At 47.8% G+C, this 574,271-nt stretch overlaps 7 protein-coding genes and 1 non-coding gene across 17 annotated transcripts in view; 4 read left to right on the forward strand and 4 right to left on the reverse strand.

Annotated features, from left to right (window-relative positions):
• Positions 1–373, reverse strand: part of PPP1CC (protein phosphatase 1 catalytic subunit gamma) — a 21,451-nt gene extending 21,078 nt beyond the window's left edge. Inside the window, exon 1 of the mRNA XM_039243478.1 lies at positions 109–373. Coding sequence (XP_039099409.1) covers positions 109–163 — 55 coding nt within the window. The 5' untranslated portion in view covers positions 164–373. The remainder of the gene's footprint in view (positions 1–108) is intronic.
• A 75,900-nt stretch (positions 374–76,273) lies between these two features.
• Positions 76,274–111,342, forward strand: CCDC63 (coiled-coil domain containing 63). 2 transcript variants are annotated; one of them, XM_039248158.1, is made up of 12 exons: positions 76,274–76,351; positions 80,477–80,569; positions 80,967–81,136; positions 83,839–84,028; positions 90,226–90,345; positions 91,639–91,820; positions 93,161–93,342; positions 95,313–95,533; positions 101,212–101,286; positions 105,323–105,515; positions 108,368–108,571; positions 111,186–111,342. In XM_039248158.1, the coding sequence occupies exons 2-12, from the start codon at positions 80,558–80,560 to the stop codon at positions 111,188–111,190; spliced, it is 1,554 nt and encodes a 517-aa protein (XP_039104089.1). In that variant the 5' UTR covers positions 76,274–76,351; positions 80,477–80,557; the 3' UTR covers positions 111,191–111,342. The 2 variants fall into 2 exon arrangements, with proteins under 2 accessions (XP_039104089.1, XP_039104001.1); XM_039248070.1 differs by lacking the exon at positions 111,186–111,342 and adding an exon at positions 110,794–110,990.
• A 433-nt stretch (positions 111,343–111,775) lies between these two features.
• MYL2 (myosin light chain 2) lies at positions 111,776–120,152 on the reverse strand. Of its 2 annotated transcripts, XM_039255309.1 has the most exons (7): positions 120,117–120,152; positions 118,317–118,385; positions 115,694–115,769; positions 114,241–114,345; positions 113,563–113,641; positions 113,425–113,473; positions 111,776–111,874 (listed from the first exon to the last, which is right to left on the reverse strand). In XM_039255309.1, the coding sequence occupies exons 2-7, from the start codon at positions 118,350–118,352 to the stop codon at positions 111,776–111,778; spliced, it is 444 nt and encodes a 147-aa protein (XP_039111240.1). In that variant the 5' UTR covers positions 118,353–118,385; positions 120,117–120,152. The 2 variants fall into 2 exon arrangements, with proteins under 2 accessions (XP_039111240.1, XP_039111322.1); XM_039255391.1 differs by lacking the exon at positions 120,117–120,152 and having other exon boundaries at positions 118,317–118,400.
• Positions 120,153–217,413: 97,261 nt separating this feature from the next.
• On the forward strand, positions 217,414–477,720 carry CUX2 (cut like homeobox 2). Its single transcript, XM_039220192.1, has 23 exons — positions 217,414–217,486; positions 217,725–217,765; positions 377,251–377,361; positions 381,055–381,102; positions 420,042–420,120; positions 439,878–440,012; positions 442,738–442,861; positions 444,649–444,725; positions 445,579–445,645; positions 447,227–447,275; positions 451,284–451,388; positions 454,144–454,335; positions 454,437–454,495; positions 454,989–455,037; positions 455,130–455,229; positions 456,333–457,007; positions 457,841–457,942; positions 462,776–463,569; positions 464,312–464,471; positions 470,261–470,530; positions 471,746–471,934; positions 473,127–473,400; positions 476,822–477,720. Exons 1-23 carry the CDS (start codon positions 217,414–217,416, stop codon positions 477,621–477,623), a joined length of 4,575 nt encoding a protein of 1,524 aa, XP_039076123.1. The 3' UTR covers positions 477,624–477,720.
• Positions 328,898–329,001, forward strand: LOC120223814. Its single transcript, XR_005526385.1, has one exon. It is a non-coding gene; the product is annotated as a small nucleolar RNA U13 (small nucleolar RNA).
• Positions 477,721–488,074: 10,354 nt separating the features above from the next.
• Positions 488,075–495,093, reverse strand: PHETA1 (PH domain containing endocytic trafficking adaptor 1). Its single transcript, XM_039226141.1, has 4 exons — positions 494,927–495,093; positions 493,405–493,488; positions 492,473–492,616; positions 488,075–490,731 (listed from the first exon to the last, which is right to left on the reverse strand). Exon 4 carries the CDS (start codon positions 490,710–490,712, stop codon positions 490,011–490,013), a length of 702 nt encoding a protein of 233 aa, XP_039082072.1. The 5' UTR covers positions 490,713–490,731; positions 492,473–492,616; positions 493,405–493,488; positions 494,927–495,093; the 3' UTR covers positions 488,075–490,010.
• A 20,584-nt stretch (positions 495,094–515,677) lies between these two features.
• SH2B3 (SH2B adaptor protein 3) lies at positions 515,678–551,770 on the forward strand. Of its 2 annotated transcripts, none has more exons than XM_039231341.1 (8): positions 515,678–516,014; positions 526,117–526,911; positions 549,889–549,990; positions 550,085–550,176; positions 550,264–550,361; positions 550,462–550,676; positions 550,770–550,941; positions 551,108–551,770. In XM_039231341.1, the coding sequence occupies exons 2-8, from the start codon at positions 526,144–526,146 to the stop codon at positions 551,401–551,403; spliced, it is 1,743 nt and encodes a 580-aa protein (XP_039087272.1). In that variant the 5' UTR covers positions 515,678–516,014; positions 526,117–526,143; the 3' UTR covers positions 551,404–551,770. The 2 variants fall into 2 exon arrangements, with proteins under 2 accessions (XP_039087272.1, XP_039087358.1); XM_039231427.1 differs by having other exon boundaries at positions 550,267–550,361.
• Positions 551,771–555,309: 3,539 nt separating this feature from the next.
• ATXN2 (ataxin 2) overlaps positions 555,310–574,271 on the reverse strand; it is a 116,620-nt gene continuing 97,658 nt past the window's right edge. For 3 of the 7 annotated variants that reach the window (XM_039230851.1, XM_039230770.1, XM_039231220.1), the window contains 7 exons: positions 569,356–569,540; positions 568,915–569,047; positions 565,317–565,370; positions 560,009–560,154; positions 559,142–559,369; positions 556,603–556,771; positions 555,310–555,751 (listed from right to left, as the gene is read on the reverse strand). In XM_039230851.1, coding sequence (XP_039086782.1) covers positions 555,723–555,751; positions 556,603–556,771; positions 559,142–559,369; positions 560,009–560,154; positions 565,317–565,370; positions 568,915–569,047; positions 569,356–569,540 — 944 coding nt within the window. In that variant the 3' untranslated portion in view covers positions 555,310–555,722. The remainder of the gene's footprint in view (positions 555,752–556,602; positions 556,772–559,141; positions 559,370–560,008; positions 560,155–565,316; positions 565,371–568,914; positions 569,048–569,355; positions 569,541–574,271) is intronic. The other 4 variants (XM_039230982.1, XM_039230916.1, XM_039231056.1 and 1 more) reach the window with 3 other exon arrangements.

Genomic DNA, 574,271 nt, shown 5'->3' on the forward strand with positions numbered 1-574,271 from the left:
GGGCTCACTCACCTCGGCGCTGCAAGCCCCACCGGCCTCCCCGTTCCCCCTCCCCCGCGAGCCCCCGGGGCGCCCGCCTCCCTTCAGCCCGTCCGCCGACCCCTTCACCTTCCAGCAGCCGTTGGATGATGCTGTCGATGTTGAGTTTATCTATATCCGCCATCGCCTTCCCACCGCCGACCCTCCCGCAGCGGCGCCGCCGCCGGCTCGCGCCCGGGACTCACACCTCCTTTCCCACGCCACGAGCACAGAGGCGGCGGTGGCGGCGGTGGCAGCAGCCGCGGCGGGTCCCCCCCAACCGCCCCGCTCCCTACTTCCTCCTTCTCTCCCCACTGGAACCACGAGAAGAACAAAATGGCCGCCGACTCCTTAGCCAGTCTCGGTCGGCGCATGGATGCGCGCGGGGGAGTGCAGCGGCCCGGCCGGGACTTCTTTATGGGCCATAGGGCGCGCGGGATGGGGCGGGACCAGAGCGCGGGAAGGGGGCGGGGCCAGAGCGCGGGAATCGGGGGAGACGGTTGAGCGTAACCGCGCTCCCGCGCGAGATCCCTCCGCCAAACGGGCCGAGCAAATAGGCCCCCTGGCGGGAGCGGGAGCTGCAAAGTTGCACGCGGGAGTTGGAGATGGGGAGGGCAGATGCAGCTGTGCGTTCCTGGGTGTTCAGCTTCCACCAGACACTGTTCGTTAAGCCAGATGTTTGCAGACTTGGCCACGTGGAAGCCCACCGGGAGAATTCGGGGTGTCCTGAATAAATAAATCTGGGGTGGAGGTGGAGACAGTATTAAAAAGAAGTAGGTTGATTTATTTTGGATTTAAATTTGATGGGATTTGGGGGAAGGGAAAGGTTCATTTGGCCACTAATTTAAAAAGTCGTCTCCCAGATAAATCAAGAGGTTAATAGTTATTCTTTCTGAGTGGTGGGATTAAGGGTATTTGTATATTTTTGTGTATGTGTGAGCGCTGTAACTTTTACATTTGGGAGAAAATGTTTTTAATCCACCCAAATTTTTCATCATTCCTATCTTTGGATTATCTTTCTTGAACTCGGGAAGTTATATAATCATCGGAACGATTACCCTGATGTAAGCCAGAATGAAGGTGAACAAGCGTGTGCAAGCAGATAAAGGGAGAGGTTGCAGATTTCGCGCGTCGGGTCTCGGGTCTCGAGGCCGGAAAAGCGGGGCGAGTTTGCAGGGGCCGGCCGTGCAGTGCGTGCAGTCCTGGCTTCTGCAGACATCCTAGGAAACTTTGGCCCGTTCCCTTCGGCTCCCCAGTGTCCCCAAGTGCATCCCTCTCCACGAAGCCCCCAAAATCTGCCACCTCCGAGGGCTCCGCGTCCCCTTTAGCTAGGTTTGGAAGTGCAGCGCACACTTAGCAAAACGTCTGCTCTTTCCTGACCTTTACATTTGTCTGTTTCCTCCCGCAGCATTTTACAGTTTGCAAAGCCGTTTCCCAACCCCTGAGAAATTAATTTTGTTTCTCAAGGCACTCAGGATGCACATCCCATCCCCAAATGCACCACCTGGGCATCAATCCTCTGTAGGGATGTCCTCCCTGTGCAGATGTGTGGTCCCATAGCTGCTGGGGGGTGAGGGTGGGGGGTGGAGGGAGGTGGAGTGTGGGATGGAGTGTTGAAGTTCAAGGCTTCCCCTACTTGGCTCAGCTACTAACTCCACTTTCCCCAGTCTTAAGCTCATTCCCTCGTGCTGTAGCTCTGTGCACCAGAAGATACACAAGTGTCATTTGTCAGCCTAGGGCACAGGGCCCAGTTGGTGACATTCAGAGGCGATGCCCAGGACTGTTGTGAACAGCTGGCTGTTGAGGTCAGGGTGGCTCTGGCTGGATTCTAGGAGACTTTGGACTCCCACAGGGCAGGGTGCATCATGACAATGGCAATTAGAGCAAGAATATGAAAGACAGCGATTCATTCAGCAGACAAATATTTATGGAGCACCTACTCTGTGCCAGGCATTGTTCTGGGCTGGGAAGCAGGGCTGAGTAAGACAGACAAGGCCCTTCTCATGGAGAGTCATCTAGTAATCCAGACAGACAATAAACAAAGATGCAAAAAAAAATGTCAGCTTCTGATAAGTGCAGTAGAGAGAAAAAAACCAAACACTGCACTCATTTTCTTAGTATGTGCCAAAAACGATCTCATCAAATCCCCAGGACAATCATCCCCATTTTACAGACGAAGAAAGTGAGACACAGAGAGGCTAGGTTGTCTTCAGAAGGTCACACAGCTAGTAAATTACAGAGCCAGGGCTGGTACTCAGGACAGCTAGAAACCAAAGCCCTTGTTCTTATTGAACAAATCGCCATTGTGAATGCCCTGCACCAAGCACAATCCTGATACGTAAATGTGGAACCCAGTGGAATGATCAGAACATGTTTCTACCACAAGAGTGCTATGATTTTCCTCATGCAAAAATGGCAGGTATGTTAATATCTGTTGACATCAGGGCTGGAGGATGACTTCAGACTGGACTGGGACATAGGGAGGGCCTCTATCCACGCACCATTCTTCATTGGGCAACCCCCCTGGAGGCCAGTTTTGCTGGCATATGTCTATGCGAATTAGCTGGCTCCAAGCCAGAGAGTGGCATTGGCTCACAGAGCAGTCCTGAATGACTCCCAGAAACCAGCTCGTGGAGGAAAGAGCTGATTGGCCTTTTTATGCCATTATCGATACTAATGGTCTCCCTAAGGACTAGTGGACAAGTATTTGCCTGAAAGGCTACTGTCTAATAGATGGAGTGTACCTTCCCCTCTGTATGCCTCACTTTGCCCATCTAGAAAATGAAGATAGTGCTTTTTGTGTGTTCTTCCTTGGGCCCACAGCGCTTTCTTAAGGAACTGATGGGATTCTGGTCCTCCATCCCTTGCATCAACCAAGGCAGAACCATACCATGCACTAAGCACTCAATCAATATTAACTATTACTACTATTAGCTTTTATACATTGAGCTCCCATGTAAGAGGGGCTGTGGCCAAAATATTTGAAAACCCCATAGTATTTCTAGGACTACTTTAGTTTTGAGGGAGATTCAGGCACCATGAACTAATGAAGCCAAGTGGGTGGAGACCATGGTGAACTGGAGAGCCCACACTCATCCACCCAAGGAGCAGCCACTTTCAGTGCCAGTCTGTTGAGACCATGTGAGAAGCATGCCCAGTGTGGCCAGGAGAATTTGGGCATATGGGTTTTTATATGAAATGTTCCAATTTTTAAATTGGGCTGGTCGTACACTCAAATCCTGAAACACTATATGAGGCTGACAAAACGTATCTTGACTACATTTAGCCCTTGGCCGATAATTTGGAACGCTGTTCTAGAATGTCGGGGGTGAAGTCTTTTCCCTCCTTCATTCAAATTTAATGAGCATTAGGATCATTGTTAAATGACACAAGGAAATGGTGTTGATGAGGTTTGTCAGTAACTCTGGACCTGCCTGGATATTCTGGAGGTTTTGGGCAAAGTCAAGAACCATAGGAAAAAAATATGGGTGAAAGCCTTTGACAAAGTCCACAGTTTTGTTTCAATATCCTGTGGCATTACCAACAGACACTGTTATTCTTTTTGGCAAATTGTCATTGGGGCCTTACACTGTGTCAGGTATGTGAGAAGCAGGGAACACAGCAGTGAGCAATCCAACATAGTCTCTGCCCTCATGGAATTCTCCGTCTAATGGAGAAGAAAGACGGGAACAGAGAAACCAGTCAAAGAAGGTAATTTCAGAGAGTGGTGAATTTTGTGAGATAATTAGAAGAGGTCATGTGACTATGTAAGAGAGGGACTCTGAAGATTTGACATTTGAATCATGATTTGAAGGATAAGAGAGAGTCTCATCAAAAGAACTACGCAGAGAAAGAGCTTTCTCAACAGAGGGAACAGCAAGTGCAAAGGCCCTGAGGCAAGAACAATCTTCCAGCTTTGGAAGATTGAAAGAAGGTCAAAGTGTCTGGAGGATAGTGGGAGGGGCGAGTGTTGAGAGGGGAGGTTGAAGAAATGGGCAAGGCCAGACCACTCAGGGCCCAGTAAGCCATGGAAAGAAATTCAGATTCTATTCTAAGCCTAGTGGGAAATTACCACAGAGTTTTAGTGAGAGCATTAACATGATCTAATTCATTTTTAAAAATAAGCTTTTTATTTTGAAATAATTCGGGATTTCCTGAGAGTTGCAAAGATGGTACAGAGTTCCTATATACCTTTCACTCAGGTTCCCCTTAATGTTAACATCTAACCCAACCATGGCGTTGCTCTTAATTTTTTAAGACACCTATATCATAAGGAAATGTTGGATCAGAAAATATTATATAACAGGGGTGCCTGGCTGGCTCAGTCGGTAGAGCATGTGACTCTTGATCTTCGGGTTGTAAGTTCAAGCCCTACGTTGGGATGTAAAGATTACTCAAAAATAAAATCCTTAAAAAAAATATTGCATACATTATTACTCAGAGAGCATTTTCTCCTCCATATGATCTGATATCATCTGAAAATGAAATCTGGTGTCTGTGAGGATAATGGACTGGTGGGGTAAGAGTGAAAGCTGGAGATCAGGGAGGGGGCTGATAAAAAATGTAGTATCACTGCTCTGAGCCTCATTTTCCTCATCTGCAAAATGGGGACAATATCACACATCTCAGAAGGTTGTTGTGAGAATGTACCTTCAAATGTACTTGGGGAGATAAGAGTTACAAGGTGGCAGTGAAGATGGTGATAATAATCTATAGCATATCTTTCGAGCGCTTACTCTGTACTAGTCCTTGTGCTCAGGGCCTTTGATGCCTGATTAGGGAGAGCAGATTCTCTGGGATATACCCACAAGCCTCCAATGAGAGGGGTTAACATGGGTCTTTCTTTTTTTTTATATTTATTTATTTTTGAGAGAGAGACAGTGAGAGCCAGGGAGAGGCAGATAGAGACAGAGACAGAGACAGAGAGAGGGAGGAAGAGGGAGACACAGAATCTGAAACAGGCTCCAGGCTCTGAACTGTCAGCAGAGAGCCCGGTGTGGGGCTCAAACTCCCAAACCATGAGACCATGACCCGAGCCGAAGTCGGACACTTAACCGGCTAAGCCACCCAGGCGCCCCTACGTGGGTCTTTCAAAATCTCTTGAGCCATCCTAGGCCCTCATGGAGTTTATGTGGATATTGGGTGTGTCTCTCTTTGAGAGGGCCTCAAATGTACTTCCATCTGGACTTACTCAACAGAGAAATTAGGATGATTATCACCTTGTTAGACGTTCATTAGCTTCACAAAATGAGTCAGTCCATGGTCAGGAAAACAGCAAGCTATCCCAGGGTCTGGAGAATGGACTGTGCTGTTACTTGGAACTAAGTCTGGCAAAAGGAGGCTCACTTTAGAGTAGGGTCTCACAACCGGGGCACTGAGGACATTTTGGGCCAGATCATTCTCTGCACAGAAGCCCTGTGCAGCATTCCTGACCCCTCCCTATTAGATGCCAGAAACATACCCCCCTCTCCAATAGTGACTTTCAAGAATGTCTCCAGGTACCACTTTGTGTCCCCTGCAAAATCGAAATCACTCCCTCTCCCATCCCCCTCACAGGGGACCACTGCTTTCAAGCATTTGAGGACTGCGACAAAGTGGCTTTGAAATTGTTTTGTTCTTCTGTAACTTTTTAAAAAACTTTTTTTAATGTTTTATTTATTTCTAGGAGAGAGAGAGAGACAGCGTGAGCAGGGGAGGGTCAGAGAGAGAGGGAGTCACAGCTTGAAACAGTCTCCAGGCTCTGAGCTGGCAGTCAGCACAGAGCCCGACGCAGGGCTCGAACCCACGAACTGCGAGATCATGACCTAAGTGAAAGTCAGTTGCTTAACCGACTAAGCCACCCAGGCGCCCCTGTTCTTCTGTAACTTTTAACCCTATGTGCCAAGTTCTTTGCCAGAGTATCTCCTTTGACTACTAACAGCCACCATTTATTTGGAATTTACTATGTATTAGGCACTGACCTAACATTTGCTTTATACGTATTTTCTGGTTTCATTCCCACTTAATACATAGAATAAGTCATTATTTCCATCTGATGCATGGGGAAATCAAGGATCAGAGAGGTTAAATGGCTGACCCCAAGACACACAGCTAAGAAATGACAGAGCTCAAATTTGAACCCAGACCTGCCCAACTTCGGAGGCCTCAGTCTAACCACTCGTCATGCTGAGCCTCTGAAGACAGAGTGTCAGAAAATCACACGGAGAAAAATATTTTTTAAACAATAAAATGCCATGCTCGTATCAAGTCGGAGAACCACAATGGAGAGATCTTGTTGGACTCACAGATTGGAAAAGCCAAGTTCTAGTACAAAGTCTACATGTGTGCAGCTTCGGGCAAGTCACTGGCTTGACTTCACAGGTGAGACATGCTCTGTTCGCCCAGTCCCACCTTCCCCCATGTGGGCGAGGTGGCCCTTTGAGCGACCAGATAGTGCTGGGCCCTTGAATATGTGTTCATGTTTACTTCCAGCCTCGATAATGCTGGGAGTCACAACCCTCCTCCCTTTTTAAATTTAGAGGGAGTTCACATAAAATGAACCATCTTAAAGTGTACAATTCAGTGGCCTTTCATATATTCATCGTGTTGTACATACATCACCTCTATTTAGTTCCAAAGCGCTTCCATCACCCCTAAAGAGAAAGTCCATACCTATTAGTAATCACTCCCCATTTCTCCTTTCTCCCAACTCCTGGCCACCACGAGCCTGTTTCCTGTCTCTCTGTATTTGTCCATCATGGACATTGCATATAAGTGGGATCCAGCACTATGTGACCTTTTGTGTCTGGCTTCTTTCACTGAGCATCATGTTTTTGAGGCTCATTGACCTTGTAGCAGATGTCAGTTCTGAATAATGTTCCCTTGTATGGATATGCCACCTTTAGTTTGTCCACCCATCCAGCCCATTTTAGGTTGTCACAGCCTTTTTTTTTTCAGATGAGGGACATGAGGCCCAGGAGAGTTAAAAGACTTCCCCAAGATCACAGAGTAAACAGACAAGCTGGCAGGTCTAGATTTTACTTTATACTTTTAAAATGTGTTTAATGCTTATTTCTGAGAGAGACAGAGCACAAGCAGGGGAGGGGCAGAAAGAGACAGAGACCCAGAATCTGAGACAGGCTCCAGGCTCTGAGCTAGCTGTCAGCACAGAGCCCGACACAGTGCTTGAACTCATGAACGGTGAGATCATGACCTGAGTTGAAGTCAGACACAACCAACTGAGTCGCCCAGGCGCCCCAATGATGAAATATTTTTAATGAACTATTTAAAACTTAGAGCCAGTACAATTTGGTGATAAACTTCTTATGTTTTGGGGTTTTTTGGTGGGATTTTTGTTTTTGTTTTGCTTGTTTTTGTTTTTTGTTTTGTTTTTGTTTTAGTGAACTCTTTAAAGCCTAGAGCAAAGGTTGGGCGACTCTGTTCACACTCCAGAGTTCAAGAATGTTAACATTTGGCCATATTTGACTTGGACTTGTTTTTAGGTAACAAAAGAAATGAGACATTACAGTTGAGACTCCTTTGGAACCCCTCTCTATTCTGCTCAATTCTTCTCCCCCTCCCCTGAGGTAGCTAGCCCAAGATTGTTGTATATGTAGGTGACTATGTTTTTACCAGTTCACAAACGTGCAAACAAACTAACAGTCAACGAGAAAGAAAAACAGCACTCTTAACTCCCAGGGCAAATGGAATGTATTTTTATAAAGCCAGATTTATTCAACTTAAAAGATTGCCTTTGATTCAGAGGATAGGGCTTTCCAACTTTATGTTACAATGTTCTTCCTTGTATGAAATGGTGGTGACGGTGACAGCTATTTTTTAAGTGTCCCATTTGGCAAAAGAAAAAAAAATCCAATAATGGGAGGGTGGGGAAATAACTTGGACATGTTTATGCAGTGGTGGAAATGAATGAAAGCAAGCTATGTGGATCAATATGGATCTATCTGGAAGGTAGTGTCAAGTGAGCAAAAGCCAGCTGGGGAAGGATTAGGCTCCTATTTACACAAAAGTTTAAAATTACAAAACAGGGGCACCTGGGTAGCTCAGTCAACTGAGCATCTGATTTCAGCTCAGGTCATGATCTCACAGTTGGTAGGTTCAAGCCCTGCATCCAGCTCTGTGCTGACGGCTCAAAGCCTGGAGTCTGCTTCCGATTCTGGGTCTCCCCTTCTCTCTGTCCTACCCCTGTTCGTGCTCTGTCTCTCTCTTTCTCAAAAATAAATAAATATTAAAAAAATAAAATAAGAGGTGCCTGGGTGGCTCAGTCAGTTAAGCGTTCGACTTCGGCTCGGGTCATGATCTCACGGTTCATGGGTTTGAGCCCAGCGTTGGGCTCTGTGCTGACAACTCAGAGCCTGGAGCCTGTTTCAGATTCGGTGTCTCCCTCTCTCTCTGACCCTCCCCTGCTCATGCTGCCTCTCTCTCTCTCTCTCAGAAATAAATTTAAAAAAAAAAAAAAATTTAAAAATAAGGAAAATAAGAAAAGATAAAATAAAATAGAATAAAATGACAAAACAATACTGTATATTTAGGACAGGGTTTTTCAAAGTGTTTGGGGGCCACATTATGCTATAATAAAGATATTTTATGACCCCGTCCAGCGCACATACACACAGATATAAAACTGGAACAAAAGTTTCACAAGACAACACTTACCTTAGTACCTGTGATACACTCTTACTATTTTTTAAAATCCTGCTTACCGTAGCCTATCCTAATTTGTAAAATGCTGAATTGATTTTACAATCTACTAAAGGGTTGCAACCTGCAGTTTGAAAAACAGTGGTTTAGAAATTTATACTATGTTGTAAAGATAAAGACACATGAGAAAGATACATAACATATTACATGAAAGTGCTACCATGTAACATAAAGACCCATTTATGAAACACATCATATTCAGGAGACAAAGAGAAAGAACGACTTGGGGATGGGTCCACACTGGGTGCAATTTTTCTCTTTAATGTCTTATTTTCTAAATGGGAAGGTGGTTATGTGGGGGCTTGCTATATTACTGTGTTTATTTTTTTATACATTGCTGTTTAAAATCAACTTTATTTAGAGACAATTTACATACAATAAAATGCACCCATTTTAAGTGTATAGTTCAATGAATTTTGACCAGTGAATACACCCATGTAATCACCATCCAGTGAGATATAGAATATTTCCATCACCCCTGAAATTTTCTTCATGTCAATTTTATAGTCAGTCTGGCTCCACCCCCAAGCCCCAGTTCCTGGCAATGACTTAGTTGCTTTCTACCATGTAGATTAGATTTATCTTTTCTAGCATTTCAGCTGACTGGGATTACACAGAGTGAGCTCTTTTTGTGGTGGGGTTCTGTTACTCGGCACAGTGGTTTTAAGATTCATACACATTGTGTGTGTCAGTAGTCCATTTCTTTTTAGTTCTGAGTAGTATCTTTAGTACGAATAGGTAAGAATATGTTTACCCATTCACTTGTTGGGAGCCACCTGGGATGTTTCCAGTCTGGAGACTTAATACCATTTTTTTAAATGCCTGAGATGGTTTATTAAACAATAAATACGCTTAAAATTTATTTATTTATTTATTTATTTATTTATTTATTTATTTATAAGTAGGCTTCAGGCCCAGCACGGAGCCCAATGTGGGACTTGGACTCATGACCCTGAGATCAGACCTGAGCTGAGATCAAGAGTCAGATGCTTCCCCGACTGAGCCACCCAGGCACCCCAAAAATAAATATACAATTTGAGATAGCTTTCAAAAATCTTTTTTTAACATTTATTTACTTTTGAGAGACAGAGAGCGATAGAACACAAGCAGGGGAGGGGCAGAGAGAGAGGGAGACACACAATCTGAAGCAGATTCCAGGCTCTGAAATGTCAGTACAGAGCCTGACGTGGGGCTCAAGCCCATGAACCATGAGATCATGACGTGAGCCAAAGTTGGATGCTCAACTGATTGAGCCACAGATGCCCCTGAGGAGGCTTTTAAAGAAGAAAAAGAGAGGCATCTGGGTGGCTCAGTCAGTTAATTGTCCGACTTAGGCTCAGGTCATGATCTCCCAGTTCATGGGTTTGAGCCCCACATCGGGCTCTGTGCTGACAGCTGACAGCTCAGAGACTGGAGCCTGGAGCCTGCTTAGGATTCTGTGTCTCCCTCTCCCCCTCCCCTGCTCATGTTCTGTCTCTGCCCCAAAAATAAATAAACAGTAAAAAAAATTTTTTAAAGAAAAAGGAAATGCAAAGAACAAAAATAATCATAAAGTCTGTGATACCCCCTCCCCTCATATTATTCTGGTGGTTTTTCTGGGGCCAAACCCCAAGACCAGCAGCAAGCCAGTGCTCCCTTGCCAGCGTGCTGGAAAACCACTGGGTGCTGCCCATTGTGGGAGCTGATGACAGAGCCCTGGGCAAAGAAACCAGTGCTCCCTGGAGACCTTGTTGGTTTCGGCACCGACCTGGTGTCTTCTAGGAAATATCGACTGCAGTGAAAAGGCTGCTGGCTTAGCTTAGAGAGCCTTCTGTGGATCTCGAATCTGTGTGGCCTGGAGTGCCTGGCCTTCCAGCTCCCTTGCTGAGAAGCTGAGCCCCACACCGATGGTTTCTGGAATAAGTGCTTTCCGCTAGCCTTTCCATCGCCCACACACTGGCCTCCACCCAGCCTGGCCAGGAAGCTCTGTCCAGAGTTTGGGGCTCTCTAGAACCAAGCCAGAGCAGGCTCCCAGGGCCTGCCCCAGAGCAAATTGTCTTTTCTGCCTGTGAGTGTTCCAAGTTTATCTATCCCCTCCATCACAGCCCTGTAATTAGAGGAACACTGTGGCCTTGGAGCCATTTGGGAAACAAAGGTTAACCCTGAAGAGGCCAGAGGGGCTGTAAGGGGGTGCAAAGCAGCCAGTTCCCCAATATTGACCACCCTGTCCCTGAGTTCCCCTCCAAACGCCATTCCCTGCCACTCCCAAGTCTGCTTGGCTGGTGCTCCTATTACCTAGACTCAAACCCCAGTGTGTCCCCTTAGTAGTTGGGCAACCTTAGGCAAGAGACATCTCTGAGCCTCAGCTGGGCCAGATTGAATGAAATTACGTACGTAGGCTGCATCTCATGGCACCTGAAACACAACATAATGGGTTGTATTTTCCAAAATTGGCCATGACAGTATCTCCAGTCCCACTTGTTTTTCTAGAACCTTACCACTCCCCTACCAGGAGATCGAATGCAGGTTCCTGCCCCTTGAGTCTGGGTATGACCACGACCACATCAGAAGTCGCTCCATGGCTTCCGAGGCTGCGTCTCAGAAGGTAGGATAGTCCATCCCACTCTCTCCTGGCCTGAAATAAGTCAGACAGAGAAAGACAAAGACTGTATGTTCGCATTTACATGCTGAATCCAAAAAAGTTGAACTCAGAGAGAGTAGAATGGTGATTGCCTGGGGCTGGGGGGAGAGGGGGAAATGGAAGATGTTGGTCAAAGGGCACTAACTCCCAGCTCTGAGATATCAGAACTGGGCATCGAATGCACAGCATGGTGAGTACAGTTATTGATGTATCCTTGAAAGTTGCTAAAAGAGTAGGTCTTTAATGTTATCACTACACACACACACACACACACACACACACACAAACACACACACAATTATGTGAGGGGATAGAGGTGGCAACTAACCTAACTGTGTTCATCATTTTGCAACATATACATGTATCTAATCAGCACTTCTACGCCTTAAACTTTTGTATGTTATATCTCAATAATCTCTCACTGAAGCTGGAGAGAAAAAGGTAGAATGGCTTCCCATGACTCTTTTTCTCTTGGGACACCTGTTCTGGGAAGCCTGCCACTGTGCTGTGAGGAAGCCAGGCCACATGCAGAGTAGGTGATCTGGCCACAGCCCCAGGTGAGGTCCCACTGAACAGCCAGCACCAATCATCACTCATGCGGGTGAAGGGTTTTCAGATGATTCCACCATCCGAGCGGTCCTCTGAGCTTCCCCCACCCCCCAGTTGATGCCAAGTGGAGCAGAGAGGAGCTGTCCCCATGGAACCCTGCCCAAATTGCAGATTTGTGAGCTGAATAAATGATCGTGTGATTGTTTTAAGCCACTAGGTTTCACGGTGTTTTGTTTTGCAGCAACAAAAAACCGGAGCACACAAGAGCCTCAATAAGCCTCATTACTGACATCTTTCTCTTGCTCACGCATTCACACTCCTCACCCATCAGCAAATGCAAACATATCCCAGATTCAACCCCAAGCCACTATCATCTCTTGCCTCCAGGCTCTCTGTCACATCTCCAGCCTAAGTCCCCACCACCTTCCCCCTGGCCATTGGCAGACACTCTGGCCCCCCTGCTAAGCCTCAAACATCTCAAGCACCTTCTCATCCTAGAGCTGATCCTTAGAAATGCTTTTCCCCCAGATGTTTGTTCCCTCACTCCATTCAAGTCTCGACTCAGCTGTCACCCCGTCAGAGAGACCTTTGCTGATCACCCTGCCCAAAATAGCCCTCCTTCCCCAACCATTCCATCAAGTTTCTCTCCTTACCTTGCTCTATTTTTCTCCATGTCACTCTTCATCACCTGTCATTGTATTATGTCTTTGCTGCTTTTTTGTCACTGTTTCTGTCTGCAGAGGTTATTGTCTGCTTGGTTCACTGCTGTTTCCCCAGTGCCCGGCATATACCAGGTGCTCACTGTTTAGTGAATCAGTTGAATACACAAATGAGTGGAAACTATTAATATTATAGTTGCAATATGGGGAAAGTAATAGTTGGGGGCAGGGGTCAGTGAAACGATATAGGTAAGTGCTTATCAGGCTAAGGAACGGGGAGCACCGAAGGGCTGGTTGGGGCTTGTGACATCTTGCTTATTTTGGTAGTAGGAATGGACGAGGGGGCAAGTGGCTCTTTACTGATTTCATTTTCCAAAGCCCCAAATCACCATGACAATATCAGCGACAAAAATACAAATTAAAAGAATAATCATCCCCCTTTCCTCAAACCACCACCCAGATTCTTTCTCTGGTTTTGCTTGTTTAGTAGTTATGTTTGAAAATAAAATCGGGACACTGGGGTGGCTGAGCGTCCAACTCTTGATTTCAGCTCAGGCCGTGGTCTCACCGTTTATGAGATGGAGCCGCGGGAGATGCCCTGCACCGACAGCACAGAGCCTGCTTGGGATTCTCTCTCTTCCTCTCTCTCTGCCCCTCCCCCACTCACACTGTCTCTCTCTCGCGCTCTCTCTCTTAAAATAAATAAATAAATAAACATAAAATAAAATAAAAGTCCTGATCTTTTAGTGATAGCTACTGAAATATTTATAGGGGAAATGACATGTCTGGGATTTACTTCCAAGTAACCCCTTTGCAAGCTGGGTTTCCCGGAAGTAAGTGTTGAAGTGGAGTATATGGTGTGAGACGTATGTACTGCTTTGAAAATACACAATGATTTAAAAAAATTTTTTGTTTTAATGTTTTATTTACTTCTGAGAGAGAGAGACAGCACTAGCAGGGGAGGGGCAGAGAGAGAGGGAGACACAGAATCCGAAACAGGCTCCAGGCTCCAAGCTGTCAGCACAGAGCCCGACGCGGGGCTTGAACCCACAAACCAGAAGACCATGACCTGAGCCGAAGTCGGACGCTTAACCGACTGAGCCACCCAGGCGCCCCTACACAACGATTTTTTTTATTGTTCCGTGTAAAAAGCCAAGTTGTAGAGCAGTATATAAAACATAATCCTATTTTTATAAAATAAAATTAGGAAGATATAAAAAATGGTAAGATAAAGTAATGAAGATATGGTATATCCTTGTTTAGATATAGGAAATTTCTGGAAGATTTCAAGAAACTATTACAGGAAGGAGTGGGATTGAGTGAAGGTAGGCGTCTGTATTCCCCTTGCCACTCTTCTGCACCATTTTGAATTTTTTAAAGTGTTAGACACATTGCTTACATAATAAAAATTTCAGGTTAAAATGTTGGCTACAGTTGTTAGTGTACTTTTTAAAAATATTTAGTAATTTACTGTCCACTTTTAAATAATACAAATAATATGTGTGTATAGATTGAATTGTGTCTCCCTAAAATTCATATATTGAAGCCCTAACCCTTAGTACATCAATGTGGCTGTATTTGGATATATGGTCTTTAAATAAGGAGGTAATTGAGGTAAAACTGATGTAATTAGGGCAACTCCCAATCTAATATGACTGGGGTCCTACTAAGAAGAGGAGATTTGGAGGGCGGCTGGGTAGCTCAGTTGGTTAAGTATCTGACTCCAGCTCAGGTCATGATCTCATGATTTGTGAGTTTGAGCCCCGCATCAGGCTCTGTGCTGACAGCTCAGAGCCTGGAGCCTGCTTCGGATTCTGTGTCTCCCTCTCTCTCTGCCTCTTTCTCGACTGCACTCTCTCTCTCTCTCTCTCTCACTCTCTCTCTCTCTCTCAAAAATAAACATTTTAAAAAAAGAAGTAGAAGAAGAGGAGGAGATTTGGACATAGACAGGTGCAGAGGGAAGACTTGGAGAAGATACAGAGAGAAGACAGCCATCTACAAGACAAAGGGAGAGATCTCAGAAGAATCCAACCCCACAGACACCTTGATTTTGATCTTCTGGCCTCAGAACTGTGAGAAAGTGAACATCTATTGTTTAAGCTACACAGTCTGTGGTACTTTGTTATGGAAGCCTGAGGAAACTAATACGACATGTTAAATATTTGGAAAATATAGAAAAGTGGAAAGAATAAAATCACACTTAATTCTACCACCCGGCAAACCCCTAGGAAACAAGGGACGCTGACCACTCTGCCTACCTCCTCACTCAGGATGGGGAGACATTTTTGGCATGTTGCCTTCAGAAAGCCGGGAGGGATTTTGCATTTAAAGAGCCTCTTTTGATACAGGGACGCCTGGGTGGCTCAGTGGGTTAAGCATCTGATTCTTGATTTCGGCTCAGGTCATGATTTCATGGTTTGTTGGTTTGAGCCCCACATTGTCCTCTGTACTGACAGTGTAGAGCCTGTTTGGGATTCTCTTTCTCCGTCTCTCTGCCCTGTCCTTGCTCATGCTCTCTCTCTCTCTCTCAAAATAAAGAAATAAAACTTTAAAAAAATTATGCTCTTTTGACACAAACTAAATTGCCTGGCATTTGACATTTTCAGATTGCTTTGGTCTTTTTGTTAAAAGGAGATGCTTTTTCTAAAAGATGATAAAATCCACAGCACAGAATTTGAATGTGACCTGATTTAGAGTAGGGGCTGGCAAATTTTCTCTATAAAGGGATAGATAGTACGTATTTTTTACTTTCTGGGCCAGTCTCTGTTACAACTACTCAACTCTGCCATTGTAGCAAAAGCAATCACAGACACTATGTAAATAAATGGGTGTGGCTGTGTGCCAATAAAACTTTATTTACAAAAGCATGTGCCAGACCCATAGGCCTATGCTGACAACCCTTGGTTTAGAGAAGTCAGTTTTAATTTAATATTTTAATTACAAACAACTATCTTATGGAGAAAGTCTCCATTGGTGCTTATAAGTCTTTAACAGTGTCCTAATCCTGTAATCTTTTTTTAATGTTTATTTTTGTAAGAGAGAGGGAAAGAGAGAGAGAGAGAAGAGTGTGTGTGTGGATGGGGAGGAGCAGAGAGAGAGGGAGACACAGAATCTGAAGCAGGTTCCAGGCTCTGAGGTGTGAGCACAGAGGGCAATGCAGGGCTGGAACTCACGGACCTCGAGATCATGACCTAAGCTGAAGTTGGACGCGTAGCCAATTAAGCCATCCAGGCGCCCCTTTTTATTTTTTATTTTTTTTATTTTAAATGTTTTATTTATTTCTAGGAGAGAGAGAGAGAGAGACAGCGTGAGCAGGGGAGGGTCAGAGAGAGAGGGAGTCACAGACTGAAACAGGCTCCAGGCTCTGAGCTGGCAGTCAGCACAGAGCCCGACGCAGGGCTCGAACCCACGAACCGCGAGATCATGACCTAAGCGAAAGTCGGATGCTTAACCGACTAAGCCACCCAGGCGCCCCGTAAAATAGATTAATTTTTAAAATCATTGGTTGAGCATCTGATTCTTCATTTCAGCTTAGGTGGCGATCTTGAAGTTGTGGGATCTGCATTGGGCTCTACGCCGAGCATAGAGCCTGCTTGGGATTCTCTCTCTTCCTCTCTGCTTCTCTCTCTCACAAACAAAACAAAACAAAAAACTTTAAAACAGATTTTAAATACAAAAGTTGCAAGTTGATTAAATATGTTCAATATGTAATAGTACAGAGGGCATAAAGATATAGCAAACATTGTGAAGAAATTCGGAAAACACTGGCCTTTTGCATACCTGATACTTTTATTTTATTCCTTACTCCTAAATTTCTGTCTTTTGATTTAATAGACTGACTAGGTAAACAAGTATCTTAGTCCAGTTGGTCTACTAGAACAAAAATATTGTAGACTTGTAGACAAAAAATATATATTTCTCGTCGCTCTGGAGGCCAGGAAGTCCAAGATCATGGTGTTAGCAGACTGGGTGTCTGGTGAGAGCCTGCTTCCTGGTTCACAGATGGCTGTTTCCTTGCTGCATTCTGACCTAGCAGAAGGGTTGACGGAGCTCTGTGGGATCTCTTATTAGAGCACTAATCTCATTTATGAACCTCGGTTTCTTTATCTGTAAACTGGGATAACAGCGGCATATACTTTGGCGGAGAGTGGAGAGTTAGATTCAGTAAGGCAATTCATGCAGAGGTTCAGAGTTTGCTTGGACAGAGCAAGAGTTCAGTAAAGGGAAATTGTCATGATGACTATGTTGTTTCAGAAAGATTAAAGGAAGTTCAGTGCAATAATGTGGTGGACTTTGAGCCAGCAAGATTTGGTGTAAATGTTAGATTGTCCATTAATTAGGCCAGTGTCACTCTGGACACATTAAACTTCTCAGCCTCAGTTTTTCCTTATCTGAAAAATGGGATCAAGGTCCAAAGGAGGTTATATATATGATACCTCCTATTCAGGATTATGCAGGACTCTTTATTTCTCTATTTAAAAGTAAATATTTAAGGGGCACCTGGGTGGCTCAGTCCGTCGAGCGTCAGACTTCAGCTCAGGTCATGATCTTGCAGTTTGTGAGTTTGAGCCCCACATTGGGCTCACTGCTATTAGCCTGTCAGGGTAGAGCCCACTTCAGATCCTCTGTACCACCCCCCCACCCCAAATAAATAAAACATTTAAAAAATCTCTTTAGGGGCACCTGGGTGGCTGAGTTGGTTAAGCATCTGACCCTTGGTTTCAGCCCAGGTCATGATCTCATAATTGGTGAGTTCGAGCCCCAAGCCAGGCTTTGTGCTAACAGCTTGGAGCCTGTTTGAGATTCTCTCCCTCCCTCTCTCTCTGCCCTTCCACTGCTCCCTTTCTCTCTTAAAATAAATAAATAAAATTTTTAAAAATTTAAAAAATATTTATTGGGGCACCTGGGTGGCTCAGTCGGTTGAGCATCTGACCCTTGACTTCGGCTCAGGTCTTGATCTCACAGTCCGTGAGTTCAAGCTCCACATTGGCCTCTGTACTGACCTTGTGGAGACTGCTTGGAACTCTCTCTCTCTCCTTCTTTCTCTCTCTGTGTCTCCCCTGCTCACACTCTCTAAATAAATAAATAAATAAATAAATAAATCTTAAAAAAAATTTATTGGACATCTCCTATGTGCCAAGCACTGTTTTGGGTTCTAGGGCTATGCCGGTAAGCAAAACTGAACCCCTCTCCCCCATTCCAAAAAAGATAAAAATTACTACCTTTATGCAGCACTTTGGGGTAGGTTAGGGACAATAGGCAAGATGAGTAAACTATATAGAATGTTACAGAGTGATGTAATGAGGGAGGGGGATAGAAAATTGGGACCTTTATTTGCAAGAATCCGAAAACCCAAGTCCAAGGGGCTTAAGCAAAAAAGTTAAATACTTATTTGAATCAAGAGTGCATGTATAGTTTAAAAACATTCGGGGGCGCCTCAGTGGCTCAGTCGGTTGAGCGACCAACTTTGAATCGGGTCATGGTCTTACAGTAGTGGGTTCAAGACTCATATCAGGCTCTTTGCTGACAGCTCAGAGCCTGTAGCCTGCTTTGGATTCTGCGTCTCCCTCCCTCTCTGCCCCTTCCCCCTCATGCTCTGTCTCTCTCTGCCTCTCAAAAGATAAAAAAAAGGGAAAAGAAAACATTCAGGTGTGGCTTGATCCAGGAGTTCAAATGATGCTAACAGGGCTGGCCTCCATCTCATCTATGATGGGCTGGCCTCCATCTCATCTATGGACTCAGTTTAGCTTCCTTTTGTGCCAACGCCACTCCCTTCATCACATGCTGCTCAGTGGGTGGAAAAATGGCTGCTAGCAGCCCTCACACTCACATCTCCAAGACCAGCTGAGAAGGGAGCCAACTCTCAGTCAACAGATGGAACAAAAGTCCTCTTCTGATTTTTCAGTGATCCAAACTGGGTTGGCAATCACCATGGCCAGGGGCGTGTGAGGCTCTGATTGGCCAGGGTTGGGTCACATGACTATCCTGGGCACCGGAAGTGCCGTTGCCTGAACGCAGAAAAAGTGAACCTGTGGTGGGGGGAGGGGGATGTCCTGCAGAAAATCGAGGTGTCCTTCCCTAAAGGAGGAGGAAAAGATGGGAGGGGGTGGGTGAGGCAATCAGTAAATGGTGGCTGAATTTGACGATAATGGTTGGCCTCCTTTCTCTAAAGTTCTAACCCGGGTGTCCTTGGCTGAGTCAGAAAATTATTTCTGAAAATTGTCCAGCAGTTCTGACGTCTCCTGCCCCAAAAAAATGCATCAGTCGGAATAGAAAGGCCAGCTGCTCAATTAGGGGCCCGGCAGGAAGACGGACAGGTGTGTTGTGAGTGGAACGGGTGCTGGTGAGGACAGGGAAGGGAAGAAGGCCGAGGGGTGGGGGGGTGGGGTGGGGGGGTCCAACCGGTCTTCATCCTCTGCGGCCTCAGGGTGAGCTGACATTGATGACCTGTCTGCTGCTTGTCTTTAGAGAAGGCAGGAGGTTCCCGAGTTAGAGCAGAACAGGGGTGGGGGCCCTGACAGGTGACAGAGATCAGCGGAGCGCTGGACTCCAGGAGCCTCGCAGGGCAGCCAAACTCGGCAGGAGTCAGCCTGCAAACTGTTTCCTCCTTGCAAGGCTGGGGAACTTTCCCTGGTGACCTCCAGGTAACACAGTTCTCCCCCCGCCCCGTGCAATGCCCAGAGCATAAAAAATAAAAGATGAAGAGAGATGGACACCATAGAATTAATTTTGGCGGCATAGAACAGAAACTGAGCATTTGCTATATGCTTTGTTTTTCTGTCTTATAAAACCGGTTCACGGGTGGGCAGCTCAGGGCTCGTGGCGGGGGTGCGGGCTGGGGGGGAGGGGCAGGATCTGCAAAGCCATCAGAGATCAAGCTTCTCTGGCTTTCCCCTCTGTCCTCTTTTGAATTGGCTTAAGATCTCAAGGCTGCTGGAAAGTTTACTCTGCCCATTCGAGGAAGGAACAAAGCACAAGGCAGGAATGTGTGATTCTATTAAAGTAGCAGCGCAAATACTCCACGGCACCAAAAGGGCCGGGATGGAGTGTTAACACTTCCCTCTAATAACCCTCACTTCCCATCTGGGTGTCCTGCAATCGGCAGGTGTGCGGTAAATATTGCTGAGCGAATTGTGTCTTCCTGGCTCTTCCAACACAGCAGCAACTTCCTGCTTGTATGGAAAGTTGAACATGCAACAATCACAGCTGAAATTTACTGCACACTTGGCTTCAAATCAGGCACGATGCTTACAGAAGCGCCTTGCATGCATCTTTTTATTTATTAGAATTTTTTTAGTTGTGGTAAAGTGTGTTTTTTTAGTAATGATTTTAATATTTATTTATTTTTGAGAGAGAGAGAGACAGAGAGACAGAGCACAAGCAGGGGAGGGGCAGAAAGAGAGAGGGAGACACAGAATCTGAAGGAAGCTCCAGGCTCTGAGCTGTCAACACAGAGCCTGACGTGGTATTGAACTCACGAACTGCAAGATCATGGCCTGAGCCAAAGACCAGAGCTCAACCGACTGCGCCACCCAGGCCCCCTATGAGTAATGATTTTAAACATCAGGGATCTGAGGCCCAGAGAGGTTAAGTGACTTGCCTAAGGTCACACAGTAAGTGGTAGATCACGGACTTGAACCCTCATTTGCCTGACTCAAAATGTTCTTTTCTTTACTATTAGGTGATCTTGCTTCCTTGATTCTCAAAGAGCTATGTCAGGAAATGTGTGCTGGAATATTCGTTGCCATGTTATTTGAGATTACACTTATGGGAGGCTTATTTTGTGCCCAACTCTGTTCTAAGCGTTTTTATGTGAATTGTCCTGTGTAATCCTCCCAAACAGTCCTATGAGGTAAGTACTATAATTATCCCAGTTTACAGATGTGGAAGCTGACTCACAGGGAAGTTAAGTATGTAGCCCTTGAGTGGTGAGCTAGGATTCAAAGCCAGGCAGCCTGGCTGTAGAGGCTGCAGGGCACGCTGTGGGTGCCTCCCCGACAACCTTTCAGCAACTACCTTTCTGTAAAAACCCATCTGATTCTTCGAACCTCCCATGCCGCACTTGCACAGCCGCAAGAGTGAGGACCTGCTTACATTTTGGAATCTTGTCACCTCACCTGGCTCCCTCTGTTCCCAGGACTCCTACCTGCCCACACTTGCACTTGGCTCTGTCCACCAGGGCTGGCTTAGCAAGTGTGGGGGCAAGTCAGAAGTGCCAGGGAGCTAACAAGTCCTGGGAGCGTCCCTTGGCCCATGACCGATAGGAGTTCCTGTTCTGGAAGATATATATACCCCAGCTCCCAACTCCCTCACCTCCGGGTAACTCTGAGGTATGTTTCATGGTTCCCAGCCCTCCCCAGCAGGAAGGAAATCCAGCTGCCCACAGGGATAATTCGTCTGGTAAACCGTACCTTTTATTAACTCCCCTCCTCTCCCTGTCTCCCTTTCCTGCTTCCTTCCTCGTATTTTCTGGAATCACCTCTCAAATAAGTAATTTGCAGTAGAACCCTCGTCTCTGAGTCTCTTTACGGGAAACTCAAATTAAGTAAAATCTAAATTCCTGACCACGACACACTGCCTGTACATATCAATGTTGCTTGTAAGGGCAAACGAAACAACCAATTTAGGGGAAAAAACCTGGAAGTCACCTAAATAGGGAACTGGCTAAATCAAAATCAATTCTATCCCACTTTGTGTTTTGTTTTATTTTATTATTATTATTTTTGAAATGACTATTTTGAGAGAGTAAGAGAGCAGAGGAGAGGCAGAGAGAGGGAGAGACAGAGTCCCTGGCATGCTCTGAGCTGTCAGCAAAGAGCCTCACATGGGGCTCGATCTCACAAACCGTGAGATCATAACCTGAGCTGAAATCAAGAGCTGGAGGCATAACCAATGGAGCCATCCAGGAGCCCCTTATTTATTTATGTATTTTTTTATGCTCTGGGCATGGTGTGGAGAGAGAACTGTGTTAACTGAGAGTTGCCAAGGGAAGTTCTCAAGTGCAAGTGTATATGTTGTCGTGTACACGTGTGTGTGTGTGTGTGTGTGTGTGTCTGCCTGAGTGTGATGTGATACAGGCATCGACCTCTTAAATGAGCCACTACCACACCATAAAAACTCCCCTGAAACCTCAAGGTCATATAGTCCAGCCATGAGCAGGCAAACTTTGACTGGCAGACCCATTTCTCTTTCCAAACAGCCTAACAGGAAGGGCATCTATTGATAAGATCAGCACAAACGATAATTTGCCATTTGTTATGAATTTTCAGAGTTCAAGCCAGAGTACCTCCGGCTGTGGGCTTTCTGTTTTTGTAAGTTTTGAGGGGGAGGGTTTCTTTCAAAAGGCCTGAGGCTGGGAGGAGGAGTGTGTGGAGGAAGGAAACGGAGGCAGCTTAAACTAGAGAAAATTTTGTAAAACCAAAATTTTACATATTTTTTTTAATGTTTGTTTTTTATTTTTGAGAGAGAGAGAGAAAGAGCATGCATGAGCTGGGGAGGAGCAGAGAGAAGGGGGCAGAGGGTCCGAAGCAGGCTCTGTGCTGACAGCAGTGAGCCTGATGTGGGGCTCGAACTCACGAATCGTAAGATCATGATCTAAGCTGGAAGTCAGATACCTAACCAACTGAGTCACCCAGGCGCCCCTAAATTTTACATGTGTTTTTTTTAGCAGGTTATTTAGGGCTACTTTGTGGGAGCCTGACTCAGAGAGGTTACAATCCCAGTTTGAGGCCCAGGATCAGGCATTGGTCAGGCCCGGGATCTGAAATGTCAGCTGAGCACAAGCAGTTAGGGCATCAGACTTGATCTCAGCTCAGGTCTTGATCTCAGCGTTTTTGTTCATTATCTTAAAAATAAATAAATAAATAAATGAAAGGTCAGAACTGGTCCTTCCACCTGAGAGAAAAGATGATGCCCTGGACCTTTCTCTCTCCTCTGAAAAGAGCCCTTTGCAACACCAAGCCCTTTGTGTACATTATCTCATCTAATCCTCACCACAACCCTATGAAGTATAAGCACTCTTCTTCTTTCTTGATCATGGATGAGGAAAATGGGGCCCCAAGAGGCCAAGTGACTTATTTGTTCAACATCACCCAACATTAGATATTTGGCAGAGCAGGGGTTTGAAGCAAGGTCTGCCTTCCTCCAAAGCCCTCAACCCTTCTCAGGGGCTGGGGGAGAATGTGTGAATCAGCATTGCTGCATAACAAATAGCCCTAAGATTTCAGTGGTTTGCAACACACACACATTTCTTGCTCTCATTAATGTCTGTGCTTCTGCTGGGCTCTGCCCCATGGGCCTTCTCCTTCTGTGCCCTAAAGGACATGTCCATTTCTGCAGCAGAAGGGAAGAGCAAGAAAGAAGGAGAAAACTCTAGCAGCGTCCCTTAAAACTCTCTTGGAGGTGATGTGCAGCACTGCCTCTCAAGTCCTATTGGCCAAGTCAACGGGGAAGGGGGGAAAATGGAGAACAAAAATATAATCTACTGTCCTTCCTGGTCACCAATATTAACTTCACTCCCATCAGCACTTACAATACCAGCCCACCCCGTCAAGGAAGACACCTCAAAAAGTCACACTCAGCCATGATAGAAGGCTTGGAATCTAGGACGTTGTGAGGGTCTCAGCTTCATGTGTTAAGACAGCGTCGTCTTTGAAAACCGCTTCTGCAGGGCCTCGTACTACCTGGGGGGAATGAATTAGGCTGTCCCTGGTTCAGCCTCCTGTCGGGCAACCTGGGGAAAGGCCTTTCAGTAGCAGGAGAGCAAGAAGAGCAGCCAGGCCAGTCATAGCAAGAAATAACAACAGTAACAAACATATATTGTGCTCTTCCTACGGGCCAGGCTGCGTGTTACGGACTGCGCCTCATTATATCCCCACAGCAATACCTTTTTATGATTTGATCCCATTCATTCGCATTTTCAACCCATTTTACAGAGATGAAGGCTGAGGCTTGAAGAGCTTGACCCCAATTTACAGAACCATTTGCTTAACCATTGAGGCAACTCCTCTCATCGCTTATTCTATGTGGTGGTTTATGGTCCTGAGATATTAACCCTTTAATTTCTATATGTGCCATCTCACTTCTAATGCCTTCAGTGCCATCTGAAGCAGTTGGACACTCGCACCAAGCTTTCCCAACAGTCCCACTGGTGTACAAGTTTAGTTGCTTTAATAATGAGATACCAACTAGTAGTTACTGAAATAATATGGAAATTTCTTTCTCTTTTATATAAACATACAGATAGGCAGCCTTGGGCTAAGTAGCAGCTCCATAGTCGTTAGATACCCAGGCTCCTTCCAATTTGTTTTTCTTCTATTTCCAGCATGTACCTCCCCTTTCGTGATACAGTATGGCTGCTATAGCACGTGCCATCACATCTGCATTCCAACCATGGAGAGCTTGTAAAGGGGAAATGAAAGGTAGGCCTTATACTTTTGGGTTTTTTTTTAATGTTTTATTTATTTCTAGGAGAGAGAGAGAGAGAGAGAGAGAGAGAGAGAGAGCGTGAGCTGGGGAGGGTCAGAGAGAAAGGGAGTCACAGACTGAAACAGGCTCCAGGCTCTGAGCTGGCAGTCAGCACAGAGCCCGACGCGGGGCTCGAACCCACAAACCGCGAGATCATGACCTAAGCGAAAGTCAGACGCTTAACCAACTAAGCCACCCAGGCGCCCCTAGGCCTTATACTTTTAAGGATACTTCCTGGAACATATACATACCACTTCTGTTTACATTCCTTTGGCTGGAAGGTAATCATATGGTTATATCTTGCTACAATGAGGCTATGATAAAGTGTAATCTCTATTCTGGATGGCCTTGTGTGTTTTCTTACCAAAGGAAGAAGGGAGCACAATATTGGGGAAAACTTTTTTTAAGTTTATTTATTTTGGGAGGAAAGGGGGCACACGCAAGTGGGGGAAGGGCAGAGAAAGAGGGAGAGAGAATCCCAAGCAGGCTCCACACTGTCGGTACAGAGCCCAATGCAGGGCTCCATCTCAACGTTCCATGAGATCATGACCTGAGTAGAAATCAAGTGTCAGGTGCTTAACTGACTGAGCTACTCAAGTGCCCCTTGGGGAAAACTTCCTAGAGGGGCTCAGCAAGTCTGTTGGTGCCACAAACCAGGTAATAAATCAAGCCATTACTCCTCCAATATATGCTCCATATCAATCTAGAGCTGGGGCTGGGCTTCACAATGGGTGGAGCAGAGAAAGGGGTGTGGTCTGGTTGGTTTCTCCTCTGGCCCCCAAATTCATAAACCGAAATCCCTCCTTAAAAGGCAGTTTACGGGGTGCCTGGGTGGCTCAGTCGGTTAAGTGTCTGACTTCGGCTCAGGTCACGATCTCACAGTTCGTGGGTTCGAGCCCCGCGTCGGGCTCTGTGCTGACAGCTAGCTCAAAGCCTGGAGCCTGGAGCCTGTTTTGGATTCTGTGTCTCCCTCTCTCTCTCTGACCCCCCTGCTCATACTGTCTCTCTCTCAGAAATAAATTAAAAAAAAAAATTAAAAAAATTTTTAAAAAGGCAGTTTATGAGATGGGCTTGCATTTCTCATGGGGCTTCTGCCCTTTACCTGATGCCAGCAAACTTTTAAAGCCTCCTCTGACCACACCAGCCTCTGAGATGAGTCCCACGAATGGCTTTCTTGATCTGTTGCTGTACAGGGTTAATCCCATAAGTGATGGTTTCACATTGCTTCTTTGCTGCTTGCTTGCTGACTGTGTGGCCTTGGGCAAATAACTTCACCTCTCTGAGCTTCAGTTTTTCCCTCTGTGAAACGAAGGTCACAATAGTGCTTGATGTATGCAGCTACGTCAGAGGATGGATGAGATGATGGATGGGAAGTGTTTAGCCTGCTGCTTGGCCCTGAGCACTCCATGCAATTTAACTATTATTACTTTTCTCAGTAAATTTTTAAAAACTAGAGTGTCTCCTTGAGCAACTTTTTAGAGCAGTACCACCCACTAGAAATAGAATGTGAGCCATGTGTGGAATTTCTATTTTTCCAGTAGCTACACTAAAAACGTGAAAAGAACAAGTAAAACTAATTTTTAAAATCGTTTATTTATTTATTTATTTATTTATTTATTTATTTATTCATTTAAGTAAGCTCTACACCCAATGGGCTCAAAGTCATGACCCTGAGATCAAGAGTCACATGCTCTTCTGACTGAGTCAGTCAGGCGCCCCAAGAACAAGGGAAATTAATTTTAATATTATATTGTATTTAGCCCAATATATCCAAAGTATATTTCAGCATGTAATCAGTATAAAGGAAAAGTATTCATAAAATATATATTTTTAAATGTTTTATTTATTTCTAGGAGGGAGAGAGAGAGACAGCATGAGCAGGGGAGGGTCAGAGAGAGAGGGAGTCACAGACTGAAACAGGCTCCAGGCTCTGAGCTGGCAGTCAGCACAGAGCCCGACGCGGGGCCCGAACCCATGAACCGCGAGATCATGACCTAAGCGAAAGTCGGACGCTTAACCGACTAAGCCACCCAGGCGCCCCCATAAAATATTTTTACCCTCTTTTTTTTTTTTAAATGCATCAGGCTTCAAAATCCATTGTGTATTTTATACTGACAGCACACCTCAGTTTGGACCAGCCACATTCAAAGGCTCAGAACCACATATGGAGAGTGGCTGCTGTATGAAAAAGATAAACTCAGCCTTCTCCAGTTGTGTCTCTGTGTATAGCCACAGAAACATTATTATAGATCCAAACTGCTGGGACCTTGGCTAAGTCTACCTGCTGAAAGCTTTCGGGGTGTTTTTAGGTAACCGATCTCTAGAAAACAGAAAATGAGGACATCTTCAGCCCCCAACAGCTTCCTCCAATCTCAGGGTTGTTGCCTCAACTACTGTTTTCTAGAGGCTTCGCAGAAAGGGTCTGACAGGCAGCAGCAGGTGCATATGTAGATGTACAGGAAGAAGTCTGAATGATTCTTACCAAATTGTTAAGAGTGGAAATTAGGAGTGACGTCAAAGCAGATTTTGTGGTTATGCCCCCGAATTTTTCCATTGAGAATGTATTCATGTGTTACTTATTTAAGCAAAAGATGAAAGAGAAAGAAAGGTAAAGGAGTGTGACCATAATTTGGGGGTACATCTCCAAGAATTTGAACAGAAAATGGGGCAAGTGTGGGGACGACAAGGTGGACCTCGGTGCCAGCTGCCTGCATTTGCAGCCCACCTGCCATCTACCCACTGGGTGACCTGGGGCAAGTTTCTTTCTTACTTTTTTCTAATGTTTATTTTTGAGAGAGAGCATGAGGGAGGGGCAGAGAGAGAGGGAGACACAGAATCGGAAGCAGGCTCTAGGCTCTGAGCTGTCAGCACAGAGCCCAACGTGGGGCTTGAACTCACAACCTGTGAGATCCTGACCTGAGCCGAAGTTGGAGGCCCAACCGACTGAGCCACCCAGGTGCCCCTGGGGCAAGTTTCTTATGCTCTCTGGGCCTCAGTTTCTTAATAAAATGGTGATAATCAGGGGACATATATCCCTAGGTCGTCTTTTTTTTTTTTTAATGTTTTATTTATTTCTAGGAGAGAGAGAGAGCGTGAGGAGGGGAGCGTCAGAGAGAGAGGGAGTCACAGACTGAAACAGGCTCCAGGCTCCGAGCTGGCAGTCAGCACAGAGCCCGACGCGGGGCTTGAACCCACGAACTGCGAGATCATGACCTAAGCGAAAGTCGGATGCTTAACCGACTAAGCCACCCAGGCGCCCCTCCCTAGGTCGTTTTGAGGATGAAATGTGTGAACATGTGTAGGGTGCTGTGATCATGCCTGGGACAGAGAAAGCACTCAAGATATGTTTTCGTGATTTTTGGTTGGGAGACGGTAGCAGGAAACTCTCTCAGTGAAGATGCACTGCAGTGGGATCAGAGGAGGAGTCTGGCTCTGCCATGAACTAGTTTGTGTGACCTTGGGCCTCAGTTTTCTGCTAATACTAATTCTAATATTAACAACAACAACATACATATTTGCATACTTACTATTATCCAGGAACCTCACATGTTTTATTTCGTTGAATCTTCACAACATCTCTTGAGGCAGGTGCTATTATTATTTCCCTTCTCCAAATGAGGAAACAAAGTCCAAGAGCCCTAAAGCAGCTTCCCCAAGGCCACACAGCTAAGGCCCAGAGGAAGGATTTGAATTCAGGGCTGTCTGCCAGACTCAAGAGCCAGAGGCGATGCCCACTGCACCACCCGCCCCATCTATAAGGTCTTTCCCAGTTTTGCTGGTCTGTGTTGCTGGGAGGTGAGTTGCATGCTGGGAGCTAAGAGTTCTGGTTTCGAGTGCTAGTTCTGTTGAGTTTCTGGACCCCAGAGTTGGCCTGTCAGTTTTCTCATCTGTAAAATGGGGCCAAGAAAATGCAGTGTCCTGCATTTGAGGGTTTCCTTGCCAGCTTCCTTTAGACTTTAGCTACCTCTTTTCATTTTATCTTCCCAATCACCTCACTCATGAGGTCACGATGAAGATCACAAGATGTAGGTGGAAGATCTTTGAGATGCTTAAATAGCACCAGGCTTCTAAGCCAGGCTACACAAGAGGAAGAGGAAGACGGAAGTTGTAGGGGAAGAAATTTGTATCTGATTACATTAAAGGATACACGTGGGGTCTTGAGAGAACAGTGTCTTTTGCACAGAGTCTCAGGAGGGAACACATGGGTGCACACGCATCTGAGGCACCTTGGAGGCTGACATTTGGGGGAGGGGGAACAAGGAAGTTGTTAAATTGTCCAGCTGTTCTGTCTAAGTATGTTGCACATCTGGCAGCCTGGAAACCTCCCGGTGACTTTTCACTTTACAGTTACCATCTTGCCGTCTGGACTCAACCTTAGGGCTCTAGAGGAAGAAAAAGGAAAGATAAAAAGAGAAACATGGGTAGATGGGAGGCAAGGGGGAGGAGGAGGAGGGGCAAAAGCAGAGAGAAAGAGAGAGAGAGAGAGAGAGACAGAGATAGAGATACTTAGACACAAACATACAGAGAGAGACAGAAAGACAACAGGAGAGAAGCAGACAGGGGGAAGTGGGGGAAAGAGAGTGAGGGAGTGGAGACCCAAGCAGAGAGATGTAGAGAGATAAACAGGGAGACAGAGAAATTCATACAGAGCCAGAGACACAAACACAGGAAGAGATAGAAAGATAGATGAGATAGAGAGACTCACTCAGAGAAAGTCAGACATGAACGTACACAGTAAGAGAGAGAAAGAGACAAAAAGATTGGGAGCAGAGAGACCCACACGCAGGGATGGAAGCAGCGAACACAGACACACAGACACTCAGACATATTCCAAATGACATAAAGAGATGGGCTGCCTGTCCACGGAGGAAGTGAGGGACAGAGGAGGAGAGGGACAAAGAGACTGAGATGGTGAGAGACAAACACACACATGGAGCAGAGAATAGAAAGAGACACAGAATGAGAGAAACACAGAAAAAAAGGCAAAGAAACGGAAACCCACAAGGAGAAGGAAATAAACCTTTCAAACAAAAAGAGCGATCAGGATTTTCTGTTCTGCCAAAAAATCTTTGGAGTCAGAATGTGTTGTGTTAGGGCCTTAATGCAAAACATTAATCTCTTCAGAGGCAAGAGTGGGCTTTAGAAATGGTTTTGATGTAGGTAATTGCTCCCCAAACAGGAAATTATTTTATTCGTTTTTTTTTCTTTTCTTCTTAGAACACCAGGACCTTCTGAGGAGCAATCAAAGACAGCATTTGAGTGTTTATCTACTTTCCACAAGCATCTCGCATCAGCAGTTTCTTTTTAGCAGGAGGAAAAAGTTTCTGGACAAGAACGAGGCCTCTTGATGAATGTTGTGGGGTGCAGAGTAGGCTCCATGTAGAAAGTGCTAGAACAGGGAATGAAATCCTCTGGCCCCTCTCATGCTGATGGGTGATTAATAGTGACTTCTTAGAGTATTGCTATCTGTGAAGAGGAGTCCTGAGGCCACATCTCAGGGAGAAGGGTTGTTGTGATTCACTGCTGATGTCTGTCATGCTCATGGTGGCCGTATCTGGAGAACATGGTCCAAGATATTGATTGTGGGTGATTTGGGATGGCCAGCTTTAAACTGAAGCAGCCACTTTACCCCCAGTGCCTGCTTTACTCTCTGGTGCATAGATTTCTCAGTAACTGTTTTTATTTTTTAATGAATTCTTTAATTTATACTTCTTTGGATGTGAGTTCATTTGAGTCTGTCAGGTCCTACAATTCAGTGATCCCTCCCAAAAGTGAGTGGCCAGGGAGTGCTGAGAGGAAAGAAGTGTTGTTTCTGTTTTATACACATGGTCAGCAAAGAACTCACTGGCAGAGTGACATCTGAACCAAGACTGAGGCAAGTGAGGGAGCAAACCATGAGACTATCTGGGGGACAATGTGGAAACAGCCAGTGCAAAGGCCCTGAGGCAGGACTGTGCCTGACATGTTTGAAGAATAGTGAAGAGGCTGGGGTGGCTGGAATGAAGGGAGTGAGAGCCAGATAAGTGGGTGTCGTGGTGAGAGGTGCCGGAGACTAATTCACATAGGGCTGCACGGCCATATTAAGGGCTTTGGCTTTAACCCTGAGCAAGATAGGGGCCATCAAAAGATTTAGAGCCTAGAATTGACTTACTTTTTAAGAGGATCCCTCTGGCTGCTGGGCTAAGAACAGACCAGGTAGAAGCAGTGAGGAGGTCAGTTTCCAGATGAGACGTGATGGTAGCTGGGTCAACAGTATAGAGATAGGGAGAAGTGGTCAGATTCTGGATATATGTTGGAGCCAAGGGATGACAGAATTTGCTAATGGATTGGATTGAGGTTGAGAGAGTAAGAAAGTCAGGATGATCCCAAGTTGGCTTGAGCAGTTGAAAGGATGGAGCTGCTACCACTCCTTGAGTCTGGGAGGGGCTAGTTTAAGGCAACAGATCAGGAGCTCAAGGTCAGACATGGGTTCTAGGCTGAGATCATGGAATCCAACAGAAGGCTGTACTGACTGCATCAGGCTATTGCCCTTTCCTGTTTGCTCCTTCTATGGCCTCTTGGCATGTCTATATTTTGATTCTTCCTCTTCTCTTTGCCAACAAGTTTTCTCTGATTATTTTTTCAACATGCATCAGCATCAAAATATCTGACCCTACCCTGATCTGACTGGTTACTGCCTCTCTTAGTTTATGGTGTAGAGCAGCAATTTTCCAATTGTGTGCCTCCAAGGCACCTGGAGGTTCTGCAGCAAACTCACAGGGGCACCACGTAATAGTTTACATTTTCAAGGAAAATACAGTGATAGTTAACATCTCTTCATGCCTCCTGAGCTACTAGCTCAAGATAGTTTCAGCACTAGATCTCACGACATTCCCTTTTCACGATGCCGTATCTTTGCAAGGTGGATTTTCCGTGGCTGTTGTAATAAAAAGCAGTTGCTACTTGAAAATCGACCTGGAACAGGAAAGATGGTGTTGCCCAATCTGTTGCCAAGGTATGAGAACTCACGCAGTGCCCCGACGTTCCGTCGACAGCAACTGTGATTGTTTAAGAATGAAATAAATTTTTTTCTTTCAATTTATCTTTTCAGAGTTCTTAGGCCATAAAGACTTACTGAAATGTTTGGATCTAGCTACTTAATAAATGGAACAGTTATGCATTTCCCTCTACATAGCGCGGCCGTGAAATAACGACGGAGACAAAAGGCCCAGAGCCCGCTGGGAAAGTTTGAGAGCGCCTGCTCAGGAGAGAGGCTCTAATTGGTTACTGGCCAGCCAATGGGTTGTATAGCCTTGGATCAGGTGACCATGGCTGATCCAATCAGATATCCCGTTGGTCTAGAGCCAGGCTCCCGGGGAGCGGGGTGTGGGCTGGCAGGTGGGTAAATCCTTGACTGTAACCCCAACACCAACTCGCCTGTGAACTGCAGAAACCTTACTCTAAGCCTTCACCCGAGCCCTGCAGGTGTGGGGAAGTCTAAGATTCTAGAACTTGGCCACCTTTAAGACTCCTTAGATCCTTTAGATCCTGAGCCTTTTCCCCTCATCTCTGACACGCCTGGCATACATTGGGGTAATTTCTATTTTCCAGCTGCTGAGACTTCCTGAATTTGGGACCTGCCCAGATAAGGGCTCTCATGGGGGCAGGGAGCGTCCCCTCCCAGAGAGGCAGAGGTTGGCCAGTACTCGCTTTCTCAGCATCCCGGGCAGCTGGCTTGACCAGTCAGATGCACCCACTCGGGGTTTTGGCCGTGGAGTCGGCAAAGCAGGGACAGGGGAAACTGAGGGGGCTGTGGGTGGTGTGGAGGCGGCCACACCATCTATGTTGCGGGGCCTGCAGCGAGGCTGGCCAGAGCGGCGGTGAGTTGGTCCGCCTGGCTGGGTGGGCAGCACCAGCCACAGCGGGGGGAGCTGTGTGTCCTCAGCAGCCTGGGCCAGGCAAGTTTCTGGCCGCGGGCCCTGCTGTGTGCCTGCCTTCTGTTTGTGCCTATTTTCTGACCTCGTTCTCCAGCCTTCCTGGCAGTTGTGTGAGCTCAGCGCTCTCCCTGTAATAAATTCCCTTTTTGCCGAATTTAGTCAAGAGTCTGCTTCTGTATCTGGAGTTGCTACTAAAAACCGAACTGAGCCTGGAACCCGCCTTAATCACTTATTGGTTGGGGAAAAAAAAATGTTCTGACATATATGTGGAAAATATATTTGCCCAGTCTAAAAGGCACTAATAAATACCCATGTCCGCACCAACCAGGCCGTTAAAGAATAGCTTATGTGTCTCAGAAGTAGGGTGACCTTTTTCCTTTTTTTAGCTTATGTATTTATTTCTAGAGAGAACATGCATGCGAGTGTGCACAAGTGGGGAAGGGGCAGAGAGAGAGGGAGAGAGAATCCCAAGTAGGCTCCAGGCTGTCAACACAGAGCCCAAGGTGGGGCTGGATCCTGCCAACCGTGAGATCATGACCTGAGCCAAAATCAAGAGTCCTCGCTTAACCAGCTGAGCCACCCAGGCACTCCAGAAATAGGGTGACCTTATGTTCTGGTTTGTTTGGGACAGTTTGGGTTTGTACCTGTTATATGCCATAATTATAACTAGCACCCTCCCTTTCATCCCCCAAAGTATGCCAGTTAGGTAACAAAATACATGGTCACCTTACCCAGAAGCCTTCTGTGTGTCCTCTCTCCCCCATGTAGACTCTTCCTTCCCTCAAATAAGCACTGTCTGGAAGTTTGCTTTAATTATTCTCCCCTTTTCTTTACAGTTTAAGCACCCAAACAAGGGCACCTGGGTGGTTTAGGCGGTTAAGCACTTGAATTTGATGGAGGTCATGATCTTGTGGCTGGTGAGTTCAAGCCCTGCGTTGGGCTCTGTGCTGACAGCTCAGAGCCTGGAGCCTGCTTCAGATTCTCTCTCTCTCTCTCTCTCTCTCTGTCCCCACCCTCCCCACTCATGCTCTCTCTCTTTCTGAAAAATAAACATTAAAAAAAAAAACCCACCAAAACAATGCACTGTTAGTTTTACCTGTTTTTTGAGCTTTATCTAATCAGAATCATACTGTTCATATTTTTTTGTGTGACTTGCTTCTTCTTCCACTTAGCGTTAGGCATGTGAGATTTATGCTTGTTGCAAATTGCTGTCCTTTGTTCATTTTCATGTTGCATAATATTCCATTGTGAATATGCCACAGTGTATCCTTTCTCCTGTGGACGAGCGTGTAACTTGTTTCCAGGCTTTGTCATTATAAACGATGCTGCTGCGAGGAATGTTCTTGCACATGTCTTTTGGTGGACACGGCAAGTGTTCCTTCAGGGCTTATCCCAAGGGAAGTTGCTGGCTCATCATTGTGTACATGACCAACTTTATAATTTGGTTTTGCCAAACTGTTTTCTAGAAAGGAGGTTATCAGTTATGTTAGTTTCCTAAGGCTATTGTAACAAATTGCCGCAACTTTGGTGGCTTCAGACAACAGAAATTTATTCTCTTACTTCTGGAAGCCGGGAGTCTGAAATGTGTATTATCAGGCTGAAATCGAAGTCTGATCGGGACTCTACTCCCTCTGGAACCTCCAGGGCAGGTTCCTTCCTTGCCTCTTCCAGCTTTTGGTGGCTCTAGATGTTCCATGGCTTGTGGCCCCATCACTCCATCTCTGTCTCCAGGAGCTCACGGTTGGGTGGTGAGATGAACGTGAGTCAAGTGTTGTGACAGACGCAACTCTGAGGTGTTTCTAGAGCATTTGACCCAGCCTGGGGAGGTCAAGGGAGGCTTCCTGGAGGAGGTGACATTTCAGTTGAGACTTAAATGACTAGAGCGGGTTAGGTAGGTGGGAGGAGTCAAGGAAGTGGAAGGCGGGGGGGGGGGGGTGTCTCAGGAAGAGAGAGCAGCAAAGGTAAAGCCCTGGAGGGAAGGAACAGCATGACACATTGAGAAGATTAATAGTTTAATGTGGTCGGAATGAAGAATGGAGGCAGTGGAAGTGGGAGGCTTTGCAGGGTAAGCTAAACAATCTGAAATGAAATGTGAATGAAAAGATATACATTTCAAAAGGATTCATACTTGTGTGCTTGTGGTAAAATATTCAGCCCTACATTGGAAACCCAAAGCCCACTGACCATCCCAACTGTCCCAGGAGATGGTATCTAATAACATTTGGGGGGGTATACCTTTTTTACTTTTATTTTTTTAATGTTTCTTATTCTTTAGAGAGAGATTGAGAGAGTCAGAGAGCTAGTGGGGGAGGGGAAGAGAGAGAGGGAAACACAAACCTGAAGCAGCTCAGAGCCGTATGCAGGGCTCGAACTCACAAACCATGAGATCATAACCTGAACTGAAGTTGGACACTTAACCCACTGAGCCACCCAGGTGCCCCACATTTTCTCCTTTTTAAAGTTGAACTGTAGCTATATACAGGAAAATGTCCAATTGTTAAATACAGATGGATACATTATTACCACATTTATACTCACATAATTCTCACTGAGATCAAGATACAGAACCAGCAAGTTTGGAGTCTTTCTAGATTTTTTTTTCTTTTTATAGACCAGTAATTGTGTGCATGTACGTGAATATGCTAATATGTACGAATATATACTGAGTATACTAATATGCAATATAATTTTATGTTTATGCAATATGTAATTATCTTATTTTTTAATGGGATCATCCTTGACTTAATATTCTGAAATATTCTTATTTTCACTTAACATGGACTTTCCCACTATCACTACATAAAAATTAAGAGATAAAAGACAGTTGGTTCATTTGTTTACCCATTCATTCAACAAATACTTTTCTGAGGTCACACAGTATGTTCAGCTGTCTGTCACTGAAGTGCTTTAAACAGAGGAGTAACATAAAGAGGAACGATAGAATCAGCTTTACTTTTTAGATAGATCGTTCTGGAAGTACGTGCTCCCTCAGTCCCTTGGACGAAAGAGGAGGAATAAAGCAATTCCCCAACATGGGTGGCAGCTGCATTTTTCTCTTCAAATTTTAAGTATTTTTGAATAAGTATTACATTCAAGGGCTTCAACATTCAAAAGAGGCGAAGGGGCATTTAGTGCAAAGTCTTCCTTCTGTCCAATCCCCCAAGCACTCATTTCTGCTCTGAGAGAAAACCGCTGTCACTAACTTTCTTATGCATTTTTTCAGAGATAGTGAAGGTGCACATGAGCAAACACAGCCTGTGTTGTTGTGGTGGTGGTGGTTGTTTTTTAGTCCTTTTAAAATTTGTTTTTTCCTACCAGACAACAGCTCTTGAGATCGCTCATATCAGCGCATAAGGAGCACCCCCAGGGTGCCACGCTGGCTCAGTTGGTAGAGCATCTGACTCTTGAGCTCAGGGTCGTGAGTTGGAGCCCCACATTGGGTGTAGAGATTACTTTAAAAAAATAAAGCTTTTTTTTTTTTTTTCCAAGAGCATCCTCATATTTTTGGTGGCTGCATAATTTTCTACTGAGTGGAAAGACAGCTTCTATTTTCAGACCTTGCCCAGAAGCCTGGCATCTTTTACTCCCTGCCAGATTTCTCTGTGCCTCTAGCTGGCGGTCACCTGGGTGGGCTGGGCTCTGAGAACTGGAAATATTCCTTGGCCTGACTGGGGAGTAAAAGAGGCTGGTGCCAGGAGGCCCCTGGGAGGCATGCAGTGTCCCACTCTCTCTGTTATTTTGAGAAGCTGCCCTGGCACGTGTATAGTCTTCCCCCCTTGTTTCTGTGTTCACGTGTGTCACCAGTTGACCTTCATGGTATCTTGCTCACACTGATGTCCCTCCCACATGAGCAGCTATTCTGTGGCTGTCTCAGAGCCCCCAGGCCTGTGCTCACATATTCTGCCAGAGACGATCACCCTTGGTCGTGGATGAAAGTACTCATTTAATGAGTGCCTATGTGCCAGGCTGCCTGGTAGCCTTTCACAAGTTAATTCTCATAACAAGCACGCCAAATAACTACTATTGTTCCAATTTTATGAATGAGGAAACAGAGTCTCAGGGAAAGCCAGAGCTGGGTAATGGTGAAGCCTGAATTTGAACCCACTGATGCCAGACATCTTGGTTATCCTTGGTTATCTTTGGTTACCCATCAAGCAGTAAGTACTCAATATATATGTGCTGACAGACTGAACTTGTGATTTTGAGAGATGTTTCCTGAGCAGGTCCTGTGTGTCAGGCATTTGTCTAGGTGCTAGGGATTGAGCAGTGAACTAGACAGCCTTCTCAGAGCTGAAATCCTAGTAGAGAAGACAATCTAAACAAATAAGTAAGCAAAAAAAAAAAAAAAATAAGATATAAGGAAATAAGGAATTGTGGAAGACATATAGTTTGAGATACTAGGCAGTGGCCGGGGGGAGTGAGGGCAGGTGGGTCAACTTTAGATAGGGACACAGTCTGTAAGGAAGTGACCTTTGGACTTAACATGAATGGCAGGAAGGAGTGGGGTACATAAATATGTGGTAGAGAGGAGAGGATTCCAGGCAGGGGGAACAGCACAGGCAAAGGGCCTGAGGTTGGCTCAAGCTTGATGTGTTTAGGGAACAGAAAGAATATCAGTGTGGCCAGAGCAGAATACAAGCGAGAGTGGTTGGAGCTGAAGTTCAAGATGCAGACAAGGGCCAGATCATGTAGGGGCTTGTCAGCTGCATCAAGTCTTAGATGGCTTTAGTAGGGGAATAATATATTTTCAGTTTGCTGTGTGGAGAATAGACTGTGGGGTAGCAAGAGAGGAAGCAGGGGGCATATTGAGGAGGTTGCTGCAGTCACCTGGCCTGGGAGGGTGATGACCTAGACCAACATGGGAGCCATGGAAACAAACAGAATGGGGGTGCATTTTGAAGAGAGAGCTGACAGAGTTTGCCGATGAATTATAGTTGGGTGACGGGAGAAAAAGAAGAGCCAAGGGAAACTCCTTGGCTCCAGCAGCTCGGTGGATGGTGATGGAGCCGTTTATTGAGATGGGAGGATGGGGATAAGTAGGCTGCGGTGGGCACAGTCGGGGAGAGAGGATGAGAAAATGGAATTCCACTTTGGACCCAGGAAGTGCGCTCTGTCCATTAGACATCCCAGGGGACATATCGGCTAGCAGCTGGATAATGAGTCTGGGACTCCGGAGAGAAGGCAGGGCAAGAGACTGAGTCATCACACTGACGGTATTAAAAGCCACAAGACTGGGTGAGATTGTGTGGGAGTGAGTGAAGACAGATCCCTCCTCAAGAGACAGGAGGTTGATGGAGACAGCATCACCCTGGGTAGGGGATTAGCTTCTAGAATGGTGTTGGAACTCCCAGCACGCAGCTTAGCCTCCAGCCCTTGAGGGGCTCTGGCTGGGGTGTTCTGGAAGTAGATCTTAGCCGCGGGCCCACCGGGTCTTTGACCTTCTGCTCCAATGCCCTCATTCTGAAGCTGCTCAGACAGCATTACCCGGATTTGCTGTTTACCTAACGCCTTCTTCCAAGAGCTTCAGAAGCCTAGCTGGGGTCCCCAGGGAGCTGCTGTTCTTCCCTTAGGGCCTTTGGTAGAATGCAGGCCAGGAAACTGGGACAGCAAGTACCTCATTCAAGGTCACAAGGGTGGAGCTGTCTGCAAAACCATGGAGGCAAACCCCTTATCCACCCACATCCACACTGGTTTGGTTTCTCATGAGGCTTCTGTTTTGCCAAGTGGGATATGAAAATAAAATAGAACTTCCCAGAATAATTAAGATGTTTAGCAGCAGTGGAGTGGGAGAAGACTTCCTGAATAACAGAGCTTGAGGAGAGAGAAGTTTAATGGAGAAGTTTGGTAACGTTTGGCTTGTAATGTGTAATATAATATTGTCCCTGGTCTCTACTTGGAACTTCAGCAAAATCTGTTGTACATAATGCTTTGGGGTTGCATTTGTGGTTTGGGGGGTGGAACAGTGTGCTGAAACGGGCTTCTGGAAGGCCCTAGGGTCTGAACCACATGTGAGTTATATTGGGAGTAGTCTTAGGGGGGCTGAGGGACACAATGGAATGGTTTCTTCTCTAGACCGGAGTCCCTGGGGGTCAGAGAACATGCACAACTCACTTCTGCATCCCCCTCGCCCGGTACTGGGTGTGAACACAGTGTGAACACTGGGTGTGAGCAGGAATTATCTGTGGAATGAATGCATCAACAGAGGAGTAGGTAAGTGAATGAGTGAAGTGTAAAGAAAGTTGTGCGTAGGAAAGAGAGGGAAGAAAAGTGGGTGGTCACCAAGAAGACAGGCGAAAGTTAAAAGGTCTGACAATATTGAGTTTTGGTAGTCAGTCCCCAGGACAGCCGCCAATAATTCTTGCCTCCTGGTAGTCACACTGGTATGAGTTTTCTGCAGCTGTGTAACAGGTTGCCATGAATCAAGCAGCTGGAAACAACACTGGTTTATTCTCAGGTTTTGTAGGCGAGCAGTTCTTTGTTCAGTCTCCCAATGCTGAAATTGAGGGATCAGCAGGGATTATGATCTCCGCTGAGTGTCAGAGATCTCTTCAAAGCATGGGGGCTGTTGGGAGCACCCCTTCTCTTCTGGCTGTATGTGTGGGGGTCCTGTTCTCTCCCTAGTTATTGGCAGGGCAGCCCGTGAGCTCCTACAGGCTATTCTCAGGTCCTGGCTTCGTGGCCTCCTTCATGGGCAGTTTGCACGTAGCTTTTTGCTTCTTCAGGAATCTCTCTGGTCCCTTTGAAGCTGTCACCTGATTAGTTCAGCCCCTCCCAGGGCATTTCCCCTTTGATTAATTCAAAATCAGCTGATTAGGCACCTTAATTACAAAATCTCCTCTGCCCTATAACCTAACATGATCATGGGTGACATCCGTTGTATTCACAAGTCCTACCCACATTCAAGGAGAGGAGGTTCTCTGGCGCATGCACGCCAGTGGGGAGGAAGCTGGGGGGCTGTTTAAAAATTTTTTTTAATGTTTATTTATTTTTGAGAGACAGTGTGAGTAGGGGAGGAGCAGAGAGAGAGGGAGACACAGAACCCAAAGCAAGCTCCAGGCTCTGAGCTATCAGCACAGAGCCCGACAGGGGGCTTGAACTCATGAACCATGAGATCATGACCTGAGCTGAAGTCAGATGCTCAACTGACTGAGCTACCCAGGTGCTCTTGGGGGCTGCTTTAGAACTACTCCTATAGTACTTTTGTGTAAGATGCTCCCACACTGAATAGGACTGACCTGTGTAATAACCAGAATGATCCCGCAGAAATAATGGTGTGTGAATGCCACATCCAGGTCATAAAAGACATAGATGGTGGCTTCCCCTTTGCTCTCTCATTCAGATTCCTCTTGGGGGGGTGGGGTTTGGAATATAGCTGCCATGTTGTGAGGATGCTGAAGCAGCCCTGAATATTATAAACATACACACACAAAGGAGGAATTTATTAAAAACACATGGGGCTTCTGTCACTCAGACTCTGGGACCCAAGGCTGTCACAGAACAGCTTGTAATCCTAAACACCTCTCTCCTGACTAACATCATTCAGGCCCCAGGGAGAAGCTTCTCCGTATCTCTTAGGTCATGACCTCAAAATAACAGTTGTGTCCAAATGTAGTGTTGTGGGTTGTACTGCTGCCTGATGGCCATTCCAGTTCTGGTTCTGGTGCAGGGATAAATGAGAGTCGCAAGCACTTAGATAAGAGCAAAGAGAAATGAATTAACTTGCAAATTCCTTTCTCTCTGATAGCATAAACACTTAAGGATCTCAGGCTGCTTTTTATGTTCCATTTTGTCATTCCGGAGGTACTCACGCATCAGTGCAATTTTTGTAACAACTGCACATGGCAATTGTAGGGAACAGATTCTAAAATGTCCCACAATGATTCTCACCTTCTGGCATTCCTACTCCTGTGTTTTCTCCCTTTGAGTGGGGAGGGGACCCGTGACTCGCTTTTAACTAACCGAATACAGCAACAGTGATGGGATTTCGCATCTGTAATGACCTTGCATAGGATGTCACTACCACTTGCTTGCAGATTCTCCCTATCGGTGCTCTCCTTTGCTAGCTTTGGTGAAGTCAGCCACAATCTGGAGAGGCCCATGTGGTAAAAAATACTCGAGGGCAGCCTCCAGCCAACAGCCAGCAAGAAGCTGAGGCTCTGAGTCTGCCATCCCATAAAGAATTGATCCTGGACCACCATCTGGAAACAGGTCCTTCCCCAGCTGAATCTCCAATAGGATCCCAGTCTTGGCCCACATCCTTAGTTTTTAATGTTTATTTTTTAGAGACAGAGAGAGAGAGAGAGCGAGCGCAAGTCGGGTAGGAGCAGAGAGAGAGAGAACAGAGGATCTGTAGCAGGCTCTGTGCTGACAGCTGAACTGTGTGAGATCATGACCTGAGCTGAAGTCAGACACTTAACTGACTGAGCCACCCACCCCTTGCCTTTTGATTTTAAAGGATAATTTCAATTTAACAGAGAATTTAATTTTCACAGAAAAAGTTAATTAAATATTCTAGGAGAAAAATAACTTAAAAAAATTTTTTTAATGCTTTATTTACTTCTGAGACACACACACACACACACACACACACACACACACACACAGAATCCAAAACAGGCTCCAGGCTCTGAGCTAGCTGTCAGCACAGAGCCCTATGCGGGGCTTGAACCCACGAACCGCAAGATCATGACCTGAGCCGAAGTCAGACGCCTGACTGAGCCACCCAGATGCCTCAAAACTTTTATTTTATTTTATTTTTTTAAATGTTTTTATTTATTTCTAGGAGAGAGAGAGAGAGACAGCGTGAGCAGGGGAGGGTCAGAGAGAGAGGGAGTCACAGACTGAAACAGGCTCCAGGCTCTGAGCTGGCTGTCAGCACAGAGCCCGACGTGGGGCTCGAACCCACTAACCGCGAGATCATGACCCGAGCAAAAGTCGGACGCTTAACCAACTACGCCACCCGGGCGCCCCTCAAAACTTTTAAAAACATAAAATATTTGGGGTGCCTAGGTGGTTCAGTCGGTTAAAAATCCGACTTTGGCTCAGGTCATGATCTCACGGTTTGTGAGTTCAAGTCCTGCATCAGGCTCTCTACTATCAGTGCAGAGCCCACTCTGGATCCTGTCTCCCCCTCTCTCTGCCCCTCCTCCACTGGCTCTCTCTCAAAAATAAATAAACACTAAAAATAAATAAATATTTTAATTTGTTAATTTTTTATACTTTAATAACTCACATTTCTGATAAAATATATTCAAGCTTTTATACTTTAATAGAATTTCATTTTATTTTTTATTCCTTTAGATCATCACTGTCAATAGCACAAAAATGATGTAAAAACCTTTACTATAACAACATAATGAGCAGTTTTGCTAAAATGAAGGCAAGAAGCAGTGCCTGAGTGGCTTTGTCAGTAAAGCGAATGATTCTTGGTTTCAGCTCAGGCCATGATCTCTCAGTTCATGGGTTCAAGCCCCGCACTGGGTTCTGCACTGACAGTGCAGAGCCTGGTTGGGCTTCTCTACCCCCTCTCTCTGCCACCTACCCTGCACATGTTCTCTCTCTCAAAATAAATAACTTAAAAAAATAAAATAGGGGCTTCTGAGTGGCTGAGTCGGTTGAGCGTCCGACTTTGGCTCAGGTCATGATCTCGCGGTTCGTGGGTTCGAGCCCCACATCGGGCTCTGTGCTGACAGCTCAGAGCCTGGAGCCTGCTTCAGATTCTGTGTCTCCCTCTCTCTCTGCCCCTCCCCTGCTCATGCTCTGTCTCTCTCTGTCTCTCAAAAATAGATAAACGTAAAAATAATTAAAAACAATAAAATAAAAGGAAGGCAAGAAAAATTTTATGGAGTAAACATGTAATCATTTATTAATTATGTATCTCTTTTAAAATTATTCATTTAGAGGGGTTCCAGGTGGCTCAGTTGGTCAAGCGTCCGACTCTTGATTTTGGTTCAGGTCATGGTCACGCTGTCCTGAGATGGAGCCTCTAATCTGTCTCCATGCTGGGCATGGAGCCTGCTTGAGATTTTCTCCCTCCCTCTCTCTCTCTCTCTCTCCCTCTCTCCTTCTGCCCATCCCCAACTTGTGTGGATATGTTTATGTGAGCCCACACTCAGGCACTCTCTCTCTCAACATTGGCACATCAGTACAGTATCCAGGCACGTACCATCATAATTTAATTCACTCATCATTGATATTTTGCCAACTTTAGGACATATAAAAACCATAGCTTTGCACATAAGAAAGATGTGAAAGATGACTTTGCTACAATGAACAAACTTTGTTAAAATAGGAGGTTAAAACACATTTTATTTGACCATTTGTCAGCTTGATTTATACCGTGAAGACTTTTAGACACATGGCCTGCAGGCCTCCATTTGTACTCTGGTCCTGGGCCCTGCGGACATCGGAGCAGGCCACCCCAAGGTGACTCGGCAGGTAAACGGAGCCAACATTCAAACTCCCCTCTGCTTGGACTCCCAGGTGTGAGCTGTGTAAGGTGCGACCTCTCAATCAGCTCCCAGTCCAGTGGAGGAGCTGTCACAGAGGCTGGGACATTCAGTGGTCCTGTGCAGGGGCGACTACAGAATTTATGGGGCCCGGTGCAAAATGAAAATACATTGTAATTCTAATGAACAAGTTACTGAGAGTTTTCAACTGCTTACAGTAGAGCACTAATGTAAGCAAGCGGCCCTTCTAAGTGCAGGGTCCTGTGCAAGCAGGGGTGCTGCGCCTCTGGTCTGGGAGCTTCCTGGAGCCAGTGGCGCTGGATTCTCTGCCCTCACATGGAGGAATGGGTAGGACTGGGTGTAGCCAGAAGAGGCAAGAGCAAATGGGAAAGATGAGGGCCATCTATTTATAGCAACTTCCTTTAAAAACAAATTAATTTAAATAAATGTTAAGTCATTTAAAGAAAAAATTAAGGAAATAAAAGCATATGTTACATGGTGATCTGGCAAAAATTGTGATGAGTCATTTGAATAACTGGAGCTGGGGAAGTTGCTGTGTGTGTGTGTATGTGTGTCCGTCTGTGTGTGTACAAGCATGTAATTCTCAGTGTGTGCACATGAGTCTTGTATGTGAATCTTTGCATCAGTGAAGATGAGCATGTCTTTGAGTGTCGGTGTGTGATATAGTTGTGTAAATTGGAAGAGTGCCTGAGCTTCAGTCTACTGGCGTGTGAATGTGTGTAGGGAGACCTGAGTGGATGTGTGCATGTAAAGTTTTCTTACTCTGGACTTCTCCAAGGAGAATGTAAAATTGTCAACCTCTTAGGGCACCTGGCTGACTCAGTCTGTAGAGCACGTGAGTCTTGATTTCTGAGTCGTGAGTTCAAGCCCCATTTTGGGCATATGGATTACTTAAAAACTTAAAAAAAATTTTTTAAATGTTTATTTATTTTTGAGAGAGAGAGAAAGAGAGACAGAGCATGAGTGTGGGAGGGGCAGAGAAAGAAAAAGACACAGACTCCGATGCAGGCTCCAGGCTCGAGCTGTCAGCACAGAGCCCAATGGGGGGCTCAGACTCACAAACCGTGAGATCATGACCTGAGCTGAAATCAGATGCTTAACAGACTGAGCCACCCAGGCACACCCTCCAATTTTTTTAAATTAAAATAATTGCGGACTTGTTTACACTGGGCCCATTTCTGATACCTGTGTGTTCGCTGTTGCCCCAATAACGCTGTGTACGGCCACAAACAGGGAAATGGGGGAACACTGCTAAATGCCATGGATATGAGTTTTCCTTTTGGGAGGATGAAAATGTTCTAAAACTGATTGTAGTGATGGTTGCACAACTGTGAACTTGCTAAAAAAAAAACAAACCACTGAATTGTACTATTTAAATGGGTGAATTTTACTGTATGTGGATTATGTCTTAATTAGGCTGTTAAACAACCACCACAAACATTAATTTTCTTCTTCTTTTTTTTAATGTTTATTTATTTTTGAGAGAGAGAGAGAGCAACCGAATGTAAGCGGGGGAGCGACACAGAGAGAGGGAGACACAGAATCCGAAGCAGCCTCCAGGCTCTGAGCTGTCAGCACAGAGCCTGATGCATGGCTTGAACTCACCAACTGCAAGATCATGACCTGAGCCGAAGTTGGACATTTAACCGATTGAGTCACCCAGGCGCCACAAACATTAATTTTCTTGCTTATTGGTCTACAGGTGATCAGCAGCTCTTCTGGAATGAGCTGAGCTTGGCTCTTGGCTGCAATTGAGTTCAGGTGTATTGCACATGTTTTATCTATGTGTCTTCATCCTGTTTGCATGAGCAACTGCTCAGGCACATTCCTTTCGTGGTGAATGGCAGAAGTCAAAGAGAGTGAGTAAACACAGGTAAAGTTTCTTAACACCTTGGCTCAGAACTAGCACTAGAACTAGTCACTCCTGCCCACATTGCATTGGCTGGAGAAAAAAGTCACATGGCCAAGTCCAACACCAACTGCTCAGGGAAATATATTTGCATCTCTCTCTCTCTCTCTCTCTCTCTCTCTCTCTCCTACTTCAAGGCCATATGGGGGAAGAGAGTGAAGAATCAAGAATGATAATCCAGGGGCGCCTGGGTGGCTTAGTCGGTTAAGCGTCCGACTTTCGCTTAGGTCATGATCTTGCGGTTCGTGGGTTTGAGTCCCGCATCGGGCTCTGTGCTGACTGCCAGCTCAGAGCCTGGAGCCTGTTTCAGAGTCTGTGACTCCCTCTCTCTCTGACCCTCCCCTGCTCATGCTGTCTCTCTCTCTCTCTCTCCTAGAAATAAATAAAATTAAAAAAAAAAAAAAGAATGATAATCCAGTCTACTGCACGTGTGTGTAGCATGTTGCTCTTGCTCCTTTAGAGATTTGGTTAAACATAGAACAGACCCAGCTTCCAGGTCCAGGGCAGCCTAAGGTTGCCCCACAACTTCTGCCTGTTTCTATATTTTATTTCTTCCTGCTTCTTTCTTCCTCATGCATCAACTGGTCTCCGAGTTCTTATGCTTGTGTGAACAATCTTACTTCCACCCTGAGCCAAACCGAGGTGAGAAGCCCAGCCCATCACTAATTTTGAGAAGAAATACAGTCTCGCTCAGCACTTCTTGCATTTAGGAACTTAGCTGAAGAGTTCAAGGCTCATGGAGAAGCCTCACACGGCACATTGCACAGCCTCCTGCTGTGTGTGTGGCTCTACCAGTCTCGCATCTGCCTGGAGAATTCAGGGAAGACTTCCTAGAGGAGGTGACATTTGACCAGCTCTTGAAGGCTGAGGAGGAGTTGGGCGCAAGACAAGGACAGGAAAGAACATTCCAGGGAGTGAGAACAGAATTGGTACAGTGAGGAAACATCTGGAAGAGTTGAGAAAATGTAAATAGCTGTCATGGCCACAGTGGAAGGTACGATCAAGAGTGGAAGGAGCCATGGAGCATGAGGCTGGAGCGTCCCACGTGCCCAAGACCAGTGTGCTTGCACTGTGTTCAACTAGGCTAGAAATCTTCGTCCAGGGGCACCTTCCCTGTGTGGTTTTGGTTGGAAAGGCCACAGGAAAGATCTGTGTGAGATATGGAAGGGAGAAGTGAAACTAAGCCATGTGTGTATGTTTTATAATTGTTTTATTTTATTTTTTTAAGTTTTGAAAGGGGGAAAGAGCACGCATACGTGAAGGAGGGGCAGAGAGAGGGGGACAGAGGATCTGAAGCAGGCTCTGCACTGTCAGCACAGAGCCCGATGCGGGGCTCAAACTCATGAACTGTGAGATCATGACCTGAGCCGAAGTCGAACGCTTAACCCACTGAGCCACCCAGGTGCCCCCAAAGCCATTTTTTTAATGCTCACGGTCGAGACGGGGTCCCAGGCACTGTGCACGCAGGTTCCAGTAGGTCCTCTCAGTGGCCCCTGTGGCTGCAAGTTCATCCTCTCAGCTTCCAGTTAGGTCTTGCTTCCCCTCGTGCCCAGCCCCCCCTTGACAGCTGGTCCACATGATGCAGGGGCAAGCTCATTGCCTAGGCCCCTCTACCAGCGTCCACAGCTGTGTACCAGCTAACCCCTGTAATTCTGTCTTTCTTTCTTTAAGTTTACTTATTTATTTTGAGAGAGTGAGAGAAAGCGTGCAGGGGAGTGGTAGACAGAGAGGGAGACAGAGAATCCCAAACGGGGCGCACACTGTCAGCACAGAACCTGACATGAGGATTAAACCCACTAACCGTGAGCTTATGACATGAGCTGAAATCAAGAGTTGGACACCCAAATGAAAGAGCCACCCAGGCGCCCTTTAATCCTGTCTTCTGTGGTGTTCATAGTGATCGTCTGGGTGCACCCTGACTGATGAAGCCAGGATCACAGAGGCTACTGTGCACCACACTGAGGAGTTTGGGCTTCGTCTTTTAGCACTTTTTCCCCTCAAATTCCATATGAGGACCGCTGGGAGAGAGGTAATGCTAACTGTTCACCAAAGCCCCTTCTTCCTGAGCATGTGGTTACACCTCCAGCCTCCTGTGCAGCTAGGCAGGGCCGTGTGATGAAGTCCCAGCTAATCGAATGTGGGCTGAAGTGAAGTGTGCATGTCCAGGCCTGGCCCCCAGGTCCTTCCGTGTGACACTGTGGACTTGATCTCACTTCCCCAGTCTGCTAGCTGAATGCTGAAGTCCAAGTGGACTCCAAGGTCTGGAGGCTTACAGGGCCGTTAGCTTAAAAGAGCCTGAGTCCTTTAATGACTCCACAGAGCAGAGAGCCCCTGCTGCCCTACCTGGGCTGTGACTTGAGAACTAGATTTTACTGGGTAAAGCCAGTAAGATTTGGAGTCGCCTGCTAGAGTGGGTATCTATCCCGCCTTACTGAGAGCAAGCACTTTCACAGCCCTAGTCACAGCCTGTACCACTGTTGCTTTAATCACTTAAAAGAAACCCAATGCACTCTCTATATAACCTTAAATGTATTTAAAAATGTTTTAGTGTTTATTTATTCTTGAGAGAGAGAGAGAGAGAATGAGTGGGGGAGGGACAGAGAGAGAGGGAGACACAGAATCTGAAGCAGGTTCCAGGCTCTGAGCTGTCAGCACAGAGCCCAATGTAGGGGTCAAACTCACAAACTGTGAGATCATGACCTGAGCCAGAGTTGGACGCTTAACCGACTGAGCCACCCAGGCTGCCCCAACCTTAAATGTATTTAAAAAGAGAAACTTGTGGGGCACCTAGTGGCTCAGCTGGTTAAGCATCAGACTCTTGATCACAGCCTAGGTCTGGATCTCAGGGTTGTGAGTTTAAGTCCCGCGCTGGGCTCTGCACTGAGCGTGAAGCCTACTATGAATGAATGAATGAATGAATGAATGAATGAATGAATGAATGAATGAAAAACATAAAAAGAGCACTTCATGTTTCTTTCCACGAATAAAAAAGCAGCATCACTCATCATAGAGAGAAGGTAACAGTAAAAAATAAACACACTGAAAATCAAACAATGGTGTGAAATTCTCGCTGTATCCTGTGCCCAGCAAGGGCTCTGGAACCTGACCTGCTCATGCTTCACCACAGAGGGAGATCAGTGCGTGTGTGATTAAGTGTTAAAGACAGGCTAGTACCAGACTGAGACTCTCTCTAAATGTTCCTCAACCGCCGGTGATGATCACACCACACTCTATGAAACTATCTGAGCAAAGGAAAGCTGAACAATTTTAAAACATTTCTTGTTACAGAAGATTGCAAAAGCATACACATCAATGTATGTCGTACAGATGTGTGACGCCCAGGTGGCTTCGACAGCCATCAAGTTTTTGCCATTCTGACACATCTACTATCCATACCACCTCGCCTCCATTTCTTTTTTTTATCCCAGATTTTTTTCTAAAATTTTTTAATGTTTAGTTTTGAGAGAGACAGAGTGTGAGAGGGCGAGGGGCAGAGAGAGAAGGGTACACAGAATCTGAAGCAGGCTCCAGGCTCTGAGTTGTCAGCACAGAGCCCGATATGAGGCTCGAATCCACAAACTGCAGGATTATAACCTGAACTGAAGTCAGATGCTTAACCGACTGTGTCACCCAAGTCCCCTTTTCCTGGATTATTTTAAAATAAAACCCAAACATCATATAATTTCACCTACAAATACTTCAGTACATAGTTCTAACAATAAGGACATTTAAAACATATGTTTAGAGAGCAATGTCATATTGTACTTAATAGTTTGTGTTCAATTTTCCCTAATGACCACAAAAATGAGGTTTTATACCTGGTTTGTTTAAATCCGGACACAGCACACATTGCATTTGGTTGGTAGGCACATAGTTTCTGCGAACCTGCTGTTGGATTGGTTGCAGGAGATGGCCTCTCTCCACACCCACCGCCCCAGCAATGTGACTCTGCAGCCTCTTGAGAAGTGGGATCTATTTCCCCACCTTGGAATCTGGGCTCGATCATGGGGGACTTGCTTTGGCCAACAGGATGCAGAAGTGATGCTGCATGATTTCTGGGTCTGGGTGCTGAGATGATCCCACATATTCTCTCAGACCTCTACCTCAGCCAGAGGACAGGCTCAGACAGCTTGCTGTGGGGCAAGAGAACTTGTGCAGAAGAATTTTCCTGGGTGAGGACATTCCAGACAAGCTGGTCCCCACCTGACCTGCCTGCTGACCATAGATGCATGAGCAAACCCAGCCAAGATCAGCTCACCCTGGCCCAGACCGAAAGAACTGCCCACCTGACCACAGAGACCTCATTCATTATGAGAAGTAATAAATCGTTATTTTAAATCACTACATACTAGTGTGATTTTTTAACTTCGCATTATTGTGGCAAACTAAGAACTGATACAAACCTACAAAAGTAAACAGATTTATAAAAATATCATTAACTTAAGACACTAGGTCATTGGTTCTTTGGTTTTTGACATCCTGAGACTTCTAATTGTATCCTATATGTCATTTAATGTTAGTCCCTTTATTTCTTGTAAACTGGTGGTTAATCTTGAGTATGGATTCAATTAAGATTGGTTTTCGGCAAGAATACTTTCTAGAGATACATCCTCTGCCCTTCACCAGTAAGTACACAGTGTCTGGTTATCCCACTTTGAGTACTGTTAAAATCTATCTGTGGGTTCAATCAATAATTTTAGACAAGGTTGGGATATCCAAGGAGACTTCCTGTAGGAGTCAGACCCCTCTGAAAGACAAGTGGGATTTAGACAGGCCAACAGAGGTTGGAAATATTCCAAATGAGGAGGGAAGGGTGGTTAGCATGAGTCAGAGAGTGTTCTGAAAATGTAGAGAAAAAGTGGTTAATTCTCCCTCATGTCAGCTTCCACTGTTATCCTCTGGTCTACAGTCCAGAGCAGGAACCAGATTTTACCTCTGGTTTTAATTATAGTAAGTTGATAATAGGTACATGGAGTACTTTGTTGGGACACATTGTGAAATTGCATTGCTACCTAGTGGAAAAGATTGCTGTGATTGGCTGCTGCTATCTCTCATGAGTCTAGGGTACTGCATGGTGTGAATCTGCCTGAGATCAATGACTGTGTCCTCATTTCAGGGTCTTTGACATTGAATCCTAGAAAGAAATAACGGCTAAGGGATCCCTGACATGACTTGTGGTAGACTTTCTGGTTGCCTACCAACCTTCATTCACCTTTTTGTCTTTCCTAACAGAACCTTAGGTATTAGATGGCAGAGACTAATTAAGACAGGGGCACCTGGGTGGCTCAGTCAGTTAAGCATCTGACTTTGGCTCTGGTTATAATCTCACTGTTGGTGGGTTTGAGCCCCTCATTGGGCTCAGGACTGACAGCTCTGTCTCTTTCTTTCTCTCTCCCCAAAACAAATAAACATTAAACAAACAAACAAAAAGAGACAAACAATGACCTAGTTCTAGCCAATGAAAAACAAGGGAATGTCTCCTCCTTGGGCTTCTGTAGAATTTTTTTCTTCCTGAATTAAAAGAAAAGTGTGAAGATATGCTTCCCACCCCAACTTCCTTTGGGGGTGGGTGCATGAGAACATGATGCCTAGAGCAGTGACAGCCATTTTGTGACTATGGAGAGATATGGCCAACGTGTTAAGGATGGTGGGACAAAAGAAAGGAAAGAATCTGAGTTTTTGATGAAGTTGTTGAGTTACGAACAAACCCTGGAACCTCTTGCCAAATTGCCTATTTTAAAAAGTAAACCTCTATTATTTAATCCATGTTTACTCAGGCATTCTTTTACTTGTAGCCAAAGATAACTCAAAGGACACACTGACCATCTCCAGGCTTTGAGGGTGTGGTTTGGGCTAGCCTTTGCAAATGGGGTGTAGTCCGGGCTAGCATTTTTGTGGCTGAGTCATGAAATCAATTTGGTGGGTCATGACCAACACTTAAAAAATGAGACACAATAGATAATATGAGAATGCACAGCACAGAGAAAGGATAAATATTGTTTTTGCAAACTCTCATTGTACTATGTGTGTGCCAGGTTAGGTTCTCCAGGGAAGCAGATCTGGAGACAGAATTTAGTGTTTGGGAGGTTTATTAGGGACTATTGTTGAGATCAACGCCTGTGGAAGGGAGAGGAAGGAAGCAGCAGTGGGCAGTGGGGAGAGGTCAAGCTGGGACGGAGGCCCTCCAATGACCTTGACTAACCCCACAGGGAACAACGTGGCAGTTAAAATGGCTCTTCAGAATCGTCCTGAGTTGGGCCAAGATAGCCAGACCTTTATACCCCTACCCCCGCAATCAGTCATTTGATATGAGTGACCCCTGGGAAAGGGTGTGACCTTGGGCAAAGTGGCTCCCTTCAGGTGAGGCAGGGACTCAGCCCAAGGGCTTGACAGCTGGAGACTTTCTGTAGACAGCACTCGGGAAAGCTAACAAAGTCCTCCTCGGAGGAGGATGGAGCACTTCCTGTCCATCTGTGTGTGTGTGTGTGTGTGTGTGTGTGTGTGTGTGTGTAAGAGTGAACCAGGCTGTAGTGCAGATGAATTCCTTACTGTGTGTCCTGGTCAGAGTAGTCTGCGGGCCTCTGGCTGGGCTGTGTTGCACTTCGACCTGAGTTGTTTTCCTTGTAATTATCTTTTGGGGTGTAGCCACTTTTCCCAAGGCTCCATTTGTGAGAGTCAGCGTTGTCCTCCTGGTGAGACAGCCCTGGCACATGTGAACGCCAGGGCTGAGCCCAGCTGCCGGTGCCCCCCGTGCATTAAGAAATGGCAGCTGTTGGGGCGCCTGGGTGGCTTAGTCGGTTAAGCGTCCGACTTTCACTTAGGTCATGATCTCGCGGTTCGTGGGTTCGAGCCCCGCGTCGGGCTCTGTGCTGACTGCCAGCTCAGAGCCTGGAGCCTGTTTCAGTCTGTGACTCCCTCTCTCTCTGACCCTCCCCTGCTCACACTGTCTCTCTCTCTCTCCTAGAAATAAATAAAACATAAAAAAAAAAAATTAAAAAAAAAAAAAAAAAAATGGCAGCTGCTGCCGATGTCCCCAATGAAACGACTAAGAAAGATTAGAGCCAAGCAATGTCATCATCCCTGATGAAGCACACACAGGAGTCTTTGCTCCTCCGGGGTCCCCCTTGATCCCATCTTGGCTTGTTCCTTTTTAACCCTCAGTTCAGTTCTATCTCCCTTCCCCGCCAGCTTGTCTTTAGCAAATTGTATTTTAAGTCATGTAATTATAAGTGGGTTAAAGCTCAGAGCAAGCTCTGCTCTTGGCAAAAATCTGGAGGAACTTCCCATGCTGTTGGTTTGCAAAACCCTCCATCAGCGGCTCTTTGGTTGTGGCCTGAACGGGGGGAGGGGTGGGAGGGAGGTAAAAGTCATGGGGGGGCGGGGGGGGGCGTGCCTCTGCCCTCTGACTGGGAAAGGAGGCCCCAGCTTTCTGCAGAGCCGGATTTACGGTCAGGTTTCCTGTGTGCCAGATTCCCTTGGGGTGGGGGATGGGGGTGGAGGCTGCTAAAAATGCAGGTCCCTAGGCCCTTCCCAAATGTGTGCTATTCCTGGGACAATCCTGGCTGCCTGAGAACAGGGGAAAGGAAAGAAAACAGGGGATTGATGGATGGAGATCACAGTCATGCATGACAGGAGTCTCCTTCAGTGTGCGGACATCTTCGTGACCTGCGAGAAAGAGGCAAACTTATCCACAGCCTAATCCCCAGAAACCTGTAGACTTGGTTTCCTGGAGCCCTAACATCACCCTCATCAAGCTGGAAGGGGGGTTAGGTGCCTGCCACGGTGACGTGGAAAACTGAGGTGAATCAAAAATCAAATGTCCTTCCTGCCTGCAGCCCAGGGACGAGACCTTGAAACGGGCAGTGACCTTCCTCCGGGAGCTCAGCTGCTCGATGATGACACTTTGCTGGGGGCTTTTAAAAGGGAATCTTGGCTTAACGTTACCCTGACCCCCCGGGGATCTTGTGAGTCTCCTTAAACACATAACAATTCCTTTGCGAACCTCCTTTACCTTTAAGCTCCAAGTATATGTTGGCAATGATACTCCAAGCATATGCATCTGAGGGTCTCATGACTGAGGTTTTACTAAACAGGAATAAATGACGTCTTCCTAACAACAGCTCACCCCTCAAGGTCCTGGACACCTCGCTTCCAAAATTCCTTAGGGACTTCAGTTGTCCCTAACCCCCTCCCAACCTGAAGGGATATAATCAGTCACCCTGTACAACCCCAGCACGGCTCTTGCTGCCTGCAGGTCATGTCCCCGTGCTTTAAGAAAATCACCTTTTTGCACCAAAGACGTCTTCAAGAATTCTTTCTTGGTTATCGTTTCTGAACCCCACAATCACCCCAAAACCCCATCAATACAATACTATATTATCTAATCTACAGTACATAGCAGATTTCTTTAATTGTCCCCCCATTTTTTAAAATAAGTTTTTAGAAGTGTATTTATTTATTTTGAGAGAGAGAGAAAAGGGGTGGGAAACAGAGAGAAAGAGAGAGAGAGAGAGAGAGAGAGAGAGAGAATCCCAAGCAGTCTCCGTGCTGCCAGCATGGAGCCTGACACTGAGCTCAAACCCACAAACCACAAGATCATGACCTCAGCAGAAATCAAGAGTCCAATGCCTAACTGACTGAGCTACTCAGGTGTCCGACTTTTTAATAATCCAGAATCACAGAGTGCTTTCGGTTGTCTTTTCTTTTTGTCTCTTTTAATCTGAAATTTCTGCAGCCTTTCTTTTTTATTTTTTTGGTGGGTTATTTTATTTTATTTTATTTTATTTTATTTTAGTCATTCGTGACCTTGACATTTTGGGAGTGTCTAGACCAGTTGTTTGGCAGATGCTCCTCGCCTTCATTTGTCTGAAGAACCCATATTGTTAACATCTCTGTTGACCTCGAGCCCCTTGAAAAGATTGGGCAGCCCTGGCTAAGACACAGATGCTCTGGACTCTTACCTCTCGATAATGCCCATGTCCAGAGGATTTTGAAACAATAGCTTTGTGGGAAACCCAGCTCCGATCTGCTCAAAACTGAAACCCAAGAGATTCCTTTAACTGTCTGCATTACTAAGCTGGTGCAGTCTGCAAGGATCCCGCTGGGCTTTTAATTTCCCTGACTTTGATCCCCCGAAAGGCGGATGGATTCTGGCAAGGTCAGGAGCAGGCTGTGGTCCCGGGGTGGGAGGGGGGCCGGTGGGGAGCAGCGAGAAGGCACCTCTTTCATCCACCTGCAGGTGCTTGGTGGACTCTCCTCGGGGTCCTCCCAACCCACCCGGGGTGAGACCTCCCTCCGTTTGCAGATGAGGGACTGAGGCTCCGAAAGGTGCAAGTCACTTATCCCTCACTGGTGCTTAGTTAGGGGTGACTGAGCTGGGATTTGAACCTAAGTCTGTCTGACTCTAAAGCCTGTGCGTACTGAGCCATTAAGACCCCCTTCTTTCCAGGGAATAATTCAAACAAGGTCAGGAAGGCTCTGGAAGAAACTCCAAGTCTGACTCCAAAGAGCATGCAATTTGACCCAGCCACCGGCATAACTGAGGCTGTGACCTGTCCGTGTTGGGCATCTGTCCCTGTTTGGCAGGTGGTCTTTGATTTTATTTTTAAGTGTTTATTTATTTCTGAGAGAGCACAAGCAGGGGAGGGGCAGACAGAGAGAGGGGGAAAGAGCATGGGAAGCAGGCTCTGCGATGACCGAAGGAGCCCGCCCACCGATATGGGGCTCAAACTCACAAACGGTGAGATCATGAGATCATGATGTGAGCGGAAGTCAGACTCTTAACGCTTAACCCTTAACCGACTGAGCCACCCAGGCACCCCTGGCAGCAACTGTCTGGGTGCACAGCCTCGGTCCCGTTCTGACTCTGCCCTCACCTAGCGGGCGCCCTTGGGCCGTGATGGTTGTCTGTTGGTTGTCTCTCCAGACCCCGTCTTCCTCCTCCTCACCTGCCCTCTGTACCCAGGAGTCAGTGCGCTGCCTTGCCCTGTGCTTCTGGTTGGGTTTGGCCAATGGGAGCCTGGAGGGAGATGGAGGTTGGGAGGGGAGGGAGGTCATGGTATTTATTTTCCCATCTCCTACTGGTGAGGACACCTGCATTCTTCTACTGAAGGCCACAGTTTCAGCCAGGCCTCTCTGATGGCCAGGAAAGCTGCCATGTCCGGGTCTGGTAGCTCCCCGTCCACTTGGCTCAGGGCCAGGGCGGAAGGAGCCTCGCTGCTGCTCTCCCCAGGTTACTGCACTGGTCATTCAGGTGTCCCATCCCCTGCTCACACCTGTGTCGATGGGCCTCTTCTTAAACTCTTCCACTTATCTAACTTCTCTAGGAGGAAGAGGAGGGAGGCAGGAAAAGACTTCCCAGAGGAGGTGCTTCTGACCAGATACTGGAAAGATGAGCAGCCTTAAGATGGCAAAAAAGGGGGAAAGGCATTCTAGGGAGAGGCAACAGCATGTGCAAAGCCACTGTCCTACTAAAGGCTATTTTCACTGAGCTTACTATTAGCTAAGGTTTGTGCTAAGCCCTTTGTAGGCATCAACTCATGATAATCGTATGAGGTTGGTACAGGCACCCCCATTTTACAGATGAGGAAATTGAGGTGCAGAGAGCTCAAGCAACTTGTTTACATAGTTGAAGGGAACAGGGAGACTTTGGGGCCCAGTCTGTAGCCACTATCCTTTCTCTGGGGCATGAAGACAAATTTGTAGTCTGAATGGGAATTCATGGAACAGGAGGGCAGGGGTGGGTCCACTCACTCCTCATCTTGGGACCAGAGGCCTTAGGGGCACTTTGGCTGGCTGGGTGGCAGGATGATGGCGAGATGTTCTGCTCTGACATAATGCCCAGGATCACACGCTCCAATCCCTGTTCAACCACTTCTGAGCCTTGTCACTTTGGCAGATGGCCTAACCTCTCTGTGCCTTGATTTTCCCTTCCCTTCTAGAAAATGGGGATACCACATTACCCATCTCATAGGATTATGGTAAAGATTAAATGAGTCAATATAAAAGCACTCAGAACAGCATCTGGTGACTCCTGGGAGTTACATTATGTTTGCTATCACCATCAGCATCATTATCGTCACCATCTCATTATCTATTGCAAACCCATGGGGGTGTGGAGCAGAAAGAATTGAGCACCTTTGGTGAATTCACTTCTCCCCCTGCTGCCTGGGTCTGCACTGGTCTCTGCCAGGTCGTTTTAGCCCTTTGTCCTCCTCTGCCAAATGCATACCTTTCCTCCCGACTCTCTGGCCTTCAGACCCTCTCAGAAGGAGGTTAACCCTGTCTGGCCTTGAGAATTCTGAGGCTTTGTATTTCAGGATCGAAGCGAGAGCTCTTATGAATTGCCCTCACCTTCAGGAGGGCAGCCTGGGTCCAGCTCGCTGCCACAATCCGTCCTAACATCCCAACGTCTCATTCACTCTCACACTCATCCAGTGCCTTAACTGAGCACCTACTGTATGCCTGTCACTGTGAAAGGTGCAGTGGCGGGACTGTAGCAAGGAAAATAGGAGATAAAGTTCCTGCTCTTATGAAGCTGACACGCTAGAGGGGGTGACAGGCAGCAAGGAAGTAAACAGCAAACAAACATGTAGTAGCAGAGAAAAACAGATAATGACAATGAAAATAGAAACAAAAACAAAGCAGAGAAAGGCGTCAGGGAGTCACTGAGAGGGAGCGGGAGGGGTGGTGTGTGAGTTTTTTAGCCTCAAGGAGGTGCCTCTTCCCAGGGTGCCCTGGGATGTTCGCGGATACTGGGATGTCCAAGTAAAGTTGCCCTGGGAATTTGCTGCTGACACAGCCACCATTCCTGAGGGGTCTTCTGTCAGTGTCTCTCGCCTCCTCCAATCCATCCTCCATTCTGTGGCCAACGTGGTCTTTCCAAATTTGAGCACATCCCCCACGTGCTTCTCACTGTGGCTGGGACTCAAATCCCCACTGCAGCCCATCAGACCAGCCTTATCCAGTCTTTTCTATCTCCAGCCTCAACTTTGACCGTGCCACCTCCCCTGGTAAGGCCCAGCTACTTAGGCTGCCTCACTCCTTTCTGCTGCAATGCCCTTCCTGCTGTTTGTCTCAGTAGGTAACACCCACTCCTCTATTTCAGATGTCTCTTCCTCCAGGAAGTCTTCCATAACTACATCAGACCCTCCAGTTATGAAGTGCCACCATCTCCTGGGACTTTCCTACATAGAGCCACAGTTGGTAATTACACATCTGTATGCCATTTTATGAATGTCTGACTTCCCATCAGAATATAAACCCTCTGAAGGCAGGGAGGTGGTCCGTCTTGTTCACAGCTGTATCCCCAGCGCCTAGAACAGTGCCTGACATTTAGTAGTAGCCTTATAAATGTTTTTGAATGAATGGCTGGAGCTACAAAGAGGAATTAAGGAACCATCAATCACCAGCAAACAGGGGAGATAAGAGTTCTTGTACAATCTGATAAATATGATTATAAAGGTATAGTATGCCAGATACTGAGTAGGGATCCAGAAGAGGTAACAAATAACCCTGTTTGGCACAGAAAAGCATTGGACGTTGGACAGGAATCATGTGATTCATCCTGTTTCCCTTTTTGCCTTTGCTGCCTGGAGATGTCTGCCCATTCTTCTTGTGCCTGCTCATCTTTCCTGTATCTTTTTTTTGGAAGTTGCCTCAGAGCCCTGATCAAAGATAGTAGGACCTCAACGGGAAATGAAATGGGAACATTAATGAGGATTTCACTTGAGGGAGCAACGGTACTCCGCACGACCTCCTCTAGAAACACTCGCACGAGTGCATAGAGATGGTTGTATCAAGATGTTCTCTGTGCTGACGGCGTGGAGCCTGCTTGGGATTTTGTCTCTCCTTCTCTCTTTACAAATATAAACAAGTGGAAACAATTGTCCATCAGTAGGACCTGGTTAATAAGTGTGTATGTGCCATAAAAAGGACTGAAGTAGATGTGTTCCCATAGGTCTCAAATTTCAGTGTATAAAAGTAGGCACTTAGAAAATGCAGATTGCTTCTCCCCCAGTTCTGATTCAGTGGAGCCTAGGAAGCTGTATTTTATTTTATTTTATTATTTAGAAAAATGTTTATTTATTTTTGAGACGGGGAGGCGGGGCAGGGCGAGAGGTAGCGAGAATCCCAAGCAGGCTCCACTTTGTCAGTACAGAGCCCGATGCAGGGCTAGAGCTCACAAACCGTGAGATCATGACCTGAGCCGGAACCAAGAGTCACTTAACTAACTGAGCTACCCAAGCACCCCTATTTTTTTATTTTTTAGAGAGAGAGGGAGAGAGCTCAAGAGGAGGAGAAGGACAGACAAAGAGAGAGAATCTTAAGCAGGCTCCACACCCAGCACAGAACCCGATTCAGGGCTCTCGATCCCATGACTCTGGGATCATGACCTGAGCTGAACTCAAGAGTCAGACATTCAACTGACTTCACCACCCAGGCGCCCCAGAGCCTGCATTTTAAAAGAGCATTCTAGAGAATGTGATGTGGAGAGATAGCCCAATCCTGAGCTGCTGCTGATATTGACATGGGAAGTGGCTCAAGACATACCATCAAGCGGAAAATCAAGTGTCAGTCTGTTTATATGTGTGTACATGGCAAACTTTGATTGAGTTTTGCCCAGACCAGCCCTTTGCTAAGCGTTCTATGCAGTATTTCACCTAAAAAGTAGGAGCTATTATTATCCCCATTTTACAGATAAGGAAATGAGGCTCAGAGAGGTGATGTCCCTAGCCCATGGTCCGTAGCTGGTTAGGGGCAAAACTGGGATTTGAACCCAAATGTATATGATTCTGGATACATCTATCTAGACTGCCTAAATGTATCTAATACAGATACATCTATCCAGACTGCCTAGATATGTGTGAAACATATAAGCATATGTTTGACCCCACGGAGGGGTTAAAACATATCCTTTAAGTGCTGTTATCCCATTAGAACAAAAATCAGTGTATTTATTTTTTTGAGTAGAAAATATATTCACATGATTCAAAAACAATAAAATTGTATGAAAAGGTGTTCTGGGAAGTCTCCCTCCATTCTCTGTCTTCCAGTTACTCAGTTCTCATCCCATTGCCCCACTTCCCACCCCAGGTAACCCTGTTGTGAATGTCTGTCTGACTATCCTCAATATCCTTAGGCAGATAAGGCAAATGTGAAAGCTAGGTAGTTTCCAGAGATCTGAAGAGCACTAAACTGAAATGCCAACAGATGTTACTTCTAGAACAATAAGAAGCAGAGGAGGTAGGAGGTGGAGACTGGTTTCTGAGCCCGGCTGCCTGGGTTCAAATTCCAGTGTTACCACAAGGCTGGGTGCAAATCACTTCTCTGTGCCTTGGTTTCCTCATCTGTAAAGTGGGGGTAATAATGATTCTCGAGGAAGAGACTCTGTTGGCTACTGTTTATTAAGCACTTGCAATCAACCCAGCACATAATCTCACAGAAGCGTTTTCTTTCTGGATATATTGAAACATGTGGGCACTTAAAAAGTTTCTACTCTCAAAGACCGATTCAGAATTTCTTGGGTCTGGGCTCTGCTACCTACATTTTTCACAAACCCTGGAGTGCACGAAACCAGGAGAGCCTTCCAGCAGATTCCAGGTTGCTCCTGGGTCCTGTTGGGTATTTGCTCATTTGTTGGGATTCAAGACAATTGGCTCATTTTGAAATCAGAAAATAATAAAAATTGCCCCCCTCCAAGAAAAACTTGCCATGCTCCCGAGAAGGGGTTTTCCTGTCCGCGTTCAGAGTCCAAACACTGAACTCCCAATGAAAAGGCCCAGGAACCCAGACCCGCCTGGGGTCTCCTCAATTGGCAGTGCCCACTCACCCCCGCCTCTACTTACTACCTTCAGACTCTTCCCTGTTTCAAAAGAAGCCGAGTCCCGCCTCACCCAGGCTCCTGACAACAGGTTGGAGAAGTAATAAGTTGTGCAAATTAATTCAAGGGCCACCTTTGGCCTCTTAGGAGCACAAGTTGTTCCTGAGGAGTTTGGCTCGCTTCCTGGTGACACTAATTTACCTCTGACTGCTCTTTGGGCATTAAAACTGGTCCCAGGTTTCTCTTGGGGCAACTACCTGCCATTTACTCAATCAGTGAACCTGACCAAAGCCGGGCACACCCCTACCTGGCCTAGAAAACACTGCCTTCTTTTCCTTTGCTACCAGGATGTTTTACTAACTATCACAATCATTGCTAACATTTATTGCCAATTTACTAAGCTCTTTATACCCATTAATTTAATTAATTCTCACAAGGACCTTGTGGGGCAGGACTCTCATTACCCCCTTTTCACAGGAGAGCAAACTGAGGCCAGGAGAGCTGTGGCAAACACTGCTATGAATCTCCCGATGTCCTTTTCAAAGCAAAAGAAATTTAGCAGGGAACGTGGCCACTTGGAATTTCCCAGCCTCCTTTGTGTGTAGGTAGGGACGTGTGACTGAATTACGGCTAAAGGAAGGGAGGGTTCTGGAGAACTCTGAGCGATGGTGGATATGCCCACTTTGCTGTTGCTTCTTTGTCCCTTCTCTTACCTGCAGTCCGGAACACAATGCCACCATCCTGGACCATGAGGTGGGAGCCTGAATGGAAGTGTGTCTGGCTGGGGGGAGGCATCCATGCATCCCTGATACTGCTCGGCACTCTAACCAGGCCTGGCCTGGCCTTTTCCAGCAGAGAGAAATAAGCTCCTTTCTTCTTTAACAGGTACCACCTGTTATAGGAAACTGGGAGCCAAATGCCAAGTCATCCCCAAGAGGCCATCTCTGCTGGGCTCATCTGATATGGAAGCTGGGTGAGGATTTGAGGCCACAGGCAAGGGGGGCTGAGGGAATCCACTCCTTCATTCCACAGATGTTTCTGAGAGCACACCATGGGCCGGCCCTGTGTTAAATGCTGGAGCCTCCCAGGTAAGGGGCTTGGGGGTTTGCAGTGTGGCCCCCAGTCCTTCCCATCCCTGTACCCTTGGCGTCAAAGGCTCTGCTGTCCCCCCATCAAGAAGTAGAGTCCATTTCTCCAGCCCTTCAATCTGGACTTGGCCGTGTGGGTTGCTTTGGCCTGTTAGGCATTAGCAAACACGACGCAAGCAAAGGCTTGGAAGGCAGTTGTGCGTTGGGGATTGTTGTTAATGGGAATCCTGCAATCAACTCTGTGTGAAGGAGCCCGGCTAGCGCCAGCTCACTGGACAGTGAAGCACACGGTCATTGAGCCCACTGCTGAACATGTGAGTGAGGACCTGCTAGATCCTCAGTCCCATTTAAGCCACTCCAGGCCAGAGCTTCTCAGAGTAGTGAGAAATAATAAATGTTTGTTGTTTTAAGCCACTAAGTTTTGGGGTGTTTTGTTTAAAAAATTTTTTTTTACATTTATTTATTTTTGAGGGACAGAAGGAGACAGAGCACATGTGGGGAAGAGGCAGAGAGTAGAGGAGACACAGAATCTGAAGTAGGCTCCAGGCTCTGAGCTGTCAGCACGGAGCCTTACATGGGGCTCGAAACCACAAACCCTGAGATCATGACCCGACCTGAAGTCAGACACTTAACCTACTGAGCTGCCAAGGTAAAGGGGTATTTTTGTTATTCAGCAAAAGCAAACTGGCTCAGGGGCTATCAGCATGCACCCTCTGGCTACAAGTTACAATAGGGTTCATCATCTCACAGATCAAGAAGTTGGAGGTGAGTTGGGCAGTACTGATGTAGCAGCTCAATGATGCAAAGAGGAACCCTGATTTTCTCTCTCTGGCCCCTCGCCTTCAGTGTACTGCCTCATTCCCTAACCTTGTCCCTCACGTTGTCAAGATGACTGCCATGTGCCCCGAACGTCATGTCCTCACAAGACAGCACCCCAAACAGGAAGTTGTGACTCAGCGGGCAAGAGCCTTCTTTTTGTGTAGCTTTTCATCAGGTATAAAAATATTTTCCAGAAGTTCCCACCTCAAGTTTCGTTAGCTAAGACTGGGCTGTGGGTCTGCACCTACACAAATCATTGGCAGAGAGAAATGGGATCTGCAGGTTTTGCTTCAAGGAATCATGATTTGTCCCTTGAGGTTGGATATATTGCTGCCTAAGCAAAATCAAGTTTCATCTGGCAAGCAACTTGGGGAGAGTCGCTGTTTAGGGGGACAGTTCCTGCCACACTGGAGATATGATCTGAGCAAGGTTTCTGTGGCTGAAACGTGCAACGTGTATCCAAGACGTGGCAAGCAGATCAGTGTGGTCAGAGGGGAGGAGGCACCGGAGAAGCGTTTCCCAGAGTGGCTGCCATGGGTGTTCCATGATGGTTGAAACTGGGTTCTTTGGTGGGGTGAGGTTAAGGAAGGTTGAATACAACGTTCCACCATTTGTGTTCCTGTCACTGCTGCAGGCCTTCTGGGAGCCTTGAAAAACGCTCATCGTTACCACGAATTTCCAGGGACAGGAGCGACGGAGGTGGACTGTACGTCATTCCTAAATTGGGTTTCCTCAGAGCACCTGCTGGCACTTCCAGTCAGGGAACCGGAAGCTTTGGGAACGGGGTCTCCACCAGGGTAATGGTGCCCCCGCGGGACGTTGGGCAGTGTCTGGACACATTCTGGATTGTCCTTACTGCAGGAGAAGTTGAGGGGCGGAGGCCAGAGATGCTGCCGAACGTCCTACAATGTACAGCACAGACACCCTCCCACCGACTTCCTCCGTCAAAGAAGGATCTCGTTCAAAATCTCAGTAGTCCACACAAAAACTTGTGAATGTTCACAGCAGCATGACTCATCATTCAAAACGTAGAAACCACACAAATGTCCATCAACTGATGAATGGACAAACGAAATGTGGTCTCTCTCAACAACGGAATGGGGCTCAGCCATTACAAAGAATGAGTTATTGATCCATCCTACAAAATGAGTGAACCTTGAAAACATTATGTTAAGTGAAAGAAGCCAGATACAGAAACCACATGCTATACGGTTCCATTGATGTGCAGGGTCCAGAGCAGGCAAACCCACAGGGACAGGAAGTAGGTGGTGGTTGCCAGCAGCTGACGGGAGGAGGGAACGGCAGTGACCACTGAGAGGTGTGGGGTTTCTTTCTGGGCAACGAAAGTGTTGTAACATTGTGGTCTTAGTTACACAACTCTGAATGTACTAAAAAGCTTTGAATGGTAGGCTTACATGGGTGAATTGCAAGATATGAGAATTATATACCAAAAGAGCTGTTTTTTTTTTTAAGTCAGTAGTGCCAAGATTGATAGACTCTAAAAATAGTAGTCATTAGAATGACAGAAGAAAGTTGGGGAGCAAGTGAGGGGACCATGAAGCGCAGGCTCTGAAGTTTGAACTTTACTCTCACCAATGGGTGACAAGATTAGTGGATTCATCCCTGAATGTCCATCCACATTTCAAGGCTCTTTGAACGCCTACTCCGTGCTGGGCATTTTTATGTACATCATCCTGTGGAATCCTGATGATGAGCTTGTTGTGAGATCTGTCTCCACTGAAGAGATGAGTAAGCTGAGGCTCAGAGAGGTTCGCTGACTTGACTGAGAGTGCACAGCTGGTAAATGGTAGAGCTAGGGTCTGACGCATTTGGACTTGCCCTTGACCCCAGAGGCTGTGTGCTGGCTCTCAGTGAGGGCTGTGACCCAGGGGGTGGCATGTGGGCCATCTGCTTTGCCTCTCCTCTGCTGCAGCCCTGATTGGAGCCTGTGGTCTTGGGGGCACCCCAGGAGGCCCTCCCTGGAGTGCAGACGCTTCTCCCTTCTGGTCCCGCTGACCAGGCTGCTGCTGGCATCTGGATGAGGGTTGGTTGCTTAGCAACGTGGATGCAGATTCTGCCCCGAGCCAAGGGAGCCGTCTCCTCAGTCTTGGCTGTGGGAACTTCAGGGAGAATAGCCCCAGGAGGGCCTGAGGGAGCTAGGAAATGAGGGGAGGGCGATGACAGCTATGTCCCTGGGACGGCCTGGAGATGGGGACACTCCTTAAGGAGAAGACCCAGCTTCAGGGGACAGTGAAAGAGAGCCAGGAGACTTGAGTCCATCATAACAATATTATTATAACCACACCCACGTTTTTTGAGCACTACCTGTGTGCCAGGCACTGCGGTAATTGCTTTACATTCCACAGTCCTCTCCAAACACCATGGAATAAGCTACTATTATTATGTCCTCTTTGCAGATGAGGATCTGGGGCTGATAGAGATTAATTGATTTGTCATGTAGCCAGAAAGTGGGGAAGCTGGGATCTGAACCCAGGCCCCTCTGACACCCAGCTCAGCCCCCATTACAGGCCTGGCTGGGAACTTGATGGAGAAAATCCACCACGTGGCTCCCAAGACACTGTGTGGACTGCTCCATTCTCCCTGTCACTCTGCTTGTTCCAGACATGTCATCCTTGCTTCATTTCCTCAAACACTCCAACCTCCTTCCAGCCACAGGGCCTTTGCACTTGCTGTTACTTCTGCCTGGGATGCTCTTCCTCTACTCTCTTCACTTGGTTTACTCCTACTCATCCTGGTCTCCAGTGCAACATCACTTCAGTCATGCATTGATCCAAACATAGTTATTGAGCGCCTCCTGATGCCAGGGAAACGTTAGTAAATAAAACAGACATGATCTCGGCCCTCTTGGAGCTTATAAGCTCATAGAAGAGACAATAAATGGACAAGTCATAATTGCATGAGAAACATTCCCTGACTCCCCAGATCTTTGACAATAATCATTAATTATCAATTCATTGTAGAATTATTTATTTACTCCTGGTCTCCCTTCCTAGGCTGTAGGTTCTGTGAAGCCAGAGATTCTGAGGCTGCATTGTAAGGATAGGTATTATTATCACCCCCCATTTTATAGATGAGGAAACTGAGGCACAGAGAGTTTAAGTAACATGACCCCAAGTCCCACAGCTGGTAACTGGTGGAACTGGGATTTGAACCCATGGCTCTAAGGTCCATGGTTTCTATCAGTAGGTTTTGAGAAAAGAAAGGAAGGAAGGAAGGAAGAAAGAAAGAAGGGAAGAAAGAGAGAGAGAGAGAGAGAGAGAAAGAAAAAAGAAAGAAAGAAAGAAAGGAAGGAAGGAAGGAAGAAAGAAAGAAAAGAAAGAAAAGGAAGGAAAAGAGAAGAAAAGAAAAAAAGGAGGAAGGAAGGAAGAAGAGAAGAAACGAAAGAAGGAAAGAAGGAAAAAGGAAAGAAAGAAGAAAAGAAAGAGATGGGGAGGCAGGGAGGAAGGAGGGAAGGAAGGGGGAAAGGCAGGAAGATAGGGAGGAAGGAAGACTCTTTGTCAGTGGCCCGGCCTTCTGTGGCCACCCGAGTCCCGAGTCCCGCAGGAAGCTGTCTGCTTCGGAGCCAGGCCCAGCCTCCCAGGTCCCCGCCTTCCCTGCAGCTGTGTGGCAGCCAGGGTTGCACGACCTGGGAAGTCCTTATATAACACACCACCCACCAGCTTGCTTTGGGCCACAGGGAGGGAGCAGGAGAAGGCAGCTCTGAATGTCAGAGGAACATTTTGGGATCTGCGTTCCAATGTCCGCTTCTTAGCTGGGCAAACTGGGGCCTCAAGTGTACAATCTCACAGCTCCCGAATCCTGCCCAGGGTTCTAGAAAGCACTCAGTTACTCTGCCTCGGTATTCCAGAGGGTGCATTCTCAACATCTATGAGCCAGTAACCCGGGCTTTCTGGGGCCTTCTGTGTTCTCATACTAAGGAAGGATTCTGGCCAGAGAGACAAAACAGTTTTATACAAGGCTGGGGCCAGGGAACAGAGCCAGTCTCTGTTTATACAAAAGAAGTCTGACATTATTGAGTTCGAACCGTGTGTCAAGCAGTGTGCTAAGAATTCCGCATGGATCCCTGCCTCCAACAGCATGTAGTGAAGGAGAACTTACTGTTTCTGACATAATTTTGTTCCCTTTCTTACCAGCCGTGTGACCCTGGGCAAGTCCCTTCATCTTCCCGAGCTTCCATTTCTGTTTGACATTAGCAAGATAAAGGGACTCATTCCAAGTCACATGCTAGTGAAAAGGAAAGCCAGATTTTTCCATGTACCAAAAATTGCTGATATATGAAAACTTACTACTATTTTGGGGCAGAGAGTAGGCAGAGCTGATTAAGACTCCGCTTCTGCTCTCAATGAGATTACAGTCTCCAGAAGGAATAGCAAGTGTGGTTTTCTTCTTGGAAGATTGCCTGAATCAGTAATGGCTGCCTGCCTAGACTGCTGCCTGTTGGATCCATAGGGAAAGAGTGCCAGGATTGATTAGTAATGTCTGCCACGGGCCCAGCAGTGAGGAAATAGGTATTTGCCTCCCCTGGAGTTAGAGACCCCACAGGTAGAGTTTGAAATGGCTTTCTCAAAGGGATTGCTGAAAACAAAGTGAGGGTCTGCATGGAGCGCTGCAGGGGTGGGGGAAGGAGGGAGTTTGCACTTCAGGCAAATCTCTGGAGATGATGACAGACGAAGGGAAAGACATGAAGACATGTGGTATAACAGCTTTCCAAACTGGAGGTCTTCAGGGAGACAGAACAGCAGCCTAGAGAGCTCACAGGCTCTGGATGAAAAGAAACTCTGAATTCAAATCCTGCCTCAGGACTTGTTACTTGTGTAATGTGTGACCTGCACCGTATCATTTCACCTCCCTGAACCTCAGTTTCTTGTTCTGTAAAATGGGGGGTAGGTTATTAGGATGATTGCTGAGTACTTGTTCTTGCTGTGGTGACCCCTGACTGCAGTGAATAAGGGAGATAGCATCAGCACCATTCCCCACAGCCCTGGGGGGGGGGGGGGGGGCGGGAAGGGGGCATCCACTCTGTCGTCTGTGCAAACAGCGCCCCCTGGTGCACCAACATGAATGATACCTCCTGCAGTTGTGGGACTCAGCAGCCTGGATGAGGAAAAGGAGGCCCAGAGAGGTTAAGTCACTTGCCCACGGCACACAGCTAGCACATGGCAGAGGTGGGATTTGAGCTCAGGTCTGTCTGACTCCACAGCCCAAGCCCGAACCACCATTCCCTCCTGCCTGCCACTGATTTGTCAAATCTGGAAAATAGTTCCGTGTCCATGACCATTTGGGCTTTGGGACATTGCATGAACCATCTAACTTCCCCACGTGGATTTTCTCACAGGTACATGTAGCAAATGAGCTCATGCCTGCAAAAATCCCAAGTGTCTGGTGTGCAGTGAAAAGTAACTCAGAGCGGTGAACAAGAGGCTTACTGTGAATGGAAGCCCACCCTGTGGCTGAGGGTCCGAGGACAACCTAAAAAGAAGAGCATGGCAGCAACATTTTCAATGTAAGGGAAGCAGATGTGTCCTTGGGCTCAGGGCAAAGAGGTAAAGCGGGCCGAGAAAACAGATTTGGGGACCAGAGGGGACCGCTGGCCCACCATCTCCAGGTGTGCTGCTCCGTTAGGGCCCCACAGAGAACAGGAGCTGGGCCCCTGCATCCAGGCCACCTGCATCCAGACAGCACGGGGTGGCCCACCAACCTCATGGATTCAGGGTGGGAAAAGGGAAACTGAGATGCTCTTACCAGAGGAAGCCAGGAAAACTCAAAGATGTTCATCACATGGATGATTTCAGAACATTCTGGTCGCTCTCAAATTTTTTTTTAGTTTTTTAATGTTTTATTTATTTCTAGGAGAAAGAGAGAGAGAGAGAGCGTGAGCAGGGGAGGGTCAGAGAGAGAGGGAGTCACAGACTGAAACAGGCTCCAGGCTCTAAGCTGGCAGTCAGCACAGAGCCCGACGCGGGGCTCGAACCCACGAACCGCGAGATCATGACCTAAGCGAAAGTTGGACGCTCAACTGACTAAGCCACCCAGGTGCCCCTCAGATTTTTTAATTTGATGATCATTGACTCGATCAGCTTTTGCTTTCTGGGTCTTTAAATGAGGTGGAATATGGTGGGGGTTTTCAAACGATGCCAGTTCAGGGTGGGCAGCCAAAGTGCTGGGGACAAGGGGTGAAGAGGTGGGTGTTTAACTAGAGCCCTAAGTTAGGCGGCCTCTGTGTTCAAGCCATAGACGTTCCCAGAAGGTGAACACACACCATCCCCAAACTCCCTGCTGTTGTTAATCAGCAAACGTCTCAGGAGCAGGTGTGCCTGAGTGAATTTTGGGGTCACGGCAGGTAATCCGGTCTGGCTAGGCTGAAGCAGGTGACCCAACTATCTGTCTGATCCTGAGGCACTGAATAAGGGGATTAATCTAAATCTCTCCGAGGAGAGGACTATTTTCGAGAAAGCCTGGGACCCAGAAAATGAAAGTTGGACAGCGGTCTGAGTTTGCTTACTGGGATCATTTAAAAAAGCTGCCATTGTGGGGGGCGCCTGGGTGGCTTAGTCGGTTGAGCGTCCGACTTTCGCTTAGGTCATGATCTCGCGGTTCGTGGGTTCGAGCCCTGCGTCGGGCTCTGTGCTGACTGCCAGCTCGGAGCCTGGAGCCTGTTTCAGTCTGTGACTCCCTCTCTCTCTGACCCTTCCCTACTCACGCTGTCTCTCTCTCCTAGAAATAAATAAAACATTAAAAAAAATTAAAAAAAAAAAGCTGCCATTGTGGTTGAGACACGCAGGATGGGGGGGCACAGAGCTCAAAGGGGTCTGGGAGGAATGGAAATAGAAAATTGTGGGGGCTGGGGTTGACGTGAGCCACGATGGGAGTTGATGCTTTTCTCAAGGGGTCAGTTATGACCAGAGCTAGCTGATTGTCACTGAATAGAGCCAGACAGGCTGGATGTGGGCTCTGGCTCTACCTTCTTCCTTATTGCATGATCTTGGGCAAGTCTCTTCCCTACCCCTCACGTCCCCTTTTCTCATCTGTAAAACTGGACGGCAAGAGTACCCCCGTCATAGAGATGTGAGTGAATGACTGTTTGCAAATGCCTAGAACAGCACCTGGCATATAGTAGAAAGCACTATATAAATGTAAATATATACATTCAAAAGGATTTAGGACCTGTGTCAGGAATCAGGGTCAAAGACCAAATGGTAGAACAAAATATGCTTTTAGTACTCTTATCAGTGAGGAAATTCCAGGAGTTTGAGGAGTCCTATGCCAGAAACTGGGGGCTGGGGCCGATATAGTTGGCCACTGAACAACATTGGGGTTAAGGGCACTAAACCCCCCAGTCAAAAATTCCCATATAACTTTTGACTCCCCCCAAACTTAACTGCTATCGGCGTATTGTTGACCACAAGCCTTACTGATCATATCAACAGCTGATTAATACACTTCTGTATGCTATATGTATTACATAGTGTTTTCTTATAATAAAGTAAGCTAGAGAAAAGAAAATGTTCAGCAAATCATAAGGAATAGAAAATACACTTACGTTACTGTAGCATTATCGGGGGAAAAAAATCCACATATATGTGGACCCATGCAGTTCAAACTCGTGTTGTTCAGGAGTCCACCGTCTGTGTGGTTTTTATTATTTCACAGAGGGGGCCACATGGGGAAGCACCTGAGTCAGACAGGAGGGAGAGGGAGTGAGGGGAAAATATGGGCAAGAGCCTTTATTGTGATGATTGCAGGAAGAAATTGGCAAGCACCGAAGGTTTAAGCCGGACTCATTTGAATATTACAGCAGGGTCCCGGGTGCAGATTCCCTTCCATTTTGACGGTCCCTGGGCCTGGGGGTGATTAGGACAGGGGGTGGTAGCTGGGAGCTAAGAGCTTGACAACCAGAATTGGTCGGTTTGCGTGTGCAAGGTGTGCTCCCGGCGGGGGGGTCGCTGGCTCTCTGGGGATGCGCTCACCTGGCCAGAGGCAGTCTCTTCCCATATTGGCACGTCCCTAGCTCGTCAGCGCATCAGAGTGGAGAGACACGCTTACCCTAGTGCCTACACGCCTCAGCTCCCTCGTATCTGTAGCCAACCTGCTCACCAGTCGGAGTGACTTGGGCGGCCAGCACCGGAAGAACCGATTAATAGAGGCTTAAGAAAGAAGATGCTTAATTTAGTCTGACACCACGAGAGGTCTCAAGGTGGAAGCTTCCAGCTTTAGCTTGGCAACTCAACAGTCTCATCCAGGACGCAGGCCATTTCTCTCTTTTGCCGTTGTACCCCGCCCCTGCCCAGCATGTTGGTCATGTCGCTCCCTATGGTCCCAAGAGGGAAAGAGGTTTCAGTGACTGTTGCTATGTGACCGTCCAGAATTTAGTCGTGTAAAACAATGCGATTATTCTCTTATACTCTGCGGGTTGACGTGAGTACAGCTGCGTGGTGTTCCTGTCCCACCCGGTGGTGGCTGGGGCCGTTCCCGGAGCCGCTGGCAGCTGGGCTAAGCTGGAAGGTTCAGGAAGGCTTCGTTCACGTGTCTACGGCTTTCTCGCTCCTCTGGGTGGTCTCGTCTGGGGGCCAGCTTGGGCTTCCGCACAGCCTGGTGGTCTCAGTACTCAGACGTCTCTCCCGGTGGCTGGCTTCCTTTCTTCCATTGGTCAAGGCAAGGCACAAAGCCAGCTCCAGTTCAAGGGGAGTTTTAAAAGTTGGGCACCTGCCATCCTCAATAAAAGAAAGAAAAGGAAAGGAAGGAAGGGGAGAGTGGGTTTGGTAAGGCAAATATAGCGTCTGACACACTCAGTGTCCCCTGAAGAGGCGGCCAGACAGAGTGGGTCTTTCCTTAGGGCGGCCGAGTGGTCCTGATGAGAGAGCAGAAGGCAAGCTGAGGGCAGAGCACAAGCTAGCACCCCCCACCCCCAAGGGTGGACGTATTTGCTATTCCTCAGGTCCCTTGGCTGCCTCAGAACAAAGGAAAGGACAGAAAACAAATTGAACTGACAGGAGTCTCCTTCAGCGTGCGGACATCTTCGTGACCTGCGAGAAAGAGGCAAACTTATCCACAGCCTAATCCCCAGAAACCTGTAGACTTGGTTTCCTGGAGCCCTAACATCACCCTCATCAAGCTGGAAGGGGGGTTAGGTGCCTGCCACGGTGACGTGGAAAACTGAGGCGAATCAAAAATCAAATGTCCTTCCTGCCTGCAGCCCAGGGACGAGACCTTGAAACGGGCAGTGACCTTCCTCCGGGAGCTCAGCTGCTCGATGATGACACTTTGATGGGAGCTTTTAAAAAGGAATCTTGGCTTAACGTTACCCTGACCCCCCAGGATCCTGTGAGTCTCCTTAAACACATAACAATTCCTTTGCGAACCTCCTTTAACTTTAAGCTCCAAGTATATGTTGGCAATGATACTCCAAGCATATGCATCTGAGGGTCTCATGACTGAGGTTTTACTAAACAGGAATAAATGACGTCTTCCTGGGGCACCTGGGTGGCTTAGTCGGTTAAGCGTCCGACTTTCGCTTAGGTCATGATCTCTGGTTCGTGGGTTTGAGCCCCGCATCGGGCTCTGTGCTGCCTGTTTCAGAGTCTGTGTCTCCCTCTCTCTCTGACCCTCCCCTGCTCACGCTCTCTCTCCCTCTCCTAAAAATAAATAAAAAACATTAAAAAATAAATAAATGACATCTTCCTAACAACAGCTCGCCCCTCAAGGTCCTGGACACCTTGCTTCCAAAACTCCTTAGAGACTTCAGCTGTCCCTAACCCCCTCCCAACCTGAAGGGATATAATCAGTCACTCTGCACAACCCCAGCGCGGCTCTTGCTGCCCGCGGGTCCTGTCCCTGCGCTTTAAGAAAATCACCTTTTTTGCACCAAAGACATCCTCAGGAATTTTTTTCTTGGCCATCAGCTCCGAACCCCACCATCACCCCCAAGGCCCCTCAGCATGGCGGCGTTCATACTTCTCAGAGCACCCGGCTAACATAGAGCATCCAGAGTTTTCTCTTCCCCCCACTTTCTCCCTAGCTCAGTGTGCTCTACCTGTTCACAGCCTCCCCTGTGGGGACGGGATATTAACACATATGGGGGGGAGGGCCTGGTTATTTCAAAAAGGTGGAAGCACTTGGCACCTTTCCTGGTGCCAAATTGAAATTAATGCTGGCTTCACTCCCAGGCTGGTTCCGTCCTCCCCAGGGGGCAGCGCTGAATCCAAGAAGGTCACCTGCTTGTCACAGGGGAAGTTGGGGGGGGGCATGCGCGGAGGGCTGTGACCAGCAGAGCCCCCGAAGAAAACTGAATCTGACTCAAGGGACTTTAAAGAAGGGGATTTTCTCAGAGTGTGGACAGGGTTAGGGGGTCAGAGAAGGGAGGTTGATGCACCGAGAGATGAGCAACAGAGGGAAGCCGTTACTACCCTTCATAAAGACTTAGGAAATGAGATGCTTAATTTAATCTGACATAACATGAAGTCTTGGGGTGGAAACTCCCAGCTTTAGTTTGTCAACTCTACAGTTAACAGGAAGATAGGAAGGAATCAGAGTGACCGGAGCGCAGAGAGGCCCGGGGAGGTAGCCATCTAGACAGAAGCTGTAGCTGGAGACGCGGTGCTCCGTCACAGAAGGAGTTTGAAGGCAATGCCCTGCCTCCCTCTCCCCCTGCCTCTGATCTCCTGCTGGCCCCTCCCATTGGCTCCATGCCCAGCTGGAAACCGGTAGGCGAGGGAGCCCAGGGACGATGTGGACACTGGGCTGGCAGAGAAGGGTAGAGAATGAACTGGCCTAGGGTGGGCAAACTGATACAGGAGTGTTGTGTTATGCATATGCCCAAGAGATGTGGTTATTTTTCTAATTATTTTTCAATATTCCAGAATGTCTCATTGATATGCCACAATTTAAAAAATACAATAAAATAAAACCCTCTTGGGGTGTCTGACTTCAGCTCAGGTCATGATCTCACTCACGGTTCCTGGGTTCAAGCCCCATGTCTGGCTCTGTGCTGACAGCTAGCTCAGAGCCTGGAGCCTGCTTCTTATTCTGTGTCTCCCTCTCTCTCTCCCCCTCCCCTGCTCATGCTGTGTCTGTCTGTGTGTCTGTCTCTCTCAAAAATAAATAATAAACATTCAAAAAAATTTTTTAAACCCTCTTATTCATCTTTGTGGAAAACTTTTTTATTGAAGTACTATATGCATATACAAAGAGTATACATCAGAAGTGCACCGTCTGATGAGTTTTTTTCACAAGTGAGCTTATCCATGTAACCAGAGCAAGATAGGGAATATTCTCGCACTCTGGAAGCCCCCTGACTCCCCACCAGCTATGTCTGTTCCAGCTCCCTTTCACCAGACTACCTGTATTCTGACTTCTAATCACACAGGACATTCTCCCCAGTTTTGTACTTTACATAAAGGACACCCTTCAGCACGAGCTACTTGAAGTCTGGCTTCTTTCACTCCACATGGCTATTTTGTTGCTTTTTCCTTATTTCCACTTGTCCCTAGAGATAATGTTACAAGGGGCATCTTTGTGTCTGTGGGTTTCTTTTCTTTTTTCTTTCTTTTTCTTCCTTCCTTCCTTCCTTCCTTCCTTCCTTCCTTCCTTCCTTCCTTCCTTCTTTCTTTCTTTCTTTCTTTCTTTCTTTCTTTCTTTCTTTCTTTCTTTCTTTCTTTCTCTCTCTCTCTCTCTTTCTCTCTTTCTTTCTCTCTTTCTTTCTTTCTTTCTTTCTTTCTTTCTTTCTTTCTTCTTTCTTTCTTTCTTTCTTTCTTTCTTTCTTTCTTTCTTTCTTTCTTTCTTTCTTTCTTTCTTTCTTTCTTTCCTTCTTTCTTTCCTTCGCCTTTGACTTATTTTCTCAGGAAGAATCCCAGACTTAGGTTTCCTGGTTTGAAGAGTGTAAACATTTTTACAGCTCTTGATGTGTGAGGCCACATTATTTTCTGAAGAATGTGGAGGCCTCATCATACCTTATGTTAGAAGTCTGCCATTGAGATTATAATTGCTGATTTGGGCTTTCATGGAAGGAAGGCCAAGAGGAAATCAGTTTTGGATCCCGCTGAGGAGGAATCTGAAACCATCAAGGTGAACTAGGGACACTCAAACTATATTTGCTTTTTCCAAAGTTATTTGTCTTTCAAGAATAAATAAACTTAAAAAAAACTGTTATGGCAAAAGTTAGAATCTCATCAGACTGTCTGCCCCTTCTCTTATGGATTACTATTTTTATTTTGAATCCATAGGCAGAGTGAAATATTTCACAACCTTTTTAGTCTTTAACGTTCTCAGTTTGGTCCTGGCAGTCTCAAGAATTTAAGGCTCAGAGAGGTCAACTGACTTTTCTAAGGGCACACAGCAAATCAGTGGCAGAGCCAGGAGTAACACCTGAGCATCTTAAGAATTTGTCCAGTGTTCTCTCCACTATAACACTCTGCCCTCCCTGCCTGTGCCCCTCTTTCCTGAGAGTTACTTTCACAGTTCCTACAAAGGGGCTATTGTGTCCCCTGATCATGGTCCCCTGATCCGCTATGATTGGGCCGACAGTGAATATCAAATTTAGACCAGGCCAGTTGGATTCTCTTTCCTAAGAAGTCGAGATTAGAACACTGATTTTTTTTTTTTTAACTGGGCTCCAAAGTGAGAAAACGCAAAAGAAGCAAGCTAGGAAGGAAGGGAAAGCCAAAAAAAAAAAAAGTCTTAAAAAATAAGGGATCAGGACCACCTGGCTGGCTCAGTTACTAGAGCTGAAACTCTTGATCTCAGAGTTGTCAGTGCAAGTGCCACATTGACGGTAGAATTCGCTTTTAAAAATAAAAATAAAAACAAGAGTTTAGGTTGACAGGTCAGATAGTTTGAGAGACAGAGCTGGAGAGAAGAGCTGACTTGGTCTCCACTAACTTTCTAAGTTCTTAGTTCTTATTCTCCATGGACATGCACCTCAAGTTTACTCATGATAACCCTAGTAGTCATATAGTTTAGCCTGCTTTGGGCTGCAATAAGAAAATTTATTCTTATAATAGGAAGTGCAAAGTCAGGGTGGGTTTCAGGCATGGTATGATCAGAGTTCCAGGTATATTGCTTTGAAACTCTTTCTAGGTTCTTGCCTCCATCATGTGTTGGCTTTGATCTCCTACTGGCTTCTCTCATGGTTACAAGAGGTCTGCTATCAACAACAGGGACAACATGCTTCCTTGTTCCCATCCATGGAGCTAGAAAAAGCATCCCCTCCAACCATGAACTATAAATACTTCCTTTCTGTTTGATTAAGCCACTGTAAGTTATGTACCTATTCTTGAATGAGTCGCAGGCTCCAGGAGAATGCTATGCACTGATTGGCTTGCACTTAGCTTCCTGATCCAATCATCAGCAAGGAGGATGGAAAGGTTGTGATTGGCTAAGGATAATCAAAATTTACCCTGGAGGTACCCGTGAAGATCAATTTCTGGTCACGTGGGCTGCATGGGAGAGGGCTGGTTACCTGAACAAATTGGGATCAGCTAGGGAGGAAGAAGGGCGAGCAGATGCTGGAGAAGGGGGGGAAATCATTTTGAATCATTTCAAGTGGATTTCTGATCCTTGTAGCCAAAGAATCATTTGGACAATCAGCTTCCTGGCCTGTAGCCAAATGCCTTTGCCCAGCCTGATTTTGCTGCAGCCTGATTCTAATTTCCTCCTTCATTCTGTAGACTCTGTTATCGCCAACATTTCTCACCGCTGGCTCCTTGCTTTGGCCAGCTGGCATCTCAGTCTGCTCCAAGCCCTGCTGGTGGAGCCGAAGATCCCTTTAGCAGAATCAATTCTGGCATGTTCTAATTTAAAAAGCCTTGCACTTCTCTGCATGGGGGCTGCTGAGATCTGTGCCCATAAAGGCAGGGAGAGTAAATTCTTCTGAGCGAGAGCCTATTTTTAACAAGTCCTGAACCTAATTGAACTTAATCATTTTTCAGTCGTTGACACCTGAAATGTGTGAGTCACTAGGCTATGCATGGAGCAGAGGGCTACAGTGGCCCTTTAAATATCAGGGACGTGGCGGATACCAGGTTCCAGAATTGCTTCTAGGGTCTGGGGCTGTTCACTCAGGGTTGTGGTAAGACATGGGGGGTCCAGACAGCCCTGGATTCCAGTCCTGGCTTCTCTGATTGCTGCAACAGTCACTCTGTTTCTTCAAGCCTCAGTTTCCCCATCTGTAAAATGAGAATGCTAACACTTGTCCCCAAATGCTTCACGTGAATCAAGCCCTGACACGAGGCTGCTCAAAATCCTTATTCTACTTGGCGTGAGTATCCAGATGTTTTCCCGCAGAAATGTTAATGTGTTTGATTATGACACGTTGCCCAAACCCCGTACATCATACGCCATTGCACTAACTTTCCTTATGGTTACAACATGGCTGCCAGTGAACAGGGACCACGAGCTTCCTCGTGCACCATACTACCTTTCTGAAACCAAAAATGTGGTTAAGTTTTAAAACACGCTCTGTCCTGAGGGCTTAGGGATAAGAAAAATGGAGCTCTTAGAATGGCTGAGCTACAATAAATTCCAGGGCCTAGCAGGTAAGGCATAAATCACATGGAATCAAAATTGCCCTGGAGAACCAGTACCGCCAATCATTTGCCTTGAGCAGTGAGGCTGCTTTTTGAGTTCAGCCCCAGGAGAAGCGGCTGGCTTGTGTTAAGGGCCATTTGTATGAAAAATGTTTGTCTTTAAGCCACCAGACTCCAATTGGTCAGTGAAAAATGCTCACATCGGGTGACCTGGGTCGGACTGGGGGTTCCCCGTGTCAAGCTCATAGAGGGTGGGTGGGGGTGCTCTTGAAGAAAAATGATGGGCAAATTCCCCCTGCACTGGTGGAGTTCTTTTTTTTTTTTTTTTCTCTTCGATTCTCGCTTTCTTGTTTAGCAGAGCAGGAGGAAGCGGGTGCCTTTCATGCGAGTGGAGGCTGTTCCGCGGGAGACCGAGAGGGAGAGGCATGGAGATGCCAGCGACCAGGGCGCGCCTGCAAGGCCGGCGCGTGGCGCTCCGAGTGCCCGTGACTCGGGACGTGGGGGTGCGGCTGGCCTGGGAAGGGGTCGCTGAGAGGTGTGCCGCGTCCCCACCCCCCACCTCCTCTCCATCCCCTTTGGCCCTGCGCTGTCCCAGCGCCTTCCAGCGGAGAACGCCCGTCTGTGCGGGTCACAAAGGCGCGGGTTCCAGGGGGCCGAGAACTCCCAGACGCGGGTCTGGGGGTGGGCGCCGCGGGGCCGCGCGGCAAGCACGACCCTCGGTGACATCGCACCCCCAGGCGCTCCAGCGGTCGGACGCGCGGCTGCGGCCACCGGCCCCTGGTAAGTGTCACCGCCGTGGCTGCCACGCTGGCTGCTCCACAGCTCCCCCTGCTGGGGAAAAGCAAAGACGTGGCGGCTGCCCCCAGCCCATTCCTACCACCCGCTCAATTCGGGAAAATGTCAAAATCCTCCTCAATTAAACATAAATAAGTTACAATGCGTAAAACAAGGTCAAGAAAAATCCAACAAACTTCCATTTCCCCCTATAAAGATCTCAAAAAAAATTTTTTTTAAATTTTTGTGTTTCTGCACCCCTGCTTAGCAAGCGTACCTTTAACTTACCAAGTTAGGCAGCCTTCACTCAGTTTTTACAGACGGAGGCCCAGCTTCTCTCTCAGACCTGGCATTTTATAACCCACGTAGTCATGGTCTGGTTTTTCCTTTAGTAGCAGATTGTTAAAATTCAGCAGCAGAGGAAGGACCCTGCCTCCCTTACCCCAGCTAATTACATATTAGTTGGTAAAGATGATCTATGCCCAGGAGGAGACTTCATTCATTCAAACACTATTTGCTAAGAGCTTCTCATGTGCCCAAGACTATAGATACTGTAGTAGATGAACTGAGGCCCAGAGCACCAGATGACATGTGCCTGGTGATCCCTGTCCTGGGCCTCTGGACTTCTCAGCATTTTCCATTGCATCCACCGCTCCTCAGAAGGGGACAAGCTTTGAGGTTCCTCTCAGGAACTGCCATCTCGAATTCCGGCTAGCTCCAGGCAGTTTCAGGGGTGTGGGAATTGGAGGGAGGCGTTAGGCACTAGGGAGAAGTGGAGTCTGCCGTCCGGAGAGTAAGTACACTACTCACATTCACGTTTTATAACACTGATTTCTAACCAGGACCGAAGGTAGGTTGAATCTGCTCAAGGGCCTCAAGTTTGAGACCCTTGAATAAGAGGGTGGTGAGCCAGGGGCCGGGATATGTGTGGGGTTTCTGAAGGCCCAGCTGTGAGAATGGAGGTGAATCTCTCCATAGGGAACAGATAGTCCCAGCCCATGGGCACAGAGAGGAAGAGGCCTGTGTCTGGAAGCTGGAAAGAGCCCAGGGGTGGGGGTGGGGGGCTCTGTGTGTGAGTGAGGATCAGCAAATAGGTAGGAGGTTAATGGTGCCTCCAGCTTCTGGGGGAAAACACAGCACAACCAAATACCTCAAGGGCAAGAGAAACTGTTATTTGATGATCCTGATTCACAGGCAAGGGACATTCACCAAATGCCTGTTATGTGCTAGGCACTGCACTAAGAGCTTTATACACATTAGTTTATGCTAAGAGGTGGGTGCGGGTATCCCCATTCTACAGATGAGGAGACTGAGGTTCAGAGAGGTAGACTCACACTGTCAGTGAATATCAGGTTTACCTGAGTCATGTTTTTAGAAAGGTATATCACAGATCCACTTAGGTCCAAAAGAAGCCTTAAGCATAGAAAAGCCCCTGGACAATATGAAATTAGAGCTGCATAAAACTCCAGAGTAGAAAAAGGTTCCAAAGTGACTATCCTTTGCCTAAACCTTATCAGTCAAGTAGATCCCATTATAGCCTTTACCTCAACTTGAGCTCTCTTACACACTGATCTTATTAGGTCCTTGCTTTTAAGGAATGTCCAGGCTTTCCCAGACTTCTTTGCCCATCACTTCTCACTGGATGCTGCTGCCTATACCAGATGACACACCATTCTCTGAATACTCCTTGTATCCACTTGCCTCTTAGTCTTTGCCCAGGGAGTTCTCTCTACCCAGATTCCTTCCTCACTTTTCTTCTCTGCTTGGTGAACTCCTATTCATCCTTCAAAACCCAAATTAAAATTCACCTCCTTTGCAGAGTCTTTTGCACTGTTTTACCCCGGACAGAATTCATAACGCCTTGAAGGCTGACTTACCATTAGATTCCCCAAAATGTTTAGCACACAGTAGGGGCTTATTCTGTGTGCTAAATGGGTCTAGGCACTTCAGGATGATAACTCATTTTGGTTACAAATGATAGAAAACTTCTCTCAGATTGTTTTTTTTTAATTTATTTTTTTAAAAATATTTTTATTTATTTCTAGGAGAGAGAGAGTGAGACAGCGTGAGCAGGGGAGGGTCAGAGAGAGAGGGAGATACAGACTCTGAAATAGGCTCCAGGCTCTGAGCTGGCAGTCAGCACAGAGTCCGACACGGGGCTCGAACCCACGAACCGCGAGATCATGACCTAAGCGAAAGTCAGACACTTAACCGACTAAGCCACCCAGGCGCCCCCCTCAGATTGTTTTAAGAGCATATGTAAGTTCATGTAATTGGACATGACCCAGAGGTGTCTTCAGGCTTGGCTACGTCCTGGGGTTTGGATGATGTCCCCAAATTTCAGTCTCTCACCATTTTGTCTTCTCTATGTTAGCATTATCCTCAGGCTCCCTGCAGGGGCAAGAAGGCTGCCAGCTCCTCCCTACCTCGTTTACAAAGCCTCCAGTGCAGCAGGAAACAAAGTTCTCTTCCTGAGTGTTCAGTCTTCAGGGACCCACTATTCACTCTGCTGGCAAGAGCCAAGGGCCTGTTCCCATCCCTGAAATGATCACTCAGGCCAGAAAGGGTGGGATTATGCAGATTCACCAGGCATCTGGCACTCTGATTGGCCCTTCCGGAGTCAGATGGTCCAATCTGATGGGGTGGGATCTGGTCAGCCCCAGGGAGCAAAAAATGACCCCATGTGAAGGAATGGGCAGCTTCCTCAAGCAAACCAGGGTATTATTACCAGGAGACAGGAATGCTATACCCTCCTCAAGCCCTCACAGACAGTTACTACACTGGACCCTCACCGTAGGAAACAATCCACAGCATATCATATCATACCAGCCCGTTTACTGAGCACTTACTTTGTGCCAGGCTCACTGCTAGGTGCATTACTGCTCACCAGCCTGTGGGGTGCTTTCTAGAACTTCTTCCTCCTATTTCCCAGATGAGGAAAATGATGCCCAGAGCACTGAAGTGACTTGCCCAAGGTTAATAAGTGGATGAGGAGGAATTTTTGCTGACATTTGATGATTGGGACAACCAATGCTTTAAACCACAGGACTTCAGGACCCTTCAATGGGTGGCAAAGCTAGAAGTTTCTGCTCTAGGAATCCAGCCCTGGAAGTCTGGGAGTTGGGGTGCAGAGGATCTCACAGTCCTCCCGGACTTTTGGGGTTAACACTGTTGTCCTCTCCTCTGAATACATGGGCCAGATGAGGTTGAAGTTATGACTTGATAAAAGTGCCTCTTGGTACTACTGGCTCCTGCTTTTAAATTTTTTTATACTTAAAAAAATGTTTATTTATTTATTTTGAGAGAGAGAATGAGTAGGGGAGGAGCAGAGAGCGAGGGAGAGAGAGAATCCCAAGCAGGCTCTGCACTGTCAGCACAGAGCCTGGTGTGGTGCTCGAATTCACCAACCATGAGATCAAGACCTGAGCCAAAATCAAGAGTTAAATCAAGAGTCAAATCAAAGGGCACCTGGGTGGCTCAGTCATGAGCAGCTGACTTCAACTCAGGTCATGATCCCACTGTTTGTGGGTTCGAGTCCCGCGTCGGGCTCTGTGCTGACGGCTCAGAGCCTGGAGCTGCTTCGGATTCTGTGTCTCCCTCTCTCTCGGCCCCTCCCCTGCTTGCCCTTTGTCTCTCCCACTCTCAAAAATAAACAACCATTAAAAAAAAAAAAAGTCAAATCAAGAATTGGATGCTTCCCTAAGCCACCCAGGCACGCCCTAATGGCTCCTGCTTTAAACGGCAGGTGTGTGTATGTGTTCTTTCCTTAGCTGAAGCTGAAGCTGGGCTAATTGCCTTTTAACCCCATCAGAGGACACGCTGCCCCGATGCCCTTTGCCCCCTCTTCTTTGGGAACACAGAGGGCAGAAGGGCAGCCAGCTCGCCAGAACCATCTGCCTGGCTCCTAATCATAAATTGTGAGAGGAACAGGTTTCAGGCAAACATTGCTTATTAAAAAAAAAAAAAAAGGCTCTTCTCACACCCGGGCAGCCATCTGCCGTGTCCTCCACATGTGCCAAGCGGTGGGAGGAGGGAGGGACTGCAGCAGGTGGGGAAGGGAGAAGGGGCCCCGGGGCCCTCACTGCCGGCAGGCTGGCTCACACTTTCTCTTCCTCTTGCCACTGTGGACAGGACACTGCAGACAGAGAGAAAGGGGTGCTCGCTGGCTTCGACCTCCCTGGTGTCTGAGCATAGGGAAAGCACGATTCCTTCATGATGCCGGTGGTAGGTATTAGCTCCTGTGTACGGAGCGCTTACTGGGGGGTCAGGCACTGTGCTAGCCACTATAGGCATATTAGCTCATCTAACCCTAACCACGCATCTATATGCACCCATTTTACAGATGAGAGTCTGGAGGCTCAGAGATGTTAAGTGATTCACCCAAAACCACATAGCAAAGCTGCCTCTTCAGTATGCAGTGATGAGGCCCAGCCTCCTCTCTACCCTGGCAACCCCCAGAGTGGGTTTTCCATGTAACACATAAGCAGTTGACATCACCCAAGGGTGGTCTTCCACCTCTAGCCCTGGCCCCAGACACCGTCTGTCCTCTGCCCTTGAGGTGAAATGTAGGCTTCTTTGGTCACACAACCCGTTGCTCACTGCCTCTCCCCGTCTCACCCAGTCAAAGAAGCACAGGAGAAAAAGCTCTGAAACTCCCTCGGAAGCTTCAGAGAAGGTCAAGGAGCAGCTGGCTGATGCCGAGCTTCGGAAGCTGAAGCAGCAGTTCAGGAAGATGGTGGAAAGTCGCAAGTCCTTCAACTTCCGCTCCCAGCAGAAGATCTTGAACCAGCAGTAAGTGATGGTCAGGGTGTCGTACGGAGTAAACTTGGAGAACATTTTCGACTTGGTTTCATGGGATTTACTTTCTCATGTGGCCTCTGGGCAGGGAGCCAATTCGGAGCCCAATCTGGGCACCGAGGTGGGATAGTTTCAGTAGGAGGGAGAATTTATTCTCAAAATTAGGGTGTCTCAGGGACCCCAAGGGGAGCAGGACAGCCAAGTCTCGGGGAAGGACCCGAGTGAAAACCCATATCTGGTTTCTGTTTCCTTCTGCATGCGAGTTCCGTTGTTGCCTGTCTGGATCTCAGCACTGGCTGGTGGGAGACCAAAGTCCCAGGAAAGGGGGAATCTGATTGGCTCAGTTTGGGTCAGGTATCTACTCCTGGCCTAATCAGCTGTGCCCAGGGGAGGGACAGGGCCATAGGTTCCAATATGGCTATTGTCACCCCCAAGGTTCTAGCAATGGAGGTGGGGGAGTTCTCCAAAGAAGGGAAATCACCAGGCTATGTCTGTCCCCAAAGATGTGTCCTGCTTGTGTGTCCTTATGGAATCTGCAAGATCAAATATTTGAAATTGAATTGTCCTAGAAATTTTGATGTGGACAGCTTCTTTAGACAATAGAAAGGTGTTCCCTGGGGTTGAAGAAGCAAATATCCTTCGATTCCCGTCCAGGGAGCATAATTCCTTTGCCGTATCCATAACATTTAAACAGGCAGAAACTGCCCATTATTAGAAAGAAAATCTTGCTGTTAGATGATGTGTGAAGTTCAGAGGGCAGGGGAAAAGCAGCTCTTTAGATTTTCTATGGGTTCAACTGACATAGAGGTACTGCTAGTCCGTTTGGGATCTTCCTGAGAATTAGAAAAAGACACTCTTTCTCAACACACTTTACTGCCATCTGTTGGAAACACTGTCATCACATAGGGTTTTTTGTTAGGACAAGTGTCTCCCAGGAAAGGGTACTAAGTCAAGAAATCAGTGATTGTTTTTTAAGCAGATGGTGCTCCCTTGGGCCGTGCAGTCCACAACCTGCACATCTGTGCTAGGCAGCCCTGATTCACAGCTTACCCCAGTGGGCATCAGGAAATGCCTCCTTCCTGGTGGGTCTCTGACAGTTCTTCCTGAATCTTACCCTTCACAGTACCACCTTCATCCTACTTTACCCTAGTCCATTTGATCTGGTTTCACTGTGACGGACCTTAAAGGGGAAGGGGTGGAAAAGTAGAGATCTTAGAGTCTTCAAGTGAAACACCTCTAAATAGGGACCAGAACTGAGACGAGCTCAGTAAGGTGCTTAGGATGCAAAATTTAAGGAAGTGCTTTTCTCCTTAAGTGCACCTATACGACCCTAAGAGTGAAGACCTCCTTAAATTTGGGGACAGCTGACTCCTGGTCCCAGTCCTGCCGATAAGGCAGACAAACCTTCATTTTGCTCTTGCTGAGCCCTCTGAATGCTTCATGCTGGTGGCCTGTGGTGCTTTTTTCTCTCCACCTGCCAAGAGGGGCTTAAGATGGGGAGAAAGGTCCCAGTTACCAGGGTTAGAAGACAAGCTGCTCTACAGTTAGGGTACATTCCCACAGGTGGCTATTTACATTTGCGACTGATAAAATACCATGACAGATTCAGCTCTTCCTTTGCACCGGCCACATTTCAAGCGCTCCATAGCCTAGTGCCGGGTGGATTCTGTCTATGGGACAGTGCAGATAGACAGCATGTCCATCATTACAGAAATTCTACTGGACGTGTTGCTTGAAAATGGGGGCTAACGAGCCATGACCCCTGGGCCAGGTCTGGCCGGCTGCCCGTTTTTGCAAATCAGGATTTATTGGAGCATGGCCATGCCTATTTGTTTATGTGTCTCCTCTGGTTATTTTGTTGAATCGTTGCAATAGAGACCACCTGGGCCTGTGGATCCTAAAGTATTTACTTTTTTGCCCTTTATAGAAAAATGTTTGCAGACACCCCCCCCTCCCCCAGCCCTGGAACATTTTGCTGTTCTAGAACATGCTTCCAGAACTTTAATGTGCATGAGTCACTTGAAGATCTTGTCATAGAGCAGATTCTGATTCGATAGGTCCTGAGTTAGGTCCTGAGCTTCTGTATTTTTCCAAGCTTCCAAAGGCTATGGATGCAGCTGGTCTGCCAGAAACTTGGCCTCCGTGCCATTTAGAGAGGAGAGGGGAAGGGGAGGGAAGAAGAGAAGAGGGGTGGAGAGAGGAGACTCACGTCAGCTGATTTAATAAATCATTAGTACCCTGCGTAGAGAAACTGGGTGAGGTTGGAGGCTACTGCACATCTCTGTATTGATGCAAAATCGAAAATGCCTGCCTGATGGGCTTGCCTCTCATTACCAGAGATCACTGGCCGGAAAAAAAGTCAGCAAGTTCAGATAGATGCCCCTGAGCTGCTGGCCAAAGAGAACGTGGTCCCAGAACCTAGGTGTTGACAGGCATACCTGCAAATTGTTCTCTAACAAGCAAAGCCTACCCCCCCCCCCGCCCCCAGCCCCAAGAGAGGGGCGGAGCCATGGAAGGGGCGGTGAACGGGGTCGCAGGCAGGCAGAGTTCTAGACCCGGACCAAGAGCTTGAACAAGCCCCTGCCACTTGCAGGGGTGGGAAGTACCTCCCCGAGGCTGCTTCAGCGCTAAGGAGCCTGGAGCGTCCGGGGTGAACTCAGGGGTTCTGAGCTAATCACGTGCTGCTTTCCCAACAGCAAGGAAATTGAGACCCTGCAAGGAGAGCAGGAGGAGATCACGCTGCTTCTGAGTCTCATCAAGTCCTCGAAGAACTTGGAACTGAATGAGAAAAACTACATGGAGCTGTGTTTCCTGCTGCAAACCAAGGAGGACTATGAGGCCCTGATTAAGTCACTGAAGGTGCTGCTGGCAGAACTGGATGAGAAGGTGCGGTCTTTCTCTTAGAGGGTTAACCAGAGTGAGGAGACGTAGGGGGGCGGGGTACCCACGGTGCCTTAGGCCAGATCGGACACCCCCATATTCTAAAGGCGACTGTGGCCATTCCACCACCGTGGGACCCGCACCCCGTTCCTGCACTGTGTTCTCCAGCGCCTCCCCACTGCACTTAGAGCCGACTCTCAAGCCCTTCCTGTGCCAGCCAGGAGAGGTTAGGTTACACTGCAGTCACATCCCTCCCCCACAACTCAGTGGTTTAAAGCAACAAAGATTTCTTCGTTCCTGCTCTGTCTGTCATGGATTGGCGAGGGGCTCTTATAGCTTCTCACCCTGAGACCAGGCCAATGGGGTATCCACCATCTTGCATATTGCCAGGTGTTGTGGCAGAGAAAAAGAGAGTTCTGGAAAGTCTCACACTGGCAATTGAATGCTGCAGCCTACAAGCGGTACATCGCTTCTGCTTATGACCCATAGGCTCAAAATAGTCTACCAAATCCATATACACCCCAAATGCCCACCCCCAAATAGTCAACTCTACCCGTCCACAAAAGGGTTGAAGAAGTGTATGTAGTCAGAGGCAAAGAGCTAGAGACATCTGATGGACAATGTTAATGGTCACATCCTTTACTTTGGCTTGAGAGGCCCTGCCTACCCCTCTGTCTTCATCCCATGTCACTCCTTCCTTCGCTCATCTCACTCAGCTACAGAAGACTCCCCCCCGAAATATGTGAAAACTAATCTGACCTCAGGGCCTTTGCACACGTTCCTCTGATCCCCGCTGCCTGTTCTTTATGTCTCAGCTTAAGTGTGACTTTTTCAGGGAGGCCCTTTCTATGCCCTCTCTCCCATTTAAAGCATATCCGCCTTGCATTAATTAGGTTTCTGGCCAAAACCAAATAGTACGCTCAGGAAGGTACTTTGAGAAGAGTTTTATGAGGCACTGTCCACAAGGGTGGGGGCACAGAGTAGGGACATTGAAGCACTGCAGGGTTAGCCGCAGTGGGCAAGGGGCACACTCTGGAAACAAGACAGGGAGCAGGTCAGACGGAATAAATACTCCGGCCTCTCTCTTCTCACCCATGGGTCCCCGGTGCAAGGAAGCCATTGTGGGCTCCTTGCGGGTCAGCTTCCTGGGGCACAGAGCGGGGCGCGTGGCACAGAGTGGAGAGTGCACCTTGGGGGTCGAACACAAGATCCCAGCACGCCCCCTCAGCCCCTCATGAGATCCCATGGCACCCCCTTCACAGCACTTCTCATAGCAGCAACTATGTTTTAACACGGGTGTCCTCTGTCTCTGTAATGTGTCGCCTGCAGAAGGGCAAGGACCATGTCTGTTTTGTTCCCCTCGGTACATCCTGTGCCTGGCACATAGTAGATCCTCAATAAATAGTTACTGACTGAAAGAATCTGGGAATCTCATCACATCTTTCCTCTGCTTCCAAACCCTTCAGTAATTTCCTATTGTTCTTGAGATAAAGGCCAGACTCCCTGTGTGATTGCTGGCTCTGCCGCACTGCGTCCTTCCTGCCCCTTCTACCTTCCCTCCTCCACCCTCCGCCTCCTCTGTGTCCCATGCACACTGGCCACCTCCATGAACCCACAGTGCTGCCTCTCACCTGCAGGCCTTTGCACATGCCTTTCCCTCTGCCCGGATTGCCCTTCCCCATCTTCTCTGCTTGGGGAACTTCTGGATACTTGTCCCTTCCTTTCTTCCCCAGAGGCTCCTACTGGACGTGTCCGACATACCTTACATCTCCCTTTTCCTAGGACTAAATATGCTTCATAGCTTGTTTCCAGTCCTAAATTATAAGTTCGTGTTGAGGCCAGGGGCCATCATGGTGTCTTGATTACCAGCATACGCCTGTTGTCTGGCACAGAGCAGGTGCTTAATAATCACTGATGAATGAATGAATGAATGAATGAATGAATAAGAAAGGAGGCAATAGCAGTGAAAAAAGAGGAAAATTGAAGAATAGATGGGGACATGGGTTCTCAGAAACAGTAGGAAAGGGCAGCCTACTTTGGAAGCCTCAAAGGAATATGGTGCTCGCTGCCCTCTACAAAACCCCTCCTTGCCCAGCGTCCCCTCCTGCTGTGCCCACCACCACACAATGCCCAGAGCTGCTTCCTGGCAAGAGATCACTGGAGGCAGGGACCTCAGCAGGCTCCGCCTGGCCTCAAGAATCAAATAAGCCAATGCCTTCATGCTGGAGAGAGCACTTGCGTAGGCAACGCATTCCTCTGGGGGAGCAGCCTCGGATATGTTTCCCACCAGAGGCCTGATTACTCTCAGCATCACAAAGGCAACACCTGACCTAAAGATGCCAAAGGGACAGGAGCCTGAATTTATTTATTTATTTATTTATTTATTTATTTATTTATTTTACAAATAGTTTATTGTCAAATTAGTTTCCACATAACACTCAGTGCTCATCCCCACAAGTGTCCTCCTCCATGCCCATCCCCCCCTCCCCCCCACATCCATCAGTCCTCAGTTTTTGTCGGCATTCAAGAGTCTCTCATGGTTTGCCTCTCTCCCTTTCCCCCACCATTTCCGCCCTTCTTCTCCCCCTTGTTCCTCCGTCAAGTTCCTCCTAATCCTCCTATACGTGCAAACATATGATATTTGTCCTTCTCTGCCTGACTTATTTCGCTCAGCATAACACCCTCAAGGTCCATCCATGTTGCTACACATGGCCAGATTTCATTGTTTCTCATTGCCATGTAGTATTCCATGGTATAGATAAACCACATCTTCTTGATCCATTCATCTGTTGATGGACACTTAGGCTCTTCCCATGTTTTAGCTATTGTGGAGAGTGCTGCTGTGAACATTGGGGTACATGTGCTGACAGGAGCCTGAATTTAATGACAAGAGCCACCAGGAAGTGTTGACATCACACCTTCCTCCACACCTCAGGCCAGGAGCTGAAGCCTGAGGTCTCTGAGTCAACTCAGGCAGGGCAGGGCATCCCGTCAGTGCAGGCAATGCTTCAGTCTGCAGATGCTGCCCTTCCATGTATTAGAACGAGCCATTATAGGTGAGTTCGTGGGGCTTGGGGTTGAGGGAGCTTCCTGTGCACAGCACAAGAGAGGAGAAGAGACTAGAACGGGGATCTGACTTGACTTGAAGCAAAGCTTGGCTACTATCAATCGTCAACAGTGTTTGCGTGCCTCACAAGTTTGCGTGTGACCCAGAGGTTCCCTTGATGCCCGATCATCTGGGCTGCCATCTTGCTTGATGAACCAGTGGGAACACGGTGGGCTATAGAAGTTTGTTTTTCTCATGTAATAAGATATCTGTCTGGGGAATGGTTGTCCCAGAGATGGTTTAGTAGCTCTACAATGACGGGTTGGTCTTTTTCTCTCTGATCTTCTTGGTTGGCCCTCCCCTCATGGTCACAAGATGGCTGCCAAAGCTTAGCTCGTATAGCTTCTCACAGAATCACATTCAAAGATATGAAGAAAGGATGGAGGATGGAGAGCTGGTTCTTACATGATATTCTTACTTATGAGGGAGAGAATATTTCACCAAATCTCTTCAGCTGATTTTCCCTCATTGGCCTGGGCTAGGGTATATAGCTATTTCTAGGCCAATCACTGGCCAAAGGAAATGAAATTTCTATAATTGCTTTGGGGCTAGACCAGGGGCAGCAAATTATGGTGTGAGAGCTCAATCTGGTCTGTTTATGGTCCTCCAGAAAAGAATGACTTTCACACAGAACACAGACTATCTTTTCCTATAACATTTTTAGGAAATGAGGAAACTTTTTCCAGAAGCTTCCCTAGCAATCACCCTGCTCAATTCAGAGGCCCCAAGTGGTTTAGTCCTGTCCAACCATGAATGAATAAATCATAGACAGGGGACAGAATTACCACAGGTGACTTGGATCAGTCTTCTGGGGTGGGATGGGGGTTGGGGGCCTAACCACCCACCATGTCCGCTACAGTTCTGGCTGTTGATGCCTCTTACAGCCACCTGACTTTGGAACACTCTTCGTCCTTTGCTTGGTATCTCTCATTGCCTAAAACCGTCTTTCATCAGAGTACCGTGGTCTCTTCAAGATTAAATGTGGGTGTAGACCAAATTGGTGGTCTTCAAGACAGATTAAGCCTGACAACATAAAGGCTTTGGCCCAGTCAGTGTCTAAAATTTCTTTTAATTAGTTAACATGTTAAAATTGAAAGATTTCATGTAAAAATTTGGATATCTGGCTTAAATAAAAAGATGGAATGATTTGGCAGCACTGACCCTGAATTTGCATGGGACAACCACAACTAAATGGTGTTGTGGTGACACCACAGCTGTTAACCCACTCTCTACTTCTTCCTCTCTTACAGATTCCTAAAGAGCTCTGTTTCTCATCCTCCCTTGCAGCTAAAGGTGGACAATAAAATTTGAGGGGAAGTGTGTTGGAGGTGTCAGAAAGTTTTGCTTTCTAGATATAGGTCCTAGTCATGTATCCATGTTGCTGCTTCCACCTTCCTCCCTGGAATATAACTGTGAAAGCTGGTGCAGTGGCAGCCATTTTTTGACCATAAGGGAAAGGCCAGGTGAATTACAGAGCTCTTGTGTTTACTTCCTTGAGTTATTCAACTTAAGCTAGCCATATATATGGAGAGAAAGAGAAACCATAATTTGTTTGAGCCACTATTTAGTTGCATTTTCTATAACTTATAGTTGCATGATCCAAGTTGCTGTCTCTTAAGGTAGGGGTATGTGCTCCAGTTTTCTATTCCCCACCGGCCTGTATAGTGGGCCCACTTTACTCATTTATGTCACCTGCCTGGCTATAGTTTGCAACTTCTAGTATAGATTTTTCTTTCAGTGTTCCACAATCATAACTGAGACTGTGCTGTATAGACTTCCTGAAGGTTTGGCAATGACCAAAGGAAACCACATCTCAGGGACACTAACATAGAGCCCCAGATGCTATTGCTCCCAAAATTCATCAGCCCTAGCTCAGCACAGGGGTGTCTTGCTCCCAGCTGGAAGCCAGCCTCCATGTAGGCTGACAAACTTTATATTTCATTACACCAAGCACTTAACCCCTCTCATCCGGAACTTCTCAATTTCCAGACAGGAGCTGGGCTTCAGATGGTAAATTCAAGCTAATACCTCCAGACAAACAGGAACATATCAAATTGCTTTAAAGGACAGCGCCCCCACCTTTCACCCACCAGGGTTAAAAAAAAGTCTCAGAGCTTCATCTCAGCTCAAACTCTAAGAAGATAAAGTACCTCTAACACATTAAGACCTGGCACCCACTTGTCTTCAGATAACAGTTCTATTAATTTTTTAATGTTTTATTTATTTTTTGAGAGAGACAGTGTGAGCAGGGGAGGGACAGAGAGAGAGGGGGAGACAGAATCCGAAGCAGGCTCCAGGCTCTGAGCTGTCAGCACAGAGCCCGATGTGGCACTCAAACCCACGAACTGCGAGATCCTGACCTGAGCCAAAGTCAGACACTCAACCAACTGAGCCACTCAGGTGCCCCCGGATAACAGTTCTATGAACTTCTCTAGAACCTTCTAGGATTTAGCACTAGCCAGCTGCTTCTGGATGGGGCTGAGCTGTGGGCAGGTAATATGGATCTCTGCATGGGTGGGGTTAAAGCCCTATGGCAGGCTGGTTATGCACCTGCTAGTGGTGTGAGGAAATGACATGATCCGCTGGTACTTGTAGGAGAAACTACAGAGTGAGCTCTGTGGGACGGTGATGGTGGGGGTGGAGGTGGGGGTTATGTTCGGGTCTGGAGAACTTGGCTGGAGCTACAAAGGTAGATAGAAACACCAAAATTCTCTCCTGCCCACCGTGGCAAGGGTGTATTTCACTTCTCTAAAGTCAGAATCAATGATCCTAATGCAGAAAGCGTATGGTGTGTTAGGAATGCTTTTGGCCACATGTGAAATGATACCCATCCAAAAGGTGAGTGAAATTCACATGCACAGGTAAAAACAAAACCTCTCAATTGCCTAATTTTACCCCAAACTGGCTAAGATTAAGTTGAGTTGAGCATGGATTCAAGAGAGAAATGAAAAATCCTTTTGTAGGAAAAGAAAGAACATTGCAGTTTTTATTTTAGCACACTTACGTTAATGAACTGTAAAATTTGTACCCATACAGATGTTAATTTAACACAGCTGAGGGGGTTCTCTCTCTCTCTCTCTCTCCTTTTTTTTTCCAGATTGTTCAGATGGAAAAAAAAATTATAAACCAAAAACAGATTTTCGCAAAGATACAAGAAGCCAATGACCCCCGGAAATTGCAAAAACAGATCCACATTTTGGAAACCCGTTTGAATCTCGTACGTAGGGTGTTCTCTGCAGCTTTGCAGACAGCTCTGCCTTCCCTTGCTCAGGGTAGAGAATGATGTCCGTGGCGCCATTAGCAGAACGTACCCATCAGGAGAAGGTGAAATAATAGGCTTCATACAAGCCAGGCAGCCTCTTAGGCTTACCATCCACCCTCTTCCATCTGCTCTGTTCCATCCACTCTATTCCATCACTCGTTGGCCCACTGTTACCCCAGGTGCCTTTCTCTGTCTTGCTCTCTGCACTTTATGTACCATGCATTTGCCCCCTCCCCCCCTCATCCCAATCTCCCACCCTTCCCGGGATGCCTATTCTTAGTGACTTGACTTTAAAACTCTTGCTCATTTTCAAGAAGCAGCTCAAATATTATCCCTCAGCAAGCAGAATTAGTTAGACCTTCCCTCCATCGTAATCTGGTCACACCTCTATTAGACCTGGTGCTTTTTGGTTGTTGTGGATGTTGTCTCTAGGAAATATTCAGCACGGACATGCATAACCAGATAGAGAGAAAAGTGGTATTTCCTGATCGCTTTCAATTTATAGTGACTTTTGCATTAAGCAGGATTTTCTAAATTCTTTTAGTATTTATTTACTTTTGAGACAGAGAGAGACAGAGTGTGAGTAGGGGAGGGGCAGAGAGGGAGACACAGAATCCGAAGCAGGCTCCAGGCTCCGAGCTGTCAGCACAGAGCCCGACGCGGGGCTCGAACCCTCGAACCGTGAGATCGTGACCTGAGCCGAAGTCGGACGTTCAGCTGACTGAGCCCCCCAGGCGCCCCTGTGTTACTGGCATTTAGTGGGCAGAGACCAGGACATTAATAGCACAAAGCACAGGACAGCCCCCACCACAAATCATCCAGTGCAGAACAGCGCCAAGCTTGAGAACCCTTCTCTATAACAGCCCCGTCCCAGCCCTTTCCAGCCACCAACTTGGTGAAGAGTCTGGGACAGCTGTTCTAGAAAGTTCTGCCTTCTGGATTCGGCTGCTTGTTTCCTCATGGCGTCAAGTACCTTTTCCTTTCCCCTACCCTTGCTAAAACCTGGAAGTTAGGTATAAAAGTAGTTGAGGAATTTAAAATCTGGGGTGGGGCGGGGCCGGGGGGGGAGGGGAAGCTTGCCTAAGACGGTTAGTGGCCAGCCCAAGCCTCCCACCCAGCACTTCATCCTCTATGCTGTGGCCCTGGAGCGGGAGGTCGGGGAAGACCTTCCCACCCTCTGGCTGCTTTCTGGAAGCTATCTCATGCCCCAGGAGTGAGCCCAGTTTTGAAGCGCAGCCCTGCCTACAGGCCACCATTCACTTTGACAAGATGCTGACCACCAATGCTAAGCTCCGGAAGGAGATTGAGGACCTCCGGTATGAGAAGGCTGCGTACGACAATGTGTACCAGCAGCTGCAGCGGCGCATGTCGATGCAGAAGAAAACCATGAATATGGCCATTGAGCAGTCTTCCCAGGCCTATGAGCAGAGGTGGGCTGTGGGGGACACCCCAGGGGGAGAGATGTCTCTTAGGCCCCTGCTAAGCACCTGGGCTTGGCCCCTGGGTGTATGTATGGAGGGATCTTAAATCATCATAACTCTAAGCACTGACTGTGTACCCAGCATGATGCCAGGTGCTCTGGGTGTTACTTCAACCCTCAGAACTGCCCCAGGGGTTATTATCCCTATTTTACAGACCAGGATACAAAGGCTTAGAGACGCCATGCCAGAATACTTACCTGAGAGCCAGGGAAATGGCAGATGGGGTGGGATTGAGATGCAAACTTCTCTGCCCTACCATCTCCTCCCGGTGGCCCTGCCTCTAGTCCTGGGGGTCTCTCAGTCTGCCTTATCTCTGGCCTCCCACTCTGGGCAAGAGGCATATAGCTGGGCTGTGAAGAGAACAGGTTTTGGAGTCAGATCTGGGTTTGAATCTCTGGTTCCATCGTTACTATATTATTGTGGGACCACTTTGGTTGGTAGTGGGAAGTAAATAATATATGTATATAAGGACTAGCTGGGCCACAGTAACTGACAAGTGGTAATGGTGATGGTGGTAGTGGTGATGGTGGTGGTGGTGGTGGTGATGGTGATGATGGTGGTGATGGTGATGGTGATGGTGTTGATGGTGGTGGTGGTGTTGATGGTGGTGGTGATGGTGATGATGGTGGTGATGATGGTGATGGTGGTGATGGTGGTGATGGTGGTGGTGATGGTGATGGTGGTGGTGATGGTGATGATGGTGATGATGATGGTGATGATGGTGATGGTGGTGATGGTGGTGATGGTGGTGGTGGTGATGGTGGTGATGGTGGTGATGATGATGATGGTGGTGATGATGATGGTGGTGGTGATGGTGATGGTGGTGGTGATGGTGATGATGGTGATGGTGATGGTGATGGTGATGATGATGGTGATGATGGTGATGGCAGTGGTGATGGTGGTGATGATGATGGTGGTGGTGGTGATGGTGGTGATGATGATGGTGACGGTGGTGGTGGTGGTGGTGGTGATGATGATGGTGGTGGTGGTGATGGTGATGGTGATGGTGGTGATGATGATGATGATGGTGATGGTGGTGGTGATGATGGTGGTGGTGGTGATGGTGATGATGGTGGTGGTGGTGATGATGACAGAAAAATCACTTCCTGGGGATGGGCTAGAGCCGGCAGCTCCTGTCATTCAGATAAGCAGGGCTGCTCTTCCACTCCCGAAAAACTCCATGATTAAAAGAAGTGATGGTCACTGGCAGAAAGTCCCTCTGGTCTGCTAGGGAGAGAGGAGAAGGGAGGAACCTCTGGAGGCTCAGACCCTGCACCTGCCCCTCTCAGGCTGGAAGCCACGGCTCGGATGGCCGCCATGAAGGACCGCCAGCAGAGGGACATTTCCCAGTACAACCTGGAGATCCGAGAGCTGGAGCGTGTCTATGCCCATGAGACCAAGCTCAAGTCCTTCTTGCTCATCAAGCTGAATGATCGTCTGGAGTTTGAGGAGCAGACCAAAAGGGAAGAAGGTACATTCTCCAGGCGTCGTTCTCTCTCTCTCTCTCTCTCTCTCTCCCTCCTTCCCTCCCTCCACCTTAGCTGAGGGTGCCCAAGGCCTTCTGTATAAGTAGTAAGGATGCCAGATTTAGTGAATAACATTACAAGATACCTAGTTAAATCTACATTTTACATAAACTGAATAAATTTTTAAAGAAAACAAAAATTATTTGTAGATTATCTACAATTGGGACATATTTATACTTTAAAAATCTATTGTTTGTCTGAAATTCAAATGTAACTGGAGGTTCTATATTTTATTGGCCAACCTGTAGGATGTGTCCTTACTCGGAGCTTCTCCTTTCATTGTTTTATCGGGGAGACTTGGGTATCAAGTCCCCAGGTTTGGTGATTTGCTAGGAGGACTCAGAAGATTCAGCATGTAGTCACATGCATGGCTAGGAGATAGGCACAAAGCACACTCAGCAAAGAGGAAAGGGGCACTGGGCAAAGTCTGGAGGTAACCAGGCATAAGCTTCCAGAGTCCTCTCCCAAGGGAGTCACACAGGATGTGCATCTCACTGCAACAATACATGTGGGGAGCTCATTAGAGCCTCGGTGCCAAAGGCCTTCCTGGGGGCTGGTCACAGAGGTGTCCTCTCCCTTGCACCCACAAAAATTCCAGCCTCCTGGAGGGAGAGCACATGTTCAGCATTAACCACACACAGCATCTGCAGAGCCCAGGTGCAGTGAGCCCCTCCTAGCATTTAGGGAACATTTTATATCCAGGTAGGGAACTGTTTACCATTTAAGTCCCCAGGTGCCAGCCAAGGGCCACCTTGCCAGAAGAGAAAGGCCTATTCTTTCTTTTTCTTTTCTATTTTTTGAAAGGCCCACCCTTTCTAAGGACGACAGTCTCAGGGCTCTTATATTTACTGTCTCCTGAACCGATGGAAAAAATCTGAGCTCTTCTGAGAGTCCCCCCACCCACCCTGGGAAGCTGCATTTGTTCTTTGTTCCTTCGGCATCTCCTGGCTCTTCTTGTCTTTCCATTTGGGGCTGAGCTGTGAAAAGTGTGTTTCTGAGAAGCCCCATCTCTCACTCTCTAACATAACAACATGTAAAGGGGTCATGTGGCCAGATGTGCCTAGGAAGATCTAGAAAGATCCTCGTGATTGTCATGTGGAGGCCAAATCAAAAAGATAAGACTGGGTCGCCTGGGTAGCTCAGTGGGTTGAGTGTCTGACTCTTGATTTTGGCTCAGGTCATGACCCAGGGTCATGGATTGAGCCCCATGGCAGGCTCCATGTTGAGCGTGGAGCCTGCTTAAGATTCTCTCTCTCTCTCTCTCTCTCTCTTTCTCTCTCTCTCTCTCTCTCTTTCTCTCTCTCTCTCTCTGTCTCTTTCTCTTTTTCTCTCTCCCTCTCCCTCCCTCCATCTGCCCCCTCCTTCTCTGTCTCTCTCTAAAGAAAAAAGAGAGAGAAAACTGGGTTCAGGAAAGATGGGGCTTTTGCAGGCATCAGGCTGGAGATAATGAAGCTTGGAGAACTTTCTTGGTTCTTGAATTTGCCAAGGTCTGAGCGTGCCTAAGGCCCTCTCCCAACAGGGCTCCCTTGACCTTCACCCTGCTCAAATGTCACCTCCAGGACTTCCCCAGCCATGCAGCTCCCCCATCAGAGCACCTGATGCATCCCCTCCATCACCTGAGCTACAGTGGTGATGGCTGTATTTCTTCTGTTTATGTGGCTCTCATCTCTTTTCTCTATCTGACTCTTGCACTAGGGGCTCCTCGGGGCTGGGGTGTGTCTGCAGAGTCCAGCACCGTGTCTGCCACATTGTAGGTGTTCAACCACGTATGTGTGAAGTGACCAAGGCGTAAAGCTCTCACGCCCCCACCCCCCTCTGAAGGCACAATAACAACATTACGGAGCACATCTCCCTACCTGGCGTGGCTCTGAGTGGCTTCCTTCTGGACTCACACTTCTCGGCTTTTCCTTTCCAGCTCTCAAGGCAAAGAAGCATAAGAAGAAGACCAAGGGTGAGAGCTTTGAGAGCTACGAGGTGGCGCACCTGCGGCTGCTGAAGCTGACCAAGGACGGGAACCTGAATCAGCTCATTGAGGACTATCTGGCCAAGGAGGAGAAGAACTTTGCTCGGTTCACGTACGTCACGGAGCTCAACAATGACATGGAGACGATGCACAAGAGGACTCAGAGGATCCAGGTCGGGGCCGCTCTTCTTTCCTGGGTCTGGGACCCACACATTCTCACGGCAGCCTTTGTCAAAGCGGGTTCCTCGAAACACGCCTTGAGCTGCTCTCTAGAGAAGAGGGCCTCAGGGTCTGATTGGTTGAGAAACACTATATTTCCCCCCCGCCAGGCACCCCTTCCCATTTTAACCTTACCAGTCTGAAATTGGTATGTGACTTCAGTGGATGGAAACACTTAATGTGGTGAGCCGCCCCCCCCCCCCGCCCCCATAGTGAGATGTATAACCCATGGCATGTTCTAAAATCCAGGGTTCCGTAGACGATGGCCACATCCAGATACAGCCTGTGGTGTGTTTTTGTACAGGTCTGAGCTAATAAGAATCCTTTTTACATTTTTTAAAAGGTTATAAGGAAAAAAAGAGGGTATATATAAGGGAGATCATATATGGCCTGCAATGCCTAAATATCTGCTATCCTGCCCTTTGCCTTAAAACTTGCTGACCCCTGTTAATCGACAGCTTCACAGACCTGAGTAGAGATGGTCAAACCATCCTGAAGACACTTGATATACATGAGCACAGTGAAGCCTCTGACAAGTCCTGTAGTAAAGAAACCTCTTCACCTTGGCTGAGCCCGTCATTTTCCAAATTTAATTGGCTTCTTGGGCTACTAGCTCCCCAGAACACACACAAACAGCCTCTGGAACCATCTGAACAGGATAGAGTCTAAACTCAGTGTGACACTCCAGTCCCTTCCAAATGTGGCTTCAAGCTGCCTCGGCAGGCGCAGCTCCCTTCACGCCCCCAAGGTGCCCTGGGCGCTGCTAGTCTCAGCTCTCCGCACGTTTCCCTCCTCTGAGGCCTTCCCCGTGCCGTTTGTATGACCAGGGGACCCACTTCCATTTGCTGTGTCACTGTTTCCTGAATATCGAGCAGGTGCACCAGCTATGTGTAAGTAGCCAGTAGCCAGAATATAGGGGAAAACATTTTAAGTTGCTAGTGATGAGTTAGCTTTGATGAGGATTAGGATAAATACAGCTTGCAAAATTTTGACTTAATGCAAATTGTTACTTAGGATGATAAGAAATAACTAATAACGGTAAACCAATAAGGATAAACATAATAAGATGAATACAATTTGGCTGATTTAAAGAAAACTGTTCATACACAATAATGGATAGTGATGGACAATAGTACAGGTGGCACACAAACATGATGTTATCACAGGAAACATACGGCGTGCCCCAAATGGGTAAATTGAGGTGGGTTTTATTTTAAAGGTGCTATTTACAATGGTTTAAGGAACTTACAAAGGGTAAGTGCTGCAGCAGCAAGAGAGGGCTCCAGAACAGGTCAGGGCAAGGAACCGTTTTCTGGAATCAGGAGAGAAGGCTGTCTGTGTGTCTCCCCCGGAGTGATGTGACCAAAGTGGTGACTTGCCAGGTACCCTCACCTCCTTCCACTTCTGTTGTCTGGGCGCAACCCAAGCCGGGGGACAAGGGAGCCCAGGGAGCCCAGGGAGCCCAGGGAGCCCCTGGGGTTTAGGGCAGAGGGTGGGGAAGGGAGGCAGGTGGATTTGGGGGGAAATGGAGAATGTCAGTGTGTGTGTGGTGGGGGTAGGGGTGTGAGAGATGAGCTTGAATGGCCCTCTGTCTCCCTTCTGGAAGGTGATCTTCCAGCGGACAGACACAAGAGTGTATTTCCTTCGCTTTCCCAGTGCCCGGGACAGCCTTGAACACAGTGGGAGCCACCAGGAAATGGTTCCAAAACAGTAATTGACCTTGACCTTCCCACTCACTATGAGGGTGCCATCCTTTTCTCCTTCAGCCAGGCAGCCTGTCTCTGTCAGGAAGAGTGTGTCTGATGAAAGATGGCCAAACTCCTGCCCTTTCTGGGCCTCAGTAGCCACATCTGTAGAATGACGTAATGGGACTAGAGCAGTACTTTCCAAACTTTTAAGAAAAAGGGGACACAACATTTTTGTTTAAACCCAGGTTATGAGGAAACACCATATAGGAAACAGGTAAGGGGCGCCCGAGTGGCTCAGACGGTTGAGCGTCCCACTTTGGCTCAGGTCATGATCTCGTGGTTCATGGGTTTGAGCCCCGCGTCGGGCTCTGTGCTGACAGCTCAGAGCCTGGAGCCTGTTTCAGATTCTGTGTCTCCCTCTCGCTCTGCCCCTCCCTGGCTTGCACTCTGTCTCTGTCTCTCTCCTCTTTCTCTCTCTCTCTGTCTCTCAAAATAAACATTTAGAAGGAAAGAAAAAGAAAACAGGTAAAATGGAGCAGCTGTGGATGAAGGGGGTGGGAGTTGGGAGGGGTGGCTGGAGGGGTTGCCTGGACCCTTCAGCTTTTCACCTTCTCGAGGCACCTCTGCTCAAACTAGGGTTCAGGTAAGAAAAATATGTAAGTAAAAAACAATTAGGTTACTGACATCTGACTTCATCCCTTCCGAGAGCACTGGGGTCGGAGGTCGTAACTGACTGAATCCCACTTTCTTCTTTTGCTTGGTCTCCCCTACCTACCCCCCCCTCCACAAACACATTTACACATTATTAGTTGCTAACATTTAAAAATCAGGATATTCCACATGAAAATCGGGATTTGTGGTTTCTCTTGGAAAATCTGATCTCACCACTCGGGCCCGCAGTCCCGCGCGAAGCTGAGGGCCTTTGGCTCACACCCACCAACACCAGCTGGGTGCCATTTGCCCCTGCGCCCAGCTTTGTGGGCATGTGGGTTTTCAGCCTCCTGTGTAGGCGCTTCGCCACTGCCCCTAGGTGGCCATCTGCGGTATTGCACGGAAGGTCTTTGAACGCAGAGGTCTGAAGTATGGAAGGATGATCCCTTTGGGACCTGAGAGTGGGCAGGACACTGATTTTTTTTCCCCCTAGGATACAGCACCTTCCCAGCCCCAGTAGGATGACAGGGACAGACCATAGCAGACGGATGTGAGGATGCTAGTCGGAAACTGAGCCGATGAGGAAATGGTTACTGAACAAAATTGACCTCCATCTTTCCCCTTCACCGTGATGGTACCCCCTCTCCAAGAGCCTGTCTCTGGCCTGAGCAGGAGTATGTCTGATGGAGGATGGGCAAGTCCCTGATCCGCCTGGGCCTCAGTTTCCCCATTTGTAGGAGGATGTGTGAACCGCAAGAGTAGCTTTGAGATTTTCTTTGGAGTTATTGACCTGTGCCTTTTGGGGCTTAGCAGAGCTGCAATGTCCTGTTGAATAAGTCCCCAAAATACTTTGTTTCTAATGAAATGCTTAATATTAAAAAAAAAATCTTATAAGAGAGGGATATGCTCGCTCATTATAGAAACTTTGGAAACTACCTAAGGATTGAATTTTTTTAAACCATCCATTACCCCATTCCCTAGAGACAATCATTGTTGCTATTTTCATCTATTTGCTTCTGACTCCTTTTCTGGGGGGTGGCAGATGATGCTTTCAAACTTCACATCGTGATTATTATATATAGAGTCATGTATTCTGATTGAAAAAAAAGTTCTTTTGGTTATTTGTTCGTTCAGCAAGTATTTATTGAGCACCTACTATGTGCCAGGCACTAATCTAGACTCTGGTTATGGGACAGTGAATAAAACAACAAAAAATCTCTGCCCTCATGGAGTTTCCATTCTGGCAAAGAGAAACAGACCATGAACAACAAGCCTACTAAATACATAAATTCTAGAGTAGGGGCACCTGGGCAGATCAGTCAGTTAAGAGTCCAACTCTCGATTTTGGCCCAGGTCATGATTTCGTGATTTGTGGGTTCAAGCCCCATGTCAGGCTCTGGGCCACTGGCCTGCCATGCAGAGCCTGCTTGGGCTTCTCCTCCTGTCCCCCTCTCTCTGCCCCTTCCCCATTCACACTCTCTCTGTCTCTCTCAAATAAACAAACTGTTTAAAAAATAGGATATATTAGTAAATGAGAAGTGGTGTGGGTCAAGGACCAGAGGTACAGAGGGGTTGTGGAGTCAAGTGAGGGCACGGGAAGTTCAGAAGTGAAGGTTTGAGCAGACTTGCAAGAATAAGCTATGCAAGGGGGGATGGGGGATGAATAATTCAGGCAGAGGTCCTGAGGCAGGAAAGATGCCCATTCATAATACAGGGATCATTCTAGACAGTGCACACTGTTTTTGAACCCCCCCCCCAAATTCATCATAGAACCCTCCCAACATCTTCTGTGTTCTTTTTAATGGCTTCTGGAGCCCCTGGAATCTCTGTAGTAGAACCGTAAGAAACTTCTTAAAAATGTGGATCCCTTAGTTCTATCCTATACCTACAAACCTAGATTCTCTGAGAATGGGCCAGGAATCTGCTTTTTAAACCATATTTTTAGAAAAAAGATATTAAAAACATATTTTTATTTGAGACCCATTCCGCCCATGATATGAATACTATCATTGATTTAACTGCTCCAGTATCAGTAGACATTTGTCTCTAGCTGGGGGCTATTCTTTTCTTTTGTTTTATTTTATCATATATATATATGCCACTTGTTTTAAAAAATTTTTTTAACATTTATGTATTTTGGAGAGACAGAGAGAGACAGAGCACAAGCAGAGTAGGGGCAGAGCGAGAGGGAGACACAGAATCTGAAGAAGGCTCCAGGCTCTGAGCTGTCAGCACAGAGCCCGACAGGGGGCTCGAACCCACAAACTGCAACATCATGCCCTGAGCTGAGCCACCCAGGCACCCCTCTTTTATTTCTTTTAATGTTTACTTATTTTTGAGATAAAGAGACAGAAAATAAGTGAGGGAGGGGCAGAGAGAGAGGGAGACAGAATCTGAAGCAGGCTCCAGGCTCCGAGCTGTCAGCACAGAGCCCGATGCAGGGCTCAAACCCACGAACCGTGAGATCATGACCTGAGCTGAAGTCGGTCGCTTAACCGACTGAGCCACCCAGGTGCCCCTAACTGGGGACTGTTCTTGACTAATAACATGACAGACAACCCCGAACAGCCATTTTGTCCACATGTCCTACTATTTCAGTGGGACAGATTCCTAGAGATGATATTATTCAAAGGGTAGCCTTTTTTTTTTAGACATCAATATAGCCCCAGGGTTTTTGAATCTGGTCCCTGGATCAACAGTCACAGCAGCTCCTGAGAACTTCAGAGAAATGCACATTCTTGGGCCCAACCCAGACCTAGCAAACCAGAGCCCTGGGAGAGGGGCCCAGCAATCCGTGTTTTCCAGAACCTTCAGATGATTCTGATTCATGCTAGAATTGGATAACCCCTGCTCTGGAGCTGCCTTTACGTTACATCCGTGATAATAGCCTCCAGCCGCCCAATGCTATTTACATTTAAGTGAAGTAAAATTAAAGTTTACTTCCTCAGTGGCACCAGCCACACTTCAAGTGCCCAATACCTACAGGTGACTAGTGGCTGCAGGACTGGGTGGTGCAGAGAGAACACTGCCACCATCATGGTTCTGTTGACTGCTCTTCTAGACAGTTCTCCAGAAAGGATGAACCACCCACCCTCCCACGCCCTCATCCTCTTTTTAACTAAGAAACATCAGGAAGAACCTTCACGGGCATAAGAGGGGCTCAGGGCCTTGGGCTCCTTGAAACAGATGGTTTCGATCCTCAGCATCCCTTCCCGGCACAAGCGTGGGCTCAGGTGCGGCGGGGAGGGGAGCACGCACCTGCCCTTATTATGGTCTGGTTCTCTCGTGAGCAGGATGAGATCATCGCCCTGAGATCCCAGCAGAGATCATCCCATGATGACAGCCGCTCCCTCCTGATACAGATGGAGGTAAGACCCCGGGGTGGGGGGGGGTGGGAGTCTCTTGCTGTCTGTCCGTCTGTTGTGCGGCCTGTCAGGCAGTCCTCAAGAGGAGTATGCTATCTGCCCCTTGAGATTCGACTAGCCTAGTTCACGTCTTGACTTGTCCTGACCCTTTGTCACGGGCAGCCTCTGCTACAGATATTCCTGTAGAAGTTTGTCCCTAGAGCCTCTTTGTCCACTTTTAAGAGTCCTAGACTTCAGGGAGCCTAGCCCAGGCACTTGCGCCTATAATTTCATCCCAGACCAGCAAATTCCAGACAGAGCTCTGCCTCGGTAATTTTCTTCTCTCTCCGCCTTGTCCTGGCTGTGGCCTGTTTTCAATCCATAACAGTTATTACGAACATTTGCTAAGCAATTGCTTTGTACCAGGCACTGGGCTATCTCATTTAATCCTTACCACAGCCCTGTGTCATAGGTGTTATGATCTCTACATTTTACAGATGAAGAAACTGAGATTCAGAGAGGTAAAGTCATTTGACATCTTGGAGCTGGGAAGCTGTGTTTGAGTTTTGCATTGTATTTAGTTGCCAATCACAAGGAACCAAAGCAGCAATGGCCTAAGTAAGGTAGAAGTATTTATTCTGTTAAACACATTTGGAAATGGGTACTTTAGGTCATGATGTCATCAGTAACCCAGCCTCCTCCTGTTTGCCATCTTTAGTGTGTGGTTTATAGTCCCAGGGATGCCTCGTGGTTGTACAGCAGCTGCCAATGATCCAGACATTGCATATATGTTCCAGTCAGGAAGAAAGTGGGGGAGGCAAAAAAAAAAATCTTTCCTGTTACCGTAAAAGTTATTTTTGTGAAAACTCAGCCAGTGACTTCTGCGTTTACAGCTTGCTGGGCATTCCTATTGCAAAGGAAGGTTGGAAATACACTTTTCAGCTGGGCACGCTGCCGCCCAAATACAATCAGGAGTTTGTTATTAAGGTGTAAAGGGAGAATGGATAGCAAACACCTGACAAAGATATGAACCCAGAGAGTTTGCACAGCCCTGTTCTAATCCAATAGTCCCTGACCCAGGAACTGAGGTCCTGGATCATTTTCCTTTCCTTCTCTGTGGCGAATTTTCTTTGTAGGCCTGCACCTGGTTAGACAGGGATGGCGGTGCTATTCTCCGATGGGCCACTGGGGGCAGCGCGGCGTATTTTCTTTGCAGGCCTGCACCTGGTTAGACAGGGATGGCGGTGCCATTCTCTGATGCGCCACTGGGGGGCAGCAAAGCATACGGCACCGTTCTGCGGTTCTGGCTCCGAGGGACCTCACAGGAGCCTAGATATGGGGAATGACACTTCCAGAGAGGGTCCAAGTCCAAGGAGCCCCTCCGCAGGCTGAGCCCATGATTGGGGTCCCATGTCCTTGGCTCAGGGCCACCCGGTGTCGTCCACATACTTCCTTGGGGTTGGGACTGGTGAGGCTCTGCAGCTCTGGGTTTCCAAGACCTAAAGAGGGGGACCTTGGTGAGGCCCACCTGGCAACCCCCCGGCATCTCCCCCGTCCCCCCCGGGAGGTCCTTTGATCCCCTCTTTGTTCCCTTGGCTGTGGCATGACTTCCAGAGGCCTTTTTTTTCAAATGCAAATATTCCAAACACCAGAGTTTGTCTTAATAGCAATGGGATCACAGGAGGCTTTCCCCCTTACCCCTTGCTAAAGGTCATTTCCCTCTGCTCTATTCCTGGAGCCTTTCCACGTATCTTCCCTTTCCTCATCTCCTGCCCCTCTGAGAGAAGCGGGAGCACCTGTCCCTTAACGGGAGGGTTTTGCATAGGAGTTAAGCAACCAGCTCTGGGAACAAATGCTTGGGTAGGGCTCTCACAAAAGTCACTTCCTAGCTGTGTGACTTTGAGAAACTGACTTAACCTCTCTGAGCCTCTGTTTTCCACCTTTAATAGGGAGATAATAATGATCACCTCAATGGCATGTGAAGTTTGAGTAAAGTCAAGCATCTACACACTAGGCATAGGGCAGAGCAGAGACTTATTCGTGTAGCTATCGTTGTTCATCATGTAAATCAGTAAAACCTCAAAATCTCCTCACCCTGGTACTAAATAACTGCTCAAGAAATGAACTCAAGGCCGGGTACATAGACTGCTCTGTACACGGAAGCTAAACACAAGTTCACCTTTCTTCTCTGACCTCCATGTTCCCCATCTGAAATCTGAAGCAGTTGTTGAGGCTGTGTTGAGATGTTGTCAGGTGCTGGACACGTGTTATCACAGCCACATCAGGCTTTTAGTTTGCTTGACCATGTGACCTTTAATGCACCTTCAGAATGAGTGGGCAGCCCTTGCTGTCACAGGAGGAAACTCAGTCCTGGGAACCGGGACAGAGGAGGCTGCCCGGTGTGCAGGCTGAGTGACAGTTCAGATCATGGCTTCCCTTTTTTGGCTGTGTGCTTCAGAGCCTCAGTTTCTTCACCTGGAAACTGGGTGTGTGTGTGGATAGGACGGACCCCTTGGGATTGTTATTTGGGGTGATGCATGAGCCACAGGGAAGGCGGCAGTCCTCACAGGGCCCAGTTCACCTTAGCAAGCTGAGAACTCGGAGGGAGAGTCAGGAAGCGACTGGAAGCTCTCACCCCTGAGCAGGGACTCTCAGCCCCGGGGGGTGCAAATCGGATTCACCTCGGATGCCCAGGCTGTGCCCAGACCAGACCCTCTGAACCTCTGTGGCTGGGGTTAGGGCAGAAACGTTCTGAAACTCCCAAGTGATACCAATGTGAAGCCAAGATTGGGATCCAATGGACTGGCAGGGGCTCTCGGACTTCACCCTGTGTCCGAACCACCTGGAGGTTCATTAACACACGCTTTGCCAGGCCCGCTCCCAGAGCCTCTGATTCAGGGTCTGGACTGGAGCCCAAGAATCTGCATTTCTAGCAAGTTCCCTGGTGAGGCTGATGCTCCTGGTCCCCCAGGGACCCCACTTTGAGAACCACTGGGTTAGAGCAATGTGTTTTAATCAGTGAGTGGTAAAATCAGTTTGTTAGATTGAATCAGCCTTTAAAAATAATCAAACAGAGGGGCTCCTGGGTGGCTCAGTTGGTTAACCAACTTCAGCTCAGGTTATGATCTCACAGTTTGTGAGTTCGAGCCCTGCGTCAGGCTCTGTGCTGACAGCTCAGAGCCTGGTGCCTGCTTCAGGTTCTGTGTCTCCCTCTCTCTCTGACCCTCCCCTACTCATGCTCTGTCTGTCTCTCTCTCTCTTAAAAATGAATAAATATTTTAAAAAGTTAACAAAATAAAATAAAAATAATGCAACAGAACAGAATAGAAAATATGAGAACACACAATAAGAATATTGATCTGTGAATGGTTTATTTCAATTGATTAGATAATCTATATAAACACACACCCATACACATATGTACACTTGTGTGTACTATGAAGTAGGCTGCGTTATAAAACGTCTTCCTATAAGCCACAATTTAAAAAAATGAATCACCAGCTTTTAAAAAGTACTATAATCCAGTACACACATAGACACGCATACATATACGTAAGTGAAACAAAACTTACATTTAGCAATATTTACTCTCACTGCCTGCAGTGCATATTAGTATTTTCTCTTCCTTTTCTGTTCTATTTACTTTCTTGAAAATGTTGATTAAGGCCTAGTACATTGATTTTTTTAAAAAATATTTTTATTTATTTCTAGGAGAGAGACAGAGAGATAGCATGAGCAGGGGAGGGTCAGAGAGAGGGAGACACAGACTCTGAAACAGGCTCCAGGTTCTGAGCTGGCAGTCAGCACAGACCCCGACGTGGGGCTCGAACCCACGAACCGCGAGATCATGACCTAAGCGAAAGTCGGACGCTTAACCGACTAAGCCACCCAGGCGCCCCCCTAGTACATTGATTTTTGTACCCCCTCGGAGGTTTGAAAATCTGTAGCTCAGAGACTCTGGTTCCAGAGGGTCCCAAACCCCCATCCCCACTGAGAGTCCTCAGGGGTGGGCTGTGTCCAGCCTGGCTGACCTGGGGTGGGAATTGGGGTCTGTCCCCAGGAGAAACTAAAGAAGATCACGGAGGAGGCAGACATGTATGAGAACAGCTACAAGGAAATCAGCACGACTTTGGAGCATCTCAAGGCCTCGGTGGAGAGTCTGTTTAAAAAGATAAATTGTGATGCCACCATGATCCTGGGGCAGTTAGGGGAAACAGGGACAATCACTGACACCAACCTCCCACAGTACTTTGGTGAGTCAAGGGCGGGGGGCTCGCATTTGAACGATTTCTGGAGTTTTCTATGAGCGGTCACGAGGGTTTGTTCTTTGGGGGGCACGGAGCCTGGTGGTGAAGTATGTGGGCGGTAATGCCAGCCTGCCTGGGTTCAGACCCCAGTTCTGCTCTTACTAGCTGTGTGCGTTTGGGCAACGTTTGGAATCTATGCTTTAGTCTATGCATAAAGTCTATGCTTTAGTTTTTTCATCTAAAAAAATAAATGAGAAGTAAATCGATACCTACCTCATAAGGTTGTTGGGAAGATTAAATAAATTAATAGTTCTTCGAGTAAAACTATGATCACATTAATAGATGCAGAAAAAGCACTTGACAAATTCTACATCCATTCACGGTAAAAACTCTCAGCAAACTAGAACGGGAAGGAAACTTTCTTAACCTTGAAGGGCATCTACAAAATACTTACCGGCTAACCTCACGCTTAAGGGTAAAGAACTGAATGTTTTTCCTCTAAGATCAGGAACAAGGCAAGAATGTCTGTTCCCATTGCTCCTATTCAGTATCATAAAAGTGGTCCCAAACCACGCAGTAAGGCAAGAAAAAGAACTGAAAAGCACACAGATTGGAAAGGAAGAAATAAAGCGCTCAGAGCAGTGTTTGGCATGTCACCAATGCCTATCAACTAGAACACACATTTCTAGCCATAGGCCCTTAGCTCAGGATAGAGAAGGAAGGATGTACCTCCAGAGATCCTCACAATTTGGAGGGAACGGCTTGCTTTTAGAATAAAACCTAAGGTTCTTAATACAATCTGTGTTTGGGAATTTCCCAATATCTCCCTCCTGCCGGGTTCAGTGATTTGCCAGGAGGGGTCACAGGCTCTGCATGTAGTGGCTTTATTTGTTATAGCAAAAGGATCAAAGCAAAATCAGCGAGAGGAAAAGGCGCATGGAGTGAAGTCTGGAGGAAGCCGGGAGCGAGCGTCCCAGAGCGGGTCACACAGGATGCGCTTGGTTCCGCCAGCACTGAGTTGTGACGACATACGTGAAATGCTATGAACCAGGAAAGCTCATTAGAGAGACTGTGCCCAGGGCTTTAAGGGGAAAAAAACAACAACAGTTATTTAGCATAAACATGTTTTATACATACAGGTTAGGCACACTGAGCCTCTAGTATCAGTTAATGATGATAGGAACCTTCTTGAAGTCCAAGTTCCCTGATGCCAGCCTCAGGCCAACCTGGGAAGGCAACCTGGGACTTTCAAGAGACAGCTAAGTGTTAACTGTGTTAACTCTTTCCTGCCCACCTAGGTTCTACCCAGCCTGGCCCCTGCTTATATTTCTCATCTTTCTCGTCCTGCCCTCTCTACTTGCTTACATCTCAAGTCACACCATTCTATGTATTGAACACCTCCTCCATTCTCCCCCACCTCAGGGCCTTTGCACAGGCTGAGTTCCTTCTCATTCTCAGATCTCAGTTTAAATGTCCTCTCTCTAGCAAGGCTTCCCTCCACTGCCTACCTGAAGCAGGTGTCCCCTCTACACACACTGTCATTCCCTCTCCTGACAGTCCTTTTATGTAACATTCATCCACTCTCTTTCCATGTACAAGTAGCTCTCACTCCCTGAATCTGTGCGGTTTTCGAGATCTGATAGCAAGTGGCAGATGCAAATATTTTTGATCTCTGATTTTCAGAAAGAATGGCAACAGTATGGCTAGTATGAGGTTTATTTAAAACATTCTCGGGGCGCCTGGGGGGCTCAGTTGGTTAAGCGTCCGACTTCGGCTCAGGTCATGATCTCACGGTTCGTGGGTTCGAGCCCCGCGTCGGGTTCTGTGCTGACAGGTCAGAGCCTGGAGCCTGTTTCAGATTCTGTATCTCCCTCTCTCTCTGACCCTCCCCTGCTCACACTGTCTCTCTCAATCTCTCTCTCTCTCAGAAATAAATAAAAACATTAAAAAAATTCTCCAGATCCAGGAGTTACCAAATCTAGATAATGAGCACCTGGAAAGCAAGGGATGTGTACGTTTTTCTGCGTACTTATTGAATTTGTCCTTCTGTCTGTCTTCCTCCCACACACTGAAGCTTATGAGCTTCGTCAGGGCTGAGATCGCATCTTCGCTGTTACTGTTGTTGTGTTTCTCCTCCACACATCGCAGCACCCAGCTGTGTGCCTGGCATGGTAGGCACCCAACAATCACTTGTAGAGTGGGTATGATCCCATGAGGCCAGTGAATGCGCAGGGCTCTGACGCCGCGGGAAGGGGAACCCCCCCCCCCCAGACTCGGCAGGTTGGAGAAACATTCCGACAGGTGGCAGGAGCCTGAGGCAAGTCTCAAAACACCAGTAGGGGTTATTCAGGGAGGGGCGCAGGGAAAAGCATTCTAGGCAGAAGGAACAGCATGAGCGAAGGCTTGGAAGCCTGAGACAGAGGGCACAGGGGAAACATCAGTACTTTGGGAGTCTGCCTGTGACTCCTGATTGTTAGTGTAACCCACAGTTTCCCATCTTTTCATTATTGCCGTCCACGGAGCCTTTTTAGACATCCTTTTCCTAATTGTCCTCCTCATGAAATTGAAACACTGCAGATATAAGCTATAGTTGTTAATGTTCTGTATGTATATGTTTTATGTTATAAAGTCAGATTTGTTTTCACTTCTCAAAAACCAAATTTTGCCCTCTCGGGGCGATAGTGCTCTCTGGAGAATGCATGGTGTGACCAAGAGAAAGCCTCGTACTTAGAGGTGCACATGTCCCTGCTCTCTGTTCCTTCCCTTCCTCTCCAGCCGGGGGGGTTGGGGGGGGGGCAGGGGCACCTCCAATCCCTGTCAGCTGCCATCTTGGTTCTGATTGATTTTTTTCCCCCCAGCCATCATTGAGAAGAAGACCAATGACCTACTGCTGATGGAGTCCTACAAGCGGATCCTGGATATAGAAGGGGCAGAGACCGAGGTCCCGCCGCCCTTCATCAACCCTTTCTGGGGTGGCTCTGCCCTCCTCAAGCCTGCAGAACCCATCAAGGTCATCCCCCCGGTGTTCGGGGCTGACCCCTTCAGCGACAGGCTGGATGAAGGTGAGTTCTCTTTCTCCCCTGATCCGCGCAGGCTGCTAGGAGACCTGTGCCAGAGAGAGTCTGCAGCGTTGAGCCTCAGTTTCCCTTTATGAGCCTCGTAGGCCCGTCCATTCCATTGGGTTCCATCATGGCTGTGGCCCCTTGACTTGTTTTGCCTGGGGGTGCTTCTCTCTACAGTGCGATGACCCAGCCGCAGATCCTGAAGTTTAGCAATCCTGGGTATTTTTTTAAAATCACTGCTTTGTGACCATTTAAAAAGAACTTTAAAGCGCCTAGAGTTTACAAATCGGCAGGTTGCAGACACGGAAGATTCCCTAATTGCATCTCTACCCTTACCTTTCAGCCCCGAGTCTTACTCCACCCATGGCCATTCTGGGGCCACCCAGGCGTGTCCCACAACCTCAGGGTTGAGGCAGCTGCGGCTTGGTTCGTGCCAGGAGCCAGATGCCTAACTCTGGCCCCGCCTGGGTCATTGACCTCCCTTCCTGACACTCCCCTCACACGGCGAAGCAGCGCTTCTCTCTGGGGGAGGGGAGAAAATCAGCCCCTCCTGGGTTTTGGAGGGCAGTTTGGCCACATGTGTGGCAAGCCGGAGACCTGAGTACACCCGTGCAGCCCGTTTCTCTCCTGTGCAGGCTGGTCCTTTAGAAACATGTATTCAAGGTTCAAAGATAAAAGTAGGGCCATGTTCACCGCAGCCCCAAACTGGAAATGACTGAACTGCTCACCCATAGAGACTGGTCACGTGGATTACAGGGCACCCATCGTGCAACGACTCTGTGCAGACACAGACAAGAATGCAGCGGGTCAACATGAACTCCCTCCCTCCACCCGCCCCCAATATAAACTCTCTCACACACACAAACACACAATACAAACTCACACACTCTCAAACGTATAATTTATATATAAATTATATATGTGTGATTATATATGGATTATAGGATATAATATCCTATATCCTATAATATCCAAGGGACTTGGGGCCATGCCTGGAGATATTTTTGTTCTCACACCTGGGAGGTGCTGCTGGCATCTAGTGGCCAGGGAAGCTGCTAGAAATCCTACACCGCACAAGACAGCCCTGGACAACCCTGATGTATAATAGGGAAAGAGATGTGTGTAATGAGAGAGAGGAGGAGGAGGGAGAGAGGTTGAGAAGGAAGGAAGGGGGAAGGGGTCTTGATTATACATATGAAAACAAAGGATTTATAGGCTGTCTTGCAGGCGGTATTTCTAGGTGGTGATTTACAGACAAGTGTGCCCGTTCCAAGTTAAACAATTCTGTATTGTTTAAATTGTTCTTTTCCAATGGTCTTGAGCAACTTGAGTAATCAGAGAAAACTAGATTTTTTTTTTAAAGCCGCCCCATCTCTCTAAGCAGGGCTTCAAGCATGCAGGCATGTCAGAGATGGAGGGGGAGGACTGAGGAAGGATCGCCAGCGCACGCGCATGCACACACACACACACACACACACACACACATCTCTGGTTTGATCGAATCAATGCAACGGAAACTTGGCAGGGGTGAAAGCGTGGCCTGGGGTCTGGTGTTAGTCACCTATGCACAGTTTCCCTTTGCCCTTTGAGTTCCTAAAAGAGGAAGGTGACAGGTCACAGATGCTGGTAACACTATCCTCACCAGGTCAGGAACTTGCAGATGATGTTTTCACTTCTGCTCAAGGGAATGTTGCTGAGCACTGGATTCTCTTAGCTCGCTAGTCTCTGTGGCTCATATGTATGAGTTAGAAGAGGCGCACCCTCTGTACAGATTAATTAAGGTGCCCCTTCTGTGTAGATATGATTTGGCAATCAAGTGGGGTGAGGGCTGGATTTCAGCCCATCCATTCACCTGTCCCCACTAGGTGTCTTTGTTCAGTCTACATCCTGAACTGCCTACAAGGCACATGGTGGCCTTGTCTTGTTGATATTAAACTAAACTCAACTTTGCATATTTCTCTGGGAGAAAAAACCAGTTATCATCTGGACATCCCTGTGCAGTACATCTCTTCCGATGTGCCTCCTCCCTGAGCCTCAAGAATATTCACACTCCACCCCCAGCACTGTGGAGAGGGGGGCCCCAAACCAGGCTTGGACATCCTTGCCTTGGGCCTCCACGAACGGGGCAGAGAGGCACTGTCCCTGAGAAGGAAGCTCCCCCTCCCCACTCCTTGCCGGGTCAGATTTCCGAACTCCTCACACGAGCCCCATCTTTGACGCAGTGGACCAGCCCCTGGACCACAGCAGCCTTCGGCAGCTCGTGCTCAGCAACTACAGTGCGAAGGAGTTTCGAAGCAGGGACTCCCACTCAGAGAGCATACCAGACAAAGGGGACGACCTGAGGCCCAAGAAGAAGTTAGCGGGCTGAGGTAGACGGGGCTACCTTTGTACCAGAGGTAATAAATGTTCTGTTCTTTAACCCCAGTGTCTCCTCACACTCATTACTAAGAGACTAGATTAGGGTTCTGGGAGCCACTATGGGACACGGCAGAGGAGTAGGAAGTCACCATGGCTCCCGTGAGCCCCCTGAGGTGGTGCTCCGTTACCTGAAATTAGAGATTAACCTCTTACAGCTAACTGATGTGATTCTTTACCAAATGATCCATATTCTTAGCATGAATGTGAGGCCTCTTCCTCTTACTTCATCATGGGGCCTAGCTGAGCACATCTACGGGAGAAACGTTCCAATGGCATCCTGAAGGGAAGGACGTCACGGAATCTAAGCGCTACAGGTGCTTGAGCTTTCTGGAAGAAAGGGCTGTGGTCCTCTGGTTACCATTACAATAAATTGTGGCCCTTGATAGAAATGGTCCTGAGTGGCTGGGAAGGTCTATTTCAAATAAAGAGTCACTAGGATTCAATAATAATGACAGCAGGGACATCACTCGCTCATACTCTGCCTTCATGGGAACGAGCAAAGGACGTTCCTCACTCAAGGCACTTCTGTCAGAGAAACACCAGGAACAAATACACAGCCTCCTGTTTATTCGCACACAGCTTCTGGATGGATTTCCATCTGCAGGATGTGTGGCCATGGAGCATCTTGAACCACTGAGGTTGCAAAGAAGACGGAAGTGGATAATGAGGCAGCCACGCAGCTAACAGGCCAGGATCAGGGATGGCGGCAGTACTGGGCAGAGTGAGAGGAGGGCAGGGACCACCTCCCCGCCAAAGACAAGCCCAGGCTTGGGTGATGGGCCCCTCTCAGTCCTTCTCTTCTCCGTGGGTGATGATGTGCACCAGGTTCTTATAGTCCAAATTGCCAGTCACATCAGGGGGGAAGGCTGCGAACATCTGCTCGATCTGCAAAGAACCAGCAACACGTGTTGATCGGGGCAGGAGTGCAAGTGAGAGGGGCAGCTGTGTGGGGGGGCGGGTCCCCGAGCAGAGGCAGTAGGGGTGTGGTGGACTCGGGGACACGACACTCAGGTCCCCCTCCAGGAAGGCCTTGTGGCTTAGCTGCTGTGGAGGGCTGCCAGCCCCAAGGTCATGGTCTACCTGGGGTAGCCCGCAGCCCGCTGATCATTGTGAGGCCCAGTGTGGGACCCCGAGCTCCAGGGCTCCCCGCGGGGCCGGGGGTGGGGAGCCAGGACACTCGTAGGGCCTGACTTGAGGTTTGACCTCTCCCTCCGTGCCTCCTGCTTCCTTGCCCTTCCTTACTCTTCTGCAGAGGCTGACCCCAAGGGCCATCCCGTAGGGATGTTCCTGGGAATCCAGCCTGCAATGGGTAAAGCAGGGGTCGCAGACTCGGGGGTTGTAAAGGGGGAAGGCAGGCTATGCCGGGGAGCAAGGGGGGCTGGTGGGGGCTGTGGGTAAACCCAGACACAACCTACCTCCAGAGGTGTCCGCAGCTCAGGGCCGGCCGGATGAGGCCGTGTGGACAAGGAGGGCCAACCCTTTGAGGGAATCTGAGTCTTTGAGGGAAACTAGGAATCTAGATTTTTAACATGCAGCTTCCACATTTAGAAAGCATCGGCTAGTTATTTTTAAAAACACATATTGGCTAATAAAAGCTAACGCTTTGTATTGTGCTTATTGCACGCTTTAGCACCTCACGTATATCAACTTGTTTAATCTTCACAGCCTGCTACAAGGATGAGGTAGCTTTACAGAGGAGCAGCTTTACAGGTGAGGAAAGTGAGGCACAGTGAGGTCCAAGAGCTCGTCCAAATTCACCAGGCTGGTGGGGGGTGAAGGCAGGCTCTTTGAACCGCTTGAGTTTTGGTGGGGGCAGCAGCGGGAGAATCTACATAAAATTTGTAGTGAAATGTGGAACTGGTCGAAATTGGGCCTGACCAGGGGCTGTTTTAAATAGATTCAGGTTCATTAAAAACTCGACAGGATCATGGCTTACTGGTGCCCCTTCTTCAGGCACATTACTGCCACCTGCCAGAAGAAGTCATATACACTCTTGGTTTTAAAAAAAAAAAAAAAAAAAAAGAATTGTATCCGGACACTTTACTGCCACCTGCTGGAAGACTGTTGCAACAAGCACGTACAGCATCCAGGAGAACTGTGCAGTGCAGAACCTTCATGACAGTATGGGGGACCCTGCAAACCACCCTCATCCATCGGGGAACTGGTGCTCCAACCAGGGGTAGACCTGGGTTGGAATCCAGTCCCCAGCGTTTACCGTTAATATTGTCCTTTTAGGCATGTGACTAACTTCCCTGGGCTTCAGTTTCCCCATCTATAAAATGACAATAATACTAGTAGTTTCTGCCTCATAGGGTGATTGAATGAAATGAGATAGGGGCTCAGTGGAAGGTTCTCTCTCAGTGTGGAGCCGGGGGGTTTTAGGAAAGAGGGTGACACAGGAGCTGGGTGCAGTGTTGTGTCCAAGGGGCTGTTACCTCCTCCTTGGAAAATCTCTCTGCCTGCGTGGTCAGCATCTCACGAACGCTGCCGAAAGAGAACAGCAGGTGTTGGCGCCAGGTGTGTGTAAGGCAGGCAGGGAACCCCCACGTCTTCCCCCCACAGATCCTACTTACTAATCGGCCCTGAGCACCCCTTTGCCTTCAGGGTCAAACACTTTGAATGCGTTGAGAATGGTCTCCTCAGGGTCTGCCCCTGAAACAGAAAGCAGGGTTGAATCATGCCGAGGGTGGTCAGGACCCCGCGGTACCCCAGGAGGCAGGGCCCCTCAAAGATGGAGGGGCCAGAGCAAGGCTGTTTTGCTCAGAGGAAAGGCCCTGCCTTCCTTTGAGCACTGAACCTTGGTAATTGGAAAGAGTGGGCTGAGAATCCAGTCATTTCTGAGCAAACCCAGGGTCAAAAGGGGATCTAGATTCAGAAAGACTGGGATTCGAATCCCGACCCCAGCATTTGCTAGCTGTGTGGCCACAAGCAAGTGGCTTTCCATCTCTGAGCCTTAGATGGGAGATAAGAATAGAAACTACCTCCTAGATGCCAAATGAGGTCATGGATCCAAAGTGTGTAGCCTGGGGTCTGGTTCAGGCGAAGCCTCGGAGCGATATTAGCTACTGCTTCGCCCCACCCTCCACCCCCACTGTTACTCTGCTTTCACCTTCTGCCAATGCCCCCATGAAGCCTCCTAGTGCTTTAATTCACACCCAAAGAGGAAGACACATAAAGATACACACACACAGGTGCATAAATGCAGATGCACATACACAGATTCGCACAGACAGATACACACTTGAGCTTACCCTTAAGCTTCTCCCCAAACATTGTTAGGAACACAGTAAAGTTAATTGGACCTGGAGCTTCCTTGAGCATTTCATCAATTTCCTCATTTTTCACGTTTACACGCCCTAGGGCAGGAGATAGGTACACATTCAGGGCCCCCGCGCTGGGGCAGAAACAGCTGTTAGGACCCTGGCATTTGCCTTCCTAATGCCACTTCACAGAATCTAGTCTAGGACAAACAGAGATGGAGTGGGCGGGACCCAGAATCCCCATGAGAAGATGTTCTCAACAGTGTTATTTATAATAGCCTGGGGTGCCTGGGTGGCTCAGTTGGTTAAGTGTCCGACTTTGGCTCAGGTCATGATCTCACAGTCTGTGAGTTCGAGCCCTGTGTCAGGCTCTGTGCTGACAGCTGGGAGCCTGGTACCTGCTTCGGATTCTGTGTATCTCTCTCTCTGTGCCCCTCCCCTGCTCGTGCTCTGTCTCTGTCTCAAAAATAAGTAAACATTTAAAAAATTATAATAGACAGCTGGACACAGCCCAAGTATCTAACGTGGGGAGGGGTTAGCTATTTTTATAGTAGTGTCTTCATAACCTGGAACATTTTAAACAGATATTTTAACTTTTTACTGATATGGGAAATGCTCCTATTACAAATGATCCCTTCTCAGTTGGAGGTGGGAGAGGCAGATCAGAATCACCTTAAGGGAACTTTTTCAGATTACCTCTGCTGCAACCCACATGGCCTTGGAGATTCTCATAGATCCTGTGCTAGCCTCTGCCACAAGCCCATATAGCACCTTTGTGCAAATGTTTAAAAGTCACCCCTTCTTAAGGTAATTTATGTTTTAAATATAAAAATCTACAGTGGCCACAAATGTGAAGAGTAATTTGTAGAACTGTGTAGTGCACAACCCGTTCAGCTGTTCATGGTGGCCCTGAGTTCTGGGAGTAAGAGCGGAGGGGGGTGGGTGGTGGCAGGGTGCACATATATATTTTGAAAAAGCTCCATACACTATTGCTCACACTACTGAGATGTTAAATTTAAAAAGCTGGATCCAAAATAGAATGATTCTAATCTCAAAACAACAGCAACAACAAAAACTCCACAAAAAACCCAAAGGTACTTAGAAAAGACTGAGAGGCTGAAATGTTACAGTGGAATGTGACCTAATGGTTAACGTTTCCTCCTTTATACTTTTCTGAATTTCCCAAATTTTCTATTCTGAGCTGGCATTGCATTCAAAATCACAGAAAAAAAGTTAGTTTGAAAGAAACGAAAGCTATGTGGAGACACTCAAAGCCTAAATAGTTCTTTGCTTATCCTCTGAAGTATGTCTTAAAGGCCAACCATGATTGAGCCATTTCTTTGAAAAATGACAAGCTCTTGACCTTTTCAGTGGCTCACTTTCCACCCCTCAGGAGGGTGGGATAAGGAGACCGTCCTGCAGGCCTGGGGGATGGGGGACATACCAAGAGCCGCAAAGGTGTCCCTCAAATCATTCTTGTCGATGAAGCCATCCCTGTTCTGGTCCATGATGGTGAAGGCCTGTGGAAGGGGGCAGTTGGCCAGTCAGCCCAGGAGAAGTCAGGCAGGGGAGCCCAAGAGATCAGGCTGCGGACTGGGGGAAATGGGATTCTGGGATTCGGGGAGCATTGAAGGACATTAGGTCAAGGGTCAGAGACTGGAAACTGGCCGTTCATCAAAATGTTAGGCATAGCGTTACCATGTGATCCAGTAGTTGCCCCAAGAGAACTGAACACATCTGTCCATGTGGAAACCTGTGCCTGAATGTCCATAGCAGCATTATTTACCATGGCCCAAACCTGGAAACAGCCCACATGTCCATCGACGGGTGGATGGATACACAGAATGTGGTCTAGCCATGCGATGGGTTACTGCTCAGCAATGAAAGGAAGGAGATCCTGACACATGATGCTGAACGAAAAAAGTCAGGGCAAAAAGCCATACGGTGTGTTTTTACAAAATTCCTAGAACGGGCAAATCTGTAGGAATTGAAAATAGATCAGCGCTGGCCAGAGGCTGGGGGCAGAAGGGAACGGGTAGTGACTGCTAATGAGTGTGAGGTTTGTTTATGGGGTGATAGAAATGTTTGGAAGTTAGTGGTGATGGCTGCAGAGCTCTGCAACTATAGCAAAACACCACCGAATTGTACACGTAGTTTTAAAAAGGTGAATGTGAGGGGTGCCTGGGTGGCTCAGTCGGTTAAGCCTCCAACATCGGCTCAGGTCATGATCTCACGGTTGGTGGGTTCACGCCCCACATCGGGCTCTGTGCTGACAGCTCAGAACCTGGAGCCTGTTTCAGATTCTGTGTCTCCCTCTCTCTCTGACCCTCCTCTGCTCACGCTGTCTCTCTCTCTGAAATAAATAAAACATTAAAAAAAAAAAAAGGTGAATGTGAGGTGTGTGAATTATATTTCTATGAAGTTGTTACTTAAAAAATCAAGTTGGGGGCACCTGGGTGTCTTAGTCTGTTAAGCATTTAGCTCTTGATTTCCACTCAGGGCAAGATCTCACGGTTCTTGAGTTCAAGCCCTGCATCCAGCTCTGTGCTAACAGTGCAGAGCCTGCTTGGGATTCTCCCTCCCTCGCTCTCTGCCCCTCCCCTGTGCATACACGGACTCTCTCAAATAAATATAAATCAAGTTAAAAAAAATAAAATAAAAAAAAATCAAGTTAATACCTGGGGTCTCAGCAGCAGCCTCCCCCCACCCCTCACCAAAGCCCGGTTATCTGTAAAACGGGGCCAGCGATCTTTCCCAGGTGCCTCCCAGGGGGACACCAAGAGCTTTGTAAATGCCCAGGTATTTTACAAATGACTTATCATCTCCCTGTTTTTTGAGTTCTTTGCAGCTGGTTCCTGAAAGTATTTGCACCCGGCTCCCCATGCCCTCCCAGCAGCTGATCTCATTCCAGAGACTGGGACGGGGGGGGGGAGTAGGGGCGGTGGAGTCTTCTCCCTGGAAGGTGACAATTTCAAGTTCAGATATAACATTTCATGGTGGGAGTTCTTTCCCAGAAGGCCTAGAGGACATGGCATTCCTGCGATCTGAACACTAGTGAGGGCAAAAAGCATTAGGGTTTGCATCCCATTTGGAAGTCCCAAACGGTTTCCCCTTTGATAGAGGACACACCGGCCTCTTTGGCATCTTTTCATCTGGAGGCGCAGGTGGGAGTGTGGCTGACTCAGTGTGAGCCAGAGGGACTGCTGGAAAATTCATTCAGAGTCTCTCCTTCTAAGCCTGCGGGCAGTGGCTTAATTTGCCCTAATTGGTACTTAGGTTTATTTAATAAGGCGCACTCCCATTGAATGTGACAGGTTTCAACCTTGGTCGTGTTCCACAATGGACAGCCGTATAATTTAAAATCTAAGAGATACTCGTTTTCATCTCTCAGTTTGGCAGAAGTAATATTTTTAGGCTCTTAATATTCACTGTTGACGGAGATGTAGGGGCAAAAGACACTCTTTCCTTTTGGAGCTGATGGGAGTAGGTATTAGTACATTTCTGGGGGGCAAGTGCTTCTAGTTGTTTTTAGTTCATTTTTTAAAGTCCTGTGACCCAACACTTCTGCTTTTAGGAATTTACCCCAAGGAAACAAGCAAAGATGTGTTATAATCATAGAGCATTCTAAGCAAAGGAACATCCAGCCATGGGAAGTGGTTTCAATAAATTGATAGAAAATGTTGATGCGGAATTGCTCAAAGAAAAATAGCAAAATAGTTTAAAAATAGTTTAAAGGTATATACACATAATACAAAATGACTTGAAGGATATTAAAATGTTAATGGATTATCTCCGGGTCATAAAATTATAAGTCATTTTTATGTTGTTCTTTGTGCTTTTCTGAAAATTTCCCCCAACACTTTTAACAAGAAATACGCTTTACTTTGTGATTGGCAAAAATTATTTAAAATAATTTCTTGAAATGGTTCGTGCACATGTTGAGACTGAATTTGGGGTTGTTTGGAGGATATAAACCTCTAACCACCAGGTCCCTGCAGGAACGGGAAACGTTCTCTCTGACAGGTGGGAATCTCCATCCGGGTGGATGATTCAACAGCTGCACCCACCTCCTTAAATTCCTGGATCTGGGTCTGTTCAAACATAGAGAACACGTTGGAATTGGCTCCGTCTGCTCTCTTCTTGGCTTTCTTAGGTGCCTGCATGAGGGGGGGGGGGGCGGGGGAGAGGGACGTCAATTAAAAGAGTCAGAAGCTGGGAGCAGTGTCCCTTCTCTGGGTGAGTCTCAGCCACTCATCTGTGAAATGGGGGTATGATGCCCACTTTCATCTCCAAATGGTGATACTGGAGGGATAAGAGAACCCAGAATCCACCCTCTGGTAGATTGTCAGAGACAGTGGGTTTGCAGCACCACCTTTGCAAACGAGGGGAGGTGAAGATGCGTCTCTGGGGACGGAGGTACCATTTCAGATCAGCCCTGGTGGGATCCAGCTGCATTTCACAAAAAGTTCAGTAATGCACAGAAGGAGAATTGATTGCTCAGGGAAAACGTCAGGCTCACTAAACCATGAGGAATGTGAGATGAAATGACACTTTTTCAGGGTGTTAAAACCCACTGCTCCCCCTCCCCAGTTCTCCTTTGATCCAAATGGCAGTGAAATATCTTTTCTAAATGTTCTGTCCTTGCGCGCACACACAGTGCAGAGAAGGGCAAGTTAACATTTGTCTCCACCCCGCTTCTCTCTGACTTGAAATAGTTAGAGCAATGCTCGAACGCTATACATACATGATTTCATGTAATCCTCCTGTCAAGTACAGACTATGATTACTGTAGCTATTTAACCAGGAAGTCAACTGGAGCTCAGAGAGGTTTTGTTACTTGCCCAAGGTCACACAGGCACACGGAGGCAGGACCGGAGTTGCACTTGGGCAGTCTGACTCCAGAGTCTGGGCCCCTAACCATCCTCCTACACTGGCCCTGATGTGGGGGCTTCCTGCTTCCGGAGGGGGACACCTAACCAAACAGCATGGCGGGGAGGGGGTGGGGGGAAGAAAGGTTTTAAATTTGCAAGTTCAAAAGGTGAAAACAAAAAGATTCTTTTCCCCAGCTGCCTGAACAAGAGAAAAGAATTACAATTTGATCCTTAAAAGCGTTCAATCCCATTTTGCAAGCCCTGGGAGTTATTGATTCCACGAGAGGTCAGCAGGCAAGCCATAAAAAAGCCAACTCTCTTATTCTGTTTTTGTGAGTCCCTGGGAGCTGCTGTTATTTGTGGCTTATCGGGGCATTGATTGGGGTTCCTCTGTGCGCACACAGCAAGTACTGCTTTTTCCACCAGGGGCTGGGGCCCTCAAAAGCCACCTTTCTGCCCCTCCCCTCTGGTCCTCTGCTTGTAGGTGGTGTTCCCCCTCTCCCCCCCCCCCACACACACAGGGTCACACCTCAAGGAGCCCTCGCTACTCACCATGGCGGAAAGGACACAGCACTGTTCACCAGGAAGAATCCTACAGGCTGCCCAGCTCTCCTCCGCCCGGGAACAATAAATACTTCCTCCCCACGTTTAAAAATAACCCCATGACCACTTTTGGCAGTAATAGGTGAGGCGGACACCACCTAAGGCCCCCCCATCCCATGCCGTTCTTCTGAAGTAAGGGGAGCTCACTCGGTGACACATGAGACCCAAAAAGGCATTCAAGGTTAAAGAGACAGGCGGCTGGGTCACAGGGTGAGATGCTGCACGCTTTCGGCAGCACTTAGGCGGGAGACACTTGTGCTTGTCAATTTTGAGAAAGAAAACGGCAGAGGGAGAGGAGACCATTAGAATTCTGTAACAGGATCAGGGTCCCACCCCAGGGCCTTTGCACCTGCACTTCCTTCTGTCTGGGGAATTTTTCCATCAGACATCTGCGAGGCTCCCTCCCTCCCTGCCCTCAGATCTTTGCTCAAATATCACCTTCTCTGTGAGACCTCCCCACCATCCTGTCTAAAATAGCCACTCACTCTCTGCCCTCCAGAACCCCTTCTCTGCTTTGTTTTTTTGCATCGCGCTTACCACTTCCTGACGTACAGTGTAATTCATGTATTTATTTTGTTTGGTGTCAGTGAACAGTCAGCTCAGGAGAGCAGGGTCCTTTTTGGTTTTCCTCACCATTCTCCCCTTAGCTCGAGACTGGTGCACAGCCGCTGCTCAATGCATACTGTTGATTGAAGAAATAACAACTTTCACTTACCGAGCGCTTGCTATGTGCCAAGCCCCATGTATGCATGTCTCATGCTCATATTTAACTTTCCAGACACCCTGTGGGGTAGGGACTACCCCAGCAAGCTTGCGTCCCCAGCAGGCTTCCCCTTTATGGACCCCCACTGCATGCCAGGCGCTATGCTAGTGGCAGGGGAGACCGTTACCAAGTGACAGCCTTGCTGCTGTCATGACACTCTGTGTAAGGAGGATGGACAAAAATAAAGGAATGCATAACCCAGATAATTTCAGGGGGTAACAAATCTTACATAGGCTTGGAAGTGATGGGGGGCTGCCTCCTGTGGGTTCAAGGGTCCACTCTGAGCAGAGACTGGGGGAGAGTGCCCTTAGCAACAGGGACAGGAAAAACCTCAAAGGAGGGGCAGAAGGACCTGTGTGGCCAAACCTGGGTGGGTGAGGGGGTCAGGGGCACAAAGTGAAGCCGGCAAGGCAGGCGGAACAGATCACAGCCTCGGGATTTCATTCCAGAAGCAAGGGGAGCAGTGGGAGACCCTTTGTCTAAGGAGTCCCCGAAGCCACCAGTGCCCAAGGACATCCTGATGTGCGACCAAAGCCAGCAAGCACCACCTGGGAAGGAGATCCAATCAGGAAAACCAATCCACAAATATGTTCTCGGTTGCTCAGATGTGCTGGAACCTTCCATGGATTTTGCTGGAGAAAACTGGCAAGATCCTTGGCCCCCAGGCATGAACAAACTAATAAAGAGTAAGGCCGACTTTGCCCTGCTGGCCTGAGTGAGGCTTGTTTGAATGTCTCCACTTGACCCGAGAAGGTTTGAGGCCGGAGAGTGGAGTGATTTAGCCCTCAGGCTGGGAAGTCCGATAAAATTGCATTTGAACCTGAGCCCTGGGTGACCTTGGGCAAGTGACTTCACCTCTCTTAGCACATAAAGTGGGAATGATAAAAAGACCTTCCTTATGAGGCCTTCTGCAGGGTGAAAGGAGGTGAGACTGAGGCAGCATCACTCACCTCCCCTCTCAGGGAAAACAAATTCAATTTTGGGGGTACAAACCCAAGAACCTCTTTCCAGTTACGCGTGGGTTAGAATTACCCAGGAGCATCTTCCAACAGGATCTTTAATAACAAAAGGAGTGTTTTTTCTGTGTGTGCACAGGCGTGTATACACACGCACCAGAATGGACACACGCGTCCACGTACAGACAAAACATATGCATGCATTCATGCACATACACAGAGCTCATAATTAGACACGCACACTCATGCACATACCGGCTCACACACCATGCACACTCACACACACATGCACGTGCACACACGTCAGTCTAGAAGAGCTTTTCTGTCCAAGATTCTCTGACAACACTGAAATAAATGTTTCCCTAGCTAATAGGTACACCATGGATTTTCGTTAAAACACTTGTGTGAGCAGTCAGTAGCTGTAAATGGCCAAGCAAAACGGTTGTTGCAGCCAGAGTGGATACGCTGAATGGATGGGGGAGGGGCGGGGAGCCCCAGGTTCAGGGGTTAGGATGGGCTCAGGCGTCCCAAGGACAGGTGGGTGTATTAGGGTGGCTCTGAGGACATGTTTTATTCAACTGGGTTTTTCCAAGGGAGCACTGGGAGAGAGTTCTGGTTTAGTAGCTAGAGGTGTAGGATCTTTTTTTTAATTTTAATATTTTTATTTCTAGGAGAGAGAAAGAGAGAGACAGCGTGAGCAGGGGAGGGTCAGAGAGAGAGGGAGTCACAGACTCTGAAACAGGCTCCAGGCTCAGAGCTGGCAGTCAGCACAGAGCCCGAAGCGAGGCTCAAACCCACAAACAGCGAGATCATGACCTAAGCGAAAGTCGGACGCTTAACCGACTAAGCCACCCAGGCGCCCCTAGAGGTGTAGGATCTTAAACAGAGCAGTAAACCTCCTGGGGCCTCAGTTTCCTCGTCTGGAAAATGGAGACCATAATAGCGCATACCCCCATAGGACTCTTTGGAGGAGTGAGTGAGATTCAGTGTGTCAGAATCAGAGGGATTCCGGGAACATAGCGGCCTGAATAGCATGGACCCCCATGGCTGCCCGACTTAGGGACTACAGGATGTGTGTCGGGCCTTGGGCTCTGCTGAGAGAACTGGAGGCCCAGAGACACCCCACTTGCCAATGGGCTGCATTTTGGTCTATGTGGACTTTGAGGGGTATATTTCAGCACCAACCTCAAGAGGGCATTGGAGAGAAGAAGCTGAGTAGGTGGGCTGGAGCCTCTCCGTCCTCAAGGCTGGGGTGGCTAAGACATCTTGCCCCTGAGTCATAGGCTCACAGGGCCCAAGCCCCCCATACCTTGCTACTACTTGTGGGATTCCTACAGCTGAGAAGCTTCCAGCAACCAGACAAGTCTCATGGGGCCAAAGAGAAAAACAGCTGCCTACCTGCGGTACTCAGAAGTCAAAGGGAAGGATGCTGGGCAGCCAGTCACACGGGCAACTTCTAAAACAATTAGAAAACAAACGTAGTGTGTTCTCTTCCGATCGCTACTGTCCAGACATTACCGTAAAGATGGTGGCTTGAAAGAGCAGCAGTTCACTATTTCACGCATGGTTCTTGGGATCAGAAATGGAACCTGGGCTGGGCTGGCACGGCTCTGCCCCTTCTGGAGGCCACAGTGGAGAACGCTTGCCTTGCCTTTTCCAGTGTCTGCCCACATTCCTTGGCTCCTTTGGTGGCCGCATCGCTCCAGTCTCCAGCTCCAAACTCTCTGTCTCTGCTGCCTCACTTCCATCTTCTAAGGACCCTTTGTGACTATCATGGGTCCACCCGGATAATCTGGGACACTTCCGCCATTGCCAGATCCGTCACCTCACCTGCAAAGTCCATTTTGCTACGTACGCTAACGTAGTCACAGGTTCTGAGGATTAGGACGTGGATATCTTTGGGGAACTTTAATGCTGCCTACCTACCACACCTAGAGAAACAGAACCATTGCAGAAAACAGATCAACAGCTGAGTAATATTAATTACAACAATAAAACTTAAGTCAAGATTCATGGAACCACACACTAGAAAAAGGTCAATTTTATTGAATGGTAATTGAAAAAAATTACCCATTGATAATTTTAAAAGAAGAGGTGAAGAGAGAGGAAAAAATGTAAGTAGTGCTTATAGATGTTCACTGTTTTTAAGCAAGAATGATTTTGATCCCCAACTCAAAGGATATTGATTACTTAAATATTTATTGGAGCCTTACTATTTCCCTGCTCTCAGGGTCTGATGGACATCGGTGAAGTTTCACTCAGATAAAGGGAAGGCGCACATATAATAAGTTTAAGTTTGAGGAAAGGAGGGTATTTATGTTCCACTGTAATATGGCACAATAATCTTCTATTTGGAAAACGTAGCAGTGTATTAATTTGATTATTATTTTTTAAAACCAAGTATTTGGTTTACTCCATAAAGTTAAAGCAAAAGAAAACACCTAGAGAAATTCAAGTGAAACTCTAAAATGACTTCTTGGGGGGGGGGGGGCGTCCTGGGTGGCTCAGTCCATTAAGCCTCCAACTTCAGCTCAAGTCATGATCTTGAAGTTAGTGAGTTTGAGCCCTGTGTCAGGCTCTGTGCTGATAGCTCAGTCTGGAGCCTGCTTCGGATTCTAGGCCTCCCTCTTTTCCTGCCCCTCCTCCACTTGCGCTCTGTCTCTCTCTCTCTCTCTCTCAAAAAGAAACATTTAAAAATTTTTTTAAAAAGTTTCCTTTCTATCATTGCAGCCAAATCCTCCCACAAGGGAATGTGCTTGTGTGTTTGGTATAAAGTCTTCCAGACTTTTTGTTTTGTTTAATAATTTTTATTTTGTTTTAATTCCAGTGTGGTTAACATAATTATATTAGTTTCTGGTGTACAATATAGCGATTCAACAATTCCATATATTACTCGGTGCTCATCAATACAATTGTGCTCTGGATCCCCTTCACCCACTCCACCCATCCCCCCACTCTCCTTCCCTCTGGTAAAACCATCTATTTGTTCTCTGTAGTTAAGAGTCTGTATTTTGCTTTGTCTCTTCCCCACCCCCCCTTTGTCCATTTATTCTGTTTCTTAAATTCCACATGTGAGTGAAATCATATGATAGCTGTCTTTCTCTGACTGGCTTATTTCGCTTAGCATTATACTCTCTAGACCCATCTGTGTTGTTGCAAATGGCAAGATTTCAGTCTTTTTTATGGCTGTATAATATTCCATTGTGTCTGTGTCTATAAACACACACACATATATCACATCTTCTTTATCCATTCATCTATCGATGGACACTTAGGCTGCTTCCATAATTTAGCTATTGTAAATAATGCTGCTATCAACACTTCAAACTAATGTTTTTGTATTCTTTGGGTAAATACTCAGTAGTGCGATTGATTACTGGATCATAGGGTAGTTCTATTTTTAATTTTTTGAGGAACCTCCATACTGTTTTTCGCAGTGGCCGCACCAGTGTGCATTCCCACCAACAGTGTGTGAGGGTTCCTTTTTCTCCACATCCTCGCCAACGCTTGTGATGTCTTCCAGTCTATAGTTTTAATTGTTTGCTTTCTAAACTTGAGACGCACCTGTAGTGAAGTGCATGTCTCTTATGTACCCAGGGCAATGTGTCTTTGTGTGTGTCCACGCTGTGTCACCACCCAACGCAGGACAGGACATTCCAACTCCTAAAGCTTTCCCTAATGCCAGTCAGCATCCCCTCAAAGTAACCTTTTTTCTTTTTACCTGTAGATTAGTTTTTCCATTCTAGAACTTCATAAACTTCCTTCTAGACTTGTTTGAAATAAATGTTTAATTTTAGATTTTATGGACAAGTTGTAGAGTTCCATATACCCCTCACCCAGTTTCCCCTGACGTTAACATCTTTCTTTTTTTTTAATGTTTTATTTATTTCTGAGAGAGAGAGAGACAGCATGCGCAGGCGAGGGTCAGGGAGAAAGGGAGACACAGAATCAAAAACAGGCTGCAGGCTCCGACTGAGCTGTCAGCACAGAGCCTGACGTGGGGCTTGAACCCACAAACCGCGAGATCATGACCTGAGCCGAAGTCAGACGCTCAACTGACTGAGCCACCCAGGTGCCCCTCCCCTGACGTTAACATCTTACACTATGTGGGGGACACTGGTACATTACTATTAACCAAACTCCAGAGTTGGTTTTCTTTTTTTGAAATGTTTATTTTTGAGAGAAAGAGACAGAGCAAGTGCGGGAGGGCCAGAGAGACAGAGAGAGGGAGACAGAGGGTCCGAATCCAAAGCGGGCCCAATGTGGGGCTTTAACTCACAAACTGTGAGATCATGACCTGAGCCGAAGTCAGACGCTTTACTGACTGAGCCACCCGGGGGGCCTCCAAACTCCAGAGTTTATCCAGATTTCTCTTGATTTTTCCACTGTTGTCCTTGTTTCTGTTCCAGGATCTAATCCAGGAAACCACATTGCATTTCCTGACTCTTTCTCTCTCATTTGCACATATAAATATACATTTATATATGCATATATATAATCATCACATGCAATATACACTGATATCATACCACACACATACATGCGCATGTAAATACACTTTTTCACACACGTGGTAACACACGTTCACACACGCATGCATGCCACGTAGTGCTTTCCACTGCATGATGGCCTTAGAGACCTTTGAAGGGCTCCTCACGTCACTAATGAGGATGGGATGTGTGTCCTCCTATCCGTGGCCAATGGAGGGACTGGTGGCAGAGCCAGGTCACGTGGCGGGCACACTTAATACACACTTAGAGCACCAGGTGAGCAGGGGTGCCAAGAATGAAACAAAATCTCAACAAACTTTTTGGGAAAGGATTAGGTATATTTTTAAAAAGGATGAAAATAGTCATCGTGGGGGAAATCAGAACATTGTGGGATGTTCTTACGCTAGTTTGACCATTACAGACTGTTTTTATCTTTCATATGAGGCAGTGAGAGTGAGCGTCTTTTCCATTTTTAGGTATTTTAGAAGTTTTAATCCAGCCCCAAGTGGGGGCAATTTAAAATTAATTTCCTTTGCAGGTGCTTTTCCTCTTTAGCTCTTGGATTGCAGATCAAAGCCGTTATATCCCACCCTGTAAGGTAAAAGGGAACCCCTTCTCCAGATGGTTGTTTATAAAGTTCTTTAGCAAAGCGACTGAGCTCATGTGTTAATATCAGTGACTTAAAGAGTTAATCTAGTAACACATTAATATTTGGGACAGAGCCTGGCACAGAAAGGTGCCAGATAAGCGCTCGCCATGGTACTACTGGAAGTAAGTGCTTAGTGGGTCAACTCGCCTTGGGGTGTAACGCCCCTTTAAGGCAGGTGGTGAAGTCAGCCATCTCCAGATAGAACAAAGGCATACCAGGCCCTGCCAGCCCAAAGCTTGGTGGCTGATAGACTCTGTCATCAAGTGATAGAGCCTATCTCCCTGTTTCAGGGCCCCCAGGCGTCAGCGAGAGCCATCAAGTGGGGAAGGCAGCTTCTCCAGCGAGTCAGACATGAGCGGACCAGGCCTTGTGCCCAGTGGAGATGGGTCAGCCACATTAATGGGGTACTCTCTGTGTTCAGAGTGCGGTTTGAGCAAGCAGCATCAGCTCTCCCTGCCTCGGTTTCCTCATCTGTGAAATGGGGATAATAGTGGTCCTCACCTCAAAGCCTTCTTAGGAGGTTTGAATGATGTTAGCTAATACTTGGAAAGTGCTGGGACACTGCGGGGCCACACAGTGTGTTCAGTAGTTGTCAGCTCCTTTTCTTGGCTGTCACCTGGGTCCAGGGAGGTGGAAGTAAAAGAAACAAAATGATCAAATATGAATTCATTTTTCCTCCTCTTCCTCTCCCAAACCCTTTCTCTATTAATGACTTTACCATGCTTTTAGGCACCCAGACCAAAATCCTCAGCCACTTTGGTTCTGCCCCATTGGTAACAGAGTCTACCTATTCTGCCTCTAGAATATCTTGCAAATCCCCTTCTTTCCCGTCCTGTCCCAGGTCTGGCCTGTGGTAGCAGATCTCAGTTGGTTTGGAGCCTGTCCTCTCTTGCCTTTTTTTTTTTTTTTTTAATGTTTTTTATTTATTTTTGAGAGAGAAATAGAGACAGTGTGATCAGGGGAGGGTCAGAGAGAGAGGGAGTCACAGAATTCGAAGACAGTCTCCAGGCTCTGAGCTAGCTGTCAGCACAGAACCCAATGTGGGGCTCGAACCCACGAACTGTGAGATCATGACCTGAGCCGAAGTCGGATGCTCAACCGACTGAGCCACCCAGGCGCCCTCTCTTGCCTTTCTACCCCTGCCTTTCACATACCCCCACTCTAAATCCATGCTTAGCTCTGATGATGACCCACACATGTTCCGGAACTCTCAATGGATCCACACTACCTCAAAAGGAAATCTCCCCTCCTTGGGTTGACAGTTAAGATCTTTTACCACTCGACCCATACCTCAGATTCCTTACTTGATACACAGAGGAAACAATGGTGCTGACCTCAGAAGATTGTTTTAAAGTAACACTAGAAAATTGTGATACTAATGATAGCGGCTAACATTTATTATGTGCTTACTCTGTACCGGCCACTGTTCCAAGCGCTGTCCATATGGTAACTCATCCAATATGTGTGAATGGCTTGGCTTAGTGCTGGGCACTGAGTACATGCACCGTGAATGTGTGTGTGTGTGGTTGTTATGGTTTACCTTTGCAGACTCATTTCCTACTCCAGCCCCCGCCTCACCTGCTAGACCCCTCACGCAGAGCTCTTTTGGAAAGCTGCTTGGTGGCACGCAGTAGATATGCCTCAGTTTTTGAGTGGCTCCTACCTTTAATGACAAGTTACATGGTGGAGAAAGAGACACATCAGCTGGCTGAGTGCCGCAGACATGAGCTAGTACCTGGAGGGGTGGTAAAGCTGGTGGGGGATCCTTGGCCCTAGGCCTAGTCCTTATTGGACTGGGGCTCTAGGCCTGCCCGCCACAGCTGCCACCCGGCCACTGCCCCCATGAGATTGCCAAACTGAGGTCTCTGAAGAAACCAGATCATCTTTGTCCCACTTACCTAGAGCTTCCTGTGTGATGGGCATTGTGCTAAGTGCTTTACCCATCATATTTCATAGCCAAACAACACTGTGAGGAAGGTACTAATTTAGACCCATTTTCCAGGTGTGGAAACTGAGGCTCAGAGGAGAGCAGTTACTCCTCAGGGTCCCACTGCTAATGCCTACCAGATTTTAACTCCGAACGTCAGACTCTACCCCTGCGCCTTTCCCCAACCTGATATTCAGACTTTGGGGGTTAGGGATCTGGGCCCCAGCTCTCACTGCTTGCAAGGAGCCCAGAGGTCAGATCCAGCCCCAGGCAGCCAGACAACCCTTTGGTGGCTTTTTCTCTCCTGGTATTTTTAGCTCTTGGTCATCTGCCTTGCCTGTGTGGGGGACAGAAGCGCCCAGACAATTCCATTTTTACTGGTGCCCTTCAGATGCCCGCCTGCCCACACCCGCCCGCCCCCTAGGCTCAGCTGTCTCAGTGGCGTGCCTGGCGTTCCGGGGGGGCATTGTTCCTGTTGGTGAGGCCTGGATTCCAGCAGCAGCTGCTGCCCCAGCCTCCCCCCTGCCCCCAGCTTTTCCTCACCCTCCTCTTCCCGCCTGTCAGACCCCCTTCGCCGGGGCCGTGGCGCTGTGACAGCCAGGCCTGTGACTCCTGCCCTGCTCTGGAGCTATATAAAGGTCGCACTCCCGGCTCGTTAGTCATCCGACCTGAGGTTCTCAGGTGAAGGACCTTTCAGCGTGCCTTCAGCTAACACACGGCTTTGCAGGGCCGGGGCCCCTGGCCCCTCCCAGCACAGACGTGGGGGTTCACAGGGCTATGATTCTGGAGAAGGATTCTCAGCCTCAGCTCTATCGGCATTTTGGGCCAGATCATTCTTTGTTATGGGCAAGGAGGCTGTCCTGGGCATTGTAGGACTGGGGAGCACACCGACCTCTACCCAGTACATGCCAGTACCACCCCCCTTCCTAATTGTGACAACCAAAAGTGTCTCCAAACATTGCCAGCTGTCCCCATAGAGGGAGAAATTCTCTGTGCTGAGAACCACTGGCCTAGAGAATTATCACTAGGATGAGAGAGAGGGGCTCCCCGCCAGTAAAGACTTTGAGGACGGCATAGGGGTGCTATGTCCGCTGACCATGCATTGCCTTTCCTGCTGGTGACTCCTCGCCTGGCTTAGGGAAGAAGGGAAACTTGGAGTCAGGTCTGGGATAGAAGGCTCCCTTTGCCACTTTCTAGCTGGATGAGGGAGGGCAAGTGGCCTTTTGTTACAGAACCTCCCTTTTCTCATCTGTAAAGTGGGTTGGGTAAGAATACTGACCTCACGAAGGTGCCGTGAGGCTTCATTGAGATAATGAACAAAATGCAACTTTGTTTTTGCTTTCCTCTGTCTTCATAAATCCTGTTTCCTAGGGTAATCTAGCTCACCCTTAGATGAAAAGTCAAAGACTTTTCTGCTCATGGCTTTTTTGTTCACTCTTACGTAAAGGACGGCCCTATGGTCATTTAGTCCCCAACACAGTCTTTACATCAGTATTTAGAATGTTCAGCCCCAAATGGGAGCCCAACTCAAAACTTCCCCCTTGGTCTCATGTCCAGTCTCCTCCTACCTCAGCTCAGGCCTGCAGCGAGTGCATAGCTCTCCTGATCAGAGCCCTGGAGCCACCCACCTGGAAGACTCCAAAAACCTCTCCGAGTGCCTCTCTTTTAACCAGCCTTTGACCCTCTGCTGACTGTTACCACATGCCAGCCAGTGGGACCTTTTCAAAGCTGGTTGTCACCACTCATAATTTTAAATGGTCACCCACTCTCCTAGGACAAAGATTCTTCCATCCATCTGGACCTTTCTTCCTTCCCCTCTTTATCTAGATCAGGGTTTTCCAATGTCACCATGCATGGCCCTAGAACTTTCTTTCTATCTCAGATCTCTGAGGACACCTGCAAAGGAGCAATAGCAAATGCACTACCACTGTCTCCTTTAGTGACCATGGCAGACATTGCTAATCAATCACCGCACTCTGTCTTATTGAGCCAGGATGGCCATGCTAAAATTGGAGTTGGCAGGGAGATGAGCTGACATCTTTGACCTCTCCAATGTGGTTGGAGGCGAGGGATAAAGAGTGATGTCAATGTCAGCACTATTGACATTATGGGCCAGATAATTCTTTGTTGTGGGGGCTGACCTGTGCATCGGGGGACGTTGAGCAGCATCCCTGGCCTTTTCTAACTAGACGCCATCCAGTTGTGACAGTCAAAGTTATCTCAGACATTGCCACATGTCCTCTGGGAGGCGAAGTTGCCCCTATTAGAGAACCATGGGCCTGCTCATGGCTTTTCTGCTTGCTCTCAGGTAAAAGAATGCTCAGGCCTTTCCCGTGCATGTTCTGTACTCACTCTGGGACCCTCCTCAGTCCCTTTTGAATTCAGTTCCATGGAACAAGTCTGTAGTGATCACCTATTATGTGCCAGGACCAAGGGCCCTGGGAAGATGAATGAATCCTGGCCTCTATCCTAGAAGATTCTAGAGAAAGAAATAAACTAACAAAACGATAAAGCAGAATGCAGTGAATGTTGCAATTGAGCATTATTCAGTCATTCGACAAATACTTACTGAGTGACTACTGTGTGTCAGGTGCTGTGCTGGGTGCTGGGGGAAAATGGTGAGCAAGGTAGGCACAGTCTCTGCCCTGTGGAGCTACAGCCTGAGCAGAGTCAGAATTCTCATCAAATAATCAGACAAATAAATGTGAAATGCAACCATGGTAAGAGGGAGAGGGGCCTGGTGCTGGAGATCTTTATCTGGGGAACTGAATAAGAATGAATATTTTAACTAGACCATCAAAGATGTCAGCTTATCTCCCCTGCAAACTCTAATTTAGCATGGCCATCCTGGCTCAATAAGACAGAGTGCTGTGATTGATTAGCAATGTCTGCCATGAGCACTGGATGAGAGAGTAGTGGTGCATGCCATGTGCCATGTATTTGCTATTCTTCCTTTGTAGATATCCTCTGAGACCAGAGACAGGAAAAAAGTTCTAGGGCTATGTGTGCTGAGGAGAACAGGAGAGAGTTTGGGGGTTGGGACACATAATGGGAACAGAAAACTGGGAGCAGTTTTCTATTTTTCTGTTATTGCTATTTTTATTTTTCTTTTCCAGGAAAAGCCAGACAGAAAAGCTAGGTTTGCCCTGTTCTCCTAGGTGACTTTGGGCAAGGAACAGGAGCCTGAGGGATTAAAGGGGAGTACATGCTAATACTTCTGTATCCCGGCAAGGGGCCAGGGCATTTTACAAAGGACAAAAATAGACAGGAGAGAGGAGAAAGACAAAGAGGGGCGGATCACAGAATCTGCTCTGGAATGAAGGTATGAGGCCAACTAGGTCCTCTGAGGTGAGTCATGGTGTGACCAGGGAACAGGCTCCATGGAAGGGAAAGTTCTGCCTGGTACGAGGCCCAGAGATTGTTCTCGAGGTGGATGAGTGAGGATTAATACAAATGGAGAAAACCAAGCTGATCTGAACTCTGAGCATAGAGCTGGGACCGCTGGATCAGTGAGGGATGTTTTGGGCTACAGGTGACTGACAACCATTAGCAGCAGCTTAAACCAGTGTTTTCCTCTTATAACAAGGAATTTAAAAATAGGGAGTTCCATGGTTGTTTGGTAGCTGGACACGATCAGAGATCCTGGTATTGTTTCTGTGATTCTATTGGTTTTCCCTTAAAGCTACCAAGATGGCAGCCATGGATCCAAGTAGCCTGTGTGCTTCCTGTCAAGGAGGGAGATATCTTTCCCAGAAGCCCTTGGGAGACCCTCCATACATTTCATTGGCCAAAACAAGGTGAGGTGTCCGTGTCTACACCAAGCCTGGCCTAACTTCTTTGAGATCAAAGGCCCTTTGGCCAAATCCTGAACACAGAGTTCTGTTGGCAAGAAAAAAGGTGGCAAATGGATTTGAGGCAGGCACTGAATACTGCCTACTCACCCCACCCTCTACAAAATAGCTGAAATAACTTTTCCCAGAAATATATAATGGAATACAAGATGTTCTGTAACCAGAAGCTTCTCTAGCCAGAGTCTAGTAAAATAGGTTCCTCCATTGTAGAAGGTCTCAGAGCCTTTTAACAATTAGTATTTTTTGAGTACTAACTACTTGTCAAGCACTGTATTAGTTGCCTTATTTCTATTATCTCATTAAATCCTTATAATAAATCTATGGGACAAAGGATGTGAGAACTAAAGAAGAGGGTAGAGCCAGGACTTGAACCCAGGATTCTGATTCTAGACCACTGTGCTATTCTGTATCCCACAGAGCAAACATTACTAAAATGGGCAAATTAGGGCCACCTGGGTGGCTCAGTCAGTTAAACATCTGACTTTGGCTCAGGTCATGATCTTGCAGTCTGTGAGTTCGAGCCTGGTGTCCTGCTCTGTGCTGACAGCTCCGAGCCTGGATCCTGCTTTGGATTCTGTGTCTCCCTCTCTCTCTGACCCTCCTCTGCTCACCCTCTCTCTCTCAAAAATAAGTAAAACATTAAAAATTTTTTAGCAATTAAAAAAATTAAAATGGGCAAATTATTCCTCTCTCTTGAGCTGCTTTGCTGAGGCTGAAAGCTGGAAATTTCCTCCACCAAGATAGCCTGTGGCTACTAGGAGAAGAACTCAGATTTAAATATCATGTTCTCATGTGGACCTTCCCAAATCAAAGTCTACCTCTGCTACTCTTTTTCACAACATCCTGTTCTTCCCTTTCATATCACTTACTACAGTGTTAAACTAGATATTTGAATTAATTTATGGGCTAAGCATAGTCTTCCCACTAGAATATCAACTCCATGCTGGTGGAGATTTTTGTCTTTTTCTCTGCTCTGTTCCCAGCACCTAGAACCATGCCTGGTCAACAGGGATGCCTCAGTGAAAATGCTGAGTCAGTGAACGCATTTGGCCAACCCATTTTCTCTTTCGGTAGCTGATAGTCTCGTTTTGCAGGGTGGGGTGGGTAAAAAAGAACATGCTGAACTCAAAACTCGGGAAAGATTCTGGACTTGAACTGACTCTAGGGAAACCAGAGGTTTAAAAAAAGATCCCTGGAGGGTTAACTTTGAATCACAGCTGATTTCCATCAAGGTCAGGCCTGGCCAAATTTCTCAGCGGGAGAAATCCATCCACTGTGAGAGATGAGCTCTGCCTGAATTAGGACTCTAGAGCTGAGGGAGCGGGCCCCAATTTCTTCTCAGCCCCTCTTCCAGCCTGAAAAGACCCCCATACACCTATCTGGTTGCCCACAGGAGAACACAGGGGACTACTCACAGCAGTAGCCTTTCCACCTGGTTCCTTTCCAAATTCCCATGTTTAATTATTTGAAATGCATCTGGGCCATCAGCTGAGCGCTACAGTTCTTCACATTTACCAGCAGGGGGCGGTGCTACTTTAGGGCTCAGCCCAGCTGGGTCTGCTCGCTGGCAAATTCAGGGAGCAGGAATCTGGAAAGGGACATCTTTTCTCCCGCCTGTCCTTCCCAGGCCCGCCAGACCCATCTCATCCACACTACTTCTGAAAATCAGAAGGGTGAGGATGAAAGTTTTCATAACGGAAAACCATTTGCTTGTTTGTATTTCATTCATTCATTCCTCAAATATTCATTGAGCTCCTACTATGCTCCAAGCTCTGTTCTCGACTCTCAGAAAAAAACAGGCAATAGATGAAAATATCTGCCTGACCAGGCTCCAGGTAGAGGGGGAGGAGATCATAGGTGATGAATATGATAAATAAGCAAATTACATATTAGGTTAGAGGCTGCTATGTTCTGTGGAATAAAAGAAGGAAATATACTATAGTAAGAGGGAAGTGAGAGAGAGGTGTGTGTACATAATTTTAAATAAAGTGGTCAGGAAGGGTCCTGGAGAAAATGACACTTGAGCAAAGACTTGGAGAACATGGAGGATGTCTGAGGGAAAATATTCCGGCCAGAGGGAACTGTCAGGGTCAAGACCACGTTGGCATTAGTTTATAGTTTTAAAAAAGGCAAAATGATATTGTGGGAAAATTAGACATTGAAAAAGAAAATGATCACTTGTAATCCCTCTTCTGAGAAAAAACGTGTTGGTGTATATTTTTGTGGTCTATTTTTAAGCACACACACATACGAATACATGTATATATGTTCTTTTTTTTTTTTTAACAGAATGGGGGTCATTCTATGCAGTTTGCTTCATAGCCAATTGTTTGCTTAATCATATAACCAGAAGATCATCCATGTCAATAAATATTGATTCACGTCATTACCATACCAGCTGTAGAATGTCCCATTGTATGGATGCCCCATATTTGAATCAATCATTTCCCCCTTTATTGGGCATTTAGGTTGTTTCCATCTCTCTCGTTTATAAATGACGGTGCAGCATGTATCATTTGTAACAGTTTTACAGTGTCCAAGTATCCAATTATTTCCTTAGGATGCACTTTTCCAAGCAGAAATGTTGGCCTGAAGGCTGTGCACACTTTGAAAGCTATTATACCTGAGACCTCTGTGTTTGTGGACAAGCTGTTTGGGAGGGCTTCAGGGAGACCCTAGGGTGGCCTGAAGATGTGCTCGTTGGAATGAAATTGCCTTTTCTGAAGAGAAATAAATATCCTGCAGGAGAGTTTGTCTCCAGGGGCTGGCCATATGGGTAACTTTTATTTTAATTTTCTTCTTTACACTTTTCTATATTAATTTTTCTGTATTGGGCATGCATTGCTTTTTATATTAATTTTGCTCACGAAAGCAATATTTGCTTCTTATAAAAACCAAACACAAGAGAGTTGTGGAAAGTAGAAAGGGAAGGTTCATATCTCCTCAGTAGGTGCCACAATTGATTTTGTGTGTCCAGCTTTTATTTATTTTTTTAAAAAATATTTTTATTTCTAGGAGAGAGAGAGAGACAGCGTGAGCAGGGGAGTGTCAGAGAGAGAGGGAGACACAGAATTTGAAACAGGCTCCAGGCTCTGAGCTGGCAGGCAGCACAGAGCCTGACACAGGGCTCGAACCTACGAACCGTGAGATCATGACCTAAGCGAAAGTCGGACGCTTAACCGACCATGCCACCCAGGCGCCCCATGTCCAGCTTTTAGACATGGTCCAGCTCCGTCCACATTTCTGATTTTACTGATACATCTCTCTCCCCTGTGCTCACTCCGCTCCAGCCACACTGGCCTTCTTGCTATTCCTCAAGCGCATCAAGCTCGTTTGGCCTCAGGGCCTTTGCACTAACTGTTCTCACTGCCTGGAGCCCTTCTCTCAGATCTTCACAAGGTTGGCTCTTTGTTATCTCTGTTTCTGAGCCCAAATGACCCCTCCTGAGAGAGAGGTCTCCCCTGACGCCCAGAGTAAGGAAGTCCTCCTTTGACTCTATCGCATTACCTTGCTTACTTCTTAGCACGTGTGGTAATCTGAACAGATCTAGTTTTATTTATTTGCTCCCTTATTTACTGTCTCCCCTATTAGACTAGAAGTTCCTTAGAGGCAAGGATTTTTTGTATGTCTTGTCTACCATTGTCCAGTGGCTGGCACGTGCAAAGCGCTCATTAAACACTTCCACATGCTATTGAATGAACGGACATACGTAATCATGCATATGCTTAAAAACCAAATGGAGAGCTCTTACAGTGCAACAACAAAATGATAAAAACCCAGTTTAAAAATGGGCCAAACGAGCACATGAAAATACACTCAACGTCATTAGTCATTAGGGAAATGTAATCAAAACCATAATGAGATACCACTTTACACCCATTAGGATGGCTATTAAAGAAAAGAACCCAGAAAATAAAAAGTGGTGGCGAGGGTGTGGAGAACTTGAAACTCTTGCAGACTGCCAGTGGGAATGTAAAATGGTACAATTGCTGTCAAAAACAGTTTGGTGGTTCCTCAAAATGTTAAACAGAATTACAGTATGAACCAGCAATCACATGCCTACAGGTAGACCCAAAAGAACTGAAAACATGTAGGGGTGCTTGGGTGGCTTAGTCGGTTAAGCGTCTGACTTTCGCTTAGGTCATGATCTCGCGGTTCATGGGTTCGAGCCCCACGTCGGGCTCTGTGCTGACTGCCAGCTCAGAGCCTGGAGCCAATTTCAGAGTCTGTGTCTCCCTCTCTCTCTGACCCTCCCCTGCTCACGCTGTCTCTCTCTCTCCTAGAAATAAATAAAAAATATTTTTAAAAAATCAAAAAAATTAAAAAAAAAAAAAGAACTGAAAACAGGTACTCAAACAAACCATTGTACACAGTCATTCATGGCAGCACCATTTGCAATAGCCAAAGAGCGAAAACAACCCAAATGTCCAGCAACCAATACACGGACAAACAAAACGTGTTATACCCACCCAGTGGAATATTACTCAGCTTTAATAAAAGAAGGAAATGTTGATACTTCCTACAACATGGATGAACCTGGGAATCATGACCCTGAGTGAAAGAAGCCAGACACAAAAGGTCATATATTGTACGATTCCCTTAGATGAAATATCCAGAATAGGAAACGCCATGGAGACAGAAAGTAGATTGGTTGTGTGTGTGGGGGGGGGGGGGGGGGGGAGGGCAGTGACTGTTTAATGGGTATGGAGTTTCCTTTGGGGGTGAGGGAAGGGTTTAGAATTAGACAGAGGTGATAGTTGTACAACGCCATGCATGTCCCAACTTTAAAGCAGTTAATTTTATGTTTTGTGAATTTCACTTCACTAACAAAAGAATGCTGTCATAACGATAATCAATCAATCAGTCAAATTAAGATCATGTTATACACTGAAAAAATAAACCCGCATGGGCTCATTTAAAACATATCTTCTGTTCTTGCTTTCTTCACTGAATATATCTTCGATATTGTTCTCCAAGGGGCTACTTTGGTCTTTGTAATGGCTGCAGTGATTTCCACTGTGCAGAAGTCTTGAGTTATTTATTTGATCCCTTGTGGATGGATGGCCGGGTGTTTTGCCGTCACAAACAATGATGCGCGGAGCCTTTCCTCAAGGGCAGGATCAGACTGAGGGGGCTGGGAGGGTGAACAGACTTCAGCGGCGCCCCCTGTCTGCCTGCTCTGCGTGCCTGGTGCCGTGCTTCACTTTAGAGCTTGTTCAGGAAGAAGGGACAACAGAAACCAGAGGATGGTGTTCGATGGGAGACAGAGGGAGAGGAAGAGCCCAGCAGAATGTGGTCCAAGCATGGGCTCGGGAGACAGGCAGCCTGGGCTCAAGCCCACTCTGTACTGCCTCCTACCTGTGAGACTCAGGGCGGCACACCTAGCCTCTTGAAGGCTCAGTTCCTTCATCTGTCAAACAGGTACAATCACAGTCCCCACCTCATGGCACGGAGAAGATTAAGTGACCAGTCTCTGCAAATGTATGATACAAGGCTGGGCACGGGCTGGGTTTTCTTTTTAATGTTTATTTACTTTTGAGAGAGAGAGAGAGAGAGAGAGAGAGAGAGTGTGTGTGTGTGTGTGTGTGTTTGTGAGCAGGGGAGAAGCAGAGAGAAAGGGAAGATCCGAAGTGGGCTCTGCAGTGACAGCACTGAGCACAATGTGGGGCTCAAACTCATGAACCAAACGATTCTGACGTGGGCTGAAGTCGGACACTTAACCAACTGAGCCACCCAGGCGCCCCTGCAGTAGGTTTTTAGTAGGTGGTGGTTAATATTTGTGTTGGTGTTATTTCTAGCACTGTTGCTATTTTACCTCCATAAGTAGCTAGAGAGAAGTCCAATGAGAAGTTGAAGGAAAAGGCCACTCGCTGGGTCACATAATCCATAACGCACACGTGGCAAAGAACTCATTCAGGGAGGCATCACATTCCCTGACCCCTCCAGCTTCTCACACGGCATCCTTCCTTGCCTTGAGGAGCTCCCCCAGATGTCCAGGATGAACTCCCAGCTTTCCGAGGGGGCCGGCATCCGGTATCCAGAGAAGAACGAATCAGACTGCTCAGAGAAGGTGGGCATCTGTATTCCAGCAGGAACTCAGTGCCACGGATGGGTAAGGGAAGGGGCACTGCATGACACCATGGACCCTCAAGAGTCTCACTCCACCGGCCTCAGATGCTGGAAGACTTGAGGAGGGACAGTGAATGAGCTGTGTAGACAGAACTGCGATCCAAGACTCTCCTCCGAGGACACACCCAGGCAAGGCGACAGTGCCCCAGACAACTTTAGGGTCTGCCAAGACCTCAGCAGATGTTTCCTGATGTGTTTTGAGATCCACAGATGAGAGCAGCCGTGAGATTCATAGGAGTGTCTTCAGTTTCCAGCCAGAACCACATCTGTGCTTTTCTGTAGATGTGAAAAAAAAAAGTCTGCCTAAAATTTTCTGATGGAAGTAAGTATGCTCATAGCCAAACAAAGGTTAGAAACTGCAGATGAGTATAAAGAAGGAAAAGAAAAACTGTCTTGAGTTCCCCCACCCAGAAATGAGCATGGGAAGCATTTCTTCTAGACTCCTAATGTATTCAGATGCATGCACTCCCCCGCCCCCGTACTGTACATAATGCTTCTCATTCTGCATTTTTTTACGCTTAAAATATGTCATGAACACCTCTGCATGTCAATAAATATAGCAGAATGTATCCTTTTTAAAGGTTGCACCGTAGTCCGCAGATGCACCAGCATTTATTCGCAAACCCCTCTCTACGGACCTTTAGGTTGGTTAGAATTTTTGCCTGATTATAAGCCACTCTCTGTTGCCATCCTTGTATCTTATCTGACTACTTCTTTAGAATTAATTCCTAGTAGTGCAACTGTGGGGTAATGGCACTTTCTAAAGAGATGTGATGCATGGAACCAAACTCCTTTCCAGAAAGATGCTAATTTACACACTCACCAGCTGTGCTTTATCCCACACCCTCACTAAAACCGCTTACTTGAGAGTTGAATATATTTCCAAAGTGCTTTTTAGCCATTTTGATTTCCCTCCTCCTCTCTTCATCCTCATTCTTCTTACATTGCATTGCAGGTTTCTGTCATTTTCCCATGTAAAAAAGATGGCAATACATTACAGTTATTTTTTGCAAGGACATTGCAAATATTTTTCCAGTTTTCTGTGCCTTTAACTTACTTTACTTCATTTTTATTGTGGCAAAATATTCATGTATAACATTTACCATTGTAACCATTTTTAAGTGTATAGTTCGTAGCTTTAAGTGCACTCACATGGCTGGGCAGCCATCACCACTATCCATGTCCAGAACCTTTTCATCCTCCCAAACTGAAACTTTGTACCCATTCGGCACCAACTCCCTATTCCTCCCTTCGCTCAGCCTCTGGTAACTTCTATTCTTCTTTCTGTCCCTCTGACTTTAACTACTCTAGCAGCCTCATTCTAGTGGAATTATCCCATATTTGTCCTTCTGTGCCTGGATCATTTCGCTTAGCATAACGTCTTCAGGCTTTATCCGTGCTGTGACATGTGTTAGAACTTCCTTCCTTTTTAAGGCTGGATAAGGGGCGCCTGGGTGGCTTAGTTGTTTGAGCGTCCGACTTTCGCTTAGGTCATGATCTCGCAGTTCGTGGGTTCAAGCCCCGTGTCGGGCTCTGTGCTGACTGCCAGCTCAGAGCCTGGAGCCTGTTTCAGAGTCTGTGTCTCCCTTTCTCTCTGACCCTCCCCTGCTCATGCTGTCTCTCTCTGTCTCCTAGAAATAAATAAAAAAATATATATATAAAAAAGGCTGGATAACAGTCCACTGTACGGATAGACCACATTTTGTTCATCCACTCATGCATCAGTGAACACTAGTATGAACATGGATGTAGAAATATCTGTCCGATATCCCACTTTTAATTTTTGTTTAATGTTAGTTTATTTTTGAAAGAGAGATGAAGCACGAGTAGGGGAGGGGCAGAGAGAGAGAGGGAGGGAGGCACAGAATCCGAAGCAGGCTCCAGGCACCGAGCTGTCAGCACGGAGCTCGAACTCACGAGCCTTGAGATCATGACCTGAGCTGAAAGTTAGACACTTAACCTATTGAGCCATCCAGGTGCCCTTCGAGTCCCTGCTTTTAATTCTTTTGTGGATATGCCTAGGAGTGAATGTCCTTAACTTTTAACTTTGCCTCTTAACTTTATGACTTTTTTTCATATGCACAGGTTTTACATTTTGAAGTATTCATCTATTAATCTTTTTTTATTGCTTTGGCTCTATACTATTTTTAAATACCTTTAGGTAAGGACTGCATTTATTCATAACTGTGTAACAAACCACCCCATAACTTAGGGGCTTGATAAAACAATAATCATTTATATTGTTCATGAGTCAACAATTTGGACAAGACCCAGTGGGGATAGCTTGAGTTTGGCCCAAGTGACTTTAGCTGAGGCAGCTCAACTGGGGGAGTGGGGGCAGATCCACTGCTAAGAAGGCTCACTCATAAGGCTGGAGTCTTGATGCTGTTAGCTAGGCCCTCAGCCAGGGCACTAGGCTAAAGATTTCATTTCCTCTCCATGTGAGTCTCTTCAAGGGCCACTTGAACTTCCTCACAGCATGGTGGCTGGGTTTCAAGAGTGATCATCCCAAGCGATGAAGGCAGAAGTGTGTAGTACTTTTGTGACTCAGCTCCAAAAGCCACATAGTGTCACTTTGGCTGCTCTTCATTCGTCCAAGCAGGCAGAAAGGCCAACCCAATTTCAAGGGGATAGGGCATAGATGCCACCTGTTGATGGAGGGGTTACAACATTCTAGAAGAGCACGTGGAATGGGAAAGATAGTGCAGCCGTTTTGGGGGGAAACATAATCTCCCAAGGTTGCTTTATGGCCACAATAATTCACATGCGTCTCATATGCAAAATATATCCCTCCAAGATTTCCCAAAAGTTCTATCCCATTACAGGGTCAGGCTCAGCACTAAGACCCAGGATCTTATTATCTTAATTAGGTCCATGTACAGATAAAACTTCACAACTATAATGCGTTGGGTACCATTCCTGGAGTATCTTTCTTTTTGATCTGCCTCCCACACCCAGCATACAATGGGGAGAGAAGCTTGATAACTGATATGGATAATTGATAATTGCTATGGAAATAGCTGTTCAAAGAAGGAAGAACATGGGAGATATTTAGCAATCACTGGTCCAGAGCAATCCTGAATCCAGCTGGGCAAATGTCACCTATTCCTTGATTAGGACACATTGTTGCTTTCTAGACAGTATTCTGAGACATCCTTCTTTTACCATAAAATATAGCCTGTGTTTGCAGGTGAGTGGTTTTCTTGGCTTGCTTCCTATCTCTAGGAGGTTTGGAATCCAAAGACCTCATTACACTCAGCCACAAACTGAGTAGCTTAAAACAATGGAAATGTATTCTCTCACAGTTCTAGAAGCTAGAAGTCTGGAATCAAGATGTCCTCACATGAACTTTTTTTGAAAGGGACATCTTATTGTATTTTATTTATTTTTTCATTTTTTAACGATTATTTATTTTTGAGAGAAAGAGAGAGACAGAGCATGAGCAGGGGATGGGCAGAGAGAGGGAGGAAGACACAGAATCCGAAGCAGGCTTCAGACTCTGAGCTGTTAGCACAGAGCTCGATGTAGGGCTCGAACCCACAAACCATGGGATCATGACCTGAGCCGAAGTTGGAGGCTTAACTAACTGAGCCACCCAGTCACCCCTATTTGTTTTTTATTTCAGAGAGAGCATGCATGAGTGGGGGAGAGGGACAGAACAGGGGGAGAGAGAGAGAGAGAGAGAGAGAGAGAGAGAATCTCAAGCGGGCTCCATGCTCAGCGCAGAGCCTGACATGGGGCTTGACCCCACGAACCTGGGATCATGATCTGAGCCAAAATCAAAGTTGGACGCTCCACCAGCTGAGACCCCAGGCACCCCATCTTCACATGGGCTTCTTCAGGACACCAGTCATTGGATTTAGGGCCTGCCCTAATCCAGTGTGACCTTGGTTTAACCAGTTACATCTGCAAAGATCCTATTCCCAAGTAAGGTCACATTCTGAGGTTTCAGTAGACATGCATTTTCAAAGAACACTACTCAACCCAATGCAGTCAGTCTTTTGAATTTAGCCATTCTAATAGGTTTGTAGTAGTGTTTATGTTCTTAATCTGCATTTCCCTAACAACTAGTGATGTTGAAACTCTGTTCATGTGATTATTTGCCACCTGTACATTTCTTTGGTAAAATGTCTGTTCAGATCTTTTGCCCATTTAAAAAGTTGTGGTATGGGGCACCTGGGTGGCTCAGTCGGTTGAGCATCTGACTTTGGCTCAGGTCATGATCTCATGGTTTGTGGGTTTGAACCCTGCGTCGGGCTTTGTGCTGACAGCTCGGAGCCTGGAGCCTGTTTCAGATTCTGTGTCTCTCTCTCTCTCTCTCTGCCCCTTCCTCACTCATGCTTTGTCTCTCTCTGTTTCAAAAATAAATAAACCATAAAGAAAAGTTGTGGTATTTTCTTATTATTTAACTTTGAAAGTCCTTTATGTATTGTGTATACAAGTTCTTTTTCAGATATGTGACTTGAAAATATTTTCTCCTAGTCTGTGACTTGTGTTTTTCACTCTTTTAATGGTGTTGTTCAAAGGGAAGAAATTTAAAAAATTTTCAAAAGTCTAATTTACCAGTTTTTTAATTGTTCATGCTTCTGGTGTCATATATAAGTAATCTTTGCTTAATCCAAGGTCACAAAAATTTCTCTGTGTTCAGGCAGTTTTACAGTTTTATACTTAGGCCTATGAACCATTTTGACTTAGTATAGTCAAATATAAAATATTTATGTATTTTTATATACATCTATACATATAGATGTATATACATATATAGATGTATATACATACATAGAGGTATATATAAGTATAGATGCATATATAAGTATAGATGTATATATAATACATAGATGTATATATAAATAAATAAATATATAGATGAAGTGTAGAATGTCTTTTATCATCATTTCTATTCAACATTTTACAGGTTATACTTTGATAAGGCAAAGACAAGAAGTAAAAGACCTTATATTGGAGAAGAAGAAGTAAAATTTGAAGATGACATGATCACCAACATAGAAAAATCTGTTGGAAGCTACCAGAAAAGCTACTAGAACCACGAAGTTTAGGAAGGTTGCAGGATACAGGATCATTATACAAAGATCAGTTGCTTCTTTTTTTTAATACAGGTAATAAACGGTTGGAAATTGGAATTTTAAAAAACAATGCCATACAATAACATAAAAAATAAGCAACATTTAGGGATAAATCTGATAAAAGATGCACAAGACAGACTGAAAACTGCAAAATACTGCTGAGAGAAATTTTAAGAGACCTAAATAAACAGAGCAGTATAGTTGTTCAAGGGTCAGAAGACTCAATGTTGTTGAGATGTCAATTCTCCTCAAAATGAACTATAAATTTAATACAATCCAGATCAAAATCCTAGCAAGCTTTTTGTTGAAACTGACAAGCTGATTCTAAAATTCATACGGAAATGCAAAGGACCTAGGGTAGTCAAAATAAGGTTGAAAAATAGTAACAAAGTTGCAGAACTAATATTACCTGATTTCAAGAATTATTAAAAAACTACAGTATTGAAGACAGTGTGGTGTTGGTGCAAAGGCAGACAAATAGATCAATGAAACAGGATAGAGTCTAGAAATAGACCCACATATAAATGCACAAATGATTTTTAACAAAAGTGCAAAAGCAATTCAGGAGAGAACAGATAGTCTTTTGCCCATTCGAAATCGGGTTGTTCGTTTTATAATAAAATTGACTTTCTCTTTTAAATTGAATTTTGAGAATTTTTTTAATCCACTTACCCTGGATACCAATCCTTCATAAGATATGTGTTTTGCAAATACTCTCTCCCCGTGCGCAGCTCCTTGGCTTTTCATTTTCCTAACAGTGCCTTTGAAAGAGCAGAAAGTTTTAAATTTTGATGAAGTCCAGTTTACCAGTTTTGTCTTTATGATTTGTGGTTTTGTGTCCTGTATAAGAAATCTTAACTCAAGTCACAAATATTTGTCTCCAGGATTATCTCCTAGAAGTTATAGCATTAGGCTTTACATTTAGGTCTATGATCCGTTTCAAGTTAATTTTTGTATAGAAACATGATTTGTGTGTGTGTGTGTGTACCGTGTGTGTGTGTGTGTATGAATGTCCAGTTCTCCTAGTACTGTTTGTTGAAAAGACTATCTTTTCTCTATTGAATTGTCTTTGCACATTGGTTGAAAATCAATTGGCCGCATATGAGTGGGCCTATTTCTGGGCTCTCTATTCTGCTCCATTGATCTATGCGTCTGTCCCTTTTCCTGTACCACACTGTCTTGATTACCGTAGCTTTATAGTAAGTCTTGAAATCAGGTAATAAAAGCCTGAGGTCTTTTCTCAGTTGGAGAATTTTTTTTGCCATCTGGAGAAGCCTCGGGAATGAGAAATGCTTTTGTTTGGGGGCCCAGCAGGCCCTGGCTCCTCTATAGTTAATAGATTGTTCTTTAGACATTTTCTCCCTTTGCATTGATCATAGGTAGCAAGAAAAAGCCAGACGACACTTTCAATATTCTGCTATATCATGGAATTTATTACATATGTTTGGTCTTTCCTGCCTTACTGTCGGTGACCACCTTCCTGCCACCACAAGGTCTCCCTTTCTTTCAGTTTCTTTAGTTTTTTAATTTACTTATTTAAATCCAAGTTAGTTACTATACAGTGTAGTATTGTTTCAGGAGTAGACCCAGTGATTCGTCACTTACATACAGCACCCCGTGCTCATCCCATCAAGTGCCCTCCTAAGTGCCTGCCACCATTTAGCCCCTCCCCCATCCAACTCCCCTCCAATGACCCAGTTTGTTCTCGGTATTTATGAGTCTCTTATGGGGGCGCCTGGGTGGCTTAGTCAGTTGAGTGTTTGACTTTGGCTCAGGCCTTGATCTCACCATTCGTGGGTTTAAGCCCCGCATCAGGCTCTGTACTGATAGGTCGGAGCCTGGAGCCTGCTTCAGAGTCTGTGTCTCCCTCTCTCTCTCTCTATTCCTCCCCCACTCGCACTCTGTCTCTCTCTCTCAAAAATAAATAAACATTAAAAAGTTTTTTTAACTAAAAAAAAGAAGAGTCTCTTACGGTTTGCCTCCCTCTCTCTGTTTTTATCTTATTTTTCCTTCCCTTCCCCTATGTTCATCTGTTTTGTTCCTTAAATTTCACATATGAGTGAAATCGTATGGTATTTGTCTTTCTCTAACTGACTTATTTTGCTTAGCGTAATACACTCTAGTTCCTTCCACATTGTTGCAAATGGTAGGATTTCATTATTTTTGATGGCTGAGTAATATTCCAGTAATATGTGTGTGTGTGTGTGTGTGTGTGTATACATACCATATCTTCTTTACCCATTCATCAGTTGATGGACATCTGGACTCTCCAAAATTTGGCTACTGTTGGTAATGCTGCTTTAAACATCAGGGTACATGTGCCCCTTTGAATCAGTTTTCTTATATCCTTTGGATACCTTTCTTTCAGTTTCAAAAAACATTTTCCTTAAGTCCTCACGAACATTCTCCTCAAAGTTCTATGGGCTTTTAGGATCTCCAGGGCCCTGGGAAGATCTTAGATGTGTGTTTGGGCTTAGGGTCTCTTATGTAGTTGATCAAATGGAGCTGGAACTAGACCGGCAGGGGATGTCTCTCTCGTCATGGAGTCCCAGGGCCTCTCTGTGTGGTATCTCCACATAGGCTTCCTCACAGCATGGCCGTCTCAGAGCAGCACATGCTTGCATCGAAGCTGAAGGCTCAAGCATGAGTGTTCCAGCCTGCAAGGAAGAAGCTGCACCATCTTTTATGACCTTAGAAATGACATATGGATGGAAGCTACTTCCATCATGCTATATGGGTCCAAGCAATCACAAGTTCACCCAGGTTCAAGAGGAGAGGACATTGACTCCACCTTTCTTTTAATGTTTATTTATTTTGAGAGAGAAAGAGACAGCATGAGTTGGGGAGGGACAGAGAGAGAGAGAGAGAATCCCAAGCAGGCTCCAAACTGTCAGCACAGAGCCGGATACAGGACTTGAACTCACAAAACTCTGAGATCATGACCTGAGCTGAAACCAAGAGTCAGATGCTTAACCAACTGAGCCACACAGGTGCCCCTGACTCCTCCTTCTGATAGGGTGGTGGAAAACTTCTAGAAGAACATTTGGCAATAAGAGATATATTTGTGGCCATCTTTGCAAGGTACAATCTAACATAGTAAGGACACCTCTCATCTATGAAACTTTGTGTATGCCAAATAAAAAAAAAAAACCTCTCATGTCTGATAATTATTTAATGCATTTCCTCATTTTGTCTTTCTTGAGACTTCCTCTGGGGATTTAGGTATCAAAACCAGTGAGATGCTGGAAGTAGCTCACACTGGCTCCTGAAAGCTGATTGTAAAATTCTCAGGAATTCTGCATGCTGGTTGTTAAACACAGCAATTATTTTAAATTACATTATATAATCTCACACTGGAATGGATTAAATTAAAAACAGGTAAAAAAAATATGCAACACTCATTACTTTCTAATTATTGTATAAATTTTGCTATTATCTATGCTCTTGAGGTGAAGTAGTCTGTTGCATCTGTGTGGCAGAACCACTGTACAATGGGGTACCACGGCACAGCCCTTCCCAAGTCCACGTTCAGTGACTTTGCACTTGGTAGCCTGCCTTTGGCCAGAGTGGGAGCATTTCCATTACAGAAATTGGCAGTTGCTACAAATCAGGGCCTTGTGTGGCTGCTTGCCCAGCCCTAAGAAAGAGATGGAGATGGGGCACCTGGGTGGCTCAGTCGGTTAAGTGGCCGACTTCAGCTCCGGTCACGATCTTATGGTTCGTGGGTTCGAACCCTGTGTCGGGTTCTGTGCTGACAGCTAGCTTAAGAGCCTGGAGCCTGTCTTCGGATTCTGTGTCTCCCTCTTTCTCTGACCCTCCCCTGCTCATGCTGTCTCTATCTCTCCTTCAAAAAAATAAATAAAACATTAAAAAAAGAGAAAGAGATGGAGAAAATGTTAATAATGCAGATTAAACTTTGAAGTGTGTTGTACTATACGCATCAAAAACTGGGGGGAATTTCTCCCAGGATTCAAGAACCATCATCCAATTTAGTTGCTCAAGTCACTGATGGATGGGCGAGGTTCCAAAATTTGAGTTCCTTGTTCCACTTTCATCTTTAAAATTTTTTTAAATGTTTATTTATTTTTGAGAGAGAGAGACCAAGTGAGAGTGGGGGAGGGGCAGAGAGAGAGGGAGACACGGAATCTAAAGCAGGCTCCAGGCTCTGAGCTGTCAGCACAAAGCCCGATGTGGGGCTCAAATTCACAATTGGTGAGATCATGACCTGAGCTTAAGTCAGACATTCAACCGACTGAGCCACTCAGGCGCCCCCCATTCCACTTTCATCTTAACCGTTAACATAAATGAAAACTCAGCAAATGTTCATCTCAGAACCACACTCAGGGCTCCGTTAGTCAGGTCATGATGGGTGCACCATCTCAGTGGGACAATGGATACAGAGTTTGACAAAAATCAATGAAATGTTATCATTTGTGATAAACTTTTGCATATATGACAAATGTTATCAGTAACTTTCATGCTATGCATCTGTTACATTAGTAAAATTTATGACTAAAAAACCCATGTACATACATGCATACATACATTTTTCTAGAAAAACCAGTTGTCACCACTGATCAAATCCTAACATTGCAAGAGCAACTTTCATTTATGAAGAAGTTAGTGAGTGTCAGAAAATAATAGCTAACATTCATTGAGTGCTAGCTCCGTACTGCGGGCTATTCTGTGTCCTTTACATGTTTTACTTCATTTAATGCTCCCAATACCTCTGTGAGGTAGGTAGGATTATTACCATTTTCAAGATCAAACAACTAAGGCAGAGAGAGGTAGAGTGACTTGCCCAAGGTCACACAGCTGAAAAATGACAGAGCCGGGATTTAAAGCCACCGAGGCCGGATCCAGAGCCTGTGTTCTTTGTTCCAACTCTGCTGTTTCTCAAGGCCAGGGAGCTAAGTGTCCCGGAGAGTCATAAAATGATTGTAATGGTTCCAATGATGATAACAAACAGCTGACTTTTACAAAATCAAATACTTACTTTGTACCAGGCTCTATGCTAAGTGATTTCCATGTTTTGTCACGGAATTCCCAAACATCCAATTTCTGCTATTCTCCCGTTTTATAAAGGAGGAAATGGAGACACAGCCTCACTTGACCAGGAATTAGTAGGCTGGGACGGGAACGCTGCATCTGTCTGAATTTAGGGCCTGGGCTCTTTCCCACACATTCTCAGCCCGGACTCAGGCTGTTCAAAAAATGATATGACCCCAAATAGGAAGCTGGAGGGAATGGATCCTCAGAGAGCGCTCAGAACCACATTTCAGCCTTGACCCCAGTTCTGAGAATGCATTTCTCTTTGGGACGTCTGCCTGCTGGGGGTGAATCTGGAGTGGAGGCCAGGCTTGGTACAGGACTTAACAAAATTGAGATTCAGTGAGACAGAGCCCTCATTTTAAGGGTTTGCACAAGCCCAGTCAGGCCCTTCTGTCCACTGCCTCTGTCTCCTACTGCCTTCGTGCGAGGAACAACTACAGAGGCAGAGAGGAAATTGCAGGGCTGGGCCACAGGGAGGAAAGACAAATCTCAGCAGAGGTGGGGAGGGCTGGAAGCAGCGAGGCAGAGAGGCGTGGGGCTTTATTAATTAATTAAGGGAGGGATGTAAAGTAGGACGGAATCCACAGAGGAAGCCAGCGCTCTGTCTTGAATTTATGGGTCACTTTTCTGGTGGCAGTTCAGGTAGCCCCAAGGAGAATAGTACTTCGGTCCATTGCCTCCTGACAAGCAAAAGTGGCCTCCAAGGCAAAATGGGATGTGTCCCATCCTGGCTTATAATCGAAAGAGTTCCCTCCCCAGATTCCAGGCACTGGCCTTGGCCATGTGGAGTGGTCATGGTGGGCTGCTCCGGAGCCACACTCCAATCTGGACTGTGCTGGTACCTGCTGTGTGACCTCAGGTGAGTGAGTTGACCTCTCTGTGCCTTCAATAGCACTGTCCCCAGTGAAATGGTAATAACAGTACCTTCCTAATAGATTGCCATGAGGATTATGTGTTTGAAATGATGTCAGATGCATGGTAAGCATTCAACAACTGAGTTATTATCTATTAATAAAGGATGGAGGTCTTGGTGATGGGTAGGAGAAGAAAGTGCCTCAGTTTACCATGGATTCCACATTTGACACAGATGCCAGTGGGGGGGTGGTGGTGGTGGTATCAGGTGTCACTAATAAGAGAAATGTAGTGGGAAGGAGAGTTATGGCAGGCACTGTGGTTGCCCTCTTTTCCTTCCTTGTAAGAAGCAACCTCTGGGGGATTCTGTGAAACTTATTCCCTAATAAGATGAAAGCATGCTATAGGAGCATCTCTCTGCTCTAAGACTTTGGTTATTTTCTCCTCCGAATACAGTTGTGTGAGGATGTAATGCCTGGAGCTGTGGCAGCCATTTTGTAACCACAAGGGAAAGACCAAGAGAATAACAGAGATGCTAGCCCAGTGCCCTGAGTGTTTGCCATTCCCCAAACCAACCCTGGGAGGCTTCTCCTCCAGATTTCTTGTTATATGAGAAAAATCAACCCCTGTTCATTTAGGCCAAGTTATGGCAAATATTTTCTATAAAGAACCACATAGTAGGTGTTCTAAGTTTGTGGGTCAGATGATCTCTGTTGTGATGACTCAACTCTATTGAATCATGAAATCAACTGTAGACAATATATTAACAGAGGGATGTGTTTGTGTCCCAATAAAACTTTATTTTCAGAACTTCACAGGGGCCACAAATTTGACCCATGGAGCATAGTTTGCCAAACCCTATTTTTTGGCCATGTTTGCTAAATTTACTGTTCCTTGAACCCAAAGCATTCCAAACAGGATATATGGGCTACCTTGGAGGGTAGTTTCACTCCAAATACAGCTGTGCTCACAGACCCTCATTGCCATTTGTACATAGAAGTTTCTAATAAGCCTATTAGTATATCAGCTAAATTTCTTCTACCAACATTCATTCATTCACTCAACAAACATCTACTGGGCACCTGTCACGTATCAGAAACTGTTCAAATGCTGAGGCTACAACAGGGAATGTTGGATCCCGCCCTAAGGGAGCTCTCATTATAAGACAATGGGAATCCAGAAAGGCTTCCTGGAGGAGGTGCTAAATTAGCTCCGAAGGATGAGAAGGAGTTGAAAGGGTAAAAGGCAAAGAAAGCATTTGGGAAGATGGAAGAACATTCCAGGCAAGAGTCTTGGGGTAGGAGGTGACCTGGCACCTGCCTGGCTGGAATGGGGAGAGTGAAGGAAAGAGTGGAAGTGAATGAGGCGGGAGAGGTCATGTGGGGTGAGATCACAGGAGTCCACAGGCTCCTAGCTTTTGTGAGGATTGACATGGAGCTCCTGGAGGCTTTTGAATACAGAAGGATTCTACTATTTGATGGCAGCTTAAACCAAGAAGGAAGTGGGAGGTGGAAAGGAAATGGCCTTGAGAGATCTGAGCAGTGAAATGGACGAGACTGTAGAGTGGATGAGGGAGGCGTCAAAGATAACAGGGCAGGGCTCTGATTCTTGACCATTTGGTTTCACCTCTAAGGAAGTGGTTATAGGACAGAGGGGAATTCAGAAACCTGTTTTTGAGACAAAGTTTACACAGTGGCTTTATCAGAAAGAAGCAAGTAGCAGAAAGGGGCTCAGGATTCTGCTCCATCATCAAGCTTTGGCTGGTGTTTGTCCTAGAAAGTTAACTGAATTAATTGGACCTCAGCACAATTACCTTAATTTACAGCATTAGGTAAAATCTATACATGTCAAGATTTGCCGCACAGGAATGTAATGGAGATTGTCAAAGAGGCTTCTATATCTGCGGCATTCTCCACTAAGCATCAGAGCCGTGCTTGACTAAAGACTCCAGGAGGACGTGGCCCAGGACTTGTGAGGGCAATGGAAAAGGATTGAAAAATGACAAGGATCATGTGTGTGCCAGGCAATCCCTGCAGCCAGTTCCAAACACTGTACCTATTTTTAAATTGAATTTTAATGTTTATCAGGATATTGCAGATATGTTGATGAATAGGCCTTAATATCTGCTGTGGATTGCCCATGACTGCAAGTAACAGAAAACCCAAATGCTGCTAATACAAACTGTAAGAGTTGATTTAAACTTTTTAGCTGTTCACAAATAGAAGTCCAGAGGTGAGCCGCTGGTTAAGTGGCTCAACGGCATTAGGCATTAGGTCAGATGTTCCTTTCATGTCTTGACCTTTCCCTCATGACTACAAAATGGCTGTGGCGGCTCCTCAAGTCATCAGTCGCGTCTGTTCTGTATTCCAGGCAGAAGGAAGGTAGCAAAGTCTTTCCCACAAACCCCCAGCACGTCTCTGATTCTGTCATTGGCCAAAACCGTGTATTTTAATCACTCCTAGTTGCAAAGGAGTCTGGGAGGTGTCTTTTTTAGTTTTTTTAGCTTCTACAGAACAAAAAGGCAAGGAGAAGGAGATTGGGATGGGTGCTGAGTGGGTCAGCCCTCAGTGTCTTCTGCCATAGTCCCTGTCCCACCCCTTTTCACCCTGAACTCTCATTTCCCTGAAGCAATTATTTTCAACTCTTTTAATGGTCTCTTCTTCCTCTGTGTATCATCTATGTTTTCCTAAATACAATGTTTGTTCTGTTATTTCTTGACTTTTTTCCACTCAGATACCTATTGTCTCCCAACTATAATTATTTTTAATGTTTTATTTATTTCTGAGAGAGAGAGACAGCGTGAGGAGGGGAGGGTCAGAGAGAGAGGGAGACATTGAATCTGAAACAGGCTCCAGGCTCTGAGCTGGCTGTCAGCACAGAGCCCGACGCGGGCCTCGAACCCACGAACCGTGATATCATGACCTGAGCCGAAGTTGGACGCTTAACCGACTGAGTCACCCCAGTGCCCCTATTGTCTCCCAGCTATAGAAGGTAAAGGTTTTCTTCAGCCCTATCCCCACCTACTCCACATGCCACAGATACATATAGACTTCCCCACTTCATATTCTTTTTTTTTAATGTTTATTTATTTAGTTTTGAGAGAGATAGTGAGCAAGTGGGGGAGGGGCAGAGAGAGGGAGACAGGATCCCAAGTGGGTTCCACACCTTCAGCGCAGAGCCTGATGCGGGGCTTGAACTCACTAACCATGAGATCATGACAGGAACCAAAACCAAGAGTCAGATGCTTAACCGATTGAGCCACCCAGGCGCACCCCCTCCCCCCACTTCATATTCTAAGTATAGTTATGGCACTACTGTATTTTTGAAATTATATTTTATTTTTATGTTATATTTAATATTTTCAAAATACTGAATCAAGAAACATCAAGACATTTAGTCAGATGATCAAGGTCAATAGCAGCAGTGATAAAATCATGATGATAGTTTGTACTCTTGACATGATATAATGAAAATGGCACTTTACCCCTGTGGTCTTTCCCCCAACAACTATAACCCAGTCTAATCATGAGGGAAATATCAGACAAACCCCAGCTGAGAGACATTCTACTAGATACTTGATCAGTACTGCTCAAAACTGTCAAAGTCATCAAGAACAAAGATAGTCTGAGAAATTGTCACATTCAGGGGGAGCCTGAGGAGATACAGCAACCTGATGCAATGCTGATTTCCTAGAACAGAAAAAGACATGAGGTAAAACTAAGGAAATATGAATAAACTATAGGCTTCAGTTAATAATAATGTATCAGTATTAGTCTATTAATTGTAACAAATTTACCAGACTCATACAAGATGTTAGCCATAGGGGAAAGTGGCTATGGGGTATATGGGAACTCTCTAAACTATCTATACTACCAGCTTTCCTGTAAATCTAAGACTTTTCTAAAAAGAACTCCTGTTAAAATACCAAATTAATATTCAATGTTTACATTATGATGATTGCTTATATTGTTCACAACCAGTCCTTATGTTCTAAAACTCCAACATTTTGTTTTCCCTAGATTGAATGATTGCCTCTCTCTTCTATCTTTTTTTTGAGGGGGTTGTCTTTTTGTGTTCTTATCAATAACTTACCACAGACTCTACTATTGGTACAAATCTCTCAATACAATCAAGCACTTCAAGTAATTCATCAGTTATTTTTCAGCTTCAAGCAGTACTTTATTGTGCTCTTAATCTTCCCTCAGCCAGAAGGTAGCAGGATTTTTTTATTTTTTAATCTCGATTTTGCTGCTGAAGAATGACTCATAGAATTCATTAGAGAAGGAAAAGAAACTGGACTTACTTCTAACCACTAGACAGTCCTTTCTTTCCAACACCTGGGTCTTCTCCCAAGGTTCCTTTGTGGCTGAGGTCAGGGAATCAATAGGGCATTGAGCTTCCTTGGGACTTGACAGTCTTCAGGACTCCCCTTTACATATTTCTTTTTTTGTGTGTATTTTTTTTTTAAAGTAGGCTCCATGCCCAATGTGGGGCTTGAACCCGTGACATGCTCTACTCAAGACTCACATGCTCTACTGACCGAGCCAGTAGAGGCAGTAGTCCAGGCACCCCAGGACTCCCCTTTAGACTGATGGACAATGACAACAATCATAGGTATCCTTTGTCGCACACTGTCTGGGCACCAGGCACTGTTCCAAGCACTTACACACAGGATCTAATGTGATCTGCAAAGCAAGTCAGTGAATTTGTTACCTTGGGTAGGGCACATGTCCCCTCCAGTGACCGCCCCCCCCCCCAGCATCCTTGTTTCACATCTGCCAACTTTATTTATTTACTTCCCCATTTGGCCCCCTAAAAAAGCCATCTAAGTTTGGGATCCCCTGGACTCCCCACTCTGGGTGAGATTCTGTCTCCAAGTTACAGGGGAGAGAAGACCTGGCCTCGACCTGTCCCCATGGCCTCTTGCAGCTGCTAACACACTCATCTTGCCAGACTCTGCCTTCAGCGCCCTTTCCTCCTGCATGCTGGGTGTGATGACAGCTGTCAAGAGATGTTAGGCATTCGAACTGAGAAGTTTTCCAGACCCAAAGAGGGGATTAGAAATTGCTGCTGCACATTTTGGGGCTTCCTTTGGGGCTGACTTCTCTTGTAATCATTTACTTTGAGTCTCATGCTTCCCTTTAAGAACCACTTGGGTCACCTACTGTGCACCTACTGATGTGCTTTGTCAGGCATCAGAGCATCTACCCCACAAAGTCATGTACGTCTGGTATCTTCCCTGTCATGTGTTTCCATATAGTTAAGGCTCTGCTGCCTGTAGCCAGGGCCAAATGCCATCTCATCTCAATCTATACACTTTTAGTGAGCACCTACTATGTGCAAGCCATCAGGCATTATCCTGGTGTTTCTCCAACTACAGTCATTGAAGTTCCCCTTCACAGCTTTCCAAAGTTCCATCTTCACTAGTTTTGACTTAGTATTTTCCTTTAAATTGGCCCCCGTTTTTATTTCAATAAATTTTATTTGAAAAGGAACTTTAGATCACTGCCATCAATAAAAAATGAGTATCGGTTGCCAAAAGCAGACAGTAAACTCAAAAACAAAAACAACTATTAAAATAAAAACTGCCAGGGCACCTGGGTGGCTCAGCCTGTTAAGCTGTTAAGCGTCCGACTTCAGCTCAGGTCATGATCTCATGGTTGGTGCTGGTGTGTTTGAGCCCCGCATCAGGCTTTGTGCTGACAGCTCGGAGCCTGGAGCCTGCTTTGAATTCTGTGCCTTCTCTCTCTGCCCCTCACCCGCTTACAGGAGCGTGCTCTCTCTCAAATAAACATTATAAAAATTTTAAAAACTGCCAATGTCTGTCCAACTTATAATTGCCTCTAATACTTGCCAATCATATATATAGGCAGGGTAGGACTTGATCTCCTTTATACCTCACCATGTCCCCATAGGGTGGGGTCCTTGATCCTTGGAATCAAGGATCAAAGGAGTGAGGGACTTGTCTAGGAAAGAGGGCTGGGAAGTGATGGGACTGAGATTCAAATCCAGGTCTGTCTCAACCAAAAGGGTTGAGACCCAGTCCCAGTTCTTGAGATTCCTCCATGAGTCTTTCTGTTTTCTTGGCTGTCACTGTCATAGGAACTAAACTTCCTCAGAGCCAGGAAACCACTTTTACACCCTTTGGCATTTATCCACACATGTAAGAGGCAGAGGTCACTGAGAGAGCCTTCTTAAAAAAAAATTTTTTTTTTTTTACTTATTTCTGAGAGAAAGAGAGAGAGAGACAGCGTGTGCAGGGGAGGGTCAGAGAGGGAGGGAGACACAGAATCCGAAGCAGGCTCCAAGCTCTGAGCTGTCAGCACAGAGCCTGACGTGGGGCTCGAACCCATAAGCTGTGAGATCATGACCCGAGCCGAAGTCGGATGCTCAACATACTGAGCCACCCAGGTGCCCCGAGAGTTTCTTGATATGGGAGAGCCTTAAAGGGGCAGTCCCACATCACATGACCCACCCTGTTCTCCACCCATTCCCCCCAGGTGCCAATTGCACTAGCCTCTCCAGGGAACCCTCTATCCTCTGATTATTATAAAAGCCTCCTCTTCCTCTTTAGTTTCAAGGAGGTGGTGATGGTTTGGGGTATATAGAATGTGGCATCACTCATGACTCCTTCGATTGCAAGTGACAGAACCCTAACACTCAATGGCTTACATAAATAAGAGGATTTATTGACTCATGTAACTGAGAGGTCCTGGTGTGAAAGACTTCAGGCATTGCTGGATCCAGGCTTTAAACTTTGGCATCTGGACTCAATCTGTGTCTCTCCTGCTTGTCACAGGAGAGCTTCACAGCTCTCCTCCCTCCTTTCTTCTGTATTGGCTTATTCTTCTCTTGCTATGGCAAAAGTGGCCTTCAGTAGTTTCATGCTTAAAATTTATCAGCTCAATGACTCCTGTAGAAAGGACGCTTTTTTCCCCTCCAGCAAGTCCCAGGCCAAATCTCAGTGGCCCATTTATTCAAAGGCCCCACCCAGAAAGGATTACTGTAACTCTAATTGGCTAGGCCTGGGTCAAGATGAGAAGATCATCAATCCAGCTGAACCACATGCACTAAGAGTGGGAAGGGGTGGTCTCCCAGAGGAAAATGAAGGTACTTGTACAGAGGAAGGCAAAGAGGTGTCCAGGAAGCCAGACAACAGATAACTCCTATGGACATCAAGTTGGTATTTGAAAAACAGCAGTTAAGACCCAGATATTCATATTACTGGGACAACAGAGATCTGAATCACCCCCTGTTCGCTGGATTCCAAACACCAACAGTGTTTCTGAGGGAAAGCTACCAGGGCCCAGTAACAGCGTCTTCAGTCCATTTTCTTGGTGCCAGGGAAGCATTGGCCACTATCCTCTCTGTCTTTTGCGTCTCCCAACTGAGAGGTGAGGAGATTCTGTCTAGGTACACCAACTTTTTTTTTTTATTTTTAATGTTTTATTTATTTCTGAGAGAGAGAGAGAGGGAGAGAGAGAGAGATAGTGAGCAGGGGAGGGTCAGAGAGAGAGGGAGATACAGAATCTGAAACAGGCTCCAGGCTCTGAGCTGTCAGCACAGAGCCTGACCCGGGGCTCGAACCCATGAACCGTGAGATCATGACCTGAGCTGAAGGCGGACGCTTAACCGACTGAGCCACCCAGGTGCCCCTAGGTACACCACCTTTTAACTGATTAACCCAGAGATCTTGAACAGGTTTTTTCTCTCTCACCACAAGCCTTCAGCCAATGAACAGCTTTGGGGCAAGAAGGAGCATTAAGTCCGAGGCCAGAGGGTAGCTCAGGACAGAGGGAGGCTAAGAACAAGGGATTGGCAAAGAGAGGGTGATCCTCCCCCCTCTCCCTCCCCTTCTTTTTTCTCTACCTCCTCCTTTCTTTTCTTTTCTCCCTCTCAATCTCTCGCTATCTTCTGCAGCCTGGATTCTCTCTCTCTCCCCATGCACATGGCCCAACAAGTTTTCCCTACTGTCCTAAATTTCTTTTTCTTTTTAAATTTTTAATGTTTTATTTATTTTTGACAGAGAGTGAGCGAGAGCGAGCACATGAGAGAGTCAGAGATACAGAATCTGAAGCAGGCTCCAGGCTCTGAGCTAGCGGTCAGCACAGAGCCCGACACGGGGCTTGAACTCACGAACCGTAAGATCATGACCTGAGCTGAAGTCGGACGCTTAGCCGACTGAGCCACCCAGGTGCCCCAGTTTCCTCTTTTTAAGATCTAGCACAGCCAGAATAGTGCCTGAATGCTGGTTTTCAGATGAGAGAATCTGATTGGCCCAACCGTGGCCAGGGAGGCCCAGCCTGAGCCAATCAGCTCCTGCCAGGGTAGGGTCACGTGATCTCAGGCCAGGTTGCCGGAAGGGAGGCCCGGTCTCGTAAATGAGGCGGTGGGAACCTGGAACCCATTTCCGAAAGAATCCATTAAAATCCTCCAGCCTGAAGCTTAAATTTAGTGACTTTTCATATTTTATATTAAAAGCAAGCCTTTCTTAGGGTACTGGTGAGGTGGCGGGTGTGAGGTTTGCCTTCCTAGTAAGAGAAAAGAGATTTAAGAACGTTATCAAGATCTCAAAAGACTATACAAGCAACCGCCCTTCGGAGAAGACAAGGCTGTGGGAGCCACCGCGCTCCTCTGCTCAGCACTCCCGGGCCTGAGATAACATTTATTTGGGCGCTTGCATCACACATGTGCCACATGACGGATTGCTGGACGTTGACAGCATGGCTCCGATACTAAAAACATATGACTCCATATGGAACGCCGTGGTGTGGGGTGGAAATCCTGGACGGCTCGAGGCTGCAGATGGCCATGTATAATTCACGGGATTTGTAAGACTCTGCATCTGCTCCGTTGCTCATTCTTCAGTTGTCAGACAGACATAATCCCGAGCCTCTTATTTTATAACACAGATCTGCCAAAGGGAGTGGGGAGGGGAGGCGGGGGAAGCAGAGCCGCTGCCAGGAGAACTCAGAAATAATTTGGGGGAGAACATTCGGCGTGTCAGTGAGGACAGAAGCACGCACCGCAGGAAGCCCAGGCAAAGTTGGAAACCGGCTGCTGGTTCCCTGGTCCCTCACAGGGGGCCAGGCTCCTGAGGAGATTTCTGCAAGGAGGTATGTTTTGATCTTGTCTCAATCCTGGGCCTCGCTATGGGATTTTGGTTCCACCTGGATTGGCCTTGTGGTCGAGCCAGCAGGTCAAATGTCAAGCTGCTAGGCGTTTTATGACTTTAAGGCAGCCTTGCGCGCACACTGTCTCCTGTTGTCAGATTGCAGCATTAGGTGGCAAAAGGAGATTCGATTTTGCATCACCTGCCTGGGAACCCTTCTTCACTAGATGGGGTACCCGTGGCAGTCATTGCTGGTAGGCATAACTCCTCTACCCATGCTGGGGTCATCTGCACACAGATTTGGCACCGGACAGGTTTCTTGTCTGGGGACTATATTTTATTTTATTTTTAATTTTTTTAAAAAAATGTTTTATTTATTTATGAGAGAGAGACAGCGTGAGTAGGGGAGGGTCAGAGAGAGAGGGAGATACAGAATCCGAAACAGGCTCCAGGCTCTGAGCTGGCAGCACAGAGCCCGATGCGGGGCTCGAACCCACTAACCGTGAGATCGTGACCTGAGCCAAAGTCGGACACTTAACCGACTGAGCCTCCCAGGCGCCCCCGGGGACTTTATTTTAGATGCCAGATGCTTGCTTAGCCCATGAGCAGGACAGGCCAGAGTTCCAGGGAGGTAACACTCCCGGAAGCTGCTCTCAAACAACAGGGGAGGGGAGGTGGTGAGAAAATAGTCCAGCTTCTTGCCCCCGCCCCCCAACCCCCAGGCAACTCTGAGCTGTGTTCTGCACAGTTCTCCAGGGCCCCCACCCCCATCCCAGTGGAGAGGGGAGGTGAGCCCTGGTTTGCCCACTGTGCAAAACCTGCTTATTCCCATGCCTTTGTTAGCTCATACCCTCTCCCTGGTTTAACCACTCCTCTACCTGCACTTCGTAGAATCACCTCCCTCAAGACTATTTGCTCTCAGATTCTTGCCTCAGGATCTGCTTCTGGGGAACCGAAATTAAGACAGAGACCCTTTTTCGTGCTTCTTCAGACTTCCAGATTTCTTCTGTCCTACTACTGTTCATATCTGGTTCCCAACAGTTGTTTAAATGTCTGCTGTCTTTCTTACTCCATGGGGCAGAGACTGTTTATCTTCTCCATTGCTTCCATGGTGCCTGACACCTAGTAGGCATTCAGTCAACCTTTGTGACATTAACATTGTGAAATTCTTCTGGTTTCCCTACTCACCAGCCATGAGATATTTAGCAAATCACTTAACACCTCTCAGCCCCATCCATTCCCTCATTTGTAGCAAGTGGACAGTAATGTCTGTTTCATCTGCTTCATGGAATTCTGAAGATTAAATTAAAGGATCATGGAGGGGTCGTAGGAATTCTGAAATGCTCAAAGTAATGATACTACTAGGTCAGAATTTCTAAAAGTGCCTGACTTCTGGTGTATATGAGTCAATTTCAGATAATACTCAAAAGCAATTTTATTTGAATAATTGCATATTTACTTTAATTAAACTGGAAAAAAATGATCAGCCCCCCAAACTCAAATATATTAATTGGGGATGCATTTGGCTTCAAATAACTGAAAACTCAACCAACAGTGGCTTAAACAAGTAAGGGGTAAAATTTTTTTTTTCAGTTACTAGGATTTTTGGACATCAGCAGGCCAAGGCTAGTGCAGCCATCCAAGGATGTTGTGAATGACCCAGGCTCCTTATAAGTTCCTGCTCTCATCCTTGGCATGAGGCTTTTATCCTCATGGCCCCAAGATGGTTGCTCTTCTCCAGGCATTGCACCCTCATTCCAGGCAGGCAGAAGAGAAAGGGAGAAGACAGACCCACTGAGGCTGTCTACCACCACCCCATCACTACCACCATACCACCACCACCACCACCACCACCACCATCGTTACCTTTTTAATTAGGAAAACAAAGAGTCTTCTAGGAATTCCACCCAGCAGACTTCTGCTTTCATTTCATTGGCTAGAACTAAGTTCTCTGACCACTCCTAGCTACATGGGAGTCTGAGAAGGCATTTTTAAGTAGGCATCTTGAGTTCCTGACAAAACCGGTACAGGTACTGCAACCTCAGAGATAGCTTAGTGAAATAAAAGGAGTAAATTTAAAGACAAATACCAAATGAACAATAATACTATTAGAACCAAGTCTGAGACACATCTACTCCCTTTGCTCCATTACTCTGTACTTTATTATCAGAATTATACTTTGTTTAGATTCCTTCCTTTCAGGCTCTGGTACCTGTGGACTTCTTGAGGGCAGGGCTGTGTTTAACTCAACATTGTATCCCAAGCCCCTAGCACATTGCCTGGCATCCAGCAGGTAGACCACATTTTACTACTCATTGTTCCATGTATTTGTTATTTATTATTCATCTTTCTCAGCAAGGTGCTAAAACACTTTGAACCAAGTTGTATGGCTTTCTCAGAATAAAAATCAATCAAAAATATATTGGGTGAAAAAAAGCTTTGTTCAAAAGAGTATATATGGTATGATTCCATTATATCTGAAGTTCTAGAACAGGCTAAGCTAACATGTAATGAGAAAAATCAACAGCAGTGTCCTCTTGGGTGAGCAGGTGTGGGTATTGACTGGGAAGAACAGGAGGGACCTTTCTGGGCTGGGTGATGATCTGTACCTTGATAGGGGTTAGGTGTACATGGTTTACACATTTACCAAAACTCACAAAATGACATACAAAAGATTTGTGCATTTTACTGTACTTCAAGTTCACCTAAAAAAGGGAAAACAAATACCAAATTTCTAGTTAATGACCCACAAGTTGGAATGTTTAAGAATGAACCGTATGATACTTCCAAATTACCCGGAAGAGGGGGAGAGAGAAGGGTCAATGGTTACATAGATAAGTGGATGGAGAAGTTGATAGCCATATAATGAAATAAATGTAACATAATGTTAATTGTAGAATGTAGGAGGCGGACACATGGGTGTTCACAACTCCTACTTTTATGTATGTTTGGAATTTTTCATAATGAAATATTGGGGGGAAAAAGACAAGAGAAGCCCTCCACCAACACTGAAATAAGATTGACGAAGGGTGCCGTTTTGTTAGGGCTGCCGTCACAAAGTACTACAAACTGGGGAATTTCTTACATGGTAGCTCAGGCCTCCAAGCATGAGGGTTCTAGAGAATAAGGCGATGACTTTTTATGATTCAATCTCAGAAGTCAGAGTGTCACTGCTCTAGACCCCATTGGGCAGAGCAATCACAAGCCCCTCCAGATTTAAGTGGAGAGAACAGAGGGAAACCTCATCTTAATGGGAGAACTAAGAATTTGAGATCACATTTAAAAAAGATTTTTTTTTAATGTTTATTTATGTTTGAGAGAAAGAGACAGAATGGGAGTGGGAGAGAGGCAGAGAGAGACAGAGAGGGAGACACAATCAGAAGCACAGAGCCCAATGCAGGGCTCAAAGCCATAAGCAGTGAGATCACGACCTGAGCTGAAGTCGTATGCCCAACCAACTGAGCCACCCAGGAGCCCCTTGAAGTCACATTTTAAAACCACCACCAGTCTAGAGAGACATTATCTGCCACCTAGCCTGTTTCTTTCAGGAGAAAGGAGTTTCTCATCTCTGCAAAGAGAAGAATGAAACTGGGTGCTTACCCAGTAAACACATTGCTCTGTGACTTGCATGTACTCAGGCAGGGAGGGCTTCCTTTGGCAGGAGCCGAAGCTAAGAGAGCCAGCCCTGGACATGGCTACAGCTGATCTTACCCCTTCTGTCCCATCTCAGTTCCTGACCTTTTGACTTTGAGTGTACCCCCACCCCCTCCACCCTTCGGTACAGTTCCACCCAAACCTCCCGCCCTCGCCCTGGGTCTCCAGACTGAACAAACTCTCTTACTTGGGAACAATGGAAGCCTTTGTCATCTTTCTCTTCCTCGGGTGGGCCCCCATCTGTATGAGAATCCAGATTCCTCTTGCAGTCTGTGCTGGCGATTACCTCTGAGAATCTCTTCATACCAACCTCTCCTGGCAGGCTGGGGGTAAATCAGGGCTGCACAATGGGAAGAATGTTATCGCTGTAAACCAGGCCGGGCCGGGCTTGGCTCCGTTGCAGAAAACACACTTCACTCATGCAGAACACGCCAAATTGAAAAGATTGTGGGTTAATCAAATCCTTTTCTCCTCTGTTTTTATCAAACTCAAGAGGGGCTGGCCTATTAATTAGAAACGCTTTTTCATGTAAAACACGGGCACTTTGGAGATAAGGAGGGAAGACCCTTGATTCTACAGTCACAATGACGTTTTAGTTATTTCATTACAAGACGCCTCATTCACCACCGGCCCTGTGGACACAGTGCAAGACCTCCCATTGCTCTCTTGGAAAAACTCCCTGAGGCTCAGAAAGTTTCCCTGCTAGCAGACAAGGGTAAGAAGTTTCTTTTCCTGAAGTCAGGAAGCACTGAAGACCTCACATTTCTATATAACGCTAACAGAAAAAAATTTAGCAGGCTTTTTATTCTGTGCTCTCCAATTATGGTAGCCACTAGCCCCATGTGGCTATTTAAATTAAAACTAATTAAAATTTAAGATTTGCTTTCATTTCAAGTGCTCCATAGCAACATTGTGGCTAGTGGCTCCTATCCTGGACAGCACAGATAGAAAACATTCCCATCATTACAGAAAGCTCTACTGGACAGCCCGGCTTCTTTCAACAAGCTCACAAAAGCTCCTGTTTGTCATTTGGGAGCAATAAGAAGAGAATGTGAGGATGTTTCAGTATGTTTCAGCATGAGCCATCTCCTCTACTGGAAAAAGACAAGACCCTACTATATTTCTGTAGTGGCACTTGCCTGGCACTCCTGCCTGGCACTGTTCCCCTCATTTTTTGTGGGAGGGAGACACTCCTCTCCCCATGCTGTTCGCGCTCTCTTGTATGATGCAGGTGAAGCTGACCCAGATGGAAGGACATAAGCCTGAACAATTGGGAAATTCCTTTCCCTTGGTCTTGGTGTTCAGTTTAATCACATCGCCCCGATAGAAGCGAACCCTGGGACTTTGGCTGGCATCAGGGGGAAGAAGTGCTCTCTTCCTGTTGGGGTTGCCAAGGTGGTGGCATTTGAGCCAGGAACTGCAGGTGGCCTCATACCTTATCGTGGAGAGAGTCAACCTGCTGATGAGCCCACTGCAAAAGAAGGCAGAGCAGAGAAAGAGACTTGGTGACACCTGTCGACCTCTTGGGTCCAGCTGTATCTGATGACAGATCTAGCCTTCAACTTCCAGTGACATGAAGCCATCACTATTAACACCTTGGTGCTGCTGATTCTTCCAAACCCTCTTCCAAATTCTCATGCGTAGGCCTGTTTACATTGGGTTTCTGTCACTTAGACCCAAAAGAATTCTGGCTAATCTGTGCTCTGAGAATGGAGATCTATCTACAAAGGAAAAGGAGGCTGTTTTTTGTTTTTGTTTGTTTTTGGTTTTTTTCCCCCCTCTACTGACACATTTCTAGTCTCAAACTATTATTAAGATCTACTTCATGTGATAGGCTCCTATCTGGTTCCAGGTAGGCTGTAGCTCAATCACACAGCTCCTGACTCAGGGGAGCCAGTTCCTTAGGCCGAGGCTACACCAACCAGATTCCCTCTTTCTTAAGAATTTGGATAAAGTTGGGGTGCCTGGGTGGCTCAGTTGGTTAAGCATCCGACTTTGGCTCAAGTCATGATCTCACAGTTTATGAGTTTGAGCCCTGCATCAGGCTCTGCACTGACAGTGTGGAACCTGCTTGGGATTCTCTCTCTCTCTCTCTCTCTCTCTCTCTCTCTCTCTCTGCCTCTCTCTGCCCCTCCCTCATTTGTGCTTTCTCTCTCTCTGAAAATAAATAAATAAACTTAAAAACCAAGAATTTGGGCAAAGTTGAAATGAAGATGGACTGAGTTGGTGGTGGGGCCACGTCAGTGGGAGCGCTAGACTGAATGGCAACTTTGGCTGCTGGAAGCCTGTAAAGGCTCTGCTCTCCCCTGTGCCTGAGACACATGTCTTTGTCATAACCCACCCTGAACTTGCACTAATTAAAGCAGGTGTCTGTTCCTGATGACAAAATATGGCTGGTTAAGGGAGTGGCAAAAGCTTGAAAGGTGTTGGATTTGGACCAAGCAGTTCTACTTGTAGGAATTTATTTCCAGAAGGGTCCAAGGTATATGTGCAAAGATTTAGCTGTGAGGATACTTAGGGCAATGCTCTTTGTCCTACTAAGAAGTTGGGAAGAACCTATTTACAATAATAGAGGCTTAGCTAAATGCCTTCTGAGACACGGTTTTAGGCATATGGCAAATACTTCCTGGGTGAATGAATGAAATAATAGGTAACCATAAATTTCTGCTGGAAAGAGGGACCTCTTTAAGTGGAATATAGTTGTGATAATATTAAATGAGAAAATGTTAAGAAATGATATACTCTGTATGATCTCATTAAAAAAGAAAATCACCATATGTTTGCATATGCGTAGAAGAGGGTTTGGAAGAATCATTAGCACCAAGGTGTGAATACTAATAGCTTCTGAGTAGGTGCAACTGTGGTTTATGTTGTTGTTTCTAATGTTTTCTTGCTTGCTTCGTTTTCATTTTGATTTTTGGTAATGAGTATTGCTCTCACTGTTAGATAGTACCAGCCTTCTCCTCTGTTATATAAAATAGTCAAGGGGCAACTGGGTGGCTCAGTTGGTTAAGCGTCTGACTTCCGTTCAAGTCATGATCATGACTTCACCCCCCATGTTGGGCTCTCTGTCAGCACAGAGTCTGCTTAGGATCCTCTGTCTCCCTCTCTCTCTGCCCCTCACTCACTTTCTCTCTCTCTCTCTCTCAAAAATAAATAAGCATTTAAAAAATCATCAAATGGTGATGTTTCTATTAAAACAGTTTAAAACTTCAGATGAGTGTAAGTTTTGGGACTACTAAGCAAGGATTCGCACTTGCTCTTGATAATCACTGGGTGCACAGCACTCTCAGAAACGGGGTCTCCCCTGCCTGTCTCCCATCTTCCCTTCCCCCCATCACACCATGTGATTTGGGAGGAAGGCTGCCTGTCATGGTTAAGAGCATAAACTCTGGAGCTCAAACCCGTGCTCTACTGTTTACTAGGTGGGAAATTTAGGACAAGTTGCACAGGTTTGGTTTCGAGGCCTTGGTTTCCCCACCTGGAAAATGGGGATAATACATATATACACAGCAGAAAGCTGCCAAAGGCTCTGGTGAGTTGATGGCAGGTAAAGTTCTCAGCACAGAGCCAGGACTTCACAGACAGTGTGCTCTTGTCACTTGAAAATAGGGAGACGGGAACCTAGAATTCCTGGATGATCTGCAATTCCTAGATAAACACCCAAAAGAACTGAAAACAGAGACTCAAGCAGGTACTTGTATGCCAATGCTCATTGCAGCATTATTCTCTACAGCCAAAGGGTGGAAACAATCAAATGTTCATAAACTGTTGAATGGAAAAGTAAAATATGGCCTATCTAGACAATAGAATAATCTTCAGTCCTAAAGAGGAAGGAAGCACTGATACCTGCAACAGTGCGGATAAACCTTGAGAACATGACGTTGCGTGAATGTAGCCAGACACAAAAAGCCCACATGCTGTATGATTCCACTTATATGAAATGTCCAGAAGAGGCAGATCCATAGAAACAGTAGATTAGAGGCTATCAGGGGCTGGGGGGAGGGGAGGGGAGAAATTATTGCTTAATGGGGACAGGGTTTTTATTTAAGGTGATGAAAAAGTTTTGGAAATCGATAGTGATGATAATTTCATAATATTGTGAATGTACTTAAGAGCACTGAAGTGTATATACTTAAAAATGGCTAAAATGGTAGATTTCATGTTATATATATTTTACCACAATGACATTTTTGTAAAAAATGGAGTGGGGGCAAATTCTGATTGCTGAATGCCTGCTTCAAACAACTCACATATTCTCTTTGGATTTAACATCCCATTTGGTGACCAAATCGACACTGATTACCAAATGCAATCAGCTACATTAACTTACTCCCAGATCAGGCCCTAGGACCCTGACCAGGGTCAGAATGGAGTAGAATTGCATGTTTCAGTCTCCCCATTCAATGCAATGTTATTGAACATCTATGATGTGCCAAGCACTGAGCCAGTTGGTAGAAATGAGGTCACTCACACTGTCTCTGCCCTCCTGGAATTTATGTGCTGGATAAAAATTACTGCATGATCATTTTGGCCTTAGAAGAGGCATCAGGAGCTCTGGTGACCTAGAGGAAAGTTACTAACCTTCATGGGGGCAGGGCATAGTCCCAGGAGGTTTCCCCAGGAAAGTTGCATTGACTCTAAAACCTAAAGAATGAAGAGAACTAGCCAGAGACAGAGCCAGAAACCAGGTCAGGTCAAGACCTTTACTCAGACCAAAGCATGGAAGAGATTATGATGGAGCCCTACGTAAGGCTCAAAGGAAAAATAATACTACATAGCAAAATCAGTATAAGGGAACTCTAAAAAAATGTGATTTCCTCTGTGTTCAATACCTTTTCAGAGAAAGATAAACATTCAAATTATTTCAAACACTTGGAGCATCTGCTTTGCTGGTGCCCTGTGCAAGAACTGAGTCTTTTCACAATGATCGGAAGAGTATTCCAGACAGGGAAGAGTCAGTTCAAAGGCTCAGAGGGAGAGCAGGCATGGCTTTTACAGGGACTTTTCAGTCCTTGAGTGATGGGATCATAGCATGGGAGGGAAGATCAGCCAGGTGCAAAACTGGACAGGAAAGGAGGGCCCAGTCATGAAGATTTCTTGCAGGTCATTTGAAGAGTTTCAACTTGATCTTCAAGGCCATAGAAAGTCACTGAGTTTAAGCTGCGAGATGATCTGTCACAGTGTTTTTAGAAAGATCTTTCAGAGTTAACAAAATGAGATATTATTAGCCGTAGTGGTTAGGGAAATTGCTTTATAAAAAAAAAAAACCCTGCAGGCACAATTTTTAACTTGACAGTGTTTCATAGACATTCTGGAGTGTTTTTTTTTTCTTTTTTTAATTCATTATGCTGACACTAACTATCAAACCCCATTCCCTTGAGCTCAGCTGTGTTGTAGCTGAAAACTTGTTCAGTATGTTTACTCCACACACCACCCAATTTTCCAAATCTCTGCAAATTTGCCCTTAACAGTAAAATACTGGGTACAGAGCATCTTCCCACTCCACCCAAATTATCCCCCTTGGCGTGTGCTAACAGTCTGATGCTATGATAGCTGTTGTGATGGAAGAGATTGGAGCCATGTCTTATTTGTAAGGCTGTTGGGAGTTTTCTGCTGTAACTTTGTTGATATCACAGCAAGGGGCCATTGGCAATTCATCAGCCCTCTGTGACAGGGGAGACTAGATATGCTGCAGTAACAAACATCTCCTAAGTCTTCGTGGCTGTCAACAACACAGGTTTATTTCTCACTCATGTCATGTGTTGATCACAGGCAGGTTGTGGCTCCATTCCATGTCTTCTTGTTGGGATCCAGGCCAATGGAGTGGCCTCTATCTGGGACATCACTGGGCTTGTGGCAGAGAGGAAAAAAACATGGCGAACCATGCTTGCTCTTAAAGCTTCTGCTGAAAAGAAACGTGAACTCATCATCTCCCCAACTTTTCACTCTCCCTCCACTGGCTGTCTTTTAGCCATTGTTAATATTATCCTGAGTAATTATAATGACAATGAAAAGAATTATACTAAATCTCATTTACTGAGGACCTAATGAGTCCCAGACATTATGATAGTGCCTGCTGGGCCTCATCTGATTTAATCTTATGCAACAGGTACTCTTTTTGTCATCAATTCAAAGATATGAAAATGGAAAGCTTTGTGAAGTCAAGAGATTTGCTTAAAATCAAGAGCTAGTATGTGGGGAGAGCTTGGGTTCAAGGCCGAGCAGTCTCACTCCAGAGCCCATGTTCCCAGCTGCCATACCTTTGTTTCCTTCTTTTCATCAACTCCTCTCTCCTTCTTGACTTCTACAACCATTGATCATATTATTTATTAATTACTATCTCAAGCCCTATTACTTGTTGCCTGGACTATTGCAGTATCCTCTTAACGGATTTCTCAGCCTCATATTTCACCTCACCTTCATGCCCATATTTCTCTTTGGGAAGCATGGGTTTGATCATGGTCCTCTTCTGCTCAAACACCCTAGTGGATCCCCATTGTCTACTAAAACAAGCTACAGCTGAGCATCCAAGGCCTCCATGTCTGACTTCAGGCTTGTGAAACCCCAGTTTGTTGTTCTGTGGCAGCTAGATTGGACTAATTGTGCTAAGAACATTATTTGCACTCTTACATTCATTCTTAGAGATTCTCACCACCCCCACCCCCTAATTCCCACTGAAACTCTCCATTACTGTTACTTGAGTTTGAATCTTAGTTAGCTTTCCTTCAGGATCTTGAACTCTTATGGGAAGTCATATCATGATGGGGGAGGGCAAGCTATAAAAGTAACTTAGTGTTCCATGACAATAAGTTGACAGAAGTAAAGAACAACACTTTTCTGCCAGTAAAACAAAGCCAATAGGACAAAAGACAGCAGAAAATAGAGAAGTCTTATACTAACTTGCATTAGAGACTAGCCATCATGTGTTGTTTTAATTACTGTATAATTGTATAAAGAGCACATATCTTAAGTGTTCAGCGAATGTAGGTAAATATATACCCTCCTGTAACGGCCACTCAGCTCAAGGTACAGAACATGCCCAGCATCCCAGAAGGTTCCCTCACCTCACTTGCCCATTTATACCCTTCCCTGCCTCACCAGAGGGAATTGTTATTTTAACTTTGATTTGTTTTGCCTGTTCTTCTCTTCCACGTAAATGAATTCATGCAGTGTCTGGCTTCTTTCACTCAACATAATTTCTGTCTCTCATAGTTTTGATTACTGCATAAAGCATAAAATAATTTGCACAAACTTAAGAGAAAAAGTTAACATTAAAATGTTGGTTTTTACCAAGAAAAGACATGGAAGACCAAACCAATTTAGGACAATGAATCCCACCCCTGAAGCATGAGGATGCAATGATGGAACACACCAGAAGTTTGACTCTCATTTAGTCCCAGGGCAAAGAATACATCATCACATTAAAACTTGTCCAAGGAAGGTTAAGGGTGGAAGCTGGGTGGAGGAAAGAAAGGGAACTGAAGAAGGAGAGGTTTGTAGTTTGATGTAAAGCATGTGTGTTTGGGGTCTTTTTAATTAAAAAAATTTTTTAAGTTTATTCTTGAGAAAGAGAGAAAGGGAGAGAGAGAGAGAGAGAGACAGTGCAAGTGGGGGAGGAGCAGAGAGAGAGGGAGACAGAATCCCAAGCAGGCTCTGCACAGTCAGCATGGAATCCGATGCAGGGCTCGAACTCATGAAAGCATTAGATCATGACTTGAGCTGAAACCAAGAGTCAGACACTTAACTGACCACCCAGGTGCCTCAGAGTCTTTTTAAACACTACAGACCTGTAACTTTTCTTCCTGGCTCTAGTTGGATCAGCAGTTGTAGAAATCATCATGCTGCCCAGGTGTCTGTGGGATCTAGGATTGGCCTCCTGACCACTGCCATCACCCTGGAGATCTGGGGGAGGTGGGCAGGAGAAGGGGAAGCTTCCTGGGGATGTGGGAGTCCCCTCCCTCCTTTGTGGCACCCTTCCTAGCACGTGGCCCATAGCAGATGGGCTGTGTGGCCTCAGAGTCATCCCCAACCAGGGAAGGAGCCAGAGTATTTATACTTCAATATCATCAGTTGGTTAGGAGCTGGATTCGGGATGGGGCATGGAGGGGAGAGGCCATATAATAAATTCCCAAGCACTTTAGGCTCTTCATGTGCTCAAGCTGAGAGTTCTGGAAGTCTGAGGGCAGTCCTTGGACAGAGAGAACAGATGCTGGCTCACAGGAATGAAAGCACGTGGCAAGACTACATGCATCAAAATGGAGAAGGGCTATGCAGGTATACAGGTGGAGCCCTGATGGCATCTGCTCCATCAGGGAAATGGGAACACACCAGCATGTGCCTCACGTGGTTGCCTTGAGGGTCACAGGAGAACCTGCTTATAAGGCATATAGCCGAGGTCCTGCCATGCAGTAAATTCTTAGTAACCGGTAGCTGCTCCTCATAGCACCATATACCGAACTGATGATTTGCAGGACTGGCACCTCCAGATGGACCCAGGGAAGAAGGTGGGCATGAGGCATGGACTGTAAAGGAAAGCACATAATCCCCAAATCCCCCTGGGTTGAGCACTGACGAGCTAGGGGCACTTAATGCCTTCTCCATAGAGCTTTATTCTGATGCAGTGATGGAAGGAACCAGAAGTTTGGGCCCAATTTAATCCCAGAGCAAATAACACATTAAGACTTTCCCAAAGGAGGTTAAGGGTGGGAATAGGGTAGAGGGAAGAAAGGAGCTAGAGGAAGAGGGGGACGTGTCAGGGTTCTTTGGAACAACAGGACCAGTAGATACATTATCAGGAGATTTGTCATGACAAATTGGCTCTCACAATAATGGAGGCTGAGAAATCCCACGATCTGCCATCTGCAAACCCAGCACAACTGGTGGTGTCATTCGGCCCAAGTCCCAAGGCCTGAGAACTCAGGGAGCTGATGGTTTAAATCCCAGTTGGAAGGCCTGAGAAGATGGACGCAGCGTCCCAACTCTTGGAGTCAGGCAGGAAGGAACACAGGGGCGAATTCCTCCTCCCTCTGCTTGTTTCTTTGCTCAGGCCCTCAAAGGAGGAGATGGCATCCCTCGACATGGGGGAGGACCATCTGCTTTTACTGAGCTCATCAATTCAGGTGATAATCTCGTCAGGAAATATCCTTACAGACTTACCCAGAAGTCATGCTTCCTCAGCTCTCAGAGTGGCCCTCAGCCCAGTTAGGTTGACACATAAAATTAACCATCACTGAGGGCTTTGTAGCCTTGTGTGAGGCCTAAATGTGAGCCTGACTCAAGGTCCTGGAATGGAGCGTTTCCTTTACCTGAGCCCCCAGCTCACAGCCTGGGTGGAGGAAGGATACTGTGGCCAGAAGTATGATCTGGGATAAGCACTGGGCCAACCGTGAGCAGGCCTTGCAGAGTGAATCCCAGCCCCGCCTCACCTGAGGTCCTCGACTTGTTGCAGCCTCCTCAGAAGACTGTGTCTCCTGCTCACTAGCTCATTCTTAAGCATAAATAACAGTATTTCAGAGCTGAAATTACCGAGGAGGGACAAAGTTCAAAGATGGGGTTAGTTTCCTGGCTAATTTCATGGCATTGTGTCTGGAGGGCAATTATCATTAGGTTTGTAGAACTCATGGTATTTCTTTACTATAAAAATCCTCTGCAGATTTGGCAGCTGCAATGGGAGAAGGATGACCCAGCATCCAGATGAGTGAATGGTCACACTCAGGGCCACTCCTGGTAATGTGCACACAGTAGGCACTCACTACAAGCTTCTTGATTGGAGGATTGGAGGATTGTTGTCCATACAACAGAGAGGGAGAAATGGAGATGAGAAAGGGAGAGAATAGGGAAGAACAGACCTGAGGAAGGAGTGAGGCAGAGACAGCTGGTGGGCTCCACAGAGGGATGGGGGTCTCTCCTTACCTGGGTGAGTGACAGCAGACCAGTGAGCCCAGGGACAGGGCTGTGAGCCCCAGGCCAATGGCTGCCTCACCTCCACTCCTAAGAAACACAGACCCCTCCTGCCTCCTCATAGGGCTGTCAACTCTGTCAGTTTCCTTTGAGGAAGCTTCCAGAATGAAGAAGCAGCTGCTCTGATCCATACCACTTTGAGACCTGTGACAGGTCAGTCCCCTCTTTGAGCCTCCCCTCCTCTGTACAATGGACATCAAGGGGCCCAGGACCCCATTTCTTCTCAACTTCCTATCTTACACTTGACCCACTTTATCCACTAACAATTCTGCTGGCCCCTAAAGGCACTGTGGCCTGAGACCCCTGGTCCAGGACTTCGCAGTGTTTTTATTCTCTACTGAGTGTCAAGGTGTTATTTCTGAGTTCTATAGAGACATGCGTCTGATTCCTGACACCTGATACCACATGGTATCTTGAGACATGTGCAAAGAATAGAAGCAGTGCTGAAGATTCTATGGCAGAAACTTCTTCACCCTTCTTTATTCTTTCTTAAATAATCAACAAATATCAAGCAGCGCTGTTATCTGGAAATACTGCCATGAAACAGAGAACACTCAGTTTGTTGGCTTTCCAGTTCACGAATCCTTTGGGATTCACTTCCTGGTTGGCTGGAGTTTATCTTCAAGTGGCTTTTGCAAAAAGATCACAGCCTGGGTGACTCAGTCGGTTAAGTGTCCGACTTCGGCACAGGTCATGATCTCATGGTCCATGGATATGAGCCCCAAGTCGAACTCTGCTCTGACATGTGGAGCCTGCTTGGGATTCTCTCTCTCTCTGCCCCTCCTCCACTTGTGTACTCTCTCTCTCTCAAAAATAAGTAAGTAAACATTTTTTAAAAACCCAAAAAGATCATATGGGTTTTATATTCATTGAGCCTTTAATTACCTTAGAATGTCTTTTATTTATTTAATTAATTTATTTATTTTTGAGAAAGAAAGAGAGAACTTGAGCAGGAGAGGCACATAGAGAGAGGGAGGGAGAGAATCCCAAGCAGGCGCCACACCCAGTGCATAGCCCAACATGGGGCTCGATCTCCTGACCGTGAGATCATGACCTGAGCCGAAACAAAGAGTTGGACGTTCAACCAGCTGAGCCACCCAGCCACCCCTAGAATGTCTTTTTGTTGCCTTGTCACACGAGTAATAATTTGAGTGCAAAATTACTGGGTCATATGTTATTTCCTCTATAATTCTGAGAACATTGTTTTAGCATTTAGGGTTGCATATGAAGAATCTGATTTTTATTTTTCTCGGGTAACCTGTGTTTTGCAGCCTGGATCCTTGTAGGTTTTCCCTTCAAATATTGTCAAGGGTATGGCAACGTGGGTAGGAGCTTGTCTTTAAGATGGCCACTATCAATCCCTTCCTTTCTGGTACACACGTCTTTCCCGGACTAAGAAGTAGAATCTCTTTCTTCCTCCACTCCCTTGATATGGCCCATAGACCAAAGTGGAAAAGACTGTGTGACTTCTGAGATTAGGTCATAAGAAAGTCTTGGGGGCTCTTACATGTGCACTCTGGAGGAAGCCAGCCACCATGTGAAAAGTCTAGCAACTCTGAGATAGCCATGCTGCGAGAAAGCCCAAGCTGGCCACACGGAGAGGCTGTATGAAGACAGAGACAGAGAGATCTCAGCCAGCCCCCAGTTGTTCTTGCCAGCCATTCCAGCTTGGGGACGAGACATGCAAGTGACCCAACTCCATCCATCAGCTGATTCCAAATGTATGAGTGACCCTGAGTAAGAACACTCAATGTAGCCCAGGGCACCTATGCATAATAAATTGATGAGGTTTGTTAAAAAGCAATAGATAACAAGAAATATATGCACTTGAGTTTGCCTGAATGTAATAAATCCTTTTTTTCTGTATACTTGGGCCCTTTCCTTCTGACCCAGATTGCTTCCTGATTTTAGTCCTTGCTTGTTATTTTTCTTTAGTTCTATTTTCCCCCTTTGTGGCTACCCATTATCCTTAAGCTGCTCTATTCATAAGTAATCGTTCTGGTCATAATTCTCACTGCCTTACCCTTCTATTTATTCTGTAGTTTTTTTTTAAATGTTTATTTATTTTTGAGAAAGAGAGAGACAGAGCGTGAGTGAGGGACAGGCGCAGAGAGAGGGAGACACAGAATTTGAAGCGGGCTCCAGGTTCTGAGCTGCCAGAAACAGCAGATGTAGGTTTCGAACCCACGGACTGGGAGATCATGACCTAAGTTGAAGCCAGGCCCTCAACCAACTGAGCCACCCAGATGCCCCTCTCCTCTTTATTCTAGAAAAGCTTCTCAAGTCTGTCTTCCATGCTACTGATTTTGGTTTTCCACAGGGTCAGTTCTGTGCTTTAGCTGCCTCCACGGGGTATTTAAATTCAGTCAGTGCAATTTTAGTTTTCTTTCTGCTTTTTCAACAATGTCCATACTGCTCTTAGAAATATCTGCTCCTGTTTTTATTGAAATTATGCCTTTTCCACATTGTATTTAGTATGCAAAACAAGCATTCATTTTTTTCTTCTGGGACACACAGCAATTTTTTTCAGAGGTAGGTTCTTCCTTTTAGGAAGGTGTTTCCTTTTCCCCGTTATGTTGTGGTTTTTTTTTCATACCCTCCTTCGATTTATTTTTGTTTATTCATCCTTGAATGTGCTGGTCATTATCCAGGCCTGTGCTTGCCAACAGAGTGTGGAACCTGTCTTCAGGACTGCTCACAGTCCATGCTAGCACTGGCTGCTTCCCCCTACCTTATCACCTACTCCCGGAAAGGTAGGTTTGTCTGTGTGGCAGCGTCAACCAGGCATTCGTGAACTGCACTGTGGCTGAGTGATCTTGCGACACTGCACTATTAAATCGGCTCCTGACCATAATGGGCTAAGGGAGAACATTAAAACTGCAACCCCCGGACCCACTGTCTGTGTCTGTTCCTCCCTCACCTGTAACACTCCTGGAAGCTGTTGCTCTCAGGAAATAAAGCTTTTGACATTCTTCTCTCCATTCCTCCCGTTTGCCCCCTAATTTTTGCCTTCTGGAAACTTTAGTCTCTAAATGGCAGAAACGTGGGCCAGCAAGAAGGAAGTGTGTACTTTGCCTATGGAATTGTCCCCTAGACAGTGGAGAAAACTCCCTCCCCGCCTCACTACCCTGACTTTCTGGTTGGCACAGACTTTGGATCTCAGAGTCTGGGGTTGCAAGTGGGGAAGGAGTTGAGTGTTTCCCTCCCTCCTTTTGTCCGGGAGGGGTGCCCTGTTTCAGACGACAAAACTTGAATAGGTTCCCGATTGTTTATCTCAATCCGGCTCCATCTGCCTTGTATTTATGGAAATTCCTCCCAGATTCTGGCAACAGGCGCCTGTCAGTCTTGGGTGTCAGCACTGTGAGTTTTCAATTCTTGCTGCCTTCTTAGGTATTTTAGTGGAAAGCTGGGAAAATATGTCTCAGGGCCTGCTACTCTGGTGCCAGCTTAAATCAATGACACCCAACCTCTTCCGTTTACAGTTTCACCTCTTTTTTTACTCATTCACTCAACAACATTCATAAAGCACCTAAAATGCACTGGGTACTATACCATGCACTGGAAATAAGAAGGGGAATTGAAGCTCCATTAGGCCCTTGAAAGGGACTATCTTTTGGAAGAAGCAGATTCATAATTACAACGTTTTTACAAGTGGTGTGTGGTGCTGAGACTTGTATACACCAGAGAGGTTTGGTGACCTATGCAAGGCTGCACAGTAAATTGGAGCAAGATCCAGAGAAGAAGCTGGTTCTCCTGGGTCACCAGTCTACATTCCTGCCACTGTGCCTCTCAGGCTCTTCCTTTCCCAGCTTTCCTTTTCCTGTTTTCCCACTTAAGGAGGACCCATAGCCATTGTTCCCATCCTCCTAGATATTTATTTATTTAATTAATGTTTATTTATTTTTGAGAGAGAAAGAGCAAAAGTGAGGGAGGAGCAGAGAGAGAGAAACACACACACAGAATTGGAAGCAGGCTCCTGGCTCTGAGCTGTCAGCGCAGAGCCTGACTTGGGGCTCAAACCCATGAAATGTGAAATCATGACCTTAGCCGAAGTCAGACGCTCAACCAACTGGGCCACGCAGGCACTCCCTTCATAGATATTTACATGTGGAGCTCCATCTTCTCCCCAGCTCTTAACCCTTTCTTACTCTAGAGCACCTTCCAGGCCATGAGCATCTTGTTCCACAAATTAGAGGCATCTATAAGTCTCTGCTAACCCCTCCCAATTTGTGGCTTAACTCATTTGTTTTTCTGCTTTGCCCCGAGAGTCCTTAGAACACACAATGTGAAGTCTATGGCTTCAGTATCCAAAGACTCTGACTCAAAGCACTACTAGGCCACCTCTTTGCTGTGTGCCCCTAGCCAGGTTGCTTACTATCTCTGAACTTCCCATCTTCACTTGTAAAACACGAATAATGACACTGGTGTCCCTACTGAGATATTTAAATGAGCTTGTTTAAATAAGCTCTTAGCACAGTGCTGGGCATATGGTAAGGGCTCAGTAAATGATACCTACCACTACCGGTATTACTGTGATTACTGCAAGTGTTCTCCCTGTTAGAGTATTTCTCCTGGAGGGCAGGGACCATGTCTTTTCCAGGCTGCCTCTCCAGTACCAACAAAGTAAGCCACTGAGAAATGTTCATTCAGTGTTTTGATTGACACATTTAAGTCCAATCAAGATAATCAGGCTGCACTCTCAATTGTAAGAAAGCAAACTTGAAAAGGAAGTTGTAATCTAGTGGTTCCCAAAGTTCTATAGATTGCTTGAAACCCTGGTTCTATAGATTGCTCTGGGGATAAACTGTTCCTTGTGCAAATCCATTTGGGAAACACTGACTCCCTGTCTTTCTGGAAAAGTCAAATGGAGCTTTGGCTATTAAAGGCTCTGACAATTCCTGCATGAAAGAAACCTGTGGAACTTTGTCGATCCTCCTGTTGCCCAAACTTCATTGACCCATAAACAATTGACCCACAAACTCTTTTCTCATGAGACATCTATTATCATCTGCGCCCCCAATGCACATCATTACTGAACCCCATCCTGTAGCTACCATCCTGGAGGAATATACCACCAATCTGACTGCTGTTAGCAATGTTTGGAAGGAGCTAAGTGCACATTCAGTATATTCTCCATGAGGCACTGCTACAAGCTCTGCCAACATCTCTCATGAGGCCAGTAACCTATGGGAAAACCGAAGACACCATGACTTCTATCTTAACAGAATAGGCATCAATGTGTATTTTTTTAAAATCCCCCATTTATTTTACAAACTACAATGCATAATTGGTTTTCTGTAAAGACAGAATGGATATAGTTCATGTGCACTTATCAAAGGTTACTTGGAACAATGGGGCATTTGCATGTGACCTTGCTCTTGTCATAGTCCCTTTCTAAACATCACATATATTCGAGTTCCTGGCAGAATGGCCGTTTTCCTTGTCTGGTAAGAAATATGACATGGAAGCTGGGGTGCCTGGGTGGCTCAGTCGGTTAAGCATTCGACTTCAGCTCAGGTCATGATCTCACATGGGTTTGAGCCCCGCGTCAGGCTGTGTGCTGACAACTCAGAGCCTGGAGCCTGCTTTGGATTCTGTGTCTCCCTTTCTCTCTGTCCCTCTCCCGTTTACACTCTGTCTCTCGCTCTTCAAAATAAAGACATAAAAAGTTTTTAAAAAATGACATGGAAACTACATATTTATTCTTTGCAATAAATGTTATGGTCTAATGAGATCTGAGGACTCCCGGAATTCCCTCATAGCATGTTAAGTTGGATCAAGAAAGAGGCTCATTTCGCACACTTTCCTCCTCACACCCACGGCATCTCCAGCCCAACCAAGCATTTTTCAGCTCATGGCCTATACCATATCTCCACCCAACTCTCTGCTTTTGCCATCACTGTTCTCCTTGCCTTGAGCACATTTCCCCTCACTAGCAATAACCGCCGCCACTGTACATTTATCACCTACTATGGGCCAAGCTCTGCTAAGAAGTCTACAACTATGACCTGATTTAATAGAAGTTTAGGACCCCCAATTGACTGATGGGGAAACTGAGGCCTCAAGGGTTTACATAACATGCCCCTCTTTACACAGCTAGGCTGTGGTGGAGCTGGGATTCAAGCCCAGGTCCAGATTCCCTGCATGTGCCCTTAAGTGTTCTCAGTTGATTTTTGTTTTTTATTGAGGTGAAATTCACACAACATAAAACCAACCATTATGGAGTACACAATTCAGTGGCATTGAACACATTCATAGTATTGCACAACCACCACTCTAGTTCCAGAATGTTCTCATCACCCCAAAAGGAACCCCTATACCCGTTAAGCAGTCTCCACCCTCCCCTCCCTCAGTCCCTGGCCCCCAGCCACCTGCATTCGCCTAGTTATTTTGCCTTTCCTGTCGAACACCCAGTTCCCTTTCTGGGACAGTGCCTCATTTTCCTGTGGGGAAATCATTTTTCCCTCGCATATAAAACAGCCAGGAGACTTGGGTTCTTGCAAGATAGTCTCTGGGTCTTGCTTACCTCTACGTCCCCAGTGATCAGTCCTGAGCATGATGCTTGTGGAAACAATGCAAGCTGTATGTTCCATCTCGTTTCCACTTGTTCTTTGCCATGTATCGAGTTTATCGAGGCCCTACTATGTGCCACTGTGTGACTCCTCGGAATACGTCTAAGAGGAGGCAGGAAAGAGTACCCCTCCTATACCAACAAGGAAACAGAGGCTCAGAGAGTGAAAAACATTTTTTATTTTTCCTCTGGGTCTTTCTAACTGTTGTTCCTTTTGCCTTGAAAACTCTTCCACCAGAATTTTCTGCTGCCGGTGCTCTTGTCACTTCTCACCTGTTTGTTTGGGGCAGAAACCCAGCACACAAAGGAAATGCATGCATTTGTCTTTCATAAAGCCACCCAGGCTCCTTTGGACACCCTGTCCCTCTGCTTTTGGCTGAGATCTCAGCTTCTGCAGCCTCCTGCTCATTGGAAGCTTTGGTCTGCAGTTTGTGTGTCTTCGATGAATAAAAAATGGGGACACGAATTAATTATTACTTAATAAATTCAGTTTGGTTAACAAAAACCTTTCAAAACATAAGACCCCGAAGTTGGAGCCAGCCCAGATTTCCGTCAGTGCGTGGCTGGTGACGTTGGTGATGGCACAGTGGTGTGCCAGGGAGGGACATCTATGGGGCAGTGACATGGGAAGATGACCAGGATATGGTGTCAGAAAGGGAAAAGAAAATTGCAGAAGAATTTGGATAGCACAAACTCATTCACGTAGGTAGAAGAGAAATACACATGTGTGAGAATGTAACTATAGATGTATTCATGGAAAAATTCTAAAAGAACACTATTTTCTTACTGTGGTAAAATACACGTAACATAAGATTTGCTATCTCAACCATTTGTAAGTGTGCAGCTTAGTGGTATTAAATACATTCATGATGTTTAGCAACCATCACTGGCATCCATCCTCAAAACTCCTTTCATCTGTAAAACAGAAACTGTCCCCATTAAATACTAATTCCCTATTACTACCCACCCCGCACCCCCGATACCCACCATCCTATTTTCTGTTTCTATGATCTTGACTACTCTTGAGTACCTCCTAGAAGTAGAATCATACAGTATATCTTTTTGTGCTTTGATTCTTGAACTCAGCATGTCATCAAGACTCATCCATGTTATATCATGGGGCAGAATTTCCTTCCTTTTTTAAAAAAAGTTTTTCAATGTTTATTTGAGAGAAAGAGAAGGAGCAGCGGAGAAGCAGAGAGAGAGGGAGACACAGAATCCAAAGCAGGTGCCAGGCTCCAAGCTGTCAGCACAGAGCCTGACGCGGGGCTCAATCTCATGAGCTGTGAGATCATGACCTGAGCCGAAGTCAGACACTCAACTGACTGAGCCACCCAGGCGCCCCTCCTTCCTTCTTAAAAGCTGTCCAGTGTATGGACATACTACATTTTGCTTATCCATCCATCCACTAATGGACATCCATGCTGCTTCTGCATATTGGCTATTGTGAATAACACTGCTAGAAAAAAAGGGAAAACACCGAATTTGAACAAGACTAATCTTTGGGTAAGAGGATAGAATTATGGGGAAATTTTACTTCCTTTTCCTCACTGCAAATAATTCAATTACCAAATGCACAAAAATATCTAAAATCTAGAGAAAGCCCTGACTCTTCATATACATCTCATGGAAGTGTAGCCAGTTTGGGGTACATCCTTTCACATGTTCTTCTCTGCACCTGTGAACATATAGTAAGCATGTAAATACTTCTAAAACTGAAAACTGAATTGTAGAATTACGCAGCTTGCTCTCTGTCTGTGGACATCGTACTGTGGGCACCTTTCCAAACTAGTTCATGGACATTTATTTTATTCTTTTCCACTGCTTCTTAATATCCCATCATTGATGTACTCCAGGTATATTTAACCAGTACTCTATTGTGTAAACTTGGCATTTAGTTTGTTTCCAAGTTTTGCCGTTAGAAACTATGGTGTAACGAATATCCTTGAACAGTTCCCTTTGTATGAGGGAGTATAACTAGTTTCAAGACAAGTTCCCAGAAGCAGAAATGTTGCTCCAAAGGCTATACACACTCTTAAAATGTGGCCAAGTATTGCCCAATGGTCTTCCAAAATAGTTTGCTCTGATTTACCCCCATCATCAGTATGGATGGGGAACACCTTTCCACACACTCTAAACCAACATTGGATAATCTTCTCCTTTTTAATTTAATAAAGACAAAGCTTATTGTTCAGTCTGCAATCTTCAGTTATGAGTATGGCTGAATTTTTTTAAGTTTAGTGGTGAGTAGTTTTTCTTCTGTGTATATTTATATGTTTTGCTCACTTTCTGTTTAGCGGGGAGCCTTTCCTGTTTCCTTAAGGTATTCCCTTCCTACACGATTTTATGTGACTTTTTATTACAACTAACAAGTTCAAGCCTCCAATCCCTTATCTGAAACCCTTGGGGAAGATGTGTTTCAGAATTCAGAATCTTTTTGGCTCTTGGAAAGGCATCGGGGTCCGTGTGGCTTTATCTAACATTCCCAGGAAGTCTGGGGCAGCCCCCTTACACTCAAACACATTAATATTTCTGCAGTGAAAAGTATAAACATTCCCACAAAGTGGGATGAATAAGGGATATAAATAGCCTCACATTCTTTCAATTCAGGTTTTGCCACCAAATGTTTTAGCAATAAAACTCACAGTTTTCAGAGTTTTTTGGACTTTAGAATTTTGGCTAACAGATTGTGGACCTGTTTCTATCACTTCCATTTACAGGGGAAAAAAATAGTTAAGATTACTTTTAAATAAATAAGCCTCATGCGGGGAAACTAACAGGCAAGGAACTTGATCAGGATTCCTTCTTCCATCTCCAGGCTTTGGGAGGATCTGGGCAGGTAGGATGAGGCACGGATGTTTACGCTTAGACTGAGCACTTAGGGACAAGAGCACACAGATCCCTCGGTCACTGTCAACTTTACCTAGCTAACTTCTGCCTTCTCCCTCGCACACTTTTTCCTTTTCCAGCCCAGCGGCTCTAACCCCACCACGCATCCCATATTCCTCATGTCTGCCTCCTGTGCCCAGCCGGGGCCACCTTCCCAGCCGGGACCACCTTCCCAGCTGGGACCACCTTCCCAGCAGCTCCTTCTTTGGTGTGACCGCTGCATGCAGTTTCCTTTGCTCCACACCAGAATGCAGATGAAATTAATTCAGTCCCACAGAGTAGCCCAGCTGGAGGGGCTCTCACTTTCCGACTGTCCAAGGATGTAAGTCAGTGATTTCCATGAGGAGGCCCTGATGCTAATTCTTCCCCCAATATATAAAACCAGGTGCTTCCAGGAACTGTAAATATGAATCTACTTTAGGCTTTTAGAGCTACTGTGGAATTGAATAATCATAAAAGATACTTCTTCCGTGGAGATTTATGCCCTCCATACACCCCCACCCCCAGTTTCCAACCGATAAAAAAACCATATTTTACCAAAATATATCTCCCATCAGCGGTCCTGGAACACCTCACTAACTGACTATATTTATTGGGAAATGATTCACATTAATTTCAGGCGTCATCCTAATATTATATTTATGACAGACTGTGTGAGCACCAGCAAGGGCCCTTGCCTCGTTCCTGGCATACATTCTCTGTTTCTGCAAATACATATTGTAAACACTGCCTGGAGAGATAAAATCATAAAACCAAAATAGGTTATCTTTGGAAAATCTGTTAATCCTAATCAAATAAGACAAATGCTTGCCTGATTTGAGAAGCTGAGAGGCCGCGCCCAAGGTCTGTGGGGGTATTTCTCTTGGAACTTTCTTATTCCAAATCTCAACTCCCTCCCCAACCCAAGATATGATGTGACTTTTTCATGCTGGGGAGACCCCCATAGAGAAAGAGGTTTGACTTACAAGTCCTGCCAGTGAATACTTACTCAATGCTCAGGAGAAACCAAAGGGAGAAAGGAGATTCAAATTGGGATAAAATGTAAACAGCGAACCCATCTTGTGTTGCCCAGCGAACCCATCTTGTGTGGCCATATGCAACAAGCGTGGGTAGAAACACAGACAGAGAAAATGCAAACTGTTTACCCCTCAGGATACTACTACTTTGGACAAACCAGAAAAGAGAAGAGCAGGGGCCATTCTTTAATGCTGGGAGAGAATGACTCGAGGGTTTATAAGAATAGAGATCTAATATTTCATTTTCAGTTGTAATCTGTGCAGTGTGATGTACACACACACACACACACACACACACCATTGCAGCTGTCATGTCCAGTAAAAACTATTATCCAGGACAGCCTCCGGTGGGGGTTTTGGGGAAAAGGGACAAAGGGCTTTGTTCCACTTTGGGTTTGTTGTAGTCTGATGCAGCTGTTTCTGCCTGTCCGCCATACATTCCTGCATCTGAGAACATCACTCCTCACCCCTCAGTCATCACAATCCCAGCTCTTAGGTGAAGTCCACTTGAATTCTTGGCTCCACGGATGGGCACATGACTTAGACCTGGCCAATCAGAGCATTCTATTCTACATGAGTGTTGTCAGCCTGGCCAATTAGACTTGCTATCCTTCTGGCTATAGCAGCTGCCTCAGATTGGCGCATGACCCAGAACTGGCTAATAAGAATAGCTCAGGGGCTCCTGTGTGGCTCAGTTGGTTAAGGGTTTGGCTCTTGATTTCGGCTCAGGTCACGATCTCTTGGTTCATGGGATTGAGCCCCACATCGGGTGCTGCACTCACAGTGTGGAAGCTGCTTGGGATTCTCTCTCTCCTTCCTTCTCTCCTTCTGCCCCTCCCCTGCTCACACTCACCCTCTTGTATGCTTTCTCTCTCTCAAAATAAATAAACATTAAAAAGTCTTCAAAAAAGAAGGACTCAGATATTTGGCCCCAGAGACTGGCACACAAAAGGGCAGAGCTCAAAGCCAGGTTGAAGAAAGCCACTCCAGGATTTCTGCTGAGCTTTAGGGATAAGAAAGATAAACTCTCTTTAGACTGAGACTTTTGAGGGATGGCATATAAACTTGAGTGCCCAGTGCCTAGGAGCCATTTTGTCACCATGAGGAAGAACCCTCCTGAGAATAAAGACAATAGAGGAAAATAGAGTGGGGTGAGGGAAAGCCAGATTCCTAATGCTAATAAAGATGATGACAATAATTCTAATACTAACAATAGCTAACATTTATATTGTGTTTACCATTGTGACACTCTACTCTAGAAACTATGCCTATAATGATTCATTTAGTCCTCTTAACAACTCTAGGAGATAGGCACTTTTATTACTTCTATTTCATAGATGAGGAAATGGAGGCAGAGAAGTTCCCCAGTAAGTGGTAGAGCCAGAACTTGAACCCAAGTTATCTGGCTCCAAGTCCTCGTTCATAACTACCATGCAGTATTCTACAAACACTTATTGAGAGCCTACTATGTGCCAGGCTATGTGGGGACATGGAGATAACCCAGCCCTGAAAGCTGGTCTTCAGGAGCTCAAGGCCCAGGAGGGACATTAGGAGGGCAGGCAGTCTGGCCCATTGCATGTGACCAAGTGTGACTGCAGAAGCCGCCCTCAGCTTGTGACCACTGCACCACCTGCTTCCATTTGCAGAGAAACTCATTCCCTTCAGGAGAGCAGCTCTAGCCCTCACAGCCCTTCAAAAATGTCAGGAGTATTTTTAGCCTGGAGAGTTGGTAAGTCTAGTGGCCGATTGGAGAAAGGAGACTGTGCTCTGGAGAGAAAAAAACATGAAGCCACAAGAAACTCTATTTCAGGAGAGGGGCTGGGCTCAAGGGAGGCCTGGTGCCTGCAGGGAGGCACAGAGGGAGAAGCCAGGCTGCTGGGCATCTGGAACTGGGAAGGAGTCAGTCAAAAAGCCTGTGCCTGTGCCTGGAACTTTCCCTTGTCCACTTCCAGAAGGGAATGAAGGTCCTCCAGAAAGTGCCACCTTAAAAGGTAAACACAGGAAGAAGCAGTGAGATGGCCAAGTGAGCACAAATCTTGGGGAGGTGGCGGAGTCCAGCTCCAGCAGATCCAGGGGTCCCTGAAGGATGGAACGGTGTTGGTGAGAGAGGGGTGAGAGAGCCCCGAGAGAATCTTTTGGGTCACCAGCCAGGCAACTCCGCACTGTCGGAGACCCAACTTTATTTTATGATTAAGTGTTTGGGGGACGGCACAGAAGTGGCATCCTGATGGTAAATTCTTCGATCAGTAAAAACTTTCTAAAACATTGATATACATAGGTGTATGGGGAACAGCCCAGAAGTGGCATTCAAATATAAACAGGATAAGGTTTTTAGCATAGTAAAGGCAAAACTTAGTTCTTTGTGAGCAGTGGTCAATAGCCTGTTTATCGCTTAATGGGAAGTATTAAGAAAAACAGGTTTTTCAGGAAACACAATGTTGCTCCCATAACCACAAAAGAAGACCTCTAAACATTAGCCACAGGGCTTATAGTTCCTATAACGTCATCCATGCCCAGGAATAGTCTGTACCAAAGTTATTATTTTATTCATGTAAACCCAAAAGCAATAGCTGACCTTTCTTTTGTCATCGATTACTCAGTCCTGATCACTGTTTCCAGATTACTAAGCATCAACGTTTTTCCAAGCTACAACAATTTCCTTCACAAGGTGCAATCATCATAGGAGGGCCAGAATGAGTCACTCCAAGATGCCAATCAGCAAGGTGCCTTGGGGGTCGGTGCTCAAGCAGAAACAATTGAGTGAGGGTGGGTATAGGTCGTCATCTGACGCCAAGAGCCTTGCAAACTTGCCTTAACCTCACAAGGAGTTTTCTCGACTGGTGAGTTCAGAATGGCTCCCAACAGGGAGGGGCCCTTTAGTCATTCAGCAAACTTATGTTACTATTACCCGAGCCTGACAAACATAACATCAGTGCTCAGAACATTGTGTTGAATGCATGAGCACCCATTCCCTAAGGGAGCATCCACACTGGCTCAGGACCATGCTAGAAGCCAGACTATAAAGGAGACAATACAGCTGCTGCCCTTATTAGATGGAAGTGGGAAACTGTATAGTGGTGTGGTCAAGACTACTGCAGTTTGGCAGCCCCCTGGGCTGTGAGCTTTCCGCAGGGGTCACTTAGCCCATTTGGAAGGTCAAAGAAAGCTTTCTGGAGGAGGTGATCCTTGAATTAGAGGCTTGAAAGAAAATCTAAAGTGAGCCAGGCAGAGAGGAGAATCAAGTGCAAATGCATAGAGGTGTATTGAGAAGAAAAATAAAATAAAAAATTACAAATTTAGGGGCGCCTGTCTGGCTCAGTCAATAAAGCATGCAACTCTTGATCTCTGGGTCGTGAGTTCAAGTTCCCTATTGGGCACAAAGCTTACTTTAAAAAAATAAAAGCTAAAAGGAATAGCAATTAAGAGGTGTCTGGGTGGCTCAGTCTGTTAGACCTCTGCCTTTGGTCATGATCTCATGGGTTTGAGATTTGGAGCCCTGTGTCCAACTCTCTGCTGTCAGCGTGGAGCCTGCTTCGGAACCTCTTTCTCCCTCTCTTTCTGCCCCTCCCCTGCTCGTATTCTCTCTCTCTCTCTCTCTCTCTCTCTCTCTCTCTCTCTCTGTCTGTCTCAAAAATAAATAAACTTAAGGGGAAAAAAAACCCAAATAGCAAATTAAAATAACTGCTAGGTATATAAAGGACAGAACTCATTTAACCCTTCCGACACACATGAGGGAAAGAGCTCTTATAATCTCCACCTTACAGAGAGGAGATCTGGCTCCCAAAGTTACAGGCATGGGCTCTGGAGGCAGGTGGCCCAGATTTGAATCCTGACTTTGACACTTATCCACTGTGTCACTTAGGGCAGTGACTTCTCCCTGGGCCTGGGGTCCCCCATCTGTGCCTGTGTTGTTGCAGGAGTTATATCAATTGCTACAAGTGCTTAAAACACTGCCCAGCATCCAGTCATTGTTCAGTAAGTGTTGAGTAAAGGAATGGATACATGAATGAATGAAATCAGGGCTCAGAGAACTGTAATAACTTTCTGAGGCCACACAGAAAGCAAAACGAAGGTCAGAATTTGAATTCAGGTCTGACTCTGGATTCTGAGCCCTTCTTTATTCTGAGTCTTCTTTATTGCCAGCTGAGGGTTTAGTAAAATCAAATAGTGAGGAAAGTCATAATTTCTGAAGCTCCAATGAATGGATGGAGCGATTACCTCATGATGGGAACTGGCCTGAGCACTTTCCTTGCATCATCAACTCCCTTCGCCAGCACACAACCCCATGGGGTAGATTGGAATACTTTCTGCATTTTAAAGATGAGGAAACTGAGGGTCAGAGGGACAATGAGACTTGGCTATGGACAATGAGACTGAGAGGCTAATTAATTTGCCTAAGGCCACACAGCTTGTTAGCTGCAGTGCCCACATTGCAGCAAGACTCAGGGCTCATGGGCTGTTCCTCAGGCCAGCAGCCTCCAGAACTGGGCAAGCCCCAGGCCTCAGGCCTCCATTTTTACAAACAGCCTCGCTGGGCCCAGCTAGGTCCAGAACCCCTCTGTTCCTGCCCTCCTTTCACCTCCGCTGAGCCCACCAGCCATGTACTGTCTGTTCTCTGCCCCTAAACACAGTTCTACCCTACAGCCACTGCAATCATCTGTTTGCTGGTGCCCACCCCCTTGGTCTCCAGCGCCCTGTCAGTCAATTCCAGGCTGATTTCCAGGTGTGTGGTCCACTCTGAACACAGTTCCGTGCAGGCAAGGAGCGGCCGCAGCTGTCTGAAAAGCCTCTGGGGCTTCAGTCAGTTTCAGGGCCCCACATTTGGTAGCCACAGCTGGCAGGCCTGGCAGAAGAAAGCCCCTTCACCTTGTCCCCCCCGCCCATTTCCTCTTCCAAAACGTGTCCCTGTCCATCCCCTGCTTTCCATTTTGCTGATGCTGTCACAGTCCATGCCAGTGGGATCCCTCACCTTGATGGCTGCGGCAACCACCTCTCAGGTGTCCTGCTGTGACACCCTCTTCCCCTCCCCTCTCTGCACAGAGTCCATTCTCCCCTGCTAGCCACACCTCAGCTCTGCTTAAAACCCACTGGTGCCACGTAGACTCAAGAGGATTGAAAAACAGAGACTCACACAAATATCCGCACACTATGAACACTAGCCGAAAGGTGGAAATGACCCAAATGCCCATCAACACATGAGTGGAGAAACCAATTTTAGTCTATCCACACAATGGAATGTGACTGAGCTGTAAGAAGGAACGATAGATGCTACACCCTGCATGAACCTTGACATTATGTTGAGTGACAGAAGCCAGACACAAAAGGCCACATATGGTATGATTTCCTGTATATGAGATATCCAGAATAGATAAATTCACAGAGACAGATATCAGATTGGTGGATGCCAGGGACTTGGGCAAAGGAGGAGATGGGAAGTGACTGCTAATGGGTACAGGGTTTCTATTTGAGGTAATGAAATGTTCTGGAACTGGATAGAAATAGTTATATGACATTGTAAATCTACTAAATGAGACTGATATTAAAAATTTTTTTAATGTATTTTTTTTAATTTTTAAAATTTATTTCTAGGAGAGAGAGAGAGACAGCGTGAGCAGGGGAGGGTCAGAGAGAGAGGGAGTCACAGACTGAAACAGGCTCCAGGCTCCGAGCTGGCAGTCAGCACAGAGCCCGACGCGGGACTCGAACCCACGAACCGCGAGATCACGACCTAAGCGAAAGTCGGACGCTTAACTGACTAAGCCACCCAGGCGCCCCTAATGTATATTTATTTTTGAGAGAGACAGAGACAGAGAGCGCGTGCGCACATGCATGTGAGCACGTGGGGGAAAGGCAAATAGAGAGGGAGACACAGAATCTGAAGCAGGCTCCAGTTCAATGCCCAGCATGGAACTCAGACTCATGAACTGCGAGATCATGACCAGAGCTGATGTCAGACACTTAACTGACTGAGTCATCCAGGTGCCCCTGATATTTACTTTTAAATGGTTAGTTGTTTTGGGGTACCTGGGTGGCTCAGTCAGTTAAGCATCCAACTTTGGCTGAGGTCATGGTATCAAGGTTTGTGAGTTTCAGCCCCACATTGGGCTCTCTGCTGTCAGCGCAGGGTCCACTTGGGATCCTCTGTCTCCCTTTCTCCCTGTACCTCCCCACCTGTGCGTACACGCATTCTCTCAAAAATAAATAAACATTAAAAAAATAATTGTGTTGTGTGGTATGTGTGCAAAAGCCTCCAAAATTTTTTTTGTTTTTACTGTCGTTAAAATATACATGAAATTTACCATTTAACACATTTTCATCATTTCCATCACCCCAAAAAGAAACTCTGTACCCATTAGGTAGCCATTCTCCCCCCTCCCTCCAGCCCCTGACAACCACTCATCTACTTTCTGTTTCTATGGATTTGAATTCTGGACATTTCGTATAAACAGAACCACAGTACGTGATATTTGGCATCTGGCATCTTTTATATAGCATCATTTTTTCAAGGATGATCCATGTTGTAGCGTGAATCCGTGTTTCTCTCTTTTTTATGGCCAAATATTAGTCCATTGTCAAAATAGACCACATTTTGTTGACCCATCATCAAATGATGGACACTTGGGCTATGAATAGTGCTGCTCTGAACATTCATATACATGTATTTGTTTGAATATCTGTTTTCCAGTTCTCTGGGGTAGATACCTAGGAATGGAGTTGCTCAACATATGGTAACCTCACGTTGAACCTTGAGAACTGCCAAACTGTTTTCCAGAGCGGCAGCACCATTTCCCATTTCCTACCGGCAGTGTGTGAGGGCCTAGGGTGGCTCGGAGGTTTAGTAGATGCAATAATACACATGGAGGACTTAGCCAGGGCTCAAAACATAGTAAGTGCTCCAAAAATAATGAGCAAGTATGATTATTCTTGTTAACAGTCATTACTATGCACCTCCTCTAGGCCAGGCCCTGGTAGGTGCTGAGGGTACCAAGATAAATACAAAATCATTCCTACGTTCAAGGAGCTCCTGCTCACCTGAATGACTTCTCTTCAGGCCATTCTGAGTAACTGGTTTGATTAACAACAACAATAATAATAGCTATAAATCTAACATGGCTGGTATTGTACCAAGTTCTTTATTCATTTCTCTCATATGATCCTTACAACAACCCAGGGTGTAGGCAATATTATCATCCCCTTTTATAGATGAGAAGACTGAGCCTCGAGGGGGTAAGTGTGCCTGACCTCACAGCTGGCATTGAGCCAGGGTTTGAAGGTGAGGCCTGTGCTTTACCAACTGCCCTCTCAGGAATCAAAAGGTGAATCTGTTTACCCTTGATTTTGCCAAAATCCTAGAATTAACTCAATTTTGGCTTTTGCACAGACCCACCTGGATTCTGGCAATAGATTTCAGCATGACAGGGGCATCCAGTGGGCAACTTCTGGTACCAGTCTCAAGCCCTAGTCAGGGCTGGGGCCTGAGGGGACAGTCTTTGTTGGGTTCAAGGAGCCACTTTTTAGACTGGAGTTCAGGAAGTGTTTGGACCTCCAATACCCAAAGAACAGGTGCTAAATTGCATTTGATCATTCTTCTCAGTCTGCAGGACTTTCCCTCAAAAGCAGCTCTCAGTCCTCTCACCCTCACCGGCCACCAGCCACCTCCTTGGTGGCCCTGCCTTTTCATGCTTTCACCCTTCGTTGCCAGACTCCACCACCTGGTCTGCCTTCCGTGTCGCCAATGCATCAATTCTAGGAGGGGTCAGGCGGGACTTTTTTGCAGGGCCCCAGTCTATATGGACTGCTGGGTGGGTTTCCATGAACCAGAATTCACACTGAATTTCTGGAACCTTGCAGATCAGCTGGTGGCTTTCCCAGCAGTGCCAGCTGGGAGACTGAAGTAACTGTGCTCAGGGCCACCTCTCCATGCCTGTAGGGCCAAACAGAGGCCAGCCACAGGGTCTGTGGGCCTCGGGGAACACCAGCCACCTCAGAAGACACCCTAAAGCTCTGAAGACCCCAGGAATGAGCCTCTCCACCCTGTAGCTTAGCTGCATCTCTTTACAATGGCAGTTTCCACACGTGTGCTGTGTACCACCCTTCCATGTAATTTGTCATATCCATGAACCACCACTGTTGTCACTTATTTTATACTTGTCTTCAAATTGACTCACTTTCCTTTTTTTCACTTTTTTTTGAGATTCCACTTTTTTAAAGTTTATTTATTTTGAGAAAGAGAGAGAGAGATCATGCAAGTGGGGGAGGTGCAGAGAGCAAAGGAGAGATGGAAACGCAAGCAGGCTTTATGCTGTCAGCGCAGAGTCTGGTGCAGGGTTTGATCTCACAAACCAGGAAATCATGACTTGAGCCAAAATCAAGAGTCAGATGCTTAACCAACTGAGCCAACCAGGCACCCTGTTTTTTCACTTTCAACTTGCATTTTGGAGAAAGAAACCATGTTGCTACTGTAAATGAAATAGCAATTTTCCTTTGCAGGAACAGAACGTAACATGAAAATAAATATATAAATATTAAGTTTTAAAATGTTTAATGTTAAACTTGGCACAGTCTTATCTATAGTATCTCCCGCACAGATTTCTTGCTAATTACAAAGGAAAAATATTATAGTGGGGAAACCTGGCAGACACACCCCCATTCCAAGAGGTCAGAGTTCGCAACACCAGTAACCGAACAAACTGCCATTACGTACCTCCTGAAACAATGCACTGAGAAGAACACAGCACCAGTTTGATGGTGTTCTTGCCAAAAGTGCATACCTGGAATGTAATCATAGGGAAACATCAGCCAGAGCCAAACTGAGGGACAGCTTCCAACATAGACTCTTCAAATATGTCAAGGTCAAGAAAGACAAAGGAAGGCTGAGGCACTATTCCAGATTAAAGGAGATTAAAGAAGCATGGCAAATAATCTCATTGTGTGATCCTGGATTAGATTTTAGACTAGAAAAACAATTGCTACAAAATACAGTTCAATTTTAGGGCAATTGGTGTAATTGGAACACGGAACCTGAAATTCAGATTCTAGAACTACATTCATGTTAAGTTTCTCGAATGTGATAATTGTATAGTAATTATGTAAGAGGATGACCTGGTTCTTAGGAATGCATACCGGACTATGTGTGTAAAGGATTGTGGTAATGACCACATTAACACACAAATGGTTCAAGGGGAAAGTGTATACACACACACCCACACATACCACACACACAGAAATAAAGCAAATGTGGCAAAATGTCAGCACTTGGCAAATCTGGAGAAGTTCAGAGATTTCATTGCACCCTTCTTGCAACTCTTATGCTACAATTTTTTTCCCAAATAAAAAGTTGTGAAAAATGTCTACTTGAGGAGAACAAAAGCAGCTCACACATCACAAGGGAGGAGGGGGTTTCACACTTTGGGAAACACTATTCAGCTGGTGCAATTTTTCCATCTCTAATTCTCTTTTCCCTCTTGTAGTTCTGACCTTCACAGCTCAGCCGCCTCCTAGGTTCCACCTACTCATTCCCCTCTGAGAGGTTCAGGAGCCACATCAGCATAGTAAAGGCTCTGAAGAATCCTGCAGCCGCAAAAATGCATTGAATGCTTTTTTTGGGGGGTGAGGGTCTACTGTTTGTTGAGCCTACTTTTTTTTATTTTTAAAAAATTTACATCCAAGTTATTTAGCATACAGTGCAATAATGATTTCAGGAGTAGAATGTTTGTTGTGCCTTTACCACGTTCCTAGGATGCTGAGAGCCCTAGAAGATAGATGCTGTTCATTTCACCCACTTTACAGATGAAGGAACTGAGGCTCAAAGAGGAAAAGCCATTTATCCAAAGGCTCGTAGGAAGCCACAGAGCAGGGATTGGGGTACTTTCCTTAATTGCCATGATATGACTGCTTTGGGAGCCACAGAACAATTACTGGGGGTAATCTCGTGGCTGAGAATGGAAACTCTGGCTTCAAATCTCTGATATTTGCCAGTTATGTGATCTGGAACAAGTCACTTGTACCATGGGGGTGTGGTGGTGATTAAATGAATCAGTACATGGACAGTACAATGCCTAGGAGAATTGGAGACTCAGGGAAGTTAAGTGACTTGGTCAAGGACACAGAGGAAGTGTCAGGCTCAGGGTTTGAACCCAAGCCTGGTCGACCCCAGAACCCTCGCTATGATCCCGTCCTGTTGACCCTGAACTCTGGGTCTAACTCACCTTCTGATTCTGGTCTCCATTTGCTCCCAGATCATGGGCTCCTTTCTAGTTCCTCTTGCCCTAGTCAATACCTGCAATCATTTTCCTTGCTTGGGGGGGGGGGGCGGGTAGGGGGCGGGGGGAGGCTCCAATCAGTCCTTGTGAAGACAGGACATATTATCCCTGGGCCCTCTGTTTGGATTTCCAGCTCATATCCCACACCCAGCCTCAGTGGGAAAGATGAGTGTCCCTTACATGCCACCAAGGGAGTTCTAACTGCTGCTGAACAGTTTGTGAATCGACACATCCATTCACAAACCCATGGGTTACCAGAATGTTCCTTAGGCTCAGCCACCTGCATTCCTTCAAGTGAACTGGGCCACACTAAAACCAGTGTGGGAGATATTTATTCAGAGAAAAAGAATAAAACAACAACGACGACGACAGCAACAGGGTCAGATTCCATTTCATCCTAACCGATATTTTACACAATTGGATACGTTTGACTAAACTAATACATATGTATGCCGACTGGTGCATTTCCATTCAAACCAATGTAAATTACCTTTGACCAATATATTTTCCTGGAAATCAATGCATTTTAACACGAGATAATATTTATGAAATTGAATTTTTTATTGAAGCTAATGCAATTCTATTCTATTTTATGCATTTTTATTAAACTAATGCATTTTAAATTAATCCATTGTATATTAAGTACAACAGACATTGGTACTTACAGTAAAATAATATATGCCCACTGAAATCAATACAGTTTCAAAACCTGGTGTTTTCCATTTAACTGAAGGATGTCAAGAATACGCAGCCATGAGTTCAGGGCATGTGAATGTGAAATTATGTCTTTTCTTTCTTTTTTTTCCAAAATCATTATCACTTAAAAGATATTGTGCCTCAGGATATGGCCAGAGGCCCAAGGATTTAGAATTAATTCATGATTCTAACAGCCAGCTCAATTGAACATCCCACTTGACCGACTTTTTGACCAAGTGGACTGGTGATTCTTAATCATGAAGAGTGACACACGTCACTTGTCACTAATAAAACACTGAAGTTGGCAAACAATTTACTTTGGAAAAAAAGCTAATGTTTTGAATCAGTCTGGGTGCCTGCCAGAAAAGATGATACACTCAAACTGGTATTTTGAGAAGAGTTTAATAAAGAGATTATTTATTAAGGTGAGAGCAGGTTTAAGAAAAGCAATGGTGCAGCCCCTGGGACTAGTAACCTTGGGAGATGTTACCATCTGGGCATTACTGGGACCTGGAGGGAGCAGCTGGCAGAGAGAGAGAGAAGCTGTAGCTTTCAGTAGAGAAACTCAGCCTCCCTCAGCATCCCACAGAGAGGGAGCTGGAAAAATAAATACCTGACCTTTGAATACTCCCTCCTCATCTCCTGTTGACACTTTCCATTGGCCAAATCAACCAAAAGCCAGAGGATAAGGGAGACCCTTGCCGCAGTCCTGGGGCAGCACAGAATAAGCAGGAGAAGGGTAAAGAAGGTTGAATCTGGACAGACAAAAAGAAGATACCCACATACCTGCTGAGTGTTTATTATACATGGCATGCTTTCTTATTCAATTCTCATAACACCCTATGAGGAAAGCACTGCTATAATTCCCATTTCCAGGATGGAGAAATTGAAGCTCAGAGAGATTAAGTGGGAGAGCTAGAGTTTGAACAGAAGTCCACCCAACTTTGTGGATGAAAGGAAGTTTCTGGGAAAGAAAATAAAATTTAATAAAGGAAGACAAGGTTCTCTTTAGCCCCATTGTACCCCTTTCCTTCCTGCTTGGGACTGTGACATAAGAACCTGATGTCCAGAGCTATGGCAGCCATCTTGTGACCACAAAGGGAGCTATCACCAACACAATGAGTAGAGCAGGGCAGAAAGAACAAAGGAATCTGGGTTCTTGTTGATGCTGTTGAGCCCCTAAACCAAGGCCAGGACCTCCTACCTTCAGACTTCCTGCTAATTAACAGTACACTCTTGTCTTTTAAGCCAAGTTTACTGGGTTTACTGTTACTTGTACATGTAGCATTCCTAACTGATACACCATCACTTTTATATATTTCTTGAATTTTTAATAACAAATGTGTATTATCTTCATAAAAAAACACAAAATCAGATAATAAATGTTTAACCACTCCCTTCATCCAACTGCACCAAACTGGTCATGGAATTTGTGTTTTTTTCCTTCAGGACAAAACCCAGATGCACATGATTTTTTAAGGCTGAATTCACAGACCTATTTTATTACATTTGATACAAGTTTTTTTTTTCTCATTATGCACATTTAGATGGCAGAACATCTTGAGCATACACATCTCTATATTCCCTCTTGCTGAGGACCCCATTTGCAGCTCACACAATCCACTGCTGTTGTTGCATTTCCTGTGAGAATTCCCTTAAAAGTCTGCTCTCTCCCACCTCTATCTGCTCTTAGTTCAGGGAAACTTCCAGAATTTTCCAGATCCAGCCATAGACCATGAGGGTCTGGGAGAGAGCTCATGGCATTTCCCAAGAACTCTCAGTTGCCAAACAGCGTCTTCCTTCTATGAGAGGAGAATTTTGTTCTCGATTTCCATCTTGCCCCTTTCTCTTTGAATACAGACTTGGAAGATTCTAGTACCTCAAGGGCTTTGGAAAATTTACTCCTCCCTCAAAGATTTATGGTTGTGATTCCCTCGTTTCATTCACTCACCCATTGCTGTAGTCCCAGTGAGCCTCAATTTTCTCATCTGGAAAATGAAGTGATGCTAGGATTTAACTAACAGAATTGTGAGGGCAAGAGAGTTAAAACATGTGGAATGACTGGTACAGAGTAAAGGCTCAAAAACTGCAGGCTCATACAAATAGCAGAAGTGATATCATTACTAACTCTTTGAGAGTCAATAAAAATTCTTAAGGCAAACCATGAGAGACTCTTGAATGCTGAGAACAAACAGGACTGATGGGTGTTGGGGGGAGGGGAAGGGGGCTGATGGGCAGGGAGGAGGGCACTTGTGGGGATGAGCACTGGGTGTTATATGGAAACCAACTTGACAATAAATTATTTAAAAAAAAATTCTTAATGCATCCATTCATATCACAGCCAGCGTCCCCGGTGGCAGCTGTCCTTATCATGGAGAAATCTAGGTCATCCTAATGTCATCCTTATGTCTCAGCTTTGGATGAGTATCTCTTTTGTGAATCCATCTATAGCACTGATTAGCCAAGGAGATTCAATGGGGGTTAAGAATGTGGACATTAAAATCAGAGGAACCAAGGTACAAATCCCATCTCCACTTCCCAACTGTGTTATCTCAGTCGGGTCACTCTGCCACTCTGAGCCTCTCAGAGTCCTCATTTGGAAAATGGGACTAATAATGGCTGCCTCATGAAGTAGCTGGAAGATTAAATGAGGTTATACGTGGAAAACTCTGAACACAGGGCACTTAAGAGCATCTGCCATCTCTTTATAGCTGTCATTTTTTTTTCTCTTGGCATGCACGGAAATAAGTATGGAGAGATGGATGCAAAGTTCTGTGGTCTACGTGCTATTCTGTTTCTAGAGACAGATGGAGAGAGGAAGAAAGTGCAAGGAGGTTATTGGTTGAGTTGGAAATTTCTTAAGTTAAAGTGCGCTCAAAGTTTATAGAAAAGATATAAGGGATCCATTGTTAATATTTTAACATTGCTTTTAGATTCCAAACTGGGCTACGACCCAGCTAATGAACCTTAGTATCTTGCACAGGACCTGGCACTCAGCAGGCCCAATCAATGCTTGCTGCTCTTAATCCATTCCTGTATTAGTCAGCTTGGGGTGCCATAATAAAATACCATACATTTAAAACCAGGCACTTATTTTCTCACAGTTCCAGAAGCTGGATGTATGAGATCAGGGTGCCAGCATCGTCGGGTCTGGTGAAAGCCCTCTTCCTGGCTTAAAGACAGCTTCCTTCTTGCTGTGCCCTCACATGGCGGAGAGGGAAGAGAGAAAGTGAGCTCTGGTGTCTATTCTTATGGGGCTTTAATCCGTCATAGTTGCCCTACCCTCATGACCTCATTTAAACCTAATTATCTCTCAAAGACACTGTATTAGGAGTTAAGGCTTCAACATTGAATGAGGGGAAGGCACAATTCAGTCCATAGCAATCCCCTAACATTCTGTAGTTCAGTTGCAAAGTAGACCAAACCGCAAGGTGAGAAAAGTGGGTGAGCCTCATTGGAGAGGGAGGTTGAGGAGTGAAAGAGCTTGGAGTGCGCATTGTTAGGGAATCACAGGCCCACCCATCCTCCTGGCAACCACTGGGGGTTGGTGTCAGGGCTAGGCAGGCATTCAGGAACTGGAGTTCATGACTTCGATCCACTGCTGTGATCCAAGGAGCTCTGGTGTCTTACCCTTTCAGGGTGTAAGTTTCTCTCCCAGTAAAATTAAGACTTTAGGAAACAGTGTTGCTTTTGCCCCAATACCATTTCCCTTTCTTGGGAAAGCAGCCTCTGGGTTTTCCTTCGGCCCGTTTATGCCCTTGGCCTCCACTCTGCTCCAGCTTGGGAATTGGGTGGGCCATCTGGGCTGTGTCTAGCAGAGTCAAGGTGATTGGCTCAGACATAGGCATGTGACCTCACCTAGACTAATGAGAATCTTCCCTAGGATTTCTGATGGAAGCTTTGGGGAGAGGCTTTCTCTTTCCTCTAGGGACAAGAAACAGGGGGAAGGATGGAAGCCTGGGTCAATGGCAGCCATCTCTGCCATTGGAGGGAATATGCCTGTCTGAGGATGAAGCCAACAGAGAAGACATAAGAGCCCAGAGAAGGAGAAGGATAGTGTCTGAAATTCAACTTCCAGGCCATGCCTGAGGCCCATCACACCGGTTAAACTTTACAGTTAAACAAGCTAGTAAATTATTTTTCGCTTAGGCCCATTTCTGTTTCTGTCCCTGGCCACCGGAAGCACGTGACTGACTCAAATGCATTGGCCTAAACTATTTCAGTATTTCCCACCTGTGCCGATGCCACCTGATTGTCTCAGGCTTGGGAAGATCTGCACCACATTCTCTCGCAATGTCGAGAATTGCAGTGAGTCTAAATCCGGACAGGTACCAGAAGCTGACACCTCCCTTGACCCTCACAACGCCCCTGCGAGGCAGCTGAGCAGCTGTTCTGGTGGGTGAGAGGCACTGTAGATGCCCCGCCCCCCTCCTCTGCTACTGAGTCGGGACTGGGCACGTGACCCAATTCTGGCCAATGAGATGTGAGGAGAAACCTGTGGGCGGGGCTTCTGGGCAAAGCCTCCCGAGCCCTCGAAGAAAACTTCCTGTCAACGTGGTAGAACTGCAGCCGCCGTCTCGCTTCCCCTGAAGAGGAAACCCCGAGCACCTCAGGTTAATAAGCGGTGGAAAGTGCCAGCCTCCCGTGTTGAGCCGCTAAATCAGGCACCACGTGATGTGCCCCACCTGAGGACTCCCCGGTATGTGAGATAACAATTGTCTTTCAGTCAGTTTTGAGTCAAAATTTCTGATACACCCAAAACCATCCTGAGTAACACACTCCCGTTTTATAGACGAAGGAGGTAATTTTTGAGAAGGGAAGTGCCTTTCTCCCGATAAATTGTCAAGATTATTTTGGTTGCAGGTGACAGAAACCCGACTGCGACAGCTTAAAGAAAAGGACAGCACAGACTCAGGTCGATTCAGAGTACAGGAGTAGACAAATGTCCCTCAACTGGTGAAGGGGTAAACTCAGGTAGAGTGGTACAATGTTTTATTATTATTATTTAGCAGTATAAAGGCACGAATTACGGATATACCGATGACATGGCTGAACCTCAGGTGCCTTATGCTGAGTGAAGGAAGCCAGAGTCACAAGGACAAATGCCATGTGATGTCATTTAGAAGCCGTTCTGGAGAAGACAGAACTTCACACACAGAAAACCGGTGGGTGGTTTCCAGGTGGTTAGGGTGTGGGGGGAACAGGGAGCAGACTGTGAGGAGAACCCAGGCTTCGGGAGCTGGGTTAGAAATGGCCTGGGTCTTGGCTGTGGTGCTGGTTAAATGACTGTGTGTGTTTGTCAGAATGCACGGAACCACATTAAATGGAGAATTTTACTGCATGTATATTAGAATTTAAAAGCATTAAATTGAGAGTCCTGGGGTAGGATGGGGAGTTACTCCTTAATAGGTACAGAGTTTCTGTTTGGGGCAATGACAACTTTTGGAAATAGGTAAGTGATGAGATGGTTGTGTAACGTTGTCAGTGTAATGAATGCCAGTGAATTGGTTAAAATGGCATTTTATGGTAAATATATTTTACCACAATTTTTTTCCTGTAGAGTGGACCTAATATTATATTAGTTTTGGGTGTGCAACATAGTGACTTGACAATTATATGCATTACAGAATCCCTACCACAATAAATAGTTATCTCTCACTGCACAAAGTTATATTATTGACTATATATTGCCTATGCTGTACTTTCCATCCCATGACTTATTTATTTTATAACTAGATGTTTGTGTCTCTTAATCCTCTTCACCTTTTTCTCCTATTACCTCTTTCCTTCTCCTCTGGCAACCAGTACAGTTTTTTTTTGTTTTTTTTTTTAAGTGGAAAAAAGGGTCCAGGGATAGTGTTCAGGCATGGCTGGATCCAGGATTCTCTCCGTCTCTCTGGCTCTCTTTTCCACTGCCTTGGTTTTATTCCCAGCAGGCTTTCCTCTTGAGAGAGGTGACATCTTTGGTGACCAAGATGGCCTTGGGAAATTCCAGGTATACCTCCTCTCAGATTAGCAACGCCAGCAGGAGAGAAGTGCTTGTTTCCCAGTAGTTCTAAAACTGTGGCATGAGGGAGTCTGATTGGCTTGCCTTGGGACATGAGCTTGCCCCTCGACCAATCACTGGGGCCAAGGGGCTAGATTGATCAATTGGCCAGTGCTGGCTTGTATGTCTACTCCCAGGGCTGTGGTGAGTCCTCCCACCCAAGCCCCTTGGAGGGAGAGTGGGGAGGGATGGATCGCAGAGAAACCGAGGAGCTTTGCCAGCAGCCCCTACACCCAAGTTAAATGTTGAATGGCCCAGCCCCAATTCTCAGCCCGACATTTATGCAGGCTGTGCCATTCTGTCCTTACATTCTCTCCAGTAAAGCCCACGTAGGTACAACATACACTCATCATCCCATCCCTGGGTTTGCATAAAAACCCACGTCCACGAAGTAGCAACTGCAATGTTTTTCAATCACACAGCAAAGATATTTAAAAATATCACCCATATGTGTTTTAAATACAGGCAAATAGCTGGCAAGGCAGTCGGCTTCACACCCGCGTGCCATTCTGAGTTATAATCTTCTCGTTTCCAACTCGCAAAATCACACATTGAAGGCCAGACAAGCCCAGAACACTGCTAAGGCTGTGCGTCTACCCCAGAAGCTTCCCAGCCTGCCCAGCCAGCTTTATTTCCTGGTTAAGGATATATCTATGGTCCTGGGAGGGAATTTGGGGGCTCCTAGGCTTGAGCTGAATCATTTGCCCTCCACTGAAAATACGGAAATGGAACCAAGAAGTTTTTAGTGAAATTTAAGGAAGTTTTCCAACCTCCTTCATGAAACCATCCTTATCAGTCCAGCCCACAGCAGCTTTCTCGCTACCCTTCTGCCTGCCTCCCTATCATGCTATCTTTCTGGTATTAAATTCTTTAAAATCTGACCTTGTTATGTGCAGTCTTATAATTTGAGACTCCCCATATTTTCTCATCTTCTGGATTTATACTTTTTCTTAATAACCAAAATTATACCCTTCCACTGTAAGTAACAGATAATTCCAACTCCAACTGGCTAAAATTATAAGGTTTCTTTATCTTATACAAGAAGTACAGAGGTAGGTGAGTCCAAGTTTGGTGTCATCAGTGGACACATGACATCAACTCTCTACCCTGCCATCCTTTGTGTGGTCTTTACCCTCAGCCTGCTTCTCCTCATGACCTTAATATGGCTGTCCCTGTACCAGGCATCACATCTAGGCACAGAAATGTCCACAGAAACCTTTCTTATAAGTACTTCAGTAGATCTCCCGTCACATCTCATGGGCTAGAACTTAGTCGCATGTCCACTCTGAGGCCAGACACCAGTAAGGGCAATGCGAGGAGCAGCAACTAGCAAGAGAAGGAGGAGGAAGAAGAGGAGGAGGAAGAGAGGGAGTTGGGTCATAGAGGAGGAGAAATCAAAGAAATCTCAGGAAGCTGTGTAATCTTTTTATAATCTCTCCTGAGACTGGTGCACATTTTGCTGGTTGCCTCTCTTATCTTCCTCAATGCTCCCTCCTAGCCTCTGGCTGCTCCCTGATCCCTTTGCCATGTCACTGCTTGGGCTCGACACCTTAAGCTTCAGTAGTCTTGTCCACTCCCTGTCCAGTTCATATGAGGCTGGTCCTGGCTCATAGCCCATTATGTGCAATCCTTAAATCCCCAAAACTCTGGAATGTGAAAGTTTTTATTTTCAAGTTTGCGCAAACATTTGACCACAAAATTTCCCCAGGACTGGTGCAATGTGCAGACTTAAAAAAAAAAAAAAAAAAAAAAAAAAACCACCGCACTTAATGTGAATAGTTATACATTTTGCTGCAGAAATATTAGTGTGCTGGGCCATATGATGCTGCCTAGACCCTGAATATAATATACAGCATATGGTATTCTGAGAACCTGAGGGATTCTGAATTCCAAAATACATCAAGGGGTTTGGATGAAGTGGATTATAAAGTTTAATGATGAGTATCCTCATTCCCATTTTACAGATGAGGAAGTGAGACTCAGGTATGTTCAGTATCTTACCTAAGTTTACATAGTGAGTGTGGCCTGGATTTACTCTTGGGACATCTAGTATCAAAGCCAAGGCCATCACCCAACACAATCTTTTAATCCTTCATATCCACATGCACAATTTTTGCTGTATCTATGTACCATATAATGCTGTTTACTTAATATTTGTCTCTAACCTAGCTCACTTTTTACCTCATTAAATGTCTTTGTAAAAGGAAACTTCCTATCACCATTCCAAATGGAAATTTGGCATCCCTTGCCATAAATAGAAAATGACTACATATAAATAAATATATTTAGAGTAATGAATTTACTCAGCCAGGGGAGCTGAGCCTGAGAACTGCTGTCTATTTAAAAGGGAGATTTTGGGGTGCCTGGGTAGCTCAGTCGGTTAAGCCTCTGACTCTTGATTTCAGCTCAGGTCATGATGGTTTGTGGGTCTGACAGACCACTTGGGATTCTCTCTCTCTCTCTCTCTCTCGCTCTCTCTCTCTGCCCCTCCCCAGCTCATGCATGTGCTCTGTCTCTGTCTCTCTCAAAATAAATAAATAAGCCTTAAATATTTGTTTTAAAAAATTAAAAAATAAAAGGGAGATTTTTTTTCTGGAGACAGAGGTGTAGATGTGCTAGCACCTCACAGAGTCTTGGCCTTTAGAGTGATAAGAAAGACTGAGAGACACTCGAAAGATAGCCATCTTCCTCCCCATGGGATTTGAGGTTATAGAATGTTCTGTGAATGCCCTAGAAATGTCTGGAAGGTCATAGACCACACTTTGGGACGTACAGAGCTATGTACACTTGGGTCCAGCTCACAACCACCGCATGGTGTCCATGCGTGTGCTACCCACCTACTGCCCTTGAATGACAGACCCTATCCTGCATCGCCCAGGCTTGGCTGATCAGCCCCTTCCCTTTCGCTTCTGGCCATGACCCTGTAAGGATGTGCATCCAGAGCTATGAGAGACCATGGTGTCAGACTCACAGACACAGTAAAAAGAGCAAATTCAACCTGATACCCAGACAAAATCAGACGGGAGGCAGCTCAACTGAAAAAGCCTTGATACAGTGGCATGTGCCGATCCACATGCTGAGCCGACCTGGAGGGTGCTGCAGAGAAGTTGCATGGCACATGGGTGATGGTCAGTTCACCGTGTCAGCTTGGCTAAATGAGAGTGCCTAATACCCACACGTTAATCTGTTGTAATGTGATTGCAGTTTATAATCACTTGGCTCTAAGATTATTCTATATCATCTGGGAGGGTCAGATTGAGTCAGTTGAAAGGCCTAAAGAGTAGGGCTGAGACTTACCTAAAGAAAAGAAAATTCCTCCTATGGACAGTAGCTTCCCCCTAGACTTTGAGCCTGTTCTTCCTGACGGAAATCCTAAGGATTTCAGACTTGGCTCTTCAGCCCCACAACTGTATAAGCCAATTCCTTGCAGTGAATCTCTTACTATCTCCTACTGGTTCAGTCTCTGGAGAGCCCTGACTGATAACAGGAGGAAAGGAGAATTTGTGTGAAAGGGTGTGCATGTTTAGACCATTTTAAAAAGTAAATGTAATTGTTTTATGTTTCTTTCATTTTTTTCTACACTAGAAAGGGTTTAATACCTTCCTGCCGTCAAGGCAGGAAAAACAAGTAGTTTTTGGTGGATTTGACCATCCCAGTCTATTGTGGAAGAAGAGGGGAAGGGAAGATTGTACAGGATATCAAAGGCCTTAGTCTAGAACATTCTGTGAGCAGGGACTGAATCTCTTTTAGCATAGATACTACCATTTGCATGTGTGTTGACTGCAAAAATGAGCGCTCAGTACAATAGCTTTTTTCTTGACCTCCTCAACACTCTTATTTTTGGGGACCCCAAGGCACCTTGCTTTAAGAAAACTGACATTGGGAAATTAGAACTTGCCCAAATAATCAAAGTCACCTTCAACAATTACTGGGTACTCATGGTGCAGCAGGTATATTCGCTACGTGACTTTATACCCTCCAAGTAGCCCTGAAAGGAAACCAAGGTTCAGAAAAATGAAATGTTCCCAGGGCCACATGCTAAGTGGCACACAGCATGTTTAGCACTGGCTTTTGTCATAAGACCAAACAACGAATCCTTAAACAATATACAGTAGAGTGTTGCCTGCTTTTAAATTTTACATAAATAGTATTGTACTGTCTGTACTTTGCAACTTGTTTTCTTTAAGAAGTGTTACTGTGAGAATTGCCCATGTTGAATAGTGTGGTTCTGAATCATTATTTCCCCCATTTATAGATTTCCATTGTGTGAAAACAGTACAATTTATTTTATCCAGTTTACTATTGATGGGCATTTGGGTTGTTACCTTTTTCCTTTGTTTTTGTTTGTTTTGTTCTTTTCCTGTTATGAACAATTTTCTGTAAACAATCTGATAGAAAGATACAAATCATTTATATCCTGCTGGATGCATCTAGACAAGAGTTCCTAGAGAATACGTCCCCAGGAACAGATTGCTGGGGCACAAGGCATGCGGCGTGTGCACCTTCCACTTTGCTAGATTATGCCCGGCTGTTTTCTAAGCTAGTTGTACCATTTACACCCCCAACAGCAGTGCAGGAGGATTCCGGTTGCTCTACATTTTTAATAACTGTTTCTATTATCTGGCTTAAAATTTTTGGCCAATCTGATGAATGCACAATGGTATCACATTGTGGTATTAATTTGAATTTTTCCCAACTACTAGTGAGGCTGAGCTTTTCAGGTGTTTATTGGCCATTTGAGTGCCCTCTTCTGTGAAATGCCGGCCCCGGGCTTTCACGTGGAACTCTAGAAAGGAACCTCTTTAGGCAGGGCTATCTTGGGATACTTAAACCTTGGTTTCTTTTGAAGCACCAACTTGCTAAGTAAGTTGACATTCGAAGCCTTAACAAGGAAGAAAAACAGGGTGAAGGTTAAAGAGAGGCTGAAGCAAAGGAAATGGGATTCTTTTCAGTTTCTCTCAGTGATGCCTCCTAAGAGTCAGCACTGGATGATGGGTCACCTGACAGCTCCTATTTCAACAGGGCTCACACTTTTCACAGTTTGGATCTTCATGCCACCACTCTTGAGTCAAGAAGGGAGCAGCACTCCCCTTTTACAGATGTGAAAAACAAGGTTTTAGAGGGTCTAGGTGGCATGCCCAAGGCCACATGGCATCATGACTGGCTGGCTGGGGTGCAAAACCTGCTGGGATCCCAACCCAGAACCACTGGTGGAGACCACCAAGAACACTTAGGAGGGCCTCAGGGGATCCTTGTGGGCCAAGGTGGGTCCTTTCAGGGCAGTTGGATGGCCTAATGGGGGAACTCATCAGATTTCCAGGAGCTCGCACATGGCATGAGAGCAAAAGCCACATGGCATCCAAATTGGGTGATTTTGGGGAGAAACTGAGGTTGGTGAAACCACAGAACTAGCTCAGGAAGGGGTACAAGATCTGGCCTGTCAGTGGGACAGCCCTAGGTCCCCTGGCTGCAGTGATAATTAGGCTCCAGTGGCTCACCATGACACGTGTGTGTGTTGTAGCCATGGGATAATCCTTGTCAGATGTTCCTGGGTGAGGGCTGCTCTCCTCCACGTGTCATCCAGGAAGTCAGGCTCCTCCCTATCCTTGAGTCTTGCATCCTCCTCCTGGGATGAGTGGCTAGCCCAGGCATGTTCTTTCCATAGCAAAAGGCAACAGTGCAAGAGGGCAAGTGGAAACACAACATATCTTGAGATGTAGGCTCAGAACTGGCACATCAACAATTCCACTTCATTCTGTGAGCCAGAGCAGATCATGTGGCCAAACTCGAGCTCCAGAGAGGTTAAGCACCTGGATCTAAGCCACACAGCCAGGCAGGCACTGATTCAGGGCTCAGACACAAGCCATGCCACATCTAAAAGTGACTTCCTTGTCACTGGCCTCATCAGGCAGCCATTTCCAAGCGACTGACTTTTAAATAAAATGTGGAGCATACAATTTCCTGTACCTAATCTCTCTTTTATATTCGTCTCTTGTCTGAGCCACCATCTGTCCCTCCACTCTGTGGTGATGCTTCAGCAGTGGGGTGAGGCCTCACCAGCCAGGTTCCCTCCACCTTCATGCCACTTAGCAACCTCCAACAGATGCAAGTTTTCTGACACAGGCTCCTGTGATTAGCAGATGCTCTTTAATTAGCTTTATTTCCATTGCATTTGTTGCCTCCCTGAAATTGTCTTAATTCCGTAGTCCTCCAGGATACACATTTTGTTTTTGGCCACTTGCCTCCCTGGGGATTGGGAGGAAGAGTGGGACTGTGGGCGACTTGCTGGGGAGGACTTGCCTTGTAAAACCAGACTTCAGCCCCTGGGAAAGTTTCCAGACTTAGGAGAAGCTGGGAGGTCCGAGCTGATGGGACAGCTCTGTAGGATAGGGAATGGGAGATATCCAGAGGACTCTGCCTGGATCTTATTCCACTCTTTGGCTCTGTGACCCTGGGCAAGTTACGTCATCTCCTTGCCTCAGTGTCCTCCTCCATAAGATGGGAATAATAATAATGCCTACTTCATGGTGGTGGTGTGATCTTAAATGAGTTAATTCCTAGAGCACTTAGTGATTAAATTATAGTTAGTTATAATTACATACCTATTATATAGACATCCTGATGGTCATCTATTACCCACTCCTCCAGATATCACTTGTTTCCCCCAAACCTCACTACTGACAATGGCAGTTGGCATTTGTGGAGCACTTACTGATGCCAGGCTCTTTGCATGCATAATCTCATTAATTCTCACCCTAACACTAAGAGGTCCCCACTGTATAGACAGGGAAATAGGTTGGACAAGGGAGTGACTTGCTCAAAGTCACGTCTCAAAAATGGCAGAACCAGGATTTGAATCAGAATTTAAACTGGGGTCCCTCTGATTCAAGTCCTGCTTCTGTCACCCCTGAACTATTCCTGTCTTTGGTCTGCAAGAAATGGAGACAGTAATGGACTTCACTTCTGTGATGTGGTTTGCTTCTTCCAACCACTTCGTTGGGAGATTTCCCCCACTTTACAGTTAATGGAAGCAGTTTGGAGGAGAGTGCCTTGCCCAAGGGCACACACCTAGGAACAGGAGAGCCATAGGTTGCATCTTCATCTATCAATCTATCTATCTATCTATCTATCTATTATTTATTTATTTATTTATTTATTTATTTATTTATTTTCATGTTTATTCATATTTGAGAGAGAGAGAGAAAGAGAGAGAGAACGAGTAGAAGAAGGGCAGAGAGAGAGGGAGATAGAATCCGAAGCAGGCTCCAGGCTTTGAGCTGTCAGAGATCATGACCTGAGCTGAAGTTGGACACTTAATCAACTGAGACACCCAGGCATCCCAGTTGCACCTCCATTTACACTCAGGTCTGACTTTAGACTCCTTCTACGCTGTCTGACCCTGAGATGTACAGCAGTTGATTTTGTGTCCATGATGTCATTTGCTTCTTCCAAATACCTTTTTGAGGATTTTACCCTCATTTTACAGCTGTGCATACTGAGGCTTGGGAGAGAAGCGAGCAAGTGGCAGAGAAGTGATTTAAGCTCCTTCCCCTGGACCCAATGCTCTTTTCCTTGCCTTTGGCCAGGGAAATTGTTACCCAGGGAAGGGAATAGGAGGAGAGAAGGCAACTCTAAAGGGGTAGGGGGGGCCCCAGAGTGTAGCTTTGGGCGCACTCACTTGTTGCCAGCCAGCCTGGGTGCTAACCGGAGCCTCATTGGTCCCCGGGGCACTGGGGCTTGGAGGTGGGGCTGGTGTATACACCAAGTGTCCACCAGGTGGGGCTTTTGCCAAAGGCCCAGCTTCGGGAGGCCCCAGCAGAGGCCTTGCTGCCTCACCCTGGAAGGTATCAGCAGGCACACACAACCGCGTGGATCTGCGCGGTGTGCTCCCCGTGTGCACACGTGGGCTGTGTAAACCTGTGTGTGAGCACACAGGTGTGTTCCAGAGAATCTGTTTCTGGCCTGTGCTCAAATGTACATGAATGGATATGTGCACTAGCACATAGGTGTGTGTGCATGCGTATGTGTATGCATGAGTATGCAGAGAAGTGTATGAAAAGTGTCAGTGAGAGTAAGAGTGAATACATGTGTGCACGTCTGTGTATGTGTGTGTGTGTGTGTGTGTGTGTGTGCGTGCGCAAAAAGGGGATGTGGTACATGCGTGGCAAGTTAGACCCTGGCCTGAGGTACTGAGGATCATTTTAGAGTCTCCTTCCTATGCTGTTTTCAGAGGTAGGTGCTTGGACAGATGACCTCTCAGTGTCCCTGATGCCTGGCACATTTGCCAAAGACCCTGATAGACCCCAGGGATTTGGAGCCAGAGAGCTCATTCAGGAGGGCTAGATTTGCTTCCTGGGTCATGGAATGTTTGAATGGGGGGGGGGGACTTTGCTCCCCCAGACACTGAAGGGTCCACAGAGGTTTTTGGGGTTGAAGGGGTTGGGACCCAGCCTTCAAAGGAGAGCTGCTAGAGCCTTCTTCCTGGGACCCCTGAGCTCTAGAGGGTATGGCTGGAGACTGTGGGTACAAGGGAGAGAGGGCTTTGGATTTCAACCCCAACTGATCCTCCCACCAGCTGGGAAGTGAATTCAAAAATTCAGAGTAGGGGTGCCTATGTGGGTCAGTTGGTTGAGCATCTGGCTCTTGATTTCACCTTGGGTCAAGATCCCTGGGTCGTGGGATCAAGCCCCATGTTGGGCTCTGTGTTGAGTGTGGAGCATGTATGAGATTCTCTCCTTTCTGTCCTTCTTCCACTCTCCCACATTTGCACATGCTTTTTCTCTCTCTCTTAAACTAACAAAAATTCAAAGTGAATTCAAAGCTCCACAGAAATTTAGAGGCAGCTGAGAAACAGACGTGGGTGGTGTTCAGGGTTAAGAACTTGAACCTTGACATCAAATAGAGCAGGATTTGATCCCCAGCTCAGTTGCTTATAGGCTGGATGACCTCGGGCAAGTCATTTACCATCTCTGAGCCCCTGTTTCCTCAGCTATTAAGGGGAGGAAATGGCAATACTTACCTCCAAGTGCTGTTACAAAGAGGAAATTAGATAATGTGCAAAACAAGCCCAGCTTGTGGAAAGCAGACCAAAAGTGGCAGCATTACCACTATTTTCCTGTCTTGTAGGGACAAGTGGATCATCTTTTGTTTTGTGGAACCTAAGAGCTGAGAAACCAGAAGCTCCAGGGAGGCTGAGAGAGTGGTAACTTAGGGACTACTTCTGGGCCGACAGAGACAGCCCCTGTTGGCTACGATTTGTCTGAATGGCATCTTCTAGAAGTACCTACATTTCCTTCCCTCCTGCCCTGAACTGGGGCAGCAGGAAAACCTAAAGCTAGGGTCATTAGTAGCAGGGCTACAAAGGGTGAGTTTTCCCACTCTGCTTCCAAACCATACCCAGCCATTGTTCTATTGAGTGAACTAGGGCAAGCTATTCAGTCCTTCTGGCCTCAGCTTCCTCATCGGCAGAATGGGCACAGCAGTGATAGATTTGAGATTTAGGGAGAATGTTAGATCCTTGGGCATAATAGGCACCACTATGACAGTGATGACAGTGCAGCAATAGGACAGGGACAAAATGAGAATTGTAAGCATTCACATCTCCCTATCTCTCCAAGGAACAAAATAATTTTTTTTTTGGTTTGGCTTCCTATTTTGCTGAGTAGATGAAATGTGAGAACTTCAGATTTGAAGGAGCAATGAGAGAGGGAGGGGGTGGAAATGGAGGAAGAGGGAGAAGGCACTGAGGAAGACAGAGAGCAAATAAGAGTGAGCAATGAGTGAGAGAAGATGGATGAGCAGTTTGAGGGGAGAGAAATTAAAAATAGAGACTGGAATGGCTGCTTTAATGAAGGGAACTTCAGGGAAAGAAAGAAACAAAGAGGATTGTTAAGATGTTAGGTGCTTTGTGCCCTACCCCTTAAGAAAACCTGCAGTAACAAACTATACTCTTCATCAGGTTTTAGGTGTACAGTTTGTGGAATTTTATTTGGGTGGGTGGAGTGCTGGTGGGGGTGCTCGGTTCTTCTCAGGGCACAGGAAAGACCTATAGCTATCCTTGGGAGTTCATAGTCTTAGGAGCTGATGGAGTAATCAGTGCTCTAGTGGGCATGAAGTGCATTCCCTTAATTTTGTGGTGGTTGTCTTGGACGTCTTAGGTCACTGTCTGGTTTGCACACTCCACTGCTAAAATAGGATGCAGAATTGGAAAGCTGGTTCCTTCCCAGGGGCCAGTTTCTCAGGGGTTCAGCAAAGCCGTGTGCCTGAAGAAGAGTCTGCTCCAGTGCAGAGCAGAGCCCTAGAAACTCTAATTAGCTAATGTTTCTAAGTCTCCTGGAATCTGCCAAGTGCCAAGTGGTGTTTCATTCTGTGGATGCTCAAAGAAAATTCAATCCTGGTTCTGACAAAACCAGCTCTGAAAGGGACCGTGGATTCTTACATGAACAGAGCTATTAGGATGCTTAAAAAAACAAATAAGTAAACAACAACCAAAAAAAAAAACACAAAAAACCCCAGACGTGGCATAGTAAAGTGAGCTTAATAAGGATATAATTTTCAGTTAAACTGTTTTGTGCTATTGTAAAAAAAAAAAAAAAAAAAAAAAAAAAAAAGGAACATGTTTCTTTCTTTAAATCCATAGTGTGTGGGTACCACTGCCTCGGGTTGAGTTTTGTGTATGGTGTGAGGCAGGGATCTAATTCAATTTTTTCCCCCATATGGGTAGTTAGTTGGCCCAGCACCATATTGAAAATGAAGTCTGTCTTTTCCCCATTAGTTTATAATGCCAGCAACAAATGCCATGTATTTGTGTCAATCCATTCTATATTTGTGTGCATCTATTTCTAGGCTTTTAATTTTTCCCCCTGAGTTTGTCTTTCTGCCTCACTGTCTTTATTATTATAGCTTTATAATTTGTCTTAATATCTGATAGGAGACATTCCCACACCTTATTATGCTTCAAATGCCCTGGCTATTCTTGGACCTTGCATATCCATAAGAATTTTAAGATGGGTTTTTCCTGTTCTGTAAAGAACCTTGTTGGGATTTTGACTGGGATGTTCTTAAGCTTATTCATTAATTTGGACAGAAATGACATCTTCACCATATTAAATCTTCTAGCTCATGAACATGGAATATCTCTCTGTTTAGTCAGATCTTTCATGGACATCTCAGATGGATGTGGTATTCTGTGGTGTCAGTCAGGGTCCCAGGAGAAAATAGATTCCCTCCCACCCCAACCAAACGAAGATTCCGATAATAAAGTAATTGGTGATCATAAAAGAAATTAAGATAATGATGTGGAATAATAAGTGGCTTCTAAACCCATTTTCTAGAACTAATGTCTGTTAACTATATGATACCGCATTTTCTTTAACTTATTCCTAAGTAGCTCACTTTAAGCAGAGATGGGATTATTTATAATATTCTATAACCTGCTTCTGTTCCCTTTAGCTTCTATCCTAGACATCACTTCAACACATAAATAACATTTACATTTCTTAATAACCAAATAGTTTTCTGTGGTAGGTCAGGGTCCCATAAGTTACTCTCAGCTGGGATTTTTAAATGAGACTATTTACAGAGCTGTGGGCAGGAGAATGTTGAGGCGCCCGGATGCTAAGAGGTGAGGGAAGCCATTTCCACCCCTGATCTGAAGGGGAGTGGGGAAGGAGAGAGCCCGGTGAGAGCAGAAAGACAGCTTGAGCAGGACTATGGCTGTAAAAGGACCTAACCACTGTCACAACTGCAGGGAAGTAGGGAGAACTGGGAAATTAATCCCCCAACCTTTCTCTCCTCCATCTTCTTATCACCAAGCAGGGCCTTCCACTGGCCAAATCCAACTGGAAGCCAGAAAGCAAGGGAGCCTGGGAGATGTGGTCCAGAGAGGTCAGCTTCCTGGGGCATTGAGGGAGGGGAGTAAATGAGGAAGGGGGCAAAAATGAGAATAATCAGCACATTATGAACACACTGTTGTTTGTTTAACTTGTCCCGGACATCAGAGAGGAGTCAGGCAAAGGGAACTTTTCTTTCTCGTGTTGTTTCTCTTCAGTTTGATTGATCAATCAGAGTTGGCACACGGTTAAGGCTGCAGCTCTTGCTTCCTGGACATCTGCTTTTCCACCCATTTCCCCCCCTCCCCCCCCCCCCATAAGAGACAGGGCAAGCTCAAGAGCCTCAGGCCTGATGTGCGTGGACCTAGGTATCAAGTCCTGGTTCGGCCCCTTCACAACCATTTGACCATTTCTCTCTCAGGGCCTTAGTCTTTTCACCTGCAATTTGGGAATGCAGATCCCTGCCCCGCTGTGAGGCCAATAACAATGATAGCTGCTTGATAATAGCATATTTACACAGTTTTTTACATAGATTAAACTCATTTAATCCTCATCATTTTGTGCAATTGTTAGCACCATTGTCCACCTGGGCAAAATGAGGCACAAAACAGTAAAATAACTTACTCAAGACCACAGAGCTTATAAGTGGCAGAGCTAGAATTTATATCCAGACAGTATGGTTCCAGAGTCTTGCTCCTAACAATATATATTATGCTAAAGACTTATTTATAAAACATCCAACAAGCAGTAGGTGCTTCATAATGGTAGTGGCTGGACAGAATTGTGTCAGGAGTTTTGCACACAAGGAATTGGTGGTTTGGTCCTGATAGTCACTCCAGCCTGGGTCTGGGTCTTAACCATGAGCCTGCCTCCAGGAGTACACCCAGCATCAGCCAGACACTCCGGTATCCCTTATTCCTCTCCAAGGGCTGTCTGATGCTTCCAGAGGAATTTGGAGTCTCTAGTTGTCTTTCTCCTTGCCTGGCAGCTGCGGTGGGCAGTGCAGAGCTACCGAAGGACATTTTCTTTTGTTTCAGCTTTGATGCTGGGGATTTCGCATATCATTATGTTCATGGCTGAGGACCTGCCATTATCTTCCCTGGGATTCTTACACAGTTTATGAATTTCCTAAAGGATCTGGCTCTCTGTCTGCTTCTGCTTTCAAGATGGTCTATCCCAAGCCATGCTCTGCTTCCTCTAGGGTGGAGAGAGGGTGTCTTCTTTTCCATTGTAATTTTTTATATGCTCATCTTGATGTATGAATCTTTGAGAATCAGTAATCAACCATGAACATGTTTAAGTTTTTTATATCTGTGTGTGTGTCTTGGGGGGCAGGGAGAGTGTGCTAAGAGTATGAGAAACAGCTTTTCACAAAAATATTTAATATTTTAGTACTTTAGTTCTCACATCCAAGGCTGATTGCTGAAAGAGTGTTTCCTGGTTTACCATCTTTCATTAAGGACCACCTATAATAATATCATTTCCCCAGCTAACTCTGTTTAGGGGGTAAACACTTAACTGCTTAATTCATTATTGCTGAGCTTGAGACGGTAACAGATGCCTTTGGAATATAAGCCCTCACATCTAATAAGGCACGGGCTCACGATGCGCTTGGAATATGGTGGGGAGAGACGGCTGAAATTTATTTTGTGAATAAAGCAATAAGCCACTAAGCAAAGCTAATATGTTTCGGCCCAGGCAGAAAGACACGATCATTCAGTATTTATGTAGCAACCCATTCCTCAGTGGGACTGCAAGTTTCTACCATTAAAATTGTCGGAATTCTTCAGAGACCCACTGCATTAAGTCATTTAAAAATATCACAGACTTAAAACAATCTGAATTATTGGATTTTCTTGCTGCTCTTTGGTAAGCATGTTTGCTGTGGCAATTTCCTGCTCGGTCAAAGGTGCAGCCTATGTCAGTCAGGAAAGTAGAAAAGTTCCATGCAGAATTTTATTCTGAAGCCCAGTAGTCTATAACAGCTGAAATAAAGTCAGACATAAATTTATATTTTTCTTTTAACATAATTTCAAATTCCCAGAAATGCTGCAAGAAAAGTAGGAAGAATTTCTGTGTACACTTCATCCAGAATCCTCAAATGTTACATTTTGTAACATTTGCTATATCATTCTCTCTAGATAGATAGATATAAACAAATATATGCATATTAGTTTTGCCTGAACCATTTGAGAATTAGTTGCAGACATGATGTCTGTTCCTTTACCCCTAAATACTTCACCGTGTTCTCTAAAAACAAGGCTATTTTGTTGTACAGGCACATACCAGGAAATTAACATTGATACAATACCATTATCTAATCTATTGACTTAATTCTAAATTTGCCATGGGCTCTAATTAATGTGCTATATAGTAAAAGAAAATCCTGGATCATATGTTTTAATCACTTGTCAAGCCTCTTTTGCTTCTTTAATCTGGAATAGTTCCTTAGTCTTTCTGTGTGTTTCATGTGACATTGACATTTTTAAAGAGAACAGTCTGTTTTTCAGAATTCTCTCTCCATTTGGGTTTGTCTAATATTTCTTCACAATTAGATTCAGATTATACACTTTTGGCAGAATATCATAGAAGCAATGTCGTGTCCTTCTCAGTACATCATATCAAGAGGTACACAATGTCAATTTATTCCATGACTGCAAAGTCAGACATAAATTTAAAATAATCTTTCGTCAAAACCTTGGTTTGTTAAAAATTGCTTTGAAGGGTTTCACACTCACTCCAGATTTTCTATTACAGGTCTTTAAAAAACAGACTCAAAGACAAGGAAGCTGCAAGCTTTACAGATGCTCAGGAGAAAATGTAGCCATTAAAAAAAAATTGCAATGTGATAGTTATGAAATTTCCCTAAATTCATTTTGCAGAATGAGAGCTGTAATTTAAACGTGAAGTTATCGAGAGCTGAGATAAACCACACATCACGTGCAATTTAATCTGGCAAGGAAACAGGCCACTCGGAATTGCTAACTAGGCCTAATTCATTACATCTTGGTGAATGCTGTACTTTTGGTCTTACGAGTCTTTCAAATTGTGCATTAATATATTTACCCAGGCCTCATGGAAAATGTATGGGGATGGTAACAGAAATACTGTATCCTTGTTTAAATCACATTACGTTTTTTAAACAGCTCAAGTGATTGCTCAAAAAGATCACACCTTCTTCTGAAGCATTTATGAAACAATTATTTACATTACATTAAAAACTTTAATTGCCTGAAGCACGTGCTCCGAGACACAAATATTGGAAAATCATCAAAAATATCCATCACAATTCTCTCTCCTTTACAACTCTTCTAAACTTTATCTTTTTTACAACCTTCTGTATTGATCTATTGTCCCAGACCAAGAGTGATGTCAGAAGTCCAAGCTGGGTCATAAAAAGAGAATATAATTTCCATTTGCTGTCTATAAAAGCAAATCTTTTGACCAGAGAAGAGGGGAGGAAATGCCTTTTTTGGGGGAGGTGGGGAGGGGGGGTGGGATTTGGCAGGGGATATGCCAGAGAGGGACAGTGACCTCAGGGTCAGGAACAGGGGGTGGGGTAAGTGGGTTGGTAATGGAGGGGCTTAGGGGGTCTGAGATCGTCCTGGGGGCCGGATGTTGGGAGGGGACTGGGAACCTCTAGCTTGCACAGAGGCAAAAAGAAGGAAAAATGTAAAGGAAGAAACTTAGTCACCCCTATTGTCCAGGGTCAGAAATTGCAAAATATGGGAACTTCCCTCTAGCCATGGTCTTCCCTAAAGACCAACTCCCAAAAGACAATCATAATAAAGGAGCCTCATACTGCAAAGGACCTGGGATCCCCAGCTAGAAGGATCCCCGAATAATAATGATAATAACACGAGCATAAACCTCTGTAGTTGCTGAGAATCCAAAGCCCCAAAGGCAGCCCCCTCAACAGATCATAACAACAAACGCTAACCCATTCAACACAAATAATAAAAGCCAACCCACTGCGGGAGGGAAAAGCGCTCCAGAGATTGGGCTAAGAATCTCCTCCAATAATCATCCAAACAGTAAAAGGCCTCCCATTCTGAAGTTGTGAGGAGTCCTTATAATTAGACCCCCAAATAATAAGTTCTAAGAATTCCTGAAGCCCGCCCCACCCCTCGCCCTGCAGACTCCTGAGCTCTGACTAAGGCACCGCCCCCCAATAATAATCATAACAATATAATGGCTTGGAAGCTGCGCGCGGCAGTCGTGATGTTTCCCACGACTCAGTGGCGCCCCCGGGCGGCTCCCACCCGCCGGCTGGCAGGCTCCCACACGCCTGCCCGCCAGCGAGTCTTCTCGGCCCTACCGGCGGGCTGCTACCCTCGGATCCGAAGCTTAGCAGGCGGAGGAGTGGTGGCAGCCCGAGGCACGTGTGTGTCCTCTGATTGCAAAAGAAAAAAATGCATCGCAAACTATTAACTTTTTTTTAAGTATGCAATGTAGGGAGTGGGGGGTAGACAGGTGCGAAGCAGGGGGGTGGAGGCGCTCCTCTCGCCGGCCTCCCGCAGCACCCCCCCTCCCAAACTTCCCTTTGCATTGATCAGCACGTTACGTCAGTATTGATAAGTTTGCAAAAAGCCAAAGTCAAGTGCAATCGCGCGGCACACCGACCCCGGACTTGGGGGGAGATGCAGCGAGCGCTCCGCGGGCCCGGGAGCCGGCTGCAGGCAGGGCAGCGGCGGCGCCGTCGCCTCTCGAAGAGGCGGCCTCCCCCCCACCCTCCCCTCCCGCCCCATCCCCGGCCGCCTCCCCCGGGCGGGCGCCGAGCTCCCCGCCCGGCGCGCTCCGCCCGCGCCCTCCGGGGGTCGGGGGGGCGCACGGCTCCCGGGCCCGGCGGCGGCGGCGGCGGCGGCGGCGCGGCGGCGCCGAGGGGCAGCGGGTGGCAGGAGGCCGGGGGGCGCCCAAGGGGCCCCGGGCGGCGGCGCTCAGGGCCCGAGCGGCCAGCGGCGGCCCCGGGGCTGGGGGGAGTCCAGCCCGGATATTGAGTGCAGCCATTGAGAAAAGCCAAACTCTTGTGTGTGTGCGTCTCGAATAGCCCCCAAGATGGCCGCCAATGTGGGATCGATGTTTCAATATTGGAAGCGATTTGATCTACGGCGACTCCAGGTTAGTGCGGGCAGCGCCGGCCGCGCGGCCGTGGGGAGCCCTGGGGCGCGCCCTGGGCGCATTGGGGAGGTCCCCGGGAGGGTGGGCGGGCGCCCCGGGGCGGCGGGCGGCGGCTGCAGGGGCTCGCTGGGGCTCGGCTGCCCGCTGCCCATCGATAGGTATTAGGAATTGATCTCGCCGCTGCTCTTTGTTCGGTTCAATCATCGATTAGCCGCCGCGACCATGGAGAAGCGCTAGTGAGCCCTCGGCCCGGGGAGCGAGCCGGCGGGAGAACGGCCAAGCGAGGCGCGGGGAAGGCAGAGGCTGCGGTCCCGGGTAGGGGGCTGCCGGCGGGACCCCCGGCAGCCCCCCTTGCGCTGCACTTTGCGCGCCTCCCAACTTCGCGGCGCCCGGGGAGGCCGCGGAGCGCGCAGCGTGCCGGTCCGCGCCCGGCTGGGGCTTGGGCGAGGGAGGGAGGGAGCTGGCGGGCAGGGAGGTGGAGGAGGAGGAGGAGGAGGAGGAGAAGGAGAAGAGAGGAGGAGGCTGCTGGGGTTGGCGTGGAGGCGGCTCCGCGCCCCGCCGGCCGCCGGCACCTCAGCCGCCTGCTTGGCTGCGCAGCCCGGACGCGCCGCCACCCAGGGGCCGCCGCTGCTGCCGCCTCAGCCACCATCGCCGGACTGGCCGCCTGCGCCGGCAGACCTCTCCTCGGTCCGGCCGGGTTCTTGGGGTTCGTCTTTGCTTCTTGCTTTTTTCCCCCCTTCCACCTTCTTTCCAAGTCTAAATGGGGACGGGTGGTGGATATGGGCCCGGGGCGCGCGCAAGTTTGCGCTGCAGCCTCGGGGGCCCTGGAGAGCCTGGAGCTGCGCAGAGCAGGTGACTCCCAGCTCTCGGGCCCCTGGGAACTTTTAAACCGGAGATTCCCTCACTGTCTTCTGCCTCCTGCTTTCCCTCTCGCCACTCCCCTCTGTTCTTTCTTTCTGTCTCTTCTTTCTCTCTCTTTCCCCAGGGCTACTCCCTCCCAGACACCAGCACTTTATCCTCACTCCACCTTTCTCTCTGGGAGGCCGTATGTCTCTCCCAGATTTGGGGGTGTTCTCCGCTGATCCCCTAGGAGGTGGAGTGGAGGTGGAATCTCAGAAACACCCGCTGGAGGTACAGCTCTAGCCTCTGTTCTTTCTAGGGTGCCCCAGGACGCTCCTGTCAAGTCCCCCCAAACCCTGGAGTCTTGCAAAGTCTCGGCAGGCAGTGGGAACAAGGGGCGGGGAAGTGTTGCTGAGAACCAGGCGATTAGAACATCTTGCCTTGGCCTTGACATTCGCGGAAGAAGTGAGAGCATCAGTCTGGAGATAAAAAGGGACCCACTTTTTTCTTTTTTGAAAATCCGCCTGCAGATCTCCTTAAGTTTCTTCTGATAAGTGGTTCCTATTCTCCCCTCCTCCTGGCCGCTTCCCAGCCCCCTCCTTCCTAACTCCCCGCCCGCCCCCTCCCCCAACCATTGAGCTGGAGAGAAAATCGGGGCACTCAAGCATGCAGTTAATAACTGCGAGTGCCTTGCAATTCCAGGTCCTCACTCGAGTTGGGGCTACAGTTTGGTGGCCAGCTGAGGCGGGCCGGGCTGTGAGCTCTGCTTGCTGGTTTAAATGATGCTAAAGTGGCCTTTCTGGAAGAGTGGGGGTGTGTGTGTGGGAGGGAGGAAGGGAGGGAGAGGGAGGGAGAGAGAGAGGGAAACAGAGAGAGAGAGAGAGAGAGGGAGTTGGGCAGCCACATTGGGCTTGGCACGAAGGCCAATGGTAATCGTATTCCCTGCTAATGTTTGTAAATGAGACCGGGGCACGGCTGGGGGACAGCGTCTTTATTTATGATTGATGTTCTGTAACATAAGGAATGACAAGAACGTGGCAGACAAGAGGAGAGGAACCAGAAGGGCTGGCGAAAGCCCTTTGCAGGGTCCTATTGTTATTCTGGGCTGGAGAAAATTTCCGCGTTGAGATTTACAGCGCTGGTATTTGCTCCCGGTTGGCCAGAATGTCAGTTAACACAATTTTCATTAGATAACTCGTTTTCAATCCAGGGAGCTTGAACTGCAGCAGGGAGGGGTGGGTAGAGCTGGGGCTGGGTGCTGAGGGGTGGGTGCGGCTCCCAGGGGGCTGATTCCTGAGCTGGGGGAGGAGGGTTGAACCTCACTTGCTTCCTTCTCCAGCTCTGGGGTCTAACGCGGAGCTGTTGAGGTCACCCAAATCTTGATTCCATTTGGACTCCCATTGATCCAGGAACCCTTTGTTAGGGTGTTAGAAGATGCTGAGGTGGCCGAGGTAGAAAAACAAATTTGAACTGGAAACGATGAAGGTGGAGGGTAGAGAGTCGGGTTCAGGCGGAGGCAGAATGGGGCCAACACCCCCACTGCCACAGGAGTGGGGGTGGGGGTGCTTATTAAGAAAATGGCTGGTGTGTCTGGCACAAAAGGAGAAGGCTCTCAGGGAAGGGGGTAAGCTCATTTACATGGATATTAAGTGTGGGGGGGTGTCCCTGAGGGAGTTTGAAAGGCTGCACACTTCTAGAGAGCAGAGAAATAAACGAGGCAAGCCGAGCTGCATGCAAACATTGAGACCCTCACATCTGCCATGGTCCCCACCCTCATCCTGAAGTGCTCAGTGGCTCCCCAGCCCAACAGGCCTGCAGCGTCCCCCCATATTCTCACTGATGGCATTTTTGTTGGAACCGGATTAAGAGCCTAAGCACTTTCGCCTGGGATCATCTCTTGTGCATAATGCTAATGACTCCTACGCCACACTTTTATTTTCATTTTTTTTCCCTTCCTACTTTCCTCTTATAGGGAAGATAACCAGAAAGGAAAACTTCTGCTGGCTTGCTTTGAGCTCCGGGTGGGAGAGGTGGGCCCCCACCCCAGGCCCTGTGCAGGCCAAGAGCTTTGAGCCCACTCATCATGCGGCCCAGCTGCCTGTGAGTGTGAGGAGGTGTGTGGCTTCAATTCTTGGTTTTTCAGGTTGAGTGGTTTCTCAAAGCCTGGTTGCTGAGCGTTAAAAGTGGCCGAGGCAGCAAAGGTGTTCTGTGTTCCCAGGCCAGACCATGCTGCTGACGCCACCCCAGTCCTGGCAAGAAAGGTGACCTTGTACCGACCCAGCATACCGCCCTCAGGAAGTATATATTTTTCAAATATGAAAGCAATTCAGTTATTCCTTATAGTGCTGTCTCTGAGCACAGCAGGGCCGTTTCCCTAGGATGGAAGTCAGTTAGCGAGTCTTGAGGACTTGTGGCTGATGGTAAAGATGTTCGGACATGTGGTACCCTATTCCAGGACCCCTGAAACTGCCTCCCCCTTTCCTTTCTCTTTTTTTTCTCTGCTGCTAGCAGTCCAGGAAACGAGAAGAAATAAAATTCTATCCCAAAGATAATGCTGGGCATATTTCATTTGGTTATAAGATTGCTTTATGGTGAACATTACTAATGCAGTATTTTTTTATGGCTTTTCTGTGTATAATCGTTGTAACTGGATTCATACCTTTATGATTTTCTGCTTTACTTTGCCACTTTTTTTATGATGCTCCAGGTCCAGTCTCCCATGCTATCTTTTAATTTTTTTCCCTTTAATAGTGCTAATCAAGCTACCCAAGAGTTAAGGGTGTCCAGTTGAAATGAGGGTGCCTAGTCCAAATTCACATCTGTGTTTCTTGGGAGGAAGGAGGTTGGCTGGAGGGACCACATAGTACAAGTATTGGAGGAGGAGGTAAATTCTGCTTAGGGTTTGGGCATTCAGGGACGAAGATCGACAGGGCAGGCAAGAGGCTGGACTTTTTTTAAGGAGTTTGGAGAAACTTTTGGGAAGATGCACGTGGGAGATGGGGCTTAATGGAATGTTTTTGCCAGCTCAAAGTTTAGTAAAGAGTGTGGATGTGATTAAAATATTATAACCTTATGATATTCTGAAGTGCATAAATTTTACATATCAGCCACAGAGAGTTTAGACATCCATTAGAGTCTCTGACAGCTTGACTTATCTAAATGTGCTATCATTTAACAATGTGTCAAAATTCCTCTTTCTATAGATGACAGCAGTAAATAAGCTATCAGCTCTGTTGGCGGAATCCTAACTTTGGAAACTTCGCTGTAATAGAATTGCTGCTGGGGTGAGGAGCATGAGCAGACCAGGCTTGCCGTAGCCTGGGGCCATGAGATGGGTTGGCATCAGGCAAGGGCTGTGGGTGGGTTGGAGAGGGGAGGACAAGGAGAGGTGGGGGGCGCAGGGAGGATTTCTAATAGTAGTTCTGAGAGTAAGACCAAACAATCGGACAGCCCCCTAGACCCATACAAATCCAACCAGTCGGTGACCCCATTCCATCTGCCTCTCCCATTCGTTGGAACCCACACCCTGTGGGCCTTTATTGCAAGAGGAGCTAGAAACAGGTGTTAGAGAATTTATTTAAAGAACCCAGCAGTCTTTTCTGGGCTTCCCAAAATTCTGATTTCTCAACTTGACAGAAATTGCTTCCCAAAGATGGGTTCTCTCTTTGCTAGAAGAAAAACAAGCAATGTCTCATCTCTGACCACCTTTGCTGTTCAAGGTCTTTTTTATTTAAAAAACCTGGATTCACTGTAGAAAATGGAGGAACCACAGACAAGCCTAAAAAAACAAATAAGCATCTCAGTGGGTTATTTCAGATGATCTTGATGCTACTTTGACCAGAGGGTATAACTTTATTAGTGGTGATGGTGGTTTTCTTTTCTTTCTCCTCCCTCCCTCCTTCCCTTCTCTTTCTTCTCTTCTTCCTCCTCCTTCTCCTCCTCTCTCCCATTAACAACAGGATTCTGTCTTTGAACTTGACATTTTGTCGTGGCAATCTTTCTTCCAGCAGATGGAATTTTAAACATGAGCACCTTAGCTGGCGCTAAATTGGGTCCTGGATCTTGGTGGACATGGCTGTCCAAAAACTGGCTTTCTCTGTTGGTACCTGAAAGGCTGAACTTCTGGTGGCTTCCAGTTACCTAATTCAGAGGCCACACCTGGCAGAGGTTGAGTGTGGGAAGGGGACTCAGGTGAGGCTTGCCTTTGCCCCGATCTTGGAATTCAGGGTCCAGTCTCCTGTTTGATTTTTCTCTCTGGGGTGTGCTCTTTATTTTGTGACAGTGATTTATATTGCCAGTGTCAGGGAAAGTGGAGGCAGTTGGCAGAGGGGAAGGGCCCCAAGAGCTCTTATTTGTGTAGCCTCTGGCATTCCCAGATGAGTCAAGTCTCACCAATATCCCAAGTCTCCTGTTTCTTAATCCATCCCACAGGTCAGTTGTGCCCATCTAGTCTGCTGTACCAGGTCGTCAAAGGTGAAAGTAGCTGATATACTTTGCATGACAGTTAAATGCATTGTCTTCTAATGACCTTGGGGCCCAGTGTGATGGTGATGGGGGGCTTTCCACCTTTTAAGCAGTTTTTGAGACAAGAAATTGGGTCCAGGACAGAGTTCTTGTTTTCTAAACTTTGATGAGCCATTCACAGAAATGACTTGTACTGTTTTGCAGGACATGGACGAAATTCCCATTATACGTAGATTAAAATCCTAAATCCTTTCCCCTGATTGCAAGGCTCCACACGATCTGCTGCCCCTGTTATCTCTCTGGCTTCATCTCCAGCCTCCCTCCCCTTACTCACTCTGCTCCGGTCCCAGCGGCCTTCTTTTTGTCCCTCAAACACACTGAGCACGTTCCTATCTCAGGGCCTTTGCACTTACAATTCCCTCTCTCTGGTACTCTTTTCCTCCCGATCCTCCCATCTTCCTGTGCCTGTCTCCTGCATTTCATTCAGTCTCAGCCCAAATATCAAGACTACACAGCCTAAAGAAGGCTGAAGAAGATTCTACAACCTCTTTGATCCTTTAATATGCAGATGTGCTTCTGTATCTCTAAAGGAAGTATTTCCATGAGGGTTTTGACCTCATAACCTTCTCAGGGTGTGGCATCTCTAGACGCTCTAGGAAACATCTAGGTCTGCCATCCAGCAGAGGTGGCAAACTTTTTCTGGGCAAAGGCAGGTAATAATATACTTTAGGCTTTGTGGGCCATGTGGTCTCTGTTGTAAGTACTTCATTCTGCCATTGTAGCATGAACATAGTCATAGACAGTGAGCGTGGACAGGCATGGCTGTATTCCAGTGAAACTTTACAGAATGTATGCAGAGGGCTAGACTTGGCGTGAGGGCCATAGTTGGCTGACCCTGGTCTTCTGGTTTATGGGATGGCTGTTATTACTGGCTATGGCATGGCTGAATTTTACACTTTTCAGTTATGAGTGTTAAGGTGGATCAAAGTTAATTCCAGAAACTTGTTCTTTACTCCTTACCTCAAGAGGGAAGTACAAGGAGCCGGACGGTGAAGGTCCCCTGCCTGACTTCCATTCCTGGCATTATCACCTGCTAGCTGTGTCACTTTGGATGGGTCTCTTGACCTCTCTGCCCCGTGCTGTCCTGGTTTTTAAATAGGACTGGGGTACCTGGGTGGTTCAGTTGGTTAAGCATCTGACTCTCGATCTCTGCTCAGGTTGTGATCTCAGGGTCGTGAGTTCATGGCCTGCATTGGGCTCCGTACTGGGCATGAAGTCTATTTAAAGTAAATAAATGATATGGGATGAATGGTAGTCTCCGCCTTTCAGATTGTTCTTGAAGATTAAAGCACTTTGAACATGAAAGTGCTTAGCACAGTGCCAGGCACACAGTCACTGTTCTACAAGTGCTTTGCTGCTTATAGTTGGTGGTAGTTTTAGGTTGTGAGATGGGGGGGTGGGGTGGGTGGGGGTGGATGAGGTGGGGTGGAACCAAATAGCAGCTCCTAGAACTTGCTGGCCTTGCAGGCCGTTTCAGGGATTTCTGGGCAAGTTTTCTTTTCTTTCTTACTCTACTGGTGACTCACTATATTAATACATTACTAATATTGTATGTAATGGCTTATATTTTAGGAGCTGTGACCACAGAGGTTGCAGACTGGGAGCTATGTCTGGCTCACAGATGTGTCTGTTTAAATTAGTGCAGTATTTCAAAAACACTTTTGTATAAGCTGTCAGCATTTAAAACACAGGTGATATTACCTATGAAATCCAGATGTCCAGTGTCCCTTACAAATCAAGAGCTCTGGCCTCACTGGGCAGGGAGTGAAGACCTGGGAAGGGCATGCCAAACAGAGGGAACAGCCAGTGCAAAGGGCCTGGGCTGAAGGTCTGCAGTGGGTCAGGCTAGCTGTGGAGGTCATGGGGCGAGTCACAAGGAAGGTGGATGTCAAGGCCACTGCCTGCCTTTCTCTGAGTGTCTAATATCAGAAGAGACTGCATCTCCAGAAAAAATGAAAGGCCCTTGACCAGCTCCATAAAGATACATGATTAGGAAAGCACAGAGCCTGCTCTCTGCCTCTCAGTAGCTCAGCTATCCCCAAAGTGAGCCTGCGGCTGCCTCTTCCATCTTCCCAGTTCCTTTACTACCCACCCCCAACCCCAGCCTCTGCCATCCTCCAGTTCAGCCAAATGAAACAGCAATTCCAGGATACGCATTTGTCATTAAAGAGAAAGAAAGAAAGAGAAAATCAATCCTTTGGCCTCTTTGGCCTGAGCTGGTCGTCTGCCCGAGACGCCTGGAGCCGAGCAGTGCTTAAGACTCTTCGAGCCGCCGTCGCTCAAACTGGATGGGGTGAATGGCTCCCCGGGAACCATTACGGTCGATTGACTTGTTCAGCCACCTGTTTGTAGCGTGGGTGCTGCGGGCAGGGAGACCACAGGGGTCATCAGGGTGGCCCAGTGGGGGCAGATTTCCCCGAGCAGGTGGTCACTCAGCGGCCACTCTGCCGGGAGTACATATGTGAGGTGCCTGGTGTCTGTTTGTTATGAGAACCCATGGGTCGAGGTATCTGAGGCGGTGTGGTGTGGGCTGCAGAATCAAGCCTGGCACCTTCCTTCTCCCACAGACATTTAGTGTGGACTTGAGCCATGTGGCCTCGGTTCAAGTCTCAGCTCTGTCATTTACCAGCTGTATAACCTTGGGTAAGTCACTTCTCTGAGCCTTGGTTTTCTCACACATAAAATGGGGATAGTAGTAGTATTTCTTCCTTAAGGATCATTGTGAGGATTAAGTGAGTTAATGCATGTGAAATGCTGAGATCTGTACCCAGCATTGAGAAATTCTGTATAATATTAATGATAATTGCTGTTGTCCTTTACTTTGCAAGTGTATATTCATCCATTCATGGCATAATTCATAATTATAACTAATAATTATATAAATAATGCTAATTAACAATAAATAGCATAAATATTATAACCAATAATTATATACTAGAGATGTCATGATGAACAAAGAAGGCAAAGTGACAGCTCTCACTGAGCCCATAGACAGTGGGGAAGGTGGATGCACGGACACATGGGTGTGTAGTCACATTCAGGGGTTGGATTCAGATTCTGAGATTATCCCTGGAAAAAGTGACCCTTCAGCTGAGATCTCAAGGATGAGGTCAGGGAAAAGCATCCCGGCAGAGGGAATAACATGTGCTAAGATCCTGAGGTGGATGGAGGAACACTGTGTGCAAGGAACTGCAGGCTCTGAGTAGACTGGCGGACCCACCCCCATCCTCACTCTTGTCATCTTTCAACTGGGGGTAAGGACAGAACATAAAATAAGAAGATGTTGCTGAGCACACGGGTGGCTCAGAGTGGACACTATGTCAGTGGGCACTTTGTAAATAGTCACTGGGTTTTGCTTTATTTTTTTAACTAGATATTCAGGCTCAATTCTTTTTTTTCTTTCATAGTTTATTGTCAAGTTGGTTTCCATATAACACCCAGTGCTCATCCCCACAAGTGCCCTCCTCCATGCCCATCAGCCCCCTTCTCCTCTTCCCCCCACCCCCATCAGCCCTCAGTTTGTTCTCAGTATTCAAGAGTCTCTCATGGTTTGCCTCCCTCCCTCTCCCCAACTATTTTTCCTCTTCTCCTCCCTCATGTCCTCCATTAAGTTCCTCCTAATCCACCTATATGTGAAAACATATGGTATCTGTCCTTCTCTGCCTGACTTATTTTGCTCAGCATAACACCCTCAAAGTCCATCCATGTTGCTACACATGGCCAGATTTCATGGTTTCTCATTGCCATGTAGTATTCCATCATATAGATAAACCACATCTTCTTGATCCATTCGTCAGTTGATGGACACTTAGTATCTTTCTGTGATTTGGCTATTGTTGAGAGTGCTGCTATGAACATTGGGGTACGTGTGCCCCTGTGCATCAGCACTCCTGTATCCCTCGGGTAAATTCCCAGCAGTGCTATTGCTGGGTCCTAGGGGAGTTCTATTGTTAATTTTTTGAGGAACCTCCACACTGTTTTCCAGAGGCTCAGGCTCAATTCTTGATCTGTTGCAAAATGCCTCCCCCTGACCCTTTTCTCTTGTTTCTGTCTTGTGATTATTCACAGAGCAGCCAGGATTCATATCTCAGCTCTGTTCCATCCTAGGTGTATCTTTGAGCAGCTTATTTTCCCTTTCTGAGACTCGGTTTTCCCCTCTGTAAGATGTGTGTAGTAAATAGTACTTTCCAGTGGTGCAGGAGAATGTACCTTGGCAATCCCTGATGTAGGGAGTATGGTTGCCGGTGCCCCAGATGCTGTTCTTGGAGGTCCAGCCCCAGCCAGGGACTGAGTGCAGGTCTAAAGCAGACCTGTTCCTGGGACACACGGGACTCCTCTGCTGGCTGCAGACTCCTCAGCAATGTAGGACAGTTCCGTCAGCCAACTTTCCTTCCCTGTCTTCTTCCCTCTGGCTCCTTCCTGCAGGCATAAGCACTGACCTGATAAATCTCTTTACCTCTTATTTTTTATTATTTTTTTAAGTTTTTTTTTTTTTTTTGAGAGAGAGTGAGAGAAGAGCGAATGTGAGTGGGGGAGGGGCAGAGGGAGAGGGAGAAATAATCCTAAGCAGGCCCTGTCCCATCAGTGCAGAGCTCTGTGTGGGGCTCGATCTCACAAACTGTGAGATGGTGACCTGAGCCGAAATGGGAGTCGCTTAACCAACTAAGCCTTCCAGACGCTCCTCTTTACCTTTAAATCCTGCCTTTATGTCTCCTTCTTGGAGGACCACAGTCTCCAATAGGAACGATGAAGTGAGGCTTGAACATCTCCCCGGTGCATGCTCTCCTCCATACTCAGTTGGGGTGCGTCCTGTGTCTCAGGAGCCCGGGGAGCTGTCACTCTCGGCATTGCCTCTTCCTGGCTGCTTGTTCTTTCTTGGTCCAAAGGCCATGCATGGTTAGGCCCATTCTTCCCTTTGTCATCCTGCCATCATCTCTCCCTCTCTTCTACTGCTCCTCCCCTGTTTATTCAAGCCCCTCTGACCTCTTCACTGCTCTGTGAACATGCCAGGCACGTTCCAACCTCAGAGCCTTTGCACTTGTTGTTCCCTCCATGTGGGAAACGCTTTCCCGAGATATCTCCATAGTCCTGTCTCTTTCATCCAGCCCTCTGCTTAAATATCACGTCTTCAGAGAGCCCCTCCCTATCCTCCGTTTCCAAAATAGCCTCCCCGCATCTCCTTAACCCCATCTGCTTTATCTAATATGATAATATGTGTTTATTTATTATTTGTTTACTATTCCCTCCCCCGCCCTGGGGAGGGCAGGGAATAGTGAGTTCTCAGTCAATATTTGAATAATTGAGTGGGTGAATGCCACAGGAAGGGTGATGTGGGGCAGCTGCCTTGACTCCACCTTGGGGAGTGGCCCTGGGGGACCCAGCTTTTCCTAGAACCCCAGCTGCTTCACCCATCACTGGCTCTTGAAAGTCGCCCGCTCTTCGCCTGGGAATTGAGCACAGGCCTCAGGCCTGCAGTGAACGAGGGTTTATCTTTAGCTCCGTCAGTCTCACTTTAGAAACTGGTGACCCCAATTCCAGCCTGGGAGGCGGCTCCCATCCTAATTAATAAATCCATTAATTAATTGCCGGCAGGCTGTGGACCATTAGCAGTGGTTTGGTGGCCTCAGTCACAGACAGCTCAGAGCAGGTCCCTATAGCCTGTGGGACAGCTGTTATGGGGACACAAGACAGCCAGTTAACGTTTTTGGACCCAGAAGACATCTTCTCCCAAAGCCTGGTTCACAGGCCTACCTGATCAGCCCAGGAGGCTTCAGAAAGTGACCAAGGTCTCTGGACAGTGACCCCAGAGTTGAAGGGGTTCCCTTCTCAGCATCTCCCAAGACCCCCACTTTATAATAAGATAAGGCCAAGTCTCCTTTCCTCTGTGGAGGACCCCAAAGGACCCTGTCTAGGCCTCAGTTTTTCTAAACTAGAGCTTCCCTGGGATGTCGAGACAGGTAATTTTTTCATTCACGTCATGAACATGACTCAGCACCTGCTATGTCAGGGGCAGCCTGAGGTGTTGGGGGCGCAGCAGTGAACCAAACAAACCAAGTCCCTACCCTCATAAAGCTTCTATTTTATCATTGTTTGGAGATAGAAGTGCTTTTCTTTAAGGACCTGAGAAGTAAAGAGAGACACAGTACAGACACTTAGCCTAGGGCTGGGCACGCTGTAAGCCTTTCTGGTGACCATTATCAGTCATTCTCCTTAGTAACAATGACAACAACAACAATAATTATGATGTGAGGGCATTTCCTGTTGAATTTCAGGTGCCGTGAGAGCAACACCTGAAATGATTTGAGCACAGGCGTGGAGCAGTCAGACCTCACGGTGGATCCTAGCCTTACTGTTTCCTAACTGAGAGGTCCTGGACAACGCCACTAGACTTTTCTAAACCTCAGTTTGCTCTTGTGTAAAATGGAAATTAAATACAGCTTTTATGTCATAGAGACATTGTGAGGTTTTGATGAAGTGAAACATGAAAACCCTTAGCACAGGGCTTGGAACATGGTCATTCCCAAAAAACAGCTATTATTACCTTTATTATTATTGTTTTCATCATTGTTGTTTGTTATTCACCTCCTGAGCCTCACTGGCCAGTAGCCAGGTGGACTAGCTCCGTGCAGAGAAGGCATGGGTAGGAGGTCAGGCCCCTCCAAATGCCACTTGGCTGTGGCCTTAGCAAGGCCAGACCGGCTTTTGCAGGTTTTGGAGGGTCGGAAGGAAGGCCTGGCAGTTCTTTAACAAATATCTTTATTGCATGCTATACAGTATTCAGAGCCCTTACCAAATAGTATCTCATTTAATTTTCACAACAATCCAGGAAGGGAAATCTGCTACTGTCCCATTTTACAGCTGAGCAGACTGAGGCACAGAAGGTTAAGTCCAAGGCTACATTGGCAGTAAAGAGAGGGTCTGAACTCAAGCCCAGGACCCAGGTCTTTTGGTCTCTGACGTCCCTGTTCTTAACCCATTCTTGACTAGAGGTGCCTCTTCCAGAGCCCATTCCCCCCTTCCCTCCTCTCCACCCTGGGTTCCCCATCTGTAGTCACTACACTTGTATTTTTTCCTTTATTTTTTTAAATCTCTTAAAACACCTCACCACTGTCAACTCATAGAAACGAATCCAGACCCGTAAGCCTGAGAGGCATGGGTGGGGTTGGGGGTGGGGATTTATTAATAACACAAGAAAGATTCCCTTCTTCTGGCCTGGAAAATGAGTGCTGCTTGGCCATCCATCCCCAGCCCGCCTGCTGGAGCGCAGAGCCGCGTGGCGCGCCCTGTCGTCGGGCCTGCGTTCCGCAAGATGGAATTCTCAGCCTGGACTGATAATAAGCAGGTATTGATTGCTGCCTTGGTCATTATCAAGATTTATTTAGTCAATATGGCCTCCCCGGTCAATAAATTGTGTCGTTGATAAAGAAGGAAGGGTATAGACTTGTAGGCTTTATTAAAAAAGTTTTTTAGGTTTTTTTTTTTTTTTTTCTTTTAACAACTAAGTCCAGCCCCCATTTCCATGGCCATATCAGCCACACTCTACATTTTGTATTTGGCTCCTTTCACGGTGGAACTTTCCCCTCTCACTATGGTTTCTGGAAGCAAAGACTCAAGGCATGGCTCGGTCTGGAATGGCCCCTAGGAGACAGATGTCTCCTCACTTTTCTGTCTCCCACTCAGTGCAGACTGAGAGTCCAACTCCCCAGCTTGTCAGTGCCCCACTCTGTCATTTCCTTCTCACAACAGCCTCTTAGAGTTGTTACCCGATTTTGCAGATGAGGAAACTGAGGCCCAGGGAAGTCCAGTCACTTGTTGAAGATCACACAGGACTGGAATCCAGTCTGGCCAGTCTTTGCTCTGAACCTGACATTATATGTCAGCAAACAGCAAATATTTAGTGAGCATGTGCTATGGGCCCGGCACAGTGCCAGGTGCTGGGTATAGAGGGATAGGCTGAACAAATGCATGTGTCATTACAGAGACAGAACAGAGAAAAGAACTCATTGGATGCTGAAATCAAAATGGAGGAGGCACCTGTTTATTTCAGGTGGTCACAGAGGGCCACACTGAGTAGGTGACATTTAGGCTGAAACCTGAATGATGAGGAGACAGTCAGGCAAAATTCAAAAGAAACTTCATAGCTACAGAACATCCTATGCAAAGGTCCTGAGGTAGGAATCTGCTTAGCACATCTAGGAACTGAAGGAAGGCTAGTGTGGCTGGGACAAGATGGGCAAAGAAGGGAGGATTTAGGAGGGGATGAGTTCAGAACAGGAAGGACAGCCTTGTGGATAATGGTAGGTGGTTAGATTCAGTTGGATTCTGTTCTCGGGGAGGCTGGAAGATGTTGAGGGTTTGAAACAGTGGAGAAACAGGGTCTAGTGTATGTTTGGTTCCTGCTGGGTTCAGCTTGATAGAGATCACTGAGGGAAGGGAGGGGATATTTGGAAAATAGGTAAACGAGAATGTTCGTGACAACTGACATGTTCTCTCTGCCCAGAGAGGATCTTAGTGATGGAAAGGCTTGGGGCACACAAGTGTTTTGAGGACTAGCACCATTCATTGGTGGGGGGTGGGAGAGGGTTATATGGGGACATGCCTGATGCTTCCTAGAAAGGTGGTAGGTGCTGCTTCCCCTGTGCAAGCAGCCAGCTGGTGTGGGTTTTGGAGGCCTCTAAAGTGGCAGGTATGCAGCGGGCAAGGTGTGTTGTGTCCCCCTCTTCAGAAACAGAGTTGGTGCAAAGGGGGACAGGACTCTAGTTATGGTCTGAGAAGGGCTTTTTGCACACTGGCCTTGTGGAACTGGTTTTTAGCATGTTCCCAAGTGTTGCTCATTAGGAAGGACCATGAACAGGTGAGGTGACCCAAACCACATGAGGGTGCTGTGTCCACCCATGTCTTAGGCTTCGCATGAGGAGATGCTGTTGGGTAGAAGAGAGGTTGGATGTCTACCTGGAGGGCTATCGAGGATGTAGTCTAGAGTACAGAATAAAGAAGCCTTTTTTTCACTCCAGTTTTCTCTAGTCTGTGAGCACCCACGTACTGGAAGCCTAGCAGGGACTGGGTGATTACCTGCCTACCATCCATCCAGCATTCTTTCATCTCTTCATTCATAAGGTCACTCACTTACCCATTTATATCCACCCACTCAGCAGTTCATCCAGCTCTCTGCTTTCTCTTCCTACTCACTTCATCCATCCATCCATCTGTCCACATCAACCCACCTGCCCATCTATCCACTCATCCACTTAGCCACCCAGCAACCCATTATGCCCCAAACACTTCTCCCCTGGACTTTGGTCTCCAGTTTGCTTCCCTTTACTGACTCTGGACTCTCCCACTCTTTTTTGGCGTACGACAGCTAGTGAAATTATTAAAAACCTGTTAAGAGTCATTTACAGTGGCTCCCCGTCGCCTTTGGGGAAAAGGTCCCAATGTGACCTTCCAGGCTCAGCACTGCTGACCTTGCCCGCCATTCTTGGTTTAAAGAATTACAAGTCTTTTCTTGTTGCTTCTGTCTAGTTCTATCTACTGTTGAAAGGGAGATACTGACGTTTCTATGATTGTTGAATTATCTGTTTTCCCCTTCATTTCCATCAATTTGGTACTATAATTAGTTGCATGTATGTTTTTAATTATTATATTTTCCTGATGAATTGACTCCTTTCTTTCATTATAAATCTCTTTTTATCTCTAGTCACATTTTCTTTTGTTGTTGTTTTAAGGTCTATGTTGTCTGATGTCTGTATAGCCCCTCCTACTTTCTTATGATTGCTGTTTTATTTTCAATCTGTTTGTGTCTCTAAATTTAAAGTGTGTCTCCTGTAGGCAGCACATAATTGGATTTTTTTATCCAGTCTGAAAAATCTGTTTTTTGATTGGATTTTTAATCCACTCACATTTAATATTATTATGATAGAGTTAGATTTATGTCTACCATTTTGCTTTTTGTTTTTTAAGTGTCTTTTTTGTTCCTCTAGTCCTCCTTTTTACCTTTTCTTATGTTGAGTTAATATTGAATATTTTTTCAGGTAGCATCTCTAATTTCATTAATGAATTTTAAACTTTTAACTATTCTTTTGAGATTTTTTTTTTTAGCAGTTGCTTTAGGGTTTACCATATACATCTTAACTTACAGAATCAGCTTCAAATGTATACTTGGTTTGGGGTGCCTGGGTGGCTTAGTCAGTTAAGCATCTGACTCTTGATTTCAGCTCAGATCATGATCTCACAGTTCGTGAGTTCAAGCCCCGCAGTGCAGAGCCTGCTTAGGATTCTCTCTCTTCCCTCTCTCTCTACCCCTCCCCTGCTTGCATACTCTCTCTCTCTCTCTATCAAAATAAGTAAATAAATAAAAATAAACATTGAAAAATATTTTTAAAAATTTATATAGTGTGTCCTCTCTTCTTGACCTTGACCTTGAGCCACATTCCCTGTGCTTTTCATATTCTAGACATGTCTTCCTTCATTTTCCTCTGCACCACAACCCCCTGTACATGATCTGCTCCCCTCTGTTTGGGACACTTCCCATATGTCTGTCTGTCTTTCCCCCCAGCCCCTACTCCATTAACTCGTCTTCTACCTTGGGAGCTTGCTCAGTGTCATTTCCCTGGGGCAGCTTCCCTGCTTCCCCTCTGAGATGGTGGACTAACTAACTCTCTACTGTACTTAACCATGGCAGATATCAGACATAGCTCTGTGGATTATTAGTTCTGCCTGCCTCCTTCTGTGAACCCTAAGCTCCATGAGGGTACAGAGCAGCTAGTCTCCAGAACCTGGCAGCAGAGGGGTGAGCACATAGTAGGCTCGCAGAAAGTATCAGTAAAATGAACAGAGATGGATGTGAATGTAGTGCAACTGTATTTATGTATTTACGTGTGTACAGCTGCATCCTTATGTATGCATAAGGATGTATCCTGAGTATGTCTGTGGGTCTTGCATATTTATGTGTGTCTGTGTCTGTGTGTGTGTTTCTTAGCATAGTTCTGGATATGTGTGTATCTCAGTGTGTGTCTTAATGTTCTTCTGAGTTCCTTTGTTTGTCTGTATCTGCATGTAGGTGTCTGTGTGTGTGCACTTATGAGTGTGTCAGTATGTGTCTTTGTCCATGAGTGCACCTTACTGTGTATGTGTGTACATTTGTGTGCTCATGTTCCCAGGCAAAATCTCCTTTCAGATCCTCTTTGCCATGCAATTATTTTTTGACTAGTATGATGTAGTATTTAATGACTTCCCCCAAGCGAAGCACGGCCCCCCAAGTATCGATCCTGCTGCAGTGGGGTTACTCCGGGTGATGCAGGGCCAGCTGGTGGGCGCTGCCTCCTTAGAACTGGCTGCTGCACCTGCCATGTCTCTCCCAGCCCCAGCATGATCCCTTAGAGGGAAAACCGCAATCGGGCAGCTTCTTGCAGGGGCGGAGTGGGGCCCCCACCTAACAAATTGGCTCCCCTCTCAGCACTGTGTGACGTAGCCAGGGGATTGCCCCTTTTCATGTCTTAGTTTGTTTATCTCTGAAATGGAGGTAGCAATAACAGTCATCTCATGGGGTGAGAGCATGCAGGAAATGGGATAATCAATCCATGTGAAGGGCTCAGGACCAGGCTCTCCATAAATGTTCTGATGTCATGCTTGCTCCCTGTTACCTTTCACCTTGGTAGTGGGAGAGATGGTTTGAGGCCATCACATGGAGGCAAATGACTAAGGCACTCTCTCTAGGATCCCCTTTCAAATCACTTCTCTGGGGCCGTCCCAGGGCTGCACACCTGCCCCAGTAAGAACAACCTGCTCGCCCACAGGTACTCAGAGAAGTTCAGAGGCTTCTGCTAGACACTCGCATTTCCCCAGCAGTGATGGGATTTTGCCCCAGGGGTTTCTGGCTTCAAGGAATCTCCTAGCTTCTTTCATGGTTCTCTGTCTTGCTCCCCACACCCTTTTCATCCTTCCTGTCCCAAACCGCCATAGCTATACTTTCCAGCCTTTGCATTTCCTATGCCCTCTGCCTGGAACACCGTTCCCCTGTGCTGTCCCTGACTCCTGTGGATGGGACACCATCCTTGGCCTGGACATCGCTGGCCTGGTCCTTTCCAGACTGCCAGGTGATTCCTTGGTTCCTTGTTGGTCCGCTCTATCAGATGGTGAGTGCATTACTCTACATCACAGCTGCAGGAACTGGTGTGGTACTTGGTGAACATTGAATGCCTGGCGCCCTAATCAGAGGTCACATTTTAAGACCTCAGATTCCTGGCTCTGTTCAGTGGAAGAGCTGGCATTCCTGAGCTTGCATTTCATGCAGAGCAACAATTAGTTGAACTGGGTAATGGTGGTGAGAGTGAGGGTGAGCTGAGCCCAGTTGTCCCATTGATGTTCTATATGTAGCCCCCAGAGGCATGTAGAGACCAGCTGTGCCATCTTCATGACTGGTGTTGAGGTGATTCTGCTTTTTGGGACTCAGTGTAGCCATTCCAGAAAATTGGCAGAATTTATATGACCATTCAGGGATGAGAGGAGCTCTGAGGGTTTTTTAAATTATTAATATATATTTACTTACTTTAGGTTTATTATTTATTTTGAGAGAGAGAGAGTCCCATCCAGGCTCTGTACCACCAACACAGAGCCCAATGTGGGGCTCAAACCCATGAACCATAAGATCATGACCTGAGCCAAAGTTGGATGCTTAACAAACTGAGCCACCTAGGTGCTCCTATTTTATTTATTTTTAATTTAACGGCCACTTATTAAGGGTGGCTATGTGCCAGGCACAACTCTTAGTGCTTCCTTATTTAAATGACTTAATTCCCATAACAACCCTATGATGTAGATGCTATTAATGTCTCCATTTTGCAGAGGAGGATGCTAAGGCATAGAGAGATTAAGTGACTGGCCCGTGATCACTCAGCAGAGTCAGGCTGACTCCAGAGCCTGACTTCATAGGCCTTCCTGCCTCTTGTTATTTCTGTGAGTACCCAGAGCAGATACTACACATAGTTGACTGTATGCGGGTTTGTCTCCTTATGTGATAGTATCTTGCTCATGGGCAGTGCTGGCTGGCAGGTGTAGGAGCCTGGGCCAGAATTCCTGGGAGTGGGCACTGACAAGCAGCTGGGATGGCAGGGTCAAGGGGCAAGGCCAGAGCCAGTGACTATGGCAGGGATTCTGGGAGGAGCCAGGTCTATTTCCTGTTCTTCCCTTCTGGGGGTAGCTGGATGCTGGGCCTCTTGGGCCAGCAGCCTGGAAGCCTCCCTAGCCAGTGCCATCCCTCAGAGGGCATCCTCCTCAGTCTCTGTGAGCAAGGGGGTTGGTCCCACGGCCCGCGGCCTACTTTGTGAAATTCATCTCCGGAAGAAATTATTTCTGAGGATCGCAGAGCATCTTGGCATTTTGTGTCAGATGAGGTCTTCTGAGGCCTTCTGCCTCCCTAGAGGGGGAGGTAAGAAACCCAGGCCCAGCTCCGGCTCCCCACTTGGCTGCCATGGTGAGGCACTCTGGGGAGGGCAGCTCCTCTGGCCTCCCAACCCCCAGAGCTGTCTAAATGCCCCAGCTGCCCCATCAGTGCATGTTTCCTCATGCCTGCCTGGGATGGCCCCTTTAGTGGGTAGGGGCTGGTCTAGCAGCCAACGGTGAGTGGGCTTGGACCAGAACGTGATTTGTTTCTCTGGGATGTATTGATGAGCTGCCCTAATTAAGTATCTTGCTAATGAGAGTCAGACCACATCACTGGGAGTTAGGTGGATCTGAGCTTGAGCTTGTCTCTGCAGTGAATCAGCCATGGGTCCTGGGCAGACCACTAGCTGCATGGGGGTCTCCATTTGTCCTCCATAGTGTGGGGCTTCCTCCGTTCTCTCCCCTCCACACTGCTGTTCGCCATGTCCTTCCTGGCCCACACAGCATGTGCTCGGAGAACTCAGGGACTGTTGGGAGCCGCTTAAAGAGGCAGAAGGCAGAGCTAATGATGGTTTCCTTTTGAAGTTCTTGTCGTAGGTGGTCATATCCATTGACCTGCTGCTTATGCTGGGCCTCTTCGATGAGTCTGTGAGGAAAGGGAGATAGGTATTGAGGATGAAGATGGTTCTTAAAATGTATGTCTGTTTGTGTCTACGTTAATGTATCAGTCATTTATTGCTGTCAGACAAACCACTCCAGAATATAAGGGGGTAAACAACTGTTTCTACTCACAGAATCTGGGTGTCAGGAATTAAGATGGAGCCCAGCTGGCTGTCTGCACTCCATAATGTCCAGGGCCTCAGCTGAGAAGATACTCAGAGTTTGGGGCTAACAAGTCACACATTTAGTGGTTGATACTGGCTGTCAGCTGGGACTTTCAACTATCAGCCAGAACCCCAACATGTGGCCTCTCCATGTGGTCTGTCCATGTAGGATACTTTGGGTTTCCTTATAATAAGATGGTTGGGTTCTAAGGGTGAGTGTCCTGAGAGAGCAAGGAGGGAGTAAAAGTATTTTCATGATCTAGCCTTGGAAGTCGCATAGCATCACTTCTGTCTTTTCTGCTGGTCAGGGCAATTACAAAGGACCACCCAGGTTCAAAAGGAGAGGCTGTAGACCCCAGCACTCAATGGAACCAAGGTCAAGGTCATAGTGCAAGAAGAGTGTGTGTGATGAGAGATATTGTGGTGGCCATCTTTGAGAAAAACTATCTGCTGCGGTAAAAATGGTCATGGTGATTCAGAGCCAAGTGTCACAGACCGTGAAGAGATAGGAGGTTGTATAAGGAAAGTGGGTGTGACAGGAATTGGCCATATAGGGAATAGGTGTGACAAGAGGTTGTGTGAGGGAGTAGGTGTGACAAAAATGGCAGTGTGAGGGGAGTGGGCATGATAGGAAGAGCTTAACAGTGAGATCTGGGTTGGCCAGAGTCCACCATGATGGATGTGGACCTCCTGGTGGCTGTGCCATCTTTTCTCACTTTCCAAGCTGTCCCCTTGAAGACCTTGGGTCGACAAGGCTGATTCCAACATGGGGACCCAGGCCACAGGCAGGTCAGGCCAGTGCCCTCTTTAACTGGCTCTGTCTTGCCCCCTGCCCCAGCCTCCACCATCACCCTCTCTTCCTGTGGGCCCCCAGGCTCCCCACTCCAACTAGCAGCCTCCCATTCCAGAAAGAGCGACTCCCACCTCAACAGCCTGGAAACGCTCCAACTACCGTACTTTTCTTCAAATAAAAGCAGCTAATTAACATTATTCTTTAATTATTGCCTTTATCAACAAGGGGTCTGATTTGTACCAGCAGGATAGTTGCTTTCCCTTAAACTACCCAAGTGAATGCTTCAGTTCCTGGTGCTTTTGAAATGAATTTGATGTCATCTGCCCAGAGTCACTTAATGGGAACGCCTGGGTAATGACTGAGCGCGCTAACTCCGTTAGCAGCCCTGGAAGCATGTAATTTGGCCCCTCAGGCAACAGCACTTTTGAAATCTCTGGATAGTTTTGAACTCTCTGTTCTTAATTAAATATGCAATTTTTCACGGTAACCAGGTTAATTCTTTTGTGTTGTGTTGTAATACTGTTAGGAATTTTCATAGTTCTTATTAAACATTATTCAGGCATTGTGAGTTCCATAATTAAAAAAAATGAAAAGAACAAAGCTTGATTCACTCCTTTCTTTTCCCTGGCTAATTTATCAAATGAATTTTGCAAATTTTTCTTTCTGTCCCCAGACAGTGTGGCAAGTGTTTTAAAGGGGAAGGATTTAATTGCCCTGTAGGGATTGGCTGGTTATGAAGGATTTGGCTGTTTGATTAGTAAACCCAGTTGGGAATGGTCTAATGCTCCATGATCTTAAAAATTGTCTGATTGTACCCTCTCTAAGGAGGCCTCTCTTTTCGTTATGTAGAGCATCAACTTCACACAAGTGTGGTTATTAGGTAGTGAGGAAGGGGAGAGAAAAAGATCTGACTTTATTTTAAATTGGGGATCTTGGGAGGTTTTCTCCCCTCATTTTCCCGGCTGGGGACTGAAGGAGAACATAGAGGAACATAGAGACAGAGATGGAGCAATTCTCAAACAGCAGGTACCAGAGAAGGTGGAGGGTAGCTGAGAGACTGAGGCCCAAGGGGATGTTTTACTGCAGCCTTGCAGATAATGGCTGGCCAGCTGGAGAGGTGGCTCATAAACTTAGGAGTCCCCTCTATGCAGGGGTCCTGAGTCGGGAGAGTTACTCTTCCCTTTCTGGAATTGGGCTTGGTGTCTGAAAAAATGGGAACAGCCCCACTGAGCATATTGGGTGGTGGGCTGGAGAGGACACACCCTCCCAAATGTCCTAATAAGGATAGAGACCCCTGTCAAGGGGATTCTAGTTGGAGATAGCTGGCCCCTCCCTGTGAGAGGAGTAGGACCCTTGGCTGATTCCTCCACCATTTTGTTTCCAGTGAGGGCCTCATTGTGCATCAGCTTTCCCCATCTGCAAAATGGGGCAGCTTGCTTCCAACTTCTTAGTTTCCTGGGTCCCCCCAGTCTTAGCTTCCTGTATCTAGAGGTGGGTAGGCGGAACGTAAAGTTAGGAGAGGGTGGCAGAGACCAGATCACACACGGCCTTGAGGGCCATAGCATGGAGCTGGGATTTTTTAAGGGCAAAGCTTTCTAGATATTAGAGAAAGGAAGGGATGACTTGGAAGGGATGTTACCAAGAGAAGGTGGTTGGGGGGGGGGGGCGCTGCTAGGAACAAGGAGGAGGGGACATTTGTACCAGAGGGTGGGCTGTGCCAAGCAGCTCTTCCGTTCCCCACCTGCCCCCCACCCAGATTTAGCATCTTCAGCTCTGAGCTCTAGGAAGCTCCCTACTTTGGGGTCAGCCCCCAGCTGGTCTGACAGTTGGAGCTGGGGGAGAAGACATGGCTCACGCCTTCAGGGGTGCTCATGGGGCAGCACAGCAGTGGGTTTAAGCAGATGGTTGGGGTTTTCAAAAGAAGCCAGAAGCTTGGGTTTTATGAACGTTCTTTCAAAATTAAATGTAGGAAAGAGATTCAAAATGATAAATGCTGAGCAAACAGATCAAATCTATTCATAAGTGCGAGACGGGACCTGTGGCCCTTGGGTGCCCATGTCTGTCCCAGTGCTTACAGGGGCTCTACACTGGTGAAAAGCATCATGTCAGTATCCATCATTTAAGAACTGCTTTCCTAGCACTAAGCCCTGTGCTGAGACCCCACCTCGTTTAATCTGCACAACTTGAGGAGGCAGGTAGAGTTTGTCTTCTCTCTGTTTCTCAGATGGGCAAGACTCAGGGTCAGAGAGTGATGCCAGGCATGTGAATCCCGGGCCTTGATTCCCAGCTCGTGTGGTCTTTGGGGCAGGTCGTAGGACTCTGTGTAGAAGCATCCCCAGGAAATCGTGGCAGGGAGGTGACAGTGACTCAGGGTACATGTCAATGCCCATGCTTGATTCTGAAATTAAAATCAAGAGTCACAAACCCTGAGCTCCGCCTTGAGTGATCTTTATAAAAAAACAAAATGGGTCACCACACCCCCTCCTCCAGTTAAAAACTTTCAGTGGCTCCCTATTGCTTATGAGATGAAGTCCAAGCTTTTACCTTCGTTTTACAAGGCCTGTTGTGATCACCTTCTCCTGCTCTGGTCTTCCTCCACCAGCTCATCTCTTACTAGATTCCCTTGCCCCAACTCCCGCAGCCAGACTTAAACTGTTATCTGACCCACAAATGCCTTATACTTTCTTACCTCAGACGTTTGCAAATGCTGTTCCCCCTGCCTGGAACTCACTTGTCACTCTACCAGAAAAACTTCTCTTACATCTCTAACCTGGGAGGCTTTTCCGAACCTCCTGGCTAGATTACGGGCATCCCCATGATTATATCATAGGTCATTGAGATTGCTTGCCTTGTCTTAACCCTTGAGGGCAGTGTTTTTGTCTGTGTTGACTCTTGTCACAGTCACAGAGCTTGGCACATGTTAGAATCTTAATAAATATCTGTTGACAGCACCACACTTCTGCTGTGCCCAGAAAGTTTGGGGAACAGGGGTCTCCCTCCTAAACTTTCTGGACTCCCGTGGGGAAGCAGGAGTTCAGTTTGGTTTGAAGATGCTGAGAGGAGCAAGTTGTACTTCCCCCAGGCCCAGCCTGCCTTACAGCTCCGGGAAGGCCTATTGGAGCCAGTGACCTCCCATGAAGTGAAGACCAGACAAGGCTCCTTCTCTGAAGGCCAAGGAAGGAGTTAGGCTGCTCGAAAGCAGAGAGAAGGAAGGCTTGCTGCCTCCTCCCTGCCCCCCACTTCCTCCCCATCAGCAGCTTAATCCTCTGGATGGCCAAGTGCCAGTGATAAAGATGAAGGGGAATGACACAGTTATCTTCTGCCAAGAAGGGCTCGACATTTTAGAAAGAAATCAAATGGTGACACCTGCCACTTCTTGGCTTTAGGAGGCCGGGGCCTCCAGCCTGCCCTGCTGCCGCCTTCCCAGGGGAAGTTTCTCCACTCTGGCCATGTGGATGCTGGGCTCTTGCTGGGGAGACTCTGCTTGGTGAGCCACAGGCCCGTGGCATGCTCAGCCCCACGAGCACACACATGCACTCACACATACTCATGTGCACACACATGCACACACACATGGAGGAGGGAGCAGAAGCGGTTTCCTGGTCCTGCATCTCAAGACCCCTGCACACAACAGCACCGTGGCTTCCCTCACGCTGCCTTCTTGTCTGTTTTCATTCCTGAGTTGTTAGGGGACCCAGAGGAGCTGAGGCAGGGTGGGCAGGGGGGCACAGACAGGGAATCCTGTGACTGGAAGGAAAGGAAGGGATGTAAAAAATTTAATTTTGTCTTGTGAAAGCCATGTTGCCACATTATTGTAGGGTTTTGAAAATACAGAAAAGAGGGAGGAAGAAGATGCCAAGAACACAGGCCCTTTTAATGCTTCTGTGTGCTTCTATCTCCTCTGTCTCCTGGCTTTGCCATCATTCGTACTCCCTATTCTGCTTTGTGGTCTCTTCACTTAACATCAGCAGTAGCCTTTTCCACATCATTTTGCCATCTTTAGAACAAGCGTTTTACCAGCCTAATGTATTATAAGCAAATGGATCACTCTCTCCTCAGCCAGACCTTGGGCGTCTCCAGGATTTTTGCTTCTAAAACTCTGCACTGGCTTTGAGTCTGCTCAAATGAGGCTCAACTCCCAGCTCTGCCTCTTATAAGCTGTGTGATCTTGGGTGAGCCCCTGAACTTCTGTAAGAAGTTTCCAACTGTAAGATGGGATGACAAAGGATTGCCATTGGTTTTATGTTCTTGGTCCTGTTCTTGGCAATGAGGGATGGAGGGCCTTGTGGCCAAGAACCTGTCTCCAAAGTTGGGAAGACAGTGTTCAAATTCTGCCCTGTCATTGAGACTTCAGGCCAGTGCTTTTCCATCTTTGCTTCAGCTTCCTCATCTATGAAATGGGTACCCTCTCTCACAAGAGTATTGTTGGGATTAGATGAGTAAATTTACCTGCACTGGTAAACTGGGGACTGGCACATAGTAAGCACCTAGGAAGTGTTAGCATTTCTTTTGTAGCTACCGATGGGTCTGTCTTACTTGCTATTATTTTTCCCCCAGCGCTTGTGCTTGGTATGTAGTGGGTTCTCACTTGACCCTTGTTGAATGGATATGGTGGGCACGTTTGTACATAGGTGTTTTTCTCATGTGTACATTTCAGTTGGGGAATCTTGTGTGGAAATATAGATGTGTGTGTATACACATGTACACATACAACCACACAGAGCTAAACCAAGGGGAGGGCACAGGGCTATTCAGGTTGGGGGTCCGCGAGCATTTTATTGTGATTAAATATTTATCTGATGCTTGTAATGTGAACATGGCACTTTGCAGTAGATAAAACAGGGCCATGTAGCAAAGCCCTGAAAAGCTATGGGGCTCAACTCAATGAAAAGGCAGCCCGTTGAAGAAGCAGACTGGGGAGGAGGCTGGGGCTCAGGGATTCATTCATTCAGCCAGTCATTCAGTCAGCCATCCATATTTCTCTGGCATCTGCTATGTGCCAGGTCCTGGGCCATGTGCTGGGGATGCCCTGGTGATCAGCACGAATGTGCTGTCTGCCCTCATGTCACTAAGTTGGTCTCCATAGTGTTTAGAAGTAAAATCCCTTAAGAGACTGACATTAATCAAATAATCACACATATTTGAAATTGCAAACCTTGCTGAGGGCTGTGGAGGAAGTGAGTCAGGAATGATGAGATTGTAGAACAGATTTAGTCTGGAAGTTAGAGAAGGACTCCTGAGTTAGCCAAGAGAAGACGTGCTGTCCCGGTAGAGGACAGGAGTAGCACATCCTGGGAGGGAAGGACACATGTGTTGCTGGAGCAGGAGGTGAGGGGCAGAGAGGTGGAGGGTAGACGGGGTTGGCTTCAGTGGTGCTCGTAGGTCCTGCTCAGGTTTTTATTCTGAACTGAAGGGAGCAGTGGCTGGGGAGAGGAATTGGAGGGATGAAAGAGGAGGAGAATTGGAGGGGTCTTAAGGCCCAGAGCCTGGAGTGGGAGAGATCGTTAGACAAGGGGGCTCAGCTGTTCCCACCACCGTCTCCTGACTGAAGACTGTATGCCCGGCTTCTCCAGGCATTTATAAAATTCACCAGTCTACAGGATGGAGCAGGTCAAGGAAGGGATAAATGGGGAGGTGGGGGGGGGGGGGAGGGCCTCAAATATATGCTTCCCTTCTGCCATTTATCATTTACTTAGGGGCTTGTACAAAGAGAAAGATTCCCCCCCCCCAAACCCCAGAACCACCTCCCCCGCATCAAATCTAACATTGCTCCAGGCATGCAGCCTGAGGGAACAAGTAATTTTTTTCTCCAATATTTGTGCATGTCTGAGTGTATGAAATGCCATGCTAAAACTCTAGACCCTGCCAGCTTGGGGCTCTGGGGGCTCTGGGGTCTTATGGATGGTCAGAAGGGGGCACCATCTCTCTCTACATCCCCAGTGAGGGCCAGCATAGCAGGGCCCACCCTCTGCAAAATGGTGGGCTCTATACTCATCTGCTTTGTGTTCCAGTAACTCAAGCGTGGCCCGCCTGGGGGCTGGAGTTTCTCAGGCAGGCTGGTTTCTGGAATGGTGGGATTCCCGGATGAGAGGTTGGGAGGCAGGGAGTCCGGGGGAATTGGCGACTGCCCGTACCTAGTGATATTCTGTGCCTCACACATTCTTATTAGCATTGTAATCGCTCCAAAATACTGATTCATTATCATGCTCTGAGCTGCAGACTGAGGCAGTGGGGTTTAAGAGTTCCATATGAACCATTCTGGGCTGTTGAGTAAATGTTGCTCATTCTGAAAAATTGGGTAAATGTGTGTTTATGCTGGTGATGAACAAGGCACCAGCCAAGTAGGTAGTTGGTGTCTGGGCTGGTGCCAGATGAGGTGGTGGGGGACCGGGCCATGCTCACACTCCAAGAAATAATCCAGTTCATGTCTGGCTGGCATAGAGATTGAGGTTAGGAACAGGGCTTTGCCTTGAAGTGCAGGTAGAAGGACACTCATGTTTCTTGTGCATATGGAAGTGTTTCCAGGGTAGATAGGAAAGACCCTGGCCCTCCGTGCCTGTATAGACAAGTGATTGGATTCAGAACTGGAGGGCTGGCTCCTCTGGGTAACAGGAGGTAGTTTGGCAGAGGTTAAGTGTGCAGGTGAGTGGGTTCCACTCTGGGGCCCCTATTCTGCCACTTGCTAATTATGGGACCCCGGGCAAGTTACTTCACCCCTCTGTGGCCTCCATTTTCTCTGTAAAATGGGGATAAAAGTACTTCCTCATAGCATTGTGCGGGATTTAAACAAGCATATACTTAAAAAGTTTGAGTGGTATCTGGCATTGTGTACAAGAAATCTTGATGTGAATCTGGCTATTTCTGGGGTTCTTTGACTTTCAGAATCTCATGAAAGGTATGGATCCTCTCTTCCAGAATATGATAGACACATACAGTGTTTTGCATATTGTTTCAGGGGATTATTGGGTCCTCTAAACTTTGAGTCATTTACTCTAAGTTAAGACTTCTTAATCTCTATTGTAGATCACCTTGTTGTGGAGTGAAAGTGAGTCATAGGCTCCAGACCCTTCAAGAACTCAGTTTTAGCTAAGACCTGGGTTTCATCCTGGCTTGCTTCATATTTGCTATGTAAAGTTAGGTAAGTGAAGAGACATATCTGAGCTTTAGTCTCATACTTTTTAAAGAAATGTTTATTTAATTTTGAGAGAGAGAGAGACAGAGTGTGAGCAGGGGAGGGGCAGAGAGAGAGGGAGACACAGAATTGGAAGCAGGCTCCAGGCCCTGAGCTGTCAGCACAGAGCCCAAAGCAGGGCTTCAACTCACAGACCACGAGGTTATGACCTGAGCCAAAGTCAGCTGCTTAACCGACTGAGCCATCCAGGTGCCCCTAGTCTTGTACTTAATGTGGAGTTCTTTATATGCAAAGGATTTGGACCATATAAAGTACTTGATCCCAAAGCCTGGCAAACAGGCCTTCCATAAATATCATCTTCAGTATCATCCTCCCCTTGATTGAAGACCTGACAGTTGCTAAATGTAGGCTTTGCCCTTTAGTAATATTTATAGTGTGTATAGAATAATTCCATTATCTGAAGTTCTTGGATCTGATCCTGTTGGTTGTTGTGTCTGTTAATGCTCACACACAGTAGACTGTTTCCCTATGTACTTTGTAATTTTAGATTGAGAACTTATCTTCAGTAGGACTGAATCTTTGGGGATTTGGGGTTGCCTGGGTTCCCCCAGAGTAGAAGTCGGCCAACTTCTTCTGGAAGATGTCAGAACATAAATATTCTTGGCTTTGGAAGCTGTAGTCCCTGCTGCATCTCCTCGGCTCTGCTGTTGTGCAACAAAAGCAGCCATAAATACATCAGCTAGTGAGAATGGCTGCATTTGGCCTGCAGGCAGGTGGGATTTGGCCCACAGGTCATAGTTCACTCATGTCAACTCAAGAGATTTTGTATTTGCTTTTGCATAATGTCCAGGGATATTACCAAAGGAGAATGATTTTTTTTTTTTTTTAATGTTAATTCTTGGCCAAGAGTAGTAGTTCTCCACCTGTGGTCTTGGGACCAACAGCAGCATCTGGGAACTTAGACATGAAAATTCTTGGGTGTCATCCCAGATCTTCTGAATCAGGGATCCTGGGGAGTGGAACCTATCTGTGTTTTAACAGGCCATCCAGGTGATTCTGATGCACACAAGTTTGAGAATTCCAAGGGTGGTAAGAAATTGAACTTCATACCCATGTGAGGGGAGATCCGTGGTTACAAATTCTCAGGGGAGGCTACTTTTTGGTTATCCAATCTGGAGGCAAGGCTAAAACAGTTCAAACTGTCTCTTCTTCTTCCTGTATTAGTGGACAGAAGTGCTCCGACCCACTCTGACTGAGGGTGACGGCATCTGAACTACCAAGTTAAGCCCTGTCCCCCCCCTTCATTACCAAGGGCACTGAAATTTCCGTTCACATACTTAGCAGTCTGGTTCTGAATATCCTCTTCAGTTTTGGCCCTTGGGAATTTTTCTTACATTCTTACTGAACTGACCTATATATTTAAAGGGATGCTGGTATATTTTATCCAGTGTTTCTGGGTGCTTTGTAGTGGAGAATATTTTCAGGTTATCTTGTCTCCCATATTATTAGACACAGAAGTCCTTTCAGTCTAATGAAAGGTTGATTAGAATTCTTTAGAATGTCTGGCAGTACCATGCTTTACAGGTGAACTGATACTTGTCACTTGCCCTTGGGGTCAGGGCCCACTTTGTCACTCCCAGGGACCAGAGGCTAAATATCTTCTGGGAATCTCTCCATCTTAACCTTTGCCCAAGGCTTGAATCCAATTTAGCCAACATTTGTTGAGCATTACTGGTTCCAGGCCCAGGTTAGGGGTGAAGAAGATTTCCCTATGTACAGGTGACAAATATCTGTGCTAGAGAATGCCACCCCATGGTCATTATACTTGGGGACCTTCCTCCATCCCGGCATGTAAATCCTTTTTGTGCCACTGCAAGGGAGCTTAACGTTAAGTGTTTTACTCTGGGAGTCAGAATGGGGTCACGATTAAGAGCACTGGCTTTGAGTCCACTAGAATGAGGCTTAACTCCCAGCTCTGCCTCTTATAAACTGTGTGATCTTGGGTGAGCCCCTGAACTTCTCTGGGCATCAACTTCTGCAACTGTAAGATGGGATGACAAAGGATTGCCAAAAGGATCCAATGAAAACATTCATGGAAGGTGCATGGCAGAGTGCCTGGTACCTGGTGCCTGCTCAATGATTATTCCTTTTTGTGACCCACATGGTCATAATAAGTCTGCTTCTCCTGATAATGGACTTGGAGAAATCCACTTGGGGAGGTGACAAAGCCCTCAAGTGCTCATGGAATAGCATGAAATCAGGCAGTGGGGCAGAGACCATTGCTTGGTGTGTGTCACATTGTATACCTTACCATTCCTATAGTGGCCTTCTTCATGCTTTCTACCTCTTCCCCTCAATCACCTCACCCCACTCAGGGAGAGGGAGTGGTGGCACCCATACCACTCCATCCCCCTGGCTATGGTGATTAGTTCCAAGGGAAGTCACATGACTCAGTCTGGGCCAATCAGAGAGCTTCACTGGGATTTTTCAAGTCAAGCAAAGGGGAGAGTCTGTTTTCTCTCTAGCTGAAATGCTGGAAGGATGGAAGCCTAGAGCTGTCTGTAGCTGGGGTTGCAGATGGCCACATGGGGACAGAGTACAACCAGCCTGCAGAGAGGGGCTGAATCAACATATGAAAAAAGACAGAACACTGGTTGAATCATTGTGGAGGCTCCCTTCTCTTCTCTGTCTTTATACTTTGATCACAGGTGCCCACTTTGTTATTTTTTGTTGTTTGGTTTAAGCTCACTCAGATTAACTTTCAACTGCCTACAGTGTGAGAAACATCTCCCTGTGGGAGGTTCTGGAAACTTCTGGCCACTCCATTCTACATGACCAAATTTCTACAAAGGTGAACCAGACACACGTCCTGTCTGCCACTGTCCTGATGCTGACCTGCCAGGGGGTGCAGGATGTGCTCTGTTGTTTGAAGAACATCATGTGGAGGACAAGGGGACAGAGGGAGGCCACATGATGTGCCAGGACACAGCCCTGGGCAGAACTCCATAGTCTATGGTTTTTTGAACACTTTTTCCACAGGGACTTTTGGAGAGGGGCCGGGCAGTGATTTGGCCGTGGTCATGTCCGTAAACCTCCCAGAGAAATAAGTTCCCGCAAGAGCATCAGCAGATATGGGCTGTTCCCTTCCTTCATGTCTCAGATTTACTTCAGGGCAGCCTGTTGGGACCCCCTCGCAGAGGTCATCTAGCTCCTCCTCAGACATACCTGAGCCCAGCATGTGGCTCACTGGGCCTGGATTTTGGCCATTTAAAATGTGGCTTGTGGGGGCACCTCAGTGGCTCAGTCACTTAAGCATCTGAATCCTGATTTTGGCTCATGTCATGATCTCACGATTGTGAGATCGAGCCCTGTGTTCTCTCTTTCCCTCTCTCTCTGCCCCTCCCCTGCTTGCACACACACTCTTTCACAATCAATAAGTAACCGACTAAAAATAAATAAAGGCACACCTGGGTGGCTCAGTCGGTTAAGCATCTGACTTCGGCTCAGGTCATGATCTCACAGTTGTGAGTTCGAGCCCTGCATTCAGGCTTGGCTCTGAGGGTGTGAAGACTGCTGGGGATTCTTGTTCTCTCGCTCTCTACCCCTCCCCCACTCGTGCTTTTTTTCTTTCTCTCATAATAAGTAAGTAAACAAAAAAATTAAAATAAATAAATAAAGTATGGCCTGCAGACACCTGCAAAGTCCCACAATGTCTTCCTGAGTCGCTGCACCTGCTGACGTTCAGCACAGTTCTCCCCGCTCATCTTTGATCTCAAAAAAGATCATCTTGAAAAAGATTGTTTTGTGTGCAGTTTAGCCAAACGCCACTTTTTCACATTTTTCCTGAGTTGCTCTCACGCCACCCCCCCCCTTCCTTTTATTTCTTTCTTGGATTTGCTCTGGGGTTGGCTTCTTCCAACCAAAATAACTCACAATGCACAGCGCTTCCTGTGGGTGAATGACATCTGTATGAAAAGATGGCAAAGCTGGCCGATTTCTGTCCTTTGAAGACGCTTGTCAGCGAGTCGGTGCTGGAGTGTCAGACGTCACCCAGGGTGACTGTGGAGACGCCGGCAACAGTGAGCTTTTTTTCCAGAAAGCCTTCAGCCCAAACTTTAGGCTCTCCGGGGACCCAGGAGCAGCATCCATTTTCTGAAGAGATTAAAGGCAATGCTGGTTGGAGCAGCTGGTATTTTCTACTATGTTCCCAGCAGGGCCCTGCAGCAGTGCTTTGTAGCTCACCTGCTCTGCCTTTCCCGGTTCAACTCTGTTCCCTTCTTTGCTGACTTGTGTGCCTCCTCAGGGGGTCTAGTAGCTCCAGGCAGGCCCTGAGAGGAGAAGAGAAGGGGTGCTGGCATTGCCACCATGGCTCTCCTGTGGGACAGGAGGAGGGAAACCTCAGGGTCAAGAATGTGGTTCATTCTCGGTTCAGATCCCAGTTCTGCCATCCGCACTGAGCCAATCTATCACTTCTCGGAGCCTCAGTTTTCCCATCTATAGAATAGGGTCATTAGGTTTAGTGAAGACAACACAGGCAAAGTGTTCCTTAGCACGGTGCCTGGCACATAGCGCCTAACTCCTTTTAGCTGATGCTTGCTTCCCCAGATGCTCCCTGGCTGAGCCTCCCTTACGGCCCATGCGGCACCGTATTGAAGTGAGTGCAACTTCCCGAGAGCAGCAGCATCTCCCCTTCAGGCTGTTCCCCTGTTGTAGTAGTTTTCCATACCTGCTCTTTCCAGCGGACTCCCAGTCCTCTGTCAACACCCACCCCTCTTATTCACTGTTGGCAACACCTCCACCCCAAGGGTGACCACAAAGAAAGCCCTGCTTTATTTATATAGTGGTGTTTTGTCCATATGTGTTTGTGTAGTATCAAGAACAAGTCCCCTGCCCCTGGGCCTCCCCACCCCCATACATTTTTGCTTCCTCTCTTTCTATAATCCCTTGTCCCTCTGTCAGCATACAGTGCTGATGGCAATATCTAATTCAGGGAGCGACAGACTCCCCATGAGCAGAGGGGCTGACAGTAACATTAATGATGGATTCGATCCTGGGTAAGCAGAAGGAAGTTTGGTGGAGAAGTGGGGTGCTGGGCAGCTGGGAAGAAGTGACCCTGCCCTGGGGAAATCAAACTGATTAAAACACTGGGCCCGGCAGGTAAAGCACCCGGCTGCTGGCCGCCTGTGGCTGCAGTTCCATCCTCTCCTCATTCCCAGCAAGACTGTGAGCTCCTTTCAGCCAGGGATGCTCTTCCCTGGCCACCCTCAGTGCCGCGTGCCTTGGGGCAGCGACGTATTGCAGGGCTCAGCAAATACTTGGTGACTGAATGAATGCATTTGCTGTTGGGCTACTCACTCATTAAAAAGGTAAGACATATTCAGTGTGGCAATTCTAGAAGAAACAAATAAGCAAAAAGAAGAAAATGAACATCACCTGCTTTTGAGATACATGTTTATCACCGTCTCTTTAGACTTTTTGTCCAAATGTAACAAACATACAGAAAAGGACACAGATCAGATGTGCTCACCTTAACGAACTGTCACACACTGAACACGCCTGTGACGCCATCACTCAGATTAACAAACAGAACATCCTTGCCCTCACCCCCGAAGCTGCATCACGCCCCCTCTGGTCACTGCCAACCTGCCCCCCAAACGTGGCCTGTTCTGACCTCTAACAGCACACATTAGTGTGGCCTGTTTGTGAACTTTGTGTAAAGAGAACCAGCCAGCACCTGCTCTTCTGTGTCTAGCTTCTTTCCCCAACTGTGTCCGGGAGATTCACCCACGTTTGTTGTGCACAGTTGTGGTTCATTCGTTCTCGTTGCCATCTAGCGTTACTTTGTGTGAGTAGACCACAACTTACTCATCCATGCTCCTGTTGATGGCCGTTTGGGTGGCTTCCAGCGTGGGGCTCCTACGAGGAGCACTGTTAGGAATGTTGGTGCTCGATTGTCTCTTGGTGTACAGGTGCACATATTTTCCTTGGGAATATTTCAAGGTTTCTCCATCTTGCCACTGTTGACAATTGGGCTGAATGATCCTTTGTTTTGGGGACTGCCCTTGGCATGGTACGATGTTTAGCAGCATCCCTGGCCTCTACCCACTAGATTAGCGTCTCCCAATTTGTGACAATCAAAAAGTGTCTGCAGGGATTGCCAGTGTCTCATAGGAGGGAGGCAAAATCACCTGTAGTCGAGACTCAAGAGTATATATCAAAGAGTGGAACTGCCAGGCTACTGAAAGGCGTGTGCATGGCATTAGTACACTGGTTGTACCAGCTTACACTTCTGCCAGCTGTGTGCAACCTTCTGAATTTCTCTAATGCCTTTGTGTACAACTTACATGTACGTCTTATGGAATGGAACCATGCTGTAAATATTGTTCCACCTTACACGATCTTTTATGTCTTTTATCATTTATTCTCCCATTAGACAGCAGTAAAGTGATTGTCTATACTTAACTCTGGAGTCTGACTTCTTCTAGCTTTTAACCCAGCTCTGCCTTTCTAGCTCTGTGGCTTTAGTCAAGTGACTTCACTTCTCTGTGCCTCAGTTCCCTCTTCTGTCAAATAGGACAGTAATGCCTGCCTCTGTTCTTTGGAGGATAATATTTGGATGATAAATACTTGGATATTTACATGAGTTAAGTAATACATGTGAGGCCTGTGGAACAGGGCCTGGCATGGCAAATGCTGTGTTGATTGTTTCTGTCTAGTTTAGAGGCTGTATAATATCCTCTCATGTCGATGAGCTACAGTGTATGTCTGTGGTCCTTTGGGGTGGGATGGCAAGGGGTTTTCAGTTTGGGTTGCCAGATTTTGCAAAACACAAACATAATATCGGATGCCTAGTTAACTTTGAATTTCAGAGAAACAACAAATGTAGTATAGCCCATACAATATTTGGGATGTACTTATGCTACAAAATATGCATCGTTCATCTGAATTCACATTTATCCGAGAGTCCTGTATTTTATCTAACTGTCCTCGTAATTACAGTTTCTTTCTCTTTTGAGCATCACAGTGATTAACAGCCTGGAAGCTACATCTTTGCACACAGATTGTGTTTCCCAAAGTTAAGTTCCAATTTGAATCACCTGGAGGTCTTGTTAAAGTGCAGAATCCCAGCTCTACCCCAGATCTCTTGAAATTGAATCTCCAAGACTAGGTTGAGAGTCTGAATTTTTCACCAAGGCCCCAAGTGACTCAAAACCAAGACTGTAGGGTAAACTGTTGCCATGTTTGTGATGTGCCGAGTGGAAGGTGGGACAGGGAAAATTCTGCCTTGCTGCTTGCTGTCTGGCAGCTCTCCTTGCCGGGCAAAGGTAAAGCACCTGGGCTTAGCTAGCCTTTCTTGGGACTCTTTGGCCTAAGGCCTCCAGCCTGGGTCGGGGGTAGAAGGAGCGTCCTTTCGTCATGCTGCCCCCCAAGCCCAGCTCAGAGCCTGCCCCACCTTTACAGGAAGTGACACTGAACTTTGGCAGCAGGAGGGATAGGTGGGGGCGGGGGTGTGGGCACTAGGACCAGCTGCATTGATTTCTGTCTGCAGTTCTTGGAAGGCCTGTCATGAGGAAAACAGACAGTGGATAAACAGTAAAGGCGGCATCGGTAGCAGAGAGGAGTTGGCTGGCTTGCGAGCCCATTCCAGCTCAAGGTGCCCACCAGCTTCTGGCCACCACTGTGTGGGGCATAGTGCACCTTGAGCCGAAGCCCAAGATCTCCAGAGATCCCACAACCTCCAGGTAAGCTTGGGCCTAGCCATGCGGCAGGGCCTGGGCTCCCAGAACTGCTGCCTTTGCCCTGTCTCTGCCTGGCCGGAGCCTCAGGGACTCATGGTCCATTCATTCAGTCCCCACGGGTCTCCTCTGGTCCAGACTGGGCCAGGCCGGACCTGAGGGCAGTGGAGGATGGAGGTGATGCCCATTGCCGGCTCCCATCCCCTCCCTGAGTCCAGCCTGCAGGAGCAACTAACTGCTCCTCTGACTTTGGAGGATAGATCTGATTTCTTGTTCATTGCAGCCACTGCCAGGCACCCCTGGAGCCGCCAGGCCATCCTTGTCTCCTCAACTCAAAGCCACAAAATTACAGCTCAGACGGGATCAATATGATCAGGTCGAGGGGACTTCAGAGGATGATTTTGCTTTGAGGAGAGGTCAGAGGGGCCTCAGACTTATAAATATATTATTATTTAAGAGAGGATTCCTGGTGATCTATAAGAGTTTGTTGGCTGGGGAGTCAGCCTCTCTCTGACCTCCTGGACGCTCTATGGGACAAAGCCAAAGTGTCAAGGAGGTTGAGGCTGGAGTGGGCTGGGTGCTTCCTCCCCCTGCAGTGAGGGAGTCCTCAGGGTTGGGTCTGAGGAGGGAGACATTCACCTTCTTTCTACATCTATTTGTTGCTGACAGCTGGTGCTGGGCGCAGACATGTTGTGGGGAAGAACTCATCAAGCAAATATTTTAATTATAGTGTTTACTTTCTTTTTTCCCTCTTTAAGTGTTTGTTGTAGGCTGGGCACTGTTGTAGACTGAAGGAATAGTGTTGTGAGGAAGCCAGACGATGGCCTTGCCCTTCACAGTTTGTAGTTTTCCTTATTTACCCTTATTGGAGTGGAGCCCAGGGCTCGAGAGGTGGAGTAACTTGCCCAGGATCACTCAGCAAGAGGCTCCTGCCAAGTTGAATTCTTGCTAGTAAATGAAAAAGAAGTAGTCTCCACTTGATCAAGTGAGAAACTGAGTCTGAATTAATGATGATGATGATAACAGCCAGCATTAATTGAGGCCTTTCTGTGTACTAGGCACCATGCGAAGTGAGTTCCATGAAGTTGGTGTTATCACCTCATTTTTTTAAAATTGTGAAAGCTAAGGTTCAGAAAAGTGAATTCATGTTCCCCAAGTCACACAGCAGCTATCAATTGGTAGAACTGGGGTTTGAACCCAGGACTTTGGCTTTCAGGCTCGAGCACTAAAGAGGCAGGTTGGAACCTTCACTTTCATCAAGGTCATGCGTTTGGGTGGGAAGTGTGCTGTTGAGGAGGATGCCGACCCACCACCGGCTTGGTCAGGCGCTCTCCTGAGGAGAGCAGAATGCGCAGCACAGTAAGCACAGTGTTAACAGTAACAACGGATGCCGTCTGTAAACCATTTGAGTGATTCCAGTGCGCCTCTCACCCAGGGATCACCTGCAGAACTTAAGGTACATAGTGGCTCTATTACTCGCATTTGGCAGATGAGACAGCTGAGAGGCTGAGCGGGATTGAGTCACTTGGCTGTGATCACACAGCGACAGAGTGGCAGAACCTAGTGGCTTGTCCGCACAGCTCACAAGGCCCCGCTGGCTCTACCTGAGGCCTCTCCACAGAGCCCGTGTGGTGCGTCCACTGCTCCGGGGTCTCCTAGAAGCTCCGAGCAAGGGCGTGGCTTACCTCAGTCTCTCATCACTCAGCAGTGGTCTGGTTCCTTCCGGTTTCGAGTCTCCTTCCAGCCCTGCCTGAGACAGATTTTTCCCTCCGAAATCATCCTTTCTAACGAGGTCAGCTGTGGAATACGGGCCCCAAAATAATAATGCCAGTGCAGCCTTTGCTGCCACTGGATTTCCTACTTGCTTAGCAGGATGGAAACTTTGGCGTGGGTATGTGTGTCCTTTAAAAAAAAAAACAAACCTTTATTTACTCTGCTCTTGTTTTTATAAGATATGACTCTTAACGAGGCTTTAATTCAAGGTCAAAGAGTCTGGAAGTTGGCAAGAAAGCCCATCGCCCCTCTGGGCCCTGCCAGACACATAAACAGCCAATGGCTGACTTTTTTCATCTCCTCATTGCAACAGAGCTTTTCCTTGCACGAGGAGGTAAAATATTTGAACGGACTGTATTGCCTGTTCCTAACCGTTTGCCAATGTAGCCGGGCCCCTCATCTTTGTTTATTTTTTCCTTTTCTGTAGTTACAGGACAATAATTTACTAACTTGGGAATTAGGGATAATATTGTTCCCCAGCCCCATAGCCCCCCGAGGTCTGGGTCAGCCCGCCTGCTCTGCTTGGAGGGTTGAGAGAGGCTTTTCCGTCAAAGGCACAGCCTCGGCAAGGGCCAGCTGGATGGGGCTAATGTATTCACAGTCATGATACGAAGACCCCAAGTGTCTGGAACCCTAGCCTCCCGGGACCAGCAGGGCCACGCCATCGACCTGAACCCCCTGGACTGCGCCCCTGTCTAAATCCATCAGGCTTGCTAGCCCCGGTCTTGGACCACTGAATAATTTACGGTCCCGTGGAGCGGCGAGCAGCGGGTCACTGGAGTTCATGGGTTAATAACAGGTTTGGTTTTCGATGTCAGCAGCTCTCTTGATAACGTATGAAAGAATCCTATTCTGTTGATTAGATTTTGAAATGGATCAATTTTTAATCAGCCAAACACCTGACTCACTCAATAAGAGTTGCATTGTGGAGACAGGATGGAGGCCGGCTTTATTTACAAGAGTGTTTGTTTTTTGGGGGCCATACGCAAATTCCCACCCAGATCCCTCCTCCTGGAAGAAATTGACCAGATTATCTCCCACCTCAAATGGCAGCATTTGATTCACCTTCTGATTAGTTGGGAAATCCATGGGTCTGTTTAAGAGATAAGAACAGCAGCTAAAGGTTTGATTTAGTCATCCGTGGTTATTGATGGAAAAAGCATTTATTTGCCAATGGAGAAGTTTTGCTTAATGTAACAGCAAGAAAGAAGGGAGGAGACAAAGGGAGTCGGGCAGTAGCCAGGACTGGCAAAGGTGGTTTAGCTCTGAAGGTAGCTGGGTTTCCGGCCCTGTTCACAGATTTTCAAAACAGTGGTATGGACGGAGGCAAATGAGCACACTGGATGCATACAGGTTCACTGTGGAGGGGAGTTCTTCTGATCCTTTTATTTATCCATTGGGCCCATGCTGTGTACCAGGACCTGTGCGAGGCACCAGGGATGAAGCCATTATTCAGACATGGTTCCTGCCCACATAGAGCGTATGTTCTGGTGAAGGGGTGAGGCAGGCAGTGGAGAAGAAACAAGGTGTGTAATGTATGAAGTGCTGTGAGGAAGGTCTGAGGGAAAATAACAAGAATACCTCATTTTGACTGTGGTCCAGGGAAGTCTCTCTGAGTCAAGAGAAATGGAAAGTGAGCACCAGGCAGGAAGGAGAGCAAGGGTGAAGGCCTAGAGGCTGGCATGCTGGGGGAGCCACTTAAGGCCAGGTGGCAGGTGAATGCATAACAGAGGGTGAGAGAGAGAGGGAGAGGGAGACAGAGAGAGCCGGTGGGGATGGGGGGAGAGAGAGAGAGAAAGAGAGAGAGAAGACAGAAAAGGTAAAGAGGCTGGGGTTAGGTAGGGGAAAGACTTTGGGTTTTACCTGTAGTGCCATGGGGAGCTCTGGAAAGGTTTTGAGCAAAGGAGTGGCTTGTTCAAGATTTGCCTCAGAAAAGGTCACCCTGAGGAGAGAGGGCTGTAGGAATGGCAGACAGCTGAGGGGCCTGCTGCGGCCGTGCAGTGAGCAGATTCAGGGTTGTGGGCCTAGAGCACTGCATAGAGTGAGGCAAAGGGGACGGGGTCTCCAGTTCTGGTCCATGGTCAGGTGGCCGAAGAAAGGGAGCCGGTGCATGGGCCCAGCAACGCCCTGGCCTGGCCTGGTGAGGCCTGTAGCCCTCAGCCTGTGGTGGCCTGGTCCCATGGCAGTGGAGGGATTCTTTGTGGCAGAACACTACCCATCTGTGGACTGGTGCTCCAGACTTTTCCTTGCACTAGAAGGGCTAAGAACAGGGTGGTACAGAGGTTGGGGACTTGAGCTGGGAAGTCACGGAGATATGCAGCCTTCTGGTCACAGCAGTGCCTTTTTCAAGCTAGTGACTTCAGACAAGTTGCTCTTTGCACATATAAGCAAGTGAGAATAATTGTAGAACGTATAGAACTTTCCAGAAGGCCTCATGAGAAACTGCCAGCAGTGATTGCCCCTGGAAAAGGGACATGGTATGGTGGGAGATTGACTTTCTCCTTTGTAGCCTCTGAACTTGTAGCCTTTGAACTTTTGCCACGGGCAAGTATTATCTGGTCAAAATTGTCCATACCATTTGTGACACACTGTGACATTCATTGGGGTGGACCTGCTGTGGCATTCAGAGCAAGGATTGGCATTAGCATCCCTGATTTAAAGATGAGGCTCAGAGAGGGACAGTTGCTTGCCTACAGTCACACAGTTGTACCTGATAGGCTCTGCCCCCTTCTTGGGCCCAGACCCCTCTCTTTCCAGCTCAGCTTGTCTTTCTTGCTGCTGTTGGTTGAGGTCATGGATTTGGTAGGACTTGGAGGAGCGGGACTTTCCCGGCATGAGCAGTTATTTCTCATTCCCCAGTGCTCTGCTCCAAGAACCATCGATTGAGTAGCTTTATCTATTAGTTTAATCTTTGCACATCCCTCAGCACTGCTGTTCTTGTACCTGCATTGTCTTGACATTTGGGGTGGGGCGGAAGGGCCTGCATGCACACCAGTGTGTGTCTCAGGCCTGGGAGTGTCCATGTGGCTTTGGGACTGTGGGGGAGGATGCCTTACTTCCCAGCTGTCTTTGGTGACAAGCAGGCTCTCACAAACATCTTAATCCAGGCATTGCACTCAGTAATTGCTCACTGAGGGATCTCAGTAGAAAGAGCCATCTGATCAAGTGCCAGAAGTCGTAGGGCCTAGTTCTGGCACATCTACTTGCTGGCTATATGACCTTGAGCTGGTCTGGTGTTCAGGATCTCAGTTCCTCATCTGTAAAATGGGAAAATGGGAATGATGTTAATATCATCCCCTTGTTTTGAACAGGCGGGACAGACTCCCACCCCAGGACCTTTGCACTTGCTGTTCCCTCTTTTCTCATTTGTCAGTATAGCTTGCTTCTTCACTTGTGCTGTCATTACTCATAAGCTACCTTCTCAGGGATGCCTTCTCTGGTCACCCTAACCAACATTTCACAACACACACACGCGCGCGCGTACGCGCGCACACACACACATGCACACTTAAACACATATCATTCTTCCCCTTTCTTCTTTTCCCTGCTATGTGATATTTTTCTGCCTTAGCACTTAACATGATTGATCATAGAGTACCTTTTAACCATTTATCTTGTTTACTGATTTCTTCTGTTAAAATATCAGCTCCAGCAGGGCAGAGATTTCTGTTTGTTCTGCTCACTTCCTAGCATAAAATGAGGCTTGGCACATAGTAGGTGCTTAGCAAATAACTGCTGAGGGAGTGAATGAAGTAAATCAATGGAAGACACTTAAAACAGTGCCTGGTACATAGTAAGACTCAATAAACATGAGTTATTATTAGCTAATGTTACTGCTAAGCTTTACTGAGCCTCAGTCTCCTACCCATAAAATGGAGGCGCTGTTGATAGCTATTGCAGAATTGTTGTGAAGTTTCAGCGATGTGGATATTGAGTTTGGTACAGCTCCCAACATAGTAATTCTTTAATAGAGGAGTTATTATAGCTTTAAGTACGAAATGAATGACGAAGGCCCCCTGGTTATGGCAGCATTTCTGGAAAGTGAAGTTAGTGCCTGGGACCCAGAGATCAGCCCTGACCACCCTGTCACTGGCCTGATGAACTACCACAGGGTGTGTGTGTGTGTGGCAGGGAGGGCCACTATCCTCTGGTTTGCCCTGAGCTGCCCTCTACCTACTATCCACCCAGGGCTTGCAGACATCCCCTGATTCTAGTTTTCTCAAGGGAAATTCATTTGATTTTGTTTTAATGTTTTAAAAAGTGTGGGAGGTGTTTTTTAAGAAGGGAAAGCCCAATTGATATTTAATGCTCCAAGGAACATCTTCAGCACATGGCTGTGCGGATAAAAGCCAGTGCTGAGCAGCACATAGTGTGTGATTTTTGTAAATCCAAATAGCAGAACCCACCCTGCCCAGGGGAATAAGATTTGTTCCTTGGCTTAGGCCCAGGTCTGAGCTTCGCTCCCAGAATGGAGGAAGAGCTCCCGTTCAGGACTCCCGATCACAGGCAGCAGAAATGGCCTCAGCCCTCCACCAAGACTCGTGTAAGGAGGGGCCCCTCCACCCACAAGAAGGAGCGTTGGGTGCTGGCTCGCCGAAAAGGCACGGCAGATGTTCACGACAGTTGGGAGGAGGAGGATGGGATGGGGCGGGGACCCCCAGCTGAAAACAAGGAGTGGTTGTTAGAGGCCCTGGAAATTGGTGCTAGGGCATTGGTCATCCACTATGTGGCCTGAGGCAGAAGTAAAAGCAGATTAGCAGATGCTGTCACCAGTCCCGTGGGACTTTTCAGTGTTCTCTGTCAGGTTCCCACCTGCTGATGATGCATCTCTATGCCCTGGGGGATTTTGTCCAAAACCACAAGACCAATTTGCCTGAGAGAGTGGGCAGTCCAGAAGTGCTGGGACGTACCCCTGGGAGTAGCCCTCAGTCTCAGAATTGGTGAGTAAATACCCCAGCTCCCTCACCCCTATGCGGAATAGTTCCTGGGTCCCTTTTGCACTTTTTTTTAGGTGGTAGAGATTATAGGTGATTTTTATGCTTGGCTTTCTTAAGGAGGTTTCTTACGTTTTCAGCACTGGGAATCTATTATTTTGAAATTGGCTCAGTCCTTTGAAATTGACCCATTGCAGAGAGCAGCAGTGTCCTCAAAAAGACTGTGGGGTGGGGGGGGGAGCAGAAGGGGGTAGCATTGAGCCTGGTAGCATCTCTGTTTTTGTTCACACTGTGGACAGAGCAAGTCAAGCTTCTTTCTGCCTTGAGGTCAGGAGAAGGGGAAAAGTGGAAATCACAATGCATCATTTAAGCAAAACTAAGATATTGGAATCAGTCAATAAAGGCTGATGGCCTGACCTGGTTTGCATTTGAGGAGTTTTCTGGATTTGAAACTTCAGTGGTAAAAAATTTTTGAATTAGCTCAATATCTCTTGAACATCTGTATGCCGAGTACTGTGCTGGATAATTTTTGGGGAGAAATGAGTGAGACCAAGTTTTTCAGAATCAGAGAGAACCCACAAACAGCAGGGACCGGAGTGGACAAGGTAGCAGGTGGCCCAGGGGGAATTGGAGCCCATAGGAGCAGAGGAAAGACAGAGGTTAGATCAGCTGGGGAGACTTGGAGGAAGGATGGGGCACTGGTACAAGCCTTGAAAGCTAGAAGGCCTGACAGACTGACAGACGGAGGAGAGTATAGCATGGACGAGGGCCCGGAAGTAGGAAGGTCAGCGTCAAGCCTGGGAAAGCGCTGAATAGGCCAGCTTGTTCATGTATGGAAGGGAGACGGGGAGTTAGGCTATGAGAATGCAAGGTCCTGAATGTTAAGAGGTGCTGCTAGGTAGCTTGGTGAGCCATAGGGAGCCATAGAAGGTGTTTGAGCAGGAGACTGAGATGCTTGGAGCCATGCTTAAAAGACTGTTTTTATCACAAGATTTCTCAGCCTCAACACTATTGACATTTTGTACATTTGGTTGTGGGGGCTGTTCTGTGCATTGTAGGATGGTTAGCAGCCTCCCTGGTTTCTACCCACTGCCTTCCTCCTAAATGTGACAACCAAAAATGTTTCCAGATACTGCCAAATGTCCCTTGGGGGCCCAGTATTCCCAGCTGAGAACCACTGTGTCAGACTGAATGGGAGGAGGGAGTCTAGCCAGAGAGTGGCCAGCATGCAGGTGAGCAGTGATGCGGCCCAGAAGGAGGGCACAGGTGCTTGAAGCCTTTGAGAACAGGATGGCAAGGCCAGGGGTTAGAAAGTCAAGGAGACCATGGAGAAGAGAAATGTCGGAGCCTGGTCTTCCAGAGGCCAGCATCCAAGGCCTGGAGCCTGAGGGGTCTGTGGGGTTAGGGCGAGATGGGTAGAATATGCCAGGGGAATCCAGAGCCCATGCGTCTTGGGGTGTCTCTAGTAAGGGGGCAGGGTGTTGTTGTTGAACGAATGAATGAACCAGACGTGACACATTTCATAAGAAGGACTGAGGTTTAGGAGAGACTGTCTTCTGTGTCATTTAGTGAGTACCTACTGGGTGCACACAGGTGGGCCCTGGGCACCTGCGTGTCTTCTGATCTCATAGAGATTATAGCCTAGATGAGAAAGGGGTGCAGAACAAGCAAATGCACAAATACACGGCTACATATGGCGCTCAGCACGACGGAGTTTGTGTGTTGGGAGCCAAGGTTTGGAGGAGAGGCCCAGAAGCTGGTCAGGGGCTGCCGTCGACAGGGTGGTCCACATTCATCCCAGAGAACCTGCTCATTCAAGGTCGCTTTGGTGGAGGCAGAGCGACAAGCCACCCATGGCGCAGGAGAACGGTGAGGGCAGACCAGACAGCAGGACAGCTTCCTTCAGGACTGGGGGTAACCAGGGAAAGCTCCTTTGAGGAGGCAGGAACAGCAAGCTGAGTAGGAGTTTGCAGGGACAAGTGTCAGGGAACAGCATATGCAAAGGCATCGTGGCTGTGCTTGACAGAGACCAGGGTTTATGGGGAGATAGAGCCTTGACCCATCTTCTTAAACCCTACAAATAAATATGATTTCCCTCCTGGCCTCCAGCAGTGAAGACCTAATCAGTGGATTGGTGTGGTTGGTGGTGTCTGGGGCGGTGAATGTTCTCATAACCCTGAGACGTGAAGATTTTCTCCTCCCCTTTCCTCCCATTTCTATCCAGTCTGTGTTTCCAAGGGAGCAGGTGGAGGGACCAACAGACGCCCCCAGCCCCTCCGCACCTTAGCAGTGGGCAACCTGTGGATATTTTGAGAGTGTGATTTTTTTAGTTCCTTCAATGCACTGCTGGAGAGAGCAAACTTTTTCCTTTTTTTTTTTTTTATAAGGCTGATTTAAAAAAAATTTTTTTCCCCAGAGCAGGCCACCGGCTATTTCAGAAATAGTAAACAGGAGTCAGCGCCAGGGCATAAGTGGTCGGTTTTAATTAGAACATTAAAGTATTTTAACGCTTACACTTTATATTTTTGCGAACTTGATTATATAGCATTTTAAATACCTGTGAACGTTTTAAGGACTCTTGGCGATGAATTATTTGCAATTTCACAGGAAACTTCTATTTTAAAAGCAAAATGGTATGCAAGTGGCTGTGGAGGCTTGGCAGTAGCAACTACACTGTATAATGAGGAACCACGTGATGGGGGGGGTTGGCAGACGGCCCGCCGTCACCCAGGCTTCCTGGCGACCCCCTTTCTGGAGAGGCTCCTGCTGGGTGCAAGGGATTCGTGGAAGCCTCAGGGTCTAGCTCGGGTCCCCAGCACCTGAGGATTCTTTGCCCCCAGAATGTGGCTCAGGGGTATCCCTCGGTGTCTCCCTCTCTCTCTGCCACTTGGGGTGACTGTGCTCCACCCCGCATCCAACTCTGAAAACACAAAGCAGTCTCTAGAGTCTGCAGCCATGCGCATTTGGCCCTGCTGACCTAACTCCATCTCTTCTGCTGTCCCTTATGTCACACAGCCCAGCCACATAGGCCCCTCACCATCCTTTCATGCTCTGAATGTTATCGAGTGTCTGCTATGCACCGAGCATTATTTTGGACACTGGTGACGTAGCAGTGAGTGGACCAGCAGGATTCCTTACCTTTGTGGGGCTGCCGTGCTAGTCAAGGGAGACAGGTGGGAAGAAAACAGATGAATAACAGGTGTGAGAGGACCGGGAGGGGTGTGGGGGGAGGAGATTAGGATGGGATTAGGAGGTGACATTTAAAGGCTTGGATTGAAATGAGAGCAAGCCAGGGGCGTGCTACAGCTGGCCTGTGCAGGCTCAGGTGAGCGAACTGCCCCCATCTCTTCCCAGCTCCTGTCCAGCGACATCTGGTTAGTTGCCTGGATTCTGCCGTGTTGGGAGTATTTATACCATGGAAATGGTGGATGCCGCAAATTAGGGCTTTGTTCCCAGAGAGCCGCTTGTTAACACACATCTGGAGCAGGTCGTGCAGAAAGCCTGGGAGGTATTCCATTCCCCCATAGGACATGTGTTTGGAAGATTTGAGGAACATTATGAATGGGACTGAGAGAGTAACAGGGAATGTGAAAGAAGACCAAGCCAGAGAGTTCCTTAAATGTTTTTGGTTTCTGAAATAGTCTAAGCTTGTTTGTGCCCCAGGACCTTTGTACATGCTATTCCTCTTCCCAGGATACTCTTCCCATGGCTGGTTAATTCAGTTCCCATCTCCTCCCAGAGAGGCCTTTTCTGACCATTTTTGTTAAAGTACATTCCCCCCCCCCGCTTTATTCTTATATTAGCACCCTCTCATCCCTTTCCCAGTATTTGTTTCAATTTGTAATTGGATATTGGGTTTATTGAGTTGGAGTCTGTCTTCCCCATTGAAGTGTAAGCTCTGAGAAGTCTTCTTGCTCCCTGCTGTCTTCCCATCTTCTAGGAAGGGCCCGCACAGAACAGATGTTCAGTGCATTGTTGTCAAATAAGTGAATGTTGATTGGAAGCTTTTTCTGTGCCCGGCATTGGTTTGAGAGGTATGTTAATCATGTGAGGTCAGAAATCAGGAATGGAAGCAGCCAACAGAAAAGTCAGAGGTTTCTACCTTGTGCCCACGCTGAACCTAGTAGCATAATTCCTAGGTCCCTTCTACTTAACCTGGAAGCACACAGCGGCAAGTTGAGGCCTCTCTAGTAATGGACACAGTAGTCATCCCCTAGCTGCCAGCCCTTGCCAGTGAGAAGGAACAGGCTCTCTGCTCCTGCTGAAGACTTTGGAGATGTTGGAGGTTAAATATTCCTATTATATCATGGATGGCACTTTTATTGTCACAAGAGCAGTGGGTGTCAGGAGTTCAGGACCTAAGATGAAGCTTATTTCATGATGGAGAAAGTACCATTAGGGCATCTGGGAGCACGTGGCCAAAGGAGCATTGAGGAGAGAAACATTTTGGTCACAGGGAGCAGGTTTGGCTGACCTGGTTATTTCATTTTGTAATGAGGAGAGCTTAGAACAGTGATTGAGGTGATCAGCACTGAGGCCTCTCATAGTTGATGAGGAACTGTCCAGTTTATACTGGACACAGTTACTGCCCGGGCCCTTCATGAGGTGTGTGTACGCGAGAGAGGAAGACCCTTAACATCACGTAAGTGGGTGTGGATGAAAGGGGAAGATGGCTCATTCTTTAGTCCATCAGATCACCCCCCTCTGTCCTTGAGGGTTCAAATCCTGCCCCTGCTCTTAGCTGCATGCTCTTTGGCAGGTTGCTTAGCCTCTTGTAATTCAGTTTCCCTTTCTGTAAAATGGGCTAATAGCGCAGTTGTCTCAGGAAGTAGTTTATGGCTTGGAAGGATTTAACGTGATGATGTATGTGACAAATCTCAGAGCAATGCAGAACGTGGTAAACACTTGAGAAATGTTACTAATATTTTAGCTGTCAGGTGCTGGTGTTGGTGCTTCCAAAGCCTGTGAAATGGGAACGTTGTAGACTTGTTCCAGTAGAACTAGACCTTCCTAAAGATGCCCTGAAGGAAGTTTCTACAGAATTTTCTGACTCTTCATCTCGAGGCAATGCAGGTTTAACCAGAAGGTAATGTATTCAAGTGCTTAGCACTTGACCCAACTTGTGGGATTAATTTTATCATTAATCAGAGAACTTTATCCATTTCTATGTGTATTACTGTAGAGTGGACTTTGCTAGAAGTTACCTGCCCAGTTTTTTAGTTTTGTATTACTGAAGAGGGCAAGGATCTGTGCCTCATTTGCTGCCCTATCCTTGGTGCCGAGAACAGCACCTGCACCTAGTAGGTACTTAGTAAATATTTGTCAAATGAATGGAATTATATTGCCTGTAGGGGGTTAAAACCGAAAGACTTTATCCCAGAGAAATGGAAACTTAAACTCACACAAAAACCTGCACATGAGTGTTTGCAGCAGCTTTATTCATAATAGTCCTGAAATAGCAACCCCAGTGTTCTTCAGCAGGTCAGTGGTTGAGTAAACCGTGGCGTATCCATACCATGGAACACTGCTCAGCAGTCAGAAGGAATGAACTATAACTTGGATGAATTTTGAAGGAATTCTGCTGAGTGAAAAAAGCCAGTCCCCCAAAAGATGACATACTGGATGATTCCATTTATATAGCATTCTTGACAAAGAGAAATGGAGAACCGATTAGTGATTATAGAAATGGAGCACAGATTAGAGGTGGGAACAGGGAGGGAAGAAGGTGTGGCTATAAAAGGGCAACGTGAGAGACCCTTGTGGTGATGGAAATGTTCTGTATCTTGTCTGCATCAATGTCAATTCCTGGTTGTGACTATGTACTGCAGCTTTGTAAGTTATTACCATGGGCAAAAGGGGATGAAGGGTACAGGAGATAGATCTCTGTACTCTTTGCTTTGTTATGACTGCACGTGAGTCTATAGTGATCTCACAACACAATGTTCAATTGTTAAAAAGTGAAGGACTAAAAGCATTTCATTAAATATTAAAAATACAATGGCCTTAACCCCTACTATGTGATACATTAACTCAAATCTTTTCAACAGCTGCATGAAATAGGTGGATGTGTATTACTGTGTATTACATTTTATAGGGAAGGAAACAGGCTCAGAGAGGTGAAGGGACTTGTCTGAAGACACACAGCAGGCAGATGGTGGAGATGAGACTCAAACCTGCGAGTGTCCGGCCCCAAACCCTGAGCTCTCTCTCTAGTCATACAGCTCTGGGTCTCCGTGGTTTGGATGCTGAGTGGAGCCAAGAAGCTTACCTCCCTTGTGCATTGTCATATGATGTCTGACCTTGTAGCTGGGCACGTAGATGATCTCTCATGTGACCAACAACTCTGTAGGGAAGAAAGAGCGTAGAGGCTGCCTGGGTTTCCTGCCTGACTGCTCTGAATGATTTGCTGACCTCAAGGTCACGATCCCTTCCCTACTCCCTTCTTTCTTCCTTCTTGACATCTCATACAAGGATGTCAAGTGTGCAGTGTTGGTGTTTTTGTGCCCGTTTTACAGTTGGGGAGACTAAGGCACAGGACAGAAAAGGAAACTGGGAGTGGTTTCAAGTGGAACAAGTGTGGTCCTCTCCAGTCCTAGCGCTTTAGGGTGGTGATCGTAGTTTCTTTGATTGGTTGTGCACATTTGCTGTTCCCAGGATGTCTTCTGCCTGCGATGTGGTGGCCACAGGCTCAGGTCCTGCAGGTAAAATCTGGCAGTGCTGAGATCAAGTGTTTGCCCTGTAGATCACCAGACTTTGGCCTAGGACAGGTGTTTTCTCTTCTCCAAACCTCACTTTTAAGATCTGAGAATGGGGATAGTAATGAGGATTAAATAAGAAAGCAGGTGCCCTTTGTAGGGAACAAAAATCACTGGCAGTGTCTGAGGTCTATTTGGGAACTCTGATCTGTCTACCCCGAGGCTCAGCTCTGAGCAGAGTATGGTCAGAGGAACAAAGTTCCTTCCCAAATGAGCTTCCCTGACATGGCTCCTTGGGGTCTGTGTTCTTCTCCACCTGGTTCTGCTTAGCTTTTGGTTTCCTGAGCAGGATGGCCCATGCTGTAATAGGGGCCACACAGAGCTCTGATCTTGGAGGCATCCTGGAGGAGGCAACACTTAAGCTGAGAGCTGAAAGATGAGTGTGCTGCCAGGTGAGTAAGAAGAAGGGGAGGGAAGGACATTCCAGGGAAAGGGAACAGCGGATGCAAAGACTTGAGGGTCAGACAGTTCATATGCTTTGGGGAAGCTGTAACCAGGGAATAAATGCTTGAGCACTAAATAGGCCCAAAGCAGAACCCAGTAACTCTGACCCTCAGTCTCTTCTGTTAAAACAGCCCAAAGTAGGCTGGAGGGATCCCAGGGGGCTCGAAGCCAGGTGAGGAATTTAGGCTTCCTCTTGAGGACAAAGGGGAGCCATTGGAGGGTTTAAACAGAGGAGTTATATAGCTAGACATACACTTGAGAAAAGTGGCTCTGGCTGCTGTGTGGAGTGGGGGAAAGCGGAGGCTGGGAGGCCAGGGCGGAGGCTGCTGCAGCATCTTGGTGAGCAATCATGGGGGACTGGAGGAGTGTTGTGGGAGTGGGTCTCGGTAGAAGTGCATGAATTCAGGACATTTGTCTATGTGGAACTGGCAGAGCCCAGTAAGGGACCAGATGAGGGAGCATCTTGGGTGAGCTGGATTTCTTACTTGGGCTCCAGGCTAGGCCACTTGGAGGAGGCCCTTTGTCTCTCTATCTCATGGTGTCATCTGTGAAATAGGGGTAATTTTCCTCACCCCGTCTCTTGGCATCTTTGGCCTCAGTGAGAGTCAAATGAAATGTTCCTTGAGCTGTTGCCTCACAATAAGCAACAAAAATCCCAAACCCCAAACCCCACCCAGAGACCGTGACCTTCCCAGGGGGACGAGGTCCTTGATGGTAAAGACACAACTCCCTTATTTTGTCCAGTGGTTTTCCAAAGTGCCACAGCCTGACCAGCTTAGCACACATACACCAACTATGTTTTTTCTTCTTTCTTTTAATGGTAAAGATTGGCTTTGGGCTCTCCTCCCTTCTTCTGCTTATCTCATGAAATGTGCTGAGAAACAGTACCATCACCAAATAGCAGGTTCCAAAGCAAGCATGAACCAGCATTTGTGGAGCACCTACTGTGTGCCTAGTCCTTCCTGTGTATTAACCTCCTTTTTCTTCTGGATTAGGAGTGATGGAGTGCAACACACATATATGTCTGTCTGTGCCACATCCTAGCTAACCCCAGCCACAGCCAGCCTTAGTTTGCACATCTGTGTAAGGGATCACTCTAGACTCACCTCAAAAGGTGGCTGAATATGATAGTGAGCCTACTCCAGACAGGGACCGGGTGACTGGGCACAGTGCCTGGTGCAGAGAACGGCCTCAGTAAGAGGCAGCTGGCAGTAAATAACCCATAAGGCTAGCCTTTTTCCTGCTCGCAGGAAGGAAGTGAGATTTATAGCCCAAAGCCACCATAGTGGATATCCTGACTCAGCTGTGCCCTTTCCAGGAAGGCCTGGAGGAGACACAGCTGGGATCATCATGGGCCAAGGTCAAGTGTGACTAGATGGCCTATGTTCCTCCATGTGTAGCTCCTAGAACCTGGACGAGGCCACTGAGTGGTATGACTTGGGCCACCTTGTCTTCGTTGCCCAGCTAAGAGGGCCCATTTTTATTCTCACCCCAGCCAGTTTGGAACCTTCTAAAAGCCCAGACAGTTGTCACCCATGGTTCTGTGCACATCCTGTAGAATAGCACTGCATTAGTTTCCCAGGGCTTCCATGACAAAGTGCCCCCTATCAACTGGGGGCTGAAAACAACAGAAATTCATTCTCGCGTGGTCCTGGAGGCCCAAGGTCTGACATGAGGGTGGCAGCAGGGCTACACTCCCTTTCAAGGCTCCGGGGGAGGGTCCTGCCTTGCCCCTCCCCTGGTGGCTGCTGGCGGTCCTTGGCTTTCCTTGGCTTGTGGCTACATAGCTCCAGCTTCTGCCTGCCTTGTCACATGGCTGTCTTCTCTGTGTCTGTCCTTTTTTTCATTAAAGACTCACCCTAACCCAATATGACCTCATCTTCACTAATTACATCTGCAAAGACCTATTTCCCACTAAAGTCACAGTGTGACGTTCCAAGTGGACATGAATTTTGGAGTATCCTATTTTTCCCAGAAAACTTCCTTTAGAAAATGCTGAGAGTACCCTCTTCACTCTGATCTTTGGTGGAGTTCTGTGAGGAGGCAAGGAAGAGGGATGGGAGTGGCTCCTGCCCCCTGCCTCCCCAGCCATGGCCAGGAAGTGTTGGTCCTAAGTGTGAAGCTGACAGCATAGCTGAGCCCTGAAGTCCTTGCTGCAGTCCATCAGTGGGGGAGAGCAGAGGCTTCTGAGTGGGGCTGAGCTGAGGTCAGGGGTGGTGGAGGCTTCCTTGGTCTCTGACACCTTGTTCTTCCCTGAGCCTCAGTTTTCCACTCTGAGAATTGGGGATGGTAACAGCACCTTCCCTACTAGGTGGTTGTGAAGACACTGCATATGGTTTTAATGCTAGAGACTGCCAAGTCCAAGGTCTTATTGTTTGGACAGAGAATCTGGGACTGGGAAAATGGCTGTGACCTTAGGTGTTGGCCTAGATCAAGGCTGGCTGTGCTGCTCCAAGAACAGTGCTCCCTCCTATCAAATCCAGCCCTAGTCTCTGCCAGCACTTGGCTGGGAGGGCCTGAGCCCTTTAACAGTAGAATTAATGCATATAAATATAGAAGTCAATCTTCTCAGTGACCCTGTGAGGCATAGACTGCTGTAAATCCCCATTTTTACAGATAAGGAGACTGAGGCTCAGGCAAATTTAAGTTACCTGCCCAAGGCTGCACAGCTGAAGGTGGTGGAGCTGAGATTCAAGTACAGGGACATTCAAGTCCACTGTTTTGATTCCCTTTCCCTCTCTTAGGCACCTCTGTGCCTCAGCTCCCACATCTCTAAACTGACAGGTCCTCTGGCAGAGCTGTGCTGAGTCCAAGGCCCAAAGGGTTATATAAACCCTCATTCGCCCAGGAGGGTGTCTCAGCTTCCCCGTCTCCTGTCCCTCACACCACAGCAACTTGAGATTTTTACACAGACAGGAACTGTGTGTGGGGTGGTGAGCGAGCGTGTGTGTGTGTGTGTGTGTGTGTGTTTGCAACAAATATTTTATAATAGACAAGCCTCGTCTGCCACTTCTAAAAGTAGTGAAAAAGAAAAAAAACACTTTGAGAAAGTAAAAATAACCCAGAGCCTGAGTCACTGGAGTCATTGAACTCAGCCAGAACTGGCTACTCCAGCTGTGAGTGCTTGGGCACACTGAAGGGCAGTGGGTCAGGGCCAGAAATTTGGGGATAAACACCGGGATTTTAGGGGAAAAGCCACAGTGGTTATTTTGCAGGTGAAATGATTGTCCATCCACCCTTTCTCCCCCACGCGTTAGAAAATGTTTCCCTGAAATGCTGTGTCTTTTTTCTCTTCTAAAAGTGACTTGACAATTGATAATTTTGCCCTAGTGACGGGCACCTTAGAGCTTTTATTTCTTAGAGGCCAAACATTGATGTTGTGTGAAATGGGAGCTTGGTGGAGCCTTTGTGCGGATCTTGAGCTTCCTGAAAAATTTATTTACTGTGACTGTGATCTGCAGGAGCGAATTGATGTTTATCTATAGCCGCTCGCGCCAGCAAGGAGGGGAAAAATGCATAACTGCACTTTCCTCGGAGGTCTTGCGAGGCTGTTTAAATAAGTATCTAATAGTGAACTTTCAATAGCAGACAGGCAGCTTGATGGACAGGGTACAGTGTATTATTAACCATAAGCAGGCTTAATCTTTCCCCCACGTTTTAGAAGAAGCTTTATAACCTTCTGGCCAAGGAATTCATGAGAACCAGGTATTTGAAGCTAAGCAAAATTATCCTGGCCGTTCCAGTGGCAGAATCGATAATTCTGAGAGCCGCATGAAGGAGGGAAACCAGAGGCTGCAGCTGGGCCCCGAGCAAGCAGCTTCGGCCACCTCCTTGTGGCCAGAAGGTCAGGAGAAGTTTACGGGGGCCTGGATCTGGCAGGGGGAGGCAAGGGTCATGCCAGGAGCCTGGCCTCCCTGCCAGGTAAGCGACTTCTGTAGCCTCCAGCTTGGAGGGTCCGTGGGGATGTGTGTCTTCCCGCTGGGCCCTGGTCACAACAGGGCCCAGCCGTTTGGTGGCACCCACCCTTTTAATAGAAAGGATTTTTGCGATTGTCCAATGAATGTCTGCTTTGCCCCTCTGTACAGACGTCTTGTTTAACCAGGAGGGCTTTCTTGGTCTCTGGGAGAAGGTGAACTCTCTTTTTTATGAGTCACCCACCTGGCCTTCATCACCCTTGGCAGTGACAGGGCCTTCATTGTCTGTCTTCCCCCCAGTAGCGGGTCAGCTGCAAAGGCACAGGGGCTCGTCACGTTCACCACTGTATCCCCAGCCATGAACACCCCCTGGGGTTTCTTACAGGCTTGGCCACTCTTTGTTGAATGGTTGGTGTGGGTTTTGCGAGGAGGAAAGTGTTGCGGTTAAGAGCATTAAGGTCAGATAACCTTGAAATCAAATCCTGGTCTGTTACCTGCTGTGTGTATTCAGGCAAGTGGCTTGCCCCCTCTGGGTCTATGTTTCCTGGTCTATAAGATGGGTTACTGGGGGAGATGACCTTACCATTTTAAATCTCAGTTTCCCGTTTATAAAATGAGCATAGCGATGCGACCTTCCTGCAGAATGTACTGAGGAGAAAGGAGAGAGTGCTGGTGGGGGAGGCAGCGTATAAGGTCCAGCATGAAGCTGCCGTGTAGTAGTTACGGCTGTTACTATTATTAATGTGTTATTAATATTACTCTTGTTACAGTCGTCACTACTTTTGCTCTCCGTGACCCAGGGGAACTCACAGCTTCTGCCCATTTTGTCTGCTTTGAGCACTGTTGCCCCCTTTCAAGGTCTCAGAGCCATCATGGGGGACATGCCGAGGCCTGTTCAGAGTCGGGAAATGCCGGTCTAGAGTGCTTGGCACTGGAAGTGGCCTGGAATGAGCCCACCCCCACCCATCACCCCCCTAACCTGTGGGAGCTCTCTGCTCGGGGCTGGAGTGTGATCTGCCACCAGCGCTCAGGCCCTGAGCCCCCGCCTCCCAGGGTGGTGCAAGGGTGCAGGGGCTGGGAAGCTTCACGTCCCCCAGAACCAGATAGAGCTGGCAGCAAATCAGGGGCAGGAGGCAGTACAAGGGGCTTGGTGACACCTGACAGGAATGGCTCAGGGATGAGTGACAGCCCCTGGCTTATCCAAGCCACTGAGCCTGCTCCTCTCAACCCAGCGCTTGTCCACCTCATATCCCACCCCCACCCCCCCTCCCCCGCCCTGTCCCAGTGTGGAGAATCAGGAGCTGCCAGGCCCTCAGAGCATTAGCATCACCAGAGGCTGGTAAGCACTATTGTGGCTGCCCAGGGTGTATAAAGTGGAGCTTTTCTGGGCGGGTATGGCGGGTGGGCGGGGAACCATAGTCTCAAGTTCCCTAACTGCCTGGGCCAAGGCTCTTAGTTTGCCTTGGGCTCCTCTCTTCCCGTCTGGCCTTTCTTCCTGCTTTCCAGAGGCTAGTTAGGTTTGCCCAAATTACCATAATAATGCCCCTAATGTGTGGAGCAGAGCAGGAAGCCAGACCCCAGGCGGAGTGTTTCCTTGCTGGGACCTCAGGAGTTTTTATTACTTATACATGTTTTCTTGATGAGGGAACTGAGGCTCAGAGAGGTAGAGTCACTTGCCCAAGGCCACGTGGCATTCTCAGCACCTGTCCCTCTTCAGTGATGTTTTAATTTCCCACTTCTGAGCTCAGCTGCGTCTCCGGCTTTGGAAGGCAAGGCCAGTTCAACCACAGGGCTGGTTTATGAGTAGAACTGGAGTTGTCCAGGAGACACAGCCAGAGGAAGTGGGGGCAGCAAAGGTGTTGCCTTCAGAGAGTGAGTCTCTTTCCTCAAGATAAAGTGTCAAGTCCTAAAAGCAGGGTCTGCCAAGCAAGCCATTGGGCAGAGCGTAGGTACCCCTGGGGATCCTGTACTGAGGATCTTTTCTGTCTCCTTTTCAGGGCCCCACCCGTCTTTAAAAGCCTCCACAGCCTGCCTCATGCTAACCCTGTCCTGACTAGTGCTCTGACCAAGCTCCAGGAAAGTGATGGGATTGGAGGTGGGTAGGGGGATGTGACACAGAACATGGGACTCAGACCCGTGTTGTTCTGGGCTGAGTGTGAGAGTCTCAGATATTCTCATGTGTCCTCTGGAGGGACCTCCCTGCCACACTGCTCACATGCTGACCCCCACACTGGGGCACGAGGAGTCAGGGAGCGGAGGCATCTGGATCTCTCCTTCTGGCTTCATTTATTAGAAACAAACTAATATGAGAGCTTACAGCAAGGCACCAGGCCACAAGGGAAGCTTAAAAATTATATTCATCACAGCAGTAATCACTAATACATATTAATGTGTCTACTCTGGGCCAGGTCTGCAGAGCCCCTAGTTAAATAAGATGGGACTCCTGCTCTTAAGAGGGTCACCAGGGAGAGAAGACCACCCATGACAACACAAGGTGCAGGTTTTCTGTGGCACGGGGTACACACTGTGCAGATTCCCGGAGAGCCAGGAGCTGGGAAGAAGCACCGAAGGAACTGCTTGCAGCTCATCTGGAAAAATGAGTTTGCCAGGCAGGGGATTAGGGTAGCCATCCTACACCAGGGAACAGTATCAGACATCGGGAACAGCATGGGCACTGGCACAAGAGGTTGAGAACCAGGGGCACTGAAGACTGATGAGTCATTTAATTGGAGATCAAGATGAGCTTGGAGCAGGTAGTGGGTTTCAGATCAGGTCTCCTGGGTCACTGCGTTGAGTTTGGGCTTTTCCTAGAGGCTCAGGGTGAGGATTTTGGGGGGTCAGTTCTAAGAGCTACAGAAAGCCAGGAGCGGCAGTGACAGGATACATTACCTTTTGCAAGGAGCCCTCAGGCCACTGCAGGCAGGAGGGAATGTCAAGGTAACAGCTGTCAGGGAGTTTGGTTGGGGGCAGCTCCTGCTACCATCTAGGCCCATATCTTAAGGGGATCTGGGCCTGGCAGTGACACTGGGGCTGCCCAGGAGAAGACCAATGGAGGGATGTTTCAAAGGGAGATTCAAGAGGCGCTGGAGGGAGGCTGCTGCCAGCCATCTGCTGACATTTCCTTTTCCCACCCCATGTTTTTATGCTTGGGATTTACGGAGCCTCAGCTGGTAATACAGTGATGTGTAAACAGTTGGAAATGGCTGGAGGGGGCTGTGCCCCCAGCCCCAGGGCAGAGTATATGAGAGGTGGGAGCTGATGTCATGTCCTCTCTCTTTTTTTTTTTTAATGTTTTATTTATTTTTGAGAGAGAGAGAGAGACACAGCGTGAGCAGGGGAGGGTCAGAGAGAGAGGGAGACACAGAATCCAAAGACAGGCTCCAGGCTCTGAGCTGTCAGCACAGAACCCGACGTGGGGCTCGAACCCACGAACCGTGAGATCATGACCTGAGCTGAAGTTGGACGCTTAACCGACTGAGCCATCTGGGCACCCCGATGTCATGTCTTCTCTATAGCGAGGACTTACTTAGGTCCCCCTTTTCTGGTTTCTCTGTGTGACTGCAGAGGAAGAAAACCATGTGCCACACCTTTGCCAGCATGAGGCTGACACTTATCCAATCAGCACCCACCTCCTGGGCTTATGCTGTGCCCCGTGCAGGGAGACCTGGGGAGTGTGGCATATTGCTCTCTACCCTTGCGGAGCCCCTAGTCACAGCCGCCGGAGACAGACTGCAGACAGACAGGTGAAGCCAGCCTGTGAAGAGCTGTCCCCTAAGCGGGGAGCTCAGGAGCCTGTGGGAGCTGAGGAGAGGTGCTGAACAAAATCTGGGAGGCCGAGAATGCTTCTGGGAGGAGGCTGCCTGCAGTAAAGCTCAGTGAAGGCAGGAACTGGGCTGCCCCCTTCAGTATGGGATCCCCAGGCCCCAACGATGTGAGATGAAGTGACTAGGAAGCTGAGACCTGAAGGAGAACCAGGCACATCTCTGGGGGAAGAGACTGGAAAGTGTGTTCTAGGAGGAGGGAGCAGTGGGGGCAAAGGCCTGGAGGTGGTCGTTGCAGAAATCACCTGTTCAGAGGGACTGGCACCTTCAGGGTGAGCAGGGTGGGGCAAGAGCTGAGGCTGGAGGCTAGATGCTACATTTCGGGGTCTGGGCTTCTAAGCTCATAAAAATAGCTCCCTTTCCCCCCAGACTAGCATGTGGTTTCCCTTCTCCCTTAAGCCCTCACCAAGCCTGGAAATGGGATTGGGTCACTACCAGGAGGTGTGAGCTGAGACTTGAGTTTGCAGGTGGGGCAGTTGTGGAGAACGTCACCCCAGTTCACACGACCCCCTTGTTTGTCAGGGGAGAGACCCACTATCTGAAAGCTGCCTTTCTCGTCATGTGGTGCTCGTGTTGGAGGGCAGGATCGGATCCGCAGGGGTCCTGGCTGGAGAGAGAGAGAGAGAGAGAGAGAGAGAGAGAGCGCGCGAGCGAGAGAGAGAGGGAGTGAGAGTGAGAGCTCTTCAGGGGAAGTTTGGGGGTATCTCTTTGCTTTATCCCGTGTGCCCTTCTGGGATCCCACAAAGGTGGTGTAAAATAACACCCAGGTGTCCGCAGGTCCCCAGGTCACACTCAGCGTGCAGGGTGACCTGCACATGTGGGGTGCAAAGCTTGGGACCCTGCACCCCCTCACCACCCAGGGCGGCTGCAGGCGGCCCAGCAGGCGAGTGCCGTCTGGCTAGCTGGAGAGCCAAAGAGGTAATGCTAATGTCTTTTAAAATTAGAATGAAAATGTTTATTGCAGAGAGCAGAACCTGCGTCAGCGCGGAGTCCTGTGGGAAGGGGACTGCTTTATCGCAGCCTTTCGGTTTTATTTTTGCACATTCGCTTTTTATTTGCTGTTGGTGCTGCTTGACAGGCCCTTAGTGTGGGCTCAGCCTGCCAGGCCAGCGCTGGAAGGACAGCGCCGCCGCCTGCGTCCGGACGGTCCTGCCCAGGGTGAGCACCAGGGCCTGCCTCAGGGTGGGAGACCTTCGGGGTGTGAGAGCAGGGGGCTGTGACTTGCGTGTATGTGTGTGCGCACGCGCGCGTCCATTCTGGTGTGTGTCCCTGTGTGTTTTTCTCTGCGTGCACTGTGGCTTTGCGGGGTTGTCCACATGCAAGAGCAAGTGTGGGTCTTTGTGTATATGTGTTCTTGAGTTGTGTGTGTCCTTCTGTCCTTCTGTGTCATGGCCCTGAGTGTGGCTGGGTGTGGCCGGGTGTGGGTCTGGACATGTTTCTCTGGGACCCTGAGTGGCTTTTCTGTGCGTGGCTGTGTGTGAGCATGTTGGGGAGGCACAGGGGTGTGTGATCATGGGTCTGTATGCCCGTGTGTGTGGCTGTGCACATGAGCTGAGGGAACGTGTGTGCACATGTGAGTGTGTGGGAATGCACTGGAGCATGTGGGTTTGTACAGGGGAGTGTATCACATGGGGGAGCATGTTGTGTGAAAGCATGTGTGCATGTGCACTTGCATGTGAGCGCGTGTTGTGTGTGAGCACGCATTGTGTGTTAGAGTGTGAGCCATGCTGTGTGTGGGTGTACGTGAGTGAGAGAATGTATGAGAATGTGTGTCATGAGCATGTTGCATGTGAGCACACATTACATGTGAGGATGTGAACCGTGCTGTGAGTGTACGTGTGTGGGAGAATGTATGAGAGCATGTGTCGTGAACATGTCGCACGGAAGAGCATGTCTGATGCTGTCCTGTCCTCCCGCATATAGAGCGCCGGGCAGAGCCATACTTGGGGACAGCCTGTCAGGAACCTCCCTGGGTTTAAGAACACAGCACTGCAGCACTGTTTGTCGACCAGCAGCCAGGCTCCCCGCTGGCTCCAGCCTGGGTCAGAGACTCAGGAAACCTCCAGATGCCTATGAGAATTGTGCCGTTTTTAACCCACTCTGCTCCAGCTGGGGTTTTGACAAACCTTACATTTGTAGCTTTGGCCATACAAGCAATGGGTGTCTTGTTTCCAGAGGGGTGCTGCTTCCTAAACGTAAAGTTACTTTATGGTACAGAACGTGCTTCTTCAAGACACACCTGCACCCAACAGTGGGAGCCTCTGGTAGGCAGTTGCTGAGCTGGCCCGGAGCTGGCTGGTACCCCGGGGCTTGGTTCCCCTGAGCTGGGTGGAGGGGGCCCTGGCCACAGCCCTGTAGATGGTCAGGGGTCCCCCAGATGGCCACACTGCAACAGCCCTAAACCTTCCCACCCATGTGACGCAGCCTGCCATGGTTGCTTCTCTGGGGCGGAAAGCCTGTACCCTGCAGGGAACCCGGTGGCTGTTCCGGAGGGTCAGGGGAGCCTCCTTTAAATCCCAACCCCCATCTGGATCACCTCCCCATCACTGGGATTTGTCTTTTGTGTATCACTCTCGGCAAGATGAGGTGACTGGTGTGGAGGAGTCGGATTTTAGAGTACAAACCAGCTGCAGTGCAAAATTTACTGCAATCAGGAACCAGTTCTGAATGCAGATCTGAAGCCTGGCTTCAAATGCTGTGTGGCCTTGAGCATGTTGCTCACCTTCTCAGCCTCAGTAGTCTTGTCTGCAAAATGGGAAGTGTGACAGTGGCAGCCTCAAGGCTGTCTCTCACCTGTTACCTCAGGTCCTTCCTTGAACACGGTGGATTTGTATGGGCTGAACAGTCTGGGTTCAGCGTGTCCTACCTGTGTGTGATCGTGGACAAGTCATTTTGTCTGTGCCTCAGTTTTCTTACCTGTAAAATTGGGCTAATAATAGTACCTACTGCATGGGGTGTTGTGAAGGTTAAATACCTTACTTTACATAAAAGGTTAGAGTGAGTGCTATAGAGCGTGAGCTACTACTGTTATTTCTGGAATGCCTGAATCCAGATTAAAACATCCATCGGCACACAGTATCATCATCTTTTTTTTTTTTTTTTTTTAAACACAACTTGTAACCTACTCTTTCTGCAGCCTTGCCCACTCTAAGTTGTCAGGCAGCTGCTCTGTGCCAGGCACCAGGCTGAGACTGCCAGGGGGAAGTGGCATGGGTTATAGGGTGTGTGTCCTGCGTGGGTGGGCTGGGCCACATGCTGTGCTCCTCTTTCCTCCACCGATTTGGCAAGCAGGTACAGACTTGGGTTAAGTCACTCTGAGCAGGAGCCAGCCGGCAAGAGAGCCACCTGGCAGTTGTCCCTACCAGGGTGGATCCAGCAGGCTGTGAGCACCCAAAACTGTTTTGTGCACTTGTCAAAAGGCGACTGGCATTTGAGCATCAGTGGCAGACAGCAGAGGGAGAGCCGCATATGGAGGGGAATTTCCACCGAGCCTGGTCCTACATGGTGCCCTCAGCCCACCTGCCTTAAACCATGTCAGACACACTGATGATGAAATACCCAGTTTAGCTGGGCGAGGCCCTTCACACGGGCAAGGCCATGTGTTAAAACACTTGGTGTGCATGATCTCATCTAGCCATAGAAACCCCTTGAAGTAGGTCATATTTATTTCTAAATTAATAAAAGAGAAAGCAGAGGCTTGGAAATGTTTTGAAATCTTCCAGATCTGGGTAGAAACTCTACTTCCTCCAGTTTCTGGGTGATATGAGGCCAGATACTTAACTTCTCTGAGCCTCCAGTTTTTCCTGCTTAGAGTTGTAGCAAGGATTCAATGAAACAGTATAGCTAAAACATTTAGCTTGGCATCTGGCATGATAAATGGGTTTTTAAAGATTGTCGTTATTACTACCATTTTCTCTTTTTGCAGGGAAACATTCTTTGCCAGTATAACAGAGATATTGATAAAATTCAACTTTGATGCCTTGATGTTTATGGGGGTGGGGTGGGGGGATCATTTTTAGGAATTTAAAATGTTCTATTATTATTGACAACAGATAAGTTTGTGAGTTTCCTGCCTAACGAAGATACTGCTCTTATCTTGAGGATCTTAATGGCTTGTGGGGGTGAAGCCACTTCTGTTTCATGGAAAAGAAACTCCCCTGGGTTTTTGCCCCTGTACCCAGTCCTGTAACCAGACTCATTCAGACACTGAGCAAAAGGTCTGGTGTGTAGTCGTGTTCAATACATGCTTATTGGATGAATGGATGGACTGTGCTCCTGAGCTTACTGCAGCTAGAGGGGAGATTGGGTTCAAGTGCAATCTGGTAGCTTCCCACGGAAGGAGGGGGCCTGATCTGGACATCTCTCCTCCAGCAAAGAACACTTTGCAAAACTGTGGGTGCCTGGAACATCTCCTAGAGTTAATCACTTAACTGTGATTGTGATGGCCAGAGGTAGAGGAACTGGCAGAAAATTGAGACATTATCACAAGACTCCAAGATCAGGGGATGGGTTTGAGGCAGTGAATGTGACTTCTACAGACAGGTGGTGCACTGACTATGGGGTAGGGGAAGGGCGTCATTCATTCACTCAATGAATGTTTCTGTGCTCAGTGCCCAGATGCCTGGAGACACCTTGTGGGACAAAGTGAAAAAGAAGAACGGATGCACGAATCTCAAATAGGCTTTTCAGGGACTATGTCACAGTGAGAGAGAATCGGGGGCACTCTCTACTGTAATGGGTAGAATTCTTGTGGTTGTATGTGAGAGAAACTCACCTGGAAACAGCTTACATGGAAAAGGATTTTTATTGGCTCACATGACCTGACCTGAACGTTTCAAGTTACTAGCTTCAGGCATGGCTGTATCCAGCTGCTCAAATGATATTATTCACTCCTGCTCGTCTCCTGGTTCAGCTTTCCTCCCTGTGAGTGCACTTTGTTCTCAGCCAGGGTTTCCTCCTTGTATCTCTGTTTTACTAGTGTGACACTAGTGTGACAATTCCCAGGGTAAGAAATTACCTTTTTCCCAGTAGCTCTAGCAAAAGCCCCAGGACCCACTATATTTGAACCACCTTAGGTCCTTGCACTTGCCCAAGCCGTTCTGACCACCAGGAGTGTCCTCCTCCTCTGCTCCACCTATCTCACACCTACCTGCTCTTGAAATCTTGCTTGAGCTCCATGGCTGCCCCCAAGACCCTCTGTTCTTTTTGCCTTTATTGTCTTGTGTATTTTTTCTCTGTCTTAGGGCGTCTTTTTTTTCCTGCTCTGTATCTAATCCAGCTGTATCCTAGCTGCACTGTGTTCATGTCAGACCAGGGTTCCCAGCAGACCAAATTTCATTTCTTACTTTCTTTCCCCTTCCCCCTCCCATACCTAACATAAGAGAAATGATAGCTGCCTAATAAGTGCTTGTTGATGGATCTGGGGCATTAAGAAGTATTTAACTTAGAAGCCAAACCTTAGGATGGCTCATGGGGGTTGATCATGGGTCAACAGGGTCCAAAGGGAACCCCAGGAAGTGAACCCATTCATTTCTGTTTGGGTCCCGAAGCCTGGACCTCACCCAGGCCAGTTGGGGAGGTGGGAAAGGGGGAAGATGGGAAAGTGGGAAAGTGGGAAGCCAGGCCAGGCTTTTCCAGTTTCAAATCCCAGCTCTGTACCCTCTGGCTTGTGATGTGGGGTAAGTTGCTTCATTTTTTGTGTTACCAGTTCCTCATCTGTAAAATAAGGTAATTCACACAGTGCATTTAACGAAAGGACCCAGCCCACAGTGAGTGCTCATTAACTTGACCATTATCAGTACTATTACCTGCTGTGCCGTTTTCAGAATCATTGATAGAAGGAAGGATTATAGGGGCGCTTGGGCGGCTCGCTTCTTTAAGCGTCCTACTTTTGATTTTGACTTATGTCATGATTTCATGGGCATTTCACTGACCTGAGTCAGTGCTGCCAGCACAGAGCCTACTTGGGATTCTCTCTCCCCCCATAGTAAATAAATAAACATTTAAAAAAATAAAGATATTGGGGAGGTTTAAAAAAAGGGGATTATAGGGGCGCCTGGGTGGCTTAGTCGGTTAAGCATCCGACTTTCGCTTAGGTCATGATCTCGCAGTTCGTGGGTTCGAGCCCCGCGTCGGGCTCTGTGCTGACTGCCAGCTCAGAGCCTGGAGCCTGTTTCAGTCTGTGACTCCCTCTCTCTCACCCTGCCCTGCTCACGCTGTCTCTCTCTCTCTCTCTCTCCTAGATATAAATAAAACATTTAAAAAAATAAAATAAATAAAATAAAAAAAGGGGATTATAAACTCAGTATTTAGCAGGAAGAAATAGCAGCCCAGTGAGCTTCAGAGACACCCCAAGATTACAGAGCCTGACTACTGTCAGAGGGACAGACCCCTGCCAAACTTGACTTCTGCTTCAGCCCTTGCTGTCCACCTTGGCTGTCCTTCTCAGGACCACCTGACCTTGCAGCCTGCTGTGGCCCTCCAAGAATGTCACTGCTTCTTTACAAGCAAGGAGAGGGAGTGTGGAGGCCATATGGCTCTTACAGAGGGTGAATGGGACCTCAGCCTTGGTGGCTTCTCCTGAAACACTGTGCTTCTCCTGGCCAGCTTTCCACTAACATGTCTTGTGACCCGCTGTCCTCTAAGTAGCCGCTTTTGGTCAGTCAGCCCTGTGCTCATCACTGCCCCCAAAATAGACCTGAGAGCCACGCAGAGGGTCGGGTGGTGTCCCGGGGGCTCAGGGCCCTGCCCTGAGAAGCACCTGCTGTCCCTGCACACTGCGCTGGGCCCTCCTGTGGGAAGATGCATCCTCTGCCCCTCTCCCCACGCAGTCTTATTTCTTTCCGCTGCCTCAGAAATATTTGGGGGTGATTAAAAGGAAATGTTCTTTTAACTATAATGAAATGGGGTTTGGGGGTTTTGGAATAATCAGCTGTGACCTCCGAGGCTGTTGCTGCTTGATTTGATAACTGAGTTGATGGGCAACGAGTATTGATTTCTCTCCCCTCTTCCTGGGAAGGTGACTCAGCGAAGAGGAGATGTTTTGAAATTCAGGAGAGGGCTACTGTGGGAAGCCAGAAAGCTGTGTGCCTGTGTGTATACACTCCCACGTGTACCGCTCTGCTTTTCCTTCCGGGGCCTGTTACTCATGACCCCCAGGAAATGGGGCATGCAGGTTCCCACCTGAAAGGGCACTCATCAAGAGTAGAGTAAGGGCTTTAGGGCCATGTAGACCCCAGGTTGAAGTCTGTCTCTGTTGTCTCCTGGCTAGGGGACCTTACACACATGGCTTCACCTCTTTGTGACTCAGTTTTCTTGTCTGTAAAGTGGAGAGAACAATAATACCTGCTGTATGGAGTTGTTCACAGGCTTGGGAATTTTTCTTGGTGGTAATTAATGGCAGCTCCAATTGCAGTGATGGTATTAGCAACTGATAATTTCTATTACTTGCGGATAGACAGAGGAGCAGGGTGGCATGGGAGCACCGAGGAGGAGGTGATGGAGTTTGAAGGAGAAAATCCCGGAAGCCTTCTAAGACAAGGGCCTTGAATGACAACACTTCTGACATGACTGAAAGGGGAGGGGTGAGCAACTCTTGTATATCAGGAATTGGTAGGCCCACGGGCAGAGAGGTATGGAAGCTTCTGGTGAGATGGGGGACCAGCTGCTGTCCAGTGTGGCCCAGAGAGGGGAGGGAGACAAGAAGGGGCAGGGATGTGGTAGAAGAGTTGTTCTAGCAAGTTGGGTGAAATGGGTAATGGATGAGCTAGTGCATCACATTTGTTCCATCTGAAATTCAGAAGCAGTGATAACATGTAACACCCCTTCCTTTGGTTGAGCACTAATTACGTGCTAGACATTGTGCTAAGTGATGACTTACACCATCTCATCGAATCTGCACCTTCTCTTCATTTTAAGGTCAGGAAACTGAGAACCTTTGTAACATCAACTGGTACACTCAAACGTACAGCTTCTGGTGACAGTCATCGCATCCCTTGCATCAAGGCCTGGTGTGACCAGGCAGTCTTCCAGTTCTGTGGCCAGGCCTGCAGACCCCTCACACAGCCCACCCACCAGATGTGGGTTATTCAAGTCCTTGGGCCACTTAAGTTTCTCCTCTGTGAGGACTCTTTGGACGTTTGACTGGGGCACATACATCCTTCCTCAAGATTCCCTGCCTAATTCAGTCAGGCAAAGATGTCATGTAGACGTCACTTACAATTCCTTTCTCCATGTTCCCTGCTGAGTTCTTTAGTTGCCTCCGGAGTTCCCGGAGGAGGAGTTCCGGGGGAGCTGTGGGCCTTACCTGGGCATGGGCTGCTGCCATGTTTCCTAGTTTGCCCTGGCTCAGGGGAGTTTGCCGGATAGGGGCGTCCACCTGATGCTCATTCTCTGGGTAGGGGCCAGGGGGTGCAGGGAGCAGAGAGGTCTGCGTTGGAGCCTGTAATATTACCTAAAAATAAGAATACACAAAGAAGAAAAGCAAATAAATGATATACACAAAACCCCTTGTACCAAGCAGTGCCAAAGGCAGTGACAATGCAGGGATGTCCCTGTCCTTAGGGAGGTCATCTGGGCAGCACAGGATCTACCCACTTCAAGACTAAATTCAGCTCTAAGGATCTTTGTCAGACAACCCCATCCTACCAGATCCATTCAGTGTAATGGAGAAACCAGTGATTCTAGAAAGCCCCACAAGGTGAGAAATGAGGAGAATTTAGATGGAAGTAGCATCTACTGTCTATCAGACACCCACTCTATGAGTTTGAGATTCCCCAGTGAGCCTCACAACATTGACCCATTTCACACATGAGGAAACTGAGGCAGGGAGCCGTTCTGTATTTGCCCACAGTCTCTGAGGAAGTGGCCAAGCTGGGATCTGAACCCAGTGCTCTGTAACTTCAGATCACCCCCTTGCATTTACAAACAGGGACACCGAGGCCCAGGAAAGGATTGGGACTTGCTTGCTTTTCAGAGGTTAGAACTTAACCCACACCTGCAGCCATTGGCTCCCTCATGGCTTGGTGGAGGAGAGAGTTAAGTTGGCCCTAAACCCATGAAACAAATAGAGGAAAATAGAAAATAAAGTATGATTAGTGCCCAATACAGTGGCATGGCCGATGGGCAAGCTGTTCTTTGCCACCGTTTCAGGAGGTGCCTGAGTATCAGAAGCAGGTGGTCCTCAGCTTACGAGCCACGTTTGTGTCAGTTTCTTTGCTCTCTGGAACATGAGCACAGTAACCATGTTTGGGGGGAATGTTTCCATCCCTGCTCCCCCTGAGTTGGAGTAAACCAGAGGAGGGGGATATACTATAGGGGCCACAAAGGGGGTTGGTGTGTGGTCTGAGGAGGCTTAGCAGTTATCTAAAACTTGGCAGCTGTTGTAGAAATGTCTCTTACCCTCATGGGGTAGCGAGACCTGCACAGGGCTGGGTATCAGGGGACTGCGTTCCATCAGGGATCTAAGGCCAGTGCCTCCCTCCTGGCTTTTGACCCTCAATCCTTCATCTCTAAAACAGCTGACGACGAAAGCTTCTTCCATGCATTTAGACAAATGCACTGCATACCTGTTTGGCCAGGCTCAAGGGGAAGGAGTTCTGTGAACAATTAACATGCCTGGTATAGGTGCTGGCGGTAGTGGTGGTGTGAATGCCATTCATCCATTTATTCATTCAGCAGGCATTTCTTGAATGCCAGCTGTGTGACAGGCACTGGAGACAGAGCAGGAAACAAAGCAGGCATGGGCTGTGCCCCATGGAGATTTCGGTCTGATGGACATAGGACAAAGGTGTGTGTGTGTTCAGAGCACCTGGATTCTCAACATCTAGTGTTTCTTAGCACTCCTGTGTCCTCAGATATTTACTGACAAATGAACAAATGAGCCAAATGCAGATGAACATGTAATTAAAAAGAGTTGTAAAACCTGCATGAGAAAAGAAGGGAATGGTGAAGGGAAAACAGTGATTCCCTCTGATAAGAAAGTGCCCTGTGTGCAGAGGACCCACAGGCTGGGGAGACGGGGTGCATTCAGCAAAGAAGCTGCAGGTGAGTGTGTAATTCTGAGTGTTGTAAAATAAGAAATGTTGTGAAATGCTCTCTTGAGGGAACCTCTTGAGACAAGGCAGTTAGGGAAGACTTCACATTTAATTTATTTAAACATTTTATTTTTTAACTTTATATTTTAAAATAGTTTCAAAAATATTTACAAAAAGTTGCAAAAATAGAACAAAGAATTCCCCATATTCCCTTTACCCAGATTCCCTAAATGTTAACATTCAACATAACCACAGAACTATTGCAAAGTCAGGAAATTAACGTTGACACAACACTATAATCTCGTGTACTGATTTTACCCAAATTTTGTCAGTTGTCCACTCTCTGTTTGTGGTCCAAGGTCCAGTTCTGGATCATGCATTGCATTAGCTGTCATGTCCTTTTAGTCTCCTTGAATCTGAAACAGATTCAACTGCATGTACCCAAGTTGGTCCAGAGTGAATCCTAGGACTTTCACTAAAACTCCTGGGAAAGAAGTGCTTTCTTTCCCTAGGAGTTGCCAAGCTGGTGAAAGAGAGCTTCCAGGGGAAAACCCTGGCTGAGAACAAGCCACTCACACAGAGGAAAGCTGAGCCAGGAGATGAACAAGATGAGATAACATCATTTGAGCAGCTGGATACAGCCATGCCTGAAGCTAGATGACCTGGAATTTTCAGGTCATGTGAGCCAATAGAAATCTTTTTTTTGTTTAAGCTGCTTATTATTCATTGAATTATTTATTCATTGAGTATCTCTGTGCTCAGTGCTGGGATGCAGGGAGATTCCCTGTGGGACCAAGTGAAAAAGGAGAGACGTGTTTAATGTGTGACTCTTGAATAGACTTTTTAGGGACTGTGTCATAGTGAGGGAGAATCTGGGAGCACTCTAATGGACAGGACTCTTGTGGCTGTAGGACCTTGACACTTTTTGATGAGAACTGGACATTTATTATATTTGTAGATTGTTCTTTGATTTGGGAATGCAGGATGTTTATTCATGGATGTAGGATGTTTACTCATATTTACCTCGGGTTATGCATTTTTGGCAGAAATGCCACCACAATGATATTGTGCCCTTCTCAGTGCATCATATCAGGAGACACATGATACCCATTTGTCCCATTACTGGTGGTGTTAATTTGGTCACTTGCCTAAGGTGAGGTCAGCTAGGAATCTCCACGGTGAAGTTATTATTTTTCCCTTCATAATGAATAAGTATCTTGTGGGGAAACACTTTGAAACAATGTAAATACTCTGTTACTCATCATTCTTTTGCCCACTAATTTTAGCATCTGTTGATGTTTCTTGCCTGAAACAATTACTGCTGTGGTGTTTGCCAAATGGTGATTTTCTCTTTCCGTCATCACTTCTGCATTTATCAGTTGAAGAGCTTTTCTTTCTCGCTCCTTTGTTTGTCTAATTATTTATTTATATTGCTAGGGCTTATGGATTCATATTTTATTCTGTGTCCTCCTCCCTGTCTGTCACCCCTTTTCCTTCCCCAATCTCCCCTGTCTTTTTGTGCCAGCCTCCTGCTCTCCCTCTTTCCTTTCCTCTCTTTTTTTCTTGCTGGAAAAGCCAGGCTTTTTGTCCCAAAGAGTTTCCCTCCACTGGCTCTGGCTGAGCATGTCCCTGCGGTGTCATTTAACACTCTCTTCCATCGCCCGGGTCTCCTGTGGACTGGCAGTAGCCCCAGAGGCTTGATCAGCTACTGGTTCAATATTTTTGGCAAGACCACATCACGGGTGGCAGTATGCCCTGTCGTCAAGAGGCACACAAGGTCTGGCTGTCTCCCTTTCTTTGACATTGAGATTGATCAGTGGGTTCAGGAGCTGTCAGCCTAATCCATCCATTGTCAAGTTCCCTATCAGCTCTTCATCTACTGGGTTTCATGCCCACTGATAATCATTGCCTAGGTCCATTAATTCATTAAAGGTTGCAAAATGTTCATACATTGACCCTGTGCCTCTCTTAGCTGGAAGATGTCTACAGAGAAACCACCCCTCATCAATGATTTCCTAAAGGAAAGTGTGTCCAGAAAAGGAAGAATAACTGTTTCATTTTTTCCCTTTACTTGCCAATTTTAAAAATAAAGAGTTGGTTCACTGGTATCCTCTAAAAGGAGCCAGTGAGAGGGTTGTTTTTTTTTTTTTTTTTAATCATTTTAAAGCCATGGGTACAAGCATAATTGAAGTATCTTCATCCATTTAGGTTCTTATCCTTATTCATACTCTCTAATGGGACATGGGAGTGCGTGGGGGCCTCTGCAAGTCAGCTTCTGAATCCTTTGGATTCCTCCTGTGATCTTGGACAGCCTCCTTGCTTTCCAGGAAGACAAGATGTCCCAGACTCATCATGTACATTTTCCACTTCACCTGTGGACTCAGCTGTGGGAGCCCTGGATTCTTTTAGTGGAAAATGGTATTTAGATATCACAGTCTGGGTGCTGAATGAATGGGTATACAGATTACCTCAAACAGTGCATCTGGGGACCTTTTCAGTGTCCATGGTGGATAGAATGGTAGAGGAGGGGCAAGGCAGTGGCTTTGAACTTGGATCTCACCTCTTTCCCAGTCCTGTCCCAGGTTAATGACCCCACTAGGAGCCTTTTATTCACTTTTACTCTTTCCCCAAACTTCTTAATTTAGAAAACAAAAGTGGGTCTCATCAGTCCTCAACCCATCCATCCCCTTACTTAAGATTGGCATTTTCTTGGGTCAGAGAACCCCTAGAAAAGTGAGGCCACTTTTGTCCATGGATCTCTGTTTGCATCCTCCCATGCTTTGTTTAACACTCAAAGTGATTTGACTTAGCAAAGGATGATTGTCACTGCTGTTTGCCTCTTTGCATCTTTGGGAGGTGGCATTGGGGTGGGGGAGGAAAGGGAGTTCACTGAAGGACCATCAAATACAGACCAGACAAATGACAGATAATATCCCTTCACCAGAGCAACTTAAAAATTAATATGGGCCCCTGAGTGTTATCCTTGCCTTTATCTGAGCAGCCTGAATGTCTGTATTTGAGATTAAAACTCACATTTCATTTTTATATGCTGTGCTTAATCCAATAATGATTTCATGTTACAAACAGCAATAATATCTTTCAGCATAGTTAATCAGAATAGACTTAATGCTGTCACTATTTATTAACCTTTGTTGAAAAGCAAGAAGTTTCTCTCTAATCTGTGATTGTTGGTCTTGTCAGGCTCTATCAAGTGAAAAAACAGTTTTGGCATTCATTAAAACGGTGCGAATCCTGAAATGACAATTGGAGCCGGATGGTATTTGGTGCATGAAATCTTCATTGCGTTCACCAGGATAACTGAGAAGGCTGGGGAGGTGCAAAGGGGGGAACTCACATATTCAAAAGACTATTTTATCCCTGAGTTCCTCTTGGATAAAGAAACTGTTCATGTGAATTGGGAGAGTGGGGTAGAGGATGGGCTACAGGTACGGAGAGGGTTTGGGCCTGTTGATGCCTCTCACCAAAGAACTCATCGTTAGTTCAAGGCAGTGGCTTTGAACTTGAATCCCAGACACCTCATCACTTTCCCAACCCTATCCCAGGTTAATGACATACTGAGAACCATTCATTCACGTGTACTCCTTTCTCCCAAATTCTTCATCTGGAAGAAAACAAGGGTGGGTTTCCCCATCTCCAAGACCCACAATGAGTTGGGAGTCCAGTTAAGAGAGTCCTTTGAAACAGTATAGTGGCCATGAGATGCCAGTATGGGACTCAGATTTCCACTTCACTGGAATCCTTTTGACAAGAGATCTCAGTTGGGAGTCCTCAAACTTTGGGGTGCATAAGACTTTCCTGGAGAGCTTCTCTCACTCCTGGGGAGAAAGAAGGCCTGCAGTGCCCTGGGATTTGGCATATCTACAAAGTTCCCAGCTGATGCTGATGCCATTGGTCCAGGGACCACCCTATGAATAGCACCAAGGGCTTCATGGTTTGGGGGCTTCTGAACCATTCCAGGACATTATCACTGGGTCAGAGACCTGATGACCTTAGCTGGTTTTATCTGAGGGCTTTGGTGGTTCTGGAAGGTTTTATCTGAGGGCTATGGTGGTTCTCAGAATAGCAGAGCTTGGTGTCTTAGCCTAGGGCAGGCAAGCAAAAGGCATTCTTACTCTCTCAACAGATATGACAGTGGTCTTTCCTCATTGTTACTTCTCTGAAACAACAAGACAACTTGAACCAGTGCTTCTCAAGCTTGAACATGAACATGGATCACCTCAGGATCTTGTTTAAATACAAATTCTGATTCACTGGGACTTAGGTGGGGTCTAAGATTTTGCATTTCTAGCAGACTCCCAGGTGATGCTGAGCTCCCTTCATGGACCACACTTCGAATAGCAGGGCTCCACTGAATAGCAAGAAAACCCAGGGATAGGGTTAGCCAACTCCTCTGCCTTCTTGGACTTGAATTACAGAGTGTGAGCTTTGCTATATCTGCCAAGGATTTTTAAAGAGACTTTACCTTGAAAAAAAAAAAAAAAGATTTTTCATTTGCTAAAGCTTCTTCCAAAGGCAAATGGCTCTCTCAAGGGGCTTCCTTTTCTCTTTTTCCCCTCGAAGGACCCTCAGACATCTTTCCTAGGAAGTCCCTATTGGGTTTTTACCTTCCAAAGATGATTCAGAGAAAAATCTAATCCATCGAAGAGGTGCTGGTGCTGGGAGGTGTGGAGGAATATTCCGCTAAGCAAATACAGAGGTTGTTCAGGGTTGGTTGGGGGCTGACGAGGTTGGTGGCCAGTTGATCTCTCCTCTCCTAAGAAGGAGAGTCCACCTGGGTATCGAGCAGCACAATGAGTTTTTACCCATGTAAACGGGAGGTGAGCAGGTGCTGTTAATTATTTAGGAAGAATTAAGCAGTCTGGGTGGGTGGGTTTTATGCTCTGTTTGGTAATAAAGGTTGCTGCAGAAAGGAATTTTAAAATTCAGTATTCTCATTTGCCTCATCTTGCAAAGAAGCTGAGCCTCGGTTTGACTGGTGGGAGCATCTGGAATTAATGAACCAGCCTCTTACAGTGCAGAAATCAATGTTTGCTGCATTAATTGCACGATGCTGAAACCCCACTTTTTATTTCTGACTCACAGAGCCATGGCCTAAGAAATCTCTCTTAAGCGGTGTTCTGGGGCTTCACTGTTGCCTTCATCCGTCTGGGCATGGGGAGGGAACTGCTTCTTCATTGTGGACTTGTAACACAGGGAGACATGGGGACATGAGGAAACTTAGGACAAGCTGTGTGCTTTGGAGGCCTCAAAGGGGCAGAACTTAAGGAGCAGCTGGCACGGTCCAGACTTGCGTCTCCTGAGTTCCCAGCTCATCATTTTCTTCAGGTTAAATAAGGCTTATTAAGGAATGTCTGTGTTTTTCAGCTGGACAAATGTCCCTAGCCTCTCTTGCTTTTCCCACATGTTAACCCTTTTGGAATATACACACCCTTGGCCCAAGATGTAGTTTGGCCAACACTTTGGGCAGAATACCCAAGGAGGTGGCATTTGAGCCATGTTTGAAAGGAACAAATAGCTTATAAGGGAGGGAGGGAGGGATGGACAGAAATAAGGCCATTCCTGGCAGAGGAAACAGCATGAACAAAGGCCCTGAGGCAGAGAGGTCCTGGAATAGAGCCCTGAAGCTCCTGCTAGCTGAAGTGGAAGAGAGAGCCAGGGAGAATGGTTGGGTAAAGAAGGGCTTGGAGGGAGCCTGGGAAGGTGTTTCAAGGCCTTGAGCATCTGGCTAAGAACTTTTAATTCCCTCTGGTGGTAGTGGAGAATATGGCAAAATGCTTAAGTAGGAAATAAGAATACCAGTGAAGTTTTATTTTTAAATTATTTAAAGTAATTTTTTTTGTTTTGTTTTAATATACTGTCCTGTGAGCTTTGACTACAATCCAAATATGGACCAGTTTCGTCACCCCCTAAAATTCCCTTATACTGTTCCCTTATATTCAGGCTCTGTACCCACCCCTCTACATGTGGCAACCGCTGCTGTTCTCAGTCTCTATAGCTTTGCCCTTTTCAAAATGTCATATAAATGGAATGATGCAAGCTATATAGATACAGATACAGATAGAGACCTAAAACCCCATACAGTTTCTTAAAAGAATCTAGCTTCTTTCATTTAGTGCAGCATATTTGAGATTTCTCCATGTTGCTGTGTGCATCAGAACTTTGTTCTTTTCCATTGCTGAGTAGTACTCCATTGAATGGTTACACGTCACGTTTTTGTTTTTGTTTTTTTCTAATTCATTCACCTGTTAGAGGATGTTTGAGTTGTTTGCAGTTTCTGGCAGTTATGAGTAAAGCTGCTATAAATGTTTGCATAGATGTTTTTGAATGAGTATAGTTCTTATCTCTCTAGGGCAAATATGTGGGGGTGGGATTGCTTACTGATTTGATAAATCTATATTTAACTTTTTAAGAGGCTGCCTAAATTTTTTTCTAAAGTGGCTGTATCGTTTTGCGTTTCTACCAGTAATGTGTAAGAATTCCAGTTCCAAACGCTTATCAACCATTGGTATGTACGGGGCTTTTTCTTTTTCAATTTTAGCCATTCTAATAGGTCTGTAGTGGTATTTCATTGTGATTTTAATTTGCATTTCTCTGATGGCTAATGATGTTAAGCTCTTTTCATGTCTTATTTGTTACGTGTATATCTGTTTTGATCATATATCTGGTCATATTTTGCCCATTTTTAATTGGGTTGTTTGTTTTCCTGTTGTTAAGTTTTGAGAATTCTCTGTACTTTCTGCAGGTAAGTCCTTTGTCAGATACATGATTTGCAAATATTTTCTCCCAGTCTGCAGCTTGTTTTTTCATCTCTGAAGGTGCAGGTTTTTAAATAAAGATCACTGCAGCAGGTGGTGTTTTTAACCCTGCCCCTCTCTTCCTCACTCACCACATGCCAGCCATGCTGACCTTCTCTCAGTCTCCCCCCTCCCCCCTCCCCCGCACTGCAAGAAGATTAAACTCTTTCCTTCTCCAGGCCATTTCCCCTGCTGTGTCCTCTGTCTGGAATATTCTTTCCCCTGTGTGCCATGAAATCTTGCCTACTTCCAAATCATGAATCTATCCTCATATATATAATTTAGAAGTTTTGTTTTCTTAGGGCTCCTGGGTGGCTCAATTGGTTGAGTGTCCGACTTTGGCTTGGGTCATAATCTCACAGTTTGTGGGTTTGAGCCCCATGTCAGGCTTTGCACTAACAACAGATTCTCTGTCTCCTTCTCTCTCAGCCCCTCCCCTACTCATGCTCTCTCTCTCTCAAAAGTGAATAAACATTAAAAAAAATTTTTTTTAAAGCTTAGTTGTTTTAGTATCCATGTTTAGATATCTGATTTACCTCAAATTAATTTTTTCATATGGTGTGAGGTAGAGATTTGAGAGTCATTCCCCCCCCGCCCCACATTGCTATCCCATTGTTTCAACAACATTGGCTTAAAAGAATTTGCTTTTGGGGCGCCTGGGTGGCTTAGTTGGTTAAGCATCCGACTTTCGCTTAGGTCATGATCTCGCGGTTCGTGGGTTCGAGCCCCGCGTCGGGCTCTGTGCTGACCTGCCAGCTCAGAGCCTGGAGCCTGTTTCAGTCTGTGACTCCCTCTCTCTCTGACCCTCCCCTGNCTGTTTCAGTCTGTGACTCCCTCTCTCTCTGACCCTCCCCTGCTCACGCTGTCTCTCTCTCTCTCTCTCTCCTAGAAATTTAAAAAAAAAAAAACATAAATAAATAAAAAAATAAAATAATTTGCTTTTCCTTTTAGATTGTTTTGATGCCTTTCTTCAAAAATCAAATGAGCATCTACATGTGGATCTGTTTCTGGGCTTTTTATTCTGTTTAGTTGGTCAGTATGTCTATCTTTAAGCAATACCATACTTTACTGATTATATATTCACAGTAAGTTTTGAATTCATTGAGTTTTTCTGTTTCAAGATTTCTTTGGATATTCTATGTCTTTCGAGTTTTCATATAAATTTTAGAATTGGCTTGTCAGTTTTTACAAAAACAGAAACAAATTTGTTAGGATTTTGATTGGGACTTTAGGTCAGTTTAGAGAGAGTAAAATTTCTAAACACTATTGAGCTTTCCAATCTATGAACATGGTATATCTCCATTTTATGTCTCCTGCTCTTCCTCTGGCTTGTTTCTATTCCTTTTTCAGGTGTCATATCCTGAAGGAGGTCTTTGCTGCCCTGATTAGGTGAGGTAGCTTCTGTTGTACTTTCTGGTGCCCCCTCTCCTTCTTCTTGGCACTAATCACAGTGGTAATAATTATTTGCATGATTATCTGTTTTATGTCTGTTTCCCTTTCCTAGATGATTAAGTTCTGTAAGGGCAAGGATCAGGTCTGCCTTGTTCACAGATTGGCACACAGTAAGCTTCCAATAAAGATTTATATATCTTTCTTTATATATCTTCAATAAAGATTTATAAATGAACAAATGCCTTCTTGTTCTTATGGCATAGATCTGCAGGTCACTGACTGTTGTCATTCACAATTTGATGCACACCTTGGTCTCTGCTTGCTAATGGAGAAACCAAGGCCTAATTCTCCAAACTCTTTCTAGGCCTTCTGCCTAATTCTGAGCTCCTACTGACATGTAGTATGTGTTGAGAACTTATGTGTACTTGACAGGTAGATGTGTATAATTATGATTTTAAAAAATGAAATTTTCAGGTAATGATTATAATACAGAGGATTAATATATTTGGGATTAAAAGGTATTGCTTTCATTGCATCAGTTGGAGCATTTGAAAAATCAGTGGCAGAATCATGATTGAATCAGGCTGTGCTCATAATTAGAAAATGCCAAAGCCTGCAAAAAGTTGGGAAGTGGTAAGAACAGTGATGGAATTAAGAACCTCTTTTTTTTTTCTTTTGTACGGTTTGAGAAGTTGGCAGTTGAGGGGCATTGTGTTAACTAATTGGTTTGTGGACGTCACTTGCATATATAGATTTCATTCTGCATTTTGATTATAAGCCGATGTATAGGCCTTGGTGTTAATTAAATCCCTGGGGGAAGCACTTCGAAGGAAGACTTTAGGAAGAACTTTCTGAGGAGGAATGAAATTATTCAGACATGTGGCCAAGGCATTTCGTGGAATGTCAGTGATTCAGAACAAGATGAGGGAGAAAAATATGGAAGAATGTAGATACTCTCATTTTAGTTGCACAACAGCCTGGAAAAGCAAGAGCAAATATGATCATTGTTATTATTTCCATATCGCAGATCACAAGCTGAGGTTCAGAGAACTGCTATGATTGGCTTGAGATTACAGATCTGGCCAGTAGCAGATTCAGCTATAGGTTCTGGACAGTTAATACCGTACTTTGTTTCCTGTATCTTGCCTGTGAGCCAACACTAGCTAGTTTCCTGTTAAAGACATTTGATCCAGGTTGAGGATAGGGTGAGAGTTTTGGGGTGACATTTGTGGTTTTGGAGACTATGGAGATATTCTTAGTGGTGGCAATGAATGTCACTTACTTAGCCGTGTATCAGTCAGTATAGTCTATATTACATTGTAATAACAAAAGATTCACAAATTTCAATGGCTTAACACAGCAAAAGCATATTTCTTGCTCACCTGATGCCACTGGTTTCATATCCATTATGGGTGGGCATTTGGCTTCTACTTATCTCAGTGATTCAAGGACTCAGCCTCATGGACTGCTATAGAGCTTGTTGTGGCAGCAATAAAATGCTCCCTCCTGGAAGTGACCCATCACTTCTGCTTTCAACTCATTGGCCAGAACTCATCCTATGACCTCGCTCAATCACAAATAGCCAAGGAAGTGCAGTACTACTTTGTGCACAGAAGTAGTTGACAAATAGCATTAATGACTGCCGTGCATGCCAGGTCAACAAGTAGTTCATCTAATCCCATACAGACATGGAAGATAATAATGGGAGCTAAAGTTTATTGATTATTTACCATGTGCCGTATACTGTTTATCGAGAAAAGAACATTTAACTCCTACATCAGGTAGATACTGTAGTTATCTCCATTTTACAGATGAGGAAACTAAAATTCAGAGAGGTAAGTTACTTGCTCGAGGTCACACGGTAGAAAGTGGTGGAGCCAGTTTTTGCACCAAAGCTGTCTTGGCTGCAGAGCCCATGTTGTCATAATTCCATTAGAAAGATGAAAAATCTGAGGCTCAGGAAGTGAGTCAACGTGTCCCGGGTCATCCTGCCAGGAAGCAGCAAACCTTCATTCCTTCACCTTGCTGTGTTTGCCATGCAGATTCTGTTGGTAGCTACCAGCCAGCGCTCTCCCCTCCTTGCTTTCCTGTATAGACGACTCCAGACCCTTAGCCATGTGAGTCCCTGAAGTGACTATTGTGCTAGCCCATGAGGGCCAAATGTTAAATTCCCAGGGCTTTTGCAAGACATTACTGAAAGTAAAATTACACAAACTTACTTCAGTTAAATAAGTTATTATTTATTTCAAACCAAGATAATAAATACTCAAAACTGCTCACTAATTACTTTGCTATTATTTGCTCTTAAGTTTACTTACATCCATCACATCTGTAGAAAGGAAATACTATATAATGATGTGGTATGTACATCCCTTCCTAGCTCTGCGTTCAGTGATGTCCAGTGGTGGATTGAAACTGGCCATAGTGGGAATATTTATACCACAGAATCAGGGCTTTTCCCCCCCACCCCCACCTCCAGTTGTTACACATTCACTAGCACACCACTGCCTGCAGCCCGCCTGCTTCCCTGCCTGCCTTCACCTGCAGGCAGCACCATCAACGCCAGTCCAGGAGCAGCTAGTTCTGCCCGTGGGGCCGGGTGGGGGCAGACTAGCCCCCATGAGGCTGCTGTGTGGAGCTAACAGTCTGCATTCAACCTTGAAAACCTAATGCAAGGCTGATACCCCTCCGATCAAGCCACTGGTTCTCAACCTTGGCTATCCATTGGTATTACCTAAGAGAGCTTTGAAAAATACAGGCTTTCTACAAGACCCACCACCAGGGGATCTGATTTAATTGGTCTGGTGTGTGGCCCCAGGCATGAGGAGTTTTTAAAGCTTTCCAGCTCTAGCCAAAGTAGAGATTTATAGCTCTAAGCAAATCCAATGTGTGAAAAACCTGGGCCACCAAAGAAAACCTGGAGGATGGGTGGTTTAATTCTAGAAAGCTTTCTTGATTTTCCCAACAGTATTCTGTAAAGAACACTACAGGGCAGGAGATGGCAAACTTTGCCTTTAAAAGCCAGATAGTAAATATTTTTCACTTTGTGGGCCATATGGTCTGTGTCGCAGAATTCAACTCTGTAGTAGTGTGAAAGCAGCCATAAGCAAGATGTTAAAGAATGAACACGCCTGTGTGCTAGTAAAGCTTTAGTTACAAGACGAGGGAGCCCGATTTGGCCCCTGGGCCGTAGTTTGCCAATCCCTGTTTGTGGTGCTTCTTTGAATGGTGGCCATGCCTGTGCAAAGAGTTCTTAAAATTTGTGCATACGATCACCTTGAATGCTCCCACCAAGCTAACAGGTTGAAGTACTCTTCCAATCCCCTAATTCTTTTAACAGCTTTAACTGTTCTCTCATCTGATAGGCAAAAATCTACCATTGCCAGACACTTCTTTTGTGGTGAGGATCCCTTCTGTCTTGTTCTCCCGACATAGTACTTGACCGTTGGGCCCCACTTAACAAATACGTGTTGGATGAACACATTGATCAAATAAATAACATTTATGGGGCACCTGGGTGGCTCATTCGGTTGGGCATCCAACTCTTCATACCGGGTCAGTTCATGATCTTGAGGTTTGCGGGATCAAGCCCTGCATCAGGCTCTCAGGCTCTGACAGCACAGAGCCTGCTTGGGATTCTCTCTCTCTCTCTCTCTCTCTCTCTCTCTCTCTCTCCCTCCCTCCCTCCCTCTCTCCCTCTCTCCCTCTCTCCCCCTCCCCCTCCCTCTCCCTCCCTCCCTCCCTCCCTCACTTGCTTTCTCTCTCTCTCTCAAAATAAGTGAATAAACATTGAAAAACTAAATTACATTTACTGTTTTTTACAAAAAGATTATAGAGAATTTCAAATGTCCACAAAGAGAAAATAGTGTGGGAGATCACACAGCCATCTCACAAGTCCAGCACTGCATTGAATTTGCTTGCTTGGTTGAGCTTCTCTAAGTTCCACAGGGCTGGGACCATCTCCATTATCCTGTAGATTGCTCTAAGCCCTGGTGCTGTGAACAGGGTTGGGTGTGCAATAGGTGCTCAGTGAATGTTGTTGGCTAAATGAAAGAGTGAATGAATGACAAGCTAGTGCATTTAGATGTGATTTATAGACTCCTAGCAGGTTCACTAGCAACTGCATGGACTTGGTAATGCTGTGGGGTAAATCATGACTCCTTTCACTTCAAACACAAGTTGTCATGGTTCAGCATCTGCAGGGGATATCAGAATCCCTGGAGATCTTCACTCTCTTAGTTGCCCTGCCCCACTGCTAGGTGCCGGGCTGTTGAGGAGACTGGCATGTAGAGAAGCCTGGTAGAATCTAGCTCCCACCCACCCCAGCACTGCCCAGTGCCCCTTTGACACTTTATCTCCAGCGTCTTGAGAGGAAGGGAGTGACCACAGAAAAACATGGTCTAATTTAAACTAACCCTTTAAAAGTTACCAGGCTTACTGGAGATTAGTTTAGAGAGAGTATGTCGGGGGGCCTACTTTGATTTGCAATTTGAGATAAATGTAGGAAACGTGTTTTTGCTTCCTGGGAAAGGATTATGTTGCTTTGCAAGTTGGGTCTTTGTCACTTTTGATTTTAGAGCACTTACTCATGCTTCTAGTAATGAGCAAAAACCAAACCACACTGAAACCCGCCCAGGAGGTCCTGCTGTCTCAGAAACCCAAAGTATTCTTTCTTCCACTGAACTCCTACGTCTGGATTCCTGCCTGTCACCTACCAGACTTTTAAGGGTTCTGCTCTTGGGCTGCATCAACACTGGTGGTTTATTTCAGATATAAACAAATCTTGTTAAAGTTGTTTAAAAACACAAAACAAAAAAACCCTAACTTAGTACCTTATGTTTTGGGGTAAATTGTTCTTTACCATACTGACTTAATATGGAATGTAGCCTGTGCTCAAGTAACCTTTACAAATCACCCGGTAGTCCTCAACCAGGGTGGCAGTGTACTTGGTCAGATTTCAGATTCATTAAACATGATCATGGAGCTTAAAATGGAAGGCAGAATATGAGATAAGTGTATTTCCTATAAATAATTCCTTCTTACTTTCCCTTTCTACTAATTGGTCTGTTAAGAGAGGCAGGGTTTTAAGAAAATTTTTCCAATTGAAAAACATTTGTGTAAGTTATAACTCATGGTTGCTTTAATCAGAGGTGTCATTACACATACGAATCACATACCCCTTGAATTCCCTTCCCAAATCCTTAGGTTTACTCTTTGCATGACTGGCAGTGAACCACTTCCACTGATATTTTAAAAGTACATGCTCTTTCCAGGTGTTATACGTTCCTCAAAAACAAATCACTACTGGGTGAGTAAATCACATTTTTGCAGCTAATATCAAAACACCGTCCTCCATCCTACATGCAGTCCCCTGCTGGAAGTTTCTGCTTGGACTGTCTGAGTGCTCTGGGCTCTAAATATAGCCATTTAAAAAGAAGATTATGGCCCGTCCACTTGGGACTGCTAAAAAGCCTTTCATGATAACTCTTGAAAGCCTGATGCCTTTAATCCTTAACTTTAATTTAAAGAAATTTCAACTCATATTCCATTTCCCACATTCTCCCTTCCCCCACCATTGTCCTCCCCTACGAATCTGTTAATTTCCCCTCTTCCATTAGTGAGGAGTAAGACTACGGTATAGTAGCTTCTGGAGCAAAGCTGTTTTAATTTCTTGCAAGGATGTTTTTATAGAAGAAAATCAAGTCAACACTCAAGAGTATACATAGCCCTTTACAGAGATAGGGAGAATTAATCAGGCCAGAAAGTTCGGAATATAAAAAGGGGGGGGGTGGGGTGGTAGGAAGGATGTTTCATCAAACTGAACTGCTCTGGGAGATGCAAAGATAAAAGGATTTCCCTCTCCAAATGCCTTAAATATTGGCAGGCTGTGGGGTCAAGATTTTTTCTTTTGTTGTTATGGAAAGCCATACAGATAATTAATGCTGTTGAAAGAAGATTGTTCTGTTGGCGTCTGTGAGGCTGGCCCCCCAGTCTGGGATCTTCTGGAAAGAAACAAGTCAGGGAAAAAGTTATGTGCTGGGGGAGATCTTGCCAATTTACACCAGCAATAAATAATGTCCAAAGAGCAAACAGCCACTGGCTAGTTCCTCGTGGCTGCAGACACTTGATAGGGGAACACAAGTTAATGCTAGCAGTGAACTTTTAAATGGAGTGGAGGACTCATCTACCCACCCCCACCCCAGTGTGTCCCAGACTTCTTCTTTTAAACAGTCATTATTTAAGAAAGGAAGTTGCAACAGAAGCTCAGGAAGGTTATACATCGGCTTTGATATTTACAGTTTTTATTTTTTCCTATATGGATGGCCTTTGCTTTAATTTAATGAGCAGGAAATGTTTGATCCCTTCCTTAGATGTCAGATGCAGCCACGGGGTCTGGGAGTCCTGACCAGCCCTACTGGGCCCCCAGGAACCTTCTGTGACTCTGGCTGACCCAGTCCTGAAGGAACTGAGGAAAACAACCCCAGAGTATAGCAGGAATAACTAATGTTCACTCAGCACTCAGAATGTGCCAGATCTCATGCACTTTGTATACATTAGCTCCCTTAATCCTCATAAAACCCATGGAGGGTGGTGCTATTTTTGGTCCCATTGTACCCATAGGGAAACTGAGGCTCAGCAGAGTGAAGCTCACAGCTGGCAAATGTCAGAACTGGGATTTGAACCTTGGTAGTCTGGCTCCTGTTGATACTTTTTTTTAAAATTAAGGTGAAATTCATGCAACATAAAATCAATGATTTTAAAGTGAGTAATTCAGTGACATTTAGTACATTCACAGTGTTGTATGACCACCACATCTAGCTAGCTCCAAAACCTTTCTATCGCCCAGAAGGAAACTCCATACCCATCAGCAGTCACTCTCCATTTGTCCCTCCTCCCCGTTGTTTGGGCAGGGAACATCCACCCGTACATACATTCATTCTTTCATTCAGTGAGTTCATTCATTCAGCAAATGTATCTTGAGCACTAGTTTTGTGGCAGACACTGTGCCGGACACTGGGGTTGCATTGGTGAAAACACTCATGGTCCCCGCATTTTAAGCCTCACAGTCTAGAGATGGAGGACACATTTTTGGCACACACTGCAAATTCAAATTCCTTCAAGTGTCCAGTATGTAGGATTAATAAGGGACTCGGAGCAGATGTGAGACTATAGGGAGCGCTAGAGACAGTAGCTAATCAGAGAGTGGACTCCGAGGCTAATGGCTCTAATGATTGCCAAGCAGGAATGCAAGCACAGTGTGGTCAGATCTTCCTATTTTTTAAAAAAAATTTGTTTATTTATTTTGAGAGAGAGGACACAAGCAGGGGAGGGGCAGAGAGAGGGAGAGATAGAATCCCAAGTAGGCTCTGTACCATCAGCACAGAGCCCAATGCGGGGCTCAAACTCATAGAATGTGAGATCATGCCCTGAGCCGAGAGCAAGAGTCAGACACTTAACCAGGCTCCCTATATCTCCCTATTTTTAAAAAGAAACTGGAAATGTGGATCTTTGTATAAAATCCTTGATATTTGAGAGACAGCAGAAACTAAACAAAACACATTTACAAAAGGCCAAATGGGTCACCAGGTTATAAACTATGTTAGGGTTCTTCAGAGAAACAGAATGTGTGTGTGTGTGTGTGTGTGTGTGTGTGTGTGTGTGTAAAAGACATATATTATAAGAAATTGGCTCACACCATGATGAAGGCTGAGAAGTCCCAAGATCTGCAGATGGCAAGCAGGAGACCCAGGAGATCCATTGGTATAATTCCAGTCCAAATACAAAGGCCTGAGAACCGGAGAGCCAACGATTTAAGTTCCAGTCTGTAACCAACAGGCTCAAGACCCAAGAAGAACCAGTGTTTTAGGCTGAATCTGAAGAAAAAAGCCAGGTAGGGGGAATGCCCCCTTACTAGCCAGAGGGTCAGCCTTTTGTTCTTGTCAGTCCTCAACTGACTGGACAAGGCCCACACACCCTGGGGAGGCAGTCAGCTTCACTCAGTCTACCAATTCAAATATTAATCATATCTAGAAACACCCTCACAAATACACACGGAATAATGTTTGATTGAATATCTGGGCACCAGTCAAGTTATAATAAAAATTAACCATCGTAAGTCCACCCCTTTCAACTTGGCACCATTCACATTTCCTTTAAACCACATTTAATCTCCAGATAAATGTAATAACAAGGTCATAATTCCGCATAATACGACACAGCTATCTTGTGTACAACTGAAAATGCACTAATCTCTTCCTCAGAAGAGGAAGTAAAGTTGTAGTGAGGTTTACTCTTCTCTTGTTCTGAGCTGCACTCAAAACCAACAGCTTTTTAGGTCATGTGGTACATTGGCCAGAGTACTCTGCCCACATGAGGGCTGTGCTGCCTCCAGAATCTAAGGAGACACTAGCCATTCTGCCCTTTTGTTTGGCTGTAAGAAAGGGGCCAGATGTAACAGTTATCCTTTACCCTAGATAAGATACATCAACATGCCCCACACTACTGGACTTCTAGAAGTTTCACTAAGAAAGAAGACCCCTGGAGTAAAAAAAATTTTTTTTTAATGTTTTTATTTATTTTTGAGGGAGAAAGACAGAGTGCAAGTGGGGTAAGGGCAGAGAGAGAGGGAGACACAATATCTGAAGCAGGCTCCAGGCTCCGAACCCACAAACCTTGAGATCACCACCTGAGCCAAAGTCATACACTTAATCGACTAAGCCACCCAGGCACCTGGATTTTTGTCATTTTTTAATTTTCCATCCTCTAACACAGAGATCTTACCAGTAAGTTTTGGTACTTCTTGCTCATTAGATCCAGTTAGCATAATGTCACCAATATAATGAATCAGGGTGAAATCTGGTGCAAGATTCCTGCAAACTGAATTATGACATAGGGCTGGAGAGCTGATATGCCCCTGAGGTAGGACAGTACAGGTGTATTGCTTGCCTTTCCAGCTGAAAGCAAACTGCTTCTGGTGGGCCTTATTAATAGGTATGGAGAAAAAAGCATTTTCCAGATCAATAGCTGCATACCAGGTACCAGGGGATGTGTTAATTTGCTCAAACAATGAAACCACATCTGGCACAGCAGCTGCAATTGGGAGTCACTGTCTGGTTAAGCTTACAATAATCCACTAACCTTCTCTAAGATCTGTCTGCCTCTGCACAGGCCACATAGGCAAACCGAATGGGGATATGGCAGGAATCACTACCCTGTGTCTTTCAGGTCCTTGATGATGGCACTGATTGCTGCAGTCTCACCTCTCTTGTTGTATTGCTTTGGATTCTCTATTTTCTTAGGTAGAGGCAGTTCTGTTGGCTTCTGATTGGCCTTTCCCACCATAATTGCTCTCACTTATAGGTCAGGGAGCCAGTGAGGGGATTCTGCCAGCTGCTAAGTATATCTATTCCAACTATGTGTGCTAGGACAGGGGAAACAGCCATGATGGGGTTGGGAACCACTGGGCTCACTGAGACAGGCCTGAGCTAAAATTCCAACAATCACCAGACCCACATAAGCCCCTACTCTGATGGTGGACCCTAATGACATTTTGGGTCTCGCGGAATTAGTATCAGAGCCAATATCCAGTAGTACCCAAAAGATCTGATTGTTTTCTTTTCCCTGTGTATAGTCACCCTGGTAAAAAGGCCAAAGAGTCCCTTTGGGGAAAGCTAGGAGAAAGATTTCACAGTATAAATTTTCAGTAGTATGCCAGAGTCCTTCCTCAAGGGGACTCGGCCTCCCTTTCAGTCAAGGGATTCTGGGTCTGTAAACTGCCTCAAGTCTGGGAATTGATTGAGAGGCTGTGACTTTTCTCTGTTTTTATGATTTGGGTTAGACTTTTGTTAACTTGACCTAGAACTTTCTGTTTATACAGATCAAGTTAGAATTTAGTGAAGTTTCCCATCTGTTCCACTTCTAGGAACGCTATCATGGTCTGGGGGAGCCACACTACTCTGATTGTAGCTTTGACTCTGCTGTGTCCATTACAGTCACCACACTCATCTTGCCTTTGGTGGTTGAGTGCCATCACTTGGCCTTTGCTGCACTGGGATCCAGTTATTCCCATTGCGTTTATGATTCCCAATTCAGTGACTACAGTTACCACTGTGAGGTTCGCCTTCAGAGACCAGCGATCACAGAGCTCTTCAAGATTGCCAGGGCTCCCCTTCCAAATTCATTTCTCACAGCTGTAGTGAAAAGCGTCTTCTGAACCCTCCCAGGGTGGGTGTGTAGGTTTTAAATGACAAATCCACTCTAACATTCCAGTCTCCTTAAGCCTTTGAATCTCTTCCCCTACATTATACTAAGGCAAGTCTGACATTTCCAGTTCACTCACTGTGGGCCACTTTCTGAGCCACTTTTCAGCCAGCCAACCAACCAATTAGAGCCCTTTCTGACTCCCCAAGCTGCAACATGAAATCTAGAATCTCTGCTTAATGAGCCCCTGTCAATAAACTTGGCCTGATCCAACTGGATGTACCTTCCACCATTGTACCACATTCTTTCTTTCCATTCCCACATATATTCCTAAGATTTCTGTCTATATAAATTAGAAATCACAAGTAGTTCTTTTGGAGTGTAACATACCTCTTGATGGATCAGACCTTTGTATCTCACCTTTAGAGGCCTGCTGGGACTTGACCCTAGTCATAGGTCTAGGAGCAAAAAGGGGCTGTGGAGGAGGGTCCTGGAGAGAGTTTAGCTTTGCCTCAAATGACACCTGCTTCAGGGGAGGCCGTTACAGTTTCCTCAGGCAATGTAAGTTTGATCCCCTCCGATAAGGGATGGAGAAGTCATTCCTTCTGTGGGCAAGGAGGTCCTCTTTCAGTAGCAAAGAAGCCTCATCAGAATTTAGGGCTTCAGGGTGCCTCGGTGACTCAGTCAGTTGAGTGTCCAACTCTTGATTTCAGCTCGGGCCATGATCCCAGGGTTGTGGGATCGAGCCCTGCATCAGGCTCCACACTGAGCATGGAGCCTGCTTAAGATTCTCTCTCTCCCTCTGTCCTTCTCTCCCACTTGCACTCTCTGCTGGGGAGTTCATCTTACATTGTAATTCAGCAAGTTGCAGGATGAAAATTCTCCTTCTGGAGGCACATAGAAGCTTACAGATCATTTATGCAGTGCTTGAGCTGGGAATTCGAATCCCTGAATTCATCCTTTTCTTTCCTACTTTGTCCAGCAACATTAGGAGCAATCAGCTCATCTCACTGTAATTCATTATTTTGCCAAAAATATTGGAAGTACCATGTACACAGCCATTCAGATCCCTGCTTCTTAGAAGTGGTTGAGTAGGAGTACCCAGTGGTGATATTTTGTGTTCCTCTATTGCCAGATCACACCATGGACTATCAGTGCTCTTTTGACTTGGGGAAGTAGAATCATTAAAGTCCTTAAATCTATTCAGATTAGTTAGCCAGCTCCGGGAAGCCCAGTATCAACTCAGAAAACTCACCCTTAAAATTCTGTCCCTTTAGACCACTCTCAGTACCAAAATCTGCATTAGGCTTCTCCAGAGAAATAGATCTATCCAACAGGAAGGTGTGTGTGTGTGTGTGTGCACACAAACATTTATTATAACGAATTGGCTCCTGGAATTCTAGAGACTGAGAAGCCTCACAAGCCCCACAAGCTCTCTCCAGGAGAGCTGATGGTGTAGTTGAACCAAATATGCCCAGAGTGATGCAGGCTCTGATAGAGATGTGAAGGAAATGTCTGGGGAGAGCAACTGAAGTCTGCTTGCAGAAGCCAGGAAGGGCTCCCTGGAGGAAGTGATACTTGAACTATGTTGTGAAGGATGAGGAAGGGTTTGCAGGAAAACTAGGTGGGAAAGGGAACTCCTGGCATAAAGAACATGTGTGATTGGGTTCCTACAGCTAGTTCAATGTGACCTAAATACAAGAATCAGTGTGGGGACATGATTGGGGCCCATGTGGACTGTGAGGTAGGAAGGCCACCCTGAGGGCCCATAGGAGCTATCTAGGGCTTTGAGCAGGGGAGTGGCAGTATATGCTAGAAAGACTACTCTGGGAGTTGTTTATTGAACACCTACTGTGTGCCAGGCCCTGGGGTTTCAGTGGTGAGGACAGAGGAAGTCCCTCCTGGAGCGGACGTTCTAGAGGGAGAGTAAGACCATACATGATAGAAAAGTGTAATATGTGGTCAGTCTGCGGTAATAAGTGATATGGGAAGGGAGGTGGGGGTGCCAGGGTGTGTGTTAAGGGAGTGGAGTCAGGGTAGAGCTAAGGTGGTTTTAAAAAGGGGACCACTGAGAAGGTGACTCTGGGGCCCTTGAAGGATCTGAATATGGCAGCCATGAGGATATCTTGGAGAAAGCATTCCTGGTAGAGAGAACCACCAATGTGCTATGTAAAATTGCACAGCCACTGTGGGAAACAGTTTAGTGGTTTCTCAGTAAATTAAACATAGAATTACCATATAACCTAGCAATTCCACTCCCAGGAATGTACCCAAAAGAACTGAAACAGCTATTCAGACAAAAACATGCACGTGAATGTTCATAGCAGCATTATTCACAATAGCCAAAAGATGGGAACAACAGTCTCCACCAACACTGGATAAACAAAGTGGATAAACAAAACATGATCTATCCCTACAACGGAATATGATTCAGCCAAAAAAGGGAATAAAGTACTGATATAAGCTACAACATGGGTACACTTTAAAAACAGTATGCTAGATGAAAGAAGCCAGTCAGGGGCGCCTGGATGGCTCAGCTGGTTAAGTGTCTGACTTAACGATTAAGCGATCAGGCTCAGGTCATGATCTCTCAGTTCATGAGTTCAAGCTCCACGTTGGGCTCTGTGCTGACAGCTCAGAGCCTGGAGCCTGTTTCAGATTCTGTGTCTTTCTCTCTGTCCCTCCTCCACTTGTGCTCTCTCTCTCTTTCTCTCTCTCTCTCTCAAAAATAAACATTAAAAAAAACTTTTTTAAAGCCAATCATAAAAGACCACAGAGTGTATGATTTCATTTCCACAAAATGTCGAATAGACAAATCCACTGGGACAGAATGCAGGGTTGCCAGGAGCTGGGGGGAAGAGGAAATGGGAAATGAGTGCTTACTGGGTTTGGGGGTAATAAAAATGATCTGGAACTAGATAGAGGTGATTATTGTACGACATTATGAATGTACTAAATGACACCAAATGAAACACTTAAAAATTTTTTTACATATATTTATTTTTGAGAGACAGAGTGAGACAGAGCACGAGTGGGGGGAGGGACACAGAAAGGAGACACAGAATCTGAAGCAGTCTCCAGGCTCTGAGCTAGTGTTCAGCACAGAGCCGAACACGGGGCTCAAACCCACAAACCGTGAGATCATGACCTGAGCTGAAGTTGGATTATCAACCAACTGAGTCACCCGGGTGCCCCTGAATGAAACACTTTAAAATGATTCAAATGTTAAGTTTTATATTATATGTACTTTACCACAATTAGTGCCTGTTGAAGGGAGGGCGAGGAAGCTGGTGTGCGTAGAGCCCAGGTAAAGACTTTAGCCTTTACTGCCAGTAAGCTGGGAGCCATGGAAGGCCAGAGCAGACTAGTGAAGTCATGGACTTGGCTGCTGGCTCTAGCTGCCATTGGAGAATAGACTCAAGGGATTGTGGGTAGGAGACCCATGGGCAGGCTACTATAGCTGCCCATACATGTGGGGAGGGGGACAAGAAGCAGTGGAGAGGGTGAGAAGGGATGCAATTTTTAGCTATAATTTAAAAGTCGGAAATGAATGAATGAATGTCAAGCCAATAGGATTTGCTGATGGGCTGCACATAAGATGTGAGGGGATGAGAAAGCATCTAGGGTAATCTGAGGTTTTAGCCTGCGCCAAGGGAAGGGTGGAGCTGCCCTTTCCCAAGTTGGAAGCACCCGGGAGAGGACTAGGTAGGTTTACGGAGGAGGCCTCAGCTTGGGGCCGGGGAATTGTGGGCAAGCAGGGCAGCTGCACCAACCTCACCAGAGCAGATGACAGCCAAGGTCTGGTGGTGAGGGGAGCAGGCCTGCACTGAGCGGCCTCAGGCGAAGCTGCAAGGGCCATGGGGTCAGGGAATTTTGTGTCCAAAACTAAAGTGATAGGAACATTATCAAGCCTCCATCGGGAACCATGCGCTGAGCTCTTTGCCTGTGTCATTTTGTTGAACTGACACATTGCCCCCTTGAGTTTGCAATAGTTGTTAACCCATTTTACAGGTGGGTGTGGAAGGCTCAGGGAAGAGACTTGCCCACGGTCACCCGGCAAGTAAGTGGCTAGCTGGTATTTAACCTCCAGGAATCTGTTTCCAGAACCCAGCACTTGCTTTTCAGGGGATCTCTCTTCCAGGGCAAGAACTAATGCCTTTGAAGGCAATGCAGGAATGTGCAGGTTTTTGCTGTTATGAGTCCCAGGTGGGTGGGAAGGGGGTCAGGGTTTGGTCTAAGAATCCCCTGCTTAAGGGGCGCCTGGGTGGCTCAGTCGATTAAGCGTCTGACTTCGGCTCAGGTCATGATCCCGTGGCTTGTGGTTTCAAGCCCCGCATCAGGGTCTCTCCTATCAGCATGGAGCCTGCTTGGTTCCTCTCTGTCTCCCTCTCTCTCTGCCCCTCCCCAGCTCATGCATTCTCTCTGTCTCAAAAATAAATAAAAACATCAGGAAAAAAAAGAAAAAAAAAAAGAATCCCCTGCTTAAAGGGCAGTGGGGGTAGTTCAGGGCCAGAGGTAAGAGACTTTGGTCCATGGCAGTCTCATTGCCCTCCTCCTTATTCTGCTGATATTATTATAATTATTGTTATAATCAAGTTGAATTAAAGTCTATCACTTTGGGGAAGGGAAAATTCTGGAAGGGAAATCACCAAAACTTTAGTAGGGGGTTGTTCCTGGATGATGAGATTTTTCAAAAGTTTTTATTATGGAAAATTTTAGACATCCACAGAAACAGAAAAATACAATGAATCCCCCTGTCCCAGTCATCCAGCACCAACTGCTGTCAGCATCCTGCTGTTCTGGTCTCATTTATCCAACTGTCCCCCTCCACTTTTTTTTCTAGAATGTCTTGAAGAAAATCCCCTAGATGGTGGTGGATTTTGAGCGATCATTATTTTTGATTACTCTGGATTTCCTAGTTTGTGTACAGAGATTTGTATTTTTTTCATTGGCTTTAAAACTTGCTGAACTTTTAAGGTGCCCAATCTCTGGGCACCTGTGTTTCCTCATCTATAAAATGGGCCTGCTAAGAGGAGTCAGTGAGCTGATCTCTGTAACACATGCCACAGCACAGGTGCTGCTGTTTGCATTATTATTTTGAAAGAGGTATACTTTTTAAGGCATGGATTCTGCTTTGGGGCTCTTGACCACAGTGTGAGCTGCTCTGCTCAGAACCACCATCCACTTGCCCCACATGGCATATACGTGCACAGGACATGGTGGAAGCCCAGGCTCTGTGCTCCTGGCTGGGAGACCCTGCGCTGGCACCCAGCTTCTCAGTTTCCACATCTGTATGTTGAGATCGTCATGGCACCCATAAGGCTGCCCCTGAGGGTTGCTTTGCATGAATGGAAGGAACTAGTGTGAATAAAGATGCAGTACAGTGCTTGGCGTATGGTCATTGTTGATTGGCACCCTCTCTCCAGACTTTGTTTGGGGATGGGCATGGGGCCAGGGCAAGAGTGAGGAGTGGAGCTACCAGCCCGTGGAACAAGCTTTGGCCACCATACAATACAGTCAGGCCACCTGGGCCCAGCTCTGCTGTGACATTTTAGACAAGTGTCTTAACCTCCCTGGGCACCCACGTGAAAGGCTCTAGCCTGGGCTATAGAAAGCTGCAGAGTCTGGGGCTGCAGCTGCCGGGGCTCCTGCCCCCCTTTGCCTCCCCTCCCCTAACAGCGGCCACAGCCAGGCGGGCCGGTCGGCGGGCGGGGCTTGGCATGAGGACCAGCAGATGCCAGTCTCGCTCTGCGCACAGATGTATCTGCCAGGTTCTGATGGGGAGAAGCGATCTGGGAGTCGCTCACTTCATTGATAATTAAATTCAAATTAAGAGAGATTTGCATTTATCAAAAGCCTGTTTGACAAGGTGTCACTGTTCCCATCCAGCACCCGGGCAGGCGCTGGGGAGCCTGGGGAGTGGGCAAGGGGAGGCGCAGCTTCAAGAAGATAGGGAGGGAGTAACGGGTAGGGGCAGGAGAATGGGGAGAACAGCAGCAGGGCTGCCTGTCAGCCCTTCATTATCACAGAGGGTCATGGCTCAGCAGTAAATGGGAGGAAACACTGTGTGGCCTTCATCAGACTGCTTAACCTTTCTGAACCTCAGTTCCCCACAGCAGCCCCCAGGGGCTCCTTCCAAAGAGATGGACTGCTACTCTTTGGCTTTGGGTTAGGCAAGGAATCCCCACACCTGCCACCCTTCCTGGCTGGGAGCAGGAAGGCCACGGATCGGGGGGGGGGGGAGGGGGGGTGCTGGTGATGCCCCTCCTCCAGCTCCCTTCGCCCCTCCGCCAGCTAGTGCTGCCAGCTGTTGTGAGTCAGCTGATGGTAGCTCCCCGCTCTCCCCCTGGCCAGGGAATTCTCAGCCTCCAGGAGCGCTTGCCCAGACATGTGCCATCCCACCCCACCCTGGGGGCTCACTGTCTGATTCAGGGGACCAGCAGCCCTGCCCCTTCCTTCCAGACAGGACTATCCTATGGTACCATTCACCCTTCAGAGCTCCGCCTCTGAACCCACTTCTCTGCCCAGCTTCTGCCCCCTCACTCCCCGCAGCTTCCTTCTGAGTGTCTTCCTTCCATGAATCACCTGTACAAGAGTCCCCACCTCAGGTTCTGCTTTTAGAGCAACCTAACCAGGACAGAACTCAGTCTGGACTCCAGTCCTGTGTCTTCAGGCCTATGTGATCTCCAGCAGGCTGTCAGCCTCCCTGAGCCACATGGGGCACATGAGGATAAGATAGACCCCACTTCTGGGGCGCCTGGGTAGCTCAGTCAGTTAAGTGTCCGACTCACGATTTCAGCTCAGGTCATGATCTCATGGTCGTGAGATTGAGCCCCATGTCGGGCTCCACACTGTCAGTATTCCTGCTTGGGATTCTCTCTCTCCCCTTCTCCCTGTCTGCCCCTCCCCTGCACACTCTGTCTTGCATGTACACACTGTCACTCTCTCAAAATAAATAAGCATTAAAAAACAAAAAGATAGGCCCCACTTCTTTGGGTTGTTTTCTGGGATCACAGAAAATTATGGATGCGGCATTCCTTCTTGTCAAACTGGAGGCTGTCTTCAGAGACAAGAAGGATCCTGTTGGTCTGAGGGGTCCAAATGTGCTCGGTAGGAGGAGAGTGGAGAGGGTTTGGGGAGCAGAAAAGAGAGAGGTATGTGCTGGGGACATTTCCTGCCTCCCTGGGTTGGGATAGGCTACAGGGGTGGACGTTGCAGGCCCAGTAAGAGAATTAGCAAATGGCATTTGTGGCAAAGAGAACTATGTGGGCATAGCCTGAGGGTGAGATACCCAGAGAAGGTCCGTGGGGCTGGAGCATCAAGGCAGGTTAAGGGGTTCAGTGGGAGAAGGAGGTGGGCAGGGCCATGAGGTTGTGATGAGGGGCCCAGACTTCGTCTTGAGTGCAGTAGGGGCCATGGCTGGGTTTTGAGCAGGAAGTAGTGTACTGTGTTTTTTTTTTTTGTTTTTTTTTTTGTTTTTTTTTATTTTTTTATTTCTAGGAGAGAGAGAGAGAGACAGCGTGAACAGGGGAGGGTCAGAGAGAGAGGGAGACACAGACTCTGAAACAGGCTCCAGGCTCTGAGCTGTTTTTTTTTGTTTTTTTTTATTTTTTTATTTCTAGGAGAGAGAGAGAGAGACAGCGTGAACAGGGGTGGGTCAGAGAGAGAGGGAGACACAGACTCTGAAACAGGCTCCAGGCTCTGAGCTGGCAGTCAGCACAGAGCCCGATGCGGGGCTCGAACCCACGAACCGCGAGATCATGACCTAAGCGAAAGTTGGACGCTTAACCGACTAAGCCACCCAGGCGCCCCTTGTAGTGTACTGTGTTTTAGATTTTAGAAAGGTACGTAGATTTTAGACATCTTGGTAGAGGCATCCCTCCTTCTACTCCTTGAGGGATATACTCTTTTGTGGTTAAGTGAGCAGACTTTGGATACAGACACTTGTGCCTGCCACTCCTTGTTCAAGAACCCGGATAAAGTATTTGCCTTTTCCAAGCCTTAGTTTCCCTATCTGTAAAATGAGCATGATGCTGTCTCCTTGGGGCAAATAAGACTATTATACAGATGACTAACATTTGCTGGACTGCTGCATGGAGAAGAGTTTAAAGGGGCCCAGCATGGAGGTGGGACCAAGGAGAAGCTGGGCCTATGGTCCAGGTGAGAGACTGTGCAGGGCCCAGTGAGCACAGCTGTGAGGGTGGTGGGTGCAGAGGGGCAGATTCAAGAAATGTCCAGGTAGCAGAATGTTGGGGATTTAGTGATAGATATGTAGATGAGAGAGAGATGGTCAAGGACAGCTCCTAGGATTGGAGGGCTAGGTAGGGGATGGAGTCCTTCCTGAGATGCAGGAATGTCCTCACACTCCTTGGAATCCTCCAAATAAAGAGGTTAGTGCTCATGTTGGGGAGAAGTATAACCTTCAGTTGCTGTGTGATTATGGGCAAGTTGCCCTTCACCTGTGGTCCTTAGTTGGGTCATCTAAACAATTGTAACATCCTTCCTGGCACTGAGAGTCAAAGCATCTGTGTGGTGGGCGAGATAAAGAAATGTTGTCATCACCATGGATATTCCTCTAAGGAAGTGGGTCTGTCTGTAGCAAGAAACACCAATGTCAGACTCCAGAAGGAACAGTCTATATAGTGGGTCTCCGGGCAGTTGTGAAATTGCCCTCCCTGGGACACCCAATGATCCGGGACACCTGGTTCAGCAACAGGCTTATGTTAAGAACTACGGGCTGTCGAGGTCATTGTTACTGAAATTGTTGCTTTTCAAGCTCTACATTGAGGCGAAGCCTTCTGGACCCTCCGAGGGTGCTCTTCTGTGGCGGTGGGAGGTCCTGGCTGTATTGGATGTCTTTCCCCACCCCATCTCAAAACCAGCCGGATAGCTTCTCCTTCCTTGGGAGGCTTTTGTATTGTGGCAAAGAAAACCTGATATAAGAAAATCTGTTATACAAAGTGGATAAACAAAGAGATGAAGCATTGCACAGGCCCACCCATTCCTTCCACAGGGCTCAGCTTCCCAAGGTCATTTCAAATAGGATAAGCTTTCAAAAGAATGGTTTCCTCTAAGAAACTGCCTATTGTGTGAAAGGCACGGGCCCACCTTCATTCTGCTGAAGGGTTGTTCCTAGTTACAAGTCCTAGGTGTCAAAATCAGACAGACTTGGGTTCAAATCTTGACTCTGCTTTGAATTAGCTGTGTGATCTTAGGTAAGTCACTTGACCCCTCTGAGCCTCTATTTTCTTAAGTGTAAGAGATATGAACAGAGGTGTTGGGAGAAGCAGTGTTGGGAGAAGCAGTGTTTACCAAGACTAGAGTAAATGTCAGTATTTGGGATTTCCAGTAGCTTCTCTGTTCTTTTCATCCTGATTCTGGTTCAGGTCCCCTTCCCTCACCTTGCTCCTTATAGAAAATTTTCCAGTGTTGAGAAGTTCTTTGTCAACCGTGCTTACAAAAGCAGCAGAAGAGTTGAGGGGAGCTGGAAATCTACTCAACAACTTTCCGAGCACCCATGTAGAGCTTTAGAGGGGCCCAGTTTCCTGAGCAGCACACCCAGGACTGTGCTGACGGGGGACAGCTGGCATGGAGGCAAGTCTCACCTTTCCATCAATTTGGTAGATTGAGCTGGCAGCAAAGAGACTTTTTGGAGTTTTACTGAGGTTTTTCTTAAAAAAAAAAAAAGGGTTTATGATACAACCTGTCAAATTGAGAACTCCCTCTTGATGCAGAGAAATGTATACAGAAGGTGATTTTAGTTTCCTGGCCATGGTGAAGTCAGGTGTTCAGAAGTAGTCAGCTACCAGCTTTGTAGCTGGGTGTGTCCTCCTTTTTCATATGAATGGGTTTCTTCCAGTTGACACTCTCAATTTACCCACAAAACCAGAAAAATAAAATAAAAAATAAAAAGCAAAAAATGCCACAGCTAAATATAGACTCTGCACTGGCAGGCTGAGATGGTCTTAAGTTAGGGGAACAAGGAAGGCAGGATTAGGGTGGACATTTTTTGCATGATTGGAATTGCGAGGATCTGCAGCCTTTGTCATACCTTGCCTGGGGCTCCAGGGCTGCAGAGGACTCTGATGTGACCTCAAAAGCTGTGTGACCTTGGGTGGGTTATACCACCTCTCTGAGCTTTAGTGCTCTCCTCTATAAAGTAGTATCATATCTTTTTATGATGTTTCAGGTTTGACTTTCCCGTGGCTCAGTTTTCCCACCTGGGCACAGTGCTGACAAGTGAGTGGGATCCTGTGACACCTGTGGGACATATTTCTCCATTTTCATCTTTCTTATCATCTCCAGAGATGAAAAGAGGTGTTACATGAAGGGAGATCTTCTTTGTTGGTTACCAAGCCTTGATTTCTTAGGTCCTTAGAATTAAAATTACAATTTAAACCTGTATCTTAGGTACAAAGTAGGGGCTCAGGTGCTTAGTTCAACGATCTCCCTCCCCCAGTCACACACAGACACATACGTCTTGGTAGAGGTGTCCTTTCTTCTCTCTTCAAAGGAGACAATCCTTTTTTTTTTTTTTTTTAAAGTAGGCTCAACACCCATTGTGGGGCTCAAACTCACGACCCCAACATCAGGAGTCTCACACTCTACTGACTGAGCCAGCCAGGCACTCTGTAAAGGAGACAGTCTTTTGTAATTATTAAGTGAGCAGGCTCTGAACACAGATACCTGTGCCTGCCACTTGTTTGACAACCCAGGTGAAGTGTTTTCCTTCTCCAAGCCTCAATTTCCCCATCTGTAAAAGAGGCATGATACCATCTCCTTGGGCTAAATGAGACGATAATAAAAATATTTACTGAGGACTTGCTCTCTGTTTGGCCCGGTGCTATAAGCATCATATAAGTATCTAAGCATCTAAGAACAGTCCTGTGAAATGAGTACCTATATTATCCCCATGTTTCAGGTGGGGAAAACTGAGGCTCAAAGAGATAATTTTCTTAGGTCACATAGCAAGTACGTAGCAGTTTAAGTCCCAGCTCTGGACAATTTCAAAGTCTGGGCCCTTGAGCTCCCACATTATGTGACCTCCTAATAAATGTCAAGGTCTCAGCTCCATGCATGGTATGTAGTAAGCACCCAGTAAATGTTGGCTGCAGTGGCCATGACAATGGTGGTGATGCTTGGGCAACCTTTGCTTGGGGGCAAGGGGACAGAATGTAGGATGGATTTCCTGGCGAGTTCTATCATGGATTCATAAATTTCCATCAGATTTCCAAATGGGAAGTCTCACGCTGAGATGAGCCACATGCAAAATACAGCTTTCTCATCTAGAATAAAAGGGATATATTTATATATACACACTCACACTTTGGTATCTCAGAAGCCAGGCAGAATATTGTAAAGCAATGTACAATGGCATAAAATATCGTCCCAATTTAATCCATCTATCTAGTGTTCCATCTAATTACTATATTAGAAAAGTCTTCAGACCATGTATTGAACATTATAAATGGGAATAAAATGATTCTGGTAATGGCTTAATAAAACAGGTGAGGTAGCTCCGTCTGTCTGCCTGTATCCTTGGACCATGGCCAGATTGATTTGTCAGGGAAGGGGAAAAAAAAAAAAAAGAAAGAAAAGAAATGGGCTTGTGTTGTTGCACTTTGGAGATTGTCTCCATTAGGGGCCTTTGATTTTATTCTTGTTTTTCCTTATGAGAAGTGGTTATCGGTTCCTTTTGTTAACAGCAAAATATGTAGAACTGATGGAAAAACTGACAGCAGCCGTTTCATATTTTATAAAGCCGCTCCTGGCTTGTAATTTGCCGGTTGGGATGAATCGAGGAACTCTGAAACTCCTGGTGAATTTGCAGATGATGTCTGCAGTCTTGTCTGAGGGCGTGTGTAACCACCAGGATTTAGCTGCTCTGAGAAGCCGCAGCTGGGGGAGGTAGAGGAAGCCCAGGGTCAAGAAATTATACATCAACCATTTGGAACTAGAGTGCACCAGCCAGAGGAGATCTGAGCCATCAGATAGTCTTTCTTTGTGTGCCTAGATAGGTGTTTGCTTTTTCAGAATCTCTGAAGCTTTCAATATAAATCATAAAATGACTTTTCCTGCTTCCCTCACTCCAAGTGCTCCATGTCTTTATACCTTGAGTCCTTGTTCCCTTCCCTTAAAAGCTGCCATTGCTATTGAGACTTGACGCATCCTTGGCTGAATTTGCTCTTGGCTCTGGAGTTGGTAACCAGCAACCAGTGACAGGTGAGCCACACTAGCCACAGTTGTGTATCCCTCTCCCCTTCTCAGACGCTGCACCGTGATGAAGGAGAAAAAACACCCCTTACCCCAAGTGCTATGCTTTATTCCAGCCCCAAACTCTAATTTCTTGCTCCAAGTAGACCAATATGCGGGTGTTGGAGGTTAAATTCCAGTGCACCTAGGAGGTGCCCATCCTTTACAGAGGTCTAGCATTCACACCAAGCGTCATCTGCGTTGTCATGGCTACGCGGGCCCAGGACCCCAGAGACGGGAGCGCAGAATTAATGGCAGTCCCGAGTAAAGGATTCCTGTCTTGGCGAGGTTGATGGATTACATTGATGTACCATTTGTCATACTGTAATTGTTCTGGCAAATGTAATACCCACTAGTATAAACATTGTACTGCTTTGCTAATAAAACCCAAAATAGGAAGAGAAAGGATGATACAGTGTTATGCTCACTTAAAGAGACAATGCCTCCTTTCCAAGTTGGAGCCCACTTCTTCTTCCAGAAGGCTCGGTGCTTGATGCCTTCTCCATCGATGTGCACACATGTGCTAAGCAGCTGTCCAGCACCCGCCTTCCCAGCATGTGTGGTGTGGCATGTGTGTACAGATATCTTCTTTCTCTAAGTCTCCCTCTCTGTCTGCTTCTCCCATGATTCCTTTTCTTGGGGTTTTCATCCAGTCAAACTGGGAACTGACTGACTCGCTATAGAGAGGACATGACATCGGGGCGCCTGGATGGCTCAGTCGGTTAAGTAAGCGTCTGACTTCAGCTCAGGTCATGATCTCATGGCTCGTGGGTTCGAGCCCCATGTTGGGTTCTGTGCTGACAGCTCAGAGCCTGGAGCCTGCTTCAGATTCTGTGTCTCCTTCTCTCTCTGACCCTCCCCTGCTCATGCTGTCTCTACCTCTCTCTCAGATATAAATAAAACATTTAAAAAAATTAGATTGTGAGGCTCTTGAAGGACTATTCCTATAAGTAATGCCCTCAGCTGCAAGTAACTGGAAACTCCACCAGTGGTGCCTTAAACTTATGGGTGCATTTTTTTTTAAGAAACTTTATTTTGGGGCGCCTGGGTGGCTCAATCAGTTAAGCGGCTGACTTCACTTCAGGTCGTGATCCTGCAGTTCATGAGTTCAAGCCCTGCTTTGGGCTCTCTGTCTCTCCGCTGCTCATGTACACGTACTGTGTTTCAAAAATAAACAGTAAAAACATTTTTTAATAAAAAAAATAAAGAAAATTTATGTTTACAGCAGTTTTTGGTTCACAGAAAAATTGAGCAGAAAGAACAGAGGCTCCCGTATGCCCTCTGCTCCCCCATGTGTATAGTCTCCCACATCAGCACTCCTCACCAGACTGGTGCATTCGTCACACCTGATGAGCCTATGTTGGCACACCATCACCCCAGACCCACAGTCCCCTTCAGGGTTCACTCTTCATGCTGTATATTCTTTCTGTACATTTGGACAAACGTGTAATGACATGTATCTACCACTAGAACATCATAGAGAGTATTTTCACTGCCCTAAAAATCTTGTGTGCTCTGCCTATTCATCCTTCCCTCCTGCTGACCCCTGACAACCCCTAATCTTTTGACTGTCTCCATGGTTTTGCCTTTTCCAGAATGTCCTATAGTTGGAATCATACAGTATATAGCCTTTTCAGATTGGCTGCTTTCACTTGATAATATGCCATTAAGTTTCCTCCATGTCTTACATCATGTGATAGCTCTTTTTTTTTTTAGCACTGAATAATAATACTCCATTGTCTGGGTACACCACAGTTTATCTGCTTACCAACTAAAGGGCACCTTGAGGGTTTGTTTTTCTCACGTGACAAAGTTCACAGGTATGCAACCCTCTGTCTTTTCATTCCGCCATGTTGGCCTCCACCACCACACCAGCAAGATGGCCTCTTCCCTCCAGGTGTCATATCTGCAGTCCAGGAAGGAAAAGAAGGGAAGACCAAAGGGACAGAGGACAAAGGGTTTTCTTCCAGTGAAGATTTTACCTTTTAAGTCAGAAAGTGGAGCCCTCCTCAGGGACATCTAATCTTCATCTTGGTGTCCAGGACTCTGATGGGCCACTTGTAGCTGCAAGGGAGGCTGGGAAACCAGACCCTGTAGCTTTCCATTCTCTGGTAGAAGGTGGTGTTATGGTTGAATTATGTCCCTTCAAAATTTGTATGTTGGAGTCCTAACCCCGGTACCTCAGAATGTGGCTATATTTGGAGATTGGTAATTACCTTGGCCTTTAAAGGTAGTTAAGTTGAAATCAGAATGTTAGGGTAAGCCCTAATCCAGTATGACTGGGGTCCTTATAAGGAGAGGAGATTAGGACAAGCATACATGTAGAGGAAAGACCATGTGAAGACACAGGGGAAAGACAGCCATCTACAAGCCAAAGAGAGAAGCTGCCAAGGAAGCCAACCCTGCCAGCACCTCAATCTAAAACTTCCAACCTCCAGAATTGTGAGAAAAGCTTTTTCTGATGTTTAAGCCACCCAGTCTGTGGTATCCTGTTGTGGTGGCCCTAGCAAACAAGCACAGATGGTAAAGGGGAAGGGGTTGGGAATAGCTTTTGGGGGGCCAGGCTGCAATGCTTGCCACAGGTGAATTCTATTGTCATCCCATTTTACAGCCAGGGCCAGTAACAAGTTCAGTGCTACATGGCAGTCTAGTATAATGATCAGAATTTTGACTCAGACCCTCTGGGTTTGAATCCCAGCTCCACCTCTAACAATTCTGTGCAACTTTGATTGAATTGCTTCTGCCCCCCGAGCCTCAGTTTTGCCTTCTGTAAAATGGGGATGACAATAGCCCTGGTCTCCCAGGGCTGATATGAGAGTTATAAATGAGATGAACTATGGGAGTTATCTAAAGAGCGCCCAGTGTGTTACAAACCTGGGTATAACAATGGAGCTGCATTGGAGCCAGATCTGCCTGATTCCCAGGCCTGGCATTCTGTTCCCCTGGGAAGGTGGCCAGATCAGAGCAGCACAAAAACGGCTGGGACTTATGTCCCCATGAATCCACTCATTGTGTCTGTCCCCACAGCCTGAAGGGCTTCCACTGTGCTCTCTCTGCCCAGAGAGGCCCCCTCTTCCCTGGCACACCCACATCTGGAGTGGGGGGCTAAGCAGAAGCCTGAGGCCCTCTCACTCTCCCAGCTCTTGGGTCCAGCTCTTAGAGGCTGGGGGCCCCAATTGCTAGATCACCTGGAGCCAGATTTGGTAACAGACCCTGGCATGAGAGGAGACAGCATGAAAATAGACGATGTGCCCACTTGGAACTGAGCACCTACCAGGCTGTCTTGAAGGGGGGGTCACCTGGCAGAGGAGGGGGAAGGCATAGCTGCTGGCCTGGAGAAGACCCCTGAGATACTGCAGCCAAAGCTGGAAAAGGCCCAGGTAGGGGCATCTGGGTGGCTCAGTTGGTTAACTGTCCAACTCTTGATTTCGGCTCAGGTCATGACCTCACAGTTCATGGGTTCAAGCCCCACATCAGGGATTCTCTGTCTTGTCCTCTCGTTCTGCTCCTTCCGTGCTTGTTCTCTTTCTCTCCTCCTGCCCCTGGCTCTCCCTCAAAACAAACAAACAAACAAACTTTTAAAAAGAAAGAAAAGGCACAGGTAGACATGTCCAGAAAGGTGATGTATCTAGTAGGACTTGGTAAGTGAGACTTTTGGGGGGTACAGATCCTCAGACACATTCTCCACCCAGGACCTGGTCCTTGGCCTGTCCCTTAAAGTACTGCTTCCTATTCAGTGGTGCAGCTTCTATGGAAAACAGTCTGGCAGCCACTCAAAACATTAAAAATAGAATTCCTATATAATCTAGCAATTCCCTTCCATTGTACCTGAAAGAATTGACAGCAGGGACTTGAACAGATATTTCTACACTCATTTTCACAGCATCATTATTTACAATAGCCAAAAGGTAGAAGCATCCTAAGTATCCACCAACAGATGAAGGGATAAACAGTTGTGGTCTGTTCATATGTGGAATATTATACAACCTTCAAAAGAAAGGTAGTCGTGGGGCGCCTGGGTGGCTTAGTCGGTGAAGCGTCCGACTTTCGCTTAGGTCATGATCTCGCGGTTTGTGGGTTCGAGCCCCGCGTCGGGCTCTGTGCTGACTGCCAGCTCAGAGCCTGGAGCCCGTTTCAGTCTGTGACTCCCTCTCTCTCTGACCCTCCCCTGCTCACGCTGTCTCTCTCTCTCTCCTAGAAATAAATAAAAAACATTAAAAAAATATATCTCTTTAAAAAAAAAAAGGAAGGTAGTCATGACAGATGTTTTAATATGGATGCATCTTAAAGACATTAATCCAAGTATAATAAGCAGTCATAAAAGGATAGATACTATGTGATTCTACTGTACTATACTGTACGATTGTCGCCCAAAGGAGCCAAATTCATAGAGACAGAAAGTAGAATGGTGGTGGCCAGGGACTGAGGAGTCAGTATTTTATGGGTACTGAGTTTCAGTTTTGCAAGATGAAGAAGCCTGGAGGTGGATGGTGGTGATGGCCTTACTAATGCCATTCAACTGTACACTTAAAAATGGTTGAGAATGGTAAATTTTATATTATATGTATTTTACTACAATAAAAATACTACTGCTTTCATTAGTGTTGCTACTACTGATAATACCAGTGATAACAAATGATGCTGCACTGCATACTTAACACAGAATATCTCATGTAATCCTCCCAATAGCCAAATAGATACTGTTATTAAGTAGGTAAGGACTGAACTGAGGTTCAGAGAGGTTTATACAGTTGTCTAGCCTCACACAGCTAGCAAATGGCTGAGCTGAGCCTTGAACACACAAGTCTGTCTGTCCAAAGCCCAGTCTCTCAACCATACTTAGACTGCCTCAGACTTTGATTAAAGCACGGTTGAACTTGACACTATTGACATTTTGGGTTGGTTGTATAGCAGCATCCCTGGTCTCCCTCCACTAGATGCCAATAATACACACTTCCCACCCCTCCAAGGGAGATGGCCAGAAATGTCTCCAGACATTACCAAAGTCCCCCAGGGGGCAAAATCATCCCAGTTAAACTCACTGGTGTTATGGGGGCCTCCTGGCCACACAGAGGATATTGGACAGTTGCTGTCACTTTCACCAGGGTAGACTCACCAGCCTGCGAGTAGCAGAAGTTCCAGCTGCTGCTCACAAGCTTGCGAGAGCCCACATTTTTTTTATTTTTTATTTTTTTATTTCTAGGAGAGAGAGAGCGAGAGCGTGAGCAGGGGAGGGTCAGAGAGAGAGGGAGACACAGACTCCGAAATAGGCTCCAGGCTCTGAGCTGGCAGTCAGCACAGAGCCCGATGCGGGGCCCAAACCCACGAACCGCGAGATCATGACCCAAGCGAAAGTCGGACACTTAACCGACTAAGCCACCCAGGTGCCCCATGAGAGCCCACATTTTAAAGCTACATCAGTGGCTGGAATTAGCCTGGGCACAAAAGATCAATGGGGCTGGGGATGGGGCATAAATGCTTTCTTTGCTGTTAAAAAGATTTTTTCACAGGAGAACCCCCACTGCCTGTACGCCTTAACCTTAAACTACCCAGACAGCTTGAACATCCCTTTTGGCATAATGCTGAGCCTATTTGTACTTGTAGCTTGAGCATTGTTCATTTGTAAGATGGTTCATACTAGCAGGAAAATGTCCACGTAGGCCTGTGTATATCCATACATGGCCCATACATACGCATAGTGGAATTGTAGCCTTTCAGTGAAAGGCGTCAGGACATTTTGTTGGATAAATAAAAAAGTGATAGAATAGGATCGCATTTTTGAGAAAAATTCTGCCTATGAATGTACATGTCAGATGATGCATAGAGAAAAGCCCAGAGTGACCAATGGTTTTGTTCCTGTCTGTAGCCCCAGTGCCATAGCACACAGTAGGTGCTTAATCATTACTGATAGCTGAATCAGAGTGGAAGGGCTGGGCTGTCGAACGTTCTTCTTTGTGTGCTTTTTCATCATTTGAATTTTTTATAAGGAGCATATATTAACTTCATGGCTAAAGGGAAAAAAAAACTTCCCCCAAAGAAAGGAAATTTAAAAAATAAAAATTATGGCTTGAGTTTGCTTAGCTCTTCTCTTCCTTCTATGGAGCTCGGAACCCGCGTGCCCATCTTGCCTGAGCCATGGAACAAGCTTGTGCTTTATGGTCCTTGTTTACTCATGCATGATAACATCGGACTCCTGAAGAAAGCTGCTTCTTTATTTATTTCTCTCACTTTGGTTTTTCCCTTGGGCTTTTGAAGGCGGGGTAAACCAACAGGCACTGGGTGTGGACAAGAAGGCAGTTAGAGAAGGGGTTGGGCCCTGGAAAATTCAGTCTTGCTGCTGCCTCAGGTGGGAGGCTAAGGGCCGGATCAAGTGACCTTTTGGTTGGGGAGGGAGCTTCCATTCCTGTGACTTTCTTTCTCTGTGGCTTCAAGATCCTTCCAGAGCTGCCCGAGCACTCGGAGGAGTTTGGGAGCATGTGGAGGTCAGAGAGGAAGAACAGGGAATAGATTTAGGGGGTGGGGAGCAAGTTTCAGAACCACAAGGAAGAGGGACATGTTATCTTTATGTGCAGTGATGGAAGAGGGTGAAGAAACACCCCCCCCCAGCCCCAGCCTTCTGATTTCTAAATATTCCAAAGGCCTTTGAGTTTGTACAGTTGCATCTCAGATGTTTTTTAAAGTTTACAACTGACCCGATTTGTAGAAAAAGATAAACACCCTTCCTATGTTTGGAGTCATATGTAATTTTTATCTCTTGACCTTTAAATGTAAGCAGCAGTAAAATGAAGAACTATTGCAGTCATTTAACACTCTGGCTGTACTAACTGGTTCCTGCCTGAGAACCGTGGTTTTAAATTGGCTAATGCAGAATACTTGCAGAGCTAATAATAATTCAGATTACTCCTGTCAGCTATTCCGGTTTCATGGGTAATTTAGTAGTTGAATAAATTTTTAAAAAAATTCATTCGTTACCATGCACTGTTATGAATCAGTAGATGGTTTACCATTGGCAGCAGTAACTGTAAGAAGATTTAAATTGCTACTGAAAAGGATTTGAGTGAAGGTAATGTTTTATAATGTTCTAAGCCATATGCACTACTTTCAGGCCTCATCAGTTTTACATTGATTCCTAGTGAAGTGTTTAATTGCATCATGAATGCAATATAATTCAGTTCTTTCTGCTAATATGGTATATATCTCAAAGTGATATACAGCACTGACAGGGAGAATTCGCAGTTTCGTCCCGATTTGGGAGGGCAGTGAGAATTGGGCGCCTACTGGATGCATGGAGAGCAGGCGGCAGAGGGGGAGGCTACAGCCTGGTGCCATCTTGCTAAGACTGGGTGGGGGGTGTCGTGAGCATGTGTGGGGAGGGGGAGGCTGTGCTGTTCACCAGCCCTAAAGGCTGACGGCCAGCCAGACAGGCGTCTGGTGCTGTAGGCCTTCCCTAGCAGGGCAGGGATATCTCTTAGTGGGCTCAGAAGTCACAGAAGACTGGCCAGACCCGCTCCACCATCAAATGCTCGCGGATTTCGCCTGGTCATCTCATTGGCCGTTTCTAAGTAGTTATCAAGAAGTGGGCTTTCTGGGGTGCCTGGGTGGCTCAGTTGGTTAAGCGTCCAACTCTTGATTTCAGCTCAGGTCGTGATCTTACAGTTCAGGAGTTCAAGCCCCATATCGGGCTTTGGGCTGACAGTGCGGAGCCTGCTTGGGATTCCCTCTCTCCCTCGCTCTCTGCCCCTCCCACACGTGCACACTTGCTCATGTTCGCCAGCTTTCTCTCTTCTCTCTCAAAATAAATAAATAAATAAACATTTAAAAAATAATTAACACAAATTAGCCTCATACTATTGACGGCTGCTTTCAGCTGGGATGCACTTGATATCTTGGTTCTGAATTCTTTTTAAAGTATGTTTCAATGCACTCATCTGCTCTGGCTGCCATAACAAAGTACCACAGACCAGGTGGCTTCAACAACAGAAATTCATTTTCTCACTGTTCTGAAGTTTGAGATCAAGGTGTCAACAGCGTTGGTTGCGTCTGAGGGCTCTCTCGTTGGCTTGCAAGTGGCCATCTTTGTGGTCACCAGGCAGTTCTCCTATGCATGTCTGTGTCCAGATTTCCCCTTTCTCGAAGGACACCAGTCATATTGGACTAGGGACCTCATTTTAACTTGATCACCTCTATAAAGACCCTATCTCCAAATAAGGTCGCATTCTGAGGTAATGAAGGTTAGGATTCCAACACAGGAATTTTGGAAGACACAGCTCAGCCCCATAACACACTGTGTAGAGAGAAGGCTTGTGTGCGTGTGCGTGTGCGTGTGCGTGTACGTGTGTGTGTGTGTGTGTGTGAGACTGTGGCAGGGTGGCTGGGGCCTCTCAGTGAAGGGAACAAGGAAACAGTGCTAACTGCGCTCTAATCAGAAGGCTCTTTCTGTCAACCCCTATGAATGATGTGAAAGTCAGACTTGCTTGTCACGTCAATCCCTTCTCCAGCAGGACCTTAAAATAAGAGTTCATGCATTTTCAGATATCTGATTGTCGTGCAGCCACAAAGCAGAAGCCCAGGACCCGGGGCTCCCCCCTCAGCCTGGCGCCTCGATGTAATCAGAGCCTCCTTTTTATCCCCACTCTCGAGGAAGGCCAGCCAGCCCACCTTTTTGATCATCGTAACCTTGACGCAGAAGAATAATTTATCCGTGCCCCCGGACGAGGAAATTGCAAAATATTATTTATGAAGGTGAGCCGACACATCGTAATTCTGGCCCTACATTTCTGGAGGTGGCTGGCCAAGATGGGGAGATGTGGGTGATGTTTGATAATAAAATGGGACAGTGTTCCCATGAGATAGAGGTGTGGGAGGACCAGAGACCAGGCATCCCACGGGAGAGATTTCAGGGAATGAGAATTATTCTGGAAGCTGACCCAAACTGCCCTTCCATGGACTCCCAGGTCAGAAGTGGGAGGAGAAAAGTCTCCAGGATAAAGAGATGCTGGTGTGAGAGGGGATACGGCACAGCGTGTGGGTAGGGAAAGGCACGGGGATCTTCTTTTGAGGATGTGGCCTTGGTTTGGGGAACCTGGGAGGTTTGCAGGTTATGATCCCTGGCTTTGGAGCTAGCTAGCTAGCCTTGAGTTTGAGTCCTGCCTCTCTGTAGGTTTCTTTGTAGTTTGTGACATTGAGCAAGTCAGGTCACTTTTCTGAACCTCAGTTTGTTCACCTGTAAAATAAGATTAATGACAAATCAACCCAAGAGTTGCCTCGAGAGTAACACGAGATAACGCAGGGAAAATGTAACTGTCTGTTCAATGGGCCTGACACCTCACCTAGCAGCAATTAAGTTGCGTGTCTAAGAACGCAGCTCTGGAGCCAGATAGCCTGGGGCCGGCTCTTAGACCTTAGACCAGTCGCTTCATCTCTCTGAACCTCCATTTTCCTCATCTGTCAAATGGGCATAAAAATGGTTACAATTTCCTAGGGTCCTCTTTTTTTTTTTTATGTTTTTTAATGTTTTTTTTTTATTTATTTCTGAGAGAGAGAGAGAGACAGTGTGAGCAGGAGAGGGTCAGAGAGAGAGGGAAACACAGAATCTGAAGCAGGCTCCAGGCTCTGAGCTTTCAGCACAGAGCCCGATGCGGGGCTCGAACCCACGAACTGTGAGATCATGACCTGAGCCGAAGTTGGATGCTTAACCAATTGAGCCACCCAGGCGGCCCTCCTAGGGTCCTCTTGAGGGTTGAATGAATGAATAGAAGGAGAGCATTTAACAGTGCCTGTCTCATAGTAAATAAATGCTCAGTAAATGTTGGCCATTAATATAAGTTCCTAGGACACAGTTCTTGGCAGTCTTTCCTCTGAGAAGCCGTTCTCAACCTTGACTCGGGTTTAGAGGCAGCCTGTCTCCCATCTGCCAATGTTGTCCTGTCGAACAACATGCTTAATTTAAAAATCCGAATGGATTTGCATTCCTTATGATTTGCAAAAGTCTTCTGAGCACTGAGAAGGGCCCCATAGGGGGCAGAATGTATGTTCCCCAGGGGAACCACCCAGCATCTGTCCACCACAGGCAAGATGGCAGACCCCAGCAGACCCCAGCAGACCCCAACATCTCTGACTGCCCAATTCACAAACTGGATGTGGCACTAAGCACCACGACTTTCAGGCATCAGCCATGGGAAGTTCAGCCCAGTAAATGTTTTGCAGCCTCTCAGCAATTTGGGGTTCTACCGAATTAGTGTTGGGTATTGAATTAGTATTCATTTTCTCTAATATGATATAAAAGCATAATCACATTAGTGACTTTTATAGCATATTAGATTATACATTTGGAACACGTCCCCGCCTGAAGCAGCTTTAGGCAAAAAAAAAAAAAAAAAAAAAGCCCCGCCAACAACAATAACAAGCAAACCGTCTTCCACCCTGGCTTGCAAGCCCAGGCTTTTCCAGCTGGGCTGCAGCAACCTGGATAGAAAATTCTCTGCTCTCGGCTTCCTGGTCCCTACAGAGAAAGAATTTTCATTCCACCGCCCTGATTTGTGAAGCATTGAATTTAAGACCTTAATAGTCGTTCCAAATGAATGTTTCCTTAATCCCGGGGCAGAAACGCAGGCTGTGGTTGAGATGTAATTAATAGCACTAATTACTCTTCTCTCCCTCCATCCACTTTTCCTCCTGCCAGCATGCCTGTTCCCCCAAGAAACCTGGCAGGAACACCAGAAATATTCCCCTTTTGCTCCAAGATGTCCCTGGACAGGGAAACCAGGGCTTACCCCAATCATGGCTTTCTGTTTTGGAATATTTTCCTTCTGCCTCCCAGTGATTCCTCTAGTTCTGGGACCTCTGGGCCTTCCAGAAGTTTAGATTTTTTAGGACCTGTTTCCAGCCATCATGGTGACGACTTAGCCAGTTGTGAAGGGTGATGTCCTAAGGAGGTAGCCCCACATGGCCTGACTTCCCTGAGCATTTTTCTCTGGAGTGTAGCCTCACTGATGCATTGGTTCAAACATAGATGAAGTGGCTCGCAGACTCCCCAAGGTGCCTGCTGTCAGACACTGGAGCTGAGGGACCCCGTGAGCAGCCCTGTTGGGGCTTAGCCTCACCAACCATTTTTCACTACAAAGAATAAAGTATTAAAATTTTTTTTCTACATTTAATGAAAGCAAGTAAGTTGGTCAGGAGGGCTAAAATGAATAATTTATATATTGCCTCATTCCCAAATAATTGAAGGTGGATAGACTCACCCAGATAGGCTTTAAGCGTAGGTTGCATCTTGCATGTGGACTCTGAGAAATGGCGGAAGCTTCCTGGAATGTCACACTGAGAAAGAGTCTTAGACCACATTCGGGATCAGCAAAAGAGAGTCTCATTCAGTCTATGAACATTTGATGTGCCAGGCACTGCTCTAGGCACCAATGCCACTGCCTCCAACTGGGTAGCCAAAATCCTTCCCCTAAAGGATTCACATTCCAGTTGGGAGAAGCTGACAATAGATACCAATAAGGCCAGGTCATGCAGGGCTTGAGCACAGGAGAGAGTTAGCACATCCTAGTGTAATTGCAATGGAAAGCCATTGGAGGATTTTTAATAGGGAAGTGCCAGTATCTGTTTATGTTTAAAAGATAAAAGCTTTCTTTAAAAAAAAAAAAAAAAGTCATTCTGGGAAAGGAGACAGGGGGAGAAGCTAGAAGGTCAGGTTCAAGGCTTTTGCAGGTGTCTGAGCAAGGAATGGTGGAGGAGGAGTAACAATTGATTTGATTTGAGCTCTACTGTAGAGATCCAGCTGACCAAATGGGCAATCCATTAGTAATGTCTGCCACAGACATGAGCAGTGACAGTGACCACGTGAATAGTATATTTGCCGTCTCTACCCTATAAGTCATTTTTAGGCTGGTGAAGGGAGCTGGAGAGGATGAAAGGGTCACTCAGGGATAGTAATTCATGGCTTTAATAAAATAACAGCGATATTCCAGGAGATGCATTGGAAGAGGAATATTCACTGGCTGTCCATGCAGACATTATGGGGAACTGTAGGGTATGAAGCCATATTGTCTTAACCTGAGATTGTTCAGGGATCAGTAAAGCAAATGGGACCTTCAGAAGACAGATATTAGACCAAATCCCTGTAGAGATATGCAAAGGACCAACATGATTCCATTGAGACACAATCAAGGAGTTTCAAAGAAAAGAAGCTAGTCAGATGGCCATCAGTGGAACTGGTTAATAGGAAAACAGGTTTCAGTTATCTCAGGTGAAAACAGAGGATCAAGGACAATCTCCTCTTCTCTCCACCCTACAACTAGGAAGGACTCAGCATTGTTGGGGGGGCGGGGGGGAGCGGACAGGGAGATTAATAGCAAATGACCAACTGGAAACCCCTTTGGGTTGTTTTCTTCTTGGACCCCCCCCCCGCCTTCTTCCCCCCACTCCTCCTCCAAAGCTCCGTCTTCTCTAAGATCAGACATTTGGAGAAAGTCCATCATTGTGTGATTGCGCAGGGTGAGAAGTCAGCTTGGCACTGGGCAGGGAGCTGGATTTGGAGAGGGAAGAGCCAGTTGAAAAGCCTGGAGCACCCACATGAAGATGCCACAAGACTGCGGTGTGGGGGCCCCGTGAATCTCGTTACAAAATATTTTTAAATCCTCCAGAATAAGGGAAATTTTTTGAGATTATGATATTGAACAGGGCTCTATGTGTAATGTATAACTTTCTATTTTTAAAGATGGTATGAGGACAGACTTTGTGATTATAGGCCAGCCTCTTCAGCATCCATTCCTAGGAAGAGTCTAGCAAAAACTGTTAAACTACAGTCTCTGTTCTTGTGCCCTCGATTCTCACAGCCAGCTGTGTGGCTTCAAGAACATCCAGCCCTAGACAAACTTAACTTCCTTCTTTGACACCCAGGCTGGCCGTGAAGATAGAGGGCGCAGGAAATGGGACCCACATGAGGCCTCTACCCCAGCCCCTTCCCCACAGGCCTGGAGGAAGTCATGCAGACCCCTGGCTCTCAAACCCAGCTGGTGTTTGGACCCCTCACTTCTACCCAGAAAGGTGTTGACAGCACCCGCCTGAACTCAGCCTGGCCTCTTGAGCAGACTGTTGGGCCAGCTTGGAGAACCCCTAGAGTATCCTACTTTAAAATACTAATTTTCAAAGATACATTACTCTATAAGCAACATACATGTAATCTTTTAAACTGAGACATTAGAGATGAGCAGGGAGTGAATGGTGAATCTCCTGAATTTGTAGCCCCCTTTGTCTGCTCCACATTTACTTGTTTTTCCAGGACACTTTAACCATAGATAAGCATACAAATGCAGCCCCCTTATTAAAATAGAAAAGAGATTAGGGGATTATTCCTTCCTTCCTCCAATACTTATAAAGTGCCTACTGTATGCCGAGTGCTGAGAATATAGCAATGAACAAAAGAAAAATGGTCTCTCATGACATAAACAGTTTAGGAGGGGGCTGGGTGGACTGATGAGAAGCATGTGAACAAATAGGACAAAAGAATCACAAACTGTGGTCCTAGAAAGCAGATCAACAGCGTGCCATGGTAGAGCAGCAGGGGAAGGGGGTATTAAATGGATCATGAAATATAAAGAGTCTGCCATGGAAAGAGGTGTGCATCTGGATGTGAGGTGTGTTCTGGTGTCTGGGTAGTGTGGGACGTGTCTGGTTTTATCTCTGCGTGTGAGTGTGTGCTTCTTTACCTCTGTGAATATCTGCTTGTCTGGGTTTGTGTGTGTGTCTGCGTGTGCACACGTGTGTGGCTCTTATCAGAGAGGGTTGCTCCAGGACTGAGCTCATGTGACCAGAGCCAGTGGGGGTTGGGAGTGCAGGGGGAGAGCGGGGCTACACCTGGCTGTCCAGACTCCTTAGCTACACGGGGGTCTGGGTTTTTGACTCAGTACCCACAGAACTTACAGAAGGCCATCCAACAACATTATTGGGGATCCCTCTGAAACAGTATTATGGGGGCAAGCATGTGGCCCAGAGGAGGCTGGTGGGGGTGGAGAATGGTTTAGGCTTCACTAAAAGTGGAGGTGATGAGGCTCACTGGTAGGTGATTTAATGTGGCAGAACGGAATGAATGGGAATGCCTCTCAGGCTCTTGGCCTGAGCATCTGGATGGGTGTGTCACCTTTTCCTGAGATGGGGAAGGTGCTGGGAGAAGGAGTGGAGAGCAGGCAGGAGCCCAGGGTTCCTTCTTGGCCGTAGGAGATCTGGGATGGCCTCCCAGAGGATGTCAGTTCTGTAGGGGGTGGGCTGTTGGACCTCAGAGTCCTGTGGGCTGGAAGTGAGTCCTGGGCTGGGTCCTTAGAGGACCTGGCCATGTCCAAGGACCAGGCAGACCACCTTTCTCTGGCTCTGAGGCCCTGAGCTGAGCACCGAAGGCTCCCCATCAGTTACATCAGCACAACCCTGCGGGCACTGATGCAAAAAACCCATTAGAAGGATGTCTGCTCTGGGGACCTGGCCCCAAATCTTAGCAGCAGGGACTGTTTGGAGCTGGGGTATTTGCGGGGCTGGCTCTCCCAGCATCAGGGCTGTGGGACACTGGATCACCTCCCCAGGGGCTGGAACAGCCTTCCCAGAGGCCAGCTGCTATTACCCTTAGCTCAGAAAGTAACATTGCACTGCTAAGATGATCATCTCTTGCGCGCCTTGGTTGAAGGTAATCTTTAAAAGCTAAAGCTGATCCTTTTGTAGTTCATAAGCATGATGATTGGGTGTTCATGCTGTTATGTGACATGTGCCTCCCTCAAATCTTGTTAAGACCTTGGCACCTTTTTCATCTGACTTAAGAAAAAGAAGAAGAAAAAAAGCTAAAGCTGCTGAGCATTTTGCTGTGTCCATCCTAACCACCCATAGGCTGAGTTAATCCTCACAGCAACCCCTAGAGGCAAGTTCTGCACTGGTTCCCATTATACAGATCAGGAAACTGAGGCTCAGTGAAGTTGTGGTTGCACAGCAGTGTAGCATAGACAGGATTTGAAATTAAAGCAGTCTGACTGCAAAGTCTGTTTTCTTACTTTTTACATGCTGTGCCAAACGCTTGCTATAAGTTATCTCTTAAAGTCATAGGTACTCTTCAATGGGAGGGGGTGTTACCAATATACCCATTGTGCAGAGCGGGAAACTGAGGCTCAGAGAGAGGAAACACCTAGGTCAGGATCACACAGCTGTCAAGTAGCAGAACCAGAATTTGAACCCAAGAATATAAGAAGCCCTGAACTTTCTTTTGAATATGAGACATGCTCCTGACCACCAGCCCCTGCCTCCCTCCAACGGCAGTAAAGGTCTCTATCCCCCCAGCCCAAAGTGTCCCAATGACCCACTGAGGGCAGGAGACAAGACTCCATCCTTGGGGCTGCCTCAGCAGCTTCCTAGGCAGGGCTTTACAAATGAATGAGGAACATCAGAGGTTCATGGGATCCTCAGATTTCTGTGATGGGACCTGGTGAGACTCTGTCCCAAGAGAGGTGGGTTTATCACTGGAGTTCCTGCCTGTGGCCTTTGGTGGGTGGGGGCTGGTGCTCATGTTGGACTTAAGTGGCTTAAAACCCCTACTTCTGGGACATGAAGTCTCAGCCACTCATGGGGGTTCAGGCCACTCTGTCCACTGGGAGACCCCGATGGTTCACTGGGACAGTTCTGTCCATCAGAGCATTGAGGGGACAGCGCTAAACAGCTCATGAGCCATGGGAGCCCTGTGTGGGATTCGCCCTTTGCTTTAGCATTTATACTTCAGAAAACACTGTGCACGCTTGTGTGTGTGTGTTTCTTGAAACTGTAGTTGGAGAATCACACCCCAGTTTAGAAAAAATCTACCTACTGAAGCTTCTAGAAGACCCTTGTTTGATTAGCACTGTTAAGAGTATGGGATTGGGGGTCATGCTGCTGAATTCACAACCCAGCTCTGCTGCTTGCTGGCTGCCTGACCCTGAGCTTGATTGCTCTTAACCTCTTCAGGTTTTAGTTTTCCCACCTCACTGCACTGTTTGAAGGAATAAATGGGTGCCTAGAACTGTATCTGGTATATGCTGTGTACTCAGCTTATGTTAGCTAACTGTTACTGTTGCTATTGCAGTCTGAAATAAGTTTTTCTGGAAGTGGGGAGATAGTAAACATTTATGCTTTATGGGCCATGTGGTTTCTGTTCCAACTACTAATCTCTGCCATTGTAACAGGAAAGCAACCATGGACAATATGTATGCACGTGGATATGGTTGCATTCCAATAAAACTTCCCTGTGACTTATATATAAACATGGCAGGGAGGAAAGTCCTTTTTCCTCTGGGAAAATGTGACCCTGGGGAAGCCAGCCCTGGTGAGAAAGAAGGAGAGTAGCTCAGAGAGAAGCAGGGCTCAGAGAGAGAAATCAAACCCTGCCAATATTGTTTGAGCTGCTGGATCTAGCCATGCCTGAAGCTACTCCTGCATTGTTCAGATGGGTGAGCAACAGTTTCCCTTTTATGCTTAAACCACTTAGAGTTGGGATTCTGCTGCTTACAACCAAGAGTCCTAAATTACGTAAGTCTCTGCCCCAGTCAGGTGTAACTATTTACCTGCTCCTATCTACGGACTCACTCCCACTCTTGCCTGCCAGGATCAAGTTCATGATACTACCCAAGAGCATCCTTTAGTCACAAATATATAACTCTCTTTTATGGGGCCGGGTGGTGGAGTGGGGCGGGGGGGTCAGCTTAAATAGTTTCATTTTCAAGGTTATGTAATCCATAGCAGGTAGGTGACTTCATTTCCATGAACTTTAGTCCTCTCCTGTAAAATGAAGTTAATCACTGGACCAGTGATTAGGGTGGGTTAAAAGGGTTAATATTTATAAATACTTGGAACGGTCCCTTGTACATACTAAGCAGTACCTAAGTGTCTGCTGTTACTACTACCTGGGAATGGAGCTCACTGACTAGGCATTTTCCTGACAGATGAAGGAGACTGTCAGGCAGGGATTGGGTCTTTCCATACTCCCAGCACCAGTACAGGCCTGGTATTGAGTGGGCATTTGGTATTTGTCGAATCTATTTGTTGTCCTAACAAGACAAACCAGTCACGGAGAGTGGAAGTAGAGACCTGCATGGGTTGTGGCAAACTCTGCGGTGTTGGTGATTAGGAGTCAAGCTAGAATTGCTTCGGGGATTTATTAAACCTTGAGACATGGAGGAATGTTAGGGGACCCACAAGCAATTTAGGGATGTGAGTGTTTGTGATTTAGACCTTAGCTACGTAAAGTGTGGTCCACCATGGACCAGTATCAGCATCACTTGCATGCCTGTTTTAGAAATGCAGGGACCCAGCCCCACGCTGGACCTCTGGAATCAGAATCTGACTTCGACAAGATCCTGGGGGATTCGTGTGTGCATTAACGTTTGAGAAGTAGGGGGGACATGTGGATGCTGCAGACATGGCCCCTGTGTCTTCAGGAGCTGCATATGGAGGTGAGGATATAGGGGGTGTGGGTCTGTCAGCTCTTTTATTAGGAAAACATGCTAGCCTCTGCCCTTTGGCACCATGGGTCACACCTGCCCAGACACACCATTGGCCTGGTAAATGGACTCTGACATTGCCACATGGTGCTTTGAGAAAACTACCACCACGACAAAGGTACCCAGCTTCACTTCTTAGAAGTAAAATGAAAATAAAGTTATATTTTGTGCTTCCTTGTCCATCACTTGAACAATCCCCGCTTTGTAGGCTTGCTAACTTTGTGCAAACAGTAACAGCAAATCAGTGGTATCTAGCTTGCGATATCATATATGATATGATTTCTTTTTCCAGCTTCTCTTTCTTATATCAACTTAAATCCTGATGAAATGTGGATGACTTTTTAAAAATCTTCTAAAGGGGTCTGGCTGTCTGTGACGGGGAGGTCATGGCAGGGGCAGGGTGGGCATGGCAGGCGGGACCGCAGGAGGGTCCCCAGAACCAGAGCAGAGATACCTTACCAGGAAAATGGCCTCCAGATTGAACAGAGGTGGGCACAGGTTTGAGGGGGAGGACACACACTTGCTATCACTTGTCTTTACCAAAAAGTGAGTATTGTGCTAATGAGGGCTGGGGCCTGGGCCAAGGGCAGAGAGCAGGCTTTGGAATCCACACGACCTGGAACCAAATCATAGTGCCACTGCAGCCTGCTGACCGTGTCATCTCAGGCAAGGGCATTTGTGTCTCTGAGCCTTGCTATCCTTGCTATCTATCCTTGCTAGAAAATACGGCTAAAATAGCACTGACCTCATAGGGGATGTGGAGTCAGCGAATGCAGTGGTGACCAGAGCTGGCTGACAAGAACCAGCTGGTCTTCCCAGCTCCACATGTAGCGTGGCATCACAGCGGGAGAATTTACACCACGGAAATGGTACACATCAAAACTTCTCCTTTTTTCCCCCCCAGAGAACTGGTTGATAAGCATTTACCAGCATACTACTTGTTAAATGACAAGATGTATTTAAACTGCTGTGCCCAATGCTTGGTAGGAGTGGTTATTAATTGCTATGTTGCTATTATTAATTATAGGACCATGGGGCACCTGCATAGCTCAGTCACTTAAGGGTCCGACTTTGGCTCAGGTCATGATCTCATGTCTGGGAGTTCGAACCCCACATGGGGCTCTGTGCTGACAGCTCAGAACCTGGAGCCTGCTTCAGATTCTGTCTCTGTCTGTCTCTGCTCCTCCCCACTTGCTCTCTCTCTCTCTCTCTCTCTGTGTGTCAAAAATAAACATTAAAAAATTTAATTATAGGACTATAATATTACTAATATTATATAAAGTGGTTTTCATAATTGGACATTCCATGTGTTGACTCTGCATTTATTTTAACTGCTTGGAGGCCTTTTCTGCTAATACTCTGGTCCCTAGCCCCATCCTGGATAGCTGATATTATTAATTAGCTGAGTTCCAGATAGATGAAGTATCTTACAGATACCCCAAATGAACGTTAGGAAAGTACTTTTCATATATGACCTCATTTAATCCCCCAGCAACTCTGTGAGTCAGAAAATGTTATAGATCACACTGTGTGGGCACAGATTGGGTTCAGAGAAGTTAGGTGACTTGCCCCAGGTTGCACAGCTGCTCATTTGGAGGGGCCGGGCTTTGAACCCATGCATTTAACTCCAGAGGCTGTGATTTCAGCAGGTGGATCTGGAAGTTAAATGTGGAGGGGGCAGTGCTTGGGTCCTTGGGGTGTGGGCCCTCCTCCTTTCTGGGAGGCTTTGGGGATGGGGGTGGGCAGGGTCAAAAAGTCCTCACCGTGTCATCCACTTGGCTGGCAGCAAACGGTCCAATTTTACTAGATGTGTGCAGCCCGGGTTCTGATTGGCAAGGGGATGTCTCCGTTGGAAAGGAATCTTGGCCACCTGCCTCTTGGCAGCAGGCTCTTGGCTACCACGTGGGCTGCCGTTCCAAGGCAGTGAGAATTATCCGGCAACCTTGCCTGGGATAGTTTACAGTGGGCTGGGGGCTCTGCCAGTCTCTCACACAGGCTGGCAGAGAGACCAAGCAAGTGAGCGCTGTCACAGAGAAGCCCACATTCAGCTGCTTTGCTGTTCTTCTGCCTCTGTCTATCTCCGTCTCTTGCCATCCCTCAGCCTTTCCCCCTGCCAGGACTTCAGGAGCCAGTAATATGACAGGTGGTTTGGCAGCAAGAGAAGCGACGTCCCCTGTCCCCACAGGCCTGCATTCCCTCAACTCTACTAAAACTTGAGGCCTTTTGCTTCCATGGCTCCCAGTTTCCCTGAAGATCAAGTTCAGACTCCCTGCTTGGGTTTGAGGGCTTCTCATGGGATGACCCCTGCCTCCTGGTTCTTCATCACGTCCCCACAGGAGAGACAGCTTTTTGTTTTTTCACTCATAGCTCACTCAGAACATGTGGTTGAACTTGACTTACTTTGGCATTTCATTCCTCACCATTACTGTGTCTTAAGGCTGATTTATCACATGCCGAGTGCTATGTAAGCTTCTAAATATTTTCTTTTCATATCTCATTGACTCATAACAGCTTCATAGGTAGACCCTGTTTTTTCTCCATTTTACAGAGTAGGAAATTGTGCCACTGAGATATTAAATTACATGTCTAAGATCATCCAGCTAGGACATGGCAGTGATAGATTTGAACCCAGGCCAGTCCAGAGCTCAAGCAGGCTCGAGTGGGATTTTCCTTAAACTACTCTGTGAGACCCTGTCACCAGTTCAGTGTCATCACCCCCACTCCCGGCGACCTTGTCAGCACAACAGCCCAGTTTGCTGGCTCCTCACATTGCCCTAGCTCTGCTGTGTCTACACAGCATCCTTGATGAATTAACCTTGGCAATGCCGGCCTTCCCTTGTCACACCAATAAAGTTAGTGCTGCAGAGAAGGAGGTTGTGGAAGGCATAATGGACCCCTCTCGCTACCTGTCTCTTTTTTCCTGCAGATTCCAAGGTGGCTTAAATGTTTAGGAGAAGAGCCAGAATGTTCCTTATGGGAGTAGGGTGGGTTTGGAAACAGGAGAGACCCCTACATTGGTTCCTTCTAATGGAGACCTCCTTCCACACCAAAATCTCATCCCATCTGTTCGGGGTGGCCCGTGTGGCTCTGCTCACCAGGGACTGGATTGTCTCAGCATCATTGCTCAGCGTCATTGCTCAGTGTCTTTGCTTGACAACAGGACAACATTCCTGTACCAAGGCAGAGGGGAGTCGGATTGTGTTAGCAATTCTCCATCAGACTGTGTCATATTCGGATTGCATTGTATTAGGAGTTGTTTCCACTAATGTGATGAGAAAGTTGCTAATCTGAAAAGACTCCTGCATTGTATTAGGGAAAACAAATATTAATGTGATTCGATGGGAAGTGGCTAATAAGAAACTAAGTTGCTAATATGACACGATGGATCGGTGGGAGGAATTTGGGTCGGGCGCCTGAACTTTTCTGGAATGTGTGATGGACAGGCACAGGGGAAGGCAAAATGGCAGGAACTTCACGTTACAGTCCCTCAGAGTTAAGGCTCCACATCTGAGCCTCTTCCTCCCCCACCACACCCAGACCCTCACCCCTATACTGTGTTGAATAGTGTCCCCAAAAGCTCTTATCCACGCAGAACCTGAGAATGTGACCTTATTTGAAAAGAGTCTCTGGCTGAGGTCATGCTGCATCAGAGTGGGCCCTGAATCCAATCCAGCGACCGGTATGTGAGGAGAGGGCGCATAGGGAGAGGCACTGTGACGATGGAGGTAGAGATGGGAGTGATGCAGCCACAAGCCAAGCAAAGCCCAGGACAGCTGACAGCCACCAGAGGCTGGAAGGAGCCAGGAAGCCTCCTCCCTGGTTGCTCCTCAGAGGAGCGCGGCCCTGCTGACTGCTGACTTTCGGACTCCCAGCCTCCAGAACTATGAGAGAAGATATTTCTGTTGTTTTTAGGCCCTCAATTGATGGTGCTTTGCTATGGTGGCCTGAGGACACTAACCCCAACCCCTTTCCCAGTAACACCCTCAAAAAGGAGAGGCAGGTTTGGTAACATCCCTGTAACTGAGAGACAGCAAAGCAGCTTGGGAGGTTCCTCCAGCCCCAGGACTGACGAGGCTGCTTGACCAGAGCCCAGGGTGAGGCCTTGCTCTCTTCCTCCGCTTTGTTCTTTGCTTAAAGAAGCCTCCTTGTTCGCAGGCCGGTTGGCATATGGGCTCCACAGCCTGCTTCGCGGCACGTTAATATGTGATTAAAGGGGTCTTAAAACACCCATTAGTCCTCCTCTGGTATCTAATAGCGCTTTTGGATTTAGAACAGAATATTATTTACTCATTAGCTGATAATAGATCCTGAGTACACGCCGTATGTATTGGGACAATTATTAGAACGTGGGTCTGCACAGAAACCTGGTTCCGCTGCTGTGGCTGGTGGCAGGACTGCAAGGTCTGGAGGGCACGGGGGTGAGGGGCACAAAATGGCCCACGGGCCCTCCAAGGAGAATAGAGGGCCTGTTAGATAGAGATTGTCTGTGGAGGCTTGCTGCAGGCGGAAGTGAATTCCAAGTACCGACGAGGGCACTTGAATGCCTCACTGGAAGGGAGGTATTGGTAAGGGTTAGAATTTAAAGTAATCAGTTCCAAGAATTGGGGTGCCAACAATAACAGCCCCCCACAGTGGTGAAGGATTGAACCTGAGCTTCGGGCCTAAGCCTCCCGAGATGAGATTCTTAGTCCCATGACAGCCACTGCCTGGATCACAGGGGTGGGGTGACGTGCCCAGGACACACAGCCAGTAAGTGGCTGCAGCAGAAGCAAACCCAGCCCTTCTTTTTTTTTTTTTTTACAAATAGTTTATTGTCAAATTAGTTTCCACATGACACTCAGTGCTCATCCCCAAAGTGCCCTCCTCCATGCCCATCCCCCCTCCCCCCCACATCCATCAGTCCTCAGTTTTTGTCAGCATTCAAGAGTCTCTCATGGTTTGCCTCTCTCCCTTTCCCCCACCATTTCCGCCCTTCTTCTCCCCCTTGTTCCTCCGTCAAGTTCTTCCTAATCCTCCTATACGTGCAAACATATGATATTTGTCCTTCTCTGCCTGACTTATTTCGCTCAGCATAACACCCTCAAGGTCCATCCATGTTGCTACACATGGCCAGATTTCATGGTTTCTCATTGCCATGTAGTATTCCATGGTATAGATAAACCACATCTTCTTGATCCATTCATCTGTTGATGGACACTTAGGTTCTTTCCATGTTTTAGCTATTGTGGAGAGTGCTGCTATGAACATTGGGGTACATGTGCTCCTATGCATCAGCATTTCTGTATCCCTGCAAACCCAGCCCTTCTGATGACCAGACCTGAGTTCTTTTCAACACTGCTGTGTACCCACTGAAGAAACTTCTTGGTAATTCAAATCTTCCCTTTCTCCAATGGAAAGAGGCACTTTAGCTCTATTTCCTATAATGTTTTGTTTGTTGTAAAGGCGAAAATAGTGGCAGATTGTCCCTCTGTAGTGTTTGGGTCCTTGATCTATGGTCATATGCACTGGAAAGGCTTGGGTGGAGGGAACCAGAATGGAAAGGAGTGTAAATGCCATGGGAGTGGTTTGGGCATCAACCAGGAAGCAAGAGGAGGCCCCAGGAAGGATCAAGGAGTCATGAGATCAGGCCTGTGTCTGGGATCCGCACTGGGAACTCCGGTGGAGGTCTGGGAATCAGAGTGGAGGCCAGAGAAGAGGCAAGGGAGAGGCCAGCAAGAGGTTTCGCAGTAGCCCTGGTGAAGCCTCATGGGTCTGAACCAGCAGGTGACGGGAGCATCAGGAGGAGGGAACAGACCCTGGGGATACCCCCATCCACAGTGGACATCACAGGTCTCAATGGCTGGTTTGACTTGGAGGTAAAGAATATAGCAAATTCTTTACCTCCAGATATACAGCCTCCAGTTTGATGGACAGAATACAGGGTGTAGGAAGGAAAGTCTCCAGTTTGATAAGCCTGATTTTCAGGTCATCGGTTTATAGTGATTCTGTGAGCGAATGCATGAACCTCTTATGATGAAAGGCACGGCATAAGCCTGCAGTACAAGCACCAAAAAAAAAAAAGGACTGAGAAAGCACTGAAAACCTTGCCTTTAAACTCAGACTCGCCTAGGCTTTTCTGAGACATGCCAGATGGAAAGACAAGCGGGGCTTGTATGAAGGCAGAGAGGTCTCTCCAGCCCGGTGCAAGCAGTTCGAGACCTTTTGCCTCCTGGTTTCCTGTTCTGAGGGCAGAGAAGCCTCCACCTGTGTCCCTGTTGTACACAGGTGGCCAGGGGGGTTGTGGGTGCTGTTATATTGACACATACAGAAAAGGAGCAGGGTGCCCTCTCTGGTGAGTCGTTCCATCCTGTGGCCACAGAGACACTGAAGAAGTCAGAGATGTTTCCAGCAAGGCCACAATTAGAGGCCAGACATAACCTATGTGTATTGCTTGAGTGAAGAATAGGGCTCCCTGATGAAGGCTTAGCAGGTCACTCCCCACTGCCCTGGGAAGGAGCCAGAGAGAAAGCAGCACCTGGTAAGTTTGTCCTTTGGTCCATCTTCTCTAGATGTGTGGGTCTACACCTCAACTAGATAAATAACCAAATAAGTAAACCACTTCCCAGTGGGTGTGTGGCATATGCGTGAGTGTATGTGTGTTTGTGTCCGTGTGTGTGTTTTAATAAAGCTCACCATGAGCCAGATATCAATTTCTGTCAGAGAGACGCAGAGCATCTGAACCAGAACTAAATAAAAATAAACATTAAACAATTATTGGAATTTAGGTTTATTTAAAAAATCAGCAGGGTTGAGGGAACAAGCCACCCATTAGCGAGGCAGAACTATCGGGCCTTTTAACAACCCGCTGGTTCTTGGCTGCCAGGGAGATTTGGGCTGTACAAGCTGTGGAAACTCCGGATCCTATTGATTAAAGATGATGCGGTAACAGGCCAATTATATCGTCGTGGCTGCTTGCAGCGCGGGCCGACGCTGGCTACCCATTTGTCTTTATGGAAACAGTTTTGTTTGGGGGGCTCTGGGAGGGCGGTTCAGGGTCCCCATCCTGAGCAAATCACTCTTCCTCCTCTGGTCCCTGCAAGCTGCCCCAGATTCTTCCATTTTTCTCCTCCCTGTCCCCTCCACAGACACCCATAGTCCACGAGGAACCTGTGTCTTGTCAACCAAATCAATGCAAATAACCGGTGAGCGTTTCTCGACTTTTCAGTAATAATTGATCTTCCCAGAACTGATAGCATTTGGAAAACATAAGTAAGGAGAACAGCAGCGAGCCAGATGTCCATGTTAAGAGAATATAATTGCTCTGAGTTATAGGAAAGGAAGTGATTTCCCTTCTAGCTTTAGCTCCAAGAGAGCAGAACAAACTGCCATGGAGCATCAAGAAGCTTCCAGTAAACTCAGGGCTTAGTACAAAGTCCATCTCTCAGCCTGCAGATTCGGACGACTGCCGGACAGGGATCTTCCAAGCCGACAGGCAGATCTCCTGCCTGCAATTTTGTCAGTCTCTGGGTTTTTGTTTGGAAGCTTTCTGCACAGCCAGTCACTGTCGAGGAAGGAGAGAGAGGTTTGCTTTCTTTCGGCGGGGTGGGGGTGGGGGCGGTGGGGGGGATGCCAGCTTAGCCACTGTGCTGTTCGTCCACTGATGGGAATCTCCTCTCTGCCAGTTTGCCTTCTTAAAATTTTCCTTCTTTCTAATTTGACGGTCATTTCCAGGCACTGCTGTAACTGGCTCCTGACTCGACTAGAGTGATATTTAGAAAATCAGATGTCACATGGGGATGGGGGTGTTCTATGGATTGCTGGATAGTGAATAGGATTCCCAGGGTTGTTTTCTTTATGGACATCTGTCGTTTTTCCAGGACTCCTTCATGTATTCCTCCATGCATTCATTTATCTGCTCCTCCAATACATAGCTGCTGAGCACCCGCTCTCTGCCAGACACATCTAGGTGCTGGGGCACATTAGTCCCTGCCCTTGAGGAGGGGGCTTCTAGTCTAGCTCTGCTGAGACCCAGATGGGAAACAATTGATTATTACATCATAATTGCAGTAGCACTTCATAGAAATGAGGAGCAGGGAGTGGGGACCCATGACAGTGAGAACCTGACCTTATCGTGGGGTGCTGATCTTAAGGAAGTAATGCCTAAGCTGAACCTTGACACAGGGGGCAGGACTGAGCTAGGCCATTGGTTCTCAGACTTGAGCGTGCATCAGAATCACCCAGAGGAGGACTGGTTAAGAAAATTGCTAGGGATCACCTCCAGAGTTTCTGATTTATCAGGTGTGGAGCTGGTCTAAGAATTTACATTTCTAATAAGTTCCCAGGTGACACTGCTGCTGCTGGTCTAAGGACCACACTTTGGGAACCACCAAAGTGGGCAAAAGACTGGAAGTAGAGGGCATCAGGTAGTGGGAATTGTGGATGCAAAGGCCATATGGTTGGCTTGGCGTTTGCAGGCACAGAATAAGGGGCAGAATGGTAGGAGCAAAGTTAAGAGGAAATGTGGGGGAGTTGTGCTGGAGGAGAGCATAGGGTCCTGCCTGGCCCTGTCGGGCTTGCCGGGAAAGTTTGGGTTTCATCTGAAATCAGATGGGAAGCCTGGGCAGGTGTTAAGCAGGAAAGTGTCGGCATCCAGTTTGTATCTTGAAATATTCTCTCTGACTGCCAAGGAAGGAAGGCGATGGTGGAAGAGTGGCTTGCGTGAAGCCAGGGAGGATGCAGGTATCCAGCCGGGAATTGGAGGTGGCTAGACCCTTTGATGTCAGTGGGCATGGAAAGCATGGGCGTGTCTGAGAGTGTTTGAGTCCAGGCACCCCACCCCCCCTCCTGGAAAGCCTTCCTGACCAGTCTGAATCCACCCATCCATCCCTGAAACCTGATTTCTTACCTGAAGAAGTCATATGTTGACACTGACCTTATCAGTTCCTTGAGTGCAGGACTGTTTGTCATATCTGCCCCACACACAGAGGCATGGTTGGATAACAACAAATACCTTATAGTAATTAGCAGGTCATGAACATTTGTTTACCAGCTGGGATCACATCTGTTACCTCTTTTGATTTTCCAGATACCTTGAACAAAAGGTAAAATTGAACCCATTTTTCAAATGGGGCAAATTGAGGTTCAGCAAGGACAGGAGACGCTCCCTAGCTCACCCAGCTGAACTGAAAGTCAAGATTCTCACCCAGGCCCAGAGTGCCCTCTGGTGAACAGACAAAAGGAGCCAGGACACCTCCACCCTTAGACAGTGACCAGATTTCCCTTAGGTAAGGATCAAGGGTCTTACCAAGATGACAGGGCCAGTCCACCAGAAATATTAAATAGGTACAGAAGAAATTGTCATTTTTTTTAAACTTTTTTTTTTTTAATGTTTTATTTATTTCTGGGAGAGAGAGAGAGAGAAACAGCGTGAGCAGGGGAGGGTCAGAGAGAGAGGGAGTCACAGACTGAAACAGGCTCCAGGCTCTGAGCTGGCAGTCAGCACAGAGCCCGACGCGGGGCTCGAACCCACGAACCGCGAGATCATGACCTGAGCGAAAGTCGGACGCTTAACCAACTAAGCCACCCAGGTGCCCCGAAATTGTCATTTTTTTGGAAGTAAAAAATGGCCAAATACCAGCAGTTTCGTATGGGTCAACCTAAAACAAAGCACGCCGGGGAAATGTTGCATTTCTAGAAAATTCTGCAGCAACGTGAGGAATAGGAGTTGCAACGTAGTCTAAATTGTCTCTGAAAGCAGCTTCCCACACACACGGAAGCTGATGAGGGGGCCGTACAGGGATGCAGCATCTTAGAATCAGTCTATAATGCAATCAATTTTGTATATCCCTGGTGAAACAGCAACATTTATTTAACGTCTTTTATAGAGCAGCTGAGTTTTATCACAAATCACATTCCATTTCTATTCAGCTGGGACTCCTTGAAGGCTAAAATGCACTTACTTTTCTCGGAGGAAATTTACCAATTCCTCAATAAAGACCCATTTGCCTCTGTATGTAAAATTGACACATTTATTGAATATTAAACATTTAAGGTTTTTTCCCCCATCTCCCCCACCCCCTCACCCACACCTTTTTCCACTTTTCCACAAGGCTTTCCAGTCATTAGGTAGTTCCTCAAAGTGGCAAGACATGGGTATTTTCGTACTGACATTTAAATTTGGGTCATTCTTATCAGTGGGAAATAGTCACGTTATGTTATAAATGTATAGAGCGACATCCAGTGCCTCGGAGCAGCCCCTGTAAGCCCTGTGCTCTTCCCCTTGGTAGAAGGGGCTTCCCCTTGTGGCCAGCTTGGTAATCTTGGTCACGTGGCAGTACTGTGTTGAGTTCGCGACAAAAGTTTTTTTGTCCACACTTGTAACGTTTGCAGAAGGCAGGGGCAGCATCCCTGACAATAAATTGTGCTAATTAGCATGAGGGCCTATTAATAAAGCAAGTTTTCTTTCATCCGTGTTCCTGAATGGTCGGGGACATCAATTAAAGTGTGCGCCTGGGACAATGTCTTTTCACTGCCGGTTGCAGTGTTTTTGTTTAAAAAAATAAGCAGGGGGCTGGGCCATTTAGGGAACTTGTTTTTGTGTCCTGAACATGGGAGAGGGCTGAACTGTTGAACTTAGGTCTCAGATGTTGGGTCCAGATTTTCTGACTGATGCTAAATCAAGACAGTGACAAGTCGGTGGGTGCTTGGCCCTGGGGTTGAGGCTGTGCTTGCAGAGTGAAAGAGAATTGTTGCATTTGAGGAGTGTCTTCCTAATGAGTCTTAAAACCCACCAGACACAGGTTTTGAATTCATAACTCGCCCTCTTACCAATTTTGTGAGCTCAGGTGATTTACCTCTTTTCCCCTGTCAGGGTTAAATGAGATAATCCATGGAAGGTTCCAGAAGGAACCTCAAAGTCCTTTGCTGTTCTGAGAATTTTATCTGGTGTCAGGTTTGTATGGAAAAAGAAAGTTCATTTCATCCAGCTCCCTGTTCTAGGCTTGATTTCCCTTCCACAGAGCCCAGCAGTTAACCATTTATGCTAGGATCCTTTAAGGACCGGGAACTCATCACTATCAGGGCAGTCTTCCTTACGGTGACCTGAAACCTGCTTCTGTGTAACCTCCTCTGCCCACACTGGTCTGAGCCTCTCTCCTATTTTTCAAATATGTAAAGATGCCCCCTTCTCTGAGTCTTCTGTTTTCTAGGGCAAATTCCCCCCAGCTCTTTGTAGATCTGGGTTTCTCAACCTCACACACAACTGACGTTTTTGACCATATAATTCCTTGTTCTTTGCATTGTAAGGTGCTCAGCAATACCACTGGCCTCTACCCGCTAGATGCCAGCAGTGGCACCCCCCAGTGTGACAACTCAGAAGTATCTCTAGACCTTGCCAGATGTGCCCGAGAGGCCAAAATCACCACCCCCCCCCCCACACACACACTTTGAGAAGTGTTGTTCTAGAGTTTCTAGTTCTCCCCATCCTGGACCCCGTTAGCCAGACGTGACACCTCACCTGGGAGGCTTTCACATCCTTACAGTTGTATCCTCTCTGGCATGTCAGCGTTCTTGTGGTTTCTGCCTCCGAAATGTTTTTGGTGCCTGTTGGGAGCAAAGCCCACTTTCGCCTGGCACCAGCTGAAGCTGCCAAGATCTCGAAAACCCAAAAGCAAACATCAGAAGAAACCAAAATAAAATCACGCATTTTTTTTCCTGCAGCTGTCTCTGCAAAGGGCCTTCCTTGTTAGAACCTCTGTTTTGAGAACAGGAATGATAAGGTCTGAGTGTATCCCATAGCTTCCATCTGAATGGGCAGAGCCAACTTTTCAGAGTAGGAGGTTAGTGAAGGTCTCTGACTGCAGCTGGCTCCAGGTCTGGGTTAGCATTCTGGCTTTGCCACTGACTGACTACACCTCTCTGAACCTCAGTTTCTTCATCTGTATAATGGGTATAAAAGCAACTCTGTCTTAAAGACTTGTTGCCACGATTCAAAGAATTGACTTATGTAAAGCGTCCAGTGAATAGTAATCAACTAATAAATAAGAGGTACTATTTTATATTATTGCTGTTGTTTGCAAATAAGAAACACACATCCAAGGAATGAGAATAATTCATTTAAAGTCAATCAGCAGGTCAGTGTGAAAACATTGGATTGAGCATCTTTTCTCTGAAAACTCTCGGGCTTTTTTTGCAAAGGTCTGTCTGTGCATACGAGGAGATTCGAAGATGATCCATTTTATGTGATTCTCACCCCATTAACAGCCCGCGGTTTTGCCAGAATATCCTCTTTTCACTTTCAGTTTTAAAACCAGCCAGTGTAATAAATCTTGCCCCGAAATCTCAGCAGCACATCTTGGCTGGAGTGTATGATAAATCTAATATACTGTGGCCTCTCTATATGAGGTACCCCTTCACAGATCTGTATTTTTGGCGGGCAGCCCCATGGTCTGGGAGGATTATAATTTGCTCTTCTTGGTGTGACAAGTCCAGCCCTCTGACTGGGTCACCTTTGTTTCACACCTTCCATGGCTCCAGGGTGGACACACGACCCCATCCCCTCTCTGTAACCTTTCCTTCCTTCCTTCCTTCCTTCCTTCCTTCCTTCCTTCCTTCCTTCCTTCCTTTCTTCTTTCCTTCCTTTCTTCTTTCCTTCCTTTCTTTCTTCCTCTCCCTCTCTTGCTCTCCCTTTCTCTCTCTTTTTTCTACTAAACCACAGAGTTAGCTACCCACTTCTGTCCCCACGTTTAAAACAGGGAACACGCTTAGAACTGGATCTGAATTTGAAGACTACACATCTGGGAAGGGAGAAGGCCACTGGAAACTTGAGTACCCCATGGTTCTGCCACATGTGGACCATGTTGCCTTAGGGGACAAGGAAAGGACAGGGGTCCCCCACTTTGATCATTCAACAAATATGTCTTAAGGGTCTACTATGTGGTTGAGTATACAAAGGTGAACAGAGTCAGATACAATGGGAGAGACAGACGTTTATGATATGGTTACTTGTGACAAAGTCGAATTATTTATGCCTGTGCCGAGGGTTCTGACTGAGAAATGCAGGGGCTCTGGAGCCCCAGCGGAACATTCCTAAAGAAGTAGCATCTTCGATCTTACCGGAAAATAGTGGGCATTTACCAGGCTCAGGGAAGAGCTCATGCTGTGAGGCAGGGAAGGACACAGGGAGATCAGTGGTCACCATAGGCCAGGGGAGACCGAGACGGAGGCCGGGCAAAGCCTGTGCAGGAAGTTTCTCTGGCTACCTAGTAATAGTGGCACCTGGGAGCCTTGAGAGGACCTGTGAACTCCCCTCGTTTCCTCCCCTCCTGGCAAGGCCCCTGGGAGGCCAGGAAATAGCCCCCAAAGGCTTTGAGGACTGTGGAATGTGTTCTAGTCCTAGCTCTACCCCTACTGACCTTAAATCACTTTCTCTCTCTGAGCCTTAGTTTCCTCATCTGTAAAATGGTGTTAATAACAATAAGCCCTCCCCACCGGAGCGGTGTTACAAAGATAAATCAAGATAATGCATATAAGGTGCACAGATCAGAGAACAGTTTCTGGCATTAAATAAGTACCCAACAGGGGCTCCTGGGTGGCTCAGTCAGTTAAGCATCGACACTTGATTGCAGCTCAGGTCATGATCTCACCGTTTGTGGTTTTGAGCCCCGCATCAGGCTCTATGCTGACAGTATGGAGCCTGCTTGGGATTCTGTCTCTCTCTCCCTCTCCCTTTGCCCCTTCCCTACTCTCACTTTCTCAAAATAAGATAAAGTAAGTACCCAAGAAATGTTAACAATTAATTCTGCTTACTAGCATTGTGACTAGGGAAGACTAAGTTTATCTCCTTGGGGCTCAGTTTCCTAATTTGCAAAATGGGGATAATAATCATACGACTGGAATAAATGAGATTGAGCAATGACTGGCACAGAATTGGGGCTGATAGCATTGGCTGTTACCACTGCTACTATTACTGTTGTTGTTGTTGCTACTGTGTTTCTTGTAGCTTCACATATCATGTGGTGGATCTTCAGGGGTCCCATGGTTTTCATCCTGGTTCTGAATGCCACCACATTAGACGTGCCTCCCCAGCTGTTCCCTCCACCATGGGCTTCACCTTCCAGACCCTCTCATGTGCCCCACTGCATCCCACACAAGAATTCCAGCCCCACAGCCTGGAATTCTGACCCACTGTCTCATGACCCTCTGGAGTCCGTGTTCTTCTTCCCCTTGGAGCTCATCCAAATGAGAGGGATCCTAAGGGAACCTAGTGATCACTCATTGAGCAGGACCTTTTCTGCACCACAGCAGCCCCCGGAGATGGGTATCATCAGCCCCACTTGGCAGGTGGAGAAACTGAGGCACAGAGGGGCACCACCATGCCCTCGGTCTCTCTGGTACTCGCAGGCTGCTCGCCACTGCAGACACATGCGCTTTGCTCTTTTCCCCTCTGCTTTCACAGCAGCCAAAATGCCGTCTTCCAGTACATCTCTCCTCCAGCTCATGACAAGAGCAGATCTTTTAAAAGAGATAGAAAAAAATTTTGTAGACCCTTGAGAGTTGATTCTCTCATCCCTGGAGTCTGCAGACCTCTGCCAAAAGAAGCCTTGACACATGGCATTCAAATTTGGGCCGTGAGATGATCTTCCAGCTGCCAGCTCTCTCTACAGACGAGAATCTGGGCCTTCACCACAGGCCAAGTAATCATTTATTTGGATTAGTGTCAATGTGGAAGAGCAGAAGCAATGGTCTGAGGGACCCCCAGTTTGAAAAATGCTGCCTTTGACTGGCATATTCCAGAACTTGGTTCATCTCTGTCTTGCGGGATCCAGAACAAAGATCTGATGGAATTGAGGCCTCCTGGGCCTCTCCTTTCCTGGACCTTTCAGTTCTTACGTGCCTGGGTTCTGGGGAAAATGGAGTCCTCACCCAGCCTTCCTGGGCACTGGGGCTACCTCGTCTCCTTGAAGTAAGAAGGCCAGTGGCCGAGGCTCCTCCATGTTATTGAGGGAAGAAATACAGCCCAAAACCCTTTCTGTAAAAGTAACCTCCCGGCTCCTCCTTTATGGGTGAGGCAAAGTGCTTAAAATGCTTAGGGGGAATAAACAGCTTTTAATGAAGTTACATTGCCACATAATGGGCATCATAAAATTGCCTTCATACTGCAGGGTCCCAGGATGGCATTTATTATCGACTGTGCCGGAACAGCCTTTGCAGAGCTCCGGTAGCTGCAGAGAGAAGACTGCAAAAGTCTCCTTAAATTACCTGATTGAAATAACCGGCGGAATATTCCGTGGGGCCGCCGCGTGCCAGGGAAGCCGCCTTTGGGGTGGTCTGTCAGAGGCGGTTTGCGCATTCTGAAGAACACAGGAGTTTCATTGCAGCAAAACAGATGTTCATCTTGTTTCTCCATCGGCTGTTTGATGAGAAATTTATTGCTCTTCCGCTGGGCAGGAGCCCCTCTCGGCTGTGGAGTCTATTAGGCAAGCCAGCAGCTGGCGGGAAGCCAAGGTGAGGCTGTTTTGATGAAACCCATGAAAAGCCTTGGCTTGGAGGCGCCGGTAATAATGCACTGGCTAGACTCTCCTGATTGGGCCATTGATTGGCCTGATTTGATTTATTGATCAATACCCTCAAATTTGGCGTCTGAGAAGCTGCACTAATCTTTAACTGTTGTGAACATCTCTACCTGCTGGAGAATTAGACCCTGATAAGGAATGTATGAAAGGAATCGGGGCTTATCTTAATCACACACCGGGCCCCAGCACTGCCCACGCCGGCGAGGGCCCCAGTGCACCGCGCCCCATCGCCAGGCAGGCTGGCGCAGATCTATAAATTGATGGAATTCAAAGCCTCCAGCATCGATTACCGTTATAACAAACAGTGGTGCACAGAATGTCTGATTATTTTTAGACAAAGATTCTGTTCTCTCAGCAGCAATTTTGCTGAGGCTGTCACTGTGTCAGATGTCTACTGTTGATTGCAATTAGATGCAATACAAAAAAAAATTAAACTATCTGTATCCTTAGTCTTATTTCCAGTTATTAAATCTCTCTCTTTGTTTGCCGTTTCCTCATGATATCTACAGCTGGATGAAATATTTGGTTGGCAGGAGAAATCCTTGTAATTCAGCGGGGGTGCAGTGGCCTGCCGGCTCATTGGATTATCTCTGATGGGGTGCACATACTCTCAGGGGGAAGGGAGTTGAGTGTGTGTTGGGGGGTGTTGTATCTGTTTAAAAGTGTGCAGTGTGAAGGCTTGATGCAAAAAAAAAACGTTTCAGGGCAGGGTGGGGTATTTAAAAAGCAATCTCCAAAGCCCTCCAGAATGCCTGTGTTTTTAGATTTCCTTGTTTCATTCCACATCAGGCAGGACCTAACCAGGGATGCATCCCCGTCAATGAGTGGGGAGGGAGGGAAGGTTATCCAAGCAACCTAACTCAAAGGTTGGCGCCACTTGAAATAATTAATTCCTCCAAACAGAGACCACACTTGGGACCCCTTCCGCACTCAATCATACCTGAAGAGCAGGCTCCAGGTAATTGTGGGCATGAACAAATTAGGCATTCCCTTCTACATGCAGCGCAGCGGCCAGCATCCTGGCTATGGGCACGCGCATCCATCATCTTGGCGCTCTCCAGTTGATCTCTCGTCTCAGAGCCATTAGCCCCAGCGTCTTTGATGGTAGAACAGCTGTAAACCTGAGACCATCATGGGGTGGCCAAGTCTGACGATTCATTACTTGATGGGATGGGGGAAAAGGCTCAGGTGCCAGTGCCAAGGCCTCCCAGTTCCCAGAAGCCAGCTCCACTTGGAATTGGCAACAACCAGCTAATTTTAGAAAGTTCATAGTGGACGATGGTCTAAGCTCCCTGAGGGCAGGGCAGAGGTCAACCTTGTTCGGTAATAACCAGAGTATCACCTGCCCTTTGTTTACCACCAGCTGCCCCAGATCCTATGCTAAGCACTTCCTTCCGGATGCACCTTCCTCCTTCAAGCTGCCCGGTTACCTTATGAGGTTGGTAATTACTGTCCCTGGTAATAGATGCAGAAACTGAGGCTCACAGGCACAGAGTGGCTTGCCAAAGATTACAGAGCTAAGAGGTAGTGAGGCTGAAAGTCAAGTTTGGGTTGGTTTCTGGAGTCTGGGCTCTCAGCCTCAATGGAGAGTACTCAATAAATACCTGTTGAATGAATGAATGGTGTCTCTACCTCCAGTGGGGGCTCTACTGGGCTCTCGCATAGCCAAGGATGGCAGGCCATCTTTCCGGGAGAAAAAGAAGAAACCAGAATTCTAGAAATTTCAGTAACCTCCATGGGCAAACCTGATGTTTGGGCCTCTAGGACTGCTGAGAACAGCTTCTGCTTTATCCTTATGGGCACAGAGGCTCATATCCCTTCAGTTGGAACAAATTTGAGGTCACCAGGAAGCTTTTATGCAAAGAAATTTCAGGGTTGAGCGATCCAGCAATAGGTAGGAGCAAGAGCCCTCCTGGGGTCTCAGGAGGCAGGGAGAGCTCACTGGTCACCTGACTGGGATCCAGATAGCCTTTGACCAGGATAACACAGTGGTTAAAAGCTTGAACCCTGAAGTCAGGGCTCAAAGCCCAGCACCATCACATTTTTCTCTCTATGTGACCTTGAGCAAGCAATTGAACCTCTCTGGGCCTCACTTTCCCAATCTGCAAATAGGGCTGATAATAAGACCTCCCTCTCAAGGTGACTATGAGGATGAAGTGAGGTAATACATGTGAGCCCGGTCAATGTGCTTGGCACAGGCTGCTTGATGTTGATGATCATTAGCCGAGGGCATTCAGGAATGCCCAGCACCCACCGTGGACATTTGTGACCAACAAGCTCATTTGGCTCAAGAAGAATTCCAGGCCAAGGAAAGAGGTATCAAGTAACTTCTCTGAAATCACAGAGCAAATCCATGGCACATACAGCATCTTCCTTGTCACCCATTCAGCCTCTTCTGGACACACTCCCATTGTGCATGCCCCTCCCCTTTTTCCCTTTCACATCCCTGCTGCCCTGGCCCTCTGATAAAAGTGTGCCTTGTAGTCTCGGCATAGCTGTGGTCTGGAGAGGCAGTCCCCCATGTGGCTGGTGGGAGAGACAACCAACGCAGTGCCTTTGGAGGGCAGGCGTGCAGGCTCTATCACATTTAGAAATGTGCCTGCCCTGTGACCTGGCCCTTCTCGAAGAACTTACCCTCTGACATAACCCACACAGGGGCACCAAGGTGAATGTCTTAATACATTGGTGTGGTGTGACATGGCTCGTAATAGCAGAGCCCAGAAATAACCTAAGTGTCCATAAGCGAGGGACCAGCACATAAAATAAGGCACCTCCACACAGAGTGCTCTGTGCTGTAAAACTGAAGCCAGATGCTCTTTACGTACCAATGAAAGGAGCAGGCAAGATAAATTCAGTGAAAATGGCAAGTTGCAGAACATGGTACGTAGCGTGCTGTATCTGAGTAAAACAAAAGAAGAGAAAGGTTATTCTTGCTTGTGTGCGTGAATATGAATGAAATATCTTTGAAAGGACACAGAATGATGGTGGGCTCCTCTGATAGAACAGATAGAACACTGTTGAATGTTAAACCTTTCTGTGCTGTTGCAGTTTTTGTCATATGCAAAGATTACTTTAGCAGGGTAAAAATTTCACTATTGAAAGAAACTAGTGTAATGGAAGAACCTGGATTCTTCAAATCAGACAGGAGGAAATATTGGCTCTGTTACTTACTGGTTACTGACCTTAGATATGCAGTAGCAACTCTCTATGCCTCAGTTTGTCTGGTCTGTAAAATGGTGACAGTATGGGGTGATGATAGGTGTTGGTGATAAGCTGGTCTGTGCTGTCCATGGATATTAGCGGGTATTGTTAGAGCCATGAGGCTGAAAGGAGGCGCTGTTTATGGCAGTGCTGGGCACAGAGCCCTCTGTGGAAGTACCAGCCCTGGCCTCTTGGGCCAGGGGCTGAGGATGGAGGCAGCTCCCTGAGCCCCTCAGGGGACACCCCCCGACACACACACACACACACACACACACACACACACACACACACAGAGTGAAGCCCTGAACTCACTCATTCACCTGGAAGGCTCCATAGCAGATTCCTCTTCAGAGGCCCAGCTCCTGACTCTCTCAGCTTCTGTAATGAGGCCTAATCACCAGCTCAGCCCAGAGAGGAGGGACAGGATGGGAGCTTGGCCAGCTGCTGCCCACATGTCTTCCACCAGGGCCAGTTAGATAGTTGTTTCTCTCTCCGCTCCCTCCCTCCCTCCGTGTCTGTCCCTCTGTCTCCCACTGTAATATGCTGTCTCGCACTCTCCCTGTATCTCTTTCCTTTCCTCTCCTTCTCAGTCTCTCTTCCCTCTCAGTGAAAGGCTCTTCCCCCAGATAGCCATTTGGTTGGATTCTCCACCCTCTTTAAGTCTTTGCTAAAGTCACCTTTTCCGGAGCGCCTGGGTGGCTCAGTTGGTTGGGCATCTGGCTTCAGCTTAGGTCATGATCTCACGGTTCATGGGTTCAAGCCCCTCGTCGGGCTCTGTGCTGTCTGACAGCTAGCTCAGAGCCTGGAGCCTGTCTTCAGATTCTGTGTCTCCCTCTCTCTCTCTGACCCTCCCCTGCTCATGCTGTCTCTCTCTCTCTCAAAAATAAATAAAAACACCAGAAAAAAAAAAAGTCACCTTTTCCATGAGGCTTCCCCTGGCCATTCTGTGCAAAATTGCAATTCATCCCAACCCTTTCCCTTCTTCACCACCTTCCCTGCTTTTTTTCATCTCTCCATCTGCAGACTTAAAAGCATTTCAGTGACTCCCATTACTCTTGAGGATAGAGATCTGGGTAGGGATTGGGGTGCCTTGCCCCCCCCCCCAATCCTTAGAAGAGGCAGTTGTCCAGGTCAGTGGTGCACAGGTTTGGCTCTATGCAAGACCAGCTGGGTGGGCCATCCGAGCATCAGTCAGCAAGTCTCCTACACAGTGTCTGTCCCTGCTGGGCTCTAGCTGGATATGTCTTCCATAGCACCCTCTTCCAGTGACTGAGGCTTGGCCTGCTCCTCTCCTCTGGGCTCACCCGCAAACATACATCCTGGAGGTAGCGGGCACGGTAGTAAGAGTGCTAAGACCTCGTGCAGTCACACCCCTCGCTGAGCCTTCTTTGGCTACGACTATGAAATGGAGAGAGTCGCACCCACCTAGCAGGTGTTTGTGGGCCCTGCATCCTGGAAGCCTTCCTGCTGGCTACCACCACAGGCCTGGCTAAGGGCTCTGGCCACACGCTTCCCTGGTGCCCCAGCTTCTGACCACAATGCCGTTGATCTTCATGTCCATTCAAACTGGGGTGGAGGGATGTAACTGAACGCTGAGGTGCTGAGCCAGGCTGCTTAGGTGTCAAATCCCAGTGCTGGCACTCGCTTGCTGTGTGCTCTTGGTACCATGAGCTGACCTCTCTCAGTTTAGCTCCCTTGTTTGTGAAACAGGGAGAATGATAATGCCTTACAGAGTTGTGACGATGAAATGAGCTAACATGGAAAGTGCCTGGAACAGTGTCTTGGCACCAGAGTAGGCTTTCAGTGTGTGTTTGGTGGAATGAGTGAGTGCTGTCAGGATTCGGCGGGGTAACTCAGGGCTCCCCAGGGGCTGCCAGATGGCGATGGTCTAATTCTATTATTCCTTACTGTTACTTAGCCAGAATGTATCTAATGAGAGGAACTTCTCCTCTGCTGTTTGGTCACCCCGGGGTGCAGTTTGAGCTTTAGTAAAGGCAAGATGCAAGCTTGATTCTTTCCATTTATTTACCAGATTTCAAAGCAATGAGTTGGTTCCCCAGCATCCCCCAGAGTGACCAGTAAAGGTTTTTATTTTATAGTATGAACTCTTAGATTTAAGCCTCTCTGATAGATTCAGTCCACTGCAATTACTCTCCTTTATGCTCAAATCATCCTACCCCTTGCCCATGAGAGCCTCCCTTGTGATTAGTCCCGGTGGTCTTGACAGTGGCCTGCCATTAGGGAATCGCAGCCCATTTGCACAGAATCCCATGAGGCAGGTGGGCAGGACAGGCATAGGAATGTGGAGCCAGGCATACTCAGGTCTGGGTTCAGCCTCTGATTCTGCCCATTTCTGGCACTGGAGTGAGCCTCAAGCCTCAGTTTATGCATCTATGAAATAGAATTAATAGCAGTGAATGATATCGTGTATATTAAGCCTTTACCACAGGGCTTTGCACACAGTAAGTGGCCAATACATAAGCTGACCTGTGGGAAAACCTTGCACAGTGCCTAGTTTGCAGGGAGATCTCAGGAAAGAAATGTTCCTCTCTACATTTTTAAAAAAATTTTTTAATGTTTTATTTATTTCTGAGAGAGAGAGAGACAACGTGAACAGGGGAGGGTCAGAGAGAGAGGGAGACACAGAATCTGAAACAGGCTCCTGGCTCTGAGCTAGCTGTCAGCACAGAGCCTAACGTGGGGCTCGAACCCATGAACCGTGAGATCATACCCTGAGCTGAAGTCAGACACTTAACCGACTCAGTACCCAGGCACCCCTCCTGTCTACATTTTTGATGGAAGGTTTCTAGGGGTCTCTCCACCCTCCTCACCCTCAAAGTTGGGGCAGAATTTCTCAAAGGACATATTAAAAGATCTTACCTGTGTCACACTTTCTACTAAAACTTGCTAACAAGAGAAAGGGAACAAATTATTTATAGAAGTTATTGTCCTACCCTCTAAGATAGCTTATCACTTCCAGGGCTGAGCCCTCGGCGGGGGGGGGGGGGGGGGGGGGGGGGGGGGGGGGGGGGGGGGCCCCTGAAAGCAATTTCTAGTCTTTTTCAGGAGGCATAGGTGACCCCCAGTACCTTACTGAAATCCCTCCTCTTCCCTGGCCTTGCTCACAATGGCTAAGGGTGCCAGGTCCCACAGAGCCCTGGGCGGGCCCAGCTGCCAGTCACCCCACAACCTAAAAGCCATCAATCACATATTTTCACTGAGTCACTCTGTTTTTAAACTTGGCCTTTCTGTCTCATTTTCTTATATCCCTCAAGGACATATTTTCAAAACCTAAACAGCAGGCCAACCAAACTGTGGCACTGCCATTAAAATCAATGACAGCTGCATGACAGGGCGTGCTTGGGAATGCTTGTAAATGTATTTTAGCACTTGAGCCCACCTCTTGCCTTGTTCCTTCAGCAAGTATTTATTGAGCACCTGCTGCAAACACCTTTTTGAAGGGATGTTCTATCTCAGTAAATAGGTCACCAACTCAAAGTATCCACAACATCCGAAATAAAGAGCAGGTGAGAAATGGTGAAGAAGGAAGAGGATTCCAGAGCATGGAGGTTGACGCGGTTGGAGGGAGGGTCAGCTCTTTGCCTTCTGCCCAAGGAGGCAGGCATTGCGTGTGCCAGGTGTCATTACAGCCGGGACACAACACTGAATCAGACAGACGTGATCCCTGCCATCAACGTTGAGCAGGGGAGATGGCAAGAAGCAAACAGAGACATATCCGGAGCCCTGGGAAGGAAGCCACCAGGGGCCAAGAGAGAATAAGAACAGAGTCTCATTTAGTTCTGACAGTCAGGGAAAGCCTGAAGGAGCAGTTGTAGGAAAATCTAGGGGAAGAGAGGTCCATGCAAGGGGAACAGCAGGTACAAAAGCACTGAGGTAGTCAAATGTTTGGCCAGTGAAAGTCAGTGGCTGGATCATAGAGAGCAGGAGGCATGAGACAGAGAGGTGGCAGGGCCTGACCACACTGTGCTCGCTGGCCCTGGGCAGAATCTGGGACATGAGCATCAGCATCAGTGGGAAATCATGGCCGAATTTTCAGCCTGGAAGTGATGGGATCTTATTGATGTTTGTGAAACCACCGTTGGGTGCTCTGGTAGAACTGATTGTTGGGAGGGAGAGGCAACAGGAAGTCCCTGATGGCCACTGCAGCAGTCTAGGCAAGCAATGATTAGGACTTGGTGGCAGCAGAGATGGCAAGAGTGGGCAGATTCCAGAATATTTTGGAGAGCGAGAAAATAACTGGTCCTCTCCCCCTTAGCTCCCCCCGCCTCCTCCCTCATCCCAAAGAACAGCCATTCACAGAAGTGCACAGATCCTACGTAAGCCTTCGGCGGGACAAATTGCCACGACTGAACACATCCACGGAACCAGCACTGAGGTCAAGAAACAGAACATCCTCGGGGCGCCTGGGTGGCTTAGTCGGTTAAGCGTCCGACTTTCGCTTAGGTCATGATCTCGCGGTTCGTGGGTTCGAGCCCCGCGTCGGGCTCTGTGCTGACTGCCAGCTCAGAGCCTGGAGCCTGTTTCTGAGTCTGTGACTCCCTCTCTCTCTGACCCTCCCCTGCTCACGCTGTCTCTCTCTCTCTCTCTCCTAGAAATAAATAAAACATTAAAAAAAATTAAAAAAGAAAAAAAGAAACAGAACATCCTCAGCTACCCAAAAGTGTCCTTTGTACCCCTTCCTGCCACTGCTCCCTAGATATAACCACTCCCTTGACTTCTAACTACACAAATTCATTGTGCCTGTTTTCCTGCCTTATGTAAATGGAATCATACAGTGTGCATCTGGCTCCTTTTGCTTTACATTTGTAAGCTTTCTCAATACTGTTGTTTGTCTTTGTAGTTCATTGATGCTCATGACTGTAGTATTCTACTGGGTAAACATATATTTCAAATTTATTTATACATTCTATTGTTAATAGACATTTGGACTGTTTCCAGTTTGGGGCTATTATGAATAGTGCTTCTATGAATGTTTCAGACCAGTACGTCTCAAACTTTAATGTACTCATGAATCAACTAGTGATCTTGTAGAGATAAGACCCCAATGTAGTAGGTGTGGAGTGGGTCCTGAGTTTTTGCATTTGTCACAAGTTCTCACGAAGGCCCGTGACCCTACTTTGAATAACAAGGCCTTATTTTGCTGAACATACTTCTCTGAGGTATGTACCCCGGAGTGGAATTGCTGGGCCGCAGGGAAGCATGTTTGGCTTTAGGAGACATTGCCAAGTAGTTTTTCCAGATGACACCTCCACTATGTAGGCCACTTCTAGTTGCCCCACATTCTCGGTATCCTTGGTTTTACCTGGCCTCCATTTTAGCCATTCGGGTGCGTATGTAGAGGTATATTGTTGTGGTTTAAATTTGCATTTCCCTCATGACTAATCAGGCCGAACGTCTTCTCATGTGCTTGTAACTGTTAGAATCTCCTCTTTTGGGGGAAGTGCTGGTTCAGGTGTCTTGACCACTTTCCTATTAAGTCATCTCTGTGTTTCTTAATGAAGTTTTAGGAGTTTTTGATTGTGGACACAATCCTTTATTAGGTAAAGTGCACACTCCTCCTGCTCTGTGGCATTTCCTTTGCAGTCGTATTTCTCTTGTTCTTTCTAATTCAACAATTATCACTCAGGACCTGCAGGGAATGCAGACAGATTCCCTCTCTGTCCAACAAAACCAGGTTAAAATCTGTTACCTGAAGGGTCATCCTTTCAGCTTCTTGCTCATTTACACACTCACACTCCTGTCACTGACCTTCTAATTTTTTTTTAACGTTTTATTTATTTCTAGGAGAGAGAGAGAGACAGCGTGAGCAGGGGAGGGTCAGAGAGAGAGGGAGTCACAGACTCAGAAACAGGCTCCAGGCTCTGAGCTGGCAGTCAGCACAGAACCCGACGCGGGGCTCGAACCCACGAACCGCGAGATCATGACCTAAGCGAAAGTCGGACGCTTAACTAAGCCACCCAAACGCCCCTGTCACTGACCTTCGGAAGGGAGAGCCTCTCCTGGCATCCGCCCCCACCCTCTGAAGCTGCTCAAACCAAGGTGTCCACTCAACCCTGCTATTCCTTTGACATCTTTCTACCTCTGATGTTTTTGGCCACTAAGTTAGTTCCTTTTTTTTTTTAAGCATCCAGAGAATTATCTGGCATTGTTAGCCAGTCATCTGACCCTTTGTATCTTCACAAAGAAGCACCTCTGAAGGTGGTGGATCCCAGCCCCACAGCCCGGAGGAGTCCAAGCAGAAGAGGGGCAGGCAGGCTGTGTGTGTCCCATGTGCATGTCCTCGTGAGCCTGACTTAACTCTCCGTCTGCCTGAGAGCCTTCAGCCTTGCACTTGCTGTGCCCCCACAGCCTAGTGCTTGGCTTTTGGCCTGGTGTGTGCACTGGACCCAGCACTCTCCAGGGTCTCTCCCCACACTACTGCTACCGGTCCTTACGCTCACCCCGCCACCTCCTTTAGCTGACGGCTCACTGCCTTCACTCCCTGCCCCCATGATGCTGTGAGGGAGAGTCCCGGGGTCACAGGTTCACGTGGAGCCACACTTCTAGGAATCAAGGGCCTTGTTTCCTTCCCCCATAGCAGCACTCTAGATCAAACAGCAGAGAAGCCAGGCCCGCAGCCACCGAAGCCAGCCTGTGCAGGTTTGAACGTTGCCAGCCTTGGGCAAGCGTTGGGCAAGCACCGACTTGCCAGAGCTCTAGTTTCCCCGGCTGTACAGCAGGGCGATGTGGGTATTTAACTAGTGGGGCTGCTGGGAAGGCTACATGGCGGGATATACAGAAGGAGCTGAGAAGGTGTCCCATCCACAGTGGACATATGTAGATATCTGCTGTTCTTTATCATTGTTATCTTTACTGTGTCGTTAGGATGCTCAGGCACGCTTGCCGCCATCATCTCTCTTCTTACCTGCTGAAGTCTGTGTGCTTTGCCTCACCTCTGGGTCTTCGGACTTGCTGCCCCTTCTGCCTGGAATGTGCTTCCCCCTGTTCTCCACCTGTGGACCCCCACTCTTGATTCACTGCCAGGGCCAGCACCGTCCCCTTCCTCTGGGGGACTGCCATGGCCTCCTAGCACTGGTACAGGTCCTGAGACAACAAAAGTCTGAAAACTTCTATGTTCAATGAATAAATGAAGGACTGAATGAAGGCAAGAATGAATGAATGAGTCAATGAGTGAGTGAATGAATGAATGAAGCGTGTGCTAAGGAGTTTGGGACCTGGCCTGTCTTTTAAGGGATGGTGGCTAGGGAACAGCATCCTGGTGGCCCTGTGGAGAATGGGTTGAGGGAGGAGGGATGCAGATGTCCAGGGGTGGGGGTATGGGATTACCCAGGCTGTTCCTCATGGCCTCCAAACATGCTTTGACCCGGCATAGGATCCCTGGCACAGCGAACAACTGACTCTTCCAAAGGTGTTTTCTACAGTGGAACAATTTGAAATAATTAGAACTTTACAAAATGTCTTTAAACACCCTGGTAATGGGTATAAGAAAACACTTGTGAAGTATAATCAGTTATTAGCAGCTGATCAATTATCCTCATGGATAGCTGGGTGGGGGGAGAGGAGAAGCAATAATAAGCCCCTTGATTAACTAATTTGAATATCTTTGGAGAACAAATTCTGAAATTTCTTTCTATTTTCTCCCTGCCATTGTAATGGCCGCACATCTGCCAGAAAAAGGCGGGATGGAAATGGTAATGAGTGTTTTGCTGTGAACCTGCTCCTTGGCTCCTTGCTTGGGATCCTGGGAGGAAGGAACGGGAGGTGTGGGGATGGTGAGCCGGCTGGACCTGGGAACCTCATGCTGGCTGGAGGGCGGAGTCAGTGGTCAGCCCTACCCTGAGGTTTAGCCCATGCCCCCTACCCCCATAGAATGTCGGGATGGGAGGGAAGCTGATTCCCACGAGCAGGTGGCACAAACTGGGGACTTTCATCTGAAAAGCCGCATAGATCCTCCTGAAGACCTGCTGGGGTCCGCTGGGCCTGGGGCAGTCACAGGATAGAGTAGACAGTGAAATAAACCTACATTCTGGATGCTGCTCTCAGCCTTGGGCTCCTCCCCAACTTCTTTGGGCTTATAAAAGGTGGAGTTGATGAATCTGGACAGTATTAAAGACCCCCTCATCTCCAGGGGCCTCTGATCTCAGGACAGTATGGACACCAATGGCCACCTAGCTTGCAATCACTCTGTGGTTAAAGCAAGGCTCTAGAGCCAGACTCCTGGCTCAAAGCCAGCCCTGACACCTCAGTTGTGTGACCTTGGGCAAATGACTTAACCTTTCTGTGCCTCCATGTGCTCCTCTCTAAAAGGGAAATAACAGTGCCTGTCTCACCGGGCAGTTTTAGCACAGGGCCATGAACATCATAAAGGCCCAGGAAATGTAAGTCATCATTGTTATTCTCTCCATCCCATGTAATTAACAGGCTAGACCAGAGTTTGCAAACTGGCAGGCCAAGGTCCAAATTCCCCAGTAAATCTGTTTTGTTTGGCACAGACTGCATTGTTAAAATTTTTTCTCAATTTGTTGCCAACAATTAAAAGTCGGGAGATGTTCAAATTAAAAATCTAGATTCGGGTTCTTTTGTAGAATCAGACTCTGTCACCCTCCTGGGCCCACAATCCCATGTGGCACCAGCCAGGGCTGAGTATCGCTGCCCATTTTCACAGAGACACTTGTCTCCCATTTGCCTTGCGCCCCCTCACCCTTCATTCCTTAATACTGTCTGAGTTCTGCTGGGAACTGGTCAGCACATTTGAATGAATGAGCATTCAAATGAGAGTCTGACTTCATAGGGCGAGACCCTCAGCACCTAGGTGGTCTTGCCTGAGAGAGGTCCAGCCTTGGTTGTGTTTGCCCTCTGGGATCCCCCCTTTCCCATGTCCTGCCAACTCCTGAAGAAAATCCTCTTCTCTGCCCTCTTCCTCTCCCCGTCCCCCACTCTCCTCCCCACCTTTCACATGGGATGTTCTGGAGACCCATACACAGAGGTGTTGAAATGCTCACCTTGAGCAGCCAGACTGAAGCCCGGAACACCAGAAAAAAACACATACCATCCTGTGGACAGCATTTGCAGCCACTGGTCCACGTTCCTCTCATTCAGACAAGACCTTTTTTATATTTAGTTTGAAGCTGTTCCAGAAAAGCCTCTGAAATCACCTTTAAAATTCCTCCCTCCTCCTCCTGCCCAACAACTTTTTTTTTTCCCCTCTCCTGACTGTTCCATTGCTTTAAAATGGCTTAACCAATTTGGGTTATTTTTAGAAAAATGCCTGGCATGTTGGCTGACAACCTGTATTCTAAGTTTCAACCTGATACAGAAAAGACAGAGTGTATAAACCCCTAGGGGGGGAAAAAAAGAAAGAAATGCACAAAACATTGCTTTGGAATAGAAATCATCTGAAACTGACCCCATGGGTCCCGGCCGGCAAGGTATCAGCTGACACAAGGGAGGGAAACCAGCCACCTGCTCAAGATTTCAAGGGCACAGAATGGAATTTGTTCTTCCAAGCTTCCACAAGCAGTGCTCGGAAAACTGGATGCTGCATCCTGTGGACTTAAGAGGCAAGACAGACACGAGTGGAACCCTGGTTCTGCTACACTCTGTCCTTGGGCCAGTGTATACCTTCTGTCAGCTCTCAGTTTTGCTATCTGTGTTATGGGGATCCTAGTAACCACTTCAGGTAAAATGCTGACCATGGAGCCTGAAATCCAGTGACTTGTCCATAAATGTCTGTTAGTGTCGTGATGATCCAGTACTAAGATGAAGAGGGCTCCAAAAAGAAAGCTCCCATGAGCTTTGTGATTATAAATGGTAGCTTTCCCTATTTCTTGATTTCTTTTACGTTTTTAAAGACAGCTTTATTGAGATATAGTTTACATAAAATGAAATTCACGTGTATATTTTCAGTGGTTTTTAGTATTTATGGAGTTGTGCAGCCATCACCACAATCCAATTTAAAACGTTTCCATTGCCCCCAAAAAGGTCTTTTGTGCCCTTATGGCTACTGATCCCACTCCTAGCCCCAGGACACCATGAGTCTACTTTCTGTGTCTATAGATTTGCCTTTTCTGGCCACTTCATATAAATAGGATCATATAGTATGTGGTCTTTTGAGTCTGCTTCTTTCACTTAATAGCATTTCCAGTGTTCATCCGTGTTATAACAGGCATGAGTATCTTGTTCTTTTTTATTGCTAAATATTCTGTTGTATAGATAGACCACATTTTTTTTTACCATTCATCACCATTTAATGGACAGTTCTGCTGTTTCCATTTTTTGGCTATTGTGAATAGTGCTGCTATGAATTTGCATGTACTGGTCTTTGTGTGGAACATATATTTTTAATTCTCTGGGGTAGAGGAGTGGAATTACTGGGTCATAAGACAAATTTATGTTTAACTCTTTAAAAAACTGCAAATTGTCTTCCAAAGTGGCTGGACCATGCATTCCCACCAGCAGTATTTGGGCATTCCAGTTGCTCCATACACCCTCACCAGCGTTTAGTTGTGTCTTCTTGAGATTTGAGTATGTATTTTTGGTCCCTGGTTTCAATCAGATTTTGACCTGGGAATTCTGGGAGCTGTTAGAGCTTGAAGAGATGAATGGCAGGCAGGGGGCATGGGATGCATGGGACAAAACTGCACAGCTTAGACATTATAAAGCAGCAGTTGTCCAAGAGAACTTCCTTTGATAACGTAAATGATATGTATCTGAACTGTCAAATATGGTAGCCACTAGCATTTGTGGTTCTAAAACACTTGAAATATGGCTTGTGGAACTGAGGAATTGAATTTGTAGTTGTATTTAATCTAAATTACTTTAGATGTACTGAATTTAAATAATCACAAGAAACAAGCGACTGCCATATTAGTGCAGTTCTGGAAGTTCAAGATTGTTGCTCAGTTTGTTTTAGGTCTTTGATGAATCTTTCTGAGAAATGGCAGAGTTCAGCTCTTTCAATCACAGATAGCTGGGATATGCATGGGGCTTGGGGGTTACCTATCTGCATATGTCCTGGAATATCATGTCTAGATAGTACACAGTGCCTCAGGATAGAGAGGAAAGTGCCAGAAGGTGCTCTGGGGATTTAGGTCAAGGTGTACTGTGGGATCATGAAAAGAGCATGGATGGTCTCTGGAGCCAAAAGGACCCAGGTTCAAATCCTAGCCCTGTCACTTGAACCAAGTCTGCGACCTGGTACAGGTGACCTATCCTCTCTGAGCTTAAGTTTCCTCATCTGAAAAATGGAGTATTAACATCACTTTTGAAGGACTGTTGTAATACTCAAAGAAGAACGAATACAAATCCCCTAGCACAGTGTCTGCAACTGTACCTCCAGAAAAAGATCAACTTCTGTTATTGTTATCCTTATTGTTGTTGTTAGTCAGCCTGGTCCCCAGGTCTATATAAATACTGTGTAAGTCCTGACCCCACATCCTCATCCATGAAAGCTAAGATGCTAGACTGTCAGTACCACATGGGCAGTGAGTGTCCTTATACCTGACACAGAACAGGTGTTCAAGTGCAGGTTTCATGAATGAGTGAATGAATGAATGAATGAGTGAATGACATTGGCTTTAAGTGAGCAGAATGTAAACAGATGAGGGTCCCTCATGTTGAGGAGAAAGAAATTTTACTCTACCCTTTAAGGTTCTTTTGGCTGGTGTAAGAATGAAATTGACATGAGACCGATTAACAGGAAAAAAACAACAGAAGTTTAATAGCATGTATACTTCCTATATACATGGGAAACACCCCAGAATACTGAGTAACTCCCTGAATGGCCAAAGCCATCACCTTAAATATCTTCAGCTAAAGACAAAAGATGTTTGGCGGGGGGGGGGGGGGGGGGGGGGGGGGGGGGGGGGGGGGGGGGTTAGGTATCAATTATGAGGGGGAGGTGACCAGGAAAAGCTAAGTAAAGGAGAGTGAGCTTGTTATGCATTGCAGATTTATGTTCTATGTTCCTGCCTTCTCCACTGATAACACTTTCTAGAGATCGAGAGTCATCCCCGTTCCTGGTACTGACAGGGAGACACGCTTACAACTAGACATTTCCCTTATAAGTGTAAATATCTCATACAAAAGGGTAACTTGTACTCAGTTTTCAGACCTTCTCTTGTATCTTCAGTTTCTTAAAAATAATCAGCCTAGGGGCACCTGGGTGGCTCAGTCGGTTAAGCGTCTGACTTCGGCTCAGGTCATGATCTCACAGTTCGTGGGTTCAAGCCCCGTGTCGGGCTCTGTGCTGACAGCCAGCTCAGAGCCTGGAGCCTGTTTCAGATTCTACGTCTCCCTCTCTCTCTGACCCTCCCCTGCTCATGCTCGCTCGCTCTCGCTCTCTCTCAGAAATAAATAAAACATTAAAAAAAATTTTTTTTAAATAATCAGTATGCCAAAGAAGCATATCTTGGGGTGGCAAAATTTGTTCCCCCTGCATCTAAAAGAACAGCACTCCCCTTCAGAAAGTGTGGCTTAAAAACAATACCAGGTTCAGTGTCAGCAGCGGCCTGTTTTGTGTGAGGGCAGAGATGGCTTTCCCATCCTTGGGCAAGCGCTTCGTCTCAGCAGGAGTGCAGCTGCTCTGGGACCTCCGAGGCGGGTGTGGAATGGGTGGGCTTTGGCCAGTCAGCCAGGCCAGACCCATCTCGTGCCATCAGACCAGCAGGTTTGCCTGCAGAAACCCACTCAGTTCCATCTCAGTAATCCTGGAGTTTCTCCCACCCTTGCTTTTCTTTGCCTTTCCCTCCTAATTCTTATCTCTCTTTCTTTCCTGCCCCTAGGCCCCAAAGTAAGTTATTTTCACTCTTACGGAATTGTTATTTTTGTTTTATTTGTGTGAAACATTTTGTAGTTATCAAAGCCTTTTCATATGTGTTATATTCATCTGAAGCACAAGGAAACTCAGTGAGGTAAAAACACTCATTCAAGAAATATCCAGGGGCACCTGGCTGGCTCAGTTGGTGGCTCATGCGTGGGACTCTTGGTCTCAGGGTTGTGAGTTCGAGCCCCACGTTGAGTGTAGAAATTACTTAAAAACAAAATCGAAGGAAGGAAGGAAGGAAGGAAGGAAGGAAGGAAGGAAGGAAGGAAGGAAGGAAAAGTCCATTAAGCTTTGCTCTATGCCAGGCACAGGCCTACGTGCTAGGAATACAAAGAACAAAACACACCAAGTTCCTGCCCTCCTATAGCTTTTAGTCTTGGAGAGGAGGCTGATAATGAAATGTGCAAATAAGCTTATCTTTGCAAAAGATGATGTATGCTATGTGGAAAAAGAGCAAGGAGGGGGTGGATCTACTTTAAAATTGGGGGGAGTAGGGGCAGGGAGGATCCCACTGAGAAGATATAGGAGTGGGGGGGGGGATGGGAAGGGATTACAGATAACGGGAACAGGCTTTTGTAAATGCCTGAGGTGAGGGAAAGGCTGGTGCACTGGAAAACTCAAAATGCCTAGAGCTGGGGAGAAATGTCCTCCCACATAAGGCTGGAGCCTTAAGCACTGGCTGGACCCTGGAGGCCCCAGTGAGAAGTCTGGATTCTAATCTAAGCCCATGGCAAATAAATTACAGAAGAGTTTCAAGCCAGAGAGAGAGAAGAACTGATTCACGTTTTGAACAGCTCATTCCAGCTGCTGCTTAGAAATGGGACTGTAGCAGGTAAGGGTGGGAGCATAGAGAGAAGGAAGGAAGCCCCAGAAATAGTCTCGGCGAGGGATGGTGGCAGCTTGGACGAAGGCGGCAGCGGGGGTGGTTATTATTTCTGGACAGTTAGAGATATTTAAGATATTTGGCTGGGATTCATTTTAGTATTTTTATTATCCTCCTGTTACAGGTGGGGAAACTGAGGCATAGAGAGGTGCAGTGACTTGCCTGGGTCAGAGCTAGCAAGTGCAGCACACAAGATTCGAACCCAGGGCTGCATGGCTGCTGCAAGGCCAGGGATCTACACTGCTTCTTGGTACTCTTACTTCTGGGCGGCTCAGCTTGATGTCCATCCCCCATCTGTCCAGATCAAATGATGCTCACAAAGCATCGTCCCCATTTTACAGATCAGGAAGTTGAGGCTCAAGCATTAGGATTTCCCAGCTAGAGAGTAGCAGAATTAGGATTCAAACCCACACCACACTCCTACCTAGGTCTTCATCTTGCCCCAATGCTGGGAAAATGTGTGTCCTGGGGCCTAGGCTCCTCTAGGCTCTGGAAAAAGAAAGTAGACAAGATAAACAAGGAAGAGAAGGGAAAGGGTCCACAGTCCCTAGTCTAGGACAGGTCAGCCTGTCATTCTCTAGTTTCCTTTTAGTAAATACAGTAAAACTCTGCTTCTGTATAGACTGCCTGTGTGTCTGCTGGTAGAGAGGGAAATTCTGTTATGCCTCAGAGTACAGAGATAAAGTCTCTGATGTGGGGAGGTGGGGGGAACATTTGGAGAGAAAGGTCTAATCTTCTTTTTTTTTTTTAATGTTGTTTTGGAAAATGGCTTTTGTGGTTTGGAGACAGAGCAGGATACCCTGTCTTGCACTGAGGGTCTGAGTTTCATCTTAGAACTTTCCCCATCGGGTCAGCACCTGCCTCATGCAGGCATCTCTCTTGTCATTTATGGTGCCAGGAAGGCAGTCAGGAGTCCCTGGTGCAGTTTCAGGCAATTAAAGTCAGCTCGGTGGGAATTTCACATTAATGTTAATAATCAACATTGTAATAAAATACGGGTAGGTAAAAAGAGATGTTGATTCCCCAAAAAAATGTTTTTCCTCTTCCTCTCCCTCCCCCCTTCTTTCCCTTTTATACCTCCCATTGTGGAAGTGGACGAATTGTATGTTAGTACCCTACACGGCTTGGTATTGAAATAAGACCTGAACCCTGAACAGGAAGCAGCCAGTTAGATTGTTTATTGAGGTGTTGGACAGTCTTGGACAGGGGATTTAGTTGAGGGGTCATCTGAATAGTAGGAGGCTTGCAGAGACCCTCAAGTGATTCTGTTTAAGCAGGCCCCCTTCAATCAGGACCTCCTTCCTGGAGGTGGCATCTCAAGTAAATAAATATCTTTCAATCCTAAAAAGAACAGCCACAATAAATGGAATGCAGCCAAATTAGGGCTGGCCTTCAGGGATGTCTCTGGGAGTCAGGTACACCAGCAGAATGGGGGTGGGGGGCATTTGCTTTGAAATCTGACTCCCTCTTCCTCCTATCACCCCGAAAGTATTTTTCTTTGAAAATGTTTCCATCTTCACACTTACAAACTAGACTCCACCGGGCATTTATTCACACTAATTCCTCCCATTTGTTTAGAAAGAAATTGCTCTATAAATTTCTTCAGGTTCTCCCAGCAACCCCTGGAGATATCTTGCCTTTATTTAACCAAGGAAACAGTGGGGCAGCAGGAGGCCTGGCACTTGCCAAAGTCAACAGCAAATTAGGGGATGTGCCAATGTAGGGCCCGCAGATTCCTGGTGTGAACTGTTCCTGACCGTGCCCAGCCGTCCCCATGTGAGCACTCTCCCTCTCTCTTGCTTTCAGCGCCCCAGTTGCTGAATGGCATCAATCCCTTTCCAGTAAGTCCTGAAAATCCGTCACCTCTCTCTTGTATCCATTGTCCCCACTCACCCTTACCTACCTGGCAGGTAGCAGAAGCTGGGGTATCTGCTGCTCCAGCCCCCAGTGTCATTCTCCTGCCAGTGTGGCTTTCCAGAGTTGCCCGAAGCAAGTGCCCTCCTCTGCTTGAAGAGCTGTCTCCGGTCCCACCTGCTTTTTGCTTTAATCTCATGGCTCTCTGACCCTAGTTCCCATGAGTCTGTAATGTGCTGCCAGGTGGTCAGTCCCTCCCCACCACAGCGTGGGGTTTCCCCGCTCCACACCTTTGCCCGTGGGTCTTCCTCCTCAGGTGCCTTCCCTCAGATGCCAGTGCCCGTGTTCTGTTGGCTGCAGCCTTCTACAGCACGCTTCCCTGAGGCCGCCTATGCTTTTGTGTGCCCGTCGTCTTCCACCACTGAGCTGCGTGAGGCTCCTAGAACTCCACCTAGCACACAACAGGCCCTCAGTGAATGGCTCCTTCTCCGCCTGGATTATATACACCTGTCATCATCTAAGCGCTGTACATCAGTGAGTTTTTCCAGAGCTTTCTTTTTCTTTTAACATTTATTTATTTTGAGAGTGTGCGCAAGTTGGGGAGGGGCAGAGAGAGAAGGAAGAGAGAATCCCAAGCAGCCTCCATGCTGCCAGTGCAGAGCCCAACACTGGTCTCAATCTCCTGAACCATGAGATCATGACCTAAGCTAAAGCCAAGAGTCAGATGCTTAACAGACTGAGCCCCTTTCCAGAGCTTTCTGAGGTTCCCACAGACCTTCCTACACCCAGTACACCCCCACTGCAAAAGAGAAGCTGCTCAGAGAAATGAATTTGAGGATGATTTTGAAAATGGCACAGACTTTAGAGGAGGTGCCATGGTTTGGGGAAGAGAGTTTCAGGTTCAAGGCTGAGCTTTGCTTTTTCCTGACTGTGATGAGTGACATCATTCTTTGAGCCTTGTTTTCCCCGTCTATAGGAGACAAGATGAACCGAGACATGGAAAATGACAGCATATAGTAAGCACTTAGTTCCTCTGGTGTGATGAGTTATCACTACTATGGCCACTAGCAAGTGCCTGGCACATAGTAGGTGCTCCATAAACACTTGAATGACTGACTAAATGAATGATTACTTGATGTGACCCCCCCTTTTTAACAGGAGAGGGTGGAGCACAAAGAGCGGCTGCCTGGCCCCCTCGCCCCACCGGACCAGCTGTGTTAGCCCTAAGAAAGGGACCCTAGAGGTCCCTGGCTCCTCACCTGATACAGGCCAGAGTGAAGACTACTTTATTTTCCTGGTGCTGTGAGGTTTTACATTCTGAGAACTCTGGAATATAAAGCAGCAATCAAGGGCAGAAGGAAGTGATCGGATGTGGCTCCCTGTTCGTGGCGAGATAATTAGGTATTTGATTGGCATCCTCTCTTAAGGACAGCCACCTCCAGGTCCTGCCTGCTACAAGAGCAGGCTTGTTTTCCCGCCTGATGTTTAGGAGTGGGGGTGGGGCCCTGAAGGTGGGGCAGGGCACTGAGTGGGGGGCAACTACAAGGGGGAGGCGGTTGGGGCCCAGAGTTGGCAAATCCATCTTTCATTTGTTCATTTATTTCTACATTCATTTATTCAACAAATATTGAGCACCTACAGTGAGCTGAGCATTGGGGATACATTAGTGACCCAAACAGACAAAGATCATGTCCTTCTGGAGCTGACATCAGAGTAGGGCAGGCGTTAGAAACAGGCAATAAACAAATAGAGAAATAGTAACATAAATGTGTTGATAACAAGTGGCATGGAAAAAAAAATAAGCAGAGAGAGGGACAGGTGAAGTAAGAAGGAGGTGCTTGCTATTTCGAATAGAATAATGAGACAGGTAAGAAGGTGATATAAGAGCCTAGACCAGAGGAGACAAAGGAAAGACCCATGTGGAATTCTGGGGGGGGGGGGAGGAGAGGGGGGAATATATATATATGATATATATATCATATCATATCATTTGGGGCAGAAGGAACAGCCAGTGCAAAGACCCTGTGGCAGGAATGTACTTGATGTGTTCAAGAGCCAGTGAGGATCCCATGTGGCTGGAGGAGAGTGAGCAAAGCAGAAATAGAAGGAAGTGAGGCTGAGATGAATCACTTGGAGCTATGATGTTATGGTGAGCACTTTGGTCTTGGCTCCGAGTCAGTGGGAGCAATGGAAAAGTTTTGAGCAGAGGAGGGCCAGGATATGACTTAGATTTAACAGCACTGCTGTGGTTGCTGGATGGGGAAGGGACTGAAGGTGACAGTAGGGAGCCCAGTGAGGAGGCTTTTGTGATCACCCAGGCAGGCATTGAGAGTGTCCTGGCCCAGGGTGACAGCAGTAGAGAGGATGAGAAATGTTTAGATCAAGCTGACAGGATTTGCTGATGAGAGCAATGTCCCGACCCCAGGTCTGGGCCTCATCCCAATACCAGGGCATGGAAAGTTGCCACTCCCTTGGGGCCTTGGGGCTGGCATTGGCTCCAGCCCAAGCAACACCCTAGGCCGCTGAGCACCCAACCCTTCCATGCATTCCTTGCAGCCTGGACTCCCTGCCAACCACAAGCCTTTCATCTGCCTGCACCACCAACAAGGTGTGTATGCCACCACTCCATTTAACAGTGTAAAACCCAGATGCACAGAGGCCAAGGGCCTGCCCAAGCTCGCAGAGCCAGTAAGCTAGATGTCCAGACTTGAACCCACGCTGCCTGCCAAATGTCAGTTGTTGGCCTGCCTCCAAGTAAAAGTCAATTGCCACCTGGATTTTCTGGAAGCCAGAGCTGTGAGGGCTGTTAGGAGGGCCTGATGGACTGCAGTCATGATTGTCTGTGTTCCCTATCTGACCCATCGCTCCATGCAGGCAGGATCTGGGCCTGGCTTGTTCTAGGCAATGTTGTAGGTGTTTAAGTAATAGTTGAGTGAATGAGTACAAATGGATGGATGCGTGCATGCATGGATGGATGGATGGACGAACAGATGGACAGACAGACTGATTAGGCCCAGCCAGATTCCTGGTCTTTAGTCCACGTGAGTCCTTGTCGAGGACAGTCAGGTCAGAGAAAGTTTGCCCTCTCAGTACCTGGAGGAAAGAATCCAGAAAGACATAAGTTCAAGTCCCCATGATGCCTCTTCCCAGCCATGTGACCTTGGATGAGTGGCTTTGTCCTCTGCAGGTACTATGTGTAAAATGGCACCTTGCATTATAGACCACTCATTTCCTCTCCCAACAGATGTTTCTAGAGAATCCACCGTGTGCCAAGCACCATTGGGAGAATTAAGTGAAGTTTTGTGTGCCAATTAGAATGGACCTCATATATGTATAGTAAACCATCTCTGGGGCTGTTATTATATTATTGCTATCACTGCACTGGGAGAGTGCTAAGAAGTGTTGGCAGCCTCACCCACACACCCAGGCCTCGAGGTTTGGCCGCATTCCCTTTAGTAGGCTCTTTGACCTGAATATGAACTGTCTATCACCCCCAGCCCAGCTGATGGAATGCAGTAAAGCTAGCTTGGCTGGGAACTGTTTCTCTTAGGCACCACCCCTTGCCCCAGCCTCAGATAATTGGCCCGATACATCTTGGCATCTGAAATTTACATACGGTGCAGGGAGTGATGGATGGCTCTGGTAACCGGGCTGTCTCTCAGCTGCAGCTCGGTTATCCATCTCAGCAGGCTGCAGAACCATCCATCTTGTCTCCTTGTTCATGGCAGGCCGGCATGTGCCCTCCATCCCAGGTCATCCCACAGCCCCCTCCCAGAGCTGGCCCTGGGGGCCCCTCTGAAGGCCCCACAGCATCCCCTGAAACCTTTGTACTCAACCTGAGACTCTGATGGCCAAGCTCTAAATAGCTCCATGGACCAGAGAGGAAGATTGAGACATTTGGTGTGCACAAAGAAGGTCCCACCTTGCTTCTGCCACAAAGGACTTCTCATACTTATATCTGCTAACAGCCATTCATTCACAAATATTTACTGAGTCCCTACTATGCACCTGGCACTAGGCTTGAACCCCTGACTACAGCTGTGAACAACACAGGCACAGTCCCCACCCTGAGGGACTGACATTCCATTGGAGAGTGTGAGCACTGACGATCCTAGACATTGTGACAAGCACTTTACCCACTTGCAATCTGGTTCTCAAAGGATCTTTATAATAACCCTACAGGCACAAATTTTTATCCCCACTTTACAGACACAGAAACTAAGTTTGTCAGTTGTCCAAGGTCACACTGCTAGTGAAGTGTCAAAGCCAGATTTGGATGTAGGTCTGTGGTCTCTAAACCATGTCATTTGTTTCCCAGATAGACCAGGCTCTTCCAGAGCTGCTTCTGACATAGCATTCTTTCATTCACTTATTCATTTGACCAGCAAACATTTCTAGAGTGCCTATGATGTATCAGGAACTGTTCTAGGCAGTGAATATATAATAAGGAAGAAAGGACCAAAATCTCTCTTGTTTTTGTGGAGTTTTCATTATTACAAATAAAATAAGTAAGTGAAATACACAATGTGTTTGGTAGTGATACATTTTAAGGAGAATAAAACTAAAGACAGGAATAGGGAGACCAGGTATGGGATTATTGCAACAGCCCCATTCCCTCTGCCTGGGATTCTGTCTGACACACTCATCCTTCTGGACCTGGGTCAAATGCTCCCATCTTGATGACCCATCCCCCTAGTCACAGGAAGTTCCCTTGTTCTCTGTGTTCCCATTGTACTTTATTCATACTTCTCATATTGTACTTAGGCACATGGTATTGGAATCAACCTGTCTTCTCCACTGCTCTGTGAACTCTTCAAGGACAGAGACTGTGTTGGCTGGTTTCTCTATACCAGTACTTCCCATTGTACCTGGCACAGAGTTGTGACTCAGTAATTAGTTGGCTGGATGATTGGATAGGGGTAGATCCATGATTAATTAGATGGATTTTGGATGGATAAGTAGATATATGGATGGGTGATTGGATGGATGTGGGGTAAAGGGTTTCTGTCTTAGGTAACACCTAACTGGGTACTGGCAGCCCCAGCCCAAGTTGAGAATCACAGAGTGATTTCTTTAGAAGACGTAGATAAAACTCTCCCTCTCCCTTGCTCCATTAGTTTCCATACCCCCTCAGAGGCAATACAGGATGTATAAGAGTTTGAATCTTCTAAGCCTACACTGGAGGTGATATCTCAACATGATGGTCTTTGTCCCCATTTACCACAACTATTTATGCCCTAGCTTGTCCACGTGGGTTTCTGAGCCCTTGTAGGATACAGGCCACATCTGAATCATTGTTGCTCTCCCATTATCCAGTGCTTAGTACACTGGAGATCATGGATGGATGACAGATAGGTGAGTGGATGGATGAGGGTCCAACATCTCTAATTGGATCTCCCTACAGTAGAGACAAAGCAGAGTTCCATGTGTGTCTTGAGGTAGTTGGTGACTGTATTACAAGTCATAACCACTGCTCATCCTAGTTTTCCAGGCCTGTCCTGGAATCTCAACTATCACTTCAGCCATATATCCTTATAAGAGATAAAGTACTTTATACACTCCATTAGTACTAGCATAAATATACTGATAGGAACCCATAAATGTTAGCTATGAGCCCTTGTTTTCTATAAGGAACTTCTGTGTAAGATTTTGAGGACAAGGTTCTAGGGCTTTAAAAAATAAAATCTGATAATATTTTATCATATATTTTCTGATAGGGAAAATATCAGAAAGGATTAGCAGAGGTACAATGGAGATGCCTGGACTTGGAAGGAAAGGTCCATGAAGCCCTCCTGGAAGAGGGGACATTTAAGCTGAGACAAAATGATGCGTACGATCAGCACAAAAAATGAGATCATCTGGGCTGAGGGAATGAAGTCTGTGGAGCCGTAGTGTTGGGAAGCCCTGGTGCATTTGGATTCCTGCAAGGAATTCAGTCTGGCTGGGAAGGAAAGGAGAGCAGAAGATGGGAGGGGCTGACAGGGACCAAGTGACATCTGAGGTCCTTGGTCCTCACTTCCTTAATCCCTGATCCCCAACAATAACTGCATTTTTTTTAGAAGGTCAACTCTTTTTGGAGTTGGTTTTGGGGGAACATGTCTGAGTGTGGGGTTGTCTTTGGAGCTGAGAAGAGTGTACACATATGATGGAGGAACTGACATGCATGTACACAACTCAGGTGGTGTCTTAGGCGTTTCCTCTATGTGAACTTAGCATCTAGTCCAGAGCTGTGTATGTAGTTGACATTTTAGGATCAGGTGTTAAATTTCAAAACCAAGTATTCTTGTAAGATTCCCCTTCCCTCCTGCTTGAGGAACACAGTTTAACTGAGAATGTTCAACTTGCCTCCCTGTAGGTAACAGTTTTCCTTCCCCACCCACCACCCTTCTCCCTGAGGAAATGCACCCTTTTAAGCAGCTGTATGACTTGGGCCAGTAGTCTAGGCTGTGCTTCAGTTTCCTCATCTTTAAAAGGGCAGAATCAAGGCGCATGGGTGGCTTAGTCGGTAAAGCATCTGACTCTTGGCTTTGGCTCAGGTCATGATTTCATGGTTCGTGAGTTCAAGCCCCATGTGGGGCTCTCCACTGACAACACAGAGCCTGCTTGGGATTCTCCCTCTCTCTCTGCCCTTTCCCTGCCCACTTTCTGTCTCTCTCTCTCTCTCTCTCAAAATAAATAAACTTAAAAAAATGTAAATGGCAGAATCAGATTCAATTAATTCTTGCTAAAGTGTGGGACATACACTTACTGATGGACGTGAAATGATTGTAAGCAGTAAGTAGACCTAACGTTAGAAGGATCAACTCATGTCAGGAAGAATAGTTGTTCCTTCTCAGTGCTCTTCCATTCTTTCTCTTTCTGACAAGAAGAAAGTCGGCCTGGTGCTACACTACTTTTAACACCTCTCTAATATTTGGTAGCCTCCTTTTATAACAATGACAAATAGCAATGCTTTGTTTGCATTGTATTTTATTTCAGTGGCTACCATGTGTTTATGACCTAGGATTCTCTAGTGATAAAAAAATTTTTTTCCTTTTCAAATGCACTTATTCAGGCTAAAAAGAAGAGAAGGGAGTCATTATGAAGGTCAAGAACAGGCAAATTTTATCTATGATGCTAGGACCAGAATAAGAGCCACCTTTAGGCTGTACTCAAAAGAAGGAGGCACACAGGATCCTTCTAAGGTGCTCAGAAAAGGAACATTCTGTATCTTGATCTGGGTAATGGTTGCAAGGTGTAAAAACTCAGTCTTAAAACTGAACTTAAAGCTATACATACTTCAATCAAAAAGAAAAATAGTCAATTTGAAGATAAATATTAAATAGTAATTCATGTGGAATATCAATATGGCAAAATGCATGCCAGAGGGGTGTGCATGATTGAAGTTTGGAAAGTGATAGACTAGACAACCTCGAAGTTTCCTTCTGTTCCATACATTCTGAGACTCTGGGTGCTTTGGAGGTCTAAGTTTTCAAGTTTGTCCAGTATACTGCAGGGCAGACCCTCCCAAACCTAGGGGTACTCACTGGGCAGTGGGCACAGTGGGCCCATGGGGAAGCAAGGGTGTAGTTCCCTTTCCATCTTCCAAAGGAGAGCCCTTCCTCCCCACCCCAGCTTCTTCTGCTGGGCTTGGTCCTGGGTGCAGCTCAATTCCCACTTCCTTTTTCTCTGCACATTGGCCCGAGCTTCAGCTGCATCCATCATCTGCTTCAAGCTCATTAAAATTATTCCTTTTTAGTTGCAAATGGGCTGTTTATGATGATCATTATTTGAATGGTCTGCGCCGGGCTCCGGGCTGTCTGTCTGCTGCTGATGGCAGGTTAATCAGATGAGTCTCCTCCCGGCCTGGGCCTGGTCCAAAGTCTGGGTCTGTGTTAATCATGGCTCCCCTAGGGCTGGGGGCTGAGAGCCAGGGGGGAGAGGAACCAAGTTCTGCTTGATCATCAAAGGAGAGGCCCTGCTAGCTGTGTGTGTGTGTTTAGAAACACTCGTTTCTAAAATTTCACCTTTAGACCAGTGTTGGCTTATGTTTATGAGAGTTTCCCCATCCCTTCAAAATAAATATAGTGCTGTGAGCTTTTGTATTTTAGGTGTATTTATTTTAAAAGACTCTTGTTGATTCTGGTTTTGGTCCTTTTGCTTTGTTAATGTTCAAATATCCCATCTTTTAGGGTGAGCAGGAGTGGCTTTTAATGTTTTTCTTTGATACAGTAAAACTTGGCCATACTCTGTTGGTCCTTTGGTGGGGGGGGGGGGTGAGATTTTTATTGGCCTATGAAATCCAGAACTCTTAGAGTCACTGATCTAGTGGGATGTCTTCTGAGCTCTCAGTCTATCTAAAAAGCAGAATAATATCAGCCAATATGTATTGAACACTTGGTACTGTGCTTGGTGGTTTATACAATTATAGCGTTTAAAACAAGCTCCCTGAACATCCCCCAGCCAGTGGGGAAATGGAGCAGAAGCCCTATGAAGAGCCAGGCACTACAGTTTTGCCTTTATTATCCACCAAGGGGATAATCCACACCTGAACTATTAGAATTGACTGTAATTTATTTCTTAGTCCCTGCTTGAATCACCTAACAGACACATTAATGTGCTTGTTACATGAGATGATGTATGTAAGGAGCTTAGCATGGTGCCTGACACATGTAAGCACCCGATGAATAGTAGTTATGATTATTATTTACTATTATTGCTATTGGTGATGTTGTTATTAGTAAGCTTTCCAAAGAAATGTGGCAAGAATTCAGGGTTGAAGGATGAGCATGGAAGCAGGCAAAGTTGAGAAGGACATGGATATTGTTTGCTCTTCTAGGGCTCAACAAGAAAGACACCATAAGGTCTGGGCCTGAGGTTTTGCCGATGTTCCTTGTCCTGGTCTTTCTTCTGCTGTGTCTGCAGTAGAGAGATTCACACCCACTAGCAACCTGGGAGGTTCTGGTGAAGGGCCCCAGTGCAGTCACACAGCATAATTGTCTGGTACCACACATCAAGTCATTGGACTTCTCTTGCTGTGCAGTTTCTTCTCAGAGCCTGGATTTGATGTTTTAACTGAGGAGTCCAAGTCCAGCACCGACCAGGTGTATTGGTTGCTGTGATGTAGGGAGGGGCAGTGTCCCAGAGATTAGAACATAGTGTCAGATACGTGATAACCCAAAATTAAGTAATGTCAAAACAAGTCACAGCTCTGCATGTCCTACAGCAATGTAAAAATCCCATCTTTGTCTTCAAGACAGATGAGAAAACCTGAAGAAAACTGTGAACATTCTGTCCACCTGACTGCACCACCTGGTTGGATTTTATCTACATTTGATCAGTACTTTTCCTACAAACACAGACCTCTCCCCAGTCACTCAATATTTTGGTTGTGGTCAGTTGTGTTTTCTTCATTGGAAATGATGATTATTTTAAAATAATGATAAATCAGAAGTCTCCCTTTTTCTTCTGTCACTTTGGTAGACTGTCAGAAACTGTTGCTGTTTCTGTCTCTCCTAATGATACCTTCTTCCTTACCTGGCTCAAAATTCCATGGAGCATTTGTACTGGAATCCTCCATGCCTTCAAGTAAACGTACCTAGTGTTGTGCATCGAATTGACTTCAGCACCTTGGAGAGCACCACATTTCTGATTCCCTTGCCCCTCTATTTTAATCTCTGCTTTTATGCCTTGACCTTCTCTCTTCTAGTCCCATGGTTCTCCAACGAGGTTAGGCATTTCTCCAGAAATAGAAATTCCCTCGCCAATTTCTCCCTAAGGCACCATAGGCAGAGACTGTTATGCTGGGCTTGGGGTAGGCTCTCCAGCCTCTGATGGGTACAAGGTTTATGGTGCTATGGTGAGCTGCTATAGAGCAGATTTACCGACTCAGACATGATATAAGACAATTACCATGCATTTCGTCTCTTACAGGGAAAAGGATTTGCAGCGGGTTAATAGTACTTTTATTTCATTATCTAATGGTAAAAGTGTTTCATTGTGTGTGCAAGATGAATGCATATTAGCGATGACAAATGGGGTCTTTCAACACGGTGCCGGGCCTCATCATACATATGTTAGATTAAAGAGTTCACCCTAGAAATACACTCTTGCATCTGCGTGTGTGTTTTTAATAAATCTGATTGCAGAAATTTATTGCATCACCGGATTTAGGAAATTATGAGGCTTGATTGCTGCAAATATAATCGGGTGATATATACAGAAATGCTCCTCGAGTTATGGTCCAGAAAAAAAGCCCATCTCGGGATGGTGCAAGAAAGCAGCAGACCACATAAACAGAGCATTTCTTGAATTATGCAAATGAAATCCATGACAACTCATGGTGAATTGTACTCCCCTTGTGAAACTGCCACCGTTAAAGTGAAGAAAGCGGAGAGAGAAGTGATCAAATATACATGTACGACCAGCAGACATTGTCTGTGATGTATGTAAGCTGGGGTGCCCCCCCTTCCATCCCTCACTCTCTTTTTTTCTCCTCAATGGTACATCCTGTAAAAACCTGGTCTGGTGCCTTCATTGCACATAAGCAGGCAAGGCACCTTCCAACCCATTTCTTCTGAATTCAGGAGTCTTTGGTGAAATATTTCTTATACTTGAAGTGAACCTTAAATGATTTACTGCAGGATACACAAAAGGTCAGCTTGCTTCTTATTGGCACCTTCATTTTTCCAAAATCTACTGAAATTAAAAAGCCATCTATATCTTAAAAGGCGTATTTATGAACCCTTAAGTGTAAGTAAGTCATAGTTGGAACAGTTCCCACCTCTGATATATGAAAGCTGTCGACAGCACTTTCTTACACTATAATATGCCCATACAATATGCCGCACTTTACTATTTTGACACGGTTTGGAGATGTTTTCTACAGTTACTGACAAGCTTATGCCATCACTCCTTTGGAAATTTAAAAGGTGGGGCAGGGGGGTGGGGGAGAGGTAAAAAAAATTAGCTCCACCCAACTTTATGGGAGATTATTGATCCGATGAGCAAAAAAAGCTGTCCTGGATTTTTTTCAGTTGCATCCCCAGTTTTGTAAATTATTCATTTGTGCCAGGAGTCAATATTCTGTCTTTTCTCAGCTTTGTAAGTTAAGAAAACTTGTTCAAAATGCTGTTTTGTATGATGATTAAAAAAGAAGAAGAGGGGGAAAAATCTTTTTCTTTTCTCTCTCTCTCTCTCTCTTTTTTTTTTTTTTTATTTCTTTATTGTTTCAGAAGGAGCTTAATTCCGTCGCTTCCGAGCTGTCTGCACGGCAGGAGGAGAGTGAACATTCTCATAAACATTTAATTGAACTCCGCCGGGAATTTAAGAAAAATGTACCTGAGGTACAGTATATTTGCTGTTATAGAATTAACTCAGTAGGAATGCAGATTTTTCTCTGTTCAAACTATATTTTGGAAACTGTAGACATCAGTGACTAACAAGAAAAGAAACTAATTAGCCACAAAGAGAAATTACAGCCCCCAACCTTTGGGTGTTTCTTGGTATAGTGATGCGCAGTGGTGCTATCTAAAGTGAGGGCAGGATGCTTCTCCACTGAAGTAACTCTGAGCGCTCTTTAAAACATCCACTTCCCCCTGACATTCATATCTAGTCAGATGCTTGGCCTTGACAGCAAAGACAGTTTGTCTGGGGTTCTTGATTTTATTTGCTTTTTCCATTGGTGTCTGGGAGAGGATGGCTATAGGCTTTCCTATCCTCTCTGGGCCTTGCCTCAATGTCCTCTGAAACTACCTCCCACTGACATAAACAGGCCTCATTCTTCCCTACACCTCTTGCCTTGTAGCTCCACCCACCTGCTCTGTCTTTCCCAGCTGCCTTGAGGCTGTCCAGATAATGACCAGTCCCTTCCCCCCACCACATACGATAAGGGCCCCCCAAGGGAAGAGACTAGAATGGACATGTTTTTGTTCTTTACAGGGGTGAATGTGTTAATTCTTTTACTTTCTCTATCAGGCCCCCTGTTGCTGCTCAGATTTAAAAAATAATAGTAAAAGATGGAATAAACATGATAGGAAAAATAAAGCCTTCTGATTCCATATAAGGTCATCAAGGATGTGACACATCAGAGCCACTGTGGGAAACAGAGACCCTGATTGTCCCCAAAGCCAGTTGTACTTCTCTGTGTCAGCAGAGGTTAATAGTTGACCTCTCTGTCCTAACCTACTCAGGTGGCCTGGATCTTGGAGGAGGGTGGGGGGCAGTGTCTGGCAACTCTGGAAGTATCAGATCTGGAGATATTGATCCCACTCTGCCTGTTAGAATCACTCAGGGGTCCTGTTGCCACCTTGCTGATGGAGGAGGGGACCATGGAGAGATGGAGAAGAGGCAGACCTACTCAGGAATCGGGCTACATGAGCCCAGACGGGTCAGGTCCTCTAGCCATGAAGTCTTCCTCACATAAGTCATAAGTATGTTCAGTTCTTCAAGGCAAGAGGAGGAAGTAGACTATAGCTAGAACTTGCCCATGGAGCGATTAGGGAAGGAATCTTAGGTTTGAGAGCTGAGGGAGGGTGCACCTGGAGAAGGGGCAGGAATCTCGGATCAGAGTATCTCCCGTGTTGCAGGAGGGCCAAGTCAAGTCCTTGGTGTGACTCCTAGAGCTAAGAAGGCATAATTGACGCTCACATTCCTTTGCTTCCTTCTGAGAACAGAGAATGGCTTGTTATTTAAGCTGATTATCTGCTTAGAAAAAGGGTACCAGGAGCTTCACCTCTGACTCTGCATTCTGTGGGACACAGAGATGAAATGGCCCTAGATCTTGGCAGCCCGACATGCCTTCTCTCCGGTCAGCACAGACCCTCCGTCTCATCTTCCTCCCCAGGCCACATGGGAGCCCTCAGGTGATGAGGGAAATCCAGGCCAGGTTTTAAGCCTCTGAGTTCAGCTTACATAATTTTAATACTGCATAATTATGCAATTATGTAATTAGGAGGAATAAGTTTCCATTCCTATTATAGTTGCGCCTCTGAAAATTCTCATTTTTGGAACTAGTCTCTCCTGATGGGGAGAGTCATGCCAAGGCTTTATTTAAGAACATCATCTGGCTGGTGCCCAACTCACCTCCTGCTGGTGCCTATGCTCAGCTCCCCCCCACCCAGGGTTGAAGCATACAGGACAAGGGGCTTCTAGAAATGATCCCATTGGCCCAAAGTTGACCCTCAGGTTTGAATCCCCTAAACTCTCTCAAGTGTGCCAACAGCTTAAGTGGGTTGTCTGTTGACCTGCATTCAGATTACAGCTGAGCCACATGCTCATGTTGGGACTTGAGCAAGCCAGCCCTTCTGAGGGCTTTGGTCTCCCGTTAATTTAAATTCAGGGAACGGGAGAGATGGTTTCTGATGCCCCTTCCAGCACTAATGTTTCCTGCACCTGGACCAGAGGTTTCCTACTGATATATTTTATTTGGTCTATAAAGTCTTTCAAGTTTTACAGTAAGTTACCAACATTTAGCATCTCAGAAGATTTTACCCAAAACCCCAAATTTCCAGTATCTTGAGATTCCTTGGTAGATCTGGTCACACAGAGGCTCCATGCCCACATGGCAGTCACCAGCTGGACTTGAGCAGCTGCACCCCCATCGTACAGTGCTTGCCAACATTTGCCACGGGACCTCCCAGCCTGCCTTCTTCATGTCCACGTCCCCCCGGGCTCTTTGGATATTTGAATTCACAACCTGGGTCCTTAGGTTTTCATGCATTTCCTTTTCCATGGCTCAGCCTATGAACCCCATAGTTCCTTGTGATCAGATCCACTAGATAGATTCACATGCACTCCTATGTGCCGCCTGAAGACACCCAGCATACCATCAGTATAATACTGGCCCTGAGGAGCCCTGAGGAACACCAATCAGTGAGGAGGGGCACCCACGACCCAGAAGAGGGATCGTTTCCAGGGACAGTAGCACAACCTTATTTCATAATTAAGGAATTTAGTCTTTACCTTAACCTAAGTATCTTGTACCCATGTCTTCCTTTCCACTTCTCCCTGCTGCCACCTGTCTCCCCACACTCTTGAGTCCTTCTCATCTCCTCCCCTTCCATGGGAGTTTCTTGTGGGCCACGAATGACAGCAGTCATGGAGTCACCAATGGGTCTCAGAGGAAACTGAAGCATTTAGGGTTGGAATCTTACAACACTAGGTTCTAAAAAGCCTCCCTCTTGTGTGTTGGGGAGAACTGACAGGAGACAAGCAGGGAGCCCTTGGGGCTGGGAACCTCATGGTCCTTTGTAAAAGACAGGGAATTGAGGCCCAGAAGTAGGATGCTCCCTTCTAAAGACAGCCCACTGCCATAGAGTTTATTAGGCATTCACAGAGCACTTCCTTTGAGCTGGGCACCACAAAGGTGGCCCTGCAAGTCCCCAGAAGCTGCACATTCAGGTGAGGAAGGAGAGACAAGTACAGAAGTGGTGTTGCTAAAACGCAAAGTGAAGTGTTTACGAGAGGGGCATTTGGGTGGGGGGAAGCAGAGATGGCCACCTGGAGGAGATAGCCCTGAGCTCATACTTCAAGGACACAAGGTTTTTGTGAAGAGACTTTGGTGACATGGGGCTGGGTGTGGAGAGTTGAGGCCACCTCTCCAGCACCCCCAACCCAGGCCTCCCCCCACCCTGCTCCAAAGAGTATCACATGAGGCACCATCAGTCCCCAAGAGTACTTTGCATAAGAGTATTCCATGATCAGATCTATTCGGGAAATGCTATTTCCTTCCCCCCACTTCCAGAAATTCACAATGCACATTATACTAAAGGCTCCAAAAAGTCTTGCAGGGAAGAAACTTGATGTTGGACTCTCTTTCCCAGTCTGATTTGGCTTGGCACCCTGTGTGTGTGTATGCATGTGAATGTATCTGTGTGTAGGTGTATATATAAGAAATCCTTATGAAATCCCACAGAGCGCACATCCCACAGGACACATTTGGGAAATGCTGACCTAGGGGACAACAGTGCACTGCAAGCAGGGGCCACGGGGGTACCCACCTGGCACTGTAGTGAACTCTTCGCTGATCTCTTTTTCAGGAAATCAGAGAGATGGTGGCTCCTGTATTAAAAAGCTTCCAAGCTGAGGTAAGATCCAAGGCCAATGGCATGTCACAGAAACATTCCCTCGTTCCCTCTCCTATCCCACCTGGAGTTGCCAGAGGAGGCTGCAGCCTCTGGAAGCTTGGGAGAAACCTCTCCACCCCCATTGCACACTCCACCCCATTCTTTCTAGATCAGCCAATGGTGACATAATAAGAATGGGTTCTCTGTTCCATTGATGGGATGCCAGTGTCTGATCCCAAAGAATCTCCCTCTTCCCAGACTTTGTCCAGCCTTACGCCAGCTCTGCTTTGCAGAGTGTCTGTGACCTTGAATGAACCACCTCACCTTCCAAGCTTGGTTTCCCATTTTTTAAATCAAGAAGTTTGTCCTCAGTGACCTTTGCTCTCCCCTGGCATTCCGCTTGATTCTCTAAGGCCGTCTTACAGATAAGTCCAGTTACCAGCCCACCCTGAAATCCTCTCTACTGACCCACCATCTGAGTATAGTGTTCTTTCCTGACAACTCATCGGGCCCTGTGTCCTTTGGCAGCAGCTGAGCTATCTTCAGCCAGTTGTTTCTTTGGCCTTCCTGGTGCCCTGTGATGAGGCTGAACCTCTGCCATTTCTCCTCTTGGCTTGACTCTGTGACCAGGACAAGGAGAACGTCTGCTTGTCCCACTGGCAAGGGAGCGGGCGAGGAAGAGAATGGAATTACCCTGAGGCAGGGTAGTGGAAGGAAGGGGAAGCTGTTTGTCAAATGTTCTATCTGTAGGGGGCTCTTCTCAGTCTCCCCTGGACTCAGGCAGGACCTTGGAAGGGCTGGCCCTTTTCAGAGCTGTCCAGTGGAGATGCATTTTAAGTCTGTCATCCGCCAAGCGCCACATTACTTTAAATCTGTCTCTTTGGAAGCACGTAAGCGCATAAGGCAATATTAAAGTAAACAATAACTGGATTTACACAAATGTCGCTGATTTCCATATTTTTCATCCCTTCATTTTATTACTGAGTTGACTGATGTGCTTATTTATTTATAGGGCCATCCGGTATTGATTCATTTGGTTGTGAGGTGCCTGAGCTGAAAGGGGGAAAAAACAAACCAGAAAGAAGACCAATAATGGGAATTTGTTGTCATGGCTTCGTGTTTTTTTAGAAAAGAGATTCCCATCTGCCAAGCATTGGTCCCATGAGGGGTGCTCGGCACACAAGCCCTCTCGGGCAGCTGATTCCTGTGCCCAGCCCGAGGCCAGGCACTGAGCAGCACTTTTTCAGCTGTCCCTTGCTTGGGCTGTGGGTGATGCGTCTCTTAGCCACTTAAAGCCTCAGTTTCCCTATCTGTTCATGGGAATAAAGACACTCCAGACTTTTTTGTGTTGTTTTGTGGACTGAGATATAATGCAGTGAAAGGTTTTAATGCAAGGCCTGGCACATAGAAAGCTACTGGCCAATAAAGAGCAGATTCTGGAGCCTACCTGTGTTTGAACGCTGCCTCTGCCACTTCCTCACTGTTTGACCTTATGCAGGTTACTTAACCTCTCAGTGCCTTTGTTTCCTTATCTGTAAAACTGGGTAATAATTGTACCTCCTTCATAGGGTTGTGATTGAGGAAGAACAAAGTTAATGCCCATGAAGTGCTTAGAATATTGCCTTATGCTGGTAGTCCTGGTTATTTTATCATTCCTGTTATCAGTCTCCTCCAGTACAGTTTTATTTGGCCTCTGCTATGCATGGGCTGGAATCTGCCTCTTTCCTAAGTAGGTGTTCAAGGCTTTTTTCCAGAAGAAGGGGGCTTTCTGTCCCTATAGGAAGCAGGTGTAACTTCCATCATCTTTTCCATAGGAGAAGGAGTTCAGTGTTTCATATGGGTGATGTTCCAGAGAACAGCCAGTGCAGTGTGACAGAGAGCATGTACGAATCAAACTGAGGCAGGCCTAGCTTGAATCTCAGCCCTGCTGCTTACCTAGCTGTGCATCTGGGGAGAGCTTCCTTAACCTCTCTGAGCTGCAGCTTTCCTGCTCTGGCAAATGGAAGTTAACAGTAAAGATGCAAAGAACTAAGGGTGAAGGCAATTGACACAGTGTCTGGTACACCATTGGTACTCAGTAACTTACGGAAGGAGAGAAAGTTTCAGCTAGTCCAAAAGGGAAGACAAAGCTGAAATCTCATTTCCAAATTCATGTGGCATGTTGAATTCACACTGTTTTAATGGCTGAGGATCTCCAAATAACTTTGTTAATTTTCTGAAGAGGGCTTTCCATCGTCCCTTTAATGTGCCAAAAAGACTACATTTATCTAGAGTTTTATTCCTGAAACCCCTGCTTTCCTCATGATCTATTGACTAATCCGTTGCAGCCGCCATGTCCCTCCCCGCGCCTCCAGGGAGAAACACCGCCGAAGAAAGGTGTTAATAAAAAGCATCTTCTTCTTCGTCCAGAACAAACTGCTCGTGCACAAGCCGTTCATAATCCAAATTTGATTTTCATTTTAATTTTTTTAATGAGGGTTCATCCTTTATGCCACTTCCCTCTCACGATCCACCAGGCCCCAGGCTCTGAGCAGAGGATTCCCAAGAGGGCATTAATCACCTCCCAGGAATATTCCCTGAGGCAAACACCATCTCTAGTCACATAAAGTAGCCCATAAAACGCCGGGGCTGAATATCGTGCCCGTCATTCCTTCTTCCCCAGTGTGGGCCTCGTGTTGAAATATAACATGTTCAAGTTCATTCCTTAATTTCATTCCACCAGCCCTGGTATATACAGAATCTGGGCATCCTTTTTATCTTTTCATTCTGTATATGTGTGGGCCTTTTTCTTTTTCTTTTGTGTGTGTGTGTGTGTGTGTGTGTGTGCGCGCGCGCGCACACACACCAGCTCATGCTGGTGGGAGGGGTGCAGAGAGGAAGTGAATTTGCCCTGCTGTGAATCAAGGAAGCTTTTTCTCTCCGCCTTGATTGCTTAAAGGACAGTCTTGATCCCCCTGCTCAGGGAAACAAAGACAGCCAGAGAAGGTGGCTTAATGGAGACAGCTTGAAATGGCCAAAGTTTGAATATCCTTGCGCGCAGAGAAAAGAGCAAGACGAAAACCCCACTAATTACAAAAGTTGCTTTATGAAAGATAATTCAAAGCAATAATTTAGCAAACATAATCAAGTCGCACAGATGGGGTTGTTGATGGATGGATTGCAACATGCAATTAGCAGCTCTCGCAGTTACATATCATTAACCCTCCGAGCACAAAAATTATTTTCTCATTATTAGTTGAAAAGGTAAAATTAAGCTGACTAGACAGTAAAGGAACAAACTACAATTAATTACCTTCATTTATTACAGTCATTATTTTAAACTTATTTTTACTTGGAGAGAGAGATGAAAACATCTAAATTAAAAGTTTTGTTATGCTAAACCAGAGGTGAAACTTTTCTAAGGAGTGTGTGTGCTGGCCTGGCCAGGAAGACGGCCCGGCCACTGTGAGATTTTTTTCCCTCTGCTTCCTTCTTCTTCCAGCAGGAAGGGGATGTAGCCTGAATGATGGAAAACCCTCTGGTTGAGTTGGAACAGACACATTAACCTGGGCCTGATGGAAACACTTCAGTTTGGCGCCAAGGGGGCTGTTGCAGAGCCTCTAACCCCCAGGGGAGGGAGGAGAGCATGGCCATCAGACATCCAAGGTCTAAGTCCCACCTGGACACTGACAAGCTTATGTGACTTTGGCCAAGTGACTTCATTGTCTGTGAGCCACTGTTTCCTCCACTGTGACAGCTCATAGGATTGCCTGAGGTTCAGTGAGATCCTCTGTCAGGTGGCTGGTGAGTCATTGGTTCTCTTTGTGGTGGGTGTGTTTGGTGGCACGGGGCCAAGATATTCTCTCTTTCTCTCAAGGTCTGAGGGAGCTTGTGTGGCAAGACCACCTTCTAGGAGCTTAGAAATGAGACCAAGGTGCCACTTGTAAGAGACGTATTCATCTGTTGAGTCCATGCAATCATTTAGTCACTCAACAAACCTTTACTGTAGCCCTATTGCATTCCATGTGGTATTGTAGATGCTGGACCCAGTGAAGGTCACGATCTTGCAGTTAACTAGACGCCGCTTGATGTGGGGGAGGGCAAGTATTTGTGTGAGCCCCCTTGGCGCCTTGCAGGTCCACTTAACAGACTTTTGTAAAGTACCTACTATGTGCCAGGCTCCCGGTGAAAGCTGTGGGAGGTCCAAAGATGGTGAGACACCATCTCTTCCCTTAAGGAATGTCACTAGGAGTTCAGTCCCTGTGAATGAAATAATGTCCAGGAGTGTGTCAAGAGCTCACCGGAGGCCTCTTGGTTTCCTCCTAGAACTTCTGCTTCTTTTCGGAGCTTCACATTCACACTCCTCCCCTGCATAGCTGCATTGTGTCTGGCATTACCCCCTCAAGAACTGGAGCCTGTTTCTCCATTCTTTGAGTCTGGGTCTGTGTCCACTGCAACCAATAGAATGTGGTGGAAGTGACCCTCTGCCAGTACCAGCAGGAAGCCTTCGCCAGACTGGTGATTCTGTCTCCTGCCTTGTCCAGCCCAGCATTCATGTAAGAAGTGTGACTTCCCCAAGAAGCCCGCCCTGTACGGAGAGGCGCTAGGGGATGACACTCCACATGGAGGAGAGAGGCAGGCAGCACCAAGGCACCAGGCGTGAGTCAGGGAGCCTCACTGGCCATCCAGCCCAGTGGAGCCACCAGGCAACTGTGGCTGAGCTGCCACTGGCTGTGACTGCCTGAGAGGTGACAAGAGAGCTGCCCAGCTGAGCCCTGTCAGGCCACAGAACCGTGAGAGACAGTAAGAAGTCATTGTTTTGAGCCACACCATTTTCAGGCAGTTGGTTACACAGCAATAGATCACCAGAATATCTGGGATCTGCAGAGTGCCAGTTCCTTCCCTCCTTCCCCTGATCCTTAGCTCCCTCCTCCCTCCCTCCTCTCCCCTCCTCTCTTCCACCTTCTTCCTTTTCTCCTCCACCCCAGCTCACTTCCCTCAGCCTTTTGGCAGATTTCAGCTCTCCCCAAACACTTTCCCCAGGCGTCCATGTCTTCCGAGTGCAGCCATCTCCCCTCACTCCAGAGGGCGAGTGACGGGCACTCCCAGAGCAGAAGCCAGGGCACACAGAAGGCACACCGCCTGCTCAGCTCTGGGCCTGGCATTGCCCTGCAGATGCCCAGGCGGGGAGTGTCAATAGTTTTGATGATTTTGTCTCTTCTCCTTTGTGTTTCTTCTGATGGGATTAGGGCACAACTCCGAGAGAAACCCCGATGGCTCAAGGTCAGGGCAGATGGAAGGTCTGTGTGCAGAGGAGCAGAAAAGTAGTGGTGAGTCAGGGATTTGCAAGGAAGCAAAAGATGGAGACTCACTGCTGCCCCTCCAGGCTGTTTACGTGGCAAAGCAGAGCCCTATGCCCACCAGCTTGACAGCTCCCTCTCGGTGAGTGTTTGTTGGGTGAGTTGGTGGCTCAATCAACCAGCCAACAAATAGATATATGTAACTCTAGTCCAGTCAGATGTCCTCTACTGTGCCATCTGTCAGATGGGATGGGGACACTGTTCCCCCCTATTCAGATGGGTTTCAGGCATGCCACCATGGTTGGAGATATGATATCATGACCTCCTATAGTTCGAAGCCTTACAGACCCTTCCCTGCAGGCTTCACCCAGCCAAAGGTGCCCAACACTGTCTACCCTGAGCGCCTCTCACTTTCAGGTGGGCAGAGAGCTGGAAATTCCCTTCTTTTGACCACATCCACCTGCCAGAATCTTGTGGTTGATCAGACCCAGGCCAGGATGCCCGCAGTGCCGCCTCTGGAGCTGGGTATCGCTAAGCCTCATTGCCCACTGTTGTCAGTAAGCAGCCAGGCTTGGCCCTGAAGGTGGGCCTTGCCTTTGTTAGACAATTCTCCCAAGGTGACTTTTATTGCATGCTACTATATACTGCATACTTTCTCACGGCTATATCCTGTGTTTTTCATAAGATTTCTGTCAGGGAGAGGTTCTGCGATTACCCCCTTTTACAGATGAGGAAACCGAGGCTCAGGGAGGAGATGACCAGCATTCATCTAGTGCCCAAGTCTGTACCTAAAGCAGGGAAAGAAGTGAGGGGGCATGGATTCAGACCCAGGAGGGTGGCATGGGATCAGGAAAGTCCTTAGGGCAGAAGCCCAAGGCCAGTGGGCCCCACCATTATCTGGCCCCTGCCTGCCTCTCACCTCAGCCAGCAACAGCCTAACTTGTTCCCTAGCTCAGGTGTATGTACTTGCTGTTATCTCTGCCTGGAATGCTCTCCCTATACCTCTTTTTCTGATTCACTCCTTTCAAGTGTCAGATCCTCAGGGAATAAGGAAGCTCTCCTAACCAACCCTGCTTCCCGGTCAGGCTTGGACACACACCCACCACTGCCACCTTTCACAGCACAGCCCTTGCCCTTGTCCACCATGACACTTAGCCTAAGTCCTCTTTACGGGTGCCAGAACATTCAAGGCCTCGGGGCTACTTTAAGGACTTTGGCTGTGACTCCGAATTAGGTGGGAGCCACGGGAGACTTTATAGTAGAGGGGGGACCAGGTTTGGCTCAGGTTTCAGTAGGATCCCTCCAACTGCTAATCAGATGGCATGGAGGCAGAGTGATTGAGAGGAGGAGGCTGAACCCCTTGTACCCTCTACTGGAGCCCCTGCTTTGCTCACCACTTCCATCCAGTGCCCAGAGCCGGAAGTCATCATTGGCTTTGACACCGTCTATCCCAGCCCCAAACACCCAGGATCCTTTTTCCCTTCCAGGCAGTCATGGGCAGGGAACGGGTTCCTAACTCAGGATGAGATTCTCAGCAGGTCAATCTGTGTTCCTGCAGCCAAGCTGCCTGAGAAAGACATGGAGGGGGTCCTCACAGATCAGATCACCTGAAACAGACATGTCTCTTCCTACCTGGGCCCAGCCCCCCAGCCCTGCCTGCCATGTCCTAATTTGGTCCCTGTGCTCCTTTGTTTTGCATATGCCTGCAGGACTCCCGCTCTTCCCTTTGAGCTGAAATTTAATTTCAGGGCCTTTTTTTTTTCCTTTTTGCCTTTTAACATTATTTGCTCGTCCAGCTATTTTTGATGCCGTAATTCTCTTGCTCCCCAAACTACCCCTTGTCAGTGGCTCCCAGCACTGTCATGACCATCCTTTGTAAGTGAGGCCTCCTCCTTAGGGCCACAACTGACTTTAGACACATGTAGTCCTGACCAGCCAGCAAGACCAGGAAGAAAATGCCTTGCTGCCCAGAAGGACCTCCGGGAAAGACCAGCACTGGGGGCAAGCATGGGCTCTAGACCCAGACTGGCACTGGCTTGTATCCTAGCTCCCTGCTTCCTGGCTGTGTAACCCTGAGCAAGTCACTTAACCTCTCTGGGCCTCAGTTTTCGTGTTTTTTTAATGGAGATAATAATAGTACCCACCTCATAGGATGCATGTGAGGATTAATTGAGTCAATACTTAAAAAGCCACAAGAACAAAGCCCAGCATGTAGTGAGCGCTTCTTGAACTTAAGTCAGCATTTCAAGTGGATGAGTTGAGACTTGTCTCATCACATTTATTCCTCCACCAAGCCTCATGAGTAGGCTGTGGTCTCACCAATTTCTCAGATGAGGTAACTGAGGCTCAGTAGCCAGCATGTGGTGGTGAATAGTTCAGCCTGGGTGTTTAGCCAGCAAAGTTTATTGAGCCGTTAGTAAAGCCTCTCACGTATCACTACCTCTTAGCAACAGTGAGAGAGGTGCTGCTGGTATCATCCCCTACTACAGGTGAGAAATCAGGGCTCAGAGAGGTTGGCTGCTGGCCTGCGCTCACACAGCTCTTCACCAACAGAGCAGAGTCTGGAAGATGCAAACCTCAGTTTGGAGAGCTAAACAGAGGCACAGCAGTACAGGAAACACTGAGGAGATGGAGTCTAGAGTGAGGGCCAGAATTGGACACTTGCAGGTGGTTAGGGCTGGGGAGGCCCTCATCACTCAGCCACATGATGCCTTTCAGATGGGGCTTTGCTGAGCTTTTTCAGACCGAATCCTCCAGGGAAGCCCAACCCCTCAAGGGAGCTGGGATTCAAACCCAGGTCTGCACATTCAGCTCAGAACTTGGCATATAGACATTGCTCTATAAACAGGGTGATGCTTCCAAGATGCAGTGAGAGGTACCTCTGTCCCTCCCACTGCCCCCAGCTTGCACATGTACACACACACTCCCTCCTCTTTGATGACTTAATAACGTTGATGGTGCAAGTCTCCTTGGCTTCCATAGTGAGTCTTACCCCTTTGGTTTTACCTGGCCCAGCTTGGGGTACAACTTAAAATGAGCTGAACATCCTTCTGAATTTAATTTTAAGAACCCACCAAAACGTCATTGAGCCTGTCACGCTGCATTACAACCAAATTAAGAACCAGCAGCGATCCTCTTTCATTCGGTATCATATGCCTTATAAAGTAAATTATTAATGCTTTTTTCCCCCCAGTTAAGCAGTTATTTGCAGTTGTTCCGGGTATTTCTCATTAGAAATAACATCATCTAAAGAACGATATTGATTGATTTTTTTTAATCTTGGAATCATGGACGTGAACCACATATTTATATGACATTCCCTTTAACTAGAATTCTCATGCTTTATTTTTATATTATTGATCTTTTTGACACGAATTGCTTTTTGGCCTTGTGCGAACGTTGTAAGCTTTCCGCCTGCAGAGGAATGGGTTGGCGTCTGGGCCAGGCTGGGAAGAGTGATCATTCCGGCGGTGTGGCGGTAACATTCCCGCACATTTAACAACAATTAGTCTATGCTGACGCCATGGTAGGCTTTCGTGTATGAAAATTTACAAGCCTTTTAATGGACTGCATTATGGAAGGCCATGCGGGGCCAGTCGGTGGGGAGGTGAGGCCGCCAGGCGCACATCCATCTCGTGGCACTGTCAGCCAAGTGTCTCTTAGCACTCTGTCTGCCGGGGGGTGGCAACGAGCAAAACAGCAGCTACTGCAGCAGCTAGCCCCCAACACAAGCATGGGACGTGTGGCCATTCACAGTCACTCCTACATCCATCGAGTAGATCTCTGTTGAGCACCTACTATGTGCCAGGCATGAATGGTGCAAGACGCCGGGGCTGAGATGGTGAGCATTCTTATTCACTCGTGTTCAGACAATAGTTGAGCACTTGTTGTGTGCCAGGAACTATGCTAAGCACTGACAGTGAGAGGGTGAACATGAATTACTTATTCATCAGGTGCCCTTGGTGGAGTGGAAATGACATAAGCCTAGAGTTGCCCCTGGATTCAAATCCCAGCTCTCTCCTTTGGCAGGGTTTTTAGTTTCATTGACTGTAAAATAGGAATGGTAACAGCCTCCACCCCCAGGGAGGCTAGGAGGATCCAAGCAGATAAGGAGTTTGATGTGGGGCAAACCTCCCAGAGGCGGGACTGTAGAACCATGATTATTGAATGTTGTCGGCATCCCCAAGTTTAGCAGGGAACTTCCTAGATGTGAGTGTCCTGTGAGGTGAGCCCTGCATAAGACCCTCATCACAATATCACAGTCAACCCCTCCCTGTGCCATGAGTGGCAGGAATGAGGCCCAGAGAGGGTAAGAAACCCACCTAGGGTCACAGAGCAAGGAAAAGGAAAGGCCTGGATGCAGTTTCAGGTCCATGTAATCCACATACCCAGAGTGGCCTCAATCACTGGATTTGGGGTCTAAAAAACCAGCTCTTGGGGCGCCTGGGTGGCTTAGTCGGTTAGGCGTCCAACTTTCGCTTAGGTCATGATCTCGCGGTAGTGGGTTCGAGCCCCGCGTCGGGCTCTGTGCTGACTGCCAGCTCAGAGCCTGGAGCCTATTTCGGAGTCTGTGTCTCCCTCTCTCTCTGACCCTCCCCTGCTCACGCTGTCTCTCTCTCTCTCTCTCTCTCTCCTAGGAATAAATAAAAAAAACTTAAAAAAAAATTAAAAAAAATTAAAAACCAGCTCTTGGCTGTGGGACCTTGGGCAGGTCACTTCACCAGCCTCAGGCTCTTGCTATGTAAAATGGGTTCTTGTAATGCCCACCTTGTTTATTAGGGAGAGACAGGCAGGTCACCACATGGTCACCAAGCATAAAGGAAACCGTTTCCTCTAAGTAACTGACAGCATCCTTCCATCTAAGGCTTTGCTATTCCAGGTGTGGTCCCTGGACCAGCAGCATCTGCATCACTTGGGTACAAATGCAGTCTTAGCCTCCCAGCGTCCTCCCCCAGATCTCCTGGATCAGAATCTGCAATTGAACGAGGTCCTTTGGTGTGATTTGCATGCCCTCTGAAGTTTGAGATGTTCAACCTTAGACTGACCCAATGGCTTTCAACACTGACTGCCCAGAGGAATCTCCTGAGGGCTTTAAAAAAGACACTGAGACCTGGGTCTCATCCCAGAGTGGCTGGCGTTCTCGGTCTGGTGTGACGCTGGGGCATCAGACTTTAAAAGCTTCTGCTGGCAATTCTAGTGTTTGAGGAGTTCTGCCCTAGAAGCTTACTTACCATCTACTGGAGAAGCCAGACACATGGAAATAACCGGTGGTGTGCTGGAAAATGCTGGACAACAGGCGGGGCGGGGGTCTGGGACCAGGGGCGGGACAGGTATTTGTATCATCTCCCGCTTTCCATGGTGTAAATACTTCCGCCATGGCCAGTTTCAAGCTGCCAACACGGAATTGGGAAGATACGCCCAGTGGCATTCGTATAGTATTTCACCACGCAGATGTCATAGATGTAAGGGACCTCACAGCACAGAGAGTAGTGAAGTGTCATCAAATAATTAGGAAGTAGTGAATACTGAATATGTATTTCCTTTTTTTTTTTTTTTTCCAATTTTTGTGGTAAAATACGTGTAACTTCAAATGTTCACCATCTTAACTGTGTTTAAGTGTATGGTTTGGTGGCATTATACATTCACACTGTTGTGTAACCATCACCACCATCCATTTCCTTAACTTTTTTCATCTTCCCAAACTGAAACTCCATACCCATTAAACAATAACTCCTCATTCCCCACCCCTGGCAACCACCATTCTTGTTTCCGAATCTCATTGTGGCTCCCCTAAGTAATTCATGTATGTGGAATCATACTGTTGTTGTCTTTCTGTGGCTGGCTAATTTCATTCAGCATAATGTCCTCAAGATTCTTCCATTTGTAGTATCATTATTTTTAATATAAATTATTTACTGTAATTGTAGGTTCATTTGATTTAATTTTTAATAATGGCTGTGTTTAACAACCAGCTTGCAAAATTCCTGAAAATTTAACAGTCGGCTTTTGCAAGCTGCTACAGGCCAGCCCCTAGCACACCACCAGAAATAATCCTGTACCATGTGAGAACATTACAGATGGCAGGCTTTAGGACAGAGGTCCACAAACTATGGCACTTGGGCCACAGCCTGCTTTTATAAATAAAGCTCTTCAGGAACACAGCCATGCTCATTCACTTATATGTTGTCTGTAGCTGCTTTCGTACCACAACAGCAGAGTTCAGTAGTTGCAACAGAACCTGTATGTCCTGCAAAGCCAAAAATATTTATTATCTGGCCCTTTACTGGAGAAGTCTGCTGACCCCTGCTTTTAGGTGTACAGGGTGTAGAAGAGAGTAAATTGACTTTTCATTCATTTATTTACTCAGCAAATATTTACAGAGTACCTTCTGTGTGCCAGGCACTGTTCTAGGTACAGGTGCAAATAAGACAAAGTCCATCCCCTCCCAGAGGTGACCTTCTGAGGGAAGACAGACATTATTCAGATATTTACACAGCAAGTAAATATAGTAGGATTACCATCTGTAGCAGGAGCTGTGACAGGGAGTTTCATGGGGCTCAGAGAGCATCCTGAGATGTCAGGGAGAGCTTCCAGGAGGAAATGAGCCATAAACTAAAGCAAGAGTAAGAATGTGAAGATGTGGCTAAAACTCTAAGAAAGGAGGAATGGTATTCCAGGTAAAAGGAACAGTATGTGCAAATGCCCTGAGGCAGGGAGGAAGTGAGACTTGAGGGGGGGCTAAAAGCCAGGGAGAGGTATTCTAAGTGCTCAGGCCCTCACCTGTGCCCCGGCCTCTGTCCACCCCCAGATTCACCCTGCCAAGCACCGCATCACCTTGAACCAGGCTCACCCTGGCACACTGGCACCCATTACCTTCCCACCCTCAAAAGCCACTTCCTAAAGTCTCCTCACTTTCCACTCTCCTGGCCCTAGAGTCCACACTACAACAGACAAAGGTCTCTCATTTATTTCCCCTCTGAGGTTTCTAAACTCCTGCCCTGTAATAAAATTATTCCCAGCACAAGCACAAAATAATAACACTTAATTAAAATACATAAAACCAAATATTAGTGGAGACCAGCAAAGAGTAAGATTATCCAAATCCTCTGTCCCAGAACCAAGCAGAGAACCTGCCCTGAGATCCAAGGACTGAGACACAGAGATGAGGCCAGGGGGCAAGAGGACTGTCCCATTGATTGAGCACCTGCTGGGTGCCACACTCAAAGCTGGTTGTCTGATATCTGGGATGTTGTGGAGTACTCTCGAAAATTCTAAAATAGAGATGACTTTCTTTTATAAGGAGGAAACTGAGACTCAAGAGAGGTTGAGACATCATCATCACCTAGCCACCAAGTGGAAGAGCTGGGATTTGAACCCCTATGTGTCTGCATGAGTCCTCGTAGGCTCATTCCTGTAGCAACATGGAACACAGCCGGAGATTCTTTCCCACTCATGTCACAATCTGGTGCTGGCTGATGGGGGATGGGGACTGTTCAACGCAGTCATTCAGGGATCCGGACATGTCATGTCATTTGGCTCTGTACCCTGGAGTCCCCTTCATTTTGTTGATACGGCAAGGAAGAGAAAACATGGTGGGTCTCTTGGGAAATTTTCAAGGTCCAAACCTGGAAGCGGCCACATTATTTTTGCCCACGTTCCTTTGACCAGAACTCAATTATAATGCCGTGTCCAATTTCAAGGGAGGCTGAAAATATAGTCTACCATTGTGTGCCTATGGCGGGGAGAAAAACCCAGGTTATGTGAGCAAACAACCCTGTCTGCTGCACTGTGGACTCCCTGCTTGAAGGAGCACCTCCCTCATTAGCTGTTGGGGAACCGGATGGAGTCCAGAACACAGAGCTTTGTATACAGTAGGACCATACATTTTGGACAGATGAGCAGGGATGGAGGATGGGGGCCTGCCAAGTCTAGGGGTGCAGCAAAGCAAGAGCAAGAGAGGATTTTAACAGTTGGTCAGATGTTACAGCCTGCTGCATATCCTGCTCTGTCCTGGACTGGCTATGGAAAGAACTGGGCTCTGTCCAACAAGAAGGCCAGGTCACCATTAGGAACCCACATTCACTGTTCACTAAGAAAGAAAGCAAATGTGAAGGAGAAGGAGATTATTTTGTAGTCAGGCAATAGAGAAGACTTCCCAGAGGGGGTGAGATCTCCACTCAGGTTAGGAAGACTGATAGAATGGAACGCGGAGAATAAGATGTAGTAGTAAGAGCACAGGCCTTGGCATCGGGCAGATTTGGGTTTGAGCCCCAGTTTGGTCACTGGAGAGCTGATCTTGGGCAAGTCACTTCCCCTCATTCCAAGCTTCAGTTTCCACATCAGTAAAATGGTGCCTACTGTACAGGTTTGTCATGAGATTTAAATGAGATGGTCGTGTGTGTGTAGAGCTTAGCTAAGTGCATAGCACACACAAAGCTTAAAATGAAGAGTAATTATTCCTCAATGGCTGTTGAGCAGGCAGTGCCACTAAACCTACCTGGAGCTACAATATGTGGAGACTGGAGGAGAAGACGAGGCTAGGAACACATCTGGGTATGACAGAGGGCCCTGAATGCCAAGCAAAGTCTACGCTTTGTTTCATGAGCAGAGGAGGTGCCACAGAGTCCCTTTTGGTGTATAAGGACAGCAGCACCAGAAGCCTCTTCTAGAAAGACCCCTCCGGAGGTGTGTGAGGTGGAGAGTCCAGGTTTGGAGCACTTGAGACATAAAGCGACAGTGGTGTGTGGCCTGAGGCGGGGACAGAAGAGTGGCAAAGACAGGGCTGGTGTGAAAGAGCGTGGAAGTGGGGCCCAGCCTTGACAAGGCAGATGGATACAGAAGAGGTGGAGGCAAAGCTGGTTTTGGGAAAACAAGCCCAGCTGGTTTGAACACCCAGCTTCTAGGAGCCAGGGACCTCTGGACTCAGCCCTGGCTCTGCCTCTCACCAACAGTGTGATCTTGAGCAGGTGACCTGCTCTCCCATGCCTCATCTCCTTCATCTGGAAAATGAGGATAATATTTGTCCCTCCCTAATAGGGTTGTTGTCAGAGGATTCCATAAGACTGTGCCTGACATGTGGGTAGGTGCTCAACAAATGGTCCATGTTATCACCATCTTGAATGTCCTCTTGAGTCAGATCAAAAACTGGATTAAGAAAGGACAGATGCTGAACCAGCAGGTCCCTCAGACTTTGCAAGCTGTGAGGATACTATTACCAACAACATCAGTAACCATAGCAGCAGCCAAACCGTCCGATGTGCTCAGTATGCACCAGGCATTCTTCTAGACTCTACAAGTTCTGGCCTTCAAGATCATGGCTGCAGCCCTCTGGTATAGAGATTGTTTCGTGTCTATCATAGAGATGAACAAACTGAGGCATGAAGTCAGAACAGCTGGGAGGTTGAGTGAACAGCCCAGGAGCTTCAGTTTATGAAGATCAGATCTTTCTGGGAGGTCTACTCCGGGTGCCAGGCGCAGCTATTAACCCCATGCCCTGGGGCGAGACAAGGAGAGTATCCCAAAGAAACCAAAGGATTAGAGGTTGCAGCCCGGTTGATGGTTCAAGAGAAATGCCCAGAAGATTTTATTTTATGTTCTACTTAATAGTGTGAGACCTGAATTAACATTCTGATCTGCCACTTGACTAGCATCTTTTTTTTTAATGTTTATTTATTTATTTATTTTGAGAGAGGGAATGAGTAGGAGAAGAGTGGAGAGAGGAGAGAGAGAACCCCAAGCAGGCTCTGTACTGTCAGCACAGAGCCCAACACAGGGCTCAATCCCATAACCGTGAGATCATGACCTGAACCAAAATCGAGAAGCAGATGCTTAACCAATTGAACCACCCAGGCACCCCTAACGTCTTTGAGTTATAAAAAATGTCTTAAATCTCTGTGCTTTAATTTTCTTTCCTATAATAATTGCAAAGATAATTGACAAATAATTGCCCCCAAAATTTTGTCTTATAAAAACAGCAAAACCTTTCTATCATCCAAGACAAAGAAAGGTCATTGTGTTCATCCCCGTCTTCCTGACAGCTTGACTCTGAGTTATCCTGGACAGAGAGCTGTTGTGCAGGGCTTCTGAGCCTTTGCACATTCTGTTCCCTTCTCCCAGAATGCTTTTCCTCCATAAGCTCCCAGGCAAATCCCTACTTGTCCTTCAAGGCTCCACCCAAATGTGACCTTGGCTGTGAGACTTTCTGGTACTCCAGGTCCCTATCTTTACCTGTGTCCCCTAGGCCATTCTCCCACCCCTCTGGCTGGGGCTCTTTCATTAGACAGGGATATGGCTTTGACATCTCCGCCTCTACCGAAAATTCAGTATCACAGAATCCAGCTCCGTTGTTTTCCAAATTAATTTATCTGGTGCTCTCTGCCAGCAGCCCAGGTGAGCTATTAAGAAGGCAGACAGCACGTGACAGGCCTCTCTGCTGATAACCATCCAGTAACTTCCAGGAAACCTGGAATGAAATCCACACCTCTGACACCACCAATGAGGCCCTCTGCCACTCATCTTCTACCTTATTTCATCCTGGTCCCCTACCCTCTTTGCATCCTTTATGCACTCTCTTAAAAGCATGCTCTCTCCACCTCCGGGCCTTTGCACCTGCTCGTCCCTCTGCTTGATGCTTTCTCCCCACCTATTTTGTCTGCTTAATGCAGGGGCTCTCAGTCTCAGCACATTTGACATTTTGGACCAGATAACTCTGTGTTTTGAGGGCTGTCCTCTGCATCATAGGCTGTTGAGTAGCATCTCTGACCTTCACCTATTTGATGCCGTAGTACCCCTCCCCTCAGTTGGACAGCCAAAATTGCTTCCAGACAGTGTCCCCTGAGGGGCGCAATTGCTGAGAACGACTGACCTAATGCCTACATGTCTTTCAGATTGCTCTTTAAATGTCATTTCTGGGGGGCGGGGGGGGGGGGCTCTGTGACTTCCTGAATTTAATCAAGTCTCCCTATTACATATGCTCATGGCATCCTATACAATATTTAGCATGGTTTATAATTTTATATTTATTTGTCTAATTATTCAAGTAATGCTTGTCCCTCCCTAACCAAAGGAAAGAGGGAGCACTTTGTAGACTAATTTGTTCCCAAGCCTAACACAGAGCCTGACACACAATGGGTGCCACATAAATATTTATTACACGAATGTTGACATATAGTAATATTGGCAAACATTGCTATGGTGGTTTCCATGTTCCAGGCAGCATTCTAAGCACTTTACGGATATCAGTTCATTATTCCTCATGACCACCTATGGGGCAGATAGTATTATCAAAATTTTACAAATGAGAGGATGAGGCACAAGAAGGTTAGGTAACTTGCCCGAAGTCACACCTCTCATCAGGGGCAGAAACAAGATTTGCACCCAGGGAGTCTAACTCCAGAGTCATTTACTTTAACCATTATTTACTAAGCACCTACTATGTGCCAAGCAATGGGGATATAGCAATAAGTGAGAGGTACATAGCCTGTATATATACATATGTATATATCTATATATATATACACACATGCAGGTATCCCACTCAATTTCAGAAAGGTGGCTCTGTTTACAAGCGCAGACACTCAAGCACAGAGATGCTGAGATGCTGAGCAAGGTCACACAGCCAGCTGGCAGCAGAACACTTCTCTGTTCCAGGCCTTACATGCCTCCTACTGCACGTCCACAGGGTAGGGACACTTTGACAATTTAACCAGTCAATTATAATAATATTTTTCTCTTGGAATGTTTAAACAAAAAAAAAAAAAAGTTGGCTTGCCAAGGTGTAATCATGGCTCAGAGGCCAACCTGACATTAGTTATTAATTAGGCCATTATGCATTCCACAGTGATAATTGCTTTGCTGCAAAGTCACCAAGCATGAAACGGACCCGGCACAGAAACACAATCTATCAATCTGAGAAGTTGCAGCCTAGTTGCGTTCTCTCACCTTGAGTCGGGTGTACACCATAGCAGGAAACAAAAAGAAATTAATGATACATCGATAGGCAATAGCAAGCCAGACCTTTCCCAGTCCCGCCCCAGGAGATCACACGCCTGGGCGCAAGGACAGCATCTGACTGAGGTTTATCAGCGAAAATGGCCATTTCTCTTTGATCTCCTAGACGGTAGAAATCTGTTCATCTCCTTTTCTTTTTTTTTTCACCTTGTTATTTAGGAGGAAAGGAAAAAAGCCATCTCTCTGCCATCTGTTTGCCTTGCCTGTTGCTTTTTGTAATGAGTAGGGTGGGGGAGCAGCCACACCGGGTTTCCTGGGCCGTCAGGAGCAATCCAGTATGTCTGTGTTCTGTCTCAGTCTAGGTCCTGTCCTGGCCTTGGTAGTGGAAGGAAGGAGACCTCTGGCCCCTTCGGAGCCTCGGAATGGGAGGTGTTGGTGGCCAGGGCAGCTGAGACCCGTTTTTAGAGAAAACCTTGGGGTGCAAAAAAACAAACATCCACTCAAGCGAGGCTTCACAAAGAGAATTTATTACTACATTAGCTGTGATGGTATTTAGGGGGCATCTGTTGTACACCAGACATACAATTGTGCCATTTAATCCTTGTAGCAGTCTGTAAAGGAAAAAGTGGTATTCCCCCCATTTTACAGAGGAAACTGAGGCTCTTCAAGTTGAGGTGACTTTCCCAGAGTCCTTCAGCTAGTGATGGAGCTGGGATTTGAACCCAAGTTCATGAGCACAGCACTCTCCTGAGACCACATGAGAGGCCAGAGAAAGCACAACTGGGCTGCCCAGAGGTGAACAAGGAACCAGAAGAGCCCAGAAGCAAAGAGGGCACTTCTGCTGCAAGGTGATAGAAAGTGACCCCTGTAACAGCCATCTCAGCCTCCAGGTTCACCCCACAGTCACTGAAGCTTATAACCCAGACAAATCAAAATCAACTAGTCTCAGATTCAAACTCCTGGGGTAATGAAAATCATTAGCCTAGCTTGGGACCAGCGTCAGCCCTTGGCACAGTCAGCTGTGGACAGGAAGATGCCTCAGTATAAACATCAGCCGCGGTGGCCCATCTCAGAAGAAGAAGGATCATAGACTAGCAAGCTGGCTGTCACACCTCATCCAGCCTCTTATCAGTTTTGTCCATGCATGCTTCCCACTGCTCACCTCTCCCTCTCATCTTACCCCTTTACATACTGGAGTCACTGCTAGGTTTCTGCGGTATTTGTGGTTTTGTTCTTGGAGGGATGGTAGAGTGATTCTCAGCAAACAGAGAAGGTAGACAGGTATCTACCTTGTGGTGTAGAAAGCCCTGAAAGTATGCAGATCTCCACCAGCCTAATCATCTATATATTTTGCCCCAAAGTCAAGATAAAGAAAAATCATGCTGCTGAGAATAGGTTGCTTCCAGTTCTTGCCCACTGAAGCCAGGCTCTGTTTCCATTTGCTTCATTCTCTCACATGATTTGCCTACACCAAGACCTCACATACCTCTAGGTTATCTGTGGAAGGAGAGTCAAAACCAGTGAGGCTTGCTCTAGTAGTTGAGAGTTTATTTCTGATCCAAACAAGATGGCGGCCAAGACTGGATGAAAACTTTCCACATTGGTTCACCTTCTCCATGACACCTCCAGCTCACATTGCAGTCTCCAGCTGGGCCCTTGAGAGCCAGGTGGGGCAGTGTACTACTGTGATACATTGACCACCAGAGCTTGGGATGGCCAACTTACCTGGAACACCCCTTAAATTAAGGTATCACACTGAAATGTTTCTGACTTTTTAGCAAACTCAGCTACACAACTTCTTGGGAAGTTCTTCTCAGGAGCTGACTCCTTATAGTATGAAGGAAGACTTGGATGTCTCTGTTCTAAATGTTTCCTTTTCAAGGTACAAGGTGGGAAGACCTTGACATTTTGAAAAGTAGTGAGAAGACCATATTCTCCCATCCATACTTTCTTCTCTTAATGGGGGAAGGCATAATCATTCATCATTTCAACAAATATTTGTTGGACTTCTACTACATGCCAGATGCTATTCTAAGCGGTGAACAAAATATTCTTGTAGGGTATGACAGATTGATAACAGTCTGCTGTTTGTGGGGAACCTGCTCACTTTGATTTAGACCCAGCTGCATTCGTTCATTCATTATCTTATTTAATCCTTCTAACATAGTTACTATTATTATCACCATTTTACAGAGAAGGAAAGTACTACTTGGAAAGGTTAAGGGACTTTCCTAAAGCAACAGTAGCAAGTAGGTTGTGGAATTGAATCCAGTTGATATCCTTCTAGACCAGGGATTGGCGAATTACAGCCCACTGACCCAATCCAGCTGACTGCCTATTTTTGTAAAAGTTCTGTTGACACACAACCGTGCCCATTCGTCAGGGCAGAGTTCAGTATTTGCAACAGAGACTAGTTGTCCCACAGAGCCAAAAATATTTACTCTCTAGCTCTTTACAGAAAATATTTGCTAAACTGTGTTCTAGAACAGACTTGTAAATTTGAAGTGTTCAAATTTGACTTCGAGAATGTGTATCTTCCTACAATCATTTCTGTCTTTCTCCTTCCCTCCTTCTCTTCCTCTCTCCCTGAATTCCTTCATTTTACTTTTCAGTATGGTAAAATTCAAAACCACAAAAGCAAAGCAAATAAAATAATGAGTCACGTGGACCCAGTTTCAACAACTGTTCACTCATAGGCACTTCCCTCTCACACCTCTGAATTATTTTGAAGCAAGCCCAATTCACTGGATCATTTCACCTATAAATTTTAGTGTATACATCTAAAAAATAAAAAACCTTTTCAAACATAACCACTATATCATTTTAAATTTTTTTAAGAGTTTTCAATTTTAAGTTGAGATGTTATTGACGTATAATAGCATTATATTTGTTTCAGGTTTGCTGTGTGTATGTATTGCTAAGTGATCACCACAGTTAAGTGTAGTCAATATGCATACACATCACACATGGTTACTTTTTTGTTACTTAATAATAGTTTCTTATTCTCACCCAACAACCAGGCAGTGCTTCAGTGTCCCTGATTGGCTCCTCAGTTTTTAAAGCTTTTTTGATCTGTCAAGACTCGTACAGGACCCCATATCAGGGTTGGTTGATGTACCTGCTAAGTATGGCAACCCAGCTGCCCTGCTCGGATTGGGATGCAGAACTTTCCACTGTAAAGCTGGGAAGGACCAGAGGTATAAAACTTTTGGAGCAAAAACCAGGAAAGCCCCAGGCAAACTGGGACAAGTTGGTCACACTACTAATCTGTAAACTCCCTTTCCATCCTCCACCTTTTTTTGGTGACTTGTTTGTGGGAGTATTTGGACCATTTTTTTCCTGAAGATCCCCCCTGCTCACTGCTGGTTGCACCAGCGCCTGACACTGGTCTCCAGCAAGACCAATGTACCCGTTATCCCAGGAGAGTGAGTTTGAGACCGAGTGAGAAGCTGAGAAAGCTGGCCTAGCGAGAGAGCAGGACGACGGACTTTACCCCTTGTGGCAGAAGTGCCCTCCTTGCTTCTGGGCTGGCTCCTTGTTCCACCCGCTGGGCAGCCCAGCTGTGCTTTCTCTGGCCTCTCCAGTGGTCTTAGGAGAGTGCTGTGCTCATGAACTTGGGTTCAAATCCCAGCTCCACCACCAGTTGAGAGACCCTGGGCTAGTCTCCTTACCTCTAGCTGAAATTTTTCTGATTGTGTCCCCATGGTGTGGTCTAATTTGCCCCTCTGTCCCCTGTGTTTTGCTATGCACATGCAGTTGGACTAGAGGCTTGATCACATTCAGTTCTGTGTTTTTGATAAATCTTTTTTTTTTTTTTTTTTTTGAGAGAGAGAGAGAGAAAGAGATAGCATGAGCAGGGGAGAGTCAGAGAGCGAAGGAAACAGAATCTGAAGGAGGCTTCAGGCTCTGAGCTGTCAGCACAGAGCCCGACATGGGCCTCAAACCCACGAACCATGAGATCATGACCTGAGCCAAAGTTGGACACTTAACCGACTGAGCCACCCAGGCACCCCTGATAAATCTTTTCATACATGGTGCTGGGTGCGTCCATCACAAGGTACATAATGTACCTCTCCCAGGCAATCCCAGGACGGGGGTGGGGTCAGCTGGAGGCAGGGGCCAGTTTGATCAGTGACAAGCCTTGTATGGCTGCCTGGGGCCCCTAAACCCCCTCCCCCAGTATGTCAGGAAACCTCAGCCAGTGTCCTCTGATAGTTAGCACTCATCGTTAATAATGGAAGCGGAAACCAAGAGATTTCATAGCTGTGCAAGGTAATTAAATTATTTACATGAATCTACTCTCACTTGATTATTTCCACGTTTCCCACCAAACATATGCCTTTCCCTCATTTGCTGCCATCCGAGCTGCTGGGAAGATCAGGGTTTGCTGCTCTCAGCTGGGAAGATCAGGGTTGTGGGGGCTTCACAAGGCCTGCTTGTCTTTGAGAAAACAGCAAAGAAGATGGGGTTCCTCTTCTGAGCCCCCTTCCCCTGATAAATGGAAAGCTATCTCCCAACAGAGCACAGGGGATGCAGCAACTTTTTTCATTTCTAACCTAAGGTGAACTGTTTTTTATATTCTTTCCCCCAATAAATCATGTTGTTTCCAAGTTTTGTCATATGGGATAGTGGGAGGCAAAGAGGGGAACAGAAAAATTGCTTCCATTAAATTTATGCTGTTAGTGCTCCTGGCAAAGAGGGAATGAGAGGGACAGTGAAGACAGCATTTGAACTAAAAGGTTTGTCTGGCATTTTGTGCCAGGTACTAGGGGATGGGGTTGGAATAGAGGGGAAAAGGTGGTCTCCCCACACTGGGGGCCTTCTGTTTGTGCCCAGGTACCTGGTGAGATTCCCAGTACAGCAGCGGGAAAATCTGGGGGCAGGTGCCGTTTCATAGCCCAAAGCAGAGACGCAAACAGGGATCCAGGGGCCCTGCGGGTAAGCTGAATTGAGCAGTGCAGGCCCAGCTGAGATGACGGGACTGGAGACTGAGGAAAGCCTGGGCTCTGTGTGCCACCACAGGAGGGGCCTCCACCCAGCTCGAGCAGACTGGAGAAGTCCAATCTTGCAGCACATAATGGAGGCTGAGAGCAGAAACTTGGAAGCCAGGCTATCTGTCTCCAGATCTGCTCTGCTCACTTGCCTAGCTGTGGGACCTTGGGGAAGTCTCTTGACTTCTCTGTGCCTCTGCTGCCTTACCTGGAGACTAGAAATGATAACTTCATCTACCACTGATGTGCCGGAGAGACTCATACAGTGCAGTCTTTCATCGGTGACATTGGTAGCTTGAAATCTGCCACAGTGGGCACATTAATGCCCCAGAAATGAGCAGGGCCTTTACCAACACATTACTGCACCTACTGTACAGGGCTTTTATGAGGATTTTTAGACTTTGTGTGTATAAAGCACTAAGAACAGTGCCCGGCACACTTTAAGTGCTTAGTAAGTAGTCACTGTTCTTACTGGGTTTTTTTTATGGTCTTCTTATGCAGGAATGTGAGCCCACTGTGGCCACATTTTCTATTTTTTCCAGACAAGCTAGAAATCTCGATGTTATGTAAAATCTCCTGATTTTTAAATGTTGGCTAAAAATACATTTTTTAAACCTGAACAAAACCAATTGCAAAAGGGGATTTGGACCGTGGACTCCCCTGTTTGCAATCTTGGACTTGGAGGGAGAGGCAATGAGTATCATCCGATTACACCAGACTGTTTCTCACCTCCCACCTTGGCACACACCACCTTCTCCCTCTTCTCCGGATCAACACCTGCTCATCTTTTGTGAACCAGTGTCTCCTCCTTGAAGCCTCTTCCAGCCATTGCCCCTGCAGGATAAACTATCCCCTCCTTGACTCTCTCCTCAAAATGCTGCTTGCTTTCTGCCCTTTTCTGTGGTCTCTCTCTCTTTCTCTCTCCCTCTCTCTCTAGGGCTTGTGGGCTGGGGCTGGGGCATAGCATCTCCACATTGTGCATGGCACGTTGAAGATCATCATAATTAATAGCAATAGAATCAACATCTATTAAGCATCGTCTGTTTGCCAGTCTGTGAGCTAAGCAGTTATAATGCATATCAGATACCTTTAATCCTTACCATCACCCTGAGATGTGGAAACAAAGGCTCAGAGAAGGCCTGTGGCTGCCCGGGGCCACAGAGAAGTGAGGGGGGCTGGGAACGGACTCCACCTACTTCAGGAAGCCGAGCAGCAGCCTAGATCCACAGCCCCTGGTGACACAAACGGGGCAGCAGACAGAGGGGTGCCCCGCGTGTCCAGCTGAGGTTCTCATGGGCCTGTCTTGAGCCACACTCCTCAGAGACATCCAGAAAGGACACTGCTATATTTAAAAGCCTGGGCAGGGTGGCGCTTCGTGACATTTGGGTGGCCGCCTCTCCGTAAAGGGCATGTATGTTCTTTTAACTCTGCTCTTCTGGGCTGCCGTTCCAGAGAACTTGCACAGTCTCCCATCCTGCGGCCACCTGGGACCCCTGCAGGCCTCTCTCCCTGGTCACGGATGCCAAGGCACACGGCTGATTGAGCTCAGGGGCCCAGGCAGGGCCATCGAGCCAGCTCAGAAAGCAACAGCTGTCATCTGAGTCCGGCACGCTGACGCCTGGACTATTTGTTTCGGAGGCCGCTGTGTTTCTGATGGGTGGGCTAGGGTGGGTCTTGGCATCCCTGACCCTCTGCCCACACTGGCCATCTGGCTCCAGACCTTAGGCTCCGGTGGCTCCCACCACGCACACTCCCCATGGAGAGCACCAGCTCCTAACACTGTTGGAACCCTTTGCCCAGAAATCCCAAGAACCATTTATGATCTGACCAGCCTCATTCCATATTTTTTTATTAATTTTTTTTAATGTTTTATTTATTTCTAGGAGAGAGAGAGAGAGAGCGTGAGCAGGGGAGGGTCAGAGAGAGAGGGAGATACAGAATCAGAAAAAGGCTCCAGGCTCTGAGCTGGCAGTCAGCACAGAGCCCGACGCGGGGCTCGAACCCACAAACCGTGAGATCATGACCTAAGCGAAAGTCGGACGCTTAACCGACTGAGCCACCCAGGCGCCCCATAGCCTCATTCCATATTAACAGTGAACAAAGCATATCTTTTAACTGCTGGTGTCCCCACACCCGTCTAGGTGGAGAAGGGGGGGCAGAGAGAGATCAAGGAAGGATGTTCGTCTGTCCACCCCATGTGCATTCACCAAGTGCCAGCTAGGCAGGCACTCTGCCGGCTGCTTTTCCTCCTTGATTGGATCCGCTGGGTGCTGTTCGCACCACTGTACCCATTTTACACTTATGAAAGCTGAGACTCTGAACGCTGAGTGACTTTCTCAAAGTCACACAGCCAGGGATGCAGGCTTCAGACCCTGGTCGCTCAGACTGGCCTTCAGATCCCATGTGCTCTCTGGCCCTTCCTTGAGGCCACAGGCCTCTATTAACCTCTGCTTCCTGCACCCCCTTGCTCTCCCCTCACTCACTCACCTCTTTCTCTCCAAGGCCCACTTTGCTGCACCACTCCTACCAGAACACACAGAATGCCAAGCCCTGCTAGGTCTGTCTCAACCTTGCCTTCAAGTTATTCACCACCAGGAAAGTTAGAATCATCCAGATACTCTAAATGGCCTCTTTTCTCTGAGCCCAGGTGGACCCGAGTAGGAGAGCCTAATCAATCTGTGTCCATTCCGTGGAGGGCCCGCACAAAGATCTTGTTGCAGTCTGGAAAGGCAGTTAGCCAGCCATGTGGGGCCACCTGGAAGTGAGAAGTAGGACCAGGATGGGACACTCTGCTCATCACTTCTGTTTTTCATCAGGACCGCAAAATCACTATTTGAAGGGGGCGGGGAGGAGGTAGGGAGCTGATGGAACTCCGGGAGAATGTGGTGAAGACAAAGCAAGGGGAAACGGGATGTAGGTCTAGGACAGAAAGAAAACGCTGATGCTTACAGGGGTCTGGATAGGCCCACACCTGTACTGCAGGATCACGGGAGGCTGGGGTGAATTGCAGACCCCCAGCCTGTCTCAACGGGAGACAGCTAGTTGGCTCCAGGCAGTGGTTGTCAGTGGAAACGTGGGCCCAGGGTAGCCAGATACTCTGGTTTTCCAAGAGAAGCCAGTAATTTGGATCTCTTCTGGTTTTTAAATGCTGGCTCAATATATATGCACATATTTTCATGCTCACAGTACTTTATGGAGGTGTAATTTACATACGGTAAAATGCGCAAGTCTTAAGTATGTAACTTGATGAATTTTGATGGCTCAAATATTTTTAAAACACTAGAGGTTCCAAGAAAAAATGTCCTTGGGGTGCAACTGGCCCTAGACCCCATCATTTACGACCCCTAGTTTAATTCACTGTGTGATGGCCAAGAGTGATGTGGGATTCTTATACACAGCTATATCCCAGGGGGAAGGGGAAAGGCTTTGGGTGAGAACCCCGTGATAACCCCATTACTCTCATAGCTAAGGGCACAGGCTCTGCAGCCCAGGGTATGAATCCTAGCTTTGCCACTTGCTGTGTGACTTTGGACAAATTACTTCACCTCTCTGATGTCTTGTTTTCCTCACCAATAGAATCAGGAAGAGAATGGTACTGAACTCCTAGAGCTGTTGTATGGATTAAATAAGTGAATGTGGTAAACACTCAACAGTGCCTGGCATATAGTGCTGCTTTATACATGTTCACTACTGTCCTTTTGTTTTTTAATAGACTTTTTTTAGAGCAGCTTTAGTTACGTTTACAGAGGATTTGAGCAGCAAGTATAGAGCTCTCATATACTCCGTCTTCCCTCCCCCCACCAGCCTATTTCCCCTCACTTCTTCCACTAATGCGGTACATTTGTTACAATTCCTGAGCCAATATTGATACATTGTTCTTAACTGAAGTCTCTCCTTTACATTAGGAGTCACTCCTTGTGTTATACATTCTATAGGTTTTGACAAATGCATAACATGTATCCACCGTCATACAGAATAGTTTCACTGTTATTTTAAATCAAAAATCTTTGTTAGTCCACACGGCTACTGCAGAGAAAGACCGGCTGTGGCTTATGAATAACTTCTGGTGGGCTGGCAGGAACCCCATTTTTTACCCTCCCACTCAGAAAGTGCAGCACGTTCAGGCACAAGAAGAGGACATTTTAGAGGTGAACCTAAGTCTGTTCTTATTTACCAAAAATGGAAGCTACTCTCCCACCTCAGGTTGGGACCCACACAAATTCCAGCCCCAAATTCCCTGCCGCACAGCTGGACCTGAATCCAGAGATCCCATTCGTGCTCCAGTTGAGCCCTTCCTGTGTGACTTGGAGCCACTGTATCAGCCTCTCTGGGCCTCCCAAACAATGATCCTCCCTGCCCAGGGCCACCCCTGGGAATGTGTGGAGGCTCAGACACACTGATTTCTATGAAAGGTCTTTGTAAATTATGAAAGGCTCTAGATTAAATGTGGAAGTAGTATGATTATAATCGGTTAGGCAGAAAAACTGAGCTGTTGTGAAGCAAGCCTGACCTTTGGAGGCTGACACAAGTCTGTTGCGTGCAGGGGCTCTGTGACCATCATCCATGGCTTGTCCCTCTGGGGTGAAGTAGCCAGAAAGTCGGACACACAGCTGGCGCCTGCCTTTGGCTAGAAGAGCAAGGCCGAGCCCGGGCGCCCACTCCTGGGTTGCTGCTGCTCTCATAGCCTGCCAGCCAAATGCCGATCAGTACAGAGCCACGTTTGCGGTGTCGGCAGCTCCCAAAAAGAGGAAATGGGACACAGATGCTTCCGGCACCCATGAGCATGAATTTCAATCATCCAGCTTCATCCACTGGCCACACCCTGAGCAGGACAAGAAAACATAACTTCTGTCCTGCCCTCATATATATATATGGCCTTGATAATAAGCTTTTTGGCTTGTTATATGAGCATATAGTTGCTTTTTTTAATACTCCAAAGCAAAATTTATTTATAAGGCACTAAAGAAAGGCTCCTGTCCCTTTTATGCCGGGAGCCCTCAGAAGAGAAGTGAAATTGTGTATTCGCTGCTAAAAAAAGCCCTGGCTTATACAATTTTAACAATAGAAAAATGATCTTTGTGCTTCAGTGCATGGATGCTTAAAGGAAAACAGGCAGTCTGTTCAGGTGGCTGGTGAATTACAAATGAGTGGTTCGCCTTTGTTTTGAGTGACAAGCAATTTAAATGCAGTCTTACATGGAAGCCTGGAAATTCTTTTCCCCAGAAGAGAGAGAGAGAGCACAAGAGGAAAAGGAAAAAGAAAAAAAGCTTCCTTTCTGAACTGAGAGATTATATTAGTTGCCACTGAGCAGAGGTGAGAAGTTGGAACTTCATTTGATAATTATAAAATCAGTAGTTTGTGATTGGACGTAATTGATGATTATACTGTTGCTAATAGCAAGCCTGCCAGCCTGCACTTGTGGGACATTTCATTTTTGCACTACTTCCAAGCCATGAAAGCCAGCCCGGCGTGGGGCACCGCTCACGAGATCTCAGGGAGCCTGACATAAATGTGTTTGGGGGCCTGTATTATGTTGGATAAAAAGTGTTCATTAATGCCGACATTTGAAAACACTTTCCTCTGTGCCTTATTTTTAGCCTGGGAATAATTACAAATATTAAAATAAAATTGCACAGTGTTTTTCTCCTCCACTGCATCCTCTCCCAGCAGACCCACCCCCCAGTCAGAGTCCTGGTGGGTTCCTAGGCCTTGCACTTCCTTTGATTAAAATCCCAGTGGGGTGGGGATCAGTGTGTGGGGAGGAGGGTGTCTGTCTGCCCGTTTAGGTGAATTAGAACCATTGCACAACCCCAAGTAGGAAGGGAACTTAAGCCTAGCACCTTCACTTTACAGATTGGGGAACCTGAGGCTCAGAAAGGGGATGAGACTTGCTCACAGATGACTAGACACTCCCAGGTCTGCTCACTCCCAGGTTCAGCTTCTCCTGTTTCCTTCCCTGCTGTTGGCTTCCCCAGAACAAGTCCCAGGGTCCTCTGGAGCAGATCCTGGGCCTCTGTCTCCTCCTACCTTGGGCTACTCGGTTACTTCATCAGAGAGCCGGCAAGAGACCTCTACAGAGCCTCTAAGATCACAGCTTAGTTTGGGCTACCTGCAGGGCATCATTCTCCATTATCCTTTTTTTTTTTTTAATGTTTATTTTTGAGAGAGAGCGGGGGACAGGGAGGGGGGGTGTACAGAGGATCCAAAGCAAGCTCTGCACTGACAGCAGAGCGCCCAATGCGGGACTCGAACTCACAAACTGTGAGAACATGACCTGAGCAGAAGTCAGATGCTTAATCCACTGAGCCATCCCGATGCCCCATTCCATCATCCTTCTTGATGAGGGGTGTTATTTAAGTGTGTAGTTTGTAAGGATTAGCTCAGAGAGCCTCTTAAATTACCTCCTTATCTCATTCATTCGTTTGTTCATTTAATTACTGTTGGTTTAGTGCCCACTCCTGACCTGGCCTGGCCTGGCCTGCGAAGGAAGGAAAAAATTCATAGCAGTGGCCATTTAAGATCATCCAGTTGTTCATGCCTGAGACTGTGGAGTCTCCCCTCTGCATGTCACCACCCCCACACTGCCTCTATATTCCTAAGGAGAAAATCTGGTGGTTTGAATTCAAATTCATCCAGACCCAAGCATTTCTCTCCCTTTCAGTGCCACCACCCTGCTTTGAGCTGCCGTCCTTGCTCATCCAGACTCTTATAGTAGCCACAGCCACCTCTCTGCTCTCCTTGCCTCTACCCCAGCCAGCCTCAGTCCATTCTCCACACAGTAGCCAGAGGGATCCTCTTAAAATATGTAACATGTCATGTCCCTTTCTCTGCTCAAAACCCTGTCATAATTTCTCATCCCCCTTAGAGGAAAACGTCCCAAGGCTTCACAGTGACCTACAGGGTTCCACCTCTGCCCTTTACCTCCCTAACCTCCTCTCCTTCTCTTCCCCTTCACTCACTTTCTCCCACTATACTGGCCTCTTTGCTGTTGCTCAAAGAAGCCAAACACACTTGTGACCCCAGGGCCTTTGCACCTGCTGTTCTCACCGCCTGGAATACTACTCTTCCCCCAGATCACTGCACAACTTACTCCCAAGGCCTTCCCTGCCCCTGCTAGGCAACACACACCCTGCCCGTGCTAGGCAACACACACCCTGCCCCAGACCCCTATCCCTCTCCCTGCTTTAGGTGCACCCCCTGCCCTTGATCACTTTCACGCATTCTATACTATGATTTATTTCATTCCCCACCTCTGTCATGAGAGTGTCAGATCCTCAAGGGTGCAGGTGCAATTCAGTCTTGCTTGGTGCTAAATTCCCAGTGCCTAGAACAGCCCTGTCTTTAAGAGATAGTCCGTAAGGAGGGACGGCCACTTTCACCAGTTTCTCTCCAGCCTTAGGATCACCCCCACGGATGACACATAAACACAGCCTCATTTTTCAGCAGTCCTTTATTGAGCACCTGCTGTGTGCAAGGCTGCATGAAGGAGACACAACAATGAACAGATAGACGTACTCTCCCATGGTGGGGCTTACACCTAACAGGTGACAAACCCCAGATTGAGAAGGTAGCTTTTGGAACCGGACAATTCTGGGAATGACTCCTCAGGGAAGGGATGACTCGCCCCATCAGGGCATTCAATGGAAACCAGCCAGGGCTAGAAGTGTAACCTGCTCGAACAGGGCTGGTTTCTAAAATCTCAAACCTCTGCTGTCAAACAGCTGCTTTCTCCCTTTGGCATCTGTCGCATGGTCCCCATTAATGCAGCCACTTGTCCATCCTCTTGGCAAAAGGGCCCAGCCTGCTGGCTTCTTTCTGCCTCCTGTCAAAATAATAATCCAGTCCCCTGGAAGGCAAATTGCCTAAACCCTGTGCCTCCCTGGAGAGCTGCTATATCCTTGGCTGCTTTTTAAACTCTTTGTGCCTCAGTTTCCTCGTCTTTAAAATGATAATAACCATAGAGCCCACCTAACTTAGTTCAAGCTAGTAGAATACCACAGACTGGGTGTCTGAAACAAAAGAGTTTTATTTTCCCATAGTTTGGGAGGCAAGAAGTCCAAAATCCATGGTGCTGGCGGGGTTAGTTTCTGGTCGGTTGATAGACAGCCACCTTCTCACTGTTCTTCAATGCCCCTCCCTCCCTGGGGTCTCTTCCTCTTCTTCTCAGGACATTAGTTCTGGGGCGACAGCCTGGCTCAGTCGGCAGAGCATGTGACTCTTGATCTCAGGGTCACAAGATTGAGCCCCACACTGGGGATACAAGATTACATTTAAAATGTTTTTTGAATCTTAAAAAAAAAAAAAAGGATATTAGTCCTGTAAGATTAGGGACTTGCCATTTTGACCTCGTTTAACTTTAAATACCTCTTTAAAGACCCTAAATACAGTCACATCGAAGGTTAAGCTTCAACATATGGATTCAGGGGAACACAGTTCTGTAACACCACCTCATGGGAGTTTGGCAAGGATCAAGTGAGCTAATGCATGTAAAGCACTCAGTATGTATTTTGAGGGACTTGGGGAGGAGGCAGGATGATTCTCCTTGGGCATACACATAGTAGGTGCTCAGTAAATACCACCTGTTACTGTTATAGTTACTGAGCTCCTACCTGTGTCTGTTACTGTTGCAGGTTCAGGCATTGAGGGGAGAATATAGAAGGTGGACTTTCTAGAGGGAGTCTCAGAGCTCAAGCATGGAATCTGAATTAGCGACTCACACCTGAGGATTCAAAATAGTAACAGGTGTCCAGATGCATTAATTCTGTTCCATCCTGTCAGTATCTAGAAATATCTGGTGCCGGCTCCCGAGCTTCTAGGACAAGGCCCCTCCAGGATCCCTGTGACCCGCAGAGAATGCGCTCCCCCCTGCCCCAGAAGGCCAGAGAACATCTCAGCCTTCCTCTCCCCATCCAGGCAGGTGCTGACAAAGCCCAGGTCAACAATAACCAACAAAATAAGAGTCAAACTCTTACTTCTTATTTAAGCCCCAACATTAAATTGTAATTTTCATTTGCTCACCCGCATCAATGATGTACAGCAGAGAGCGTGGAAGCCCTCAGGCCAGGAGCGGAGTGCCCAGCAGACACACCATGTGAGGTGGGGGTCAGTCTCTGCTAAAGACCCGGATGCCTGGCTTCTCCTGTCTTCCCGGTCCCTTAACCGCTTAGTCCTCCGGCTCTTTCAGAGATTCCAGCTGCTTCCACAGACCCCCCTAGAGTCAGTCCCAAGCAGGGGTTAGAAGCATGGGCTTTGAAGACCAGCTTAGCTGAATCTGAGTCCCAGCTCCCATATGGTGTGGCCTTCTCCCTTCTGTGCCTCAGCATCTTCATCCATTAAATGGGCGGTAACACCACCTCCTCAAAGCTGTGATTAAATGAGATAATACATGTCCAACACTTAACACAGTGCCCAACACAGAGTTAGTGCTCAGTAGTCATTTATTATTAATGATAATAACCCTTCCTACCAGCCCAACAGGAGAAATGTTATCCCATTTTATAGGTGGTAGAAAATCAGAGCATTACTATAAAGGAAAGGGATCTATCACACAGACTCTTACCTTAGAATCACACGCAAACCTTGTGGATGGAGTCTAGCCAAACCCCTATGTGCAAGTCTCCCTGAGTATCTTCACAGCCTCACAGATCCATGGTCATATACTGGATGCCTTTCCTGATGGGGAGCTCAGTGTCTCATAACGTAGCCCATTTTGAGAATTTAGAGCTTTCTGAGACTGAGCCCCCTTGAAATGTCCACCTTTCTCTCACCCCTGATCCACCCCTACCTGTAGAATATGTGCAGCTCAGAATGCATCTATTCTGGTCAACACAATAGCTAGAAGGGTCTTTAGCTGGATGTAGAGTGTTCTTAAGTGTGTCCCCCTGAGTCTGCTCCTCTCTCTTGACTAAATGTACCCCACACCCCTCCCCACCTGCAGCCTCCACCTTGTCCTGAATCAGGAATTTATCTCCTAATCATCTTTCAAGTCTGTTCTTTTGTCCCCATCTCTAGCTCCCCCCTGGACCCGGGCGCCAGCACCTACCCCAGACCCTGTACCAGCCTGAGCAGCCACCACAGCGAGCAGCCTGCTCCCCCATTGACAGCTGCTGGGGTTCTTCCTGCCCTTCCTTCTCCATATGCCTCTGCTCCCCTCCTTCTCCATGCAACCCGACTGTTACTGCTCCCCTGGGCTCTGTGCCCCACTCCTGGCTCCCCCTTCATTCTGACCCCCTGGTTCCATGCTTCCCCCCACGACTGTGCCTCCCTGACTCTCCATGACCCCCTTCTCTGTGCTTCCCTCGGTGATGGTGAACACCGCAGCTCCCCACACCCCCGGCTCCCTGGGCCTCCTTCCTACCTGTGTCTCCACCCATTCTTCCTGCTCCTCTTTGCTCCCTATGCACCCCCTCAGATCTGCACACAAGGCCTCCAGAGGGAGACCCAGGCCTCAGAGAGCATTAAAGGGCACCCCCCACCCCTTTCCATCCTAAGCTGATTCCTTTTCTCCCCACATCTCATCCCTTCTGCTTCCTCTTCAGGGGTGCTGATCCTGAGATCTTCGGAGCACCCGCCTCCTTTCGGTTGCCCATAGGCCTTCAGTTTCTTCCAGAATCCTGCCATATCAAACACACCCACCCCATCTTCCAGAACCACCATGCCCCACCCTCCCTGGAGCCCAGGACCCAGTGGTGAAAGAAAGCGGTTTTCAAAGTGTGTTCCACAGAACCTTAGTTTCCAGTTTTATTCTCTGAAGGAAAGAGCTCTGTGGCCTAAATGCATTTGGGAAAAACTGGGCTAAGCTGAGTTGAAGGGGACTCTTTCTATAGCTCCTATCTGAGCGCCCATTCTGTACATACACAGGCAGAAAGTGTGTGCAGACTTGATCACAGGTCCTGCCTGTTCATGGCCAGGGGGCTGCGCAGCATGCTTTGGGAAGCACTGGTTTCTGGTTGGAAGCCTGAGCCCTGGAATGAGAAGACCCTGGGCTGCCTCTGCCGTTAACTGGTCCTCTCAGTTGGCCAAGTGATTTGGCCTCTCTGAACCTCAGTTTCTTCCTCTGTAGAATGGGGGCTGTAACAGTGCTCACCTCTCGGCATTGGGGGAGATTCGAAAGCTAAGGCACTGAACACTGAATAAGGGTTCAGTGTCCAAAAGCTCTGACTATTCTTTGTAGAGAGCTTGGATAGAGAAGTTCTTGATAACCAGTGGATGTTGTCACCACTAGCTTGGATAGCTTGTGGAAGCTCAGCCTCGAGAGGCCCCCGAATTTCCCACTTTTAACCACTTGACAGACGAGAGCTAAGTGGCTAGAACAGGCTTTTGCCTCTCCCTTGACTTAACTGGTTCTGCACCTGTTATTTTCATACTCAGGGGACCAAACACATTTTCACCCCTCGTATTACAGCGGGTGGTGTAAATGCCACGTGCTCCATCAGATGCTGAGCTATTTCTGATGGTGACCTTCTTGGTGTCTGTAGCTGGTCGCCACCTCCTCCTCCTCCTCCTTCTCCAGATGGCCTTCAAAGATCTGCCTGTCACAAGCCAAATCTGTCATTCTGGACACTTTCTCCCGCCCTTCTGTGTGGTAGGGCCCAGCCATGAGGCAGAGACACATGGCCTTTTATCTGTGCCAAGCTCACCTGTTTGGGCACATGGGTGAAATGCACTAGAGTTGCAGACTTTGGAGAACACATCCTGAGTGATTGGAAGAAGATTTAATTGACTGCTTTATCAGAAAGCTTTTTGCTAACTTCTGTGGAACCCTTTGCCACATGTTAGCTCATTCCTACCCAGCAGCTTCTTGGCAGATGGAGATTATTCTTCCCACTTGATGGATGAACAAACTGAGACCAAAAGGTGCTTAATGACATTCAGCCCAGCACTGGATCAGGCTCTATGCCATTAGGAATTTTGACCTGGCTGTTCTAGAAATTGACAAGGTCATTGCTCTAAAATAAGACTGAACAAGGCAGGGCATCCCCATGGCTACTGTCTTCAAGTTGTATGGGAAGCCCTAAACTTGAACTGGTTAAAATTGAGGGCTGTTACAGGGTGTCTTTAGATCTCTGCTTTTGACAATATTGTCTAGCCATTAGATGAGGCTCTGAAGTAGAGATCAGCAAACTTTTGCTATAAAGCACCAGATAGTAAACATTTTTTATTTTATTTTAAGTAATCTCTACCCTCAACATGGGGTTCAAACTCATGACCCTGAGATCTACTGACTCTACTGATTGAGCCAGCCAAGCCTCCCAAATATTTTTTATTTTACAGCCAGAGTCTTAGTCACAACAATGCAACTCGGCCATTATAGCATGAAAGCAACCATAGACAATAAATAAAAGAGTAGCTTCAACTGTAATCCAATAAAACTTTATTTACACAAACAAATGAAGGCAGATTTGGCCTAAGGACCATAGTTTGCCAGCCCTTGATTTAGACCATCACTGTCCAGTAGAAATGTAATGCAAGCCACATATGTAATTTAAATTTTTCTAATAGCTACATTAAAAAGTAAAGAGAAACAGGTGAACTTAATTTTAATAATATGTTTTACTGAACCCAGTATGCACAATGTCATCATTTTAACATAAAATCAATATAAAAAATTAGATATTTTACAACCCTTTTTTCATCCTAAGACCTGGAAATCCCATATTGCACATATGAATGTGGAATACTCACATGTCAAAATGCTCAGTGGCTACTGTACTGGACAGTGTAGCTCCAATGGGCAGACCACTAGTATAAGGAGACAGTCACACAGGTAAACAGTACTCCCTTACAAACTGATAAGCACCGTGAGCAGAAAGCAGAGGTTACTACCATAGGCAGGGACAGGGAAACATTAAAGGAATCTTCTGGCACTTGCCCCACCCCTGCCAGAGTTCCTTTTTAGAAGTCAATGGAACATTCTTATGCTTTTCCCCAAACCCCATTCACCACACGTGCTCAGCATGGATGACTGTAAAATGAAGCATTCAGACTTTGCTGGCTGATCTTTGATAATTTTCCATCTAGGGATCAGGAGATGAATTGCTTTCATTTCTCGTGGCTTTTCTTGGGCCCCAGATCAGCAACAGAGCAGTCCATGACCTGGCACAGCCATAGATGATGTTATGAGACTGCACTTGGGCTCTGAGCGACTATTCCCACTCACCGGGAGAAAGGGGCTAGCTCTGGATTCAGAGCAGGAATTTGAGCACCCAGACTTGGCATGAATCCCACTCTGCCATTTACCTCCTGGGTGATCTTTGGCAAGTTATTCAGTTCACTGATCCTCGGTTTCCTCATCTGCATAATGGGGATAATGACAGCATCTACCTTCAATGATTGGTGTTTCTGTAGGGAGAGATGATCGTGGATAGTAAGAGCATCTGGGACGTGGGAAATGCTGAATATTATCATTGTGTTACTATTTTATTAGCCCATCAGGATGCCCCTGCAGACTCGGAATTCATTGCTCCCTCCTCACATTAGAGACCCCAGTGTTTGCATCACCTTCTCTCTTGTTATGTCCCCTTGGGTGTAGCTGGGTCTCCCACTTAGCTCTGAGTGCCTGGAACAGAAACTGTGTCTTGTCCATCTCAGCAAGAACAAAAATCTACCTGCACTTGGCAGATTTTCTATCTTTCATAGATTCTGGAACATTCATGTTTACTGTTGCCTTTTCTTTTCTGGGAGACAATCCCTAATGTTCCACCCACCAAACTGGGTCAGCCTCTCCCCATTTAACAGGCTCTCAAAGTCCCCCTGTACATTTCCTTCGCAGCATTTAGCACTTGTAATTCATGAGTTATCTGGAGAATCTGCTTTGATGTCAATCTCTCCACTGGACTGGGAGTCCCATGCGGGTAGGGCTCAAGTCTGCATTATTCATCACTGAGTTCTCAGCCCACAGTGCTTGGCACGTAGCAGGTGCTCAGGAGATGTTTGTTGAATGAATGTGAGTGAGACTGTCATTCACTCTGGAATTTAAAAAACCAGAGACGAGGGGCTCCTGGGTGACTCAGTTGGTTGAGCATCTGACTTCAGCTCAGGGCATGATCTCAGAGTTAGTGAGCTCAAGCTCCACATCAGGCTCCATGCTGACAGCTCAGAGCCTGGAGCCTGCTTTGGATTCTGTCTGTCTATCTATCTATCTATCTATCTATCTATCTATCTCTATCTTAAAAATTAAAATAAAATATTAAAAACTTTTTTTAAAAAAATAAAATAAATAAAAGACCAGACACTGTTCTCAGAATAACAGCAAGAGAGCTTAAGGAACCTTTGTAACTGACCTTTTTGAAATCATTTGCTCAGGGCGCCTGGGTGGCTCAGTCAATTGAGCTTCTGACTTTGACTCAGATCATGATCTCACGGTTTGTGAGTTCAAGCTTCACATGGGGCTTGCTCCTGTGAGTGCAGAGCTCGCTCAGGATCCTCCGTCCCCTACTCTGTTCCTCTCCCCTGCTTGCACTCTCTCTCTCTCAAAAATAAACATTTAAAAAATACACTTATAAAAAATAACAAAACAAAATCATTTACTCAACATCTACCATACATTTCCCTCTACCTCTTAAATAATGAATTCTCTGTGGACCTTGTAAAACCTTCAAGCTATGCCGTCCAATAGAAATATAATGTGATCTGTGGATGTACTTTTGCATGTTGTAGTACCTTCCGTGAAAAACAAGTAAAAGGAAACAGGTGAAATTAATTTTAATAAAAAATTGTATTTGATCCAGCATATCCAAAATGTTATCACTTCAACATGTAATCAATATAAAAAATGCCGATGAGCTGTTGTACATTCTTTTTTTTTTATTATTCTGTACAAGTCTTTGAAACCTTGTATGTATTTTGCACTCACACCACATCTCAATTTGGACTTGGCCACGTTTCAAGTGCTCAGTAGCCACATGTGACTCTGCCTACCATATTGGAAGCTTTAGAGGAACCGCTGGTTTTGATTCTTCTTCCCATTGTGCACCACGGGTGGGGGCAGGGCCTTTCTCAGGTGGTTTTCATAGCAAACCAGATAAACGCCCCTGAGGTTTATCAGCTGGCACTGGACAGAACCTGTCCCCACCACAGGCAAGAAGGAAGGGGTCGGTCATACCAAGAGGTGACATATGCGACTTAATGCATCCCATGAGTTTCACAAAGGACTTTACATGTGGTAAGTCACTTGGTCCTCCAGCAAGGGAGGGTGTGATGTTATTATCCTCATTTTACCAAGAACGTAAGGATTGAAATGACCTGTGTGCTCAAGGACACAAAGATGGTAAGTAGTGGAGCTGGAATTTGAACCCAGGCGGCCTCACCACAAGGTTTGTGCCTTAGCTGGCCACTTCTATGAATGAACTGTCTCAGAATTGGCCCCTCACATTTCCAGGATGGCATCACAGGCAGGACCTAGAGTTGGTGCAACCCACTTAGATTTGTTCATTCAGCAAATTCTGTTGAGTACCTTCTGTGCACCAGACAACGTACTCACAGAGCTCACATCAAGAGAAGGAATTTGATAACAGACACTCTTCCAAATGGCATCACTGGGATTTGGAAGAAATGCGCATCATTGAAAGAGGGTGATTGACAAGTAGATACTCCCAGTAGATTCATCATTGAAGAAGTCGGCACCAGTGGAAGAGGTATATCAGTATCAGAGAATAAGGATGTTCCAGTCCAAAGGGGGACATCCAGGCCTAAGAATTCCCAAGGATGTAGGGATGGTGGCCTGTGGGTAAGGAGCTTGCTCTAGCCATGTGCTGGGATGGCCCAGGAGTATGTCAAGGGGACTCGCTACCAAGAGCCAGCATCAAGGCGGCTGTGAGGCCAGAGCTCAGAATTCATAGCCAGGAACAGAGAGGGATGAGATGGCATTACGTCCCAGAAATGTCTCACTCAAACTCACCTTCTGGAATCTCACCATCAGAGTGAAGAAGTCTGTGAGCAAGAGAACAAATGCATGAATGTAACTCTCCACCACTGGTTTGTTTAGCCATTTGTGTTTTCATCAGTCAGGAAGCATGTGCCGAGCTCTCCGACATCTTATGAGAACTTCAACAAGTTCTCTTTAATTCTCAGTGGCAAGGAATGTTCCCCAGATGTGTCCCACTTTCCCCCAGAACATGTGTCATATTTGAATCTCCAGCATTACCCTTTAATAACAGTGATAATAATGATAGCTGTTAATAAACTACATCTGTTCCAGGCCCTGTGCTAAGCGCTTAACATGTAGCTTCATTCAGTTCCCATAAGAGGCCTAGGAGTAGGTTCTATTTTTCCCCCATTTTCCAGATGAGGAAACTAAGGATCAGAGTGGGTCAATGACGTGCCCAAGGTCATATAGCTGGGATCCAGTAGAGCCAGGATTTGAATGTGGACTTTCTTTTTTTATTATTTTAAGTTTATTTATTTATTTTGAGAAAGAGAGAGAGAGAGCACGTGCTGGGGACGTGCAGAGAAACAGAGAGAGAGAATCCCAAGCAGGCTCCATGCCATCAGCGCAGAGCCCAATGTGGGGCTCGAACTCACATACTGTGAGATCATGATCTGAGGTGAGATCAAGAGTCAGACGCTTAACTGACTGCGCCACCCAGGCACCCCTGAACCTGGACTTCCTAAACTCCATACTTTTGACCTTCATTTCCCCTTCTTCTCCCCTATCCCATGTTTGCACGTATAGAAAATGATCGTATTTTCTTCTAGACTCAAATGCCATGGTTACACATGACTCTTTCTCTTGTTTCCAAAGGTGGTGGCCCTTAGTAAGAGAAGTCAGGAGGCCGAGGCAGCTTTCCTGAGCGTTTACAAGCAATTAATTGAAGCACCAGGTAAGAAACACTTGGCTTCCACTAACTGAATAATTCATAACAAGGAACAGCTAGCCGTTAGGTCATTACACAGGGGCCTCCCCTCAGTGGGATCTAGGGACAGGCCAGATTCCTGGGTTAGGCTAGCCCTTCCACAAGTGAGGCTTGTAGGGTTGAGAAGGTCCCCAGTCTGGTGTGACATATCCCCACACACTCCTCCATCTTCCCCTACTACCTTCCAGTCATTAGCCAAGGAGCTAGATCTCCCCCCGGACCTTCCTGGGGAGCCACGTGTCTTGACTGCCAGAACCCGCATCCCATTGCCACAAAGGAGAGATGGTGCCCAGGGCTCTCTGCCAGAGGGTGCCAGAGGAAAGACCTCCAAATGTTTCCACAATCTCAAAAACTTGGTGTTCAGGGAAAGCCAAACCCAAGAGAACACATATTTGTGTGACTCTATTACGTAAAATATGAAGAAGGGAAGCAACCCAAGTGTGCATCAGCAGATGACTAGATAAAGACACTGTGGTCCGTCCATACCATGGAATACAGTTTAGCCATAAAAAGGAGTAAAGCCCTAGCACCTGCTACACCATGGATGACCCTCAAAAACATGATGTTCAGTGAAAGAAGTCAGACACAAACATCACCTAATGTGAGATTCCACGTATATGGAATGTCTCAAATAGGCAAAGCTATTAGAGACAGATATCAGATTGGTGATCACCAGGGGCTGGGGTGGGGGAAGAGACTGTGAGTATGGGGTCTCCTTTTGGGGGGATAGAAATGTTCCAGAACTAGATAGAGGTGATGGTTGCACAGCATCGTGAATGGGCCAGATGCCCACTGAGTTGTTCACCTTAAAATGGTAAATTGTATGTTCTAGAAAATTCACTTTAACTAAAAAGATTAACCTGTACTGTTAGAAGTCGAGAGAGTGATTTCTGTTGGAGCTCCCATCAGGGGCCTCTGGGGACCAGAGATGCTGTTTCTTGATCTCGGTGTCGATCACAGAGCAGTGAGCAATTTAAGAACATTCAGCTGTACACCTAAGATATACAGATACACTTCTGTGAGAAGTTTCCCTTTTCCAAAATGGCCCATCCTGTGCCACCTTCTCATTTCTTGACTGAGAAAAGGGAGCCAGGAAGTGTTAAGCCAAGTGTTAAGCCAAATGATTGGCTTAACAACGGTGAGGCTGGGAGAGGACCCTCTGTACTAACTCCCTCCACCCAGACAGCCCCCCCAGCCTTTCCACACAGCCCCAGGAATCAGTACTACCGGGTGACCAGGGCTGGGGTTTATGAAGAGGAAAATGAAATCCCAACTAAGCCAAGCCATAGATAAGGCAAACTCATTTCTACTCGAGGTCAAGGTCGTTTGTGGAATCGGTGTTTGTGGGTGGGAGGGTCCCTCACTCCGTCTGTTGTGGGCAACCGCAGTGGCTTGAATAGTGTCCTCCTAACATTCATGTCCACCCTGAACCTCCCAGTGCTATCATATTTGGAAGCAGGATTTCTGCGAGTATAATTAGTTAAGGATCTTGAGATGAGAGCATCTGGATATAGGGTGGACCTTAAATCCAATAACTAGTGTCCATAGGAGGAGGAGAAGACACAGAGAGACAAGGGAAGAAGGCCATGCGTAGACAGAGGCACAGAAGCCCAGGAATGCTTGAGGCCACTAGGAACTGGCAGAGGCTAGAAGGATCTGCCCTATGCCCCTTCAGTGGGAGCAGGGCCCCGCTGACACCTCGATTTCAGACTTCTGGCCTCCAGAACTGTGAGAGAGTAAATACCTGCTGCTTCCAGTCACCCAACTGGTGGCACTTTGTTACGGCAGCCCTAGGCAACTGACACAGCAGCACTGACTTGAGGCTCCTCCTCACGTTCCGTGGGCTTGGAGAAGAGGGAAGCCCTCCAGCCTGTTTACTCAAAGTGTGGTCCCCCTGCATGCCGGTTAGAAATGCAGCACCTGAGGCCCCAGCCAGCATCTGTGTTTTCACAAGCTCCCTGAGCCCTGTGAGCACACCAGAGTTTAAAAAGCCCTCTCACCCTGGGGCGCCTGAATGGCTCAGTCAGTTAGGCATCTGACTCGTTACTTTGGCTCAGGTCATGATCTCATGGTTGTGGGATCAAGCCCCGCATCTGGCTCTGCGCTGAGCACTGAGCTTGCGGCCCGCTTAAGATTCTCTCCCCCTCTTTCTGCCCCTCCCCTGCTTGTGCTCTCCCTCCCCCCCCCAAGTTAGATAGATAGATAGATAGATAGATAGATAGATAGATAGATAGATAGCACTTACCTGGAATAGAGATTGTTCTGTCCTCTGCGTGTTACAAGCCCCCAGGGAACAGGCCAGCCAGTCCCCTTCGCTGGGGTACAGAGGTTGAGTCTGATGCCCTCAGAACGGTGAGGCTCAGGTCTCAGCACATTCAACAAATATTTCCAGAATGTCTGTTCCATGTCACAACTTGACTACACCGGGGAGGCTGTGTTCATTTCCTGAGGCTACTGTAACAAGTGGGGGACTTCAAACAATAGTTATTTGTTGTCTCACAGTTTTGGAGGCCAGAAATCTGAAATGAAGGGGTCTGTGGAGCCATACTCCCTCTGGGGAGGGCTCTTCCTTACCTCTTCCAGCTTCTTGTAGCTCCAGGTGTCCCTTGGCTTGTGGCCACGTCACTCCAGTCTGTGCCTGTCTTCACATGGCCACTCTGTGTGTCTGCGTCCCACATCTCCAGCTCCTTTCTCTTATGGGGACACTAGTCATTGGATTTAGGGCCCACCCAGGTAATCCAGGATCATCTTCTACCAAGATCCTGAATTTAATTACATCTGCAAAGATCCTTTTCCCAAATAAAGTCACATTCACAGGCTCCAGGCTTTAGGACGCAGATATATGTTGGGGGCCACCATTCAGTCCACTGCAGAGGCATGTGCAAACTCTTCCCTCCTGGCCCGGGTCCTGCCCTCTGGTCCCACACTCCCAGGAGGGCAGAATGCTGCGTGGGTCTTCTCAGTGAGGCTGTTTCTGCAGCCCCAGCATCTGTCACCCTCACTGAGGACCACACCAGGCATGTGGCTGAAAGGCCCCATTCCTGTCAGGTGCTTTGCTTATGTCTCTCATCAGTGGTATCTAGGGGGAAAAAAATGGGAAAATAAATCCTCTTAATTCCCATCATTTTTCAATCCTTAAGGTCCCACAGGCTCAGTGACAAATGACCTTGGAGAGTGACCCACAGTAGACCGCCAGGAGTCCCCACACAAGGCTCCTCCTCTGGGCCTCATATACTTCCCCCGTAGCATCAGGGGCAGCACTGAGACAGGCTTGTGTTTCCAGGCTCCGGGCTAGACTCGGGGTGGGTCCTACCTAGACGCCTTACCCACTGGGTGACTGCAGACTAACTTACCTTCCGAGCCTCAGCCTCCTCTCGTATAAATTGGAGACTGAGCTACTCTCATCATTATGTATGTGTCTGGCTTCCCTCAAAGTGATATTCTCTAAGCCTGGGACTGAGTCATACTGAATTTGTATACCCAGAATCTGGTACCCAGTAAGTAACTAATAATTGTTGAATGAGTTAGAAATAAGAGTCAGATACAGAAATGGGGGAGTGGGGAGAGGTATTTGAATGTAAAGGTGTCTTTTCAGCCCTCTGCCTGTCACACATTTACTCCAGTAGCATTTAAGCGGCTGCTGGATACCTGGCACTTGCTAGGCACTGCAGACCTAGCCATGGGTCTGCAGGTGCAGATCCAGTCCTTGGGGAGCTTGCGTTCTGGTGGCAGAGGTGACCAGATCATTGCTCGAATGAGCTTTGCCAGTGAAAAAGCTCAGGAAGCACCGAGGGCGCAGAGAGGCTACAGCCCTTGCTTGTAAAAGAGTCATTAGTCCTGGGGTTTACTATGAAAGCCTCGGCTTTCTGGAGATAGGGCTGTTTACACAATCACAGGGCCACAGTGCCAGCCAGGGCTGTGAGAGCTCCCAGGACTGGGGTGAAGCTTTCCAGAAGGTCCTTATGCTCTCTAGGCCCTCTCCCCAAAGGGTCGTTCCAAGTCTGGTGCTGACTCCATGCATCTGATTTCCCAACTCTGCTCCCCAGAAATGGGGAGGCGGGGGAGACGTACGTCCCTAGCTGTCACTGAGTTGGAGAAAAGGAGCCTTAACTGATGGAGACATACCGCTCGAACGGCCCCTTTAGGGGCTCTAATTCATTTTCGAGACATTTAAGAATAACAAAATGTTTTAATGATTTCTTAGGGGAATTAGGAAGACATATTTTTGTTCTCATTAAATTTTATCCTCAGACACAAGAACCAAATGTCAGATGTGTTTTTGGTGCTCGGAGCTTCCCTGCTCGCCGTCCTCCCCACACATGCCGCTCCAACCCCCTCCAGAAAAATAACACTCCTAGAAAATTTGCCAGGATGCACACTCTCCTGTTTTTATATTTCTTGACAGGCAAATTATTTGTCGGAATACTTTCCACCCCCCTCCAAAGCCACACAAGTCCTGATTCAACATTTTTGTTTTGAATGACTGCTGCCAACACAAATCTTTGGCAGAGAGTACGATGCGGCGTGATTGCTCAGCAAGTATTTTGATAAGTGTGCAGCCTGTATGTCTGTAATTACGAAAGAAAACCGTAAATCTTTTGGATATTGTTCACACAGATGTGGCGTGAAGTGAGAAAAAAAGCAGTAAAACGTGTTAAAAGCATAATTAATGTCATTGTTGTGGAGGATGATTTGATTTAAACCTTTCTGACTTCTGTATCGGTGGCGGCTGATTTCTTTATCGCGCTCACAGTCACTATGTACCGACCTGAGCTTCACAAAGCTAACTTGTTAACTGAGTGATTAGTTAAGAGGAAAAGGGGGAAGGAAGGATGGAAGGAAGGAAGGAAGGAAGGAAGGAAGGAAGGAAGGAAGGAAGGAAGGAAGGAAGGAAGGAAGGAAGAAAGAAAGAAATGGAAAAAAGGAAACAAGGAGAGAGCAAGTAAGAGGGCAGGCAGAGGAACACTGCTGAGGAGATACGGAGAGAGAGGTGAGCGCCCCAAAATGGTTTTTCCACTGTATTTTGGTTCTTAAAAGTCCAGTGCAGGAGGTGGCAGCTCCCTACAGGCATTTCTGTTCCCACTAATTCTCTGGTCAGCATAGGTCCCCAAGCTGCAGGGTCAGACACCGCTGGGTGGGACTCCCAGCTCGGTGGTTTTGAGCTGTGTGACCTTGGGCAAGGGCCCAAACCTCTCTGAGCTCTGACTTCTGTGTCTTTAGCAGAGAGATAACACTAGAACCTGCTCACCATTTGACATAGATTCGCTGTGCTAGGCCTGAAAGCATTTGGCAGGGTTTAATAAACAGCCCGCTGCAAAGCTGACATCAGAATGTAAGTTAAATGGATCACAGGTGTTTGCAGATAATCTCAAGGCTCTGTCATTTATCGAGGACATGGGGTAAGCAGTTTAGGCTGCAGGGTTACTAAGTTAGGAATAGGAAAATGCTTTACGGTGTTTACGGTCTAAAAAAATTTCCCCCAGTTATAAAAGTCACATATGCACACTGCCAACTTCAGGAAGTACAGAAAAGTAGAAAGAAGGCAGGCAAACTACCTACTGGAGAAGCAGTGGGAACACATTTTCTTTCTGATCTTTTCCCTGTGTATTTTTTCAAAATAGTCGTTCATCTGCTTGTACCATTTTGAATTGTCCTTCCTTTTACCCAACATGAGCATTCATATTTCCCTATGTGATTCAAAGTCCCGGGTGACTTTGGTTTAGCGTGTGTAATGGTCTCTTGTGTGACTGTGCTGTATTTTACTGGACCCCCTCTCCAAAAATGGGCATTTAGGGTGCTCAGGAATGCACAGCTTATTGGTACTGTGCTGTAGTTCTGAGGACAAGGAAGAAAACTTGGGAAGGAAAATGTATTGTAGCCATGCATTGACCACAAACCCAGAATCAGTGATCAGAAAGAATAAGAATTTTTTTCTCCTTATTGATTTATTTTGTGTGCATTTATTTATGAGTTACACCAAATATCTTTTCACATGTTATGAACCACTCATATTCTTTTGTGATTCACCCATTCATGTACATGCAGCCCATTTCTCTTCTATCAGATCATTTTCTTACTGATTTGTAGACACTGTTTGTATATTAGGGATAATAACCTTTGTCCTAGTAAACATCTCTCATATCTTCCTCCCCTAGTTTGCCTTTTGTTTATAATACCTCTTGTATATGATACATAGCAGGTATTCAAAATATATTTGCAGAAAGTAGGGAATCTTACCAACCTTTGCTTTACGGCTTCTGGATTTCATGTCATACTTTTAAAACCCTTTCTTGCTTAAAGGTTATAGTGGGTTTTTTTAGTACTTCTGTGATCTTAATTTTTAAAAATATGGATCTGAACCATCTGAAATAGATGTTGATGGAAATAGCGAAGGAGGTTAAGATTTTAACTGTGTATTTGTCCTAAATGACTAGTTCTACCGCCATCTAGTGGATAAGCCACCTTCACAAATATAGGAAATAAGGATTTTAGTATAATGAGAAACTGTTTTTTCTGCTTGCTCTCACTCCCTTCCCTTTCTCCCTGAATATGCCTCTGTTGACTTGATCCTGTAGGGAATAAGGCCAGATTTTCCCTAGGATGATAGTTAACTTTAGAAGGTATTACCCCACCATCTCTTGCCACACCTTGGCCCTTGCCACTTCCTCTGTCAGAAGTGCCCTCTCCCCGTGGCCACCTGCCTGACTTTCATGATTCCTGGTAACCAAGGGCTAGAGGAAGATTAAATGAAAGCATCTGGCATGATGCTGGTACCCAGTAGGTGCTCACTATGTGACTCTTCCCTTTCAGAAGGAAAGACAGGTGTATCAGCTGTGGCTTTTCACCAGTTTATTCTCTGAGCACCTTGTAGTGCTGAGCCCTGTGAGAATTCAAGCTTGAAGCCTCCTCTGCCCTCAGAGACTTGAAGTCTGGCAGGGACAACATAACCCAAAGGCAGCTGGCCAGAACACCCAGCAGCAAAAGGGCTCTGAAGCAAGACCGCCAGAGAAGACACTTCTTGAACTTGGTTCTAAAGCATAAGCTACCATCCTTGCGGGGCTGTCTCTGGAATGCTTCTTGTGTGTCAGGCAGTGAGCCCAGCCCCTAACAGAAACAAGTTCATGATCCCCAAAGCCCCCTCGGCAATAGATACCACCATCCTGTCCCATTGTGTAGCTGAGAAAACATAGGCTCAGAGATATCAAGTCACTTACCCAAGGTCACAAAGCAGAGAGGTGGTACAGCCTGAATCCTGACCCTTGGCTCCTAACCCAGATGAGGTTTAATTTAAAAATTGTTGGGGTGCCTAGGTGGTTCAGTCGGTTGGGCATCTGATTCTTGATTTTGGCTCAGGTCATGATCTTAGGGTCATGGGAGCAAGCCCTGCATCAGGCTCTGCATTGAGTATGGAGCCTGCTTAAGATTCTCTGTCTCCTGCTGCCCCTCTCCCCTGCTCATGCGCGCTCTCTCTCTCTCTCGCTCTCTCTAAAATATAAATAATAAAAATGGAAAAGATTTGGACAAAACCATTGGAGATGTGACCTCTAAAGAGAGTGACAAACAGCCAGTGCCTTCATTGCCACTAGATTCAGAGGTTCTAGGCTAAGAGGATGAGCCCTTTGCAGAAATGCAATGTGTTACCCAAAAGAACAAGTTAACCCCCACTGGCCGAGAACTCCTCGTTCTCCTGGCCCAGGGCTCCAAATCCTGGTACTTTCATTGAGGGGAAACAGAGTCACAGACTCCAAATTCAGGGAACAGATTGATGTGAGAAGGAGCACTAGCAGGACTCCAGGCTCAAGGACTCACCTACAGAGCAGGGCCAACCTCCCTTTCCGTGCTTCCCATCTCATACTGCACTGGATCTTCCGTTTCCTCATTTGTACAATGTGGATAGTGCTCTTACCTAATCATAGGCCAATAGGTGGGCTCAGTGAGGATGGAGAACACGTAGCACAGTGCCTGGCACAGAGTAGTAGCCCCATGCATTCATCGAGTGCCTACTGTTTGCCAGGTACTCCACTCACCACCAGGAGCACAGTGTTAAGCAAAACATACTATCCCTGGGAGGAGGTGGGTGCAAAACACAAAAACAAACAAAAATACACACTATCCCTGCCTGTCTAGAACTTCCTGTGAACTTCAGTATATGGGAACTTTGTTTTTATTCTAATGGACGTGGCTTTGAGTCCTAGCTCTGCTGCTCCCTGGCTGGGTGACCTTGAGTAACTGATTCTGCCTCTCAGCCTGCTTCCTGTTCTGAGGAACATGCTTACCTCCTGGGGCCTCTGGGAGGATTCAGCACGGTGAAGAGTATAAAAGTCCTGTGAGTGTCTGGCGCCTAGTAAGTGCTCGGTAATGGTGGTGGTGTTGTGATTACCACCACCCCACCCTCCCCACCCGTGCCAAGAAGGAAGACCTTCTCCATCCCCTCTGCCCATGCTTAAGCCAGAAGACCCCCAAAGCAACCGGTGGAGGGAAGAGAGGGTGGGCGGACACATGGCTCACAGCTTCGTGTAAGGGTCCCACGCCCCATCTGCTATGGAAGAGTTAAGATTAAAGGATCAAAGTTAGTCTCGCTGCTGCCGCCAATAGCCTGAGCCTCCCACCCATGCAGGCGCCCAGAGCCTGGGCCCAGATGGGAGAAGGCTTCTGTCTCAAAGATATTTTGGAGGGGCACACGCATACTTCTGCATATATGTGTTTCTAAACAGCCTCTCGGACAGCCTTCGCGGCTCCAGCTTTCCTAAAAAAAGCTCCGAATGCCACTTTCCTTCAGATGGACACAGTGGGAGGAATGAGACAGCTTTTCCTATCTCCCCGGCTCCCCCCACCCCCCATTCCCATAGACACTTCCCGAAAAAACACCCAACAGCATCAGCTAGTGGTGGAAGGTGGAATAGATGATGTTTTAACCATCTTTGACAGTGCCTTTGGAAAGCCTGGCGTGGTATTAAAATATTACAAATCCATTGGCAGTATTCTCTAAGGGGTTAGATCCAATGTAACCAAAATGAATTAGTCATTTTATTAAGCAGTTTATGCAGAAAGAGCAGGTTGATGGCTGTAAGACAAAGGCGCTCCACTTCCCGACGATGGTCCCTTCCCCCCCAACGCCTGCACGCCCAACAGGACCTGCCACCTCGGAGGTTCCTATTTGATCTTCCGTGTCTGCCCGGGTGCTCAATTAATCCAAAAGATCTGTTGTAGTCAAACATTTCTGATTTGGGGACCCCTGTTCTGGGCTCTTCCATTCAGGCTGGACCTAAGGCCGTTGGATTCCCAGAGCCGCGGCCCTCATCTGTATATCGACTGTCTGTCTGTCGCAGGAGTGAAGCAGGACAGTCCTGCTCACGGCTCTGGGCAGCCGACTGTCTTGGCAGAAAGCTTTCCAGTGGAAATGCTGAGCCGGCAGAAGCTGGGGCTCCCTGGACCCAGAGGAGGAGCTGTGGGCATGTTTTGTCACTTCCCCCAACACCGGGATCTGAGGCTTGCCAGATGCCAGAGAGGGGACACAGGTCACTTTAGAGACTAGACGCTGGGGGGGACCCAGTGCTTCCCCAGGTGGGGTCCCCTGACAGAGGGAGCAGCCTCAGGGTACCTGGCACAGCACTGAAACTTTGAACACACTGAGTGCCAGCTGTCACCTTTCTGCTTCCTTCTAGATGAAGTTTCAGTCAGGTACCAGAGCCTCTGAAACACCTATGGAATGCCCGTGAACCTCCCCTTTTAACCAGGGGAGAGCCAGCCCCGGGCTCACGGTATTGGGTAACAGGATCCAACTAGGATTTAATAACATCAGTTTTCTTGTGTGTGTTCCTGTGTTTATTATTTTATTTATTTATTTATTTATCTATCTATTTGTAGTAATCTCTATACCCAGCATGGGGCTTGAACTCATGACCCTGAGATCAAGGGTTGCACACTTTTCTGGCTGAGCCAGCCAGGTGCCCCTCTTTGTGTTTATTTTTATGCTGTAAAGCACTTTCTGTTTATGATACAGGATCCCAATTATACATTTACAATAATGTAACAAGGTATTCCTTTAAAACATTTTTATGTTAAAAAAACACTGAGGGGTCGCCTGGGTGGCTCAGTCGGTTAAGCGTCCGACTTCGGCTCAGGTCATGATCTCACGGTTCGTGGGTTCGAGCCCCGCGTTGGGCTCTGTGCTGACAGCTGAGAGCCTGGAGCCTGTTTCAGATTCTGTGTCTCCCTCTCNGAGCCCCGCGTTGGGCTCTGTGCTGACAGCTGAGAGCCTGGAGCCTGTTTCAGATTCTGTGTCTCCCTCTCTCTGACCCTGCCCTGCTCAAACTGTCTCTCTCTCTCTCTCTCTCAAAAATAAACAAAACATTAAAAAAAAAAAAAACACTGAGTCACAGGAGTGCCTGGGTGGTTTAGTCAGTTAAGTATCCAGCTCTTGATTTCGGCTCAGGTCATGATCCCAGGGTCATGGTATCAAGCCACGCATAGGGCTCCCTGCTGAACATGGAGCCTGCTTGAGATTCTCTCGGGACGCCTGGGTGTCTCAGTTAAGCATCCAGCTTTGGCTCAGGTCATGATCTCGAGGTTCATGGGCTCCAGCCCTGCATTGGCCTCTCTGTTTTGCATCCTCTGTCTCCCTCTATCTCTGCCACTCCTCCCCCCAGAAAAATAAACATTAAAAAAAAAAGATTCTTGGGGCACCTCAGTGGCTCGGTTGTTTAAGTGTCTGACTTCGGCTCAGGTCATGATCTCACCATTTGTTGAGTTCAAGCCCCACATTGGGCTCTGTGCTGACAGCTCGGAGCCTGGAGCCTGCTTCGGATTCTGTGTTTCCATCTCTCTCTGCTTCTCCTCCACTCATGCTCTCTCTGTTTCTGTCTCTGTCTCTCTCTCTCTCTCAACAATAAACATTGAAAAAAATTCTCTCTCTGCCCCTGTCCCCTGTTCATTCTCTCTCTCTCAAAAAAAAAAAAATTTTTTTTTTAAATTTAAAAAACCATTGAAAACACTGAGTCACATAAGGACAAATGTCAGGTTGGTAATGTTTTAGGGGCAGGTGGATGCAGCAGTTGTGACATGAGTATGTCAGTGTCTGGCATTGGGGCTGCACTGGGTTCAAATTCAGCTCTGCCTTTTTCTAGCTTGGTGACTTTAGTAGGCCTCAGTTTTTTCATCTAGAAAATGGGGATGTAAACATCCCTCACGTGATTGTTTTGATGATTAAATGAGATGTAAATATATGCAAAGTGCCTGGCATACGTGAGTGGTGAAGAAATATCAGTTTCCTAGAGCTTTTGGCTAAAGATATGGGCAGGGGGTCTCGTCTGCCCCGTATTCTAGCTTCCCAGATATGGGTGCCCCACCTGCTCCAGGATTGACAGTAGCTGGAATTTTGGGAACGAAGACCAGAAACTAGTGTTTGGAAGGCCAGAGCCTGCTTTGACCCCACCTACCGCCCTTGGCAGCAGCATGTGGTGAAGCTGGCACCAAAAGTCCCCAGACATTGCCGGCCTCTCTCAGCCCCACACCCTCATCTGTAAAATGGGTCAGTTTTGTGGAGATGGAGCTAAGCTGTGTTTCTGGGAAAGTAAGTGGGGCAGGGGACAGCTGGTCAGAAGGGTCTGCTACCCTCTCTTGGTCTAATGGGGCCTGTATGTCCTGGTGCTCCTCATGTCCTTCAAGGTTCCGTTCAAATGTCAACTCCTTCAAGAAGCCTTCCCTGACCAGCCTGCCTCAGTTATTAGCACCATTTCCCTACCACACATGTCAGGCCACTCTCTGCCCGGACCCTGCCTTATTTTTCTTCACTACTCCCTTACTGCCATTGGTTTCTTTGTCCATCTCTCCTCTCTAGAATGTCAACCCAGGAAGGGAGAAATTCCCTCTTATTTACTGCTCTGTCTCCAGGGCTCAGAATCTTCCCTGGCAGACAGCATATGCTCAGAAAATATTTGGCAGGTGAAGTAATTGTGTCTGACACATAGTAGGTGCTCAGTAAAAATGTACTGGTGAGGGGCGCCTGGGTGGCTCAGTCGGTTAAGCATTCAGCTCCTGACTTCAGTTCCAGTTCTGCTCTGGCAGTGTGAAGCCTGCTTGGGATTCTCTCTCTCTCCCTCTCTCTGCCCCACCCCCCATTCATGTGCTCTGTCTCTCTCAAAATAAATACTCATTCCAAAAAATGTAGTTATGAATTAATGGCTGCATTAGAGACTGTATTCGTTTCCTGTTGCTGCTATAACAAATGACCACAAACTTAGAAGCTGAAAACAACCCGCGTTTACTGAGCACCTACTATGTGAAATGCCAGAGCAGGGCCCCAACGGGAAAGGGAAGATTGAGGAATTGAAAGCAAGCTGCCGCCGGTTCCCCACGACTGTCAGGTTCTCTGAGGAACCTCTTCCAAACATTTTAAAGATCTGTTGTCATTTCCCTCTCTTTCAATTTGTGTTTGTAAGAGCAGCCAGTGACATTTAGCTGATGGATCGAATCATGCTGTTGGATAAAGTAAGCAGGAAATCCTTGGATTTGCCAGCCACCACGGCCGAGCATCTTACCTACGTGTAATTTGGCAAGGCTTCCAGTCGTCTGGATGCTAGTCATTTTTTCCTCCCTAACTCAACCCCCTGCAGTATAGCTCCGGCCTCTGTGATTTCCCCCAGATGGGGGAGGTGGGAAGAAATGGATTCCCCACACATCGTAAAAGCTAAGAATTCCTACTCTGCACCAGCGGGGAGCAAATATAGGGTAGAAAATGCCCAGGGAAGCATGAGACCATCGTTGCTGTGTGCTTTTCAGACACAGATCCTCCTGAACCTGTAGCCTGATGCCTCGGTGTTTGGAGAGTGAGAGCCCAGGAGCTGCTCCTCCTCCACGGTGGGTGTGTTCCCCGGATGCCGGGTGAAGTGGGCGCAACAGGAGGGAGTACGCTAGATTTGAGTGAGGACTTCCTTCCTGTGGGACGGGGAGTCTCGACAGCCCCTCGGTCCTGCCTCTCTCACAGATGGTATCTAGTCAGTCACCATGTATTATGGGTTGAATTTGCGTGCCCTAAAAAGATATGTAGAGGTCTTAACCTCTGGTACCTGTGAATGTGACCTCATTTAGAAACAGGGTCTTTGCAGATATAATGCAGTTAAGAAGAAGTCATTAGGTGGCCCCTAGTCAAGCATGCTGGTGTCCTTAAAAGAGGAGAGAAAGAGACACAGGAGAAGGCCACGTGATGACAGAGCCAAAGCCAAGGAACTCTGAGCCACAGCAGAAGCTGGGAGAAAGGCATGGAATGGATGGAGGGAGCACAGCTCTGTGAACAGACTTGGGACGTCTGTCCTGCAGAGCGTGATGGATTAGTTTTCTGGGGCTGCCATGCCAGATTACCACAAACCGGGTAGATTAAAGCCATGGAAATGTGCTCTCTCAGTTCTGGAGGCCGGAAGTCCAAAACCAAAGCATCAGCAGGGTCGGTTCTTTCTGGAGACTCTGAGGGGGATTCCGTCCAGTCGTCTCTCCTACTTTTCTGGTGGTGACAGGCCATCCTGGGCCTGGGGACGCATCACTTCAATCCCTGCCTCCGTCTTCTCCGTGTGTCTCTCCGTGTCGCCTCTTCTTACAAGGACACCAGTTACTGGATTACACAACCCTAGCCCACCTGACCTCATCTTAACTCGAGTTCTTCTGCAAAGACTCCAGTTCAAGGGGCGCCTGGCTGCCTCAGTTGGTAGAGCATGTGACTCCTGATCTCGTTTAAATAAGGTCAAGTTCAAGAGTTCTGGATGGCCATGAATTTGGGGGAGTGCTGTTCAACCTAGTACACTGGTGGGAAGAACTATAAGTTCTTCCCATCTGCCTCTGGAACCTGAGCACTCGCCCCACTTCTGCCTCCTCTCCTATCGCGCTGCCTGGACCAACACAGTCGCCTCCCCTCTGGCTCCCTCTACAGCTGGCTTTTCACACAGCAGCTTGGACGAGCCTTGGGAAAAGGCAGAATAGAACACATCACTTCCCACTGTCCTTAGGATAAATCCCCATCCATACCCTCTGACTGGGGTAGCAGCTCTACACAGACAAGGTATCACCATGCGCCCCGCAGACGCTCAACAATCTCGTGCCAAGTGAAACCTCTACATGGATTTGAATGCCCCCCCACCCCTGACATGAACTCTGCCCACTCCATACCCATCACTGGAAAGTGCCAGCACCATACTATGGGCTTCGTTTCACATCCACAGACTGCAGATTCTAGCAGCAGCTCCACAGGGGAGGCCCTATGGCTGTCCCCATTTCACAGATGGGAAAACCGAGGGTCCAAGAGAAGAATAGTCACGTATTGGTTTGGGTCCTGTGGAAGAGACCAATCCTAAGATGGCATTAGATATGCAAGAGGTAATTGGGGGAGATGCCTGTGAAGGATGAAGGAGAGGAAGAGGAGGAGGCAGGGAGAGCCTGTAGCTGGCAGTGCTGATCTGAACCTGGAGGGGCAGGGAGGAAGGAGGCTCAGTGGAAGGAACGTCAGAGAAAGTCCCAGCCAGGCTGACAGGCAGCCCCAAAGCAAGATGTACTAGTCTGCTCAGACTGCTAGACCAGGTGGCCTAGACAAAAGAAATGTGTTTCTCACAGTTCTGGAGGCTGGAAGTCCAAGATCAAGGTGCCAGCAGAGCCAGTTTCTGGTGAGAGCTCTCACCTCCTGCTTTGCTGTCTTCACCATGGGCTTAGCTCTGTGCACATGCAGAGAGCTCTGGTGCCTTCGTCTCCGCATAAGGACACAGTCTGTGGGATTAGAGCCCCAACCTTATGTCCTCACTTAACCCTAACCGCCTCCTTAAAGGCCCTGTCTCCACGCACAGCCACATCAGGGTTAGGGCTTTCACACATGAGTTTAGGGAAATACAGTTCAGTCCTCAATTCAAGGGTTGCCTGTTCCGGCATCAGCACGAGTGGCCCAGCTCGGCAGCCCCTTTCGGGCCCAGTGGTGGGGAGCTCCCCCCAGCCAGTGTGGCCTCTGAGCTGATGCCACAGCAGATCGGAAGTGCAGCCCATGGTGTGTTACCAGCTCCGTGCAGGAGGTGTCCACGGCTACCACAAGTCATGACTATAAACGTAAAGGCAACACTCACTCAGTCTGCTGGGTGCCAGGCACTGTCGTGGGGCTCGGCTTGCTCCCGGAGTCTCTGCACAGCCTCTGCAGTAGATCCCATTACCCCCATTTTACTGATGGGAAGACTGAGACACACAGTGCCTAACTGACTTTCTCTGTAGATGTCACAGCAGGGAATTGACCTTCAGCCTGGCCCCCTCACCCTTTGTCTGAGGGTGCTTTGGGAATTCACAACATTCATCCCTCTTTGTGTCCAGTTAACCTGTGAAGGTGTTTAAAACTACCTTTCTGCCTGTGCATCCCTGCTCTAAGGGATCAGCCCAGGACCAAAAGTGCTCACTTCAGCAGGATCTCCTCCCTCTCTGACTGATACACAGTGTTGATACACATGCAATAGGAATTTGAGCAGAGAGCCCAGAGAGGTCTGGTGCTTTGTTTAAGGTCACACAGCAAGCCAACAGCAAGGCCAAGAACAGAGCCCTCTGGGGCGCCTGGGTGGCTCAGTCAGCTGAGGGTCCCATTCTTGATTTCAGCTCAGGTCTTGATCCCCAGGTCGTGGGATCAAGCCCCACACTGGGCTCTGCAGTGAGTGTGGAGCCTGCTTAAGATTCTCTCTCTCTCTCTCTCTCTCTCTCTCTCTCTCCTCCCCTCCATCCTCCCCTCTCCCCCATTCACATGCACACTTTCTCTCTAAAAAAAAAAAAAAAAAAAAAGGAAGGAAGGAAGACAAATAGAGCCCTCAGCGTCATGCTCCTGGCTAATAGTAAAAACTTCCCCTGCCCTCTGCCTCAAGGCAGTTTGGCCTGCTACCCTGAGCTCAAATCCCCCCTCTGCCACTTCTGAGCTAGGTGACCTTGGTACATGGCAACTCTTTTCTGGGCCTTTATTTTCTTGTCTAAAAAACGGAGACTAGCAGCATCTACCTTACCAGGCCTCATCTTGGGGAAATGACCCTCTTGCTCCCCCGTGCCTCAGCTTCCCTGTCCAGAATGGGGACATAACAGCGCATCCTCATGGTGCTGTGGTGACGACTGAAGGAGTTCTAATTCATGAAAAGTGCTTTGGTTGTTAAATTCGGTCACAGCCTAATACCGCCTGCCACTTTCTCCCCCAAACTAGGGACCAGAAAGGAAGTGAGGGAAGAGGAGGCCCAAGGGCCTGTCCCAGTCCTGCCCCCAAGTCATTGGCCAGGTTCAGGGAAGTCACAGGACCCCTGCTTTCCCCCTCTGTGCACTGGTGGGAAGTGGTGGACCCTTTCCGTCCCTCCCTGGTATGACTTTCCATGCTGGAATGTTGGGTTCCAGAGTGGAGTGTAGGGGAGGACTATTGGATTCCGGACCTCCCAGGGGCTGCTGAGAGCACATGAGACCGTGCCAGTCCCAAGACTCCACAGAGCATTTACCGTGCAGACAGCCGGCCTCCAGGTCACCACGCCACTGGGTGTGCGTAACAGCAGCAGCCTCGTCACACTTACCAAGCCCAACTATGCACCTTAGCACTGTGCAAATCCATCTATATTCTCTCTTCCCAGACATCACAACCACACCCTACACATGCACCCCCATTTTACAGATGAGAAAATGGAGGCTCGGCGGCTCTGAGAGGTTGACTAACCGTCCAAAGGTATTGGCCAGTTTGGAGCTGGAATTCTCCCTAAAGTAATTCCAAGGAATTAGGAACTGTTGTATTTTCCCACTTTATTAGTGGGGAAACAGGGCTCAAGGCTCCTTGGGATTTGGACCCAGAGCTGGGCTTCAGATTCTGTGAGCTTAACCACTACATTCTACCTTGTACCAGCAAACAAAGGCAAAGAGCCAGGGCCTTAGAATCTGCTGAACATGTGTTGAGCAGAGATCCAGCCAACCTTGGTCCTCTAGTCTCTCCTCTAGGGGCCCACCTGAGTTCAGCTTCCCCTGGACGGGGTGCACAAGGAAGCAAGGAGTGACCCACAGGGCCCCCAAGCAGAGTGAAGTGTCAATCCCTGGCCCCTGGAAACAGGATGGATGATACCATTTATCACCCAAGTGTAATTGGTTGGCTCAGGCGGGCTCGTGGCTAGCAGGCCCCCAAGCCGCGAGCTGGATCTTTTCCATCATCTTGGAACCAGAGTGAGCCCTCCATGGCCCACTCAGAGCTGCACCCTCCCATGTCTATCTGACTTCCCTGACCTCGGCAAGTGCTCGTCGCCTTTCTCTTCCTTTCTGAAAAACCAGGACACAATAGGAAGCATTTCCTTGAACTTATTAAAAAACCCAGACTTGTAAATTAATTTGTCCGTGTTGTACAAAGGCAGTGCAGATGGACTCATTAGCATGCACACAACAAATAATTATAGATGAATTTTTAGCTGGCCTGCCTAATGCGCTTGCTGGGTTAATTATGTCAATGTATAATTACATCAGCCCAGGGAGACATAATGGCATACCCCGCTGAGCAGGCCCTGCCTAATGACGGGGCGTGGAGGGGGGGTGGTGCTGCTGACAGAGGAAAGACGGCAGCATTCCCACGCACCTGCTTACCTCGGCACAAACGCCCATTGTCAGAGCCTCCCGCCACCTAAACAGGGGTGGGAGGGTCTGAGCCAGAGGGATAAAACGCAGAGGCGACCTGGTTCCAGCCGGACCTGAAGGCTCCTATGTATAAGCACTGCCCCGTTTCTTCCGTCAGCGGATGTTTACTGGGTCAGATTGCGTGGCAGACTTCGTTCGCCCACAAGGCGTCCAGAGGGGAGCAAAAACAGATGCAGTCCCAGCCCTGCCTTGTGGAGTTTGCAGACCAGTGGGTGGTAATTAGGTGGACTTGCTAATCAATGAAAATTGTAACTACAGTAAGTACTGTGAAGGAAAGGTGCAGGCAGCTGAGAGAGCTCATATCGGAGGCATGACCGGTCAAGGCAGGCTTCCTGGGAGAAGTGGCATTTGGGTTGCAATAGGAAAGATGATTAAGCATGAACTAGCTGGAAGAGGTTAAAAGGGAGGACGAGGTGTTCCTGGCACTGGCTCTTTCTTGTGCAAAGACTCCACAGTAAGAAGGTACATTTGAGGGACTAAGGGAAAGCCAGTGTGACTGAGCTCAGGAAGACAGGAATAGCCAGGGCTTCTGTTTGTTCCAAGATGACCAAATACCAGTCTCTGTGTTGAGTGCTTTATGTGCATGGATCCTCATCGCAGCCCTGTGAGGTCAGAACTTTATGGTGAGGCACAGAGAGGTAGAGGTGCTTGCCAGAGTCACACAGCAATCCTAAAAAGCAAGTACAGATTAGACCAGGACCCAGGATCCCTGCTCTTAATCCCTCTGCTCCCCCAGCAGAGAACAGTAGCCAAGCGGGTGGTGGCAGGAGACTCCAGCGGAGCAGACAGCAAGAGAGAGGACATGTGAAAGGACTGTGGGCCAGACCCAGGCCCCTTGGTCTGGAGCAAGGAGGCTCTGGCTTCCTGGGCGCCCACGAGTACCCACCTGGGCTGCTGGGGTGGAAATGTCCACATCTCTGGGACAGGAAGCCTTTGTGGCATCTGAGAAAGAGACCCAGACTTGAATCTCACCTCTGCCCTTCTCTGAGCCAATTTCCTCACCTATGAAAGTGAGTTGGATCCGAGCCAGCCCCAGGGGATGCTGGGAGCATCATGGGAACCCACTCCCATGCACAGCTTTGTAGCCTAGAAGACGCCACACCAACCTCTGGCATTATCCAGGCGTTCGTTCCTAGTACCTGCCCAGCAGGTACTAGGTACTAGGTACCTGGGGATGGGGGAGAGGCACGTGGAAGAAGGGCTGGAGGCTAGATCTGAGGGAAGAAGAAGCACTTACTAGATGACAGGGTGGGAGGGGAAACAGAATTCCAGGCAGAAGGACCTACATATTCCTCATCTATTAGCTGTTGAGAAATTGGGAGGTATCTTACATCCAGGGGTGTATTGCACCCCCAGAAAGGCCTCTATTTAATCAACCACGCAGGTAACAAATGGTACTGTGTTGTTCCACATGCCCTGAGAAGCGCTCCGAGGATAGGTAGGTGGGTAGATGGGTAGGTAGATAGGTAGATAGTATTGCGGAAACAGGGGAAGAAAAATAGGGAGGGAGCTGGGAGAAGTGTCAGAGGAAGGAGAGGCAGGGGACGGGGTGGGAGCATCCACAAGTATCACCCGGGCAGTCTGCACAGTGCTGAGAGGCCTTGGGGGCGTCCCCTCAGAGCAGTCTGTGTCCCTCAGGAGTCGGCCCCGTCCTGGCTGCCTGCGGGCCTTATCTGGGAAGGCCGGCCTCACGTTGGATTTCAGAGTGAGGTCCCTGTTTAGTGTCCTGGGGTGGGAGGCATACAAGACAGTCTCATGGCCACCACAGATGGCATCACGGAATCCAGAAAACGCAGTTACTGTGACAGTTGTTATCTTAGTGGTAGTCCGGGCGGCCAGGACAGGCAGGCCCTGGGGATGGCACGTGCTCCCCCGAGCAGGCACCTGAAGCAGACGGCTCCCTCATAACAGAAATTCTACATCAGTCTCCTAAGCCAGCGGAGCGACTCCGAAAGGCTCTTGTGAATGGTCCCCTCCACCCCAGCACCCTGGAGAGGGACCCACCAGGCCCTGCGGGCATAGCCTGGGCAGCCCTCAGCCCCACCCCCACTCCTGTGCTCCTCTCTCTGTGTGTGCAGACCCCGTGCCTGTGTTTGAGGCGGCGCGCAGCCTAGACGACAGACTGCAGCCCCCCAGCTTCGACCCCAGCGGGCAGCCGCGGCGAGACCTCCACACTTCGTGGAAGAGGCACCCCGAGCTCCTTGGCCCCAAAGGTACTGATAAGGCCTTCACAGGATGTCCATACTAAACAAACAAGCTGTGGATCTTTGGCAGCCAATCTTGGCCACCTTTGGAGGGGTAGGGGGCAAGAAACTCGACTTTATCATTTTAGATACAGGATGGGTTATGGTACGTCACTGTGGAAACAAACCGACCCCAAGTCCCAGAGCCTTTAATATATTTGAAAGGTGGGAAGTTGCAGGGATGCTCCATGCAGTCACTCAGGCAACCAAGCTGTGGTGGTCCTGCCGTCTTCAACACGTGACATCCAGAGTCAGTGACTGCTGACAACTTGCCAACAGACAGAGAATGTGGAGGTTATGGGTCCAGGCCTAGAAGTGGCACACGTCACTTCCACGGCCACATGCCATTGGCCAAAACTCATTCATATGGCCACACCCAGTTGCAAAGGAGCCTGGGAGATGTAGTCTATGCCCAGGAGTAGAGGGAAACAGATTGTGAACACAGCACTGTCTCAGCACCAAATAAGACAAGTCAAGAAACTAGGAAACTAAAAATATAGTTTAGGTGTACATTTATTATGATAAATGTGTTTAAAATCAAGAGAATGATGAACAAATTCATCACGGTGGTTACTTCTGGCAGGGGAGGTAGGTCTCCATAGGGAGGAGCAAATGTGCACATGAAAACTCTTGGTAGCCATCTAAATCCTGGGTGTTCACTGAGCTTCAGTGATGGAAATTAAGCAGAGACGAGAAGAGTCAGGTATAGGGATACTTGTCTAAGGAATAAATGAGGAGGATTCACCTCAAAGTTCAGCAAGATTACCTTTTTTTTTTTGTAAAGGGCCAGAGAGTAAATACTTCATTCAGGCTTTGTAGGCTTTCTGTCACAACGACTTAAAAAAAAAAAAAAAAAAAAAAGCCATAAAACATATGTAAATGACTGGGTATGCCTCTGTTTCATTAAAACTTTATAGACAAAACAGATGGTGGGCCAGATTTGGCCCAAGGGCTGTGTTTGCAGAACCCTGGTCTACCTCCTAGAGTTGCTTGTTCCCCCAGTGCCTAGTGGGCACCTACTGTATGCCTAGTCCTGGGCAGAGTCTTCTGGAGATTTATGGTAACTGAAATACAGCACTTTGGCCAACTCTTTTCCTGTACCCACAGTGCCCTTCCAACCTCCCTGACGAGACAACTCATATGAGGTCCCTCTAGGGTTTGAACTTCCTTCTATCAGAATAATAGAAGTTGTAGGAACCACCTCTTCCGAGCATTTGCTCTGTGCCATGTACCTTTCACACAGTATCCTGCTGTCATCTCATATCAACCTTATGAGGTACCACGGGCCCCATTTTACAAATGGAGTAACTGAATCTCAGAGGCCACAGGTAGCCAAGCGGGGATTCAAACCAAGGGCTCTTGACCTTGGCCCTGGGCTGTGTCCTTCCTTGAGGGCACTCGTTACTCTGCATCGTGAGGGTCAAACCTCGTTTGTTTGTTCACTTCTGTGGCCTCTGCCCCTGGAACATTCCTAGTGTACATGTGCATGTGTAAGAACGAGCCAGGCCCTGACCACTCTGTCAGGCCCTCACTCTACACGCTGCCCAGCCCAGCACTCACCCTGCTGTGTCAGGCTCACAGTAGGAGCTTAACAACCGGGACTGAACTTAACTGACTCAGTCAGGCCCAAGGGCAGGAGCCCAGAGTTTGGAATTGAGACATTCACCCTCCTGGCCTGCCCCTGAGCAGCCTTTCTCCCCATGACAAATTCAGGGCCAAAGGCACACCCTGATCCCCTCAAGGAGCCACCATGGGCCTGCAAAGGTAGATGTGATGTGGCCCTGCCTGGGGGCGCCTGCCGGTGGCTCAGCTGTGACTGAGCTTCTGGAGGGGTGCCATCACTTGTGGGGAGGGGAAGTTAAACCTAGAGTTCCCCATGGCCCAGCCATTTCACTCCGAGTTCTAGGTGAGCTGAAGACAGGTGCTCAGACAGAAGCGTGCACACAGGTATTCACAGCAGCGCTATCAAAACAGCCAAAGGTGAAAACAACCCAAATGTCTATCACCAGAGGAATGGGACGACAAAATATGGCATCTCCATAAAATGGAGTAGTATTTAACCATAAAAACAACTGATGGTGTGATACAGGCTACAACCTAGATGAACCTCAAAAACAGTTCTCTAAGTGACAGAAGCCAGACACAACAGGACATCTATTTTGTGTGATTCCAGTGACATGAAATGTCCAGAATATGCAAAGCCCCAGAGACAGAAAGCAGATTAGTGGTTGCCAAGGGCTGGGGGAGGGGAAAGGGGTGACTGGCTAATGGGGACAGGTTCCTTTTGGGGGTGGTGACAGTGTTCTGGAATTAGTACTAACAGTTGCACAGTACTGTGAATGTACTAAATGTCACTGAACTGTATACTTCAAAATGGCTAAAATGGTGAATTTCATGTTATGTACATTTGACCATGACTCTTAAAAAAGTAAGAAGGCCAAGGAAGCTAGAACAGGTCCAGGAGGGCAAAGGAAGCGTCTGGGCCTGCTGAGGCCAGCGCCGTGGGAACTTGACTTTTGTGCACACACGCCCCGCATGGCTACAACCCAGCAGACCGTGGACGGCAGGTCTCCACAGCCGCACTCTCTCTAACACTCGCGTTTGGGGAATTAACTCTTGTCCCAGCACTGCCCGTCCATCCAGTTTGCAGAAGGCAGCTCTGGCTGCCAGGTTTTCCCTCTTTTCCTCCCTCCAGAGCAGAGAGAGGGGACGTCTCCGGCCGGACCCACGCTGACCGAGGGGAGCCGCCTCCCAGGCATTCCTGGCAAAGCCCTCCTGACAGAAACTTTGCTGCAGAGAAATGAGGCAGAGAAACAAAAGTGAGTGGGCAGGAACAGGCGGGCCCCCGCTGCCCCACATGGCCAGGAAGTGGGACCCTCCCCCCCCAGCGAGTCTGGATTCAGGACAGAGATACAGATGCAGGCCTGGGTCAGTGGCCAGCCCTGGGCAGGTCACATCACCTGTCTGGGCTTCAGTTTTCCCAGCTGGGAAATGGGCCTAATGACGATATATTAGGCAGGGTTCCCCAGAGAAATAAAACCAGAAGGGTGTTTTATTTTAATTAATTAAGACTTAGTTCACACAGTCGGGGCAGGCAAGTCATAACAGGCAGAGCTAACCAGCGGGCTGGAAGCGGTCAGGTGGGAGTCAGTGCTGCTGGCTGGGGGCAGAATTTCTTCTTCCTCGGTTTTATTTTTAAGACCTGCAACTGATTGGATGAGGCCCACCCAAATTATTGAGATTATTCTCCTTTACTTAACGTCAACTGACTGTAGATGTTAACCTCACCTACAGAATATGTTCACAGCAACCTGAGATTCGTGTGTGATGAGATCAGGTGGGCAGGCGATATCAACTCCGAGTCTCCCGCCAGGATACATGTATGCACTTAGCTCAGTGCTCACTTGGATATGTCAGTAAATGGTTGCCCTTACAGCTGATGTGGGGGTAATAATACCTGGGTCATTATAATTTCTGGATTCTTGGGGCATTTCTAGGCCAGTTTCATGGTGGTCATTACATTCATCCTCTCATTCACTTATTCCTTTCCCTTCCGTTCTCTCCATGTATTTATGGGGCCACTTGCTGTGTGCCAAGCGCTGTTTTAGGGACACGGCAGCGAACAAATGGACAAACCTCCCTGCCCTCCTGGAGTTTACTTTCTCATGAGGAAGACATGAATAAACAAGATAAATAAAGTAGATGGTCTGCTACGTGATGATAAGGGTTGTGAAGGAAAACAAAGCAGAGAAGGGGGGATGAGATGGAGGCTGAAGTTTTAAATAGGGTATAAGGGGAGGCCTCACTGAGAAGGGGAGCGAAGCCCTGAGAAGGTGGGGGTGAAACTTGCAGAGACTTGCAGGGGAAGAGTATTCTAGGCAGAGGGGACAGCCAGTGCAAAGGCCCTGAGGTAGAAACATGCCTGGTGTGTTTGACCAGCAAGGAGGTGAGTGTGGCTGGAGTGGTTTGAGTGAGACACCCACTTCATAGTGTGTAACACACACCTCACCTTCAGTGAGAGGGACAGGGTGTAGGTCAGAGGCAAAGGGCTCCTTCTCTAGAGTCTCTGAGTCAGACAACATAAGCCCAGACTTTGTATAAACCTTCCCCCAGTCAGGCTACGGCCCCTGTTTCTCTGCTGAGACCCTTGCATCACACCTAAGCTCTAGGTTGTGGTGGTCTGGACGATCATCCCAAACTGCTGACACAGAGAAGGGAAAAAATGCCTCCCTGTGGACAGGAATAGTAACTAATGATATTGAGGAAACACTGGGTACCAGGCATCGTGCTGAAGGTGTTTCGCAACACCCACAGAGCCAAACCCCACAAGAAACCTTATTTTACAGATGAGGAAACTGAGGCCCAGAGAGCAAGGTCACTGCCTGATGTAGGCCCACCCAAATGCTGCCACACAGTCAGCAAAACAGCAAGGTGGCCAAATGCCTGAATGTCATGTTTAAGGACCCTTTAAAAAGGGAGGGGTACAGATTCCAGGGAGCAGGTGAGGGGGGGTAAGGCAGCCAGGAGGGCCACCTTGGGAACCCAAACAGGGCCCATCCACACAGGCACGAGCAGAGCCATTCTGAGCAGGCCAGTCTCTCTGCAGGGGCCTTCAAGAAGTACAAATCACTTTGGCAGCCAGACTGGGGGAGGCAGAGGAAAAGATCAAAGTCCTACATTCAGGTACGTATCTGGCACGTATTCCCTGGCCCCGTGCAGCTCCCCAGCCCTGTCACACCAGGAGGAGGAGGAGAAGGGGACGTGACACTATGAACACAGGCTCAGGTGTTCTAGAATCAGGAAGGCAAGAAGAGGGGAATTTGAGAAGGAAGTGGAAGTGGACCCAGGGGGGGTCCAAGCCCAGTCCCCAGAGGCCATGTTGCTGTGGAGAGAGGGTTTGAGAAATAGAATTAAGTCAGCGGTGGCAAAGGCAGCGCCTGCACGGGCCAGACATACAACCAAGCGACCCGATCAGTGAAAGGGGTAGGAAAGGGTGGGGTCTGGGGCAAACTGGAGGACCTGGGCCTTGACTAAGGAGGTGGCTACTGCCGAGCACCAGCCAGCCACTGCCACATGGCCCAATGTCACCAAGCCTCCAGTTTTTTTGGAGAAATTAGAAATCTGGAATTTTATGAGAAATCTCCCATTTATTACAACATACACATATCTGTTGACTTCACTACTCCTCCCTGTCCCCCTCACCTGCCAGGTCTGGACCTCAGGGTGGGTGAGCTCAGGTCCTGAAGTGACCTAAGTGTGTTGGGCAGCTCATACCCCGCCAGGGGCGGACAGACCCCTACCAGTAGCCTGGTCCCCTGAGCTTCATAGATTCCTAGAGGGTCGTCTCCTCTGCCCTCCGGCCAGCTCGAAGCCCCTCTAGGGACAGGAAGCTCTACCTTCACTGGTTCCAAAGGCCTGCAAAAGAAAGTCTTCCTTCCCTACCTTGAACCTCATTCTACTTTCTGGGCCCTGTAACAGGCATGGGGTCCTGGGGCAAGCAGGGGGCACTTCACCCTGACTCTTTACTATTTCCCAGCGTTAAAGGCCACACAGACAGAGCTGCTGGAACTGCGGCGGAAATATGATGAGGAGGCTGCATCCAAGTAAGTGAACACCCTGCTGAGGTATGCCTCCTCCCTCTGACCCTCCCAGACATGCCTCCTCCCTCTGACTCTCCCAGACATGCCTCCTCTTTCTGACTCTTCTCCCTCTGACTCATGGCCCGAAGCACCTATTTCCTTAAGCACCCTGTGCTCCCCACCCCCACAGGTGCACGGCTGTTTGCCAGTGGTTTGCTGTGCCATTCATGCACCACAGACTGTTCATGACATTCTGGGTCATGGCTGAGCAGGGTCTGGTGGGCAGGGCCTCCCCCTCACCCCAGCCTCCTAGGACTGTCTCCACCATAGCTCCACGGGCCAACCCTCGGGCACTGAGTGTCATTCACTTAAATTACTCTGGACTCAATGTGGCTTTAAGACATCACTTACTCCACTAACACTTATTTAGCACCTACTATTTACCTAGTGCTGTGTTGGGTCCCTGGAAGAAACATTAGAACGTGGCCCTGACCCCAGCTGAAGAGAGGAGATGGACGGTAACTGATGATATACAGTGATAAACTGGCTCCTTCACAGACACTGTTGAGCACTTAACTGCATGTCCGACCCTGCTCTGGGCACCTGCTGAACACTGAGAAAGGAAGCACTGGGAGCAGCAAGAGAATAACAGGGAGGGCAGGTCCTATTACCCAGGGTAGTCATGGAGGACTTCCCTGAGGAGATGACCTTCAGAATGCAACCTAAAAATGAGAAGGAGGTGACCACGTGAAGAATGCAATGCCAGGTCGAGTGCTCAGGACAATGGGCACAGCTTGCACGAAAGAAGGCCCTGACTATGCCAAAGCACGTGCGTGCTTATAGTCCCCACATGCTACCCCAGGCCTCCTGTGCCCCCACCGCACACTCAGCACAGAGGCAACCAAGGTGGATAAGGCCTGTCCTGGCCCCCTCAGTGCTGGCAATCTGGGGTTTGGGAGGGAGCAAAATAAACTAATTACCACTCTGGGGGTAAATTGAAGAAGGCCTCCTAGGAGGACACTTTAGAGCTAAGCTTTAAGATTTTTTTTTTAATGTTTTACTTTATTTTTGAGAGCGAGTGTGTGAACAGAGGAGGAGAAGAGAAAGAGGGACACAGAGGGTCCGAAGTGGACTTTGTGCTGACAACAGTGAGCCCGATGCGGGGCTCGAACTCACAAACTGTGAGATCATGACCTGAACCAAAGTCAGGCGCTTAACTGACTGAGCCCCCCAAGCACCCCAGAGCTGAGTTTTAAAGCTCAGGGTCATGTTCTCCTAAGGAAGGGTATCCTGGGTGGCAGGCACAGCAGGGGCAAAGGCTGGGAGGTGTAGCTCTGTGGGCAGCTTAGGAGAGCAGGCCCCAGGGGGACCCCTGCACCAGGCCGCCTGAAGGGGTGCAGGGCTGAGGCCCTGTTCCCATTTCTCCACAGCCCAAGCTCGTTTCCTCTCAGCCTGGTTTCTCTCCAGTAGCAAGGGTAGAAGGGCAGCCTCCTCAGCCTGCCATTGCGAGACCCCCTAGGCTCAGGCAGGGGCTGGGGTTATCGGGACAGGCAGGGGCCTGGTGGCTGCCGGAGCCCCTCTCAGGGTCTTATCTTTCTGTCTCAGGGCAGACGAAGTCGGCCTGATCATGACCAACTTGGAGAAGGCTAATCAGGTGAGAAGATGTGTGCCAGGGTGGGGGTCCTGGGCTCAGTGGGAAGGGACTGAACCCAATCAGTATTTGTCAAACCATGTGCCATGCTAAGTACTAGGACTGGGAGATGTCAGGGACCCTGAGCTCCCGGAGGAAGGAGGAAGGGATGCCGACAGAACACTCAGAAGCTGGGTGACTTGGACGCAACAGTCAGGGAAGGGGCATCTGACCCCGATTCAGGGCTCAGGGAAGACGTCCTGGAGGAAGGGCCATGTGGCTGAGACTTGACGGATAAATTGAAAATGTAGAGGGACAGCATTCCAGGCCAGGGAACAGCCTGGGTAAAGGCCAGGAGGCTGGCCACCTACAGAATGGTGGGTGCCCTTCCCTGGTAGCTGCAGTGCAGGTGACACTTTGCAGATGTCTCCAGACAGCAGGAGGAAGGCAGCAGAGCAGTGACTCGGGAGCCCAGCCCACAGGCCACGCCGGGAGGTGGGTCCGTCCCAACCGGACCGAGCAGAGAACCATGTTCCACGGAGCCTGGATGGTGACAAGGGATACGCCCCGTGGCTTCTTCCCCCCACCCCCTGCCCCACCAGGGGTCTCCTGCAGCCTTCTCACTTGATCCCAGCCATACCAGCTGACCACTGGGTGGACCCCAAACTCCCTTGGGGTCCCCATCTTCTAGTCCCAGCCCGGGTCCTTAAAAGCCTCTGCGATTCCCCATTTTCACTTACATAAAAAGGGTCCTGCACTCTGCCTTCTGGCCTCAGACATGTTGCTGTCTAGTAGGCAAAGCAGGCAGACTCTGAAAAGAGGGGAGTGGTGGCCATGGGGTCTTGTCTGGAGTCTCAAGTGCCCGACACATCTCTACCCGCCCCCGGGTCCCCGCAGTGCCAGCAGCCAGGGACATGACCAAGAGGGGCCAGCAGAACGACAGAGCAAGTGGTCGTTTCCCAAGAGGAGCACGCTTTGCAGCTGGGTTCTCAAGCCCAGGAGCCGTTCTCTGGGGGATGGCATTCCAGGCAGGAGGCACAGCAGAAGCAAAGGCCCAGAGAACTGCTGTGCAGGCATGAAGGCAGCCCTGCACCCACCTGTAGAGGAAACTTGGAAAAAGAGTAGCATTTACAGGGTGATGTTTTTGAGTAGGCAATACATTTACATAGCTCAGAACTCAAAAAGGTTCATACTTAGGAAACTCCCTTCTCCCTCCCCAACTTGGCTTCCCAGTTCCCTTCCCCCAGGCAGCCTCCCTTCCCTTTACCTGTTTCTTTTTTTTTTTTTTAATATTTTTTATTTATTTCTAGGAGAGAGAGAGAGAGACAGCGTGAGCAGGGGAGGGTCAGAGAGAGAGGGAGATACAGACTCTGAAATTGGCTCCAGGCTCTGAGCTGGCAGTCAGCACAGAGCCCTACGCGGGGCTCGAACCCACGAACCACAAGATCATGACCCAAGCGAAAGTCGGACGCTTAACCGACTAAGCCACCCAGGCACCCCCCCTTTACCTGTTTCTAAGGTCTCCTTCTAGAGATCCATTCACAAGCCCATGAATGTATCTACTTTTACCCCTTTTTAAAACAAAAACTATAATATACTATACCCACCCTTCTGAGCCTTGTTTTTTCCACGTATATATCTTGGAACTCATTCCATATCTGGATAAAAGTAGTCCATCTGGTTTACTGCCATGTAGTATTGCACTACGTGGACCCCCTCTAACCCAGGGATGGCAGACTTTCTGTAAAGCGTCAGAGAGTAGATATGTTCAGGTTTGCAGGTCTGTCACAGCTATTTGACTTTGCTGTATGTGAAAGCATAGACAGTGTGCAAGCGAAGGAGTGCAGCTGTGTACTGGAAAGACTTAATTTACAAAACAGGCATCAGGCTGCGCTCTGCCCACCCACGGTCTAACCAGTCCCCCTGTTGATGAAGATTTATGGTATTTCTAGTCTTTAGCCATCATCATCAGTACCACAGTGAACACCCTCACACAGATATCTTTTCACACGTGCATGAGCCAGTACATAGGGTAAATTCTTAGAAGTGAAATTACTGGGCTAAGGACCTGTGGGTTTTTATTTGCAGATGTGTCCAAACTGCCCCCTCCCACCCCCATGAGGTTGTACCAATTTACACTCCCTGTAGCAAGTTAAAAGAGGGCCTGTTTCCTTATAGCCTCACCAGTATTGTGTGTCATCAAACTTTAGGATCTTTGCCCATAAGCTTGAGAACAAAGCTCTTAGAGTAGTTTGAATAGGAAACAAATTTTTTTAATTCTTTTTTTAATGTGTGTGGGGGTTTTTTGTTGTTTTTTTTTTTGTTTTTTTGTTTTTTGTTTTGTTTTGTTTTATTTTGAGAGAGAGAGACACAGAGTATGAGCGGGGAGGGGCAGAGAGAGAGGGAGACACAGAATCTGAAGCAGGCTCCAGGCTCTGAGCTGTCAGCACAGAGCTCTACACGGGGCTCGAACTCATGAACTGTGAGATCATGACCTGAGCTGAAGTCGACCGCTTAACCAACTCAACCACCCAGGTGCCCCAGAAACAATTTTTTAAAAATCTGTATTAATATTATCCAGAATGTGAACAAGAGTGTTCTGGAGCATAGCAGATCGATATTACTACTGACATAGTAATAACCATGCCGGTTTGCCCCAGTTCTTCCCCCTGAGGTGACAAGACTCAGATACCATCCTGCATGCACCAGAGTTTGTACTGTGGGCAAGGAACCCCCGCCTGTGACTCTGGGTCGTTATATAAGAGAGGGCCTTTCTGAGAGAGGGAGAAAACCATCTCCCAAGTGTCACACTGAGCAGAAGGGCCAGGATCCTGGGTTTTCACATGTGGAATGCAAATACTTCTCTCCAGGGGAAGACAAGACTAGCAACTTTCTGGTAACTTTAAACCCAGCTTTACAACCCAGGGGATGTGTCCGTGACACATATGTGTCGTGGTCTCTTCCCCCACTGAAATGTTAACACATGCTTTCACAGAGGTAAATCTCTCTGCCGGTCTCCCTGGCTAATCAGTCACGAACTGACTTACAGGCTTGCCATTTTGCCCACGTCCTAAATTTCAGTCATATTTGCTTGGAAAGCCAAACTGTGCAGAAACATAAAAGTATTTCTCTACAGCCCCACATACCCAAAACCTTTGCCAAAACAAACTGACTTGAACCATTTCTGGAACAAGGCAAGATATCAGTAAGTAAATGAACAAATCAGTTAAAAAAATAAATTAACAAAATATGAACGCAGATGTGTGTGGGTCTCCATATGCATATAGTAGGCATAGCATCTTGATTGCCAAGGTCAGCATGTAAGTCAACCACAATCAGTGTAACCTGTATCGCCAGCTGAGGGAAAAAATACAGTCACAGCTTTTAATTTTAATAAAGTTAACCAATTATTGACATATTCATGTGTGTCAACCACCTGGCTAAGATACCTAATGAGCTGTATTTTACCAGATCACTTACTTCGCAAAACAACCCCAGAAGGCAGCTACTTTTATCATCCCCATTTTACAAACAGGGAAACTGAGGCTGGGCAGATGAAGTCTTTTGCCCAGGGTCACACAACCAGGGAGTGACAACGTGCAGATTTCTCTCTAAAGCCACAAGGCTACATTGTTAACATTTGGAGACTTCCGTCCAAGCTTTCTTTCTTAGAAATTTTTGAGGAGTTAAGATGTACCATAGACCCAGGTCAGTAAATTGGCATTCTGATTTAGATGTATTTCAAAACACCTTTGCAGTAGATGTATTTCATTGCCCCCATTTCACAGGAGGAAAGCTGAGACCCAGGGAGGGGAAGAGACTTGCCCAGGGTCCTGCCACAGCCCATGGGCTGGGAGGCCGCCTCTGCAGACCCCCCACTCCATCCAGGCCCCATTCCACGCTAGGTGGCATGGGAGCTGGAAACAAACGCCAGCCCTGCCTGAGGCATGTGGAGCCATGGAGAGGGCCGGGGTGGGATCCAGTATGGCCCCCTCACCTGTTAACCGTGCTTTCTCTCACTCTCCTCCCCAGCGAGCTGAGGCTGCCCAGCGGGAGGTAGAAAGTCTTCGAGAACAACTCGCCTCAGTCAACAGCTCTATCCGCCTGGCCTGCTGCTCCCCCCAGGGACCCAGTGGGGTAAGGATGGTGGGGGAGTCAGAGGGAAAGGTTGAGGAAAGCCATGTTGGTGAGTATGAATGTGTGGATGACATCTGGTGGGTCAGTCATGTGCATCTGTGTAAAATCACGCACGTGAATGTATATGGATACAGTGGGCATAGCATCTTAGTTGCCAAGGTCAATGCATAGTTGACTGTAATTACTATGACTTGCTTCACCAGCTGATGGTCAAAATACATCCAGAGCTCTTTTCAAGCACAAGCTTCCATATGTGATTAATAGGAAGTCCTGCATCTTCCTTTGGAGGCCATTCTTTACTCCAAATTGTCCAAGAATGCCAGCAACTTACTCAGGCCAAAGACACCATTTCCATTGCCAGGTGCCTGGCAAGAATGGGTGGGAGGGGGAGCTGGAGCTATTGAGTAGCAGTGCGGTTTGGCGGTTGCCACCAGGTGTCACCATTGACCCCTGTTTTTCGTTCCTACCAGACCACAGTGGGACCACTTAACCAATTGCTCCTCTGCCAGAAAGCCTTGGGTTTCTTCTGTAAGCTGGTCCACCTTCTTTCCAGATCTCTGCATACCAAGGGACTAAATTTCCGATTCCTTACATAGTAACGGGTCTGCTCCGGGGTGATTTGCAGTCCCCATCCATGAACCTGAAGCGGCCAGCATGATTTTCACTTCACCCGACACCCTGGTAACATAGACCAGTGTGCCTGTGTATGTCTTTCTGTTTAAAGATTGGAATATATCTCCATGAACATGTGTCACTATGAATGTGTATGTCTGTTGGTGGCCTTTGGGCAACTAACTGTATCCTTCATCTAACTGTGCCTCAGTTTTCTCATCTGTACAAGTAAGACCTGCCTTATATATCTATTGAGAGGATTAATTGTAACGTACCTAAAATAGTGCTTAGCTTATAGTTTCTGCTCAGTGAATATTTGATGCTGCTAGTAGTAGTAGTAGTAGTAGTAGTAGTAGTAGTAGTAGTAGGTTGTCCCATGTGATCTCTGAGCGCATACATGACTTTGCGTGTCGCCATGACATGTCCACTGAGCACATCTCTTTGACACCTGGGTATTTCTGTGTGTCTGCACATCAGCAGGAGGTCCACGTGTCAGTGTGTGCTGTGTCTGTAGGTGTGTCCCCTGCGCCTGTGCCCCAGGAGGCAGTGTGTATATGGCAGTGTGCCTCGATATCTGTACGACGCAGAGTGAGCACAGGAGAGGCTGAGGGCAGGAGAGCCCATGAGGACACCCTAGAAAGAATTTGCCAGTGGTTCTTAATTAACCCCTGTGGGACCCTGCAAATGCCTGTGCTAATCAGCCACAGGGAATTTTGCTGGTTTGGAGGGAGTTTTTCTGAGCACAACAGTGGCGCTCAATGCTAATTAATTTAATGTGTTAATGGCATCCGCTTCCTGTTTTAATTGGCATTTATCTCCCTGGAAGAATAGCCAGTATTTGTAGTGGTAGGTTGTGTTTTCTGTTTTGCTTTGTTTTTTTGTAACACTTCTTAGATTCATTTGTAACTGAGCTCACCGAGCTCAGGACTGGCCCGGCTTCAGGCCCTCTCAAACATCAGCCTCTTCACCTTTTTCCAGGACAAAGGGGCCATTTCCCAAAATCTGGAGGAGCGATGGGGCTTGGGGCTGAGGGGAGTAGCTACAGGGTCTCAGGTGCAGCCCTGAGGGTCTGCCTGAAATGGAGGGGAAACATCTCTCTAGGATAGGACCTGTGCCCAGTATAGAAACCTAAACCTCTATCTGTGAGGCAGCCTCTGCTGGGAATACCCAATCCCCACCACTTCCTCAGGACTAGTTCCTTTTTTTTTTTTTGGTCCCTTTTAACAAATATTTTCTAAAGTATTATATATATAGGGAGAAATGTGCTTATCATAAGTGTATATAGCATGTTGAATTTTTCAGAGATGCTATACCCTGAAGCCAGTTCAACAAATAGAACATTCCCAGCACCCAGAATGTCCCCCTGTGTCCCCATCTGGATGCTAGTCCCCAAGGGGAGCCACTCTCCTGATTTATAACAGCACAGCTGGGCTTTGCCTGTTTTTGTTATCTGATATTAATTAGGTCACACACACACACACACACACACACACACACACACACACACACAGTTTGGTGTCTCGCTTCTTTCACTTCATTCTATATCTGAGAGAGTGGTTCGTGCTGGTGTTAGTAGTTGTAGATTATCCATTTTCAATGCTGTATAGTGTTCCATTGTGTGGATGTACCACAGCCTGTTCATCCATTCTCTGGTTGGAGGGCACTTGGAGCCCAAGTTTGGGCTGTTACAGAGAGGACTGATATGAACATTCATCCTGGGGTCACATGTGCTTCTTGGTGCACGGATGTCTGCTTTTCCCTACACACTTACCAAGCAGAAGCACACATATCTGCCCTTGGTGAATGCTGCCAAGTAATCTACCAAATCACTAACTTGTTCTTGAACTTCATCACAGTTTAGAACCATCTTCCTCCAGAAAACCTTCCCTGCCCACTGCCCCTCAGTTTGAGTAATAGAGGGAAGGCATCCGGGTGGGTAGGACTGGCCTGAGCAAAGGCTCGGAGGTAAGAGGAGGAAAGCCAGAGCCCATTAGGAGGAGCTGAGTCACTCAGCGGTGTGCGGCGCGGGGGCCAGGCCATAGATGGATTTCCGGTTTTGTTTGGGATTCGGGGGTGGGGGAGCCAGCCCTGCAGCCCCCTGCCCCACACCTCTCAGCCCCTCAAAGCCCCACTTTGTCCTCAGGATAAGGTGAACTTCGCGCTATGCTCAGGTCCCCGGCTTGAGGCTGCCCTGGCCTCCAAGGATCGGGAGATCCTGCGGCTGCTGAAGGACGTGCAGCACCTCCAGAACTCTCTGCAGGAACTGGAGGAGACCTCTGCCAACCAGATCGCCGACCTGGAACGGCAGCTCACGGCCAAGTCCGAAGCCATCGAGGTAGGCCTTGGGAGAGGAGGCGTGCAGCTGGGGTACCAGCAAGGCATCCCCAGGCAGAACGACATGGACCAACCTTAAACCATCTTTATTTTCTCCTCTAGAAGCTGGAAGAGAAGCTCCAGGCGCAGTCTGACTATGAAGAAATTAAAACAGAGCTGAGGTACTGTGTGGAGTGAGGCTCCCCACAACCCCAGCCCTCTACCTTGGCAATGAGGGGCCCTTGGCAAAGTTCATGATATTCGTCCCTCCCACCACACCCCACTTTGTGATACCCTTGTCTCCTCTCCATGGCACTTTGGGAATCAAACCTTAACCATGTATGGTTCTTTGGCATCAAGAGCCACTTGTAGAAGAGCACGCAGGGTAGCCTGTGGTCGGGGCTGTAGGTGGTGAGGGATGATGCCTTCAGCAGGTCGGCTGGGGCCCGCGTGGGAGTTGGTTCATGCAGCGCCCCTCCAGGTACCGCTGGAGCCAGTTCCCAGGCCTGCTCCTCAAGGCCTGTTGCTGCCCTGAGTCCAGAGTTATGTAGGGTCCACGGGGTGGGGCAGTTGCTCTCAGTCGGGGAAGATGAGCTAGAGGAAGTATCTCTCAAGACCTCTCCCCAAGCCCGGGGACCGTGGCTGGCTTTGGACTCTCTCCACTTTCTCTGGCAGCATCCTGAAAGCCATGAAGCTGGCCTCTAGCACCTGCACCCTCCCCCAGGTGAGTGTTCCCGCCCTGGCCCCACAGCGCAAGCTGACCTTGAGAGCCGTCTGCCCACCATGCCCTCTCAGCCCGGCTTCTTGTCTCCTCAGGGCATGTCCAAGCCCGAAGACTCATTGCTCATGGCAAAGGAGGCCTTCTTCCCCACGCAGAAATTCCTTCTGGAAAAGCCTGGTCTTCTGACCAGCCCTGGTAGGGGAGGCAGGATGCTCGTGGGGCCAGGGGGCCGGGGTGGGGGCTGCTTGTGGGCCTCTGGCCTTCTCCGCGTCCACAGACCACTGCCGCCCATGCACCAGGAGAGTAACAGAGAAAGGGGTGCACACTGAGCGAGCACCTGCTGTGTGCCTGGCGCTGAGCTGGGTGACCCCCATGGCTAAGCCAGCTGGCAGTGTCTGCACAATGTCACACTTACCTTCCTTACCAGCTCACTCAGGCCTTCCCAAGGCCCCCCAAGGCTCCACTCATCCCCAGTCCTTGATGGGCAGCAGGAAGAGGTCACAGGGCGCAAGGAGGGCATTCATACTGCAGCCCCGCTCTCTCCCCAAGTCACCTTCTCAGCCCTTCTCCCCACACAGTGGCTCCGTGACCTTACAGCCCTATGGCCCCAGCCAAGACTCTCTGGGCTGCCTCTGTTTCCTCATCTGTAAAATGGGGTCAATAATGGATCCACTTTGTGGGTGCTGTTCACATGGGGAGCGCAAACACACAGGATGTACAGGACGAGGAGGGCTGGCTGGAAGGCAGGCAGGCACCGGCAGTGGGTATCCTGCTGAGGAGGGCATTGACCTGAACTCCCCACCTCGGGACCCCAGAACTGGAATGTGGGCCAGGCCTGCACAGATGGGGATTTGAGGATCAGAAGGGGAGCTCTTAGTACTGCTGGACGCCTATAGCACTTCTCTCCCCTCCCTCGCCTGCCCTCTCCTCCCCTCTTCCTCTCCCTAAATTCCTCACTCATGTTTGTGTCCTTCTGTCCTACGCCGTCTCTCTGCCTCTCACCCTCTATCTCTGTCTCTGTGCTCTTCTGTCGCTTTCTGCCTTTCACTCTGGCTCTGCCTCACGCCTCTCACCATGTCTCCCTGTGCGTCCTGGTTTCTTTCTTTCTTATTTCTGTCTGTCTCTCTGTTTCCCTATCTCTGTTCCCTGGTGTCGCTCTCTGGGTGCCACGCTCGTGATTCCTTTCCCTGTCTCTCTCTCTCCCCGCCCCCTCTGTCCCTGTCCCCCCATCACTGTCCACTCCTGTCTTCCTCTCTGTCTCTCCTCTTTTCCTCCGTCTGTCTCTCTTGGCCTTCTAGAGGAGGACCCTTCCGAGGACGATTCCATCAAGGACTCCCTGGGCACAGAGCAGTCCTACCCATCACCTCCACAGCTTCCGCCACCACCAGGGCCCGAAGACCCCCTGTCCCCCAGCCCTGGGCAGCCCCTGCTGGGCCCTGGCCTGGGCCCTGATGGCCCAAGGACTTTCTCATTGTCCCCCTTCCCCAGTCTGGCTTCTGGGGACAGACTGGCAGGGGACACGCTGCTGTCCAAACATATGATGCCCCCGGCCACCTTCAAGGGGGAGGCGGGCGGCGTGCTGGTGTTCCCCCCAGCCTTCTATGGCACCAAGCCGCCCACGGCCCCTGCCACCCCAGCTCCTGGCCCCGAGCCGCCCGGAGCCCCTGAGCCTGGAGACGGGGGTGGGGGCGGCACAGCTGGGGCAGGGGCCGGAACCGAGGAGGAGCAGCTGGACACGGCGGAGATTGCATTCCAGGTGAAGGAGCAGCTACTCAAACACAACATTGGCCAGCGGGTGTTTGGCCACTATGTGCTGGGGCTGTCACAGGGCTCGGTCAGTGAGATCCTGGCCCGGCCCAAGCCCTGGCGCAAGCTCACGGTGAAGGGCAAGGAGCCCTTCATCAAGATGAAGCAGTTCCTGTCGGATGAGCAGAACGTGCTGGCTCTGAGGACCATCCAGGTGCGGCAGCGAGGTGAGGGCCCGTCCTGAGGTGCAGCGGCTCAGGCCCACCCCCCACAGCACACCCAGGGCCAAGGGTGTCAGAGCCTAGGTCTGCCACCTCCCAGCCGTGTCACCTGGGGCAAGTGACTTTGCCCCTCTGTGCCTCGGTTTTCCCCCTTTGTAAAATAAGGAAATATATCCTTGTTCCCTTCCTGGGGCCTTTGGCTACCCCTTGCTCCCCACATGGCCCTGATGGGACAGCTCAGGCCGATCACTGTGGGGAAGCGGCTGGGCCCAGGAGCTGCCCTGGCGGCTAGGCAGTTCCTGAAGACCTGCAAGCCTCAGGTCACCCATCTGTGAGATGGCCTGGGTTCCCGCTAGCCTTGCCAGACTTGATTTTTAGGGTAATCCATGTGAATGGCCCAAGCTTTGACCTCATAAACACCTAAGTTTGGGTTCCAGCTCTGCCATTCACCCACTGGATGACCTGCCTCCGTTTCCCCATCTGTCCCCATCTGTCAGCCTCCTGTGAGGGCTAAATGAGTATAAATTACTCAGTACAGCCCCTGGAACGTAGTCACTGTTTAAGAACTGTTAGCTATGGTGCTGGCAACCATCATTGCTATCATATTATTATTATTATTAATATTAATTCAAGTCAGAACCATTTGTAGGCCCAGTTTGTTACACAGACTGGCTAAGCAGTGGTCTTGCCTCACGCACTCAAGGTCTGGCCCTCACTCTCCCAGCCCTGGCCCTGGAGTGCCTGAGGGAGGAGGGGACCAGCCCTTCACCCCGCCCAGCTCTAGAGACTGACCCCCAGCATGCACGTCCCCCTGACAGACGCCCCCTTGCCTCCCCCAGGCAGCATTACCCCAAGAATCCGCACACCAGAGACAGGCTCGGATGACGCCATCAAGAGCATCCTGGAACAGGCCAAGAAGGAGATCGAGTCCCAGAAAGGGGGTGAGTATGAGTGTGACCGCAGGAGGCAAGGCCTGAGGCCTCCAGGGCCTGCCCTGATCAGGAGGTAAGGCCTTGTCTGCCTTCACCCACCACAGCAAGGATTCTGAGCAGGTCAGAACCTCCTTGCCAAGCAAGCTCTGGGCCTGGAAAGCACCGGGTCCATGTTGGTACGGGAGCCATGAGCCATGTGTGACTATATCCGTTCAAATTACTTAAAGTTAGGGGCGTCTGGGTAGCAGAGTCAGTTAAGCAGCCGACTTCAGTTCAGGTCATGATCTCACGGTTTATGAGTTTGAGCCCCACGTCAGGCTCTGTGCTGACAGCTCAGAGCCTGGAGCCTTCTTTGGATCTTGTGTCTCCCTCTCTCTCTGACCCTCCCCTGCACATACTGTTTCTCTCTGTCTCAATAATAAATAAAACATTTTAAAAAATTACTTCAAGTTAAATAAACTTACAACTTCAGTTCTTCAGCCTCACTGGCCATATTGCAAGGTGACAAATGGCAGCCGTAAGGGACAGCCCAGTGACTGCTGCAGCACTGGTCTGGATCGTCCAGATGTCCTCAACTTTGAGGAGACACAGTGAGCACTAATCACACAGGAACCTGTCAAGTACAATGCTCTAAGCCTCACCCTCCCTCTTGCGCCGCCTCCACTCTCTAGTTCCCAAGGAGACCCTGTTCTCCTGGCTTCCTCCTGTCTCCCAGACTGCACCTGCTACACTTTCCCAGGAGCCCTGTGTTAGTCTCCTCACGCTACAGCCACAAACTCAGTGGCTAAAAACAACACAATTTATTCTCTCACAGTCCCGCAGGCCACAGGCTCACAGTCAGCCTCACTGGGTGAGTCAGGGTGTCGGCAGGGCTCCATTTCCTCTGGAGGCTCCAGGGAGAATCTGTTTCCTTCCCTGCTCAGGCTTCCAGAGGCACCCACGTTTCTGCTGCATGGCCCTCCTGCGTCCTCCAAGCCAGCCTCACAGCACCTTGCTCTGTCTCTGACGCCCCTGCCTCCTCCCCCAAGCACCCTTGTAATGATGTGGGGCCCACCCAAAGAGCCCAGGATCCTCTCCCAGCTCAAGACCCTTAACTTACTCACATCTGCAGAATCCCCTTTGCTATGTGAAGTAACAGTCCGGGTCCCAGGGGCTGGGATGTGAATACCTTTGGGAGACCTTCAGTTAGCCTATCATAGTGTACTTTCTCTGTCAGCCCCTCGAGCGCAGGGTGCCCCCCAGGCCCTCTGACTTGTGTCTAATGTCTCTTAGGTGAGTCAGGCCACTCCTGGAAGTTCCAACAACAGCCAAAACATCCCATGTCCAGGACCACACCTCTCTCGAGAGTTCTGGAGTCATGGCCAGCTGCGGGCTGGGAATGTCCACCAGGGTCCCCCGCGGGCATCGAAGAGTCAGTGTGTCTGAGACGGAACTCACTCTCTGCCCTTACACCCTCTCTCCCTCCCTGAACCCAGCTGCTCAGGCCTCGGAACCTGTCACAGATGGTACCTGACACGCATGTGGGGTGAGAGGCTGTCCTGGACTGCCACCATCATGTCGGTGTCACTACTCAGATTGCTTCCACGGCTCCTCCCCATTGCCCTCAAGATAAACATCCCAGCTCCTTGGGGTGCCTGGGTGGCTCAGTCAGATGAGCATTCAATTCTTGGTTTCAGCTCAGGTCATGATCTCAGAGTCGTGGGATCAAGCCCTGTGTCCCCATGGTGGGCTCACACTGTGTGTGGAGCCTGCTTGAGATTCTTCCTCTCCCCCTCTGCCCTTCTCTCCTACTTGCAGGCGCTCTTTCTTTAAAATAAAATTTGTTTTAATTTAAAAATTCCAGCTCAACAAGGCCTACAGGCCCTGTGGTCTTGACTCCTCCTGACCCCCAATCCCTCTTGAATGAAATGCTTATAGCCATGTCCAATCTCATGCTATTCCCTATGCCCCTAATGCCATCCTCACCCCCAGCCAACTCCTGATCACACTTCACAGCTCAACTCAAAAGTCACTTCATCCGGGAAGCCCCCCACCTCAATCCAGGGGGAATGGATGCTGACCCTCCTTGGATCTCCTGTAATGACCTATATTGCTTAGTGCAATGGAGCCTGACCTGGCTGCAAATTTTGGCTCTGCTGTTTATTAGCTGTGTGACCTTGGAAAAGTTACTTAGCCTCTCTGTTCCTCCATTTTATTATATTTAAAATAGGCACAGTGTTAGTACTCCTTTCCTCATGTTGTGTTAGGATCTTGTGTGCGATCAGGCCTGGCAAGCACTCAACCTGGGAGCCTGGCATGTAGACGGTGCCCCTGAAAATCCAGCCATCATCATAGTTAACATCATCATTATTTTTATCTCTTTTGTTGCATTTGTTCGTGTTACAAATGCCTCTGCTGATATGTCTGTCCCTTCTCTCAGTCTGAGGGGTTTTTGCAGCCAGCGACCAACCTGCATCCCTGCACCCAGCACTGGGTAGCCCAACAAAGTGTGGACTTGCTGACTTTGAACCTGACCCTGGCTTCCACCCTCCCACTTTGTGTTGTCTGCTGCCCCCTGGTGGCAGTTCAGAGCAAGTGTGTGGATTCCCACGCCTCTTATCGCAGCTGGAGAGCCAAGGGCCCTCCTTCCTGCCTGGTCCCTGGGAGGGGCAGAGGACGCTTAGCCTGCCACGAGCTACACTGCCCCATCCAGATAATCCACTGAGGCCCAACTATGTACACCTTAGCTTCTTCCTTCTTGATCAGCTCTTGTGGCAAGAGAGGCAGTCATTCAGTAAACATTGGTTAAGCACCTACTGCATACTGGACACAGGTTACAGCTGTGAACAAGACACAATATTGGAGTGAAAAGAACCATGAGAAAAAGACTAATTGAAGTCTCCCACTAAACAACAGGACAGCTGAGACCAGAGAGGGAGAGACGTACTCACAGTTACCCAGGTCTCCTGACTCCCTGTACAGTGCTCTCCCATGGGGATGGGAGGATCAGAAACAACACTCGAGAGAGCACAGAGATTAAAAAGGCAATGTCATGGCAGAGTGGGCCAGCCAGGGGCACTCCACGCAGGGCCTGTGAAGAGGTAGCAAGGGAAGAAGTGGCCAGTGACTGCCCCATGCCCCTGACAAGAGTGAAAGCGACTAGGGGCACCTGGGCGGCTCAGTCAGTTAAGCGTCTGACTTCAGCTCAGGTCATGATCTCATGGTTCATGAGTTCGAGCCCTGCGTCAAGCTCTGTGCTGACAGCCAGCTCAGAGCCTGGAGCCTGTTTCGGATTCTGTATCTCCCTCCCTCTCTCACCCTCCCCTGCTCACGCTGTCTCTCTCACTCTCTCAGAAATAAATAAAACAGTAAAAAAATAAATAAATAAANAATAAAACAGTAAAAAAAAAAAAAAAAAAAAAAAAGAGTGAAAGCAACTAGCAGCCCCCCAGGCTCCCCAGGGAGGAAATGAATATGACTGATTGCTGACCCGAGAGTTCTACTCTGGCAATTGAGGGAAGTATCCAGGATGGGGACAGAGGTTTATATAGAAGCTATTCCTTTGTCGTTGTTCACAACTGTGACAAACTGGAAACAACCTAACTGCCCAGCAGTCGGGGTTTAGGTAAATAAAGCAGAGAATATGCCTTCAAGTGGCATAGGCAACCATGAGAGATAGAACTTCTAATCATAAGACAAAATACTCCTGTTGATACCAGGAGGGGACAAACCAGGCTACACTCCCACATCAAGTATGATCACCCCACGCATGAAAGTAGAAGGGAGCCCAAAGAAATACCTGAGGATATTTCCTATGGTTACCCTTGAGAGAGAGATCAAGAGGATTTTCCTTTTCATCTTAACTTTTGCTCTCTTCACTCTCCGCAATAGGCATGCAGTACTCTTTTATTTTAATTGAGGCAAAGCTTGCTAGCCATTTTAAAGTGAACGATTCCATGGCATTTAGTATATTCACAAAGTTGGGCAGCCACCACTGGATAGTATTCCACTGTGTGATCACGTCACTACCCATTATCCCTTCTGTTCTTCATGGGCATTTTGTTCATGCCATTACTTTGCTGTTAGAATAAGTGAAGCAGCTTCTTTTATGTACTGAAGTGTTTTCCTTGTCTTTGACATTTGCATACATGTCTTAGCACATTTAAAAGACAGGTCTTTTTTTATATTGCATTTTCCCCATAAGCACTTTCTCTGCATATGCTAAAATCTCACTGTCTACCTGGTTTTAGTGGCTGTCTAATATTCTGCCATACAGATGGGTCATAATTTATCCCACCTCTGATTGTTGTACACAGAAGTTGGTTCAACATTTGGCGTCATAAACACAGGCATATATCTTTTTAGTGCAATTCATTTTATTGCGCTTTATAGATTTTGCTCTTGTTTTAAACTGAAGGTTTGTGGCAACCCTATGTCAGGCAAGTCTATTGGCTCCATTTTTTCAGCATTTACTCACTTGGTGTCTCTGTGTGACATTTGGGCAATTCTCTCAGTATCTAAATGCTTCCGTTACTACTCTATTTGTTATGATCATCTGTGGTCGGCGATTATGACCTGCTGAAAGCTCAGGTGATGGTTGGCATTTTTTAGCAGTGAAATATTTTTTAGTTCAGGTATGGACGTTGGGGGTTTTTTGAGCCATGATGCAGACCAAATAGACTACAGTGCAGCATAAACATAATTTTTGGTTACACTGGGAAACCAAAAATTTCATGACTGGTTTTATTGCAGTATTTCCACAGCATCTCCAAAGTATACTTACGCTGACACTGTGAACGCCTTTGCCCTTCAAACCATGCCCCTGACCGTGGGCCTCTGGCCACCCTGTCCTCCCCCCCACAGGTGAGTCCAAGAACCCCACAGCCCCACTGAGCATCGCCAATGGCGCAGCCCCCGCCAGCACCTCGGAAGATGCCATCAAGAACATTCTGGAACAAGCCCGCCGCGAGATGCAGGCGCAGCAGCAGGCCCTGCTGGAGATGGAGGCAGGCCCCCGGGGCCGCTCCGTGCCTCCCTCGCCCCCAGAGCGGCCGTCGCTGGCCGCCGTGAGCCAGAACGGGCCTCCAGCCTACGTCAAGCAGGAGGACAGCAGTGGTGGCGGCGGCGGCGGTGGGGGAACCAGCAGCAGCTCCACACAGACATCGCTCACGGTCTTGTCTCCCGCCGCCTTCGTGCAGAGCATCATCCGGAAGGTCAAGTCGGAGATTGGAGACGCCGGCTACTTCGACCACCACTGGGCCTCGGACCGTGGCCTGCTCAGCCGCCCCTACGCCTCTGTCTCGCCCTCCCTCTCCTCCTCCTCCTCCGGCTACTCTGGACAGCCCAACGGGCGGGCCTGGCCCCGGGGGGACGAGGTCCCCACAGCCCCCGAGGACGAAGCAGCGGGGGGCGAGGATGAGCCCCCCAGGGTGGGCGAGCTGAAGGCCGAAGGGGGCGTCCCTGAGGCAGGCAGCGGGGGGCGGCTGGCCTACTACCCCGCATACGTGCCCCGCACGCTGAAGCCCACGGTGCCGCCCTTGACCCCCGAGCAGTACGAGCTTTACATGTACCGAGAGGTGGACACGCTGGAGCTGACCCGTCAGGTCAAGGAGAAGCTAGCCAAGAATGGGATCTGCCAGAGGATCTTCGGGGAGAAGGTGAAGATAGTGGGGCCCATGGGACCTGGGGAGGGAGGACCAGCTGAGGACCCACCCCCCAGCGTTCATGGTCTTGAGAAGAAAGGGTGTCTGTATAAACAGGAACAAGGCAAAAACAGAATTCAAACCCAGGTCTGCGTGACCCCAAACCTTTTTTCCTGCATCCGCTTGTCCCTGGGTCCTGTGGGAAGGGAGGGCTGGGCTGACATTCAGTTCTGTGGTTGTTAAAGCAGTGAAATGCTTCCATCCGGTTAGGAATAGCCACTTGACTCTCCTCCTCCAGAATCCTCTGTTCCTCCTGATGGTCCAGCCACTAAAGGGTTAAGGCTCTGCCCAGCCAGTGTTTCCCTGCAATACCAGTGGTTAAGTAGTTTATAACCTCACCTCTGCCCTTGGCAGAGGAGCAGGTAGCCAGGTGAGCTGAAAGGAAGAGGAATGACCTCAATGGAAGGTGCCTCTTCCTAGAAGAGGGGGCTTTTGAGGGGGCTTAAACTCAAAAAGTATTCTTGCACGTAGGTATATCTGGAAGGGCACTGCAGATGGGGGACGAGGGGGTGGGGTGGCGGGGGATGGGACAGGCACACAACAGGCACCTGGGAATGAAGAACAAATCAAGGCAGCCCTGGCCCCCCAGGGCATCAGAGTGAACCGTGGGCCCTAAGCGTCCTGCGGAGAGGGAGGGAGGGAGTGGCCGGGGTCCCAGGGCTCTGTCTCCTAACCTTCCTGCTCCTCCCGTCCCCAGGTGCTGGGCCTGTCACAGGGCAGTGTGAGCGACATGCTGTCCAGGCCAAAGCCGTGGAGCAAGCTGACACAGAAGGGGCGGGAGCCCTTCATCCGTATGCAGCTGTGGCTCTCGGACCAGCTCGGCCAGGCCATCAGCCAGCAGCCCAGCGCCTCTCAGGGTGAGTGTGTTGGGGACGCTCTCGTGGGATGCTGCCAGCCCCGGAACCACCGTGACTTCTGTCTGGCCGACTGCACTGTGCTCCTAGATGGTCTCCCTGCTTTTCATCCTTCCCTCAACCAGAGGGATGCTGTCAGTTGGTGGTTTTAAACTCTAGGTGGCACCTCAATGCCTAGAGCAAGTGGAGAAAATTCCTTGCCTGCAGAGCCGCCCTCCCATCCCCTGACCAGAATCACTGGTTGATCTCTTGTTCCAAGTAATCCAGCATTCAGCCTCAGAATCCTTGGCAGAGACATTAATGATGCACAGGCGAGGTGGAGTCTGAACGTTGCCTGAGTGAGGAAACTGAGGCTCAGAGAGTTGCCCAAAGTCACAAAGCCAAAATGGAAGGATGGAGTCAGGGGAGGGACTCTAGAAAGCTCAGGCTCCCTCCGCCATGATGAGCAATGGGCAGGTCAGTCAGAGTCCCGGTGAAGCACAGGGATCAACAAGAAGACTACCATAATGTCAGGCAACAGAATCATCCCAGGGATTGGTGTTTATTTTAGAAGTTCATGTCCACAAAACAAGACTGCACATTGTTGTAGCATTGGCTACAAGCCTATAGATTAAAATGTCAAAAAGAGGGGTGCCTGGCTGTCTCCATCAGTAGATCATGTAACTCTCCATTTCAGGGTCGTGAGTTCACGCCCCATGCTGGGTGTGGAGCTTACTTAAACACCTGGGTGGCTCAGTCAGTTAAGCATCTAACTCTTGATTTCGGCTCAGGTCATGATCTTGTGGTTTGTGGGATTGAGCCCTGCACTGGGACACTCAAACAACTGAGCCGCCCAGGCGCCCTGTTGCTCTTTGTCTTTAAAACAGACATAGAGAGGGGGCGCCCGGGCGGCTCAGTTGGTTAAGCGTCTGACTCTTGGTTTTGACTGAGGTCATGATCTTGCAGTTTGTGGGTTCGAGCCCTGCATTGGGCTCTGTGCTAACGGCACAGAGCCCGCTGGGGATTCCCTCCCTCTCTGCCCCTCCTGTGCTCGCTTGCTTGCTCTCTCTCTCTCTCTCTCTCAAAAATACCTAAACATTAAAAAAAATTTTTTAATAAAAACAGGGGGATTTGAAGCAAATAACAGAGTGTTAACATCTATTCGGGTCATGGACCCAGGGAAGGGAAGGAGGATTTACATTTTCTTTTTTGTATATTTCTAGACTTTGAAATATTTTATAATTAAAATTTTTAATTGAAAAACCCTGCTGCGCCAGGCCATTGTAAGAACCACTGCAACGGTCCTAATAGCCGCTGCCGTTTGTCATACGCAGCTGAGCGCTTACGGTGCTTTCATCTTTAGTCCTCACATTAGTCTTGACGGGAGGGACTATTTGTCACTCCTACTTTACAAAAGAAGAAATGGAGGGTCTGAGGAGTACAGTGATTTGCCCAAGGTCACCTGTTGGTTAGTGGAAGAGCTAAGATTAGAACGCAGGGCAATGGCCATTAGGGTCCACAAGAGTGTCTACCCCAGAGCCCATACCTGTGAAAGAGTTCCCATCCTTGTCCTTGTGTTGTGTTGTGTTGTATTTTAATTAATTTTCTTATCATGGTAAAATTGATAAAAAAAATTTACCATTTGAATCACTTTTAATGTGTACAGTTCAGTGGCATTTATTACATTCACAACTTTTTACAGCCACCACCTCTACCTAGTTCCAGGACATTCTCATCACCCCAGAAAGAACCCTGTGCCCATGAAACAGCCACGCCCACTCACCCCTCCCCCACCGTAACTGCGAATCTGATTCCTGTCGTATGGATTTGCCTCTTCTGAATATTCCTATCAATGGAATCATGCAATATGTGGCTTTTTGCACTGGCTTTCACTTAGCCTGTGGTTTCAAGGTACATCCATGCTGTAGCATGTGTCGGTACTTCATTCCTTTTTACGGCCAAATAATATTTCCTTTAGACCACCTTTTGGCTATTGTGAATAACACTGCTATGTATACTCATGTGCATGTTTTTGAACACCTGTTTTTGATTCCTTTGGCTATATACCCCTGAGTGGAATTTCTGGGTCATATGATTATTTTTTAATAAAGTTTATTTATTTTGAGAGAGAGTACACACTCACCTGTGCACATGGCAGAAAGAGAGTGAGAAAGAATACCAAGCAGGCTCCATGCTGTCAGTACAGAACCTCATGTGAGGCTCAAACTCACAAATGGTGAGATCATGCCCTGAGCCAAAATCAACAGTGAGACACTTAGCCAACTGAGCCACCCAGGTGCCCTGGTCATATGAAAATTCTGTGTTTAACTTAGGAACTTCTAAGCTGTTTTCCATAGCGACGACACCATTTCCATCCTGACAGCAATGTCGGGGAAGGGGTTCCTATAGCTCCACCTCCTCCCCAACACCTGCTATTCTCCTGGTTTGACTGGAGCCATCCCAGTGGGTGTGAATTGGCATCTCATTGCAGTTTTGATTTGCATTTCCTATGTGTCTAATTGTTTTGGTTTTTAAAAATGTCTTTGTTGCGTAAGGATAGAATTAGGCACAGACAACCCAGCATGGTGCTCCTAGTGGAGGAAACAGGACAAGCAAAGGCGAGGAGGAAGGATCATCCAGACAGGGAAGGGAGTGAGGTCCAGTGAGCATGAACGCCTTGTCCCCTGTCCCTCCGCAGACCAGGCAGCCAGGGCCCAGGTTCATGGAAGCAGAGATGTAAGCGGTAGCTGCTGGCTTGGGGGGCAGGGGGCTGATCCAACCAGGGCCCCCACAGCCACCACCCATCCACAGAGCGGCAGGAGAGGGGTCCACTGCCCACAAGGTGCCACAGCGTCCAGCCATAGGCTTGAGTATGAACCTGTCCCACCCCCCATTTTGTCCTTGGCCCGGGAGTTGGGGCCGAGCTGGATGCCAAAGGAAGGTTCCAAAGCATGGCGTCCCCACACCAGCCGCCTGTCACAAAACCTGGCTCGCCTTCAGCGATGCCCACAATGGCGGACGTGGGTACAGACAACGGCCACTTGTGTCTGAGGCTTCTCAGAATTCTCTGGCAGTTGAGGAAGCCCTGCTCCCCCCACATGGTCTCTGACTTTCCTCCAAGTCTCTCCATGTCATTCTTCTGTCCTTCTCCCTTGTCTTTCTGGCTGCCTTTCTTACTGTGTCTCTTTGTCCCAGTCTCTCTCCCCACATCGCCTTCTTTCCTTGTCCCTGTCTCCCACTCCTCCGTCACTCATCCCTCCTTCCCTCTCTCCCTCACTGTCTCTTCACTGTGAGCAACTGTTTGCGCAGGACACGGGACTTTCTGTACGACAACTAGGAAAGTCCTGGGCAGACAGGTCACCTGCTCTCCCCACTCTGCCCTGCTCCAGAGCCTCTGCTCAAGCCCCAGCCAACCTGACTGTCCAGCCTCTCAGTGCTTTATATTTAGCGTGTTCCTCCTGATAGGGTTGATTTCTGAATCTTTCAATAATTTTGTCGGAAGCAGTCCTGGAAGTCAGAGTAGTCAGAAGAGGCCAACGTTCTGCCTGGGGGCTGGCTGGTTTCAGCCTCATCATCTGGGTTGCCCTCCGTCTTCTCATCCCGCTCCCTCTCTGGCTGGAAAGCTGGCCCTTTAGGTAGGGATGCAGGTTTCCCAAGAGGTAGATGCCTTCAAAGACCTTAGATTCTCCTCCACCGGAGCCCAACCCATCTCCCATGGCAGCCACAGAAGGACTCTTGAAACAGCCTCTGGCTTCCCCAGCCTGGCCCTTCCCCACCAGCTCTGCGTCTGGATGCACCAGCCACCTGGATGACCAGGATCACCCTGATTTGGGGAAGGCAGGGAACAGTAGTGTCCTTCCACGTCCACGGATATGGGCTGCCGGACCCACAGGGCTCTGATGTCACTACTCAGAACTTGGAGGCTTCACTTTGCCCCTTACAGGGATAAGCAGAGGTCCTGACTCAGATTTATCCATTCAACAGTCTTCTGCCCAACACCTCCTTCTTACCCAGGCTCCAGACTCACCCCCGACTAACACGTGGTCCCTGCCTTCCAGGGGCCTGCTTGGATGAGAGGACGGTGATTCAGGGACCGGGCGTTAGCAAGGTCATCATCAAAGACACCCAACGTGTCTTCCACATGGCTTTTCTAATATATATTCACACAAATGTCTTTTGATGAATGAAAACTGTGGCTTACAAACTCACTTTTTAAAATATGCCATTGTACTGTGGACATCCTTTTAGCTTTACTGAATAAGTTTGACATATTAACATGGTGGGAGTTTAAACAATGATGATTTGGTGGTGATATGATATGCATGTGTATTGTAAAATGTTTACCACAGTAAAACCAGTTAACACATTCTTCACCTCCCATAGTTACCATTTTGTTGTTATGCTGGGAATAGTAAAGCCCCTCTCTCGCAGGCAGGGTCGAGCACATAATGCAGGATTGTTAACCACAGTCATCTTGCTGTACGTTAGATCCCCAGAACTTGCTCATCTTACACGGACGTCTTTTCATTACGTTATTGTTTTGTGTTTATTGCTTATTTTGAGAGAAAGAGGGCACAAGCAGGGGAGGGGCAGAGAGAGGGAGAGAGGATCCCAAGCAGGCTCGGTGCTGCCAGCACAGAGCCTGATGTGGGGCTCGATCCCACAGACTGTGGGATCATGTCCTGAGCTGAAATCAAGAGTCAGATGTTTAACCTACGGAGCCACCCAGGTGCCCCTCAGTACATTATTAACTGCTTTAGGAAATGACCATATTTTATTTTGCTAATCTCTGGTGGTTGAGCTTATAGGGGGTTGCCAACTAATTTTTTTACAACTTTTCATTTTTGAAGTAATTTCTGATTAACTGAAGAGTTGAAACAATAGAACACCAGAGTCTCTGTACCCCACAAACAAACTCACCAGTTGCTAATTTTGCCATATTTGCACTCTTTCTCTCCAGACCGTTTGAGATGTTAGTTGACAACACCCTGTCCCTTTACCCCTCAGTGCTTCAAAAAGTATTCCCCAAGAATGAGAAAGAAATGTGACAATGACACTATACTGTTAATGTAGCTCACTATCTATATTCAAGTTTCTTTGGTAGTCCCTATAATATCCTTCATGTAATTTTTTTAAGTAAATTCTACTCCCAACATGGGACTTGAACTCAACCCCAAGATCAAGAGTCTCATGCTCTACCGACTGAGCCAGCCGGGCACCCCATCCTTTATAAAATTTTGTTTCTCTCTGTCTAGGATCAGATCCAGGACTCCTTGTATTTAGTTGTTATGTCTCTTTAGTGTCTCAATTTGGACAATTCTTCTGCCTCTCTTTGTTTTCCGATTTTGACATTTTTGAAGCCAGTTATTCTATAAAGCGTCTCAAGTTCAGCTTTGTCCGAGAAACATCACACTTTTAGCAGAAATATCACACAAGTGCTGCTGTGTCCTTCTCAGTACATGGCATCAGGAGGCACCAATGTTGATTTGTCCTTTGATTAGTGATGTTAACTTTGGTCATTTGGTTAAGGTGATGTCTGCCAAGTATCTATACTGGAGAGTTAACTACTTTTCCCTTTGTAATTAATAAGTGTCTTGTAAAGAAATACCTAGAGATCATGTAAATACCCTACTCTTCATCGAACTTGTATCTGCTGGTATTTGCATCCAGGATGGTCCCTGCCTAAGATACTACTATTGTGGTTGCAAAATGGACTGTTGCCAACACTTGGCCCTAACAAACAAGCCACCCAAACCTGATGTGTCTGTTCCAAATGGCAGTAACTACCTTCTCTATCTCTCTGTGGCCCACAGCCAGTCCCGCGGAACCAAGGTCCTCACCATCCCCGCCCCCTAGCCCTACGGAGCTGGAGAGGAGCTCCCAGGAGCCCTTGAGCCTGGCACTGGAGGGCAGCAAGGAAAACCAGCAGCCGGAGGGACGCCCCAGCTCCTCGCTGGGGGGGAAGGTGTACTCAGGCAGCCAGGCCACGGGGGGCATCCAGGAGATCGTGGCCATGTCCCCCGAGCTGGACACATACTCCATCACCAAGAGAGTCAAAGAGGTCCTCACAGACAACAACCTAGGTACAGCGTGGTGGGAATCAAGGATTCTGCCTCCTGCCTTGATTGGCTCTTATTTACCTTAAGCAAAGGGTCCACACTGAGATCCCGGGGCCCAGGGTCCTGCCTGTAGGTGCCCATCAGCCCAGCTGTACCCAGGACTCCAACCCAGGTCAGGTCCCTAGAGTAGGACAAAAGGGAGGTGAGTGCAGATCTGATGTGACCTGAAATCCTCAGCCCACAGTGACAGAGAGGCTCTAGCACAGTCCTGACCCAGGGCTGAGCCCTTTGCCCTCTGGGGATACAGGGAAGAGACTGTTCTAGAACTCTTTCACTCTTTGGATCACAAACTCCTCTGAGTCTCCAGGGCAGCTCAGGCCCCTTTCCCAGAGGGGTGCACACGGACCCCAAATTGTTCACTGCAATTTCTATTATAAAAATAAAACATCTTCATTATTTTAAAATATCAAAGAGTACAGAAAAAAAAGTAAGCCAAAAAGTAAATAAAATTCCCCCAATCTCCCAATCACCCTCCACAGTTTTTATATCTTCAATACTTTCTGAAAACATACAAGAATACATGTATACCTGATTTCTTCATTTTTTTCTATGTAGCTGAATTTATATATGCACTGTCCTCTTCCTTGCTTTTTAGAAGTGAACGCTGTTTTGTGGACACGCTTCCACGTTAGAATGATCAGACCACCTGCAGTCATTTTCCCCGTTGCAGACTGTTTCAGGCCAGGGATGTCCCACACCTTTTACCCAATTGATGGGTATCTTGGTGATTTCCAGTATCCCGCTGCCTTTGAAACTACATCCGTGTGCACCTCTGTGCCTTTGAGCGGGTGCAGCTGGTGGATAGATCCCAGGCAGTGGAATCACTGGATCAGAGAATAGAACATTGAAATTTTGATAGTATCTGTCAAATTACTCTCTAACGAGGTGATATTAATTTTCACACATAAAGTTTTCAGACGTGTTGAGGGAAGCTCCTAGGAGGGCAGAAAACCTAAATTATTAGAGCATTTTTGTTTGTAGCTGTCAGGTCCCCTAACGCCAACCCCCTATTTTGCAGAAAGGTCCCCTCCAGATTCTCCCCAGGTGGGGGGGTCCCCAGTGTGGATGGTCCTTCCTTCTGAGCTAGTGGAGACATCCCTGGGTTCTCCTCGTTTTCTTATCTCCCTTGGGAGCACACTGCCCAGCCTGGGGTAACAGGTTGCCCTCCCCTGTCCCTAGGGCAGCGGCTGTTTGGGGAGAGCATCCTGGGGCTGACGCAGGGCTCCGTGTCTGACCTCCTGTCCCGGCCCAAGCCCTGGCACAAGCTGAGCCTGAAGGGGCGGGAGCCCTTTGTGCGTATGCAGCTGTGGCTCAGTGACCCCCATAATGTGGAGAAGCTGAGGGACATGAAGAAGCTGGAGAAGAAAGGTGAGCCCTGGGATTCTGGCTGTGACTTGAGGTTTTCCCTTTGGAGCCATCCCTAGTTGTGCGACAAATAAACCCAAGGCCCCACAGATGCCATCTCAGCCTGGTGCGGGCTGAAAAAAAAAAAAAATAGCAATCCCCCAGAATGTAATTGAAAGCAATTAAAACATTTACTGTTTTTCCCATGAAAATCCCAATACCTCCCCTCTCTCAGCATCCTTCCATACACCCATAGCTGCTTCGATGTCTCTGCCAGCCCGAGCTGCATAGTCCCTCCCTTTCTGAACCCCCTTTGCCTGTTACCCAGAATCTGCACAGGACACAAAATTGGCCCAGCAAACAGGAGTCCGCCCTTATGGGTGTGGAGAAGGGGATTGCAGATTCTCACATTATATCCCTGAAAACTTGAGCTGGCATTGAGCACCTGCTGTGTGCCCACCTAATCTCATGCTGTGCTGAAAACGTTCTGAAAAGCCCAAGGTTGGGAGATGAGATACAAGGAACTGAAAAAGTTGTCACCCAGGGCACCAAGGTGGTTCCTGGTGAGGGCCCAGGGCCAAGCCCGGCTGTGAAGGGCACACGTGCTGTTGGCATCAGCCAGCTCTGCAGTTGACTTGGCCTGCCACTTCCTGACTGTGTGATGTTGGGCAAGTTAAGCCCTCTCTCTGTGCCTCATTCTCCTTCCTGAAAACTATAAAAGTCTCAGGGCATTGCTGTGAGGATTAAGTTATGTCCTCCATTCTGAAGTAGGCATCATTTTTTCCCCTACTTTTTGACAATTTGTGGTTGTGATGCATTGTGCAATTATGGGGATAGTTTAAATTAATGTCCCTCCCTGGCCCTCAAGACTGTAGTGAAATTCAGTGACACTTCTGTCAACCAAGGGAATGCTGAAGAGCACCGGTGTTGAGCACTCCCTATCTGGGAGGGCTCTGCTAAGCCCTCTGCGTACTTAACACCTGGGTGTTAACGACCAGACTTGACAGGCAGGTGTGAGCAGAGCGGCCTCTCAGCAGAGGAGCCGGAAGTATGTGGAAGCAGAGCAAGGAGGGAGACAAGGATAAGACTAGCTGCGGGCCCGGCCCGAGCTCAGGACACCAGCCTGCAGCGGCCCCCACCCCATGTGCCCACCGCCCCTGGGGGATGGGCCTCGGGGCACCCCCCTCAGTGCTTCCTCCCCCCCTGCCTGGCCCAGCCTACCTCAAGCGCAGGTACGGCCTCATTAGCACCGGCTCCGACAGCGAGTCTCCAGCCACCCGCTCCGAGTGCCCCAGCCCCTGCCTGCAGCCCCAGGACCTGAGCCTCCTGCAAATCAAGAAGCCCCGAGTGGTGCTGGCGCCGGAGGAGAAGGAGGCGCTGAAGAAGGCCTACCAGCTGGAGCCCTACCCCTCCCAGCAGACCATCGAGCTCCTCTCCTTCCAGCTCAACCTCAAGACCAACACCGTCATCAACTGGTTCCACAACTACAGGTGCAGTGCTGGGGCGTGCACTGGGGGGGTGGCCCCGTCCTGGGGCTGGGGGAGCGCAGCTTGGCCTCTGAGAGGTGGGGAGACCGGAGTCCAGGTGAACCTGGGTGTGAATCACAACTCCACCGTTTCCAGCTGTGAGAACCTGAGCACATCACGTCCCTGAGCCTCAGTCTCCTGACCTACAAAATGGGAACCATAGTGGGATCTGCTTCCTAGAGTAGTCCTGAGGAGTCAGTGGGCTACCATATTCACATACAATACTGGTCACATGGTATGGGGTAGGTGATGACAAGCTTGTCACTGCCTTAATTATCCATCCAGTTTGCTCTATGTCTGCCTCTGTGAAGGGACAAGAATGCTGTTTGGGACACAGAGCTGAGGAGCCCTCACTGCCCACTGAGATTCATGTTGGGGCCCTGATCTGCGGCTCTTGGCCTCTTCCCCCCCCCACACACAAGCCCAAAGAAATCCCTCTGGCAGCCCCTTAGCCTCCAGCCTCCTGGAGGAGTGAGTGATTCCTATTTCTGTGGCTGCCTCCCACTCGACACTCTCTAATCTTGGGGGTCCCTGGCCCACAGTGGTGGCTGGGCTTCCTGGGAGCTCAGTCCCAGGGCTGGCGGGGGGCATTGACTGGGTGCAGCAGTACCTGAGGAGACTGCAGTGGGGGGAGAGTTTGGGGAGGGCCCTGCGGAGAAGGCTTGGTGGAATTCTCGGGACCATCTTTGAGCCCCCTCCCCCCACCAAGCTTCCTGAGCAGGAAAGGTCTCTGGTGTCCGTGCTGTGCCAGACAGGAGGGCCACCAGTGTATTCCAGGGGCAGAGAGAAGGCCTCTTGCTCCCCAAGGAAGAGGAGGAAGGAGGAGCCTGGAAAGGTGGAATGTTTGAAATCTCCCTCCGCAGCCCAGGCACAGGCATCACACAGACCTGAGTTCAGTCCCACCTTGGCTGTGTGTTCTTGAGCAAGTCACTGTATTTCTCTGAGTCTCATCCCTGTTAGGGAAACCTAATGCTTACCCTACAATGCTGAATCAAGGATCAAATGAAAAAACTTTAGGCATAAATATGTTGTCAAATGCTGCTGCTTATGACCTGGCTCAGACTTGGGGCCTTCCAAACAGCAAATGACATAGGTCCTTAAATCCTTATATTCCCCTTCCCTTCCTGAGGGATTTGGGGATGTCCTTTCCTCTCCTCTCTTATTCCCCACAGGACCTGAGCACTCCACTCTAATCTAATATATTCATTCAACAAATAGTTGGCAATGTAGGCATAGTGATCCAGGATCTGGAGATACAGGGGTTCAAAGCCATCATCCCTGGCCTTATAGAGCTTAAAATTTTGAACCAAATAGTGTCACTACTATTTAATTGCTATAAAACAGAAAGGAATAAGGGGCTGAGGATAAAGCGAATTCTGTCCAGGGAAGACTTTCCAGAAGAGGTGCCATTTGAGCTGGGTTTTGAAGGATGACAAGGAATTTGCACCTAGAAGCAGAGAGAATTACACTCCCAAAAGAAACTGTTCTCAGAGAGTTCTAGAAGAACATATATTATTTCATTTGGTAAATGTTTATTGAGCACCTACTCTCTACAAGGCACTGACAGAAACAAGACAGAGTCCTCGTCCTTAGCATCTCTTACAGACCAACAGGAAAGGCCACTATTAAATGAGCACTCATATTAATGTATCATTACAAACTGCAGTGAACTCTGGGAAAGGTAAATAATAGGATGTTTTGAGAATAAATTACCAGGGAGACCCTGCTATAGATTTAAGAGTCAGGAATTTATTTTTTTAAAAACTAGTTTATACTATGTATGAATGACTGAATGAATGAATGAATGAAGCCTTATACTTATATTTGATCTACAGTTTGGAAGTTCTAACGATGGAACTTCAGGCATTGAGCCATGCTAACCCCCTGTCCAATCCCATTTCAGTGGAAACCACTAGGGCTCTCCCTGGTCCCAGCAGCTATTCCTTCTAGAGGAGACTGCGGGTGATGGTGGAGTGCCTTGAAAGGTGGGCAAGGCCACCTTTGTGGAGAGACTGGGGACTGAGCCAGATGACCCCTAGGATCAGGATCCTGGGAAGGGACTCCATCCCCAACCTGGGCAGGAAGCCAGGGAGGCAGGAGAGTATAGCCAGATAACTGGGTTCCCAGCCTAATTGCTTACTCTGTGACATGGCAATCTTTGTGCCTCCCTGAGCCTGGTCTCCTGTATCTGTAGGAATGAGACTAGTATCTCTTTCATAAGGTTACTATGTAAAATAAATGCAGTAATCTGCAAAAAGTGCTTGGCCTGGTGCCTGACACATGATAAGCAGCCATTATTACGATGTTTATAATTACAACTTAAATCATTAGCCTTATATATAAGTAATATGTACTTTAATGTAAATGGGCAGAGGGCCACAGCATTGAAGGTGCTGAGGAGGCCCTTTTGCTCTGTGACCTTGGACAAGCCTTTTGACCTCTCTGAACTTCACTTGCTGTTAGGAAAATGATTACTGGGGTTAGTCCCAATCCTGACTCTTCCTGTTTCACACATGTAAGACTAAGTTTCTCTCCGACAGCAGGGAAGTGGTTGAAGTGGGGAGAGAATGAGTGGGTTCTGGACTGGAATTTGGGCTACCTAGGTTCTGGTCCTAGCTCTGCCCACGTGTACCATGGTGATCCGAACAAGTCGCTCTCCACACCTCTATTTCCCCTTCGGGCTGATGTCTAAGTCTGTCCAGGAAAGAAGCAGGGAGTTGGTGCCACAAACCAGATCTGGGTTTGGCTTCAAGAACTACTCTAGACCGACGCTGTCCGAAAGAAAAATAATGTGAGCCATGTATGATTTAAAATTTTCTAGGAGCCACATTTAAAAAATTTAAAGAAACACATGAAATTAATTGTAATTTATTTTATTTAGCCTAATATAACCATTTCAATGTGCAGTCAATATAAAAATGTAATTAATGAGACCTTTTCCCTTTTTTGTATGAAGTCTTTAAAATCCAGTGTGTATTTTTAACCCTTAGAGCACCTCTCAGTTCGGACTAGCCACACTTCAAGTGCTTAAGAGCCACGTGGGGCCGGTGGCGACTGAACTAGACAGTGCAGGTCTAGGTCATGAGCTTTGGAATCCAGCAATCCTGAGTTCAAACCCTGGCTCTGCTACTTGCTGGCTGTGTGGCCTGGAGCAAGTCACTCAGCCTCTCTGAGGCTTGTTTCCTCCTCTGTGAAGTAGGGGTAATAATAGCACCCGCTAGTAAGGTTGTTGGCAAAGCTGGCTAAGATGCCGCGTGTGAAGAAGCTTTGTGCCTAGTGAGCCCCTGGGGAAGTGGGCAGGGGCAAAATGCCACTTGTCTCGGTAAAATCTAGGGTTAGCCAGGTCCCCCATCCAGCCCCTCACTCACCGCCATCTCTGCCCCAGGTCCCGGATGCGCCGGGAGATGTTGGTGGAGGGGACCCAAGACGAACCAGACCTCGACCCCAGTGGGGGTCCTGGCACCCTGCCACCAGGCCACTCCCACCCAGACCCTACCCCACAGAGCCCCGACTCTGAGGCCGAGGACCAGAAGCCTGCTGTGAAGGAACTGGAGCTCCAGGAAGGCTCCGAGGAGCGCATCACACCCCCGGCCACCCAGGACAAGGCCCAGGTGAGGATTAAGCAGGAACAGACTGAGGAAGACGCAGAGGAAGAGGCGGGCACGCGGCTCCAGAACTCCGGGGAGCCGGACAGAGGCCAAGGTTCTCCCAAAGAGGCGCATCCTGACCACCCGGATAACGACAGACTCCCTAAAGTGGCCCCAGGGCTCCTTCTTCCAGGCGGGACCACTCCAGACTGCCCCTCACTGCAGCCCCCCCAGGAGAGCGAGGGCGGGGAGCGGCTACACCCGGACCCTCTAAGTTTTAAGTCCGTCTCCGAGTCCTCACGCTGCAGCCTGGAGGTGTCGCTGAACTCGCCCTCAGCCGCCTCCTCCCCGGGCCTCATGATGTCTGTGTCACCTGTCCCCTCCTCCTCAGCCCCCATCTCCCCATCCCCACCCGGCGCCCCTCCCGCCAAAGTGCCGAGTGCCAGCCCCACTGCCGACACGGCTGGGGCCCTGCACCCCAGCGCCAAGGTGAACTCCAACTTGCAGCGGCGACACGAAAAGATGGCCAACCTGAACAGCATCATCTACCGGCTAGAGAGGGCTGCCAACCGGGAGGAGGCCCTGGAGTGGGAGTTCTGAAGGCAGGCCCGGGAGGGCAGGGGGCACACGGGGGTGGGCCGCCCTTCCGGCTCTCACTCGCCCTGCCAGGCAGGGTGGGGGAAGCTCAACCATCAAAATGTGGACAGCAGTGTTATGCAGTTTACGTTTTTTGTTGTAATCCTAGTTCTAGGACGTTGTGAGGGAGCGGGTGGGGCACACGCCACTGCCTCCTCTCTTTGGCACCCGCTGCCCCACGGGGCGCCCTCGTCTCCACCCTGGCCTCTCTGCAGGAGGCACAAGCGATGCGGCACCACATTCTCACCTGGAAACTCCAAACTCTTTTAGAAAAAAATAAATATTTATAGACCTCTTTTAGATATTTTAATAAAGGATCCTTTGGAATTTATTCCCAGCCAATGCTGTTTTGATATTACAGAGAGTTATAAAATCAGGATGCTGTCACAACTGTTGCGAAGTATACACCGAAGTTGTGTCGTTTTTTGCCACTAGATGAGATTAAAAGAAGACAATTGTTCAAAGCCATCACAAAACACTATAAGACTGACCAAAATTTAGATAACCCTTGAACTGCGGCTTTTTTCCACATCTGTCTGTGAGACACAGCACATTGCTACTGCCCTTCCAGAAACCGTACTGAAAAGAGAAAGTCCAAAAGACTCTAAATGAAAACCTCAATGCCGTTGAGGATGTGTTTCACTCTGGTGGTCTGTTTTGCAACTTTGATAACACAGAATGTCCCGTGCCGTTGTAAATGTTGTAGAGATGTGGGCTGTGGCCGGCCATCCTACCCAAGATGTGACATGGTACAAAATAAACTACTTCCCCTCCCTCTAGTCAGAAGCCTGTGGGCCGCGGAGGTCGGACACCCAGCCTATCCATCTGTAGACAAGATGTGTTTCTGGATCCTTTGGAAAGCCGGGCGTGGGGTCAGGTGATTGGAGGGCAGCATTTGAGCCAGAGTGACCCTGTTCCCCAGGCCAAATCATGGCCACAGCACAGGAAGTTCCCTACTGGCTTTCCAGAGCAGGACTGTGGCCACCGTCTCCCGCTCCCTGTGCTTTAAGAAAATGATAGCGTTGGTCATCCCATGGGCACCCAGCACCGAAAAGTAGATTCATCTAACAGAGATCCCCAGCTCCCTTCTTGCCGTCTCTTTTCTCAAGTTGACCCAGGTGCTGTTTCTGGAAGGCATCTGCAGCTCCCAAGTCCAGAACAAAGCATGAAGGTGGAGTTCACGGCACGGCCACCGTACCCCAGCCTCTAGTCTACCCTCCTGCCTCCCAGCACACGACCTCTGGGGAGCAAAGACTCAATCCCCCAACTCAGAGAAGCCCTTCCTCCAGCACCTTCGCCATCAGGGTCTCTGGCAGGAGAGCTCCCAGTGCAGATGGAACAGCCACCATGTTGGTTTTTGACTCTCTGTCTCTCTCCTGTTTTTATTTCTTTTCCTTTTCCGAACTCTCTGTGGGAAGGCTGAATTGGTGACTCCCCAGCTGAATGAATCCAGAATGACGATCACAAGGTGGCCATAATCGGTACCAATCCAGTGCCGGGGGGAGATGGCTGATGGGTTTCAAGGATGCAGCAAGCATTTTGAAACCAGGCCAGTAAAACCCAGCGATCAGAAGGGGACAATTGAGGGCTGTTCCAGAAATCTCAACTCTCATGCACCCAGCCCAGGCTGCAGTCTCCACGCCAGTCCAAGAAGAACAACGCAAACCCTGCAGGAAAACGTCCTTTTCCATACACCCAGGCTATGCATTGAAGAGTTTTCCACTGTATACATTTTTATCCAGATGAAGGTATTTTTATATTTTGACAATAGGAAACAGTGACCAATTTTCAGAGTAATCTGGAACAAACAAAACATCTTCTTTTAGCCACCACCGCCCTGTCACAGGACAACCGTGAGGGAGCACACCACTTTCTACTGTTGAAACCCACACAACATTGAAATGCAGGCTCACCCGCAGACTACAAATCTTAGAGGACTCAATCTGGCTTTTGTGTGACGGGATTTGATTAAGCACTTAGTATAGTCTTTTGAACACAGAAATCCTGTTGTACTTAAAGCTAGCAAACCCATGAACAACTTTGTCAGGTTCACGTCCTATAACGGTAAAAACAAGACAAAAACCCACAAAACCGTTTCTATGAGAGATTGATGAACTTTGTTTAAAATTTTAAAAAGAACACGTTCTGTAAACGCGTCGCTCAATACAGAATTGTATAATAATGTCTGGGTGTCCTGCTTGCTCTGTTCTGGAGCTGGGGATGCAAACCGGGGGTCCAGTCTGGCGCTCAGAGCCAGTATTTACAAAGCAGTATTCTTTTTTAATGTTTTATTTATTTCTGAGAGAAAGAGAGAGGCAGCATGAGTAGGGGAGGGTCAGAGAGGGAGGGAGACACAGAATCTGAAACAGGCTCCAGGATCTGAGCTAGCTCTCAGCACAGAGCCCAACGTGAGGCTCAGACCCACAGACTGTGAGATCATGACCTGAGCCAAAGTCAGACGCTTAACCCACTGAGCCACCCGGGCGCCCCAAAGCAGTATTTTTTTAAAACTAACTTTTTCATTAGTGTGCCACCGTTAAAATGTGGGGGCATGTCACATAAAAATCACAATTACATTACCGGCTTCTCGCGAAAACCGTAGTGTCTGGCCACACTGGACCTAACTTCCAATGTGACAGCGGCTGGCTGAGGGGCAGATCCCCCTTTAGACAGGACATTGCCTGTGGTCTGTGTCAATTCTTACCCGTGCCACCTGCCCGGGTCCTATGGACATGTCTGTTGGTGACTGTGCTGTGGGCTCCCGCAAAGGAAAGTGGAAGGACTGGAATCCATTTTCTCCTCAGTGCAGCAGGGTGGAATCCAGTTAAACTCGGGGACTGAGATCATGCCCTGCCCCCAGTCGGTGGCCACATGTCATGTCATGGGCCTAAGACCAACCAGTTTACAAGCTGCACTCACCTCAATGGAGTGAGTAGCCAGTGCCGCCCGCCTCCTGATAGGAAAAACGCCAAGAGGGGTTTCCTAGTAACCAACACAGCATCGCCCCTTTCCAAGCTGTATAACCAGGGCCTTGGCTTCCCCATCTGTGAAATAGGAATATCGCAGCAGCCAGTTCAGAAGGTGATTATGAAGAATAATCATGCTTGTAAAATATGTAAGACTGTGTGGCATGTAAGGGCTCGGTACCACTTCCTGCTATCATGAGCAGGAAAGCGTTCAGGTCTTTCAACCTATGATGGTGAATCTGTGCATCAGGCTGCAGGAGGTTTGTTTCTTGCCCAGTAGCTCCAAGAGAGTCCCTGACGTGGCATTACTCACCCGTGAGCCAAGGCCACATGGTGTGCCAAGACAGACCTTTGCTCTTTGTCTGTAAGCCTTCTGTTTGTCCTTCAAGTGGGAATGAAATTATTAATTGGTTAGGATACAAATTGCTCCAAACCCAGCAGGATGGCCTCCGAGATTCCCAAGCACCCCATCAAGGCAGGGAGGGCAGCATGAGGTAAGGCCATGGCCCCTTTCCATGGATGTCCCAAGCTAGCCATTAGGGTGACATTTCAGGCGGGCCTGGCCTCTGCTCAGAGTTGGAAAGGGGAAGGATGAGAGTCAAGAGTTCAGGCTGAGGGGCCATACCTCCTCATTTCAACCCCGGCCCCACCTGGTGGAGCTGTAGGACCTTAGGAAAATGTCTTACCTGCTCTGTGCCTCGATGTTCCAAGCTATACAGTGGAAGTGATAGTAATGGCACCTTCCCTGGAAGGTGGTTGTAAGGATTCAAATTAATCAAACCCAAGGGCTGACCCTATGGGCCCTTGGTTCACAGCTCTGGAAAAACACAAGTCAGAAATCCTGAGGATCTGGCCCCATGGTGTAGTGGGGGCAGGAGAGGAGAAGCCACATCTGACTCCTAGTAGCCACCTAAGGGCCTGCAAAAGCAAGGGCCCCCGGCCTCTGGGGACTACAGCTCCATCCTGGGCCGTCATCTTCGGTGTTGACATTATCTGCAGCCGCTTCCCATCTGGAGCAGAAAATGCAGTAAAAACACATAAATGTGGAATTCTGAACTAGGGAGTGTGGGCGAGTGGGGAGTGGAGAGGCCAGAGAGGAATGAGGAGTCCGGAAAGGCTTTAGAGGAGGGTGGCAGTAGGTTTAGATCGGGGGACCAGGAATACCTGAGTTGGGGGCAACTTGGTGACCATGCATCTGGGCAGTGTTTATTGAGTGCCTACTGTGTGCTCAGTCATTCAATGGCAAAAACATGGATAACCATGAGTAGCATGAGTAGTGGGGTCCAGAAAGGCTTCCTGGAAGAGAGGACATCTCAGGTGACACCTGAAATACTATCGGAGTTAGAGGAGAAGCAGGGACAAGAACATGGGGAAGTAGGTCCAAAGGAGGCTGGGATTTGAAGTTGGGGTGGAGGGAGGAACAGGGATGAGGGTCAGGTCCTGAAGCCCCTTGGGGCGTGGTGGGAAGTATGCCTTTCTCTTGAGGGGTCCCGGGAGCCATGGACCATGTGAGGCAGGCGGTTGCTATGATCAGACTTGCAGACTTAGGAGGTTTGGAGGTTGTTGCCTGGGGAGGCCGCAAGCCAGAGAGCTGCAGAGCCCACCCCGCACCAAAGGCCCTGACCCTTGGGCCTCTGTGGTCCTTGCTTCCCACGCCTGCCTTCCTTTTGCTCCTAGATGCTGCTGCACTGGGCCGGCAGCCCCACCTCCCATCGCCTCCCGGTAAGTGAAAAAGCCAGACCTCACCTGACCGACTGACCCATGACGGCTAGGGTAGCTGTTCTAGAGATCGTTCTAAAGGCCACGCTCTCCATAGCTAAAGGCACAGGGTGTGTGTTGCCCTAGAAGCTGGGCCGCCTTTGCAGGCACCCTGGAGGCTGCAGTCATGCCCGCAAACCCAAGAGCAGTAGTGATGCGGCAGAGAGCACCACCTTGAGTGACCTTAGCCGAGGTGACTCCTCACCCCAGGTCACTTTCCCCCATCTGCCACAATGAAGGGATACTACACATGGTTTTATGACTTTCTCCAGCCCCCCAGGGTGTAGTTGTTAAAAGCACTGGCTTTGAACTCAGCCTGGCCTAGGTTTGACTCTCCACTATCAGGTAATCTAGGGTCCTTCAATGAGAGTCCGTTTCCTTATCTGTAAAAGGGACAAGATCATAATAGTATCTCCCTGTGTTTGTCGTCTATTACCATATAACAGTAACGCCAAAACTTAGTGGCTTAAAACAGTACACTTTATCTCTCACTCTCTGTGGGCCAGGAATTTGGGAGTGGCATCACTGGGTGGTTCTAGTTCCTGGGTCCCTCTGGAAGTCACCATTAAGCTGTCAGCCGGGGGCTGCAGTCATCTGAAGGCTGCTCCAGGGCTAGAAAATCTGCCCCCAAGATGGCGTGCTCCCATGACAGGCAGGCTGGTGCTGGCCATCCCCGGAGGGCTTCAGTTCCTCTGCCAGGGCTGCTCAAGTGTCCCCATAACATGGCAGCCAAGAATGAGCAAGGCAGTGGCTGTGGTGTCTTCTGTGACCTAGATCTGCAAGCCCCACACGGGCCTGCCCTGCCTCAGTGTGGGCGTGGACAACACAAAGGCGTGGACACCAGGTGACAAGGACCACCAAGGCCCATCATGGGGCTGGCTGCCACACTGCCTTAGAAGTTTCTCTGAGGGGTGTCTGAGCGGCTCAGTTAGTTAAGCATCCAACTTCAGCTTGGGTCATGATCTCGCGGTTCATGAGTTTGAGCCCTGCATCAGGCTGTATGCTGACAGCTCAGAGCCTGGAGCCTGCTTCAGATTCTGTGCCCCTGTCTCTCTGCCCCTCCTCTGCTTATGCTCTGTTTCTCTCTGTCTCTCAAAAATAAATACTTTAAAAAAATCTTTTAGGGGCACCTGGGTGGCTCAGTCCGTTAAGCATCCGGTTTGGCTCAGGTCATGATCTCACAGTTCGTGGGTTCGAGCCCCGCATCGGGCTCTGTGCTGACAGCAGCTCAGAGCCTGGAGCCTGTTTCGGATTCTGTGTCTCCCTCTCTCTGACCCTCCCCTGCTCACGCTGTGTCTCGCTCTCAGAAATTTTTTTTAAAAAAATTTTTAAGAAGTTTCTTTGAAGATTAAATGAACATTTCCTAAGCTGTGCCCCTAAAATCCCTGTTTCCTACTCAAAATCCAGCTTCCTAGACCCTGCTGCAACCTACTGACCCATAATTCCAGCAACCAGGGCCTAGGACTCTGCATTTTAAGACCCCCCCCCCCCCAGATGACTAGGACATCATAAGTGTCAGTAAATGGGAGGCAGTTCTAACGATTTCATTTTGTTGGCCCCAGCAGTGTGCCAGGAACAGTGCTGGTGAAGCAGAGGAGCAGAGGCGTATAGAACCCGTGTTCACTGGGTGTCTTGGCGTAGTCTGGAACACTTGGGTTGAGAGGGATTTTGATCCACTTAAAGATGTGCAAATGGTTTATTGGGAAGATCCAAGGGAAACCCTGTGAAATCAGCCAGGTTTTGGGTCACTGCTTTGGGTCTCTCGCTAAGGCCCCCTCACACCTAATTTAGTCTGTTCCCCCACCTCACAGTTCCCAGGACCCTGCCCAGCTCAGCTTGTGAATGAGGATCAATTCCTGCCCAGGCAACCACAGGGAGGGGAGATTCAGGGGAGGCGGTGATTGGCATCTCAGTGCCAAGCCCTGGGGGCACACCAGCCGTAGACCTGGTCCCCGCTGTCAAGGATCTATGGTCTGGAAGGCCTGGGTGCACGGCCCTGGGCGCTTGACCCCACGACCAGAGAAACGGTAACAACAGTCCCCTTGGATGAGGAAGGGAGTGCAGTGGCGGCGGCCACAGCACCCAAGTGCTTCCAGAGCTGCTCCAGGTCTACAGCCACTGCCGCAGGCCCAGGTGTGGACGGAGCCGAGGCAGCTCTGACCCTCTGTCAGGAGTGGGCAACCATTGTGAAGCCCTGAGTTCAAAGCAGTTCATGGGACCACCTTTTAACAAGTCTACGTCAGAAAACACAGATTTGGAGCTGGGCTGAAGCAATTTATCTTTTTTTTCCCTTCATTTTTATTTTGTTATTATTTTAGAGAGAGAGAGAGAGAGAGAGAGTGTGTGTGTGTGTGTGTGTGTGTGTGTGAGCAGGGGAGAGGGACAGAGGGAGAGAGAGAGGAGAAAGAATGAATCTTAAGCAGGCTTCTGTGCTCAGCACAGAGCTGGACTCGGGACTCGATCTCACAATCAAGAGATCATGACCTGAGCCGAAATCAAGTTGGATGCTTAACTAACTGAGCACCCAGGTGCCCCAAACAGGTTATCATTTTACTGCTGCTGATGTTTTGATTTAGATGCCAAGATTTTAGAAATTTTAATATTTGTTCGCTCAGAAGAGGCGATGGAAGGCTTCCAGGGAAAGGATGTCCGACGGAATACCACTGCTGCACTAACCTCCACCCCACTGTGCTCACAATAGCCCTACATCGGGGTCACAGAGCCACACTTCTTAGAGGGGACAGCTACAGTCACTCAAGCTTACATGTTAGGAAGCCTCTGGCCGCAGATAACAAAAAAAGTTCCCCTCAAAACTGAGCATAATACACTCTAGTTGCATCCACATTGTTGCCAATGGCAAGATTTCTTTATTTTTGATTGTCAAGTAGTATTCCATTTTGTGTATATACCACATCTTGTTTATCCATTCATCAGTCAACAGACATTTGGGTTCTTTCCATAATTTGGCTATTGTTGAAAGCGCTGCTATAAACACTGGGGTGCATGTGTCCCCTTCCAATCAGCATTTTTGTAGCCTTTGGATAAATACCTAGTAGTGCTATTACTGGGTCATAGGATAGTTCTATTTTTAACTTTTTGAGGAACTTCCATAGCGGCTCATCGTTTTCCAGAGTGGCTGCAGCAGTTTGCATTCCCACCAACAGTGCAAAAGGGATTTCCCTTTCTCTGCATCCTCACCAACATCTGTTGTTTCCTGAGTTGTTAATGTCAGCCATTCTGACGGGTGTGAGGTGGTAGCTCATTGTGGTTTTGATTTGTTTTTCCCTGATGATGAGTGATGTTGAGCATCTTTTCACATGTGTGTTATCTGGATGTCTTCTTTGGAAAAGTGTCTATTCATGTCTTCTGCCCATTTCTTCACCGGATTATTTGCTTTTGGGGTGTTGAGTTTGAGAAGTTCTTTACAGATTTTGGATACTAGCCCTTTATCCAATATGTCATTTGCAAATATCTTCTTCCATTCCGTTGATTGCCTTTTAGCTTTGTTGTTTCCTTCACTGTGCTAAAGTTTCTTATCTTGATGAGGTCCCAAAGTTCATTTTTGTTTTTATTTCCCTTGCCTCTGGAGACGTGTTGAGTAAGAAGTTGCTGCAGCTGAGGTCAGAGAGGTTGCTGTCCGTTTTTCCTCTAGGATTTTGATGGTTTCCTGCCTCACACTTAGGTCTTCTGTCCATTTTGAATTTATTTTTGTGTATAGTGTAAGAAAGTGGTCTCATTTCATTCTCCTGCATGTTGCTGTACAGTTTTCCCAGTACCATTCACTGAAGACACTGTCTTTATTCCATTGGATATTCTTTCCCTGTTTTGTTGAAGATTAGTTGGCCATACACTTGTGGGTCCATTTTTGGGTTCTCTATTATGTCCCATTGATCTAGGCGTTTTTGTGCCATTGTGATACTGTCTTAATGATTACAGCTTTGTAATACAGCTCGAAGTACAGAATTGTGAAAAACAGCTCTGGTTGTCTTTGTCAACATTACTTTGGTTACTTGGGATCTTTTCTGGTTCCATACCAATTTTAGGATTGTTTGTTCTAGCTCTGTGAAGAATGCTGGTGTTATTTTGATCAGGATCGCGTTGAATGTGTCGATTACGTTGGGTAGTATCGACACTAACAATATTTGTTCTTCCAACCTATGAGCGTGGAATGTTTTTCCATTTCTTTAGGTCTTCTTCAATTTCTTTCATAGGCTTTCTCTAGTTTTCAGTGTACAGATTTTTTTACCTCTTTGGTTAGGTTTATTCCTAGGTATCTAATGGTTTAGCAGCTAAAGTTTAGCTGATCCCTGAAAGTCCAATGGGAGCAGTGCAACTAACCACTTAGGGTGGATGGATATGGGCAGCCAGCCCATAACTTCCGGCCTGATTGCCCTCCTTGTGATTCTCACCCCTACCCCATGTGGCTTCTCAGAATATTCCTTCTGCATATATAACAGTATCCCCCCCAGGGACTGAGTAAGGACAATTTCCTCTACTTTGTCATGCTTCTGGGATGCTTTAGTCACCCTTAGACCACGTGCCCCAAACATCCCCAGTCAGTCAAGAAGACACACTGACATATTAGCAGGTGGATCCCCAACACTTAGGTATCGACCAGCTGTCTCCCCTCCCCCTTTCAGTTGGTTGCAAGGAAACATTCCAGCCCTAAAAACCCTAGCAGATGAGGGCACCCTTATGACCCTCCCTCATGGGGCTCTCTCCTGCTCTTTCCCCCATCCTATACCCCAGGCCCTGAAGAGGTTGTGGTCACAAACACCAGACAGCACCCTGACTCAGCTTGTGGGGGGACCACTTCCCCAGCTCCCATGTCAGCTGTGGCCCCGGGAGAGGTGGGAGTAATTACTCAGCATACACACAGGATGTTCACAGTGGCATGATTCCCTGACCTTGATAGTTTTCATTTCTTATTCTTGAACTTGTCTTGTGGACTGAGGACTGGAGGTTGCTCATCCTAAACCACATTTTCCTAAATGTGCCCGATTTTTCCAGGCTGGCAAGGGGGACATGTGACTCAAGTTCTGAATCCATGTTAAGAGGACCTAGGGCCTAGTCCATCATGCTGGGTGACCTGGGGCAAGCCCCTTCCCTTCTGTGAATCCCCCATTAGCCCAGCAAACAGGCTCCATGAGTCTGACACAGCATGAGCAACACTAGCGTCCACCACGTGCACAATGCAGACATCACTAATCAATTACAGGCTCTTTCCCCTGAACTAACATTGGTTCCAGAATTCCCCTCCAGGCTCCCAGGCAGCCACCACGAACTCACCGGTGAGCAGAGGCAGATTTTGACTCTTCCATTTGACATCCCTGACGTCCCTCCCAGCTGGCAGACCTTTTAAATCCTCACCTTCCCCCCCGCCTTCTCTCCCTTCACAAAAGGAACTTTGCAACTCCCATTCTTCCCTCAAATTCTAGGATTCTAGAGGTTTACATCCCTGCTCTGACACCTTTCAGCTGTGTGAACGTAGCAGATCGCTTAACCTCTCTGAGTCTCAGTTTCCTTATCTGTAAAATGGAGCTAGTATCTGCCATGAGAGGTCGAGAATGTTCCTGGCAGGCATCAGGCATGGGGGCACTCAGCACACACTAGTCACTTCTCTTGTGGAGATTACTCTGCCAGGCAAATCAATCAAGGATTTTGATAGGAAAAAAAGGACACAATCAGCCATTACTTGACAAACATTTTATTCAGCCTTCACATCCCCCTCCCAGGCTGCCTGGTATCTCTGTCCCCACCCAACTCCGGAGGCAGCCTGACCCGACCTTGTGCTTTTTTTTTTTTGCGGGGGGGGGGGGGGAGGAGGAATAGGCAATGTACCTTTAGAGAGCTTGTAAACCTGCACCAGGATCAGGGTCAACACCTCTCCCCACCAGCTGGGTCTGCCCAGGACATGGGCTCTGGGCAGCTCCTAACCTCTGTAAAGACCCAGAACCTACGGACAAGAGCAGCCATCCCCACCCCCACTACCCAGGACTCGGGGAGGAGGAAATGGGATGTGTACACAGACCCCAGAGGCACATGCCAGGAGAGTCGGACTTGCTGGGGAGAAGGTAGAGAACCAGGTGACATTCTTGAGGTGCCTTTGTTTCCAACCAAGGCTCCTGGCCCTCTCCCTGGGGCCAGTGCCAACTGCCCCCCACCCCGGGCCAAGCCCAGAGCGGGGACACCCCATCCCTTCCAACCAGCCAACAAGAAACAAAAGCAGTGAAAACGCCAAGCTTCGTTGCTAGAGAAAAAAAACACCCTAAGTATTAAAAATTAAATTAAAACTGAAGCCCCAGTCAACTGAGCCAGCAGTGAGCTGGTGATTGCAGACACACAGGCAGCCCCCATGGTCCCCGAGCCCCAGGGTCTCCACAGAGAGCAGGAAGGGGCCTCAGGGCCAAGTCTGTCTGTCCCAAGAGGGACCGTCTGGCGAAATACAGGTTGGGGCATATGTGTCTTCAGGGGGTCCCCAGTGTGGGGTACTGAGGACTGTAAACATAACCCAGCTTGAGGGCCGAGGGGTGTCCCAGCCCCCCCGAGATTCTCCCTGGATGAAGAATGGCCACTGTGGTGAGTACGTGAAACAGCAGTTGGCCTTGAAGCACATCAAGACCTCGTCTCCCCAGCAGAATTTGGGGGTGGAGGTGGGCTGGGGCTGTGACGGAGCCAGAGGGTTCCAGAAGCCACACAGCTCGGCAGCTGTTTCTTTGCTGTGCCTGATCAGCACCTGGGCCCTTTCTGGGTGGCGAGTCAGCTCATGGCCACCCATCCCTGGGGAAACCTGCGGGAAGGTCAGCTCAGGCCGCAGCTGCCTAGCCCAGGGCCGGACAAGGTCAGGTGAGCTCCGGAGAGGCCCCACCCCAGGCTCAGGCCCCACCCCAGGCTCGGGCCCCAGAAGCAGCAGACCGGAGGATGTGACGGATTGTCAGGAGGGCACGTGAGAGCCACCACAGGGACACAGGCCTGGCCCAAGCCACAGGGCTGCTACTGGGCCAGGAGCACCTTCTCCAGGCCTGGCTGACGCCCAGGGTAAAGTCCCGCCTAGGCCCCACTCCAAGCCAAGAGCCCTTGGGACTAGGCAACCTCACCGCACCGGTCACACCTGCGCCACCTTGTGCACCTGCTGCGGGAGACGGCCAGGCGGCCGGGAGCAAAAGGAGGTCAAACCGGGTGTGGGGTGGCACGGCCACGGCTTCCCTCTGTCCACGCCTGGTCCGGACGGGAGCCCCCGGGCCCAGGGCTGACGCGGCATTGCCTTTCAGGCCGCAGATCCTCGTGTGGCCCGTCACCCCAGCGGGGGCCAGTTACCAGCAAGAGGCCCTTGCTGGGTGACTCCGGTGCGGCCCGGGGCTAGAGCTCCCTCGAAACCAGCCCTCGGGCTTCCTGAGGCCCCTCCAGGGCCTGGATCCTCCTTGGAACAGGGGACAGGGCCCTGCGGAGTCGCACAAGTCCTAAAGCACCCACCCCTCCGAACCCAGCCTTCTCAGGGCACAGTCCCGGAAGCCAGGCCACCCCGATTTCCCTGGGGACCAGCCCCCACCCCAGTCTCTCCAGGCAGGGCCCGTGAGGGCGAGGCCCCGCGGCTGGGGTCCGGTCCAGAAACAGGCCCCCGGTGCCCTCAGGGCTGGGCCCGGCTCCTGAGCCACTGGCTCCTCAGGGCCCTCACCTCCTCCCCATACCGCTCGTGGAGCTGGGCAAAGGGCACCGCGTGCAGAGGCCCGTTGGGCGCCGACGCCCGCCGCCGGGGGGGCAGGGGCGGGGGCGCGGGGCCGGGCCGCGCGCCGGCGGCGGCGGCGGCGGCGGCGGCGGCGGCGGCGGCGGGGGCGGGGCCCGGCGGCGGCTCCGCGCTCCACACCGCGCAGGCGCAGCCGTTCTCCTTGGGCGGGAGCGCGCGGGGCCGGCGCGGCGGCGGCGCGCAGCCCCCCGCGCGCACGGCGGCCAGCTGCTGCTCCAGCTCGCGCACCACGAGGCGCAGGTAGTCGAAGCTGGCCCGCGACAGCGCCTTCACCCAGCCCTCCATGGCGGCCTGGCTCTCGGCGGCCAGCACGTAGGTGCGGGCCCGGGCGCCCGCGAAGCGCACGGCGAAGGCGAACTCCTCGGCGGCCTCCACCAGCTCCACCGTGCAGCCCTCCAGGATGATGACTCCCACGGGCTCGCGGCTGGCCGCGTCCTCGAAGTAGAAGAGCATGTTGCCGCGCAGCACGAACCAGCGGCGGTGGTAGGCCGCGTGCCGGCCGCCCTTCTTGTACAGGAAGCCCGCGTTGTCCACCGGGGCGTCGCAGGTGGCGTAGAAGGCCAGGCTGCGCTCGTTCAGTTTCATGGCGGCGGGGGGCCGGGACCTGTCCCCAACCAGCACTGCGGTTACTCGCACGGCCGCCGCCCCCCCCCCCACCTCCGGCCACCTGGATGCCACCCTCGGCCACCGCAGCCCGCAGCCCTCCACGCCCCTCTTGCGCAGGTGAGGACCCTGAGGCTGCCCGGGCAGAAGTGGCCTGCCCGAGCTGTCACAGCTCTTTGGGAGCAGGGCCACGGCCCAAACCCTGACTGGCGCCAGAGGCCTCCCCAAAATAATACCGTGATGACTCCTGCATGCCATGCATTTTATACACATTAACTCATTTAATCTCGTAGCAAACCTCAGCTGGCAGGGACTAGCATCAACCTTATTTGACCGACAGGGGGACAAAGGACAGAGAGGTTAGTCACTAGCAGAAGGTCACAAAGCAAGTTGGGCGGAACTGAAATTCAAACCCAGGCCTCATTTTGGGTACTGCTGTTTTCGTCATCGCCTGAAACCAGACCGGCTGTCTCTGTGTGGCCCCTTTCAGGTCACAGCTCTGCTTTCCTAACTCGGCTTTGACTTGCCTGTCCAGGAAATGGGGATATGAACAGAACCTATTATTAAGCACCTACTATGTGCCAGGTACTGTTCCAGGCACTAGGAATAGAGCAGTAACAAGATCCCTGCCCTTGTGGTACTGACATGCTAGTGGCACAGGAGGAGGGCAGACAATTAACAAACAGGTAAAATATGCCTGCCAGATGGTCTTCGGTGTTAAAGAAAATACAGTGCAGGGAAGGGAGCAGGATTTTAGGGACAAAAGGGCTGTTTGATTTTAATGAGAGTCAGGAGAGCGATGAGAAGGTAACATCTGAGCAGAGACCTGAAGGAGGTGAGAAAAGGATCCCTAGAGACATACCAGGCCAAGGGGAACAGCAAGTGCAAAGGCCCTGAGGTAAGAACCTGCTGCTATGCTTGAGGAACAGCCGGGAGGCTGGTGAGGCTGGAGCAGAGTGAGGAAGGTGAGAGGCAGAAAAGACTATTATGAAATGATCCAGGTAAAGGGGCCAGGGCTTGGCCCACACAAACAGGGAGGGGATGAGGAGAGCAAGCAGAGGACTCTAATTCTATACATTTGGCCCAGTGATTTTATCTACCTTCCCCGAAGGAGTACATGATGCGGGCAGCACTGGCCAGACAGGACTTATTGGGAGGTGGAACGTGGGCCCCCAATATGGGAGTTTCTTCCCTTGGGGTTTTCCATGGCCACTTCACTGGGGCTTCTGTATAGACAGTAGCTATATTTTTCAAGAGGCAGAGCATGCAAAGTCCCTGGATTGTAGAAGGTGCTCAATTAATGTTTGTTCCCTGGCCTGGGTGGTGTCTTGGTCAGGGCCTGGAGGAATGAGGTATGGCTGGTGATTCTCCTAGGGGCATCTGGCCATAGTGGGGCCAGGCCAGGCAACCAGAGCAGCGGGGGCAATTACTTCCAACTGAATCCACCCCAACTAACTTACCTGGGAAGTCAAGGAAGGCTTCTTGGAAGGGGAAGCCAAGCTATGAATGACCTAGCAGCAGGGCCAAGGCCAAAGGCCCTGAAAGCTCAGGGTGTTTAGTCCCTGCTCTGCCTACTTGAGTTGACAGACTGCAGACACAGGCTGCCATGCTCTGAGCCTCAGTTTCTCTCTCTGCAAAACAGGACTCATGCGTTCTCCCCAACACCCCCAACAGCTCCACATGGACCCTGGCTCCATTTCTCCCAGGAACCACCGCCCTACTTGCCCCCATCTCCCTCCTACCTCTCAGGCCACTGCCTGCCTCCCTGCCCTCTGCCCAGTCTGGTCTCGGCTTGCTCTTCTCTGGGTTCAAATGGCAGCTCTGTAGTGTCCAGGTTGTGTGACCCCGGGCAAGCGTTAAGCCTCTCTGGGCCTCTGTTTCCACATCTGTAAAATGGGATCAGAACAGCACCTAAGGCAGGGCGTCGTGACAATGACATAGTGACTATGTAGAAGGCGCAGAGCATGGTGCCGGGCACACAGCACACACACACTCAGCAGGGGCAGCTGTAGACGTTCTTCTCGGCCTTGCGGAGTGCTCTCCTCAGCACCCCCTGTCTCAGCAAACGGCATTGGCTTCTCCCCCCACCTCCACTCCGCACTCATCAGGCCCAGTTGATTCCTGCCTAACTTCTTCCAAATCAGTGACCTAATCTCTGCCCTCTGCCCTCTCTAGGCCCCCATCACCGCTCGCCTAGACAGCTGCATTAGCCTCCTCAGCGTCTCCAGGTTTCCACGCTTGCTCCTTTCCTGTGTTCTTCAGGGTAAGAGCCAAACGCCCTCCTCGGCGCCTCCCCGGGCCCCACCGCAATCCGTTCCCCACAGAGGGATCCGGTTAAGTCCAACCACACCCCTCCTCCACTATAAACGCTCCCATGGCTCCCTACTTGTCCCAGTATTAAATTCAGTCCTCCCCAGGGCCTCTGAGATCCCCCCTCCCCCCCCCCGCCTCTCTCCCCCTCGTTCATTCCGCTCCAGCCACCCTGGCCTCCTTGCTGTTCCTCAGCCTTTGCCCCTCTGTCCGGACTGCCCTTCTCCTAGCTCTGCATGGCTGACATCTCATCCTTCAGTTTCAGCCTGACCATCACCTCCTCAGGGAAGCAGCCCCTGACCACCCCGTACACAGAGCCCCCGCCCCCATCCCGTCACTCTCCTCTACGCCAACCTGAAATTACCTGGGTTGTCTTTGCCTGTTCTAGGAGGGCAGAGGTTTTTTTGCCTGAATTCCAGTGCCTGGCATGTCGTCGGTGCTCAGATGCCTGTAGAATGAACCAGACAGTGATCTCAACAGCCTCATAAGAAGGGATCTCAACCTCAACCTGCACTCACAGATGTGGAAAATGGAGACAGAGAGGTTAAGTAACTGGCCCAAAGGCACAATGCTGTACCCAGAGTCATATGCTCTAGGCAGCCAGCACATAGGGGCTGATCTCAGGGTCTCCTCGCCCCATTAACACCAAGGAAGAGCAATTTATTTACCTCATGCTCAGCAGCCCTCCTCCCACTGCTGCTCACATGGGGCCAGCCTGGCCCAAGGTCACCAGCCAGCGCAGAGCCCTGCTCTGCCTATGGCCCTTGCCTCCTCCAGTCTAGCTAAAAGGGGAGGGCTGGCGGCAGCCGGGGTGCGGGCTCCAGCCTCTGGGAGGGCCTGGCCACGCACTTAGCTCCTCACACTCGTGCTGTTTTCCAAGAAGTTCAGAGTCCACTATGGGCACTGCTGTTGATTCAGCAGCCCATGGCCAGGCAGGAAGCTGGAGGGAGCCTGGCCTCCCTCTGGTTCCAGAGCCAGGCTGTCCCCTCGGCTTAAGACTGTCACTTCTCTTTTGCCAGCCTCGGTTCCTTCATCTGCCCAATGGGCTGTGGAGTGGGTTCAGTGGGCTAGAACGAGAAAAACCCACTGGCAAACTATGGGAAAGGCACCAAAAGCACTGCCTCTGTGAGTCGGGCTGAGCCTCATTTATAAAAGGAGAATATTAATATCCATGCCTCTGGGAAAGACTGAATAAATCCTGACGAGCCACTCTGCAGAATGTGTAGCAGGTAGTGAGCATTCAGGAAAGACACTGTCCAAAAGGCAAATAATTAGCTCAAGGTCTCCAGGGACGCAGCTGACCCAGAACCCAGGACTCGGGGGAAACTGAGGCATGGCAATTTGGCATCCAATTCAGGAAGCCAGACAGCAGGTGCTGATACTGAATCCAGCTGCCACAAGTGTCCCCCAACGGTGGGCATGGGGGAGAGGGTGTGGCAGCTACAGGCAGCAAGACCTGCTGAGAACCCCGAAGAGCCAAGAGCGCCTGACCAGCGCTTCCCTGAGCCGGGTCACAGGGACGCCAGGACCCCCGCTCCAGGCTCCACGCTGCCCCGCTGGTCCTCGAGGTCTGGCACTGTTCCAAGCTGTCCTCTGCCTCTTTGTGTCTGGTGTGCTCCTTAAAGGACAACCAGAGCCCCAGATGAGGTGGTCAGCGGCAGAACATGGGAGCCAGAGTTCCGCCGGCAGCGGAGGTCCCTTCTGGAGCCGGGGATCAGCGGCTAAGTTCGGCCCGGGCAGCTGGGATCCCTAACGGGTAAATTACCAGTGACGTGGAATCGCAAATGAGCAGCTGTCCAGCAGAGGTCTCCCCAGACGGCCGGGGCACCCCGAGGCCCACGATGGCCTGAGCCCGGTCCCGCGTCCCCCCACCAGGCCGGCCTTACCTCGCCGAGCAGCCTAGGGAGGCGGCGACGGCGGCGGGACGGGAGGCGCGCGGCCAGAGGCGGCCCGGCCATGGCCCGGGATCCGCTCGGTGGCGGCGGCGGCGGCGGCGCTTTGTCTCCGGGGCCGCCCGGCCGGCGCAGCCGCGGGAGAGCGCCACTCGGACGGAAGGAGGCGGGGACAGCCGGACTGTCCGCGACCCGCGGGCTCTCCCCTTTAACCCTTCGCAACCCACCCTTGCCGGGCCCGCCCCAGCGTTCGTCCCACCCTCGGATTGGCCAGCCCCGACTCGACACGCCTCCTGGCTTTGACACGCCCCCGTTGGCCCGCCCCCAAACTACTCTTAAAGGGACCGCGACTAGTTCACGAGTCCCCCGTGCTCTATCCTAGGGAAGAGGCCTAGATCCCTGAAATCCAACGCGCTACCATGGGTAAGAACAGACAGCAGATTTGCCCGGAAAAAAACTCTGGGGTCCTGTGCGGGACCAGTCGTTGCAGCTCTAGGCGTGGAGTCGGAGCTCCTCCCTGGCTAGCGTTGCTAGGTTTCGCCAATTTAACTCCCCGCTAAATCTGAAAAACAACTATGCTGAAAATTTGTAATTTATTTTAAAGATCTGAATACAGCACGTGTTGGACGTTTTGATAAAGTCAGTAGAGGACTGTATTATATGCAGAGAGTGCCTGGCAACCCTACCCCTTGCCCCATTGAAGAGGGAAAGTTCATTGAGTTGAGTTGGAAAGGTGTGGATTCAAGTCCCCCTGGGTCGTTTAATCACTGTGGGCCTTTGAGAAGTAGCTTCACTTCTGTAGGTGTTTGTTTCCTCATCTTTAAAATAAAGACAGTTATCGTATGTAAAGTTCATGGCACACAGTAGGTGCTCTCAGCAAACCGGAATTGCTATTCTTTTTGTTCCACCCAAAATAATACAGTTCTGACGTTTGTTTATTTCCTGCTCTTGCTGTCTTCTCACCACCCTTCAGGCCACAGTCATTGTTCAGTCCTGGCCTGAGGACAGGAGAGGAAACAGGACAGATCAAGATCATTTATTCATTCTACAACCTCTTACTAAGCACCTACTGGGTGCCTCTAGAACCTCTTACTAAGTGCCTAGTGGGTGCCAGACACTGTTCTGGAATCAGTCAACAAATGAGTTCTGGAAGTGATTTATGTCTGGAAGACAATCAGCCACGGCCGTGAGGTAGAAAGAATGAGAGTGAGATTTTAGACAAGGTGGTCAGAGAAAGCCTCTCTGAGGAGCAGAGACCTGAATGAAGCGAGGGAGACGATTGTCCCAGGCAGAGGAAACAGCAAGTGCAAAGGCCTGGGATGGGACCTTCCCAAGCGTGTTGAAGAACCAGAGCAGGCCAAGGGGGCTGGAATCAAGTGAGCAAGTGGAAGAATGGTAGGAAATGAGGTCAGAGAGTACTGAGAAGGCCTGGTTGCTTAGGGCCTTGTGGATCATAAGAAAGATTTTAGCTTTAGTTTGAGAAGAATGGGGAGCCATGGGAGGGTTTTGAGATCATGAGAGGAACATAGTCTGTCTTCGATTCAATATGGTCCCTGGCTGCTGTGGGGACGATGGGCTGTAGGGAGCTAGGGTAGAGGCCAGGTGACCAGGGAGGATGCTATTATAGTTATCTACGCAAGTGACGGGGGTGGCTTAGAGCAAAGCAGAGGCAGTGGAGGTGGAGAGCAGTGGTTGAATTCTGGAGCTTACCCGATAGTGAAACCAGCACAGAGGAAAGGAGAGCCAAAACCTGAAGAGAGGCAGATACCTAATGGTATCTGATACTGGCTGAGCCCCTGAAGACAGCTGTAGCAGATGCTCCCATATTTCTTCAGCAGGGCAAGGCAAGCTCGCATTTCCCCAAATGTCGACACTCACCAGATAAGGAATATGCCAGGCACAAAGGAATTTTGGTTTTGTGGGGAACATCTCCCAGAAGTCTGTGTGCCTCAGCTCTCAGAGCCCCTCCTGCTATATTTGAGGTTTGGCATGGGTGAAAGAGGCAGAACTCAGAAAGCAAGAGCGCGGTGTCCTTTTTTAAAAATTCCTTATTAATTATTTTCATTTTAATTGAGGTGAAAATCACATAATAAAAAATTAACCATTTTATTTTTTTAATTTATTTTTATTTTTTGAGAGACAGAGTGAGACAGTGTGGGGGGAGGAGGGGCAGAGAGAGAAGGAGACACAGAATCTGAAGCAGGTTCCAGGCTCTGAGCAAACATTCAGCACAGAGCCCAACTTGGGGCTCGAACCCACGAACTGTGAGATCATGACCTTAGCCAAAATCACACACCTAGCCAACTGAGCCACCCAGGCGCCCCAATTTTTTTTTAATTTTTAAGTAATCTCTACAACCCAACATAGGGCTCAAACTCACACGCCCAAGGTCAAGAGTTGCATGCTCCACCGACTGAGTCAGTCAGACGCCCCCAAAATCAACCATCTTAAAGTAAACATAATATAGAGCATGGTGACTAGATAACACAGTTAGTATAATTGAAATTTGCTGAGGGAATAGAACTTAAATGTTATCACACACACACACACACAAACCCACACACCCCCCCAATGAAACACATTGATGAATGTGTTAACTAGGGTAGAGGAATCCTTCCACAATATTTATAGATATCAAAACATCAATATGTATGCTTTAAATAGCTTACATTTTATTTGTCAATTATACCTCAATAAAGCTAAAATAAATAAAAGAAAAAAGATACAGCTCCCAACTTTAAAATGTCACCAGAACACAATAAAATAGACGGTTCAGTGACATTTAGTACATTTGTGATGTGTATGACCACCAGTACTATCTAGTTCCAGAACATTTCTGTCACTGCAAAGTAAAACCCCACATCCATTGGCAGCCACTCCCCTTTCTCCCCTCCTCCCAGGCCCTGGCCACCATCAGTCTACTTTTTGTTTTTTCTCTCCACAGAGGTATAGTTGACACACAATGTTATATTCATTTCAGGTGTACAACAGAGTGACTCAGCAACTCTGTACTTTGCTCTGTTCACCACAAGTGTAACTACTATCTGTCACCATGCAACACTGGGTTTTTTAAGTTTACTTATTTTGAGAAAGAGCTGGTACATACACACGCTCGAGCAGGGAAGGGGCAGAGAGAGGGAGAAAGGGGCGTCTGGGTGGCTCAGTCAGTTAGGCATCCGACTTCAGCTCAGTTCATGACCTCAGAGTTTGTGGGTTCAAGCCCCTCGTCGGGCTCTGTGCTGACAGCTTGGAGCCTGGAGCTTGCTTCAGATTCTGTGTCTCCCTCTCTCTCTGCCCCTCCCCTGCTTGCACACTGTCTCAAAACTATTTTAAATATATTAAAAATATATTTAAGAAGAGAGAGAGAGAGAGATTGAGAGAGAGGGAAAGAGAGAATCCCAAGCAGTCTCTGCACTGACAGCAGAGAGCCCCATGCAGGGCTCAAACTCACAAACCATGAGAACATGGCCTGAGCCAAAATCAAGGGTCAGACGTTTAACTGACTGAGGCATCCAGGTGCCCCCCTCCGTTCCCCCGTTTGTTTGTTTTTTTTAACCATGCAACACTATTACACTAACTGTACTCCCTACACTGTACTTTTCATCCCCATGACTCTTCTTTCCAGAACTAGAATCCCGTACCTTCCACTCCCCTTTACCCATTTTGCCCCTCTCCACTCCCTCCCCTCTGCCAACCACCAGTTTGTTCTCTGTGTTTACGGGTCTGTTTGGGGGGGGGGGGGGGGGGGTGAGGAGTTTGTTGTATTTGTTTGTGCATTTGTTTTGTTTTTTAGATTCCACATATAAATGAAATCATATGGTATTCATCTTTCTCTGACTTATTTCATTAGCACTAGGCCCTCTAGATCCTTCTATGTTGTTGCAAATGGCAAGATTTCATTCTTTTCATGGCTGAGTAATATTCCATTGTGTCTATACACCACATCTCTATCCATTCACCTGTGGATGGACATTTGGGTTGCTTCCATAGCGTGGCTATTGTAAATGACGCTGCAGTGAGCACAGGGGTGCATATATCTTTTCAAGCTAGTGTTTTCATTTTCTTTGGGTAAATTCCCCATAGTGGGATTCCTGGACCATAGAGTAATTCTATTTTTAATCTTTTGAGGAGCCTCCGTACTGCTTTCCATAGTGGCCGCACCAATTTACATTCCTACCAATTGCACACCAGGGTTCCTTTGACTCCACATCCTCTGCCAACGCTTGTTATTTTGGGGGGTGTTTTCTTTGATGTTTTTAAATCTTTATTTTTGAGAGAGAGAGAGTGCAAGAAGGGGAGCAACAGAGAGTGAAGGAGACACAGGATCTGAAGCAGGCTCCAGGCTCTAAGCTGTCAGCACAGAGCCTGACCTGGGGCTTGAACCCACAAACCGTGAGATCATGACCTGAGCCGAAGTCAAACACTTAACTGACTGAGCTACCCAGGTACCCCTGACTTGTTTTTTATTCTAGCCATTCTGACAGATGTACAGTAATATCTTGTTGTGGTTTCAATTTCCTTTCCCTGATGACGTGTGATGTTGAGCATCTTTTCCTGTGCCCTTTGACCATCCGTATGCCTTCTTTGGAAAAAATGTCTATTCAGATCCTCTGCTCATTTTAATCAGATTATTTGGTTTTGGGTGCTGAGTTGTAGGAGTTCTTTATATAGTTTGGATATTAACGCTTTATTGAATGTATCCTTTGCAAATATCTTCTCCCATTCCATAGGTTGCCTCTACTGTCTGTCATTATGGATTTGTCGCTGGGATATTTCATGTAAACGGAATCACCATACGTGGCCTTTTGTGCTTGGCCTTGTTCACTTAGTGTAATGTTCTCAGGATTCATCCACACTACAGCGTTTATCAGTACTTTGTTTACGGCTGATTCAGATTGCACCGTATGGATATGCTACATTTTGTCTATCCTTTCAGCCACTGAGGGACAGTCTGTTTTTTCCACCTTTGGCCGCAGTGAACAGCTGAGCATCTTTGCGGCTGGGAACCGGAGAAGGCTGGAGAAGGGGCCGTGGCTCAGAAGGGCTAGAAAGGGGAATTTGAGAACCAGAACTGGGCCGTGGCCGCCATCACCAATCCTGATTACTTTACCTCCAAACCATGTCTGAGTCTGTCACTTCTCCATCTCTGCCGCCACTTCCCCATCCCAGGCCATCAGCTCTCACCGGGACAACTGCAGTAGCCTTCTGTCCAGTCCCTCGTCGTCTGCCCCTCCAGCCCCCGAACCTGCTGAGTTCATTTTTCACTCAGGAAATCCTAGTGAAACTTAAGGCAAACCAGGTCATGGGACCCTTTTGCTCAAAGCCTTTCTGTGGCTCCCCGCTGCCTCAGGAGCAAGTCCACCACCTTCCTGTGAGCGACAAGGCCCTTCTTGTCCCAGTCTCTGCCCACCCCACCCCAGCCCTTAGATGTGTGCTCTCCTATCCCCACTCCGTCAGCTTCAGCCTCCTGGCTTCCCTCTGCTCCCACAAGGCCCCATGCTCTGGGCCTCTGCACATGTGGCTCACTTCCAGACCCCTCTTTCACATCCTCACTCAGCCATTGCCTCTTCCAAACATGTGACCCCTGGCCCCCCCACCACGGAGTCCAGTGTCTGTTTCCTCCAGTCATTCTTTCCAACATTTACTGAGCATGACTGTGGCCCAGGCACGAGGGATATTAGTTAAAAAGACAGACAAGGGGCCCCTGGGTGGTTTGGTCGGTTAAGCAACCAGCTCTTGATTTAAGCTCAGGTCATGATTTCACAGTTCATGAGATCAAGCCCTGCATCAGGCTCTGTACTGACAGCTTGGAGCCTGCTTGGGAATCTCTCTCTCCCTCATTCTCTCTGCCCCTTGCTCCCTCAAAATAAGTAAAAATGAGCTTTAAAATTAAATTAAATTAAAGACAAGTACATGCAAGCTCGTAGCAGCAATATTCCCAATAATTCCAATAAGGTGGAAGCAATCCAAGTGTCCATCAATGGGTGAATGGATAGGGGTGCCTGGATGGCTCAGTCGATTAAGTGTCCAACTTCAGTTCAGGTCATGATCTCATGGTTTATAGTTTGGGTCTCTTATTGGGCTCTCTGCTGTCAGTGCAGGGCCTGCTTCAGATCCCCTGTCCCCCTTTCTCTCTGTCCCTACCCTGCTCGCATGTGCGCTCTCTCTCTCTGTCTCTCTCTCTCTAAAAACCACTTGGGTGGTTCAGTTGGTTAAACATCTGACTTCAGCTCAGGTCATGATCTCACGGTCTGTGGGTTCAAGCCCCGCTTTGGGCTCTGTGCTGACAGCTCAGAGCCTGGCGCCTGCTTCAAATTCTGTGTGTGTGTCTCTCTCTGTCCGTCCCCTGCTCACACTCTGTCTCTCTCTCTCAAAAATAAAAACATTTTTAAAAAATTTAAAAATAGGGGCGCCTGGGTGGCCTAGTCGGTTAAGCGTCCGACTTTCGCTTAGGTCATGATCTCGCGGTTCGTGGGTTCGAGCCCCGCGTCGGGCTCTGTGCTGACTGCCAGCTCAGAGCCTGGAGCCTGTTTCACTCTGTGACTCCCTCTCTCTCTCTGACCCTCCTCTGCTCACGCTGTCTCTCTCTCTCTCCTAGAAATAAATAAAACATTTAAAAACAATTTAAAAATAAATAAACATTAAAAATGGATGATGAATAAATTATGGTACATCCATAAAATGGAAAATTACTCAGCCCAAAAAAGGAATGGAGTTCTGGGTCATCTGGCTGGCTCAGACGGTGAAACACACAACTCTTGATCTTGGGGTTGTAAGTCTGAGCCCCAAGTTGGGTGTAGAGATTACTGAAAACATTTTTAAAAATAAATAAAATGGTCAATTTTATTCCATATGAATTTCACTTCAATGAATTGTTTTAAAAAGAGAGAGAGAGAGACAAGTGCTCCTGCCCTCCCCAGAGAAGGGGGAGGGGGCGGGAAATGAAGCAACATTCATACAGTACATTAGATGAAGTTAGGAGTCAAGGAGAAAAATAAAGCAAGGGCAGAACATAGGAATTGTGAATGACAATGAAGTCGTCATCTTAGCTTGGAGGAGAGCTCCCAGAGAAAGTGATTTTCAGTCAAACAAAAAACAAAAAACAAAAAAAAACTGAAGAAAATAAGGTCACAAGCTATGCAGATATCCAGAGGGAAAAGCATTCCTGGCAGAGGGAACAGCAAATGCAAAGGCTCGGAAGCAAGAAGCATCAAGATGGCCAGTGTGGCTGGAGAAGCAATAGCAAGAAGAAAGGAGAGATGAGATCAGGAGACCCATGGGTTTCTCTCAGAAGCCCGGGCGATGACGAAGAACTCATAAGGAGGCAAGCGGCCCATGAGGTAGGAAAAAGATACAGGAGAAACCAACTGTAGGCCATGTATTGGGTGTGATGACTCTGCCTAACCTGTGACACTACAGCGACCTCCGCTAGAAGGTGGGTCCATGACGGCAGGGAGTTCGGTCTGCTTTGCCCGCAGCTGCGTCCCCGCAGCCCGGCACAGTGCTGGGCACATGCCAGGTGCTAGGCGACTCAGCCTGAGCCAGTCCTCCGGTGAAGGTGCCCACAGGACCTCCCATGTCGTGTCCACATCTCACCTCCCCACCTCGGCTCAGCCACCGGCGGGGAAGACGCTGCTCTGAGCTGGGGTCTGAGGCTGAGTTTCCTTCCACAGCGGCTGCCCCACCCCAGCCGTGGGCAGGACCAGCCGGCCCCAAGGAGGAACTGAAATCGTCCTCCACCGCGGCTCGCTGGGCTGGCACACGGCACACGGCACACCCGGAGGCGCCCGGGGGAAGGGGGGTGACAGGAAGGGCCGGAGTCCCTGACTCCAAGGGCCGGCCTCTCCGCTGGTGCCTGACGCTGGGGCCCCGAGCGTGAGTGAACTTTGCCGAGCGCATAGACACCGGGAAGGTCTTGCAGCTCCCTCCGTAGCATTGGCGGCTCCTCTCATCCCCTCCGTCTTTTATGGGCCCTCTCTTACCCCCCTCCCCAAACCCTCTCCTGGCCACTGACCCCCGAATTCCTGAATCCTTTCTCCCAAGGATTTAAACCTCCTCTGACTTTCACCCACTCTTTAGTTAGTTGGTTAGCTAGCTAGTTAGTTAGTTAGTTAGTTAGTTAAAAGTAGGTTCAAAAGAAAAATAAATAGTAGCCTCCACACCCAGCTTGGGGCTAGAACTTGTGACCCTGAGAAGAGACTACAGTGCCTGTACTGTTCACCATTGTATTCGCAGTGCCTGGAACAGTATCTGGCACACAGTAGGGGCTCGAGAGATCTCAGCCCGATGGACAGAGGGTTTTCCTGCCCCCGAGGCACCCCAGCTTCTTGCAGCCGGCCCAACACCTGGGACTCCACGCTTGCAACCCCAGGACCTTGGCTCCCGTTTCAGGCTTGAGGGGCCCATGAGGAACCTTTGTGGGGTATGGCTCCTGGGAAGACCCACCGGGTTCTGTGGCAGGAGCCCCTCAGTTGCTAAGTGGCTAAAAGCCGCACACAAACAGGCTTCAACGAAAGACAAGACTGACTAATCCACGTGGGTAAGAAGTCTAAGAGTAACTGCTTTTCAGGTATGGCTGGATCTAGGTGTAGACATTATCATTAGGACTCTGTGTCTCTGCCTCTGAGTTCTGCTTTGCTCTGAGTGTACTCGTTCTGAGGCAAGATTGCTCTCCAGAAGCTCAGAGCCTGTGCCGTCCCAGCTCTAAAATTTTAGCGTGTTATAAGACGTTTTCTTATCGGGCTGCTCTGCCTGAGGCTGGAACTGATTCTCCTGGCGCTGTGGGTCCACCTGCCCATCCCTGAACCAATCATTGGAGCAGGGACAGGAAGGTCAGCCCCAGGGGACATCTCGAACTGAGGCTGCATGGGAAATCAGGTGCTGCTACCGTAACCGGGAAGTCGGGCAGCCACCCTGACGGCTCCACTCGTGGGCAATCGTCTCAAAGCTAAAGAGAACCCCGCTTGGGACTCAGCTGCGCTCTGCACACCCCTCCGCCCTTAGCTTCCTACTTCTGCTTCTTCTAAAAGTGTTGCTGAAGACTTCCCTCCCTCCTCTCCTCCTCTCTGCTCCTCCTCGCCTTGGTCCTGTGGCTCCAGCTGCCTCAGAGAAGTGAAGCAACTTGCCCAAGATCACACAGCCAGCTTACGTGGCAGAGTCCAGAGGCGAACCCAGGCAACTGACCCCACAGTCCTGCTCCTGGCCCAGGAGGAAGCTATGGCCAAGGTGCTCCCCCTAGCCCAGCCCCAGAGAGCCCCCAGAAGACAGCCTCTGCCCTCAAGTTCAAGCCTGCCCAGTGGCTCCATTCCCCCCCTCCCCAGTAGCCGCTTTCTACCCTTCTCGGTGCATCTCCAGGTGTCACTTTGCAGAAAGGACCTGACCGCCTGTGGCCATCTGTGAGCAAAGAGCTCCTGCTAGACAACCTTCCCACGGCTCGTTTGGCTCACCTTGAAGCCACGTTCAGTCACCTGATGCTGGTGAGGCCACATGGCCACAAGCATGGTCACTGGGCTCTCAGAGCTACCCTGGCCGACCTGCAGGTGAGGAGTGGCCCACACTCATGTCATATCCTCTGTGGGACACCCCCAGCCTCTGCCGCCTTGGGGCGAGGAGACCAACCCAGCCTCCAAAAGCCCATCTGGGAGTTAAGAACGGCCTGTGGAGGGGGGCGCCTGGGTGGTTCAGTCAGTTGAGCGTCCGACTTCGGCTCAGGTCATGATCTCACGGTTCGTGGGTTCAAGCCCCGCATCGGGATCTGTGCTGACAGCTAGCTCAGAGCCTGGAGGCTGTTTCAGATTCTGTGTCTCCCTCTCTCTCTGACCCTCCCTTGCTCACGCTGTCTCTCTCTCGCTCAGAAAAAAAAAAAAAAAAAAGAACGACCTGTGGGGGACAGAGGAATAGCGAAGACAGATCTCCAAATGCCCCCCAAAGCTCACTTCTATAACTAACACTTTCCTTCTTTTTTTTTTTTTTCCCATTAAAAAAATTGAGGTGAGAGGCGCCAAGGTGACTCAGTCGTTAAGTGGCCAACTTTGGCTCAGGTCATGATCTCGAAGTCCATAGCTTCAAGCCCCTTGTCAAGCTCAGCGTGGGCAGCTCAGAGGCTGGAGCCTGCTTTGGATTCTGTGTCTCCCTCTCTCTCTGCCCCTCCTCTGCTCATGCTCTCTCTCTCTCTCTCTCTCTCTCTCTCTCTCAGAAATGAATAAACATTAAAATAAATTGAGGTGAAATTCACATAACAAAATCAATCATTTTAAAGTACAGTTCAGTGGCATTTAGCACATTCACAATGTACAAGCACCATAGCCATCCAAAACATTTTCATCCCCCCAGAAACGAGACCCCATGCTTATTGGCAGTCACCTCCCCTTCTGCCCTCCCCTGACCCGTAGAAACCCCGATCTGTTTTCTGTGTCTGTGGATTTACCTCTTCTGCATATTTCACGTAAATGGAATTTACAATATGTGACCGCCCGTGTCTGCCTTTCTTCACTCAGCACATTGTTTTTGCTGTTGTTTTGTTTGTTTTAAGTAATCTCTACACTCAACATGGGGCTCAAATTCACGACTTTGAGATCAAGAGTTGTACACTGTCTCGACTGAGCCAGCCAGGCGCCCCTCACTCAGCATATTGTTTTGAGAGTCATCCATGGTGTGTCGAATGTCAGTACCTCCTTTTTGTGGCTGAAGGTGGATCACATTTTGTTTGTCCACTCATCCACTGATGGACATTTGGGTTGTTTCTACAACTTGCCTACTGTGGATACCACTGCTGTGAACATTCATATGCAAGTGTCTGTCTGCGTACCCGCCATCGATTCTTTTGGGTGTACACTCCAGATAGCATTTTGCCACCCCTTTTAGTGTAGCTACGGGAGGGTAGTACCAAGCTGTTCTCAGTTACCTGCTCCTCGGCGTAAAGGAAGGACTTGGGAACAGGTTTAGCTAATATTAGCACCACTGATTTAGTGTCCTGTGCTACGTGCTGTATTCACATAGTCTCATTTAATCTCCACAAATACTGTGTGAGGTAGGTACTGTCCTCATCCCATTTCCCAGATGAGGAAACTGAGACGTAGGGAGGTCAAACCAGCATGAAGGGGACAGAACCAAGGCTCCCATAACGGTGTGCTTTGCAATCACCATCCACCAGTGATGGTTTAGGACCCTGCTTTTCGTTTGGTCTCAACACAGTATTTTGAAGCACCTAATGTGTGCAAGATTTGTGCTGCATGCCGGAGATTCAAAGGCAGCATCACCCTCTGAGAGCTCAGAGTCTGGGGGCCATACACACAGATAAATGAGTAATTGCACCGTAAGAGACAAGCCCCTACCCCTCAGAAGTTTGACAGAGAGGACGCCAAAGGCCGCCAGAAGAGGCAATGTCCCCAGGGACCAGGAGTAGACTTCAGGCACAGGTCACATCTCAGGTGGTTTTGAAGGATGTGTAGGAGTTTGCCAAGAAGAGGAAAGGGAAAGGGAATGTCAGGCAGTAAGACTAGCATGGGCAAAGTGCTGGAAACACTGATGCAAAGGACAGAAAGAAGTCTGGTGTGGCTACGGTGTGGCCAGAGCATAGGGCGTTTGGCATATATATTGTGGAGACACTGAGGTCGCTGAGGAGGAGGCTGTGAAGGGGGTGCGGTATGTCAGGCTGCGGCTTTGGAATTTTACTCAGAAGGTAACAGGAGCCTTGGAGGGTGTAAAGCAGGGGAGAGACATGGCACGTAATCAAATTTGTGTCTTGGAAATTCATAACAGCAGCAGCAGCAGGAACGACAACGTTTATTGAGCACTTACCACGTGGCAGGGACTTTTACAGGAATTATTTTGACTTAACTTTCACTACAGTCCTATAAAGTAGATTCATCCCTTATCCACGTTTTACAGATGAGGAAGCTGAGGCTCAGAGAGCCCAAGTCGCTCGCCCAGGGTGACCCAGCACTAGAGGATGAAGCCAGCCATTAAACCATGTCCCCAATCCGTGTTCTCGACCTTGGTGACCATTTACCAGTGAGTCGGAGGCCTCAAACTTTAGTCCTGGGAGGTTTCCAGGAAGGCTTGGCCAGAACCCAGGAGGAGGGGCCCAGGACTGGGCCTGCTGGCCTGGGGTCCTCAAGGGGGCTCAGGAAGCGGCTCCCCAGCCCGCCACCACCCCAAGGCGGCCACCAGGAGGCGCCAGAACCCCGGGCAAGTCGGCGGCCGTGGCCGAGCTCGCGCCCGGAAGCTCGTGCACCCCACGCTGGTCCTCGGGCTGGGGTGGGGACCGCGGGAGTAACTAGATTGTGCATCCTCTGCAGAGCCATGAGGGCCTTTAATTACCAGGATTGGAAGTGAATAATTATCTGCGGGGCTTCAGGCCACTGAGTCACTTCCCCTCTGAAGCCAGATTCCCTGGGCGGAAGAGGGGGCCGCTCGCAGCTCCCCAGGCCCCGCCAGGCTGGGCTCCTTGGAGTAGGCGCGGGGCGCGGGGCGGCCGCTGGCGACTGTGGCCAAGGTCCGAATTCTGGAGCGCAAGTGCAAATGTCTGCAGGGCCACTTACCAGCCTTGTGACTCGCTCAGGCCACTTCACCGCTCTCGGGCCTGTTTCCTCCTCCGTCAAAACGAACAAGATTCTTTCCTTCATATACAGCGTTTGGGGAGATTAAATCGCGAACCCATGGGAAGCCCTCAAAATAGCGCCCAGCACAGGATGCCCTAATAATGACATAATCCGCTAGGACTATCATTATTCTCATTCCTCAGGTTGAGCCGGGTTCTGCAAGCAGGTAGGCCTTGAGTGCAGACCACCTGCTTCGGTCACTTTGTTGTGTGACTTTGGGCCCAGCATTTCACCACCTTGTTCCTCAGATGCCTCATCTGAAAAAAAAAAAAAAAAAATTGGGGAAATTCCTAGCAAACCACCCACAATGGGGAGGATTACCTGTGACGGTCTCAGCCCGGCTCACACTTCCAGAAATGGAGTCCGGATTGTAAAAACTGTTCATCCGTCTCATAGGCAAGGATTTGGGGCAATGTGAGAGGCGAAGGCCCTGGGAGGGCAGAAAAGGGAACTAAAGCGGAGGGAAGGAAGCAGAGGCGCACGAGGCATCAGGCACCTGCGTTCAGCAGATGACACCCTTGGTCCAGGAATCCCGCCGGAGAGTTTTGACTGCCCAGGCAGAAAGAAGGGCCCAGTTACATAATCCTTTCCTGGCCAAGGACGCCCTCTCCTGAATCTCCCAGCCTCAGTTGGGTCCTGATGGGTGGAGAAAAAGGGTTGGATGGGCACGCCCAAAGCCGTCTTGAGTTCTGTATTAGTTTACTGTTGCTGTGTAATGAGTTACTACCCAGTAGTGGCCTGAAATAGTAAACATATATTTTTTCATACAGTTTCAGAAGTTTAGGGGCAGCTTCGCTACGTGCTTCTGGCTCAGGGTCTCTAATGAGGCTGTAGTCCAAGCATGGGCTGGGCTTCCCCTCTTCTGAAGGCTTGACCGGGATTGGAGGAGCTACTTCCAAGATGGTGCATTCACATGGGTGCTGGCAGGAGGCCCCATTCCTTGCCATGTGGGCCTCATAAAGCTGCTTGAGGGTTCTCATGACATGATGGGAGGAAAAGAAGCAAAGTCAGAGATGGAGAGTGACAGCGGCAGGGAGGGTTAGGTGTTAGGTTTGGTGGTCAGGGACCTCTGGGGAGTGAGTGAAGGGAGGGATGGAAAGGAAAGATCCAGTGGAAGGGTATTCTGGGCAGAGGGAATAACCAGTGCAAAGGCTCTGAGGAACAGTGAGGAGCCCAGAGTGTTCCAATTCTCATCTGCTAAGTAACCATCCGCATGCAGAGCATTCACTGAGCTCACCTACAAGGGATTAAATGTCCCACACGATCTCCCTCCCCTTTGCCCAACTATTATTATACCCATTTCACAGACTGGGGGCACTGAGGCTCAGAAAATGGAAGTCTCTTGCTAGAGATCGCACAGCAGTGCTGGGATGAAAGCCCAGGCCTGGGAAGCTGCAGCACCAGCTATCTTATCCACTGGGGGAGAGGAGGGCGGGACCTAAACCTTTAGTCCATTGCATTCTGCCCCTGGTCACCCCAAGTTCACATCCTTCATGCATGCACAATGCATTCATTCCATCCCTACAGCCCCCCAAATCTTAACTCATTCTAGCATCAATTCGAAAGTCTAAGATCCAAAGTTTCATCTAAATCAGTTATGAGTGAGACTCAAATTCCTCTCTACCTGTGAAATCAAAGGTGTTTCCAAAATTCTATGGTGCGACAGGCGTTAGTTCCCCTTCCAAAAGGAAGAAACAGGAGGGAAAGGAGGGACAAGTCTCCAGGAAGTCTAAAGCCTTAAGGCCCCAGAATAATCCTTTCTGGCTAGCCGCCCGCTGTGCAGACACACCAGGGCTGTGGTCCCTCCTTCCAGACTCACTGGGGTGGGGGTCCTGCCTTCTTGACACACCGAGGTGGTGCTCCAGCCCCCAAAGAGTTGCTGGGGGGGGGGGGCTGGGCCCCTAAAGCTCCGTGCTGCTCACACGAACGCTCTCGGAGCCCCACGGCTGGAATCGCTGGACTCGGACACAGGCAGCCCTGCCATTTTGAAGTCGCGAGGGCGTCCTGCTCCTGCGACTCTGCCGGGCGTGGCCTGGGGTGGGGGTGGGTGCCTCTCTGCTATGGCCGCGTGCTCAAGGGGGCCCTCTGCCTGGGTCGTGCGTGGGCAGCCCCTCCGAAATCTGGGTGGAGGCAGCCCCACGCCCACAGCTCTGCTGAGCGCAGCGCCCACTGCCGGCCGCCTCCTGGAGCCACAGCGGGGGCAGCAGATGGGGGCGGGGGGGGGCCCGAAGCAGCGCCCCCTCCCTTGAAATCCTCCTGCCACTCCGGCCCTTGATGGCGCCCGAAAGGTCTCTGGGGTCATTCTTCCAACGTCTCAGGCAGGTGCCCTCTGTAGCCCCCCTCTTTTCTCCCAGGACTCGGCAGAATCACCCTTAATGGTCTATTCAGGCGCCCCCAGCCTCTCGCAGCCTCTACCGACATCACCCAGGGCCCACGCTGCTTCTACACTTCAGGCGTTTGTCAAAGTGGCCTCCACTTCTCAGTACCAATTTTTTGTCTTAGTCCATCCAGGTTGCTGTAACATAATAGCACAGGCTGGGTGGCTTCTAAGCAAAAGAAATGTATTTCTTACAGTTCTGGAGGCTGAAAAGCCCATGATCAAGGCCCTGGCAGATTCAGGGTCTGGTGAAAGCCGCCTTTCTGGCTCATGGAGGGAGCCTTCTGGCTGTAACCTCTCCTGAGGGCAGAATCAGAGCAATCCCTTTGGAGTTTCTTTTATAATCTCATTCGTGAAGGCTCTACTCTCATGACCCAATCGCCTCCCAAAGGCCCCACCTCTTAACCCTATCACTTCGAGGGGTAGGATTTCAACATGAGTTTTGAGGGGATATAAATATTTTTCAGTCCACTGCACCAGCCATTGCCCAGCGAGGGGGCAGACCAGACACCCAGGCCTCATCCTCACCTGTGGCCCACACTTTGTTCCCACTAGGAAGAGGACAGGTCTGCAGAAGCACATTTTACAGATGTGGACAGCAAGGCCTCTACTCACTAGCTGGGTGAACGTAGGCAACTGTCTTTACTCTCAAGCTCAGTGTCCTCATCTGTAAAATGGGTATATGAGTCTAATGCCTACATAGCTGATCACTGTGGCCACCACTCTTCACAACCACTCCTCGAGGGATGTACAGCTCACATCCATTTGCAATCAACTCTCCATTGAACACGTGTTATACACAAGTGCTGTCCAAACTCCCAAGCCCTTACCCTAAGTTTTCTCATCAAATTCTCCCCCCACAACCCAGTGAAGTCAGCCCTGTGACTGTCTCCATTCTACAGATAAAGAAACTGAGGTCTAGAGAGTCCAAGAGATCAGCCAGTTAAGAGGAGGCAGAACACAGAATTCTAAACCAGCCTGGGTGAGCCCAGAGCCTTTATTCTTTTTTTTTTTTTTAATGTTTATTTTTGAGATAGAGTGAGACAGAGCATGAGCAGGGAAGGAGTAGAGAGAGAGACACACACAGAATCCAAAGCAGGCTCCAGGCTCTGAGCTGCCACCACAGAGCCTGATGCAGGGCTCAAACCATGAGATCATGACCTGAGCGGAAGTCGGACACTCAACTGACTGAGCCACCCAGGCACCCCAGAACCTTCATTCTTAATTAGGGGTCTTCTCAGACAGTGGTGTCTGTCTTTGAAGTAGGGAAATTCTTTTTTGTTAGTGTTATTTATTTTTGAGGGTGGGGAGGGGCAGAGAGAGGGAGGGGGAGAGAACGAATCCTGAGTATGCTCCACACAGAGCCCGATCTCACAAACCGTGAGACTGACTAAGCCACCCAGGTGCCCCTCTAGTGGGGAGATTCTGATCAGGGCTAATGACTCAACTTTTCAGTGCCTCCATTTTCTCCTAATAAAATGGAGATAATAGCAACAATAAGAGAACCTAGCCCAGGGGTGTCACCAGAAGGAAATGAGTTAACACGTGTAAACCATCCAGAGCCGCACCATCCAGTACAGGGATCGCTGGCCACGTGTGGCTATTTACATGGTAATTCATTAACATTACAGAAAGTTAAAATTCAGTTCCTCCGTGACGTGAACTACATTTCAAGTGCTCAGTAGCTTCACATGGCTAGTGATGACCATTTTGGACAAGTGCAGATAGCAAGTTGCCATCACCTGTCAGCACTGGGTAGAGCAAGGCCTGGCATGAAGCAAACCTCAAGAGTGTTATTCATCCTAGATCATTAGCCATTATGATTATACTATTATCATATCTATTACTTTTAATCCTGTTCTAGTCTGTTGTTATTTTTTATTTATTATTTTTAATCTTATAACTATCATTAGTCCTGTAACTGTAACTACAATTATGTTATTATACTACATTTAGTTTTGTTTGTTTGTTTTTTTATGGGGTGCTTGGGTGGCTCAGCGTCTGACTCTTGATTTCAGCTCAGGTCATGATCTCCTGGTTCCTGAGAGCAAGCCCTGAGCCAGGCTTCTCATTGACAGTATGGAGCCTGTTTGGGATTCTCTTTCTCTCTCTCTCTCTTTCCCTGCCCCTCCCTGGCTCGTGCTCACTCCAGTGCTCTATCAAAATAAATAAACTTAAAAAAAAAAAAAGACTTTTGACCTTCATTTAAAAAAAATAAAGTTTAGAGGCACCTGGGTGGCTCAGTCATGAAGTGTCCAACTCTTGATTTCCGCTCAGGTCATGACCTCACAGTTTGTGAGTTTGGGATTCTCTCTCTTTCCCTCTCTCTGTGTCCCTCCCCTGCTCATGCATGTTCTCTCTCTCTCTCTCTCTCTCAAAATAAATGAATTAAAAAAATAAAAATAAGACGAAGTTTATTTTTTAATAATCTCTACACCCAGTGTGGGGCTCGAACTCACGACCCCTGAGATCAGGAGTCTCAGGCTTTTCTGACTGATCCAGCCAGGGGCCCCCATATTTATTATTAATCTTATTCCTATCCTAGTTTTAGTTTGTATTTATTGTTATTAATCCTGATGCCATTAGCTACTGTTGTTACTATTAATCCTAGAACTGTTATTATATTTATTGTTACTACTGACATCCTATTGTTATTTTGTATTTACTATTAATTCTGTAATAGCTAATAGTGACATTTATTTATTTGTTTGGTTGGTTGAGAGAGAGAGAGAGTGGGAGCAGGGGAAAGAGAAAGAAACTTAAGCAGGCACCACCCTGGGACCATGACCTGAGCTGAAATTAAGTGTCAGGCACTCAACCGACTGAAACACCCAGGGGCCCCCTATTATTATTTTTAATGAGACCTATTAACTGTTAATATTATTCTTTTATTGTTATCGCTTCTGTTGTTAATTCTGTACTGGTTAACTTTTGTGTTATTGTTATTACTACCAGTTGTTAATATCACGGTTAGCGGTGTTAATAAGTATTTACTAATGTTGTCAGTGGCTGCTGTTTCATTACTGTTACTAATGCTGAAAGTCTCCGGCCCCCGAACTTGGCAGGCAGTAGGCGCTCTCGCGGTCAGCGTGGGAGCAAGGGCGGTGGGACCTGCTTGCTGAGACCATCTCGCTTGCTTCGGGGGAATTCGGGGAATTCAGATAAACTTCTCATTTGGTGCCCCAGGGACCTGTGAAGTGGGAGGAGCCACCGCCAGCCAGTAGTTCAGAGCTGGGGTGCACTCAAATCTAGGGCAAGGCGACAGAAGAGGTGTTCGTTGTAAACGCTTTGGCTTTCTAAGGAAAAACAGAAACCGAGGGAGAAGTCACAATCGCTGAGAGCACTGAAATAATAAACTGGACTCTGGAGGGGACGCCGGGCGAGAAGAAATGTAGCGAGAAGGGAAACCACTTTGGGCCTCTGAGAAATCTGGCACGAGAGAAGGCTTGCACTGTGATTAAAAAGGGGAAGAACCACAAGTCTCCATTTAAGTCAGCAGAACTGCTGTCTGGGCAGTGAGAGGGAAAGTGCTTGTGGCTGGCAGATTTCAGCAACTATTTGACAACTGCTGTGTACCTGGTGCTCTGTTGGCGCAAGCTGGCAGCTGTGTGACTGCAGGCAAGTAACTGCTCTCTCTAGGCCTCAGTCTCCCCAGGTGTCGTATAGAGATACTATTATGGAGTGATCCGTTTAGGCTTCCCTAGTAGCACCTCACACCCTTCCTTGTTCAGATCCTCAGATGCTATGTGAACGTTACTGGCACACTTTCTAGTCAGTTGCCAGCTCCAGACTTTGCAATTCAAATCCAAAGCTCAACAGATCTTTCTGCTCAAAAACCCTCCGTGGCTCCCTATTGCCCTCAAGATATAATTCCCAAACTTGCCACCAGGATCCTCAAGTCTCTGTGTGATTGGCCTCACTTTCCACCTTCATCTCTTCCTATCGGTGTATTGTGGGGATCAGCACTGCCTTCTTGACCTTCCTCAAATGCACCAAACTTATTCCTACCTCAGGACCTTTGCACTCACTCTTCCTCTGGTCTGGAATGCCCTTCCAGGGCTTTATGGTGCCCAGATGCTTTTTGCTGTGGGATGGGGGGAAGGGGTAGTCTCAGCTCAGATGTTAGTTCCTCAGAGAGGTATTCCCCAAGCCTCCAGTCTAAGACAGTCCCTTTCTACTGTCTATCCTATAATTGTTTTCTCTTCCTTCTGATGCATTATCCCATTTATTTACATAATTATGGTACTTATGCTCTATGTCCCCTCACTAGAGTGTCAGCTCCATGAGGGCAGGCATATTTGTGTCTGTCTTGTTCACTGCTGTGTCTCCAGCACCTAGAACAGTGCCTGGCACACTGTAGGCTTTAACAAGTATTTGTGGAAAGCACATGTTTATTGCTAGTTCCTTCACAGTTACGGGACTTCAAGTATCCTACAGCAGACCAGCCCTGATCCCCATCTGGGTAGGGTCTGGAAATCCCCATCTTCTGGGGAACCCCTTTCTGTAGCTCCAAGGGCAGAACCCAAGCCTGATTAACAAACGCCCATGCAGCAGTGTTTTCCCTCGGGCAAAGCCCAATACTAAATACTTTAATGCACTGACTCATTTAACCCTCAGAGCAACCCAGTGGAGTGGGTACTCTTATTATTTCCATTTCATAGATGAGAAAACTGAGGTATGGAGAAGTCAAGTCATTTGCCCAAAGCTGGTAAGAGGGGGAGGCAGCGGACTGGAGGAGTATATTGTCTGGGAAGGGGTGACGAGGCTCCAGCAAGCTGGGGGCCTAATCGACTTGTTTCCTGTTGTGGAAGGAAGAAGAGTAGACATTCCTCTCTTCCCTCCCACCCCTGTGTTGGGGGAAGGGCTGGCTGAGTGCATGCTCCACCTCAGATTAGGGGGGCACTCCACTGTCAACCTCACCCCACATAAGGCCTGTAGACAAAATGAAAGCACGGGGCGGAGCAGACAGGGAGGCCCAGGGGGCATGGGTGCCAGTGGCCCGGGAGGGCTTCCTAGAGAATGATGCACCCCTGGGGCGGGGCCCGATAGTAGTGGCCCAATAGAGGTCGGTCTACACAGGCACCAACAGCGGCGAGAGCAGAACTGAGGGTGGGGACAGAACCCTAACGGTTGGGGGTCTAGGGCCGTGGCAGATCGGCCCAGCGGAGTCACGGATAGTCGGGGCCGGGCGGGGTTGGAATCCTTCCCCCGGGGGTGATGAAAGCTGTGGTCGCTATTGCACGGACCCGTCCGGAGAGTGCAGATAAGGCCTCGCAGGAGGGAGTCGCTGGGGCGCGCCCCCTCGAGGCCAAGAGACTCCGCCGGGCCCCGCCTCCAGGCCCCGCCTTTTCTCCATCTGGCCCCGCCCCCGCAGCGCTGAGGCACCCGGGGGTCGGCAGGCGCTAGGTGGGTGGGACTAAGGCTGCCCCGCCCCCCGGTCGTTCATTCCCTTCTTTAGTCCGCGGGATGCGAAATCCGGTGGGCGAGGTGTGGGCGTGGCTTTACAGAGTCCCGCCTCTTTCCAGGCTCGAGTTTGAGACCCCTGGACCCGGTCGGCCGCGGCGGAGCAGGATTGGTGGGCGGGGCCAGGCACGGCCCCGCCCTCAGGGGGCTGTACCCCTCCGGCATATCTGGCTCACGGACGGACAGGGGCGTGGTCTCGTGCAGCCCCTCCCCACCCTGGCCCCGCCCCCACCCTGGTCGCCCTCCCCCGCCGGGCTCCGCTCGCACAGCCGGTTCCTCTTTACATAACGGCGCGGGGCGGCATGGGCTCGGGCCACCGCCTCCGCCCGGCCGCCCGCCCGGACTGTCGCGGCCAGTCGTGGCGACGGCGGCGGCAGCAACAGCAAAGTTTCCCCGGTGGCGGCCCGGGGGCGCATCCTCCCGCAACTGTCAAGCGCTGGCGGCGGAAATGATGAGGCGCTGGCCATTTTCCGAGCCCGGGTTTCCTGCCTGAGCTCCGCTCGAGCGAGCCGCGAGCCAGGAGCCGGCGCGCGGGAGAGAACGCGCCCGCGGCGGGGGCCCGCCCGCCCCCTCGGGATCTCGGGGGGCCGGGGGCGCGCGACGCCATGGGCCGGCCGGGCCCGGACCCTCTCTCTCTCAGGTAAGCCCGCCTCTCCCGGCGCTCCCTCCTGTGGGGCTGGGAGGGCTTTAATGGGGGAGGAGGAGGCCCCCTGTCCGGTTCTGCCCGGTGTCTGCACACTCCCACCGCAGCCTGAAATACTGCCCTGCCTCTGTCCCGGATGGGGTGTTCAGGGGTGACCCTTCCCCAGCCCCTGCGACACTCTCCCCGCCGGCACCCCCACCCACACACGTGTTGGGGATGCAATAGGGGAAGGCACTGGGGAAGGCGCTGAGAGGGTATGGTTAATACCCCCAATCTACCTCCTCTTAAAGTAGCCGGGTCAGTCGAGAGCAGCAATCCCCCTCAACCTGTGCTTGGTGAGGAGGGGCTCTAGGGTCAGGTGCTTGGACCTTAAAAGTGAAAGTAGTCCACTGAGGCTATGAGGATGGAAGAGCCCTCCGGGAGCGGAGCCACCTGCCCCTCCCCACTCTCCCAGCCCAGGCCCTGTGGCTACGAGGGTATCTCTGGATCCTAGAAGCCCGTGAGTCCCCACGTCTCAGAGGCGAGTCAGGCCAGGTGCCCCCGAGCCACTGAGCCTGGAGTTTCACAGGGTTGGGAGTCTCACAGCTCAGGTCCCTTTGAGCTGGTTCCCTCACACCCAGACCTGGAGCTCAGGTGACTCCTCCCATCCAAAAAAAAAAAAAAAAAAAAAGGGATGGGGAGCGAAGGGGCCAGGGTCTTATAGGTCAGTGTGGCTGGAGGGTAATTTCAGAGGCCTTTAATGGCTGATCCAGAAATCCCCTCCCTCCCCTCCCTCTGCCCGGTGGGGGCTTTTGGGATGATGGGGACTGCATTTGAGGAACTGGGGAGGGGGGCCTGCCTGCCTCTCCTGCTTTTTTTTATTTCTTCTTCTTTAATTTCCTCATTCTCCTGTTTCTCTTCCCCATTCCCTGCCACGATGATGTAGGTGAGGAGGTCACTGCCTGCAGCTGGAGGCCTCCAGGGAGGGGCATGGCCAGGCCTGACTGAGTGGGAGGAAGTGAAATTGGGCTGCGGGTGGGGGCTTCGGAGCAGAGGGCCTGGCAAGATGATGTCTGTAGGGCCAAGGTCCAGCTTTGGGAGCAGGAGCGGCTGAGAGCTAACCCTCCCCCCTCCCCGCCTTGCCTGGGAGATGAGCACCCCCTGACACCCACCAGCTGCCAGGTCGGCCGGGGCAGTCAGCCCATCTTGCCTCCCTGTTTACAGTCCAGCTGCAGGGCCCCTGCCAGGCGATGGGCACACAGGTCTCTAGGGCTGAAGGCGCAAGTCCTGTCTGGATTTCCCATCACTGACCTGGCTGCCAGAGCGGAAACAGCTCCGGAGGCTCTCTGGGACCTGCGGGGGCCGGAGACCCAGCCCGAATGGGGGGAGAGCAGTCAGTGGCCGCCCGGGGGGTGGGGGTGGGGCTGGGGTCAGCAGATGAGAGGCCAGGGCCCGCTTGGGAAGTTGGAAGGGTTTTTCATGCACTTTTTCTGAGCCTATTCCCACAACCCTCCTCTGGGAGGGAAAACCCTTCTGAGCCAAAGGGTGAACATTCCTAGAACTTCTGTGGTCCCTGTGGGCCACAGAGGCAGCCAGCTGGGAAGGGGCTGGACTGAAGTACCAGCTGCTGGGGGCCAAGGACCTTCAGGGCCTCAGCAGTGGACGAGAACGGTCCTGGAGGCTTAGTGTGCATCCTCCCACCGCGTCTGTCCAGCTGAGTGCACAGGCAAGGGGCGCCTGGAAGCCTCAGCTCCCCCCGTGTGAAATGAATGGGATAATAACAGGTCTGTGGTAGGGATTTAATGAGCCAGTGTGCGAAAAGCACCTGCTACCTGGTGGAGAAGGTGTTCAGTTACAGGTGGTGGGGATGATTTTTCATCATTACCGTCATCAGCGTTATTGTTACTGGCTGTGGAATGTTTGTTCATCGACGTCCCTTGAGTACCGCCAGCATGTGCAGCTCTGGGGCTGCTGAGTCTTTGCGAGAAGAACCTGAAGACACAGGCGAGGATGAGGGGATGGTGCTTCTTGGCTATGAGGTCTTGCTTCACCGTCCCAGCCTCAGTTTCCTCATCTGTCAAGTGGGTGTGATAATAGTACGTCATACTCAGGGTCTTTGGAACCAGATGCGAGTGAATTCACAAAGTGGTTAGGACATTTTGATCAGGCGTAGTAGTAGTAAGAATGATGAGACTTGTTGTTTGTTGTGGGTGACAGCTTTGATTGTTTTCCTTCCTGATCCTCCCAACCCCCATTCCTGTGAAGCCTGGGCTTGATCCTCCTTTGATAGACGGGACTTTCTAATACAAATCAGATTCTGTAGAACCACTCCAGACCTAGCTGTAGCCCAGCGCGGTTCAACCTTTGGGTGCCCTTGGATATCTTGGTCCAGCAGTGCCACTCCAGGGCACCCTCCACCTCCCGGAGGGAGCCTCCCCAAGGGCAGAGGGGGCCAGGGACAGAGGAACTTGGAGGGACCTCCCAGTCCCAGGGCAGCCCACTTTGGCAGCGGGGGTGGGGGGTGGGGGAGAGGCACATAAGGCACTCAGTGCTGGCCTCACCTGATAATAATAGATGATGATATTAATATTAACTACGAGGCCTCTCCTGTTAGATTCCTACCTCTCCCTGGTAGCAGCATGGCCTTTGGAGCCAAATCTGGGTCCTGCCAACTTCTAGCTGTGAGGCCTAGGGCAAGTCACCTGACCTCTCTGGGCCTCATCTGCCCAATGGGGACCAAGAGTCCTGGCCTCTCCAGGGTAGGCTAATACATGGAGTGTATGAGTCTGGCATAGTGTAGGGACTTGAACTGTGTTGGCTGTCATTGCCTACGGCTGTGTGCCTCTGGGCTTGTCCCTTAACCTCTCTGAGCTCCAGTATCCTCCTCTATGACATGGGAGTACTAACGACTGTGTGGTAGAATTGTGTTGAGAAGTGGTACACATAACGCCTGACATGCAGGCAGTGCTCAGTAAGTGTGAGCTACTGCTATTCATGCCCCAGAGGGGGCTAGCATTTAATTGCCAGGTTTCCTGGGAAAATGGTCCCAAGGGGCTTCCCGGGTGTTCAGCATCTTCGGCTGGGCGGGGCAGGAAGCAGCTTCCATCTGGCAGATGTGAGAAGCCTGCCGTCGAGTCCAGAGGTGTAATACGCGTTTCTCGTTCCCAGCCAGACCCTGTTCCCAGCTACCCGCCCTCCCTGAGGAAACTGAGGCCGGCAGGCTGCCCAGGGGAAGTGACTCAGCTGGGGTCACTCGCTGAGTCAGGCCTAATTGGACCCAGGAGCCCTGCGCCCCAGTTCCCTGGCTTCCGGGGGCCTGCGGTCCCTTGGAAACTGGGCAGGTCCAAAGCCCGCAGCTGCACACCCGCTTGCTTGGGCCCTGACCCCGGGGCAGCCAGCGTTCCTCAGTCAGGGCTCCGCGGCCCCGGCGACTGCCACTGGGCTCCGCTCCTCAACCTGGGATTCTTCCCCCTCTGCAGGGCCGAGGGGCACTTCCCCAGGAGAGCAAGTCCTCCGGGGGTCCCCCGGCCCCGCCCCGACCGGAAACCCAGCAGCTGAGCAGATGGCCGGAAGATTTTTCCTCCCACGCCACCCTGTCAGGGGTCGGCAAGGGGGGCCGGGCTGCAGGCTTCCTCAGGGCCAGGCCTGGAGCCCCTGGGGGCCTGCCCGGATGTGGGCCCCCACCCCGGTTGGCTGGGGGCGGGGGGGAGGCTGCCACTGCGCCATGCGTCTCCAGGGAGGCCTGGGAGAGAGGAAGTCTATGCCCTGCTCACCGGGAGCTGACTCACAGGGTGCCTGACAAGGTGCTAGCCTTGGGGGGCTGGGGGACTGGAGACCCGACTGGGGGGAGGTGGTCACCGAAGAGGGCCTTCGGGCACGAATCTGCCCTGTGAGAGTCAGAGGACAGGTGTGGAGAAGGTGAGGAGCGCGGGAGGGGTTCGCTTCTGACCCTGAGAAGCAGCACCATTGCAGGGTGCGGGGCTCGCTGAGAGGCTTCCCCCACGTTACATTCTCACCCTTCTCTCCTCAGCTCAGGGGCAGTTAAAGGAAGTCACGTGCTGGATGAGGGGGTGGGGCTGGAGAGTCCTGCCCCTTCTTGGGGGGATAGTCCCTGGTTTTCTCCTGTGGTCTAGCTGGGTGTGCGTGCGTGTGCGTGTGTGTGTGTGTGTGTGTGGCCAGGGTGTCAGGCCTGGCATGGGGACAGAGGAAGCCAGAGGACATTTCCTGTTCTGGCAGACTGTGCCCGCCTGATAAATGTCCCTGGGCACTAGGTGACCCTGGAAGGGATGCATCAGGCCTCTACTGACTGCCTGATGATCTAGGGCAGAACCCACCTCTTAGCCTCCCCCTGGGCCTCAGAACCTTCACTCCCTACTTCCTAGGAGCTTCTTCACAGTCTAGACAGCCTGAATGGTGTGAGAGGGCAGTGGGCTGACTGCGAGGCTGGATGTGCTGGAATCCCTCCACCTCTCTGGGCTTCTTTGGGCAGTGGGTCTGGCCTGCTAGAGAAGTTGGGGCTATAGGTGGGGGAGACAGAAATGCTCACTGTGACCTGGAGTCAACCTGGAGTCCTCCCTGGAGGAGGTGTCTCCCTCTGAAGGTGTGAGACTTCCTGCCCAAACAGCTGTGAGCTGGGGGAGGGGTAAGCTCTGGACTGGCTCATTTTAACTTCATTTACCACAATGTAAACCATCCTCCCCCAGGCTTGGCAGGAGGGATTCCCACAGGTGGGTAAAGGCCTTCTCCGCACCTGAGCCTGATAATTAAACGGAAAATGTTAGCTTCCCCAGATTACATTATTACCCAGGGTGATTAGCTAGAGTACAGGCTGACGAGCCTCAGTCTCTGGGGCCATGGCTTAGAGTGGGCCCCACAGCTCACATTCCCTGCTTAGAGCCAGGATTCCCAGCTGCTTAGCACCTCATATCTCACTGACTTGGTAGAGGCTCGGGGGTCCCTTAGGATGGATATGTTTGAACGGGGACACCATGCTCCGGCTAAGGCTTTGAGGCCCTCACAAGGTTGCCCTTAGCAGGCACTCTGGTGGACACAGTTTTCCTGAACTTGGGGTCCTGAGAGGCAGGTCCGACCCCTCCCCGCGACCCTGGCGCCTTAGGATTGGGCTTGGAGACAGCCACGTCTGTGTGTTTGCTGTGGGACTTGGGGGGAAGGGAGTGTCCGGATCCAACCTTCCTGCTCCCACTCAACATCTTCCTTGTTCCTCACTCCACTGTGCGATTTGGGAAATCCTGGGGCCCCACCTCCACACACATAGCTGGGAACTCCCTGCCCCAAAAGCCCAGGCTGATCTGGTGGGAGGGACTGTGTGGATTCGCAGGCCCCTCTGTGTGGAATCTGTTCATCCCTCTGGCCACCCAGGCTTCCAGATGCTCTGGTTGGGGCGGGGGGGGGGGAATAGAAATGCCCCAAAGACCCCCCTATTCATATCCTCCAGCCTAATCCTGGAGCTTCCTAGGAACACTCAGGTGATTAATAAATGCTTTCTGCCAAGCGTTTTTCAGGTCCTGATCCCATAGTTGGTGTGATCTGATCAACTGCTTAGCACATAGTAAATGTTCAATAAATGGCTACCACCTGGGCTGGGGCCCAAGGAGGGGACCACCTTCCTGTGGCCTGGCTGACCGCCCAGCCAGGAAACCTCCCAGGCACGCCCCCTCCCAGATGTGGGCCAAAGCTGAGTGCTCAGGGCTCCGACTGGTGATTTCCTGCCTGGAGCTCCTGCCTGGAGCCGCCTCTCCCCTGTGAAGGCCTTTTGTTCGGGCTCCCATGATGCTCCCTGCTGGCCCAGCCTGCAAGGCCGGGCTCCCCCTGTGGCTTCCAGGGCCGCGAGCCTGACCCTCTCTGATGTTGCTGCTCCTCTCTGCTGACAGTAACAACAGCAGCAGCGGCTTGTTTGCTGAGCCCCATGCCCAGCACCCCACAGCCGTCAGCTCTCAGAGTGCTCCTAGTAAATGCCAAGAGCTGAACACCACCAGGACACAGATGAGGACACAGGCTCAGAGAGGCAAGCACCCTTGGCTGCATCACACAGCAAAGAAGTGGCAGAGGCAGGATAAGAACCAGGTTTAGTTGGTAGCTCCACCGCGGGAGGTCCCCTGGATGGGAAGGGAGGGGATCTCGGTGGGTTTCTCAGAGCCCCCCCCCCCCCAGCACTTTCTGCTTGTCCATGTGGGTCAGGAGCATGACTCCAAGGAGCATGACTATCAAACGGCAGCCCACCTCAATCCCGGGAGTTCGCTCATCCATACAAGTAATATTTCTGGAGCATCCACTGTGACCAGGCCTTGGGGGGTGAGCAGCAATGAGGTGGCCTCTCAGACCTCCAGGGGCAAACAGCCCAGGTTGAGGGTGCGGGACAGTGAGCAGTATCGCTCACATATCAAGCAGTATTGCTTCTAGCAGAGCCAGCCAGGTTCTGATCCCAGCTCTGGGCCTCACCGGCTGTGTGACTCTGGGCAAGCCAATCTTCCCTGGCCTTGGCATTTTTATCTGTAAAATGGACATATTGGGAGGACTCCCCCGTGCCCTCCAATGGGGATTAAACTAGTAAATGTATTTGCAAAGTGTTTAACACAGAGCAGGACACATAGAAAGCCAGACGTAGTATCATTTATCGTCATTTTTATTTTTACATTTTTATTTCTAAAATTGAGATCTGATTGACACACGTCATTTCAGGTATACAGCATAATAACTAGACTTACTGTGACCATTTTGCAATGTATAAAATATTGAATCATTGGTTTTAAGCTTTTATCCTGTGGCTGTTTTCCTCACCACCTGGCGAGTTTGGGACCTGGACAGAGGAGCTAACGCCTCCTGACTCCAGCAGAAGCTGAATGAGAACTTGATATCCCTTCCTCTGGATCTCACTCATTCATTTCTTTTAATGTTCATTTTTGAGAGAGAGAGAGAGAGAGAGAGAGAGAGCCTGCATGTGTGCAGGAAGGGCAAAGAGAGAGGCAGACAGAGAATCTGAAGCAGGCTTCACATTTTCAGCACAAAGCCTGACCTGGGACTCACACCCATCAACCATGAGATCATGATCTGAGCCACCCAGGAGCCCCTGGAGCTCACTCACTCAATAAACAGTCACTGGGAATGAGTCCTCCTCATGGCGTGCATTCAGGCACAGATCAGGTATTCTGGGGATGACTTCTGTGGGAGTTTCTAATAACTGGTAGTATGGGTCCTCTCATGTGCTCCAGTTTTCTATCTGTAAAATGGGAGCAATTATAGGCCCCCCCCCCCCCTAGGGCTGTGATGAAGTTCAGGAGACAATGCTTTAGAAAAAAAATGCCTGATGTCCAGCAAGTGCTTGTATATATTGCATTTCTGATGGGGGAGGTGTGGTGAGGAAGACTGCCGGCCATTGCCCGGGCAGCAAGGGAGCGTGGAGCAGGCACATGTTTCAAGAAGCCTCCTGTCAGAGTCTGGCTCTGCAGTTGGGACCGGGATTCCAGGGTGCACAGGAGATGGGGCGGCCTAGTGAGAAGTGGTCGTTGGTGGCTGCTGGCCACCATGCATCTGCCAGAAGAGCCAGAGGTTGCAAATTCAGCCAACCTCTTGCATTCATATGTTCATTCATTCATTTGACGGGTGTTTATTGAGCTCCTGCTGCATGCTCGGGACTGGGACCAGAGCTGGGAGCAGATTGTGAAGCTCACAGTCTGGTGGGGAGATAGTCACTGATTAAATAATCAGATCTATTAAGTGATAGTATGTGACCAGCATGCTGAAGGACAAGTTCAGGACTTGACTCAGTTGGTAGGCTCAGGGAAGCTGCCTTTTGTGTGAAGCTGAAAGCAGCCAATTGCCCAGAGGCAGCAGGCACGAATGGGGGAAGATCATACAGGGTCTCGCAGGTGGGCAGGAGCCTGGCTCTGGAGTCCGAGAGCTCTGTGGGCCCCCTAACCTGGGAGGTCAGTGCTTGCCTCACCTGTGTGGAGGCATGGGTTAGCTTAGGGCAAATCACACACACATGCAGGTAACCACCATCCGCCCTTCAGCTACAGGGTGTTTTTCTGGGCAGAATGTGGTGGTCAAGGGCACACACGGCTCCTCTCCCTCCTGCCTGGCAGCTTTTACTGACTACTACGTGCAAAGTGCTTACTGTACATAGGTTTCAAGGACCTGGTGATGTGCAAAAATGTTGACTCTGTGCAGAGCGCCCTCCCCACTGACACCATCTGGGGTGTCCTCCTGAGTTTAGCTGCAGGATCACTGCGATGGCCTGAGATGGCAGGGGCAGGCTTCATTGTTTTTGCAGCTGCCCAGCAGACCTGTCCCACCCTGACCCTTCGCGGAGTCACAAATAGAAGGTGCCTGTGCACTGGTGTGTGGCAGAAAGACCCTCAATTTCCAGGTTCAGGTCTCCACCTTGAGCGTCTCTCAAGGACTCCTTATAACCATTTAATGAGGTGGATACCATGGTGCCCTGTGTTTGACAAATGAGGAAACTGGGTGGGGTTCAGAGCGGTCCAGTCATGTGTCAGAGGTCACACAGCCTATATATACACGTGTGTAGTGTAGCCCCAAGAGAGCAGGGGTTTCTGTCTGGGTCACTGTTGTATCCCTCAAAGCCTAGCATGGTGTCTGGCACAGAGCAGGCCCTTAGTAATAGGTTTTTTTTTTGGGGGGGGGGGAGTATAAGCAGCCATGATTATGTGGTCCCCAGCAGGGGCCCAGGCCCAGCCAAGCCTAGTTGGAAGAAAGGATGGTACTGCTGGTAATTAGAGCGGTCTGGGGTTCAGCACCTCGGACAGCAGAGGGTGGGGGGCTTCTGTCTTTTGATTGTGTGGTGCCAAAGAAGGAGCCACGGGGGTGGGAGGAGAATGGAGCCCCAGCTGGGATGGGTAGGCAAGGGTCTGCCTGTCCTGACAGACCCTCATCAGAGCAGGAAACACCTTCACACTCCTCTGTGAGTCTTGTTAATTGATTCCTTTTCATTCACTGTTTTTATTTTTATTGACACCAAGGTTGCACTCTCATTGTAATATTTAAATAATAACAGCCAGCCCTTAGTAGGCTTTTCCTAAGTCCTAAAGTCTTTACATTTATTAACTCAAGCCTCATGACCTTCCTATGAGGCAGGTGCAATCATGTTCCCCATTTTACAGATGGGGAGACTAAGGCAGAGAGAAATCAATAACTCACCCAAAGTCATATAACTAGTAAGTGGTGGTGCTGGCATTTGACACAGGCTCCGTGTTCTTTTTTTTTTTTTTTTAATGTTTTATTTATTTCTAGGAGAGAGAGAGCATGAGCAGGGGATGGTCAGAGAGAGAGGGAGATACAGACTCTGAAACAGGCTCCAGGCTCTGAGCTGGCAGTCAGCACAGAGCCCGACGCGGGGCTCGAACCTGCGAACCGCGAGATCATGACCTAAGCGAAAGTCAGACGCTTAACCGACTAAGCCACCCAGGCGCCCTTATGTTCTTAACCATATTTTCTAAAGACAAGTAGCAGCAGTATTCCTTGGTTTCTTTTACCCCTTCTACCCCAATTCTGTTTCTGGTGGGTTTCCTCCAGGCATACCTTTCTTGTCCGCCACTTAAACACATTTATGTACACATAAAACTTGGCAATTTAGTTTTGTGTGTGTTCCTGTAAATTGGATCAGAGTCTACATTGTTCCTTGGGGTGGTGGCATAGACCCCCCTCTACCTTTTCCACTACTGCAGAATATTCCAGCTGAGATGTAGCACGGTTTTCTTTACCAATCTCTGACTGATGGGCGTTTAAGTTGTATCTACCGTTTTTCCTATTATATACATGGGGGCAGAAAACATCTAGTAGGGGATTGTCCTGTACGTGCCTCTCTGTGCACGCGCAAGTATTCTCCTAACTACTTGAAAGTGGAATCCTTGGGTCTGAAACCGAACCTGCCAAACAGCCCTCCAAAAGGCTGCGTCTGGTAACGGTATCGGCAACATTGTAGCCGAGTGCGCACGTCCCCGCATCTTCACCAGCACCGGCGGTTAATGGTGGTTTTCAATTTTTGATGATGTGCCTGGTGAATAGCCTGCCTCGCGGTGCCAGGTTTAAGGAGTTGTGTGCCTGCTCACTCCATTGTTGCCCACCCCACCGTGTCTTTCAGCGTGGCCGCCCCCCCTCGGTCTCCGCCATGAACGGGCCCACCCTGCAGCCCTGCTCGGCCTCCTCCGCATCGTCCCCTTCCTCGTCGGCCGCGGCAGCGTCGTCGTCGTCCCCGCGGGGCTGGAGCGAGTTCTGCGAGCGGCACGCGGTGGCCACGGCCCGGGAGCTGGCCCGGCAGTACTGGCTCTTCGCCCGGGAGCACCCGCACCACGCGCCGCTGCGCGCTGAGCTCGTGTCGCTGCAGTTCACCGACCTCTTCCAGCGCTACTTCTGCCGCGAGGTGCGCGACGGCCGCGCGCCCGGGCCGCCGGGGTCCAGGGCCGCGCCGCCCGCGCGCGACTACCGGGACACGAGCCGCGGGCCCCCCGCCAAGGCCGAGGCGCCCCTGGCCGAGCCGGGCCCGGGTCCTGCGGCCCCCGCGCTGCCCAAGGCCCGCAGCTCCGAGGAGCTGGCCCCGCCGCCACCGTCCGCCGCCTGCACCTTCCAGCACCTGCGCCACAGCCTCCGCCACATCCTGCGCCGCGGCTCGGCCGGGGAGCTGCCCGCCACCGGGGCCGCGGGGGAGGCGGGCGAGGGTCCGGCCCGGTCCGGCCTGGCCAGGAAGCTCCTGCCCTGGGGCCTGGCCCGCGAGCCGCCGCCCGAGGCCCTCAAGGAGGCAGCGCTGCGCTACAGCCTGGCAGACGAGGCGTCCATGGACAGCGGGGCGCGCTGGCAGCGGGGGCGGCTGGCGCTGCGGCGCGCCCGGGGCCCCGACGGCGGGGCGGACCGCGTGCTCGAGCTCTTCGACCCGCCCAAGGTAAGCTCCCCGCGCGGGGCGCCCCAGGGCGCTCCGGGGCGCGCGCCGGTCCCCGCGCGTGGCCGCGGGGCGCCCAGAGGAAAGCAGGTCTTTTGTGAACTGAAGTGTTTCTTTTTGACCGTTTTAGATTTGCATCGAGGTTGCAAAGATAGTTCTGCGTTCCCTGGCGCCCCGCGTGCGGTTTTGCCTGTTAACATCTTACGTTACGAGGGATATTTGCATAACTGAGGCCCCGGTGTCGGTCGCTGCTTCCATCTGCACTCCGCAGTTCCTTTGGATTTTTTGCATTTTCCCTCTTCCCGCTTTTCTGGTCCCAGCATACGGTGGTAGAGGCAGCCGTGAGGCTTCATGTGCCTGATGGCTTTGACGGGTTCTACAGGCTTTCCTGGTTTCTGAGGATGGTTTTGGGAGGACCGGTCAGGGATTTGGTAGAATGTCCAGAGACCCTGTGTGCGCTGTATGGGGTGTCATTGTGGGCTGTGAAGGCTGGTCCGCGTCCTTGCAAACCCTGACCCAGATTGGCCATGACAAACAGGAGGGGGTTTTTTGGGGGGGGGGAGGGAGGTCAAAACTGTCATTTGGATTCCTTAGCACGTCCCGTGATTTGTTGATGTCTTCTTTATTTCAAGTCTAAAAAATGTTGTGTTTTCCCCTTTTTGACAACCTAATTCTGCCGTGCAGTTGAGGCTGAAGGGTCAAGGTGTTCCACGCACCTGACGAGTTCCGTCTTTGACTCAGGTGTCTCAAGCTGATGGGACCACGTGGCTTTCACCTCATTCCTTTCTCCTTGTGGTTCCATTCTGCCAGAGATGGAGCACCGTGGACGTGATCCTAGCCGTCAGGGGTCAAGGTCTGAATGGAGGAGACTTAGTTATTCATGTAATAGGTATTTATTGAGCTAGGCCTACTGTGTACCAGACAGATGCTGGTGCTGGGGAACAGGCATCTTAGTGAGAGCCATTGAATAACCCTACAAATGCACATGGAATTATAAATCCTACTGTGTTCCAAAGGAAAAGCAGCGGGGCCTCTGGAAGTATAAGTGAGGGGCCATAATTCGGTGGTTGGGATGGAGTGTTGGCAAGGAACCCTCTCAGGCGAGGTAACCTTAAACATGAAGTGGGTGAAGCGCATCTGAAGCCCTGTGTTGCCGTGGTTGGGCATGCCCCGTGACCCCGCTCCCGGGAGGCTCCCTCCCACCTCCTCTGCCTCTGCAACCCCCGCCACCCCCTTCTCCCACTGACTCGTACTCTGGGGTTCCAGTTCTCTGTCCTGGGACATCACACAAATGGAATCACGCAACGTGTTGCCTTTTACGTCTGGCTCCTTTTGCTCCGCGTAATGAGTCGAGAGACTTGTCCATGTGCCTCAGTAGCTCAGCTGTATGGATATACCACAGTGAGCTTATCCATTCGCCTGTTGATGGATATTTGGATTGTTTCTACTCTGGGACTTTTGTGCTGTTATGAAATATGCATCTAGTTCTTTGTGTGGACATGGGCTCCATTTCTGTCAGGGAGATTCCTCGAAGTGGCCTTGCTAGGTCATAGGGCAAGTGCAGGTTTATGAGAAATTCATATACTTTTTCCAAAGTGGTTGCATGATCTTATGTCCCCGCCAGCAACGTGTGAGTTGATTTTTGTGTTTTTTCCATTTCAGCCCTTCTAGTGGATGTGTACTAGTTTCTCACTGCAGAAACTAGTAATTTCTGCATTTCCCTGATGACTCATGAGGTTAAACACCTTTTCATGTTTATTGGTCACTAGAATTAGCTCTGTCGTGATGTGCTTGTTATTTTTACTGAGTTGTCTGTCCTTTTCTTATTGCTTTATAACAGTTTTTATATATTTGGGATATACTTCCTTTTATTATAATTATCATCTCCTGCTCAGAGGGGTGCCTTTTTTTCTTTAATGGAATCTTTTCATGAACAGAGGTGTTTGTTTGTGTGTTTGTTTTTGTTTTTAATACTTATTTTGATAGAGCGTGAGCCAGAGAGGGGCAAAGTGAGAGGGAGAGCGTCCCAAGTGAGATCAGGACCTGAGCTGAAATCAAGAATCTGAATGCTTAACCCATGGAGCTACTCGGGCGCCCCTATGAATAGAAGTTCTTGCTTTTAATGAAGTCCAGTTTATTAACTGCCTGCCTTTACGGTTCGCGCTTTTTGTGTCCTATTTACGAAATCTTTGCCTACTCAAGAGTCATGAAAATCTTTTTGTCTTTTCTTCTGGAGGCTTTATTTTTGGCGGCCTTCACATTTTGGACCAAGATCTATCTCTGATTAGTTTTTATGTATGGTGTGAGGCAGGGCTCAGTTTCTTCCTGTTGTCCCAGCACTGTTTGCTGATGTGACCATCTTTTGTCTATTGGATTGCAATGCTGCTTTTATCCTAAATAAAGGGTAATCTGTGTGCTTCTGGACAACTCTCCCTTCTGTTCCATTGGCTCATGTGTGTCTCCTTAGGCCAATAGCACACTGTCCTAATTGCCAAAGTTTCCTAGTGAGTCTTGAGCTGGTGACTTTTGGACCACAGTCTTTATTTAAATTAAAAAAAAAAATTTTTATGTTTTTTAAATATTTTTTATTTTTGAGAGAGCGCGCACAACCAGCGGAGGGGCAGAAAGAGGGAGACACAGAATCCGAAGCAGGCTCCAGGCTCTGTGCTGACTGCTCAGACACAGGGCTCAAACCCACGAGCCATGAGATCACAACCCGAGCCAAAGTTGGACACTCAACTGACTGAGTCACCCGGGTGCCCCGGACCACAGTCTTAATCCCAAGTTAGGAATGTCTCAGTGTTGGGGTGCCCAGCTGGCTCATTGAGTAGGGCATGTGACTCTTGATCTTGGGGTTGTGAGTTCAAGCCCTACGATGGGTGTAGAGATTAGTTAAAAACTAGATCTTTTTTTTTTAATGTTTTATTTATTTCTAGGAGAGAGAGAGAGAGAGAGAGAGAGAGAGCGTGAGCAGGGGAGGGTCAGAGAGAGAGAGTGTCACAGACTGAAACAGGCTCCAGGCTCTGAGCTGGCAGTTAGCACAGAGCCTGACGCGGGGCTCGAACCCATGAACCGCGAGATCATGACCTAAGCGGAAGTCGGACGCTTAACCAACTAAGCCACCCAGGCGCCCCAAACACTAGATCTTAAAAAAAAAAGAAAAAAAGGATCAGTGTTTCAGGCAGAGGGAACAGCATGGGCAAAGGCCTTGAGATGGATAAGCATTCTGTGTGTTTCGAAGACTGTAACAGAAGAGGCCATGGTGGTGGGAACACGCAGAGGGAAGATGGGGTATGGGGGAGTAAGTGTGGTCAGAGGGTCATGTGAGGAGTTAGTGCTTTATTCCAAATACAATGGGAAGCTGTCGGTGGAAAAAATGCAAGTACAGATAAAAAGTCTGTTTTCTCCTTGTTTTTATTTTTTTTTTAATTCTTAAATGTTTTATTTCTGAGAGAGAGAGAAAACACGTGACATGGGTAGGGGCAGAGAGAGGGGGAGATGCAGAATCTGAAGCAGGCTCCAGGCTCTGAGCTGTCAGCACAGAGCCAGATGCGGGGCTTGAACCCACGAATCATGAGATGATGACCTGAGCCGAAGTCAGACACCCAACCGACTGAGCCACCCAGGTGCCCCTTCTCCTTGTTTTTAAAGTCTTGAGGTTATGGCTCCATGAAAGGCAAATAACAGCCCAAACGCATGGTCTTATCTGTGTGACAGCTTGGGGTTCCCTATAAAACTTCATTTTTAAAAACAATTTCTGCAGCGCCGGGCTGGCTCGCTCAGTGGGGCATGTGACACTTGATCTTGGGGTTGTGAGTTCAAGCCCTATGTTGAGTGTAGAGATTACATTTTAAAAAATTGAAAATCTTTAAAAAAATAAAAATAGGAAATAAAAGCTTTTTAAAAATTTATTTTTTAAGAGAGGGAGCATGTGTAGGACAGCGGCAGAGAGAGGAGGAAAGAAAGAATCCCAAGGAGGCTTCACGCTGTCAGCACAGAGCCTAGCATGGGGCTCGAACTCACAAACCGTGAGGTCATGACCTGAGCGGAAATCAAGAGTCGGACGCTCAGCTGACTGAGCCACCCAGGTGCCCCTGAAAAACAACTTCTTAAAACAAACCATCTTGGGAAACCTGCTTCGGGGGCCTTAGGCAAGTGACGTCACTTCTCTGAGCCTCAGTGTCTTAGTCTGTACAATGGCACCAACTCGTAGTTCCCGCCTTCTGGCACTGTTGTGTTGACGGAGATGGTCCCTGGCACACGGCGCACTCAGTGTCCCTGATGGTTGTCACGGTAAGGACGTTGGGGCTGAGAACACAGGTGTTATTTCCAGTGCTGGCCTGGGTTCTCCGTGTCCACCCGGCGGGCCCTGCGAGCCCTGATGGTGGGGCCCCACTCAGAGTCCTTCGTGTCCGGAAGTGGTGTCCGGGCCCTGGTGAGGTCAAACCTGGGGGCAGCCAGGCCTTGGGGCTCTGTCTCGGCTTGGTGGTCACCCTGAGCCCTGGAGTGTCTCCCACAAGACCTGGGTCTCTCCCAGCACCGCCCCCAAAGTGTCTGTCTTGATGGGACAGCCCGGCTCCAGCTGCTTCTGCCATCTTCCCGTTGTGTTTGGAACAGTCTGGGGGCTCTTCCTGAACGTTCCCTGAATGACTTGGGGCATTTAGTCTCTGGGCTGAGGATACTTAGACTCTAAGATTCGACTGAGTATGCCAGGTGGATAGCCTTGACCTCTGACTCTGAGCTGTTTATAGGAGCGGCTTTAAACAGAAGGAGAAGGAAGTTTGAAGGTTTGGCAGCCGGTGGGGTGGTTCAGGGCCTGAGCTCTGGGTTCACACCCGAAGTCTGTCATTAAGAGGAAGCCAGCGCCAGCCTGGAGGAGGCGCTGTGCCCAGGGACACAGGACGTGGGCCTCAGCCAAGCAGATGTCATCCAGAATCTGAGATCAGGTGTCCAGGGGCTCACCGGACAGCTTCACCTCTGCCTCTGACCGGCTGTGCGACCCTGGTGGGTGTCTTCCCCACTCAGCCTCACTCTGTTCATCTGTAAGCAGGGGTGATGGCAGTCGCCTCAAGGGTCCATGGTGAGGGCTGCAGGGGGAGGGGGCTCCTTGCTCATGGGGGTGTAAGTGGAGACCACAGTCAGGCTCCTGTGGGGGGCAGAGGGGGTGGAGGGTAGCTGGAGCCGGCTATTTCCAGCGCCCGAAGATGGATAGAGAAGTCACAGCTTTCTCTGGTTTCAGTGGCAGACCCGCAGGTGGGCAGCAGATGGGCCTCCCTTCTGTGCGCCGGCCGTCAGGAGGAGACGGGATTGCTGCCACATGGGGGTGGTCATCGAAGGCCCCTTAGCAGGAGGTGACATTTGAGTGAGAAAAGGTGCCAGTCCTGGAAGATCTGGGTGCAGGAGTCCCAGGCCAATGAAAAGGCAAGTGCAAAGGCCCTGGGTCGGCCATAAACCAGGAGACTTGGAGGAACAACCAAATGGCCAGGGTCTGGGGTGGAGTGAACCAGCAGAGAGAAGGTTGGAAGGTGCTGGAGCTGGATTAGGTGGCAGCCTTGTGACCCCAGTGAGGACTTGGAGTTTCAGACTTTGAGCAGTGGGAGCACTTGGACCCAGAGGGGCTGAGACACTTGCTGGGACTACCCAGCAGCGGGAATGGGCTGGAGGAACCCCCTTGGGGCCACCTGTGCTCCCAAGGGCTGGCGGTGGACGACTACGGCATGATTCTTCTCCTTCAGGCCCCTCTGGTCTCCACGTCCACTCGTCTGTGGCACACACATGTCCTCGGACATGCCCAGGGTTGGGCTAGGATGGGAGGCAGTGTATTTACTCCCTTGAACGAGCACCTACTACGTGCCAGGCATTGCCCTAAACACTCGACCTCAAGTCCTTTCCATGAGGTTGAGGCCACTGGCCCATCTGATAAGGAAGAAACTGAGGCTGGGAGGGACAAAGGACTCGCTCAGGGTCACGCAGCTGAGGAGGGTGGAACCCCAGTCCCTAGGGGTCCCCACCTCCAAGCCCCGGCCACACTCGTCAGCTGGCTCCTCGAGCTGCGGCAGGTAGAGTGGCGGCTCCCAGGCAGGCCAGGCCTGAGATGTGCCCTCCTAGTCAGCAGTTAAAAAAAGGTTGGATTGGTTACCAATACTTAAAAACATAAAATGTAAAGATTTCACAGAAGAATCCAGGTTTCTGGTTTCTCTTCTAAAGTCCGTGGATCTGGCAGAGTGGGGCCAGCATCACAGGAAGTGGACCCAGCCCGTGCTCTGCAGAGGGAGAGCCTGGCGGGAGGTGGGGGAGGTGTCCGGGGAGGGGAGAGATCACAGGAGCAGCCACCCGGCCGGGGGTGGAACATGGCTAGGCTGGCTACGGTATTTGGGCCGGCCCTTTGCTCTTCTGGGCCTCAGTTTCCCCAAGTATCCAGGCCTGGGTTGGCAGAAATGGTCTCAAAGTCCTGCCAGCCCTGGGGGCTGAGCCTCAGTTTCTCTCATCTGTACAGTGGGAGTGATGGTGTCCTAGCGACTCACCCTTTAGCCAACACTTATTTGGCGCTTATTATATACCAGGAGCTTTGCTGAATCCTCATGGCAGCCCCGTGAGAGAGCTCCTCAGATTACCTCCATTTCACAGATGGAGAAATATAGGTGAAGAAGGGGAGGGTGACTTGCCTGAGATCCCACAGATCTTGAGCGGCTGGGTTGCGATCGGAGCCCCAGGGAGTCAGGCTGCACCTGGGGCAGAGTAAGCCTTCAGAAGGACTTACTAGGGGCTGTGTGTTTAACCAGCGGTCCCATCTGGGTGGGGGGGCATCTGTTTGGAGTTCTCAGACCAGGAGAGGCTCCCTGTGGCCATCTTGTCTGTCACGGCGACACTGAGGGCCCACTGAGGTCCAGAGGGGGCTACCAAGTGTCCCCTTCACCCGGCACACTCTGCCCTTGGCCTCTGCTCCCTGGCCTGGAGAAGAGGCAGAGGAAGGAGATGGGGGGACACCTCGAGGACTCAGCTGAGTCCCCCCACATGTACCACAGGCCTCGAGTACCCCCAGGAGGGAGTGGTCTGGTTGGGAGTGACTGGGCCACTAGCCCTAGGGGTCTCTGGCCGGGGCGGGGGTGGCATGGGCCAGTTGGACATTGTGGTTCAGAGCTATTCCCACTCTGTTCCTTCTGAGCTGTGTGGCCTCGGGTAAGTGACTCAGCCTTGCTGGGCCTCAGTTTCCTTATCTGTAAAATGGGGATGGTCACAGCGCCTGCCCACAGGGTTGGTCACGTGGGAGAGGCCGTGGATACAGCATGTGCTGACGGAGCGGCTGAGGGGCAGCGTCAGGCACATGCATCCAGGCAGCAGCCACTCCTGGGGTGCTTGGAAGCCACCTGGCCCCACTCGCAGAGAGCACCCAGTCCAGCGGGGGGACAGTCTGGGGGACACAGTTTGCAGGAAGAGGCGGCCAGGCCTCGGGCCCCCCACCCCTGCCGGGTCTGTGCAGCGGCAGGTGCTGACGGAAGCCCGGGTGACGGCCGGGCCCCTTCTCCTGGGCGCACACTGTGCGTGAGGCCGCTGCCCTGTCAGCCTGTTTACTGCTCGCCCTAATTCCTCAGGGCGGGCACCGCCACTGCACCTCCTTCGCAGACGAGGAAACTGCGGCTGGAAGGAGCAGAAGGAGCCGCGGCGGGGACCCCAGGGGCCCGAACCTGGAGCCAGTGGCCCCGGAGTGTGGGAAAGAGGAAGCAGAGAGAAAGGGATGTCCGCCGGAGGCCTGGTGGTTTCCTCTCGGAGGCCGGAGGAAGAGGGGGAAGAGGAGGAGGGCCGGGCAGGAAGCGGCCAGGCGGGAGGGGCAGCCTCCTTTTGGCTCGGACAGACCTGGGTTTAAGTCCTGCCCCTGCCCCCTCTGAGCTGTGTGACCTTGGGAAGGGCACTGTGCCCCCTTTCTCTCTCTGTGCCTCAGTTTCCTCAGATACTTCCTACAACTAGCTGAGAGCCGGCCCCGAACTGTGGGGAGCTGAGAGGGGTTAACTGGGCTTCTGCCCACCCAGCACCCCAGCACCCAGCACCCAGCACCCCAGCGCGCCCAGCATGCCATCATCGTTTAGCAAAGCTTAGCTGTTGTGGTGCTTGTCGTTATTGCTATTATTATTATTACTATTATTATTGTTGTTCTGAGAGAGCATGAGTGGGGGAGGGGCAGAGAGAGGGAGAGAGAGAATCCCAAGCAGGCTCCACGCTGTCCGCGCAGATCCCGACGTGGGGCTCAGTCTGAGGAATCGTGAGATCGTCACCTGGGCTGAAATCAAGGGTGCTTAACTGACAGGGCCACCCAGGCGCCCCGGTTGTCATTATTTTTATTAGTTTTCAACACGACAGGCGCCTCACTTGACACACCCGGTGGGAACCACCGCAGGTGCTGGGGGGGTGCAGTGATGAAGCCATCTCATGGATGAGGAAACGGAGGCATAGAGAGGAAGACAGGCTTTCCCAGAGCCACACGGCGGGAGGAGGAAGAGCCAGGAACAGCATCTGTTGTGGCCCCAGACAGGTGGAGACGCCACCCACCCCTCCACGGACAGCCCCAGGCAGAGTCCCCCGGTCCCGGGGCGGGGGGGTCCCCAGTCCTACCCTCTCCCAGGATGACCAGAGGCAGAAGGCTCCCCAGGTGAGAGAGGGGTTCCTGGCCCGTTCTGCCCTGGGCTGCTTTGCGATAGCAGGCCGGTCCCCACCCCTGTCTGAGCTGTGAACCGGGCAACAAAGGGGCTTGGTCTGGGCCTTCCAGGACTGGTGGGGGAAGGAAGGAAGGGGTGGTGGTGGGCAGGGTTCCCGTGGGGGCCCCAAACGCACACACAGCCACCCCATCTGCCCCTTACTGGGGGTTCTGTGTCAGATCACTTTTGAAAAGTAGTCTGCCGCTCAGAAGAAACCCCGGCCTTGCTGAAACTGTGGGCAGATGATATCGGCATCATGCTTCCTTTCAGCTCAAATTCTATGAATCCGCACACTAGAAAGTGCCCCCGAATCCAGCAGGGGGAGGGTGGTGACTGCTCTTCTCACCCCCTGCCCCCAGCGCCTTCGGGTGCTTCAGCTGCGCCCCCAGCTCCCCAGGGCCTGTTTGCTTTCACCAGCTTCTTGTAAGTGGGCCTTCTGTTTTCGTTTGTCTGGGGGCCAGGGCGTTGGGACGAGACTGTCACTGTATTTCGGGCTGTGAGCTTGGGAATCGGGGAGACGGACAGGCGGACGGGTTCAGGTTCAGGTCTTGGCTCTCCCGTCCTTGATAGGTGACTTTGGGTTGAGAGCTTGGCCTTTCTGAGCCTCAGCTTGCCGTTCTGGAAAACGGAATGTCAGTACTTGGCGTTGCTGGGTGATTGGGTCAAAAGCAGGCTCAGCAAGGGCACGAGATGTTTCCACCCAAGAGGAGGAAGAGGGGCCTTCCTGGGTAGGAAGCTGTGACATTGCCGAGGTGGGTCCCCAGGTGCCCACCAGCTGACAGCCCCGGCAAGCTAGTCAGGCCGCGGCTGGAAATCCCCCACCCACTTCTTTGTGAATGGAAAAGGAAACCAAAATGCACAAAGAGATCTCTGCGTTCTGAGCGGCTGGCCGTCGTCAGTGGTGATGGGGGGGGGCGGGTTAGCTTCCTCCCCGAAGGCAGGAGGGGCCACCTCAGCTTCCTTTTTGGGGCCCCACACCCCTTTTTCCTATCTCCCCTCCCTAACAGAAGAGGCCACTGTTTTGCTCAGTCCACGGACTCTCGAACCAGTGGCAGACAGTGTGCGCGGGGCACGCTCGAGGCCGCACCCGCCGCTGGCCTCTGCAGCCCCCCTCACTTGTGGCCAATGCCCAGGGTCCTCGCATTACCTGCCTGCCTCGAATTCTCACTAAGGGGGTTGTCTGAGGTCCACGCAGCAGCAGAGAGCGAAACCTCGCTCGGGCGAATGGTGTGGAACCGAGGGGGCCCTGCCCTGTTTCATCTGAAATCTTCATGTAATCTAGGAAACTGAGCTGTCGGGGGCCTCCACATTTGAGCTCCTACTTTTTGGCGTTGTGTTTTCTATTAATAAAGCTCATGGCAGAAACCATAGCACGAGAACGGCAACTGAAAACCACTCCCCATCCTGCCCAGAGACAACCAATATTTCCATTTTGGTAGAAGTCTCTGTGACCTTTCTTCCTGCATTGCTTTTCCGACTTCTCCCCCAAATTGCAAATCCTTCAGCATCCAGTCACTCTGCATCCAACACTTACCTCTGCAGCCCCTTCCATGTGCCAACACGTGGGACCCAGAGGCAGAAACCTTCAGACACAGCCCAGCCCTAGACACAGCCCAGCCCTTGTGAGGCTGACACTTCATTCTGCTTTGCTACCTGTTTGTGCTCCAGTTAACACGTTGCTGAAATATTTTTCAAGAATGGCTTTTTCATGCTGGCCGTGCAAGATTTCATTTACCCCGAGAGGCTGTGATGTATTTATTGAGAGTCCTAATTCGGTCGCTTCTAACTTCCCTGCTCGAATGCGTAACCGTCCGACAAACATCTCGGACGTAAATCTTGGTACCCATCTCTGATTGTTTCCTTAGGCTCAATTCCTAGAAAGGGAAGTGCTGAGTCGAAGGCTTTATGAGTGCGTCTACACTTACAAGTATGTGAAATGAACTTATTTAAAGTGTGCAGTGGCTTTTAGTATGCTTGCAGAGTCGTGCAGCCACCACTGTGGTCTGCTTTTAGAACATTTTCATCATCTCAGAAAGAGACCTTGCACCCGTTAGCCGTGTCCCCCTCCTCAGCCCCGGACAGCCACACATTTGCTTTCTGTCTTTATGGACTTGTCTGTTCAGTTCTTTTTAAATAAACGGAATCAGAGAGCATGCTGTCTCTTGTGACCAGCTTCTTTCACGTAGCGTAACGTTTTCAAGGTTGACCCACATCGTGGCAGGTGTTAGGACTTCACTCCTTTCTGTGGCAGAATAATATTCTATTATGTGGGTAGCTGATATTTCGTTTATCCATTCGTCAGTGAATGGGTGTTAAGGTGCTCCCTTTTTGGCTGTCGTGAACACAGGGCTACTGTGAACAATCATGTGTATGTTTTTCTGTGGCCATAATGTTTTCATTTTTCTTGGGTATCTATCTAGGAGTGGAACTGCTCGGTTATATGGTAATTCTGTTCTAACACTTTAGTGCCAGACTGCTTTCCACGGTGGCCGCACCTTTTGATGCTCCCACCATTTGATGCTCCCACCGCTCCACATGCTCCCCGGCACTTGTCTTTTTGATTGTAACCATCCTAGTGTGAAGAGGTATCTCATATGGTTTGGATTTGCATTTCCCTGGTGGCCAGTGATGCTGGCATTTTTTTCATGTGCTTACTAGCCATTTCTAACGTTTCTGACCGATCCTTTTCAAACAGCCTTCCAGAAAGGTTAAACCCATTGCCAGAGGTGCCAACGCTGGTTATTATTTTTAAAACCTTTGCTAACTTGTAGAGGTGAAGTGGTATCCTGTCCTTTTTGACTACTGTGGAACCAACCATTTCTCTTTTATTTGTTTGTTTGGTTTTATTTTGTTTTTAGAGAGAGCGTGTGAGCAGCAGAGGTGGGGGGGGCGGGGTTAGTGGGGAGGGAGAAAGGATCCTAAGCAGCTTCCACACTGTCAGCGCAGAGCCTAACACAGGGCTGGGTCTCACAAACCTTAAGATTGTGACCTGAGCCAACATCAAGAGTCAGATGCTTAACCAACTGAGCCACCCAGGTGCCCCTGACAATTTCTCTTTTTAGAAACCATTGAGCTATAAGTCACATAACCTCTAACTATGTTAAAGTGCAGTCCGTTGGTTTGCACACACACTGTGTGTGCAATCGCCATCGCTAATTCCAGAACATTTCCGTCAACCCAGAAAGAAACTGTACCTGTTAGCAGTCAGTCTCCATTCCCGTCCTCACCCTCCCCAGCCCCTGGCAACTACTAGTCTCCTTTCTGTCCTATGGACTTTGTTTCTCTTACATTTCTTGGTCATATACATTTTTTGTGGCTTACAAGCCATTTACAGAAACATCTGCCTTTTTCTTATTGATTTGCAAGAACTTTTTACATGGATATTAGCTCTCTGTCTCACGTTGCAAATACTTCCCTGGTTTGCCATTTGACTTTTCAATTTCAACCCTGAGGTTTTTCATCTCTGAGGTTTTTAAGTCTACAGTGACCTTTCCCCTTATGGTCTTATTCTTTTGTCTTTTCTGCTTAAGGGTCTTCCTGCCCTGGGTCGGATAAATACCTAGGTTCTATTCCAGTTTTGTTTTGGTTTTGTTTTTTACTTTTAAATTATTTAATCCATCTGGTTTTTATTCTTTGTGGCTGGTGTGATTTCCTGTTGTTTTTCGGTGTCCGGGAGATGCTGCGTGTGAAGGCAGATCACATAGAAAGTGCTCACTGAACACTGGCTAGAGGTAACGCTAGCGAGTCCTGCCCCGCCATGCTCAGAAAGGTGGGGGCTGGAGGGGGGGGAGCTCCCCGCGCAGTGGAGGCTGCAGCTGTGACCCTGGCCAGCTTCTGGCTCTCGCCCTTGTTTCCGGCAGCTCGAGGGCTCAGAGCCCTCCTGGCGCCCCAGAGGCCCTCACTTTCACCTCTCCTGAATCATCATTCTTCGAAGGCAGGCGGTGGGTCTCGCTGGTGACTGGTGTTGAGTGCCCCTCTCCTCCGGTGTGCCCCCCCCACCCAGGCCCACGACAGAGGCTGCTGCTTAACCACAGCTTTTTCCACCCAGCCCGCACGGCAGACGCCGGGCTCCGGCTGCAGTTGAAGCCTGTGTCACTGGGGTGAGGGGCTTCCCCGACTGCTCTGCCTTCATGACAGAGTGGACGGTGGTGGCCACCTCGTCTAAGCCCCGGGGGGAGGTGGCGGCGGGGCGCTGGCCAGCTCTGAGACCAGAGCTATGACACCTGCAGTGGTCACCCACAGTCTCCAGTGGGCCCATCAGCTTTCTCTGGGGGCTTGTCCCCAAAGTCCACAGGGCACACCCTCCGGGGCAGCAGGAAAGCCCCCACGGGCAGTGCCAGCTTTGGCAGTGCACTGGGACACGCAGTGTGGCCTTTTGGAGCCATGGGTGTCCCCAGGGACCGAGGTGGTGGGAGTGGCACCGTGAGGGCAGGGGTGCAGCCTGGGACAAGGCGTGGATGGGGACAGAGTGCACGGGCCTCGGGGCTCTGCACCCGTGTGGGGGAAGGGAGGATTCCTGGCGGGGTCTCTCGGAGCAGGATGTGGTTGTTCAAGGTGTGGGCTGGTGGCAGCTGGTCTGCAGCGGGTGGTGGGGGGTGGGGGGTGAGAGAAGTAGGGGGTGGGGTCTGGCTCAGCCCCAGTGACCCTGCTCAGGACTGTCTCTGGGTCTGTTGAGCACTCCCAGACTGAGATGCCGCTTCCATCCTCAAGAATGTTCCAGGCCACCCAGGACATAGGTTGAACTGATTGAAGCTGGTTGCCGACCAGCCCGTGACATCCGCTAACTCTTCATAGTGGCTCAGCTTCAGGGTCTGGACCGTTGTTTATCTGCCACCCTGAGGGCCAAAGGTTTTGACTAGGATGGTGGCCTCGAGGAGGGCACAGCTTGAGTACAGGTGTGGAAGGGAGAAAGCCTGGAAAGGGAGAAATTCCCAGCCCTGCAAGGCCCTGTCCCAGGTGGTGTTGGGTGTGGTGACTCTTGTGACCTTAATGGGGGGCGGGGGGGGGGGGAGCAAGATCAGCTGATGAAGGTTCCGATGGGTTAGCTCCTTGGTTCACTTGTTCACTCATACCCACAAGCCGGTACAGGGCGTGTGGAACTTCCAAGGGTGGCCCCTCTTAAGCCACGGCCCCCCTAAACTCGGGTGTGGCCCCCACCTACAGGCTGACCTCAGAGTGGAAGTTCACGCCCATCCTCACTGACGGTCATCCATGCTTGGCCACTCTTTGTGACAGGGCACCCGCACCCCACGAGGGGATCCAGTGAGTGTCAGGGGGATCCCAGGCTGGCTCTGCGTGTTAAGGGGAGCTGTCTCCCTCTGTACGGGATCTCTATCTCTGGGTGTTTCTCTGTCATGGGAGGTTGCTCTAGCTTCTGAGAGGAGCTCTCTGTCCCTGTCACTGTGATTCTGTGTAGGGGGTCGTCTCCATCTCTCTGAGAGGGGGCTCTGTGATTGTGTCACTGTGAGTCTGGCATGTTGGGGGGACCCTTATGGCTTTAGACAGGCCCCCAGACCCTGTCTCAGCATCGTTAGCAATTACCCACACACTACAGGGCCCCCTTAGGGCCTGTGAGGGTCTAAGAGTGGGGGAAGGGGAGGACAGGTGTTGGGGACTCTGACTCTAAATAGGGTTCTTATATTTGGGGCTCTGTATCACCAGAGCCTTTCTGGGGCTTTGGGCGGGGGGACTGTCTCTACTTCCGGCCCTGGGGCAGGGCTCCTGCTTGCCAGGTAAGGGGGGGAAACGGACTTGATCCATGTGGCTTTTCCAGAAGCTTCTCCCATCCCTGTTTTGTTCCTCATGAGAGAGGGCAAAGGCACAGGGGGCAGACCAAGGTGGGAGATCTGGCTTACCAAACTGGGTGAGTCTGGGGGACCTCTATGTACTCAGGCAAGCCACTTACAGAAGCCCTGGTGGGAGTGGGTTCCGTTATCACTCCCATTTTACAGATGAGGAAACAAAAACACAAGGAAGTGAAGTGATTTATCCTGGGTCACCCCAGAAGTGGCTGAGGCAGGCATCTGAAGGGCCTGTGGGGTCAAGGTTGGGGGCCAAGGAAGGAAGTAACCTTCCAACATTTGTTTGGCCCCTGGAACTGGCTCACGGCCTTCAGTTTGCCCCCAAAGGAGCCAGGGAACAAGGGGCGTGAGATAACTCACCACACCCCACATCTGCCTCTGCTCCCCCACATCTGAGGGCTGGGGCCCCACGTACCCACCCAGCTACTCCAGTCACTCATCTTGACAATCCCACTCTAAGCCCCTCCTCTGGGTCAGACCCGGTGCTGGGCCCCAGCTCAGAACAAGGTTTGGTGCCCTGTCCCCACCCCCAGAGGAACTCCCAGTCAGATGGTGGGGGCAGCTGCCTCATCAGGAAGTCATGGCCGGGCCTGATAAGACCTGTGCTGAGGGAGAGGCACAGGAATCGCACTAACCACGACTTAGTGACCAGAGAAAGCTCCCTGGAGGAGGGGAGGCTTTCTCTGTGGAGGCCACAGTTCAGATCAGGCATCGTGTCCCACACGCAGAGGGAGAGAACAAGGGCTGGGAAGAATAGTCTGGATGGAGGCCTGGTGTTGTGGGCTCCGGGGCTAGGCAGACAGAGGGTCTGAGCCCCAGCTCTACACAGCTCCCCGAGGCCAGGGTCAGGTTCATTTTGCCCCTCAGGACCTCCATCTCTCCATCTGTAACTGGGGGGTTGATAACAGCGCTGTGCGGGGGGCGGGGGGGGGTTCGAGTCTTCCTTTGGGCCAGTCCTCTCCCCTGGCCAGCTGCCGCCCTGGGAGGCCCAGCTCGTGTCCCCAGCTGTCTGCGTGTCCTCCAACCTCACTGCCTCTAAGTACCCATCACTCCTGCACAGCCCCCTGCCCCCAGCACTCAGCGACCTCTGGCAAACAAAAGGCTGGCGAGGAGTCCTTGTGGGAAGGAAGCTGAGCCCCTCCATGCTGCCTCACTGTGCTCGGTGAGGGGTGCTGCGTGAACCAAGCTGAGTCCCCACAGAGCCCGTTTCACAGGGTGATAAATGCAGGGAAGGAAAGGAAGGGGGCTGTGTGGCTGTGGCTGTGACTGTGTATTTAGACTCTGGTCAGGAAGGGCCTTCCTGAGGTGGCACTGAGGTTTGTGGAGCCATGGGAGACGGTCTCAGAGAGAGCGGCAGGTGCAGTTGTAAGGAGCGGTCGTGGCCAGGGCGGCGCTCTGAGCAGGACACAGGTCGGGGAGGTAAGAAGGACAAGGCGGCGCAGGGCCTCGTGGGCAGTGGTGAGGGCGCCGTAGCGGGGCTCCCCGTGCACACCTCCTCGGCCCCCAGCGTTTGCCATTCCGCCCCTGTGGGACTGCCGGAGCCCAGAGCCCGGGGAGGAGGGGCGGAGAGGGGAGGCGGGCACGGCCTTCCTGCCCAGCACTCTTCTCAGGTGCCAGCAGGTTCAGATCCACCTGGGGCTCATGTTAAATGCAGACCTCAGGCCTCTTTCCAGAGGCCACAGGCCAGCTGGCTGTAATGCACCGTGTCACGACCCGTAGCCCTGCGAGGTCTTCTCAGCCTTGGCACTGCCTTTGTGAAGGGCGTGACGGGACACCAGCCTGCCGGGTGGCTGGAGGAGCACAGATGGTCCCCATCACTGTTCCTCAGGCAGACTGACGGCCCAGAGCAGGGTGGCAAGGGTCTTCTCATGAGAGTGTCACCTTACCTAATGTTAAGGATTATCCTTTACAATGACCTTCCTACCTCCATTCTTCGATATGATGCTCTTTTCTGTGAAGTTGGAAAAAAATTTTAAATGGTGGTAGCTTATGAATTCAACAGTCCAGAGGCCACTGGTGGACAGCCTGGGCCCCAGGGCCTGGCACATAATATGTGCTCACTAAAAGGAGGGGGGGCTCTGCCAGCCACAGCCAACCCCCCTGCCATCTTACGGATTTGGCTGTACCTTCTGGCCTCGGAGCGTTGGCTCTTGCTATTCTCTTAGTCTCCCACCGCCTTTGCTTCCACCTTCTCCACTTTGTGTGTTCAGCAAACCTCTACAGCCACCTACTCTGTGCCCTGCTGAAGACAAACACGGAAAAGGAGACACCCTCCTGAGCTCACAGTGTGTAAGTGGGGACACAGCTGTGTGAGCCAACTGCAGCTGGACAAGGGGAGTAACGAGGAGGGAAGCTTCCTCAGGGAGGGGCATTTTTGCTTCTGAGCAGATTGAATCTTCCTAAGGCCCATGCTCAACCCTCAGGACCTTTCCCTACCCAGTGGCGGCACCTCTGCACACATTCTAACCCCAGATTCTCATGAGAGATTAGTGGCATTGTTAGGTCTTACAAGAGGACAGGCTGGACAGGTGCCATCTGTCCACGGAGGACAAGGCAGAGTCGAGATTCAAGGTCAAGACTAATTCTCAAGCCCCAAGATGAGATGGTTGCTAGCTTCTGAGTAGGACACTGGGTGTTGAAGTCAGGGGAACACATGGGTTCGACAGGTTTCTCTGCGCTGGCACTTCTCAGAGCCTTTAGTGGACTGGCATGGGATTCTCCATGCACAAAAGGCTGCCCTCTCTTGGAGATCCCTCTTTGCACTGGCTGCCAGGTTGTTCAGAGACAGATCTGTATAAAGTGGAACTCAGGTCTGTGTTCTAGCAGTTGTCTCCCTCCCACTTGAGATCCCTGTAATCAGACTAAAATTTTTTGGGGGAATAAGACTGGGCATCTTTTGGGGGGGGGGCGGTATTTAGACTGGTGTTTTGATACCTATCAATAAGACTCAATTGAACATTTTCCACAGTGATGTCTCATCCCGTGTTCATCCACGCAGTACCCACTCAGGCTCTGGGCAGGAAGTGGAAGCGGGGGGTGGGTGGGTGGGGTGGGGCTCAGACCTCTATGACCAGGATCTGGAGTTTGTCCTGAGTTTTTACATTTTCAAGCCCTTATCCAAGACCACCGCTCATCCTCCCTCTTCCTAGGAGGTAACTGTCCCCACATTACCAAGGGGGAAACTGAGGCTGTGGTTAAAGCCATGCTCAAGACTCCAGAGGTACTAAGTGGAGCCAGGACCTGTCTAGCCACCTTGAGCTGAGCCACTGAGATGTTGCCTAGAGAGCTTGGACCTAGATCTCCAACTGTATCCTACCTACTTCCTGTCCCGTTGCTGTCCTCTGTAGGAGAGGGGGCTACAAAGTGCCAGGGGGCTGGTGTGGTCTGGCAGATTCCAGGTGATGGGATGCCTCTCCTCAAGGCTTGCACTGGATGAGGCTTCTCAGTGGCCAGGTAGGAAGCAGTAGATGAGATAAGGCCATTGTGAGGACCTGTCCTGCCCACACCACTGGGCCCTCTGTGCCAGGCTCTATGCTAGTTGGGTGTGAATTAAGTGCTGTCTCCCCATCCCCCTTCTCACGTAAGTGCTGTGATGGCCAAAGTAGGTCTGTTTCTATCAAGGTATTCAGCGTGGACTCCCTGGGGCTTCTCATCTTGCCCTTTCCACATCTCTGCCTTAGAACAAGCCCAAACTGACCCCCACAGCCTCAAGACTGCATGGAGACTTCTGGGGCCCCGCTGTATACACCTCACTGTGACACAGATCCCATCAGCCTCTGTAGGTGCCCATGTGCTTCTCCACTGACACCTTTGTGTAGGGCCCTCCTGGTGCCTGGGAGCTAGCTCAGCGGGGACCACACTGCTTCTGCGGCTCTCCACTGCCCCACCCACCTGTCTGGGTCCTCACTCACTCCTTCATGTCGGCACCTCCCTCCCTTACTATAGTAGAAACTCTGTGTGAGGGGCGCCTGGGTGGCTTAGTCGGTTAGGCGTCCGACACTCGCTTCGGTCATGATCTCGCAGTTCGTGGGTTCGAGCCCCGCGTCGGGCTCTGTGCTGACTGCCAGCTCAGAGCCTGGAGCCTGTTTCAGAGTCTGTGACACCCTCTCTCTCTGATCCTCCCCTGCTCACGCTGTCTCTCTCTGATCCTCCCCTGCTCACGCTGTCTCTCTCTCTCTCTCCTAGAAATAAATTAAAAATATATAAATTAAAAAAAAAAAAAAACTCTGTGTGAGTCAGGGACTGTGTATTTCCTTCCCACTGCGCGTACTGGCTCCTGGAGTTCAGTGAGGGCTTCGGCCAGTCCCTCTGCTGGGGTCTTGAAGGAATGGATGGTGACAGGCCCCACTCAGGACAGCTGTGGGTACATGGCAGAGTGGGGTACGGCCTGTTACCTTGAAAGACTCTGGAAGGATCCGGCAGTGTTTGCAGCCCTGCCCCTTGGCAGGGCAGGTCATGGGACAGTTTCCAGGTGACAGCATGAGGGAAAACAAGGCCTAAAGAGATAGGGAAGGTGTGGTTCCAGTTGTCACTCCCGATCCCTCTAGGCAGATTTGAAGCCAAAAGTCCCACCAGTGGGCAAGGAAGCCCTTGGGTCAGTGGGGCTTGGGGAGAGCAGCTGAACCCACTGGCTGAGGCAAAAATGTCCATGGTGCCCTCTCAAAGTCCCAAGAGATGACAAACCTTGAGCTAGAATGGTGCAGTCTTACAGAAGCACTTGGAACTTTCTGCCTCGTTTTAATGTCCCACTGAACAGACCAATTGTTGCTTACCCTGCCCTCTGGCTCGTTTATGTTCTTGATCTTTTAAAACAAACTCAGAAGCACTGGAGTAGCTCACTGTGTTATGTGCACAGTCACACTGAAATGCATTTTATTTTAATATAAGTTACATTCTGTTTTTCCTTTATCTTTATCAAGGCACTTACAGACGTAGGTTAGATTACATGTTGATTTCATTGCAGGATGGCAAGTAGATTAGAGACTCTGTAAGGTTCAAAGAATGCAGGTGTTATGTCCAGGTCCTGAGCCACTTGGAGGGGAAGATGTAGTCCTGTAACCCTGTCATACTGTATGTAACACTACAGGCTTTATCCACCTTGGGTAGCCTCAGATCCCAGTCTAGAAATTTAACAGCTGTTTATCAGGCCATGTTTTTCACTCACAATAGCTCCCCCAGTCACCACACCTACCAACTGTGTGAGAAGAGAGCTATTAAATATATCTGCTTTACAGAGGTGCCTGAATGGCTCAGTCAGTTCTAAGTATCCAACTCTTGATTTTGGCTCTTCCAGATCTCATGATTCATCTCACGGTTCAGGAGATCAAGCTCCATGTCAGGCTATGCTCTGTGCTGACAGCATGGAGCCTGCTTGAGATTCATTCCGCCCCTTCCCCACTTGCATGCCTCAAAGTAAAAAAGTAATTATCTCTGCTGTACAGACGACAAAACTGGGGCGCCTGGGTGGCTCAGTTGGTTAAGTGTCCAGCTTCGGCTCAGGTCATGATCTCACTGTTTGTGGGTTCGAGCCCCATGTCGGGCTCTGTGCTGACAGCTGAGCCTGGAGCCTGTTTCGGATTCTGTGTCTCCCTCTCTCTCTCTGACCCTCCCCTGTTCACGCTGTCTGTCTCTCTCAGAAATAAAGAAATAAAACTTAAAACAAAAAAACAAAACTAAGGGATGTAGGGCTAAGCTGCTTGTCCAAGGTTATACAAGAGGAGACAAGGACAGGACTGAACACCAACACCTAGAAGAGTAAGTGAAGTATAAAGCCTAGATAGAATCAGCTATAGAAATGGAAGCCCCACAGTGGGAGCAATGTCAGAGCTGATCTGTAGCTTTGTCTCTGAGCTTCCTAGCAGCCAAGGTAAAGAAAGAAAATGTTCTCCCCCTGAAGTCAGAATGGCCGTAGAAAAGCTGCCAGCTTTGTGGATACTGGGAGCTGAAACTTGCTCCTCAGTTGTGGGGTGTGGGTGTGTGTTGTGAGTGACATGCTACTGCTTGTATCACAGTATCTGGAGTGGAGTTACATTTCAACCAAGCTAATGCTCCTGTAGCTGCTAACATAGCCCCAGGGTTTGGGCTCAGCGCTCCATCCTGGTTCTGTCTCATCACACTGCTCAACCAGAAAGGCAGCCACTGATCCTCCTACACAACTAGTGCTCCCCACTCCCAACCTGGACCATTCAGCTAGGGCCACAGGCAGGATTTATTCTGCCCCATGCTCTCTCATTCTCCACTCTGGTCTGGGCAGAGCCTCAGGCAGCACAATTTGATACACCAGCACTGGGGTTCAGGTCCTGGCTCTGGCTCTAGCTGTGTGGCTCCAAGCAAGACAACTGGGCTCGTGGGGGCAGCTCTCCCACAGGCTGCCTGCAAGGACTCCAGAAGAACCTGTGTCACTGTAGCCAGTGGGCAGATGAGAGCCAGCATCTGTGCAGCCAGGGCCGGCTGTGGGTGAGGAGGGGGAATCCTCTTTACCACTGCCTGCCAGGTCAGCAGTTCTTCAGCTGCTGGGGATAGAGCTGGCATGAAGGCCCCACATTCAGAGTGAAACCAGTGGCTTTGCTGGTTAATCTCTGCATTCACCCTGGGGCCAGGGCCCAGAGCGGAACTGAAAGGGAGACTAGGCCTGTTCCCTCTTGGCCTGGCCTACTTCCTCCCAGTGATCCTGAGGGCCCAGAGCCAGCGGGGAGGCTTGGGGGCCAAGTAGAGCCAACTGCAAAAGGAGAAGGAAGGAAATCACCCTTGTACCTCACCCATTTTGCAGAAAGGAAACAGAGGCTCTAAGCGGCTGGCTGGCCATGAAAGCTGCCAGTCCCGAGCACTCCAGCGCGCCCAGGGGCTGTGTAGGTCCTGCACAAGACTCCTGTGTCTCCCCACATCTCATGGGCTCTCATCCAGGCAGAGAAATTAGGGTATAGGGGAGAAACTTGGAAGATAACACTCTGGCTGGTACTGGTCACTTAGGGCTGGGACTGCCTGAGCTTGCTCCCTCCTTTGCAAGGTTAGTCCGACGTTAAGTGTTGGGGGCGGGTTCCTAGAGTTGTCACTCCCTCCAGACTGCGGGGGTGGGCCTGGATTGGGAGGAACCCCAGTCTGGCCAACCCTCTCCTGCCAGGCTGCCCCTTGCCTCAGTGTTCACCAGCCCTCCAGCAGGTGGGCAGGGACTGAAGGCCGGTGGCCTTGCCCTAGCGTCACCATCCATCTCTCGGGGACTTCTGGTGCCTGCATGTCCAAAGCAGTCCCATGCAGGGCTTGGGGATGGGCTCTTGACCCGCTTTTTGAAAAGGTAGCTTCTGAGATGTGGAGGTCAATTTCCCCCAAAGCCATAGCACCAAAAATTAGCCTTGGGGCCTGCCGTTTCCAGCTCTCTGCCTCTGTCCCATGCTGGCTGGGTCGGGCTGGTCACCTGGCTGTCTCCTGGCCTGGGGGAAGAGAAGAGGTACCAGAGGCAGGGGCCCATTCGGGCTTCCCCCTCATTTCCCCCATCATCTCTGTATCCTTCCTTCATTCTCATCTGCTTTTCGCCTGTGCTGGAAGCAGCCCCTGATCATCTCATGACCCTGGAGAAACAATCTTATGAATCTTCTCACAAGAGAAAGTGGGGGGAGGGGAGCGGCAGTGGAGAGGAGACCTTCTTTCTGAGAAACTCTTGTCCCAGAGATGCTGGCTCCCTGGAAACCACCATCTGCAAGGTCAGTCTCTGCGCCAGCCAGGTTCAGTCAGGACCCAGAAAAGGTGCTCTTGGTGGCAAAGGGGTAGGGGACCACCTCCCATGCACTCTGACCCCTGTGTATGTTGGAGGTCATGGGAGCTTCCTGGGCCCAAGATTGTGTGGATTTCCAGCTGCTTGTAACTGGAGCCAGCCAGACCAGCCTTTACCGGTTTACGCATGTTGGCAGAAGCCCCAAGAGCCGGCAGCTAAGCTATTCTACCTCCCCTCACCTGCACACCATGAAGCCAGACCCACCCCTCCTTAATCCTCAGATTTGAAGGCAGGCTGATGTGGGAGTCTGAGGTTCTAGGCTGTATGCTGTGGACAGAGGTAAAACTCGATCTACCCTCCTTCAGGCAAATGACTTCACCTCCAAGAAATTGTGTTCAAGATGTGGTTACAGTATGGGCTTTTCATGGCTGATGTTTGGTCAGGAGAGGCAGCACTAATGGGGAACCAATGTAGGGCAGAGGGGAGAAGCTAAAGGCATAACAAAGGCCTGGGCCCCTAACACAGCACTACAGAGGGAAATGAGACCTGGATTGGATAGCCTCATGTCCATGCTCCAGGTCTGTTTTGACGAGGGGGTCAGCAGCCAACGTGGCCTGGTTGGGTTTGGGGCTCTGCTCCACCAGTGGAAGGAGAGACCGATGTCAGCTGGAGTGTCCACAGGTTCACATAAAGAGGGCGGTGGCCCTCTGCTCACTTTGGTTCCTGCAGATTGCAGTGTTTAGGTGAAGACAGGTTTAAAGTGTCCGTTTTGGTCTCCTAGAGTTCAAAGCCCAAGCTACAGGCAACCTGCTCTAATATCCAGGAGGTCCGGCGATGCACACGTCTCGAGATGCCTGACAACCTCTACACCTTTGTCCTGAAGGTGAGTGACGGCTTTCCACACCCGGGGGGGTGGGGGGGGGTCCATACATCCACACCTGAGGCACCCACACAACCGCTCCCTTCCTCCCTGCCAGGTGAAGGACCGGACGGACATCATCTTTGAGGTGGGGGATGAGCAGCAGCTGAACTCCTGGATGGCTGAGCTCTGGGAGTGCACAGGCCACGGGTGAGGCCCCAGAACATAGGGCCCCACTCTGGGCACAGCCTCTCCTGCTCCCCTGATCTACCCAGGTGCTAACCTCAGCCTCTTCAGCAGGCTGGAGAGCACAGACCCAGAGACGCATATTCCCTCGGCCCTAGAGCCTGGCACGTCCAACTCTCCGGGGGGAAGCACAGATTCCCTGAACCAAGGTGAGTGGGTCTAGACCTCTGTCCTCCATAAGTCGGAACCAGCTTTAGCCCAGGACAGAAGGCCCCCACAGGGGGTCACCATCACCATCTTGTCTACCAGGTGCTTCTCCTGGGGGGTTGCTGGACCCAACCTGTCAGAAAACAGATCATTTCCTGTCCTGCTACCCCTGGTTCCATGGCCCTATCTCCCGAGTGAAGGCAGCTCAGCTGGTTCAGCTCCAGGGTCCTGACGCTCATGGAGTGTTCCTGGTGCGGCAGAGTGAGACACGGCGTGGGGAGTATGTGCTCACATTCAACTTCCAAGGCATAGCCAAGGTATGGGGCATGGCAGGTGGGCCGGTCCCCCTGCCCACAGGTTCAAGGCCTGCAGCGGCCACTGCCTGAGCCTACTGTACTTGCCTCCTGTAGCACCTGCGCCTGTCGCTGACCGAGCGGGGCCAGTGCCGAGTGCAGCACCTCCACTTCCCCTCCGTCGTGGACATGCTACACCACTTCCAGCGTTCGCCCATCCCACTTGAGTGCGGTGCTGCCTGTGACGTCCGCCTGTCCAGCTACGTGGTAGTCGTCTCCCAGCCACCAGGTGTGACCCTTGATAAAGGGGGTGGGTGGCAGAGGGAACCAGGTAGAGGGTAAAAGCTTGCTGCAAACCCAGAGCCACAGAGATGGTTTTGTGTTCTTCCATCATTTAGCCCCTGTCACATTAAGACTGACCATGTTGGTCTCTCTCTTGATCACTTGTCCCCCAGGTTCCTCCAACACTGTCCTGTTCCCTTTCTCCCTCACTCACTGGGATTCGGAGCTGGGCCTTCCCCACCTTAATTCTTCTGGCTGTCCACGGGGGCTGGGCCCAGACGGTCTCCCGGGCCGATCCTCTCCCCCAGAGCAGATATTCCACCTGGTGCCTTCGCCCGAGGAACTGGCCAACAGCCTGCGGCACCTGGAGCCTGAACCCACCAGTCGAGCCCGGGACTCAGACTACGAAATGGACTCCTCCTCCCGGAGCCATCTACGGGCCATAGACAATCAGTACACACCTCTCTGACAGGCGGTGAGGAACCCTGGGCCTCACACGTGCCCTCGAGGAGCACAAGCAAGCAGAGATGTGAACTTGTGAATGTAACCTTCTTTCCTTCCTTCCAGAGAGAGATGTAAGGGACACTGTTAACTGCTCATTCCATTTTGGATGTGACCCTTCTATTAGGCCTGTTGAAGGGCCTCCTGTAAGTTTTATCCATCCATCACTTGGCTTTCTCCGTATTGTTTACAGATGTAGTTCTTGTTCGCAGATGCCGCTAGCTCCTACCCTCAGTCCCCCTCCCTCTGACGGGGGGTAGTGGGGTGAGGGCCAGAGCAGGTGGCCAAAACTTGGTTCTCTTTCTCACTGACACTGTCACTGCTGATGACAGACTCTGGGGGGGGGGGGGGGGGGGGGTCATCAGGAAGCCCAAAACACTAACAAGCCCTGGATTCTCATATGGTTTGCCCCTCGTTGCCTCAGTCCCTGTGGCAGGCCTGGCGCTACCCGTGCCGTAGGTAAATACACCAGTCCTGCTTTAGCTCGCAGCTTCGGGACAAAGCTCAAGGTTAAAAATGATTTTAAACATTTTACCTCAGATTAATTTTTCAAAGGATTCAGGTTTCAAAACTAAACCATTGCTTATTTCATTGCACTCTTTAAACTAATACTCATGCGATTTTGTAGTCTGAGACAGCTATGCAAACCCTACTTGACTTGTTCCTGGTCTGGGCCAGCATGCCTGGCTTCTTTGTCTTTTGCATCCTCAGGACAGTCATCTGCTACCTACTGAGTAGTCACTGTCCTTCCTAAATGTGGAGAAGTGAAGTATGTCACCCTTTCAGGGACATTCAGGCAACTACTGAACTAGGAGGGTGGCAAGGAATAATCTACCCTGGTGCCTTATGAACAAAAAAACTGGATTCTGGTTTACAGTAGCTTTATGGTGAAGAGTTAAACCAGTTTACCTAAGGGGCAATAAGGGGGGAGGGAGGAAGGGCTCCTGGCCCCTTTCTTCTAATAAATCCTTTACCACCAGGGCTGGCTTGGAGCCCCCCAAGCATCTAATGGCTCATAAACTATCCCACAAGGCTTTAGGCTCGTTCTTGAGCCAATATGGGAACTAGGAAATCTGGTGCCACAACTAATGAGAAATTCCTTTAACAGCCCACACTCAGTGTTCTGTGCCAGCTGCTTCATTTGAGGAGGAATGTGTGTGCGTATACACATGGGCGCACATCTCCAACAGCCAGAGGGCGGGGGTGGGGGTTCTGCAGTCAAATCTCCATCTATACTTGCCTTTCACCAGTGATACAATTCACAGGGGGGCTGGCTCCTCCCAGAACTTTCAGACAGAGGCTCAGAAACAAGGGGGCCAGTGACAGAGTGGAGCCAGCTGCTCTGGGTGCCAGCAGAGCCATTTCATACAGCCACCAGGCTCACCAAAGTGGCTTCTAGGAAACAGAGTTTAGTACAACTTAACATTTACAGATACATCAATCAGAGACTAAATTTAAACCCTGGCCTAAGACTAACTACTAGCTACCGCCTGCTTTATCTGGGGTGAGGGTTTGGTTTGCTCCCTCTGGCCATTCTCCGTACTCCCAGAGGTCAGACTTCTACAAAAAAAATTTGGGGGCAGGGGAGAGGGAAGTAGTCCCCTCTTCACCACTTGAAAAAACCAATGCTCCTGGGTGTTTTCACAGATTGTAAAGCAGATCCATTCCTGATCCAGATTGGTGGTCTTTTTCTAAGAATATTTTACTTTCCTTTTCTACACAAGGCACGTTTCTCTAAGTAATAAATGCTAAGCGAGGTGTGAACCAGGAAAGTAAGCACTATTCTGATTTCTCTTTTAAAAGAGAAAGCTCATTCTAGAAAGCCAATTCTGACAAGTCACTGGTACAGATTTTTCCTTGTCTACACAGGAAAGGGGCCAAGTAAACAACCACCCAAGTTAGTCCCCTCCCTCTAGCCATAAGTGTAAAACATCTGGGATGTGACCTCTTTAAGCCAGAGACACTCATTTCTTAGCTTCTCCCCATACAATTCTCAGGTAATGCCAAGAGGCATGCCAGGCACAGCAAACTAGCAGCTCTGACCCACTGGCTACAAAGGACAAGATCAGACTCCATGACAGATCACTGAGAGTCACCCACCTCCAGATCAGGTGTAAAATGTTCAAGGAAAACGTTTCTTTTTTAAACACGTCCAAGTTACCAGGACAGCTCAAATACATCCCAGAAAAAAAGCCCCCTCATGGTCTGGGAAGAACTGACACTGAGCCAATGCCTCTTTTGCTAGAGTAAGTTGAGCTAGAGGCAAAGGCCACCTGGGGTTGATGCCTTCACAAACAGTGAGGCAACGTCCCCGCTGGCTACAGCCAGCCCATCGCAGTCATGGCAAATCCCACCACCCTCCTCCTGGCCCCAGTGTGACCGCTGCTGGCAGCAAGGTAACAATAGCCCCGGCTGAGAGCCCAGGCTCTCTGCATGCCAAAAGGACGGTAAGCATCATGACCCTCCAGTTATCTCTAATTACAAACGACAAGGATAGCCTGACTGCTCCCAGCACCATCACTTCATTCTTCTGTCTTGAATGAACTTTTACAAACTAACAGTCACCAGCACCAAAGAATTAAGTCAACTAACCTGCCTTGAATTTTAGACCAGCAATCCATATGGCTTTATCTGGTATAAATCTTCTGCCTTTGATCATTTCTGGACCGTGTAGGAAAAAGGAATAGCAATCATTAAAATCTTAGGCCAGAGAACACTATTTTTACATAACAGTTTCTTTAACCTAAAATCAAGGCCTTGAACTCCTCCCTAAATGTTGCCTGGGATTCCTTCATGCTCTTAATTCAGGGCTACATCTCTTATCGCACATGTCATGTGAGCTCTAACATCTCCCACAGGCTAGAGGACCTTGATAGTATATTATCCACTGCCTCTTAACAAGGACACATCTGACATCCAGTGTTTGGTTGGAATAAGCACATTGTAATGACAACAGAATAAACGGATCCATTCTGTATCATTATAGGCAGAAAGTATTTGACAAATTTTTATGTAATGTTTATGTACTGTACAAGTAACTTATTCTTGAATAATGCAGATTTTGCTATAATGTACAAACTGCTACACAGGAATTAAAAAAAGTTTTCAGAATCTTGATTTGTTGCCACAATATTTAAAGTTCTATTATAACAGGACTGTGGTCTCTTGCAAGGTCCTTGCTCTGCTCAATTACTCGCTTCGCCCTTTGTCCTCCCACAAACTGGGAACATTAGCAAATGCTTGTGAATCTACAGCAATAAGGTACTTTGTACATCACTGCTTTTCAGCTCTTGGAATTTATCAAGTTTCTTTTTAAGAAGTATCTTCTGCCCCCTACTGGTAAAAGATGGGTGAATCAGGAAGACTTGCGACTAACAACACTCATTTTGGGTTCAGGAGATATTTAAAAAGGAAGCTTACAGAACCAGCATCAGGCTGAGGACGTGGGATCTCAATGCTGCCCAGCTCTGGCCAGCCTTCCTCCTTCTGGAGCGGACCTTTTTCCAAAGAGAATGTCTCAGTCTTGTCTTTTTCTAGAGATACCTTGAACCAGAACTAAAGGTGAAGAAGAGAAGTCATTTGACAACTAACCTTCCAGGATTTAAAAAAGTACACTCAGCCCTCCTGCCTTGATATGAAGTATCCTATAACAAATATCTTAAGCTTATACAAACACACACTAACTTGATATCAGTTTTTAAAACTTTTTTTATTTTTTATTTTTTTTTAAGTTTTTATTTTATATTATCTACAAAGTAAAAGTTTTTCCCTTAACTTAAAAGTTGAACCACTGTAGACAGTGATCACTTCATCAAACTTGATTTATAAATAATAACCCGTCATTTTGACGGTAAGAATTTACTGAACCTTTGTCAAGTTTAGTAAAAGGGCGTTCCAAGTCTTGATTTTTTTTTTTTTTTTTTTTAGCAGTAATAGCAGCAAGAATCAACTCTTGTTACTTCTTTTGCTAGCTGATGTGTTCATGACTTTCGAGGGTCATTAAAAAATAAATAACTTCCAGTTTCAGCAAGCAGAGCTGGGGTACTCGCGGGACTCTGAAACAGCATATGGAATTATGGAACAGCCCACAAGTTCCTAAATGCCTCTACTCGGTCCAAATATCTTCCACTGCAAGTGAACTGTTAGCATTCCTATTGGATGTTACAAGAAATCAACATATATCTTTTAAAAACAAAATAAATGAAATTCTAGTTTTCTGTGCTTCCAGTTGGTAGAAGCAGTAGAAGGGAGGAGGGAATTTGGCCTTTCGGTTCCTCCAGGGCAGCCTTACAACTGCTGTTGGTGGTGGGCTTGTACTGTAAAAAAGAAAAGTGAATTTTTAAACAGGAAACTGGCAACACCGCACATTAGCCTAGTGTCTCTGCAGCACATGACTGTAAAAACTATCCTCGTGCTAGCTGAACAAGACTCAAAATTGAATCCACTCTTCCCCCTCCCATCTGCACCAAAAGGGGAAGGGGTAGGTGGGTGGGTAAAACAAACCAGTCAGATGTAAAACCACTTCAGATAAAACTCCCAGAAGACTTGTTGCTCACGGGGTAGAAATAAAAGGCCTTAACATACCCCCTCCCCAAATACTAGCCAAGCACCATTATTGCTTTCAGAGTAACAGGTTAGACTGTGAAATATTGCCATGGCAGCCATCAAGTATTAAGAGCACAATCACGGGGCATTCTCTCCCTGTCAGGGCATAGGCTGGAGCTAATGCTACACTCAAAACCAATCCACACACAGCACACTTTATCATCAGTAGTATTCTCCAGAGCTACAATCAAACTCTGCTATGGTGGTAACCACCCCCGTCAGACTGGGGAAGGGGAAACTAAGGAAGGAAAACGCTGCCCTGCCCAGCCTCTTGTAACAAGGAAGGCCAACTGAGTCCTAAGCATGCATCAGCCACACAGAATGCTGCTGCTGCTTCTCATCAAGCCAAATCCTGTATACCATCAGAACACACACAGACTCAGCTCCTGGAAGCCTCAGGCCCTGACACTGAACTGATCATCGCAGTCCCTATTGAGCACACTCTGGAGGGTCTTGCTAATTCTCAAATGCGGGGCTTGAAGCACTGGCCCTGCCTGCCATTCGACCTGTGCGAGCAGAATGCTTTGGGGTGCCCGGCGGCCCCTGCACACACACGCCTCACCTGAAGGGTGCGTCATATAGGGGAAATGCGCTGTTGTCGAGACTGGAATGGGCTGTAGTGCACTTTGAGCGAGGGCGGCCTGGGGACCGCCGGGTGGCTGTGTCGTCATTAGCATCATTGGCGCATGGGCAGTTGGATGAGAAGGAACCATTCCTGACTGTACATGAGCCTGAAACAGAGAGCTCTTTTACGCATACAGGCAACATCTCCAGCTTAAACAACATGTCAACTGTGTTCCTTTCATTGGGCTGGTGGGGCAGGAAAGGCCAACGGGGGGCCCTCAGGGCCCTTTTCTCTGAGGACACTCCGTAATGGATCATCAAGTGACCTACAGACATGCTTCATCCTTCAGCGGGTCCTGCGAAGCTGAGGGAGCAGGCCCCTAGTGAGCCTGGGTAAAAATAAGGGCTGCAACACCCTGGCCTTCAACATTCTGATTGCTGGATTCTGTGTATGTGGGGCAAGGTCATCACAAAGCTCAGACATCTGATCCAAGGGCAGCTTTCTCAACTTAATATTAGGAGGTGAGATGCAATGATGCTTCAGAATGTGGCTTCCAAGTGGGACCTGAAGTAGTTTTAAAGATAACATCTCTTTCAAATAGGAAAGCAGATGAGAACAGTAATCCATGGATTCCTCAGCCCTCTCCTTGTCCGTCCCTCCCCTCTGCTTCTTGCCGGCACACCAGCACATCTCTGTGAAGAATGAGTCAAAGCAGCAAGAGAAGAGACGCGCAGGCCCCTTTACTCTAAGAGATGTGCTGGTTGAGCAGGAAGAGGAGAGACGGGGAGGAGTAATGTGAAATTATCTGGGCCAGACCTGTGTCCCTAAACCAAGTGATAATGAGTGCAACTGGTCTGTCAAGTTGGAAAGGTTTCAGCCAGCCCAAATCGCTGGATCCCAGCTCTCGGGGGGATTTGGTGGGGCCAGAAGAGCCCTCCTTTCCTGCCTCCCATATAGTGCACTGTTTTAGACCACAATAAGCCTTGAACGAAATGCTCCTTTTACTCTTACATATTCAAATGGGCTCATGGCAGATCTGAACTTCCCTAGAAGTGTTAACCTTTTTCTCTTTCAGCACAAAAACACAAAAGTGAGGTTTTAGGAACCCCAACTTACATGTAAATTCACATACCTACTTAGCCACCAGCCTCTGCTAGCCATCTAACAGGACCCTCGCTCTCATGAAGCTCCTGATTCAGCCAAGCCATGCTGGCCCACACCTGACCGAACTGGCTCCCCTCCCCACTATCAAAAGCAAATCATCCACTGCAGTGCGCCATGCTTCAGAACCCTCACTTGTGCAGGACGCCCGAACTTCCCAGAGCTGTAGAATTCTAGTTACAAGGTCACATTCTGAGACTGAGCTCCAACTGAGTCACATCTCCAGCCCCCAGCATGCCAGAGCCTCGGTGGCACACCATCCAACATGAAATGGAGTTCAGTGAGGCAGTCTAGCTTAGACCTCCCTGAGAGAGTTCTGTTATGAAAGCAGCAAAAAGAGACATCGAATACAGCCGATTCACTCTTAACAGCTCCAGGGAGGGCCTCAAGGACAGCATTAGAGCCCAACTTCAGTGTAGCTCCTTTTTAAGCTAATCCCACTGGCCCTGGATTGCCCTGGACTTTTGTCAGTAGCCGATGCAGCCCGCAACCACTCAGATGGTAAGCACACCCATCAACCATCAGAAGCTTACACTGGAGGTGTGAGCTCCAAAGTGCCCCCTCCCCCTCCACCGGGCTGCTCTCTGTAAGAAATATGGCAACACCTGAGTGCTTCCAACTTCTAGTTACACTGTACCAAAGGACAAGGCCAACAAGCCCTTTCAAGAAATACAACATATGGTCAAAGTGGGTGTACCGACAGGCAAGGAAAACGAATGGAGCGATTTCTCTGAAACTCGTGTGACTGACATTCAAGCTGACAGGCCCAGGGTAGTCACCTTGGAGAGCTGAGAATTTGTGAAGGCCCACCCTCCCTGCCAGACTCGTGTGTGTGTGTGTGTGTGTGTGTGTGTGTGTGTGAGAGAGAGAGACAGAGACAGAGAGAGACAGAGACAGAGAGAGACAGAGAGAGAGTTTAAGAGACAGGGAGAGAGAATGGAGGAAAAGAGGAGGGAGAGGAAGGGGGGAGGAAAGAAGAGGAAAGAATATATATATATATATATATATATATATATATATATATATATATATATATATAATGTGTACATATATAGCAGTGAAGCTATATAAACATAGCAAAGCAGACACAGAAAGGAAAGGACTGGGTTGCATTCCAAAGTCAGAGATATTTTTAAGGTCTCAGATGGGGAACATTAAAGGACTAACCAATCAGCAACTTCACTGATCCCATTACAAAACCACACGAACATTCATTTAGGGCCAGATCACATGTATTTGAGCGGGAAAAGGGAGACAGGCAAATGGCATCACACACAAGTGTCCTAGCTTGCAGGGCATCTGGCTCCTTGCTGCTTATCTGATAACCTTCATATTCTACTTGGTCTTCACAGAAAGTTGGCTAAAGCTGGTTTACCTGAGGTACATGGGCCATGTGGGGAGGATTGGTGTATGCCGGCTGAACATGAGAAGGATGAATCGTAAAGACAGTCTGTTGTGCTGTTGGGAAACTATTCTGTGGCGACTGCGTATTGGAGGCAGGGGTCATGGAAGGCGGGGTCGGTGCGAGCCCCGCGTGGTAAATGGCTGACTGCTGCTGCGGACTGGCCAGGTGGAGCGCCTGGGCGGCCTGGTGCTGATGGTGCTGCAAAGCCACAAGAAAGAACTGAGAAAACCACTTCTTGAATGAAAAGCAGTTAAGGTCATACACAAAGCCAAACTCTGCATATGAAAGCAGGCTCCACTGAGTCCATCCAAGATGAGGGGCAGTGGCAAGGACCAGAGAATGCAGAGGGTGGTAGGAGCATAGCTGGGGTAGGAGGTGGGCACCTCCAGCTCAGAGACACTCCTTTCTGGGCGCAAGCCCATAGCCCTCGGCCAACCAGAGGTAAAACAAGACTGCCCCAGGGAACTGAAAGATGGCAAAGAGATCCTTAACTGTTCCATTAACAAACAAAAGAAGCTACTAGAGAAAAAACTCACTGTATAATTGTCAGTAATGAAAAAAAAAAAAGTTCCAAGCATATTCCTTATATAATATTAAATTAGATTTTTCAATCAGTATTTCCAGAACTTATCCAATCACCTTATTCTCAATGTGTATCCTAATAGGACTTAACAGTAACAAGAAAAAGCACATCCCAGGGGCACAGCCCGCAGAGCTGTATGCTGGCTCCATGGTGCATGCAGCTGCGAGGTGTTTTGATCACGTGGCACCGAGCACACTGCCGGTGCACAGAATGCTCAGAAAACAGAAGGAAGACATGACTCTATGAGACCTTACCTGAACAGGGCTGGGTGCAGGATGACTTCCCCCATGCTGGCTTTGTTGCTGTCCGGTGGGGGTAGCTGAAGGCTGAGGATGTGGAGTATGTGGGTGCAGGGCAGCGTTAGGGTGCGCATACTGCTGAGCAAGGGAGCCAGTGGAAACTGAAGTGAAAGAAAAAGGTGTGTGTACAGTTGACATGTAGGATGGTCTCCACGGCTTCTCTATGCCTCATCAGCTGAGCTTTCATGATACGGTCTAACTTATGCTCTTTACCAAACTCTTTTACTCCATTTACCATCCATTTTCTTGAAAAAAGTAAGTGTGAAGTTACTGTTTAACAATCAGACTAGCATTTTATTTTTATAACACAGCTTGTATACATTATATGAAAATCTAATTAGTTTAAATTTACTCTTAAAACAGTCACTAGGTTCTCCTGAAAAAGCAACTTAAAAGCACAGGCAGAAACCATCTCTCTCTCTCTCTCTCTCTCTCTCTCTCTCACTCACACACACACACACACGCGCGCACACACACACACACACCCTTTAGCTTTAGCTCAAGGCCATCATCTGGCTAACCTCACCATGCTACTGCCCTGGAGTGGGCACAGTATGCCACAGGCACAGACTGTACTGGGGCTGGGGGAAAGGGCTGGATAAGGTGTGCGGCAAGGTCAGGGCTCTATTTTCAGGGCCTAATGACCACAGTCTCTAGTCACTCAGTTCATTCCCTGGGCCCTCCCTGCTCAAGGATCTCTCACCTTTGCTTTAAAAAATCTAGTACATGGAATTACCTAAAGTATGTAGAAAAATGAACTCCCTTCAAAGCATCCCAACCTTTAGAAAGATTCTTCCTAGCCAGGGTAACTTCAAATGAAATATGACAAGCCACTTTAAGTAAGAATGTGTTCATTAAAGATAAGAACCCAAAGCTAATCCTTTATGAATCTCAGCAAGGACCATACCTTGATACAAAACAGGGAGATTAGGCATAAATTCATTTGTGCATGTATTCCCAAGGCAGCAATTTGAGAGCCAAAATCACATTAAGATGAACTCACTGCTTCCAGTGACTACTGACACACTGATACAAATCTATCCAGGAAATAGCAATGAGCTGAGCAGTGTTCTCAAGATACATCCCCAGCAACAGGGGACTTGACTTCCAGCCTTCTTCTCAAAGTCATCCTAAAATCCCTGAGAAGCTAAGTCCATACACAGAAACAATTCCCAAATAGCTCTTCCTGTTCTTCACATGACATGTTAGCAAATACAGGCATACAAGGGGCTGATAGGGGAGAAACAAGCACTGCTTTGAGATCAGGCACTCTAACTCTGGCAGTCTAACAGGCAAGACTGCCAAGAGCCACCAGCATAGGTGACACTGGGCATGTCCCATGGAAATGTTATGGAGAGGGTTAGGCATATGAAGCAATTCTGTAATGCTTGATATTGTAGCCAAAGGCTACCAACATCCCGGCCTAATTGGTTATCTCTCCAACTGTATATATCTATTTTAAAGTAGGCTCTACACCCAACACAGGGCCTAAAATCACCACCCCAAGATCAAGAGTTGCACGCTCTACTGACTGAACCAGCCAGGCGCCCTATATATATGCACCTTTTAAAAGAGGGAAGGGCAAGGCAAAGAGCCAGTGCTAGGATCACCTGTGCATCCACTGCCAACGCCAGAGTGGGCATTAATGAATATTCATTAATGCCCAGATAATGCCCAGATTAAATGAAACACTGTTGTTTACACACTGAAAACATTTCCCTAATTACAAGAGTTAGTACACACTGGAACATATTAACAAGGAAAACTGTGGCAAGATATTTCTCTGGGTGATTTTAGGAAGAGTCAGTGTCTGTCTTCTGGGAGCTGGGAAGAATGACATGCTGATTTCCTTAACTCTATGGTCTCATAAGTCAATGAAAGTCAGTGTCTTTCTTCTAATTCATTTGCTTATTAAAAGGCCATTTTCCACTATCATATTCATTAGGTTAACTTTCAGAGCCCTCCAAATTGTCTAGCCACTGACTTGGTCTAAGACCTGACATAAATTTTGAAACAGACTCTACTCTTGTAAAAATCTTACACCCGTTTTTCAAATGTATTTTTAAATAACTAAAAGAGCCACATGTAGCTAGTGGCTGCTAATTAGGCAGCACAATTTATAGCATACTTTCATCATCATAGAACGTTCTATTGGATAGTGATGTCTGGAGTCATGCATGTTCCTTTTCCTTCCTTCCTCCCTCCCTCCCTCCCCTCCCTCACTCTTCTTCCTTTTAAAGTAATCTCCACCCTCCAGCATGGGGCTCCAACTTACTACCCAGAGGATCAAGAGCAGCATGCTCCACAGCCTGAGCCAGGCAGGCGCCCCTCCTGCTCCTTATTTTCAAACTACTGGCATTAAAATCCTCTACACACCCAAGCTTCTTAAATGTTTCATTTGTAACAATACTAAATCTGTCTAGGGGAAAGCAATTCCTGAATCCCATATTCTATTTATGAGGTTTCATAAAGACGGGGTACAGAATCTCAGAGTTTCTATTTTTTAAACTTTAGTCAAGAAATATTTGTAGTTTTAACGACTTTCTAAGCAAAGTTTTAAGGAAATAAAAACAGTAAATAAAAAAATAAACTCTAGCTGGGAGCAGTCTTATTAATTTTCCCACATAAAAACCACAAAGAGAATAATTATGCTCTTTTAAGTCTCATAATGAAATAATTCATCAATTTAAGAGTTAAAATCTTGAAATTATTTGGAAAAAATTAAAGATGAAATATATCTTACTGTGCATTTTTAAAAGGCATCTCTGCAGTAGTAGTTTACCAACAGTGAAAGGCTTCAAAGTAGAGTATTCTAATTTATAGCTCCTTTGCATTCACAGCACAAATATTTCAAGTAATCCGAACTGCATACATCTATAGAGGTTTTGTTTAAAAGACTCATCCTTTCTCTACTTAAGTATCAGCAAATTGGAATGCATCATAAGAAAAATCAAGTAGATGTAAATTCATTACCTGCAAATAAAACTTTTAAAAGCTTAATTAGAAATATTTTCCTCTGTTTATCTTCTTGCTTAAAAGGTATCTGCTAAGCAAATACCTCATCGAGGGACTCTTTTCCCACATTAAATAAGAAAACTGGGTAGGTAACTGGGAAAAACGTGAAATTGATACTTTAATTCAATCTTTATAACAACAAAAACATGGTCTGGTTCCTCAAAAAGCCAGTTACTAAGGAGACAAAGACAGGACAGGACGGACATTAAAAGGTTGGGGGGGGGGGAGGGAAGAGAGAGCCAAGAGAAAGGAATCAAGACAGAATAAAACTGTGGGAAAAAAATCTACTGGAATCAGGGAAGGAAGAAGTGGAGAATGAAGAACAATAAATGCTGGGCTTTACTGAGCTAAGTGTATTCATTTAACTGCTTTTATTATCCATGCTTGTTAATTTAGCTGAGGAGTCCAAAAGTTAAAAATAAATTTTCTTCAAAATTCTGATTTAGCTATTCATCAAACTTTTATTTATAAAAATTGAGCTGTCTTCATGAAATCTGGATTAATTCAGGCTAATCAAAGAAATTACTTTTTTTGGGTCAGACCTGGTCCAGAAGTTCCCCACTCATTGTGTTCCTTGATACAATGTTTAAAACTCTAAATATGTGACTTGTCAAATCCTTAACACTAACCATGTTCTAAAAATTGTTTTCTAAGTCATGATCTTACTGAAGCCAATTCAGTCCATAACGCTGTGTCTTTGATTTGTAACTAGGTTTTTTGGTCATTTTGACCTTGGATGCACAAGTCATGAAAGATCACCAGCACTGCAAAACTAAAAATGACAAGTATCTTCCAACTTTAAAATTTGATGTTAAATTCAGAAAAAAGGAAGTGAAGGAAAGCTGAACTCTTAAAAAGGTGTAAAAGGCAACTAGACCAAACCATGACAAAATGGCTTGTGGGGAGGGGGTGGTACAAAGCAGCAAATTAAATTACAAATAGCAGCCCCACTGTTAGTTTAAGAACTAATATTTCCTTTTAGGGGAAGTTGTACTAAGGCGGTTAATACTTAGGTGTGATGATTAAGAAACTTTTAGCTACTTACCAGGAAACTAACTCCAAAATTATTAACAGAGACAGTAAGATGGTGAGGATAACTACATTTGAGACCTCAAACTGAGTACATAATAAATTACTGACACTGTCTTTTACATACCATATCACATATAAAATTTCCCTTTAATGGTACAGATATACAGCAAGACTCCTTTTTAAAGAGCATCTATTAAAGGATTAAATTTGTTAACCATTCCTAGCACCAAATGAATAACATGGACACACTTATTTTTGGATACCAAGTCATGGCGTAGTTAATGAAAATTTAAGTCAAAATATTTTCTCAACACTTTTTAAAACCTGGCATTTAGTAGATTCAGACGTTAAGTCTTTCTCAAGTGATCCAAAGTTTAGTATCTAAAATTTTAATCCTTAATACCCCTTTAGAATATAGTATTGAGCATAAAGTGACTTTTTTGTGGCATACATTTCTGAAGGACTTCTGCAAATTAGTACCTTTCCTATCCAAATACCAAAAGTCCATGACTAGCCTTATTTAAAAACCGCCCTATGAAATAAATAAGATGCACCCTACATATTCATTTCCAAAACATAGCCCTGCCCAGACTTTCTCCATTTAGGAGCCATCGTTTATTTACCTTTTCACTGGTAGTGAGAAGGGCTAATGCTGCCAAACATAATCAAGCAGCTAGATCACGCTTTCCTAAAGAAGCTCAAAACATCCTGGGTATCTACCACCTGAATATTTTAAACGTTTAGTCATGCAAAGACTGAAAAGACAGAAATGTTTCTTCCGAGATCTGCAAACCTATTCAATTAAAAATCCTTATAAGGATACATTTCTTCTAACCGGGATACTGAAAAAGCCTAATATTTTAAGCTTTTTATACTAAGCTTGTGGCTTGGCTTAAAAAAAAAAAAACAAAGGCATTTCTGGAGAAAATATTTTCTGAACAAGGAAAATATTAGGCATTTCCAAAACAGTCACATGTTTGCTTGGTATGCAAAAATTAATTTCTGAAGCAACTCAATTTTTTAATTAACTCCAGCTTTCTTAAGCTGGGTTATATTTCCTTTCTTTAAAACACTGAATTATTTACAAATATACATATTTTCAATGATTTTGTCTGGCACAAGGAAAATATTGCTCAACAAGTCTACTCCCTTAACACGTATTCTTTAAAAAGTGTTTTACTGTTCAATTAAAATTAGTATAAAAAACCCAACTCACTGGCAAAGTAGAAAGAAGGGCTTGTCTCCTTGTTGTATGGTAATTTGGGACATGCTGAATTTGGGAAATAGAAAGGTAAATTAGCCTTTTGAGGTGTGCATTTTCCTAAATTTTCTGGAAATGTTGACATATTTATAAATTTCTTTTTGTATTCATGCATAAATCATTTTTCTTATTTTACAAGAGATGACAAGCACTTTAAACACTGATACAAAATTAAACAAGATAGGGCTGAAGCAAGAGACAGTTTTTCTTCTGTATTGATATGTTGAGTTCCACATGCTGACTTGTTTAAATGAAAGGAATAAAATCATTATCTAATCAAAAGACCAACATGGCAGTCCACTGAATACCTTAATATAATGTAACAAAATAATAAGAGTATTTACCAAATTTAATTCAAAAGACTCAGATTTGTAAATCATTATTAATAAAAACATCATTATTCTGTAAGATATTTACCAGGCATCTGGAAGTGAGTCCCAAAACTTAAAATAATAGTTAATATTAAACATGAATATAATATCATCTCTTACTAAAATGTCTACATAAATGGGAGGGAGTATAAGTACACTTGGAAGGATGTGCACCAAAATGTTAACAGGTAACTGTCAGATGGAAGGAGAATAGGTGCATTTTAAATCTTTTTGGTCTACTGTATTTTCTAATTTATCTGCATTAAACCACCAAATACAAACTCAAAAAGGATTCTGGATCTAATTCTTCTTGACGGCTCTAGTTGGTAGAGAAAGTTTCATTACTACTATATCTGTAAGGGAAAATACCACTGCCCTAAAAGAAAATTAGGTGAATTACAAGACAAGATGTTAAGAAAACAAAAAGTAACTTGTTACTCCTAAAAAAAACTTCTTAGGAGAGGTGGGGCAATGATGAAAGTTAGATTAAGGTCAAAGAGATGAAGTTTGTGGTCAAAGTCCTTTCTAAAATAGCTAGAAAGAGAACATGGTCAACAACTACTTACAATGTATGATATCTCCTAATAATTTAACTGTTCAGTAATCTGTCAGCATGTTAAATACACCAACCATTTAAAGACAATAATCAGTCTTTCATTTCGTAATCATTAGTGTCCTTTCTATTCTCAAAGCCTTTTGTTATGGCCATAAATAAATGACAAAAAGGCAACACAGAACTGTTGCCAACACCTGGGTGCATATTCTTTTGTTGGCATAAAATTTTGAAAATATTTAGATAGAATGTAGCTTAACAACAGACATAATTCATATTCAAAATATTTGGTTCCTTTGGGAATATGAAACAGAAACTGCTCAAGGGGTATAAGAGTAAAATGAGCACTTCTATGCATCAGATATATCTTAAGTTTAAAATAATATACTTTAAAAACATATCTATGTGTCTGTATCTGGCATAATTAAGATTTGGAAGATCTAAAATAACTGAAACAAATTACTGAAGAAGTAATGAATTTGCTTTAGTAGATTAAATTATGGTTTATGCTACATTTCCTAGTGTTCTTTTTTAGAGTAAGAAGTATCCAAAGGAGAACCCTGAATAATGAGCAACAATCATATTAAGACCATAGCTTCACCCCAACCTGTCCCCTCATCAACAGATATCAATTAAATATAACCCATGTAAACTGCAGGAGAGTAGTTCAGATCTGGCTGAACAACTTCCACCCGGCATTAAAAAAAAAAAACAAACTGTTCTTAATGACTGGTTCATTCCGGATTTTAATGGACATTAGGTCAAGGGTTTTGTTTGCAGTATTTCTTATTTACCCGCATTTCAATTGACTTCAGGGTCTAAGGCCAACTACTTTTCAAACAGAAGTGCTTTGGGAAGGTAGCTCTAAAACTATTACTGTCTCAAACACAGTATTTACTATACGGGCTATTTCAAACCAATGAACATCCATCCAAAGACAAAACCAGATGCTGGCAGTGACTGAACACACTGAGGAGAAAGATTCTTCTCAACATCACAGTATTACTGCAATGTCTGAAAAGCAAGGGTACACAGATAGCTATTCCCTAAAAGCAATGGAAATTTTAGTTCAAAAGTTTTAAATCTTACTCAAAGGGGAATATGTCAGAAAATGGGAGAAGAGAAATGTTTTTTTCACTTGTTAAATCATAATGTATTTATCAGAAATATATAAAAAATCACAATGAACTTTACACCTAAGCCTTTAGCAAACCCTAAAACTGTTGAAATTACACAAATTGCCTAAAAGTCATCAAGCCAATGACAAGCAATCATAACCAAAATCATAAGCCAAATCAATCTGTTGATACACTTTTCAATTAAATTATGACTGAGTTTCTTGTAAGAAAGTTTCCCAAAATGTAGCAAATACATCATTTTAAAGAGATTAATCCACAATAGAAAGTTTTAAGTGATAATGTGGAAAATTAAGATCAGATTTAAGTTATTTTATAAAAACAATGCCTGTGATCATGTAAATGTCCTATCACTGTGACCGTGTGCAACAGAAGCATGCCTCCAGGAAGTAAGCACGAGGAGGTTATATACAGGTGACCAGAAGGATGACTGCTGCCCGAGTCCTACCTAGTCCTGTGAACCTAAAATGTTACCAAGTGTCACCTAAAGTTAAAAAGAAAAAAATCTGTACCCTTAGTCATTAAAAAAGTTTTAAAAGGCTTAAGAACTAAAATGGTCACGTAACCACATGTAATTATTATTTCATTCTAATAGTGGCACGCTTTTCATCTGTATGAATGAACTTGAATTTCTCTCCTCATACTCTAAAAACTGAAAAGCCAATGGGAAAACCTAACTGATCACATAGGAGTGCTCAGAAAAGTTCACACAGCAAAATTTACATCTTAATGAAAGCAGCACTAATTAAACGTGGTTTTGAGGACAATAATATGGGTCAACTCACTGATTCTATATTACAAAATACAAGTGGAAATCTTATTTTAATTTCTCAACATTGAAAACCATATTTAGTACTTTAGACACCTGCTAAGTTGACCTGCACAAAGTTCTCCAGCCACAAAATTCAGATGGAGGTTTCTGCTTACTATTCTTATATATATTGTTTAATTATTTTATATGGGATAGTTTTTTTCATTTTACTGTTGCTTATGATGACTAAATTTAAAAGGTGACTCAGGTTTAACGCAGATCCAATATTAGACTATTCTGACCACCTGAAATATAGCATGAGGCAAAAACATACTAACATTTTAACAAAGAGCAATAAAAATATGTAATGCTAAGAACTGCCAGAGGAAGAAGAGAAGCAGAATGTTTTCTTGCTGGAGAGTGCACTCATTATGATAAAACTTTCTTGTGTGCCTTAGGCAGGCCATGCCACATGGTGGTAATGCTGAGGAGGAAGAGGAGGAAGATGCCTTTCTCCACAAAAGGTGCTTCTGTTACACAAATCATTACATTTCAGTTAAAGTAAGGAGAGACATCTGAAGACAGAAGAATTTCAGGAATCGAAATGGGTTCATCTTTTCTTTAGATTCCTGACCCTCAATGGCATAAAAGGCCAAGTTACTCTTAAAGTATCTTTTCAGAGCTTTAAAACAAATGAAGAGTAGTCACACACACGGAAAGAGACAAACAAAAGGCTTCCTACCATACATCGCATGCGTCTGCTCATGAGCCCCGTACTGAGTTGCTGAAGAAGACACTAAACCAGGCTGGGCGTGTGCTGGTGGTGCCATCATTCTAGCATTACCCTGTATTACAGGACTATAGACATGAGGATGCTGTGTTCAAACAAAAAATAAAGAGGAAACATTAAAATATCAAACAGAGTCAAGTAAATTTTAGTTCGATGTCTTAACTCCATGGTTTCCAGAAACAAGTCTGAAAATCCTAAAACTGTTTTGGCAATTTCCTTTGAAATACTTAATATTGATCTACAATCTTATATTAAAAAGGCCCCCCAAATCCTTAGCTATCTACTTCACCGTAACACACAGCACAACTATAAAGGAAAAGCCTTTTACCATATTAAAAGTTAGAAGTTATTTAAATAGAATAAAAAGTAAGAGCTGGGTCGTATCAGCCTTACCTGAGACTGATAATGTGGCACATGCTGAACAAGAGGCTGATTTGGAAACTGCTGAGGACTGTAGGCAACGTATTGTGTGGAATACGCTGGTGGGGTGGCTACAATCGGTGGGCCTGCTGCTGAGGCTGGGTGCATCATGGTGCTCTGATGATGCTGGTCTTGCCGCTGTTGGGGCATATTTGGTACTATAGAAAAGAGGACTTAGTATTAGAAAAGAGCATCACCAGAATCGAACACAGTCCACGAGGCTGTGCGTGATTGGACATGCCTGCTTTTCCAATGCCATGCTATACCATTCCCTCCACCGCGTCAGCCACTCTGGGCTATTTTCCTACCACACATGCTATTAGTCCTCAGCTGTGAACACCGATTCTTAATGCTCAGCTTGGACAACTCTGACTCATCCCTTCAGGCATCAGCCTGAAAGCAACTTCCTCAGAGACCCTCTTATGATGACCCCCAGATTTGATCAAGTCCCTGCAATAGACTCTTACAGCACTATAAAATGTTTCATTCATACTATTACTCAGATAACCTGTCTGATATGCCAAATTATGCCACTTGCTACAGAAGGGCATTAGACGTATGCAAAGAAAAACAACAGTACACAAAAGCCAAAATAGATCCAATACTAATCTTAACTCCATGTTAATTTCCCATTACTGAATTCTAACACAATTTCTTGCTCTTGCTCAAAACACAATTATCACGTGCTATCACGTAGCAGATTTCTAAATAGCTCTTTTTTAAAAATGCTTTTTTGTCTTTTATTATTCCACCCAGATTTCTGCCTATGGTCCTCCTGTTAAAATTCTAGGTAAGAATTCAGCCATGGGGCACCTGGGTGATTTAGTCAGTAGGGGATGCAATTCTTAGTCTTAGGGTGTGAATTCGGGTCCCACACTGGGTGTAGAAATTACTTAAAAAACAAAACAAAACAAGAAGGAATTCAGCTCAAGTGTCATCTCCTTTGGTAATATCTTTCCCAGTTTGCCCAAAAGAGCTAGCCGGATGTTCTATGTACCTTTTCCTTGCATGTCTATTAGAACACTGATTGCTGACTGTGATGGGTTTATGGAGTGATGTTAACAAAGCCTCTTGAGGGAAGGAATCATGAACCACTGCTCACAACAAGGTATGAGGCACAAAGAAGGTATAACTCGGCATGTTCATAAAATCACCAGAATTACACAAGTAACTACTAGTTTAGAGACAAAATTTGCCTTTTATTTTAAATATTTGAATTTTCTTACTACAAATTTAGGGGAGCTAGTTATATACTGTTTTATCTATTCAGAAAAGCCAACCTGAAAATGGGAAAAATAGAGTAACATTTTTCTGAATTTGATCTTGAGAGTCCACATATTTTTTTATAAATTTAATTTAAAAAAATGTTTAAAAAATTTTTTTAAATTTTTTATTTATTTCTGAGAGAGAGAGAGGGGGAGAGAGAGAGAGAGAGAGAGAGAGAGAGTGAGCAGGGGAGGGTCAGAGAGAGGGAGATACAGAATCCAAAGCACAGCAGCACAGACAGAGCCCGACGTGGGGCTCGAACCCACAAACTGAGAGATCATGACCTGAGCCGACTTCAGACGCTTAACCAACTGAGCCACCCAGGTGCCCCTGTTTTATTTATTTTTGAGAGACAGGGTGCACAAGCAGGAAAGGAGTAGAGGGGGTGGGGACAGATAATCCAAACTAGGTTCCATGCTGACAGCCTCAAGCCTTATGCAGGGCTCAAATTCATGAACTGCAAGATCATGTCGTGAGTGAGCCAAAGTCAGACGCTCGAGTGAGCCAAAGCTGGATGCTCAACTGACTGAGCCACTCAGACTCCCTTCCACATAATTTTTTTTAAGTTTATTTTTTTATTTTGAAAGACAGAGGGAGCACATGCTCACATTTGAGTAGAGGAGCAGAGAGCAAGAAAGAATCCCAAGCAGGCTACCCACTGATAGTGCAGAGCCTGATGCAGGGATCCAATCTCACAAATCGTGAGATCATGACCTGAGCCCAAATCAAGAGTCAGACGCTTCATCAGCTGAGCCACCTAGGCCCCTGAGAATTACTGGGGCATCTGGGTGGCTGTCAGTTGAATGTCCAGTTTTGGCTCAGGTCATGATCTCAGGATCTGTGAATTTGAACTCCACATGGGTTCGCTGCTGTGAGCACAGAGTCCACTATGGATCCTATGATTCTCGGTCTCCCTCTCTCTCTTCCCCTCCCTTGCTTATGTTCTACCTCTCAAAAATAAATAAAACATTAGAAAGAAAAAACAATTCCTTTTAGTAAAGAAAACCAACCAACCCCAAATTCCTGTTAACATTTTTATCAAATGAAAGGTTGTCTAATTAATAAGCTCACTAACTGAACTTAATCTTTTTACTATTTCTTTTGATATTTGATTATGACTCCCATATTAAAATCAAAAAGTCAGTCCAGTGTACAGTCCTTTTTGAGATAAAAATTCTAGTTATGCATACAGAAAATGCTTGAATACAATCTTCTAAAAAATTTTTTTAATGTTTATTTTGAGAAAGAGAGAGACCGTGACGGGGGCAGCAGAGAGGAGACAGAGAATCTGAAGCAGGCTCCATGCTCTGAGCTGTGAGCACAGAGGCCAATGCAAGGCTTGAGCTCAGGAGCCGTGATATCATGATCTGAGCCACCCAGGCGCCCTTACAATCGTGAAACATAAAAAATTCAGTAATACAAAACAAAATCCTCCCCTCCACCATCTGCATAGCATTTTCTTCACTAATAGCAACAACTATCCTACTCATTTGCACATATGCATATGTATTTACATAGATATATACCTGGGTCTATGGTGTATATATTTTCCTTACATTTAATCTACCTTAATATTAAATGACACCTGGATGGCTAAGTTGGTTAAGTGGATGGCTAAGTTGGTTAAGTGTCTGACTGCTGAGTTCAGCTCAGGTCATGATCTCACAGTTCGGGAGTTCAAGCCTGCCACTGGGCTCTGCACTAATAGCACAGAGCCTGCTTGGGATCCTGTCTCCCTCTTTCCTCCCTCTTTCTTTGCCCCTCTCCCGCTTGCTCTCTTAAAAAAAAAAAAAGAAAAGAAAAGAAAAAGAAAAGAAAAAGAAAAAGAAAAAGAAAAAGAAAAAGAAAAAGAAAAATTAAAGATAGTAATGGAAATTCATACTATGGATAGCAAAAAAATAACTGCTAATTTTTAAAGGAGTGAATAATGACAGTGTTAGCTATGATTTTAAAAGAGAATCCACAACTCTTAAATATATACACTGAAAATATTGACAGATGAAATGATATGATGTCTGGCATTACTTCAAAATAATCCAGTGAAGGATAGATGTAATAGAGCAAGGATATAATGGCCATCACTGGTTTGAGACAATGTCTTCCAAAAAATGTCTGTAACAGAAAGTTAACCACAACATGAAATAACTTTTAAAAAATGACTTAAAGATGATAAACAAATGTAACTTGTAAACCTCATTTTGATCTTAACTGAAACAAATTAACTGTTAAAAAATATATATATATTTTAAAGATACCTAGAGAAATTTGAGGATATTAGGGAAAGAACTACTGTTAATTCTATTTAGGGGTGATAATGGTATTAGAGGTGTTTTGTTGTTTTAAGAGCCCTAATTATTTCCAGAAAAATAAAATTATTTACAGATAAAATGACATATCTGAGACATGCTTCAAAATAATCTAAAAGGGAAGGGATGTTATAGGTGAAACAAAATTGTCCATGAGTCTATGATTTTCAGAAGTCCTTTTATAGAACTGTTCTATTCTGCCTATATATATATAAATTTTTGTTTAATTTTCAATAAATAGGTTTTCTTTAAACTGATCTTTTTTCTTAAATAGTTTATTGTCAAGTTGGTTTACATATAACACCCGTAAAACTGATTTTTTTTAAGTAGTCAAGATATATACCAAGTCCAAAAATAAACAAGGAAGAAAACCTGAAAACCAAAAACCGATGTTGGGAGTGGATGGATGAAAAAGTAGTCCTACAGAAGACAGGCACACTAATAGAAGAGAAACAAAATAAATCCAGAAATAGATTCTACTGTACATCGACACTCAACATATGGTAAATAGCATTTCATACCAATCTGATCTCTGGCCATAATGGAATTTAAAATTCAAAAATAGAAATATATCTGGAAATATTCAAATATTTGGAAATTTCATCACAATGCCAAATAACCCAGTGGTCAAAAAGGAAATTATAAGACAGAAAATATTCTGAATTGAGTAAAAATGAAAATACAATATAGTAAGTTTTGGGGATGCAGCTAAAGCAATGATTAGAAATTTGTGGCTTTAAATATTTCTATTAGAAAAGAAAGTTTGAAAATCAACAACTGAAGCGACCACCCTAAGAAACTAGAAAAATAGCAAATTAAATCCAAAGAAAGCAAAAGAAATTAAATGATAAAAAGCAAAAGTCAGCAAAATAGAAAATATAGGAAAAGCAATGAAACTAGAAGCGGTTCTCTGAAAAAACTAATAAGTCTCTAGCAAGACTGATCAAGAAAAAAAGGGGAAGAACAAATTATTAGTACCAGAAACAAAATACAGAGGATCAATATAGATACTCCAGACATTTAAAAAAAATACAGAAAAATTATAAACAACTTTCGGCTATTAAATTTGGTGAGTTTAATAGACAAACAGCCAGCAAATTAGGAACTGAAGCCACACCTAACTGTACACAGGCATACCTCAGAGATATCTAGGTTTGGTTCCAGACCACTTCAATAAAGTATCACAACAAAGCGAGTCAAGTGAATTTTCTCATTTCCCACTGTTCTATAAATTATGTTTACACTATACTGTAGGCCATAAGTACACAATACCATTGTCTATAAACACAACATACATACATTAAAAATACTTTATTA

Source organism: Hyaena hyaena, unplaced genomic scaffold (assembly GCF_003009895.1).
Source record: "Hyaena hyaena isolate Hyena2069 unplaced genomic scaffold, ASM300989v1 scaffold_0, whole genome shotgun sequence".
Lineage (NCBI taxonomy): Eukaryota > Metazoa > Chordata > Mammalia > Carnivora > Hyaenidae > Hyaena > Hyaena hyaena.

What these genes read in the sequence shown, in the direction of transcription:
- SH2B3 (XM_039231341.1), top strand. Translation starts at nt 526,144, where the DNA reads ATGAACGGGCCCACCCTGCAGCCCTGCTCGGCCTCCTCCGCATCGTCC. An exon ending in CACAGATTCCCTGAACCAAG is followed by an intron (nt 550,362 to 550,461) that starts GTGAGTGGGTCT and finishes CTTGTCTACCAG; the next exon opens with GTGCTTCTCCTGGGGGGTTG. An exon ending in ACTTCCAAGGCATAGCCAAG is followed by an intron (nt 550,677 to 550,769) that starts GTATGGGGCATG and finishes TGCCTCCTGTAG; the next exon opens with CACCTGCGCCTGTCGCTGAC.
- PHETA1 (XM_039226141.1), bottom strand. Translation starts at nt 490,712, where the DNA reads ATGAAACTGAACGAGCGCAGCCTGGCCTTCTACGCCACCTGCGACGCC.
- MYL2 (XM_039255309.1), bottom strand. Translation starts at nt 118,352, where the DNA reads ATGTTTGAACAGACCCAGATCCAGGAATTTAAGGAG. An exon ending in GTTTGGGGAGAAGCTTAAGG is followed by an intron (nt 113,642 to 114,240) that starts GTAAGCTCAAGT and finishes TTTCTGTTTCAG; the next exon opens with GGGCAGACCCTGAGGAGACC. An exon ending in GGGGTGCTCAGGGCCGATTA is followed by an intron (nt 113,474 to 113,562) that starts GTAAGTAGGATC and finishes CTCTTTCGGCAG; the next exon opens with CGTTCGTGAGATGCTGACCA.
- CUX2 (XM_039220192.1), top strand. Translation starts at nt 217,414, where the DNA reads ATGGGCCCGGGGCGCGCGCAAGTTTGCGCTGCAGCCTCGGGGGCCCTG. An exon ending in CCTGGAGCTGCGCAGAGCAG is followed by an intron (nt 217,487 to 217,724) that starts GTGACTCCCAGC and finishes CTGATCCCCTAG; the next exon opens with GAGGTGGAGTGGAGGTGGAA. An exon ending in TGGTCTTCTGACCAGCCCTG is followed by an intron (nt 455,230 to 456,332) that starts GTAGGGGAGGCA and finishes TTGGCCTTCTAG; the next exon opens with AGGAGGACCCTTCCGAGGAC.
- CCDC63 (XM_039248070.1), top strand. An exon ending in CAGAAGATCTTGAACCAGCA is followed by an intron (nt 81,137 to 83,838) that starts GTAAGTGATGGT and finishes CTTTCCCAACAG; the next exon opens with CAAGGAAATTGAGACCCTGC. An exon ending in TGGCAGAACTGGATGAGAAG is followed by an intron (nt 84,029 to 90,225) that starts GTGCGGTCTTTC and finishes TTTTTTTTCCAG; the next exon opens with ATTGTTCAGATGGAAAAAAA.